The sequence below is a fragment of the Maniola jurtina genome, chromosome 16, assembly GCF_905333055.1.
Source record: "Maniola jurtina chromosome 16, ilManJurt1.1, whole genome shotgun sequence".
Classification (NCBI taxonomy): Eukaryota; Metazoa; Arthropoda; class Insecta; order Lepidoptera; family Nymphalidae; genus Maniola; species Maniola jurtina.
In genome coordinates this window covers 8,280,728-8,826,933 of record NC_060044.1, presented here as the reverse complement: position 1 = coordinate 8,826,933, position 546,206 = coordinate 8,280,728, and the positions used below count along the sequence as shown (strand labels likewise).

Sequence of the window (546,206 nt, the reverse complement as noted above, 5' to 3'; positions counted from 1 at the left end):
AGGTAGGCAAGTACTATCCATAGGTACCTTCTCGTCAAGGAATTAGTTATATTCTAGGGAGCTTCTCATTCTGACAGGAGATCTCTGCATAGTAAAGTGGGCGGCCGCCTAACCGGTCGGTTGAGATGATGATGATAATGATGATCCGTTGGTACGTACCTTTCCTTGTTGTGGACCTATCTATCTATAATATTATAATGAAAGGCTATAGCTGGTACTATGGAGTCCCACCTCACACAGGCAGATAGGTACGTAAGTAAGTATTGCATGAAATTCATCTGTGCTTGTATAAAAAATTGCAAAAATACTAATATTTTATTATATTATACTATTCAAAATCGTTCAACCAAGCCACAGGCAAACCTTAACAGCAAGTTGGACTACTGTTACTAATTACACAACAGTTAATGAACTTAAATGTATAAAAAATAAAAATTCACGAAGTATTTTTAGATTTTCCCTAGTCTGTTCATTCATTACCGCAAACTTTCCTCGTTTGAAAGTTGATTTTATGCAGAGAGTAAAACTCGGAGGGAAAAATTCATTTTTTAGAGTTCCGTACCTCAAGGTTGAAACGAACAGTACTAAGAAGGCGCTACGAGGCCCAGCATTACGACTAACTCGGGTTGCTACTTGCTGCACTTTGGTTCCGCATACGTAAAGGCGCATTTCCATTAGGTCGGTGGCCTAATTCATCGGTCAATGTTTAAAGCTCTGGCTACACGCTTCGTCTTGCCTGAGAGCTTACCTGCACAAGCCAGTTTACACAGTTAACGGAGTGCAAGTGGATGGCAAGACGGTATCCCGCGCAGTTCCAAAAGCGTGTAACCGGAGCGTTACGTACATTGAACATCGGTTGATTGACAAATTCAGCCACCGACATAATGTAAATGCGCTCTTATTCTAATTACAAAAGTCTCAATGTATGCTCTGGGTACCCAGAGAATTCAATCCTAAGTTAGTTAGTTGCTACCATCCTAAGGTAGCTATAATCCTGGTAGGTATAGTAGGTCTACCTAATTTCAGTATAATATAAACATACATAATACAATTGGGCAATAACGAAGAAGTAAAATAGCACGGAACCCTCTAAGGGCGCGAATCTTATTTGCGCTTGACTGTTTCCTTATTTTAGTCGCAGAGATTTTGCTTTAGCGCAGCTCTTAAGTTTTAATGCAATCTTAAACAATGAGCGGTGAAAATACACAGGTACGATTGTTGTCTGCGAAACAGTGGAGACATTTTTTATTGCTTTTCATCTTCAACCATTTTGATCTTAGGCTAGGTTCTTTTCGCACTGTATCCGATCCGAATCCGGAAATTCCTAGTTAGCCATAGTAGTATTTGTATGAGGGGTTGCGGACACTGAAATTCGTTTTCCAATGCCGAGAATATCTCCAAATCGGAGCATTTTTAACCTCCGACCCAAAAAGAGGGGTGTTATAAGTTTGACGTGTGTATCTAGGTATCTGTGTATCTGTCTGTGGCATCGTAGCTCCTAAACTAATGAACCGATTTTGATTTAGTTTTTTTTTTTTTTGTTTGAAAGGTGGCTTGATCGAGAGTGTTCTTAGCTATAATCCAAGAAAATCGGTTCAGCCGTTTGAAAGTAATCAGTTCTTTTCTAGTTAGTTGTTACCTTTACTTGTCGGGGGTGTTATAAATTATTAATTTACACTTGTCACGGATCGAATTAACCACAGTATAACGTTTATCACATTGCGTCCTGTCCGCATCCTAGCTGTCATGTAGCCGGTGGTTGCAAGCAACATCCGTTGAAATGGACGCAGTGTAAAATCGACATCGGGAGTAAACCCGTGTTTTCTCGGATTTTTATCGAATGCAGTGCGTAAAGAGATGCAACCATTGAATTCTCCTGTAGGTAAGATGCTGGGTATTTATTTTTGTTCTAGGCATTTGAATATCCATCTTTTTATTATAACTACGCTTGGCTGCAATCAAACCAAGCAAGAGATGATACAGCCTAAGATGGAGCCGTGCCTGCCTAGACGGTGCTTATTCACTCTTCTTTTGAAGGTACCAATATTATAGCTAGCGGAAAAAACGGAAGCCAAGAAGGGCATTCAATAATCTAGCAGTGCACATAAGAAACGAGGAAGCAAACCGCTTTCTCGTTTCTAATCTTTATCTTTACCTAAACCATCAGATTAGTTTGTAATCAAATTCTGCCTTGTGTGAAATGATTTTTTTGGTAATGTTTTTCCAATTACAATTTCACCGTCACTGCTGTAAGTAGGAACTAGGAAGATACCTACCTATACCTATGATAAATAATTATATGAAGTATAAACCTAATATTAAACGTGCGATAGAAATGGATATATTTGTTCGTAGTTATACACTGTATACCTTTTTGAAATGAAATATCCCGAGTGGCTGCTACACGAAAAGAGAAAAAGCATCACAAGAAACCATTATCGACACCTGCGCGAGGAGCATCCGGTTAAAAGGCTATAAATTGAGCAAATCGCTGGCGCCCCGTGAGAAGTGCCAGTTGCAAACATTGAGGAGTCGCTAACAGATTTTACAAACGACCGTTACATGTACTAGGTAGAAGATTATCTACTTTGTTAGTATACAGGGCGAAAAATTAAAGGTTAGTTTTCTTCGATTCGCAAGAACTTTAGAAAATCGTACAGTATAGATTATTATGACTTTCCTCGTGATAAATACTATACTATAAATCATCTGCGCCCTTGGCACAATTATTAATGCGACTATGCTCTTTTTCGTCGCCAAAGCGATGTAAAATCTGCGAAATAGACGTGTCTCCCTGATTGTGCTTGGGCTGCAGGGACAGTGAGTGGTGCGCTCTAATTACTTGCCTACTGTGTCGTCTACTCGTAAATTATCCTTTAGGTACTTTTTTTGAACGATGTTTAATTAAAAACCGGCCAAGTGCGAGTCAGACTTGCACACCGAGGGTTCCGTACTCGGGTAATTTTTCCAACATTTTGCACGATAACTCATAAACTATTATTCATAAAAATAAATAAAAATCTGTTTTGGAACACAGGTAGCCCTTTTTTTTTTTTTTGTTGACCCTGGGGAATGCATTTACGCATCCCCCCCGGAAGCTAGCCAGCCAGCCGTGAGGCAGCCAGCCAGCTGAGGGAGGGTATGTGGGACTCGCCGGCCGAGAGGCGACCGGAATACCCACTAAACCCCAGCGGCGCTACTGCGCGTCGCCTGGCGACTGGGTCACGGGAACGGCCGAAGCAAACAACCGCGACCCAGCCAGCGACGTCTGCCGAGGCAGACCCTCCACCGGGGACCTGCTCGGTCCCCATCGACGCACCTCCGGGACGCACCAACGAAGTGCGTCCCCCGACCTTGGGACGCGCACGTCGCCCGCGTCCCATCCTCCGCTTCATCCACTGTGCCCTCTGCTAGTCAGAGGGACACGCGGAGAAACCTCCCCCCCTGCCAGGTAATTAGCCATAGCCAACAATATCTCCGAAGAGAAATTATTAGCCATGTTACCGGGGCGCACCGGCCCGAACACTGCTCTTCCCCTCGGACGCATCCAAAAGGGACCAGCAGCATCCAGGCACACTGGGAGGTTACCTGGCTGGCGAACACAGGTAGCCCTTTCATAATATGATATTTGCAACAACAAATTTACGGTTTTCGGATTTATTCCTCATAAGACCTACCTACCTGCCTTTCATGATTCTAGGTCCAACGGGAAGTACCCTATAGGTTTTCTTGACAGACACGACGGACGGACGGACGGACGGACGGATGGACGGACAGACAGACAGACAGACAACAAAGTGATCCTATAAGGGTTCCGTTTTTCCTCTTGAGGTATGGAACCCCAAAAATGACTAATTTATTTCACGGCGTCCATTTCGGGGGGCATTTTTATTTTTTCATTACTTGTAGATGTAAAGCATGGTTTCTGTAGAATATACGATATCCTTCAAGAGGAAAAATATTATAGCTAGGTATCTGCATGCCAAACAGACCTATCCGTCTACTTAGAGCTGTGCGTTGATAGATCAGTCAGTCAGTCAGCCTTTCCTTTTATATATTATATATTTAGATAAATGAGACTTTTCCGAAGATATAATATTATAATATGTCATCGTAATGCATACAAATTGCTCAATTTAATTATCCGCAGCCGGCACGTTCGACTCACGCCATTAGAGAGTTGCCAGTAACTGCTGAACTAATGCTCACTACGTGACCTGGCTCGCGACACTTCAGAGATTAATACCTAGGAACGCTGAGTTTCTGCTGATATTTACATAGCTACGGTGGAGACGTAGCATCAAGATAAACATTATGAAACTATTACAATTACTATTACAATAATATGTCTCTAGCTTGTCATTACAGTTTTATGTATACTTAAGTAAGTACCTATCTATGTACCTATAAAATTAATAACAAATAGCAGGTGCAGTTCAATGCCATGTGCTGAGGAGGGCCACAGAGGGGGTTTTAGTGGGTAGAAATCCCACATAACCCGAGTGGGTATCTTCAGAAGATTTCCCCCTCGAAAAAAAAAGGTGCAGTTCAATACCATACGAAAAAAATTGCGTGCCTGAGACTGGAGAGTTATTGTCTTCTATATTTAAATTTAGAATGGTTCTCATAGTTCATGTGAACTTTTGATCTTTTTGCAAAAATAAACTCTAGCATTTTGTAACTACCTAAGTATGAACAAAAGAACATCAACAAAAAGTAGATGCCTATAGTTAGTTCAATGATGCCTAAGTAGGATTTTGATCCATAACCTGCAATCGAATAGGTACAGATCTACCATAGACTTTTAATCATCCTACCTATTGACTTGATATTACTTTAACAGCTAGGAGTTGTTTACTGTTATATATTTTCCAAACTGAATCTATCAGCATCTATGCCAGCATACTTAGGGTCAAATAGGGTCAAATATTCAGTCGCGCAAGGGTTCTCTCAAGGGGGTGGTAATTTAAACAAATATTATTTCACCACATATCTTATGCATGAGCTTACAACCCTTAGCTAAGCTACATCCAAAGAGGGTTCACACGTTCACACGAAATTTTTAAGTATCGTGCACGAGTACCTAAGTATAGGTACGTACCAGCTAAGGAACTTGTAAGATATATATTTGAATACTTTATTTTATACATATATTGATTTACTTTTAATAAAATAATATAGTGTGGGAGATATTATGATGCACAAACGTAGGTGCACTCTGTATTTCTTTACTCTCAGCCTGGTGGGACGGAAATCCAACACTAAGGGAGAGAGATCAGGAGCAGGACCGATGGGTTTACGTGCTCTCTTCCTTCTCACTTCCTAACTCAAGAAAAGTCAATAAGCAAATAGGTAACTATTTTTTTGGTCTGTCTCGGAAATCGAACGCAGGATCTTGCCATCCGCTGTCCAACATACTAACCACTAGACCACCGAGATATTTAATGATATACTAGTATACTTAACTGGTTTCGCAGAGTTAAAATTACCAGTTCTATGGAGTTTTAATCACTAGAAGCATTATTTTGATTCTTTTCCCCAAAAGTGTTTTTGTTTACCTCCCCAACTATTTTCTACGGTTTACGGGTTTCAGTATCTTTACCAACAGACTTTCTAACCTTGATTGATCACGATGCAAGCGAGCCTGACGCACCCCTACGCCACTCCGCCCCTGCCGCCTCAAGTGCCGACTGTACTAGAGTTATCTCGAAAATGCCTTTAGCCAAATTCATTGACCTACTGATTTGATTTTTTGATTTGCTCACGCGAAACACACTCCACACACACGCAACACATGTGCAACACATGCGCCACTAAAGCGCAACACACTATCTCCGAAAAATTAAAAGTGTGTTCCCACTTCCCGGGACCGAACCCCAGACCCCCGACTAGGAGTGAAGTAAAAGTAAAAGTAAAATATTCTTTATTGTACACCAACAAGACAGTAATATATAAATAACAATAAAGATTTATGTACAAGAGGCGGGTGAAGGAAAACATCTTGAAGAAACTATAAGACTGCGAGTTCTCCGTAATGTTCTCAAAGGTGCGTGAAGTCTGCCAATCCACACTTGGGCAACGTGGTAGGCTATGGCCAACTCTTCTCATTCTGAATAGTCACTCGTGCTCATATTAGTGACCTGGCGATGGGTAGTTTATGATGATGATCTACTTACCTATCTATTTATACTACTCTATAATCCAAATACGATTCCTATGGCTGGACTGATAAGTTTGCAAGTTTTCTAATAAATGTACCTACTCACCTACAAAAATTTTAGTCCACCCTTACCTTTTCTCATGAAAATAAAGATTAGAAAACCAGCAGTTACCGTCATACGAGTTCCGACACGCCAACACTCGTTTCCTACTCTACATGTAAAATATCTCGAATATCAATGTGTTGGGAGTAGGTATGCTACGAGTAGGGTTGTTATAGGGAGTCGAAATAATCTAAATTCGACTTCAATGCGTTAGTATTTCACAGAAAGACGGCAGAACCATTCTTCTACGTTTTTCTCCTTCGTTGCAACACGTGGTAGAGTGGTCGTGATCAATACGAAGTGACATCTACACTCCTCACTAGCATTCGTCAGCAGCTCGATTGCGGTAGAATGACAGTTACAATGTCACGATCGCAATCACCTCTGATTGGTTGAGCTCGCTCACTATTGGCTACAATGCATTGTTGCAACAAGAATATCATAAAAGCCAATAACAACAATTGCGATTGTAATAATGATTGATGCATGTTTTACGGAATCGAGTTACAGTTTTCACTGCTGGCTGACAGCCGCCAGCCTGACAGTCTGTGAGACTCGTATAAGGGACCGCGTAGGCCGCCTAATTTGGTGGTTCCATCGTATAGGCCAACCATCTTTGCCCTTCACCTTGCTGTGCATGACAAGGCGCTCAATAGAGTCATTGTCACCATGTCGGGAACTTTATTAAGTGACTCTGTACTTACGCTTCTGTACTAACATATCTGTTAGTAAGCGGCTCCATGTTAGATACTACCTAGTAGGCTATAATATTGTTCTCTTAAAGTAGGGGAAATATTATTTCTCCATACCTACTCTTTGGGTGAAATAGGTATGGTAGGTATAATCCTGAACTCCTCTTACGCTGCGATATTTGACGCTAGTAAGTACCTACCTAGTGTAAGCAACTTGTATTGGTACGAATGACCGACATCAGTGATTTAGCATAGGTACCTACGGGCTTTTTTTTACAGTCCTTAGTCCTTACAGTTTGCATTATCTGAAATTACCGCAGAACTTGTAGAGTCTAACCTCTAATGTAGGACGACATAGTCACATCCCTTCAAATGGTAGGTATTCTAAAAGTATGTAGTTTGCTGAAATGGTATGTACCTACAGTTGGACCAGGATTTGGGACCTAGAGAAAAATTTATGTAACCTAGGAACATTTTTAGAATAGAAATGCAACAAAATTTTTGTTACAAAGTTTTTAGGCAGGACAAAGGTGTGTATTCGAGCTTGTTTGTTTAAAAATACCTGGTATAGATACTTACCTATGGCAATTTATTATTAGACTAACTTAGTCCCCTTTTGCAAAATTTTTACATAAATCTATTCAGCCGTTTCGACGTAAATTTAAATAACATCATCAGTAATATAGGTACCTACTTATCCATTCCGTGATATACCTACGCTAGGTACCAATAAAAATATCAGTTACAAGTGTAAATTAAAAATTTATAACACCCCCGACAAGTGAAGGTTACAGTAACTAGAAAAGAGCTGATAACTTTCAAACGGCGGAACCGATTTTCTTGGATTTTAGCTAAGAACACTCTCGATCAAGCCACCTTTCAAACAAAAAAAAACTACCTAAATTAAAATCGGTTCATTCGTTTAGGAGCTACGATGCCACAGACAGATACACAGATACGTCAAACTTATAACATCCCTCTTTTTGGGTCGGGGGTTAAAAATAGGTACCAATATATCTTCATTTTACTAATAGCGAAATTTCAATATTGCAAAGCCATCAAGCCAATTTATTACGTTGCCAAACCAGCCGTAAGCCGTAATTCCGGCGGTTATCTTGTTTGCCTTATTAGGGTTATCGTGATATTACCACCTCGGAGATGAAATATGAAATAAATTGTTCTATTTGGATAGAGGCCGTAGGACAAGGTACCTAAATAGAAGATTGTGTTAGGTATCAACCTAGTCCAAAAAAGTACCTATGGGCTACGTACCTACCTACTCTTACAGGAACGATAGATTTTAAAGATCTAAATATAAGTAAGTACCTATACTTAGGTAGGTAGGTGCTTTTCTCAGAAATCCGTTATTTAATAGTAGGTACATTACAGTCGAGGCCTGAAATAAAGCGATTACTGGCCGAGTAATATTGAAAGACCGAGGCGAAGCCGACTTCTCAAGTGATTTTGAAAGGAGAGGCGCTAGCAGAGTCCTTTTAAACTCACCTATCTACCTATATAAATACTGCTGATGTTGTGCCTCCTAACACATGCTCCATATTAAGTTTATGCTCCTAGCTCTCCGCTTAGGAAGGATGGGAAAGTTTCACGTGGCTTAAACCTGCCTATTTTCACTACCTACCTTCCTACTAATAATAAAATATATTTTCCAGAACCTTTAGATAGGTATACTTACTACCTTCCTACTTAAGTGTTTATAAGGTTTACGAATTGAAAAAGATTTATTCTAGGTAACTAGGTAGATAAGTAGGTACTAAGATTTTTTGGGGACGCCAAATTAATGGGGTAGGTAGTTACCTATTTATTTAGGCAGGTAGGTAATTATCTACTGTACTAGGTAACAAATCTTGCAAATTCATCAAAAAATATTATAAAAAGCAGCGCGTAACAAATGAAAAAAGTTGAATCATAATAATTCACGAAGTTCTTTCTTTTCCAAAAGGCACAACATTGTTCAAAGTTACTCAACTTGAAAAATTAATCTCATCCAGGTGCCGTCAGAAACTCTTGTTATTGGGGACAAGGCATTGAGGGCAAAGATCGGGCGATATTTCATTTGGTAGCATTGTTGTAGGGAAAAAGAACTGGCTTTGATCTCACTTTGGGCGGTTCATTAATACCTACCTTCTGATGTTCGCAAAGTGAGGATAGAAAGTTTTCTCACAGATAATTTCTGATAATATGCGGCTGGCATAAATATCCACACTACTCTAGCCACTTATGTATAAACAGTACCTAATTTCTCGAAACTTGAGCTGCTCCCATGTAATTATTTTTCAAAACTGAGCTAAGCCAGTTCATATATCTCTAAAGATTAAAATCTATAACTTATCAAATATCGATCCACTCTTTTACTTTCACCAATTTCTTAAGAAAACACAAAAATAAAACAAATTGCTATTGATTGGTGTGTAATAATTTATTGATCAGACTGTCATAATTTTACTGGGTTACATAATATAAAAAAAAATAGGATGAATACAAAACTATTCAATCATTGCAACACACAATATTTACCCCTGTGCTAAAATCCAAGCTTTTCGATGTTACAGTTTGTTCATAACTTTTGTTTATTAACCGACTTCAAAAAAAGGAGGAGGTTTTCAATTCGTCGGAATCTTTTTTTTAAGACTAAATCACTCAACAATTAGTTTTACAAATCTTAGGTACTTTTACTATTATGGTAAGTTCATACTTAGAACATACGCCGAGTCGGCCAGTCTTTTAAATTGGTTGGTAGGTGGTAAGCTAGCGCATACGTATAGAAAGGCACTATGGCTGACATAATATATAGAGCAAACTTTACAAACAAACAAACAATAGATCTAGGAGTTGGAGTTGGGTCCACGACGACGGCCGACTCTGCTGAGACACAAGATATAGTTAAAACGGGAAAGCGTTATATCGCTGATATAAATCTGTCTCGTTTTAACTGATACTTAAGTCTGAGCAAAGTCAAAATGCGCTCTATAGATCTCAACTTAAGTGACCATGTATAGACCAATACCAAGGCACTAATTGACCTTGCTTAGACTTAAGACACGATTAAAAAGAGACAGGTTGACGTCTCATATAAATCTGTCTCATAGTCTGAGCAAAGTCGAAGAAGGTACTTTATTGATCACAGGCTAATAATAAAATTAGTGCCTTTTTTTGCCTTACGACGTTTGTCCTGAGTGTGAACGTTATCATTATATTAATCGATCAGGGTTTAACAATGTGAGACGTTCCAAAGATAGAACGACACTAAAAGAAACTATAAATTAATCCATAGTTCATCCAACATAAATTTATTCCACTCTATTCGCAACAAGCATGGTGACCTACCGCCTATACCTAGGTATATTGTTTATTCCTAAAGCTGATTTCAAACTACGGAAATATAATATAATATATATTATATATAATATTATTAATATATTATATTACATCTAAGTGTGAACAGTGACATTTAAAAGTATATAGCGATATTTATATATTATATTAATATTATATTCCGTAGTTTGAATGCAACTTAACGCATCAATTACATAAATCTGATCGGAGACATTCTACATATTAATATTTTTTTCTTGTTCACTTAAAAAAAAAACTAAGTATAAATATGTCGTTATACATATAATTTCAATTCACTTTCTTACTTAGTACACGCTTAGTTACATTTGTAGCTAAGAGATACTTGTTTTAATTTTCATAAATTATAATTTAATAAAATATATAATTGTATTGCTTTGATAATAACTAAGTAAGTATAGAAAATTATACTAATAAATAATATGATGAGTGATGACATTAAAATACAATGCCATAAACATCTAACTTAATATAGGTGCTTATATCTACTTAATTATAATTATTACACATTTATAATATAAACTGGGACACTTTTTTATCATATCACATTAAAACTATATAAACTAAAATGTTTTTGTGTGTGAATAAAAAAAGCAACCATGGAATATCATACAACTTATAAGAAACACTTTTTACAGAGAACAAAAAATAAAAATGGTAAGTACAAATCCCTATATTTAAATGAAAGCCTAAACGCGCATAATATCGAATACTTAATACTTAAAGAAAAAAAAAAACAATAAATATGATAGCCTTTCCATAGAGTTGCAGATATCTAAAAACGTAAAAAAATCTCATCAGCTTTAGTTAGACAGTAAAAAATAACGGAGTATCGATAACATACGCGCATAGACAAATTAGACCGATAGATTTGAGCGTTTCGAGTCATTATAAATAGTTGCTATTTTAGTTATTATGCAAAAATTAAAGCTACACAACTATAACCTACTAAAAAGGAGAAAAAAAGTAAATATTAAGTTAACCGCATTTTGAGTGCGTTTTCGTACGAATCGATTCGTGCGATCAAGTCCGAACACGCACTAACACTTAGTCGAGATTTTTCATGCATGTTTTAACGTTTTCGCACTCGTAAACGAGTAAAATTCGTACGAAAACGCATCCAAAGTGCGGCCAGCCTTATAGTGAGTACATGGATATTTTTTATAAAGTATCTTTGCTATGGGAAAAGTAGAGTATCTTCTCAGATTCTGAGTCAAGAGAAGTTTCAAGATTTAACACTAGCTAGAGAGAATTAAAATATTAGGCCTTTTAGAATTAGACAAGTTTATTAACGAGCACCCTAAACAATACCTTAGTACTACCAAGGTTTTCAACTATGAAGTTTTCAAGTTTTCAAGTCTTTCAACATTTATCCAGTTCAATATAAGAGCTGTCAGCTTGGGCTCTGAGAAGTTAGGGCTGACACATTATGAAAGATGTTTTGTTACGTTTCTAGGCTGAGATCTATAGTGTATACTTTGACTGAATTCAAACTTAAGACAGAGTTAAAACGAGATACATTTGTTTTATAATTACCGACAAGACCGCCTTTTTGTACATACATTTTAAGTTTTCTTTTTTACTACCAGTCATTAATTGTTGTCATCAATAATATAATGAATTATACATACATACATACATACATATATACATAACTACCTACACTTGAAGGGAATTCCAAAAAAAAATTATTCTGTGACACATTATACAAAAATCTTTCTCGTTTTAACCCTCTTAGGTTTTTTATGTGTTGCGTCCTTTTTCCTCCAACATGGCGGCCGGAGACTATTGAAGGTACTTTATATCTTAGGTTGAGATCTATAGACTTCGATATCACTTTGACTTTGCTCAAAAAGACATAATTGAAACGAGACAGCGTTATTATCGCTGGCATACAACTGTTTTGTTATTGAAACGAGACAGCGTTATTATCGCTGGCATACAACTGTTTTGTTATTAAAACGAGACAGCGTTATATCGCTGGCATAAATCCGTTCTGTTTTAACTTTTTAACTGATATCTGTTTGAGCAAAGTCAAAGTACATTCTATAGATCTAAGCCTTAAAGCCAGTTCTTCACTCGCGTGCGAATCTGTGAACGCCGCAAAAGAACAGTGTGGATGGTAGTTTTACGCTGCGCACTAGTGAAAGAGATGTTTTATTTTGGTTGCAATCAAACCATATAAAGCCCAGAAGAGAGAAAAATTATCTAAGATCTTAATGCGGTCAACATCTGTTTTCACTTGTTTGTTTTAAGCAGAAACGAGTCAAAACATACAAGTGAATTGAATGACTTAAAGCTTTTTAAATAAGTATTCTTAATTATTGCTTATTTTGATGCGAAATTTATAAACTAAAATAATTTTAAGCTTACCAGTTACAATAATCATACAAAAGACACACACAGATAAATAACGCACACAAGTTTCGCTAAGTTTTCAGAGTATTTTTTAAAATTGTTTGATGATCATTTTGAATATTAAATACACTTTTATGCAGAGGATTTTGTAAAATTATTTTTTTCTTCCCCATTATTGTACTAGAACTTTAGGATGGTTGTGCACAAACCCTATACGGATTCGGTGAAAGTACGGTAGTTTTCTATTATTCTTATTTCTGACCGTATTTTCGAGAATTATGTTTGGAGCAGTACACAATCACTCTTTGAAAAGAATAAAACAATATTTTTGGTATAGATTATGAAGGAATTAAAAAAAATCAACGGTGTCAAAACTTCTAAAAGTAAATAATCAAGGCTAAAATTAGTCCTTTCCAGCTTTCTTTTTAATCTATTCTTTTGTATTTTCCACTGTTCTCTATCGAGAAATCTTTGAATTGTGTAATGTGTACACAGAGATGCTAAATAATCCAAATGACGTCACAGATAAAAAATGTATATCGTGTCCATATTTCTATAAATATTCAAATTATTGTATTAAACAGATATGTATTGATTCCTTTTCTGATATACAAAGAAAAAATGTAAAATTATATTATTTATACAGAACCAACTGTTATGTACAAATTATACAAAAAAAACTAGCTTTACTATAAATGGTCCAAAAATAATATTTACTTAATTATTTACAAATAAAATTGCACATAAATTATTAAGACAATGTTAATTGAGTGTGTATTAATTTGAAATGAGTGTTAATATTAGTAGTTCCTATAAATAAAAGTGTACACTTTGCCATTCCATAATAATTAATTATTATTTATTATAATCGGAAAGTATCACACATTTGACGCCAGTCAAATCTTGAAGGCCTATAATAAAGAAAAAGTATGATAAAAATCTATATTATCCCAAGTAAATTAATAAACTGAATTTAAATCTTTTGTTTATTAATAAAAAGTTTAATGATAATAAGTTTATTAGTTTAGTCATAAATTTAGGACAAATCACTCAAATAGTGTCATGAATTCAATGTAGGCCGATGCAATGGTCGCGATACTTTCGACTGTATACACTTTTGGTACGTAAACTTTGACATTGTGGATAATTCTGTTGTACAATCTCTAAAACGAAATTAAATTAACATTTATCAATTATCTCCTTCTCCGCAGCGAGCATTATGAAAGAAATAGCAACACATTTAGAGCTGTCATTTGAGTTTACCTATTTTAGAGATTGTTCACAACAGACTAAGCCATTTGTTAAAAATAATACTGAATCAAATGGAATATAGCCAAATAGGAACAATAAATAATCTCTAGAAAAAAAATAGCATTATCGATTAGGGCTAATAATAAAAATAATTCTTAGCCTCAGTATTAATAATAATTTGGAAAATAATACAGTGCTCTACTCATGAGGTTTATTATTTATAATTATTATACTAATTTTAGTGAATTTTCAACCAGCCACCTTAAGTTTAATTCAATGCTGCTTTTTGGATATTAAATACATAAATAGAGACACATCTCTTTAATATTATTTAATAACATCTCTCTATTCAAATGCTTATAGGCACGATTATAGAGCTGCTAAGTCCACTATTAATTTCATTATTATATTTTGCGAATGGAGTTATCCAAAGCTCCCAAGCTGTGCCTATTAGAAAATTTGAATAGGTTAATAATATAATTCTTAAAAATGAATTTTAACCTACTTACATGCTTGTTTCGTAATAATATTTTTATTTAAAAATAGCTACTTGTTCCTTATCTTAAGTCACGTTCATTATAAATATTTTAATATAAAATTGTCCATACATTTGTATGTCGATTAAAATTCGAGTATTATATTACTTAATAATTAAATAATTATAATAAATTCACAATGAGATTACATTCTCAACCAATACGATACAAACAATTATTTAAATTAATACATTCCAAAATTTAATATTTTAGAACATCTTACGTTTGTCACGCAAAAGTATCAAGATTAAAGTGTCTTAGTATAGGAGTGTTGGTGTTGCGTTTAGAATTTTAGGTATACAATAATCCCTGCAAAAGTGAGACAAGATTACGTAAGGTGTTAGAGTGAGATACAATAATAAATCCCAACTTTTTCATCTTGGATTCAGTCTATGTGACTACTTCATACTATTAAGGCCTAGACAGACGCTAGATCCGATTTTTAATACAAGGAACAACATGAAAAGGTAAGTTACTTTGCAGATTTTTCGTAGTATGAATGCCTTCTTATAATTCCAGTCCAGTCTATGTGTTTAAAGTGAAAATTTTATGTGAAAAATGTAATTTTTCATTGCGATAGACAAAAATCCAACACTAACCAGTTCATTCCATTTCAAAACAGACTAGAATAGATATAGAACGCTTAGACACGGCTTTGCTCACATTGGAATGCAATACAAGCGATCAACGCTCGATCTAAAAAGCGCCGTAAGGTGTATTATTCCGTACTCCAGTACGGATGTCAGCAGCATCGGCCGCGATGTAAAAATCCGTCAACATCACGTCGTCGTCGACGTCATTAGAATATCTATAATGTGTGCGTCGCATTTGAAGTAACACGTGTTTTTCTGTATTGAAAAGTTGCGTGCAGCGTGAGTCTAAGGTTAAAATCTATAGAGCGCACTTTGACTCTGCTTAGACTTAAGTTTCAGTTAAAACGAGACAGATTTATGCCAGCCGTATAACGCTGTCTCGTTTTAAGTCTGAGCAAAGTCAAAGTGCGCCCGATAGATCTCAGCCTACAAGTAGATTTAGAGGTAGCGACCACAACAGCGACGGTATGCCGTAGATTCGTATACGTAGGCGTCTCAAATGCTTTCCATAATATATTTCTACATAAAACACTGTGCGTCGCCTCCTAATTGCCGCATGTCATGGTCGCATACTTCAAAGTCTATAGTGCGCGCAAAATAAGTAGACTAATCTGAACAATGACTGCGCATTGTACTACAACAGTAGCTCGATTCCGTAAAACTTTCATCAACCAATACAATCGCAATTGTTGTTATTGGAAAAATTTATGCTATTGCAACAATTAATTGTAACCAATAGTGAGCGAGCGCAGCGTCAATCAATCAGAGGTGATTGCGATCGTGACATTGTAACTCATTCTACCACAATCGAGCTACAGATGTCAGAAGGCCTATGACCTGGGAAAACCACTTGATGTAACTTCAGATTGGACTTGTTATGCGCGCACTATCCCTTTAGAGATCCTTTCTTTATCCCGTTGATCACAGATCACCGATAATAAACAGTGTCATACATTTTATTGTCAAATCAGACTTCAATATGGTTGTCTGGAATGGGTGGGTGTTTGAGTTTCTTGGGGTTGATTATGGAAGGCTTCTGTGTGCGTGTATGCCAAACGTACACCTTTGTGCAATTGTCTGCTAGCGGCTCCATCTCTTCTTTTGTTGTGAAGTATTTCAATATCTCACTTTCCTGAAAAAAGAAACATAAATGGTATTTTATCATTGACTTACTATACCAGAATCAGATGACTAAGAAGAAGAGAACGATAGGGCATGTTTTACCCAACTGCATCAGAAGAAGGGCAGAGGGTAATGTTTATAGGCGATTTTATACACACACACATACATGTGTGTATGTGTAAAAAATCACCTGCAGCTTAAAGTGATAGATTGTTTTAACAAACGAGGTTAGATGCGCCTTGGCTGTGAGCTGTGACACTGTTCCTCGAACACGTACGAAACGATTTGCTTCCTCTTTCCTAATTCAAACTGCTAGGATATGGAACACCCTTCCGGCATCAGTTTTCCCTTCCACCTTCAAGTCAAGAGTGAATAGGCAACTTCTAGGCAAGCGCGCTCCATCTTAGGCTGCATCATCACTTGCTAGCAGGTCTGATTGCAGCCAAGCGCTAGTCTATATAATTTAAAAAAAAAACGAGATAGAGTTATATTGCTGGCATAAATCTGTCTCGTTTTATCTAAAACTTGAGTCTGAGCAAAGTCAAAGTACACTCTATCTCAGAGTGATGTAAAAATAAATAATATGGTAGAATTTTTTGCAGTAATCTGTAGCCTCAATGGGTTAAAAATGAGGTCAATAAATGAGGTGTGGTTAAAGACTTGGTTGTAGGAGTGCCGAAGTGAAAATTTATCTACTACCTATAGAAGGGAAATTTTGAAAAAAAAGACGCAAAAATAGGTGGTGGACCTCCAATCTTTTCTATCTTTTTAAAAAGTTCAGATACTGTTTCAAATTCAGTAGGTACCTATATAATGCCATAGTTAATATTATACATAATATGATAATAGCATAATGTTTATTGACGTTTAAATAACATTAACCTAGTTACGGCATAATTATGTTTTGATATAGGCCACTGTTTCGGTATTTTCATACTATTGTTATTGTAAAATGATATAACAAGATACTCCTTACCTACAAATTAATTCATTCATAAACAAATGACAAATTGATGTGATGTTATGTTTACAAATCGTGCGATTAACAACAAGAACGCCGGAAGCCACCGATATCGGCAGTAACTTATAACATAAAGGCTGATGCACATTAGTTGAATGTAAACGTTGGCCTGCTTATGTGGTCGACATCCAATCTACTCGTACGAAATGTTTTTAATATGTGATGGCTAAAAAACCGGCCAAGTGCGAGTCAGACCAATGGTTCCGTGCTCGGGTCTTTTTTCCGAAATTTTGCACGATAAATAAAAAACTAATTTGTATAAAAATAAATAAAAATCTGTTTTAGAATGTACAGGTAAAGCCCTTTCATATGATAGCCCACTTGGTGTAGTTATCTTACTTTAAAAATCTAAACACATTTTAATTTTCTTTTAATGATGATTCACAAATTCATGGTTTTCAGATTTATTCCTTTACTTGTGCTATAAGACCTACCTACCTGCCAAATATTATGATTCTAGGTCAACGCGAAGTAGGTACCCTATAGGTTTTCTTGACAGACACAACGGACGGACGGACAGACAGACAGACAGACAGATAGACAGACAACAAAGTGATCCTATAAGGGTTCTGTTTTTCCTTTTGAAGTACGGAACCCTAAGAATGCACGTAATTTCGAGAAGTTAGAGGTCCCTGAATCGAACTCCGAACCCCCCTACATAAACTTAGTTGTCAAGCTGTTTCTGTTTAATATATCGTTAGTACCTACTTTAATACTACTGAAATAATGTAAACTGGCCGTATTGTAAGTGAAAGCGTGATAAAAAATTATCGCGTTTGACCTTAAACGTCAGTAGTACGGTGCCTTTGTTATCGTTAAAAATATATAATTATACTCATAAATCATAATATAATTAGACTATTAGAGAACATTTTATTTTAATAGTCTCTGTAGGATTTGTATTTTTTCTGTAATGAGTAATGACATATTTTAATCGACTTCCAAAATGGAGGTGATTCTCAATTCGGCCCGTTTTTTTTTTTTGTACTGTATCGCTTACGACTTCCATTGTGAGTTATACAGACTTTTACACAGAACCTTATAGTGAGACTTCAATTACTTAAACATGATTACCGTCAAACGCAAATCTATCTCGTAATAAAAAAAAAACGTACAAACCTGAAATCCTGATTGAACTTTTCTGGAAAACTTCGCCTCCGGATGGATTAAGAACAGCGTGGCGTTGATGGCAAAACCAGCCATGTCTATGGGGAAAGGTCTGAATGGCTTCCAAACCGCATTGAAGCCAGAGATCTTCCCATCGGTCACTATGGGCATCTCTATTCGCATTCCGCCCACTATGCCGACCGGCCAAACCCCTACTTTGTGTATTTTTCGCATCTGTAATGGAAACAATTTTTTTTTTATATACAATCCATACTACCATACTAATGTGAATAATTATAAATGTGCAAGTGTGCCTGAATGTCTCTTAACTTTTCACGACCCATCCAAAAGTCATTTAACCGATTTTGATGAACTAGCTCAGTACAATTTAGCTTGATCAAAAATCTTTTTGTTGCAAAAACTCATATAGTTCCAACAGGATTTTTAATAAGCCTAAATCCTGATAGACAAAGTCGCGGAAATTATCTATGTGATACAGAGAGAGAATGTAAGCTTTCTGGAGACGGAAATAAAACACAGCATTTTAAAAATCGAAATCCACGCGGACCAATGATCATCTAGTTGATAAAGTTAGGTTAGGTTAGTTAGGTGGGTATCTATTTACTGGCAGATCACAATGAAGAATGAGGCGGAGCATTGAGCCATTACTAGAGTAAGCAGTGCTGTTATGTTTCTACGACCTGCACGCCATGGCAAATAACGCCACAATTTTCCTTTGAATTTATGTTAGCAATTTTCTTGTGCATCCACACAGCTACAGAAAGATAATTCTATTGTTTGCCAATACTTAGTCGAACAATACAACTGTGACCTATTAAATTCATTTTTATTCAATTTCCTTTATGGAGTTTCGAAAATATGAATATATTATACAACTATTAGGTATAATTATTATCTAACAAAGGTCATTTCCTTTCTGACTTCAATGTAATTAATAAGTAGCTAACTAACACAATATAGTCATAGCTACTACGATTCATTCAACCATGCCTTGTCTAGCACTAGCTCAGTCCAAAATAGAATAGAAATATGAGTTACAAAAGATGATATTACAAAAGTTCAACACATTAGCAGTAGCTTTCATAAATGATTTTTTTTTTGTAGATTTACATGCAGTTCGTAAAATGACACGCATTAATAAAATTATTATTACAGTTGGGTTGGATAGTCAAATTGATCTGAAGTTTATAAAAAAAAAACTAAACAAACAAGCTAGGTAACTACCTTTATTATTACTGTGAAGTCATACATATAAATTACTTAAGTACCTACTTATAATTAAAGCTAACCAGTTTAAAAAACATATTTTCGTTATGTATAAAACCAACTGACCTCATCAAAGACCTTGAGCGAGTAGGTGTTGTCGTCATCCATGAAATACACAACCCCTCGCTTGTCGTCTACACTGTCTAGATGCCCTCTAAGCCAATTTAAAGCTATGTTCCTTTGTTCAACTCCGCTCGCCTATAAAGAGATTTAAAATGGACTTAACAGGGCTCTCTCCGTCACTTACTCCATACAATCGTAGTTCCAATTTCACTTGAATATTAAGCAACCAAAGTCCATGCAATTTTGCAGACATATTCTAGAAACTAATATCTGTGCCAGTGGTGTTTTAGATTTTTCTAAAAATATGTAGTTTTAAAATTACAGGGGCTCAAAGATTTTTATGTGACTTTTTAAGACTGTGTAACTTTGAAACCGAATATTTTAACGGAAATCTGGAAAACCACAGGCATAGATATAAGTTCCCGGAACGTTTCTACAAAATTCCATTGAGTATGATTGTTTAGTATTCCAATGAGAAACGAACTACGTTTGTATGGAGCGAGTGATGGAGAGACCCCTCTTAAGATCATAGCTCATTACAACCACCCGGCACCCGACCTGCACCGTTTAACCTCGTGCGACCTCGGTGACCTTTAGATTTATTTTTAGGGTTCCGTAATCCGTACCTCAAAAGGAAAACGGAACCATCCATCGGTCGCCATTCCAACACCTTGGGACCCCAAAATCTATCGGTTTTTGGAACTAGGTATGTGCATTGCCCATTGCCACTTCTGCTTTGCCACCCTCTGGACTAGTTTTTCTAGTATAAGCAAAAAATCACTACTAATTAGTTAATAAGATTATAGTTTTAGATTTTTAAGATAATACTGAGTAAATCATTATTTTTTTAGTACAAACACTTTTATCAAATATTATGTTGTTATCTAGAAGTTAGAATATTTATTAAGTTAGAATAAATTATAGTGCATTAGTAATTAATAATTAATAATTTGCACAAGGCATTATTTTAGCCCAAAATATAAAAGAAAACTTAATTAATAATTTAAAAAAAATATATTTAGTTTTCATAGTATTTATAAGTAAAGAACATTAAGGAAAGAAAGTTATTTTATTCAAGAAAACATGAAAATATTAAGATACTAACTTCGTAAGTGATAGAATAGTTTAGCTGTTTATTTTTATAAAAGAATGGTTACTAAATCAACACAATAAATCCAAAATAATATATCAAAAAATATCCAACATACACAATACCATCTGGTGATATAGGATGATTTAAAAATACATAATATATTGATATCCAATTCCTGAAATATTTTATTTGAATTAAATAAATAGGTAAAAATCTATATATTCTAGCTATAAATTAATAAAAAAGACTGAATGCTCTTTATAAAATAACATATACGTGTAGAGCGTTCAGTCATTTTATTACATGACTAATCTTTTCTCCCCATCTAATTGGGAAGCTTGAGGTCTAAAGATAGGAATAATAATAATAATTTGTGCAAAAGTAGTCCAATTTGAACATGAGGCGTATACTTGCCCAGTTGACTAAGACAAAGACAGATTTCAGACAGGGTTATATATTTAATCCTTAGTCTATGATATGCATTATGCTCAAACTTCAGGTTGGACTACTTATTTGTTTTGTGCAAACTTTTCTACAATAGTGCAACAAGGTGGGGTTTGAAACATCAACTGTTTAGTTTCCAATCTGCCCCAGATTATTGCCCTAATCAGGCTAATCAGGCTAATCAGGCTAATCAGGCCTAATCAGGCTTCTAGCAACTACAAATTGCATAAAACCTTAAGAATATCATGTGTGATATATACATCATTATCAACAGTCCCTCGACGACTCACTACTGAGCATGGATCTCTTTTCAGACTGAGAAAGGATTCTGTTTCTTAATCTTTGGGGCTATGCAGGTTCTTAAGTACCCTGTGTCACTTCAACCATTTCCGATCTATTAAGGGATTAGGGCATAGTATAAACTGGCCAAGTATAGATTAGCAGGGTTTATACACCTCTGAAAACTTTATGTAGAAGTCTCAGGCATTCAGGTTTCCTCATAATGTTTTCTTTTACTGTTTAACCAAGTGGCATTTAGTTGGAGTTTCATGCCCAGGAATGGATCAAACCTCAAGCCCCCGAATACGATGCCATCTTAATAATAATTAGGATATCCATGTAGAATGTGGGATATCAAATCACTCTAAAAATGTTATTGTGAACAAAATCATAAAATACACTTACCGATGAATGTTTTGACTTTTGTGTTTTCACATTGAGATGTGTGTATTTAAGTGTTGATTCCTTGAGCAAGTTTTCAACCAATTTTGTCTTTGTATCTGAATCTTCAATGACAATCCAATGGAAATTCTTGACCAGCATCAATGTTTGTGACAATCTGTGGCAACAAAATATTATTATGTATCATGTAAGTAACAGTTAACTTAATGTACAACAGTTCAGTGGGAAGACTGAAACTCGTTAGTATAGATAAAAACATGTTTTTATGTATAAGTACTAATATTCTATACTAATATTATACATAGTAAAAATTTGAAAGTTTGTTTGTAGGAAGTAATTTCTGGAACTACTGAATTTGTATTTTGAAAATTCTTGCACCAGTAGAAAAGTAACATTATTTCAGAGTTACATAGGCTATTATTGTATTTTCAAAAAAATTTGAGATCCCTGCAAAAGTTGTAATAAACTTCCCGTGTGGAGCTGGGCGGGTTGCTAGTATATTATACATATACAAAATGTGCAATCTAAGTACCCTGAAAATTGGAAATCCCTGCAAAAGTTGTAATAAACTTCCCGTGTGAAGCTGGGCAGGTTGCTAGTATATTACACATATAGCCCTGCAACTACTTGATTGTATATTGTATTGAGTACTAGCGACCCGCCCCGGCTTCGCACGGGTGGACACTACCACAAAAAATCCTATTTATTTTCCGGGATAAAATATAGCCTATACGGATTCGGAAGAATCCCTCTAAGTATTGGTAAAAGAAATTTTGAAATCGGTCCAGTAGTTTTTGAGCCTATTCAATACAAACATACAAAAATACAAAGGTTTCCTCTTTATAATATTATAATAATAATAATCCTTTATTTGCATAATGTGTGTTACAAGATGTTGGTAATTATTACATAGTTCAAACACATTAGCCGTAGCGGCGTACAAATATTTTGAATGATAATTTATAAATGAAGTGATATACTTAATCATTATTTCATTATTTCATGCAGTTTATATGACATGCATTAATTTATTATTAGATACATTTGGATGCAAATTGATCTAGATTTTAACAAAAAAATAATACAATAATACAATTAGTATAGATATAGATTGGCAACAAATAAATTATGATTATGATTATGATTTCTCAGTCACTCATTAGCATATCTTGTTAAATATTTATTGCAAAATAAATGACTAGTTACTAAATCCAATGTTTGACTATATGTTTAAGTCACCTTAACTTAGTATTATTTGTGCTGAGTTATGATCTTGTTTGATAACACTTTAGCATCTCAGAAAAAAATATTTCCTTCAGATGTACCCAATAATTGATTAATTGGTAGAAACAACTGTTAGAAGACAGATACTTTATTTATATTAATCTTTAGACCTCTAAATTAGATGGCAACTGCCAAATTTGAAGCCAAACAGTACGTATTAACATCAATGCAGCAACCAAGGGCAGAATGATCACGACAAAATGAATCTTACCTTGTGAGATCGGCCTTTTGGGCCAGTCTTGCGTACGTCGGAGTGATACCGTATATAGTTGGTAAGTACGGAGTCACCTCCGCCGTGAACTGACATTGGAAAGCCGGTCTGCTATTGAAGAAAAATAATACTACGAAAATCAACATCCCGATAGCTAAATATTGCTTCTTTATATTCACAAAAGGCATTTTATTGTCACTGGGGTTTGTCGCAGTTTTCACGTCCGTTCACTCCACGTCCGCTGGTACTATCGACATTGACTCACATTCATAGCATTGTACTTTTTACTCTTTAAACTCCATCCTAGAGGTAAGCGAACTGCTTTCGTTATAATAATATAAAAATTGCGATCGAATTAGTAAAAGAAAGAACCGCACTGCTGAGTCGACGCGGCGCGGGGTGAATAAACTTCTATGATAAACTTCAACTTTCAAGTTGCTTGACAGTTGATAGTAACATTGACTTTGACAGATATTCAAATATTGCCATTTTAAGCTCTTGGCCACAGATGAATGATCTTGACTTACCAAGTTTTCAAAATTAATTTTGCTTCTTGCCACCATCACAATTTTTTTGTTTAATTGTTAATGAGTTCATGACATTGATCCATGTTCATGACTGACTTTTTCATTTTTTAATCGGACATTTTAATTATTTGACACTATCTTCATTATATGTTTACTTATTTGTTTTAACTTTAATATCTGATCTAATTTGTTTTATTTTTTTGTTAAAATCTAGATCAATTTGTATCCAAATGTATCTAATAATAAATTAATGCATGTCATATAAACTGCATGAAATAATGAAATAATGATTATATCACTTCATTTATAAATTAACATTCAAAATATTTGTACGCCGCTACGGCTAATGTGTTTGAACTATGTAATAATTACCAACATCTTGTAACACACATTATGCAAATAAAGGATTATTATTAAATATAATTTTGAAATTTTAGTATGATCATCAGTAATTTTTAAATACTTACTTGACCTAGTCGTTCTCTTCTCCAACAGATAGCGCTGGTCACTTTTTGTTACACAGTATATGGCGTTATTTCGCTTACTAGTATCACTATTTCCCATTAGATGGCGCTGTTTCGTATGGTGTAATCATTTTCCACCAGATGGCACTACTTTAAATTATTTAAAAAAAAATCAAAACTTCGATTCATTAATTTTTAGCTTAAATTATTATTAACCGACTAAAAATAAGGAGGTGGTTTATCCATACTAATATTATAAATGCGAAAGTGTGTCTGTCTGTCTGTCTGTCTGCTACGTTTTCACGGCCCAACCGCTGAACCGATTTTAATGAAATTTGGTACAGACTTGGGATATATCCCGGGGAAGGACATAGGCTACTTTTTATCCCGGAAAATCAAAGAGTTCCTAAGGGATTTAAAAAAATCGAAATCCACGCGGGCGAAGCCGCGGGCATCCCCTAGTTCATAATAAATGAAACTAGAAATCTAAGCGTGAAGCTCGCCCGACTTCAACATACATACAAGTGTAGCAACAAAATAGATTTTTTACTTTGTAGTGGTTTTGGAAGTCAGTTTTTTTTAATGAGTTGATTAGCTTATGCTGCTCTACAATGGGTGAGACTGCTAGTACGGGAAACTAACTGCTAGGTTCCTACTAAAATTATTATACAATATTATTGCTATTTAATAACGACAATAATATAAAAAAATATATTATTGTATTAAATGAAAGTGAAAATAAAAATCTGTTGATAATGTAAAGAAAAATGTGACAAAGGCAATGTCTCTATGTAGAACTAAAATAAAATTAATAATAATATTATATTCCAAATCGTAGGTAGCACGTAGAGCTTCGTAGACGAACGAAGCTACGCAGAGCAGTTGTTCGTAGCTTCCTACTATGTCCGATTCCGATGTAGTATCGTAGCAAATAGTAGGTATATGAATACTACTCAAACAGCAAAAAATATAAACATAATAATTTTTACCATTTTTTCATAGGGCGCGATCAAATTTGTATGAGACAACGGTCTTCGGTGTACACCTCGGCACAGAATTCAGCCGACAGGATGCACTCGAATTTTCGAGTTTTTGCTCTGGAAAATCGCGGAAAAGCGGTCGCTGTGCACATTTATTACTATTAATATTTTATTTTTGTCCGTCGCAAATATAAATTTATAAATCTTTTTAAACTGCTTTATCATTATGTAAATAAATTATAAAGATTATTATCAGAATTTGTCAATTTAAAGAAAATATTGGAAAACTAAGGGAAACTTAGATAAGTTTCCTTTATAAAAAAGTCGAAAAATATCTGCCAAACAACAGTGAGAAAATAGAAACATAAACGCATATTATCCAAAAAAAAAATTTAATCCTTCGAAGGTTACGACTACATTTTTTGAAAGTCAATAGTTCAATATTACACTAAAGAGCTTGTTTTTAGGTTTAGGTAAAATTTATTCAAGTAGGCCCAAGTGGTTCTAATGCCTATATATGTCACTTCTGAATAGTAGGTTTATATAAACTGTAAACAATAATTTACCATTACTTATTTTTTTCACATAAAATTATGATCTTGAAAAATAATCCTATTTGTGTCAGTAAAGTGCAAAAGCTCTTTAAGCTAATGTATGCTAAACGATAAAATACATCGAAGCCCGACATAGTACTCGTATTAGGTATGCTAAACTTTACGCATACCAACTGCAACTTGTTCGAAAGTTATAGCTTTATTAGATTTATAGACTAAGAGCCTGTGAGGGCCAGACCTTCGTTATTTTATAAAAGCTGGAAGTTCTCTCTTATCCCCAACAACTGGAGGAACGATCAGTGACTACAAAGTTTGGATTTATGGATGGTAGCTTTGGAAGATAACAGATAATAAAGACGTATACATTTCTTCGTCAGAGTATGAAGTTTAATTTTTAATGTTTTCTTCGGCATAGTATTAGACATCACGTTATTCATTGCCAGACACTAAGTATCGTGGCAACTACCAGATAACCTCAACAACAATGGTGTGTGGCAGTTGTGCTCCCTGTGTTGCGGACAATGCGTAGTGAAACTTTCAGCTTTTATAAAATGATGAAGGTTAGGCCCTCACAGGCTCTTTCTCTATTATAATACGATTAAAAATAAAATATTTTCACTCACGTATTTCAACTTATATGACTTTTATGACATGTCAAGGAGAATACCATCGACTCAGAAAGAAGATTCTACTGAGAGGAGCTGGCAAGGAACTTAATATTGCGAAAGCTGCTTTATCGATGTTACAGCTTTTGTAATAATCATTATACTCCAACTAGCTAAATAACTCTTTAATAAATTCATTTGATCATGATTATCAACCCATTGCTGTAGGCTCACACAGGTCTCCTCTTAGAATGAAAACTGTTTTGCCATAATCTACCACACTAGCCGAGTGAGCATCGGGGGTTCGGGGCTCTAACTTTTCGGAGTTAATATGCAATTAAATATCACTTGCTTTAATCGTGAAAGAAAACATCGTAAGGAAACCTATATACCTGAGAGTTCTCCGTAATCTTGGACAAACACTCAAACGTGTGTGAACTCTGCCAAACCGCACTCCATTATACATTAATAAGTAATTAATATTAAATAATTAATGTAAAGTTTAAAACCCATAACCTCGATGGCAAAATAGCCAAGCGTTGTGTTCCATACAAATATATGCGTCGGCTAATATAGGAGCCACGCAGGTAGTTTGTGCTCAGCCAGCCATTTCATTGTAAAAGCGAGTATAGATAGGACAGGGACTAGGGTGCTAGGGAGTTGGCTGGGGGCCGCCGGGGCTCACCTGTGCCAGACCCGTAGGCGCGTCACGCTCGCACACAGACACGAGCACCTGTAGACACAGGGTCGGCACGAATACAGATACAAGTGTAACAATGAAGGGTGTGTGGAGACTGCGCACACAGGCGCAAGCTGGTCTCCGTGAAGCGGGAGAGCTCCACACGCGGGCCAGCGTTCCCGCTGAAAGGTTCTACCAAGAGGCCTGCGCCGCCCGCCTAAGCTCCCCCACTTGTTGAATCAGTGCAGACTTTTCATACCACATCCGAACGTGTTAACGTCGCGTGTTTTTTAACAACAATTTTTTTACACTCTTGTTTTATGTTGCCCTTTCCGATCTGTGATGTATACTCTTCTACGGTCCTCGTTACTTTCAGTCAATAATTCGGTAGTCTTCCCCTCAGTGTTGTTATTGTTACAAATGACTTTTTATCGTATACGCGAGCCCTTTACCCGCGTTTGTTGTACTTGTACTTTTGAATATATTTAGAGAACTGTTGTTGATATGCTCGTATCTGTGTTACCTGTTGACTATTACTTATTATATAATTCTTATATTTACGCCGCTGTAAAAATATAAACTGTGTTCGTCAGCCAATGCAACGTGGCGCTGCTTCTATGAGGTGAGAATTAGAATAAGTTATTTTTAGAATTTACATAAAAAATATTATACTTAAGATTGATAAGATTATAAAAATCGAAATCTGGAAGACAAAAAAGATACAATTGTTTTTATTTTAGATCATTCATCATTATCAGTCATTTAGGCACATAAGCCGTGGGCCTAGAAACCCAGATCAGAATTATGATAATATTGACATTGTTACTAAATAATAAGCAGGTATGTTGCGGATTTTTTTTTCATAATCATTGCGACAGCCACAAGGATTGCTTTGAAGATACAATATTGTAGCGCTCGCATATTTTACTAAAAGCTCTCTATTTTTCTTACGTAGGATTGTTTATTACAGATGCAATAGGTATAGAGGTAGGTACAATTATTTAAATATGAATAGGTAGCTTGAACAGCGCACTGGAAAGTTTAAATTTAAAATGATTACTGATTTCATGAAGTTGTTTCAGGGTAGGTAGAGTTTCTTTCAAAATCATCTATCTGTAAGTATACATACTTGTTAAATAAAAGCGAAAACTGACTGATTGAATATTAACGTACAACTCGAACCATTCGATTTGGGAACTTGAGATTTTGCGTGTAAGTTTTCTTAGTAATGTTGACCCCTACCATATTATTAGAATACTTATTAATAGTACCTAGCAGGTAAAGAAGGTTCACTCCGCATTTTTTTTTAAATAGCGTCACTTCTGTACCTAATAGGCTTGCGACTCCTGCGCTCCGCCTCAAGAATGTCCGAAGCTCGTTTGAAATCTTTCATAATAAAATTCCGTTTCAATCCGCAATCAGTTTTAGTTTTTACACACATTTCTGAAAAAGCATATTACACATCGAAGGCTAAGTAACAATATTATTGTAAGGCGAGAATTGAAATTGAAATTGAAAAGAGCTACCGCCGAGTTTCTTACTGGTTTTTCTCGAATGAAAAGGCGTTTCCAACCAGTGGTTAGTTGATTTTTTTTCTTATAAAAATAGCGAGTAAACGAGCCAGCGGGTCACCAGATGCTAAGTGATTACCGCCTCCCATGAACATTTGACGATTCAGAAATACTTGTAAAAGTTTAATCGAATAAACTTTCTTTTCTATATTATTTTCTGACTCAACTTCAGCGAACATTTTGTTATTAAATCAACAAGCAAATCTTGCCAATGCTAATTGCATAATACTCAATACAATATAACAAGTTGCTACAGAATACAAATTGAATATTTTAAACGAGTTACGAACTTATTGAGCAGCGATGAGATTAGCTTATGGTTTTGATTTTCTGGCTTTCCTTTCGAAGTCACAGTTTTCTATAACAATCAAATTAAAAGTAAACAATCTAATTTGGATTGGTGAGCTAAAGGTACAATTTTTTGTACATGGCTGCAAAAACATATTTTGAGGCAAAGGAAAAATGTATCTGTTAATGATTAAATACCTATAATTATAAGTATAGTCTTTGTTTGTAGTATGGTAGCCAGGACAGAAGTTTCTCGCCAGAGTAAAAATGTGTGAAGGTAGGTATACCAAGTAGAACTTCTACTAAGTACACCTTCAGTCGAGTCAGTAGAAGTTATACTTATACAGAGCCTGGAACTCTTTTTCACAGGAAAAAGGCGCTACTTAACTAAAGAAAATGCTAACGCACCAAAAGCTTTTTATGCAGTAAAACAGTGGCTAACAATTTATACGAGGTCAGAATTTCACTTAACGAATTTAAGTAAAAGAACGTAGTTTCCGGTTCACAAACGGAAGTAAATGGAGGCGGTTTTAACATTTGAGATGTGGCCCTTGAAGTAAATCACCGTCATTCATGTGGAAATTCGCGAAAGCTCGTGATAAAATTTTCCAGCAAGGTGGTCAACTTGACAACCTAAACGTTAAATCGAATAGCATTAAACATTTTATCCCTATATCTATACTAATATTATAAAGAGGAAACCTTTGTATTTTTGTATTTTTGTATGTTTGTATTGAATAGGCTCAAAAACTACTGGACCGATTTCAAAATTTCTTTTACCATTACTTAGAGGGATTCTTCCGAATCCGTATAGGCTATATCCCGGAAAATATATAATAGATAGGATTTTTCGTGGTAGTGTCCACCCGTGCGAAGCCGGGGTGGGTCGCTAGTATACCTATAAAACACAAAATATATTTCTACCTATGCCCGTTATAGAGTTTGAAACCATCTCAATCGATGATATGCCCCAAACTGGTTTCATTAGACAGGCAATAATGTGAAGATGGTTTTAGACCACTAAAACAATGGAATAGGCACATTCTTATATAAATCAACTTAATTCATATCTCTGGGTAAAATTTTTCATCTAGGTTTTAGACACACTAGAAAGGGTTTTCAACAATTCCAAGTAAAACTGGATAGGCCTGTCAATTTTGGCGGGAGCGGGACGTCCCGTTCACGCCGTTGCGGCCGCTCCGCTTTTCGCTGTCCAACTCCTCCAATAAAAATAATATAAACACACACTTATTTACACTCTAATGTAGTTAACAGTCCGCTAATGGAGCCTAAACGTTTTACATCTACGTTTATAATGCGTGTACCGCTGGTGAGAATGCCCTTCCGACGCTCGTGTTTCCTGCCACCTTCCTGCCACTTAGTAAGAAAGTAGGTAAGCACCTTCAAAGAAGACCCTATCACTGCTTTCCATCAGACGTTGTCCTTATCAAACGCAAGTTTTATGATTAAAAAATCTTTACGAACGGAAAAATAAAAATAAAAAATAAAACTAAAAGTTCAAGGTAAAATAAAAAAGGCAAGTTTGAACTAGGTACCTATACCTACTAACCCATAAGTGCAGTAGTGAAAAAAAAACTTACGTAAGTACCATCCATAGTCAATGTGATTTAACATGGTCATAAAATGGAAGTAGGATATATTTCGGAATTATGGATGGTTTTAATTACATATTATAATTATTGATGTGACATCGATTACAAGGCGTAACAAATTCAATTTCTCTGATTGAATTTTGAGGAGATGACACAAAAAAATACCCACAAGGTTATTCTAGTATTGACCTAAGATACCACGTGAGAAATACATTATCTAAAGGCTCATAATTTTGTTGGCTATTAATGCTTCGTGAGGGTTCGATATGGTTAACTTTTTCGATTAGTTTAATAAATTAGAATTTCGTAATTTCGTTTAATAAAATAGGTACTACTGATTACAAAATACAGACTGCGTACTCGTAAGTAAATACCTGTTCTCGGACATAGGTAATAATATTAAGTATCTTATAAGTTTTAATGAGAAAAGTAAGTACTTTGGAACTTTTGTGCTTTAATGGACAAAAATAATAGTAATTTTTGGGCTGTTGGAAAGTACAATACACTAATAACTGGCTAACTGCCACTAATGAACAGACGATACACTTTTGTCGTTCCATCATTCGTCATAAATAAGTCGATAATAAAAATTATCGGGATTGTCTATACTTGACCAGACTTGCGCGAAAGACTTGCTCAACCAGACTTCCTATTTGTGGTAGGTGGCCTCTCGTTCTGTTGCTTTCACTTTAAAAACTTTAAGGTTAGTATCTAAAAATGTAGATTTCAGTATGATATCCGATGATATGTATACTGATAAAATATATACTATGAATATCTGACTATACCTTTAATCTAATGGATATTGTTAGTATTGCGAGAAGTAAAAAGTTTCCTTTATGTTTTTCGCACCGCGCACCAACCAACCCATAGAATCCCCTTCCTTATCTACCTACAGCTCTTAACCTGAATAACCCACTTTGAATAATTCATTTCCACGTGTTTATAATACAGGTACTTATTATTAAACTTACCTACCAACCCATGATTTTAGAATAATTATTTTAATTTCAATATAAGCGGGAAAATCGGTAATGAGTTAAGTAACTCGCCCGTTTATTAACATTCACGCTCGAACAATTTTTGGGCCGTGAGAGATTTAGTTAATGGTTTTACATTTTGTAACATCAAAAGGGTTGAATAAACATAACCATGATGTAAACAGACATTGTCTGGTGACCGATCTTGAACCTGCGCAGTGGGTGATTAATCTATCTAATTGTGATTGGTGATACGAAGTGAGGCATGACCGTGGGTAGTATGGACAGCCGCGCTATTGGTTATTTCTTTTGCTTTCTTCCTCTTTCTTCTTTGTGCAGGTCCTCGGATTACCTTCAATCGTCTCCGGTCCCTTGTGATTGCCCCCAATTTTACAGTTCCATAGGTTCCGTACAAATAATTGTGAACGCCAGGTAGGTACAGCAGCACTTTCTGACTTTCACTGATTGGAATTAGAGTAGCGTCTGGAAGGTATACGATGTGTTTCCCTAGATGGATGCTACGCTTATGCATTAGCACGCTCTAATGGCAGATTATGTGTATCGATGTCTCGATAGATACTTTCAAATGCCTATACACATTCCGTCCACTGTGAGTTCGTCCAGCGCTCTTTTTACCTGACTGTAAAGGAGTCAAGGGTAAAGACTGGTAATAAATTATTACTATTAAATTAGATGATGCCCGCGACTTGGACCTTATGCTCTGTGTCTCTTATGCTACATTTTGATGACTCTACCACTGCACCGCGCTGTTCGAAGTGCAATTCAATAGGTTTAAAAAAAATCTACATGTCCAACAATAACAACGGTTCAAATAAAAAGTAATCAATCCTTATTTGTAAGAACAAAATAAACAGCAACCTTGTAGAATGTTGTAAAAAACTCCCAAACGGAAACATGTTAGATTGGGTACGGGCTATCATTAATACCAATTATTTTATACGTTTTGTATAGTACCTAACACACCTGTGCGATGGTCAAATGTGTAGCTGTTTTTCCATTTTCAACGTTCGATATAGATAGCATTAGTTTTTTATTCATATTAATGTCGAAAACCATGAACACCTGCTTACCTTGACTTAGCTATCAGAATTAATTGAACTGACTAGCACTTCATGCAATAGAAATTAAAAGTAAATTAATGATTAATTTACTGTCCATTACATCTTGGTGGCAATCATCATTATCATCATTATCAACGGATAGACGACCACTGCTGAACATAGGACCTTATAGGGGCTTCCACACGCCAAGGTCTTATAGGATCACTTTGTGGTCTGTCTATCTGTCTGTCCGTCCGTCGTATCTGTCAAGAAAACCTGTAGGGTACATCCCGTTGACCTAGAATCATGAAACTTGGCAGGTAGGTAGGTCTTATAATACAAGTAAAGGAATAAATCCGAAAACCGTGAATTTGGGGTTACATCATTAAAAAAAATTAAAATGTGTTTAAATTTTCAAAGTAAAAAAAACTATAACCAAGTGGGGTATCATAATATGAAAGGGCTTTACCTGACATTCTAAAACAGTTTTTTTTTTGCATAATAGTTTTTGATTTATGTTATTGAATATGCGCGAGTTCGACTCCCACTTGGCCGGTTTTTTGAATATGCTTTGCCCATTGCCACTTCAGCTTAGCACCCCGTTGAGACTGGTTCTCCTATACGGAGCTCCTCATTTCTGGTTTGATCACGTACAGAAACTCCAAACAAGGCTCTCTACATCGCCTCTGCATTCCGTAGCAAGCTATTATAACCCAATTGTTTCTCTCTGTTATGATGAAACTTTGCATTAAAATATGTCAACCGTCTAGCACTTGACCGATTTCCATTTTTACCTACACCATTTCCCTTTTACCGTTTCCAACAATGATCGCAATTACTCTTGACATAACGTGTCCAATAAAAGTCACATAACCAACCATATTCTAATGATAATAATCGCTATTCCTTTTTAGGCCGACCCTTGTCCTATTTCCAGGGTGTGTCATAATGTAAACGAATGAGAATCATTACAATCGCCATATTATTTACATTCTACCTTTTGACATTACCCTCTAAATTCGCTTGTGTGAAACTTTAAAATAATATACAACTAAAACACAAGCTAAAACACTTTTTTTTTTTTTGTTGACGCTGGGGAATGCATTTACGCATCCCCCCGGAAGCTAGCTAGCCAGCCGTGAGGCAGCCAGCTAGCTGAGGGAGGGTATGTGGGACTAGCCGGCCGAGAGGCGACCGGAATACCCACTAAACCCCAGCGGCGCTACTGCGCGTCGCCTGGCGACTGGGTCACGGGAACGGCCGAAGCAAACAACCGCGACCCAGCCAGCGACGTCTGCCGAGGCAGATCCTCCACCGGGGACCTGCTCGGTCCCCAACACCGCACCTCCGTGACGCACCAACAAAGTGCGTCCCCCGACCTTGGGATGCGCACGTCGCCCGCGTCCCATCCGCCGCTTCGTCCACTGTGCCCTCTGCTAGTCAGAGGGACACGCGGAGAAACCTCCCCCCTGCCAGGTCATTAGCCATAGCCAACAATATCTCCGAAGAGAAATTATTAGCCATGTTACCGGGGCGCACCGGCCCGAACACTGCTCTTCCCCTCGGACGCATCCAAAAGGGGCCAGCAGCATCCAGGCACACTGGGAGGTTACCTGGCTGGCGCCCCAAGCTAAAACACTAAAAAATAATTTAAGTTATTAGAATAATAATAATTAGTAATTTAGGTTTTATTATGTGTATACAAGAGTTACTATAGTTAAGTAACCGTCTACTCTTCATATTTTTTGTGGCCCCACATTGGCATCTCCAATTAAGGATTATTCTTAGTTGAGTAGTAGGAAGCTAGACAATATGAAATCCTTAAGGTTACAGATTCGAACTATACGGTACTTGTCGAACTAAAGGAGATTAACTGAAGCCGTTGCCGGCCGTCGGAAGCTTTGGTAGTTCTGGATACTCTTAGCTGAAGCGTCTTGAAGTTGGATGGTACTTGGGAAATAATTTATGTTATTGGTTCATACTTAACAACCCCTTATGTTTTTGGTAAGCCAATTTGCATAATAATAAAGGCTATAACATGGGGTAGGTACGAATGCACCCAAGTTTGATTTGCTTTTTTTGGCCTTCATTGAAGCCTTTGAAATAAAATTGTTTTGCGAATACCAAACAGTCGGTACTGGACTAATTAAATTCTCACAGAACTCGCTAACCAATACAGAAAACGTAAGCTTAGACCGCCATAATAAAACATCAAAAAATATACGTATGTGCTTCATCATTTGATTTAGTGAACACATATTATTATTAAAGACACGGCACTCTCATCCAAAACAAATAAAGGAACAACACTTGGTGCAAATAACTTAATAGACAAGTTTTCAATATTACTTATTTCCATTTTTATAACAAACAAGTGTAAATTAAAAATTTATAACACCCCTGATAAGTGAAGGTTACAGTAACTAGAAAAGAGCTGATAACTTTCAAACGGCTGAACTGATTTTCATGGATTATAGCTAAGAACACTCTCGATCCAGCCACCTTTCAAACAAAAACAAACTAAATTAAAATCGGTTTATTAGTTTAGGAGCTACGATGCCACAGACAGATACACAGATTGATACACAGGTACACAGATAAACAGATACACACGTCAGACTTATAACACCCTCTTTTTGGGTCGGGGGTTAAAAATATAACTATGAAATTGCGCTATGATGAGGCGCCATTAGGATAAAGTGGGAGCGCCGATATAAAAGTTTTACCATTTCAATCATCATTTTGTTAATTCAACACACTAAGACAAAATATTACTATACTTTGCCTAAGTGGTGAAAGATAGTGCTTTTTAAGTCGATCAGAAATAATGAACTCATTAAAATTTACATTTAGACATTAAGTACGTTGTACGGATGGCACTTGACCATTTGTGTGTGAGTCTGACTCGCGCTTGGCCGGTTTTTCCTCTTATTTGATTTCGTAAAAAATAATACAGTTTCACAAATCGGCACAAATCTCACGGTTGTCATCAAGACTTTATGATTGGGATTAAGTACGCATTTTTGCCATGTCACCTTTATCAAAATTTTCTCCTCTCTCCATTTAAATTTCATCAAACGATAATGGAAGTCAAGAAAAACAAATTCGTTACTTATATAAGGATATTAAAAGGCCCGAGATTTTGTTCCCGTTGTCCAATATTGGACATAGAGCTAAGATCTATTAACACCAGGTGGAGCCTTCATCAGGCACTTTATGACATCCTTTTTTACGATGGGCTTTCCGTCTATCTGTCTGTCTGTCAGTGGGCTGTATCTTATGTCCGACATACTCGTAAACACCTCTCTTTCTGTCACGTAAACAGTTCTATCTATCTCTCTTTTATGGGATAATTTACGCGAGTGCCGTTGAAGGGACGCGTCGTCGTAGGTACTATATTTCTTGCCTGGTTCATCTGCCTTATTTCGCACCTCTCCCTGTATATACAAGATAATTTCACCCTATTAAATTAATGAGCTTATTGAAATTGTTTTCAACCCACCAACTATAAGTTTAGAAGTGTTGTTGTAAAGTAGTATCTTTAACACAGTCTTTAGTGCTATTAGTGTTTGGTGATGGTCGTCTGGTCGATTTTATACTTTGCAACTTTGGTAGTATTTAATCGATTTTAGTTCAATAACATACCGTCTGGGGGAAAGCATAGAGGTTACGCTATTACGGTTTTAAGGTCATACCTGTAATATCTTCTTCTTTGTCGTTCCCCTCTTGACAGATCAGCACTGGTTATCACTGCAGTGCTTTAGCACGCTTAACAATTCGTCTCCATTCTTCTCTGATGGCTGCCTACTATTTATCTATATCAAAGTAGGTACAACGAGATAACTCACAATGTAGGCGCCATATCCCAAAGAGTTGGACATGATTATGAACTCTTCATTGATTTTTACGCTTAAAACTCCGCTTTGGAGTTCTTCAGATTAGTATAAGTACGTTATGATACCAACTTTAGTAAACTTTCAATTCCCTAAAAAGTAGGGCTTATCAGAAAATTTCTAAAAAGATAAAAAATCGTTTTAATTCCAGTTCTTTCCAGATAGAAATGAACTTACTGTCCGTAACTGCTATCTGCTGCCAAACTCTGTCTTGAATGAAGTGACTCTACAAAGTCAAGTGATGGAGTGAAGGAAGTTAATTGGGTGGGTAAAGCTTAATGAAGAGACGACAAAGATAATATTTTAGCGTAGCACACTCGAAACTACCACACTGCATCAATAGTTTGGTAAAAGCGTAGCTTCTGGCGTAGCACACACAATATGACGTGACGACGATGCGACGCTCCATTTCATCGCTAGTTTGCTACGACGCACCACTAACTACATCACTGCGTTTTCGTCGAAGCCGGTCTTTTGGCGTAGCAATAGTTTTAGCCTAGACACAACTAGTTTATCCTAAAATCAAGTTTACCCGGTAGCAATATCCATCGAATGGAACAATTTGTGAACTTTGCCATTATAGTGGGTTTCCTGGAAGTATGTTATCTTAATATCTCAGTACCTATACTTAACAACAAAAGCAAACGAAATAAATCAACCATGATAATTGATATATCGTGATACAATAAGCGTGTATTAGATCGGATGTGACCCGAATACACCTCAGTGACTCAACAAATAGGCAGAAAAGTTGGAAATCTTTTCAAGAGAAAATTAGTTTGCGAAAAGATTTTTCCCCCTTAGGGTGGCTACACACGGCTCTACCGAAAGCTGAGATCTACGTGAAGAGAATGAACACGAACATATTTCTGATAGTGCGTTCACACGGTGCGAGATAGAGATAGCATAAGTTTCAATTTGTTCCAAGACACAAATTGAGCCGGAATAAAACGTGCTTAAGAAGAGGTTAAGGAAACACTTACTTAGGGACTCTCTAACTATCATGCTTCTTAATTATTTATTTGTGTTTTTGTGTTTTCTTTGGTTTTTATTAGTATCTATTCCAAAAATAATAATGAGTTAATTTGTCTTGTGTGGTAATTTGTAAAGTAGGTAGCTTTAAATAAAAATGTAGTATAAAGGAGTATGTGAGATAGCGTTAGTGAAATAGTAGTAAGTTATGTACATATTAAGAGCGCCAACTCGCCAACAAACTGACCCACCGGTTTGGCGAGTTAGTAATATTAAGAACATTGTAGAATTTATATGAATAAATAAATTTAAAAATATTAAAATATAATATATATTATTATCTTAACTTGTTGCATGCTCGAGCTGGCATAATATTGTGTCAGTACTTTCGAAAAGTCAAAGGTTTCAGCTTGAATTATCTACAGTAGGTACATACGTACTTCGTTTGCTAAAGCTTTTTTAGGGTTCCATTGTAATGGATTAAGAGCCCGCGAAAAATCACGTCATGCATTGCCAGACACTAGTGTCGTAGCAATCCCAGCTGCTTGACACCATTAAAGTAATCATTTGTAAAAATTTAAAGCACCACACAATGCCTGGTAATGCATAACGTGAACCTGATAATACTTTTCCGATTCCGAAAATTATACTCCATAATTTGACGTAAGATTTTTACACGTTTTTACACCTTTGTTATAGTGAAATAAATATCTTTCATAAACCATCTTTGTATTAAAGCTCAAGTTAATTCAGAAATGTGCAGTGTTCAGAGGAGTTTTTCTGTAAGTATAAAAGATAAAGTCGGGGCAAGCAAGAATCGTGTATTCAGGCGTCGTGGAAAATTACCTTTAGAAATGTTCGTACGTGCCTGTGTACTTGGTGTGGTACTTGGCTTTTATTAATATTGTGAAACGCACGCCAGCATTACGCTGAGAGCTCAATCTACAACTTAAGTGCATATGAAATTACTTAATATGATATCTTTCTTGAAGTGCATAAAATGCATTTTATCATTGCTATTATTAGGAGGGGTATATTCGTAGTGTGCTCTTAACTAACATATAAGATATCTCTTTTCAATACAAACCAACCAAACAACGAAATTTTGTAGAAAAGTACTAACTAATCTATGTCTGTAGTTTGCCAGATTTTCGTTAAAATGTTCAGTTTCAAACTTGCACGGTCTCGAGAATTTACATACAGATCTTGCAACTCGAGTAATTTTAATACTAATTATTATTTTTACGGAAATCTGGCAAACCACAGACATAGATTTACTTTATAGAACGGGTAGTCTACAAAATTATAACCAATTTTATTGGTTAATTTTCAAATAAGAACCACGTTTATATGCAGCGAGTGACAGAGAGACCACCGTTAAGACAATAAAAATGTTGCCTGCGAATTCACGCGCATAGATTTCGCGTCCTACCCACTACATGTAATCAGAATTAGAAAGGTTTTGGCCATATTTCACCACGCTGGCCAAGATTGGAAGATCTAACACTCCTTTGAAGACATTATGAGGAACTCTCAAACATGCAGGTTTTCTCACATGTTTTTCATCACCTTTAAAAAGTGTACCTCCGAAAAGTGTTTAAAGACATGCATGCCTGGTTCGAATCCTGGAATTTCCATTTTAACTACCTAGTAGGCTATGACTACTTTTTTCAACAGTTCAGTATCTATTTGAAATGCCTTTGGCAAATGCCAAGACAGCAAAAATTAATTAATTTGGAAACACCTTTTGCCATTCATCCTTAACTGACAATTAATTTCATAACAAGGTACCTATCAGAACTCCAATTAGATACAAGTTTCCAGTGACATTGAAACGACATAACCAACACTCGCTTGGAGTTGTAGCTGATGGAATTTTGCTAGGGGGGTAATGGAACTTGAAATGAAGAGTGTATGTTTCAAGTTGTCTCTCATTTCAAATTGACTGACGTTGTGACGGCTCTTGTAAGTAAAACCATAATTGGTAGGTATATCAAATTAATATAACATCTATTTATACTAACGAATTTATTAATACGTATTTTTTAAATTAAATTAAAATGGGGTGAGAGTGGGGTGGGGAATACCTACATTTCGCTACCATAAGTTGCATTCAAACTGTTAAACGATATTAAGTTATAAAACACGTTTAATGGGTGCATGCTACCGCAATTTGCACCAAAATATTTAAATAGGTACTAGCTAATGCCCGCGATTTCGTTCCCGTGGATATAGGTTTTTGAAAATCCCGTGGGAACTCACTTATTTTTCGGGATAAAAAGTAGTCTATGTGTTAATCCAGGGTATAATCTATCTCCATTCCTTTCAGTCAAATCCATTTAGTAGCTTTTGCATGAAAGAGTAACAAACATCCATACATCCATCCATACATACAAACTTTCGCGTTTATAATATTAGTAGGATGACCTGGATGTTTGACAGGTCGTCGTATGTGATGAATCTCATATAACTTTGTTTTGTTGGATTTACGTTCGCAAGAAAATCGGATAAATTCTTTAACAGATTTCAATATCCAAACAAATGATCGAGTCCTATTAACAGAAAACTAAGTTTTTAACATGTTTTTTATGTAAACTCACGGTTATAATAATATTAAAATTTAATATTTTAACAGGATTTGTACTAAAATATCTCAATTTAAATCAATATTTTGTAAAATTCTTTTAAACTTGAAAACTTTGAAAGACCCTCGTCTGGAATTTGAACCCACTTGGCAAGGTTATCGATTCACTATAATTCTGAAACTCTATTGAAAGGGAATTAAGATTTATTTTTGCTACTTCAGAATGTTAGTTCAACAATCCAACAGAAATATTATTCTAATTACTTGCATAAAAGACTGTCTCATGCTTTATGCTACTCAAGTAACTACGTTTAATGAAATTAACATTAATTATTTTACTAAAGCTGGAAACATATTTAAAACATGCCACCCGATAAGATGTAACTCGTCTACTTTATGTCTACCACACCCCATGTGTACAGACCTACTAGTCACATTTACATTACTGAACACCACAGCAGGCTAGCAATTTGTACATTACAGACAGGCAAGATTAGTTAGTGTTCAAGACTAAATGTTAACCATCAAATTCATAATGACATTGGTTGGTTCTACATTTCTGCTTCACTGAGTGATATTAATATAAATTTTCGTATAAAACCTTCAATGGATTAAAAATAAATGTCAAATTGAGCTCGGTGGTTATCATTCAGTACGAGTAAGAATTCGTCATCGTTTACATGAACGTCGTCATCATTTTCATCGTTGTCGTCATTTCGTACAATAGACGCCCACTGCTGAACATAAGTCTGTTGCAAGAATTTTTACAGAAATCAGTCTTGTAACTTTTGGCGAGTTGCAAGTATGTATCTACCACTATCATCTCACCCAGCCTTTGTATGAATAGACGGCGTTGCATTATGTGCATAATCTGCAAAAAATATTACGCTTTAATTAAGCTCGCCCCGAGGGAGGTTTCTAATTATATTCCCGGGGCTTTACCGATTAATGTGTCTCCATAATAAGCTTCCATTAATTATGGTGTCATTAATATTGCTAATGGTAAACTATGGAGCCGTGATGGTCTAGTCTAGTGATCAAAGCGTGGCGTAGATTTACGCGTCCACCGGAAGTTAAACACATGTAAACATCCAAAAAAAATAATGCCAGACCTATCGTTCCCTGGTCTAACTGTGTCCAGTTAAAACTTATTTTATACTTATCTGCCCTTATTTGAATACAAAAAGCAAAAATAAGAAATATGAGAATTAGAAATATCACACTATCACACTAATATTATAAAGGAGAAAGTTTGTATGTGTGTGTGTGTGTGTGTGTGTAAGTTTGTTACTCTTTCACGCAAAAACTACTGGACGGATTGGGCTGAAATTTAGAATGGAGATAGATTATACCCTGGATTCGCACATAAGCTACTTTTTATCCCGGAAAATCAAAGAGTTCCCACGGGAATTTTAAAAAACCTACATCCACGCGAAAGAAGTCGCGGGCATCAGCTAGTTATATACTAATTTGATGTAAAACATTTTCACAAATCAGTATTTCATTTCAGTAATTACTTTTCGTCAATCTTATCCGAGTAATTAATACCGAAGGAAAAATAACTGTTAACATAAAGTAATAAATAGGTTTGCTACGAAATTAATTTAGCCCGCGGGCAAACGAAACGTTGGATGTTGACTCTCGAGTCGCCCTTGAGAAACGTAACGTAAAAATATTTTCTTTTACTCCTTGCAAAAACATTGAATAAGCTCATAGGAGCAATAATTCTAAGGTTGCCTACTGTAACAAGGTATAACTGAAATCTGAAATATTTTTATATAAGCCCTCTTCTTATTATCTCAAATAATATGTTTTCAAAGATATAGTCAAGTCACATAATATACCTACATTGAGGCTTTGCACGCAGTCTCGTATAGACGGGTGAAATTGACCGTTTCACCATAGTAATACTTCGTGGGAATAGGTGGTCGATACATTGCAGCGACGCAAGCCTACGGCTACTATATTTAAAAAAATAAAAATAGTGAGCAAACGAGCAAGCGGGTCACCTGATGTTAAGTGATTACCGCCGCCCGTGAACATTTGCAGCACCAGAGGATCCGCCAATCGTTGCCGTCCTTTCTGGAATTAGTTGATCCGCCCCTTGAATAACACCATGCGTAGATTTAGTATCTAGGAGAGTTAGACGTTTGGCGTTATAGTCACTAAATTGTGGTGCTTGTGGCAAGTCAACAATACCACCACTTCAGAAAATACCTCCTACTTAACTGCTGAGTCGGTAAGAGAATCAGCAATTGTTCTTTTTAACAAGCAAATTAATTCAATGCATATATCTACATACTACATCATATAACAAATCATTATGTACCTACGTACCTATCCAGCGAGTTAACAAGATAAAGTTGAAAACTAAAACCCGACTTCGATCGTTTTAATAAATGCTAAATATTATAGTAAAATTGTTTTTCTGTCGCTTGGTATATTTTAATGTTGTAGCACATTTATATTTATGAACTCAAAATTTTCTCCTCTTTCATTTGACACCCCACTCGATACAATAACAAAAAAAAAAAAAAATATAGAGACCCCCACTTTTTCTCATGTAACATCCGTTAGGTCAAATTTTTTGGTATAAAATGTAGCCTATTTCACCCGGACCTTTACGACGAATCGATTGACACCTCATTCATCAAAATCGGCCCAGTAGTTTCGGCGCTACGGTGGAACACACAGAATCTGGATACAAACATACACACATACATACATAGACTGCTAAATCATAACCCTTTCGTTTGGCTTTGCCGCAGTCGGATAAAAAACTAAGTAGGTTTTTAAATGAAGAAGGCTTACAAAAATTGGAGTGTATAAAAATACGGCTGTAAGTGGATTGACATATATACCTAACTAAACCTTCAACACGGTTAACACCGTTCCAAAATTGCCTACAGCCTACAAGGTCCTTGGAACTTTAACTCGCCTCAAATTATTTTGTCATGATAATTAAAAACGCGGCCTTATTGTTTACATTACCATACTAAAAAGAGAGAGCCCGCGTGGGCCAGACTTTCGTTATTTTATAAAAACTGTAAGTTTCTTTGCCAGCAGGAAGGAACGAAAATCTTAAAAAAATGTTAAAGGGTGTCAGGCGGTTGCCACCATACTAAGTGTCTGGCAATGCATGACGTGATTTCTAATACTATTCTGAAGAAAAAAAAAAGGTTAGACTTCATACTCCGACGTAATATTTTATATGTCTTTGTTACAGCTGTTATCTACTAAAGCCACCATAATCCAAAGTTCATAATCACTGATCGTTCCTCTATGTGTTGGGGACAATGCGTAGAGAAACTATCAGCTATTTTAGCGTTTAAACTATAGTGAGTGATTTCCATTATAAGTACGGCACGTACGGCTTGCAGTCTTGAGGCGCAACGAACTGAGTCCCTATGAAAAAGGACCTCGGATAGGTTCGGAATTAGTTGGGCTTACGTCGACTAAATACGTGAGGACCTATAGCCGTAACAATCTAGATACTTAAATTTTCAGCTTTTATAAAGTAACCAAGGTCTGGCCCTCGCGGGCTCTTAGTCCATTGAGCGAGTCACTGTGACTGAGTGGATTTCACACGGAAAACAACGTCGGAAAACAAGTAATGAGACCACCGCTGAACAGGAAATTCATTTACGCAGGCTGATGTCAGAATAATGCTTTCAAATTTCACGTAAGTATGAATAAATTTAATTTTATCATCTTAGGACGAGTAACAGACTATTAAACATGACAGATAAATGGATATTCTTTGATATTTAGAAAGATTTATAATAGGTATATTTAGTGGAGTAAATAAAGCCGTAAAATAGCCAATCTTAGGAAGTCCTCAGAAACAGCTCCGATTTTGATGTTTTTTTTTTTAAATTCTTGTTTTTTATACATTATTTAAAATCAGAAACGTCAAAAGGAGGTCAAATGCTACAAATGACCTCCTCTACAACTTCTCAAAGAGAAAGTAGCGTTTTTCTGGACTTCGTGTATAAATATCGCACATATGGATAAAAAAATACAAAAAATTATTTCCCCGCTTCAAAACGTTTCTGATTTTAAATAATGTATAAAAAACAAGAATTTAAAAAAAAAATCAACAAAATCGGAGCTGTTTCTGAGGACTTCCGACGAAAATGCTTCGTTTACTCCACTAATTATAAATCTTTCTAAATATCAAAGAATATATAAGAATAATAAAGTCACATTTCATAAAGAAGTAAAGAGTTGTAAAAACATTGTGTGACGGTTTGCTGGCAATACCTATTTGCTTCCATTGCTGGACGTAGGCCTTCCCAAAAGCGCGCCACCATACACGGTCCTCCACCTGCCTTATCCACCCACTTCCCACCAGCCGAGCGAGTTGGAGAACGTCCCACACTAATTTGCTTATAGGTGATTTCCACTCCAGAACACGCTTACCCTAGCGGCCATCGGTTCTACAACAGAAACGGCTTGACCGCTATTTCGGTTACTTTGGTTCTCCTACGGATTTCCGCGGTAATGTACCTAACCGAAAGAAAATAATAATTCATTACATCGATGATTACAACTACATAAGTAAATTGTAAAAGTGATAGTTTTGACTTGTAATACACGCCAATACTTAGCTTAACAAGGTTCTCTCCGTCACTCGCTTCATACAATCGTAGTTCCAATTTCATTTGAGTATTAAGTAACCAAAGTCCTAGATATTAGTTTCTAGAATATGTCTGCAAAATTTCATGGACTTTGGTTGCTTAATATTCAAATGAAATTGGAACTATGTTTGTATGAAGCGAGTGACGGAGAGACCCTCTTAAGTATATGACGTAAAGAAATTTGAATTTCAATAATATGTACCTATGTATCAAAACATTATAATATTTTTCTTATAACAATGTGACGCATATCATTAGATTTTGTGTAGATAAAATAGATATCATGTAAAGGTCAAGATATGACAGATACCCTATTTATTCTTCGAACTTACTTTTTGCCTATTTGCCCTTTAAAGATGACACTTTTAGGCTTAAAATAAATGTGAAATATGTCAAGACAGTTACGAAACTGTAAAAGTAATGAATTCAACAAAATTAGCACATTAAAGTTATAATAAACGTTATATTACCCTCATTCATGTTAAGGAGTTTGAAATGTGAGCCCGCTTTGTATTTTAAATTACCACTTTAGGCTCGTAACACATGAGTGATAAGACAGTCTTGACAAAGATTAGGTACCCAACGCAATAATAATACAATTCAAGCTTAAAGTCGCTTATTATAATAAAGTTATCATCAAACGAAATCACGAAGTAGGTTTTACTGAGTTGAAATTATTTCATATTCTTAGTAGAGAACAGTTTTTTAAATTTAAAATAAAGAACCTAATAAATAAAAATAATTGAAAATATATATACTCGTATATAATCAACGACATATTATTGTCTATGTGCTAGATAAGTTCTGTGTACTAGACGAAACATCAATAGATATAATATAGATTCTGTGAAATTTTAAACTCTCTACCAATTACAGTTCACGAGATATAGTCACATAGTCAGTCCACTGGCAAACAGACGGACGGACAGCGGAGGCTTAGTAATAGGGTCTCGTTGGCATTCTTCGGGTATGGAACCCTAAATTCAATAAAAATTCAATCCGAAATTCACCCGTGCGTCATGCGTACGTGCCTTATGAGAATCGCCCCTTAATCCCAGTGTAATAATAGTAGCACAGACTGAAAACATAATTATAATATATATTATAGTAGAGAAACAGTTGCATTAATCAGTATTAACTATTATGTTCCCTTTGAACCTTAGTTTATAGTTAGATATTATAATATATTAGATATATACAATCTACGTAATATTATATATACAATTTGTAATTACTGAAGGTTCAGATGGGCGAATCAGAACACTTGATTCGTAACTTATTAAGTTAGTAATCGCCCGGCTGATTGATCATAATATTAAGTATAACTTAAGCTGATAACGTACCATAGTTTCAATGTAAAATTGCTTTGTTGGATTTTTTTTAATAGTTTTAAAAAGCAGATTATAAAAGTAGTAGCCTTTGCTGGATATATTTTTATAATTAATCCTCTGGAGCGTGTGGCGAATTTGATTATTGATGTGGCGTTACTTGACATAATAATGTGTTTTCGATAAAGAACCAGTCACAGGACTCTTATCAACGAGGATATTTTATCAACTATAGGGTCGACAATATACCTACTCTTAGAAAAATATAATTAGCGTTTCAAAATATGTATTGCTTTGTTAATAGAATTTCTGAATCAACGTAGGTACATTATCCAATCAAGCAACCCATAAAATGAAACAACAAGCGAACTTTATCCAATAACAGTCATTAAACTTTCGTCGCTGAACGATTGAGTTCATATAACTCCGTTGTTTAGCTAAAGAGCTTTATGCTACATTGTGTCTACATTTTATCTCATTTGACTGCAACATTCACCATAACCACCACCACTGTTGCTGCATCATTCGTCAAATTGCTGAAAAGCCGACAACGCATTTGCGGTTCCTCTAGTGCTGCAAATGTTCATGGGCGGCGGTTACCACTTATGATCAGGTGACCCGCCTGCTCGTTAGCCCACTATTTTGTTATTCAAAAAAATGTCACATTAAAAAATTCATAATATTAAAATCACAGTTTCAATTTCAAATATCTTAATATAAATGTCATAAAATACTACTATTTTAGTCCGCGTGAATTTAGGTTTTAAAAATTCCGTGGGAAGTCTTCGAATTCCCTGGATAAAACTAGTCTATATCCGTGTCCAAGGTACACCTCTCTCTGTATGCCCGACTTCATCCACAAGAATCTAGATTCTATTAAAAATTCCGTGAGAACTCTTTGATTTTCTAAAACAAAAGTAGCTTCTTAATTAATATTTTATTTATTTTAAGTTATTGTTGGTACCAAATAAACAGTTTTTCTTTCTTTCTTTCTTTCCATTCCTGGTGTCTCTTTACCAATTTTTGTCAAAATTGGTTAAGCTTATACGACGTAAAAAGCTACCTAGCAGACAAAAAGACAAACAGAGAGATTTTCGCATAAGTATATAATATTCATATGAATAAATAATATTAAATAAAAAATTTAGAATATATCTACTTGTGACAGAAGGTTTAGCTTTTTGTACAAAGAATCAGATTGGCTGGTCAGCGCGAAAATGCAGCTATCATAGTATTATTGGCACAATTCCACGCAATAATACTTTAAGTTTTATTAACTCTTTTTATAAAAATATTTTCAACAATAACTTACTAAAATATTTTTGCACCGGGAAAGTGTTTTATTTGAACCGTGAGATTGTTTTGTGTTGAAAATGTACAAATCCCCAAACATACCTAATATCCGGCAGTTCTTTTAAAGGGCTCTAGATAAAGCTACGTAGTTTTTGCTGCCAAAGTATTTTCCGGTCAAAGAGCTTTACAGAACGGAGCACATTTTTCTATTCTCTCGATATGGCTCCACTATCGGTATTCGGCAAATGATTCTAGTTCAGGCATACGGTAGTTCTGGATTCGGCAAATCAAGTGGGATTATATTTAATTCGGGATACATGTATACAAATGTTTGGTTTTTTCTAAATTTTAAATAAGTTTGGCAAATCAACCGGCCGGCAGATACGACATTCTGTGACTGTGTGAATAGTCCTCGCTATGGTATATTAAATAAATCCCGGAAAAATAAAGAGTTACCGTGGGATTTCTAAAAAAAACCTATATATCACTTATATATTTGGGATAGTGTGTAACGTTGCGATTGACGCAGGCCACTCAATTCGCTATATCATGAATCATTTGCCGAATTCTGATAGTGGAGCTGCACCATTAGGAGTAGCTGTGTTAGTTGTCGGTTGTTGTTGGATAATTGTTTTGATGGGTATTGTCCAGAACTATTGGAATTTCGGGTTCGTCAGAAATATACTAAAGGGTTCGTTTCGTCTACGGTCAGGTACTGCTGTCCATATTTAACATTTTAAGTGCTTCTACTCGTAAATATAGTGATGATTTCTATCACAATTTCTGAACTTTGTGGCATTTTGTTGAAGTAATTGACCAGATCAAGTGCTGGACTAAAATACATAGCTGATGTCAAAGTACATACTGTACTACATTATTAATTCGATAATCTGGCAGTCAGTAACCCCCGACCCAAAAAGAGGGGTGTTATAAGTTTTACGTGTGTATCTATGTGTCTGTCTGTGGCATCGTAGTTCCTAAACTAATGAACCGATTTTAATTTAGTTGTTTTTGTTTGAAAGGTGGCTTGATCAAAAGCGTTCTTAGCTATAATTCAAGAAAATCGGTTCAGCCGTTTAAAAGTTATCAGCTCTTTTCTAGTTATTACTGTAATCTTCACTTGTCGGGGGTGTAATAAATTTTAAATTTACACTTGTATATACTATTTATTTGGAGTTTTACCTCAAGAGATATAAAAGCTCTATCATAGCGCAATGTAACGGCATATACGTTACACTGCGCTCCGGTCGCATCGTTTCAATAAATCCGAACGCTTATAAGACATGGACGAGAAATGCCGCTATTATTTTCTTCAGAAATACCTGTGACAAAATTCCGCTTTCTTGCTTTGCAAAGGTAGGAGCAAATATTACTTATGAAAGAATGCTTTTATGTTGCAATTTCATGATATTACTAAGAAAATATCTATACTTTCTTATATAATACGGAATGCATTACATAAATTAGAAAATAAAGTAGTAGTTGTGTAGAGAGGATCTTCCTAAAGCAGTGATAGATTAGTGGTTAAGACGTTGTATGTCAGACGGGGGATCTGGGGTTCTATCTTGGGCACGCACCGCTAAATTTTCGAAGTTATGTGTGTTTTAAGCGATTAACAGAGCTCTCTCCGTCACTTACTCCATACAATCGTAGTTCCCATTTCATTTGAATATTAAGCAACCAAAGTCCATGAAATTTTGCAGACATAGTCTAGAAACTAATATCTGTGTCTGTGGTGTTTTAGATTTTTCTAAAAATATGTAGTTTTAAAATTACAGGGGCTCAAAGATTTGTATTTTACTTTAAAAAAAGGCCCAACTTTGTGCTCGTTTTTCTAGACAACGAAGCAATTTAATGAAATTTGGAAAAACCACAGACCTAGAAAATTTAATGAATATTATGTAGTAAAAAAATTATCGTTATATATTTTATATTGTTATAATTATGTGGGAACTACGAAAACCAGAAATTACACCCAGAAATCTTGAAAATTTCGTGCTGTCTCGATTTGTGCAAGCGGGGTGGTGAAGTGCGGGGGACGACACGTGAAACTGACAGAAACTGACAGTCTAAACACACGGGCCACATTTAGACTGCACCCAACTCCAAACTTGTCGATAGGTCTAACTAAATACACTGGTACATTTCAACTTGCGTTAGACGTATGCGTTACCTACTCAGACGTTGCCTGTAGATAAAAATATGTCTCATGTTTGCTGGCAATAGCGCATGCATCAAACCCTGCAAGTTGCAACTCTCTTGCAACCTATTCCTCACGCAATACGCACAGCTTTAATATTATAATTTTTGACAATGTATACTATATGTAATGCCAAATCACAGGTCACTCTCTGATTTATTGCTAACAATTTACTTCCAAATGCAAAGAAATCTAAGTGTGTTGAATTCACACTGCCCAATACCAGGACCTTAAATGACATAAATTCATTGATAAATAATCATATGTTGAAAATAAAGGAGAACCCCGTGTTTCTCGGTATAATGTTAGATGCAAAGCTTCTATGGAACACCCACATATCAACACTTGATGGTAAACTCAGCTCTGCTGCTTACACTGTTAGAAAAATTCGACAGGTACTGACGTGGAAACTGCAAAAATTGTATATTTTGCTTATTTTCACTGTATTATGTCTTACGGACTCTTGCTATGAGATAAAGCGGTAGATATTGAGAAAAAAATGTATTACAGAAAAGGACAGGACGTGCAATTTATAATTTAAAACCGCGCGCTGCCATACAATAAAAATATAAGGAAATAAGTACCTTATCTATTATCTTATAGTAGCTTCTAAATATATTTACAACTAGCTAATGCCCGCAGCTTCGCTCGCGTGGATTTAGGTTTTTAAAAATCCCGATCCTTTCATTTCCCAGAACAAAAGTTGCCTCTCCGTAATAGCCCGTCCCCGGGATGCAACTTGTTTCTGTATCACGTAAGAATATTTAAACGGATGATCCTTTTCAAATCCCGAGGGATCACCAGGATTTAGGAATGCAATTTCTTACAGCATCAGGGTTGAGGTCAACGACAAAGTGTTTACTTGGTATAGATACCTTCAATATCAATTAATAATCGACACTTTTTAAATCCCATTAGCTTTAGTAGTCAGGTCCCCTGCAACATCAGGATTGAGGAGTTGGAATCCAAATTTTTTATTGAACAATGTCGCAAACTTTCTTTATCGATTAAAAAAACTACCCAAAATTACGCAGTTAGGTTACCTGCCAAATTTCATGGTTTTGAGTCAACGGGAAGTACCCTAGAGGTTTTCTTGACACACACGACAGACAGAGAGATAGACAACAAAGTGATCCTATAAGAGTTCCGTTTTTCATTTTGAGGTACGAAACCCTAGAAAACGTAGGATCGGCATTCCGAACCAGTGGTAAATTTTTCTGACCATCCAAAAACACTTTGAAGTTTACCTAAAAGTTTACAGGAATAAAAATTTATCATTGTATTCCATTCCATTTCATTCTATTCCATTCTGTTCAAAGATAAATAGATAATAAAAATATTTGTCACCGAAACAATAATTTACGATACATCAACCAATATCAATTTAACTGATGACAATCTGACTATTACCAAAGTGAACGACTACTATAATATCTATTATATACGACTAACATAATATGTATTATAAATTGTGTGCCGTTTGCATTCTCACTAGGTTCTCATTAAGTTTGTTTTATTTGGTTAAACTTTCTGGCATTTATATTGTTATGACGTTTAGTTGGCAAATAGACTCTTTATTGGCTGAAACTCTAAAATTCAGCCAATCACAACAAAGAAAATATTGTAATAATGATTGATGCAGCTTTCTGTAATTGAAAACAAAATATTTGACATTAACTTGAATGTGACAGTGTTTTCCGAATAGGGTTGCCAGAGGCCCCGTATTTTACTGGTTACCCCGTATTTCAGGATACAGAAACCTGTAATTATGAATATAAAATACGGGGCAAATAAAACTAAATATTTTTAGGGTTCCGTAACTCAAAAGCAAAAAAGAACTCTTATAGGATCACTTCGTTGTCTGTCAGTCTGTCAGTCTTTCCGTCTGTCCGTCTGTCCATTTGTCCTTCTATCCGTCTGTCATGTGTTCATGAACAAATATTAGTATTTTCAATTTTCAAAGTAAGATAACTACATATATCAAGTGGGTTATCATATGAAAGGGCTTTACCTGTTCATTCTAAGACAGATTTTTATTTATTTTTATGCATATTTTTTTAATGCATAACAGTTTTTGATTTCTCGAGTAAAATGTCGGAAAAAATACCCGAATACGGAACCCTCGGTGCGTGGGTCTGACTCGCACTTGGCCGGTTTTTTACAAATTCAGCAGGAGCTGGCTGGCGAAATCCAACACTGACGTTATGTCCAGTAGAAAGAATATTTTCCTTTTGCGGCAATGCGTAGCCGAAACCCACTCGATATTGATCATGGTCGTAGCCAAGGCGGCGGGGCTTGGTTTGAGGATGTAAGCCTTTTTTTATACAAGTTAGCCCGTGACTTTAATCTTTTCTAGTGGTAAGTGATGATGCAGTCTAATTTCTTGGCCGTTAGGGCCACACTAACCATATAACTAGCCATGACCGAAGCCTCCCACCAGACCAGAAATTTCGAAATGGCGACTGCGCCTGGGAAGCCGTCAAAAACCTAAGCCTAAAATAATACTTACACTATTTCTTGCATTTGCTTGCCAATTTTTTTTTGGAAATATATCAAACATTTCGCGCTCACTTCACTCGCGCTTTGAATTTCTATTACTTGGTGTAAACCCCGCAATTTCGTTTGCATGAATTTAGATTTTTAAAAATTCCGTGGGGGATTTTCCGGGCTAAAAAGCCGCCTAAAAAAATGTCTGGGATGCAAGTTACCTCTGAATAGTAAGTACCAAAATTTTGGTAAAGAAGATGGGCCGTGAAAGGGTAACAAATAGATAGGCAAATACTGTCGTATTCGTAATATTAGTATGGATAGGAAGCTTTAAAAATAAAATCTTGCTATGGCTACACTCGTTTCCCTTTCACTTTAATTTTTTCTGTATTGAACCAAAAACACTTACGCTCACTGCGCTCGCGCTTTTTTATTGTTGTATTTTATCTCACTGTCAAATTGAAAGGCGAAATTCCACTAACCAGGTAATTAGCCCATAAAGTTGAGCGAATGTTTTTTTCCTCATGACAGGATTCAGTTCCGGCCCTAATAAAACCTCTCCCGCAATCGATTCCTGGCTACGGCCATAGTATTGATACTGTGAAGGTGGAATTACAAATTAAATGTAATTTTAAGTTGAAATGAGAAGATTTTATGCATGAAATGTATAACATTTTGCTTTACAACACTAAGAGTTTTTAAAAGCTATTTAAATAAATAAATCTTTTATTTAAAACCACATTGCAAACACAGTTCACCAATCAAGATACGGCAACATACAGAGAAAAAATACAAAACTTATAAATAAACTGAAATATCTAAATAGGCTTTCCATGCATTTCAGAGAGAACCACCGCCTATATATATATATTCTTCAAATACTTCAAAATTTCAAATTTCTTCAAATCTAAACCCCGTATTTTTGATGGTGGTAGCCTGTAAATCAAAAAGAGCCAGGTGGCAACCCTACTTCGACCTAGACAGAATGAAAAATTGTTTTCATTACTCGGTATGCCTACTGCCATAGTGTGACAGAAAGTGTGACGGTAGTTGTGACCTCTGATTGGCCGACTCTCTTTCACTATTTGCTAAAATTGATGATTGCAACAACAATTTTTTCTTTTTTGTAATCGAAAACAGAACACGGACGTCAAACAGGTTGACTAATTGCAATCATTTCTGACCGGCTAACATTGTTCCGCTAGTGGCTCAAACTCACTGTCGCAGCAAAAACATGGTAAATTCAGCCAATCACAGCAATTTGAAATTTGGTTATCACAAATGTACCGATCTAGGAACCGAGAATGCACGAACCAGGGCAGATAGAGATGAGAACAATAATATCATACGTAGGAAATCGACGGGGGATCGTTGGCAAGGATAGCCTTAAATATATAAATTGCTATAACGGTGAAGGCAAACATGGTGAAGAAATCTGCATACCTGAGCGTTCTCCAAAATGTTCTCAAAGGTGTGTGAAGTTTGTCATTTCACGTGGCGTGCGTGGTGAACTATGGCCAAAAACTCATCTCATTTTGATAGGAGATCTGTGCTCAGTAGTGAGCCAGCGATGGACTGGTTATGTAGATCACTTAATAAATAGTGAGGGAAATTTCCCATAATATAATAAACGCACCACATCTGAACTTGACACGCAATATTAGTATCATAACTTACATCTTGTCATCTCTGACGTGTGCTTAGCCTTCTGTCTTATATTACAGCTACATTAAGGTTTACGTTAATGCGCAACAACGCCATAATTATCGCGATAATAAACGCGTTAAACTTGAACGGTTAACATCTAATGCCAAACGGCATCGTGCATGCCATTGTACGTTGTTTTATATAAGACAGCTTTAATGAAATAAAGATGGTCTGGCACTCGCTGGCTCTCTGTACATACAGAAAGAAGGAAAGAAAAACACAAAATTAGGTATGAATTACTGAAATCGATTCAAAATTCTCGGAATTAAGGAGAAAACATAACAGCTATAAATTGAGTAACTTATGGTTTTTTTTAACGTCTCTTTATGTAAAGAATATTATAATTTATATATCGTTACATTACAAAATACTTCCGTTACATATTATCAGTTTTAAATTAACCACGTCCCAGAAAAATATTTAAATAAAAGTTACCCCTCGATTTTCTCGCATAAAAATATAGTTTACTATCGAAAATATCTTCAAGCGGCACGTATATTTTCCCTTTTTATTAGATTTCCACTTACGATAAGAAATAGCTAGTCGCACGGGATAATGTAACGTGGTTTTCCAATAGCTCCTCCATTGTGCGTATACGCTGTTTTCTTCAACTTTTAAAAGCAGGCTCAGTATACCTTTAAGTGCACTTATATATTACTGGAACCCGCAAGGACGTTCTATTATGACGTATTTTAAGAACTGGCACATTAAAAAGATTAAAGGACAACGGTATTCTAAAATTGCTTACTGACTTGGTTCCTTTACTCAAAGAACCTTTTCTTGAAACTGTATTTTTCTCAGATAATGAGTGCCTTTTTTATAGACATGAATCTCAGTTTTTTATAAACCTTCCACGTGAAATATCCTTTCGAAATCCACTTATAAAATTACTAGAAAGTGTCTTTGACTAAATATACGAAATCGTGTGGGTGGATTGTTTTTTAATTCTCTTGTATAAAAGTAAGATATGCGTTAGTTTAGGGTATAAACTATTTCCATTCAAAATTCAGACAAATTGGTTCAGTCATTGAAGCGTCAAGGAATAATAAACATCCAAACTTTTCAAGAATAATTTGGAGATTAAGGAGTTTAATCTGATTCAATTTTTGGCCATGTATTGAAGTATTTTCATTAGGATAATGTGTTAAAGCGTTGGTAAACTTTAATTCAATTGTCAAAGAACTTTTCTCTCTGTTTTATCATGCGCATAATATTTGCACTAGACACACATAGGTGTAATTTATCTACGAAAGTTTGTCTGTTAACGTACAAATAGAAACTTTCAAATGGCTGCGTTAGAGTAATTAGTTTACCTGCATATTCTTACATTATTAAATTCAATCAAAATGAGTGAGGAAATGAGCTTATTTTTTACACATTTGATCCAACAACTTTCTTTGGTAGGATGTTACTAACTGTAGTTACGTTTTACAGCTGTCAAATATAATAATGTGGGTATTTTGACTACCAATAATGATCACTAATTTTTATGATCATTCGCATAGCTCCGCCCTATAATGTCGTTTAATAATAATCTACGACCTTTCAAATTATTTTTCTAAACTCTTATTGATTTGAAAATGATGATTTTTAACCCCCGACCCAAAAAGAGGGGTGTTATAAGTTTGACGTGTGTATCTGTGTATCTGTCTGTGGCATCGTAGCTCCTAAACTAATGAACCGATTTTAATTTAGTTTGTTTTTGTTTGAAAGGTGGCTTGATCGAGAGTGTCCTTAACTATAATCCAAGAAAATCGGTTCAGCCGTTTGAAAATTATCAGCTCTTTTCTAGTTACTGCAACCTTCGCTTATCGGGGGTGTTATAAATTTTTAATTTATACTTGTAGACTAATGAAATGAGCACTTACTAATGATTGTTTATCAAAGTAACACAACTAAGTACCTCGCCATTTACAAAATGAATTGTTTTGAGATCCAATAAATAACTCACGCATACTCGTAAACGGCAAACGTGAGAGGTGAGGCAAAAATATTCGGAGACACTAATAGAATTACTCGATTTCTCGCTCATGTCTCGTGAGCGCCGGGATTTATTGACTCGATCCAATCATATCCGTTACATTCCGCTCCGATAGAGGATCTGTTACCTGTGACATTTACTATTTATCGCTACAAACCTTTTTCTATTTAGGTCCTACGAAAAAGCTTTTGTCGTTTATATTGTTTTAAGTCGACTTTGTATTTATTCCGTTTTTAACCCCCGACCCAAAAAGAGGGGTGTTATAAGTTTGACGTGTGTATCTGTGTATCTGTCTGTGGCATCGTAGCTCCTAAACTAATGAACCGATTTTAATTTAGTTTTTTTTTTGTTTGAAAGGTGGCTTGATCGAAAGTGTTCTTAGCTATAATCTACGAAAATCGGTTCAACCGTTTGAAAGTTATCAGCTCTTTTCTAGTAACTGTAACCTTCACTTGTCAGGGGTGTCATACATTTTTAATTTACACTTGTTAGTGTATGGATTTATTGATTCGGTTCAATCATACCTATACGTTACATTCCGCTCCGATAGAGGATCTGTTACCTGTGACATTTACTATTTATCGCTACAAACCTTTTTCTATTTAGGTCCTATGAAAAAAGCTTTTGTCGATTATATTGTTTTAAGTCGACTTTGTATTTATTCCGTTTTTAGTGTATGGATTTATTGATTCGGTTCAATCATATTATTCGTTGCATTCCGCTCCGATAGAAGATTTGTTACCTGTGACATTAACTGTGTTTATCACTACAAGCCTTTCTACGAGATCTATATAAGTCCTACGAGAAAAGCTTTATCGATTAAATTTATTTGTAAGTCAAGTTTATTTACAACGTAAGTGGGGCACGAAAAAAGCTTTTCTCTATATTTACGTCCGACGAGTGTTATAAGTTTGACGTGTGTATCTGTGTATTTGTCTGTAGCATCGTAGCTCCTAAACTAATGAACCGATTTTAATTTAGTTTGTTTTGTTTGAAAGGTGGCTTGATCGAGAGTGTTCTTAGCTACAATCCAAGAATATCGGTTTAGCCGTTTGAAATTTATCAGCTCTTTTCTAATTACTGTAACCTTCACTTGTCGGGGGTGTTATAAATTTTTAATTTACACTGGTCACTACAAGCCTTTCTCTATTCATGTCCTATGAGAATAGTTTTCTCGATTATATTTTTAAGTTGAGTTTATGTTAACTCTGTAGGTGATTAATGCTAGGATTTATTGTCTCGGTCCAATCATATCCGTTACATTCCGCTCCAGTACCTGTGACATTTACTATTTATAGCTACAAGCCTTTTTACCTTGTCCTATGAGAATAGCTTTATCGATTATATTTTTGAGTCGAGTATATATTTACTCCGTACGTAGGTGGTATATGACATACCTACTACAACGTTTTCTAGAGCTTGAACTTATTGACTTGATCTAAACATATCCGTAAGGCCTCATTCGCACGAGAGCTTTTTTAACGTCCGTTAAAAAAGCGTTCAAACAGAATAAATGCATTCCCAAGTATCTGTTCACACGTCAACGATTTTTTAACGCATACTTTGTATTGTCAGCGCAACGCCGGGTTTTAGCGCAACGCTTTTTTGCTTGTGCGAATTAGGGCTTACATTGCGCTGTAATACAAGATCAGTAACTGTGACGTAATATTTGCTACATGCTTTTCTCTTATCGCTCATATTTTTGAGCCAAGCATTTATTTATTAACAAAATAATCCTTTAAGTATAAAAATAAATCATCGCTTCGATATCACCACTCTACAGACAAGACCATTGCATAGTAGCTGTTACTGAATATTATGTATTAAAAAATTATAGTAGGCACAAAAATGCAAAATATGACTTTGTTATATGCATATGCTATTACTAGCTACCCCCGCGACTTCACTCGGTAAAAATATCTATCCCGTGGAAATTTCAAATAATTCGATCTTATTCCTTGTCTACCAAGAGTTTGGGCTGGATGGTTGATAAGTCAGTCGGGACTTTTATTTCTAGACCACCATATCAAACCAGACATAGAGGTAGGTACGATAAATTACCATACTATAATTTTGTGATCATGTAAGACAGTCAAGAGCATACGTGTTGAACGTATAACAAGCACCAGGAACGAGGGGAAGATAACGCTATGAAAATAATATTACTTGCTCGAATTTATTGATTCGACCCATCTAATCCCTTTCATTCCACCCCGATAGAGGATCGATTACCTGTGACATTGATAGCATAAATATGTCATTCGCAAGATTTACGTGATGCTTATAAAAGTAATTGGTTTGATAAGAAAACGTTCTTCGTTGAGTTTTTATTTCTATAACGTTTACGAAAATTTCAGTTTTTGAAAAAAGTAGCTTTGTACAAAGTAAATAGATTTTACTCCACAGCTATACCATTGCAAAATCTCGGTCAAACTGTATCGATCTTAGCCTTTTTAACCCCCGACCCAAAAAGAGGGGTGTTATAAGTTTAACGTGTGTATCTGTGTATCTGTGTATCTGTGTGTCTGTGTATCTGTGTATCTGTGTATCTGTGTATCTGTCTGTGGCATCGTAGCGCCTAAACGAATGAACCGATTTTAATTTACTTTTTTTTGTTTGAAAGGTGGCTTGATCGAGAGTGTTCTTAGCTATAATCCAAAAAAATTGGTGCAGCCGTTTAAGAGTTATCAGCTCTTTTCTAGTTTTCTTGTCGAAAAGAAGGTTACATAACCGTTAGGTTCATAATATTATGTCAATTGACAAAATATGTCAAGCTGTCAAGATGGACGTTGCCTTGATACATAATTATTTATTTGAAAATGATGTTTTGGAAAACTCAGATACTTTGTCGGGGGTGTTATAAATTTTTAATTTACACTTGTTACTACTCTGACATTAGTGTCCAACTGAGTCTTCAGCTTCGGCTTTGGCCAAAATGGACCGGAATTTTGGCCGAAGCCAAAAGTATCTTACAAGCACTGAAATTGAACGAACTGTTACGAATTCGCGAGAGTGAACAATTTTCGAACAAATATTTAACTGATCAAACTATGGAAAATGTTTTTAAGAGTTTACATTCCAGTTTACTTTCACACTAGTTAAGAAAAATTAAGAATGACTGTGATTGTTAAGTTTCTTTAAGGTAAATAAATATTATGCCTAACGGAGATCATTTGGAAGTGTTATTATTTATGAAAAGTTCAACAAGATTGCAGTCAACATAAACTTTTAAAAATCATTCTTTTTTGGATGTAACATTCGTATAAAATGTAGCCCATGTCACCCGGACCATAATAACGAATCAATTGACATTTCATTCGCAAAATTGGCTCAATAGTTTAGGCGCTACGGTGGAACACGCATAAATACAAACCTATATAAATACATACGTACATTTATATAGACTGCTGAAATCATAACCCTTCCTTTTGGCTTTGACGTGGTCGGTTAAAAAATCATTCTTGCAAACATTTTCCTGTAACGTCCCAAACTCAAACTCTAATAAATCTTTTATTGAAAATATCATTAAACGATACATGTATATTTATTATTTTCCCATTTTTATTAGATTTCACTCAGGATAAGGCATACGCAGTCGCTCGGTGTAATGTAACATGGTTTTCCAATATACGAGCCACTATTGTGTGTATTCGGTGTTTTCTTCATAATATAAGGCAGCGCCGGCTAAGTGCACTTACATTTATATGAACGGTCAAAGAGGTTTTGAGCTTAGTAGGCAGATAAACCTACGTCTCACGCACAAAACAAGTTCATTCTCGTGACTTCGTCTATAAAAAATTAACTGTTACTGTGTACTGTTACCTATTGAATTTTACTAAATTTCAAACTTACTTCTAATAGAATACGGCCCCATAGTATGTTTAATAACAGATCCGTAAGAACAATATTGTTCCTAACTTGCTATGATCGTGCAATCGTTTTCTGTAAAGACGACTTCTAAGTTTTATGCTTTTACGCCAGCCTCACTCGAATTTTTGACAATCGGTGAGGAGTTGGAATTTCCAAACATCCTGAAACACATAAGTAGGGTACCTACTACTTATTTTTCCCGAAAGCCCGAACTACAATTTTCATAGACCGTCGGTCGAATCACGAAGACGCGTAGGCATCTGAATTTTATAAAAACACTGTAGAATGATTTTTAATAAACTGTACCGTGATGTCCTGTCGTAACTTTATATCTAAAACTATAACGCAATTTATAGGATCGTTGTTTAGACTTTAGATTGACAACGCCTTTGTTTAGTCTAGAATAAATCTTAGAGATAACGATGGTGGAGTTAACTGAAAATCGAATATTTGTTAAATACGCCCATTCGACCTACGAGTTATAACTTAAAAATTGACGGATTTTTATGCACACTTTATCCCCAGTTTAGCCCCTGTAGGAGTGGAATTTCCAAAAATGTTTTCTTAGTGAGCGCCTACGTCATAAAAGAAACTTACTCTCTTTTCAAGTTTTGTACCCCCAGCAGTTTAGGTTGTGGATTGATAGATCAGTTAATCAGAACAAGTGTTTTATATGTGCCTAATAGATAAATTTAGCGAGCGAGGTCCTTTAATTTTGTCAACGTTAAATAATAATTTAGTGACTGCAGATTTAAATACCTAATAGTAATAATTGATTTACGTCCTAAGCCTACGTACAGCTTGCTTGGAGAGTTACTTTGCCTTTCTTGAAGAAAGTTTAAAACATTAGTTTATTTTCAGTCCGAATTCCAATAGAATTCTTAGGATTGCTTCTAACTTCTAATTACTCACTTAATAAATCAAAATTATCAATGTCTCACTTTAATTCCAGTGACCTGCCAATATATATCTCTTCAAAGGGCTAGTCTTACTTGAATGTAAGCATCGGGGACAATAATCAATAGGTAGCCACTAATATTGAAAGGGTTGGAAGATCGTGGGTCTCAGTTTGCTTATCGGGCAGCTGAGGAACTTGACGTTTAATTAAATCGGACTTGGTACCTATAAGCTATCATTATTCAGTACCTATTATTATATTATGCTGTGGGGACATGGACTTTGCGACTAGTCGAGAAGAAATTTGATGCTCTGGAGATGTGATGCTATGAAGGCTAGGAGTCTCATGGACCTTTTATACAAACGTACTCCAAGAACTTGGCATTAAAAAGTATTTCGGTGTTAGTGCAGATTCAAAAATTTTATTGGGTCACTTGGTGTGGATTGTTTTGTCCAGTTACCATTGAAACTCCAGCCAGATATTATGAACCAAAATATTTCATCGCGTCCACATTCGGTGTCCATCCATATTTAATGTATTAAGTGCTTTTTCGTGTTCCTACTGTAACTCAATCCTCGAATAATTTGAAATCTATTTTGATTTCCGCTTTGCTAACTTTGTATTCCGTATTTATTTGATTTGCAGTATGCTATAAAATATTCAATCCATACTAATATTATAAATGCGAAAGTGTGTGTCTGTCTGTCTGCTTCCTTGTCACGGCCCAACAGTTTGACTGATTCTGACAAAATTTGGTACCTACAGGGTTAGCTTATATCCCGGGGAAGGACATAGGCTACTTTTTATCCCGGAAAATTAAGGAGTTCCCACGGGATTCCTAGAAACCCATCCGCTTAACCGATTTGTATGAAATTTGGTACTGAGAAGCTTGCGTCCCTGTAATTGACATAGGCATTTTATCCCGGAAAATCAAACAGTTCCCACGGGATCTTTAAAGACCTAAATCCACGCGGATGAAGTCGCGTAGTATCCTCTAGTTTTTTTATAAAAGTAAAAATAAAATACCTGATTAAATTATATTACTGTTTTGCTGGGAACAATGTGTTGTTTCCGATTCGCTATTTGGAGTGATAGGTACTTACTGTTTAGAACTGATATATTTTTTTGTTTATTTGTTGTCAATTGTACTATTCATATCATTGTTGTTAATTTTTGCAGCTGCAGCAGCAATTTATTTGAACTCTTTAAGGAAAAGCGATAGTTAATTTCATTTTGCTCTCACTTTTATATTTTTGTTTTAGTTCTTAAAAGAAAATGCAATTTTATAAACTCGGTGACAACAAGGTTTTGAGAAATTGAGAAATCAAGAAATGTAATCTTGCCAGTTGCTTAAAGTCCGTCGCTCTTGGTAATGGTGCAAGTTTTTAGATTAAATTTTTCAGTACTCTTTTTTAGTGTCCTTATTACCTTGTAAGTTTAATTAAGTTGGAAAATTTCGCGTCATTCGTAGAACTATTTTTCTTTGAAGTATTACCTTATTTTTTTACTTATTTTTAGAAAACAAATAAGGAACTCAGTCGTCATAAACTCTCATTTTGTTTAATATAAGGGGTAAGTCATAGCGCCCTGTCCCATGTTTTGTACAAAGTTACAACACGTGGTAACACAAATATTATAAAGGCGAAAGTTTGAAGTTTGTGTGCGTGTGTGTGTGTGTGTGTGTGTGTGTGTGTGTGTGTGTGTGTGTTGCGTCTGTGTGTAACAACGCCCTTTCACTGCATGCTACTGTTGAGGGTTTCTAAATGTCGACATAGGTAAAATTTTTCTATACGTATTTGCCAACGTCCATCCGTTGGCTGAATTTTTATTGCTTTGTCACAAAAAGTTTTCATCCTACCCGAATGTTATTTTACCGCTGGCGGCATTTATTGCTTATACCTACACCACGTTATCAAAGGATGCAATGTTTGATTTGTTCATTTTTGGAACTTGTTTTGGAAATTTTATTCTCTAAACTAAAATAGTATCTTATACCTATTGAGTACCTAAGTATTGCATTGTAGAACATATACACTTACTTAGCTGTTTTAATTTAACTATGAGTTTTCACGAATCAAAAAAGTTTTTGCTCCAACAGGAGCTAATACACAAACAAAACACACCCTCTCACCTAAAACACATGACATACAGTCTTCGTTCTGTCATGGGTAAAAATGGTTGTTTGCGAAATCCATACCATCCAACGTACTTAAACTGTACAACCACAACTTCTTGCGTAGACCTCACGTACGAAATTCAATTTCAAAGGCCTCGCATAGTCTAAATAGTGGTGAATAGGAATTTATTGATTTATTATGACTGGCATCTACGAGTATTTTGGGTTTTGAATTTTGATTATGGTACCACAACTGCAGTAATGTCAGCAAATATTGAGTAAATTGATGGTCGTAATTTGAAGACAACTGAATTATCCATGCCAGTGAATCAAGAGATTAGTTTACATTACTCTTCTTTCTTATTCCGCACGCCTGAAATAGACATCAAAATAAATGTGAACAATCCATATCCACCAGGGACATACTTATTCATACATATTATTGTAAATGCAATAATGTGCCTGTCTGTCTGCTAGTTTTCACATCCCATTCCGTTCAATAGATTTCGACGGGTACAAAGTTAATTTAGGAGTACATCCCAGGAACGGGCATATGCTACTTTTTATCCCTGAGAACGTAAATTGAAGCGAACTAAGAAGCCAACATCATTTATATGATGCAAAGATAGCTTGCATGCTGGAGACTGACTTAGGCTATTTTATAGATATGCAACATAGTTCTATATGCCAAGTCTTCTATTGTATATGGTAATCTAAGTAGATATTCATATATTTAGTATGTTATAAAAACTTTTAAGATTAAAATATATTCTCTTTAAACCTATTTTGAAATTGTAAAATATTTTCGCCTATAATCTTGGTGAAAATCTTCATCTATCTATTTTCCTTCACGTATTACCTTCCTGAAAACCTTCAAAGACTGCGGTAAGCGACGACGGAGTACGGTTAATTTGCTAAAAACAAAAGGGTTTTGTTGAAACGAAGATCGATCTTATTCCATTACATGACAATGTAGAAGAAACGGTAATGCCCCGCCATTTTCTTTTGTTTGAAATTATTAAGTTGCAGTACCGGATAGCCGTGTAGTTTAATTTTATATTCATCCTAAGAACAGTTAACGCTTGATTGCAAGTGCAATATTGCCTGATGGTAAGTGCTGATGCAATTTAGGATGTAATGGTACCGGAACGTTAAAGCTTTTGCGGTAGATTTGTAGTCAGTGACAGCCGAAAACTCATACTAAAAACTAAATTAAAATTGGTTCATTAGTTTAGGAGCTGCGATGCCACAGACAGATACACAGATACACACGTCAAACTTATAACACCCCTCTTTTTGGGTCGGGTGGTTCGAAACTTACTTAAAGTATTGCGAATTTTATACGGTTACTTCTCAGTTTTCTACACAACTATCTTTACTTTTAGAATATGCAAAATTGAATACGTTTTAATTTCTACAAAATAGGTGATCCTCATTAGTACTTGAAAGATATTCGGCTTTCGGAAAGGGACTAAAGGTAAGGTCACATTTAGTTGATTGATCACTCGTCAAAAGAACGTTTGTGTTCAAAGAATCGATGACCGTCTAAAAGGAAATAAAACGATCGATAAAGGTTCGGTTAAAGTGCTCTTCATCATGGTTTTAGGATACTAAGCGCCTTTATTGAGTTTTTGGGCTACTATTCGGTGTTAAAATCCTATTAAAAAAGACCAGCCAAGTGCGAGTCGGACACGCACACCGAGGGTTTCGTAATCGGGCAGTTTTTTCGACATTTTGCACAATAAATCAAAAACTATTATGCATAAAAATAAATAAAAATCTGTTTTAAAATATACAGGTAAAGCCCTTTCATATTATGGTATCCCATTTGGTATAGTTATCTTACTTTGAAAAGTTAAACACATTTTAATTTTTTTTTTAAATGATGTAACCACAAATTCGCGGTTTTCAGATTTATTCCTGTACTTGTGCTATACGACCTACATACCTGCCAAATTTCATGATTCTAGGTCAACGGAAAGTACCCTATAGGTTTTCTTGACAGAATACTTCGTCAAAACATTCGTAACTTTATCTTAACAAAAGTGAACAAGTGTAAATTAAAAATTTATAACACCCCCGACGATCCAAAGTATTTGAGTTTTCCAAAACATCATTTTCAAATAAATAATTATGTATTTAGGCAACGTCCATCTTGACAGCTTGACATTTGTCTATTGACATAATATTATGAACCTAACGGTTATATAACCTTCTTTTCTACAAGAAAACTAGAAAAGAGCTGATAACTCTTAAACAGCTGAACAAATTTTTTTAGATTATAGCTAAGAACACTCTCGATCAAGCCACCTTTCAAACAAAAAAAACTAAATTAAAATCGGTTCATTCGTTTAGGCGCTACGATGCCACAGAAAGATACACAGATACACAGATACACAGACACACAGATACACAGATACACACGTCAAACTTATAACACCCCTCTTTTTGGGTCGGGGGTTAAAAATGCGTTATAATACACTCTACAGACCCTAAGTATATAAACAAAGGAAAGACCGTGTAAGCGTATGACAGGTACGAGTGAGTATCCTAAAATAAGAACACCTATAATTTATGCACAAGGTATCAGTCACACATATACTCATGTAAAAAGCAAAACAGGATTACTAAATTGATTTTGAAGTCCCAAATCACCAGCAGTTTTTTCCGCTGGGAAGAAAAATTACATTAATGTATTTATTATTAATATTTTCCTTATAGGGAAAACGTGCTTTGAGATTCTTCCCTTTGTTTCCACGTAACTTATTTGTTTAGGGTCTTTATTCAAATTTTTCCGTTAGGATCAACTTCGTAGTATCGCAAATAAAAGTTCCGATATATGCAATGCGGTATAATTTTATAATTTTAAGCTAATGATAGTAATTTTGTAAAAAAAATTGAATATATTTGTTGCTCCGTCACATTACAATGACTGAACCGATTTGACTGAAATTTAGAATGGAGAAAGCTCATAACTTGAATTAACACAGGCTACGTTTTATCCTAGGGAACTATCCCACTCCCGCGGGATTTAATAAAAACCTATATGTATATATACCTATAGGTTTTAAGCATTACAAAGTCGCGAGCACCTATATTTAATATAGTAAACTAAAACAAGCTGGTAAACAAGAAGATAGATAACTAAGCTGTTGGGATGTTATTCAACTAATTTTCCATATAAAGATTTAAATAATAACCATGTTATGTTAAGACGCTCCTGTTAAAGGCAGCCTTTGAAAAACTAATTATCCACCTACGTAATTAGGAAAAGCATTGAGCTTCCATAACAATACCAAAAAAAAATGTATTACATATATATGGTAATTTAAAGTCTTGAAGGGTATTTTGCTCAAATAAAGGGATTCAAAAACAGCTTTGATATACAGACGAAGAGTCAGTTGGACAGATAAACTAGATGAAGGATGAAACGATAAAGGGCCTAAAATAAATGTATAAAAAATTCACAAAGTCGAAGAGTCGAATTCAGATGATTAATACCGCACCAAAAGCGCCCGAGTATTCAGAAAATCGCTGACTGTATTAATGATGGTGGAACTTTTAAAATGTGATGGATAAATGCGGCTCTGCATTATGATTATATAGGCCAAAAGTTGTCGCTAACTGATTTTGCGACTTTGAGATAACCTTTTGATTTCCTTATACTGCAGTTTGACTTTTGATTGATTTTTTTTACCCGACTACGGCAAAAGGAAGGGTTATGATTTTAGCAGTTTATGTGTGTAACAAAAAATAAAATAACAAAACAACAGCAAAATCAATAAATAACAGAAACAAAAGAGAAATAAAATAACAGAAACAACAAAAAACTAAAGTAACGGAAGAAAAAAAAAACATTGCTGCTATTATTATTATTTACGAAAATAAAAACCGAACGGGTCCAGAATATTAAATTTAAAATTTAGAATTTATCACCAAACTCTCGCGTTTTGTTTAATAAATTGTGTGCAGTTAATTTCAGGACGTCAAGAAAAAAAATTTAAAAAGGTACGTAGGTAATCCTATTTTCCTTACACTAAAAGAAAATAACATTTGATTTTTGATGTCGTGAGTAGGTATCTATGAATTTTTAACACCTTAAGTGGCGGCTTATGTGCCAGATGTATTTACATACGCATCCACCCTTTGAAGCCACCTCGAATCTTTTAATATGAAAGTTTTAACTAAACGACTCGGGACTTCTTTTTGTACAGTGTTGACTGTTATTTTATACAAGTGTAAATTATAACTTAAAATTTAAAGAAAACCCCGACACCAAAACCTCTATAAGAAAACTAGGATAGAGCTAATAACTTTCAAACGGCTGAAACTCTGACTTATAAGTTTATGTAGTTTAACGATTTAACGGACTGTAATGTTGGAGATAAAAGACTTGTTGGTGTATAGCGTACTTTAATGATACTGTTCAAGCGCCGTGGGTCACATGCTACACCTCCCAAGGCACTTGAAAAAAAAAAAAAATTAAAAGTAAATCTTTTTTTTTACAAAAAACAAACGGTAACAGAGAGCAGAAACGCGGCGCTAACATAAGTATTCTTTCCAGATGTCATATCAGCGCTTATAAGACAATCAAAAAAATTAAGCTTACATACCGATTCTAGTGCAGACGCTAACAGGTCGCGGTATTTTTAGCCCCCGAACCAAAAAGAGGGGTTTTATAAGTTTGACGTGTGTATCTGTGTATCTGTCTGTGGCATCGTAGCTCCAAAATTACTAATGAACCGATTTTAATTTAGTTTTTTTTTGTTTCAAAGGTGGCTTGATCGAGTGTTCTTAGATATAATCCAACAAAATCGATTCAGCCGTTCGAAAGTTATCAGCTCTTTTCTAATTACTGTAACCTTCACTTGTCGGGGGTGTAATAAATTTTTAATTTACACTTGTATTATTATTCGTTGCTACTAGTACCTACTTATTTTAATAAATGTCTGTTCAAAAGCTCTTCTGTAAACTTCTAATTGGATATTTTTGAATTCTGAACTTATACTATGAATATGAAAATATTTTATGAAATATTATCTCTTAATAACGAGTCCAATGTTCATTTTATTACACGTTTTTAAATCTAACTTTTTATGGGTTTTTTTAACCACAGAGGTTTATTTGCCTTATGGCATTTTTGCCCATTACTTAATACCAATATAATCTTTCTTTCCTTGTAACTATGTATAACCTTTAAATGTTATAATCCAAATTATACCAAGTAGTACTCTATTCCTTGCTCTGGTTATAAAAGTCACTTTCACACTGTTAACCCAGTGAGGTCTTCAACGTCTTTGTCCATTAAGCTACATTATACCTAATTCAATCCTGGACAATAACATTACCTACAATATTAAACCGAGTAGATCTGTCTAATAATAGCCATATAACTCCCCTGAAACTCGATTAATAGTAAATTTGATACATGTTTCGAAATTCAACAAGCGTGTTAATATGTTACATGATTAGCAATATTATTAGTTAGTAGAATAAAGTGATAAGCAGAAGAGTTTCGGTAGATTTATTTGTCAAATAAAAAATGAAACCCAATATCCATACCAAATCAAAATCCAAACATTTTTTGGCTTTTTCTTTCACGGTTTACAGCGATGTTCTAGCTCGGAAAAGAAATATTTCATACACCCAAAATATGATGTTCATAATTATGTACGGAACCCTAAAAGAGCGAAGCCCGACTCGAACTTGACCGGTTTTTTCGTTAGTATTTTCTATACACGTGAAAAGCTCACAGTTGATAGAAGTCGATGAAATAGATGTGTAGGGAAAAGCTTTGAGGCGACTGCGAGTTTGGTCGTTAGTTTCTGTTGTGTAGTAAGTTTAGACTGGGACTAAAATTTATGGAGCATAAGTACTTTGCACAGACTTAAATTTCAGTTAAAACGAGACAGAGCTATGTGGCTGGTATAAATCTTTCTCGTTTTAACTCGAAGTAAAATCTGAGCAAACTTACATAACCCGGCGTTGCGCTGAAAATACAACAGTGCGCGATAAAAAAGCGTTGTCGTGTGAACAGGTACTTGGGAATGCATTTATTCTATTTGAACGCTTTTTTAACCGACGTTAAAAAAGCTCTCGTATGAATGAGGCCTTAGGGCCTTAGTGTCACTCAACGATTGATCACCAGTGTCTCGCTGAAAACACCTTCGAGACAATATTGAAATCATCTTGCATCTAAACATCATAGTCTGAATGAATGACGACATGTGAAGCTCAAAATTTTTGCAGCAGGTCACAGGTGCACAAAGATTAAACTTAGCATCGCGTAGTACGCTGTATAGATCTCAGTCAATGTAACTCACCGATTGATCTCCGCAGCGTGAGGAAACGCCTTCGAGACAGTGTTAAAATCATCCTGCATAGACATCAAAGTCTGAATGAATGACGACATGTGAAGCTCAAAATTTTCGCAACGTCAGATCACAGGTGCACAAAGATTAATCTTAGCATCACGTATACAAGTACGCTGTATAGATCTCAGTCAGTGTCACTCACCGATTGATCTCCGCAGCGTTAAGGAGGAAATGAATTCGAGACAATGTTGAAATCATCTTGCATCTAGACATCATAGTCTGAATGAACGACGACATGTGAAGCTCAAAATTTTTGCAGCAGGTCACAGGTGCACAAAGATTAATCTTAGCATCGCGTAGTACGCTGTATAGATCTAGACTGTCACTCACCGATTGATCTCCGCAGCGTGAGGAAACGCCTTCGAGACGGTGTTAAAATCATCCTGCATAGACAACAAAGTCTGAATGAATGACGTCATGTGAAGCTCATAAAATACATTTTCGCAGCGTCAGGTGACAGGTGCACAAAGATTAATCTAAGCATCGCGTGTACAATGTCAACGGCGCGGCACCCGCAAACGATCAAACAGACCCCACCTGAACTCAATTTGCATATAAAGTACTTGTTGATTTTTAAGGAAACGATACACGGACCTCCAAATTTTTTGATCAATTTTTTTCAAGATTTTTTCTAGAGAATTTTGATCTATTTTGTAGAAGTGACTTTTGAAAACAAGCAAATCCCGAAGAAACTAAAAATTATTGTTTAAAGAAATATGAGGCGTACTCATGTAGACCTTAAGGAAAGATTGATGTTCTTACTATATTGTATTGTATATGTACAGGTAACGATATTCGCTATTAGCTATACCTACGGTTGTCGCAGAGACAAACTTCCTGCCGCTAAGTGATTTTCTTGGAAAGTCTTAATGGGCCGGATTTATTGGGATGCTTTTAGAGTCGTTTAAAAACCTGTCGCTCTTGCGTTCTTTTTGCTTTTTATGCTGGCGTTATATTTCTCGCTTTTTACCATAAGTAAACATTGCGCCTTGAATTTTGTGACAAAGAATATTTTATTTTTACGGGCCTCAAAAGAGACTGTCACTTATTTCAGCATATTTTATGGTATTTTTAACAGGGCTCTCTCCGTCACTTACTCCATACAATCGTAGTTCCAATTTCATTTGAATATTAAGCAACCAAAGTCCATGAAATTTTGCAGACACATTTTAGAAACTAATATCCCTGTCTATAATATGCCTGTGGTGTTTTAGATTTTTCTAAAAATATGTAGTTTTAAAATTACAGGGGCTCAAAGATTTGTATGAAAATTTTTACGAACGCGTAACTTTGAAACCGAATATTTTATCAGAAATCTGGAAAACCACAGGCATAGATATTTGTTTCCAGAATATGTCTGCAAAATTTCATGGACTTTGGTTGCTTAATATTCAAATGAAATTGGAACTACGATTGTATGAAACGAGTGACGGAGAGAGCCCTCTTAAGTTACAAAAAACTGGTCAAGTGCCTGTCAGAATACACATACTGTAGGGTTTTGTGATAGATTTTCCAAAAACTGCCTAAGACACTTAATAAGTCATAACAATTTTAAAACGAGGCATCATTCAAGGGGATTTAAACCTAATATTTTTCTTCTCCAGAGATACCTACTAAAAAACTTTTTTCTTTCTAAATTTTAGTATACCTGTGTGTAGCGGTAATTATAGGTGTTCTAAAACTGTGCCAATATCACTAGCTTTAACGGTGAAGGAAAACATCGTGATTAAGCCCGCAGGCCTGAGATATCTCCATAGTGTTCTCAAAGATAAAATTATGTGAAGTCTGCCAATCTGCACTTCAGCGTCAGGTCAGCCTGGTGGACTGCGACCAAACCCTTCTCTTTGTGAGAGCATACCCGTGCTCAGTAGTGAGGCGGTGACGGATTGATGATGATGAGAGATAACCTTCACGGTTATCTCTAATCTCTCTAACAGATCTGTAATCCGTTTCTAATAAGATAAATCTTATAAAACACCCAATAAAATATGGCACAAAAGAAATGTGCTAAGTGACTTAGGTACATTGAAGTATGCGGCTTTTAATATCACTAAGTGGGAAAGTATGTGCCATATTAGAGCCGCAATAGCTCAACGGCTAAGGAGCCCTGAATCCAAAAGGTCGGTGGTTCAAATCCTACTATTGGCATATCTACTCCTAGAAGAAGCGTTTAAAAAAAATAGCGGGTAAAAGAGCAGGTGGGTCGCCTGACGTTAAGTGATTACCGCCACCCATGAACATTTGCAGCACCAGAGGAACCACGCCGATGCATTGCCGACTTTTTAACCCCCGACCCAAAAAGAGGGGTGTTATAAGTTTGATGTGTGTATGTGTGTATCTGTGTACCTGCCTTAGCGTGCCAAGTACCTACTTACTGATTCTATAGAGAGTTAATGTATTCGGAGTGCATGCGAGTGTTCACGTAAAGTTCAGCGCAGACACATTCATTGAAGTTTGAACATGTTTGTGTTTTCTGTATAGGTATGTATTCACAGGTGATGTAGGTAGCAAATGCTTTTGTGTTTTTTAGAAATAAGGGTGCATGCAGACGGACTGCAATATCGCAGTGACTATGATTGCCAACGTTTTTTGCCTTTTGAGCAACAATTTTGAGATTCATTTATTACTAGTCGATGCCCGCGACTTCGTTCCTGCATACATAGGTTTGTAAAAATCCCGTGGGAACTCATTGATTTTCCGGGATAAAAATTAGTCTATTTGTTAATCCAGGGTATAATCTATCTCCATTCCAAGTTTCAGCCTAATCCATTTAGTAGTTCTTGCGTGAAAGAGTAACAAACATCCATCCATACATACTTACAAACTTTCGAGTTTATAATATTAGTAGGATAAAAATTTGGAATGCAGCAAGACAAGCGCGTTCAGAATTTCAGATATACGCCGCACGTCGCATCAGTCGAAAGGTATGCCTAATAAATATTGCAAAATAAGGGATTTACAACCAATTTTTCGATTGCCAAGTAAACTGACTTAGGTAATGTGTAGGTACTTTCTTATAAAGTTACTAGAGGATGCCCGCGGCTTCGCCCGCGTGGATTTCGGTTTTTTTTAATGTCGTTATCCCGTAATCTAATTTTCCGGGATAAAAAGTAGCCTTTGTCCTTCCCCGGGATGTATCCAAAGTCTGTACCAAATTTCATTAAAATCGGTTCAGTGGTTGGGCCGTGAAAACGTAGCAGACAGACAGACAGACAGAAAGACAGACAGACACACTTTCGCATTTATGATATTAGTAAGGAAGGATTTTGAAAAGTCACAATAACATATTTTTAATTACTTACATAATATTTTCTACATTCATTTTCTTCATTCTTTGAAATTGAATTAGGTAAGTTGAACCTCTACAGCAGTAGGTACCTACTTAGTCCTCGTAAACATGCGCAAATATAAGGTCTTTGTAAGTTTGGATAGCGTGAATAATGTTATGAGACTAATTAAAATTTACACACATGCTCTCTTACATTTGACTGTGAAACCCAGTCATCTCAGGAGTTTTGCCGACCCTTTTCATATTACTTAGTAGAATATTGTACTGGTATAAATAATGTTGCGAAATATAATAAATACCTAATAAAATTTTATTTTCATCTAGGATTTATTAAAAATGCCGCAACTTGTCTTACATTAAAAATAAAAACATTTCTTCACACCGATTCCTTACACGTGACACGTGCGTAGTGACGCGCGTAAACCGCGTCTACGGTTTATGCAAGCGGTATGCCATGTTTCATACAGTTCCAACGTAACACAACGTACAATTTATTTTTTTATTATTTTTATTATTTTAAGGTACGCCCACAGCATGTTCACAAAACACTTAAAAATACAATAGTATAGTCTTATTCAGTGTGACTACGTAATGTGATACAGTTACAACGTAATGGTACGTGCTACGTATACGCTTACGCAACGCTTACGCGACCATGTCATTTCATTACGTTGCCGATCTAAGTTTAGAACTCTCCCTGCGACTTGTATAATGTCGTCTGTTGCCAACGCGGACGCTGCGTATGGCTGGTAGGTATGGTGCGCGATCTCCGATTAGTTTGAGTCCACCTCAATTTGAACTGATGTCTAATATTAACTGATTAAACGGGAAAGTTATTTAGTGTGGTAAGCGATTCAATAATTACAGGGTCGAGATGTACAGGCGGTCGTGAATTTGCATGTAAATGAGAATCGATGATTGCGATGTAGCCACAACTAGTCGAACACTTGAGCATGACATTGAATAGGGTTTTGGACTGTAGAAATAGAATAGAATAGATTTTTATTCAAATAGACTTTTAAAAGTACTTTTGAATCGTCAAATAATTTACCACTGGTTCGGAATGCCGTTCCTACCGAGAAGAACCAGCAAGAAACTCGGCGGTTGCTCTTTTCAATTCTTCAATTTACAATAATAATATGATGTTTTGTATAGCTGTAGTTTATGGGTCTAGAATTCATTATACAGACACAGATATTAGTTTCTACATTTTTTAAAGTTTGATTGGTCAATATTCAAATGAGACACGGATAGAATATTCAAATTAAAACCAAACTATGTTTGTATGCAGCGTGTTTAGGAGCACTTGCGGTGAACTCAACTCCAAAATGCGTGAGTAGAAGTCACATTAGCAACAATCTAAGTTGATTTCATGAGCATTTCTTCGATACGCCCGTTGCGGCCGACAAGCTTACTAATCTGATTTATGATATAATTATAACAAAAGTGAAAACGAGCCAAGTTGTTCAAGCCCTGAGAGTTCGCACAAAGAGTTGAACTAAATATTAATTACCACCGGTCGTTCTTTGAACAGGCGACCCTTGTTCCCAGCCTAGTGAGAAAAACCCACACCGAAACAAACCTTTGCTTGCAGGTCACCCACATATTGTAGGGCTGCGACTTGCGAGCAAGTTGCTAGATATGGGTGCTTAATGAACACTTTCAGGTTTCGCCCAGTATCAGTTTTCGTTAATCATGACTCATTAAGCAGAGAATTATTTGTCCAGATATTCGTTAGTCTCCTCAGTAACTGTGCTAAAACCTATAGCAAAACTACTACTACTGGATGCTCTAGATTTAGTTTTGACTGAAATAATACGTCCGGTCGAAGATAGACTAAAATAAGTTCGAAATGAATCTGAACTTAGGAATGACTGGAATCTGTATGAAAGCTTGATTGTAATTAATATGTATATGTATATGTATGTACAACAAAATTCAAGAAAATATAACACAAATTGAAAAAGCTGTTGCGAATTACATTATCTATACTTATAATAATAACTAAATAAAGCTGAATAGAGAGAGAGAAAAGAACTAAAAAGGTAAAGTTACATGCATCAGGCGGGCATATCACATAATACCAGACCAAAGGTCAGAACGAAGTCCTAATAAAGATAGGATTGAAATCGAATAGGAAAAGGGAAAAATAAGGTCTTTCTCAGATTTCCCAGACATTTGGCAACCCTAATCCCAAACGCAACCGTATAAATTAAAACAAAATTTCAACGAAATGAGGCGCCACCGTTTCGTGTTCCGTTTGGATAAAATAACGAAACAAAAACCCTTTTTTCAATCTTAATGTTAATTATTAGAACCTTTTTGGGTGTAACAACTCTAACAATATGATTAGCCTTTGTAAACTGCATGAATAATGAAGAAGGTTATTAGGTTTTTCAGAACATTGAACATACATACATAATAATTATCAATTTATTATAGAACATTTTAAACGTACATTAATTTTTATATTACTATGAACTAGCTAATAACCAGATGCGTTGCTTTCTTTCCTCTTTTTAACCCCCGACCCAAAAAGAGGGGTGTTATAAGTTTGACGTGTGTATCTGTGTATCTGTGTGTCTGTGTATCTGTGTATCTGTGTATCTGTGTATCTGTGTATCTGTCTGTGGCATCGTAGCGCCTAAACGAATGAACCGATTTTAATTTAGTTTTTTTTGTTTAAAAGGTGGCTTGATCGAGAGTGTTCTTAGCTATAATCTAAAAAAATTGGTACAGCCGTTTAAGAGTTATCATCTATTTTCTAGTTTTCTTGTAGATAAGAAGGTTAGATAACCCTTAGGTTCATAATATTCAAGTGTCAATTGACAAATGTCAAGCTGTCAAGATGGACGTTGCCTAGATATACATAATTATTTATTTGAAAATGATTTGTCGGGGGTGTTGAAAATTTTTAATTTACACTTGTGTTTGAAAGGCTTGCGTGCCACTTATTAATTTAATATGATGTACCTACCCTGATGGCTTAGATTAAGTAATAGTTTTAGATTTAGTAATAGTTTAGTAGTAGTTTAGTAATATACTTACTCTCTTGATGGTAACATCTGTCAGAAACCTTCGTGGAAACATCGTGGAAATGCATACAAGAAGTTAGAATACATCGATGTTAGAAACAAATCAAATCAAACTGACCGCTGAAAGGAGACTGCATGACGAAATGACTAAATTATAATATTATTGAGTTGTTTCAAACTGTATTGCAACTTTGAATAAGCTTAGTTTTCGCTCGCCAGTAAATTTACTTTGGAACTGGCAATAACAATAAGAAGTTAATCGTACGTAGTTTATAATAAGTACATTGACGTCACCTGGATGGAATTTGTGAAAAATCTTTATTCCCTATCCTGTGGGAATTTTAAAAAATCTGGCCTTGTTTCTTAAAGAGAGGACGTTTCTGAAAATTTCAGCTTTCTAAGTCTAAAGGTTTTTCGTTGATGAGTCAGGCAGCGTGTGAATCACTTTTCTTTTAACAATATATTACTTTTCTTTTTATACTATGTATTGGTCAAAGGTGGAACCATATTATAGTGTTACAGTGGTTTTGCAGTTAAATAGCTAGGTATCCTAAATTTTTCGGTGCAATGCAATACGGGTTGTTTATAAGTAGGTAGATCCTAATAAGACCATTCATAGATTTCCCGTGGGAAGCCGGGGCGAGCCAACCAGTCCAGATTTTAGCATTAAGTCTAGTTTTGCAAAAAACGTGTCATTAAGCTTTGTCTGAACAGAAAATATTATACCGATATTTTATTCCTTCGCGTAGGCTTTTTTTCTAAGCTTTTAGCTTCTTGAATATCTCAAGGGAAATCAAAGAATAAGATAAGTATCGCGCCACGACTGAAGAGCTTTCAGAGCCCCAATTTTAAGTAGAAAGAGTATGTTGTGCTTCGTTAAAAATTCAATAATTCATTTGAATGATTGAACTTAGTAAAATTAATTATTAAAGAAAGAAAAAAAAACGCCTGTTCTTTTGAAGGTTGTGCCACACATCACCAGTACTTACCTACGGGTTTGATTTGGTTATCCCGGCGCCACTAACACACACACCCAAAAAAACCAGCCAAGTGTGAGTCAGACTCGCGCACTGAGGGTTCCGTACTAGGGTATTTTTTCCGACATTTTGCACGATTAATCGAAAACTATCATGCATAAAAATAAATAAAAATCTGTTTTAGAATATACAGGTTAAGCTCTTTTATAAGATAGCCCACTTGGGATTGTAATCTTACTTTAAAAATTGAAACACATTTTAATTTTTTTTCGGTGATGTAACTACAAATTCACGGTTTTCGGATTTATTCCTTTTCTTGTGCTATAAGACCTACCTACTTGCCAAATTTCATAATTCTAGGTCAACGGGATGTATTCTATAGGTTTTCGTGATAGACACGGACGGAGGGACTGACAGACAGACAGACAACAAAATGATCCTGTAAGGGTTCCATTTTTCCTTTTGAGGTACGGAACCCTAAAAAAGGTTTGGGACCTCAGCTTGATGCTGTACGCCTTACACATACACATAAACTACAGCGATGGTCTTCAGCCGGAACCGCGAATCGGGTAAGTATAACATAATAAGTACATACTTATAGTAATTGCAGATGCTGGGGCTTACTTCTTTGAAAACATCGGTTCATTCATGTCCGTGGAATTTCGACTAATTATGAGCGCAGACCTTGACGATGAGTTGCTGGTACGATAGTAGAAAGGTGAAGGAGGATTCATGTCAAAAATGTTCTTGAGAACACTATCTGAAATAATATATCCTGTAGAACACCGATAGAAAGGCAAAGCGCCGGGTGGTGTTCCAAACTTTAAAGTTTAGAATTGATCAGTGCTTCATAACCAATGAGTCTTCTAGCACGACTGAATCCAAAGCTGGTACTTGGTCAGTAATTCGTTTGGCAGAACATTATTAACTCCCGACCCAAAAAGAGGGGTGTTATAAGTTTGACGTGTGTATCTGTGTATCTATGTATCTGTGTATCTGTCTGTGGCATCCTAGCTCCTAAACTAATGAACCGATTTTAATTTAGTTTTTTTTTTTGTTTGAAAGGTGGCTTGATCGAGAGTGTTCTTAGCTATAATTCAAGAAAACTAGTTCAGCCGTTTGAAAGTTATTAGCTCTTTTCTAGTTACTGTACCTTCACTTGTCTGGGAAGTTATAAATTTTTAATTTACACTTGTTTTTCGATAGAACCTGAAGTTTTTTAACCATTTTATATTACATCTTTGTTCCAGTATACCAATAATAATTAGTATAAGCGTTAACGTCCATTATGTATTTCACTTAGCTCACATAAAGCGACGGGCTAGAATTATTGGCGCAAAGGCGTAGTTTACTACCCTAATCACGTGATATAAGAGCACAGGAGGTAGAATTTACCGCAAGCAGTAAAACCTGTAATCGAGAATCAATCCCTTGAGCCCATTTGAACGTGACCCGCGTAAATGGCCATTTCTATTTGTCCTTTTACGGGTTACGGAGTAACGCGTATATGAGGCACTTAGCGGATTTTATGTAGCTTATGATGTTATCGATAACTTTGTGAAAAATATCTTCTCTTACCAGGATAAACTTATTTAGGGTTTTTTTTTTGTTACAAATAAGGGAGCTACGTGGAGCCAATCTATTTGTCACAGTAATTTTCTAATTGATTACATGTGAGATTCTGATTTCATGTACTTATAGAATTTTAGTATTTAAATGGGATTGAGCAGGTCATAATATTATGTGATGCATGACTTGTGAACAAAATCTGCTTCTTTCTGGACTTTTTCCCCCAGAATCATCAACGCAGCGTGGTAGGCCACTATTAAGGTAACATTTTAATAGTTTAAAATATGACTGTTATAAAACAGGAGAATATTTTAAAATCACATTATTTTTCTGTAATAAAAATTTTCTAAGTCTTTTAATTTACAGAAACGACCAAAAGACGATACTCAATTATTTTAATTCAATAATGGCGGAAATAAAGTTTTACTCCAAATCAAACGTTCGGCGATCAAGAACGTAATTGTTATTGGATTTCTTTCCATTGTTCAATTTAAATACTCATAAATTTTTATCACTTTCAACTCCACTTTAAAAGCTTTTATTTCTTTTGCTTATCACCCTTAAGTGTTTTGTCTATTTGGTCTGAACTCTTTACATTAGGTACCTACTAAAAACATCAATAAGAAAAGTTTAAGTGAAAAAAAAATGTGCTTACGCGACTATTTAAATAGGTATAAAGTATACGATATATATTATATATCGTATTGACTTTGATTATAGTATTGACTAAATAAATAAACCTCTAAATCGAGCATAGGGCGAAGACACATTTTAAAATTAAAATAAACTGATATAAGTTACCCTTGGACTACAATCTCACCTGGTGGTAAGTGAAGATGGAAGCGGGCTAACCTGGAAGTTACGACATGGCAGTTTTTATTAAACCTATGGACTATGGTTGGTTTTTACGCGGCTTCGTACCAGAACGCTAAATCAGCACGGCTTTACCGGTAGAGTGGTAACTAGCTACGGCCGTAGTTTACCTCCAGAGCAGATCAGAGATTTAGAAGTTATAAAATTCCAAGCCCCTGAAGGAATGGAACCTAGGACCTCCTATTAATCAAACCACATGATTGCCACTGCGCCAGGGAGGTATCAAACACTAGGTACCGACAATATTTTTTTTCTGGCAGACAAAGTCAGCGCACGTAGGTATTTTTATATGGAGCTACACAGAGTAAGTAATACGCCCTTGCTCTTACTCTGGAGAATTCAAACAGTTCCTGCGTGGGCTTATAATTTCAGTTGGATTGGAATGGATGTATGTGGGTTTTGCTTATCCAAAGTGGGAGAGTTATATTGAGATTTCTATTTATTTTTAGCAAAGAGGGTTAATGTTTTGAATATCTTTTATTATACCAAATTATAGACACAAAGTTGTCCCAAAAATATCCATTATTAGCTAATATCTAAACGATATAAGCTCAACAAGTAACGAAGCTGAATTAGAAATGGGCAGGGCATTTATTTCGAAAAACCGATAGAATATGTTGGTTTGGTTCCCAGCCCCCAAGGTGCTAGAAGCGCAGCGTTGGAAGACCTCCCACTAGGTAGATAGACCATATCCAACGAATCGCATTGAAAAAAACGTGATTTTTTTACATGAATATAGTTAAAGACCTGAAATCTGACATAAATTATACTCGTAGGTTACTTTTTATTCCGGAAAATTTACTGCACCCACGCGTACGAAATCGAGCATCATCTAGGTAAAATAATATATTTGGTACATATATTTGGTAAGATAGTAAGATAGATGGGTAGTAGTTCATTTGTATTTCAAGTATGTAACAACACCATACCTATAACCGGTATGAACTCAACCAACGCGTTCAATTTGAGAGCAGGCTCTAGTTCAATCATTTGAACTACATACCTATGTTAAATTGATTATCCGAAAACTTCCACTAGTTGGAGATGAGTTGCAACATGAGTTTGATTCAATTAAGCTTCGGGCACATTCCGTTAGGGTTGATTCACACCGACAAAGCTAAAGTGTATCGAACAGACAATCTAAGATTTTACATAGCATAAGTATCTAATTGTTTATATCTATCTGTAATGTACAAATTTATAAAAGAATGCATTCTGTCCAATGGCTTTTTTATTAACCCCCGACCCAAAAAGAGGGGTGTTATAAGTTTGACGTGTGTATCTGTGTGTCTGTGTATCTGTGTATCTGTCTGTGGCACCGTAGCGCCTAAACTAATGAACCGATTTTAATTTTGTTTTTTTTTTGTTAGAAAGGTGGCTTGGCTTGATCGAGAGTGTTCTTAGCTATAATCCAAAAAAATCGGTTCGGCCGTTTGAAAATTATCAGCTCTTTTCTAGTTACTGTAACCTTCACTTGTCGGGGGTGTTATAAATTTTTAATTTACACTTGTTTTCTCGATCAACTTATGCTGTGTTAATTTTTAGATTGTCATTTCAATTCATTTCGATTATGTGTCAGTAAGGTGTCAGTGTGAATCGATCTTCAGCGATCTGGCCTACAAGGCACATTATTTGACAAATGTAAATTTATAACACCCCCGACAAGTGAAGATTATAGTAACTAGAAAAGAGCTGATAGTTTACAAACGGCTGAACCGATTTTCTTGGATTATAGCTAAGAACACTCTCGATCAAGCCACCTTTCAAACAAAAAAAAAACTAAATTAAAAGCGGTTTATTAGTTTAGGAGCTACGATGCCACAGACAGATACACAGACACACAGATACACACGTCAACTTATAACACCCCTCTTTTTGGGTCGGGGGTTAAAAACATACATACTCATACCTTAATTTTTGTTCTGCCGCGTTACGTTGGTTTTAGAGTTTCATGTAAAAAGAGCTTTGAACGACAGTGGAGAGGATGCCTGAATTTTACTCAAAGGTTTTGAATATATCACTCTATTTACCAGGCGACCTACTACGTATTAATATAGCAAGTTTCAATACACCATACTATATTATTTAGAAAACTATCGAGTGCATATTCATTTTTAGGATTCCGTACCTCAAAAGGAAAAACGGAACCCTTGTAGGATCACTTTGTTGTCTGTCTGTCCGTCGTGTCTGTCAAGAAACCTAAAGGGTACTTCCCGTTGACCTAGAATCATGAAATTTGGCAGGTAGGTAGGTCTTATAGCACAAAATATACAGGAATAAATCTGAAAACCGCGAATTTGTGGTAAAAAAAAAAAAATGTTTTTCAATTTTCTAAATAAGATAAGAATACCAAGTGGGGTATCATATGAAAGGGCTTTACCTGTACATCCTAAAAGAGATTTTTATTTATTTTTATGTATAATAGTTTTTGATTTATCGTGCAAAATGTTGGAAAAAATACCCGAGTACGGAATCCTCAGTACGCGAGTCTGACTCGCACTTGGCCGGCTTTTTTTTTGTTTTTCACCCTGTAAGTATAGATGTTATTATTATATGACTTAATAGAAAGAATCATGTGATAACTTTTGGCTTTTTAACGACGAACATAATATTTGACGGAAAAGCGCGGAAGACAATTTTAAGCAATGAATACGAAGGAAATAACAGAGAAAAAATACCCGGAATGTATCCAATGTTACAAAAAAATACAAACAACAAAAGATCTCTTTATCCGTAGTTATCCCTCCGCGATCACAAATAACAGAGAAATAACTGTAACATCAACCGAAAACCGAAAAAGCATTGAGATAAACACCATAGAGACACAAAACTCAAGCATCAAGCGTCAAAAGTTCGAAAAAAGTAATTTAAAAAGTTTTCAAAAGAACCCCAACTGTGATTTCCACTGTACCTTTTTCAGCCCGCAGATAAAAGCGCATGAAATCTGCTATTGAGTTTAAACTTTATCCCACTTATACTTTATGTACCCAGTGAAACTCGCGCAATTAATACGAATCTAATGACGTATCTTGTTTTAATATAAAATCGTTTGAGCCGTTGAATATTTACGGCCGAACAAACATACATAGGGTCAAAACACAACCGTCCTTTTGAGCGTAAAAAGCACTAGTCTGCTTATCAGATTGAGACCTTTTCGCGGGACATTGTGGCAGCGTGGTTGCTCCAATACAACACCGCTCACATTATGACATTAGTATTTACAGGATATTTACAATATGATTGTATTAACTTTGATGATTGAGCTGAAAAGTAATATAACTCCTAACTTAAGTGTGCTTTATATATACAATTATCTGGTTAAAACACACACTGGATGTTCTAGACCTATAGACTCGTTCTGTTGCAAACGTAAATGAGTTCTCTGGGGCTCAGTGCTCAATAGTGGTACCGGTGTGAAGGAGGCTCTAGGAGTCCCACAAGGAGAACAGGATTTTCAACTGTGTTCTGATTATTGTTCGCTACGAACAAGTTTTCTTAATGGTTAGCTGCTAATCGACCAACTTCATCATCAGCGAGTATAATTATTGTACAAGTTGCATGCCTCTACAACATCACCTCCTCTAGTGTAAGTCACCTCTATGCAAAGGAGCAACAGATTGTAGCACTGAAACCTAAATTGTGGAGCTATTTGTTTTAATATACGAATACAGTAAAGTTATTGCTCTTTTATTTGTTGGATCCACGTCCATACTAATATTATATATGAGATACGTGGAGACAGGGAGATATCTTACATTCTGCAAATAGATATAAATCCTACTACTTTAACTTTAGCTAAATCCCACGGAAAATAGAATAATACAAAATTATTTGAAAATTGAAACACATTTTAATTCTTTTTGCGATATAACCACAAATTCACGGTTTCCGGATTTTTCCCTTTACTTGTGCTATAAGACTTACCTACCTGCCAAATTTCGTGATTCTAGGTCAACGGGAAATACCCTATAAGTTTTCTTGACAGACACGACAGACGGGCAGACGGACTTAATATAGACAGACAAACAAAAAGTAATCCTATAAGGGTTCCGTTTTTTCTTTTGAAGTTTCTTAGACTGCATCATCACTTACCACCAGGTGAGATTGCAGTCAAGGACTAACTTGTATCTGAATAAAAAAGTTACGGAATCCTGAATATGACAGTATCACACGACAAGTGTACGTACAACTGATGACCTTGTAAAGGCAAACATAGAGAAAACTGTGACAACCTTGTCTGAAGCTTATCCGTGGTGATAAATTACGGACAGGTGTGATACAGCATTGTATGTAAAGAAAACCACTATAACAAAGATACGAAATCCCTTTCAGAGAATGTGATATTTCTTGTCACTCCGCTTTATTCCTGGATACGCTAAAGAAGCAGAGGGCTAAGCTTGTTATTTTGTTTGAGCTTGCTTATCCATTTTCAAGGTTTCAGCAATGGGAAACCTTGTGGGAAACCCATAAAGAGAAGAGATGACATCAAGCGAGTCACGGAGAACCACTGAATATAAGTGACACAGGTCAAAATTTATTTAAAATATAAACTGGAAGTACCCTATAGGTTTAGATTCCCTTGAAGGGTCTTGACAGACAAGACATACATACAGACAGACAACAAAGTGATCCAATAAGGGTTCCTTTTTCCTTTTGAGGTACAGAATCCTAAAAATCACCTTTTAGTGAAAGGGTAATGTGAATTATTCACTTCACATAAATTGTCTTATCTTTAACGTTATAAAATGTAGCTAAAAGAAGCAAAGCTGCATCCCGCATTCGGTGGATCGATTTCACGGTTTGCGGACGATGGAGCCGACAATCTGTTGCTTCGCCGCATCTCGTTTATCGCCTGTACGATGCCACGAGTTTTCATCTGTTTTCTGTACCTATCTCAAATATACTAGCTATACAAGACTTCAAGCAAAACACAAAATTATAACTATACTCACTGTTGTTTATTAGAAAGATTAAGATTTAATTTAATTAAAGCCTCGATAGCTCAACTGTTGAGGAGCGGCCTGAATTCCGAAAGGTCGGCGGTTCAAACCCCACCCGTTGCACTATTGTCGTACCCACTCCTGGCACAAGCTTTACGCTTAATTGGAGGGGAAAGGGGGGTATTAGCCATGATTAGCATGGCTAATATTCTTTTTAAATAAAATAAAAAAAGATAAGTTCATTAGAATTCACGATACTTACTTAAAAGACTCAACTTTCAAGCAGGCTAAGCTGAGGATAAAAGCAAGCGAAACTATAAAATTAGGATACGGGATACGAAAGTCACCCTTTTGGCCTAGTTTTACAACCACTTGTTTGCCAGAACTTAGTCGGATGGTCGATTTCCTCAACTTTCAAGGGCTCGTGCAACTTAGAACTTTGGAAGCAACCCTTTCCTAATTTACTTAGTAAGGTGTGAAGTACTTCAGTCCTTCTTTGGAATTTACTTTCTTAAGTTTTAGGGAATTCGTTTCTTTATTCAAGAAGGAATTATTGTACTAAGCCGTGATAGCCCAGTGGTTAATACGTCGCGTCGGCCTACTAGTCGGAGGTCTGGGGTTCGATCGATGGTGATAATGACGATTGCAAAAAAACGTAACTCCTCAGTTACATCAATCATAAACCAGTTACATAAAGTTAAGTACTCAGAATTTAAATTCTTGAAGTCTCGTTGTAAAATTTTTATTTCCTCATAACTACGTGAAACAATATTTTTATATTTAGACGGTAAAACTTCATGTCCACGTGATGTCCTTGTTTGTTTTATTATCCTCTAAAACTATGCATACAACTTACAAAGTAGCATTTTATAGGGTCCAGTTTCTTTTATACCTATTATATCACTTTACAAAAACTATACCTATGGATGTTATATAGAAGAAACGTTGCAATTTTTAGATTTGCCTACTGAATTCTAAAAAAAAGTTAAAATTTTGTGACATGTGGTTTTAATTGATAGTGATCGTAATCAAAAGTAACCGACATAGCTCAACGGGTTGCGAAGATGAAGTGGCAATAGGCAGGGCACATATTTAACATGTTGCAGGGAGCCGCTGGATTCAGGCGGCTCAAGATCGTGGCGTGTTGGACTCCCAAGTTGAACTGCTCAAGTGGAGGAAGCACCGGGACAACCAACTCTTCATAATTAATTATAAGATGTAATGAGTGGCACAATTTAAGAAATAAACGTTTTTCCTTTCTTTCTTTCCTTCTTTTTGGACCTAATACCTACAAGAGACCTAGGCCCAGCAGTGGACGTCTAGCAGTTGATGATGATGAGATAGTGATCTATTATTATCCACATTTTCCTAACCACACGTCATCATAAATTTTGACAAACCGATGCTTTTACCTACCGACCGACCGAAGCTTTCAACTTACTTACTTATCTTAACAAGATCAAGAGAATCGGCAAATTCCCTTTAAGTTGGAAGTGGTTAACTTGAAGTTATCCTCTCTTAGTTACGAGAAAGCGAGGTGCGAAGTACGTACTCTTGGCTCTTTTGTTTTGTTAGGTTACTTTTTTAACCCCCGACCCAAAAAGAGGGGTGTTATAAGTTTGACGTGTGTATCTATGTATCTGTGTGTCTGTGTATCTGTGTATCTGTGTATCTGTGTATCTGTGTATCTGTGTATCTGTGTATCTGTCTGTGGCATCGTAGTGCCAAAACGAATGAACCGATTTTGATTTACTTTTTTTTGTTTGCAAGGTGGCTTGATCGAGAGTGTTCTTAGCTATAATCCAAAAAAATTGGTTCAGCCGTTTAAGAGTTATCAGCTCTTTTCTAGTTTTTTTGTAGAAAAGAAGGTTAGATAACCGTTAGGTTCATAATATTATGTCAATTGACAAATGTCAAGCTGTCAAGATGGACGTTGCCTTGATACATAATTATTTATTTGAAAATGATGTTTTGGAAAACTCAGCTATACTTTGGATCGTAGGCGCGGAATAGTCCAAGAAAATTGGTTCAGCCGTTTGAAAGTTATCAGGTCTTTTCTAGTTACTGTGAGCTTCACTTGTCGGGGGTGTTATAATTTTTAATTTACACTTGTTTAATACGAGTACCTTGAGAGGCTTTATGATTTTATGATGGCCGCAACTTCGTCTGTGTGGAAATTAGGTTTAAAAAATCTCGTAGAAACCATTTGATTTTCCGCTTTAGAAAGCTTAAATCCGTTTCCGGGATGCAAGCGATTTCAACAGACTGACACACTTTCGCGTTTATAATATAGCAAGAATCCTTTTTTTTTTATTAACCCCCGACCCAAAAAGAGGGGTGTTATAAGTTTGACGTGTGTATCTGTGTATCTGTGTGTCTGTGTATCTGTGTATCTGTGTATCTGTCTGTGGCACCGTAGCGCCTAAACTAATGAACCGATTTTAATTTAGTTTTTTTTGTTTGAAAGGTGGCTTGATCGAGAGTGTTCTTAGCTATAATCCAAGAAAATCGGTTCAGCCGTTTGAAAGTTATCAGCTCTTTTCTAGTTACTGTAACCTTCACTTGTCGGGGGTGTTATAAATTTTTAATTTACACTTGTTATTGTAGCTACCGGTAAACTGTTACTTCAAAAAGAAATAATTAAAAAGAAAATTTTGATGTATATCGTATACAAGTTTCTACGAGACGCCAACTTGCTAATAAATCCCAGTAACTTTATCATTTCGAAACATAAATCTTATCTAATATTTATTAATTTTGTTCGGTGTGATTTTGACCTGTTCCATTTTACGCCAAACCTTTTTGCGGTTAAAAAAAAATAATCTGAACACACTAAAGTTGAAATTTTTAATAGAATAAATTAAAAACTTGGTCGAGAGGGCTTTGGCTATTAGACTACAGGCCCATGTTTAAAAATGGGTGGGTCATATGAACCACCAGGTGACGTATACAGGACGATATAAGAGCATAAAATAATAAGTTTCAGCACTATGCCGTCACTTGTAAGCTGTCCAACAGAGTGCTGGTGAGAATTGAAAAGTGCAGGTAGAGTGAGGACATTTTGGTCATATATTTTTGTACGGCATTTTTACCATCGATAGATCCATGAAAAATAATAAGAAAGCGCGCAGTGCCGTAAAAAAATGGTGCGCCACAAAGTCAGTAAATGTTTTGATTTTCTGACAATTTCCGGGGTAAATTTGGTCATTTAATTCTGTACGGCACTAGTTTCATACTGTTTCAATACAGCCTCTAATCCATTATTCCGCAACGCCGTACAAAAATCATGCGACAAGGGGAAAAAATTGAGGGTAGCAACCCCCTCTCTTTCCGTGGTCCGGGGGGTGATTTGAGAAAGTACGGCTTTGGTTCCAAAACATTATCTAGCACTCAAAAGTACTATTAAAAATAATGCCGTAAAAAAATTAGTGTTCATTTGAATGTGTATCAATAATTATCTTAATTTCATGGTATACTTAATTTTTAAAGCTGTAAAATCATTTGACTCTGTACGGCAACTTTTTTTTTAACATGATAGTGTAAAATACTATTGTTATATAGTATTGCCGTTCAAAAGAAACTGTTCTAAAAAAAATTATAGATAAATACAAAAACTGAAATTTTTCAAATTATTGCAAAAGTTTAAATATTCCTAGATTAATAAAATATAGCAATTTTCTACGCTTTTCCCTTGTTTTAAATAGTATTAAGATAAATAAATTAGGAAAAAATTATGCCGTACATTTTAATGCAGACCATATCTTTTAGGCTGATGAAAATGACGCTACCATTTTAAGGGTAGTACTTTATGGCCATCTGATACTGTACGGCATTAACATATTTTTGAAGAGAACAATTGATAATATGATAAAATCACTATGCCGTCTAACTGAAGTGAACGGGTGTGTATATAATATCCACATCCCCTACAAACCTTTGGACCAACGAAAATGTACGGCATGTAAAAAAATATTATCTATGCATAAAACACTTTCAAAATAAATTAATTTTATGTTGTTTCAAATCACCCCCCGGACCACGGAAAGAGAGGGGGTTGCTACCCTCAATTTTTTCCCCTTGTCGCATGATTTTTGTACGGCGTTGCGGAATAATGGATTAGAGGCTGTATTGAAACAGTATGAAACTAGTGCCGTACAGAATTAAATGACCAAATTTACCCCGGAAATTGTCAGAAAATCAAAACATTTACTGACTTTGTGGCGCACCATTTTTTTACGGCACTGCGCGCTTTCTTATTATTTTTCATGGATCTATCGATGGTAAAAATGCCGTACAAAAATATATGACCAAAATGTACTCACTCTACCTGCACTTTTCAATTCTCACCAGCACTCTGTTGGACAGCTTACAAGTGACGGCATAGTGCTGAAACTTATTATTTTATGCTCTTATATCGTCCTGTATACGTCACCTGGTGGTTCATATGACCCACCCATTTTTAAACATGGGCCTGTAGTCTATATAGTTACCACCCTAATGACAATTGAGTCACGTAGAAATCGCGTAAGGTCGAATAAAACTTCAAAATTCGCTTCCATCTCAGAATGTATCATCGTTATTTAGGTAGTTATAATATTTGATCAGCTTTAACTATACCTAATGTTGGCAGAAAACAATACAGTTTCTCATTAGATAAACGTGCTTTCTAGAAAAGCCTTTGAAAATAGAGTGAGTGATGTATTTCCACTAAGCAAACGCCCGAACCAAAATGAAAAAACTTCAGCTTTCGGATGGATCAACTTTAAAATAAAAGCGTAGTTCGCCTGTATAGTCATGTCATATTGGATTGTTTCGTGCCGTTCAGTCCGTTCACCTTTACCCTTGAACAAAACTTATAAGAAGGATAAGGACTTTCCAAACTATATACAAATTGCTTTTAATACATTTTTATATATTTAATACTGCAAAATTGCCTTTTTTTAAAAATTCAGATGCAAATTAGCCCTTGATTCCAATCTCACCTGGTGGTAAGTGAAAATGCAGTCTCAGATGGAAGCTGGTAACCTAGAAGGGGTATAGCAGTTGTTATTAAACCCATACGCCTTTGGTTTCCGGCGTTTTACCGGAACGCTAAATCGCTTGGTGGCACGTCTTTGCCTGGTTTGCTTATATCGAGGTTCTGGCCGAAATAAGGCAAACTAGACGTTGCGATCCATTCTGTTGCACCTAAGTAGGTGCAATCTCTAATCTTGACATGTTAGACATGTCTGAATTCAGTACTATCCTTTTCCACAGGGGGAATTATGAAAGAAATACCTATCAATTCAGTTGAGAGATTGTGTGCAAAGAAAATAGCCATATATCGATTTTCCCGCCAGTGCATTTGTTTGGGGGAGAGACTAAAAATAATAATAAGAATACTTATTTTCATCTTTTTGCTGACAGCTGTATACCGGGTTTTATTGAGCCGATTTTTAACCTTTTAAACTGCGAAATTCTCGCATCTAAATTGATCAGATAAACTAGCAAACAAATAATATTTTTTTTAAATAGTAGAGATGATGTCTTATTTTTTTATCAGCAATAAGTTATTACTCTTAGAAAGCAAAAGCGTATAATATACTGAAAACTATCCACTAACCAGGTCACAAGGCCTATACTAATGTAATGTAACAATCGCGTTTCTAATAATAGCGTAATGTAATAACTCCCATACAACCACGAAGGCCTTTCATACAAGACGACAAGATAGATACGAATACGTCAACTGAAATAGTTGCACTGTGTACAGCCAAATATGATACGTAATACTTTCACATAAAGTACAAAATTGATTGAAGAATAAAAAGAATATAAATGTGGGATGACAAACTATGCAAGTAGAATTTAGATGTCTTTATTGTGCGCTTTTTAACTCGTGCCTAACGATATCACAAAATTACATTAATTATCTCCCCTATTTAAGAAATAGATGGTTCTTTCATATATTGAAACCTGATCCGCTTTGTTGAAGGTCAAAGAATTGTGTTGCTCTACTGAAAATTCAAATTGCAATAACATAAATATTAAATCAAGTGTTATTTGATAATACTTTTAATTCAGCTTTAGTTCTCAATTCGATGCCATGGCTATAATTTTGGCTATTGTTTTATTTGCTAATGACATAATAGCATCATTTAAAATAATAAGGTCATGTCACCAGAATCTAATAAATAAGATTAAAGTAAAAGTTTAATCTCCGTGCAATACTTTAAAACATTCAATGAATTTTTCAATCCTTTATTAGTTACATTACATTATTTCAAAGTTTTCTCCAAAGTGATGGATGATCGGTCCAGAACTTTTCTCAAAGTAAGTATATAAAGGGTTTTCGAAAATGGCGGATTAAAGCTCTTTAAAAGGCGGCTTTTAGGTCAAGGCATAAACGACTCAAGGGATCATAAAAACCCGGTTAGGATTCAAGTCTGAAAGGATATATTATCATCCATACTTAATAAGTACTTAGGTTCCACAGATTGGGCTGCTTTTGACAAAAATGTATATACTTTTTATTTGGTAGGTATAGGCAAAATATATAACTGATTTGTCATCTGTAGTATTTCAGGTTTATGCCACGTTAAAATTAAACAAGAACCAGGCCCATTTTCGGATCACAGTCAATTTTAGACTTGCCTTTACAAAAGTTTAAAAAATCTATTAAAAGTATGCTCCTGGAAAAAGCATACTATACAATCGAAGATTATGTAAAAAAATGATTGCTCCAGAATTGCGCGGGGCTGCAATTTCTTGTGGCATATTATTATAAATTGAAGAGTTGAAAAGAGCAAACGCCGAGTTTCTTGCTGGTTCTTCTCGGCAGGAACGGCATTCCGAACCAGTGGTTAATTAATAAAAATCTATTCTATTCAATTCTATTGTAAGGAAATAACATAGATCCTAAATACAAGTTACATTAGTAAGTTTTAAAGTTAGTAGCCCTAACTACAAGAACCTACTCCCAATGAGAGAAGCATACTGTCGCTTGCCGGATTCAGCTATTTCCGCTTTATAGTAACTGAGTCTTGAAGTCATCTCCGTGATATGAGGCGAACCCATTGTGCAAGTCCTTTGTATCATACTTCATTGTTTGTTTATACATAATGTTAAGTACTTAGGTAAATTGAATTATATGTATACATTCATTACATATACCTAATTATATGCCTAAGTCATTTTGAATAGTCAATTTTAATAATTTGTTTGTTTACGTATTTTATTAACCGCCGACCCAAAAAGAGGGGTGTTATAGGTTTGACATGTGTAGGTGTATCTGTCTATGGCATCGTAGCTCCTAAACTAATGAACCGATTTTAATTTAGTTTTTTTTTTGTTTGAAAGGTGGCTTGATCGAGAGTGTTTTAAGCTGTAATCCAAGAAAATCGGTTCAGCCGTTTGAAAGTTATCAGCTCTTTTCTAGTTACTGTAACCTTCACTTGTCGGGGGTGTTATAAATTTTTAATTTTTAATTGTAAAAAGAGTCTTTAATGTAGTCGACAAACATTATGTTACATCACTATAGTTACATACATCTACAGTTCTATTTCTTGATTAATCTACTTAAAAGCGTTTAAAAATGTAGATACTTTACTTTAACCCTATTGAAGTTGGCACGTCTGTAAATGAATAGAATATTAGTATTTTCATAGCACCAGGCAATCTTTGAACAGAGAGTAAATTAACGAGACAGTACCTACCATTATTTTACTTCTTAAATAAGTAGTAAACTTTCACTTTTTGAGTGTCTTAACTATAACTTTCTAATGCCCATCAAAACTTTGCCAATTCAAACTATTTGGCACCAAAGTTTTGCGAGGCCTGCTCTGAGCGAAATACTACTAAAATATTTTCTTTGCGATGTAAATGGTAAACTCTTTGAAAGTACTCCTTTGTTGTCTTTACAAATACTTTAAACGTTTACTAAAGTACCTTCTTGACCATAATCTTTGCAAATGATAAAAATGGGGCTTACTCGACTGCGATTGTAATTCTAAAAATCTCAACAAAAAAACATTCAGCATTTCCCTAAGAAATGCTTTGCATCTAAAACGATTAAACTGAAATATTGTTTTGTAGCCACTAGAGACGAATGACCAACGAGTTTTGTTCAACTTGCAAGAAACAATGAAATTAATTTCCACAACAATAGAGCATTTATAATGGAACCAGTTAAAGTTTCAGGGCTAAATGCCGCAAGCTTCTTAGGTATTTTTAGGGTTCCGTACTTCAAAAGGAAAAACGGAACCCTTACAGGATCACTTTGTTGTCTGTCTGTCTGACTGTCCGTCCGTCCGTCGTGTCCGTCAAGAAAACCTATAGGGTACTTTCCGTTGATCTAGAATTTTGAAATTTGGCAGGTAGGTAGGTCTTATAGCACAAGTAAAGGAATAAATCCGAAAACCATGAATTTATGGTTACATCACAGAAAAAAATTTAAAATGTATTTCAATTTTCAAAGTAAGATAACTATACCAAGTGGGGTATCATATGAAAGGGCTATACTTGTACATTCTAAAACAGATTTTTATTTATTTTTAGGCATAATAGTTTTTGATTTATCGTACAAAATGTTGGAAAATATACCCGAACACGGAACCCTCGGTGCGCGAGTCTTACTCGCACTTGGCCAATTTTTTTTTCGACGGAGTAGGCTACTTTACTACTTTCTAGTTTTCGTATTTCTGGGCAAGTAAGTTGAAAGTGAATAGGCATTTTCAACACGAGCACGTTCCATCTTCCATCAGACAGGATTATGGCTTATATAGTTTATTGTAACAAATTGACATCCTGAAGATTTCCTCAAGGATTTTCGGCAAGTCATCAAGAGAAGTTAAGCCGCAATGATACGGACAGACGCACGAAAATTCGCTTAAACAGTTTTCCTATAAAACTCTATTACGAGGGAGAGAAAACAGTGACTTTTTACTTAATCTTTACATGAAAATACTACCAGAATATATGTGGAAACTTAATAAGAAGTAACTTAGATAAGTTTAACTTCACTGAACTTTCCAAATAGGTGATATTGTAAGAAAATTATTGAAGTTATTATAAATTTACTCTGGTGGCCCCTATTGCTACTTTTGAAGTAAATTATACGTATAAGTAACATGTATTTTTAGTCTTAGTAGTTTATATTTATTTATTAAATATACATACATTTTAACAGTTCTTAAATAAAAAAGAAAAATACATATAAATTTACATTTTAGAAAACTTAGCGATTAGTTTAATACTATAACTATGTTTATTATGACAGCATCTTGCTAAGAAGTAGAGCTTCAAAATTGCTTATTGAAATCACCCCTTGTAATCCATTTTACACATATCTAATCATGTTAGACGTGTTGAATTCATTGATTTAGAAAATAAGAGACACATGTGTTTCTAATTCAGGTTTAACCAAATCTTTCGAATTGAAACGCTCTTTTGCACTACAATTTTACGAAATCGAAAACATTTTTTCTCTTTACTTGATATAAAGCTCACCGGCCGCCGCCACCGCGATTTTTTTCTCTCTGAGAACTTTTCTTCAAAATTACCGACTGAAGGGATTTTGCTCAAGCTCTCGTCAGTGAATATAAGAGAAGGTATCTCACGAAGAAAATTATTTTGAAATGAAAAGTGTTTATTTTATTTAAGTAGGACAGATTTTGGCAGTTATTAGTTAAGTTTCAACTTATAAACTCCTACCGCGTGGATTTGGGTTATTTCCCGTACGAACTCTTTGATTTTTCGGTATTCATGCAAAAAATCACGCTGATATCCGTTGCTCCATTGCGGCGTGATTGTAGAACAAACCAACCAACGAATACGTTTCTCATTTATAATTTTCTTCTCCGATTTTCGTTTGAACAACAAGAATTTAAACAATTTTTGTGAAAATTGTAACAGCTGTAAAAAGCAGCAAGATTTATAGGTCAGATTTCAGTCATATAATATGTTTGATTTTTTACATACTTTGTACTGAAATTGTAATTTGTATGCCCACTTACAAATTTCAGTGAGTTGTAAATTAAACAGACCAGCCAAGCAAGCTACTTCTTTGAAATCTATGAGGTAAGCAAAGATATTTCAAGCTCCACTTCGAAACTTTTCATTGGCCTCCATTAAATATTTCGTGAGTAAGCAATTTCAACTTTGAACATCTTTACGTAGTAGTAGCAATAAGATATCTATACCTTACTATAGCCAACCCACCCCGGGTTTTCTTCAGTAGAATCAAAACCCTATACTAACATTATAAATGCGAAAGTATTTCTCTTGGTTTTTTCTGCTACGTATTTATTGCTACTATTGGTCCCAGAAAAACAAAGAGTTTCCACGGGATTTTTAAAAACCTAAGTCTCGTAAACGGCCAAGGGCGATGCACAGATTTCCCGACATGGCCCGAAAGTCCAGAATACAAAGCCGTGACACAGGGTGTGGGGTATTTTAAAGCGTTATTTTGCAATATTTTCCTAACAAAACAGTGTTTTAATGTTTTTTTATATATCAAAATACTATATTTTAGTGAATAAGTATACCATGTGACAAATTTTGATTTTATAATCAGAATTTTAAGGTAATATGAGTATAGATAAAAGAACATTTATTTATTTCTCAGTGGAGGTAAACTTTATAGAAAAAAAACCTTCATGCTAAAAGTTCCTAGACACAGCAGCTGAGGCTATATGTTGATATGTTAGCGTTTCTAATTCCATTAAGAGAATAGCAGCGGGGGCATTGGATAAATGAGACGACTATAAGAATTTCCCACTAGATTAACAACCAGCCCGCTTGTCGCTCGTCAGCAGGGAACCGCAACCGCAAGTCTACGTAAGTCCTTTGAGGTTTGGAAAGACAGAACGCGCGACGAATTCATATCCGACACGGCAGAAGTCGTAAACAAAAAAAAACGGTCACCTATCTACTTAAAAGCTCTGATTCCCAAACTATAAATTAGGAAGCTCCATGAAAATCTGTGTCTGACAAGAAATAAAAATATCTAGAAGATGCATGCAAAATGTGTATCTACTAAACACGTGAATATAGCTGACACATTCGTATATCCATGTGAAATTAAACCTAAGAATAGAAATCTTGTTTTTTTAGTTGTCACGTGGAAGGATCTAGGAACCCATCGTATCATTATCCCACGAAAACTCTTACCAGCAAGGAAGAATACGACGCAGAGAGAGTTAGTGTCGCGCGTCATGGTCGTCACGCTTTATATCTTTCCAAGCCTTTAAAAGCATACCAGCGGGAGGCAAAACTGGCGGAAAACGTGCTCTCGCATATACGCCATATTAATGTCTCTAGTATTACACCCACTGAGAGTGGGCATTTATGTACTTTATGGTTTAATACTTCGTAAAATGCAAGCTTATTTCGTACCATTTTTAACCCCCGACCCAAAAAGAGGGGTGTTATAAGTTTGACGTGTGTATCTGTGTATCTGTGTATCTGTCTGTGGCATCGTAGCTCCTAAACTAATGAACCGATTATAATTTAGTTTTTTTTGTTTGAAAGGTGGCTTGATCGAGAGTGTTCTTAGCTATAATTCAAGAAAATCGGTTCAGCCGTTTGAAAGTTATCAGCTCTTTTCTAGTTATTACTGTAACCTTCACTTGTCGGGAGTGTTATAAATTTTTGATTTACACTTGTATATTATCAGTTTTGGTAAGGCTTATATTTATACGTACTATATTTATGTGCCCATTAAAATTATTAGGTAAATATCACATGCCCGCGTGGAGACTACTTAACCGCGATTTCTTTTACGTGGATTTAAGTTTGTAAAAACCCCGTGGAAACATTTTGATTATTTGGGATAAAAAATAGATGTATTTCAAAAAATAAATATTTCTGTAACAAACGTCGAAATCGGTTAAACGAAATGGGCCGTGAAAATGTAACATAAGAATATGGATTATGCACCTAATCAATTTATTTTCGTAGTACTTATTTTCAGTTTATTGGGATTTGATTATTAAAATATTTTTTACTTTTTATCACTGCGAAGATATAAATATTCGTTATGGTGTGATTCAGAGAATTCTGCTTGCAAACTTTTTTTTTCTCGATTCGCTAAGCACTTTGTTCCCTTTAAAATTAAAATTAAATAAAGAAAAACAAAATATGATGCTAAAAAGTTAATTAAACTGAAACACATTATTATGGTAAGTGCCAGTATTCCACATGGCAAAGCTGTATAAAATTATTTATTCATTAAAGTTTATTTCAACTTTTTAAATAAATATCGAAACTTTTGCAATGCCACTTGGGAACCGATAGTTAGACATTTTCTTAGAAGTTCCCGAAGTTGGAGGAATATTTTCATGCCTTTTTTTATCATAACACTAATGTAAATAAAAGTTCTCGAATAGTTTAATATTATCCATCATATTAAAACTTCCTTCCCAATCTGTTTGTTTTTGTAATGTCTCTACAGTTATTATACCTATGTGGAGAACGTTGGCTTCCTCTAGGGAATATATCTCGTAAGTATCTCATGAAACTTTCAAAGGATAATAAAAGTTGTTTAATTTAAACTGTATAAACTCATTTCAGTTCAAATCAAAAACAGTGTAATTCTTAGAAATTCTCAAATAAAAATTCAAACGATTCTCTGGTGCTGTCGAAGTAAGAAGCTGTTTTCCCAAGAATAGCAAGAAATTCTAATCAAGAACTACAAGTTTATCTACACTCGATTAAAATGGGCTGCATTGTGTTAGATAGAAGCGGGCGTTGCTTTGCGGAAGTCCATGATACACATTGAACAATAGTACCTACTTAAGTACCTACAGAGATAGCTTGCATCCCAAGTCGCGTTCATTATCTGGTTATTAATATATTTTGGATATGGTTTCTCAAAATCTTCAAATCAAATCAATCAATCAAATTATCTATCTATCAAAATCAGTTAGTACCTAAGCAGACAGACACACTTTCGCATTAATAATATAGAATGGATTAAACTCTAAGCTCTGATAACTTATTCTTAATGCACGTGGAAAAGATGAATTATTTATAGTATGGCCCCCATGTTTTCATCTATAAACCAGCTCTGCCATCCTTGGGTAAAATTTAATCGGATTAATACCAAGTAAGCTCCAATACGTAAGCTTCGTTTCGTAGATCATATAATTATACAGCACCAGAAAATTAAGTTAGCTCTCAAGTAATCGATATGAACTGTATTGACACTACACTTCAAATGAACAAAGGATAAGTATTACCACAGAGTAAGGATGGTATTTTAATTGCCTAACAGAGATTCGGCAAAGCCATCTAGACAGAGCAATCGTGCGGTAACCGGTAACGAGCGTCCCGGGATCTCCATAGTAAAGCCGGGATATTGACCAAGAGATCAAGTGCGTCGGACTACGGTGCCTCCTTATACTATGGTATCTATTTTACCTGTCATATTAGTCTAACAAGTGTAAATTCAAAATTTATAACACCCTCGACAAGTGAAGGTTACAGTAACTAGAAAAGAGCTAATAACTTTCAAACGGCTGAACCGATTTTCTTGGATTATAGCTAAAAACATTAAAAATCAAGCCACCTTTCAAACAAAAAAACTAAATTATGATCGGTTCATTAGATTAGGAGCTACAATGCCACAGACAGATACACAGATATACACGTCAAACTTATAACATCCCTCTTTTTGGGTCGGGGGTTAAAATTATATATCGCTCGACAAAAACTACCCTATTTCGAACGCAAGAACTATCTCGTTGTTCCAACGACATAATAATATATGGTTTTAATAGTGTAAATGTAGTAGTGGGTAGCTAAGGGTTAAGTCAAATCGCTTTTCTAAAGTAACATAATTAGTACTTGTATAGGCTCATTTTCATTTTACAGTTGTTAAAATGTACCCAAGAATGTATAAATATGTAAGTAAGAAACGTAAAACGACGCATTAAATCTTCCATTTGCTGATGGTAAATTACTTCAGACCTAAAGCTTGTCAAAGCAATTCCTTGAGCAAAAACTTTGACCATTTATTTCTTGAACAGCGCGGCAACTGTGCGTTAGATCAAAGGACCAAACCGAAGCTGTTTGGGGTCATATTTTACGCCCAAATGCTCGTTTTCTCTCGTATTTGAGTTCTGTCTTGTTTTAAACAAACTTCGAACCTAGCTTGGTGTACGAATAGTTAATTTACTTTTTGGTTTTATCATTACAAAACTTACATTAGTTACTAGGGAGAGATAATCGAAACTTAGAAAAAAAATTAAAACTTTATACAGTTGTTGTTGGGACTTGTGGGAAGGTTTTTGACGTAATACTAACAATAGGTGACATTAGAACGCATGCCGGACGTTAGCTAGTATTTTATACAAAGAAGCGCCGCATAAGATGCAGAAATTATTTCAAATTCATGTACGTATTTTACTTTAGTTTCGCGACCCATTTTCAACATAATTATACTGCAACAACATACTCCAATAAGATAAAATAATTTCCATTCCAAAGTACCTTCGATACATTATTTCCATGGGCACTTTATTGATTTTAATCGCGACCACTTTATATTACAACTCATAAATTTTCCCGGGATTAATGAAAAAATACGACTCCCCGTAATAATGGGCGATAAAACTTGTCAGCTCAGGTGGTTATGCGTTACCGTTCGACAAATAAATCACTAAACACGACATTTTTACTTCCCCTATATATCTGCTTACAACTCCCGAACAAGCTCTTGTCCCTTTCAATTTCTAAGAGAAGAAAGATACAAAAGACTATAGTTTAAGACGGTACAATGAACTCTCACTTTCTTCGTTCTTTATAATGACAGGGAGGTCGTATTCGAAACTTGATATCCTTTAAAAAGTCACTTCGATGCCGTGCCTGTAATTTTACAGGTATTTTAATCTCTAATCAAGCAACCTTATAATTAGAGTCTAGAAATCTGTTAAACAAGTATGACATGACCCTTTTGGTAAAATGAAAATTGTCTTTTTAATATAATACCGTGATTTTCCCAAGGTTTCATTGACGTTAATGTGACAGCGAATTTGGGAGGCAAGAAATCCGGGATCAACCTTATTAGTAAAGAATTGGACCTCGGCCCCACTCAGCCAACAAAACGAAATCACATTACATTGAATAGCCAACTTTTAGCCGACTCATTTATCATACCATTACGTATCGGGTATATTGATTTATTGAAAGCAACGGTCCGCTAACCTCATAAATCAACCAATATAGTGAACTGATGCGAGTCTCTCCAATTGTAGGGACCAAAATAAGCAATAGCCTCTACACATAATAATATTATGTATAGGTAAATACTGCATACAATTCGCCCGAGGCTGTTTTCCATCTGTTTCCTGACTTATTTGGTGCGAAATTGGTCAGATATCGTTTCGGTATACGGCACAAATCACGGAATCGCACCAGCCCATAGCATCGGTAACACTATTGTCCTATACTTATTATACAATATATTTCAATGAGTGGCGAAATTGTGTTACCAACGTTAAGTAATTTTTCAGTACCAATCCGGTACAGATACCGGTATTGCTCCGGTTTCACGCTGACAGGTTTGAAAATAGAAAAACATGAACGTAGAAAGATATTAGAATTATTGCTAGCACTGAAAAGATAACCAAGGTCCGTAAAAGACGCGAACGCGACCAAATCACTAAAAGCACTAGAATCAACCTTTCTTACTCCAAATGGTACAAACCAACCACCGAACAATATGCTCTATATAACAATAATATTGTTCGTAACAAAAAGATGCAGCGACGAAGATTTTCAATGGAAGTTTGGCGAATATTGGATTTTCTCCTACAGAGCTCTTACAATGGTTCTGACATGGGTCTAAATACGAGAGTGCTCTCGGCGACGACGGCTCCCGGCGGGGTTGATTGACTTTTTCATAACAAAACTTGAGGGACACGACTTTAATTAGAGGAGTTCTGTTATGAATTCTAAAGAGCAATCGAATAACGTGGTATATTTTTTACAGCGAATACAAACATTGCCTCTTTTTACAACATTTCTGAGTGCTAAGTATGTTTCGACTTCAAAGTTTAAAGGATTAAGTACTTGGTATTCTTTGCTATCTATGTTTTTCTTTATAATATTATACTTAATTTTCATAACTAGGTCATGAGAAATATTAACTAAGTATAATTATATATTACCGTTTTATAACACAGTTTCAATACTTACGACAGAGAAGTTATTTTTATTAATGGCTTTAATAACTCTGTTTCAGATCTTTTGTCGACGAAAAAATAATTTGGTAAGTTTGGAAATCGCAAGCTTGGACTTTTTCTGTTAGAAATATTTTATCAAATTCCTTTAATTTTTGATAGCCGAACTTTGAGTTGCCACTTGGTGTTAATTTATTTTGATTCTGATAAGTATACTACTACTACTACAACTACTGTAGTAGGTGTGTGTGTGTGGGTTGGTACTGGTACTCGTACCTACCCATGCTATAATTACGCGAAAATACGTTTGTTTGTTGTGACGTGATTGAAGTATGCAACGGATCGACGTTTTAGCATGAGATATAAAGAGTGGTATAAGGCTACATTTTATCCCGGCAAATCGTAGAGTTCCCACGGGATCTTTGGTGGTAGAGCCATGATATAATATCATAAGTGACACATGCTGTCCTACTTACATGAAATAGGTAATTAAATTCATTTCATTTCATTCTTCCTGATCCACGCGAACAAAGTGACGAGTATCAGCTAGTACTTAGTTTAATATTTTTGTTACGATTATAATTTAGTTTGCGGAATGAACCAGTTCATCTCAAGTGACACATTATTAATAATGTACGTAGGTACTACAGATAATTCTTAGTAACAAAATCAGCAGCAAAGAGTGTGTCAAAATATTTAGACGCTTCATTTGTGTTGCTTCATTGAAAAGACATCGAACATGAAACCAAAAATGAAATCGATAATGAACCTTCTAATACCTACTGGCATATCTACGATCAATAACGAACACAAATGCAATTTAGTTATTTGTATTGGTTTTTCGAAGACTTTTTATATTTTCGATCTGATTAGTTTTTCGAATGAAAACGTTCATCCCAATCAGCAAATTTTTAGTGATATAACATGAAATTTGATCAGTAACAAAACTAGCATGAAGGCTAAATCAAAATATTTAGACGTTCCATTTATAATGTTTCAAGCGACATGAAAAATGAAACCGATAGTAATTAATCTTCTTATACAGGCATGTCCACGGTCAATAACAAACAAAAATAAGTCTTCGTCCAAAATGTTCAAAGAAAGTGAATTTCCTTTACATAAGAGCAATTTAAATAGATTCACCTCACTAGTCAGGCTTCACTTTTCATCTGCTATGAAAAGGCGCACCTATTCATCGTTGCCCAATCAAGCGTCATAGAAATTACTTTGATTGCGGGAGCATACATCGCATTCACTCTGTCTGCTTCTTTAAATCTAGGTAAGCTTTACACTAGGTTTCCTGACCTGACCCAATTTTTTACCCGACTAGCCAAAAGGAAGGGTTATTTATGATTTTAGCAGTCTATGTATGTATGTATGTATATAGGTATACTATGTATATATGTTTGTATCCAGACTCTGTGTGTTCCACCGTAGCGCCTAAACTACTGGGTCGATTTTGATGAATGAGGTGTCAATCGATTCGTCGTAAAGGTCCGGGTGACATAGGCTCCATTGAATAAATATACATAAATGTACTACAACATTTAAATATACCAAGCGACAGAAAAACAATCTTACTATAATATTTCAACGTTTATGCAGTCGGGTTTTTCAAATCTAACTTGCTGAAATCCACTATTTTAACATCCTCTGTACTACTGCTGTTTGTCATAATACTCGTATTTAAATATTCTCGATTATGATGAAGTATACCCAATATTAGGTGGCTTGCGACTTCATCTAACAGGATTAAGGTTTAAAAATCCCGTATTTTTTTTAACTTTACCCATCAAAAGGTCGATCAGTTGCCCAACTGCAACGCTATTGAAGGGCAAGCCAACAAAATCAAAAATGCCATATGCTTGTCTTCCTGGTTCAATTTTATTTAAGAAAGTTAAGTTAGGCTACCAGTAATGAAAGCCAGGGTAATAATATACTTAATACATAATATTATAATAACAATTTAGAAAACTGATGTGTTTGCTTTACTGATACCGGGAATCTTCATTATTATGATTGTCTTAGTAATTGAAAGTTATTCGGTAACTTGGTTGAGAGGGCCTATGTTAATATTTAACTTAAGAACTTAGTTTCGATACCTAGGGAATATCTAGCATATTCACAAAAGGCATAGGATTTATTCTTAGAGTATATCAAACAATTACGTATTCGCCAAGTTAAACTTAAGTTTCACAAGATATTCAAGGCCCTCTGCTGCACCAAATTAAAAAAAAAACTAGCTGATGCCCGCAGCTTCGCCTGCGGCTGCGTTCGCGAGAATCGTTAACGTACGGCAGTTTTTTCGACGCCTTACTCCACAATTTTCACTACCACGAAAAATCCTATCTATTTTCCGGGATAAAATATAGCCTATACGGATTCGGAAGAATCCCTAATGTAGTAATGGTAAAAAAAAATTTGAAATCGGTTCAGTAGTTTTTGAGCCTATTCAATACAAACATACAAAAATACAAAAATACAAAGGTTTCCTCTTTATAATATTAGTATAGATTAAATAATTGGATATACAGGCTCGGGACCACGTGGACCAACTTTACATCGAACACAAGATATTGGAATTGGTTAACAAAGATGGCGAACTCATGACAACCAACATGCGGGAAAGCTCGATATCTTTAGACACTTGTAACACAAGACACAAATGTTCGGATGATATAAGGAAGTTACTTAGTTAACTCGAAGACAAAGAGAGCGGCTGACAGAAGCTTTTCACCAATATTCGTTTTTAAGAGGGCTCACGATGATTATAAGACCTAGTCAATTATTCAATTGATGAAAATAAATACAAACTTTACTACGTACTCTTTACATTTAATCCAGAAATATAAATGTCATAGTACAGAAGTAAATGCTGGTTATTTGAGAATTTGAGAAATTACTATCTTGAGTCTAGAAAACGCCGGCTAGTTTACATTGAAATGGAAAAAAACATTAATCCAGCTGTTTTCTTGTTGTAACTTGGTTCACAAAAATATCCAACTCCTGCATTAATATGACCTGCATATTTCTGAAAGGGTCAAGAGTTTAAAATATTATAATACAAAGACTAAATTGCAAGCATCTGCTGGTTTGATATAAAGGTTTTAATGAAAATATAAAAGCTCCCGCTTGGTAAAGCATCCGTTTCCAGCACAAAAGTAAAAATAAAATCATAGCACACATTAGAAATGTGCGGGCAACGAAGTAAAATAGAAAGCAGAAAATACAACAAAAACTGCATCGACCTCATATCGACCTACATTGTGCCGTCTAAAGTATCATTGATTGAAAAAAATCCTATAGTGTGACGTATAGTGTAAAGTGTGCTGGATTCGACCGGTGCAAGACCAAGGCGTATTGAAGGCCGTACGAGAGACCTATATCCAGCCGTGGACTCGGTTGACGATGATGTAAACATAATAATGCAGTAGGTACGTATACTAGGTAATACAATTATTGTTTCTTACATTACTGGACTAAACAAGTGTAAATTAAAAATTTATAACACCCCCGAGAAGTAAAGTTTCAGTAACTAGAAAAGAGCTGTTAACTTTCAAACAGCTGAACCGATTTTCTTAGCTTATAGCTAAGAAAACTCTCGATCAAGCCACCTTTCAAATAAAAAAAGGTAAATTAAAATCGGTTCATTAGTTTAGGAGCTACGATGCCACAGACAGATACACAGATACACTCTTCAAACTTATAACACCCCTCTTTTTGCGTTGGGGGTTAAAAAGCCATCAGCAAGACAACAAAGACCATCAGCAATTTTGATAGACCGCCAATTCTAGCTTTGTATTTAGCAATGTCAAGTTCAGGCTACAAGAACCTAAGCTCCAAATGTAGGTCAACCTGCGGATACGTAGGTAATGTTCCGAATGGAAACCTTGTTACCATAAAGGCTCTTTCACTCTTGGCTATTGATCAACCATTTAATCTACATGCAAATGAATCAATATCTAACAACATGTTAAATGACTATGAATGAATAGGTGCCGATTAGATATAAGCTGTATTATTGGATTTGTTGTTTCAATAACGAACACAAATGGAGTTCCAAAATATCCAAAGAAAGTGAATTTTATTTACATTAGAGCAATCCAAATAGATACACCAATTAGTATCAGTAATTTTAACAGCCAATCGATTCTCGCTTTACAATAATTGTGTACTGTCAAGTTCAGGCTACAAGACTCCTAAGTACCAAATGTAGGTCAACCTGTGGATGGGGTGCCAGCCAGGTAACCTCCCAGTGTGCCTGGATGGTGCTGGTCCCTTTTGGATGCGTCCAAGGGGAAGAGCAGTGTTCGGGCCGGTGCGCCCCGGTAACATGGCTAATAATTTCTCTTCGGAGATATTGTTGGCTATGGCTAATGACCTGGCAGGGAAGGAGGTTTCTCCGCGTGTCCCTCTGACTAGCAGAGGGCACAGTGGACGAAGCGTAGGATGGGACACGGGCGACGTGCGCGTCCCAGGGTCGGGGGACGCACTTCGTTGGTGCGTCCCGGAGGTGCGGTGGTGGGGACCGAGCAGGTCCCCGGTGGAGGGTCTGCCTCGGCAGACGTCGCTGGCTGGGTCGCGGTTGTTTGCTTCGGCCGTTCCCGTGACCCAGTCGCCAGGCGACGCGCAGTAGCGCCGCTGGGGTTTAGTGGGTATTCCGGTCGCCCTCGGCCGGCGAGTCCCACATACCCTCCCTCAGCTGGCTGGCTGCCTCACGGCTGGCTGGCTAGCTTCCGGGGGGGATGCGTAAATGCATTCCCCAGCGTCAACAAAAAAAAAAAAAAAAAGGTCAACCTGTGGATACTAAATACCTTTCCCGAGCGGAAACCTTGTTGCGGTAAAGGCCCTTTCACTCTTAGCTATTGATCAACCGTTCAATTTACATGCAAATGAACCAATATCTAACAACATGTTAAATGACTATGAATGCATAAGTGCCGATTAAACCAATGGGCTGTATTATTGGGTTTCTTGTTTCAGCTCAGTCTCGAAAATTTATTAGGCTCATAAACTCATTAACAAACATTATCATCACTGACTAAATTAAACCTTTGAGAACATTATACGTGCGTAAGAACTAGCGTGTTTTTGTGAGATGTTTACATAACAATAAATTTTAACTCTTGCCCGATAAGAAGGGTCCACTAAAACCATCACTTCACTATAAAATCTCTGTCACACCTAAATTCAAATTTATAAACGAGTTTCAGAGACTGATAATCTCATTAAAATGAGTAGGAGCTTAAACAAACTAGGGCTTAGCGTTGAGCTAAAATACAAAGAAAGTCTTAATAATAAAGGTAGGTGGATAAACTAAAAACACACTTCGTTTTCAAAGTAAACTGTCACACATAACATAAACTCATACTCATAATTTAAAAAATGGTAAATGTACTTATTTTATACGGGGATAAAATTTTATTGATTTTATTTCGATGCAACAGATGAATATTTTAATTCAGCTTTCATCACTGATTTCGTTATACTAGACTACAAGGAATCACCAACAGATGAGATTCAAAATGTGTAAATGGGGTTGAATTTGCCACACTCTGAGAAGGGAACCCAACATCATAGCGAGCTCTTGACTGAAACCTTCAACTCTGAAGGAAGGTTGAAGCTGGATTAAACGGCTTAAACAAACCTGACGATTTACTGTTCTGTTGAGATCTGGAGGTCGCGGTTGCATGGATAGAATAAAGTCAAGGGTGTAACCCTAACATTTTGAGATGGCTCAGTATTGCAAATGCCCGGTGCCCTACTGAAGGAGAGACAAAGGACTTTAAACACAAACACACTTATCACTCATCATCTTTCATCAATAATAGTAATTCACAATTCACAATGTGTGGCACAGCTTTCAAAAATCAATAGTTTTTTCTTACTTTCTTTATATTTACAAACCGTTTAGTTCATAAAGGTTTAAATTGTTTCTGATGAGGGTTTTTTTTTGCATTGCAGAAAACATAAATAAAAACTATTGTACAATAGGTTGTAGATTTTTTTTTAAATTGCCAAAAACTGCTAATCCTTTTAGTTAATTTAAAGGAAGAACATAAAATTTTGATTTATAAAGTAGCAATGAAATCCGTACCGTTTGTAGGATTTACATAATATACAAAGACCACAATTTTTGGGTAAGACGAAAATATTATGAATTGTTATAAAAGTTTTTTACGTCTATCCTTCCCCTCTTCGTCGTCCTTTGGGTATTTACAGGGGTAATACAGTGTTTTTCCATTATCTCCCATTGTGATACGGGTAAACTAAAATATAAAGCCACATCTACACTTGGCGAGCCGAGCACAAAGGCAACATAATGTAAGGAACTAAATTCGCGTTCGGTAAACAAGTAGCTTCTTGCTGAAACACGTAAGAGGCGCACTATAAGCCATCTAAACAGGACCTTGTTACATCGCACTGACAATAAAATCGTGATACGAGTGAAAAAGCTAACTCCAGAATGTCAAAGCACCAGGCATATAGCGTTGTTTACTCGTTTCTCCATGAATATTTCTGCGATTTGTTTATATTTTAAGTCAGTAAGGAAAACTATAGAAGTCTTAAACAAGTACGCTTAGAGCACGCCTCGAGCATTCAGTTTACGCTCGCCTCGTGTTTGTTGTCAGTTTTTGCGAACACAAAGGAATTCGCGTCGCGCTCTCAGAGTTTATTAAATAATATGAGTTAATTTTTTTTTTTTAAAAGAATATTAGCCATTTTAAATTCCCCTTTCCTCTCCAACTAAGCGTCAGGCTTGTGCTAGGAGTAGGTACGACAATAGTGCAACGGGCGGGGTTTGAACCGTCGACCTTTCAGTTATTAGTCCACTCCTTTACCGGTTGAGCTATTGAGGCTCTAATTGCGAACATCATGGAAGAGTGGTCGGAGAAACTTTGTTTAAAGCTTTATGTATAAAAGGTATACCAATATATTATCGAATATGCATATGAAACGCGCAACACGTTTCTCTTATAGCTACGAAATATATACATTTTAATATTAGCATGAAAGTGACGCGGCCGTGAAGGTTTGACCCATCCCAAAATCGCCCAACGCACCTAAAGAAGTTTCACTTCAATAAAAGATAGATGTTAGGTTAAGGTGTTAGGCTAAAACTACATCACATGACAGTGTCTATTATAGACTTGTTGTTCGTCCACACTTGACGCCGTGAATAGAATGCCTACGCTCTTACTCGGCTCACCTAGCGTAGACGTAGCACATATTTCAGGCTCTGTTTATTTTTAAATCTCCAGAAACAACGACCTAATGTGTATTAAGAAGGTGATTTCTCTACTGTATTCCTAATTTAGATCCCTTTCAATACTGGTAGAGTTTTTAGGATGTTATTTGATCACGTGATTCATAGTAAGTGTAACCAAATGTAAAAATGTAAAACTGATTCAGTTTTACATAATTTATGACGTAAATTTACACCACGACATGCTTTCCTCTTCCTCAGGGGACATTGTAAAAGGATAGCACTGTGAATAGTTTAGATCAGAGATTGAGTAGCCCTGAATTAGCACCAATGCATGTAAGCCCATCAAAAATTTATGAAGACTTTCCCAAATCAGGATTATTCAACTCTAACACAGGCAAAATCGAGTCCAAAGGATGGCTTATAATAAAATCTCTTCCAAATCTCTTATTCAATACATCTCAGATTTAAAATAACAAAGGAATAAGGATACTATAGAGAAAAGATGAATAAAATAGGTAAAACTATTCGGAAAATCCGACGGTTATCCAAAACTATTCCTCAGGAAATGTCAGTCATTCTGTATGCGTGCCTCGGAGTGGATTGCAAAAATATGAGAATGATAAGCATAGGACTTCCGAAGGAAAGCCCCAGTTTCATGTAAGCGAATAATTTGGATGAAATTATTCATAGCTTCACCTGACCCGTTATTAGTAGGTATTCCTTTTTTATTTATAACATGTTTTATACAAAATAATCATCATTCATAATAATGTAACATAAAACGACAATATCAAGCAATGCATTTTAAGTGTTTAAAGGTACCTATCAATCATTTTGAACATTAACGGGAAGCACTTGTAAAATATTCTTAATTTTTCAGTGACTATAGCTTTTTAGGACTTTTCAGGTTTAGTAAAATTTTGTAAAGTAGTCACTATTGAACGAGTTAATTCATTGGATTGACAAGAAAAGGGTTGGTATGAAAAGTTTGACTAAAGTATTCTACTCACGACGATTAAGGAGGCAGCCAGTTTGGACCGATTATCTGATGGATGATTTGGATGGATCGTATTGGAGTTTGGATGTTCCCTATGCGTGAGTCTATCATATCAGATGCATATCTGCTCCTGCTGGCCAATCTAGGTGATCTAGGATTCGACCTAGAATATAGACCCTATACACGATATGTTTAGGAGGCAGTCTAGGCTCCTCCCCACCTTTTCACCCTAAATCGGCCTTGCCGCACTGTCGTGAGTAGAATGCTCTAAACATATTCAAAAGACTAGCTGTGCCCGCGACTTCGTTCGCGTGGAATAGTGACCGCGCTTTATATTATAGCCACGGACGCTCAGGCGCGCTTGATTCTTTAAATTGACATAACTTTTTTATTTATGAACCGATTGACATGAAATAAACACTAAATGCTAAGTGAAGCTTACTATAATATATTAGTGAAAACCGTATCTAAATCGAATAAGCCGTTTCTGAGATTAGCGTGCACAAACACACAGACAAACAGACAAACAGACAAAAAAATAATAATTACAATTTCGAGTTCGGCATCGATATAATAACAACCCCTGCTACTTTTTTTTATATATTTCCATTGTACAGACACCAGTTTTCTACAATTTAATTATATGTATAGATTGGTGCAAGTCACCCGACTTTATGCATAAAAATTGTCTTCCCTGAGATAAAATATTGTCTTTATTCAGAGAGGATGTCGTTTGACAGCATCATAAAGAAAAAAATTCAAAGTCAATGAAATTACTTTGCTTTATGGACTTATAAAACTTTTCTCTCTTCAAAGCACCATTAGATATTAAATTTTTCATTTTCCGGAAAAAAGCTCAAGTGCTTCGTTATTTATGTAGGGCCTTAAATAACTTAAACAGCAGTGTTTATATTAATGCATGTTTCAACATATAAAAAAGAGTTTTACATATATTATACTATATATTAGCTATTAAAAGTATTTTTATTTCCTACTTAGATAGATATGTGACTGTGACTGCCCGTAAGTGGAGTTGCATAAGAGCCCTAGAATTTAAGGAACAACATGTATAATTTAAATGTGTAACTCTGTGGGCGGTACTTTAGTAAATAAATAAATATGTATTAACTTTTGATCGTGCATGTTTGATAAATATTCATTTCATTTCATTAATCTCATTTCTCCGCTGCGGCGTGTTAAAGGACAATCTAAAAAACAAAAACACGTTCGCATTTATATTATGGAGGATATTAATTACAAGCTACATTGATATCTAAGCCTTTACCTACAAGCTTAGGCTACAAGCTTAGCCTTAGCTACAAGGGCCATAATCGAACCTTACGGAATCATCTAATATTTGGTTCGCATGTCATGTTCACTCAACGATCCCGTTTCTTTTCTATGAGTCATAAAAAATATTTTACGGTAAAGTGTACCTAAAATATGATTGCATATAATATCTTTCCTACAGCCATTTCAAGATTTATCATAATAACTTGAATTTTTTTTGATACATTTTCAGTGATCTCCCATCAAAATCTCTGATCAAGATTGTGTACTAAGACCCTCCTAATCCACAATAACTCTGTGACTCTATGTATTTGGGAAAAGATATTCTTATTTTGAAAGTCTTGAGTCTTACCTGCTAAATCTCTTCGCTCTAATTAAGACGTGGTTCAAATCGTCTGGGCAGCCCTACCAATAGCGACACTAGCGACAATAGAAAATAGTATATTCTATTCCAATTTCTATACTCCGTCTTCCGCTCGAGTTTATCAGGATAGCAATGCCATCACATAGCATCCGCTATATACCGCAAACACCAATATTATATGGGATATTATAAATTATGGGAATACAAAAAGCGGATAATATTGTGATGTCATTTCTGTATCAGTTTGAAATTCAAGGTCTTAAAATGCTAGTCGTTCTGGGTAACATTATTTCACTTGTGTAGCTGAGCTGTAAATTATCTCCTGCAATAAACTGTTCACAAGCACCCATCTTAGTCCGTGAGATGGCCGTAACAAGTACAAGCTTCCCATTTAATAGGTACATTGCGAGATCGCTATTTAGCGATAAGGCCGCCTTTTTATACCTACATTTTAAGTTTTCTTTTTTGTAACCTGTCACCTTCCTGTCATTTAGGTTTTTTAAAAATCCCGTAGGAACTCTTTGATTTTCCGGGATAAAAAGTAGCGCATGTCCTTCCCCGGGATGTAAGCTAACTATGTACCAAATTTCATCAAAATCGGTTAAAATGTTGGGCCGTGAAAAGCAAGCAGACAGACAGACGGACAGATAGACACAGACAGAGACACATTTATAATATAAGTATAGAAGTATGGATGGATGTTGTGGTGGTCTCTTGGTCTGTTTGTTCTTGTGGGACAGGAGCCACTGGGTCAAGGTGGCCCTAAATTCGTTATCGAGAGCTAATGCAGTTCCCGTGTTCGGTCAAGTGCGCGTACTTTAGTCATATGCGAAAGGAATTGAGTTAACTCTGTTTATTGCTTGTTTATTTATATTATATACCGCTGATTATATAGCTATGTTATTTTTTTAACAATATTTCCATACGATAAATTAATTATCACCACTAATCATCATACAAATCTAACAATTCTGACCATCAAAAGAAGTACAATAGCACCTACTTTGAACCTGCGTTTTTAATTCATAGATTAGGTATACGACAATAAGAAGGACACACTTCAAAAATATCTAGGTAAATATTATAGTTGCAATTTAGTGGCTGTAAGTAGCTGTAAGTGAACCTAATTAATAAAAATAAAAAATTACACAACTTAGGTTCTAGATAATTATTTCAATAAAAATCTGACAAGTTCGCTTCTGTGTTTTATTTATTTCAACATACAAGTTTAAGATATAGTTTGAGTTGTTCTTAAAAAGATGCTGCGCCTCATCTCCACTCCACGGGTGTGCGTTGCATCTGAAACAGAATAAAAGGTTTTAGTTTAAATCTAGATTAGTTTGGGAAATTAAGAGTAATCGATGCTGTAAAAGTTCATAGTGAAAATATTGTATCAAAGCAAAAACCATGCCTAGTAGGCAGGTTTTGGTGTCGTATCGCTACTTAAAGTAATGTAGCGATCTCACCGCCTAGGGATACTTAAAAAGGCTACTTTTTTCTTTTCCATGAACTTTTTTCTGCCTATAAAAAAGAAACGACATCGCATCGGCGAGCTTAGTAAACGCTTGTTAATGGTACTCGTAAAGCCCATTAACAGCGCAGTTGGCCTAATTAGTGGACAAGGCACACAAAAATCGGCACCTACGTTTTCATTTAGACTAGTTGAATCCCGTCATTTCGTTCGTGTGGATTTACGTTTCTTAAGGATCCCATTGATCAAGATCTAGGTATGTTACTTTAGAGGCAGATTTGAGTGGGGAGGAAACTGACTGACTGTCATAATATTATCATCATACAACTTGAAGGGTTTTAAAAACTTCAGATTTTGCATGTAGATTAGATGTAGATTTTATTTTTAGCTTGGACTTCTGTTAAGAAAAAACTTTGAGAAATTTCCAAAGGAGCTTCGAAAAACAAATTCGCGTGGACGATATATGTGAAAAAACCGGGCAAGTGCGAGTCAGACTCGCGCACCGAGGGTGCCATACTCGGGTATTTTTTTAACATTTTGCACGATAACTCAAAAACTTTTATGTTTTAAAAATAAATAAAAAACTGTTTTAGAATGTACAGGTAAAGCCCTTTCATATAATACCCCATTTGGTATAGTCATCTTACTTTGAAAATTGAAACACATTTTAATTTTTTTTTTAAATGATGTAACCACAAATTCGTGATTTTTAGACTTATTCCTGTACTTGTGCTATAAAATTTACCTACCTGCCAAACATGATTCTAGGTCGAATCGAATTTTTTACAGAATATAGAACGTTATATGCGCTTATGAATCATTTTCCTTGTAAGTTTTTACTACTACCTACAGACTCATAATCATAAACTACATTCGGAATGCTAAGGTATTAATTACACTATTTGCAAGGCTAGGGACTAAGTTTTATGAAAATTGCTTTTGTAAGGTGTTTTACTTAAAAACCCAGCTGTAAAACTTATACTTATTACTTTCAAAACAAGTAAGATAGGCTTTCACATATCATAATGCATTTATGCTTATAACGCCATTTTTTATTATTTCTCAAAAGTTAAGGCATACCCGGGTTGAATCTTCGACACCCGGAGTAGGAGGCCGACGTTTTAGCCACTAGGCTATTACTGGTTCATTAAGGCCTAGGCTATCAACAGTGATAGCATAAAATCACAGGCTCTCAGGGGCACACCTGGATTCATTCAAGCAAACAAACATAATACAATCTGCCACGTGTTTTTATATCATTTTAAAAGCGATCCGTACCAGTAAATCCCTTCTTAAGGGATTTAGAATGGTATTCCGTTGAATCGGAAACCATTCCTAGGTACGGCAGAGGGATCATTTTTCAATAATCTTGGATTTCTCAATCCAGATTCGATATTGGAGGTAAACCGTTTATATCCAACATCGCTACACATTTTATCTGTGTACATTGAGAAATCTGATTCACATATTTTTTTTACAGTATAGATCGTGTTGACTGCAATCACACCAAATAGTAGGTGATGATACATCCGGTAGGACGCGCCTGCTTAGAAGATGCATATAAGAAAGCCGGAAAGGATATTCCATATTCTAGCAGTGCGTATTAGACGCGAGGAAGTAAATCGCTTCGTACGGGTCCATTTTTGCGATAAGAAAATTTTTGTTCTTCATATCAACGTTGAAGAAGTACTTATTAGGAAGTTTCCAATTCAAACAATCATTAAAACAGTTAACTTTATAAAAACTCTTGGAATACTTTGATGGTGAAACACCTTTTGTAAATATCTTAAAAAGGCATTTTCAAATTAAAATCTTAACAACTTTAAAAATTTCAGGAAACAAAGGCGCCGTCACAAAGGGAATGAAAATCGAACGCTTTTGTTTGAGAAGTGGAATTGTTTGCTATTTTTAAAGCCTTTGACTTCGACCCAATGTTTGGAATACCTGCCAATTTTTGCATGATTTATCTTAAGCCCGCTCTTCACTCGGCTGCGAACCTTACAGTGTACAGTACCTGCTACCACTTTTATAAGTCGCATCAGCAAAAGTCGTTAACTCCGACTAAAACTAAATAAACACCAATTAAATAGACAACTTATTGCTTGACGTTCAGATTTTAAACACGAGAACAACGGAAATTCGTGCTATCTCGCGCATATAAAACAAGGTGTTGAGGCAACAAGCAATAGTTGGCGGATGCGCGCTATGATTGACTGAGATATTTTTGCGCCCTTCAGAAATACCTAAGATTTTTATGCAGGTATATCGGCATAACTTATAACAATATTACAAAATGTGTATGTGTGTATGTTTCTTACCCTTTCATGCAAAAACTACTGAACGGATTTGGCTGAAAAGAATGAAGATAGATTCACTGGATTAACACATAAGCTCCTTATACCCCGAAAAATCAAAGAGTTTCCACGGGATTTTTAAAAACCTATATCCACGAGAACGAAGTCGCGGGAAGTAAAAAAATTAACGGTAATCCAGATTAAAGTTGTCTTATATTTATTTATATTGTAATCCGGTCGTTAATCGTAAACGGTGCGAAACAATAGATAGTTTTTTCGCGCGAGTGAAGATCGGGCCTAATATTATACTCAGATTTCCTTGTAGATTGGATAAGCAGGGGTTGTCGAAATGTTTTCGTTTTATTGTTTTGCTTGTTTGGTATTCAGCGAGCGCTAGGTGCCAATATATTGGATGACTTGATTAATGTTTGTATAACATTCCACGCCTTTGTCTTTTACATTACCTGTCCGATATTGTTTCCATTTATACTTGAATAAGTACCTATTTTTAAACAAGGTGTAAATAACTTCCTGTATTTTGATTTTAATAACATCATTGAAATCATAGACATGTTAAGTTCATATGGCGTTCCTATATAATTTGTTCTGGGTAATGAGTAGCACAAAAGATAAAAATGCCATGAAAGTAGTAGAGATAGCGCTCTACAAAATGTGAATCATTAGGTACTTAATACTAATAATATTTTAGCAGCAACTACCTCGTTGGCGTAGTGGTTAGCATGTTCAACTGCAGATGAGGAGCTCCTGGGTTCGATTCTCGGATCGAGCCAAAAAAATTGGTTGTCATTGGATTTTTCAATTAAGAAATTCTTAATACCTACCAGCCCAAAAGTAGGAAATTGGTGGCGTTTCACCAACGTGTCTCACACAGCACGTAAAGCCAGCGGTCCTGCGCCTGATTTCTCTCCGGTCGTGTGGGATTTCCGTCCCATCGCGCTGTGAGAGAGAGGGAACAAAGAGTGCCCCTTTGTTTGCGCACACACTTTGTGCACTATAATATCTCCCGCGCAGAGGACATTCATTATTATTTATTATTTTAACTGTGATGCACCTAGAATATCAATGAAGCGACCTGCGTAGTCACCACTGATGCCAGGTGGCGGCGGCGTAGCCTTGGTTCTAAAGAAGGTAGGTACAGTGTAATCATTAGTAAAGAATTGAGCATAAGCTTTAGTACCTATCTATACCAATTTATCCCAAAGGCACCTGGCAACATCACCGTATTAATTTGAGTGGTATCGAATCCCTATTTGTAAAGTATACCTACTGTTTCAATTAGCCTGATTGGTTTCAGACAATGCGTGGATCACATTACTGATATGAATACAATAAGTATAACATAATATATGATAAATTAATTTGGAAATCAAAGGCCTATTTCTGGCTAAATGTTGTCCCACACACGTCAATTATAATGTTTATTGGATGTCTGTAAAGTTTAAATTATCATAATTATACAGATACAATATTATCATAAAGTATCATAGTGGTAAATTATTATGACCTGTGTATATTGGCCTCGGGGACCATGAGATACAAGATTTTACAAATTTGCTTCAGGGTTCCCGACACAATTATTGAGAAACGAAGCATTTCATTTCAAAAGAATTGGTGATAACTGAGGTGAAGTTATCAGCCTTTTGGAAAAGGACGGGGTTTTTACAACAGATTTTTATTATTTTTATGTATAATAGTTTTTGATTTATCGTGCTAAATGTTGAAAAAAATACCCGAGTACGGAATGCTCAGTGCGCGAGTCTGACTCGCACTTGGCCGGTTATTTAACACGAGATCAAAAGCGTCGGACTACTGTGTCTCTCTTTATACTGTGACCGTACGTTGTAATGTGGCAAACTAATGCTAAAATCTATCAAGCACACTTTAAGTTTGCTTATACTTAGTTTCAGTTAAAACGAGATAGATTTATGCCAGCGGTAAAACGCTGTCTTGTTTTAACAGTGTCATAAGTCTGAGTAGAGTCAAAGTGCGGTCTATAGATCTCAGCCCAAGAATAGGTACGTCCTACCAGATGTTTGATGTACCTACTTGGTAAAAGGAAAATATAAGAACCTGTTTTCAAAGAATTTTATATTTTTAATACAGAAAAAGTTTCGTTCATCGTTCAGTAAACTTTCTAATATTTTTTAAGAATAAAATTTTGAAAGTTTTCCTACAGTGAAAGTTTATTTTTTTGTTATAACAAAGAAAAATGCTCATGTTTGCCGTTTACAAATAAATAAAGTATTTGAGAAAAGAAAATTGAGTCAACCGAGAAATTTTGTAAAGATTTGTGTACCCTTGTCAACGTTCGAGGAAGATAGGCTCTTCCGTGAAAATATTTTAATGGCTGTAGAAACTGTCACTGTGATACAAAGTTATGTACCTATCTTGAATGCTGCTTCTAGATTTATTTATGTTTCTGTTTGGTACAGGTATGATCATCTTTGCAGCAAGCTTGACCTAACAAGTTGGTTTATCAGAGTCAGTGAAATAAATAAATAGTCTGCAACCTATAAGAAAAAAACCGTCCAAGTGCGAGTCAGACTCGCGCACTGAGGGTTCCGCACTCGGGTATTTTTTCCAACATTTTGCACGATATATCAAAAACTATCATACATAAAAATGTGTTTTAGAATTTATACGTAAAGCCCTTTGATATGGTATAACCACAATTTCGCGGTTTTCAGATTTATTTCTGTATTTGTGCTATAAGACCTATCTACCTGCCAAATTCATGATTCTAGGTCAACGGGAAGTACCCTATAGGTTTCTTGACAGACCCGACGGACGGACGGACAGACAGACAGATAGACAGACGGACAACAAGGTGATCCTATAAGGGTTCCGTTTTTCCTTTTGAGGTAAACCCGAAAAACAGTCCATCCCAGGAAATGTCCATCATTTTTCAATATTCACAGCGGCAAAACAATCACCAATCATTTTACACTGATCGATGAATTTGTTATTTCATTAAGGCCCAATATTTTCAGCAACAAAATGCACAGGAATTTTTAAAATATGAGCAAATATTCATATAACATTTTACAACCATTAAAATTTAAAACAATGAAACAATGTGGGCGCAACGTGCCTCTCATTGCATGCACATGAATAATATTTTAAGTATTCGTACTCATACATTTACTATCATAAAAGTATTCTCCTTAGACAAAATTTTATTTTGAATATAAATGAATTCTATTTTGAAGAATTTTGTGTAAAGTTCACAAAGGGTGAATGAGGGTAAATGTAATCCACTCTTCAAATTTAAGTTATATTTGTAGAATCTACGTAAAACCAAAATCCAATGAATACAATGAGACATACGAATAACAGCTATACTATAATATACATTCTGCCCACTACTATAATATATTATATACAAACTGCTCAAGAGGGGATTGGACTCGCTTACGAAAAGATAATTACACTAGGTATATACTTTTTAATTTTTTTCATTTGCATGGCAGCCATTTTGGAATTCACCATCTCGGGTTATTATTTGATATTATAGAGGCAATGAAATATACACATCTGTATAAATTTCAATTTTCTACCTATCACTGTTCATGAGATACAGCCCTTGACAGACAGACGGATGGACAGCAGAGGCTTAGCATTAGGGTTCCGTTGGCACCTTTCGGGAACGGAATCTTAGAGATATATACTGCAAAATATGTATAGGTATATAAATCTTGCCAGTTCCTTAATCAGGTAAAAACAAGAGAGTTTTACTTTAGAAAGCTAAAATGTCATGTACTTAATTAATTATAATAATTGGTCTCCGGTAAACAGAAGACTCATAAAAACTTTAATTAACTTATTATTAAAGCGTAAAGCTTGAAACCTGAGAAAATAAAGAATTAATTAAGCATCCGTCTCGAACAGACCCTTTGACTTTGAATTGTCTTTGTTTTTTGACATTCTGACCTTTTGTTTGCTTTCGATCAAAGTAGCTTCATCAATAACTCTATTTTTATTTTGACACAAGTTGCTTATTATAAGCCATTATCATTCAGCATCTTTTTTCCTATTCAATCACATACCAAGGAAGAAAACATTTAGGTAATTTTTAACGAAGTTGTAGTTGTAACGAAGAAAACACAACACATCAAAATGAGAAAATTAAAATATATTTGTTTCATGTAGGACAATAAATGATTAAACTAGCGGCACGCTATGATGGCCGGTTTGACGTTTGTCCGCTCATGAAGTTCCGTATTAATTGATAACGACTTTGAAGGAAATAATTGTATTACTTTATTGACGATAGTGATGTGCAGAGATTCATAAATTTTATCGAATGTAGTTTTAGGTTTAGGACTCAAAATTTATTTATTAAATTGATTTCTTAAATGTATACAAGTGTAGAAAAATCAGTTTGCACCATTTAAGGGGTGAATGTACTTGTGAATATGAACAATTTTCACTATGTGGACAAACCTCTGAAATCGCAAAAAAATATCAATAAATTTTTAAAAATGGAATCTAATACGATCGTCACATAGGATCGCTGGCTAGCACAACTACTACCTCCGGCAAACTCGCGTCAATGCTCAATGCAAAACAAAGCAGTTTCGAATTGACGTTGCTTCGAAAAGTATAAACTGTCAGTGCAATGCGATTGTGATATAGTTTTGACCTGGCTTTGGATTTCAAATATTGATACTGCATTACTGTTGACCCTTGCTCGTTAATTTGGACTCTGTTCAAGCCCTTTGTTGTGGATTTCGTCGATATGACCGAACGTACGCAGAGAACTGTTCTAAATAGTCAGACACGTGAGTTCGTAATACGCCTTCGTAACTATTTCGATCGTGAAGCTCAAAATGGAGGGCCAATTTTACCTATAACGTCAGTGGTTGAACGCGTAGCTGATGCGCTTAATATTGGACAACGAACTGTTAGACGGATAACTAAAAAAAAATATGGCGAGACTGGCACAGAAGAAAATAAACTTCACACACCAAAAAAGAGAAAACGAGCAAAACCAGTCGTAGGCATCGATAGCTTTGATGCCGATGCTATCCGAAGACATGTTTACGGCTACTATTTACAGAAGGAGTATCCAACAAGAAAAAAGTTGGTGCATTCACTGAAGGAAGCTGGATTATTCTTCGGTGGGGAAAGTTCTTTAACGAAGATTTTGAAGACCATTGGATTTCGATACAAAAAATGTAACAAACGCAAAATATTGATGGAAAGATTTGATATAGCGATGGCAAGGTATACTTTTTTACGGCAAGTGAAAGAAATCAAAAATTGGCAAAATGTTGTGTTCTTGGATGAAACATGGCTTAATGCTAACCATACTGTAGGCCGTTCTTGGAACGATGACACAGCAGCATCTACTTCCAAAGTTCCTGTAGGAAAAGGATCGCGACTTATAATTTGTCACGCCGGAACCATCAACGGGTTTGTCGAAGGTTCTCTCATGGCTTTTGCGTCAAAAACCACTGGAGACTATCATGAAGACATGAATGGAGAAAAGTTTACTGAATGGTTTACCTCAATGTTGTGTAGCCTCCCTGAACCATCTATTATAATTATGGACAACGCCCCATACCACTCGATGCAAATTGACAAGCCACCTGCCCAATCCCAAAAGAAAGCTGATATCGTCGCATGGCTTCGTAAAAATGGCGTAGATGCAAACATGAATATGTTAAAAGCGGAATTAGTACGTCTTTTAAAAGAAAACAAACCAACCAAGATCCGATACGTCATTGACGAAATAGCATTAGAACATGGGCACAGAGTTATACGGTTACCGCCTTACCATTGTGAGTATAATGCGATTGAGTTGGTGTGGGCTCAAATTAAGGGATATGCTGCAAGACACAATACAGAACCCCCATTTACCACAAAAAAAATGCTAAAATTATTAGAAGAAGCTTGTGAACATGTGACTAAAGGAGACTGGGAAAAGGTTGTGAATAGAACTGTTAAATTAATAAGGGAAGATTATGAAAGAGATGTGAAAATAGATAATATTATAGAAAACGAACATATAATTATTAATGTATGTGATGATAGCAGTGACGACAGTGAAAATAGTAGTATGGACGAATCTGATTAATTATGGCCTTTTGTGGCACCTTTTTTGGTATCTTTTGTATTCATATGTTTCTTGTGTGCATATAAAGTATGTATATTCATTTTCGTTCAAATATTCAGTTCGTTCAAATAAATTAAATAAACATATACATTTTTGTTTTATTAAACCTATTTAATCAGGTACAAAAACAAAACTTAATTGTTTTTTGTTCGAGAATAAATTGACATTCCACATCACTATTGTAATGTGTCAAACCGGCCATCATAGCGTGCCGCTAGTGTAGTGTCTCTCATGCTATACGTCAGTGACTCTGCCTCCCGGAACGAATGCAGATTCTAATGTCATAAGCCGGCAAGAAACTCAGCATTTGCTCTTTTCAAATGATAAAAGTAACAATATTATGTAACCTCTCCATTCTGAATTTTAGCCAAATCCGTCCAGTGGTTTTTGCGTGAAGGAGTAACAAACATACACACACTCACACACACATACAAACTTTCGCCTTTATAATATTAGTGTGATAGGTATACTACATTGTCGACATAATCATGTGGGCAACGTGGGCAACTGAAAGCTCAGCAGGTCGCTTCCACGCAACCCTGTCATTGAGTAATTCGGAACGGATTAGTTAGTGATAATCACACACTCGCCTAGCTTGACTTTATCAAATAATAATAATTGCCGACATAAAGCTTGTCAAGTACTATAATCTCTCCCACAATAAGTTTAAGAAACGGGACTGCGAACTTCTAGTAAATTTCTTTCCCCATCATGAGGACATCATACGCTACTATAATGACAATAATAGGACAAAGGGATGGCATGTAACGTCGTTTACGCTCTTGTTACGACCACGGTATGGCCGTTAACTGGATTCCACAGTAGCTAACGTAATTAATCTCTCCTACGAGTAGGTATATCTTACACAGATTTACAGAATAAGTAAAAGAAGATATTATCTTGTATTATCTTATCTTTTTCAAAATTTCAGTTTTTTTTCAAGCTTAAGATTATGTATATCAAAGCCTTACTGGCTACCCATATTATAAATGCGAAAGTGTGTTTGTTTGTTGGTTTGTCCTTCAGTCACGCTACAACGGAGTAACAGATCCACGTGGTTTTTGTATAAATATATGTAGTTAAAGACCTGGAGAGTGGTATAGGCTTTTTTTTATCCCGGAAAACCAAAGAGTTCCTACAGGGTTTTAAAATCTTAAACCTACGCAGACGAAATCTAAAGTAGTAAAAAATAAAATTGATGGATATTTACTGATAAATATATAATCGGTTTTGCAGTCAGTCATGTAACATTTTGTCACAAAAGAGCAACTATCGAGTTTCTTACCGGCTTTTCCTAGTTTTTCGGACCGGGTGGTGATAATCTTAACACAGCAGGTACCTACCTTATTATATTATTATTAAGAGTCATTGGCCATTAGTTGGTCTGTATAAAACAAAGTGATCATATGGGTTCCGTTTTTCCTTTTGAGGTACGGAACCCTAATAAATACCAATCAATAAAGGTTCAGTGGATTGATCGATCAGTCAGTCAGCTTTTCCTTTTACTTACATTCGATTTTATTGATTCAATCAAGATATCAAAGCTTTTACACAAACCAGGCTAATTAAAATTCTACCAAATGATCGAAAAAAATTAAAGTTTGCTAATGAAAACTCGCAATTTTTTCACAAAATTATGAAAGGCGTTTTAATCAAAATATTGAAATCAAAAAAGTTTCGCGATGTAAAATTGTATTCAGCGACGCACTTTACGTGTTTTTAATTTACAAACGGGTCGGCAAAAGGCACCCTCAAAAGGAAGGCCGAGACGAGTTCATTAGGGTAATGTCAGAGCTTCTCAGATGACGGCCGTGACAGGCCATATCCTTCTGTGTTATGACAGTCGATAATTATAGCCCCTTGCCACTAGAGGCCCTGTGTAACTATTCGAGTTAACGTGAAACTTAAAAAGTTACACTAGGACCTCTGTTATGTTAACTGATAAGGCGGCTCACTACTGAGCACGAGTCTTCTCACAGAATCAGAAGGATTTAGGCCGTAGTTCACCACGCTCGCCCAGTGCTCATTGGCAGACTTCTCACACCCTTAAAAACATTACGGATCACTCTCAGGCATGTAGATTCTCTCATCATGTTTCCCTTCACCGTTAAAGCAGGTGATATTTATTATTGCTTAAAACCCACATATCAAATACCAAAAAGTTATAGAGGTGCATGCCCGGGATCGAACCCTTGACCTCCAGAATAGAGCTGACGTCTTAACTACTAGACAACCACGGTTTTATAGACCTGAGTTAATCAATAATCACAATAATAATTGTTCTGTTGGTCAACCTGGAAATAAAGTTTGAGATTCACAGGTAACAGCCCTCTCTTTTAAATTAGGTTTAAATATTTACCCGACACCGTTAAGAAAAATTTGAATAGGCCCCACCCGATAAATACCATCATTTTTAAATCTAAAAGAGTTGAATTCAGGCCACGTTTCCATAACTTTATTAGCGAATAAATTTTGTGCCGAGCAAATATTTTGTAAGACATTACAAACTTTCCGGATTTCAATCCCACGGTCTAAAAATTCTCCTAAGGGCGCGGTCTTACCAACATACCTACAGTCTGCTAACTCTGAGTTGCAAATTAGATATTGTTATATGCACAGTGAAGGGTATCATTTTATGTTTAAAAAACTACAGTTTTTTCGCAGCAAATCAGCCGGTAACGAAATAAGTCAACGAGCAATTTGCCACAAACTGCATACTGTTACAACCATTCAACAAACTGGATATCATTGTACTCTTTTTGAATATGAACTGTCAAATTTAAGTACACACTCGTAAAACTGCACCCGAATCGAGCGTACATGACGTAGCATTCAAAGCAACGTAAATTAAACTTCTATGCGAATAAAGCATAATACAACAACATGGAATTATACGCGGTGACGTCTAATACGTATTCTAATACGTCTTATTCTGAACTAGCCGATGCCCGCGACTTTGCCCGCGTGGATTTATTTTTTCGAAATCCCGTGGGAACTCTTTGATTTTCCGGGATAAAAAGTAGCCTATGTGCTAATCCAGGATATTATCTATCTTCATTCCAAATTTCAGCCAAATCCGTCTAGTAGTTTTTGCGTGAAGGAGTAACAAACATACACACACACACACACACACACACACACATACAAACTTTCGCCTTTATAATATTAGTGTGATTAGATAAACACTGTCTTGTACACAATCTCAAAGTTAAACTAAGTCGACAGGACTAAATCTAGTGCTATCCCTTTTTGCAGAGTGTACTATGAACGGGGTAGCAATATACTTAGACCTGTCATTGTAGTTTAGAGGCTGTGTGCAACAAAATTAGCTACGATCTCCCGTTAGCTAAGCGTAGGTATAGATGCCTACGCCTAGTGAGAACGCCACCTAAACCGGAATGAAATGCCGGTATGATAGAGAACGCAATAATAGGAATACGTGGAACTAAATTATTTGCATCCGTACTAATAACTCATAGCAGAGATAATTTCACCTATAATGAAGCCAAAAATGTTTCACTGTAGAAAACCACGAAATGTTATATAAACCACATTATATCGAATTCTGCGTGCTTGTCAATTTTATGTTTTCAATTTCCGTCGTTATTTTTAGTTGTTGTGGTAAATCCTGATTTTCCGCATGATATGTGTGAAAGGCTTCAATTAATGGAACAATAACTTTGACTGGAACAAAGGATTTTTTTAATGAAACAATAATTAACCATGCAGTGCACAGTTAATGAGTATTTCAAAGGTGAGCATAAAGCGAATAAAAATACCTGCTGCAAATAATATAGAATGTTGTAGTACCTAGGTAGCGTTGCTGTAGGTGTAATAATCATTGATGTAGGTATATGGATAGGCCCTTCGAAGATAAAAAACGCGCTCAACAAGTCAATAGAATTTGCAAAAATCTATTGACTTTGTCACTATTGACTGATTGGACTTTGGCTAGTACTCTTATTAAAAAAAATGACGTAAGATTCAAGCGCATTTTTGCAGTCGGATTTATATGGGAAAGGCTAATCCATATACATCGATGGTAATAATAAATAGTAATGACATAAGGTGTCCCGACCAGCCTGCTCGACTCCTGTCTAGTTTTATAAAAATAAAATAAAATAAACCGGCCTAGTGCGAGTCAGATTCGCGCACCGAGGGTTCCGTACTGGGGAATTTTTTCCGACTTTTGCACGATAAATCAAAAACTATTGTGCATAAAAATTACTTTGAAAATTAAAACACATTTTAATATTTTTTTTTGGTGATGTAACCACAAATTCACGGTTTTCAGATCTATTCCTTTACTTGTATTATAAGACCTACCTACCTGCCAATTTTCGTAATTCTAGGTCAACGGGAAGTACTCTATAGGTTTTCTTGACAAACACGACAGACGGACAGACAGACAGACATACAACAAAGAATCCTATAAGGGTTCCGTTTTTCTTTTTGAGGTACGGAACCCTAAAAACGGTTAAGTGCGTGTCAGACTCGCACACAAAAGGTTCCGTGCCATCGTACAAGAAATAACACTTTTATTTATTTTTTAATTTTCATGGCGACCATTTTCAAAATATTATTTATGTTATAGCGGCAATAGAAATGCACTTTCTGTGAAAATTTCAAATCTCTACCAATACGGTTCACAAGATACGGCAGGCTAACAGACACACAGACGAACGTACGATCTACGGATAGATTGTGCGTCAAACGTGGCATCGGGGCTGGCACGGTCTAATATGAATAATCGCTATTGAGTGCAAGCGCACTGACCTGTTGCGATTTCACGGTGAGACAAGTTTGAACGGCAACAAACTCCACGGGTAAACGCACCGCACATCAAAGGGGCCGAATACATTGTTACATTTTTCAGTAAGTTCACAATGTTGATAAACGAGTAGCAAGAAAATGTTTTCGTTTTTCATGCGGACCAACAATGGCAATTTAAAATAGACATGTTTTAAAACGAGTGAAAATAAATTCATATTACTTTAAGGTTTCAAGAAAACTGAATTTGAGATATTACCATGTCGGCGCTATGACACCATCGATGTATATGAATTAGCCTTTCCCATATAATTCCGTCCGCAAAAATATGCTTGAATCTTACGTCATCGTCATTGACAAAGTCAATAGACTTTTGCAAAGTCTATTGACTCTTTGAGCGCGTTTTTTATCTTCGAAGGGCCCATCCATATACATCGATGTATGACACACATTTGTACAATGCATTGACCCACAAGAAATAGGTATCTGATACTTGTCTGTAGTTACCTTTTCAAAACTGTAGTTTCAACATAGTTTCAAAGTTACTTTCTTTAACAGGGCTCTATCCGTCACTCGTTTCATACCATTTCATACAATCGTAGTTCCAATTTCATTTGAATACTAAGCAACTAAAGTCCATGAAATTTTGCAGGCATATTCTAGAAACTAATATCTGTGTCTGTGGTGTTTTAGATTTTTATAAAAATATGTAGTTTTAAAATTACAGGGGCTCAAAGATTTGTATGAAAATTTTAAGACCGCGTAACTTTGAAACCGAATATTTTAACAGAAATCTGGAAAACCACAGACATAGATATTAGTTTCTAGAATATGTCTGCAAAATTTCATGGACTTTGGTTGCTTAGTATTCAAATGAGATTGGAACTATGATTGTATGAAATGGTATGAAACGAGTGACGAAGAGAGCCCTCTTAAGGACGAATTTAAAATGACCTACTGTTAAATACTTTAACCAGGGCATACCTAATATATACCAAAATGATAAATGTAGCTATACTATCCATAATCTAAAATATCTAAGGGTTTCTCATTTCGGAAATGAAAACGTCAGATTAATGTGTAATTTCAGTTAAATAGCTTTTTGCACCCATAACGTAGCGACATGTTAAATATTTTAAAACTTCAATACAATAAATTGCTTGCTGATTGCTTTACCGATTTCACCTTAAAATAAGTAAACTTCATTCCAAGAAATGAACTTTTTAACAGTTCAATGGTAACCATTCATCATTAATTTCGAACCGACTTAACTAATGTGGGAAACATAGATACTTCTAGATGTTAAAAGACTCGCTTGTCTGGTAAAAATTAAAAATACGTAATCTTTGGTGGTCAGACGAATTTGGAACCAAGTAGGTACATGTTAGAATGTTTAAAAGATGTTCCGAGAATAAATAAAAGTACAAGCGAAACTTAAGCCAATCCAAGGAAAAAGTTTTAATATTGGCACATCTTTTCAAGTTTTTAAGGCTATTATTTAGTTACCTACTTAAAATTTCTCATCCTATTTAGTATGATTTAGTTATTTCCTGTCAGTTTGTTGCAATTTAACGATGAAAAACAACTACAAATTTTCAAACAGATCAACAGGAATGGAGTAAATTTAAATTGCTAGATTTGACCCACACAAGGCAAGCTAACAAGTGTAAATTAAAAATTTATAACACCCCCGACAAGTGAAGGTTACAGTAACTAGAAAAGAGCTGATAACTTTCAAACGACTGAACCGATTTGATTATAGCTAAGAACACTCTCGATCAAGCCACCTTTCAAACAAAAAAAAAAACTAAATTAAAATCGGTTCATTAGTTTAGGAGCTACGATGCCACAGACATATACACATAAACACAGATACATACGTCCAAGTTATAACACCCCTCTTTTTGGGTCGGGGGTTAAAAAGAAGAACGTCCATAAAACACGAAAGTTAATCCTTAAGACCTTTGGTTTATAGTAAACAGATCAATATCTTGTTATCCAAGTTCATTTTATTCAACGTGGGAAACGTTTAGGGTAAACACTATATTTTCATACCATTTTCATTCAAATTGGCGCTCAGCGGTCTATTCATAGCGTCCGTAATTTGCGAGCTCATAATGAATGCGGTTGCTAAGGTAACCTATAATCTGGATTGGGGTGCATTCAGCTGAGGTCATTACCAATTAACTAGAGTGAACGCTTAGTGAACGCTGCACTAAATGAAAGCTAAGACACTAAGATTAATGGACATATTTTAATACTATGCAGTTGTAAACATATTTTATAATAATAGACTTTTAAGTACAGTCAAGAAATCTCAAGCATCAATTTTTTATGATAATGTTTAGTCCAACATAGATTGGGAAAGCCATGCCGTAAAACGATGTACCATGTAGAAACCAAAGGGGTATGGGTTTAATAAAAAAAATAGCCATATCTTCAAGGTTAGGCCACTTCAATCTTAGACTGCATCATCACTTACCACCAGGTGAGATTGCAATCAAGGGCTAACTTGTATCTCAATTTAAAAAAAGTTTTTGTGAGAATTAGTCGATACTAGAGCTAATTTCTTAAACTGGACTCTTGCCTCCCATAGTGCCATAAGCCTACTTTGTCATATTAGTTTACAAATTGCGAAAAACCTAATTAAATTTCAATTTCGCGGGCAGACCTGTCAAATCCACCTTAAGTGGAGCGCGCCAGCCTAGAAGGTGCTTTCACTTTTCTTTTGAAGGTGTAGGGTTCCCTATCATTTAATCTACGATACTCTCTATCTCATGTGAGTAAACTGGACTTCAGCATTCCATTACCTCTAATAACGGCACCGTATACCTACAATCCATAGCAAGGTAGTATCAAATTAATACTATGGTATTTTTAATAAGATTCGTAATTAAATGTTGTATTGCAGTCTCTAAAATGTTATAAGATTATGACGATACGATCGCGATGCTATGAATCTATAATTTGTGTTATAGGAACTAGATAATGTCTCGGATTAAAGTTTTTTTAAAATTCCGCGAGAAATTATTTTTTTTGAAGATTAAAGGTAAACTATGTATATTATCTGTCTCCAAGATGTAAGCTATTTCCATACCAAAGAAGCCTGTATACGTTATCAATATTATCACGATACGCGATATTGCGATCCTGTATCCAGAAAATATTGATGTTAAATATCTATTGGCAGGATCGCAATGTATCCGGATGTTCTTGAGGGCCTCATATTTAATGGATTTTGGTTGTTTAAAACTCTGTAGGAACTCTCATGGTGACTTTCAGTTTCGGAGCAGACAGACAGACACATTTTCGCATTTATAAAATTACTAAATAATGCCAGGGACTTCGTCCCCATGAATTTAGGTTTTTTAAAAATCCCGTGGGAGCTCTTTGATTTCCCGGGATAGAAAGTCGCTTATATCGATTTCCGGGATTCGAGCTATCACTGTACCAAATTTCATATAAATCGGTTAAACAGATGGGCCTTCAAGAATCCCGTGGGAACTCTTTGATTTTCCGGCATAAGAAGTAGCCTATGCCCTTCCCCGGAATGTAATTCTGTATCAAATTTCATCAAAATCGGTTAAACTGTTGAACCGTGAAAATCTAGCATTTATAATAGTATACGTTATGGATATATTCATACCTCATACAATCAATTAAAATACAAAAGTCAAAAGTCATTTAATGATAAACTAAAAAATTAAATTAAAAATTTAAAAAACCCCCGACACATAAACCTCTAAAAAGTAAACAAGTAAAAAAATAATAGGTAAGTATGTATGGGCCCTTTAAGAATAGTATAAATAGTAAAGTTTTTATCCAAGCGTTCGTTGCGCCAGGGGACCGCTACCTATCATAAACTATGAAAGTCATCTGTTGTAGAAAGAATAGTCTTTAGCGGTCCCCCGACGCAACGAACGCTTGGATAAAAACTTTACTATTTATACTATTCTTAAAGGGCCCATACATACTTACCTATTATTTTTTTACTTTTTAGAGGTTTATGTGTCGGGGGTTTTTTAAATTTTTAATTTAATTTTTATTTCACGCTTTTTAAACTTTTATTCATAAATTACCGTTTATTTGTGCCATTCTAAAACCCAATTTCTATAATAATATAAATCCAATAAGGCAGCTAATATCTCTTCAAAAGTAACATCAATGTTATGTTAATTATATGTTCCATGAAATATTTTTGACCGAACATCACTAAATCAAGAATTATCTGAATGACTCACATAGTTTAACATGACCAACACGAAATATCTGTTTCTAACATGTCGTTGCTTTAAAAATGTACCCATTTTACGTAGTCGTATAATAGTTCGCTTTTCAAGATATACCTACGATTAAATTGAAATCGACTTTCATCCCATGAAATAAGAAATAAAGTGGCTTGTATTTCATTTTGTTTGTTATTGCATGTAAAATTTTTATTTGACATAACTTTCAAAAACCGGTCAAGTGCGAGTCTGCCTCACACATGAAGAGTTCCGTACAAGTTTTTTTTATGTAATGACAATTCAGTTGTCGGATTTTTCTCTTTACTTGGGCCACAGGAGTAGAGTGCTTGGGCTATAAGATATTGCTACCAGCCTTTCATGATTCTACGTAAACGGGAAGTACCCAATATATAAGTTTTGATTCTCTTGAAAGATGACACACAAACAGACAACGAAGTGGTGAAGGAAAACACCGTCAGGAAACCTGCATGCTTGAGAGTTGGCCATAATGCTCCCTCAAAGGTGCGTGAGGTGTGCCAATACGTGCTTGGCCAGTGTGGTAGCTTCTCATTCTGAGAGGAGACTTGTGCCCAGTAGTGAGCCGGCGATGGGTTGATTCTGATGATGATGAATTTTAAACGTATTTTGTCAAAGTAAATAAGCTGAGTTCAAGCAGATAAAATAAAAAGAAGGTGCGCCAATCATCCAAACCTGCGCGACAAAGCGACTACGATGCGGGAACCTCAGCCGCGCGGAGGGTCATCGCCTCCTACGATATTTAATGGTGCCATGCACACCTACGCGTCTACAACAGTCGAGTCTACAACATGTTTTTTTTTTCTATAGATACCTACTGAACCCTAAAAATAGTTTGACTATGGTTTGGGTTTGGGTTGATTGTTCGTGGTCTTTGGTTGACTGTTGGATATTATAATTGAATTGATGTTTTCTCGTTTAACTGTGATTATAATATTTTATAAATTAGAAACTCCGCGCCTACGATCCAAAGTATCGGAGTTTTCCAAAACATTATTTTCAAATAAATAATTATGTATCTAGGCAACGTCCATCTTGACAGCTTGACATTTGCCAATTGACATAATATTATGAACCTCTGTTACAATAGTGAAAGATCCCAGGGCCACCAGCCGTCACGTATTTTCTGACGAATGAAATGTGGACGATTGAGTAGTGTTAGTATGTACTAAGAACGCATGCCTACAGACCTGCTAGCTTGCTTAGACGGCCAATTTTCAGGTATCAGGTAATCAAGGTACATAATAAAAATATTACTTACCTCGCGTAAATTCTCCAATTTTTTTAATTTTTAGCTGATTTTTTTTTTTAATATTAATAATTAATTGACATAAGTAAACTATAATAGAGTGAGAGAGAAGTTAATATATCCTAATACATGTCTTACTCAGTCTCATGCGCGTAGATAATCATTATCTACGCGCATGAGACTGCCCTCGCGCTCAAACCCACAGATGCATTAAAATTTAATTTAGGGGATGATTGGCCCTCTGGATCGGTCTGTCTTCTTGTCTTGTAAAAGGTTTTAAAATAGTTGTCTGGTAGACATATATAAAAAAATGGAGCATCAGAATTTACGTGCAGTTAAGTAATTACTTATTTTGGGAGCTTTAAAGCGTCTGCAAAGCAATACGGCCGACGCGGGAAGTGTCTGGGAGTATTGGCGACATATTTTTAAGGATATTGCCTAAAATATACGTAAAAATCAGTTTGGAGAATTTACGTGAGGTAAGTAATGTTTTTATGTACCTTGATTATCAGTTACCTGAAAATTGGCCGTCTAAGCAAGCTAGCACGTAGGCTAGGCATGCTTTCTTAGTACTTACTAACACTACTCAATCGTACATATTTCCCGTGTCAGAAAATACGTAACCTCTGGTGGTCCTGGGATAAAAGTAATAAGAAAACCAGAAAAGAGCTGATAACTTCCAAACGGCTGAACCAATTTTTTTGGATTATAGCTAAGAACACTCTCGATCAAGCCACCTTTCAAACAAAAAAAACTAAATTAAAATCGGTTCATTCGTTTAGGCGCTACGAGGCCACAGACAGATACACAGATACACAGATACACAGATACACAGATACACAGATACACACGTCAAACTTATAACACCCCTCTTTTTGGGTCGGGGGTTAAAAATAGGTAACACTTTACATTTTTTGATGATCACTTCTAGGATTTGTAAGATACTTAATGATATAAGTAATTGTGATAATTAATAATATGAACTTAAGACTAATGCTACAAGGGTTCCAAACGCGTCCAGCACGGCGATTCAGAACACTCGATTCGGTAAGTTATCGTACGATAAATTGTTTGTCGTACGATGAACCATGTCGTACGATGTACGACCAGTGTAAATTAAAAATTTATAACACCCCCGACAAGTGAAGGTTACAGTAACTAGAAAAGAGATGATAACTTTCAAACGGGTGAACCGATTTTCTTCGATTATAGCTAAGAACACTCTCGATCAAGCCACCTTTCAAACAATAAAGACTAATTCAAAATCGGTTCATTCGTTTAGGATCTACGGTACCACAGACAGATTCACAGATACACACGTCATACTTATAACACCCCTCTTTTGGGGTCGGGGGTTAAAAATAAACAAGGGTAACTTGATGTTGGTTTTGACATGGAGCTTTGGAGAAAATAAGAAAATTTTGTGCGGAATTTAAAACGCCTGAGAGAGTAAGTATGAGTTGACAACTTTTTAACTACCTCGTTACGTTTCGGGAACGGGAACTTCACAAATGTATTTACATTTTATTGCACTGAGATTGCTGTTTATACGGATTTTATAACTTTTTAAGTGAATTCTCTGACGCTGAAATATACCCAATCTAGAATTCTAAAAAAAAATTGGTTGTCTGTAAAGTCGGTTTACTGACGATAGTTGAACGTGACAACAAAGGCCGATTGTGCTTCTTTGTCGCTCGTTCCGCGCTCTCGCTTGCACTTCAAGCCTTACACGGAACGCCTCAGAGCGAGGTAACGCCGCATGAGTCATGTTTTTTCGTGCGTGCAGCCGGCTCTATCGAATTATAAGACGTTGTCACGTCAAAATCTCTTGCTATTTGGTCTATGGAGCTTCTTGATGAACTATTTATCCACGTTGAGACCTTGGTTTTACGATTCTATTCTACTATCTCTATTTTGGCAATGGGCAAGGTAATGGCCTGGCATTCACACACACATAAGATGGCTACCTATACTCACTTTTAACGTTAGGTTTACTTAATTTATACTTGAAATGAAAACACACGAACGCCGCTGTCGGAAGGGCCTATTTCACACTATATATGTTTGTATTTAACAATCGTACCTCTTTTTAACCCCCGACCCAAAAAGAGGGTGTTATAAGTTTGACGTGTGTATCTGTGTATCTGTCTGTGGCATCGTAGTTCCTAAACTAATGAATCAATTTTAATTTAGTTTTTTGTTTGTTTGAAAGGTGGCTTGATCGAGAGTGTTCTTAGCTATAATCCAAGAAAATCGGTTCAGCCGTTTTAAAGTTATCAGCTCTTTTCTAGTTACTGTAACCATCATTTCTCGGGGGTGTTATAAATTTTTAATTTATTGGTTACAATAAACTTGATAAAACTATAGTTTTATTTGCGTGAAAACAAGACGTAACCTGCGAAAAATATAGATTTGAAATAATAAGCTTATCCTGGTAAAATAAAGGCCTTGGGTACAAAGGACTTTGCAAATGGGACCGAATCAATGCTACTTGCGTATTTACGGAAAAGCTTTCCAGCTTTCCCGTAAAGAAAAATAACCAAATCTATTATCCAACTCTTCACTGTCAGCATTACATTAACTATTGCCACATATGTCTAAGAGCCCATGAACGCCAGACCTTCGTTATTTCATAAAACCTAAAAGTTTGTCTGCGCATTGTCCCCAACACAGGGAGGAAGATCAGTGACTATGAATTTTGGATCATGGTGCCTTTGGCTAGTACTATTCCGAATAGAAAAACTAGACTTTATATTTTGACAAAAGATTATATGCGTCTTTGTTACCTTTTACCTGTCAAAGCCATGATGATCCAATTTCATAGTCGCTTCATACTTCCTCCCTGTGTTGGGGACAATGCGCAGAGAATTTTTCCGCTTTTATAAAATAACGAAGGTATGGCCCTCACAGGCTCCTTCTCTATACGGGGAGTATTGAATCCGTGCAGTTCGGTTTTCAGGACGCCAGGTGAGGTTTTGATCGCCGCCACAATGCGGGCTCTATAGCGTCAATGGACTTGCTCCCGTTAACACATCGCAGAATTAATTGAAATAGTTCCCTTGAGGTCTTCTATTTCGGATTTTAGTTAGTTAAAATCAATAGACACTATATCTTACGAATAAATAAACTTGAATCATCTTTCTACGAATGAATGTCTCTCCCCAGCGCTCTCAATATAGTAGTTTGGTTCTAATTTGAATATTATTTAATTGTATTAATATTAACCAAACCAGAACAAACCCAACGTAGACACATTCTAGAAATGTCTTTTGTCTATTATTGTTAAAGTAAGTCATATTTATTTGCTTAAAACGCACATTACTCCCAAAAGGTAAAGCGTGAGATTGAACACCAGATCTTCTGGATAGAAAACTGACATCTTAACCACAATCCTATCCCAACTGTTCGACTTCTTAGAGTTCCGTACTCAAAGGACGCCCTATCACTAAGCCTCCGCTGTCCGTCCGTCCATCCGTCTGTTTGTCTGTCTGTCAGCGGTATGTATTTGATGAACAGTAATTTTAAACCGTAATAATGAGTTGAAATTTTCACAGAGTGTGCATTTCTACTGCGGTTTAGAAAGCAACAAATAATAAAATTTTAAAATGGCTGCCATGGAAATTGAAAAAAAGTACCTTCAATATAATCTTTTACGACGGTACGGAACCCTTCGTGTGTGAGTCCGGACTCGCACTTGACCGAATTTTTTATACTCTAGTTTTACGCTTTACGCTTAATTAGAGGGCAGAGGAAATCTGATTTTTCCGTAGATCAAGAAAAAAAATTAATTCAGAAAAGTAATAAAAGACTGCCTTGAAAGTTGGTATACTCTGGATTAACACATCGGCTACTTTTTGTCCCGGAAAATCAATGAAATCCTACGGGATTTTTAAAACGCACGAGAACGAAGTCGCGGGCATCGGCTAGTGAGTAATTAATTAAATAGTCTTATCATAACCCAATCAGATGTCAGCTATAAATTATTTGTTAGTCAAAGTATTATACTATATCAATATGATATCACCTCAATACGAAGGCCTATAGACAAATCAATGGGTGAGCATGAAGCTTTGTGATGTGGCTTTCACCAATATTCACTCTAGTTAATTAGTTGCCAGTTCAGCTGAGTGCGCCTCTACAAAGTTGATACAGCTGTTATTAAAGAGCGGTCAGTGAGCCGCACATATTATCAGAGACTTGCTTTAACCCGCGACTTGGTCCGCTCGATATAGGTACAGGTTGTGACCAAAACCCTAGCAAAAACTTAGCGATATTAATTAACCCCCGACCCAAAAAGAGGGGTGTTATAAGTTTGACGTGTGTTGTGTATCTGTGTGTGGCATTGTAGCTCCTAAACTAATGAACCGATTTTAATTTAGTTTTTTTTTTTTGTTTGAAAGGTGGCTTGATCGAGAGTTTTCTTAGCTATAATCGAAGAAAATCGGTTCAGCCGTTTGAAAGTTATCAGCTCTTTTCTAGTTTTCTTATTAGACCGGTTATTATTATTACCAGACCAATACAAATTAGTGTCCAGCCAAATTCTAATAAAAATGTGTCGGGGGTTTTATAAAATTTTTTGTATGTTCCGATGTATCTAATATGAACGTTTACCTATTATAGTATAATTTCATTTACCTCCACATTAAAATAATTTATAGAGCACCCATTAGCATACTAATTAATATCGTCAATAACAAACTTGTATTCAATGAGTCGTAAAAGATCAGCTTTCATATAATTGGCGCTCAGTGCGCAGAGGGCTATTCACGCCGTCTGCCTAATTTGCGTGCTCTATTATAGGTATAGAGTGCGGTTGTGAAGTCGACTTATGTAATCTGAATTGGGGTGCATTTAGCCGCGCTCGTTACTAATTAACTAGAGAGAACCACACAAATAGGTGGAAGCCACAAAGCCTGATGGCCATTTACTGATATTTGAGGCTTTGCTTTCATGTACCTACGGCCTAATAACTGCAAGCTTTACCTGTGTAGGTACAGTTGAGTATTTTGCGCATTGGCTTTCATATAGTTTTTGGCTGCAAAAAAATTCCAACCACGATAATCAGAGAGACGCGGGTTCGACTTTAGCCAGCTTCAAAAATTTTGATTAATTTTTAGGGTCATGTAAGTACCTGAGAGGTGCCAACTGCCAACGGGACCTTCGTCTGTCTATCAACGGGCTATATCTCGTAATAGGTAGAGCTGCACAATTCTTGGACCTTGTAACCCCAACGTTTATCGGTTTAGTGACTACAAATCACGAGATTTAACGTCATATGTAATGTAAGGTAAATAGCGGGTACGTACCACAATTAAAATAATATTTTTAAGCTATCGACATTTCGATAATTATCATTTATTATTATTGAAGAAAAAAAAAATCCTTTGGGTTAGCTACCATATAAAATATTTAAAATGGTTGAAATTACAATTTAAACGCTTCATTCGCAGTATGCACTTGATTGAAAAGAAACCAAAATAACTAAACTCAGCTCAACTTATAAAACCTTTCCTTTATGGAAATCAGTTAAAAATAGGCATAAGAGCATTCCAGCATTCTAACTTTCGTATGTCTAATTCACTAATTAGATATACTCGTAAGTGGAACCTAGCAACTGTGCTCGAGATAAATCTCATAGAATTTGGGTCTGAGTACTTTTTACGAGAACAAACAAAGTTCTTTCATCGTTCTTCGTATGTACCTATTAACCTCTGAATCTTTTTAGCAATGTACAAAGTTAGTGAACTTATCAGTGATTGATAAGGGTCAGCTTTCAAAGCCTAGGTTGGACATGACATGACAAAAATCTGTTCAAGGACCATCGTTGAATAGGAAAAACTTTTATCTCGCATTTCTTTGAAGATAACCGGAGAACAAACAGCCGTTTACTTGGAAAAGGAATGAGATATCATTTTGTTTGTACTAGGTACTTGCAAAAAACTTAGGTAAAAATTATCACGTCATGTATCAACAATCTGATTATTGTTCTGCTAAACACATCTCTACCAATTTCCGCTTTGGTGGATACCAGGCTTTAGGGAAGCCCCATGGTAGGTATCTGCGAGGTCCAAAATGCCATAAATGCTATATTAGCATCGTGAAGCTGTTCACAATATTCTAGTAGAAAACATGTTGAATTGCATCGATGAGACGAGCTCATAATATGGACTCGCTATTAGAAGCAACGATTTACCGAATGTCCGACTTCGGAGGTCCGAATTTACCCAAAGAGCACTTAAGCCGTCGCTCCTGGTTATTATAACCACACCAACATACATATTAATAATCGTTAACCTAAGAGTCGAAATCGTACTTTACTCTTAGTCGAATTGTATGTGGAAGGATCTACCAGTGGGTCACATCATTTTACCACTCCACGCATTATCTCAAGGAAACGCCTAACATTATGCGATTAATGAAAGGACCTCAGTAATGAGTATTAAGGCCGATTCACACCAATTGCGTATGCAGCACGCACACGTGACACGTGCGTAGTGGCGCGCGTGAACCCATAGACAAAACTGCACGCATTACGTCTACGTGAACGTTCACGCCACGCAAGCGGTATGTCATGTTTCATACAGTTCCATATATTACAACGCAATGGTACGCGCTACGTCTACGCTACGCAACGCTTACGGGCCTGTGTGAACGAGCTCTTAATTACACCGCGTCTGCACATCTGTGGCGTCAATGTCGCTGCGCTCCAATGACATTCCCTACATTTGCGATTACAGGTACGATTGGTCTCAGAATTCGAGTAGCAATTTGGGGAAACTATTGCATCAAAAACCTGGCGCACTGTGAAACACGCCACACACACCTAACGCAAGTGCATAACCGTGCCACGCGAATATGATCATTAAGGTGCTAAACGACTTACGGACTTTGACTGTACATTAATCTGACGCTCGACTCGAAGATCCACCTTTAGTTGGAAGCGGCAAATCATGAAAAATGAAATTCACGCCAATTTAATTCAATACAGCCTCCTCTTTGTTAAATAATTCCATTTCTCTGCACTTTTTCACATTAAAATTCAGCTCATGTGCGTTGAACGAACATAAAAAATAATATCGTTAAGTCTTCAACAGTTTTGGGGTTTGTTGGAGTTGTTTCTTGTTATTTTAATTCAATAAACTTTTCTGAAGTAAGCTTGAATTTGTTTGGTTTGTTTTTGTTATAGGTATAACTTTTAAAACTTAATAAAGATCTATTTTAATTCGGGGGCTACTTTAAGCATACGTGCGACTTTTTAATTATTCTCCTTTCTCCTGAAGATCTTGTGTGTGTTTTTTTTACGCTAAAAACCTAACTCCAGAGTATTTCTCAATGGAGTTGTGAAATCATAACGTTTGCCCGTCCATATTAATTTAGTCGCTAAGTTATATGAAGGCCTCTGATCGTAGCATTTGTTTCTCTATGTATAATAATTATTATTAATTAGAATGGCCGCAAGCCAATAACAAAATTATTGTACTTACTGATTATTACATACAACAAGGAAATAGGATACTATAGATACTTAGTTGTATGTTTTTAAGTACAGTCTAAAATGATAGGTTATAGGCATTTTATGAATATTACTTATAATAATAAGTGATAGCAAAACAAAAAGCAAAAAAATATAATACAGACCTGGAGTTTTTTCTTTAAGTACGAAAATAAAACTCAATTATTGTACATTGACATGATATATGTATTTGTGAAGTAGGCTGTCGGTTATCACCGTAAACCGAGATACTATAATTTCAATAACTGTCCATGTAGTCGTTAATCATAAGAAAATAACAAACGATTTTCTGTTACAGATATACGTCAATCTCAAATCATACCTATTGGTAAGTGCCTACGAATCTTATAACTGATTTTTATTTCCAAATTCTAATCATTTATCAAGATCTCCTTCACAAACAACAATTCAGCAGATAAGTAATATGATGATTAACCCATTGCCGGCCCACTACTGAGCACGGGTCTCTTCTCAGAGTGATAAGATTTAGGCCATAGTCTGCCACGCTGGCCCAATGCGGATTGGCAGACTTCACACACCTTTGAGAACATGGAGAACTCTCAGGCATGCAGGTTTCCTCACGATGTTTTCCTTCACCTCAAAAGGAAAAACGGAACCCTTATAGGATCACTTTATTGTCTGTCTGAATATCTGTCTGTCCGTCTGTATGTTCGTTCGTCCGTCGTGTCTGTCAAGAAAACCTATAGGGTACTTCCCGTTGACCTAGAATCATGAAATTTGGCAGGTAGATAGGTTTTATAGCACAAATAAAGGAATAAATCTGAAAACCTTGAATTTGTGGTTACATCATTAAATTTTTTTTAAATGTGTTTTAATTTTCAAAGTAAGATAATTATACCAAATGGGGTATCATATGAAAGGGCTTTAGCTGTACATTCTAAAACAGATTTTTATTTATTTTCATGTATAATAGTTTTTGATTTATCGTGCAAAATGTTGGAAAAAATACTCGAGTACGGAACCCTCAGTGCGCGAGTCTGAATCGCACTTGGCCGGTTTTATTTTTATTTGTTGATCATAAAGTACTGTCAGCAGTACCTACTCTACTGGTGACCTCCTAGGCGCAATGATAAGTGCTGTGGTCTTATCAGTGGGAGGTCCCGGTTTCGATTCCTTAATTAACTTAACTTAAATCCACGCGGACGAAATCGCGGGCATCATGTAGTGTTAAAATAATTGTTTAATTTATGTAAGTACATGATGTTATCTGGAACCATCTGTTAGCTGCGTCACAGAGAAATTCTCGCGGTCAATTAAGCGGGACGCAGGTGTTGCATACAAATTAGCCTTGCTGTACTAGACAGAGATGTCACATCAAAATTACTGGGTTCTAAGCCTTTGCTTGATTTATTCCACCCTTATTGCATTTATCTTATAAGGATTAGATTATAAGAGATCTTCTTTGTATGTTAAAATTAGATGATGCCTGAGGCTGCGATACGGATTTAAGTAAGTAATTTTAAAATCCGTGGAAATTGTTTGATTTTTTGGGATAAAAATAGCCTATATCCGTCTCCGGGGTGCAAGCTATCTCTATACTAAACAGATGATGTTTGCGACTTTTTCGATATAGATTTAGGTTTTTAAAAATCCATTTAAACTCAGATTTTCAGTGAAACGTAGGACATGTCTTTTCATGGGAAGCAAGCTATCTCTGTGCTAAATTTTATCAAAATCAGTTAGTCAGATGGGTTGTGAAAGGTAGTTGACAGACACACCTACGCATTTGCGAATATAGTGATTTCGTGATGTGTTATGGCTAAGTACCATTAATGAAATTTAAAATTCATTATCTGTGTTTCTTTCCACGTATCTAATTAAGACAAAAAGTAAAATTAAAATAAACTTAGATTTTTGGGTCTTCTTTTAGAAAAGATCATATTCATGCTTAAAATCCTAAATCTTTTCGTTGTCATAAAAGGTTCTAGTGACGCAGGTGCTAAGTACAAATTGGCGCTGCTGTGTGAGCTGAAGAGAGACGTTATATCAAAATTATTGTTGTCTTCAAGTAATTTATCTGCCCTGTCACTCGCACCTGACTATATCGCATCCTTCATGACTGTCTGTCTAGCTGTAAAACTTACAATGTAGGAAATTTATATAACTTCCCAGTTTAAATACAATTCCAGTGCATAAAAAAGCAACGCACTAATCATTATAGATTTTTTGTACAAATTGTAATATTTAGTTAATTTCTGAATGTATAAGAATGTGAATTCGTTAAGTCTGAGTCCTACGTGGAAATTTAGTGAAAATCGATTAAACTGTAGTGTTGGAGGGCCAATGAAAAGACTTGTTGGTGGTTCGCGTGGTTTAATGATACTAACCTTCTTATTTTATGTGCATTACATTATATGTGTTCAAGTGCCGTGGGTCACATACTAGAAAACAGATGGGCCTTGAAAAGCTAGCAGACAGACGACGGACAATTTTTAAAAAAATCATTATTATATACTTAATCGGGATTGATAGGACTGATAGATTTAAGTGCAACGTTTACTTTAAAATTTTACACTAGAACATAAAGTGTTTGAATTATCGTGAGTGATATCCATTAAGTATACATATAAACATACATACATAGACTGCTAAAATCATAACCCTTCTTTTCGGCTTTGCCGTAGTCGGGTAAAAATATGTCCAACGGCTACGTATTAGTCGAAGTATGGCCGACTGGTTTCCGCCCGTCCTGGTTAACCTTTTTAAAAATAACTTAAAATTTAAAAAACCCCCGACACAAAAATCTCTATAAGAAAACTAGAAAAGATCAGATTAAACCTTCAAACGGCTGAACCGATTTTCTTCGATTATAGCTAAGAACACTCTAGATCAAGCCTGCTTTCAAACAAAAAAAACTAAATTAAAATTGGTCCATTAGTTCAAAAGCTACGATGCCACAGACAGATACACAGATACACACGTCAAACTTATAACACCCCTCTTTTTGGGTCGAGGGTTAAAAAGAACTCCTGACTTGAATCTAGTCGGGCATACTACGACAAACCCATGAATTCAGCCGTCAGACATTTATATTTCGACGGCTTAGAGTGAAAACCTCGTAAATGTAAAAGAAGTAACTTTTCAGGAGGAAGAAAAAACTGCGTGCTGTAACTAACAGAAGCGAGTATTTACGAGTTTCTCATTTAATGTCATAGATGGCGTTACGAGTATCGAATGAACAAATTAGTCAGATCAGGATGTGCGTTGCGAGGTTTTCTTCCTAGAAACGCAATAAAATAAATTTGAGCAAAAATGCATTCCAGAGGTTTTCACTCTAAGACGACGATTTAGAACCTAAATATGCGGCAAAATAAGCAAATAAACCAAGCCGCTATTCGCCCCGCTAACATCTATCAGCTGGGCCACAGACCAGGATAGTTCTATGGAAAGGAAAGGAAGCTGGTCCTTTATAAGATTAGATACAAAGCTACACGTGCGCAAATCCGTCGAAGGCCGAAGATATTACAGGACAAAACACAATACGTGCATGTTTCAAGCTCCCTTATCTACTACGTGAACGTTTTCGCTCCATTGAACGTCTCGCATATGAGTAGATAATATTATGTTTGAGTAAGCGGCTGCTGAGATTAAGCTTATATCGGTTATGAAAATGATACGACATTACAATATTATTACCTATTAATATAATAAAGGTAAATGATAATCACCTTAATATTGTGTTACTGTGTGTTTATGTGACTACATATTATAAACTAGAGAATGCCCACGACTTCATCCGCGTGGATTTAGGTAAATTAGGTAAAGGAATAGGTAAATAATAGGATTTCTTAAAGATCCCGTGGGAACTGTTTGATTTTCCGGGCTAAAAAGTTGTCTATTTCAATTACAGGGACGTAAGCTACCTCGGTACTTTCATACAAATCGGTTAAGCGGATGGGTTTTTGGAAATCCCGTGGGAACTCTCTGATTTTCCGGGATAAAAAATAGCCTATGTCCGTCCCCGGGATATAAGCTGACTCTGTACCAAATTTCGTCAGAATCGGTTAAACTGTTGGGCCGTGCAAAGGTAGCAGACAGACACACTTTCGCATTTATAATATTAAGTATGGATTAAAGTGCTGAGTTCGTGTTTGTTCGAGCTAATGAAACTACTGATACGGTTTCACCAATTATTGTGAGATTATGTAAGAAGGTTATTGTAATATTATTGTAGTTTTTCCGAACTTTGCTGTTGAAAACATCTTGTCCATTTTCCTTCAAACTCGTACTGTATCCTAAATTTTACTTTTTATAGTATAAGTTGGTGGTTTTCATAAAATATCACATTGGATGGATGACATTGGATTATTTTCCTGTAAAGGTTTCCAAAATTCACGATCATGTGCTGCTTGAGTCCAAAAAAAAGGAGAAAAAAAAAGAAAAAAAACTCCAAAGGCGTGCAGTTGAAGATAATATGCTAGAAAACTCACAGGAAATTAGAATAACATTTTTATAATATTTTTCTTGATTTAAAACAATAAAAAAGGTAACAAAATACAGACGTACAAACAATACCAAGGCTAAAATTGATGTTAAACGTTTAAAAGCAAGCGCCTTAAATTACACCACGCCGTAATTTTTGCTCTCCAGTGGGACAGAATGGACCGGGCAGATTAGAAAGGGCCATTTTTAATTTTAATGGAGGTTGTTTATTTCTCGTTTTTTATTTTATCGTTATTGGCATTAGTTATTTTCGTGGCCCAGTGACCTAAATAGTTTATTGGCCTCAGACACTTGCCTGCCTAGACTGATTGACTGAGCTGTCATTGATGCCTGTCTTGAACTTTTTGATTTTCCGGGATGTAAGTAACCTTTGCCACTCTTCAGGTCTTTATTTATTTATTTATTTATTTATTTATTTATTTCATTGCTGTCATGTACTAATAACTATATAACTTAAAGCTAAATAAGTATAGTTACATGACGCCCTGTCAGGGCATCGCAATTTACAATAATATAATAATTTCATTTATTATACACACAATTATAATCATTATAAGTTAAGATAAATTTTAATTTTAATACACTATTATTAAATTATTAAATTAGTAGGTTAGTAACACTAAATAAATTAAATAAATAGTTTCTATTTGTAGGTATGTCATATCGTGAGTAATAAATATGTCAAATTAAAACTAAGTTTACAGATGCAAGAACAAACAGTACATAGTTTATCGTGGAATTGAGGTCATATACGTAAAAGTAGGTGCAGTTAGTTACGAAAAAAGTTCATTTATGTCATAAAAACAATTTAACGTGAGCCATTGTTTGAGTTTTCGCCTAAAGGTCCTATCGTTATTTTCATCGTTACTTTAACTATGTCCATGTAAAAAATAAGATTATTTCGTTGCTCCATTGGTGGTACAACAAACAAAAACACTTTCACATATATAATAATAGGTAGTGATAGAATGGTTAGTGATGGGCGTGACACACAGACAGACACACAAACAGATGGATTGGACAAAACCATAGTTCCTTCTACTACGGAACCCTAAAATGTGAGTCGGCTACGTTAATTGAAATATAAGCCCAAAAGGCTTCTGGGTTTAAATTTTAATGAAAATTTGAATTTGGAATGAAAATGATATTAATTTTTCTGTATAGAATTACTAGAAAATCATCATCTTTCGTCGGCGGGCAATACATATATTATGTTGTGGTCAATTCTGTTGTAAACCAATTCTTCTATCTTTATATTATATTTATATCTATCCTATTTATGTCTATTCTTTCTATGCGAGAAAACTCGCCTTTAAAACTAAAGCTGCGCAGAGTTACAAAGTTTTAATGAGTAAATTGTTTTTCCTATAAAAATGCCATTCGGCCATGAAATGTTACAGCATAATTAATTATTCTGCAATCAAAATACGAAATGATAGAAACGTTTTCTAGTCAAGGAGGCGCATTGAAATTAATGTCAAGCATTTTCAGCGAGCGCCCAGAATTACATTTTATTTAAATTTTCACGTAATTATTTTCATTTTTCAATGGTACAAAGTGGACCGCTACATTAGTGTTTCGAGACCCTTTTTAATATTTTAATGGAGGGTTTATTTTCGCAGGCATTAAATTACTTGTTTTACATTTTCGCTAATTTAAAATTGAAGGGTTTTACAAGTATCGTAAAACATTTACGTTATAAAAAATTCAGTCAAAAAGTAAAAAATACAATTATTATTTACTATACAAAGCCGGCGACTTCTCGATTTAGGTTTTGAAAAATACGTTTAATTATTTTCCGAGTTAAAAAATAGGCTTTGTCCGTCTCAGGGACGCAAACTATCCCTGTATCAAATTTCGTCAAAAAAACGGATCAGCCGAGGAAAGATAACAGATAGATAGAAAACCGAAACATTCGCATTTATAATATTAGTATGGAAGTATAGATATGAAATAAAATTCTAAACTTGCGAAGAAAGAATCTGAGTATGTCACGCTTTTGATTTTCTTTCGAGCATTGATTTAAAAAGAACAACTGCTGAGTTTCTGGCCTGCTCTTCTCACTAGAATCTGCATTCTTAGCCAGTGGTAGAGTCACAGACGTAGCATAAGAGACACTAGTTGTCCTACGTGAAATAATTATATTTTGATTTGATTTGATTACCTAGACCCACATTTTGTTCCAACATGGCTTCAGAGTTCTATTTTATATTTTTTTTGCATATTATTTGATTACACGATTAAAAGGCCTCAAGATAACAATCTTCCTTTTACTGAAAGGCCAAAATATGAATTAATAGCTAGAATATGAGGCCGAAAGAGGATTGACCCCGAAACTATAATTACCGGTCATAAGGTCGCCTACGCCTTTCTCTTTAGCTTCTATATTTCTAAAGGTTTAAATAATGGGGAGATTAAAATTAATGCGAAGCGTAATAAGCAAAGGCCTTGATTTAAATCATGCAATCCTAATAATCCTAACCCAAAAGCCTAATCCTAATAACGTCATAGATGAATGTGAAACTTTGGATGTTTAAGACTCCTTCACGCCTCAATGACAGAACCAATTTGACTATTTGGAATAGAGATAGCTTATACCATGAATGGACCTTAAGTTAAATACTCTTTAAGAGATCTCGCGGGATTTGTAAAACATGGACGAAGTCACGGGCACACATCTAGTTATTGATATTTTGCACACGAGCCACGAGGCCGAGGCATCAAACTTTATGCACTGTAATATAAATAACTACGAGTATGCACCTACTTATCTTTACAAGGGATGGAACTCTTTACAAGGGACGGAACTCTTGAGGGGCAAAGCTGATTCACACTTGGCCGGTTTTATTTTTGGCATAGGTCAGGGTGTAATTTCCAATTTATACATACTTACTCTGATTCGGACAGGCGTGTGATGTAACCAGATTTTTATACAAAGAAAGTCAAGAAAATTAAAATATTTGAAACCTGGATTGCCGAATGCTTGTAGCATACAATTTTTTTTATTCTGCCAGAACAATGCCAGAGCAGCTTGAAAGTTATTTGAGACAGTATCATCATCATCATCACCCCATCGCCTGCTCACTACTGAGCACATATCTCCTCTCAGAATGTGAAGGGTTTGGTCATAGTGTACCACACTGGCTAAATATGGATTAGCAGACTTCACACAGCTTTGACAACATGCATGTGGAATGAAAAAAGAGACGAGGACGACCAAAGAAAAGGTGGATGGATTGCATGAAAGAGGATATGCGTATCTACCCCCTTTGTAGATGATACATTGATGGATGACAGAAGAGAGTGGAAGAGGAAGACATGTTGTGCCGACCCCACGTAGCATGGGATAGGGTCTGGAAGAAGAAGAAGACACAGCTTTGAGAACATTATGGAGAACTCCTATGCATGCAAGTTAAAGTCATTGATATTTAATTGTTAAAATGCACATAAACATAACCTCTTAAAGTTAGAGGTGCGTGCCTGGGCTCGAACCTCTGACTTTCCGAATAAGAGGCCGACTTCTTAACCACAGAGCTATCATCACCTTTGAGCAGTAATTAAGTCATAAATAATTTGAAATTATGTCAAGTAGCGCCTTGAATGGAATAATTTGTAATGCGGGTATAAAATTATTACCTAATTATTTTCACAACACCGACCTATTAGTGACAGATTAATTATTACATTAATTAAGAATTTTATTTACCAAAAAAGTCCACGAAATACATTATTTAAATACACTTCGTTAATTCAGGTTTTAGAGATTTGCTCAAATCTTCGTTCGCACCTGTATTATCATCATCATTTACCCATTGCCGGCTCACTACTGAGAACGGTTTCCTCCAGAATGAGAATCGTTTGGCCATCGTCTACCGCGCTGACTAAGTGCGGAATAGACTCATTATGTATGTTCCCAAAAGGTATGAGAAATCACACACCTGTTGAGAATATTACCACTAGCACCTCAAAATAGTTTTCTTATTGACGTGACAACGTCTTATAATTCGATAGAGCCGGCTGCACGCACGAAAAAACATGACTCATGCGGCGTTACCTCGCTCTGAGGCGTTCCATGTAAGGCTTGAAGTGCAAGCGAGAGCGCAGAACGAACGACAAAGAAGCACAATCGGCCTTTGTTGTCACGTTCAACTATCGTCAGTAAACCGACTTTACAGACAACCAATTTTTTTTTATCACAAACCGTAATAAGTTAAAATGATTTCCAGTAGAGTTTTTAACTGACACTAGACGCTGGGGCGTAAGTTAACAATATAATTAACTTGAGTTCTGTCTCTACGGTCTGTGATCCAATTAGGTACTGTGATTTGCTCTTCGTTTTGTAGCGATTCAGACTGGTTTTATACTATTAAACTACCAGTTTTTCTCAACTACTTCTACATTTGACGTCATGTTTAGTAATTTTTTTAAAGATTATTATAGCCATGCTAATCATGACTAATATTCCCCTTTCCCCTCCAACTAAGCGCAAAGCTGTGTTAGGAGTAGGTACGACAATAGTGCAACGGGTGGGGTTTGAACCGCCGACCTTTCGGAATTCAGTCCGCTCCTCAACCGTTGAGCTATTAAGGCTATGTATTCCTAAAAAAAAAACCGGAGTTGCACAAGAAGGGTTCCATGCCATGGTACAAGAAATAAGAACTTTTAGATGTAACCACAAATTCACGGTTTTCGGATTTGTCCCTTTAGTTGTGCTAAGACATTGCTACCAGCTTTTCATGATTCTAGGTCAACGCGAGGTGCCGTATAGATATTGATGGGTCTTGACAGACACGACAGCAGACAGATAGACAGACAATAGTGTGATTCTATAAGGTATAAGGTTTCTTTTTTCATTTTGCGGTAAGGAACCCTAAAAGTAGCCCTTTTCCTCCAAAAACATCCGATTAAATTAAATATTACATATCAGTTACATTTCCAATATTTTGTTACACACATCACAATGAAAATATAGGTACTGTATTTGTGGTATTAGTAAAATTGTGGAGTAAAACCTAATTTAGAGGTGTGGTGATGGTTGGTGGTTTTGAATTGCTTGTTAGGAAAGGGATCCTCTATAAGTAGTGTTCTTACCTGTCGTGCGTTAACCCAGATTGGTGTATAGGAGGCATTGATGTATATGGATAGGCCCTTCGAAGATAAAAAAAGGCGCTCAACAAGTCAACAGAATTTGCAAAAGTCTATTGACTTTGTCACTAGTGACTTTGATTTGACTTTGGCTAATATTCTTATTAAAAAATAAAAAATGACGAAAGATTCAAGCGCATTTTTGCAGTCGGATTTATATGGGAAAGGCTAATCCATATACATCGATGATAGGAGGTACCTAGCACCCACATAATATGTGCATATAAATTAGTTTTCTGCAGTAAATATTGTCTACTCTCATATTTATTCACTTATACAAATTTAACTTAACTTTTATATGTATATTATGCTAAAAATCTGAATAATATGTGGTATACTTGAGTTAAGAAAAAAAAAGTACCAACTAGGTCGATGAAAATTCACAGCGAATTCTGAAGACCTCGTGAATATTTTCACCACTTTAGATTCACAAAGTATGTGGTACGTATTTCAAAGAATTCCTTCTATATGGTTGTTTGTTTAACGAACACGGAGAGCAGCTTTGAATGGAGCAAAGTCGGAAAGTATTCAGATAAACTTGCTTTGCGTATACAAAAATATTTTTAGAGACTGCATGGACTAAAACTAACCTAACAGAAAGCTCTGTATGACTCTTGAAAGTTTTAAATCTTATATTAAAAAATCAGTGATTATTTGGATGTCTGCCCTTAACGTTATCTATGAGTTCCTACATCGTTCATCCATAAACTGTGTACAGTTGTTCTTGGTATGGTATATGGCTATTGGTATGGTATATGGTGATAATCAGTGGAAGTCGTATTATAACTACTATGTCATACAAGGTACTTGTGTATATGTTTATGGTACTATGTCAACACTGACATAGTTAAGTCGAATAGGTTAAAAATCTCCCACTAGGCAAAACTTCTTTCAAGTCACAGCAACAACTACACAAAATTTCAACTCAATCGGATGAACAATACAAGGTACTTGTATGACATATTAGTCGAGTTACACGCGAGTTGCATTGTAACACATACCGGACATAAGCTAATCTTGTGTATAAAATTCATGTTTTTCTGTCTGTATGTCTCTTTGTTTGTCTGTTTGTTCATCCGATTGAGTTGGAATTTTGTGTAGTTGTTGTTGTGACTTAAAAGAAGTTTTCTGACATAGTACCATAAACATATTATACGGGTGGCAAGTGAGTAGAATTAATATACACGTGTTAGGTAAACAACAATTAAATGATTTATACTATAGTTTTTTTGGATATTCTTCACTCCTATAAAGTTTCTACACGTGCGACACGATGCACTTATCTCATACATAAAAGCAAAAGTGTACACTAGCTATAATAGGTGTACGTGTGTGCTTAGTAGGTAACATTAGCACAGGGTTGCCACCTGCCCCTTCTTGATTTATACAGGTTACCAGCATCAAAACTACGGGTTTCTAATTATTCTGACCAGTTTTAAGACCTCGCTCAAGACTTTAGGGGACTACGGTTAAAACCAACACAAGTTCAACGATTTCAACAAGATAAGTACATAAGGATTAATCATAGAACACTATCAAAGAGACAAACCAAATGTTACTGGAAGAAATTCTGAGTAGTCTCCGTATAAACACATATACCTACCTATCTTGTAGATTGAACTGTATTCCAAGTAACGTACATCAAAGGATGTCTACCTCCGGTGTTCTACTTTCTTACTTTGATTTTTTCATTTTTAGGGTTCCGTACTTCAAAAGGAAAAACGGAACCCTTACAGAATCACTTTGTTGTCTGTCTGTCTGTCTGTCCACTCGTCCGTCCGTCCGTCGCGTCTGTCAAAAAACCTATAGGGTACTTCCCGTTGACCTAGAATCATGAAATTTGGCAGGTATGTAGGTCTTATAGCACAAGTACAGGAATAAATCTGAAAACCGCGAATTTGTGGTAACATCATAAAAAAATAATATTTAAATGTGTTTCAATTTTCAAAGTAAGATAACTATACCAAGTGGGGTATCATATGAAAGGGCTTTACCTGTACATTCTAAAACAGATTTTTATTTATTTTTATGTATTATAGTTTTTGATTTATCGTGCAAAATGTTGGAAAAAATACCCGAGTACGGAAACCTCGGTGCGCGAGTCTGACTCGCACTTGGTCGGTTTTTTTAAGGATGAAAGCCACAAGCTTGATGGACATATTTTACTCGATACAGGTACTCTTTGAAGAAATAATAATGTTTTTGATACTTTTCGTCAAAAAATATCGGATTACACTTATACCTGCCTACTGTATAGTAATAATATTATGTTGCTGTAGCCCGAGCGGTGATAGAAGCTAACATGATTATTCGACCTCTTCTTAGGCTGAGATCTCAGATATAGAGTATACTTAGAGTATAATTTGACTTTGCTCAAACTTACTTAGAGTTAAAACGAGACAGATTTATGTGAAAGTCATACATCTGTGTCGTTTTAACTGAATCTTAAGTCAAAGTAAAGTCAAAGTCCGTTTTATAGATCGTAGCCTTGGATCGCAGGCTCGATCCCGGGCACGCATTGCTAACTTTTCGAAGCTATATGCGTTTTAAGCAATTAAATATCTTGACTTAACTTTAATGGCGAAGAAGAAAAACATCTTGTGAAAACCTGCTCGTCTGAGAGTTTTCAAAGTTGTATGAAATCTGTCCATCCGCGCTTGACTAGCGTGGTGTTGTCTTTCTCATTCTAAGAGGAAGAACCATGCTCAATGGACCAGTGATAGGTTCAAATGATCAGGATAATTCAGCTCGAGTACAAAAGTACGAATTCTATTAACGTTAGTAAGATATAAAACCTCATACTAGTCAATTTCTGAAACCAGAATTAGATATATCCCTAAATTGATCCAGCCGAAAATGACATCCGGGATTTGCTACTTATAAGGCACTGCGCCAAAGCGGTCGCCTACATAATATATCAACATGAAATCCTGGATAACACTTTCGCAGCCGCTGCACGCAAACTGAGCCGTAAATCTAAACTGCACATGTTATACTAACCCGTTTTGCGATATGCGACTGATCCTTTAAACTTACAAGCTCTAAACTGGCTCAAACGGTCCAAACTCTGTCTAAAGAGATGACTCTACAACGTTTAATTTTTTTTACTGACTCAAATTATCATTAGATACCTACTTACTTAACCGACATCCATTGCAGCTAAATATAACTAGCTGAAACATAACGTATTTAGTTTTTTCGTAATCACGGGAGGAGGGTAAAAATTGATATTTACACTTTTCACGGTTTTTCTGGAAAGTCTACTCCAAAAAAGATTAAATAGAGGATGAAAATTCGTATAAAAGTCAGCCATTTTTCATTTTTATCCATGAAAACTGATATTTGGGGTTTCGATTTAAAATAAAATAAAAATCCGTATTTCAAGAATTTTGGGAATCTCTTACCTGCTCACTGATTTAGGAAAATTCCTCTCGAGGGGGTGCTCGAGGAAAAGCCAGGATGGATCAGCTAGCAATAATGTCCTCCTACTATAACAACACCATAATCGAGTAATAACTAAACATAGAAACGCCAAGAATCTGTATGTTATTTCAATTTAAGTTCACTGTAAAATCTCTTTATGAAATCGGATGCCGACCTTTATTTATCTTATTAGCAAAGAGTTCTTTACAAACCAAACGACCTTAATCGAAAGAAAATCCCTAATAATCTCAGGATTAGGCTTCCGAGCCCAACGTTCGGGCTGAGGTCCCGTACATAAATCAATGATACATTGTCATACATTTGGAAGGAAAGATTTACAATGGATTTATTTGTGAGTGTGTACTGTGTGTACTCTGTCTATATTGCTGTTGCGTTCAGCTAATCTATATGGATGAAAGTAGTAAAGTATTAGGTACTTTTACTCATAGTATTATTAATGTACGTACGTTAATTTTGTAGATGAAAACAAATGCGTTCCGGACTAAATGATTGTTTAGTCCTAAAGAACAAAGATAATAAAAACAGTAAGCGTAGTCCGTACAAAATTACTCACGCGCCATTTCAACTCTATGGGTCAAATGTCATGTCAAAAGTTCGATTCGCCTTAAAAAAAAGGACTAAAATCGTACTTTTGATATGATATTTGACACAAAAATAAATGGCGTGTGAGAACTCATTTTTAACCCCCGACCCAAAGAGAGGGGTGTTATAAGTTTGACGTGTGTATCTGTGTAACTGTCTGTGGCATCGTAGCTCCGAAACAAATGAATAGCTTTTAATTTGGTTTTTTTTTTGTTTGAAAGGTGGCTTGATCGAGAGTGTTTTTAGCTATAATCCAAGAAAATCGGTTCAGCCGTTTGAAAGTTATTAGAGGTTTTGTGTCGGGGATTTTTAAATTTTAATTTAATTTTACTTGTTTACTCATTATAATGTATACTACTGTATACATTTGTTACATTTACATAATGAGTAAACAACAACAAACAACAAATGCAACATAAATGCTTTTTTTAAATTCCGTTCGACAAAATTTGATTTTATTTTAAACTCTTTATCGCACATAACAGAAGTCGGTTAATAAATAGAATGTACATAGGTGAACTTTATACATAACTAGAGGTAATCTCTTCCAGCTAACCTTTCGTAATAAGGACAGGGTGGTAAGTAGAAACGGTGCATAGATAGAGTGAATGAAGTAAAAGAAAAAATTGGTCAAGTTAGAGTCAGACTTGTGCACCGAGGGTTCCGTACTACAGAAGTAAAACATTAGGAATTTTTGTTAACGAATCGCAAAACCAACTTTGTTTGTAGAGTTGTTATATCAAAAAAACTATGCTAGTTAGAGCGTTGGTTTTTATGGTATTGAACCCTAAAACGATAATACTAAGTAGATAATAAGACTGAAGTGATGCCTATACTCAAGAGGGATTCTTAGAGTTTGGAGTGCGCTATGAATAAACTCCTCTTAAATACTGAGGCAAGCAAAGGCCCTTGGAGCGGGCTTGAAGAAAATTAAAATGAATCACTTTAGTGGATGGTTTCTAACTGGTATTTAACGAGAGATTAATGGTATCGTTAATGTGGCCTAAATAAAGCTGAGAGCAACAATTAATCTATGACAACTCTGTTATAGCACTCATTATGTTTTGGAAACTATTAATTATAAGTAAATAAGGTAGATCAAAAGAGTGGCAGGGAGCCGCTAGATTCAACCCAGTATTTTAACCGACTGCGGCAAAGCTACAAGGAAGGGTTATGATTGTAGCAGTCTATGTATGTATGTATGTATCCAGCTTCTGTGTGTTCTACCGTAGCGCCTAAACTACTGGGCCGATTTTGATGAATGAGGTGTCAATCGATTCGTCGTAAAGGTCCGGGTGACATATTGGGCTACATTTTATACGAAAAAAAATGATCTAACGGATATTACATGAAAAAAGGGGGGGTCTCCAATTTTTTTTTGCTATTGTATCGAGTCGGGTTATCAAATGAAAGAAATTTTTGAGTTCATAAATATAAATGTACCATCATGTAATCATTGTAATCATTAAAATATACCAACCGCCAGAAAAACAATTTTACTATAATATTTCAGACGATCGCAGTCGGGTTTTAGTTTTCAACTTTATCTTGATATTCTGTACTTGTACTTTGAAGCTTTCAATACAAGTATTCAGTTTTAGTAGTACTATCTGTATTTACCCACAATTTCGCAAAATATTTTTTTGTTCAGATACAAGCTAGACCTTGACTGCAATCTCAATTGATGGTAAGTGATGATGCAGTTTAAGACGGAAGCGGGCTAACCTGGAAGGGCTAAATCGCTTGGCGGTACAGCTTTGGCAGTAGAGTGGTAACTAGGCACGGCATAGCCTCCCACAAGACTAGACCAGAAATTTAGAAATTATGAAATTCCAAACCCCTGCCGGGAATCGACCCCGAGACCTCCCACTAATAAGATCATAGCGCTTACCACTGTGCCAGGTAGGCCATCAAAAATTTGGTTTGATTGAGTTGAAAATGCAAATGAAATTAAAGAGGAACCTTTCATTTAATATTATTTGGATTTTCATTGAAACTAAAGCAGATTATCATTTCATATTCGAGCAGTCTTCAGTACCTTTGTACGTATATTTCGAAGCTTTAGTGTAAGGAGATTAAAAAGAATCCATTTGGCAAATTAACAAAAAAGCTTAGAAAAACTATACGATGTTAGTTTCTGACCATTTTCCATTTCCAGTTTTGCAGTTTGGTTTAACTTCGTGTTAGTGTGGACTTTATGTTTCTACTGCTCCAATTTTTTCATTCTGGTTTCAATATTTTTTTTGTTTTATATGAAACTATAGCTATTACCCGCGATTATTTTTTTTGGTTTCAAAAATTATCGGCACTGATCTATATAGTGCAAATTGACAGATTCTTTTATTTATTTTTATTTTTATTATGTGTACCAAAAATTTTAACATAGCAATAAATAAAGTAGACAAAATAGCTTATCTCTAATAGATTTCTTCCAGGTTCCCGACTGCGAGTAAGGTGTAATTTTGTATACCTACATGATGACAAAGCCCTTAACTGCGATTTTACCTTGATAATCTAAAATGAAAACGGGCTAATATGAAAGGGGGAGATTCACGATAGCCACGAGGCACCGTATCGGAACAGAATTCACAAAAATATTTGGCATTTATTTTTATTTCACGACCCAATCTTTGAAAATGATTTTGTTCATATCCGATAAGCTGACGCCCGAGTAATATTTTGCATACAGCTATGGAAAATTGGCTCACTAATAGATAATATCAGCTTTAGTGTCATTATGAATTGGATATGAAAAACGCATTCGAATCATTTTAAAAGCTTTTAACAGAACTAAACTATTTAATATACTCTATAATAATTAAATAGGATTAAAAAATAGGAAACCCCTAATTGATCTTATAAATGAAAAAATGTGTTTACTAAACCGTTGTACTAAGTTATCGTGAAAAATTCTCCGTCAGATCTTTATTGAATTAAAATATTATACCCAACCTCTCTCACACTCTGGGTAATGGGTCCACAATCCGTTCAGCTTACATCACAAAAAACCTTCAAAACAATAGCTGGTCATCCATTTTTCGAAGTCGAGCTAAGCAATACTCGATGAGTTCTCATTTAAACGTAAAACCTATCATCTGTAAAAAAAAAGTACATTGAAATCGAAAAGCTCTGTGAGGAAAAACCAAACAGGCGTTCCGCACATCTCACCCACATTTCACCCACAGGCAAAATGAAAAATTGCCATCGACTAACATTTTCTGACTTAGTTTTTCCACGATTTTTTTGTCAACCTACCAGATGGAATCCATTTTTGATCCCCTTTCACGAACGCGTTGACCGGGTTTGTGCTCGCCTTTCTATTTTTAACGAACCCTGCGACTAAATAAAACTGATGTGTCCACCATATTATGTTTATAATATTAACTTGGTTTAATTTCATTTACCTTTATTCTTAATACAGCTTTTTTGGTGAAACCCCTTACATTAAATCTACTGCCAATCAAAAACTAGGCGACAATAACAATTCGTAGAACGTAGAATAAATAATTAGTAACATTTCATTTTGTTCAGAAGCATGCTAAGTGCCCCTAATATGTAATTTTTACTAGTTATTAAACCAGCTCAAGGTACAATAATTATTCTACGTAAGTTTTTCATAATACATACTTTCATATCTAGAATACTTGGACCTCAAATTCTTATTTACATGCGTAGATGTATGTTGCTTAAGTAAGTATAACGTATAAGAGACAGCACTTGAGCTAAGTCTTCTAATCTGGTATTACAGTTTCCAGTCACGTCCGCGTATGCAGTGGGTACTCGTAACTGATGTGGTTTCCTTGCAAAACATATTGGCGTAGCTTGAGATTCATTGAAGACATTTTGAGGCTTTTAATAATCCATACATATCTTATAATCGCGAAAGTATGTCTGTCTGCTAGCTTTCACGTCCCATCTGTTTAATTGATTTTGACAAAGATACAGAGATAGCTTTATCAAGTATGGACATAGGCTTTTGTCCTCGAAAGTGAATGAGTTCCTACAGGATTTTTAAAAACGTAAATCCATGTGGGTGGACGAAGTCGTGGGCATTCTCTGGTGAATTCTGTATATCTTGGTCGTCGTCGTCATCTCAACGTATGGAATATGGATGCTCACTGATGGGTGAAGGTCCACAACACGCACTATTCGATGATTTTGGTCTTCAAGCATAATAAATAAAATAAAAAATAAATAAAATAAATCATTATTGACAAGGAAATTTTACAGTCATTTTGAGGGAACCTGTTAATATGTTATGAACTGAGACATTTTTGACGAGAAGGCATCTCGAAGAATCCCGAACGCTTCCCAGCCGAGATGAATTCTGCGGCTAACTTCTTTCTTGAAATTGGACCTACCTAGCTGGATTGTATGTCCCAGGTATACGTACTACATACGTCGTCGTCTACAATTTCGATTGCAGAGCTCTCAATTGTCTATAATTCCCTTTCCAATTTCATTTCCAGAAAATATTAGGTACAGCTTATAATATGGTAGACAATGTAAGTAATACAAATTAAACAAGACTATACCTTCTGAACTTACATATCATAAATTAGGATGAGCCCAACACAATATTATATAATGTAAACCTAGTAAATCTTCTGTACACAATACATGACAATGTACTACGAGTATCGTTTGATTTATGTCCGGGACCTTACCCGGGCGCAAATCTCGAGGCTAATATTGCGAATTATTTATTATAGCACAAGCTTAACTACTAGCCCTGGCTTTGCGCGAGTGGGCTATTCTATAGAATGAATGTAAATGTATTAAAATATAATAGAACAGAAAAAGTGTTATTCAAATAAACTTTTACAAAGTGCTTTCGAATCGTCAAATGAACTTATACGTTTGTTTTACCTTTATAATTATTTATTGCTAATTATATTATCTCACAAAATCAGAATACAAATGTAAATTATGGTAATAAAGACAAAGTGCAATAGCGTGCGAAAGCGGTCTTATTGCAAAAGCTTTCTCTTAACTTAGAAAACTTAAAAAGATTTACTACATCAATATGCTGAGAACCTGCAGTGCAACCTTAGTATAGCTGAACACCACAAGAATGTCAATGTAGACTGCAGAATCATTGTTTCAAGCTTCCATGCCTGAATGAGCGCGTGCATGCGCGTTTGATTTTTTAAGTGCAGACACGGGTCTGCCCGCGAATTTCAAATATAATTTGGTTTTTCGCAATTTGTAAACTAATACGGCAAAGAAGGCTTATGGCATTTTAATTGTGCGTATGGCAGTATCATCCTCACAGGTCCATATAAAAATCTTTACTTGAAAGGGTCCAGTTTAAGAAATTAGTTATAGTATCGACTAATTTGTGAGTAACTCATGTCCAATGTCCATGTAAGTAACCAAATTAAATTTGAATTTCCCGGGCAGACCCGTGTCATGCACTTTAAAGCCCAAAATGTAGCGCACGTGCAAACGCGTATACCTAAACGAGCGTAAAACACGCAGAAAAAAAATAAGTCAAGTGCGAGTTGGACTCGCACAAGTAAGGTTCCGTACCATCGTTCATGAAATAACAACTTTACTGTATTTTTAATTTTAATGGCGCCCATTTAATTTTTTTTTTGTTATTTATTATTATAGCAGCAATAGAAAATACACATTCTGTAAAAAATTCAAACTCTACCGTTTACTAGATACATCCCGCTGACGGTCGAACGGACAGCGGAGGCTTAGTAATAGGGTCCCGTTAGTCCCTTCGGGTACGGAACCCTAAAAACGATAGTCTGAATCGACCCCCAACCTAGTTCAAAACAGCGGAAGCTATTGGCAGCCTTGACGGTGGCTTACAGGAAATTGGAAAGCCTATATCATTCTGTCCGGTTCACGTGTGGACTACAATAGGATTGAATAAAGCATATGGATCGATAGTGTAGGGTTCAATTAAGAAAAAGACAACTACTTAATTGATTAATTTTATTCTTAATTGCGTACAGATGGATGTCCGAAATCCTGCGTGAAATAACTTCCCAGTCAGCAATATGAGTATCCACAGTGCTTCAAAAGCGGCCTGAAAAATAAAAGCAAAAATAATATTATGTAGTTGGATCTTATTTCAAATTTTAGTATTCACAATCGTTATTAAACTTCATGTTCAAGTATTAAAGTCTATAATAAACTGAAGTACATAGATGTGTAGGTAATAATATATTATATTAAAATAATATTATATATTAAATTATATAATATATTTTATTATATAATTAATACTATATATTATATATTAAAATAATATATTTGTGCAAACCTGGTCATTAGAAAGATGACATTTTGCTCGTGATTTGTCATCTACTTTTTGAAAATATAGGTTGTGTCTGAAGAGATCTCTATTTAGGTAATGTCTGGAGAGTTAGTATGTTTGTTTTAGTAGCTTATGTCGATTACTGCTACCGCCTTATCGCCTACTGCTGATTACTAGCTTACGGCGACTTTGTCCGCGTGGACTACAGTAATTTCAACCCCCTATTTTACATCCATCCTGTAGTTTGAGCTGTGTGATGATAGATCAGTCTGTCAGTCAGTTAGTCAGTCAGCTTTTCCTTTCAATATAGATAGACTCATAAATTGCCGTCGTCCAAATGGCAAATTCTAAAAATATTCGAACCTAACTCCACCGCCTTCCATAACGGAAGCGACATCCTCCGATGGTTTGCGGGAAATTGGAAGCCTGTTTCATGCTTCCGGTTTTGCTCACATCAAAGGGAAGGAATTTACCGCTCAGAATATGATGAAGCTAGGATTGCAGCAAATTGATAGAATGATAGATGTTATGGACAACCACTACCCACAATATTATAAATGCCAAAGTGTGTGTTTGTTGGTTTATTGGGTGGTCCTTCAATCACATTGCAACGGAGAACGGATCAAATGGAAAATCTGCGTAGATCAAGCACAGCTTAATTTAAAGCAGAATTATTTCTAACAAAATGTTGGCAAAAGGATCAAACTTTATAATGAAAATATTATCTCAACCTCAGCCCTTTTGCAGTTTCTTAACGAAGCAATTAGATGAAATCTGATAGCCTGGATTTTTTAAGCAAAACAAGGGGAGGATAAATTTATGGATAGATAGATACGTCAAAGGTTAAGTACCTACTGTAGGGGCTAACAAGGAAGTTGTGATAGGTAAAAATAATAAATCATTTCTCTCTTCATTGTTACAGATGCTGTTTCAGACAATATCCTCGGACGGAGATTCGGTGATATTTTTTTATGAAAAATGTAAGTACTATTATTAACAAACTTTGACGCTAGGCCCAGAGCGATATTGTTAGACAAATTTTCTTTTACTATTTTCTATTTATGTGATTTCGTTCTGGAGCTTTAACGTTAGAAAACAAAAATTTTTGCAAAAAAAAAAAACAGAATTCGAGTTAATAGTAATACGACAAAAAATATGCTCTGAGTCATTTGTTCGGTATTTATAGCATGGTGTTATATTGTCATCATAATGATCCTTATCTTTCAATCTTTTTTAACGGTGACAAAATATTATGTTGCTATCAAGTTTTATTCATATACAGGTTGTTTGGTAATTAGTATATAATGACGACACGTACCCATGCTACTTTGATCTGATAAATACAATGCTGAAGTATAATGAATGACGAAATAAGGTTATGAAAATTTCCATACAAAATTTAAAAATTTTTGTGTCAAAGACTTCATGACTCTAACGTGCCCTAATACTAATATACTAGTTACCAAACATCCTGTATATGTCCAAAAAAATAATGTTTATTTTTATACCTAAGTGTTGCATTGCTCTTTTGATGTTTTTGGGATAATACACAAATAATTACACTGACATACATAATATACTATTATCCATTCTAACAAAGATTTAATTATAAAAGGACGGTTTCAATATACATCATATCAATAAGTATTTAGAAGATAAATGTAATAACTAAGTACGTCTGATCATATATTTATTACGTAGATGATAACTATGTACTTATATTTTATATTTCAATTAAAGGTCTTCTGTAAATTAACGAATAGGTACTTATTTCAGTAATTATTTCGAGTTTTTTAAAGACTTCACAATTGAAATCAAGACTAATTATTATTTACTGTAGATTTATTAACTGTGTGTAGTAATGATGACTATATACACATACTCAATTACTACATACCTCCAGTAAATAAATAATTTAATTGATCTAGACTACATTGGTCTAGATTTCTAATTTTCACAACAACCATCATGAAGTCGTTAAGAAAATGTTCTCGAGGCAAAATAAACAAGTCTACGTAATCAAAGCGCCATCTGATAATTTGGGTCGTCCCTTTAATTTAACAGTCCAACTTTCTTTGCATTTCACTCTTCTTCTTTGCAAAAGACTCGTCTTTCGCAACAGAAACGATAGATGTATGGAAAGTATTTATTGCACACAAAACAAGAAAACAGACAAGGAAACTAAAAACAATTATTGTATGCAAAGGCGGCCTTATTGCTTTTAAATCAATCTCCACCAGGCAAACTTTGGCAGAGTGAAAGCTTTGGTGAGAAGAAGAAGAGAGGCAAGTGTGTTGGGCAGTATGTGAAATACACATATTCTTATAAAGGAATTTGTTATGAACCGTCCAACGTCAGCCTCCTAAGTTTCCCTTGATGTGGTAATACTCGGTCAAATAGAAAATAGATAGAGAGAGTTGCAAGTCCAGTAGGCATTTGCCTACCTATCGCAATTCGTAACTTAGTGAAACCGTTAAAGTTACAAAGTAAACAAAAATGACTAGGTAATTTAAAGCCCGCTCTGATTAATTAAGACGTCCCTTTAATTGGAGAGTCCACCGTAACTTTGTGTTTGACTACTATTTTAGTTCAGAAAGCGCCACAGCTATAAAACTTGTTCAAAAAGTTTACATTACCTACCAACTATTTGACGATAGGTACCTACTTGAAAGTAAAATAAAACAAGCGTAAAGCAGCATTTTGCTAAAAACTAGACAATGCACGCGACTTCGTTTAGGTTTCTTTAAATTAGAGTTCCGATACAGAATTACATAACATTAAATAAGATCACAAGAGATATTTAGGTACATAGTCTTATGTTATTCCGAAATATAATCACTAGTAATTTTCGACGTAAAAAACAATTTTCCCTGGCCAAACTTTCCAGCTCATAGAAGAAGGACAAAAGACTGCATGCAATCTTCAGCAAACATGTCCACCTACTGATAGTCTCTGAACCTATAGGTAAGCGCTTGACCACAATCACACCTGATGGAAAGTGATGATGTGGTCTAAGATGGGACGCGTTTACCTAGAAGGTGCCTATTCACTCTTGTTTTAAAGATACCCGGATTGTAATTGGTAGGAAACAGATCGCGGAAGAGTATTCCAAACCTTAGCCATGCGTATGAGGAATGAAGACGCAAAACGTTTCGTGCGTGTAGATGGAATGTCAACGACATAAGGATGGAAACTCGCCCGACGTCTTGCGGTTCGGTGGTAAAATGGTGAAGTACCATACCAAGTATTTAATCAAACCTTGACCTGAGTTGACGGTAGTCTGTCTCATTTTATCGTAACCTGAAATCTTGAGGTGGAGAAGTTCTATGGACAGCTCTGCACTACTACACAAAAGCCTGTTGAAGATTCAGCAAGAGATTTTTTATTTCTTGTTACTTACTTGATTTGCTTTTATATGCAATCATTACCCAAAGATATTCCGAAAATCTAAATGTACCTTTTACATAATAATGTATGGATCACAGATGGCATTTCATTTCATATTAGGGTATAAACGAGTTCATTGAGCATTTTCAATAATATCATATTACAAATATCGAATGTAAAGCAATAACACCTGAATTCTTTCCAGCTTCGATATTTTATTCCGCCGTATTGAATATTCACTTCAGTGGAGTTTGAATGAAAATGCGATAATATTGCGACCTTAATTAAATTCCTGCATTCCCAATTTTATTCACTTAAGCTATTATTTCATCATAATTATCAACTTGAGAACGACCATTGTTGATACTAAATGAGTTACCTTAATGAGCAGTCATAGCCTAGTGGTTAAAACGTCTGCCTTCTATTTTAGGGGTCGGGAGTACGAAGTTACGTGAATTTTTAAACCACCGACCCAAAAAAGGGGTTTTATAAGTTTGACGTGTGTATCTGTGTATTTGTGTATCTGTGTATCTGTGTATCTGTCTGTGGCATGGTAGCTCCTGAACCGATTTTGATTAGTTTTTTTTTGTTTGAAAGGTGGTTTGAGCGAGAGTGTTTTTAGCTATAATCCAAGAAAATCAGTTCAGCCTTTTAAACGTTAGCAACTCTTTTCTAGTTACTGTAACCTTCACCTTTTGTCGGGGGTGTTATAAATTTTTAATTTATACTTGTAAAAAATAAAATATCACTTTCTTTAATTGAAAGATTTCTATAATGTTCTCGAAGGTGTTTCACACACCTGCCATGTCTGTCTATAGCATGGTGGACCTTTTCATTCTGAAAGAACACCTGTACTCAGTAGTAAGACGGCGACAGATTGATCATGATGATAATGATGATGATTGAAATAGGCAAATATTAAAGAAGAAAAAGAAAAGAAAAAGAAGGATATAAGCATACTTTAGGGTAGCATTTGCGAACCCACAGTGAAAATATTAGGTATGCACCTGTGGTATAGGCTGACATTATATGTAAGTATATCTCTATGAAACGAGGTATAAACTAATAGAGTACACAAAACATTAAATGCAAACAACGTAAATTACATTCTAGAATTGGAATTATATCGAATGTCAGAGTCGGGACGTGGAATGAGGCGCTCAAAGGAAAATGGAAATTGAATTTATCAATGTAATAGTAACTTTCCCTACATGCAATACGCTTTATAACTAAATCCTAGCAAATAGATTGCAATAACATTGAACAGTTTAATTAACGTCAAATGAGGGGCAAGTCACCGCGGTTAATAGCGCCTCATCTGGTGACAGAAGGGCTGGTTCATTTTTTGCGCAAAGGATCAGCCTGGCCGTCCCGCGCAGAAATGCTGCTATTATACTTGTCACCATTCCACGCGGGCATGATTTGAAAAGTAATTAGAAAAGGCTAGCTTTAAATTTTGTTATAACATTTTCAATTATAATGTTTAAAAAAAATTTCAAAAGAAAAATAAAACCGACTTCAAAAACCACAAACACTAAAAAGTACAAAATAATTTTTGTTTAGCTACACGTGTAATGTACCTAGGTATGAAGTCGAGCGAGCATATTAAAACAAAATTAGAAATCCAAGAGTGAAGCTCGCCCGACTTCATACCTAGGTACATTACACGTGTAGCTAAACAAAAATTATTTTGTACTTTTTAGTGTTTGTGGTTTTTGAAGTCGGTTTTATTTTTCTTTTGAAATTTTTTTATTTCACACTTTTTAGTGGCCTTACTGTACTATAATATGCTATGCCCAGTTAAAACCCTACTGTTTACTAAGCTATTACACTGATCGCGAGCAATTTGCTCTTATCCATTGAGGAGTTCTGTTCTCCATCTCCGAAGATATTCATCAGATCTTCACCAAATTTATATGGGACCACTTGCACAGTATACCCTTTCAAACAAAAAAAAAATTTTCCAAATCGGTCCAGGGGTCTTTGAGTAATCGGGGAACATACATAAAAAATAAAAAAAATAAAAATAAAATAAAAAAAAAGATTCCGACGAATTGAGAACCTCCTCCTTTTTTGGAAGTTGGTTAAAAATATAGGTAGTTAAAAGTCATTTTTTACATGCTGCCCAAAAAATGTTTTAGACAGAAGACATCTCAAAGCTTCAAATGCTTCACAGCTGAGTTGAATTTTTCTTGAAATTGGACCTACGAGTATCTAGCCAAATTGTGTGGGTATACACTATAGATAGCGCACGTGCTTTCCTAGTAGGTAATCTGCGCAAACTCATGCTCTCTCATGAATTTAGTTTTTTTTTTTTAATCTCGAGGGACCTTTTTGATTTTTCGGGATACAAATTAACCTATCTCACTCTTCATGTCTTTAACTATAACCAAGAAAAAAAATAGGCCAATCAACAAACAAACACACTTTCGCTAGTGACTCCAAATTTTCGATAGTGACCCTAGTGCGCAAACAGACAATGTACATCGGTCACCAATAATTAACATGCAGGTAACAACATAAACAAAAGCATTAACTGCTAAAACATAAAAATTAGCTTTCTAGAATAGAAACTGTGAAAGCTCCGCTATGGAACATTGTAGTCCCATATGTAATCAAAATTTAATTTGATTTCGACTTAGCATATTGAAATCGTAAGGTTAGCATAATAAAAAAAACTAGAAATCTAAGCATGAACCCTCGCCAGACTTCATACACGTGTAGAAACAAAAAATAAGTATTTTTTTACTTTGTAGTGGTTTTGGAAGTTAGTTTTTAAAAAAAAAATTATTGGTTTTATTTTAGGGGGTTAACGAGACCGGCACCACCTGTATTCTTTGTACATTGACGTCAAAGTTAAATTTTATTTGAGCTAAAATACCAATTCTTATCTCTACTCTACAGGGTTTTTTAAAGAGTCGATCATCTACACGACTCTCTTCCGTAAAAGACGAAATATTACAATAAAACTTAAAGCTAGCCTTATCTAATTACTATACAAATCATACCCGCGTGGAATGGTGCCAAGAATACTGGCTGCATTTCCGCGGTGGACAGCCAGGCTGATCCGTTGCGCAAAAAATGAGCCAGCCCTTCTGTCACCCGATGAGGCTATTAAACGCGGTGAAATGTCTCGTAAAAAATTTTTTGCACTAAGACTCCATGGCCCCAGGGTCTCCACGGCAAACGGAACAAAAATGTAACTCTCAATAAGAGAGGCATACTTGCGCCGCTTTAAGACAAAATTATTTAACTACACATAATTCTAAAACATTACGGAAAATGTTTGATGATAATATACGAGTAGGTATCCTTCTGTCCTTTGATAGAGTAACTTTTGTGGTTAAGGAGGTACTTTCTGTGTTTCGTACCCAAAAGTTCCGTATAGTCGATAACTTTTTCCCCTAAAATTAATATTTGCTTTAAATACTGGCTTCCCAATTACGTCAATCCATCAGCTAAATCCAAAGGCCAAAAGGATTTTAGTTTAGAAGCTAAATAAGATAGGGACTTGAAATTTACACATCAGTTACTATTTAAAGCTTGAACCGAACTAATAAAATAATCAAATTATTTAAAGCTTGAAATCTGGCTTCATAGTTGGTACCATTTCTCACTTCACATATAAATGACTACAAGTTTAAATCGTACTTACTAGCCAATATTACTATTATGGGATAAGGGTACTGATATTTACGATTTCTTGCGTGCCAATGGTTAGGTTAGGAGGTGGAGGTTATCCGAAAAGATTGCAGATTGATAGTCTTCCTGCACATGAAACCTGAGCCGCAAAACGCCCCTAATCGAGAGTAAAAAAATAAAAATCCCATATAAGCCGTAACGGCCGCCACATTGTAGTGTTGCCGCCGCACCGGCCTTACTCTGCCATTTTATGTAGGTATACTATTTTCATGTAATAAAACACGGTCAGGCGCCGGTGCTGCCTCCACAATCCACATGCCTAGCTACCTATACATGCCTAGCTGCCATGTATAGGAAGCCTAAGTCTGTCAAGTGGGATCGGAAGTTATGACCTTCCGGATTTCCGTCGGCCCTCAAATTGAGGCATTGAATAATGAACTTGGTAAACGTCTTACAAGTTCGTTATGTGCATAATTTAAAACGTCGGCAAATGCTGTTACATAACTTAATTAACTATTCCTACGCCAAAATTGTACAAAGCGTTTGACAGTGAAGGATAACACAAAGTAAATGTGGATATATATGTGAAATTGTGACAGTTTAAATTGGTTGAAGGGTTTTTAGATACTAATATAGCGAAGTATGTAGGTATTAATAGCCTAAGATGGTAAAACTAGACAACTAGAATGTCGATCGCGATAGACTTTATGTAATTACGAATAGGCATATTGATTGTCTGTTGCTAGCTCACGATTACAAAATATTCTCCATATGTCTAATTAATTTTATTGATGACCTTTGACTGCAATATCACCTGGTGGCATGCGGGGGGGGTAAGTAATTAACGTATAATACGTGTCAACGCGGAATCGAACCGGAACGCTACATCGATTGGCAACACATCTTTGCCGGTGAGCATATGCCACCTGAGAGATCGTTATAGGGTGTAACCAGAACGCTAGCAAAAACAAAGACAGGTGATAGTACTGATAATAATTACTAATAAGATAGGTACCATGAAAACCTACATTTTTTTTTGAAGTCCTGTATTTATTAATATTTCTAAATATATATACTGCAAATAAAACATCTGACTGACGCTAGAGATCAACGAACGTTCCGTAAATAGGTCACTCGAAGTCAATGCTGCGTCGTAGGTGGGGCACTAACCCGTGTTTTGCACGCTATACAATGAGGGTTTGAAAAATACTAAATCACTAAAATTCCAAGATAAGGCAAATGGTTATTGGTTAATCGTGTTAAGGTATTATAATAATAACGCTATTTTTGCTAGCGTTCTGGTTAAAACCTGTAGGTATATTTTGTGAATAGGCCAATATTAGGTAGGTCTGTGTCGAATGTTTCATTATACCGTAAACAAATAACAAAGTTCTCATTGTTTACACGAATCATGTATATTATTAGGTGGTGTGTATCGAAGTGGGCTTGACGCATTCACTGAAATTCCTGGAAATTGGAATATTCTGTGGGGCAAATTAGTAACAAAAGCCAGTACGGATAACAAGAGCTAAACTTGCATAGCTGCAGACGGGTAACGGGATATTTTGAAATTGGATTGAAATTTGCTTGTTAGAGTTTATTCGCGTTACCTAATCTCGATGTATTCGAATTTCGGCGTATCGTTCCAATCATTGTTTTGAATAAAACATCTCTAGTACGCGCAAAATTTTAATTGAAAATATCCATGTCAATAGTAATATTGTTATTTAAAATGCGATGTGTCTTTCAGGGTTTGTTGTGATGTTCTAGCTCGGAAATAAAATCCATACTATCCATACTTATATTATAAATGCGAAAGTATGTCTGTCTGTCTGTCTGCTACGTTTTCACGGCCCAACCGCTGAACCGATTTTAATGAAAGGTACAGAGTACAGACCTTCAAGTCAAGAGTAATTAGGCAACTTCTAGGCAAGCGCGCCCCATCTTAGGCTGCATCATTACTTGCTAGCGAGTCTGATTGCAGCCAAACGCTAGTCTTTTTATTTAAAAAAAAAATGATACTCTGAGCATTATTCTCCCTTTACTGCCCAGTAAATGACTCTGAGTTTCTTCCAGGCCCAAAGTTATTAAACATGGAATTTTGCTACTTTAATTTTTATCTAGTTGGGCTGCATTTGGTAAGTATACCTACCTACTTAGTTCAACATGGCTTTATTTAATAAATCCTTTAGATGGTCTTATGAGAATACTTTGATAACGGTAATAAAAGACGAACTACGAGTACGAGACACGTATTTAATTTCTCCAGGTTACATATCTCAAATACAAATTCTTCTTTTCTCATGACCAAGTACACATTTTACAACAAAAGATACATTGTTCCCTTTTACCTTTCAATGTAAAAAGTATAACAAATACTACAACGGGGAAAGAACTTAATCAACGACCGTCCTAATCGTGGACGACCCAAGGTGATTCAAGGATTTTTAGCTGTAGGTAATAAGAAGATATATCTTAGAGATCATTGGTATTAAATAAGGAAAGATATGACGAATAGAGACTTAAAAAGCTATGTCAAAACATGGCTGAAGAAATACGACTATGAGAATGTCGAGAAATTATTCTGCAAAAAGGATTAACAAATTAAATAAATGTAATTATTATATTTTATATTTCTTTTCACGCGCAAACGCACTCAAACTCGCACACACACACACACACACACACACACACACACACACACACACACACACACACACACACACACACACACACACACATTACACATACAAACACACACACACACACACACACTACACAAATCTCTTAGAATTGTAACTATCTATCTTTAAATATTAAGTATACCTTTAATTACGTGTTTTCAATTTAAACTTAATTTAAGTAATTATTATAAGTGGTTATATTATATTGTGCTGTACACTATTTATGGGAAGACACTGCCTCCTGATACACAGTTTTCACTTCATCAGGAGGCAGGGCCTCACACCAAAGTCTGTAAATAATGTTCTGTTCAGATAATAAAGATTTATTATTTAGATTTATAAATTGTTAGATACTTAAAAGTCAGTTTTATTATTTATAATTATAATTGTTAAAAATAAATAATATTTATAATTGTTAGAGACTTTTTGACAGTGTGTGCGGCCGACTGATGACAATGTTCAGAGACTTTTGCCAATTCTCTGGAATTTGTGAGCGCATTTTTTTCCTTTGATGGGCCCATCTCTACATATCTATGTTTCCAGTTCGGGATAAACTGCAATTTATTTTCGAGAAAAATAAAATACAGTTACAATGTTAGTAAAAGTAATTTCGTTCAGATGAAATGATAAGGAAAATATTTGTAATTACTCAAAGGTAAAGTAATCGTGGGAAAATTTTTGCTCAAAATTATTTGTAAAATTCCAAAAGTATCTTCTCTGCGTTGCTTTCCTTGTAAGTAATTTGTAGAGTAGGCATCAGTGAATACTAAATTATAAAATTAACGTTCGATCTCTTCTCATAAAACTGGTACATTACACGTGTTATGTGCATTATTAATGCACGTAACATGTGTAATGTACCAGTTTTAACAGACAATTCTAAATAGCCATAACCATTTTGGGAAACCAAAATAGTTGTATGGTTCACATTAATATATTATGCCTCATTTATCTAAGTTAGAGTGCATTGCAACCCAAATTCTGTTAAAGATAGGAAAAAAATAAGAAAATGTAATTTTAATTTTTTGTTTCCCATTTTTTTTTTCGAAAATCTTACAATAAAATTTAAACTTAACCTTATCTAATTACTGATTTATAATCATGCCTGTGTGGAATACTGTCAAGATTACTGGCTGCATTTCCGCGCTGGACAGTCAGGCTGATCCTTTACGGAGAAAATGAGCCAGTCTAGCCCTTCTGTCACCAGATGGCTTTAATTAACCGCCGTGATTTTAATTTATATACCTTGATTATTACCGAGGATAAAGTCGTACATACACTCTTAATACCGCGATAGGGAACGCGAAATTCATTTAAACTTTACCCCGTACCCATCAATCAAAAAACAATCTAAATTGAACAACGCTCCCGTTCCCGGGAAATTTTAACAATGAAAAGCATTTGTCAGCCTTTTTTCATAATTGTCACATTGTTTCATATTTTCTGGCTCAGTCAAATTCCTTGAGCTCAAATGAGCAGTTAATTTGTTTTCTTGACACTTTTATCAGGGTGACGATGAAAGTATTACGCGACTTTTCAAAATTTTCAAAAGCTTATAATAATTATACATTAATACGACGATTTTGAACTATCCATATTTCTACCCAAATTAACGACTACGTGAGTTTTGTAAAGCTGCAAGTGGGTTAGTTCGTAAAATTTTATTTTCTCATTATATACGTTGGTCATCTAAATTCTAAGTATACCTACCTATATTGGGAAATCTTGTCCAGATTCACTTACTGACTGGCTTATCAACGCCCAGCTCAAACCTTTATACCTAGAAAGCTAATATTTTGCAAGGTTCTCTTGATAATACGGACAAAAATAAAGTTTTTAATTTACATCGTTCAATTGTACCTACAACTACAAACAAATAGAAATAAAAAAACGAAAAATTAAATTGCAAGGAACTCCAATCTAAAACAATATATTTAAGCCACTTGAATGTTATTCCACGACTTCAGCGCAGTTATGCGAAATGTTAACTTCTAAAAGGCTTTATGCCTTTTACGTTTTGTGAGCTGTTGGAACGTACGTAACTAAGAATATTAATTGGCAAAATACCTGAGGGTAAAATTGAAAAGCGCAGAAACCTCAATTAGTTCTGCCGAGGCTTAGAAATATGGAAAATTTTGATTCAATTATGGCCTCTAAATACAGAATATTAAGGTATTTATATTCGCGAGTGGCTCACCTTGGCTTTGTAACTTTGGACAAAACAAAGCCTCTTTATAATATTTGTGGAAAGGTTTCGTATTCTATGATAGTACTTTAATACACAGTCGGTTATTGTGGAATAATTATGTATAAGAATATTATTAGACAAGTTTTAGCGCCACTTAACCACTACTAACAATGTTAACTCAGACGAAGCAGTTATAAAGTCGAGCTAATCTCGCAATACGAGATAAGTTGTTCAAACTCATACAAATCTTGAAAGCATGAACTTGCCGATATTGTTGGGATAATTATGGTTACGACTAAACCCAGATGTTAGCCAAGACATCACTTGAGAAATAATGTTCAAAAAAGTTTGATCTAAAATGAATAACGCAAGTGAAGCTTATTTTTATAGCTGGCCGGTGACCCACCCCGGCTTGACACGTGTGCAATTCAGAAGTGCGTTTAAGATTTTCGTACAAAATATACCATCCAAATCTTCGACTTTTCCGGTGGATTTTCCATACATTTTAGTTCATATGAAGCTTGTCGATTACAAACACAATAAAAAAAATCAGCCGAATTGATCGAACAGTTCTCAAGTTGTTAGCTTTCAATTGCTTTTTTTGCATACTATTTAAGATAAATAAAATGCAATTTTTATAAAAAAGCGTCCTTGAGCTTAAGTGTCCTTTTAATACCTAAAGGCAAATTTGAACTAAGGTTCAATATACATAAAGCTTCATATTAATACACATAATAAAGTATCTGAAAGGTTTCCTAAACCAAAGAATAAAGGACAAAGCAAATGCGATGAGAGTGGATAGATTGAAAATGCGCGAACCATTTTAATCCGGGATTATTTGATGAAAGCTAATGGATCGCAAATGGAACTATATAAAAACACATGAATGTTTATTTATATTATATTTACTTACAGATTTATATTACACTTTATTTTTCATAGTGTTTTATAAGATAAATAAACAGACTTCGAAAAAATATAGTTTTCCTCAACTTTTTTTTAACAGTATGTATAAAATAGAGTGGACATAGAGACCAGTTTATTTTCTATACTATAACATAATAATGAACATAACATAATAATAACATAATATAATACAATAACATAATATGACATACTACATACTATATACTATGAACATAATATAATAACATAATAATGACAGTTTCTTCAAAAAGACAAGCAAGCCTTAAAAATATTGCATCACCAAAAACTATCTTACTTACCTAACCCCCTACGAAAGAATTCAACGAGATCAAATTTAAATCCACGTATATGAGATTGGGGAAATAAGCTAGTAAGACTAATCTTTAGGCCTCATTCGCATGAGAGACGCGTTCAAATAGAACAAATGCACAGTATCTGTTTACACGTCAACGCTTTTTTAACGCGCATTGTATTCTCAGCGCAACGCCGGGTTTTAACGCAACGCTTTTTTAACGCTCGTGCGAATTAGGGCTAACGGAATAATTACAAGAAACGCCATCTACATTTCTACGCCTGAAACATTAGAAGTAAGGTTACAAAAGTTTGTTGTGTAAATTGTGCCATCTGTTGGCGTTACACAACACTGCCTGAGAACCGCCCACCTGGAAAGTTGTTCACAAAATAAGATAGTTCCAGAAAATTATGTCTAGACGCGTGACGCTGTATGTCGCTACAAGCAACCTTCAACGGCCTTATTTTCAACAAGCAAGTGCTCACTAACCTATACAGTAATTTATTTACGTCCAGTTACAGACAGCGGATCAGTGATAGGTTAGATTAACATTTTTTGGGCACGAAGAAAAAGCAAAGTGGTAATAATTATTATTAAGTATGATAATGATGATCATGACATACTTCTCATACATAGCACAATCACTTAGACGGCCAAATAGGAATATGCTCGTACCTGCATCAAATAAGCAAAACATGAGATAAAAGGGATAGGTACTTACTTCCAAAACATAATTAATATGGACCAATTGGCACTTGAGGAGTTCAAGACAAGTTCAGGTACTCGTGAGATGGTAAAGTTTATTAACTCAATTTGAAACAAAATTTTCTTGCTGGATTTAAAATAAGAGCTTAATTCCAAGACTTTGTCTCTGTCTCAACAAATTATTTTTAAAACAAATGAATGATTTGCGAAACCGTCCTTTTGATAATTGAGTCCCTGGTATAAGTTTTCAAGCTAACAAATATGTCACTTGAGTTACGTTAGTAGGTAGTTAGTAGGTGAGATAGTTAGTATAGTATATTATGGAATATACCTAAATTGAACAATTGAAAAGAGCAACCGCCGAGTTTCTTGCTGGTTCTTCTTGATAGGAACGGCATTCCGAACCAGTGGTAAATTATTTGACGATTCAAAAGCACTCGTAATAGTTTATTTGAATAAAAATCTATTCTATTCTATTCTGTTAGTTTACAATAAAATTACGACGTTAGACCTCAATGAAAGATATACCTCAACACGGCATGAATGTCTGTTGAATTGAAAACCACTCAAGGTCCTGAATATGCTTTTAGTATTGCGTTAAGACTTAGGACACAAACAAACACAACACAGTTACAAACATTTAACATCACTCATTTTACAAGTTACATTGATCGCGGAAGTTAATTGTGTTTTCGATTCAAAAAAAATTGCAAACACATGGCTTCTCTTGGACTCTATCTATTTTTTCTTAGCTTACTTTAATTGTAAAGTTTCTAGTGACTTTGTAAGTGATTTATAATGTAAGTACGTGGAACTGTTGATGGTAATGTCATTGATGGTTGATGGAATAGTAAGCAATGAAAAAATAAATTAGGTTATTACACATTTATTTATTTATTTATTTATTTATTTATTAGGACACCAGAAAATTATAATATTAATACATTCTTAAATCTATATACACACACACACATTATTAAATATATAACTTATTAATTAGGTGTCACAACTTGTGCCATCTACACTACAGTTGTGTTATTTTCTATACGCACACCTTCATTTTCTACGCTGACACAGTAATAAAAGAATGAAAAACTTTAAGTTTCCCTTTCTTACATCAAAGTTCAACAACAAACTCAACAATGATAATCGTTTTGGTTTTAGAAAGTAACACGACATATCCCGTACAATATTAATAATACTTATTGTTTCAGATGTTACAGTGTTTGATGTGATATTGTATGTCCGTCTGAGTTAGCGCTGCCCCCATGCCCCGGCTTTCGACATGCAATCCCCTTCACCTCGACTACGTCACTACAGGTCCCCCTAACTTTCCTAGCATGCTATACAACACCCTAAATAGGAAAACTTAGTGTGCGTTACAGCAAACGATTCGCGTTCTGGTCAAGTCGAACAACACGATTTCATCGTAGTTACGCCTATTAGTACACTAACGCATTCACACGCAGTAGCGAAACTTTTACACTTTACGACTGTAGCGTAAAAACATATCGTATAACGTATACCGCACGTGAATGAGTCAGTGTGCTAAAGGCGTTGCCAAAACTCAAAACCGTGACGTGACGCTCACACGAAGCTTTGCAAGAACTTGCTACGTGATTTGCGTCGCAAGATAGTTCATTCAGAAAGCAAGATACTTACGTTTAGGTGCGGTTTTGGACCACAGCTTGTACGGTTTGTATTACAAAGATACGGTACCAAGAACGTCCAACTTTGGAATGCGACAGTAATGCCGGACTCAAGGAGGAGCAGCTTCTAATGCGCACACGACTTGTAATAGAAGGATAGTTTCTAATTGATTTATTTCTTGACGGCCATTGCGCTATGTACAAGTGTTTAGTGCTTGGACAGTTGATACAAAGCGCAAGTTTTGCTTTGGATTGCGACGTCGCACGTATCGTATCACTTGTTGACGCACTAATTGACATGGCTCATAACGCGAAGAGTTTGCTGAACAACCCGCCCACCCTGTATATTTGCTAGTTAGGTTTCATTTAGTTTCAAAGTTTTGAAGTAGCACATAGTAGTATGATCGCGTAGTTAATATATAATTTTATAATAAAAAAATTATTTAAAATATCATTTTATATTTTAGCATTGCGAAATAAAAGGTATTTTCAAAGTACATATATGCACCTCTAAATAGCACTTTAAGAAGAATATTATTCAAGAAAAGATCAGCTGTGAAAAATTTCTCACCTTTTCAATATTATGTCCTTATCTATATTATAATGTTATATAATATTCACTTTGTCAAAGTGCACTGAGAATAAATATTTTTCTCGATTATCTTATGCAAATACATACGAGTTTATACATGAATGTTATCATCATACATAAGGACATTATCTATATTTCTGATAGCTAGCTCATTACTGGAGCTACGTACGTAGCTACGTCTGCTACGCTTCGTAGCTTGCAGACTGAGATCGTCGATTACGTAGCGCTCCCTACTTGTGCATCGCTTTATCACGTAGCAGCTTCTGGCCACTAAGCTTTGTAGCTTGTAGACTCGGATTACAGTTTGTAGCATTTCCTGCATTTTAGGTTCTGTGTAGCTTAGCAGTACCTGTAGAGGATAGTGAAAGTCTCAGTAATTTAGTAAAGGCGTTAAAACGTATTTCATGATGTTTCCTGAAAATATTATTACAGAGCTACCATTGTCAGCGGCTGTTCGTAAGAGAAGAAGTAAACAAACTTTGAACGTCTTTTGCCTTTTTTTTTTAAATATATTCCAAATTTGACATGAAGTACGTTTTTCATCCTATTTTTATTTTTTAACAAATAAGGTTTAATCGCGTCGCCTACACGCCCGCCCCAGTGCTGGCTCAGCACTCATTAACAATAGGTAAAAATGCGACGCGTGCCATAGATCGCCTCAGGAGTCGTCCAGACGTCGTCCTCACGTTCACGACTCGCACTCGCCCGTCCTCGCCTGGCAGCACCGCTTCGATGACGCCTCGGGACCACGCTCCTCTGGGCATGTTAGAGTCGATGATCGCTGCTAGGACTTCCTTCAGCCAGAGGTGCTAGAATTGATCAGTCAGGAGCTACGAAATGCGTCACTGCTTCCTCAGGAAAAGGTTGAAGTTGTCAAATACCCCGAGTACAGGAAGGTTTGAGGAAGTACCTAGAAGAAAGTGATTAGTAGTGATAGCTTCTGTGGTTGAAGGCTCCACAGTTACATATTAAGTGAGGGGACGGCTGTTAACAATCTGTTCCACCTCTGCCATCAAAGTGATCAACACCTCTTCTGTTGGTGCGCGTTCGCTCAGTACAGTCTTGAAGCTTCAAAAAAAACATTTCCATGCCCCGCCCCAGTGAGGCATATATTTTCCTTAGCAGTGCATACTTAACAATAGGCCTGGCTATGTAATGTTGACTGTCCAATTCAATAGACTGTTTCATTCTGGTAGTTGATACGTAACGCCATTCACTCGGAGAGGTAAGTAATTCATAAGTTTCCCCAAGTCGATGCGCTATGAATGTTTGATAATTTCGTGCATTATCTTTCATCCAGTGTAGTACAGTCATCGAATCGTTCCAAAAGTATTTTCTTTTTGATTTAATCGTATGCTGTTTAAATATCATTTCCTTCAGTAACTTCAGCCATTCAGCCCACTCGGCATGAAGTTCACCTGTAAACGATTCGTCCCAGTCTAAACCGGTTTTCCATATGTCTTGAAATAATATTAATTTTCCTTTAATAGTAAACAGTGACAAAAATCCAAACACATTGAATATTGACATTATTACTCGTAGCACTTTTCGTTTCGTAGGTACCTTGTCGCCTGAAAGTAAAGTACATTCCGAGTTCTTTTCAGTAATGAACCTTTTGGCTGTCGGACCTAAGACTTCGGTTGGGATGGACTCTAATAACTCTCGCCGATTGCTAGTCCAGTTTCTTTTCTCGAAATCGCCTTGGCTGTGAATAAACTTAATATCTTTAGTTAATTCCCTTGCAGTTTCTATGTCGTCAACGCTGTCGATATAATCATCCGTGTAGTGCTGTTTACAAATCGCTCGTACGGCAGCTGGCTTTGATGACTCATATCTCTGTGCGTTCTTGTTTTTTATAAATTGAGCACTAAACGGTAAGTACCTGATCTTTAAAGTCAATGATATATTTGATATCTCTTTAACGAAATCATTTTGAAATAAATGATCTATTCTTTCTTTATAGCGTGTAGCAAAACTTACATCAATCTTCATTTTTCTTTTTATTCCTTTCAGTCTTACCATTGCCAAAGGAAACGAGTTAGGCCACTTCGCGTCGTTATCCTTCCACGGCAACCCAACATACCACCTTCCATCTATTGAGCTGCTTGTCTTTTCTAGATAAGTACTAGCCTGTAGGTCATCAGCATTCTCTCGTGGTGCAGCAGTAACACCTGGGGACTCTACAGTGAAAGAACGTCGAACTTCCTCATGCATCTCTCGCAGTAAGTACTCACTTTCGGTATCTAGGTCACAGCAGTTCGAGCTGACGAGCAGGGTGGAGTGCCATAAACTAGCAGAAGCTTGCGCTCTCGTACTACCATGAAGACACCATCCAAGGGGGGTGAGTGTAGCATACGGTTCCCCTGGTTTACCTTCAAGTACTTGCAGTGGTAATAACAAATGATAGTTATCCTGCCCTATCAACATCTGTGGCTTAGAATATTGTAGACTAATTTGACTTTCTATTTCAGAAATATGCTTGTATGGTTCCGTACATAAATGCGAGGTATCTTGCACAGGTAAGTTTAGGTTTTTAACACTATTTGCTTCAAACGTAAATAGCTGTCCATCTTTGTTAGATATTGTCAAGCTTACAATCTCGCTATCGCATTCAAACGTGTGGCTATTCCATGCTCCACACATGCGAATCTTTTTTTTAAGTCCACATAAACCGAGCCGCTCAGCTAGGTCCGCACAAATTAGCGTCACAGTCGATCCGTCGTCCAAAAGCGCTGAGGCTGTCTCTATTCCGTGTGGTCCGTGTATTTGGACTGTTATTGTTTTTAATAGAACTTGCCTGTTATCGTCTTTGACATGCGTTACCTGTTGCGTTTCCGTCTGCGTTTGGTTTTCAGCCTTTTCGGGTTCGTTCCCGGCTTCGGGTTGTCGTTTAAACTCGTAGTGTAACAATCGGTGATGACCCAATCCGCAGCTTTTTATATCACAAGTACTAGAGCAGCTGTTGGAATGGCTATCGCTGTGCTTTTCTACTAAACATCGAAAACAGATTCCGTACCTCTTGACGTGAAACCACCGGTCTTTACGTAGTGCTTTTTGAAACATTTTGCAGTCCGGCAAATTGTGTTTTGTTGAGTTCCGGCAAAATCGACATTTCGAATCGTTCGTGTCAGAATCACTCTGTAGCAATACACTATGAGACTTATAAGCATTATTTTCGGCGTACTTACGTTTATGAGTAGTATGTTCTGGCTTAATGCAATAATTAATATTGATTGCGGTCTTCGTGGTTTTTACGGCTTCCTCTCTTAAAAAGTCCGAAAGTATGATTAATTTTGCCTTAGATCCTTCGGTTATAAGAGGATAACTGTAGTCCGTCCATTTTGAAAGCAAAACTGTTGGAAATTTGGATAACACAGCCGACATGATGTTCATGTTTTTTAGGTACTCATCTTCGCCAATAGAAATAACTGCTGCTACAAAGTTCTGAACCTTGACCGAGAACTTAACTATATCTTTATGATATTCCTGTGACATGATAGGTAACTTTTGGATATCTTGAACTATTCTAGAAATAATTACATCAGGGTTTCCAAACTGTAGTTCAAGTGCATTCATTACTGTGTCGGGAGTTGTGGCGCCAATCAACAGCGCTATCACAGCTTCCTTCGCTGGTCCACGTAAGCAGCTACGCAGCCTCCACAGGTTCTCTCTAGGAGTGAAATTACATACTTCGGTGGACTCGTTGTAGGCCTGTTTGAATTGTAGCCACTCAAGCGGATCGCCTGCAAATACTGGTAAGTCCTTTTGTGTGCTGATACGACTAAGCAACCTTGAATTTGGTGCGTGGCTTTTAGAGATGGCTGCCATATCCTTCAGTGCGCTAGCTAACATTTGAACGGTTATACTTTCAGTGCCACCGCCTGCAGCGGCGGGCGGGCACAGCTCGCCCAAATCCGAAACATCTTGCCGGACGGGCTGTGCTAACCTTTCGTCGTGGCTGCGCTCCAACCATTTCTCTACGTCACTGTTCGTGCTACGTACCTCATTCTCTTCCGCGTGAGAACTGTATTCCTCATCAAGTGCGGCCATATCTGCTTCTAGTTTTTTGTCTATCAGTTGCATCTGGATTCGCGCTTTCTCTTCCGCCGCCGCCAGCTCTAGATGCCTTTTTCTTGCTATGATGGAAGCTGAGCTTGACCTTTTCGTCCTACCGATACTCGGCGCGTCATTGTGAAAAGGCTTCTTGCTAATATGTAGCTCACCATCAAGCTCCACAGCTGGTGCCTGTTCCTTTTGCTCACCTTTGTTTACTGAGGTCTCTCCAGTTCGCTGTTCCTCCTCCTGCGCCAGCCTTCTTGTTGTGCTGCGTGTGTTCACCATCGTTGGTGGGGGAGTACGGAACATTAGATAGGTACCTTTCTTTACAGATCCGGCTCGAAGGACCAACTTTGTAGAGGATAGTGAAAGTCTCAGTAATTTAGTAAAGGCGTTAAAACGTATTTCATGATGTTTCCTGAAAATATTATTACAGAGCTACCATTGTCAGCGGCTGTTCGTAAGAGAAGAAGTAAACAAACTTTGAACGTCTTTTGCCTTTTTTTTTTAAATATATTCCAAATTTGACATGAAGTACGTTTTTCATCCTATTTTTATTTTTTAACAAATAAGGTTTAATCGCGTCGCCTACAGTACCCTTAGTACGTGTTTCGTTTGTATCGAAACACCAAAATTTCTAACCTTAAAAAAGGCAGTTTAATATATAAGAAGATAATATTCACTAACATAATTTATCTTTCAAAAAAAAAATTGGTTGTCTGTAAAGTCGGTTTACTGACGATAGTTGAACGTGACAACAAAGGCCGATTGTGCTTCTTTGGCGCTCGTTCCGCGCTCTCGCTTGCACTTCAAGCCTTACACGGAACGCCTCAGAGCGAGGTAACGCCGCATGAGTCATGTTTTTTCGTGCGCGCAGCCGGCTCTATCGAATTATCAGACGTTGTCACGTCAAAAGATTGAAAAAAAAAAAGAGTGAATTTTGCATTTTACTACAAAATGTACAAATATCTTTATTCGATCGTTAGTATACAAAATAAATAATAAAAAGCTACAATGTCAACCACCCACTCGAGTAAACGCTTGAACCAATTAGATCTTGTAGTTTCAGGCCAAGAACTATTAGAAGCTCACTAGAAAGTTCACGGAATGTTGAAGTAGTTACGTATTAATTTATCTCTAACGTTTTCCTTATCAGTAAAAGCATATTGTAGTTTATTCTTATTAATTGTTTTTTTTTTCTGTTAGGTCAGTTAATTACATTTTATTTCTTTTTAGATAAAGTTTTTTTTTAGTTTTCGAATTTCAAGTGTTGTATTTAATTGTAATAACTAATTAACTATATTTTTACGCTTGGTTTTACCTTCATAAACCTTGACCGTCAAACAAGAAATCTGTTTACAGCAGAATAATTGACTTCAGTATTCGATACTAATTTCAATTTATTCTTCCTACCACAAGGCGTTTTTGAGAAAAAAGGGTACCGACTGACAGACGCTTGGACAATAAAGTGATCCTATACGGCTTCCTTTTTGAAATATGGAACCCCTAAAACTACCTTTCATATTCGCTTTTCATAATATTACGTTTTATCACTGTTACAAAACACGCTTTCATATTTGTTTCATAATGTTCATGATAAAATGATATTGCTTCATCGCTGCACGCTTATCTTTCCTTGCTTCTAAACATTAGAATATACAGATCGTTGCTTCTAAACTTTCTACGTTTGCTAGCAATGTACATAGAACACAATAATACATACTGAACATCGGCTTACATGAGAATTCACACATCAACCACCATCAACCGTATTGTATAACGTGCACAGTAGCTTACCATAAGTATATACAAGTATATATTTTAACCGAGAATGCCAACTATCTAAATAGTTCTAATAAGTAGAATGTTAAGATACCACGTAACGTAAGTATTTACAATCTTCAAATACCTAAATAACATTGTAGCATACATTTGTAAGTAGACTCTGATAATTATAATTAGTTAAAACTTATTTAAGCACCTCTAGATAGAAGAATTTTATATTCAAAGCACATTGCAGCAGTATTGTAATGACGAGTATTTCGAAACAACTTTGTTTCTACCTAGTGTACTTTGTGTAGAACAATACAAACTAAAAAAGGCGTGAATGCGCCCGTCAATCTATTTTCATTTTGTTGAATTTGTTTCACGCATATGTACTAGTGAAGAAAAATTCATTTCACATTGCAACGATACACAAATGATGCGTCGTTTTATTTCGACTCTATCTCAATGTACTTTGATGCAGAGTTGTACGAAAAAAATTCAAAATTGTGAGTCGAGATTAAACTATTTAATCACAAGAATTCCATAGTCTCATAATTAAATAATTTTAATCTCCACTTGAATTTTTGAAATCCTTTCAAACAACTCGGCGTGAATCTTACTGTGGTTTAGACTTAGTCGGAAATGACAATCACGTTACGATCTTGGTTTAAGAGCTGTACATGCGCTAGAAGCTCACTGAGCAGATAATTTCGAATCGATTGAACACATTCAAACTTTCCATCCCACCAAATATTGATACAGCCTTCTGCAGTGCCAAATCGTTCTTAGTCATGTCAAGGAGAAAGTCGTTCAGGCGAATAGCCAATAGATAGGCTTATCAACATCACGACCCGCCTGACGACGCAATAATGCCGCTTTGTTATTATCAATCATACCTCTGTCCGACGATAAATTTGTGTAATTATGACTGCGAGCGGCCATGATAAACATGATTAAATAACTACTGACCTCGAATCTCAAGTACAGTATGTACAGTTATATGAATATTTGTTGGTTTTCCTGACCGAATTCCGGCCAAGGCAGTCAATCCAACTGTGCAGAAGATATTGTGTGGGCCAACACAGGTGCACTTTCTATTCCACCACTTTCGTAGCCTGATGGGGCGGAAATCCGACACGACCGGAGAGAGAGCACGGGGGTGATACTTCGCCAATTTCCTAACTCTGGGCTAATAATGAGAATTTCATAACAGAAAAAGCCAAATCCTATTTTCGACCGGACCCGAGAATAATCCAGGGCCTCGTCATCCGCAGTCGAAAATGCTGACCACTAGATCAACGAAGCGATGAATATTTCATTGTAAATAGTCCACTAATATTGGTCAATTCTGAATGATTCGCAATTTGCCCAGCAATCTTCTTCACGCATTCAAAAGACATGAATACTAAGAAAAGATGGATAAGAAAATATCCTCGTTTCTTAGAAATAATAGGGAGTAGATACTGGAAAAATATTTGAATGATCCATCAATAGTTTATTGGTACAACTCATAATATGTCCGTCACGCATGGGAGCGGTTATTACTTAATATCGCACCGCCTGTTCTGTTATCAGCTCAGTGATGCGAAAACAAGGGCATGATATGCGCCTTCGCTCTTCGCGTGTACGGAGTAGATCGCGAAACCGCCAACATGATGTATCCCGTTAGACATTTTCATAACAATAAAGCGTGAGTGATCCCAAAACTTGAACAAACTAAGTTCTAACAAGCAAATAACTTTCCGGATCTAATATGATACGTATTTTGTGCAAGAGTTTCCCAAATAATTGAATTGTATTTTGACAGGACGATGACTGCAATATGCTTCGTTTGCAATCTACCGATCCTGTCACATCAAGTAGGACTCGTGTGGGCTGGAGGAAACGGTTGGGACGAGCTCACGCGGTCCACTCTAGAAGAAACAACCCTCCGACAGCGCCTCGGCAGTCGCAGAGACTCGGCTGCGCAAGTTTGTTGTCTGTCTCCACCAGAGCCCGATGTCTCCGATCAGCCCAGAGGTAATTATACGAAGTCACAGAATCTAATAATTATGATTAATCATGACGAAACTTCAAAGTCTCGATCACCGGCGTAAGATCGTCGGCCTATCGGTGTTTTACAGGATTTATTTCTCGCTGAATCATTGTCAAGAATGGAAGAGTAGAATTTGTTATTTAAATAAGAAATTAATAAAATTTTAAAAACCATTTATTCAACTACCATTGAATTACTTACATTTTTTTTATAATTAATTGCATGCAACATTAATCTTATCGAGTTAAAAAGTAATTATAATTTAGAATTTTTATTTATTTAATCAATTTTTCTGTAGGTGGACCTCGCCGACGACGTTCATCTCTCGCTCAACTCACAGACATCCTTCGCGAGTGGGGAGGCGGTGGAAGCAATGCACCGAGACGCCAAAGAGCTCCGCTATCGAGACGCGAAACCTTAGCAGATCTTGCCCGATCCCTGCCCTGGGCGAGACACGAACCACCACCTCGGCGCCGACGAGACTCTTCAGCAGACTCTGGAATCAAGTCATCAGGGTCAAAACGCCGAGATTCAAAAGCAGCACCCCATGATTTTAAATCAGACTTCCCTGGCTACTTAGATCGCAAAGATTCCACCACAGCTATGCCTACTAGAGAAAGACGTATCAAAAGGCGTGGCTCAGGTGACGACAAAGAACGTAGAGACTCAGTCGACGGACACAGACATCGTAGAGATTCCGTAGCAGCACCACCGCCGCGAGTAGTCGCTACTCACAAAAAGAGAAGAGCTTCCCCACCCACGCCTGCCCCTCCATCTTTTGTAGACGCTTCATCAGATCCCGGCCCTTCAACTCATCCACCATCGGTGACTGTCGTTACTGTACACGAACCGAGTCGATCAGATGGTGAATGCCCATCTATGACCATGCCGACAATCATCACATCTGCAGTAACACCTTCACCGACCTCACCTACAGTACCCACCGGTAACACTTCACAAGGTACTCAAGCTACTCCAGCTACTTCTACAGCTCAAGGGACACAAGTGACGCCCGGTGGAAGATCACCGCCAAACTTAGGTGGTCGCAGAGACTCCACAACACAATGCGGGCGAGCCAGAAGAGATTCTCGAGCGGCTGCCAGTCCGGAACGTAGATTGGGTAGATTGCAAAGACAAGCGACAGCATTCGATGATCCTACCGGTCCGCCTGGTCCGCGACGTAGGGATTCTGGTCCTACGTTAGAACCAGACGACGCAGGAAGAGCGAGACGTGACTCTTTAAGCCCTGACTCGGCAGCCAGGCCGCGACGGGAACGTAATCAGCTCAGTCCTGACAGAGCAGGTGGTGGTGAACTAAGTCCATCAGCAGCTCGACGGCGGAGTCGATTAAGACGACAGGCGTCTTGTGCACGAGTGGGTCGAGCTCGAAGTCCAGAGTCCAGTTCGTGTTCTAGTCGAGATCCCAGTCCGTGTGCGAGGCCCCCTGCTGAACGAACAATGTTCAGGCGACAATCAACGACGGAAGAAATATTGATAGCACGTGGATTCCGCCGACAATCTACGACGGAGGAAATGATACGTTGCCGTAATTTCCGGCGACAGAGTTCTCAGAGTGACGATGCTTGTATGCGTGCTCGTGGACGCCGGGACTCTTCGACGCAAATATTAGATGGGACCATCGGCACTATGACTGTAGAGACCACCAGCACGTTCTTCGATTCCAGTACACAGACTGGTAAGTAGATCAGTTTTGAAAGAAATATTTTTCATTTCATTCGCAATATCATCAATCATAAAGTAAAGCTCTGACTCACTTCTGACTGACTCATCAATATCTAGCCCAAGTCCTTAGAAAGCTAAAATAAAGCTAAGATTTTGCACAGACGTAACATACGTCTGTGCAAAATCTTAGCTTTATTTTATCCCTTTGTAATGTAGACAAAGATTGAGGCCCGATGTTTTCCAGAAAATCCAGAACTTCCTGAAAGTTTTTTGAATTGCAAAAATTATATTTAAGTTTGCATTACAAATGCAATGTTTTGATTTATATTATAAGTAAGTATATGCCCATTTATTGCTAATTGCTAATGAATGATAAGCGATAACAATGAATAAGTTAAAAGTACGATACAAAGCTTGCTCGTCACCTTCAGTACCATTCCAATTCAAATGGACGAGCCACGTGCTCGATCCCCGCCCATTCCCACTGGCCAATCGATTCATGGGAACTTCCGACGTCTCTCTCTAACTGTGCCGTGTGACGACTGTTTTATCGACGGAGAGAGGAGGCCATGAGGAGGCCTTTTGCTCACGGACGGCTACGAGAAGGATTGTGAGGTGGCGCCATCTGCGTTAGTTTAGGCGGGCGAGCGGCGACAGCCGCTCTGTCGCACTTTGTACCGGCAGCGCGTTCGCGCGGACCTCGGGAACGAGATGAGATGAGCGCGTCGTCCGGCGCAGGCCCGCCCGCCCGCGCCCTGTCATCTGTTGCCCATCGCTGCCATGTTTACTAAAATGAAAGTGACGTGCCGTACACAACGAATAACCTCTACAACATTACATTGACAGGCTACGATTGCGAGTAAATATTTGTGGACCAACGTTGGGCGGCATTGTCTCTACGCGTGTATACCTACAACGAATCACTTTCTAGATAAAAGGTCTAGCATCGAATACGAATCGGGATTTTTTAAATATAATTATTTTTTTGAATTTTTGCTAAGGATAGTCTTTGATTTGATTGTACATTAGTGCTGTGGTGTAGAAATAGTCTCAGAAAAGTGTTAAACACATTTGTGACATTCCAACAATAGTACTACCAAAGTGTGAACTCGTATTTTGCATAAACAATAGTTATAAAATAATTATTAGAAAACAAAACACCAAATAGACTCTAATTTTTATTAAAATAGCAAAACAAAAATTATTTTATAGAAAAACTTTCAAGATTGCACGTTTCAAAGTGGAAAACTATGGTGAGTCTCAATTTTAAATTTAGAAGTTACTAACGAAAACATACGTACAGTACAATTAATTAAACTGAGTATTAAATATGGACCATAATTATTTTCGTCTGTACAAAGAAATTCTCAAAACGCCGTGATAAGACTGTTGTTCAGTTTAATTTATAACAAGTGTAGGTTAAAAAATTAAATCTCCCTCGATAAATGGGGGAATCTACAGTTGATAAACATATCATTCTGCTCAGACATCAGACCTTGCTTGCCAACTACTCCTCGAGACAAATCCAACGAATACAAACTTGATGGGTCTACGTTAATCAACGCTAAGTTCTGCCCATCTTCCTGCCCCATAATCAGACTCTGGTCCACTGTCTATAGACTATGGGTACCCATCAGGACCAACTCAATGTACCAACTGACCAAATACGACACATTTGGTGTAAGTTTTCAAAGTAGTTTGCAGACTGTTATTCTGTTCAGGTATCAGGTCAAGGTTACCAAATGCAGTGTGGTCAAAGCACATATAATATAAACATCAATTGTCTGAATTAGACTCCTACACAGAAAAGCTGCTGTTGAGAAAAAAGGTTATAATTTACTGAATACAAATGGCTAAATGGCTACAAATGGCTGAACAGATTTTCAGGAGATACAAGAACCATCTCGATTAAACGGGCTTTCGAATAAAAACCGCATACAAATCGGACTTCATCCCTTTAAACGCTACGATATCACAAACAGACAAACAAAGCAGTCAAACTTACCTATAACAGCCCTCTGTTTCCGTCGCGGATTAAAAACAGTCTAACTCAAACAAATACAATCCAATAAATTCGCTTTCAAAATTGTTTGTAAAAGAGCTTAACGAACTCGTATCGTAAATAACAATGATCACTTACCATTTAATATGACCGATAAATCTTGCTGACCTACATTTTTAATTTATTATACGATGCGGCCCTACAGCATAATCATATCGCTATGTTGCTCTGGTGTAGATAAAACACAATATACCTTAAACCTAGGTTCATCTCTCGCCTTTGTGCGCATAACATTCAAATCAAGCTAGTAGCTTGGGTTCTAATAGACAATAAAAATATAAGCTATGGTATATTTTATGACAGAGATTCAATTAATGAACTTTTTGCTAACTTTTGAAACATGTAAAGAACTAAAACCTTATAAAATTAAGTTTCTAGTTTGTGTCTACTTTGAATTTTAGATATTTTGCGGAATCAAAAATATATTAATAGAAAATTTTAATACGGAAAAAATGAGAAGAAAACAAACTTTATAACTTCATACTATCTAGTTCATAGCGTCTTATTTAAGACAGATATGTTTTTAACATATAATTTTATGCTCTAATCCTATATTATACCGACAGACATAAACTAAAGTTGTTAGCAAAGAGGCATAAAGATAACGCTGGTTATTACGGTTGATATTACTATGAGTATTATAATTTAACTTTCTTTATAAAAGCGAAGTAACTATGTATTACTATTTACATATTATTATTTCTATAAACTTATAAATACTTTGGGGTCTGTTATACCATCAATTATATCACGCGATACGCGATATCGCGATCCTGTATCGAAGAATTGGTATTGACTGTAGCACGTTGTACCTATCCTGAATCTGAAAAAAATCTGCAAAAGGTTCAGCCCAATGGTTTCCCCATCCACAAAAAAAAATCTACTACGAAGTCCTGCCTGGAAAAGTAATTTTGAAATACGAATCTCATTGACAGCGGCAATTGTACACAGTATTACACACATTAATGAAATGGGATTTTCTATAGCGTATGGGTTTGAAATTCATGTGACAATAATACAAGTGTAAATTAAAAATTTATAACACCCCCGACAAGTGAAGGTTAAAGTAACTAGAAAAGACCGAAAAGACCTGATAACTTTCAAACGGCTGAACTGATTTTCTTGGACTATTCCGCGCCTACGATCTAATGATCTAAAGTATCTGAGTTTTCCAAAACATCATTTTCAAATAAATAATTATGTATTTAGGCGCAACGTCTATCTTGACAGCTTGACATTTGTCAATTGACATAATATTATGAACCTAACGGTTATCTAACCTTCTTTTCTACAAGAAAACTAGAAAAGAGCTGATAACTCTTAAACGGCTGAACCATTTTTTTTGGATTATAGCTAAGAACACTCTCGATCAAGCCACCTTTCAAACAAAAGAAAGTAAATTAAAATCGGTTCATTCGTTTAGGCGCTACGATGCCACAGACAGATACACAGATACACAGATACACAGATACACAGACACACAGATACACACGTCAAACTTATAACACCCCTCTTTTTGGGTCGGGGGTTAAAAATACACCATAATTGGTTTCAGTCATGCGACTCACTATTGCAGGAACTGACTTAGGTCGTGGTTTGAATATTTAGTAGATAAAGGAAAAAAGAAATCGTTTGTAAGTAAGGACAGTCTAGCGATATTACTGCTTCTGATATTTTTTGGCACAATATCTAAACATAATGTAAACAGACTTGTCATGGTTGATCGACTATCTATCAACGCACAGCCTAAATCGTTGGGACTATAAAAACTTGAAATTTTTTACAGTAGGTTCCTTTTTAAACGTAGATGGATTTTTGGAAATTCCACCCCTAAAGAGAATAAATAGAGATTAAAAGTTTGTATGAAAATCTGATATCTTTCTAGTTACCTCAAGTTCCTAAATTGTATTTAAAATTAGTATTTAAAATTGAAAAATACCTGCTTCAGGATTTTTAAAAATTTCCACCCCCCTCGCTGATGTTCAAAAAATCCTCCGAGCCGGGGCGGGCGGGAATCGAACTCAAGACTTACATATTATTATCGCCATCCCTCTGTCTCTTCTGCTCTTTAGTCGTGACACCTAATATTATGTTAGGTTTTCATATAGGTTAAGTTTTTATACTGTCGATAAAAAATATAATAAAACTACAATAGTGTGGCGAACGTCCCTACCGTATGAGCGTCAATAATATATCAAGTTTCCACGCATAACGGACATTTATATGGACCGTAAAGATATTTGAGCGTGAGTGTATTATGATTGTCACCAAAGTGCTAACAGTGTCCCCCTTGTCGAAAACTACTCACTAAGTTATGTCACATGAGTTTGAAGGACCTATAACTTTTTATGCAATCTTAGGTGAGAGTCTGAATAAACTTATAGTATCTATAGAATGCCCGCGACTTCGTCAGCGTGGATTTAGGTTTTTAAAGATCCCGTGGGAACTGTTTGATTTTCCGGGATAAAAAGTTGCCTATGTCAATTACAGGGACGCAAGCTACTTCGGTACCACATTCGGTACCTCGGTAACAAATCGGTTAAGCGGATGGGTTTTTGGGACTCCCGATATGATTTTCACAGACAGACAGACAGACACACTTTCGCATTTATAATATTAAGTACAAGAGGATGCCCGCGGCTTCGCCCGCGTGGATTTCGTTTTTTTTTTGAATCCCGTAGGAACTCTTTGATTTTCCGTGATAAAAAGAAGCCTATGTCCTTCCCCGGGATGTATCCCAAGTCTGTACCAAATTTCATCAAAATTGGTTCAGCGGTTGGGCCGTGAAAACGTAGCAGACAGACAGACTTTCGCATTTATAATATTAGTATGGATGGATTATCATTTCAATCCATCGCCGGCTCAATACTGAGCACGGATCTCCGTTCAGGGTGAGGATGGTTTAAACCATAGTATACTACGTTGACGATTGACAAAGTGGGTATTTAATTAATTTAAAACGTCACTTCGAAAATTTAAACATGCGTGAATCTCGGACCCTTCGAATAAGAGGTCTAAGGCTTACTCACTAGGCTATCACTGCTTACTAGGCAATAGGCACAGATTTTGTGAGTTGCACTATCAAATTCAAAATATTTTTATTCAATTAGACTTTTACAAGTTCTGTTGATTCGTCAAAAGCATCTACCACGGTTCGGAATGCCTTTCCTACCGAGAAGAACAAGCAAGAAACTCAGCGGTTGCTCTTTTTGTAGTTTGCAGTTTTAATAAATTTTTTGAACTTGTGTAAAGGCAAGTCCAAAATTGATTGAGGAATTTTGTTATAAAAGATTATACCCATTCCTACAAATGACTTTTGGACCTTCCTGAGGCAGAGCGCAAGCCTGTTAGGTGTCTAGTTAGCCTGTTGTGTAGATCGCCAATTTTCTTGTAATTTGTTGCACCTAAGTACGTTTCGCTATAATGGACTTCACGGAATATTTCTATACTTTGTCGTTCACTGGAGAGTAATCAACGCGTGACGACTCTCTCGCGGCTTTTGCCAACACTTTGTCGATGAAAAAGAAACGAGAAAGCTTTCTCGCCCTGATTGTGCTTGGGTTACAGGGGTCGTATCTAGGCGTACCTAAAGCAAGTGAAACGTAAACATTTATTGCAGTGTGGGTGTTTTACGATCGCTACTATAAAGTGTCACCGATAGCTCACGTGTTGGAAGCTATTACAAAGCGAAGTCACATAACTTTTAGCTTCGTATTTATTGCTTGAGAGAGGAGAATAACTACATTTTGAATATTGTAGGCTTGTAGACAGATTTATAGTATTTTATGTTGGAATTTGTTCTGTGAAAGAAAGTGATGAGTATCATTTTGTTAAAAGCTTAGTGCAATCTCACGTGACGGTAAAAAACAATGTTGTATAATCTGTACAGTAAAGTAAAATAATAGGTCTAACTCTATTGTCATATCCTTTTCATAATGCTCTCTGCGGAAAAGACAGCACTAGATTCAAAGTTGTTAGTTTAGTTAAGAGATTGTGTTTAACAGAATTAACCACATTTTCTATAATAAAATCGCGATTACATCATTTAGAATTTATAAATTCACAAAAAGACTCAGGAGGGAATCGAACCTGGTACTTCCCAGTACCACTCACAACAACTGCACGCGAGTGCACCAGAGAGGTTACGAATAAATTAAAGAAAAAAAACAATTTCAAGTTACATTAGCAATAAATGCCAAATGTCCCACAAAACAGTTAAAAAACCTAATAAGCTTACATTTTTTTGCCGAAACGACTGTTTTACATTAAAATAAACATTACTGAGTATTGTGGGATGCTATAAAGAATGGAAATACCTATTCGCAGCCAACTTTATTGCGTTTAATTATTACCTATTTTATATAGCCTACGTTTAATACTTCAATAAAATTTGTTGGTGTATTTTTACGACGGACTAAGTAACAGCCCCATTTACATTAAGCTTTTAACTACAAGACGTTTAAGGAAATCTTTTATGAAAATTCATCATCAAATCAGTCGTTTTTTTTTGTCTATTAAATACTAATCAGTCACAAACTGAAATTAAAGTGAGATTATACCTATATTACTGCAATAATTAAATACAACGCAACTTTTCCCAGAAACGGGTTCAAAATGCCTGATTATTACCTCTATATTATATTGACAGTAAGATGGCCACTCTGTCTGTGCTACACACGTAACACACAAAACTCTGATTTAAAAGTTCAAGGGTCCACAAAAATTTCACCCTCTACAAATATGCTCCCTGGCATTTCGCCCAAAAGAACGCTTTTACTTTCCAGTGGATGTTAGAGAGATTTATCTATATGGTAGAGCGGTTATTAGGGGCATTTTGTACCAAATGTAAACTCGTCAAAAGCTGGCAATGCAGTGACGGGTTCCTCTGGTGCTGCAAATGCCCATGAACGGGCCGTGGAAATCACTCAACATCAGGTGACCCGCCTGCTCGATTTCTTGCTATTAATATAAAAAATCATGCTAGTTCATAACTAAATAAAGAAGTTAGCCATATTGTAAAGTGTAAACTATAAGCCTAACAGTAACAGTTTTCTCGTAGATTGTAAAGATATAGAACTTCGACTTAACTACTCTACTAAACTAAAAACTCTACTAGATTTCAAATACATTTATTAATTCAGTCAGTAAGTACCTATTTTACTGACTTATGACTTTTCTATGAATATCCTATCTATCACACATATAAATTTGAAATATCTTTGGGCAAGCAAGCAATTTGGCACACACGCCCGCATCACTTTATTGTTCTCTCGCACGTTGCTTTTCATATCCAATGAGATTGCCATCCCTTACGCTTAGGGAATCAGCAGTCCGTGTACTCTACATTCATAATTAATTATTATCTACAAACTCCATATATAAAAGAGATATAGGGTTATGAGAATTAAGAGCCGTAATGGCTTAGCGGTTAAGAAGTCCGCCTCCTATTCGTATTGATTTTCCAAAAGACTTTTATACTGCTGGAAAAAGAGTTTATTTATGATATGTGAAATTTAAATTCTTGCAATTTTAAATATAATAAATATAAATGTCTAAATTACGGCAACTAGCAAAAAACCCGCTTTACCTGACTGGCGCGCGGCCGTCTAATAAAGGCCGCCGTTTTGAGCACATCTCCCTACTATGTAGTTCTTTGCTATTCATGAGAAACGGGTAGCCAAAATATAGTAACTTATCGTGTTAACTAAAAGTAGTACTTACCCATATCTACCATCCTTTTCACAAACTCCTACGGGAATTCAGAGACCTGGAAACTTAGTTTTCTTTCAGTTTTGTATACAACCGAAGCTCCATTCAAATTGTAATCACATATTGCTATTCCGGTATCTCTCGGGGATCAGTCCTTTTACCTACACTTTTTCTATTGCATATTATAAAGGACACTATTGAATATACGAAATTGACACGGAAAATTTTTGGCAAAATTCGTGCTAATAGCAGATAGATAGATAATACTTTTGCATATAACATGGAGAATAATTAAATTCACTACCCGACAGCATTTTTAAAAATAACCCTTCCATCAGCACCTTCAAACTTCGTCTGATTCTTGTATATTATATAATCCATATCCATACCTACTAATATTATAAATGCGAATGTGTCTGTCTGTCTGTCTGCTACGTTTTCACGGCCCAACCACTGAACCGATTTTAATGAAATTTGGTACAGACTTAGGATACATACCGGGGAAGGACATAGGCTACTTTTTATCCCGGAAAATCAAAGAGTTCCCACGGGATTTAATGAAACCGATATCCACGCGGGCGAAACCGCGGGCATCCTCTAGTAAAGTCTAGTACAACATAATTTCTATTAAGATTTTTTTCATGAATACTGTCTATCTTTACTGTACCTATTCTACTCCCTTTACAACCTCTAGCACTGCCAAGGGTCACTGGTAGAGATCTCTTAAGTGCTTCCCTGTCCAATTTTTTTTTTTCTTGTTACAACTTTCTGGTACAAATAAATAATAAAAGCGTGATTGAAGGACATCCCAACAAACAAACTCACTTTCGTGTTTATAATATGGGTAGCGATGTGGTTGAGATGAATGAAAACAGAAACTACGGAAATAAAACCAACTTTAATTAGGTATCTCTACATGTTTGAATAATTTTAGTTTCAAATTTTCAGTCTCTCTCAATTTCAAGCTAAAAGCACTTTTGGTGTGCATCCAAACAAAACTTCTAGGTATTAAAATCATTAATATTTGTAGTTAGAAATGAGGTTTTGTTTAATAGAAGTTTCCCTAACGCAATCCCCAGCGCTCTCCATACAAATGTAATTTAGTTCTCATTTAAATATTATAATTGTACCAATCAAAGTCAATCATAAACTCAAAGAAATTTTGAAGATACCTACGTTCTACAAACTAATCTAGGCTTTTTACTGAAATATGTATATATACTAAAATCATCTAGTTTCAAAAATACGCGAGTCTATGCAAATCCTTGAGCCCGTGAAACTTTGAACATAATATATTAAAGGAAATCTGGTAAACCAGATTCACAGATTAGTTTGTAAAAGTTGATCTACAAAATTTCATTGAGTCTTTTTGGTTGATATTCAAATGAGAGCAAGGTGGGAAGGGTTTGACCATAGCTACCACCAGCACAGATCTCCTCTCAGAATGAGAAAGGTTTGCCATAGTCTACCGCCCCTGACCAAGGGCGGATTAGCAGACAGTATAGATAAGATGTATTCAGAACATTGTTTTTTTTCAGAACCGTCCCCACTGTACGACAACAATCATTACCACGAGGAATGTCTTCGCTGCAACTCCTGCGGGTTGAACCTCACCGGACCCAATCAGGTAACATTTTCTTCATATATAAAAACCGGACAGGTGCGAGTCGGATTCTTACATCAAAGTTTCATAAGAACTGCTTTTTCTTTTCAAAAATAACGAGCGATTTAGTAACTTAATATAAGATCAGATATTTTTTTTCAAAAATAACGATCAATCGGGCGGCCAGCGACCAGTGACTGCTGCCGCCCATTAAAATCTGTAGCACTAAATGAACTGCCAATACTATGTTGGTTTTTGAGAGATTTATTTATCCACCCCTTGTGTAATCTCACATTACGCGTGGTTTTGAAACAAGTCACGACTGCCCCGCCAAAATACAAGCTAAAAAAGTGTTTTTCACATTTAAAATGGCGTCATGTTGAATGTTTTTCAAAAAAATATAACCAGTGTCACTTGGGATAATGTAAGATTTTAATGATATTCCATACATCCAAATCTATTCAGGCATTTAGAAGTTATGATGGTCTAAAAATCTCAAAATATACATGAACTCTGAAAAAATTACACTTCCGTTTTGGGATGTCGTGTAAAAACGCTTGGAAGTTGCTTCCATAGCAATTAGCAAGTGCAGAAATTACTAGGAGTAAAATGAAATTCAGCCAATCCGTACCTGGCCAGCGTGGTGGATCCTTTTCACTCTGAGAGGAATCCCGTTCTCAGTAGTGACCCGACGATGGGTTAGTCATGATTAACATGAAACTACTTGGCTAGTGATAATAACAATAACCCAGCATTCGTTAGACATAGACAAAGTTGATGGTTTTTCCAAATAAAGGCTCAGAAGCAATTAAGTGCCTGGTACAAAACCTTTGAAACAAGGTAAGCCTAAAATAATATTAATTGTTGTGTCTGCTGCTGCTACGTAGCCATTTAATAACCCTCTGTTTAACTTACTTTAAGTAAAATATTTAGCTTATTAAACTGCTTCTCTCATGGAATTTCCAAATCTCAACAGTACGTATAGAATCTATTACCATTACATGAGCAGAACATGGTTAACAACGGTATTTGACTGTCAAATGACAATTGTTGATGAACCTGTTAAAAAAAACACTTTAGAAAATCATTTTATACGAATCCTTATCTCAAAATCAATTATTTATTAACCCCCGACCCAAAAAGAGGGGTGTTATAAGTTTGACGTGTGTTTCTGTGTATCTGTGCATCTGTCTGTGGCATCGTAGCTCCTAAACTAATGAACCGATTTTAATTTAGTTATTTTTGTTTGAAAGGTGGCTTGATCGAGAGTGTTCTTAGCTATAATCCAAGAAAACCGGTTCAGCTGTTTGAAAGTTATCAGCTCTTTTCTAGTTAATGTAATCTTCACGTGTCGGGGGTGTTATAAATTAAACACTTGTATCTCTATGAAATCAACAATTCATAAATAAATGAATACCGACATGACAAATTAGTGAACAGTTTACATTTTGATTAAAACCAAGTTTCAATAGACATCGGATACGCTTGATTTCCCAGATTTCCCCACAGCCCCTCGTGGCTAGAATAATCACAAACTAGCTGCCGTTAAATACACAGAATAGATAATGGCATATCGTAGAACCGATAGCGGTATTCAATTAAGTACAACTTATTGAATACCGAACTGTGACAGTTTCGTGTGTAATAATTAATTTATTATTATACTGGTATGCCTATGGCCACTAATCCATACAGAAAGTTAATAAAAACTTATGTATCCGTATTAACTATATTTATACTAATACTATATATGCGAAAATATGTTGTATCTCTTTCTGTTTGTCGTTCTATTAACCGTTTCACGGACCATCTGTTCAACCGATTTTGACGACGAACCGGTCTTGATGAAATTTGGCATCAGGATAGCTTGCATCCTGAAGACATACCTACTCGTAGGGCTTTTGACTTTGGGAAAATAATGGATTCCTAGGGGATTTTTCAGAATCCAATTCTGGTGAATAAAGCTATTATTTTATTAAGTTTTTGCCATAAAAAAAATGTGTTTTTTTTTTTAATGTAACAATACAAAATTCATACTATTACCATTCATATATTGTTACATTAAAAAAACACTTGGCCGCGTAAACGCTGTATAAGCTTTATATTCTGTAAAAACATATTTATTATTTTACAATTATTACTGTCGCACAAAACTAGTTAGAGTAATTCGTTCCCCGTTCCCTATACTCTCTTTCAGAGGCAAGTAGGCAATAGTAGGCCATCAACAATCGCGCGTTAGGGAAATTAATCAAAGGAATCACAACAAAATCCATGCCCCTACAGCATGAATGGGGAAACCAATCACTCGTCTCTGAATCTGGAACTTGCGGAAAAACAATACGCTACTAGGTTACCTACTTTATACATAACAGCGTTGTTTTATAGAGAAAAAAATCTTATATAAACTGAAATAGTATTAAATTCTTTTCCATACATTGAGATGGAAAAGAAATGGATGAATGGATAATGGTTCCTTTTTTAAAAAATGTGTAAATATATAAATATCGACGACCTCTACGCAATAGTCAGGGTTGCCCTTGTTTTAAGCAAATGTTGAAAATAAGTGTTTTTTTTTTTTTTAAATTTTTTATCTGTTTTTTTAAACAGTTTAAATAACCAAAAACAAAAGTTAGCGGGCTGCAACTCGTTTTTGCTTACAAGTTGGTCTCAGAGTCTAGTCAGGCTTGGATGAATTTCATCCAAGAGTCAAAGTCATAATAATATTGACAGCTTCATAGTACACGAACAATGAACACGATTTTTGTTGCAAAGTAGCCCTTGCTGAGTTATTTATTTTAGTGCAATAGTAAAGGTTTGTTTGGTGGAATAAGGTGTTTCTAGATTTTACTGAATAATTTAAAATACCCAGAAAAGTTGCTTCCACTCCTCCCCGCAATTAATTGTGGTTTAAACATTTTAGTGCAACAAAGAAAGCTTTTATGTCATTTTAATTATTACGAGTATTATTATCTGTAAGTGTTTTTTTATCAGTTTAATATTATGCTCCATATAACACACCCTAACACCAACTCCTTCCATTTGATCGAAAACAAAAGCAACCACTTCAACTTGTTTATACCTAATCCCAAATTGACTTGTACGTTAGAGTCCCTGGAGTACCGAAGCGTCGTCGATACTCGTTGTGTTTTGTACCTATTTGCTCAGAACTTCTGAAGAGTATTCAGCACTGATAGCAACTTCCCTGAAGCCAGATACCAGCTGGTCAGTTACGGAAAACTGCATCCATCATTATTACAATCTCAATTATTATTGTGATTGGCTGAAATAATGATATTCAAAATTCAAAATTTAAAATATTTTTATTCAATCAGACTTTTACAAGTACTTTTGAATCGTCAAACGCATCTACCACTGGTTCGGAATGCCTTTCCTACCGAGAAGAACCAGCAAGAAACTCGGCGGTTGCTCTTTTCAAAGATTTGTTTTTTTGTATATTGCAACCTTGTTCACACTATCAACGTAGTTGTCAAGCTATGGCTGTAGGCCTCCAGGGTAGCGTCAAAGTGAACTAGAGTAAGGGGACTCTCGGTATGATTCTGAATCGACTATCTGTAAAATATTAGGCTATGGGTGACGTGAAATCAAAGAAAAATAGGCGATTCACAGGGTACCTAGCGTCAAATGTGGGAACATTTGACGCCTGCCAGTGACGTCGAAGCCTTGACGTTTTGTTACTTGTTCCCTAACTGTCGTGAACTGTGGTAGCACTACAATAAAACTACAATTCAGCAAACACAAACAGTAACAGAATGTAAATATTAAATCAAATATGCTGAATTTAAATTAATTGACCACAACAAAAACAGTCGGCAGGATGCGTTTTGAATTATAAATAGTTTATGAACGAATATTCATATTTTACTGGTTGAAAGGGATATTTTCAACAACGTAAGCCGACAGGGAAGCTTCCGAAATGTCGGATTCATAAGGATAATACATTTGTCGGCGCTGCATATCGTGTTACGAGCGTTTTGCCGCGCTCAAAGCTTTATGACGTCGATGCCCATGTGATAAAAAACATTTTTCATTCAACGTGACACGAAAAATGCAGGAAGCGTTTTATTCAGAAAAGCATTTTTTTTTTAATCGATGGCAGCCGACAAGTTTTCATTTCACTACGGTCTTACTTGTTATGAATGGCCGAATGCTGAGGCCGAACATACCTTAATATAAATTTACCTACCTATTTATATACCTACTGTGGTCTATGACCTTTTTACACGGCTGCCCAAAAAAGGGCAAGGTTTTTAGGGTTCCGTACCCAAAGGGTAAAAACAGAGCCCTATTAATGTCACTCTGCTGTTTGTCTGTCCGCGTGTCACAGGTCTCTAGCTTGTAAATGATATGAGTCACAAAACTGAAATTTTGGTCACAAAACTGGAATTAAATTATTTTCAGGGGGGCTCCCAAACATTAAAAAGGAGCCGGAAAAAATATGAAGTTCATAGTAATTATCTAAGGAACCTTAAAAGAGTGAAGCCCGACTCGCATTTGACCGATTTTTTAGGGTTCATGTATGTATGTAAATGTGTGTATGTGAATTTCTTTATTCCACCATCATAATTTCTAAATGCCTGAACAGATTTGGGTGCATGGGGTATCTTTACAGTCGTTACATCATCCCGACTGACACTGGGTATAATTTTTTGAAAAAAAAAAATGACGTCATACAGCCACCAAACGGCCGCCATTTTTAAATGTGGGAATTTTTGTTTTTTAGTTCGTCTTTTGGCAGGGCACTCGTATTTTTAATTTTTTCATTGTTTGATATTTTCTGTCAGTACAGACACTCACTCCTCAGAGCGACACTCACTCCCCCCTGCAAATTTATCATCGCCTGCACCGCCTGCAACGTAATGCCACGACTACTGGCAAAGTCAATCGTTAGAAAAATATAACTAAAAATGAAATGAAGACAGGTGGATAATATGGTAAAAAATACAAAGTGTAAAAGTAATCTAAAGAAATAGGGCGCATTCCCGCGGGTAAACTGTGAACGAAGTTACGATAAAACACTATTAAAATAAATCATACTTAATACTTTGAGTGGGAATATAAACATACGTTCAAAACAATACAAAAAAAACCCTTCTTGCACAATAACTTCACAAAGTTCGAAGTAACTTCATCCTTAATAAAAACCATTTGCTCTTTGAAACGACCAAAGTTCTTGTATTGAAATGTCCACTTGAAATGTTTACTTTATCTACCACTTCCCGCTAGATGAGGGTTGACACATTAAGGGAGATATCTATTTCAACAAGCCCTTTGTTTGGCGAACTATCTAGAAGAAATGTTTATACGTTCTAATTTCCCTATTTCTACCACAATTATGTGGCACCTGCTAAACATTATTTATCATCAGCACTAAAGAAAACATTAGCCGTCCTTATCCTTTTTAGACGCTGTTCGTTCGTCCGTCTGTCCGTCCGTATCTCATGAAACGTTACCTACGTTTCATGAGATACTAGTATTAGTATCTCATGAAGTAGAGTTGCAATTTTCACAAAGTGTGTATTTTTATTTCCGCTATAACAATAAATAATAAAAATTTCAAAATGGCCACCATAAAAATTATAAAAGAAATAATAAAATGTACAGAGGATTACATATTATCTTGTTCAATACTTCTGAATCCGTTGTGGAACCCGTCGAGTGCGAGTCCGACTCACACTTGCCCGGTTTTTATTACCAAACAAATAGATATGTTTTTAAATATTTGTAGAACTAATAATCTATGTATCTACCTATGAATTCGGCCATACTTAAATACAACTTAATAGTAGTAACTATACTATACCGATGTCATTATGTAATAATTATGTCATTTTCTAATAATATTACCTCTTTTCCACTACTTTCACCTCTAAATTATTTTCCAATTCTTTTTAATTAACGTGAGTGGAAACAAACAAGCAATAAAAGCTGTGCACACAAGTTAATTAAGGTGATAGAGCCAACCTAATAGCAAAGGGGCATCGTTCATCATTTAACTCTCCTTTGTTTTTCAAAGAAAATTTTAATTAACTCCACTTATAATTAGAGCAATGAATAATGATTAAAAACTGAACTTCAGTAGTACCTAAGTACTGATTCTCACTGGTCAAGTGCGTATCAGAATGCCTACAAGGCAGGGTTTCGTTGGCATACTTATTGCTGAAATCGTTGGCTGAAATCGTTGGCTAATAGGATCACTTTGTTGTTTGTCTGTCTGTCCGTCCATCCATCCGTCGTGTCTGTCAAGAAAACCTGTATGGTACTTCCCGTTGACCTATAATCATGAAATTTGGCAGGTAGGTAAGTCTTATAGTACAAGTAAAGGAATAAATCTTAAAACCGTGAATTTTTGGTCACATCATTAAAAGAAATTAAAATGTGTTTCAATTTTCAAAGTAAGATAACTATTTCAAGTGGGGTATCATATAAAAGGGCTTTACTTGTACATTCGAAAACAGATTTTCATTTGTTTTTGTGCATAATAGTTTTGGATTTATCGTGCAAAATGTCGAAAACAGTACCCGAATACAGAACCCTTGGTGCGCGAGTCCGACTCGCACTTGGCTGGTTTTTTTAACATAAACAATAATATTATCGTCTGTGGTAGCGTTTGCTGGCGCGCGTGTTGTGACTTTTTGGAGTGTTTTTTTGTTAGAAGTGGCTGGTTTTTGTGTTCTGCTGGTGTTTATTGGTGGTGAAACTGACTGGGAAGCGCTCTAAAGGGGCGTTGCGCGTATGTCGGTGGGCGCCGGCACAGACGAAGTCCATACTTATACATATAGTTTCCCTAACTTGTAAATAATTACAAACTTGACATTGGCTAATCAGTGTAAAGCCAGACGAGAGAGAAAAAAAATCTTTTTTGTCCAGAAACGCGCCCGCCGCTTCAAGAACCAGATCCTGTGCGACCTGCACTTCGCAGACGTGGCGCTGATGGAGTGCAGCGACTTCATGCAGCAGTTGCGCAGCTTCAAACCGCAGTCGCTGGGCTGCGCCGTCGCCCGCCGGAAATCCTCCACCACACTCATCTTCCCTCTGCCACCGCAGGCCTGTTCAGGTAATTTGTCATTTAATGCCCTAACTGCTGAACGTCAACTGGACACGAAGAATTACGAGTCTCACGAGGAATTCCGCTTGTTCCGCTTAGCTGTCTGCAGATCGCGTCTTATAACGCGTCTATAGCAAACGGCACGCTTGAAGAGAAGTAATCCTAGCGCGTTGCGCAGTGCTTTCCGTACAAACGTAATTTAGCAAGAAGGAAGAAAAAACTTTTATTTTTTGAAGCTGTGCCACACATGACCAGTTATACCTACGGGTTAGGTTATCCCGGAGCCTCTAATACTTGAGCAAAAGACCTCAAGCAGAAGAAGAAGCGATTCTAAAACGTGTCTACAAAGTTCATTGAGTTTGAGTTTGATAACCAGTCAAATATAATTATTCAAATGAGAACTAAATTAGGTTTGTATCGAAAGTGCTGGGGATAGCGCTAGGGTTACTTCTTTTAACTTGTCCTGCGATTTTCATAAGCATAATCAGTTTTGTCTATCTTTTGTCTAGTTGTGGAAAATCTCAGAAAAATCTATCAGTCCTTAAAATGCAATAAAACAGCAAGTCTATCCAGATCAAAGGATATTATAAAACCGTTAGCAACTGCGTATCCGCCTAAAGGTGAGATCCAATTTTCTGCTTAATTGAGATAATAAAACGTCAACCATTCTCTACAGTCCTTTTCGACAGTTCCAAAACTCGCGAAATGGAATAATTACGCTCAATTTCTGTGATATTCAAATGGAGATTTTACCCTCAAGCTTGCGGCTAAATTAGTGCTAGGTTAACGAGATTATTCAATATTGTCGACTGTTTAAATACCTAGGTACATTTCGGATGTACCTATATAAATAAAGGGTAGGTAATTAACGTAGCCTTTCAACCATCATTAGTAATTGTTGGTAGTTTTGACCTTGGTTATGATCATTGCAGACGTTAGTTTTCTTTTGGAACCCTACTGAAATTAATTTATATAATTCTTATCAATCTGTTTATCTATAAACCTAGATGGAAGCTTCATATTTGTGCCTTTTGGCGTGGAGACCTTGGGGTCGTGAGGCCCGGAAGTTCGCGCTCTTTTTGAGGTTTGAAAAGGGTTATCGAGTCAACCGGGGGCAACGACCTTGGGCAAAGAATTAGTTTGGCCATCCAAAGGGGTAATGCCAGCATCTTGGGTACAATGCCTCGCTGCGGTGGTCTCGATGAGTTTTTAGATTTAATTTAGTTTATTTTAGTTTTTAATTTAATTTTTTTATTTGTTTTTAGTTTTAATTTAGATTTAAGTTTATTTTATTTAAAAACTCTTCTGTTGATGTCAATAAAATTTTATATTATAATCATGATTTTTCTTTGAAGTAGCCCTTCTATTGGTACTAATTTAGTTCAGTAGTGCAGGTTTATAAATTTTCATGCAAACGAAGTTCCAAGAATATTCCACAGTCTGACTGTAAGCGATACTTGACAAGGCATAACAAAACAACATTACGTCGACGCTCAACATGAACACGTTTCCTCCATTTCAGCCTGTCAGCTATTTATTGCGCCGACAGGAGCACAATGCAGTCTATGCTATGAATAGAAATCTGAGCCTGAATATTAGTTAGCCGAATCTAACAATACCACTGAAATAGTGACTGGACATACAATGCAAGCTTTCTGCTATCGGGTATAGATTTTGACTGTTATTTTACTTTTGGTTTGTTATTTTTGGTAAGACAATCTTTTGATAGATTAATTTTAAGGCATTTTGGTGCAAGGTTGACATGAAATGACGATTCTTTTCCAAAACGTTTCGAAGTACGAGTAAACTGAATTTATCACCTACTAAGTACGTTATGTACAAAATGTGAAGCGAAATTAAAAAGAAGTGCACTTTGACAAGTAATGTGTTCCACATAACAAAATATCATCGCTTGTAGTGTTTGCTGTGTCTATCGTAGCCTGCAATTAAAAAGAAGTTAAAATACATAATGGATGAAAAGAGGCATTTCCTTGAGATACCCAATCTTATATTAGTAATCACCTACACTTTAACACAAACCTGGTAGCCGACACGGAAACTATCTTGCTCCGTAAGCCTACACCGCGAATAATAATGTCACTCACTAAAAGGCTCGTATCCATCGAATATTCATGATCCATCAACGTCTAAAGGTTGACAACAGAGGGCTTCGAGGTCATCATCCGTGAAATGAAATGCAAGGTAACTCAATTTTCCCTTGTTTCCTGCTTAGATGGAGCACAATCCGCAAAAACTTTTGCAGAGACGCCAAAGCCCGGTAACTCCAAGGACTAGTCCCTTACTAAAATATTAAAACCACTTTGAGAAAGGACTCGGGTTGTCCCGAAAACAATATTTGCTGGGCTAAAATTCGGGACATTATGTCAAGATGGTTTTTTCATAATAATTCGTTTTTAATTTGAAAATGGCAGGTTTTTTTAATGCAATGTTACATTATTTTTGACGGACGTCTCAATTTCGGGACCTCCGGCAGAAAACATTTTACAATTCTGCGAAGGTCCTCTCGTAACATAACTTTGGCACTATTTTCTTTTAACATAACACAATTAAGTATGTATCGTTGTAATTACAAAACAATGAGTTCAAACAATTTTTTTTATTCGCGAATTAGCAAGCATTTAAGCAATACTATGACTGTCTGCTTGTTACCCTTTCACAGCTAAAACATTGAACACATTTTGATGAAAAGCACAGAATTTATTAGGCATATACTGGAGACAGTAGAATATAGGTTTATTATCCTACAATAATGATGGGCTATGGACTACGTATCATAGAAGTCAGTAATTCAATGACAGCTTAAAAGTAAAAGTAGGTCAACACTTACTTATTTCGCGTTGATTTTCTTCTCAGAGTAGACAACTATCAGACTGAAGTGACTAAATAATAAATCTTCCTCAACAGACTTTATTATATGGCGCTTAAGATTGCTTACGAAGCTTTACATAATTACTGAGCTCTTTGGAACTAGGGAAAGTATCTTGGATATTTCAATCTTTAATTATTTTAATATAATGGAGATAAGATTCTTTCTGTTTTCAAATAATAAATGTTTTAAATTTTTATGGGTAGCTAAAATGTCGATATATTAAACATCAATCCCCCAAGTGTTCAAAGTGGAATATGGCATAGCTCCTTAAATTATTACTTGCATTAAATCAACCAATAAAACTTGCGAGCAAAACATTCGGATCGGTTATCAATATAAAAAAAAACAATTCTGACTGACCCGGATACTTTACTCGGAAGTTTAATTATAGACTTTGTAGTACAGAGTCTATAATTAAATTAACTAAATATTACGATATTATGTAAAATTATACAGTAAAAAGATTGTTTTGTGTATTTTTTTTTTTTTCATATTTTCTACTTTTGTAACTGTCTATTGATCTCGTATTCCTACTCGTAGTACTCTTATTAGAAAGTATTTTGATTAAAGTACTTTTAAGGAGAAATGTATATCTACTTATCTAACCTTTTTCACAGTACATGTACCCATGCATTGTGATATCAACAGTGAAGGATAAAGGAATGGGCAAAAGCAAAATATGCTTTTATCCTTCGCTGGTTATCACTACTTTACTATACTTATGCACATAATATTAGGTATTACTATCAATGATGTTCAAAATTAATTAATGTCAAAAATAAAACTGCAATACAGCGTACTTAAACAAAATTCATTTACAAAATTCACTTTGCACTTATAAATAAGTACGTTTATTAATTAATATTCATGTAAAGTACAAAAACACAAACGTAACGTGATGCGAAATTAAAATCGGCAAAGCTTTTCGAGCGGTTTACGTTTGCAGAGAGCCAAAACACACAGTAAAATATTAATTAAAACCTTCACGTGAAATGATAAAGCACGAACTTCATAAAAATTCCTCTTTCCACGTACGAATGGGCTGTGGGCTGACCGTATTGCGGATCGTTCATGCTTCGATCATCAAAGCACAAGATTGGTCTCATTCAAAATGTTATACAAAAAAACGTTTGCTTTTATTATTTGATTCAAATAAAAAAAGGCAAACTATTTTAACTTTATTTATACACTTGTGTTTGTTTTTTATAACCTTCAAAGGCATTCTGTGGCATCATCAAACTTATTCCGATTGGCTTTTTCACTTGTGAACTATCGATAAATATAATTAATAATAAGGAAAACAGTTGTGGGCAAGTAATAATTTTTCATTGACACTTTTTGACGACCGTCATCTTGTACTAAGTTTGTCCTTTAATGATTGAAGACGTTATGGTCTTCCCCAACTTAGTGCGGCTGGCAGAAAACGGAGTAGCGCGTGGTAAATAAAATCTATGAGCTTTGTAGGGCGAGTATTGCCGCCTCCAACGAAAAGCCACGTGGACGCGGTGGCGTCGTGATTTGCGTCGCGGTCGCATACCTAGTTGTACTAAGTAGGTAAAGTTGCTGAAATTCTTGTCCGCCTAAACGCTTTCCTAATATTTTTATAAGACCACATTTACATCGCTGAATACAAAAAGTTTTTCGGCTGTTGAAATTCCGTTTCATTTGTCCCTGACCTTAAAATCAGTTCAATGCGGTAGAACTACGAACTGTTTTCACAACGCTAACTTTCCTGTCTCCGCTTCAGTGAGAACAGTGATGGCGGATAGGAAAATTTTCGAAAATATAGCAAAAACATCAAACGGTTTATAATGGATCAGCTCTGCACACCGTTCCGTTACAGAGGGATGTGCTTTAATACTACTTTTAAATTATTTTCATTCGGTGAATTTTATTTCTTCACACTGATTTCACAGGTGAATTTTTATAGAAAGTGAATTTTCGCACTAACATTAATTCGTTTTTTCTTTTCTCTCGTCTGGCTTTACATAGATTAGCCAATGTCAAGTTTGTAGTTAGTTACAAGTGAGTGAAACTATAATAAGTATGGACTTCGTCTGTGCCGGCGCTCGCCGACACACGTGCGGCGCCCCCTTGGAGCGCTTCCCAGGCAGTTCCACCCCCAAAAAACCACAGTAAAACACAAAAACCAGCCAATTTTAACAAAAAAAAACTCCAAAAAGACACCGCACGCGCTAGCAAAGGCCAACACAGACGAGGTCCCATTATTTCGTTTTCCAAAGTAATTTATCTAGTTGTTTTTCTCTTACTAACACGCAAGAGGTTATGATGTTGCTCGCAAACTGTTTGCATCTTAGCTGGAATCAATAATAACCATAAAAAAATAAAGTGGGATTTAATATAATAATTTTGAAACTTTATGAGATAGGGCTTCATGATTTATCACTGGCTACTTGACTGTTACGTATGAAAAAGCATTTCACGTGGTTTTTCACATGTTATGTGTGAAATGATCTATCTCTAGTTCCAGAGCAGAGCCAGAACGGTAATAGCTCTATAGATAGCCCTGTGACAATGACAGAACATGTTTTACTGACAGGCAATGCTCAGGAGCTCAATAATGGTATTGGCCGACACTTGCTCACTATTGGCTACAATGCATTGTTGCAATAAGAATACCACAAATTCAGCCAATCACAATAATTGCGATTGTAATAATGATTGATGCAGGTTTTCCGGAATCGACGTACTGGTCTGTTCTGCTTCAGTTCTTTTCACAGCTCCGTTCGTTTTCTCTCTCTCTTTTATCCAATATTTAGTGAAATGGCAAAACGGTATTATTTATAGATAATATCTCCGCATTGAATCAATATGGATTCGAAACCGCGGTGCCTATATTTCGTGATTGGATGCTCCGATGATTGAATATATTTTCGCTTTTGATTTAATTTGCAATTCGAATGCTTGTATTTAATATATTTTACGCACTAAATAAGCTAGTGTGAATTTTGTTTCCAACCCAATGTTTTGCTGAGAATTTCGAATGCACTTTAACTTTTGCTTTAGCATAGAGCTTGGCTTTATTTTAAGGTTTTTAACTGACTTCGAAAAAAGGAGAAGGTTCTCAATTCGTGGGAATCTTTTTTACTTGTACACGATTCAATATTGGTTTCATTTTGGATAATGCATTGAATAATCACGAAAATAAAGTATCTTAATAATTTCACAGCGAATTGTATAAACCGTTCATCACTATAATAGTATACAAATTATTACTTCAAGTGAACCGTGTTTATTTTAAAATGATTCACATCAAATTAAACTTCAATATAATAATATTAAGAATGAATATATTATTAGTGAACAGCATTATTAACATGCATTTCAGATTTTTATTTTATTTTTAAAAATCAATCAATTATACAAAAAGGAGATATTTCTTATAAATATTCTCAGGCCTCAGCTGTACAAACCAATAGGTAGCAAGCATAGCACATGAAAAGAAAATATTTCCTTCGAAGCGGAAATTAATACTTCCTTTCTCGAACAAAATCTGCACCGAGGACATCTTTACGTCTCTCTTCTTTCATAAAAGTACCCGTAGATGTTGATACCAGCAGAATACCTAATATTGCCACAACCACTGACACACAATCGCTAAGATATATTTTATAATACTTGGTAGCGAATTTTCTGTGAAGAATAAGTTCATAGCAAAAAGAAGTTACTTTTTATTACTAATTTTTCATTACTTTTACTTACTTACTCTTTATTTGATGGGAAAATAAATTTTTGCCTATCAAATTGACTATTATTATTTAATTCGATATTATAACTATTAAATAATATTAAATAAAACGACTTGTAGCTTTTGTAGTTGCCCGATTGACACTCACACTAATTTTATTGAATGATGTAGCGATCAACCCACGTCATCTTGATTTTTAGTTGCATAGGTGATCATCGCGTTGCTTAGGTTGCGCTTAGCTTAGAAAATCATCTGCTTAGGCAAGTAAATTAGTACGCATTCGTTTCAATAGGCTCAAAAATATTTTTTTAAAAGCGACCGGCAATTGTGTAATTGTGCGGAACCTATACAAAACAGAGTAAAGCAACGAGCTACTCACGCTATAGCGGCCATTTGCGGCAAGCCTAAAGGAATGGCCTTTCTAAAGGATTTTGAGCGGCTGAGTTTGTTATGGGCTTCTTTTCAGACCAGAACGTTTTTGAAACCCTTATAACTTTAATTTAAAAGTAACGTACCTTATTAATAATGACCATTACGTAAATTTATCTGTCAAATTCAACGATTAACAATCAAAAAGTGTACAATTATAGTAAAAGAATAAACGACTTTGACAACTATATCTAGGTTTTGTATATCAATGCAACACCACAGCATACGGGTCACTTTCGGTCTGCACCGCACATGAAATGAAAACCTTTTTCATGAAGCGGAAATTAATATTTCCTTTGTGTGTACTCGCTACCTCTTTATAGGTCAGTGGGTTTTTTATCTCTAAGTAAAACTCTATGTGATTGCGTTTTTTTAGAGCACACGATAAGATTTTTCACTGATAGTTGCAATACTTCAAATGCAAATAAAACGCATGAAATAGAATAGAATAGATTTTTATTCAAATGAACTTTTTACAAGGTTCCACTGGTTCGGAATGCCGTTCCTACCGAGAAGAACCAGCAAGAAACTACACACCATGGCAGTGTGATACCGTAGTAACGATTACTATTACATGAGTTTGCAGCGTAGTTTATCGTCATTTAAAAAGGCGTTAGAGCTGTTTACTGGTAAATAACAGATTATAATAGCTTAGAATTATTGTACCTAAACTAAGTCGTGATTGCTATAAGTACTCGTGCAGACAGACTGAGTATTTAATTTATAATCCATACTAATAGATATTATTAATGCGAAAGTGGGTTCCATATCTACTAATATTATTATTGAAAGTGGGTTCTTCTATATAGTTTGCGACAGGTCGACATGGCAATTGGGGTATGAGGTGGGGGGCTCTCCGCACACTCGCATACGTCATTTCATTTTTTCATTATAATTATGTCTGTCTGTCAGCTAGCTTTTTACGGTGCATCCGCTTAACCGATTTTAACGTTTGATACATAGGTAGATAATAATTTGTATCTCGGGGAAGGACGTCAGGCGGTTTTTCACGGAAAATCAAAGAGTTCTCACGCACTTTTTAAAACGAAATATACGCGGAGTATCAGTTAAGAGGTTGTCTCTAGAATTTTCGATGTATAAAAAGCTACGCTTGAGCAACAAGATGCGACAGTGCGACAAATCTCTGTTTTAAAATATAAAAATGACTTTGTATTAATTAACTTAATCAAATCCAGATTACAATTTCGCTACAGAAAGACGATTCAATTTAGACTTGGTTATTTAAGACTGAATGAGGATGAGTTAATTCTTAAGATTCAATCAAATGCTCCGAAAATTCAATTTAAGCTACACGTACCTACCTTAAGGATTCAAAGTACTCGTAACTTTGTGTTGGAAGTTTGATCCTACTTAAGAGCAGTAAAATCTTTGTTCTTGATGTGATCGTCCCTGATCATAAATTCAACTAGAATTTTATCATTGCTCTTAAATGAAATGAGTGTTATTTTTTAACCCCCGACCCAAAAAAAGGGGTGTTATAAGTTTGACGTGTGTATCTGTGTATCTGTGTATCTGTGTGTCTGTGTATCTGTGTATCTGTGTATCTGTCTGTGGCATCGTAGCGCCTAAACGAATGAACCGATTTTAATTTAGTTTTTTTTTGTTTGAAAGGTGGCTTGATCGAGAGTGTTCTTAGCTATAATCCAAAAAAATTCGTTCAGCCGTTTAAAAGATCAGCTATTTTCTAGTTTTCTTGTAGAAAAGAAGGTTAGATAACCCTTAGGTTCATAATATTCAAGTGTCAATTGACAAATGTCAAGCTCTCAAGATGGACGTTGCCTAGATATTAGTGGTGTCAAAAAATAATTTATCTATAATACATATTCAATATAAAAAAATATTCAGGATATTAGATATTCCTTAAACCCCATATTTAATATAAAATTTTTAAAGCAATACATTTTCTATTAGTAATTGCTTTTAAATTTGACGAGGCGTTTGCCAAAGATAGACCTACGATCTACGTCACACGATATCAGTAGCGAATATCATACGCGATAAAATATTATATTCTATCGCTACGCGTTGGTTTTTAATTCGTTTGGAATATCGCCCCTCGGTAGTTTCATTTATCAAATAGATTCTTTCGATTTTGCTATTCAATCAGGACAGTAGTTTTATTTATTTGTGAACTTGGTTGTGGGTGAATACTGAATGTAAATAATATCATATTTCGATATTCGGAGTTGATATTTTCACAGATTAGGTTAGTTACTTGATTTTGTGGATTTGTGACGCGCATATTTGTTATTATAGGTTAGGTACGTAAATTGTATTGGTCTTTTTGGAAATGTGTGTGTTTGTGTGGTCTCATGATGGAACCGGGTGGGCATAGTGGATTATATCCAGGGTCTCATGATGGAACTGGGAGGTAGCCATGGGAACCGAGTGTCTGTTATAGCTCCGGCGTGCTTGGAGCTTGGGTTGTTCGATTTTTGTATTAGTTTTAGCCGTGATGAAGGCTAAAATAAAAACTCGTTATTAAAACGATTTTTAAATAGGTAACTGGGTAAACTTATCTACTTTTTGTACCTTCTTGACATTTCTTTATCATTCCAATTGTTTTTAATTTTGCATAAATACGTAGGTAGGTATAGGCATTCTGTTCCATGGGTATAGGTACCTAGGTATTTAGAGTAAAATTATTACCATATACTATACGTCTTTCGTGATTTCTTTATTGTCATGCTTTTTAGGGTTCCGTATCTGAACCTGAAGGGTGCTAACAAGGAATACAGAATCTATTATTTATTTTTGTGAAGCTTGTAGGTACTTATTGAAGTAAAGGTTTACAAGTGCCTTTGAAATTTGTTGGTACTAGTATATCGTGTTAGGTACTATTTTTATTACTTGAGTGTTATTGAAATGGAGACCCGTGCTCAGTAGTGCGCCGGCGATAAGTTCTCACTTCTTTTTAATGATTCTTATAAAAAAAAAATAATGAGAAGAAATAATTTAAGTATAAAAATACAAAATAAAAATTATTTGTTTTTTTAAAGTGATATAATATATTTCTACAGAACCTCCTCCGACACCTCCCAGACGTCGCTTTTAAGGTGGTAATCTGTATAATGGTTCGCTAGGGGTGAAAGCAACAGAAAAACAGGTGCAAGCGATTCTCGACCTTATTGACGGTAACGAGAAAGTTGTTATTTTGTCATATTCTTGCTCAGTATCATTCATAGATTGCTAATATGTGGTTTTCTGAAATATGTCAATAAGGTTGAAAATCGTTTGCATGCAAGTTTCTGCTTGCGGCTTTTTTTTTGATAGTTAATATATTTTAACGTAAAAAATATTCAATATTTTTCTGTAACAAACATTAATATTATGATATAGGAATCTAACCATATTTGACACCTCTACTAGATATACATAATTATTTATTTGAAAATGATTTGTCGGGGGTGTTGAAAATTTTTAATTTACACTTGTATTAATAAACGCTTGTTATTTAAGCTCATCTTGAATTCCAATCTACATGAAAAAAAACATAACTTAATATTTCAGGTGTCAAGAAATATTACATTATCCACTTCAAAAAGATTCGGCTTGAGAACCGCTACCTTTTTGGAAGTCGGTTAAAAAGAGTTATCAGCGTGTGTGGTTGCCCTTAAAATAATTTAGTTTTAAAGTTAAATACGGACTCAAGGATTTACATACAAATCTTTGGACCCGAGTCACTATCAGACTGGATATTTTTCCGGAAATCTAAGCGACAAACCATAGACACAGGTATAAGTTTCTAGAACGTGTTTATAACATTTCGTTGAGATTGATTTATTTGTATAAAAAGCGCTGGGAAATGCGCTTTCTATTAAATATCCAAATTTCTCTGTTCATTTTATTTTCTACAGAAAAAATGAAGATTTACGAAGATTTCGGAAGAGTTATAGGACTCTTGGTCCACTCTAAGTATGAACGCCAAGCATATTGAATAAAGTTTGGTGTTCTACCTTACAGTGAATCGTGTGTCCTGTCCCATCGACTGAAGAAAGAAGAAAAGTAACAAGAGAGAAGAAAACAAAGAAGAGAGTAGAAATAAGTATAGAAGAGTACTCTATTAAATGTATTTTTATCATTACTCACATGATTATAATAGTTCCAAAACGAAAAGATCTCGTCTATTTACAAAGTAAACTTATCCGTAAAGCTTGCATATTATGTTAATATTTTAGCAAATAGGAAACTATCCTGATTCGACCCTTTTACCACAACATAAGCAAAAGGGTCAAACGCAGTAAATTGAAAAGAGATTCAGAGACCCATTTTGTACATAAATCAATAAACGCTAAAACCTTAAACCTCCCTGCATGAGGGAAAAATCTGATGTTGTTTTTAAAATTCTACCTTATCTTTTTTTTAATTTATCTATACTTATTTGTACGGATTTCAAAATGTGAGAGTATCTATGTGCTTGCCGATAGATACATATCTATCTGTCTGTCTGTCTGTTTGTTCTCTTTTCATGATTTTTGATTTTGACAGATAATGTACAGTACAGATTTGCTTCCCGGAGGCAGGCTTAGGCTACTTTTATCCCGTAAAGTAAAAGAGTTATCACTGGAGTTCTAATAAACACAATTTACGCGATTGAAGTCGCAGGCATCAACTTTCAGAATAAAAAAAATCCATTATCATAATAGGTACTAGCTGATGCCCGGGTTATGATTATCCTCGTGGATTTAGGTTATTCAAAATCCCATGGGAACTATTTGATTTCCCGGAATAAAAAGTAGCCTTCGTCACTCTCCAGGTCTTTAACCATGCAAATAATCACGTCGATCCGTAGCTATGTTGCGGCGTGATTGAAGGACAAACCAAAAAACAAACACATTTTCGCATTTATAATATTAAAGACCTCACTTACTGATTGAATTAAGAATTTTTCAGAATTTTTCTTTTATAAATTAAGGTAAACTTTTGTGTATACTCGGCACATATAAAAAAGATAACTTAAAATTTAAAAACCCCCCCGACACAAGAACCTCTATAAGAAAACTAGAAAAGAGCTGATAACTTTCAAACGGCTGAACCGGTTTTCTTTAATTATAGCTAAGCACACTCCCGATCAAGCCCACCTTTCAAACAAAAAAAACTAAATTAAAATCGGAAATTACTTTAATAATGATTTAATAAAATAAATTACTTTAGGAGCTATGATGCCACAGACAGATACACAGATACACACGTCAAACTTATAACACCCCTCTTTTTAGGTCGGGGGTTAAAAATTCAATAATATCACAAACATGATTTTGTTACTTACTTTGTGAGATTCAACTGTAAAATTCACCGCGATTTTCCGCAAGGTCTCGCGTCGTTCTGGAACTTAGCGGCCAGCGTAAATATTTTATTTAGAACTCGGACTCGTCTGTGGCAGTAGCACTTTGGTATTTTATAAAGGAACAACAATATTGTTAACTTTGCGCTCTCTTTCGTAGAAAAATATATTATGACTAGCTGATGCCCGCAGCTTCGCCCGCGTGGATTGGTCAGATCCCCTGCAGCATCAGGATTGAGGAGTTGGACTTCAATTTTTTTATGAAACAATGTCGCAAAGTTCCTCTATCGATTAAAAAAGAAATGACGCAAACCGGTTCAGAAATCTCGGAGATTTCGGTGTACGTAGGTAGAAAAACACAACTCCCTTTTTGAAAGTCGGTTAAAAAAGTAGCCTATGTTACGCCCTGGTCAATCCTCTATTTGTCTGTGAAAATCCCGTCAAAATCGGTTCAGCCGTTCCGAAGATTAGCCTTTTCAAACAGACAGACAGACAGACAGACAGACAGACAGACAAAAATTTTAAAACCGGGTGATTCAGTTATAGTATCGTTCAAATAACCATATGAGCTTAATATGAGGTAGTTATTTCGAAATTACAGACAGACACTTCAATTTTATTTATTAGTATAGATAACTGTGTTTATTTACTCATTTACTTTGTTTTCGCACCTAAGTTATTTTTTGTATAAATAAACTAAAATAGTAATATAAAATATTAACAATTCAATCTAAAAAAGAAAAACTGGCTGAAGAGAGACAAATAGCCAGCCAGTTTCTCTTTTTACCCAACTACGGCAAAACCGAAAGGAAGGGTTATGCTTTTAGCAGTCTATGTATGTATGTATGTTTGTATCCAGATTCTGTGTGTTCCACTGCAGCGCCTAATTTATTGTAATACCTGTAACTTTAATTACGGTGCCTATTGCCTACCAATATTCACAACCGTCATGGGGTGTCCAAACTTGAAATTTTTGCAAGGAGGTTTCTTTATAACCTAGGCACTACATCCCTGCTGTGAAAAGGTTTCAGAAATTCATCCTATTAGCGAAGCCGGGTCGATTCTTTTAAAAATAAGAAGAGTAAGAATATTTATTTGCTTATTACCCTAGTACATTTTAATGGTGCATAAAATCGCGCAGTCAAAAGGTTAATAATAATTACAAATTTAAAATATAAATATGAAATATTTAAAAAAGTAACAATTAAAATAAATATACAAATTAAAACTTGAGCTAAAATAGGTTCAGCTTGTCTTTTAAAAAAGATTTTGCCTGCTAGAATAATCACCAATGAAAACTCCATTTAATTTAATCAGAGTCTAACTTACGCAATATTAAACTGTGGTTGTTTTTTCTCGAGACATGAATATCTAGGCTACCAAACGTGTATTTTTAAAACACAAAAAGGCGCGGGCGAAGGCCTACTAATAAATTGAATGAGATAACTCGATGCTATCTGGTAGTTACTCCCCAATGTCGGTATTTGGGCTGAACCACAGGGCTGAACCAAAGGGCAAAGGTAATTCAGATAAGAAACCAAGTCATTCAAAAATTCAGCCGTTGATAGTCTTAGGTACCTTTACATTTTAATAAATACAACTACTTGAATGAATCAACTACCAATTCCATCCGTGTTCCAATACTATCAAATGATATGTAAAAAATTACGGTGCCATTTGCAAATGTGCAAAAAAAAACAATCGCCTATTACAATTATAGCTTGTTATTTACTTTTTAGTTAGTTTTTTAACCCCCGACCCAAAAAGAGGGGTGTTATAAGTTTGACGTGTGTATTTGTGTCTGTGGCATCGTAGCTCCATAACTAATGAACCGATTTTAATTTAGTTTTTTTTTTGCATGAAAGGTGGCTTGATCGAGAGTGTTCTTAGCTATAATCCAAGAAAATCGGTTCAGCCGTTTGAAAGTTATCAGCTCTTTTCTAGTTACTGTAACCTTCATTTGTCGGGGGTGTTATACATTTTTAATTTACACTTGTTGACAGAGCAGTCGTGGTGTTTTTATTGTTCAAGTTCTACCACTTCATAGATTTCCTAATAATTAAATTCAATCAAGTACAATATTCAATTAAATTCAATTAATCCACTTCCAAAACAAAGCTCAAAAGAAAATAATGATAAATTCAGATATCGAGATCAAGTTACGCCACTAAATGAAAAAGGGTTTACCAAAAAAAGGTTATTAAGTAAATCGGATTTATTCAGCTCTCCAAGTTTCGGATACCCCGCTGACGCTTAAGCTTCCTCGTGAGAGTTAGCTAATAAAAAAACTTTTCAAATTAGGGAAGCTAACTCTACAGATGAGGCATGATTTAAGCCTTTCGTGCTTGGCTGGGCTAGGCAGTGCCGTGCGTTTTTAGGGTTCCGTACGATACAAACAGAGCACTAATAATGTCACTCTTTTTTTTATTATTCACTATAGGCAAGCGCTTGACCACATGCAATCACACCTGATGGAAAGTGATGATGTGGTCTAAGATGGGACGCGTTTACCTAGAAGGTGCCTATTCACTCTTGTTTTAAAGATATCCGGATTGTAAGCGGTAGGAAACACAGAAACTCTGCTATCTGTCTGTCTAACATGTACATCTAGCTCGTAGACGAAATTAGTTACAGACCTTAAATTCTGGTATTTAGTACAAAACGTTGACCCAAAACCGAATATTGAATTAGAAACTAAATTTAATTCTCTTTCAGGGGGGCTTCAGTATAATAGTGACATGTCTAATATAATTTTTCCTTCCAGATGAATTTTGCGAAGAATACCCCCATAGTCTAATACCCACGCCGGGGTATTGGATAGAATGCTCGCGGCAGAAGATCGCTACCGACACCATTTGGGACGAATCCGAATCAGAGCATGACAGCGGACCTGACAGAGATGACGGAGGTTTGTACCTTTTTATTGTGTTAGATAATCTTCGTAACATACCCGCAGGCTGAGGTTTAACATTATTTTTTGGTACATATCGGACTTACATATTGTAACAAAAAATAATAAGCCTCGTAGCGGTATACCCGTGGAAGATATTATGAAAACTTAAAGAATTTGTTTAAAACTCCAATGCGACAACCCTGCAAACAGCTGATCGCGGAAATGAACTCGTAAAAAACTTCTGTGAACTCGAAGGACCGGTTTGACGGTTGTCAAGTAGCAGAGACAACGAAAGAATCTATGGTACACAAGTACTTTGGTATTACCACAATTACAAGCCCTTGTATCTAGAAAGTTGAATTTCACACGGAGGTTCCCTTTATAATGTAGACATGGATTAAAGCTGGATTTTTTAAATTTCTACAGAGCGAAACCACGGGCGGTCGCTAGTAATAGTAGGTATATGGGTTATGATATCAAAATAAAGATTAGTTAGTAGTCTTTTCAAACAATTCCAGAGATGCTTAGATATGCTTGCCGCAAAGCGATGCCAGTGTGGAAACCAAACGGGTATGAGTTTAGGTGATAAAGCATACCCCTTCAAGGGAGTCCGCTTCCATTTTAAACTGTATCATCACTTAACACCAGGTGAGATTGCAGTCAAGGGCTGATTTGTATCTAAATAAAATAAAATTAAAATATCATGCAAAGAGTCCCTATCAATTTACATATTATTTATTTTGACTCGAAATCATTTCGAGAATAGCCTTGAAATGGTTTGAGTTTACAATTGATAGCTGTAAAATCCACAAAACAAGGCGTGAAAAGTAGAACAAAGGAAATTATAATAAAATTCCATAAGCAAGAACAATAAATAACCTTATCTTCAATCACTGGCTCTAAAGCGCTGAAATGACTTATAACACTTGCGTGACTGGCCCCAACGAATCAACTCCAATTTGTGTTGTGCCATATTAACTCACAGATGTTGTTCCCTACTAGTTGATGCCCGTGACTTCATCCGTGTGGATTTAATTTAATTTAATTTAAACAACTTTATTGTAACAAAATTACAAAGATAGAATATTATATTATACACTTATATAAACAAGGGGATTTATGTATAAGTCTCGAGTGAGTTCTGTAATTTTCCGGAATTAAAAAGCGTTTTAAATGTCGTTGTTTATTAGCAAAAAATACTTTAACGTAATAAAATATAAAAGATTTATTTACTTAAGGAAAGATTTATAAATAAGTCAACTTAGCGGAATTAACTACTTCTTGGTAACAGAAAGAACTCGCTTCATAATTTGCTACAAAAGCTGAAGTTACGAGAAGTTTCCGTTTAAAGACTACAATATTGTGAGAGCTTTCCGAAAATTTCATAAGCTTATTAATGGAGCTTACTGACGTCCAGAGAAGATACTTTTCCTTTGAGTACTTTAGACCAATTTCAGCATTAAATAATAAGTTATCTGACAGGGAGAAAGTTTTATCACGAGCAGGATGTATCGAATGCAGAAATCCATCAGATTTCATTTCTAGCTGGTTCGGTTTAAAAAACGCTTTCGAAATTTGTAATACACAGAACTGTAATAGCTCGTTCACACAGTAGACGTAGCGCGTACCGTTGCGTTGTAATGTATGGAACTGTATAAAACATGGCACACCACTTGCGTAAAGCGTTGACGTATGCATAACCCGGTGTGTTAGGGGTTAACGCGCGTCACTACGCACGTGTAACGTGTACGTGCTGCCTTTAGTGGTACGTCACACCACAAAGCGCGTCAGCAACGGTATGCAGCTTTGACAGCACGATAACTACGCGCGTTCGAAAGCTTTAATGTTAATTCATCATCATCATCATCATCATCATCATAGTCAACCGAAAGACATTCACTACTGGACATAGATCCCTTGTAGAGACGTTCTGATGCCACGCTCTTGTATTGCCTGAGTCCAATGGTTTCCTGCGATTCGTTTAATGCCGTCTGTCCACCTAGTGGGGGTCTTCTAACGCTGCATTTCCCGTGCGAGGTCGCTATCTAGCACCCTGGAACCTCAATATCTATCGGTCTATCAAACTATGTGCCCTGCCCATTGCCACTTATTACTCTGGTTCTCCTATGGATACATTGCAATTAAAAGTTAAAATAAAACTAATTAAAAGTTACAATATACAAAGTATAGGAGTCGTAGTGCATATCCAAGAAAAACTTAATCTTGCTACCGGATCTGTAGCGCTTATAATTCACATATTATTATGTAATTATCATCATCAAATCAACCTATTGCCAGCACCGGTCTCCACTCAAAATGAGAAAGGTTTAGAGTTCAGATCCTAGTCCACCAAATTTAGATTGACAGACTTCACATACCTGTGAAATCATTATGAAGAACTCTCAAGTTTCAGTCATGCAGGTTTCCATAAGATGTTTTACCGCAACGTTATAACAAGTAATATTTAATGGCTTAAAATGCACAACCTAATTCCAAAAAGTTAGAGGTGCGAAAAGGAGGCCGAAGTGTTAACCACCAGGCTATCGCCACTTCTTAACCCCCGACCCAAAAAGAGGGGTGTTATAAGTTTGACGTGTGTATCTGTGTATCTGTCTGTGGCATCGTAGCTCCTAAACTAATGAACCGATTTTAATTTAGTTTTTTGTTTGAAAGGTGGCTTGATCGAGAGTGTTCTTAGCTATTATCCAAGAAAATCGGTTCAGCCGTTTGAAAGTTATCAGCTCTTTTCTAGTTACTGTAACCTTCACTTGCCGGGGGTGTTATAAATTTTTAATTCACACTTGTTCACATATACATAATTCCTATATAAATTACAATATTATAAGTCAGTACCTAAAAGGGCCTGAGCAAGACAGATAACGTCTTCCAAAAGTGATCGAGAGGCATCCCGAGCACACATCTGTCAAGTTGGAATAAGGTAGACTGATGCTTCGTTTGGTTAAGCATAATGAGACGAGATGAGAAAGGTCCTAATATGATCCAAAAAAAAATATTTTCAAAAGATGATTGAAGGTCAATTACGACGTATGAAAAAGGATATTGAACTGTTTCTTTATGTGAATAAGTCAAGCCTTTGTCTTTTTTACAACATTGTAAAAATTGTAACATTGACGCCTGCCAGTGATGTATTGTCACAAGTTCGTGAACTGTAACAATAGTGCATCGGGTGGGATTTGAACAGCCGACCTTTCTGAATTCAGTCCGCTCCTGTAACCATTGAGCCACTGAGGCCTTTAACAAATAACCATAAAATTAAAACATCGAATACAGTAAATGTCTACTTTGTTCCTCAGGGCTTCAATAATTAAGGAAAATAAAACTGTCAAACAAAAGAAAATGACAAATGATTTCTTAAATTGCCCGACGGTCTCCCCTACAAAAGTTTGATATAAAAAAATACTTGTAAAGAAAAAGGTAACGAAATTAAAAAATATTACCTTCTCGATTGCCGTTAGGGTAGGTGGCGTTTACCAGAACTTTTTCAATTCCGATAAATTTAATTACTCAAGTTTTCCAAATGTTCGAAATGTAATACATGTTTCATAATTTCGAGTGGTGTTAAAAGTTTTATGAAAAGGCTTTAATTGGTGTTACAGCGTGTAATTCAAGAGCATGAATCGCGTGCGCTCAAAAAGGTAACGAGATTTGATCGTCAATTTGTTTCCATTTGAGTATCTTTATTGAAGTGAAAAAAGGGTGTTGGGCGGTTTTGGGATGGGAAAAAAACTTCAAGGTCCCGTCACCGACATGCTAATGTTAATAGAATAAACTACTATGAAATTTCAATTTTTAACCCCCGACCCAAAAAGAAGGGTGTTATTAAGTTTGTCGTGTGTATCTGTGTATCTGTCTGTGCCATCGTAGCTCCTAAACTAATGTACCGATTTTAATTGTTTTTTTTTTTGTTTGAAAGGTAGCTTGATCGAGAGTGTTCTTCTTATAATCCAAGAAAATCGGTTCAGCCGTTTGAAAGTTATCAGCTCTTTTCTAGTTACTGTAACCTTCACTTGTCGGGGGTGTTATAATTTACACTTGTTGATACTACAGTTAGTTTGAAAATTCAAATAAACTAATTTTAGTTTTCACGTCCCTATTGACTGCCACTTTTTTCCTACCACAAACAACTGAAAAGTTCGTAAGGTAAAATTTGAGTCGACACCATCTTCTTAGTCGAGTCAAATGCAAAAGATATAGAAATTATATTACCAAATTGCCCCTGCCGGTAATTGAACCCGTGATCTCCCATTTCTAAGACCACACCACTCACCACCAGAGAGGTCCTCGAGCCTACCTTACCTATACCATGTTAGGACGAAAAACATTAATATAATTTCTGTCTAAGTTCATAATTTCTGTGCTACGCTACATTTCTGAGAACTCAGCATGTTTAACTATGCAAACCGGATTATACAATGATGACACAGTTGTGGAACGATGTTAGTGAAAATTAGCCTTAGCTATCCAACTTAATTTCTGGAATAAATCTTAGTTTAATTTTGTTGTTAAGATGTTAACTTAAAATACAATTAGATAAAGTAAACCCATATGAAAGTGTGCACCTAACTCAAACACATTTTGTGGGAAGATGTCAAACCTGGAGGAGTACGTTTACTATGCAAAGCGGATTACAGAGACGAAATAACATTTCAACAGCTATTCCAGTTTCAGTGCTTGTTCTACAAATTGTCTAGGTATTATAGTAATAGGATAGGATAGGATTTCTTGTAACTTAACAAAAACTAGCCAAGCGATTAAATGTTTCAGTACGTTACATAACCGATAAGAGATAAGGCTTTTAAGTCGAAATAGCTCAATAGATCTCACCTTAACGGCACTGATTCGTTATGCACCAAAAAGTGAGATCGCAGTTAACCTTTTCATCCAATGAATGAAACGCTACATAAAGTCTAAGTCAAAATCATTTATTCAAAATAGTCACTATTGTACACCTTTTGTTTGTCTGATTTTTTTAGATTTGAAAGATGATTTGAAGTCTGAGAAGAGCCCACAACGAACTCAGCCGGTAATCTTTAAATACTATGAAAAAAGTATGTCCTGGTATAGAAACAAGTGTAAATTAAAAGTTTATAACACCCCCAACAAATGAAGGTTACAGTAACAAGAAAAGAGCTGATAACAAACGGCTGAACCGATTTTCTTGGATTATAGCTAAGAACACTCTCGATGAAGCCACCTTTCAGACAAAAAAAAAACTAAATCAAAATCGGTTCATTAGTTTAGGAGCTACGATGCCACAGCCAGATACACAGATACACAGATTCACACTTCAAACTTATAACACCCCTCTTTTTGGGTCGGGGGTTAAAAACAGATCGCTAGGTCTATTTTTCAAATTCACATGTAAACAACAACATTAACTCTAATAAATAAAAATTGCCTGCTAAACGTGCCACATTATTTTCAATGAAACTATAATACTGTCCAAGCCGTTGGTAGTGTTGGAAAGATTGGTAAGATTCCAAGAGAGCCTATAAAACATCCCTACTTTAAATGGACTTTGTTTTATTAACTTTTCAAAAATCGTTTGGTATGCTGACTGCATTACTCCGTCGAGTGTTGTCAGAGTAAACAACTGAGCTTTTAATTTTCATTATTCAACAACCACTGTAAACATTTTGATACTTTTCATTTAAGCTTTCATGCCCTGACCAAATAATTGTAGATACAGCATTGTCTCGTTTGTACATTAAAAAGAATACCAAAGCTTTTTAAGGTTAGTAATGTTTAAGCTCCATTTGAACATTTTCTTGGCACTGGAAGTCATTATCAAAGGTTTTGTTTTTTTATACAATACAAACTAAACATAAACGTAAACTGATCCACAAATATATAAGCTTTCCCTAAGAACATCAAAGCCTTATTGAGATTTATCGTACATACAAGAATCAAAAGCTCCTGTTGTTTAGCTTTATACCTACGCATGAAAACAAATATCTCAACATGTGTCTATGGACTTAAAAGTAGGTTTGTACGTCGTTGTACAGCGGGTGAATTATATTTTTCTGTTATTAGTAATTTAACATTCGAAAGAAGATAAAGCACTATGCACCTACTCAAAATTCAATACTTAACATATTGTTTATGCAGTTAAAAAGGATTTAATCGAAATTCCTAAATTTTCATAAAAATAACAATAAATAACTAAAACAATAATTGGTCAAAATATTGTTAACGTACCTACAATTGACGCGCCACTTTGTATTTTTTTATTTGTATGACGTTTATTGTGTCCAGACATGTTAAAATTTAAAAAATCTGTAAAAAATTTCAATAAATCGTTCCATATAACGCAATTAAAAATTAGGCATATGCTAATAATTAACAAGTGTAAATTAAAAATTTATAGCACCCCCGACAAGTGAAGGTTGTAATAACTAGAAAAGAGCTGAAAACTTTCAAACGGCTGAACCGATTTTCTTGGATCATAGCTAAGAACACTCTCGACCAAGGCAGCTTTCAAACAAAAAAAACTAAATTAAAATCGGTTCATTAGTTTAGGAGTTACAAAGCCACAGACAGATACACAGATACACACGTCAAACTTATAACACCCCTCTTTTTGGGTCGGGGGTTAAAAAGAGGTCCGTATATTAACCTATATTAGGTTTATTAACGCTTAAGTACAAAACGCTAACTAATTTCATTATAAGACACGAGTAACAAGTTCTAACAGCTGCCCATCTGCTGTACTTCATTCCGGACATGTTTCCAATTTATCGACGCATCATACGGCGAGCGAGGATCTTCGGTGTCTGGTCACTTTCATAATATTATCACCATAAACGAACCTGGCTCGACGTATGTTACCTACGCGGTCATATACTATTAGGGTTCCGTATCTAAAGGGTGCCACCGAGACCCTTTTACTGAGCCTCCGTTATCCGTCAGTCCGTCTGTTTGCCAACGGACCGTATCTCGTAAACCGTAATAGGTAGAGAGTTGAAATTTTCCCAGATTGTGTATTTCTAATGCCGTTTAACAACAAAATAATAAAAAATTACAAAATGGCCACCATAAAAAGTGTTATTCCTTATATGATGGTTCGGAAGTCGGAACCACAGAAATCTTAATGGATTTCAGTGTTTGGAATTTTGGAATTCTTCGTGTGCGATTCAAACTTGCACTTGACCGATTTTTGAACTAGAAAATATCTGCGATTTCGTCCACGTGGATTCAAGTTTGTAAAAACCCGTGGGAAGGGTTTTTGTCGAGCTCCCTGACGCAGCTGTTTGTGGATAAGTAATGAAAGATTTCGGTCGGGGCATTTTACGAAACGGTCTTTTTAAATTGGCTTAGGTTTGCCCGTAAAAGCCGCTAAGCGATTTAGAGCTCTGGTACGATTACACGTAGGAATCGATGAAATATTGGTCAGATAAATTCGCATACGTCTATTCCCAAAATCGTAGTTCCAAAGCTTTTTTACCCGACTGCGGCACCCAAAAGGAGGGTTATTTGTTTGACCTGTATGAATGTATGTACTCGTAGATATGTATGTCCATTCTTATGTCCGCTCGTAACTACGCAACGACTCAACCGATTTTGATAAATGATACGTCACTAGATTCGTCTTGATGGCGTGAATGTCACTGGGTACTCGTATTTGTAAAAAATCAAAATGGCAGATTTCTGTGCGGTCAGACAAAGATGCAGTTGCAAACCACAATCGGGGTTTATTGAAGGCATCATCTGGTCTAGTAATTATAAATATAAATCGTGTTCTTAATTATATGAGATTGTAGATTTCTGTCTGATGTAACACTACAAACAGATTATTTGTATAGCATAGACGAAGATCCTCGGCGCCCGGCATTGCGTCATTTCCTGTGTGATATTTCCTTTCTGCTATTTGCCCCAGTTAAATAAGCTAGAGCCACTGTAGCCTACAGGATTACTGTAAAGGCCATAATATAGCCGTGATGACCTAGTGACGTTAAGACGTCCGCCCGCTATGCAGGAGGCCGAGGTTTCGATCCAAACTGTACCTAACTTTTCACACATAATATGTGCGTTTTAAGCAATGCGCTTTAATTTTTTATCGCTTGTTTTAACGGTAAAGAAAAACATCGTGAGGAAACCCGCATGTCCGCGAGTTCTCCATAATGTTCTCAAAGGTTTGTGAAGTCTACCAATCCGTACTTGGCCAGCGTGGCGAACTATAGCATTAACCTTTCTTATTCTGAGAGAAGACCTACGCTCAGTAGTGGGCCGGTGAGTGGTTTCATGATAATAATGATGACATAGAAAGCCTGGGCAGATAAAAATCGCAACCAGTATTTTACCCTTTTGGACTTGGCTGTCGTTATCGTCAACCGACAGATGTCCTCTGCTGGACATAAGTATGTTGTAAAAACTTCTCTACGCCACGGTCATGTCCTGAATCCGACGGCTCCCTGCGTTTGGACATGGTAGATAGTCGGCGTGTCATTTAAAAAGACTCTTGTATCTCTATGTTAAGTTCCTCTATCGATTAAAAAAAATTACGTAAATCGGTTCAGAAATCTCGGAGATATCAGTGCATAGACTGTGCAAACACAACTCCTTCATTTATTACAGTCGGTTAAAAAAGTAGCCTATGTTATTCCTTGGTTAACTTGTCTGTGAAAGTCCCGTCAAAATAGGTTTAGCCATTCCGAAGATTAGCCCGTTCAAACAGACAGGCACTTCAATTTTATTTATAAGTATAGATTTTTACGATCTTTACGATTAGTTGGAGAAGAAAAGGATTAATTCATGTGACAGAAATCAATCTTGTTTATTTGTTCAGTAAAGATTTACGAAACTAAGCCTACCTAGCTTACCTATTAGCTTTTGCCCTAGTAAAGAGATAAACTATAAGTACTCTTTTGAATAGTAGAGAGATATAAATCCTTTACATGCACCGTTCCGTTTATAAACGCTGAAACGAGGTCGTCAAAGCTCTACAAAATCTCTACTCACTTATGTACCGTCCCTACCCACACTATTTGCAATCAATACTCTAACTACTTGGAACTTTGATGGCTAGTATAATACCCATAAGTTTGTTTCCTAATTGTTGTTGCACGAAAACAATCTCCTGGCCTGTTTTCCTGATAGCTTTTACGTACATACGTGTTTTCATTAAATGTGTGCGTTTTGCCCAACAACGCCATAATTATTGCGATAATTCCGCCGATGATCAACGTGTCAAACTGAGTAGCCACACTTCTAACGTATAATACCAATTGAATAGGGGTTAAAATCGTCTAACGCCAAACGGCAATGTGAATGCCGTTGAACAAATTATCATGTTGATCGTGGCTACAAGTAGGGTAACGAGAAATGCCATTGAAAAACCCCGTTAGTGGCAGTTAATCTAGCCGCGGCATTCACAACAATATGTTGTCATCGAGTATGTTGTTATCTCATTATTTACTAACTCATGCAACTGTGGACTACACAAATTCCAAACCCCTATTTTACCCCCTTAGGGTTGAATTTTCAAAACTCCTTTCTTACAGGAATCCTACGTCATAATAGCTATCTGCATAACACATAGCCGGATCCGATCCGGTTAAGGCTTCTTTTTATCCCGGAAAATCAAAGAGTTCGTGCGGGATTTCGAAGTACCTAAATCCACGCGGACGAAGTCGCTGGCGTCAGCTAGTGACAAATATAAATGAAACGAGCCATCTAAATGTAAAACTTTCATCTACAAACAGCAAACAAAGGCGTTACCTTTTTATTTACCTCGTCCAAAATGTATTGTGTAGACGCGAGCCCTTTACTTTGTATCTCGTGAACAATCCTCGCAACCATATAATATTCATTTCCCATCTCAGCCTAGACTACCTAATTCGGATGATGCCTATGCCAAAAATAAATTATTTCTTAGGAATTATTAAATACAGGGTCTTCCACAATTCGTAAAATCCACTACCGGTATTACTTTTAAGTTTGCTAACCATTTTAAAATCATCGATTTAACTTAAAAAAGTACCTCAAATGATGTCAAATGTTTATGACGTCACGTCCCTTACTAAGCGAGCGTTTTGACGTTTGATAAAAAGTCACTGATTTGACTAGTAGTCATCATCCCTACTGTTGAACTTTGGAGGGATCTCGATAAAAAAAAATAAGCAGTTAGTGGGGACTGCCGACAGAAGTGAAAACGTAAAAAATGAAATAACAGTGGTTCTTTTTTGGATTTTCAAATTAATTATACTGTCAAAAATTAAAATTTCATAATTTGCAACTATCAGCACTCGGAGCCCTATTAACACTTATTTAGCATGTCGGTGACGCAACCTTGAAGTTTAACGGCAGATTCATACCAATTGCGTATGCAGTACATACACGTGACACGTGCGTAGTGACGCGCGTGCAACCGTAGACATAACTGCACGCATTACGTCTACGTGAAAGTTCACGCCACGCAAGCGATATGCCGTGTTGCATTCATTTCCATACATTACAACGCAATAGTATGCGCTACGTCTACGCTTACGCAACGCTTACGCAGCCTGTGTGAACGAGCTTTTAACACAAAATCGCCCAACGTGCCTGCCTATAGAAGTTTTCACTTCAAAACTTCTTGTAATTTTCACGCATTATTACGCCTAACCGGATTTCACATATTTACCCCATTCCCATTTCCCGCGCTCACTAAGTTATTTAGGGTACATTTGAGAGGTGTACCTACTCGAATTTTTATTGGATTTTATTATGTACTTTATTCTGTATATACAGTGACAAACACCTCTCTTTCAAATTTCTTGGCAATAATACCAGTTTGAAATTTTACGTATGTACCTACAATTATGGCTATACAAGTTTAAATTAAAATTTATAACACCCCCGACAAAGGTTACAGTAACTAGAAAAGAGCTGATAACTTTCAAACGGCTGAACCGATTTTCTTGGATTATAGCTAAGAACATTCTCGATCAAGCCACCTTTCAAACAAAAAAAGCTAAATTAAAATCGGTTCATTAGTTTAGGAGCTACGGTGCTACAGACAGATACACAGATACACACGTCAAACTTATAACACCCCTCTTTTTGGGTCGGGAGTTAAAAATACCATGTCACAAATAAAAATGTCAATCTTGTTTTCCCAGGTAATTTAGCATGCAATGAAGAACCATTTTTTATTAAAATTTATTATTACTTCATATCCTGGTAAGCTAGTACTCCTTCGGTCATAATTTATAATTTAGAAAGTAATTTGTTTTGGCAAAGGTAAACTTTGAGAGATTATATAATTACGATGCTATAATTTGTGGGAACTTTTATAAGTGACTTAGATAGATAGATAGTAGGTTCTCCACTTGTTCTACTGTAGTTTATTTTCAGAAATGAACAGTGACAACGATAGGTACCATTAGGTACATATTATTATAAACAGACTTCTCCTAACTGTCTGATTGACTGACTGATCTATAAACCCACAGTCAAACCCGTAGGCACTCACTAAGATAGTTTTTTTTTTGGAAATTCCACCCCTAAGAGGGTTAAATAGGGGGTGAAAGTTTGTATGAATTATATATTTCGGGTTTTTTTAAAATTCCATATCCTCACCAATTTTCAAAAATTCCACTCGTGTGAAGCCGCCGGGTCAGCTTTATTATATTTGAAATAGCTTCACTTTTATAATGGATGAATAAATTGTATTATTGAAAGTAATTTATTCAGCTCTCGAGTTTTATAAGAACAAAAACACTTTTGGTTCAAGAACCTCAAAGTCTGTTGAATGTAATTGAAAGTAATAACGTCTACGGCAATATCTGATCACTACCTATAGGTATTATAACTGTGTGATTTGTCCTTCAATCAAGTCGCAACAAAGCAACCGACCGACGTGATGTTTTTGAATGGATAAAGTTAAAGATTTGGAGAGTGACATAAAATCAAAGAGTTCCCACGGGATTCTAATAGAAAAAGTCTCTTCTGGCTTCCGTTAGCTATATCGTATATTGGTATACCTTCAAAAGAACACACGCACAACAGACGGAAACGTTTAAGTGCGGAAACCAGCCCAGAGAGAAGAAGAAACCTTCGAGGCAGGCGCGCTCCATCTTATGTTACATCATCGCCTACTGTTTGGTGTTGACTGCATTCAAGCGCAAGCCTGTATCGAGTCAAAAATAAACCCTTAATCCACGCAGACGAAGTCGCGGGCATCAACTAGTTTTATAAAGCTAAATGCTTTGAGAGCTAGCGCAGCACAGGTACATTTATCAAAAAGAATAAATACAAGTCAAGTTGTATTTTGATGAATGAAAGAACCAACAATGCGGAAAATCCAATTATAGATAGGACTGACCATTTTATTTGTTTTATGATCCGCCATTTACGGACCGTCCCCATAATATAAGGTCATTTAGCACCCCTTCTATGGATTAGAGTCAATATTAATTTATTAATTAAAAGTTAATAGAAGATGCCTTGGATGAAAAGGAAGATGCCTGTAACTTCATTTCCGTGGATTTAGAAAATAAATAAGAAGTACAGAAAATTAATCCTTACTTCCATACTTAATATTATAAATGCGAAAGTGCGTCTGTCTGACTGTCTGTCTGCACTACGTTTTCACTGCCCAACCGCTGAACCGATTTTAATGAAAGCTACAGACTTGGGGTACATCCCGGGAAGGGATATAGGCTACTTTTTATCCCGGAAAATCGAAGAGTTCCTACAGGATTTTAAAAAAACCGAAGCCGCGGGCATCCTCTAGTTTTGAAATAAATGAGGTTGGGAACACCGCAATTGGCGCAGACGAAGTCATGGGCTCATCAAATCACTACGGATTGACGTGATATTTTGCATGGTTATAGACGTGGAGTCTGGAGAGTGACATAGTCTACTTTTTCTTCCCGAAAATAAACCTCCTCGGAATTTTACCTAACCTTAATTCACGCGGATGAAGTCGTGGGCATAAGCACAGTCACAGTAACATAACGGCAATGAACGTTTAATCACGTGACACATGACTTTACACGGCAGCAAAATTTCAGTTAAATTAATTCTTGTATGAAATCCAGCTCGACAGGTTAAGCCCAGTTTAGAGTGACACCTTCCAAGCTCCGACGATAACTTTAGGATTAGGGAGGCTACACTTTAACAGCGTAATACAATTTGTGGAAACTTTATACGACTATCGAGATAAACAGATAAAGGAAAAGATTAGGAGTTTTATTTAAAGTGAAAGTCTGCTACATCTCTTAGAAGGAAACATTACATGGAAAAATAAATACCGACTCTTTGAATCAGCGTGAAGCTAATATAAATAGTTTAAGTGATACCGTGTCTTCCCATATAAAAAAAACCGGCCAAGTGCGAGTCAGATTCGCGCACTAAGGGTTCCGTAGTCAGGTATTTTTCCAACATTTTGCACGATAAATCAAAAACTATTATGCATAAAAATAAATAAAAATCTGTTTTAGAATGTACAGTTAAAGCCCTCTCATATGATACCCCACTTGGTAGTTATCTTACTTTGAAAATTGAAACATATTTTAATTATTTCTTTTTATGATATAACCACAAATTCGCGCTTTTCAGATTTATTCCTGTATTTGTACTATAAGACCTACCTACCTGCCAAATTTAATGATTCTAGGTCAACAGGAAGTACCCTATAGGTTTCTTGACAGACACGACGGACAGACGGACAGACAGACAACAAAGTGATCTTATAAGGGTTCCGTTTTTCCTTTTGAGGTACGGAACCCTAAAAATGTGAAAGTGTGTTTGTTTGTTGGTTTGTCCTTCAACCACGCCGCAACAGGGCAATGAATTGACGTAATTTTTTGCATGGATATAGCCTGGAGAGTAATATAGGCTACTTTTTATTTCGGGAAATTGATGTGTTGGGATTTTTAAAATCGTTACTCTACGCGGATAAAGTTGCGAGCATCAGCTAGTTTAAAATAAACAGAGCAAATGGAAAAAAAACATTGAAACAAAGAAGGTTTGTTGAAACATTGATTGAAACATTGAAGAAAAGAAGGTAATATCTTCTTTTTGGATGTCGAATAAATAAATAGGTACTTGCTTACTTGGAAGTATTTTCCTTATTTATAACGCTTGCCAGTTTTCGTCTAGTCTCCATAGCACTATTCGATCAAACTTACCGATTTAGCCTTAATTCTTTGACTAAGGCTTCCATTTATTTTCATTTCTACAAAATTGACAGACATGCGAACGAAAATAAATCCGCCTTCAGACATCTTTTAGGCGGATTTGTTTGGTACATTCAATTCTCAGTGAATATCACACACGCGAAGGGTTCCAAATAATCCCATTATTTAACCTGACATGTGAGTTGTATCATTGTAACAGTGAGTTTTGGCGAACGCGATGTCACAGGAACTCTTATCATGTTAAAAAGGTTGGGCGGAAGATGTTTTGCATTATTCTTATAACATTTTTTAAGAATAATACTTTTTTTTCTGTGTAACATAATTTATGTTTAGTTGTACTTATGTATGTATTTAGTACATCATGAAACACAAGGACAATTATTCTCTTGAAGAGATTTCTTCAACTATTCTATTATTATTTCTAAAGTATTATAGGTCTATGTATTTCTTATATTTTTTATTCAGATACAAGTTAGTCCTTGACCGTAATCTCACCTGGTAAGTGATGATCACGCTAAGATGGAAGCGGGCTAACCTGGAAGCGGTGGCAGTTTTTATTGAACCCACACCCCTTTGGTTTCTACACGGCATCGTACCGGAACCTAAATTGCTTGGCGTGACGGCTTTGCCAGTACGTAATAGTAGTAAGCAGCCACAGCCGAAGCCTTCCACCAGACCTAAGAACTAAGAAATTATAAAATTCCTCCTTACCTCGGGACCTTTCAATAATAAGACCACAGAGCTCACCACTGCGCCAAAAAAAAACGTCTACCTACGTTGTATTTCATGTGTTCGCATATTAAAATGCTAGGGTTATTCCCCAGACAGCATGTAATATATACGTAACTATAACTATTCCATATTATGATGATGACAATGAAGTAATAAATCATTTTTGTTTCTATACAGATCGGCACAGAAGATCAGGATCCCTAGACGAGGCAGCAGAAGACAGCAGTGACAATGGAGGTAGCACGCCTAAGAAAAAGACAGCGATCGAGGAACAATGGGAGAGATCTGGTGGCTTCGAACTGACCTCCGTAGAACAGGAGACGTATGAGAAGTACTTTTACGGGACAGAACATTGGAATTATTTCACCAGCGATGAGGACTTAGGACCAGTGATATTGTCAATCAAACAGGAGACTTTGAATGCGAGAGATCAGTTCAGGTAAGTGCAGGATTTTATATTTCAACTCTTAAATAAAAAAACTAGCCAAGTGAAAGGCTATAAAAGGCATGTAAAGAGAAGAACAGTTTAAAAATCCTATGCTAGTTTCTCAGTTTAAGTTGTGGAAAATAAGTACTTTAAATATAAAAACATGAGATATTTCGTGACATCCGGCAGAAACGAAGTTTACTCTGTCTAGCTCATACATTATACCATACGTAATATAATATGTCGCAGTGAAATGGCATAAACCGGGATTTCACCATATCCCTCAGAGATATGATCAAACCCCGCGAGATGATTAAACGACTACTCAATTAGACCATTTCACTAAACAAATCTAGTAAAATACTGAGCATAGTTCAGTGACGAGTGAAACAACTGATAATAATATTAAGATAAATAAATAAATAAATAAGGGTTTCATTTTTTTCATTCTTACGTACTGAGCCCTGAAACAAATATGTAAAAGTTTTAAATTTATTTGTTAGAGATGACTATTGGCCTTGCTTGTTCAAAATAATATCTAAAATTGGATATGTTGAACTAGCACAAACCTAATGGAAGGCACATGTACTGACGTAGCTAAAATTGAGCTTTGCGAAACAGCTACGCCAATTTAATTAATGCCCATTCCATGCTAATTTTACGGTAGGTGTACCTACGATAAAATTCCTGCTGTCTGCCTGAAATATTTTCAGATCTTTCACGAACTTGAGAGAATTTTTACTTATATCAAACTATGAAAGCGCTTTCTCATCCCCAGTCTATTTAAAAAGATTATCCGATAAAACGGTTTTGGCTCGGTGACCCAGTTACTCTTCACTTTATTAAAATGTACTACGTTGTTAGCCGACTCGACAGACGACATCGAAATTGTCGTACAAAAATTTAATTAAAAAGGACTACATAGTTGGGATGCAAAGTAATTAAGCTTGTTCCGTTTACACAAAGGCGGAAAGAAAAACAGAAAGGCTTGTACATATTGTGTACTAACGGATGCCCGCGATTTCTTCTGCGTAGATTTAGGTTTTTCTAAAATACCGTGGGTACTCTTTGATTTTCCGGGATAGCTTATGTGTTTTTCAAGTGTTATAATCAGCTATCTCCATTCCAAACACCCAAATCCGTTCGGAAGTGTACACAACAACAAACATACACACACACACACACACACACACACACACACACACACACACACACACACACACACACACACACACACACACTCACACACACACACACACACACACACACACACACACACAAACTTTCACCTTCACCAAGAGCCTGGAGCTATACACAGTGATATTTTTATACTGAACTAGATAATGTATGCGACTTCGTACGCGTGGATTTAGGTTTTTAAAAATCCTGCAGGAACTTTTCCATTTTCCAGATTAAACAGCAGTCTATGCACGTCTCCATGATGCTAATCTTCAAATTTCATCAAATTTTGGTAAACGGATAGGTCTGTTCCAGTAAAATGCCTTGTAAAAACGATAAGGGATATAGTTTTTAATATAAAACTGCCATGCCTCTTCCAAGCACCCATTTCCATTTTGGACTGCATCATCATTTGCATGTCTGTAAGTGTGCTACCAAGTCAGATCGTAGTCAAGGACTAACTAGTAAAAGAAACCAAAAAGGATAAGACACGAAAAAGCGTAGTCATCGCGTCGTTGGCTGCACTAGGGCTGCTACAATGTTTCAACATGAAAACTAAGCACAATTTCAGTCTTTTTTTTTGTATTTTTACATCTATGTAAATAACATTTACATACCATTACAACATCAAAGCAGGTAAATTAAATTTTAGGACCCCGTGTTATGGCCGTTAAATAGCGCTGTCCATTTCCTTTCACAGATTTATGTGTTTAATAACCTCCCCATTACCTACAATACGCTATGTTTAATGGCATTTAAAACGGAACGAAGCTCTGCCAAAAAGATTTAACGATGGCGCAAAGGCAGTTGTTTACTACCTGATTTTTCCAAGTAACTTTAGCTTGATAACAAAATATGGGGCCTGCTTACTATTCCAACCGTATTCTAACCCCGAACTGTTAGGACAATAATTTTTACGCAGGCCCATTACCTAACTGAAATAGACGGCAGACTTTATAGAGAAAAACATTATAGGGATAGTTCCCTATCTCTCAGGCTTGCAGGTTTCCTTGCATGTTTTTCTTCACTATTTACGGCCCGTTCACACATGGGAGTCCATTTTACTGGTACATTTTTAACGGATACGTCATAAATTTATGCTCTGTTCACACATAGGCACCGTATAACGTTCAACGGATCCGTCATTACTGGATGCGATGAGTAACGGCCGGTTCACACATGTCTCCGTTTTACTGTTCCGTTTTATCGTGTACGTTTTTTTTTCGTCGATGGCGTATGTAGTTGTATGAGCGACTTCACACATGGCACAGTATTCTGTATACAGTAAATAATATCGTTCCGTAAAAAAATGACATTCCGTTTTGTCATCGAATACTGGACGACGGAACAGTAAAAATATACGGATACGTAGAATTTTAACGGATAGATCCATCCTTGTAGTATAGCGGCGGTATACTGCGAGTTTTCTGTTCACACATCGCATCCAGTAATGACGGATCCGTTGAACGTTATACGGTGCCTATGTGTGAACAGAGCATAAAATTATGACGTATCCGTTAAAAACGTACCAGTAAAACGGACTCCCATGTGTGAACGGGCCGTTACCAGAAAACTCGCAGTATACCGCCGCTATTCTACAAGGATGGACGCTGTCGTGTTGTATTGGTATCTATCCGTTAAAATTCTACGTATCCGTATATTACCGTTTCGTCCGTCCAGTATTCGATGACAAAATGGAATGTCTTTTTTTTACGGAACGATATTTTTACTGTATACAGAATACTGTGTCATGTGTGAAGTCGCTCATACAACTACATACGCCATCGACGAAAAAAACGTACACGATAAAACGGAACAGTAAAACGGAGACATGTGTGAACCGGCCGTTAGGTAGACTTTCGAGTCGAGCGCAGCGACATTGACGCCTGGCTGACGTCGGCGTCAGTGACGCTGCACTCGAGTGACGTTCCCTACATTTGCATAGTACATTAGTTGACGCTCTGTCTCGTCATCACTGACGCAACAGACGCTCGATTCGAGCAAGTAATAATTTAATTGCTCTTTCCACAAAAGTTTGAGATGCATGCCCGAGATTGAACCCTGAACACTTGAATAGGAGGCCGAAATTTTAACCACTAGGATATCCATAGGCTATCACATAATCACCGCTTCTTCAGAACTAGAAACCTACTTTAAATTTTGGGCATGTAGTGTAAACTGATATTACAAAAGACCCCTATACTTTCATGCATTGAAAAGTTGAGAATATTGATGATATTGTAAAGTTTCGCTTCACCCCGTATAAACATGTTACTCTTTAACTTATGATAAAGTAGTTTTGCATTTTCAAACAGCTTTCATAAACTTATATTAAATTCTGTTTTCACATTCATCTTCTTCACTATGGATACACGGTAAAATTGCTTCCGATCATTATAATACTTACAAAGTGCTTATATTCTTGGAATCATATGTTATGCGGCCTACGGTTTTCTTTAGACAGATCAACGTGGCCCAAAACTACATATAGTTTTTTTATGGTTATTATTCAATTGGCCGCAGGTGTCTTGCAAACCTTGCTGTTGTTTCTTCAAAAATTAAGTACTGTGTTGTTGCAATAATATATTGGTTATATAGACTTTGAAGCCTAAATAAATCACCGCTTTTTATCTTTTTACTTTTATTATTTTTTGGTACAAAAAAAATAAGTACTACTAACTGACCATCTTTACATTGGTTTTTTCATATTTTGGTAGAAAGAAACTCATATTATTATATTATAGTAGACGTAAATCAGAGGTAAAGCTACCTACAAATTATACAAATACACATAATATATTACTCGCCTGTCAAATGTTTACAGTACTCATAATGTGTTGACTCATTAGTTCAAAACCATCTCGCCCCAGAGGATTCGTGTTTAACAGAGCTCTCTCCGTCACTTACTCCATACAATCGTAGTTCCCATTTCATTTGAATATTAAGCAACCAAAGTCCATGAAATTTTGCAGACATAGTCTAGAAACTAATATCTGTGTCTGTGGTGTTTTAGATTTTTCTAAAAATATGTAGTTTTAAAATTACAGGGGTTCAAAGATTTGTATTTTTCTTTAAAAAAAGGCCCAACTTTGTGCTCGTTTTTCTAGACAACGAAGCAATTTAATGAAATTTGGAAAAACCACAGACCTAGAAAATTTAATGAATATCATGCAGTAAAAAAATTATCGTTATATATTTTATATTGTTATAATTATGTTGGAACTACGAAAACCAGAAATTACACCCAGAAATCTTGAAAATTTCGTGCTGTGTCGATTTCTGCAAGAGGGGTGGTGAGGTGCGGGGGACGACCAACCCCCGACGGTGACGGGGGGCGGAAACTGACAGTCTAAACTGGTCTAAACACACGGGCCACATTTAAACTACACCCGACTCTAAACTTGTCGATAGGTCTAACTAAATACACTGGTACATTTCAACTTGCGTTAGACGTATGCGTTACCTACTCAGACGTTGCCTGTAGATAAAAATATGTCTCATGTTTGCTGGCAATAGCGCATGCATCAAACCCTGCAAGTTGCACCTATTCCTCACCCAATACGCAATTCCTCACGCAATACGCACAGCTTTAATATTATAATTTTTGACAATGTATACTATATGTAATGCCATATCACAGGTCACTCTCTGATTTATTGCTAACAATTTACTTCCAAATCAATTCCAAATGCAAAGAAATCTAAGTGTGTTCAATTCACACTGCCCAATACCAGGACCTTAAATGACATAAATTCATTGATTAATAATAAAGGAGAACCCCGTGTTTCTCGGTATAACGTTAGATGCAAAGCTTCTATGGAACACCCACATATCAACACTTGATGGTAAACTCAACTCTGCTGCTTACACTGTTAGAAAAATTCGACAGGTACTGACGTGGAAACTGCAAAAATTGTATATTTTGCCTATATTCACTGTATTATGTCTTACGGACTCTTGCTATGAGATAAAGCGATAGATATTGAGAAAAAAATGTATTACAGAAAAGGACAGGACGTGCAATTTATAATTTAAAACCGCGCGCTGCCATACAATAAAAATATAAGGAAATAAATACCTTATTTATTATCTTATAGTAGCTTTTAAATATATTTACAACTAGCTAATGCCCACAGCTTTGCTCGCGTGGATTTAGGTTTTTGAAAATCCCGATCCTTTCATTTCCCAGAACAAAAGTTGCCTCTCCGTAATAGCCCGTCCCCGGGATGCAACTTGTTTCTGTATCACGTAAGAACATTTAAACGGATGATCCTTTTCAAATCCCGAGGGATCACCAGGATTTAGGAATGCAATTTCTTACAGCATCAGGGTTGAGGTCAACGACAAAGTATTTACTTGGTATAGATACCTTCAATATCAATTAATAATCGACACTTTTTAAATCCCATTAGCTTTAGTAGTCAGGTCCCCTGGAACATCAGGATTGAGGAGTTTGAATCCAAATTTTTTATTGAACAATGTCGCAAACTTTCTTTATCGATTAAAAAAACTAGCCAAAATTACGCAGTTAGGTTACCTGCCAAATTTCATGGTTTTGAGTCAACGGGAAGTACCCTAGAGGTTTTCTTGACACACTCGACAGACAGAGAGATAGACAACAAAGTGATCCTATAAGAGTTCTGTTTTTCGTTTTGAGGTACGAAACCCTAGAAACGTAGGAACGGCATTCCGAACCAGTGGTAAATTTTTCTGACCAAAAAACACTTTGAAGTTTACCTAAAAGTTTACAGGAATAAAAATTTATCATTGTACTCCATTCCATTTCATTCTATTCCATTCTGTTCAAAGATAAATAGATTATAAAAATATTTGTCACCGAAACAATAATTTACGATACATCAACCAATATCAATTTTACTGATGACAATCTGACTATTACCAAAGTGAACGACTACTATAATATCTATTATATACGACTAACATAATATGTATTATAAATTGTGTGCCGTTTGCATTCTCACTAAGTTCTCATTAAGTTTGTTTTATTTGGTTAAACTTTCTGGCATTTATATTGTTATGACGTTTAATTGGCAAACAGTCTGTTTATTGGCTGAAACTCAAAAATTCAGCCAATCACAACAAATAAAATATTTTAATAATGATTGATGCAGCTTTCTGTAATCGAAAACAAAATATTTGACATTAACTTGAATGTGACAGTGATTTCCGAGTAGGGTTGCCAGAGGCCCCGTATTTTACTGGTTACTGGTTGGTATTTCAGGATACAGAAACCCGTAATTATGAAAATAAAATATGGGGCAAATAAAACTAAATATTTTTAGGGTTCCGTACCTCAAAAGCAAAAAGGAAATAGGATCAATTCGCTGTCTGTCTGTCTGTCCGTCTGTCTGTCTTTCCGTCTGTCCGTCTGTCTGTCTGTCCATCTGTCCGTCTGTCCGTCTCTTCGTCTGTCATGTGTTCATGAACAAATATTAGTATTTTCAATTTTCAAAGTAACTAAATATTAAATCAAGTAGGTTATTATATGAAAGGACTTTACCAGTACATTCTAAGACAGATTTTTATTTATTTTTATGCATATTTTTTTTAATGCATAACAGTTTTGATTTCTTGTGTAAAATGTCGAAAAAAAATACCCGAATACGGAACCCTCGGTGCGTGAGTCTGACTCGCACTTGGCCGGTTTTTTACAAATTCAGCCGGGCTGGCTTGCGAAACCAAACGCTGACGTTATGTCCAGTAGAAAGAATACATATTTTCCTTGTGCGACAATGCGTAGAATAACACCTGCGTAGCCGAAACCCACTCGATTTTGATCATGGCCGTAGCCAAAGAGGCGGAGGTTGGTTTTAGGATCTAAGCCTTTTTTTATACAAGTTAGCCCTTGACTTTAATCCCTCCTAGTGATAATAGTGCAGTCTAATTTCTTGGCCGGTAGGGCCATACTAACCATATAACTAGCCATGACCCAAGCCTCCCACCAGACCAGAAATTTAGAAATGGCCACTGCGTCTGGGAGACCGTCAAAAACCTAAACCTAAAATAATACTTACACTATTTCTTGCATTTGCTTACCAATTTTTTTTGGAAATATATCAAACATTTCGCGCTCGCTTTACTCGCGTTTTGAATTTGTATTACTTGGTGTATGCCCCGCAATTTCGTCTGCATGAATTTAGGTTTTTAAAAATTCCGTGGGGGATTTTCCGGGATAAAAGCTTATGTTCGTTTCTGGGGTGCAAGTTACCTCTGAATAGTAAGTATCAAAATTTTGGTAAAGAAGTATCTTGCTATGGCTAAACTCGTTTCCCTTTCACTTATTTTTTTCTGTATTGAACCAAAAACACTTACGCTCACTGCGCTGCGCTTTTTCATTGTTGTATTTTATTCCACTATCAAATTGAAAGGCGAAATTCAACTAACCAGGTAATTAGCCCATAAAGTTGAGCGAACGTATTTTTCCTCATGACAGGATTCAGTTCCGGCCCTGATAAAACCTCTCCCGAAATCAATTCCTGGCTACGGCCATGGTATTGATACTTTGAAGGTGGAATTACAAGTTAAATGTAATTTTAAGTTAACATGCAAAGATTGTATGCATGAAATGTATAACATTTTATTTTACAAAATGAAGAGTTTTTAAAAACTATTGAAATAAATAAATAATCTTTTATTTAAAACCACATTGTAAACACAGTTCACCGATCAAGACCCGGCAACATACAGAGAAAAAATACAAAACATACAAATAAACTGAAATACCTAAATAAGCTTTCAGAGAGAACCACCGCCTATTTCTTCAAATACAATAATAAACAATACAATAATACAACAATATATAAGAAACAATGTCTCCCGTAAACAAATCTAAACCCCGTATTTTTGATGGTGGTAGCCTGTAAATCTAAAAGAGGCAGGTGGCAACCCTACACCTACCCTACACCTAGACAGAATGAAAAATTTGTTTTCATTACTCAGCAGGCCTACTGCCAAAGTTTGACAGAAAGTGTGGCGGTAGTTGTGACCTCTGATTGGCCGACTCTCTTTCACTATTTGCTAAAATTGATGATTGCAACAACAATTTTTGCTTTTTTGTAATCTTAAACAGAACACGGACGTCAAACAGGTTGACTAATTGCAATCATTTCTGACCGGCTAACATTGTTCCGCTAGTGGCTCAAACTCACTGTCGCAGCAAGAACATGGTAAATTCAGCCAATCACAGCAATTTGAATTGGTTATCACAAATGTACCGATCTAGGAACCGAGAATGCACGAACCAGGGCAAATAGAGATAAGAACAATAATATCATACGTAGGAAATCGACGGGGGCTCGTTGACAAGTATCCTCTTAAATCAACAAGAAATATACTTTCCGACTACTACCATTAATAACCTCACTCAACACCCTATGCCGCAATAGGTACCTACATGAGCGTATCCCTAGGGTTCTATGTATTATCGAACTTTGAATACATTGTATTTGAATAATACGGCATTGTAGCTCCTAAACTTATGAACCGATTTTAATTTAGTTTATTTTATTTGAAAGGTGGCTTGATCGAGAGTGTTCTTAGCTATAATCCAAGAAAATTGGTTCAGCCGTTTGAAAGTTATCAGCGCTTTTCTAGTTACTGTAACCTTCACTTGTCGGGGGTGTTATAAATTTTTAATGTACACTTGTTAACACAAGTGTCGATGAACAAGAAGTCTATGTAGACATTTCATCAAATATTATATTTCAATACTACTACTATTTATAAGTACTTATTAGACTCCAACAAGTTATATTCTTGGTGTTATAGACGAAGTACAAAGTCCTCTATCAAACTAATATACCTACTGTAAAGTTCATTTATGAGGAATGCGCAATTGAACTTTTGCCAACTTGAATATTGCTATTGAATTTATATTTGAAATCAACAGTGCTTACTGGATTGGAGATAGTTCTCGTTAACTCATCTAAATTAGTTTTAGTTGGCATTAAAAACTGATTGATTTTACATAAATGACTTCACTTATTATAACAAGCTTTATATTAAGTGTTTATGTTTAATTATATTTATTAGGACTGCCATGTCGTAACGTCCATTTCATGATTATAATTTGATCGAGCTCTAGTTTTTTAAATAGCAATGAAGGTGAACAAATTATATCGTATGTATACTTGTATAGTATAATAGAGTAAAGTGTTTTATTTAACCAAAGCGTATCAAAAGCTGCGTGAAATCGTTGCAGCAGAGCTTGATGTGAGATTTCATAGAAAAACGATCTTGCTTTGTTAGCACAAGATCGCCACACTTTCCATCAAAAATGTACAAGGATCCGTAGAGTTATCTTAGAAGAAGCTCAGTAGTCCAGTAATTTGGTAATATGAGATGGAAAGTTTTCAGAAGGTTATGCAAATTGGTGGTTTTATAGATTTCGAGAAAAGATCTCGAGCAGAATTCTGAAGAGTGAATCTCTGAATTATTCTATCTCTATTCTCTGAACGAAGTGATGGCTTAAATTGAAGGTGACTACCGTCTCCTGGAGATACCATAAAAAAAAATCACGCCACTCACTCTACCACATGGTGATGTGGAAATGAGTTATTTAGCCAAAACGAGTGTTGGAGTGGGCTTTGTGGCGCTCGTACGCTGAAACTATTACTACACTACTTACTTACTATATACTGAGTCTACAAAAAAAGGTGACTACACAAATTGTCGGAAATTGTCTCTAGTTTAATTGTTACATAGCCATTTTTATCGTAAAATAAGTGGGAAAGAAGTTATCGTGAAAAAACTGTTTTTGGGCGCCATTTTTCCAAGATGGCGGCCAAAAATGGCGGATGGTGGCAAAATAAAATTCGTAAAGAGCACATCGAAATCTATAAAACCACCAATTTGCATAACCTTCTGAAAACTTTCCAGATAAGCCCCTTTTTGACGACCAAATTACTGGGCTACAGATGGAAAGGTCCCTATGACTAAGCTATGAATGTAAGGCTGTACTAATTGATGGGTTCAGACACCTCAATTTACATTTATCACGTAAGTCACAGTCATACTTTACTGTAATATTTAATTAATAAATTTAAAATAATGAAGTTTTTATTCTAAATGTATTCTATAACAGATTTTTATTTATTTTTATGCACAATAGTTTTTGATTTACCGTGCAAAATATCGGAAAAAATGTCCGAATATGGAACCCTCGGTGCGCGAGTCTGACTCGCACTTGGCCGGTTTTTGGATTTTTTTTAAATATCTTCGAACATCAGAATCGTGCTAGGTACTAGAATTGAGGTAGTAACATACGTAAGTAATCGAAAAGAATGACGTAGTAAAATCGAGACGCATCACATACGATTTCTCTCGTCACAGGCATTTCTCGCAAGGATACTTGGCATACTCACAAGTCACGACGGATACCGGCATTTTCATTATTCTCTTTCATAGGAAAACTGCGAGGCGACCAACACGAGAAAATACGGGGTTTAATTACAGGGAACTGGACGCTTAGGCATGATTTACACTACGCCCAGCACGTGCCAAGGATTTGTCAATTGACAAAGGACGGCGCACGGACGCGGCACGGTCTAGCATGAATTACTTATTATTGCTAAGAAGTAAAACTTCCCTAAATGCTTATAACTTTTTATAAATCTTGTAATTCAATGCGTTTGGAGTAAGAATTTGTTGTTTTTCTGAAGCCATTATTCTCAGACATTACTTGATCGGTTTTAGGGTTCCGTAACCGAAGGGTGCCAACGGGACCCTTTTGCTAAGACTCCGCTGTCCACCCGTCCGTCTTGGTCTTTCAGTCAGCGGGCTCTTAAACAAGTATATAAAACCAAAAAAAATGGTTTGTTTAATGACTAAGAATGTTTTCCGTCGGTAAAATTGGGTCACACAAGGCATATCCTTTTTATTTTCAATTACTGACTGGATTGTGTACATTGTACACTTTTGAACGAAAATGTTTATCGATTTTTTATTCACGATGGAAGGGAGACGGATAACTGAACACCCAACCTCAAATCCAAACGCATACTTAGCCCGGGTAAGATGTATTTGGGTTAGAGCTTAAGTGTTTACCTCTCTCCTGAAAAACTACTAATCCAATTTTAAAGAGATTTTTTGTATTATATAAACTATATCACTTCGAAGCAAGTTGTTAGATATGTTTACTGTAATGTATCACAGCGGACGCTGTAATTGTGTTTTTATTTTTTTATCGCCGATTTCTCAAAAAACTACTGGACCAGTTTTGCAATTTTCTGGTATCAATCACCACAGAGGTTATAGTTACACAATAGAGTGATAGTTCATAGAGCATTGCGACAAGTTGTTATGGGTTTTACAAAAAACGTGTGATGGCCTTTAAAAAATTCATGTCTTTTATTTATAAAATTACAAACGTAATTGTGTACCTACATTGTAACCTGTGCCCTTTTTAAATGAAAATGTTTATCGATTTTGTATACATTGTTTACGATTTACATAAAACCACAAAGCAAACAAAATAAAGCTCTAATGGTAACATTCCCAATGACATTCCAATCTGTTCGGGGTTTGGAACTTTTTCCGTTATATCTACGTTTCATTTAGATCTCATTTGAAAACAAAATACTTAATAGTTAAATGAAATAGACGGTACTTTTCCGTGTTAAGTGTTTATTTTATGTTCTTTTTTTATTTTCATTGCTATGTAATTGGGTGAATATAGGTAAATTCAAAATGTTAAGTTGCCTCTCATAACTTAATCGTCAAATTCGAAACTCGAATCGAGAATTGAACTTACAACCATCGACACATAAGTGAGGAGGTGTTTGATAGTGTCATATTATCATAGGAACATAATAAATTATGATCAAGGAATATACTACTCTGATTATGATTATAATTCCCAGAACACTCGCCTTTGAAGCCAAACAAAATATTTATATAAATTCTTGTCAATATTATCTTACAAGTTGAATTTCCTAAAATATATATAAAGTCTATAACTTTGAAGAAGGTCTTTTAATTAAATTCCTCAGTTTTCACGTGGCTTTCTCACTTTTCGTATGACATCGAGTAATGAAAATACCGGAATTTGCAGTGAATATGCCAAAAATATTCCAACGAGAAATTCATTTTAATATGTAAGAGAGCCTTTTTTATGTATACCGTCTGTTATTTAAATATCTGATATAATCTTAATAATCTTTAATAATATCTTAATGATCTTAATAATCTTTAATAAAATAATCTGTAGATAAAGATGAGGCTCACTTTGCAACTATTGGTTCTCTTTTAATTAACGGCCAGCGCAGATGCAATAATCCACAGTCAGTTGGACAAAATTCAGCCAAAAGTATTCACAGCCTTTCAATATATTTACAACAATAAATAAACTATGGTGGTCTATATGGTAGACAAAATAAGAACCTAAGTAAATAGGTTTAGAACTAGGCCTGCGACTCCTGCGCTCCACATCAAAGAGAACAGTCTCAGAACGACAGTTGTTTGAGGGAATGAGTGGTAATCTTTTAAATAACAAAATTCAGCAAACAATTTTAGACCTTAGTTTATACAAATTTAAAAATCTATCAAAGTTTGCTCCTGAAAAAAGCATCAAAGCATAATTTTCGAAATAAAATAGAATAGAATAAAAATTTCATTCAATTAAAATTTTACAAGTGCTTTTCTAACCTCAAGTCAAACTAATTTACCACTGGTTCGGAATGCCGTTCCTTCAGAGAAGAACCAGCAAGAAACTCGGAAAAAATTATGAAAGAGCACTCGCAGCAGCTCGTTCTAGCAATGCGCGGGTTTGCAATTTATTTGATACTGGCTGTGCCCGCGACTTCGTTCGCGTGGAATAGTGACTTTTCGCGCTTTATATAGCCACGGACGCTCAGGCGCGAGGCGCCGTGATTCTTTAAATTGACATAACTTTTTTATTTATGGACCGATTGACATGAAATAAACACTAAATCCTAAGTGAAGCTTACTACAATATATTAGTGAAAACCGTATCTAAATCGAATAAGCCGTTTCTGATATTAGCGTGCACAAACACACAGTCAAACAGACAAACAGACAAACAGACAAAAAAAAACTAATTACAATTTCGGGTTCGGCATCGATATAATAACAACCCCTGCTACTTTTTTTATATATATTTCCATTGTACAGACACCACTTTTCTACAATTTTATTATATGCATAGATAATACTATATGTATACTGTATGATAATAATACTTATAGTCAGTCGAATCTTTGAAGAGCAGCCACCGAGTTTCTTGCTGGCTCTTCTCGATAGGACAGGCATTCTAAGCCAGTGGTAGACGTATTTGATGAAAAGTACTTACGTACAAGTTAATTTGAAAAAAAAAACTTTCTTTTTCTATTCAGCATCATACATACAAATATTATAAATGCGAAAGTGTGTTTGTTTGTGTCCTTTCTTCACGCCCTAACTAAGCAACCAATCAACTTGATTTTTGGCATGGAAATAATTCAAAAGACAGAGAGTAACTTAGGTTTCTTTTTATGCCGGACAATCAAAAATTTCTCCCGGGATTTTTAAAAAATGAGACAAAAAATGACGCGAAATTGGAAATCACTTTTCACCACTAATGATAACTGTTGTGAGATAAAATATTAGACTAGATGCGCTCATTCGCGTTGACTTGAAAACGTGAAGCTGCGTCACTTACGCAGCATTCCATTTTAAGTTTTTCGTTACGAGGGAATATAACTTTCTTTCTTTACTTTTGGTAAGACCGGGTCGCAATTCCAAATATCTCCTTGTTACAAAGTTTGTTATTCGCATATTTGCGTGGAATAACAATGGAAATTCTTTGCAATGAGATAAAATTATTTTAGAAAACTTTTACATTGTAAACGTGTAAGGATTAGGTGTATGATTGATGGCTTATGTAATTTTTCAATGTTTATCTTTTTCACGTTTGATAGACAGGCTTGATTACACGCATATTGTTTCGTTTTTAGGGTTCCGTAATTGAAGCCTCCAAATTAATCTCTATTGTTCTGGCAACGCTGTCAATCTACCCATCCCGACTGTCAGACATTTCTGACTTAACAAAACGAGATGAAAGGCGGAACCTGATATATTTTTTATTCTGTAGCTTATCAATCCTGTAAATTATTTAAAACGTAGATTATGGTATTCGTTCGTTTTGTTTTTCATTCTGAGACCCGTGCTCAATATAGAGCTGGCAATGAGTTGAAATATTCTCGATCTTATATCGGTTATAATATAACTTACTTAACCAACTGATCGACGACTTTGTAATTTTCACTACCATTTATTTAATACTATTAGTATGATGTTGAATTAAAACAGCTTTTCTTCTGCAGGATTCTAGTACGAGCAATAAGCTACACGGTCCATGGGTTAATTCCGGCGTCGTGCGTGTTCGCCGACCGCTATAACCGCGAAGAAGTGGTCCGGTCGCTCGGCAAGGAGGTCAACATCAACCCGCCTCTGATGCTGGGTCAGCTGCCCGACACGCCTGAGGAACTGCTGAAACTAGACCAAGTAAGTCGAGTCCAAGCAAAACTCAACATTATTAGACAACAGTAGTTCAACTATATAGCCGAAAGGACTGTATAGCCGAAAGGAAGTAGTCTGGTTGCTAGGGAAGGAGGTCAACATCAACCCGCCACTGATGCTGGATCAGCTGCCCGACACGCCTGAGGAACTGCTGAAACTAGACCAAGTAAGACGAGTCCAAGCAAAACTCAACATCATTAGACAACAGTAGCTCAACGGTTTTTAGATTTTTCCTGTACTTGTGCTATAAGACCTACCTACCTGCCAAATTTCATGATTCTAGGTCAACGAGAAGTACCCTATAGGTTTTCTTGACAGACACGACGGATGGACAGACAGACAGACAACAAAGTGATCCTATAAGGGTTCCGTTTTCCTTTTGAGGTACTTATATTATATATTATATAACACTCAGTCCTCTGTGTCACCTTAAAACAAAAATTCATCATCATCCATAAATTCATCGTTATCAATCTCAATCTAAAAATATATATTCGTATCTTTACGCAATTTATGCTAAGAAAAACGGAAAACAATATTGCACAAACCCTCACTTTGACTTTCAAATAAACGCTAACGAGGTCTTTGGCTTTCGCAAAACTGATTATAATTTTATTTCAGAGCAAATAAATTCACCCCGAGCGAAACAATATTAGCGGATGTACCTGTTTAAATATACAAATACCATAATTACATAGTAAGATGATAAAATCTCAGTGGAAAGACAATAAGGACAACCCTTCACTGGAACAGTGTCTTATCTCGCTTGTGGCATCCGACTGGGTCTACTGAAACACCGGCAAACGTTTTAGCAAAAGAAGAGACAAACAATTTATTCAGAATGTTTAGACCGGTTTGAGTTTTACCAGTAAGGTTCTACTTATTAAGTATTCTGTGGTTTTAAACAAAAATATCTTTCCATTTTTCTTTATTCATGCGTTTCTCCATTAGGGAAGGTCAGCAGGTCAGCTGTCCATAGCTAGGTGGAATAGTTCTCTGACTGTTTTGATTCCAGTCTACTTCCTTTCGATTTCGATTAGTTATATTTCGTAGCCGTGACTGTTTCCTTCTTCCAACCCCTCTTTTTCCTGCGATTTAAAACCCATCATCATTATCTATAGTAGACAGTATCTATGGTGTTGCAAAATATGAACCAGGTAAGAGATGTTACGCTAATTGATGGTTCTAAGTTGGCGGCTCAGGTGGAAGCTGGTGCGAGGAACTTTCCAGGGCATCCTTGTAAGCCTCATAGATGGTGATGTTCATGCCCTTACAAGAGAAGTCGTAGATTTCTCTACTAGAGTCTGTTTAACGAAAGCTGACAGAGATTATTTAGCATTTTTAGAAACCTGAAAAACTGCCGAAAATATTACTTATTGTTTTTATAGCCTCACCTGGTTTTGATATTAGATTTATGACTATTCTAAGCGAACTTCGGTCACTTGGATTTAGATTTTAAAAATTCCGTGGGAATTCAAATTTTTTGGGATAAAAAGTAGATATCATAAAGAAATGATCAGCGCCATCTAAGAACACGCCTTAGGACCGATTCACACCGGAATGGCAGCGGCCGGCTGCCAAGATGGCGGGCCCTAGCCGGTGAAATCCCGGCTAAAAGAACGCCACCAGGGTACAAAGTTGCCCTGCGCCTCATCCGGGTAAGAAGGCCATGCCTCGAGGCCCGTAACGTCGCTTGGCCGTTCCGGCCGGAGAAGACCCGCACTACTAGCAACCGGCAGCGGCGCGGCTAGTACTTTTAGTGTGAAAGAATTTTTAACTTTATCTACATTATCAGAAGGCCTGTATTGCTTGAAAAGCTTAAAAAGGTCGCGCGCACGTGCGTCTTGTCAGCGGTACTGCCCGCGTCAACGAGAGGCCTCTAGCGACCGCACGAGGCCGCGGGCTGCTGGCCGCTTCGGTGTGAATTGGCCCTAAAGACAGTTCCTCGTTATAAAAAGGCTTACGTTATTTGTCGAGTATACGCACCTCAAAGCAATCATTTACATTTACCGGCTCTCTTTGTTATTTCCGCCGCTATTGTTTCTTCAGATCCCAATTACGAAATAAACGACGCCGCCGCTCATAGTCGTGAAACATTAATGAGAATCCTTAGGGAGGGCGCCTTCCCCTCTTACCTCTTGAACAACCCTCCTTACAGCTACAACTAATCACGGTAATGAACTAATGACAAGTTTCTAGCAAAACTACTCTGGAGGAACGTATCAACTCGGCGTTTTAACGAGAGTAGAGCGTTTTATGTTTAACTTAATGGACCTGTTATAAATAAGGACTACTACAGACACTTCGAATTTACACGTACGATCTCTTTAACAGAAAAGTTGTGACTATACATTGCTACCTAGTCGCAGTTGTTATACCTAATTGCTTAAATAAAAAAAACACAAAGTACGGTTAACTTTTATCGAATAAAGAATCGATTCTAGATGACGACACAGATATAGGTTTTTTAAAATTCCATGGAGACTCTTTGATTTTCCTATAATGTAGGTAATACGTAATGTAAGTAGCCCAAACTATAGATATCTCAACCCAACAAGCAATATTTGATTTAATAAAAAACTAATTAAAATTAGGATCCGGATTTAACCTCCCTATACCATTAAAACTACAATCTGTACGAACAGATTCGATGTGTATGCGTAGACCTTAAAGCTTTAACTTCTAGACGATGTTAATTAAAATTAGAGTGAGTGCTTTTCAAATATTGGTGAAACACTCAGTAAATTAGGTAGGTACTTATATATAACTGAGCTTCTGTGTACAGCTTTACCTTATATTTAACCTAAAAGCCAAGGAGATTCAGAGTCATTCCCATCGGATTTTATAGATATCACACACCCTTCAGATGTCACATTTTGAATTGCGGTATGTAAGGCTGTACCCATTTACACATCATTTACACACCCATAGAAATGTATCAAATTGATATGTTTCTGTGGTGGTATCTGGCATACCGCAGATTCTCAATATTTTCCAAATTATCGTAGTTTGTATTGGTAGTTTGTGGGCTCCATATCTCCAGAAAAATAGGAACCCTTATAGGACTCACTTCGTTGTCTGTCTGCCTGACAACCAGATAGTTGTCTGTTTATTAAAACCCGTCAAGAAAATTAAAACCTATAGAGTAAATGCCGTTGATCTAGATTCTAGACTTGTAATATTTAGCAGATAACAATGTCTTAGTTACACACTTTACAAATAGGTACCTAAAGGGAAAAATCCGAAAACTGTGAATTCGTGGTTACATTACAAAAATAATAATGTTATTTCTTGTACGATGGTCCGACTCGAACTTGACCGGTTTTTTTAATAGACATATAAACCATAAAATTAGTAGGTACACAGTACACATATACGAGTAGATAAGTAGTAAGTACACAAATAAGTCGAGGTATGGTTGTTTGGAACTCTGGGAAGTAGAAGCATTCTCTATAAGCTCAGTAAAGGTTGTTAGGTTCAGACAATACAAACAAAACTATACTGTGTTATTATCCGTTGTTGATATTTGGACGACCTCATTCCCCTATATCTACCCAACTAGACTAGCACATCGCTTCAATAAGCATAATCCACATAATACGGTTTTCCGAAAATGTAATCCATTTTAAAACGCTAATTTTACGCTAGGACTTCGATATTCAAAAATGTGTTCTAGAAATATGTGATATAAGATTCGTTTTTGGTTAGCACGCTTAAGGGCAAGTTTGTTCGATCCAGCGAACTGCCAATTTTCATTAGGTGCCGTCGGAGGTAAGTCAAAACTTTGTTGAGAAACTCAGCTCGTGCTGTCCGTCCTTTATGTTTGAAATTCACTGAAATACGTCGGATTTTATGAATATAACAGCCAGGCATGTGTGAATTAATGCCAAGAAACGGAATTTCACCTGGAATTGTTGCCGAGTTCAGACAAAGCCTTTCAGAAAAATTTGTTTGCATGAGAGCTTTTGCGATGCGATGATAAAAGTTTTTAGAGAGGTCGAGGCGTTCTTCGGTAGAAATAAGTGGCTTTTATTATGATGTACTCACAATAATTAAAGTATACGTTTACTTATATATGAGAACTAGCTGTGCCCGCGACTTCGTTCGCGTGGAATAGTGACTTTTCGCGCTTTATATAGCCACGGACGCTCAGGCGCGAGGCGCCGTGATTCTTTAAATTGACATAACTTTTTTATTTATGAACCGATTGACATGAAATAAACACTAAATCCTAAGTGAAGCTTACTACAATATATTAGTGAAAACCGTATCTAAATCGAATAAGCCGTTTCTGAGATTAGCGTGCACAAACACACAGACAAACAGACAAACAGACAAAAAAAAAATTAATTACAATTTCGGGTTCGGCATCGATATAATAACAACCCCTGCTACTTTTTTTTATATATTTCCATTGTACAGACACCACTTTTCTACAATTTTATTATATGTATATAGATATTTCAACCTTCAACAACAAATAAATCAATACTCTTCGTAAGTAATGGAAAACTTGTTTCAATAACAAAATGTCTATAGGTAAGGTTATTTTGTGTTGATGAAAGGCTCGTTCGTTACTATCCAATTGTTATCTTTTACAATCTACAATATTATATTAAAGATAAAGATTGTCCTACTTACAATTAGTGTGGTTGCAAACACAGATGTATTCTTTAGTCCCTTAATATCCTAGTCCCAACAGGATGGAAATCCGACACATCCGGCGAAAGATCAACGGCTTTATATGCTTTCTAAGGCACAAGCAAACGTACATTGTAATAAAGAAATGACGCTCACCACCCACCGCCTGCAATATAATGGCAGGACTACTGGCACTACCGCGCTAGCATCACTCGGTTCTCCTTTGTTATCACGCGAGCGAGAAGCACTAATATTGCTTTTACCTGTGCGGGCAGACCGGTATTCCGGTAGTAGTAATGGGTAGTTAAATCAGTTCGCTTGTATAGTGTTGGGGGATGGTAGTACCTATAAGAAGGCAAGTGAAAACAAGGCCTACAATACAAAATACCTACTAAAAATACACTTCTAAAGTAATGAACTGCAAATATCCAATTCCATTAATGCTGCACGTGGCAGAGACGAGAATACTAATGCCCACTCATTCGGTGTTCCCAACTATTTTATCCTTTAGATCTACTGATTGAAATCTAAAAATAAGGGGGTTTATTTTTCTTTGTTGTTGTTACGACCGTTTTTGGGCGGAACGTGCGTAAGAGCGATGGAAAACGCCAATTCTACATGATTAGGGTACTTTGACCTTTGTCGGGATCAGCCATTAGATTTCTTAAGCTAAAGCTTTTTCGCTTTAGCGGTTGACCTCGGCTTTGCCTGCCTTATAAATACAAAACATACAACCTATCATTAGAATCTTCATTTAACAAAATTGATACCTAAATTAAATTAAATAGATGTTGCCGCTATTTCAAACAATAATAGACACTAGCATTGGACTGGACTATAACTTTGAACTAGAAATCATGTTGTTAGCTATTTCTATTTGTAGATTGCAAATTTTTTTATTCGAAATATTCCCTCTTGTGCATAATTAAGTACTAAATAGAAGCTGTTATTAAAAACGAATATTAACCACAGTAAGCATAGGTATACAAACACACTAAATTGTCGCAGAAGTATTTTTTAGACCTCGAGATCACTCTGACTGCTTGCTGTCCTTCCTATAAGTTCTTTTCGATCCATGTTCAATGTACCTACCTATCTTATATTATGTAGCGTGACTCGGAGGTCTTCTTTTAACATAATGTGTTATAACATAATAAAATATTTTCTTTTAACATATTATAATAATAATTAATTTAATTTAATTAAAAAATATAATTAACACTAGGCAAGAGTGACTAGGCATCTTCTAGACAAGCGCGTTCCAACTTCGATCTCATCATTGATTTTTATTTTTTATTAAGCATGATGATTGTCGTCAAGCTCAAGCATATCTCACAATACAAAAGAAATATGCTATTTATCATCATTGTTACTCATCGATTTAGAATCTAGAGCGCTGCTTAACGACACTTCAGAGACAATTACCTAGAATTGCGGCCAAAACAAGTAAAGTAATAAAGTTCACATAAAAAGTATTCTGTACGTAGCTTGTAATACTTTTATGCGAACTTTATTAGGTAGGAGGGTCGTAAAATGTATTCTCATCAGACGACTACCCTTGCTTGAGCATATACAATATGCACCGTATGTGAGGACTGTGCTGCTCAAATTGGTGTATAAAATATAATTAGGGCAGCTATTTTTTTTTCTTGAACTAGTTAGTATACCTCGTTTGAGAAAGCCTGTAAATTAGGTCTCTATAAAACTGGCTGTTTGATGGCCGAGGAGACCGTCCACAATACATTCTTTAGAGGGTGAGTGTCTACGTTATATAGAAAACTTCCAAGTTTCTAATCCCAGCGCTATGACCTTGTCAGTCAGTTAGATTGTCCTTTTTTATAGATACAGATGGGTTAATACTAGTGTTTTTATGCTATGTCTGTACGACTGGGCTCTACTTTAGCATATAATAGTATACATAACATACTAACCATAACATGCCACACCAGTTTTTATAACTATATAGTTGCATGTATAGTTTAACACTTAAATTCAAATTCAAAATTCAAAATATTTTTATTCAATTAGTTTTACAAGTTCTTTTGAATCGTCAAAAGCATGTACCACTGGTTCAGAATGCCCTTCCTACCGAGAAGAACCAGCAAGAAACTCGGCTCAAGAAAGAAATGAAAGTATTTAACTTATAAACAACTTCATCTAGGACTACGAAACTAACTAAGTTTAGGTAATAAAGATATTATGTACATTGGATTCCTGTGCAGACTTCAAGACAATTGAGTTCACATAAATTAGTAAGGAAGACTTTGAATCGCTCAGTATCACCACAGAATACTTGAGTAGGTACTTAGGTACCTTCCATTACTTTGACTTTGTCATTAATTACAGGTGCTTAAATACTCGGCTCGAATGAAATATTTGAGCGGTTTCTTAAAGTGATTTACGTTAAATGACACCCGGATTTCGCTAATGGTTATTTTGGGTTATTAAAATGAGTTTTACTTTATTGAAATACTTTCAAGAATAATATTTTGGCTAATAATAATAGCTGAAAGGTACCTACATGCTTCTATGATGATATAATATGACTGGCTGATCTATCAATGCACAGCCAGAACCGCCAGGGTGAGAGACTTGAAATTTTGACTGTACTTTTTTTCTGTAACGTAGGCACCCACTAAGATTTTTTTTGTAAATTCCACCACTAAGGGGATAAATTATTATTATTATTATTTTCCAAAGCTTTTTCAGAATATCCAGAATATTATCTATCTCCATTCTAAATTTCAGCCCAATCCGTCCAGTAGTTTTAGCGTGAAGGAGTAACAAACACACACACACACACACACACACACACACACACACACACACACACACACAAACTTTCGCCTTTATAATATTAGTGTGATTCACCAATTTTCAAAAATTTCATACGAGCGACGCCGGGGTGCGTTAGCTAGTCTTAAATTAAGAAACCGGTCATATAATGTTGTATAGATAGGTACTCGAAGAGTTTACCAAACCCCTCTTTATCGGTTTCTACTCATTTATACTGAAACGCTTAATCGCTAGGCTCTGCCAGCAAAGTGGTAAGAACTTATATGGTAACTGCCCCCGGCTTTAAGTGAAATATTTTTGGGAATTTTCCCAGAGTTCGTCCGCGTGGATTTTGGTTTTTTGAAATCCCGTGGGAACTCTTTGATTTTCCGGGATAAAAAGTAGCCTATGTGCTAATCCAGGATATTATCTATCTCCATTCCGAATTTCAGCCAAATCCGTCCAGTGGTTTTTGCGTGAAGGAGTAACAAACATACACACACACACGCACACACACACACACACACACACACACACACACACACACACACACACACACACACACATACAAACTTTCGGCTTTATAATATTATAGTGTGAAGTGTGATAATTACCTATATTATATACCGATAGACGATATCTACTTGTTGATCAAAGGGATGATTCTGAACGAGATAGCTTCCGCGTCCCAATATGATTCACTTATAATTCATCCGGTGCCTGGAACAGAAAATATGATATTAAACGAGATTATCGCGTCCCCGTATCCTCCTTAGCTTATATACTTATTTGTAATACACATAGAACTACTTGCGACCTTTAAAATATGTACCTACTACCCTTATACACACCTACATCCATACGAGTACTTCCATGCTAATATTATAAATGCGAAAGTGTCTGTCGGTTTGTCTGCTAGCTTTTCACGGCGGCACAGTTCATCCGATTTTGTTGGGTACAGAGTTAGCTTGCATCCTGGGGACGGACGTAGGCTTCTTTTTATCCCGGAAAATCGAAGAGTTCCGACGGGATTCTCAAAGACCCCGAAGAAGAAGAAGAGGAGAAGGGATAGAGGTAGCTTGCGTCCCGGAAATTGACATAGCCAACTTTTTATCCCGGAAAAGCAGATTTTTAAAAAACTTTACTCCACGCGGACGAACTCGCGGGTATCATCTAGTAATTAATATACTTAATTAAAAAAAAACTGATTGACTGACAAATCGGCATTAAGTTCTCTCTATACAGGTATTAGGTCTATGGAACTAATACCGCCACTATAAATGATTTTGAGGAATTCTATAGAAGATCTAAATCCGCACGGAGGAAGTCATAGGAACAAAGCTAGACTATATTAATAAAATTTAATAATGCATTTAATAATGTGTAGAGCATACTTATCTAAGCACTCTATCTAAACTATATCCAAACAAATGAGAAAGTCCTAAATTAATTTGTTAATTGGCTTATAGTTAGTTCAAGGTTTTACTTTAGGTACGCTTGATGAGAGCTTGACATTTTATTCTATTTACTTTAGGTTCCTACTTGTAATCAGCACCTATATATAAAAGGAAAACTGAATGACTGACTGATCAAGACATGATACAAGACTGATCGGGCTGTTTGGCATGCAGATAGCTTTTACCACGTAGACATCCGCTAAGAAAGGATTTTCAAAAATTCAATCCCTAAGGGGGTAAAAGAGGGGTTTGAAATTTGCGGGCATAAGCTAGTGGAACAATAATAATTTAAAGGAATAAATCAAAATCAAAATTTATTTATTTTATGTAGGACAATTAGGCTCTCTTATACTACGTTTGTGACTTTACCACCGGTCCGAAAAGAAGATCCTACTGAGAAGAGCCGGCAAGAAACTCAGCAGTTGCTCTTTTTAAATCATAAAAAATTACAATATGTATCAATACACATACATCATCTTGTGGGCAACTGAAAGCTAGGCCGGTTCCTTTCACGCAACTTTGTAACCTATATATTTGCAACTGTGTGTACCTATAGCCTTAACCTAATATTTTTTTATTATTTTACACGTTTTTGTGAAATGGCAAATTCTTTTGGAAGTAAAAGAGATAGATTGATGTTTTCTTACTTAACAATATTTAATAGTTCCAAGCTTACCTTCGCCTTTGTAATCAAAAGGTTGGGGAGATTTTATGACGCCTGATGTATAAGTTTGTTCCTCCATAGATATTATTATCTCACTATCTATTTCGCGTTGAGAAAATTACCGAGATCCTCCAGAGAAACAATGTACAGATAGGCAAAAGGAAAGATGATTATCTTCCTCATTATCATAATGATCAGCCGATGTCCCTCGAGTCCACTGTTTATACGGTACCCGGAATATCGATGCTTGTTAATCAAAGACATAAAGGCTGAAATAAACACAACGCGCGGAGGCAGCGCGTCGCGATGGAGACGTCACACGCTCGAACGCACGCGCTCTTGCTTTTTTCGTGCCATAAAGCTCCATTGTATAATGTAAGCTTTATTGCTACAGCATCTAGCTTATGCGCTAATAACTAATATTATTCTAGTTTAAACTTCTACTTATCCTAATCCTAATAAGTATAACATTAAAAATGGGAAAGTGTGGATGTTTGGATGTTTGGATGTCTGTTACTCAATCACGCCAAAAAGGACGGATTTGGCTGAAATTTGGAATGTAGATAGATTATACCCTGGATTAAATACATAGGCTACTTTTTATCCCGGAAAATCAAAGAGTCCCGCGGGATTTTGAAAAACGTAAATCCACGCGGACGAAGTCGTCAGGCATCAGCTAGTGATTAATAAAAGCGCTCTTGTGTGGCAATTTTGGCGTACAATTTTGAATGAATAATTAGCCAAAAATCGAAATTAGCTAGTGATTCACCGGCGACACGCCGCGCGTTGTGTTTGTTTCCAGTTTATATTGAAAGAAATAGATTGGCCCTGCGTCTTGTGATTTACTTATAAATTTTCCTGCGCCTCGCGTAGAAAGTATACGACATTTATTGTTTTTAGATACATTAGTGAACGTTTTATACATTATTTACTTTAGTATGGCATATTAGGTAATAGGTGATTACCTATAGGTCACTGTGGATTAATCCAAGGAAATTCCGCACACATTCTGCACGCACGGCATTCTGCTATAATGTGACTTATCGAAATGTTATTTATGGCAACACATATTTGCACGGCTAAGAGCCAAAGGAAAATTCCACTTGCAGAATTCTGTTACATTCCCCTAACCTTTTAAATAGTAGACAGTCCATACAGTCACTATAAGTAATTAAATCAATGCCGTTGGTGACGTATTTTTCTCAATGGCTGTACTATTCTAACTTTACGGAGCTATGTGCGTTTTAATCAATTAAATATCACGTCTTGCTTTAACAGTGAAGGAAAGGAAGGCAACCTGCATGCCTGAAAGTTCTACAGAATGTTCTCATAACGTATGTGAAGTCTGCAAATCCGCACTTAGTGTGGAAGACTAGTCTAAAAATCTAAACCCTTCTCAATTGATGATCAATGATCTGATATGATTATGAACCTGAATTTCTTTCTACGCAGCATCGTAGATACCGCTACGCTAAATCACTTTGCCGCAAGTCTTTGCCGGTAGGGTGATGAACGATAATTAGCCACGCCCGAAGCCACCAGGTCATCATAAATTCCTTTTACATACCAACTCGTAAGATATGTAAGTAGCCGGTAGATAGTTCTAAAGCTGGAAATAACAGGCCTTTGTTTTGTTAGGTATAGTTTAAAAAAAAATTAGCTAAGATTATCATGATTCACTAATATTCCCCTTTCCCCTCCAACTAAGCGTAAAGCATGTGCTAGGAGTAGGTACGACAATAGTGCAACGGGTGGGGTTTGAACCGGCGACCTTTTGATATTCAGCCCGCTCCTATAATAACCGTTGAGCTATAATATAATTGAGGTCTTAATTTATTAAAGTAATTTAATTTAAATATAAGTTATCACACTAATAGTATCAAGGCGAAAGTTTGTATGTGTGTGTGTGTGTGTGTGTGTGTATGTGTGTGTGTGTATGTTTGTTACTCCTTCACGCAAAAACTACTGGACGGATTGGGCTGAAATTTAAAATGGAGATATATTATACTCTGGATTAGCACATAGGCTACTTTTTATCCCGGAAAATCAAAGAGTTCCCACGGGATTTTTAAGAAACTACATCCATGCGAACGAAGTCGCGGGCATCAGCTAGTTTAATTATAATTCACCTTTTGCCTACAGGTATTCATAAAATCGGAGCTGAAGGTTGGAGTCATATACGTAAAGGAGAATCAATACACCGAGGAGGAAATATTGGACAACAACGAGAATTCGCCCCTTTTCGACGAGTTCCTACAAGTACTCGGGGAAAAAGTTCGCCTCAAAGGTAGGTAATTAATTCCCAGAAGAAATAATATAATATCAATACTGGAGTGAATATTTTTAGGATTCCGTACCTCAAAAAGAAAAAGGAACCCTTCACTTCTGTTTCTGTTGCATTACTATTTCAGAATTCTGTTAGATTATAAAACGGTATTTACAATTTCACGGTGATAGATAATATATAATAGTCTAAAAGTGTTGCATTGCGCTTCTTGTAGCTCTGGCACGAGCGGCTCTTGCGGGTCATATACCTATTAAAAAAAACTATACTTATAGTCTTGAACCTGTGCAGCGGGTGGTTTATCGATCTATGAGAGTTATGATCGCGCTATTGATTCGTCTGTGAAACTTTCGTTTCTTAGGAAAATACCATACCTACTCACCCGCAGACGAATTTTGTCCCTACGTCCCGTCCGAATTTGTATAGCGTACTTCACTTTCAGGCTTCGACAAGTACAAGGGAGGACTAGACACGGTCCACGATCTCACGGGCCTCTACTCCGTTTACACGAATTGGAGGAGCATCGAGATAATGTTCCACGTGTCCACCCTCCTCCCCTACGAGAAACATGACGCTCAAAAGTTACAAAGGAAACGGCATATTGGAAATGACATAGTGTGCGTCGTGTTCTTGGAAGCGGACAATACTGCATTTTCACCGGCTTGTATAAAGAGTCACTTTTTACATACGTTTATTTTAGGTAGGTACCTACGAGGATAAATACATATAATTAGTTTTTTTTTGTTAAATAACATCCCTTCAGTTAAACGTTGAAAACTATTCTTACGTTTTTCGCAAAAACAATCACTGTAAACTGTAATTTATAAAAGTAGTAGGTAATGTAAGTAGTATACAATCTAAAAGCGTTGATAGGTCAAGATAATTATGACCTATTCTAGAGGCAAGGGATTTGATCCCGGGCAATTAATATTGCTTGCATTAATTTAACGATGAAGGAAAACATCGTGAGAAAACCTGCATGCCTTAGAGTTCTGCTAATCCGCACTTCGCCAACGTGGACCGTGGTGGATTATAGTTTAACTAACCCTTTCCATTCGGAGAGAAGCACGTACATACCTACTCAGAAGTGGGCCAGCGATCGATAGCTTGATATGATGATATTAACGATTAATCAGCAGCCCAAGCACAACCGTCCGACAATGTTTTCTCGCCGCTTTTGCAACGCTTGTTCAAAGAAAACGTTGTTGCACTGATTATCCGGTACTACGTTTTGTAAACGAATCTTGACAACGTCCCTTCTTTCTTCTTTAAAGAAATAATTTACGTTGAACATACTAAAAACAGAAATGCGCTTCTCGATTTTATTATCTATACTAATAAATAAAATTGGAGTGTCTGTCTGTAATTTCGAAATAACTACCTCATATTAAGCTCAAATGGTTATTTGAACGATACCAACACTGAATCACACGTTTTTAAAATTTTTGTCTGTCTGTCTGTCTGTCTGTCTGTCTGTCTGTCTGTCTGTCTGTCTGTTTGAAAAGGCTAATCTTCGGAACGGCTGGACCGATTTTGACGGGGTTTTCACAGACAAGTAGAGGATTGATCAGGGAGTAAAATAGGCTACTTTTTTAACCGACTTTCAAAAAGGGAGTTGTGTTTTTCTTCCTATGTACACCGAAATCTCCGAGATTTCTAAACCGATTTGAGTAATTTTTTTTTTAATCGATAGAGGAACTTTGTGACAACTTTCCCACGGGATTTCAGACTCTAAATCCACGCGGGCGAAGCTGCGGGCATCAGCTAGTTACTTACTAAAAATTCTTTTCGAGTTTATTATCAAAAATTCTCATATTTTTTTGGTAAAAATTGCGAAGAAGCGACAAAAATGTGTAATAAAAATTGGAATTCCAGTGCGAGTGTCTGCTAAAATTAAAAGGCGACCCACTAGATATGAAGTGTCGGTCGTCACCCGCGACGAGGTCGGCGCGTATAAGCCCTACTTGTGGGAGCAGAGTGTGTTCGACAAAGGACCTATGTTCAGGTAGGGACTTTCGAAAGCTTCCGATCATGTTTGAGCAGGCAAATGAGTGGCTGTGATATGTAGGTTAGACGCTAAGTGAAAGGCTTCTTGTGAAAAGATTTTGGTTACCAAGTAGGGCCTCTTTCAATTTATTATTTTATTTTTATATCGAACTATCAAGTATGAGTAGAATTTTCCCTCTCAATCTTTCTTCGCAGAAGAGTACTTAACTATTAGGGCGATGCTAGTCGGGATGAACGCGGGTAGAGTAAACAGTATACAACAGTACACAGAATAATCTGCGGTAGTGCTAAATTTTTGAAGAGGAAAGTAACTAGAACGAGGGCGAGACTTCGACGATCAAAGCGTAATTTTAATAACAAACTGATTACACTACCAACAAAATGTATACATATGTAAATTACTGTACCAAAACTAGTAGAGTACTGGGAACTGGTAGAGTAGTAAGCTAGTTGACTGTGTCCTATACTCTACCTGTCCTTCTCAGACCTTAAATGTTTACCTAGATAATATTTTTACAACGAACAAGGAGGCAAAAACGAATAAATAAGCTTTTCTGTATCCTTTTTTTTTCGAAGGTTTTTTTTAAATAACGCGAAAACTGCCCACTAAAATTTGCAACACTTTTTTTTAATCCATGAATATTAGTTCTAGTTTATTGGATCTAGAATTGTATATCAATCAATGCGCGGTTCTAATATATTCAGATGTTTTAATTAGGTATGTCTAAATAATAAAATAAAAAATAATTTCAGAGAATGGCTACTAACAAAAGTAGTTAACGGTGAAAGAGCATCTTATTCAGCGCCCAAGTTTGCAAGGATGCAAGAGCGCACACGGAGCCAAATGCTAGAGGATATAGTGGCTAACCTACAGAACCATGCAGAGACGGGTCAAATACCAAAACCTTACAGAAGAGGTAGGTTTTTTACAAGTTAGCCCTTGACTGCAATCTCACCTGGTGGTAATTGATGATAGAGTCTAAGATGGTAGCGGGCTAACCTGGAAGGGGTATGGTAGTGTTTATTAAGCCCATACCCCTTAGGACCAAATAGGCTAAATCGCTTGGTAGCACAGCTTTGGCGGTAGGTTTAGTGATCATTGAAGTTTACCTAATTTAATAACTTAACTGCACATTAGTCTCATTCCTCCCTAAGATAACTGGCATGTATGTTACGTATGAATCCACTTTCAACGTAGATTTGTCACTTTATCAACATCTAAATTTTACTCAGCCCATCTAAAATAAAGTCAGGTTATAAACGTAAGTATAAATAAAATAGTAAATAAATGGTAATTTTTACAGGATCATGGCGACCTATAGGCCATATGCGACCCTCATCACCCCTTCTAGACTCAGTGAGAGACCAGTTCGAGGACTACGACCAACTAGCAAAGGATTTCACAAGAGTGTTCCTGAACAGCGAACTAAATTGTGCTCAGAATGCTCAGTTGTTCGACGTGGTATTCCTTGTTGGACAGTCGAAGCAGAAAACCAAATTTATTGGCGTTCGGGCTATATTGGGCGTTAGAAGCAGGTGAGAACAATATTTTGTATACAAGCGAGTAAATTCAATTCGAACCAATCGCAATAGGTTGACCAATTTTTTTAATAAATACCAGAAATGTACATTTTTAATGTAAAATGTTTATGTTTAGTGTAAAAGTGTATTTCACTTGATCTTTAATACGTTAGATATTGTAAAAGGCGTCTGAAAACTATTCCTACTGAAAATTCCTACAGTATTTTTTATCAAATTGAGTAATGGTTCTCAAACAGATATCAATTTATCTTCCAGGGTGTTTCAAGAAATGCTATATGGCATACAAAGCGGCTTCGGATCCCCTCAAGTACCTGTAGCAGAACTGCTCGCGCGGCCAGCGCCAACACTCCTGTCGCCAACGCCTGCTAGGCAGAAGAGCAGTAACTTCTTGCAAGTTCCCGACATTGAGTCACCGAGGTTGGTTAAAATTTTATACAAGTTTACATTTACCTACAAAACTGCTGTCTACTTCTAATAGCGTCTAATAACATCTCCCGCGTAAGAATGACTCCATCGTGCCCCTCTCGTGCAAGGCAAAGTGGAAAAGCGAGAAAGATCATACAGACCAAATTAAGTATGCTGTCTGCTGGACGATTCCTTGTATGAGTGCACTACATAAAGAAGTGGCGAGAGCATATGAGGTGAATCACATGTGCCCCCAAAAACGTCAATTCATGATGATCACTGCTCTGTCAAGAGTGATACGAAGAAAATCTCAACAACAATGACCAAAGCAGCACACAATGCACACTCCATTTACTATCTTCCATCTCTACTTATCTACCATCATTAAACTTAAAAAAAAAAACGTTTGGTTGTCAAAATACATCTTGAAGTTGAGAGTGAAAACAATTCTTGATATTACAATATTTGTAAATAATCAGGTTCCATTGTTTTACAGTTTATTCCTGTTTGTTTTTCCAGACCAAAAAGCGTTCCAAGTTCGCCGATGGTAAAAAGAGCATTTTCTCGGCTCGGCACCATTACGGCTGGTTGGGGACGCTCGATACGAAAGCAGCACTCTCAACTCAATGCAGATGACAAGAAAAAATGGGCTAGCTCACAGGATTGTTCCAGTAAGCTTTAATTAACTTTTTAACCCCCGACCCAAAAAGAGGGGCGTTATAAGTTTGACGTGTGTATCTGTGTATCTGTCTGTGGCATCGTAGCTCCTAAACTAATGAACCGATTTTAATTTAGGTTTTTTTTTTGTTTGAAAGGTGGGGCTTGATCGAGAGTGTTCTTAGCTATAACCCAAGAAAATCGGTTCAGCTGTTTGAAAGTTAACAGCTCTTTTCTAGTTACTGTAACCTTCAACTTGTCGGGGGTGTAGTCCTTAGTGTAGCATGAATAGTGAAGTTTTGTTGAAAGGTATTAGTTGTTACGATTTGATTGCGGGTAAAAGAGAGAAGGCATTTATCTATAAGTAGGAAATTTAACTATAAGCTTTTATTTTACTATCTATTTTAGTGTAGATATTATTCACTGTTATAATTTAACAACGCACTATACTCGCAAAGTATAGGCTACAAGCTCCGAATTGTGTAGGTAGGTGTAGGTAGATATCCAAGCTAGAATCACAAGATTATTATAAATGCGAAAGTTTGTTTGTTTGTTAGTTTGTTGCTTTATTGGCTTATTATGATGATTTTCAGATAAAGAGAGCAAAGACAAGGACAAAGATAAGAACGCAGCATTGGGGGTGCCAAGGCTTTCGGTATGCGCCGATGCACAAAAAGTTGACCGTGCCAAGCTTGCGCAAACTGAGGTGTGTTTTACATGATTTCTTAAATAAATAACTTTTTACAAGACATTTCACGGTGAATAGCCTCATCTGGTGGCAAACGGGCTGGCTCATTATTTGCGCAAAGGATTAGCCTGGCTGTCCAGCGCGGAAATGTAGCCAGTAATCTTGGCACCATTTCATGCGGGCATATGGCATCTTAAAAATAATTAGATAAGACTAGCTTTAAGTTTTATTGTAACATATTCAAACAGTACACACTTGTTTATATAAATAAATTTTTATTTGGGGTCTGAGCGACACGCAACACAAAATAAGAAAAAAAATCTCAAACATAACTCCAAGCTACTGTATTGCCATCCTGTCAAACTGGAAGTTCTTACATATGTTTTTCATTTAATTTCAGTTCTCCATAATAGAATTTGACCCCGAAACGTTCCGGATACTTCTGGACTACTTGCACACGGGCAGTTGTCCACTCACCTGTGCTTCCATACCAGGACTGATTTGTGCTGCCGAGCACTATGACTTGCCTGAACTACTACAAGCATGCTTCCATCACGCCAAACAATTCCTTAGGATAGAAGTGGTAAGCAAACTCATCTTGACTGTTACATCTAAGGCAATTCAGATATTCTATGGATAGTCAAATAATAGTTAGTAAAATGAAATTCAGTCATGGTGAGAACTCATGATGTATTAATGTTTCAGGTGTGCACAATGCTCATATCATTGGAGAACTACTACTGGCGATACACGTCAGCTTCGGAACTAGTAAATATGATACTAGCCTTCATCGAACAGCGGGCGTATGCTCTGTTCCAGACCTCTGAATTTCTTAACCTTTCTGAATCCATGGTGCAAATGATTATGTGCAGGAACCTCGAAGTTCCTGAGGTCAGAAAGTTCGAAGCGATGCTCAGTTGGGCCCGTAATAAAATAAAAATTAAATCTGCCAATAAGACTGATGCTAAAAATGAGTTTAAATGCATTATGGAGAGGCTAGCGAGGGACTTGAAGCTTTATCGGATCTCGCCGCAAGAGTTAATCAAGGTGGTACTTCCGTCAAAAGCTATAAAGAACGAGCGTATCCTCGAGACGCTCATGTATCAGGCCAACTCGGGGATGTACAGGATACAGGACAGCTACATAGAAGCATGCCAGCAACGCCTGCAAAAACAGGATTCGAGGTTTTCCGAATTCGAAAGTTTCGATTACGGCATATAAACTTGGTGGGGATATCAGTGTATTAGATAGATTACGAAGAGCGACAAGATTGGGTTCTTCTCATTGTGGTATATCGACGCCTTCAAAAAGTATTATTGTTATATATGTACTTTAGTAGAGGTGCGAGAAATATTTGTACACTTCTCGGATACCTGTTCCTTGTTGTTGTTCATTGATACCTATATATTTTTTACATCTAGCTAGACGTGTTCAGTAGAATCATCTCTATTTTTGGTACCAAAAGTTTGAGATAAAACGTAAGTAGTCTGGCGAATGAAAAAACAAATGATTTTGGATGTAATAATATTCATATTGGCGTAGCGACTGTACAAATGCGATTTACTTCTGTGATCCATGTTTAGAAGAAATAGACGAACTGGGTCAGGACCTGGGGAATATTTATTTAGTTACTTATGTGTATTTTTTAATTACAATGAACCTTATGAAGTGAAAAATATCCGCCCTGACAGTTAACTAAATGCGGAATCATTTTGCTCACTGTACAAAATTAGACTTTGGAGGCATCTTTCTATCTTTAAGTACCACGTTTAAGGTTTTTCCCCGGAGAGACTCGCCACAAATGCTTGTAGAAAACGTCACGCATGAAAAATGACTGATTGCTGATAAAAGTTAGGTATATTATAAACACATACATATAATCGAATTCTAAATGTTAGATGTAAATGTTACATAACCCTGTAACGCGTAATGTACTCAATAATTGGAAATGATTCACAGATGACTTTTGTTTACGTAGATTATAAAAAGTGTGTAGTGAATCTCAAGTACGAGATCTCTTCATTTTCAAGAAAACTCATCTAAGTTTTATTTTACTTTAATACCTTTCATTCTAAACATGGTATACAAGACGCTCTCTTTCCTGTGATTCACACAATCGCACATGTAAAATGTATATTGTAATACATTTACATAATATTATGTTTTACTCTACAAAAGAAGCTTTAAACTTCCATAAAACCTATGTGTGCCTACAATGTAGTTTTTACCTGGTGTTAATATCTAACAAATAACTATATTACCATGCATAGTCAGTTTTTCTCTCATTAACAGGGCTCTCTCCGTCACTCGCTTCATACAATCGTAGTTTCAATTTCATTTGAATATTAAGCAACCAAAGTCCATGAAATTTTGCAGACATATTCTAGAAACTAATATCTGTGTCTGTGGTGTTTTAGATTTTTCTAAAAATATGTAATTTTAAAATTACAGGGGCTCAAAGATTTGTATGTAAATTTTTAAGACCGCGTAACTTTGAAACCGAATATTTTAACAGAAATCTGGAAAACCACAGACATAGATATTAGTTTCTAGAATATGTCTGCAAATTTTCATGGACTTCGGTTGCTTAATATTCAAATGAAATTGGAACTACGTTTGTATGAAGCGAGTGACGGAGAGACCCCTCCAACCTATGTAGGTATTTAAATTTGAAAATTATGTTACGAAAAAATATTTGTTTTTTGTTATATATTTTTGTAGGTATAATGCGTAAGGTAACACCAAAATCGGAGCAGTCTTTATTTATTTCTTTGACAATAGAATATGCCAAAGGATTTATAATAGGCGATATTATCTGAATGACGATCTATTAAACAATTCTATTGTTATTTTCTTTAAATCAAACACATATCTATTTGTATTATTGAGTGCATATCATATTTTCATTATTAGGTACCCTTCGCAAAATGGGCCTCCGTGTTTTATTATAGTTTTTGCTGACCTTTTTGGGCTAGTTTAAATATTTAGCTTGATTATTTTAAAAATTACTTATAAATTTTATATAACTTTAGTTATTACCCATCATACGTTGTAAGTATGTAATGACTCTTAAAGAGTCCTCTTTGTATGAAAGACTCGCGCATCCCCTATTGTTCATTGATGGTATTGCACTTACCTAGTTCTAGTACCTTCCTACCTTGTCTAGATGAAGCATTGCGGAAAACTCATTTCTCAATAATGTATGTTACAAAAGGTCCAACAATTAGTATTAACGGTATTATTTTGGAAACGGAATCTTTCCTGTCATGCAATATATTGTTATTCTAAGGAAATAAATGTATATTTTTAGTAACTTAGTTCTTATAAAATTAATGTAACTGTATGTTAACAAAATATCTTAAAGGAATCCTATTCCAAAAACAGAATCCTATTCTTCTATTGTAACAAACAATGTGATTATGTATTTGACTGCTTCCAAAATGAAAAGAAATACAAAAATATCATGACGTACAAATTTCATTATTAAAGTAATATTATATTATGGTTCCATAATTTATCATTAAGTATATTTTATGGTTGATTGTTTATGTATACTTACGTACTTATTTATATAAGTAACGTATAGTTTATTTAAATGAAATCTTAATTTAACTAGCTTCTTTGAATCTGTTTGTGTCTTTTTACTAATAAAAATGACAAATGAAATAGACCCAGTTGTAAACAATCATATATATTTTCAGAGGCATTCGATGAATAAATTCGTGTAATAGGTAGATACACGTGAAATTAATTTCCTAATATCCAAAATTGTTTGTCAAACATCCAATAATTTTAACGTACCTTTATATAATGTACCTATAAGTACAGTACAATCTTTTGGCAAATCAATTAACCGTCACACATAGCTCGAACCAGAACGTAACTAAAGCAGAATTTACATTACGAAATTACTTTCATGCATGTTGAGATTAATTTCACGCAACTAATTTCAATACGCACGAAATTAAACGTTTACACGTGAAATTGCTTGTGAAATTAATGTCATGAAACTAATTTCATGCCTCTAAATTCGTAATGTAAACTCGGCTTTATATTTATTACTTTTGGCGGATGTTCAGTGAAAAATCCAGAACATAACTTATCCTTCTTTTTGAAATGCCATATCCTATCGGAGGTTGGTAAGTTCGGCCAGGTGGTATAGCATAACTGGAAATTGGAACCTTTTAATTCTGCAGTCTGTTTGTAAGACTTAATCATAACTTAATATGAAGTAAATTAAAAACGACTGTAATCTATGAATTGTTATATTGTTTATATACTTATACATTTACAACTAGATACATGAAAATGAAAATCCTCTTCAAATTGACATGTGAAATAAAATTACCAATGCTCGCTTTCGATAAAAAGATACTTATTTTATTGCAGTACAATATCATGTTGATTGTTAAAGAAAAATCTGCTGAACCAAACTTTAAAGTTAATGTATAAATGAATTATTAGTGTTGACCCATTTTACATAGCAGGTAGGTAGTATGATCATTGGTATGAAAGGACTCAGTATCATCAGTATTAATAAATACAATTAGGTACCATAATTAAAAACTACTCAGGATTTAATGATAGCGTTAAAATCTATTTACAAATTGATACTTACTTATTATAAGTTTACTTTCGCAGGGACTCTAGTTTTCCGACATTAAAAATACTTATCCTCCAACTTACTACCTATTACAAAATTATAGTGGCAGGTACCTATATTTATGTATAATTGTATACTATATATTATACGAAATCTGCAATACTGAAAAGCTCCAATGATAAATCGTTATTGCGAGTAGACTAAAATTTTACGTTCAAGTCACATAAGTAGAAATATATTTACGATAATATGTGAAATGGGTCTTAAAACTTATTAAACTGTTAATAAATAGATGTTAAAAAGATATATAATGTAGCCTAAATATAATATAAACATTTCGACATTTCCGAATAATAATCGTAATGAATAAAGTTAACTTGTCTGTAAAATTTTTATACTTCCGAAAGTTATTTATTTAAAAAGAGAGCAATTTCTTCTTGAACCAATAGGAACGACGTGAGTGTCATAACATCGCTCGAAGCTTCTTCTTATAATTACGTGTATCCCGATAAGTTGGGCGCATCGGCTCCTATCGCCTGAGCAGTAACTTCTTTTGAGCAGCATGAAACAAGATTCGTAGCCTGCTTCAGGGTCGGCTCTGAACTATATTTATAGCCAGGTGCAATCACCACCCTGCACCATAGCTAGAGCGGAATTAACATTACGAAATTACTTTCATGCATTTTGAGAATAATATCACGCAACTAATTTCAATACGCACGAAATTAGACGTTTACACGTGAAATTGCTTATGAAATTGCTTATGAAATTAATGTCATGAAACTAATTTCATGCCACTAAATTCGTTATGTAAACTCGGTTTCAAGTTGGCGCTGGTCTGCTTTCTTCTCAAGCTCGAGCTTCTTTTTGAGAAGCTAGGACTACTAGAAGAACTGCTGGACACTAAAGACATTCTTGCCTATGCGCCCAACCATCAGCGAAAACTAAGTCACAGACAGAGCGAATTAAATTCTTCAGCAAAGGCTAGTGAATATTTTAAAACGTACAAAGAGACTGGTTAAGATGAAACAATGCTTATTTTAATTTTTGTTTTTTGGAATAAGGTCATCTTTTCACGTAGCAGGTGATTTAAGGTGTCATAAATCAATCAATGTCAGCAGTTGAAGGGCTGCATTAGATTTTTTTACGTAATTATTTTAGTTATCTTCGTACTTTCGGAGATTGCGAGAGAAATAATATAGTCATAGAGCATTGCAACATTTAGACACTGACAACATTTAGAACTGACTTCCGAAACACGATAGATGTATATTCATTATCAAAGCATAGCGGCCCACTATAAGCCCGGTTTTCCTCCCAAAATGGAAAGGGCTTAGGCCATAGTCTGCCACGCAGTGCGGATTGACAGACTTCACACATTTTTGAGAACATTATGGAGACCTCTCATGCAGTTTTTTTCACCATGTTTTCCTTCACCACTAAAGCAAGTGATATTAAATTGCTTAAAACGCACTTAACTCCGAAAAGTTAGAGGTGCGTGCCGAAAATCAAACCCCCGACCTCCCGAATAGAAAGCTGACGTCTTAACTACTAGGCTATCACCGCTTTTACTTCCATATTATATTCCATTGCAAAGTTTGTCCTTAGTACGAGTTTGGGTATCTCGATACTGCTGCAAATTCCCGATGGCGTCGTGTGCAAAAGCTCAGATTGAGATTTAATACTCTTGCTAAAAACTTGCATATTTCAATTTCGCTCAGACTTAAAACGAGACAGATTTGTGGAAGAGATATTATTTGTTTTAACTCTGCTTATTTTGTTTTGAAGCCTGAGCAAAGTCAAAGTACTAGGTATAGATATCACTTCTCAATCTTTTTTTTTTGTAGGTAATTAAGACGCTAGGTAGTAATTTCAGGGTGATTAGAACCAGAACTCAATTTATTTATGTTTAAAATAACCGAACATATCCTCAAACAAAGGAAATCTTGATTCTTGTTTAATGATACTTAATTAAGTACCTTGATTCTTGTTAAATGATACTTACTAAGTACGTATATATGAAAACTAAATAGCTTTGTCTGTGAAAGCTTACACTTCGTTATAATCATACCTACTTAAATACCTGCGGCGATTTTTATTTCAATAAATGTTGCATATTAAGCTTAGAACAGATTTCTATTATGTGTATGTAATACTCATGTATGTATGTATAAAAATAGTGTTTAATTTGTAGTAACACCAAATGTAATGGATGTGTCAAGTTCTATAACGGTTAAATAACTTTTCTATTCCAAAATTTTAACCTTCCTGTGATCGTGGATGTTGCTATAAAGTATGTTAATATATGGGAATCTTCAAAGAATACCAATAAAATTATATCTATATCTGTTATTTTGCGTGATGCAAGATTCATGGAAATTTTATGTGGTGAATAAATTTTTTTGTGTATTTTTTCGTCGTTTCATTTTTATTGAAAACCTGTTCCGAAAGGAAAAAACTTCTTAAAATAAAAACACCATACAATACTTACCTACTTAGTTAATTACCATGTACCTAGTTAAGTAGGTAAATAGCCAGACTTGTTGAACAAACAATGAATCTTTCTAAAAAGGTATGAAAAAAAATTAATTAATGACAATAGCTAGGTACTTGCCGATTCAAATCATTATTGCAGAAACAGTCCTAGGATACCTTTAAATCATTGGAACACCTAGCAATTCAACAAATACCTGTTACGGACTCCTGAAAAAGCTTTCGCAGCAATTTTGTGCTCAAGCAATTATATACTCAACAACAGAAAATAATTAGTAACTGCCAGTAACCTAGAACAAATATCTTTTCAACCGTTTCTCCGATAACAATTATTTTAAATAAAAATTAAATTAAAAATTTAAAAAACCCCCGACACATAAACCTCTAAAAAGTAAAAAAATAATAGGTAAATATGTATGGGCCCTTTAAGAATAGTATAAATAGTAAAGTTTTATCCAAGCGCTCCTTGCGCCAGGGGACCGCTACCTATCATAAACTATGAAAGTCATCTGTTGTAGAAAGAATAGTCTTCAGCGGTCCCCCGACGCAACGAGCGCTTGGATAAAACTTTACTATTTATACTATTCTTAAAGGGCCCATACATATTTACCTATTATTTTTTTACTTTTTAGAGGTTTATGTGTCGGGGGTTTTTTAAATTTTTAATTTAATTTTTATTTCACGCTTTTTAAACTTTATTCATAAATTACCGTTTATTTGTGCCATTCTAAAACCCAATTTCTATAATAATATAAATCCAATAAGGCAGCTAATATCTCTTAAAAGTAACATCAATGTTATGTTAATTATACGTTCCATGAAATATTTTTGACCGAATATCACTAAATCAAGAATTATCTGAATGACTCACATAGTTTAACACGACCAAAACGAAATATCTGTTTCTAACATGTCGTTGCTTTAAAAATGTACTCATTTTACGTAGTCGTATAATAGTTAGCTTTTCAAGATATACCTACGATTAAATTGAAATCGACTTTCACCCGATGAAATAAGGAATTAAGTGGCTTGTATTTTATTTTGTTTGTTATTGCAAGTCAAATTTTTATTTGACATAACTTTCAAAAACCGGTCAAGTGCGAGTCTGCCTCACACATGAAGAGTTCCGTACAAGTTTTTTTTATGCAATGACAATTCAGTTGTCGGATTTTTCTCTTTACTTGGGCCACAGGAGTAGAGTGCTTGGGCTATAAGATATTGCTACCTGCCTTTCATGATTCTACGTAAACGGGAAGTACCCAATTTATAAGTTTTGATTCTCTTGAAAGATGACACACAGACAGACAACGAAGTGGTGAAGGAAAACACCGTCAGGAAACCTGTATGCTTGAGAGTTGGCCATAATGCTCCCTCAAAGGTGCGTGAGGTGTGCCAATACGTGCTTGGCCAGTGTGGTAGCTTTCCATTTTGAGAGGAGACTTGTGCTCAGTAGTGAGCCGGCGATGTGTTGATCCTGATGATGATGAATTTTAAACGTATTTTGTCAAAGTAAATAAGCTGAGTTCAAGCAGATAAAATAAAAAGAAGGTGCGCCTAATGCATCATCCAAACCTGCGCGACAAAGCGACTACGATGCGGGAACCTCAGCCGCGCGGAGGGTCATCGCCTCCTACGATATTTAATGGTGCCATGCACACCTACGCGACTACAACAGTCGAGGCTACCTACAACATCTTTTTTTTTCTACAGATACCTACTGAACCCTAAAAATAGTTTGCCTATGGTTTGGGTTTGGGTTGATTGTTCGTGGCCTTTGGTTGACTGTTGGATATTATAATTGAGTTGATGTTTTCTCGTTTAACTGTGATTATAATATTTTATAAATTAGAAACTCCGCGCCTACGATCCAAAGTATCGGAGTTTTCCAAAACATTATTTTCAAATAAATAATTATGTATCTAGGCAACGTCCATCTTGACAACTTGACATTTGCCAATTGACATAATATTATGAACCTCTGTTACAATAGTGAAAGATCCCAGGGCCACCAGCCGTCACGTATTTTCTGACGAACGAAATGTGGACGATTGAGTAGTGTTAGTATGTACTAAGAACGCATGCCTACAGACCTGCTAGCTTGCTTAGATGGCCAATTTTCAGGTATCAGGTAATCAAGGTACATAAAAACATTACTTACCTCACGTAAATTCTCCATTTTTTTTAATTTTAGCAGATTTTTTTAAATATTAATAATGAATTGACATAAGTAAACTATAAGAGAGTGAGAGAGAAGTCAATATATCCTAACATAGACCTATGATTTTTCGCTTCGCTCAAAGACTGACAAAGTGAGGGAGCGAGAGTAGTTAGATAAGACACACTGCCGCGAGCGAAAGCGAGATAGCGAAACAAGATGCCGATAAGTCATTGTTTACGTGAGTATCGGTCCTTATGAGTTCGGCCTGTTCCAAGTCGAGGTGATTTTTTGCATTTACTAAATAATTTTACGATTAAAACGTAAAATCTATGTCCTGCCACCATGGTGTCTTGTTCAGTGAGCGAATGTGACGTTACAAGACGTTATAATCCGCGTAAATACACGTTTCACAGGTAATTACTGATTATTTATACTAATTGTTTATAATCATTATTTCGTCATTTGTTGTTTGAAAATTAGGCAAAATAACTATTGGAAGCTTAGATGATAGGTTTCCCTTAAGACTTATCATCAAATTACATTGCTAAATGAAGAATTTTTGGATATTTTGTGTAAAATTTAAAAACGTTTGGTTACGATAGGGATTGACAAAGTGATGACGTCACAAGTATCGATAGTCGATAATCGTGTCTGCCGGTAGGTTTGATGTGATAGGCTTAAGCTGTCTGTCTGTCTGTCTGTCAAGAAACCTATAGGGTACTTCCCGTTGACCTATAATTATGAAAGGCAGGCAGGTAGATCTTATAGCACAAATACTGGAATAAATCTGAAAACTGTGAATTTGTGTTTACACCATTTTGTGTTTACACCAATTAAAATATGTTTCAATTTTCAAAGTAAGATAACTATACCGAGTGGGGTATCATATTATGAAAGGGCTTTACCTGTATATTCTAAAACAGATTTTTATTTATTTTTATGCATAATAGTTTTTGATTTATCATCGTGCAAAATGTTTAAAAAAATACCCGAGTACGGAACCCTCAGTGCGCGAGTCTGACTCGCACTTGGCCGGTTTTCCTTTTTATTTGGTGTGACTTAGATTTCATATACAGGGTTATGGGTAATCCGTACATTACTGTATTTAAGTGCTTATCGGGGAGGTCATTAGCTATGAATTGAGCGCCATATATGTATATTATTTATTTTTATTGACTTGTCACTTAGACATTATACCAGTGTTATTGTATTTAATCAAATTATATTGACTTGCACCCTTTAAAAAAATAGAGGTGGAAAACTAACAAATTCCGGTAATTTTTATGAAAATCCCAAAACACGCAGAAACATCCATACTTACGCATTTTTATTCTTGACAACGTGATATACATATAGATTATTATAAATTGCTTATTTGTAGTAGCTGCACCAAGTCATTTCATTAATAAATAATAATTTGTTACCCAGCTTTAGCTTTGTTGCTATTTGTGTATTTGAAATGTATTTGATTTTTTAAGATTATAAGATACTGTTTACTTCACGTCGTTAAACTAACTCATTAGTGTCCTATGATTTCGCCAGTAAGACTATCGATAATACAATGCTACAGTCAAGACAACTCTATTTCACGCACACATTTACGTTTCATTTTTTGTAACACCGGTAATCTGTCATTGTTGATCTAGTACATACTAAATTTATGTATCCTAATACATGTCTTACTCAGTCTCATGCGCGTAGATAATGATGCCCTCGCGCTCAAACCCACAGAGGCATTAAAATTGAATTTAGGGGATGATTGGCCCTCTGGATCGGTCTGTCTTCTTGTAAAAGGTTTTAAAATAGTTGTCTGGTGGACATATATAAAAATGGAGCATCAGAATTTACGTGCAGTTAAGTAATTACTTATTTTGGGAGCTTTAAAGCGTCTGCAAAGCAATACGGCCGACGCGGGAAGTGTCTGGGAGTATTGGCGACATATTTTTAAGGATATTGCCTAAAATATACGTAAAAATCAGTTTGGCGAATTTACGTGAGGTAAGTAATGTTTTTATGTACCTTGATTATCAGATACCTGAAAATTGGCCGTCTAAGCAAGCTAGCAGGTAGGCTAGGCATGCTTTCTTAGTACTTACTAACACTACTCAATCGTACATATTTCCTGTGTCAGAAAATACGTAACCTCTGGTGGTCCTGGGATAAAAGTAATAAGAAAACCAGAAAAGAGCTGATAACTTCCAAACGGCTGAACCAATTTTTTTGGATTATAGCTAAGAACACTCTCGATCAAGCCACCTTTCAAACAAAAAAAACTAAATTAAAATCGGTTCATTCGTTTAGGCGCTACGAGGCCACAGACAGATACACAGATACACAGATACACAGATACACAGACACACAGATACACAGATACACAGATACACACGTCAAACTTATAACACCCCTCTTTTTGGGTCGGGGGTTAAAAACGAACATGATTAAAATAACCATAGACGATGAACTCAATATAAAAATAACAACTATAGCGATTGACAGCTGCGCGCGTGAAACGGAATGCATTTAAAAGTTCATCACGCCGCCGCGAGTAGCGCTTGTGCGCCAGTCTTTTTGCAGCAGGCGTGCGGCCGGCTGCTTGTTGCAGTGCGCGGTGCGAACTAGGACACACGAGTTCGCGGTCATAGGCTCGAACGAACATCGAAATCGACGGTCAGTGCGGTGACCATGATGATGGACAACGGGGTGATGAATAGCTATGAGTTCGGGGATGGGTACATGGAACAGGAGGAGGAGTGGGAGCGTGAGGGTCTGCTGGACCCGGCTTGGGAGAAGCAACAGAAAAAGGTCAGTTCAAACAAATTGACACCGGCAACCGGAATACGAAATGCGATTGTTTAATATTTCGCGCATTGCAATAAAAATAGCAGTCGTATCCTTATCACTACGTGACTCATGTTTATGGTGTTCATGTCGATATTCTTTCCATATGAACAAATATTATTGCGAGGTGCCTCCACAGAATTACAATTTGAGGATTAGCTTAATCAAGACATTTATTTGTTGATATTCAAAACAGATTATGAATCTATTTTTAGTTCGTGCCTGACTTCAGACTTTTTACAAATTAAATACTTACTTAATCTAAAGTGATATCGACCGATATCATTGAAAAATATTATCAATCGTTAAATTATAGTGCAACTGTATTTATTTTTCAAAGTAAGTGATTACTTAAAATTATTCAAAATTTATTTAAGATTAAGCAAAATAAACTGCGAGGTACTTAATAGAACCCGCGCGAAAATCTGAAAATTTAAAGAAATCCCTAGTTTCCCGCCGCGAGTTGAAAGTGGATCGCGGCCGTGGACACTATTAAAAGATTCTTGAATCTTTTGGTGCGAGTGAGACGGGTGCACGCCGCTTCCCACGAGCGGGAACGGGCCGGAGCGAGAGGAATCGAATTTCCGTTAGTCATGTCCTAAAATGGGTCCGACGCAGGCGCCGCTGAAAGCGCGGGCGTCCGACTTTACGTCATGAAACCCATGTTTCAGGGAAACGGTGTGGCCTGATGTGTCTACGTGAAAATGCATCATTTGGATGCTATTTACGTGGAGGTCCGTAGGTCTGTGACGAATGCGCTGACGCACCCTGTGAGCTCAGCTGGGAGAATGTCATTAACGAGTTGCGAAAGCAAACTGATTGTAGGGTATTTTTGACAACAATCCTGTGCAGCATTAGATATGAATGGAATACTATTTAATTGTAAAGATTTCTTATCAGGGCATGTTGATTACAACCATTTGCATTACTGATCAGAATGTATACAGATTTGTTTAAAATATTGCTACACAAAAATATTTAACTACCTACCACACCAATTTTTCCCATTGCCCTATTTTTCCTCAATAAAATATAAAAGTAAGTTTCACAGGACAAATTGATAGGTACCTTGTTTATTGCAAAGCATCTTATCAATCTATTCAAATGTATGAAATTTTCCCAGAAGCAAATCGATCAATTCATACAATCAAGATTATTTCTCAGAACCTTGCTTATTAATGTCTAAATTGCTCGCTGCTTGTGAAGCAAATTCCACTATAAAAACCTTGTTATTAACGAAGTACAGCATTGAATGCCCATCATTATAGTTTTTGTCAGCAATGTCGTTAGATGTTCACGCCGGAGCAGCACAGGATAACGACCGGTGCGCACAGAGTCACGCAGGATACAAACACAATATAAACAAAGAGCCTGCGACACCCGGGCCCGGTGCATTGGCCGTACGTGCCAGGCAGGTCAATGTCGCGGTCGATTCCGACCAACTTGAGAATGAGATGCGTCTACGGAGAAGTCACCCGACCAGTCATACGCTCCGCACTCTGGAAGCGGTCTTCCGCAAGGAGGTCACTAGTACAATGTTTTCCTTATTGGACACCAGAAAAGGAAAACGTGACCGCTGATAAATTCTTCAATAAAATTATGATTCATTAATTTTGTGGAATGCGCGGGTCACGTTCTCCAAAAGTAGGCTCACGATAATTACTGAATTATTCGACGAAAGTTGTAAACTTTAAATGGAACCAGCCCCGTGAATAGTGTGTGCCTCGATGAAGTAAAAATAAAGCACCTATGTCACAGATTTTGTAAAGTAAATTGTCACTTGCGTATTTTATGACGAGATACTTGACTACTACAATATTGTAATATTATTCAAACGTTATTCTGAAACATTTCAACAGAAAGACGAGATTCACAGTCAAACTCGTAAAGAAAATCACGAAACCCACGTTAAAATTCATGTTTTAATGTTTATATTCTTTTAAGAGCTGCATACAAAGTCATAAATGAAAAGTAATATCTGGTTGCGCTAGAAATCGGGCGTGAAAGTGGTGAGGACGACTCCGGAACTACTAATAAATTTACTAATTTACATAAAATCTATTACAACTCTCTCTATAAATGCTACTAAGCCAAAATATTGCTTCAATCACATTCTTATAAATTGATTAATAAAATATAATTGTTTGGTGTAAGATAAACTTGGGAAATAATAAAATATAATAACTAACCGCGATAAATACGTATTTATAGTTAAAGATCCTGTTGCTCTTCACTTGACTGTTGCCACTTCGACATAAGTGTAAATAACATCGCAATATCTAACGGACAACGGTATACAGATGGACAAGAAGTTGTAAAGCTTCCTCAAGTAGATTGTATTTATTTTATGTCACGTTACAAGTTTGGTCAGGTCACTTCGACATAATGTTCGTGCCTTATTAGAGCCTTCTACCTTAAAAGATATCCCGCTAACATCGCTATCTCGAAGAATGAGGTAACTCCCTTTTAGTTGGAATAAAAATCGAGAAATCAAAATACTTTTGTTGCTACAAAATAAATTATCACCTTGGCATACCATTCGCATAACTCTCCTGGATTCGAGGTCGTTGACTGACGGTAAGCATAACATACCAAAGAACAGATTTTTATCGTCCTGTACAAAATTTATTACATCAACAATAGTTTACAAGTGCATTTTTATTTCAAGTGCATTATTATGCCAAGATTTTTGTATTCATTAAAAATAATTGCAAGGCACGGTTATATCCTCTATTTTTGCTAGGGGAAACAAAATTAGAACATAGTTCTGCTCTTTCTCCTTCGACTGTTATTTGACTAATTGTTGACGCAGCGTTATGTCGGTTACGTAACACTAGATTGACAGCTATTTTTTCCTTGTCGTCGTTAGGTCGTTCTTGGCTTGTATCCAAATAATCCAAAACTCTATCTGCAATTTTCAATCCTTCATCATAAACTACATTGTAAAGGCGCGCTATAAATTAAATGATATAATGTTGGAATTTATTAACTCACACTTTCAATTTCAAACAACATTCTAAGTTGCTATTCAGTTACTGTAGTTGACTAGGTTACCAAAGGTTACCAATAGATTTTAATTATTTTCGTGTATTAAATAAATATATTTCGTTTGCTGGGCTGGCCTTGTCAAATCTATTTGCATTTGGCATTGTAGATAAGTATGTTTGTGTAGAAGTAATTTAGTCCTCTAGAATTCTTGTTTTTTACCATTTTTTTACATATTGTTTAAAACGTTACGTTATATGTCAAAAACGCAATTTTTTTCTTTTCATTCCATCAGCCTGTATGTATCCACTGCTGGACATAGGCCTTTCCAAGAGCGCGCCACCAAACATGGTCCTCCGCTTTTTCATTTTCTTATTGTTGCAACGTTATTATTAATTAACTACTGTTAATTAATAATAACACTAATATTTCGATACCCTCCATTTTAACTTTTAAAACTTTGAAAGAGACTCGAGCGTTCAAAATGTAGAATCGGAAGTGATCAGTTACCCATTTAGGTAACTGATCGCGTTCATTGGAACCAATGAAACCACATCCAGGGTGTCAAATGTTTATCAAGCTTTCCTGTTCACAAGAACCAGTATTAATAGAACAGGGCTCCGCTGGTCTGCCGCATAGTTTGTCAGCTACAATGTAACGATCGCATTCACCTCTGGTTAGCTACTCACTCACGACTGGCTAAAATGCATTGTTGCAAGAAGAATGCCATAATAGGGATGATGACTACTAGTCAAATCAGTGACTTTTTATCAAACGTTCTCTTAATTAAATTATTATTTTTAGTAAATTAGCTCTAGTATCGACTATAACTCACAAAGTAGTCGATACTAGAGCTAATTTCTTAAACTGGATTAAGATTTTTATATAAACCTGTGAGGATGATACTGCCATTGGCGCGATTAAAGTGCCATAAGCCTACTTTGTCGTATTAGTTTACAAATTGCGAAAACCAAATTAAATTTTAATTTCGTGGGCAGACCCGTCGAATCCACCTTAACAGTAAGATACGATTTGAAAACCATACAGAATAGGACCCTAGCTCTGAATATATTTTAAAGCGAATAGGTTAACCCTGAAAAAAAAAACATGACCTTATCTTCCATGCTTGCTTGCACTGTGCTATCTACTAAATTATCGCACGCTTACAAATTAGAGCGGAAGTTGATCCCGTTGTCGAACATACTTTTATCAATGCAAAAAAATGCTTCTCAGTCACTCAGTGTCTCAAATAGGCTTTCTATGACAGGGAATCTCCTCTACGACGTCACCCATTTCAGGTTTCGCATTGAGAACCAGCATAGTATAAAGTGAGTGGGAGACAGTGTAGTAATTTTATTAGACTGATGTGATTTTTCTTCGTCTACTACTTATTTTAAAAGTTTAACTACTATTTGTCTGTGTATATTTTGTTTGTGCGGTTATTTCGCGTAGTAAGAAAGCATAATATTATCTACCTGTATCGGTCCCCTAGAAAATCAAATATTGTTTTCTTCTCATACGAATGAAACAGAGGAAAATTTGATTTGAAAATTATATTTAGTAAATTAGGCACTAATGTTGAACAGAGGTTCTATAGGTGTGCTGTTACACTAATTCGCCTGATGAAGTAGAGGAGGGGTGCAGGAAATTGACAGTTGACGTAAAAATCTAGTAAATTTGAACGTTGCCCTGCGACCTGCAACACCTGCACATCTCGTACTTTGCGTAAATCTATTATTTAGCTTGGACGAGAAACTTTTGAGAAATTGTGATGATATCCCATTCAATTTTGACAGATTTATGCACAGTTCGCTTGAAAAATTATACCTGCTACTAGAGTCTCCGAAGTACAGTAGGTAAGTAAAAAGTAAACTTGTATTGTAAACACGCTGCACTTTTCTAAACGTGTCACCTATGTTGTATTGATCGGTGGCCTCATATTCTATGCAACGTAAGTGTAACCTATACAGTCACCGAACAGGCACACTACGTGGTTGACCTTGAACATTGAACTCTGCGGTGATAGTGGAATTGAATTTACATTAACTTAAGGCAGGAGAAACGTAACTTTCTAACTACCCGTTATTAATACTATACGTACATAAACAAATAGGAACGTTACAGTAACTATAGAAATCGATGGCTTAATGTCATCTTCTTTAGTGTCTTCTTTCTTTATACCATCAAAAAGTGTACCTACAAGTGTACAATTTGAATAAAAGATTTGGCTTTGACTACCTACCTACTACAGAAGGTAAAGTACGAAAATAAAATACTGAATAATAAGCAAGTATAGTCTAGAAGGAATTGAAAATCCTTAGATAGATCAATTTTGTTCAAAATAACTAAACGACATGTTTATAAAAATCCTTCCATTAAGATCATAAAAACATATCGTCTTCGTTTCAATAATTCTCTCTTATTTAATGCGATCACATTGTCCCCGAAGACACGTATCAATAAATATAATAGCATTGCGCTTCTAAGTATAAAGCCCACGAGCGAGTCACTACCTCACTACACCGGACACATTCAAGTAGGTACTACCAAGCCCACGTCACTAATATCACTTTAAAGTTTAAAAGATAGAGTTGCCAACCGTACTGCTTTCCCAGGATATTATCAGAGAACCAGCTGGCAGGTCTAGTTTGTCTTTGGCGTCGCGCAAGGGAGGTAGGTACCGCCCGCTGCTTTCTTAGGTGATCCCGGAGTCTTCCAACAATTACAACTACATACAATATTAAGACCTTCCAAAGAAAAGTGAAAAGGCACTTTGTAGGCAAGTGCTATAGAAATTAAAAAAATTGACGTTCTATCGAAATTCAAATCATCAGTTGACGTATTTTATGTAAATTACCGACCTACATTTCCTACATTTACAGAATTTCAAATCATATAAATATTTACCTAACAATATTATTATTAAAAACCCTAAAAAACTACGTGTCCCGTTAATTTCATAATCCATGGGAACCTTAACACAAAGAAGACCGGTTTTCTATGGACAATCCTAAGTATGTGGATACGTTAAATTATAGACCCATCATGTAACTTAATTTTATACTCCACTATTACGATCTAGTGTTTAAAAGTGTTTGGTTTAAATTTTTATTATGGGTTGGTTTAATTTTGGACTTAAATTAAGTTACGTAGATACATAATATTAAGTAATCAAATAATAAATCACCGCTGATAAATAATTAAACACAGGTAATAAAGGTGTAAATTAGACTTTATACTTTGACATAAGAAGACCCAAAGCCTCCATGATCCAAACTTCATAGTCGCTGATCGTTCCTCCCTGTGTTGAAAAACAGAGAAACTTTCAGCTTTTATAAAATGACGAAGGTCTGGCACGCGCTGGCTTTCTCTTTATAACTCATAAGTTCTCATCTCATTATTCTTTACCCTGTGCTATATTTCAAAACATAGAGAGTGCTCCGCCGCCTACTCGCTCCGCCCAGATGCATTGCATATCAATTAGATACTCTTATCCCTTATCGCTCACAATAATTCTGTAGGTCCTTTGTGGTTCTAGCCTTTATGGCCCATTATCATTCAACCAAAGACATGTTATTCACCGAACTAATTTTGAACAAATAATTTTAAAGTAACATAGAAATTTTTTTTGGGAGCATTTAAACTTTTCTAGATATCTTTTACGAAGATCAATTATTATTAATTCCTGATTATTTCCGAAGGTTTTCTTCAATAGTGATAAAATAAATCCACTGATCTATGATAAAATAATAGATCAAAGTAAAAACCTTAGTGAATCGTCAAAGATTGGCAATGAACTTGCCGCTAGTTCAAATTTTATTGTTCTAACCATCGAAATTAATGAAATCCAGGAAAAGGCTGCTACATAATATGACGTTTAGCGTCACCAACATAACAATAGTATAGAAAGTAAATTACATAATCACATAAAAAGCAAAAGATACCAAAAACTGCCTAAATAGTTTCTAATCGTAATATCTAATACAAATGACTTGTATAATTGAACGTAAACTAAAATAATAGGAATAGAAGCATGATTGCGGAACTTCTATTAAATTGAATGAATGGAGACTTTGAAACTTCCTTCGTAAATTATACCGAGGAACACTTTGATCAATGTTAATCAAACAGGGAAGTCAAATGAATAGTGGGTCTACGATATTAGGTATTTGATTGTATGACAAGAATATAAGAAAATGTAGATATAGAAAGATTTTTTATTCAAATAAACTTTTACAAGTACTTTTGAACTGTCAAGAAAGTCGGCAGTTGCTCTTTTCAAAGATTTCAAATCATAAAATATAAAAATAATTGCAATCCCGTGCATTGCTGGTGAGAGATCTTTTATGATAATCTTCGATTGTGTAATATGCTTTTTTCAGGAGCATACTTTTAATAGATTTCTTAAACATGTGTACAGGCATGTCTAAAATTGATTGCGTTTAGTTATAAAAGACTACAATCATTCATATAGATAATTTTATGTGAATGAATATAATCACTAATCATTGAACACAATTTCGGATTTGATTTGAGTCGGAGCGCAGGATTCCCAAGCTATTGTACGTTTTCTAGTTTACCTATCTTAAAAGCTCACCAATTTTTTTTTTGTATGACAACAAGCAGAGGCATAGGTTTTGATCAATGTACAGAGTATATATAAATCTATAAATCCATACAAACAGGCGAATCGAATCAGCATTGCAGGTCATCCGTTGCCAAAGTTTATTTCGATCTCTGTCCTCCCACCTACGCAAATTGCTTACACTCACTTGCTAGTATAATTAGAAAATAGTTTATACTATATTTATACCTAATGCTGTAACGTCTAATACATAATCGCTTTTAATTCATCACAATTAGATATAACATTAACGACTGCATCAATTATTATTCAGTAGGCATCTATTAACTTTAGCCGATGATTTTATTACGATCTTTCTTAATACCAATGTGTTTATTGAAAACTACATTGAACAGCCTATTCTTGCTATCCTTATCACACTCACGTGTATCTCCAACGATAATCTACTCAGATAAACCCAGCAGCCGTTTAATGCGAGGGGAACTTACAAATTATTGTTTGAGGTTGGACCCCACATTTGGGCCCGGTGCGGACCACCGAGATAAGAGAGATAAAGGAGGGACAGCCAGCTGGCTAAAACACAAACCCAGCTGATTCATAAAATCACAATCAGAAACGAAACTTGACTGAAATACTCGAAAATATCGAAAATTTTCTACATGTAACAACAATTTATTGAATGTTGTATCATGCAACATGTATTGTAACGCATGATACAACCTTCAATAAATATTAACAATGTAAGACATTTTTTACAAAAAAATACAACTACACTGGACAGCAAATAAACCGGGCCACCCGCTACCTTGGAAGTCTGATTCGATTTTCTCAAAAAGTATAAAACTTACAACTATCAAAATTGTACCTGCAGAAAGTGCATTTCATGATGATTAAAATGAATGGAAATTCATTGCGATTAATCAATTAATTAAGTGTTTATTAAGGATTTTACAAGGAAGAGTCGTTTTCCAGCCATGTTAATCGTAAGTAATCATGAAATGAAAACAAAAATTAAAGCCAGAAACAAAGATAAAATTAAAAAAAAGTTTTTGGTCAGTATTCAGTATTCCCTCCCCTTCCTCGGATAACTGCCAGCATCCTCGTATTCATCTACCTCACGAGCCTGACGATGAAATCTTGAGGAATTGCCTTCCAATACTCTTCAATTGCAATTTCTAGCTATGGAAGCCTTGTCGGAGCAGTTATCCGGGCTCGAATCCAACTTTTCAGCTCATCCCATAAGTGTTCTATCGGATTTAAGTCGGGGCGTCGAGCTGACCAGTCCATTGTATGAATGCCGACGCCCGATATCCAACTTCTGTTCTGCGAAATCGCCGCCTCAACGCAGTTCAAGTCCAATAAAGTCTGTGTGACGAACGCCAAGTGGTCATAAGCCCAGACGCCATCAGAAGGATACTTGTTGAATGGAACCTGACTCCAAAGAGAGCTGCAACAGGCCCAGCATTGACGGTAGCCCACCATGAAGCACGACTTGAATTTACTCGAGAGCATAGGGACTGGACGTCAGGACAGTGGGGTCATGTACTCTTCACTGATGAGACCAGGGTGAGTCTACATTGAAATGATCGACGTCTGAGACAATATCGTTGCCCTGGAGAACGTTATTCTCAGTGTTGCATCGAGGAAACTGTTGCTAATGAAGAAGGATCTGTAATGATCTGGGGCGGCATCTCGTTAACCGCATGTACAGCGTTAGTTTTCATCGAACCAGGGGGTCGTACACGTGGATTGATCTCATTGGTACATTACTGAAATCCTCGCACACCATGTGGTATCTTACGCAGGATATATCGCGCAGAATATGCCAGTTTATGCATCATAATGCATGACGTCACGTTATTCATGTGGTGACCCAGTATGAATGCGATGTGGGAATTCGTACAATGGACTGGCCAGCTCGAAGCTCGGACTTGAATCCAATAGAACCCTTATGGGATGAGCTGAAACGTCGGGTTCGAGCCCGAATATCGGCTCCAACAAGGCTTCCAGAGCTGCGAATCGCAATTGAAGAGGAGCGAAATGCAATTCCTTAAGATTTCATGGTCAGGCTCGTGAGGTGGATGAATACGAGGATGCTGGCAGTTATCCGAGCAAGGGGAGGGAATGCTGAATACTGACCAAAAACTTTTTTTTAAATTTTATCTTTGTTTCTGGCTTTAATTTTTGTTTTCATTTCATGATTACTTACGATTAACATGGCTGGAAAACGACTCTTCCTTGTAAAATCCTTAATAAACACTTAATTAATTGATTAATCGCAATGAATTTCCATTCATTTTATTCATTATGAAATGCACTTTCTGCAGGTATAATTTTGATAGTTGTAAGTTTTATACTTTTTGAGAAAATCGAATCAGACTTCCAAGGTAGTGGGTGGCCCGGTTTATTTGCTGTCCAGGTATATTCAGTCAAAAAAAAGGTAGAATCTAGTACACCCATCAGAAATCAATTTCATCAAATAAACTCATTGGTGTCAATGTAAAAGTTAAAAGCATAACCGTTACCAATGAGCTTAAAATAATACCTGAAGACATTAATGTTAATTGGCTCCGAATTAGGTAGCTGTCATGTTCACTTCAACTGATCTGTCGCATTCCTTCGCGCCTCAGTATCACAGTCAGTATAGCGCCCCGTACACAGTCAACCTGATCTATGATCAAAATGAATGATCGCGATCCAGGCTGATCGATAATCTGCTTTTCATGATTGTGTAGATCAATCATGGATTGCGCGTTGATTTTGATGCGATTTTGACCGTGATCGATAATAATTTATAACTTCGGAAAACAAAATTTGAATATAGTGTGCAACCCTTCATACGTAAAGAGCTCGCACTGCATTCGATCCTAAGTAAGAGAAGTAATCCAACAAGGTAACAAAAATAAATTTTGCTATCTTGTTGAACAAATAACTATCGGAGCTCAATTTTCATAAAGCAACGGCCCAATAACTGCATAAAAAAACACTCAAGTAGGTTTACGAGTATTGTTATGGTTCTTCATGACAATAATGCCTAGATCATTTTTATACTACTTTGTAAGAATTGTAATTCAATTTATATTTTAAAATGAGTATAAACCTACACAGCTATAAGTTGTTGTATTTTTTGTTACAGAAGTCTTTGTCCCTAAAAACTGACGGGACCTAATTTCAAACCAGTTTTCCCGTCTTGTTTTGGCTTCATTTCATTCATCATGCTGCCTTTTTTGTGTCGTCATAAATAGAACCAGCTGTATTTTAAAAATAAGTTCTATAGCTTCGGGCAAACGTTGGTGTAGGTACCTACCTATTTTAATTTATGAAACCAGATAAAGTTTGGATGGCTACGCCTACACACTATTATAATGTTCTTCTTGAGGTCTCATTTCTTGTACAAAGTTTGGCTATCTTAATTTTTAGCGCAGCCGCTTGAAATTAATATTTTTGCTTATGTAGAACATTTCTCTGGTTTAAGGCTAGCAAATATTGCTTCTCTTGCAAAATCTTCTGTATGTTTTGCCATGTCAAATATATTTATTTGTTTCATCTTATATTATGAACAAGTTGACTACTTAGCAGTCCCTATTTCTGAATACTTAAAAACTAGAGCCACGTAATCTCTCTCTTGGAAAATTCACTCATTGAAATAATGATATGCAAATCATTCTTACTTAATTTTTCGAACCACATAATATATTAGCAGATCTATCAACTCTTGTTGTTAAGTTTGTTTCTTCATTTATTACCAAATACTTATTCGAATTCATCACGGATTATCCTCTGGCGGTCATTGCGTCATACACGATATGGTCGGAGAGATTAGTGTGTCTACACTCCACAGTAGCTGTTCTTATCACGACTACCATAACAGTACGGTTAAATACATCCGACTGTACTGTATAGCCTCTTATTTACATATGAGATTACTTTTTAAGGGCTTCACGACAACTAAGGTCGAATGCAGTGAGCTCATTGTATGATTTAGGGCTGCTAACTATTTACTTTCATAATAATATTAAGCTCATCTCGCCTTTTTTAAATTAAATATATTTCGGTTGAAATTACTCTACTTACTACTAAAACTTTTGAGACTTTCAATTGTTTCAAGTTCAGTTTAACCGTTAGCGGCATTTATGTAGCTTATAACTTCAAACTAACTCTAAATACCTTCAACATCGAAATGTCATTAGTTTAAATTCTCGGATTGTTGCTCGCTCTCTTGGGGTCAGACTAAGTAAATGGTAACCCTATCTTATGCCGAATGCGTCGCAAATAATATTATGACTGTTCACAGGATGCCTGTATGTTTGGGCCTTCCTTTGCAACAGTGCTGCAGGGTGAAGCCTATCGTTTATGAATCATAAATCTTTTATTTTATAGCATTTTATCAGACCCTACATAGTACCTACGGTCAATCACGGTAATTGTTAACATGATTATTGTTTCAAAAATACACTGAATTCGGAAAGTACCTATGAGCGGTCTTTAAAAATGTGTCGCAATTTGTGAGACTATGCAACATACTATGGTAGAATAAAAATAATGACTCGAGTGATCACTTAAGTAGTATTTTTTTAAATTTTACTATACCAGTTGAAGTTTTGAAGTAGTATTTATTAATTACCTCAGTAGAATTTTTTAAATTAAAGTGTTTACTCCAACATTATATGATCAGCTGGCAGTATACATGACTCCTTTCAATTTATCGCCTTAGGCCAAAGTCGCTTATCGTACCTACTAGTTCTCGCTGTCGCAACTAGGACGCACTGTGCCTAATCTATATCGAGAATAATGCTTGCATATCGGGGTGTGGTCGAAGGCGTAGCAAGATTTGCTTATATTTTAGTGAAAACAAATGATTTAAATTCGGTTGCATAGCTGCAACTATTTACATGAAATTAGTTACATATTATTTAATCTGTTTTAGGTAAGTAATATTTATATGTGCAATTTAGGTTACTACTGGGTTACCTCTAGTTCGGATGCTATCTTGTTTATCTTTGAAGACAGGTGGGTCCAGTAACCAGTTTGATTCATAAACACATTGCTTGACTGCAGTATTGCTGTGGTACCTTTGCCTATAACGTCAATCCTGATTTACCTATAATAATTTATTAATCATGAAAGTTTTCTAAGAAATAATCGTGATGTTGTGACTTTAAAACCTTGGGTTTGACCGTGTTTGGACTACAGTGAATTATGGTTAAACTTACTCATCCAAAATTCAAATGGTCCTGAAATAAAACAATGACTCTGGTGACTATAAAAAAAAATCATCATCAAGAACGGTTCATTGGTTTTGAGATAATGGCGAATATACACAGGTCTGCGTACGGGTCGAATGCAGAACCACCTTTTATGAAGTTTGTAAAAATAGCTAGATACCCGTAATCAATGGTTCTCCTCATTGAGTGAATAGTCAGGTACTCGTACTCGTATGTACCCACTGATACCCACTTACTATTTATTCCTTGTGTTGATATTACAGCATACCAAACTTTAACAATAGATCATTTTGAATGGCTACCGTCCAAACAGAAATAAATAGAGTGGGTGTTTGGGTACTCGGACCGTAAACTTGTTGTTTATTTTGTAACACGCTTAAATTTACACTAATTAGCAATACGTAAAACAATGCAAGCTGAATTTATACTAGATATTAACATAACGAGTTTGTAAAACTACGCTTTTAATCTTTGTTAAGAGGTTGTGGGCGTTATTTTCGTGTACGAGATAAAATTGAGAAAAATACGTTAATGTTTAAGCATTAACTGAAATGTTATGTTATTTGCTTTACAAAAATGGAACTTTTTGTTTATAAGTGAGCAATTTATGAAGTTCATAAAATAAATGAGAGGAATGCTCGGTCGGGACAATAACAATACGCCGAGAATAGATTTCAGGGATTTCACTGCTACGAATTTCACCATAAATTTTGTCACTTTATGTATTTCTTTATGGCTGTTGGTCGTGATAGTTAAAATTGAAGATATTTGGATGACTCCTGCTTTTTCAGTGCATTATGTTGGTACCCTACTCGTTTAACCTTGCCTGTAACCTGAATATTTCAACATGTCTGAGATGAACCGTGTGTTACATTAGGTATTCTGCTAAAATATTATGATACACCATTTATCCTGTAGCTTGATAACGGGAGATAATAGTGTATACTGTATACCTACCTACATTATTCTTGGTATTAGGTATGTATTATATTTATTATTATTATAAAGGAAGTATTTCTATGTTTTCTATTTATACCTATACCTACTCTTATTAAATAACTACGCTTTTGCTTGATTTATGTTTGGTCATGATAAAAATACTATGAAGATGTATCAAGTTGTAGACGAAGAGTAACGAATTATATGGTTGGAAGAAACGTTTCTACTGCAAGTTGTGATAGGTACTTTTTATATGAAGTAGGGATGAAAGTAATTTCCAAAAATCAACCCTTAGGAGTCGCCAACTAAATAAGATACAAAAATACAGCAAAATTATCCGGTTAGCGTAGTGTGAAACTAGTAGGAGTAATCGGATAAAAAAAATCTATGAACGATTTTATTAAATTTCGTATGTGTTGTATCTTTGTACATATCTAAGCCTTTTGAACTTTTTGCAATAAATCCAGCACGAATAATATAGTCAGTCTCCGCAGTCACCTTTGTTCTTTTGCCTAACAGGGCTCCCTTTTGTTCTGTTTCTAATGTCACATTGTGTTTGCGCGCCTTCACCACTTAACCCAAGACTTAACCATATATGGAGGAAGTATTTTTGTTCAAAACACTTTGACGACTCCATTTTGACGAGTAATTGGCAAATACGGACTAAATATGGATCCCTGTAGGCCGGCAGATAATGATAAAACATATTATCATGTTTTTCATAAATTACCTCGGTAATTGGAGCTCTTTATATTTTGGGTCCTTTATAAAAAATGTGTTTTAGGATTCCATACCTCAAAAGGAAAAAAGGAACCATTATAGGATGACTTTGTTGTCTGTCCGTCCATATGTCCGTCTGTCCCTCATGTCTGACAAGAAAACCTATAGGGTACTGCCTGTTGACCTAGAACATGTAATTTGACAGGTTGATAGGTATTATAGCACAAGTAAAGGAAAAAATCCAAAACCCGTGAATTTTTGGCTACATCAAAAAAAAATGTGTTCATGTAAAAATTAATTTACTAAATCACATGAAGATGGCGCAGTATGTCATTAACTTGCAGTGTTTTACATAAAAGTCTTAGGTGCGATGATACTCGTACCTACGGAACCCTTGTCATGTGCGAGTCGGACTCGCACACGACCGGTTTTTATCTAACTAATAAAGTTACGTTTGCCATAGTAGAACTTTGTGACCTTGGCATACCTATTAGTCGGATAACACGATGGCTGACCGAACTTTACGAATATTTTCGTTTCTTTGCATAATATACATAAACATATTATAATTCTGTTTAACTGCGATCTTTTATTCAAAAGGTAATTTACGCTGCTTCGTATAAAAAGCAATGGTCTATCAAATACAGGCTAGAATAACAAGCAGAGCATCATTAAACACAGGAAATCGGCCAGGTCAAAGTAGTGTTAACTATTACGCCTAAACACCCGATTGACCCAATATTCGTTTAATTCAAACCAAATGTTTGCGAACCATGAATCTGTTCTATATAAGTGAACCGAAACGCACTAGATCATTGTTACTTTTCGACCGGAACGTGCTTCTGAGTTCTGCTAATATAACTAAGATACCCACTATAAAATCGTGTCGCAGTAAACAGCATTTTTAACCGACTTCCAAAAAAGGAGGAGGTTCTCAATTCGTCGGGATCTTTTTTTTTTTTATGTATGTTCCCCGATTACTCAAAGACCCCTGGACCGATTTGGAAAATTTTTTTTTGTTTGAAAGGGTATACTGTGCAGGTGGTCCCATATAAATTTGGTGAAGATCTGATGAATATCTTCGGAGATGGAGAACAGAACTCCTCAATGGATAAGAGCAAATTGCTCGCGATCACTGTAATAGCTTAGTAAACAGTAGGGTTTTAACTGGGCATAGCATATTATAGTACAGTGGGGCCACTAAAAATTGTGAAATAAAAAATTTTCAAAAGAAAAATAAAACCGACTTCAAAAACCAAAAACACTAAAAAGTAGAAAATAATTTTTGTTTAGCTACACATGTAATGTACCTAGGTATGAAGTCGGGCGAGCTTCACTCTTGGATTTCTAATTTTGTTTTAATATGCTCGCTCGACTTCATACCTAGGTACATTACATGTGTAGCTAAACAAAAATTATTTTCTACTTTTTAGTGTTTTTGGTTTTTGAAGTCGGTTTTATTTTTCTTTTCAAAATTTTTATTCAAGGTGTCTGCTACCTACCATGCTTTTACCTGCAGTCTGCAGTGTTATAAATTATTTAGGTATTTTGGTTTACTTTAACTTTTACTAATTTTGGTAATTGTACACAAAAGTTGATCTATCTAATTGAGGAATATGTACATCGAGGAAAAACCCACACGCAATTATTTTTTTGTCAAGTATGAGACATACTCTTCTTCTACCATTTTTCCTAAGCAACAACCTTCAAAGCAAAAGGTAGCAAGAACGCTTCTCCATCGCGAGTCGCGACGTAATCAGGTCATCAGGTGACACGTAATTCTAATCACTCCTAAGTCCTAAACGCAATTTTCTGCACTTCCACTAAAATCGTAGATAGCTATCACCAAATTACTTCTAGCGTTTATATCCATACTTCTATACTAATATTACTAATGCGAAAGGGTATCTCTTCATTATCTTTTCACCGCCTAACTAGGCACTGAGCTGATTTTGATACAATTGAATTGAACAGATAGGTATATAAGTAAGTTATATTTTTACTCCAGAAAATGAAAGAGTTATCTGGGAATTTTGAAAAACTTAAATTCATGCGGACAACTACGCGTGCATTAGCTAGTAACTTTATGAACAGGCTCTTTCACCAAGTAAACAATCACTTTAGTAATAAAGATTTTTAAAAGAAAGTATTTATAAGAGAAATTGCTATATCGAGTGTAATAGATACGTACGACATACTAGGCTTTCCATGCCAACTTCACACGAGTTAGCTCGCAATAAAAGCGAAAACAATAGTGGGCAGGCTCAAGTTACGGCAAAAACGTTACCAGACGCAGGAAAGCTGAATACCACTAACAATTTTCTACCTAGATATTGTATTACAAAAGATTTTAAAATAAATCCCGTGATATTCTAATTATTTTGAAAAGTAAGTATTATTTCCACGACGACAACATAAGATTAATATATAAAAAAGATATGTCGGTTCTCTGTCTCCCAAAAACTCTTGAGACTTCTAAGAACGACAATATTATAAAACTGCTTATATATGAAAAATATTGCAGTTACTTTTTCACATAATTTGCTTTAGTACCTACCTACCTAGTCTTTTATCATCGACTCATTGAATAATAACGAAGTGGACTTCGTATATTGTACTATAATAATCTATCAAGTAAAGATAGAAGAAGGTGTGAATGTTACAACTTACAAAGCTTATAATGAAGGAAACGAGGTAGGTAATCGAAATACATCGAAATTATCACACTACCCCTATGGACCATGAAAACAGTGAATAGATAACGTCGAGGAAGATAATAATTAATAAATAATAATTAGCAACATCTGATAACGCATCGACAATCATATCAAATATGAGTTTAGACGAATAAAATTCGGATAGGTATCGCAGTTATGCCTTGCCGAGTACAGTATTACATGATTGCATCAGTGGTCTTGTTTACACATTGTCCATTTTGAAACGCTTGCTAAAGATTTGATCATGATCATACACGGGCTTATTTTTAGTTTGACAGCGAAGACATGGTGGGCCGCGCGGATGTAGGTTTATCACGTGTATTTATAAAAATGCCTGAGTAATAGCTGTTTGGAAATAGCCATTTATCACGATGAGGCTGCCGTACCTATGTAATGTCATTAAATCCAAACGGGAGACTCCGAATCTGTGGCATCCCGACGATTCTTGAGAAAGATTTGATTCTTCTTAGTACACGCACAATCTAAATAAAACCCATATCACATATTATGTATCAGTTATAACCTGCTTTCAAAGGATTTCTAGGTAATGACAAGTGTAAATTAATAACACCCCCGACAAGTGAGGTTACAGTAACTAGAAAAAAAGCTGATAACTTTCAAACGGCTGGACCGATTTTCTTGGATTATAGCTAAGAACACTCTCGATCAAGCCACGATACGTCTTCTCTACTTACCTCATAATTTACATCGTCATAATCCTGGTTAGTACGTATTTTAGAGCGATCCTAAAACTTCAGGATATTTGAAACATGTTAAATTTAAAAATTTTGAACTTTAAAAAATTGGAACAGAATATAGTTACCTTGACAAAAACAAACCAATTAAAAGAAGACGGATGCCACTTTAAGCCCAGATTACTTGTTTTCCCAAGATTTAAAATCCCATACGCTCACAAAATATGTAGTTCCAAAAGTAGATTGGACCATCAGAAGATCGTAAAATATCACAATAGCTGACAGGGTTTTCAGCTTTGTTTAGCTAAACCGTTTTATTTCTAGCTGGTGATATGATTTTTCTCTGGAACCCAAACTACAGATGTTTCTTTTTAATAATAGCCTTTGGTGGGTGAAAATATCCCAGACAGCGGATTAGTACACCCACGCGGAAAGATATCGCTATCTACTTTAATATGCTCATACACTTGCTATGTATTTTTTTAACTGTTTCTATGCAATTTTTAACCCCCGACCCAAAAAGAGGGGTGTTTATAAGTTTTACGTGTGTATCTGAGTATCTGTGTATCTGTGTATCTGTCTGTGGCATCGTAGCCCCTAAACTAATGAACCGATTTTAATTTAGTTTTTTTTTTGTTTGAAAGGTGGTTTAATCGAGAGTGTTCTTAGCTTTAATCCAAGAAAATCGGTTCAGCCGTTTGAGTTATCAGCTCTTTTCTAGTTATTACTGTAACCTTCACTTGTCGGGGGTGTTATAAATTTTTAATTTACACTTGTTAATAAAGTGAAAACAAACAACAGTACTATGTTCCTAATTTGAACAAATGAATTCTGAACAAGGAAATTGTCATCAGCAAAGCGTTTAACCAGTAATTAAAAACACATTATGAACTCTCCAAAACAAAACTTTTGTTAGAGATTATTTTGTAGATCCAAAAGGGTACCTACTTAATGTTGTTATATTACACTTTATATGTTTCTGTAAAATTTCTTTTTTCTTTTTCAGGTATTAAATCACACACCCATCTCATTGGTCATGAAACTGAAAACATGGAGTTGACGGAGTTGATGAACACAGTCAAACTCAGGTATTGATTGACATTTAGTTTGGATTACAGCGCGAGGAATAGAAAGAGAAAATAGGAGGTGGTTACTATTTCACATGAAGATAAGAATAAGAATCTGACCATCAAATATCACGATAGTAAATACGATATGTACATAAACAAAAGTAGGTCGTCTTTCACAAAATAAGACTATAAAATACTCTCATAAAATAAATATAAAGTACACCTTGACGTATTTTTAACCCCCGACCCAAAAAGAGGGGTGTTATAAGTTTGACGTGTGTATCAGTGTATCTGTGTATCTGTCTGTGGCATCGTAGCGCCTAAACGAATGAACCGATTTTAATTTACTTTTTTTTGTTTGAAAGGTGGCTCGATCGAGAGTGTTCTTAGCTATAATCCAAAAAAATTGGTTCAGCCGTTTAAGAGTTATCAGCTCTTTTCTAGTTTTCTTGTAGAAAAGAAGGTTAGATAACCGTTAGGTTCTTAATATTATGTCAATTGACAAATTTATGTCAAGCTGTCAAGATGCCTTCACTTGTCGGGGGTGTTATAAATTTTTAATTTACACTTGTTGATACGACATGAGACGCCGCCGCCCCGCATATCGGAAGATGATCGTACAAAAATAACTCTATAAATGTCAGTATTCTTCTCCAAATACAATTAAAATTGCCATTGAAGAACCTCAAATCATGTCAACAAGTTGTTATCGTACGTTGATCCTTATCAATTTGTAGCACGCTATCTCTAGACACGCCTTCGGACTCGATTTAAGATAACAGACGTATAAATATGCATCAAAAATAAATTCAAATACCGTGAAAGGATGGTACAGGGTAGTCCTCATATACAGCCTTATTCAATGTTTATGAATATCTCAGTGTTGAAGAAATGTGAATTGAAATCATATCTGAACGTCAACCATACTGATATTTCAGAGGTAATGATATAAGAACTGCAGTTATCGAAAGGGTGATTATGTAAGGAAGGAGAATGGATGATCAGATTACGATATTTTTAAAACAAACATTACGAATCGGTAGTAGACTACTAAAACTGGCGCGAATTTGACATTCAAAAGTGATTGTAGTGAGTAAATCAGCAAGGCTATGAAAGCAAAGCAGAGCTTGAAAAGTTCCACAGTTTGGACTGCTATAGGTAGCAATAAGTGCACTACTAAAAAGATAACAAAAATCCATACTATTAATATTATAAATGCAAATGTCTGTCTGTCTGCTACTTTTTCAACCGATTCGATGACGAAATTTGGTACAGAGTTAGCTTATATCCTGGGGACGGTCATTTTTATCCTGGAAAATCAAAGAGTTCCCACGGGATTCCTAAAGACCCATTCGCTTAACCGATTTGTATGAAATTTGGTACCGAGGCAGCTTGCGTCCATGTAATTGACATAGACAACTTTTTATCCCGGAAAACCAAACAGTTCCCACAGGATCTGTAAAAACCTAAATCCACGCAGACGAAGTCGCGGGCATCCTCTAGTGATTAATAAAATCGTAACGATTATTTCAAATAGTATCAATGCAAAATCTAGCAAGCACGAGTACTTAGATATGCTTTACTCCTCGTATTAATGTTCACAAGTACACATACAATAAAAGTATGTCAGCTAACGGTTAATATAATATATTGTTTATCGAAATGATAGGTGGTTGGCGTTGGCCCAAAACGGAACACCTTCGCAGGTGTGTCACTTGCCGATTAGCATTCTCAACGCGATCTAGTACAGTCAAGATATACGACTATATAACTTACAGCTTAGGCACGAGACAATATACCTAGCTTTTGGATAATGGTCTAAGTTCAACCTAGCTTTTCAAAGGTTCTTCCGCGTAGAAACAATCTCGAAATAATATGACTTAGTAATTAGACTTGCAACGAATATTCGGTTACTATTCGGTATTCGGCCTATTCGGCTGCTTTTATTATATTCGGCCGAATACCGAATACTTAAATAATATATTTTGTCGTAGAGAAATAATTGGTAAAATTAAAAATTAAAATCGATTGATTACGTATATATTCATATTTTCATTTCTGTTATATTCATTTAAGTAGTCATTGGTGCATAACACAGGTACATAATCATCTTCTGAATTGGAAAAATGGAGGATTCTATGTATTTGAATTATTGTGGTAATCAAAATTTAGAAGGGTAAGGTTCTCATTTATTTTATAATCATTTATTAAGTAGTCATTGGTACATAAAACAGGTACATAATTTAATCATTTTCTGTATTAAACAAGTTAAGAATTTTTCTATGCATTTGAATTATTTTCATAATCAAAATTTAGAAGGGAAGGTTATGGTGCAGAAAGACTAACTTTTCTGCATTTTTAGGAAGTAGTTTACTTCTTTTTTTCTCGTAGACCATCCCAACTTCAGAGCGATGAGTACATTAGAACAAAACAAAGGAGCGCGAAACAATCACGTCTGTACAAGTTTTTGGCGCTAAAATCCGGCCGAATACTTTTGCCGAATATTCGGCTATTCGGTCAGGGGCCTCGCCGAATATTCGGTATTCGGTATACTGCCGAATATACTATTCGTTGCAAGTCTATTAGTAATTATTATTAAACTAGACTTAGCTCTTGTAACACTACTGCCAAGAAATTTACGAATGTATGTGAGTTTCTTTATTCCATTATAACTTTTAAATATCTAAACAGATTTGGATGTATGGGTTATCGTTATATAATCCCCAGTGAGACTGGCTACAATTTTTTTGAAAAAAAAAAAAAAAAACAAAATAGCACAGTCGTGTTTTTTTTTTTTTTGATTTCCTATGCCTATACTTTCCCAGAGTTTCTTGGCGGTTCTGTTCAATAGGAAAAACTTTCTGAAATTAATGAATGATTTTCCTTAAAAAAATAAGTAAATTTTAAATAAAGAACTTAATAGTTAATTAAAGTATAACCATACGAGTTTAATAAGTTATCTAGGTAACTGTACAATCAATGATTTATTAATAAGACTCGCCCACATTTAAGTTTCATTTGAATAAACATTACCGAAATTGTTTACATTGCTTTATATAATACGCAAAGCTTGTAGACAATTAACTATTGTTATAATGATAAATGATATCATATATTCGTTATATAGACAATTTTATAATTGCTTAAACGGTTTGCTCTTCGTAAAATCATTGCTGTTGTTCACGTTAATTTTTTTTATGTACCTAATTAACTTTTAATACTACATCTTCTCTAGTTTACAAGTATATAATTACCAATTTGGAAGTATTCATTTATTGAAATTTTCTTATTATACCTTATTACCTATCGTATCGCCAGTCTACAGTATTAACTATTAAATTTCTATTTACTTAGCCAACTTGTCCTGAATTTCTGACCACAAAAACTGGTGAATTGACCTATTCCATAGAATGATGCGAATAATATTAGGTACTTAACTACTTATGATAAACCTTTATCGCCAAAAACCAAAAAACCGCTATGAACTTTTTGGTTTAAAAATTGAAAGTTTAAAAGAGAATGCAATAAAGTTTATTTACAAACACGGTCTATGTATGCATTTTTTATGTTCTTTTATCATTTTCAAACAGGGTTTAAGCTGGGTTGAAAACAGCTTGAAATGAAGCTAAGGAACTATGCCATTCATATTCATTCGCAAAAAGTTCTCATTGTTTACCGATTAGTTAACATGAAGGTAGTTGAAATTAATACTCCATGACTGACAGGCTGACAAGACAATCGGCGATTATATTGACGGATGGTGACTACCAGTGGGTGGTGATGGAGATGGTGATGTTTTAATGATGCTTACCGCTTTAACAGGGCTCTCTCCGTCACTCGCTTCATACAATCGTAGTACCAATTTCATTTGAATATTAAGAAACCAAAGTCAATAAAATTTTGCAGACATATTCTAAAAACTAATATCTGTCTGTGGTGTTTTAGATTTTTCTAGAAATATGTAGTTTTAAAATTACAGGGGCTCAAAGATTTGTATGTGAAATTTTAAGACCGCGTAACTTTGCAACCGAATATTTTAACAGAAATCTGGAAAACCACAAACATAGATATTAGTTTCTAGAATATGTCTGCAAAATTTCATGGACTTTGGTTGCTTAATATTCAAATGAAATTGGAACTACGTTTGTATGAAGCGAGTGACGGAGAGACCCCTCTTAAACAATGCGAATTACACTTCTGACTACTGAATAATCGAAATATAAAATGAATGAATGTGTACCATGTGTACATTCATATTTAGCCTATTTAATAAGTAAGTACCTATCTAAACCCAAACGTGCGGCGCCGCCAGTATGAGACAGAGAGGTTTTAGGGTTCCGTACCCGAATGATGCCAATGGGGGTCCCATTATCCCATATATATCATATTATTAAGCCTCCGCTGTCTATGTCACCTGGCTGCATCTCATGAACCTTAATAAACTGTTATGAATGAATATGTATATCTGTTGTTGAGGAGGCGGGCATCCTAACCACTAGACTATCACTATCATATCACAACTATACAGTATATAATAGGTAGGTAGGTACTAGGTATATTCAGAAAATGCAAGGCAAAACGATCTTGATCCATTAAAAAATGTAGAACCGAATATTTTTTCTCTTGATTTTCATATCGCGAGCAAGTTCTTGCGATCTAACTACGTTAATATCCGATTTCTATGTAGCGTATAATTAACTAAAGCTTGAAAAAATATTTTGAAACTTTCTAAAAATTTTTTAGGTATCGATTGCTGATGCTTGATGGAAACTAGGGGGTATCGTTTATACATCATATTCAATTTGATAGATGGTCAAAGGTTATTTATCGAGTAGATATAAATAAAGTCTGCTTTATATTAATTATTATTCAGTGTGGCAAGCCAAACATGTGACATGCCAAATAATTCACTAACTGCTGATTTAGTTAATGTGCGGACCTAGTCATCATTTAGAGCGAGATTTCGCAGTAGTTTATCATTATCAATGCAAAAATTAAACCTGAGTATTTAGATTCTTTGTTTGCTTTGCAAGACATTAAAGTAAGCACGTCCAGAACAATTTGCTATCAGTCATTATGTTAGTTTTAATGTTTTGATTTTTTTTTTGTTCGATGCCTAACAGCTACCTATCATATTTTACCAAATATTTACAAAATTATTTACTAAATATTTATAAATTATTTATTAGCGCTTTTAATAACTATGTCTAGCGATATTTTAAGCAACGAGGAAATTCTTATACTGGTATCAAGAACTGATAGTCATAAATAAACAAAAATGTGAAGTAGAAAATTAAATTAAGTACATGCCTAAGATCACCCTATAGGGTGATATACTATTTATGTAAATGGAACCAACCCAACTCGTTATCTATACGTTCTTTAGGTAAATGTTTAACAAGCTATATTTTAAAGTCATTTGAATATTAGACTCTTGTTAAAAGGTGAATGCCAATAATGATAAACGTGTAACTAGGTACATTGAATTTGTAATGAGTTTATTCAAATTCACTCCACATACGGGTGTGGTCGAATTTGTTTTTAGTTTACATTACTGTAAATATTACAAATTAGATTAAAATATGTTTACAACTAATATGTGGCATTAGGTACCATCATATCTAGTAGTGGGTCAAGAAAATTCCAATCTTGGATTTCCCATGTTAAAAAAACAATTTCAAATTATTTTTACATCACGCTGTTAGTTACCGTCGGAATCTTACCTTACTACGACAATAAGATAAACATTCCTTTTATAATAGAAATTCTTTACATTCCTTTTGCGTTATGTGATATTTCAACACATCAAGACACTCATGGCTAACAATAGTTCATCTCATGAAACGACAATTATTGTTGTTAAAGGAACGACTATTCTAGATTCAGACTATTGTATAACTTCGCAGGGAAACATAACAATAGGAAACTAACGATCTCTGTCTCTCGTTAGATCAGATTACAACCGCGATATGTCGCTCGACTAAAAGTTGATGTGCCTGAAGATATTCACTGTTGAACACAGGCCTTCCATAGTGAACGCAGCTACACATTGTCTCCAACTTTCCTCACCCAACCGCTTTCAGTTCTTACTGTCGCCAGTCCATCGTGTCGTGTCGAAGCATTCCACGCTACGCTTACAAGTACATAGTCTCCACTTTAGAACTTTTTGGGTCCGACGGCCATCATTCCTATGACAAGCATGGCACGCTTTTCCATGTAATGTGAAAAATATCAAATTAATGATGCAATGAAACTATTAACATGACAATTTGTAGGGTGGAATTGCCCTACGGTAGTCGTTTTCCCCTAAACTATCTGATTTGTCCTGAGTTACCCCGGGCTGCACCTATGCAGACCTCTTTCAGAGACACTATACATTTTTGAGAAGTTGAATATTTTGAATTATCTTTACACTATTTCATTATAATATATGACTTCTATCCATATGACTGCCTCCAGTGTCTTCAAGACAATCTGCTAACGCCGCTAATGCACAATAGCAGAACAAAAAATTGTACGTGTGTTCTTCCTCTAAGATATATATCGTTTTCGCCTTGCACTAACCTTCGCTCACGCTTTTCAAGTGTTGAAATGTCCACAGCCCGAGGAAATGATGGTACGAATCTAAATAGCTCTTCTGTGAGTTCGAGTACACCTGCAAATGTTATTTCGGATCCACGCTGGCCGTGAGCGTTGCAAGGTGATGCTAGATATTTTCACATTCTGGGTCGCATATGTTATGTGTCTCAACTCTCAAGGACATTATCTCTAACACGAGGCCACCTTAATATTTTTACGACACCGTCATTTTAACTGCTCTATAAACAAATTATTTATTGCTCCACAAATGTCCAACAGTTTCGGTCGTTAGTTTTCATCGATTTATTAACCTCCGACCCAAAAAGAGGGGTGTTATAAGTTTGACATATGTGTATCTGTGTATCTGTCTGTGGCATCGTAGCCCCTAAACTAATGAACCGATTTTAATTTAGTTTTTTTTGTTTGAAAGGTGGCTTGATCCAGAGTGTTCTTAGCTATAATCCAAGAAAATCGGTTCAGCCGTTTGAAAGTTATCAGCTCTTTTCTAGTTACTGTAACCTTCACTTGTCAGGGGTGTTATAAATTTTTAATTTACACTTTTACTTTTAGGATTAGTCAACCCTGGTAACGCGAAGCCATTTTTGAAGCACGCTCGAACGTGTCAAAAGAAGTGTAAACCCCCGTCGCAATATCTATGCGGCACCTATGCGGCTATGTCGCTAAGCGTATGTGTCATGCACACAAGCGTACAAATCTGTCTTCACTTTTTAAGATGCAATTGTTTGAGCATTGTCTGTCTATCTGGAATTTTATAATATCTTGGATTAGTAAGCTTTAAAATAAAAACTGGAATTCCGCAGCAGTATTGCACACAAAATCTAACGAAATATTAAAAATTCTTTGCTTGTATTCGCCTCGACCGGCAAAATCATATTTTGTCCTTTCATTTTTATGAGGAAATATGTATTTACCTATACATATTGTACCTATATTGAAGATGTTATATTGAAAGAAGTATTGGAACCTTAATCAAGCATTATGTTACGTCAGCAAACCTGGATATTCCTAATGTTCTTCTGATGCTTTTAGTACTGCCAAACCATTTTGCACTTAGCCAATGTCACGTAATAATGGAAGTCATAAATTCAACAGCTAGGTTAGGCTGAGCTTAGCCAAAGAGCTTTTATCTGACTGACTGACATATCAATGTATAACTAACTAAACCCTAAGTCTAGAAACTTTGCGTGTAGTTACTCAAGAGTTTCTCTTTATAACGTAACGCACTAAGAAAGGGTTTAGGACAAGGTCGCAGAAAAATTCATTCAGAATTCGAATCAGTCGTAATAGTGATTGTTTCAAAAATGAACCGAATTGTTTGCTAGCAAGTTTATATTTGTACGAGTGATAATTCATGTTGTAGCCTGTAGTAAGTCATGCCGTAATGGCAGGTATATAGTTCCTTGTCCAGTGCCAAGATGCTAGTTTCAAGATGACTCATAATATGTTACGAACTTCGATCCTAGAATGCAGTTCGGTCACTTTATATTCCGTTTGGTTGACATTTTACTATCGTTGCGAACGTGTTCACTTCTTAACCAATTAATATACAAGTCGTTTGTAAATTCGTCGCTCAAAAAAAGAAAGGCAGAAATTCTGAGACTAGCTAGTAGATATTTCTATTATTTGTTCATGAACACATTTTAATTTAACCACAAATTCACGATTTTTGGATTTCGGAGGCAAGGAACCCTAAAAATGTGCTCGGTGGCTATCATTCAGTGTTAGACACTGAGTTAACAGGGCTCTCTCCGTCACTCGTTTCATACAATCGTAGTTCCAATTTCATTTGAATATTAAGCAACCAAAGTCCATGAAATTTTGCAGACATATACTAGAAACTAATATCTGTGTCTGTGGTGTTTTAGATTTTTCTAAAAATATGTAGTTTTAAAATTACAAAGGCTCAAAGATTTGTATGAAAATTTTTAAGACCGCGTAACTTTAAAACCTAATATTTTAACAGAAATCTGGAAAACCACAGACATAGATATTATTTCTAGAATATGTCTGAAAAATTTCATGGACTTTGGTTGCTTAATATTCAAATGAAATTGGAACTACGATTGTATGAAACGAGTGACGGAGAGAGCCCTCTTAACGAATCACCCGACAGGTGGGAGCGGGTGCGTCCTGCGGGGCAGGTATCGTGTTAAAAGGTGTTCTGTAAATTCAAAACTTACACTGCTTCGTGCTATAATACTATTTAATATAGTGATATGGGATCTGAACTCTGAACCAAAAGCAGGACTTAGTACTTATACACTTAGTACGTATACTTCAACCGTACACTGCTTAGTGCTATAATACCTACTACTTATAGTAATATGGGATCTGAACTCTAAACCAAAAGCAGGACTTATAGTACTTATATAGGTACTTGAAACGAACTATTTCATCGAATATTTAAAACGCAATTCACCTACATAACAGCTCTTGAATCGATGGGCTGGACAGTTTAATTGGAGTCTAGCTTTTGAGTTTAACAATGACTGGATGGCATCCGATGTAATCTAGGAAAAATTCAGTGATTAAATCAATTACCGGTACACTGACGCAATGCTATTGTAGGATCTTTTTCAGACCATTGACATTACGTAATAATAGGCAACAATATTTTGTATTAATTACACTAGATGATGCACGCGACTTCGTCCGCGAGGATTAAGGTGTGTATAAAAATCTCGTGGGAGCTCTTTGCTTTTCCGGGATAAAAAGTAGCATATGTCCGTCCCCGGGATATAAGCTATCTCTGTACTAAATTTCATCAAAATCGGTTAAACTTTTAGGCCGGGAAAAGCTAGCAGACAGACAGACACACATTTGTGCATTTAATACACATTTAATGCAAACTTATCGAGGAATTAAAAAATATTTATCGGTTACCTATTGAAACTAACTGTTTTTATAGAAAACCGCTCCATGGCGAATCATGATTTAGGTATCTATTTGGTAATTTACATAAAAATTAAACTTTCGATTTTAATAAACCTACTATGCTGCGATGTCATGAACTTTCTTTTTTTTCAACATCAGCTTGTTAATTAATCTTTCAAATTGACTTTCATTGAATTTACATACTTCCTCTTTCTTAAAGATCTGTGAAAATAAATATTCTGTTCCTGTTACATATTCACGCCTTAATCCATCTCGAGGAAAGGCACAGCAGTTTTGGTCCTGGAGACGGGCATAGGATATCCATAAAAATGCCGGTGTCTACTCAATTTTGAAAAACCTAAATTTACGCGAAGGTAACTTTTGTAAGTACAAGCTTGTACAAAAATATGTATTTTGAACTGTTGCATCAACTAAAGTAAATATAAGGAAGGTATCTAATAACCACACAAGGTGAACATAAAATATTTCTATTAAAAACTATAATGTTCTTGATTAATTAAATTACAGTATCAACTTCGAAGATTTTATCTGGGTCTGAGTGGCACTGTAGCATGCATTTACATTTAAATTAAATCAAACCAGATTTCGCGTTCTACATCATATTGTATATTAAAACTTACCTACTGGATATTTATATTCACTAATAAAACATACAAAAATAATCTATCCGATTTCCTTAACCAGAATGAGAGTGAAATGAGGCAATAAATAAACCAACATACCTATCTACTTTTATAACCGCTTATTATGACGTATTAGAGAGCCTCGATAGCTCAACGGTTGAGGAGCGGACTGAATTCCGCAAGGTCGGCGGTTCAAACCCCACCCGTTGCACTATTATTGTCATACCCACTTCTGGCACAAGCTTTAGAGGGGAAAGGGAAGTATTAGCATAGCTAATATTCTTTTTTTTTTTTTTAAGAAAAAAAAACATATATATTTGTCTCCGCGAAACACTCTCGCTAACCAAAATATTTAAATACCTTTATGTATTAGAGACAGGTGAACAGGAAAAAAGATATCATTAAGGTGGATGCGACAGGTCTGCCCGCGAAATTCAAATTAAGTTTGATTTTTCGCAATTTGTAAACTAATACGACAAAGTAGGCTTGTAGTAAGTCGATACTAGAGCTAATATCTTAAACTGGACTCTTTCAAGTAAAGATTTTTTATATAAACCTGTGAGGATGATACTGCCATTGGCGCAATCAAAATGCCATAAGCCTACGTTGTTGTATTAGTTTACTAATTGTGAAAAACCAAATTAAATTTGAATTTCGCGGGCAGACCCGTCTCATGCCCCTTAACTACTACTCTCTCTAGATCTAGACTCTAGCTAGTGGAACAACTCAACAGATGTGAATAAATGATGCGAATTCGTTATACGGAAAACTCGAGGTCGGGGTTGGCTTAAAAGCTTGCATACGTTAAATATGCCGAGCTGAAACTTTACACAGCTGAACACCACTTTTTAGGGAAAATACTTAGTTAATAATTTATGTAGCACTAGCTTATTCCCGTGACTCCGTCCGCGTAGATAATACAATTTTCAAAGCCATTCCCTTAGGAGTTGAATTTTAAAAATCCTTTCTTAGCTAATGTCTCCGTCATAATAGCTATCTGCATGCCAAACAGCCCGATCCGTCCAGTAGTTAGTAGTTGATAGATCAATCAGTCAGTCAGCATTTCCTTTTATATATTTAGATGCTGCCATTTCCATGACCGCGTATAGCGTGTAATATTTACCTACTGTTGTTAAAAAAAATCCCAATTTGTTTATAACTCGCGGAAAAATGTCCCCAAATAGAAATCGGCTCACCAAAAACGAAGTTGGTCTAACATCGCCCGGAGTTCCATCCTTATCACGATGCTACATCAATAGAGTTTTTGTGCTATGTGGCACTAGTTAACCTATCAATTTATCATTTAGATCTTCTCTCCGTCTCTCTTTGGTTGTTGTCGTACATCGTTATCGCTACACACGAGCGAAAAAGTGGCTTAATTGTCAGCCTCAATGCCAATAGAACGCGACTTGCTGAATGGCCTGTGTAGTGTAGGGCTATTTATCAGCTGTGGCCTTGGAGCCACTGGAACCAATCGTTTGCATTTCATAGGTGCGCCATTCACTATAATAATAGTATAGTCTAGTCAAACAGGAATTTCCAATCATTACACTTATTCTCCAAAACGTTGTGACTTTACTTTTTTTACTCGACTATGTCAAAGCCAAAAGAAAGTCTGTATTAATTATTATGTACTAGCCGATGCCCGCGACTCCACCCGCGTGGATTTAGGTTTTTCGAAATCCCGTGGGAACTCTTTGTTTTTCCGGTATAAAAAGTAGCCTATGTGCTAATCCAGGATATTATCTTTCTCCATTCCAAACAGCGAAATCCGTTCCATATATACACATACACACAAACTTTCGCCTTTATAATATTGTGTGTGATTTCTGAATTGTGTCTGGGGCTGGTTTAGTTAGCCTATGTGCTAATCCAGGATATTATCTATCTCCATTCCAAACAGCCAAATACGTCTAGTAGTTTTTGCGTGAAGGAGTAACAAACATACACACAAACTTTCGCCTTTATAATATTAGTGTGCAGTGTGATGTTCCACCGTAGCGCTAAAATGACTGAGCCGATTTTGATGAATAAGGTGTCAATCGATTCGTTATTATGGTTCGGGTGCCAGTTGACATAGGCTACATTTTAATAGAACTTTATATTGATTTAAGATGAAGAGAGGCATAAAGTGCTTATGTAACGTATTTTGTAAGACTCAAAATGCGTATGACGTCAGCAAAAATATTTGGCTGCATCGTATGCATCAAAAAATGCTTATGACGTCAACAGAGGCGGCGTTGGCGTCCCTCGCATTTCAATACTGAAAAATGCGGGTCTTGTTCAACTTGCGGATTTTGTGGTTTTCATAATACAAATTCCTTGCACCACTTGTCAATAAAATGTTCCATAGAATTTAAAATTGAAATGGAAATTTCTTTATGACCCGAATGTACCTAGCTGTTCATGTTAAAGCGGCATTACTGTTAAGCTACTGGACTAACATTCTATCACCTGTTGGCTGCAGCTGCAAAATATCATCTCGCACATTCTGAGAGACTGAGGAGATTATTTTTAGCCGTATACTTTTTGCATGTATCGCAAATAGCATCTCGTTTGTTTGTTATAATACTTTAAGTATTGCATAACTATTATATGTATGTACCTAGGTATATATGGACTAGTTTAACGCCAATAATTATGGCATATTACAACAAAGTAGGTACAAGGCTCAATCAAATCTTTACGCTATAGACTTATGAGCTGTTATGAGCAGAAGCAGGTAAAGGAAAAAATCCGAAAATCGTTAATATTTTATCCAGAAATATAACGCGAAAACTTATAATTAATACGCTGTTGTTTACAAATAAATATGAATAAAATAAAATAAATAAATGAAATAAAATAAAATATTATATTTACCGTATAAATAAACAGTAAGGCTTCCGCGTCGTCCTAATACATCGCGAATACGCAATAATAATGTTTAATAATGTTTATTTAACAAAAACTTATGTTGACGTAGTGATTTGGACCCCTAACTCCCAAAAAAGTAAAAACTGTGTCATGGGAGTTAGTGCCTTCCCTGTTGCATTTGCTCTAATTTAAGTTAAAGTAAGGTACTAATAAGTAATATTAACCTAACTAGCCGATGCCCGCAGCTTCGCCCGCGTGGATTGGTCAGATCCCCTGCAGCATCAGGATTGAGGAGTTGGACTCCAAATTTTTTATGAAACAATGTCGCAAAGTTCCTCTATCGATTAAAAAAGAAATGACGCAAATCGGTTCAGAAATATCGGAGATTTCGGTGTACATAGGTAGAAAAACACAACTCCCTTTTTGAAAGTCGGTTAAAAAAGTAGCCTATGCTACTCCCTGGTCAATTCTCTACTTGTCTGTGAAAATCCCGTCAAAATCGGTTCAGCCGTTCCCAAGATTAGCTTTTTCAAACAGACAGACAGACAGACAAAAATTTTAAAAACGTGTGATTCAGTTATAGTATCGTTCAAATAACCATATGACCTTAATATGCGGTAGTTATTTCGAAATTACAGACAGTCACTCCAATTTTATTTATTAGTATAGATAATCGCGCGAATGCTAATTGGGACACCTATTCGAGATCAGTAAATATGTTTGGTCGGGCGTTCGTACGGCTAAAATTCGCGTAAACTTGCGATGATCGCGCATTCGAATTGTGTGAGGACGACGTCTAATATCGGATCACAGAAATCCAAAGTATCGGATGAATGGAAAGTCACGGGAATTCCTGATTTCGTGCCACTATTGGACCAAAATTACCGGGAATGAGAATGGTTGATCCTGCCCTAGTTATGTCCAATATTCTTTGGTAGATCACCTATCGCTCTCTAATTATTATTATAATAACTCAGAGGGGAAAATTCACCCCGTATTTGGTAGGTACGCTGCGTGCGGTCATGCAATTTTATGACGTAGGTATGACGGACTTTTATGCTTTCAACCTTTTAGAAAAAATACCCCCTAGGTAGTTTGCAGTCTGTTTCCGGTAAAAAGGTAGGTCCATATGGGTGCACTCGCGTAGTATTTTCAATATTACAACTTTCATTCTTGCCCTACGTAACGGGGCAATCGAGGCCGAAGCGTGATTGTGGCATTAGTTTTGTTTAGAAAGGTCCAATTGCAGTTCCGGCTCCAAGGATATAAAAATATTTACATAAGTACTAAATTATGCCCGCGACTTCGTCCGCGTGGAATTAGGTTTTTATACTTCCGTGGGAATTCTTTGTTTTTCCGGGATAAAACTAACCTATACCCGTCTTAGGGACGTAAGATATAATATTATGCCTGCAACTTTATCTACTGAACTTATTTATTTTATGAAACCAAAAAAACTTTGAATTTTTGGGGGAAAAAGTAGCCTAATATACAAGATATTCCTGTTCCTTTCGTCTAAATCGGTTAAATGGATAGGCCGTGAAAAGCTAGCAGATGGACAGATAGGCACACTTTCACATATTATTTTATAATATTAAGAATTTAAGAGTATGGACATGAAAGTATGGATGCATCCATTTTATCTACTTCCACACTTCTGCACATTGTAGGTACTTATCTACCTACATAGTATTGGAATTTAAATGTAAGGTCAAATATCAACCTTTTCCCTTGTGCTTTTCCAATGCTTAGGTAGGTACTTGTAAATACTGTACAGTAACAGTATAATATAGGTACATACTTAGATAGGAACCTACTTGTCTTTTGTAAAGATCCAAAGCTTTCACAGATGTATTGAAGGAACTTGTATGTAAAACCTGCGTCTAAGTTGTAAACAATCACTAAGTAGTTTTAATAAACATGCATCAGCACTTTCACATTTTAGATAGGTTTTAAAAGGGATGTTAACTTCCTCATATTATGACCGTTTATTACTTTCACTAATAAATACCTAAGTACCTACTTAGCACTTTATTTTTTGGTTTATTTACTTAATGTGTTGATTTCGAATGGATTATAATTTATACCTACCTACAATCCGTGAGAATTTCATTTTCACTAGCTATCATACGTAATATTTTTGGCTTACGGTTTATAATACAAGTCGAAGATAGGCCTGCATTTTTAAAATGACCATGATTATCATCACTAAACGCCGCAGGAGCTTGCGCGTCAGAGGCCGTATCGAAGGGTAATTTACTACCATCTGCTACAAAAAGTATAGTAAGACCTACAAAACTTGTACTATATAACTACTAAGTACCTACTGCTATTATAAAAAGTAAAAAGATACTGAATTTATGGACACAAAATGTCAATATAGGTATCTTTCTTATATAGGTACACGTACAATTTATGGTTGACTATTACGACTATGGTTGTGCTATGACCAAAACCTTGTCATTATCAGGTCGTGCTCAGTAGTGAGCCGGCGATAAGTTCCTGCCCGGCTAGCATGGGCAGTAGATAAAAATTATATCCCCCGATTATATCCACTGATGTCATAGAAATCAGTGGATATAATCGGGGATATAATTTTTATCTACTGCCCATGCTAGCCGGGCTGATGATGCTGATGAACTTTAACTTGAAAATTTACAGCCTAAATTTAAGCGCAGGGAAAAACACGTAATTCTAGACGGTGTTAGCTTAGCTATAAAATAAACACTAAAACGTAAGTACCGGTAACTGTTCGCGAATTTTGACACGAGGGTCGCACCCTCTCCCGCCTGTCTCTGTTCCCTCTAACATTGCAGTATTGATTAGAGACCAAGTGCATTTAAATGGGATCCACGATGTTTTACGTTCAACTAAACACAGGCGAGGTAACAATATCCACACGAATCGGATGTCAAAGGAAAACCGCTGCGCTGTCTAGGTAAGCAAATTAATTCTAGATAGGTGATACCTAGATGGGTGACAGTGAAAAATATGCATTTTGTGGCGAAAATTTCTGTAAAATTACCTTTGAGGAAATATTAGTTGGTAAATAGATCTGAGGTACGTTAGTTCTTACATAATAATTCTATGATAGATAGGTAGGTATATGAAGTAAAGTAACTACCTATTGCTTGCATTAATGTTAGATGATAGGTATTTTCAATGCCAGGTAGGTGCATATCTATTGCTATTTTGAAGAAACAATCCGATATTTTGTACTAAAGAGTTATTTAATGACAGATTAGGTTCGTCAGCTACTTCTAATAGGGCATCTACTAATGTGCCTATGGTGATGATTCCATTTAGGTCATAGAGACAGAACTAAATATAGAATAGAGACATAGGTATCTACTACATTCTCGCAAACACTGTAGTCTCGCGCGGCTAGACGAGACAGTAAGAAAAAAGAATGAGATTATTTCTCGCGCAACCTTTGTACAAAAAGACCCGTAAGACTTCATACACCTATAGTCCATTTTTTCTATCGTCCTTGGATTTATAAGTAGGTCTACGTTACGTGTACGACACGTCGCTTAAGGTGCCCACGCATTCGAACTGAACTGCAGCTGAACTGCGCGTCGCGGCAGCGCCCCGCACGATATTCTCTCCAGCCGCGACGCGCGGCAGTGACGCACTACGCGGTACGCGCGTCGCGGCTGGAGAGAATTTAGCTTTAGCTATCTAGCTAGCCACTAGATTCCTATAACCAAAAATTATACTGATATAATTGACTAGCCATAATACATAGCCATCAGTCAAGGAGATTCCTGCTAGACTGCTGTTTGGCCTCGCACCCTAAAGTTTCGTAGTCTGTCCCATTTGGCATTTGTTTAACAGCAGCCTGGAAAATCAGGAATCCCTGAGAGCAAATGTAAACTCTCTTGTAGTTTATCATCATCATCATTATCAACTGCTTGACGTCCACTGCTGGACATTAGCGGGCGATAGAGAGGTAGGTATGCTTAGAGCTTCTCTACGTGATTAAATCAAAAATGATCCGTAGGAGAACCAGAGGACGGGTTGCGAAGCTGAAGTGGCAATCGGCATAGGGTACATAATTCGAAAACCGATAAAGGTTGGAGTCCCGCTTGCAAAATCAATTTCAAGTTTTTTTTTTTAACATGAACGTACCCTGTGTCCGTTTTCAATGAACTTGGCATAGTAATAATTTTATACGCGAGGACAAAAAGAATAAATAACTTGACCTCTTTGTGCCTTTGGAATTCTTGAAAATAATGTATTTTTTTGTTGTATTCCAGACCTTTACAGCATGGTGCAACAGCCACCTGCGCAAGGCCGGCACCGGCATCGAGAACATCGACGAGGACTTCCGCAACGGCCTCAAGCTGATGTTGCTGCTGGAGGTGATCTCCGGCGAGACGCTGCCCAAGCCCGACCGCGGCAAGATGCGCTTCCACAAGATCGCGAACGTCAACAAGGCGCTGGACTTTATTGCGTCCAAAGGTAAATTATTGACTTTTTAACTACTACGAAGAAACGAATTGACGGCCAGGCGCAGTGATTAGCTCTGTGGTCTTATAAACGGGAGGCCTCGGGTTTGATTCCCGGCAGGGGCAATTTGGGAATTTATTACTTACTAGCTGACGCCCGCGACTTCGTCCGCGTGGATTTAGGTTTTTCTAAATCCCGTGGGAACTCTTTGATTTTCCGGGATAAAAAAATTAGCCTATGTGCTAATCCAGGATATTATCTATCTCCATTCTGAATTTCAGCCAAATCCGTCCAGTGGTTTTTGCGTGAAGGAGTAACAAACATAAACACACACACACACACGCACACACACACACACATACAAACTTTCGCCTTTATAATATTAGTGTGATTTCTGAATTGTGTCTGGGCTGATCTAGTGGGAGGCTTCGGCCGTAGCTAATTACCACCTTGCCGGCAAAGCCGTGCCGCCAAGCGGTCCTGGTACGATGCTGCGTAAAAACCGATAAGGTGCCCGCCACCATCTTAGACTGCACAATCATTCACCACCAGGAGAGATCGCAGTCAACGGCTAACTTTTAATGGAATTAAAAAAAAAGGTAATTAAGATAACCTACCCGATGGATAGACAAAAGAAAATAATTGGAGTTTCCTTTTATACAACTGTCATCATGATCATCATCATCTCATTCTCAACTCATTGCTGGCCTACTACTGAACATGGGTTTCAAAATGAGAAGGGTTTAGACTTTAGGCCACAGTAGTCAGGATTGCCAACCGACAAAAAAAATAGGTACCTAGGTTATTATTAGAATTTGTTTCCTAACTAAATATAACTTATCTACAGCTTCTGATTTTCTTAGTAGGGCCTTACAAGTATGGCCACGACGCAGATATAACTGATTGCCTTAGTTAGACAACAATAGAACAAACACAAAAGTAAAGTCATAGGTTACCTACTTCAACATAAATTATTCGACAATGAATACAGAAAAGTTGACATCTGTTGGATCGCAGGAGTCTAAGAATTAAGCAATAATAAATCATCAGTCAAAAACTAAAATGTTTGAGCATCTGTATTTAGTTATTCAAAACGTAACATTCTATCTGTATGAGGTGAGGGTAGGTACCTAGTAGATACATATATGTTATAGATCTCAATTCTCAACTTACTGCATGGTTCAATTGCGGTAGAATGACAGCTACAATGTCACGATCGCAATCATCTCTTAGTGGTCGCTCACTATTGGCTACAATGCGTTTTTGGATCAAGAATACCATAAATTCGGCTCATCACAACAATTATTGCGATTGTAATAATGATTGATGCAGGTTTTCGGGAATCGACATGCCGTCCTGTTAGTGAGCTGTTAAGAATTTACCGACTCGTGACGGGGAAAAAAAAAACATTTTTTCGAGACTGCCACGGCAAATACCTAACCATAGTACGTCATTATCTTTATTCCACATTTTTTGTAAACTTAACTGAACAACTTAATGGAGTTAACGTGAGAAAAATTCATAAAAATAGGTTGGTAGGTTACAGGTAGCACGAAGTTATTTTCGCTTAAAATATTTCCGTGTTTAAAAACAAAAACAAAAACAAGGCCATTAAAGGCATTCAAAGGTCACTTTTAAGGTTAATTACAGCTACTTCACGAAAATGTTTTCAGAAAAAGTAGTAACAAGGTGGTCCCTGGTAAAAGCTTCAAAAAATTGATCAAGTGCGAATCGAACTTGCACACGAAGGGTTCCTTGGTCCGTACCATCGTACAATAAATAGAAAACTTTATTTTTTTAATCTTTAATATTATTTGTTGTTATATAGCGGCAAGAGAAGTATATATTCTGTGACTGTCTTGCTTATTGGTTCCCGAGATAGGTAGGTACAGCCCACTGACAGACGGACGGACGGACAGCGGAGGCTTAGTAACAGGGTCCGTTGGCACCCTTCAGGCATGGACTACGGAACCCTAAAAAAGCAATTACGGATTACGTAACTTAACGGTGCATTATCGCTATTTAAACTAAACTATGTACTTACCTACAATTCATTTAAACAATGTCATCACGCCTCAGTAACTTTCTAGTAGTAGAATTTATTATCGCTACCAGGCCAAGTACTTGAGGTGTTTATTCTCAGAGCCATTAGGTCAAGGCACCTGTCTCCTACCCACTATAGCTTCGTCTTGCTAAAAATAAATGTCTATGTAAAACAAGGTATAATCCCGGTTTCGCTAGGGTCGGAATAACTATTTAGATACACTTTAAGAAATCTAGGTATACCTAGGTAGATAGATAGATGATAGATTAGTGGTTAAGACGGCGGGTCCAGGGTTCGATTCTGGGCGCGCATCTCTAGCTTTTCAGGGTTACTTATATGCATTTTAAGCATTTACTAAATATATGAGAAAACCTGCATTTTTGAGAGTTCTCGACAATGTCATCAAAGGTTGTAAAGTCAAAGGTGTAACCAGTAATAGGTATTAGGTACCCCTGAAGAGCACACATAAAATAAGTTTTTTTTGCAATTTATTTTCATTACGTAGGTCCTGTATATACCATAAAACATATCTACTTACTTATTTTATAGTCATAAGTCACAATAATTTACTTACACTTAATTTTACGTCTATGATATACTTATCTTAGATCCGAAAACTTTCAGTTCGTTGCATTATATTTTACCTTCTTTATTTATCTTTCCTTACAGGCGTAAAATTGGTGTCCATTGGCGCTGAGGAAATCGTTGATGGCAACCTTAAGATGACACTTGGTATGATCTGGACTATCATCCTGAGGTTCGCCATCCAGGACATCTCAGTAGAAGAAATGACCGCTAAGGTACAGTTCAGTTTCAAAGACTCAATTTTTTTTACTTTAGACCTAGGTTTTGAAGTCCCAGCGTTAGCCCCAAATCTTTTTTACAGTTAAAAAAATCTGTAGAAACCTATGTACCAATATCCAATGATGAATTAATGAGAATGGAGAGTAACATAACAATCTTAACAATTTCAAAAAAATCTGAAAAATTTATTAGACCACTAAAATCTTTCTATAAGAGCTAGGTAAGCAGGTAAAAATTGCTGCAATATTTTTGTGTGCCTCATACTGGATATCGGTACAGACTAATTATACCTATTTGAGTTATTAACTTTTGACTCATTATTATTTATCATTCAGCAATAGGTAAGTACATTGCACCTTGAAAAATTTGCATAAGCATCATCATGTATGACTAAAAGCATTTTTACGTTACCCGACTAAGTCGGTTGGTTTTCTTAAATGCTTATTTTGTGTCGCAGGGGTTAAACCACACAATTTGGACAATATTCTGTCCTTTCTGTCGAACATTGTGTAAAATAAATATAATAGGTACCACGGAGTTTCTCAGACCGCTAAAGACTAAAATAATTTTCCACATACGCTCAAAATAAGCGTCAAGAAAATATGAAATATCGACATAACATTTAACAGTCAGGCAAATCTCCCCCAACAATGCCATTATCATAGCAATCTGACCTTGGCCTTCCGTCCTTGAGATCCTCCAAAATGGGTATAATGTTGTACCCCAATACTAAAAATATATAACCTACCAACTAACACTTATTTCTTTCGATTTGCAGGAAGGTCTACTTCTCTGGTGCCAGCGTAAGACTGCGCCATACAAGAACGTCAATGTACAAAACTTCCACCTCTCCTTCAAGGATGGTCTAGCCTTCTGCGCCCTTATCCACAGGCACAGGCCAGACCTGATCGACTACAGCAAACTCTCCAAAGACAACCCACTCGAGAACTTGAACACCGCATTCGATGTCGCTGAGAAGTACCTCGACATCCCCCGCATGTTGGACCCTGACGGTAAGCACTTTGAGTCTTATAGCTTACTTGTTAAAGTCCAATTTATCACTGCCGATTTAGAGTCAATAAGTTTTAAGGTGCTGAATTACCCAATATCATTGCTAGTGTCGTAGAGACATTACTATTCTATTGAATTATATTTATAGCCCATCAGGTTTTGTGATGGTTCAGGTTTTTAAATATATTACGTTGGTAAATCTAATGTGGACACTAAACAGATTTGACAGGCCTACATTTAAAGGAAATAATAGGCCTTTGTTCAACTGGTACCTTTATCAAAAGAGTCGATCGTACATTGATTTGGTCTGAGCTTCAATGATGACGATGTTACTATCGATTTTTCACACAGCAAACCTTAGATAAATATTTGTCTACCACAACGTGTTCAAAGCTTTCAAGCTCAGAATACATAATCAAATACCTACATACTGGAAGTTTGCACAATGTAAACAATGAATCACAACGATTACAGTGTATTTGCTGGATATTACAGACCTTATAAACACGCCAAAGCCGGACGAACGCGCCATTATGACCTATGTGTCATGTTACTACCACGCGTTCCAAGGCGCGCAACAGGTACCAAAAAGCAAAATGGCTGCCAAAAAATATTCCCGAACCCCTAACGCCAGCCTTTGTGTGTCACTTATAGCATGAACCGAATGAATTTTACTTTGTTATTGCAGCTCGTTTTCATTGATGTTTTCGGGTTTACCTATACTCTTGCTCGTAAAACTATATCGAATTTAGTGTACGTACCTACCCACCTAGATTCGTCAATTTGAGCATCTATACATTTGCCATCTTCCAACTCCAATTAAACCGTCTCTACCTAAGCGGAGTGGAGAGGAAATGCGTTCAGTCGATCAATCAAATTATTAAAAGATGTCGTGAAAAAATTATCATGTCACATTTAAGAGATCTGATTGGTCGATTAAACACAATCTCCTCTCCGCTCCGCTTAGGTGGAGACCGGGCAAGTTTTTATTAAGAAAGCCTCAATAGCTCAACGGTTATAGGAGTGGACTGAATTCCGAAAGGTCGGCGGTTCAAACCCCAGCCGTTGCACTATTGTCGTACCCACTCCTAGCACAAGCTTTACGCTTAGTTGGAGGGGAAAGTGGAATGTTAGTCATGATTAAAATGGCTAAAAAAAAAAGTTTTTATTAAAAAGTCAAACATGTTGTTGGCACTTGGCAAATCTTTAGCTGCTCTACGAGTTGAAGTATAAACTCAAACTTTCTGAAAACGAGTGTTAGTGTAGGGGAGCGCTTACAAGGTTATGGGAGCCATGATTCTGTACATCAATCGAAGTTTTGTCCATCATCTCCTACTGTCGCTTTACGCTTGACGCTTATCAATGTTCAACTGAAAAACTTTTATATTTACTTATTATCTCAGAATAGAAGTAAACATTGACATATTGTGGCAATTTTTAACCGACTTCCAAAAAAGGAGGAGGTTCTCAATTCGTCGGGATCTTTTTTTATTTTTTTTTATTTTTTATGTATGTTCCCCGATTACTCAAAGACCCCTGGACCGATTTGGAAATTTTTTTTTTTGTTTGAAAGGGTATACTGTGCAGGTGGTCCCATATAAATTTGGTGAAGATCTGATGAATATCTTCGGAGATGGAGAACAGAACTCCTCAATGGATAAGAGCAAATTGCTCGCGATCACTGTAATAGCTTAGTAAACAGTAGGGTTTTAACTGGGCATAGCATATTATAGTACAGTGGGGCCACTAAAAATTGTGAAATAAAAAATTTCCAAAAGAAAAATAAAACCGACTTCAAAAACCAAAAATACTAAAAAGTAGAAAATAATTTTTGTTTAGCTACACATGTAATGTACCTAGGTATGAAGTCGGGCGAGCTTCACTCTTGGATTTCTAATTTTGTTTTATAATATGCTCGCTCGACTTCATACCTAGGTACATTACATGTGTAGCTAAACAAAAATTATTTTCTACTTTTTAGTATTTTTGGTTTTTGAAGTCGGTTTTATTTTTCTTTTGAAAATTTTTTCATGAGTAAAAGTAGGTAATTTATTTACTTAATATAGGTATTGAAAATCTGATTCAGCTCCCGCTCTCCCCTACATTATTTAAAATCCAAAATATATAAGAAATTATCAATTACACGAGTTAAATCCAACTTAATACAAACCTACCTATAAGTGAATTTTACCATAAACTAAATAAAGACATACTCATACTTATTCCTGTCCTGTGTACTATTGCAGAACAAAAATGATTTTAATAACCCTTTTATGAATTTGAAGCTTTTTCTGTAATTAACTAAAGTATAAAATAAACGATATCTGGGATGCTAGTTTTGTAAGAATACCCTCGTATTTATGAAACTATTTAAAATCATCAATCCATACATATAGACTTAGTATTAGTAAGCTTATTAGGCAGCTCGCTAACTTAGGCAAAGTAAGTAAGGTTTAGTCAAGTGTAGATAACTTACTTCCCAGAAATATTACAACCATAGCTCAACTAAACGACAAAATTTCATTTACTGAAGCAACCTTTTATTTACAGCTTTCAATTAGAGCCTTTTTAAAAGTTTTAATAAGTCGTTAGTGCCGCTACTTTGAAATACGTAGTTTATGAGTTAGAAAATGCTTAAAAAGCCGCTTACTCACTGTCACTTCATTCTCAATATAAAATCTGTATTTAATTAATCTGTAGGTACTTCAAATTACCTCTTTAATGTTCAAAGGTAGGCGTAGACAGTCAGTTAATAACTACGATAGTATTAGAGCGCTAATCGCACAAAACGACGTTCTAGATATTTTTGCTATATCCATCGAGGTATTTCTACAATACAAGCATCCCACACCTAAAAAATAGTGTAAACATCGCATGAACTAACTCTGTGTCGCTTGCGTGATGCTTGCTAGATCTGCAGAACACCGCCATGCCGGACGAGCGAGCTGTCATGACCTACGTCTCGTCCTACTACCATTGCTTCTCTGGCGCTCAGAAGGTTTGTCATTGTCCTATCATATCATGCAGGGTATTCCCTATTCGAACAGCTGTTTTCTTTTCTTGTATTCTCAATTCTATTGATATTCTGCTTACTAGTTTCATAATTTTTTAATGGAGAGGTAAATTATTATCATTATCGTTTTATTTAACCCCGATAGAGAGTTGATGAAATTAGATAAAACGATAGGTAATGATTTCCACACCAGGATCATTATTATTAGATTGATTAATGATAGTAACCGAGACCGATTAAAGCTTGATGTGTCCTCTCAAGCACAACACGATGAAAGTAGAATTAAAAAAAAAAAAGATTAATTTTCCGTTTTTAAAAAAAACCTTGAGATATGCTTTCAATCTTTTTACAAACCATTTTTATACTAAAAAGTTCTGCTGAAATCTTAGAATTTACAGCTAAAACCTTTTTCCCGCTGTTCAACAGGCTGAAACCGCCGCGAACCGTATTTGCAAAGTTCTCAAAGTCAACCAAGAGAATGAACGCCTCATGGAAGAGTACGAGCGTCTTGCCAGCGACGTAAGTAAAATATTTTTAACATACTGATATTGATTTCAAATCGTATTTGTTTGGGATTCTAATATCTTTCCAGAATTAATGGCTGAAACATTGAAATTAGCCTGGTAAATTCTTAAGTTTATGTATTCTATAGTGTGCAAATAGCATAGTTTTGTTAGAACATATTATATATTCAAATATCACTCTCTCATGTATCAAGATTTTCGTTTCAATGTTTCGTGTAGCTACTGGACTGGATCCGGCGCACAATGCCATGGCTGAACAGCCGCCAGACCGACAACTCACTCGCCGGTTGCCAGAAAAAGCTGGAAGATTACCGTACTTACAGGTAAGAAAGAGTGCACAGGATAAGTGTTGTACACTTGTGTGTGTTCCCAAAAGTTTTATTGATTAAGCCTAATATTCTTTTTGAAAGCCGTAAAATATCGTCAAGGTAGCAGTTAAATAGGGAATGAGAAACAAAGGCCGCAGTCCTATGTCCCACAGATAACAAAAATTTATTTAATTTATCCTCAAAATTTCAGAGAAAATATTTTTACACCTCCATATCTTTCTAGGCGTAAGCACAAGCCACCACGCGTAGAGCAAAAGGCCAAGCTCGAGACCAACTTCAACACCTTGCAAACTAAACTGCGCCTGAGCAACCGCCCTGCCTATATGCCCACTGAGGGCAAGATGGTCTCTGTAAGTATTTAACAATTTCTCAAAATAATATGCAAATACTTCACTTGTCCCAAAATTAATTCCCAAGTCAGAATCTTAGCCGACCGCAAGACCTAGGTCAATAGCTTGAAATAAATGACTGCATCATCTCAGACGGTTTCCAAAAGTTGACTCTAATATCCAAGATTTTTGACATAAAATTTCTATAATTTTTCAGGACATCGCAGGAGCTTGGAAGGGCCTAGAAATAGCTGAGAAGGCCTTCGAGGAATGGCTTCTGAGTGAAATGATGCGCCTTGAGCGTCTTGAATACCTTGCGCAGAAGTTCAAGCACAAAGCAGACATCCACGAAGACTGGACCAGAGGTCAGTGAATATACAAATTAAGTGAATTAACCCCACCAGATTCATTGACCGGCCAAAGTATTCTTGCCTGTTGACTTCTTCCAAAAGGGTTTTTTCTTCATTTACCTAGTAATTTCACGTTCACAGGCAAGGAAGAAATGCTTCAATCGCAAGACTTCCGCCAATGCAAGCTTTACGACATTAAGGCTCTGAAGAAGAAGCACGAGGCATTCGAGTCAGACCTCGCCGCACACCAAGACCGCGTTGAGCAAATTGCAGCCATCGCACAGGAATTGAAGTAAGTTCAACGTTTAACTTAAAGCATTTCTTCAAATGTTCTTAAAGCACCACAATTTTTATAAACACTGAAAATTCAACCAGGTACTTCAGAAAAGAAGTCATAACTTTGCTTAAATTAAATATAAAAAGAAAACGCGTGCCGACCTGCATGGAAACACGAAAATAAATCAATGATAAATAAATAATTCAGTCTATCAATAATTTAATTTATATAAATTATTTATAGCCTAAGTGGTCAAGAGAAAGCATGTATCAACTATCGGACACAAAACTACTTACTGCAGCATTAGGATTAGTTTGAGATTTTACATCTTGCCAATATTGATGGAATTTGGCAGTGAATTATAGAGTCACAAGATGCTGATATCAAAGAAAAAGTATTTTTCCGACATTTTGCACGATAAATCAAAAACTATTATGCTTAAAAATAAATAATAATCTGTTTTAGAATGTACAAGTAAAGCCCTTTCATATGATACCCCACTTGGTATAGTTATCTTACTTTGAAAATTAAAACACATTTTATAATAAAAAAAAAATCTGTGATGTAACCACAAATTCACGGTGTTCAGATTTATTCCTTTACTTGTGCTATAAGACCTATCTACCTGCAAAATTTCACGATTCTAGGTCATCAGGAAGTACCCTATAGGTTTCTTGACAGACACAACGGACGGACAGACAGACAGACAGACAACAAAATGATCCTATAAGGGTTCCGTTTTTCCTTTTGAGGTACGGAACCCTAAAAATCATACATCTTTAAGTTGTACTAACCCTATAAGTATCAGTCTGTTGTAAAAACGCCATAATTTTGTTGTTCCCAGCACCCTAGAGTACCACGAGGTAGCGTCAGTGAACACGCGGTGCCAACGCATCTGCGGGCAGTGGGACCGGCTCGGCGCGCTCACTCAGCGCCGCCGCCTCGCGCTGGACGAGGCGGAGCGCGTGCTCGAACAGATCGACCTCTTGCACCTCGAGTTCGCGAAACGCGCCGCTCCATTCAACAACTGGTAAGGACCACCTTAGTAATAAAGTAATCTCAAAAAAGGGAGAATTACTTCTTATATTTATTTTGCCAAATTTTGGGTAAATAACTGTTACTAAACCAGTAGGTATCTACTATTACTATTTCAAATTGAAAACATTACGAGAAGTTCGCTGTTTGTGCGACAAGATGGGCGATGTGCTAACTACCTATTTGTTTCCATCATCACCAACTCGAAAGAGCTTATGCACGCACTGCTCTCTCAGATATCAAGAAAGTGTGCATTACTTATCATTACTTATAGTTTTAAAGAGGGGTTTCCTTCCTAGATACAACGCTTCCCTCAATCCAAAAAATTACAGTTTACCTACTATAAAGATCCTCATTTACTAAGACAAACATTGTTATTTGATTTGAAGAAGTGGGGCACCTAATTTTTGGATTAATTCTAGATACCATAGACCAAAAATAATTTTTATAAGTTTCGGTACGTTGAGGACCCTTAAACCGTTGTTTAACTATCCCCAGGTTGGACGGCACCCGGGAGGATCTGGTGGACATGTTCATCGTGCACACCATCGAGGAGATCTCAGGGCTTATGGACGCGCACGCGCGCTTCAAGGCCACGCTGGGCGAGGCCGACAAGGAGTATCAGGCCATCGTCAACCTGGTGCACCAGGTCGAATCCATCGTCAAGCAACACCAGATCCCTGGTGGCCTGGAGAACCCCTACACCACACTTACAGCACACGTGAGTGTTGATGAGATTCTTGTTTTGCTGTCTTTTGAAGAGATTTTTTTATAAAAGTAAATAAATGCCATTTATTTGCAGTAAAATTTTAAGATCCAAGCTTTGGATAAAGAAGGTAAAATTAGTGACCACAAAAATTTGCTCCATTTGCTCTTGACATAAAATCTGTATCTCTACCCTCGTCTACAAGTGCCTTTTAACAAATGACAGTGCGATCATTGGCACAACTAGAAAATTGGACAGAGCATTTCTGAATTTCTGATAATTAGTGATCTATCCCCCTTAGCACAAAAATTGTGACTTTCACATGCTACAATCACAACTTTTGAGATTGGTTGAAATATAGTACTCTTGCTGCAACTGTGCATTTTAGCCAATAATGAGAGAGTGTCAGCCAATCAGAGGTGATTACGTCTTTGAACTGTAGCAGTCAAATTTTCAGCGGTAGGTCTGCTTTTAAAAACTGTCGCAGATTATCCGAATATTTTTTGTATTCGTCTACAGGAGCTGAACCGCAAATGGTCAGACGTAAGACAACTAGTCCCGCAACGCGACGGCACGCTCGCGGCCGAGTTGCGCAAGCAGCAGAACAACGAGACGCTGAGGCGCCAGTTCGCGGAGAAGGCCAACGCCGTCGGGCCCTGGATCGAGCGCCAGATGGACGCCGTCACCGCCATCGGAATGGGCTTGCAGGTCAGTTTGAAAGAGACTAAAAATGTCACTTGACAGCATGACGGATCATTTTTTTATGTAGTTTTTATTTAGTTCCAACAAGGAACAATTTTGCTTCGGTGATATTAAGTTTCCGATCCCCGTCTAAAAATACTTTGAAATATTAGTCACGAGTATAAGTTAGTTAATTGTTAGTCATCAACAAACTTCGAACTTTGAATGAAGTTACCCATCATCAAATATATTCCATAATATCCCATATCACAACATGTGCCTATGAAATGTGTATCAGATAAATGAATGTAGACCAATTTGGACACTTGTAAGGTTTCAAGGGTAGATAACCCTATCAAAAGTAACATGATTGATGTCACTGACAGGGCTCGCTGGAGGACCAGCTGCACAGGCTGAAGGAGTACGAGGCTGGCGTGTACGCGTACAAGCCGCACATCGAAGAGCTCGAGCGCATCCACCAAGCCGTACAGGAGGGCATGATCTTCGAAAACAGGTTCGCACTTTCATCATTTCAGCCTGTGGGCATTGCCTGAGCATATGGGTTGTTCCCAAGCAGTATAACCACACCCAGTCCTTAGCCTTCCTAATCCAGCGCCTTCCCACAACTCTATGTCTTCGGTTGAGATGCTTGATGATGTTGATTGGATTGCTCGGTTCCCCAGATATTCACAATACACGATGGAGACGCTACGCGTGGGCTGGGAACAGCTGCTGACATCCATCAACCGCACCATCAACGAGGTGGAGAACCAGATCCTCACGCGCGACTCCAAGGGCATTACGCAGGAGCAGCTCACGGAGTTCCGTGCCTCCTTCAACCACTTCGACAAGAATCGTACCGGTACGTGCGTTACAACAACTTTTGCAAATTATAAAATTTTGTCTCCAATTACGCCTAATCAAAAATTGTTTAGGTATAACTTTTCTGAAATAAGTATATTGTAGCATAGCATGCATCATTTTGCCGATTTAGAATAGTTTTTCGACCCAATTCGTTTTGTAAAATTCACAAAAGTTCTCAATAAGATTGAAAGCGTGAGATGGCACTTTTTGGTTCTAATCGCAAACCTTGAGTATCAGCTTTTAGTAGGTTTAAGGACCAATACCAATCGGGGAAATGCTGATCAAAAACTTCCTTTGTGAATAAAAATATAATTGAATCGTTGTTCACAGGTCGCCTGGCACCTGAAGAGCTGAAATCGTGCCTGGTATCAGTAGGCTACAGCATCGGCAAAGACCGGCAAGGCGAGCTGGACTTCCAGCGCATCCTCGCCGTCGTCGATCCCAACAATACTGGTAATATCATCATTTCGTTTTAGCATATTCTCCATATTTAACCAGCGCCTCTGGAAACGATGGCCAATCTGAAGATTCCCAACTTTTCAGAAGATCGGATTGTGTGCAGTTTCTAAACACTAAAACCCCCTCGATAGTCACGTCATCCTCAGCACATATTAAGAGGCGAAGTTCTTCTAATACACTAGTGTCTTTTTCATGCTAAGCCCGATTTTCCCGTAATTCGTCTTATTATTCGAAAGCCATGTTTGAGAGGCTACCGATTTTTATACGAGGCATTTAGTATGCGCTTTGTGTGGTATAAATTCCAAGGTCCAACTGATATCTAACAAAATTGGAAATTAAAATAGTTGCCTAACCTAGTTATGGACATCGTTTATCACAGACGATAAGCTACGTCAATTTCATGCCAGATTCTAGCCATTGCCTTAGCCATAGGGTCAGCCAGTAAATTGACTATTTTTATTTTTCAGGCTATGTATCATTCGATGCGTTCCTAGACTTCATGACGAGGGAATCCACAGACACAGACACTGCTGAACAAGTCATCGACAGCTTTAGGATTTTGGCTGGTGACAAGGTATTATACTTTAGTATTTAAAAAAAATTATGACTTTTGAGTGTTTTAGGGTAGAAGTGCAATTTTGCGACTGTTTTTTCGTGTCTGTGAAAGTCAGGTTGTTGTTGTTGCTTCTCGATCGGTTATTTTTCTGACAATTGGACAATGACATTTGGTTTCACTGGCAATAAATCAAAAGTTCCTTTCCACTAAATCGATTAAACATAAAAAAACTGATGATAGATGTTTCTAATCTACCCGTATAGGGTAAATGTATGCTCTGGATTGGATGATAAACTATAAGTAAATAATTTGATTGTTTTCAGCCGTACATAACAGCGGACGAACTGAGGCGCGAGCTGCCGCCTGACCAGGCAGAATACTGCGTGGCGCGCATGCCGCCCTACCGCGGGCCTAACGCGCCACCGCACGCGCTCGACTACATGGCCTTCTCCACCGCACTCTACGGCGAGACCGACCTCTAGGTATACATACTACAGCCGTAGATTATGACAGTACCGTGGGGAGTACAATGCACGGTTGGCCTCAGAATTAGAGTAGCAGTTCCGCGAAACTATTGCATCAAAAACCTGTCGCACTTATGACTTTTTCTATACACACGCCACACACACCTAATGCATGTGCATAATCGTCATTAAAGTGCTAAATGACTTACGGTCTTTGACTGTACATGCCATTTTTTTCAGTCCCTTGTTTGTCCCATTGCGGTGCATTGATTTGTCATTCAACCTTCCAGTTCACAAGCTCTAAGACTAGTACAACCATATTATATCCATGTGCAGACACATCCCTGTATGTCTTCTAAAGTCTATTATGTGGCTTTAACTGTAAGTACAAACTACTTAACTTTGCAAGGGCTACCACATTATTAAAATAATGAGAAAAGAGTTGAGATTTTTAAATCATTTCATTTTTAAATGATTTTTAGATATCTAATTCTGATAAAAATTAAGAAACTATGGTCCACTACTAAAACAATGTACTGAAATTCTATACCATTTATATAGTTACTTTGAAATGTTGCACTTTGTCCAATAGCTACCTACAGATTCAATATATTTATGTGACCATAAAGGTTTATTTCTAGCTTTCTTATTGATTGGAATTTGGCATCTCTCCAGCGCAACTATTTTTTTCGCATACTTATTTAAAATATAATGTGATTTGTTCCTTCACCTAAAAACCATGTGACAAATTGTCAAAGGTCAAGGAAATAATATTCTACTGTATGTTGATCTCTAAGTAAATGTAGAGACTAGAGAGGTCTAAAAAGCTACCCTTTTTAAAATGTTCCTTGAAGACAAAGATGCCACTATAAAAACTTGTCGATTTGGGTTAGTTTGAGGTTGTCTGCAAGTGAATTAGTCCTAGAGTTTAATCTTATCGTGTTTCTTCAGATACAGGTCTTAACATCAGAAATCGTCTGAAAATCCCTGTTGGAGGGGGAATCATCTCAACATGACTTAGAGAAGATCTTGGCTGAGTCGCCCAGCTGAAACCAACATGGCGGACCATGCAGTATCGACGTTGTAACACAAAAATTATTTCCCTTAATTTGACCTCCTCATATCTCGCCCTAAATTGGTCAAATTAAAAGCAAGCAATTTTTGTGGAAAAAGTGTTAGTCTATAAAAACAGTTCTGTATTAAAAAATGTGCAATGTTAAAACCAAAAACGCCATTAACTTTCCTACCATGAAGTTCTTCTCCCTATTTACTTACTTTTGGCTCAAATCAGAAGGAAAATCTGTATTTTAACTATACTATTTATATATATTAGTGTTAGGTATTTTTATCTTTTGTATGAAAACTATCAGGGAAGTCACAAAACAATTATTTGTAAGTTAAAGATGGTGCTAATGTTAGGCTTGACTAATGTGTGACACCAAAATAAGACTCATTCACATTGTACGAATGTTTTTGTTATATTTTATTTATTTATAAGCAAACATTATTTATATTAGTTTGACTTTTTTTTAATGACTGCCACTAGTAATTATTATACTTTGTTGGTAGGTACCTTTTAACATTATGTAAGTGATTATTGAATTTGATAAAAGTTGCAGGGAAGTGACACAAATTATTTATTTATCATAGATCGCCATAACTTGCCTGCATCTATTTATTTATTTGAAAATCATTTTGTTATGATAATCGTTTGTGAGAGTATTTTGGTTCGAGTACTCAAAATAAATGATCTGCCATATTTTTTTGTCTTTTAATGACTGTGTTGTTAATCCAACCATTTATATTGAGGAAGCAGTGGTATGTAGATTAAGAATGAATTATGTGCCCAAAAAGTATACTAACTCGAATGTACAGCTAATTTAATAAAGAGCTCTTAAACAAATCTTTCTTTTATTTAATATTCAAAAAGTATAATACATTATAGCACCTAATAAACAGATAGGTGCACAATAATTTACGATATATAAATATATTATGGTGTTTTTCTATTAGCAACATTACATATATTCAGATTGTATTGTACATAGCTGATATTTGACTAATTATCATAAATAATATTCATATTATAATAATATATTATATTATAGGTGTACACATCATAGGTTATGGAGATTTACAAAATATGATGAATGAAGAGTCCTATAACATTACACTATCAAAACATCACCATTCATCAGTCATAACACTTAAAACAGATTTTGCTAAGGTTTCGCTTCTAACTTAGGAACAACTCTTCTACTTATGTCCAGTTGTACAATATTATGACAGGCAATTAAAATTACAGTTACCAGCTCACTTTAGTTTTTATTGATGTAAAAGGTATAACCATAACTGTACTGTAACTTTAACTGTCTATCATGTAACTGGTTCTAATAAAACTAACAGTGACTCACTGACAAACAACACAGCTTAAGCTGGGGAGTCTAGAAGCATGAAGTTTTGCAAAGCAGTTCCGTAAATGACCTAGGTCAGCACTAAGAATGTTTAAAAATTCATCCCCTAAGGTTCAATTCATGCGCCTAAATTGGCAGATTGTGATATTTTTTTGTAGTGGAGATACAGATCCATACAGTAATTATATTATTTTGCTTTGATTAGCTGTCTATATGAATCAATCCTAAAGAAAATGACATGAAATTCCAACATGGCTAGTCAAGTATAAAATTAATTAGGCAAGGAAGCAACAAATAAAATACGTCATAGAATCTCCAGAATGGACTTGTCCTAATCCTAAATGTACAACCAACAAAAATCTACAAACTACAGAACCCTAACAAGCAAGTTACAAGTATTACAACAGATCTGTAGATACACTGTTGTTTGAGTATGATGCAACTGTGTATTGTATGCTTTAGACTTTACGAGTATGTTACACTCATGTAAAGTATTGCAAATACATTACTATAACAGTGAGTATAGCATTTTTTTTTAATTACTTATTTTCTTTATTCTTGAGAATCTTTTTTTCAGATACAAGTTAGCCCCTTACTGCTATCTCACCTGGTGGCAAGTGATGATGCAGTCTAAGATGGAAGCGGGCTAACCTGGAAGAAGTATAGCAGTTTTTATTGAACCCCTTTGATTTCTACACAGCATTGTACCAGAAAGCTAAATTGTTCTCTTACACAATTTTCTTTATATATCTCGAATCTCTGATTTACACAATATCATAAAAATTCAAGTGTATAAAAGCCAAATACCTCTGGATTGATTTTCCAAATGTGAGACCTAGAAATCTGGATTCCATAATTGAGCTACAGAACTTTAATTAATAGTTCTATCTCACTTTTATAAGTTCAGGAGTTTTGAATTCCAGCTATTAAGAGTATAATAATTATTAGGATTGCTGCTACTTAGTACTTGCTATGTTGTAAACAAAAGTAATTGTACTGTGTATCTACTTATCAAAAAATTAAAATAACTATGTACTCGTTACTTGCTGCTTTCTTTTTTGGCTTCGTCTGCTGTTAACAATGCACTTTTGATTCCAACTTTCTTCAACTCCTCGACAAGTTCTCCAGACTGGTGCATCTGCAGCATGATGTCGCAGCCACCAACAAATTCTCCATTGATAAAAACTTGTGGGATTGTTGGCCAGTTTGAATACTCTTTGATACCTGGAAATAAATATATATGCACACTATATATTTAGTCTTGATAAAGGTCTTAATGGTGAACAATATCACTTTATAGATTTATTTAAGTACTAGATGATGCTTGTGACTTTGGAAGTAGTTTTATTTTCTTGTCTGAATTGATTTTCTATGATAAAATGTCTATGTTTGTCTCCAGAGTGCAAGCTGTCTCTATACCAAACAGTTTATGTCTGTGATGTTATCCATGTGGATTTAGGTTTCTTTAAGAATTTAGGTTTCATGGGAACTCTTTGATTTTCCAGGGCATAAAGTAGCCTGTGATCTTTCCTGTATCTGTGTACTTATATCTGTAGGTGTCAAATTTTGAGAAAAACAATTAAATAGACTGTGTAAAGGGAGCAGACAGAGAGCTAGATTTTACAAGGGTTAACTTTTGAAAAGGTAGGTACAAGTTCTCAATATTATCACAATATAACTAAAAAATGTTATAATATTTAATAACAATGCTATTAATTAGAAGCATGTTTTATTATTGGCTGTTGACCACCAAATAATTACATAATTGGGTGGAAGGGTAAATAAAAGGACCAACCTTGTCGGAGATTCTCGTCGGCCAAAACATCATGACTTTCATATGGTACGGCATGCATTCTCATTATTTGAACAACTGCGTTGCTGAAACCACATCTTGGGGCGTCGGGAACACCCTTCATAAAAACGACTACTTTGTTGTTTTTTACCATTTTATCAATTTTATCGTTGATCGGCACATCCGCAAATAAACGAGAAGATAACTTGAATGTGTGGTTACAAATTGGCAAAACGTTTCTTCTTAATATTGAATTCATTGTCACGTATATAGTGAGGATGTAATTGTTAAATAATTTCACAAATTTTTGAAAAATTTATGACGAAATAAAACAAAATTTCACTTTTTCTGGTTTTTTCGTGCTTCAAATCTAGATTCTAGTGTCAGACAACTGTCATTTGTCAATGTCGTCAAATGTGCTGTCAATACCAATTATTCTTTTCACAGACGAAAAAATGTACTTTGAGGTTATAGACAGTGGATGCTATATTTCAGGGATGGCCTTGGCTGCACTTGAAATACCCCACGAAATATTAGTTTATTGTCAAAGTTGCAGTTGTTGAGCACAGACCACGAGGTTGAGGACTATTGACCATCGAGATTATAAACACTACGAAACACTATAAACGGGGACTTCGTCTGCGATGGCGTTTGCTGGCGCGCGTGCTGTGCTTGTTTGGAGTGTTATTTTTTTGTTAAGAGTGGCTGGTTTTTGTGTTAGTTGGTGTTTTTTGGTGGTGGAACTGACTGGGAAGCGCTCTAAAGGGGTGCTGCGCGTATGTCGGCGGGCGCCGGCGCAGACGGAGTCCATACTTGTATAAATTCAATAACTTGAAAATATCACAAACTTGACATTGGCTAATCAGAGTAAAGCCAGATTTAAAGAAAAAAAAACACTATAAACATAAGCATGACATTCTTTTGTTTCTGGTCGGTGCATGACATTGACAGTTGACTGACAGCAATTTTTTTTGTCTTTGGTAACCTACTAAAACATTGTTGGGTGAATTATTCGTAATTTTTTATTTATTAAAACAATTCGTAATGGAAAACGCCGAAGAAGTATTTCATTTTCTAGAAGAGTTCTCAAAACGTAAGCCAAAAACTATTCCACAAGAACTGAACGAGTATTTAGCGTATGTTGCGCGTACCGGGGACCCCGTGTATCAGTGGTCCATTGTGAAGAGTTTGTTCAAAGAAAAGCTCCTCAACGTAATTACCGACTTCTACGAAACGAACCCAGGTATTGAAATTCCTCCGTATCCTAACGTAGACCCTTTTAATTACGATACAATGAAAAATAGCTTGATAGAAAAACTGGATTCTTTTCATTCAGCTCCGTTTACAGTTCAAAGAATTTGTGAACTGCTTACTTACCCGCGAAAGCAGTATAATCGCATTGATAAATTTATGAGGGCTATAGAAAAGAATATATTAGTTGTAAGTACTAGAGAACCCGGGCATCAGCGTCATCCTGAGCCAGAAAATGGCGAACCCATGGAACCAATCGTCAATGGTTCCGATAATAATTCAGAGTACAATGTTGATGTGGAAATGGAAGATATGTCTTGGAAAGATAGCTCTGACTCACGAGTGAACTCTGAACCACAACCAAGTTCATCTGATGCACACATTTCTGTAGATGATTTGGAAGCACGGCTTCATTCTAAACAGGAAAGCTCTATGGACACCCAAACCAAAGTTTCACCACAATATGAGTCAGTTACACCGCCAGAATTGAACCTCAATGACAGTCCCGATGATTCAATTCACCAAATTAAAGAAATACCACTCACAGCTGTAGCATCAACAAGTAGTGAAGATGCTACAAATAATAATAGCACACCAATAGTTGAAGAACCTACAGAGACCAAAATTGATGTAGAAATGAAGTGTGATGAACCAAGTGTAAGTGTAAGTGAACCGATGGTCATCCCAGAAATAAAGGTGGACGATGCTGAAATGACAGAGCTAAAGTTAAGAGAACAATCAAAGACAGACCCATTAGAAGAAGACATAAAGAATCAAAACATTGAAACACCACTTAGTACACTCAGCCATGTCTCGACTGATGAAAGTAGCTCCGATTCAACCAGTAAAGAAGAAGTTGAGTCTAAGCACATTTCAGAAGTGTCATCAAGTGAAGAAAGCTCTTCATCTAGTGACAATACAGATGGCAACAGTAACTCACCTAAGGTTGATCATGTAGAGGTTCAAGAAGAACCAGTCCCCGATAAAACACCAATAGAAACTCCCGAACCTACGGAGGTCCAAACGCAAGAACAAGCTCCTCCAGTTATTGAAGAAACTAAAACTTCCCCTGTTAAAATCCAGTCTGATAATTATTCAATTTCTGATGTTCAGTCTGAACTGCCACAAGTTCCTATTGAAGAGAAAACAGAAGAAATACCCATTCAAGAAACTGACAAGAAAGAAAGTGAGGATCAAGGTACACAAGAAGAAAATTCTGCACCACCTGTTGAAAATGCAGAAGCTTAGTTTTTTGTAACAATTGTTTGAGGACTCACTTTGTAGATTGTAGAATATCTACCATTTCATAGGTAAGCATCACTTATTTAGGATATTATTGAATACTGTCTTTAAATGGCCTATCTATGTTTCTATTCCTTAATTTAAGATTTTTCACTTTCTGTGCTTTAGGTTTACTCAAGTTGTATTTCTAATTAGCATCCAGATTCAAATTAGCATTTTCAAATCTCTAAAATAAATTCTTAAATGGTATAAATTGAAAACTTTATATAATATCAAAATAACCTAAATCTAATACAACATCCAAATCTAATATCCGAACCAGATAGGTACTAATATTTTGTGCACTGGTTGGTTAAAGCTGAAAATAATAATTTAAGGGTAGTAAAATAAAACAATAAATAGCAATCAGTTTACGTGTAAGTTCCAGATTACTCAAAGATGTCAAATTCATTTTCTCTTTCTTAATTGGCAAATATGATTAGTACTTTATAATATCTTGAATCTGGATAATGGAAATTAGCAAAATCCTAATTGTATTTTTGTAATAAATTTAAGTAATATGAACCTATACTTTTATTCACCATAAGCAATTTCCTCTTCCTCCTGTGTGTAACCTTTCACATAAACTACTAGGTATGCTATGAGCAAATTATTTGAATAATAATAATTAATGTCATAAGCAACCCATAGTGTGGGCAGGTCTTATGCATTAAGCCAGCAATGCAGTGGTGATTCTTCTATAGTAAAATTTTTAACTAAACAACATTTTTGAAATCTCCAATGCTGCCAGATTGTTATGAAAAATGTATATTCATGTAAATCATGCTTCCCTGTCCACTTTTTCTTTCTTTTTATTTATATTGTTACAACTTTCTGGTACAAATAAAAATAAATAAATAAATCATATCCTAAAACCCTCTTTTAAAGCACTAGTATACCAATCTTACGCACTTCTAGATACTTTTTTATTTAAGTAATTATTTTCTAGTTTTATAATGCTTGCTAAAAAGGAAAAATAAAGAAGTAGGTAGTAAGATAAGTTTGAAAATAATATAAGCACATTTTCTTTTTTTAACACTAAGGCTTTAGTTTAATAAAAAACCTTCATTTATTAAAATATAGTTTATTTTAAAAAAAACAAAACCATACTTACCTATAAGTAAAACTGCAGTAGGTATTCTACAAAACTTTACAACTAAAACATTTTTAAGATTTTTTTTAAACTACCCTAATTTTATAAGTACACACACCTCATAAAAATATTGCATCTATTTATAGTATATTATGTACAGTAAATAACTACATTACTAAAATATCAGTCTAAATACTATTATACTTCTTGGTAAAAATATTCAAAGAAATTTTAACAAGTGTAAATCATTGTTTACATACAAATACACCATTAAGTAGGTAATAAATTATGCTAAAAGAATTTAACAAACTTATAAATAATCACTCATTATTTTGTACTATTCTTTAAAGTTTGTATTATTAATTTTGAGGTTCCCACAGTAATTAGTATTGCCAGTTAATTCTTTAACAGCTAAAACTAAAACCTAATTTATCTGTAAAAGTTACTTAGCACCAGTGTTTAGTAGTAACATCAAATTTATTTATATTTTGATTAAACTAACAATAATTAATTTGTTTAGCACTGTTGTTATTTTTCAAATTCACTGTTACTGTTACAATACCTAAGTAACTAATCAACAGATTGCCGAATAATAATATTAATTTCGTTGTTTGATCCATAAAAGTATGCTATACATAATAAAAATATAACTATTTAAGTAATTTTTATCTACTATCTTTTATCCACTTTGCCTAGTTAAGCAATAACAAAATAAAAAAATATTTACAGAATATTTAGTTAGTTACTATTTAAACATATAAATTTTTCCTCTATTTGCCACCTAATACTTTTAGTTCGTTACGCATTATTTTTCCCGCCACATTGCGCGGTATCGACTTTATGAAGACCACACCGCCTTCGAGATGCTTGTATTTTGTCAGTTTCTGAGCGACGAGATCGTAAACTTGTTTCTCTGTAAGCTTAGTGTTCGGTTTCAGAACAACAAACGCCTTAGGGACTTCCCCCGCAAGGGAGTGAGGCATCCCCACAACAGCGACATCTGCCACTTCAGGCATTTCCATAATCACGCTTTCGATCTCAGTTGGTGATACCTGAAAGTTAACATTAATTCCAAATCAATACATTTCTCGATTAATTTAATCTACCTAGATTACTCTCAATTTTAGACCTGTTTGATCTGATATTGAAACGCCAAAACTATTCTTGAAAATCGATAACAAGTAATTTAAAAAGTTTAACAAACCCTGACTACAGTCTCCACTGTAGGAATTTTATGTATTATTGTAGGAATTTTATGTGCCCAGTGACACTCATGCCATCAAGACAAATCTAATCAGTAATCACGTATCATTTATCAAAATCGGTTAAGCCGTTAAGTAGCTACGAGCGGACATAGGAACGGACATGCATACAGGTCAAAGATAACCCTCCTTTACAAAAGTTGCCAATAGCAAAATTCTTATAAAAGTCCGTTACAGGATACATTATACTTAATAATACAAACAGTACTAGTACACTTTTGAATTTCTTGAATCAAATAATCCAATTATCGTACCTGGTTACCCTTGACCTTGATAAGCTCCTTAGTGCGATCAACGATATAGAAGTAGTGATCTTCGTCATAGTAAGCCACGTCTCCAGTGTGTAACCAACCTTCGCTGTCTACTGTTTCTTTGGTAGCTTGCTCATTGTTCCAGTAGCCTTTCATGACCTGCAATATTCGAAAGTATAAATTATATCTTACAGTTACAAACCAAGCAGCGAAAGCGAAATTATGGGCGTTGCTGAAGGATACCTACTGAACCAAATGATCGTCTTCGTTGTTTTCAGCGAATGAAGCGAATTGAAGGGCAGAGCCAGAAGATTTATGACAGGGGAGTATTATGGAAACGTTTCAATTTGTGTTTAGGTACTTAGTTGTTATATAAATATAATAAAGTCCATTTATTTACATAGTTTTCGTAATTTATCGAAAATCCGGCGGATATCGAGACTGTCTGGTTTATTCATCGGTATAATAAAGTTTGTAGCTGTCGTATATTCGTTAGGTGCCTGGTGCACTTCGACCGCTCGTTGTACCAGATCTCTCTTTCCACGCACATGCAAACTGTGGAACCAACTACCTTCGGCGGTGTTCCCATTAGATTTCAACATGGGGTCATTCAAGGGGCGGCTCAACAAATTCCTAACAGCATTGGCAGTTTCTTTGGTGCTGCAAATGTTTATGGGCGGCGGTAACCACTTAACATCAGGTAACCCGCCTGCTTGTTTCCTGGCTATTTTTATTTAGAAAAAAACCTCAAATGTTTCCAAACTTCTAAACAGGTGATGTTTCAATAGAATGCTATTTAGATGTCCTTTTCTAAACATTTTATTACGAGCAATGCTTTACCTGCGGTCCTCTGAGTAAAAGCTCTCCAGATTGGTGTGGCCCCAGGGCTTCACCTGTTGTTAACGACAGGACCCGCGCCTGCGTCGACGGCACCAGCTGTCCAACGGACCCCACTTTACCATACGGATAGATATATGGTGTCATTAGAGTTACGGGAGAGCTTTCCGTCATACCGTAACCTGAAACACGAACGTTTCTTCGATGAATGTGAGATATTTAATATTAAAGCATACATTATGCGAGGTTAATATAACATTTATTATAGCGACTGACGTGATCCTATTATTATTATTGATAGGTACATTTCACTAAACATCACTGAGGTATTTTATGTAAGTAGGTACTAATATATTTTGACGAGGCCATATCTACTCGTAGCAGCGGATTATTGAAGTCACCAGTTTTTTCAAAGGTCCATTAAAAGATTGGAGTGGTCCCACAATATTTTCGCAACTCATTTCTAATTATTTCATCTTGAGTCAGGACTGCAGTTGGTGAAGGTTCAGTGAAGCTAGTAGTCTTATAATTTTTTTTCTTAGGTTTCAGAAAATATGTGTTACCTACGTAACTTTTTCAAAAATTCAAATGACGCTAAAAACCTTTGTATTTCAATAAAGAACCAAACCTTGAAGCAGCTTAATCTGGTCTTTAGTTTTTTCGCACTTTAGCAAAAACTTCTCCAGCATACTGTCAGTTGTGGGAGCTGCGCCCACCATGATAGTTTCCACTGACTGCAAATGCTCCTTCTTGACCATCGGGTGTGTGGCCATGAACGCCAGTAATGATGGCACCACGAACAGTGTGGTTGGCTCGTACTCCATCAAACAATTAATGTAATCATCTGGCGTGAATCTGAAAGGAGAAATTTATGAGTAGGAAATATTATGTTTTAATTTGCCATGATAGCTAGGTACCGATAAAAAGCACACGGAATGGAAACCCATAGAATGGCAAACAATATCTTAGCTATCCTTAGGAAAAAAATCGTGGAAGGGCTAAATCAAAATTGATAATTAGAGAAAGACTCATTGAAAAACTTTAGTGATAAAAGTCGTGTAGGTATTATTCTAACTGTATCGCCTTTTTTTAATATTGGCCATGCTAATCATGACTAATACTCCCCTTTCCTTCCAATTAAGCGTAAAGCTTGTGCCAGGAGTGGATTCGACAATAGTGCAACGGGTGGGGTTTAAACCGTCGACCTTACGGAATTCAGTCCGCCCCTCAACCGTTGAGCTATCGAGGCTCTGAAAGGCCTTTGTTCAAAGGATTCCAAAATTAAATGATATGCCGGCAAGGATACCACTGAGATGTAATTAGTTTTCAAGATGTAAAATAGGAATAAGTATATCTTACTTTGGTATGGAAACAATGTGGTATCCCAAAACGAGGTTGTAGTTCAAAATCCCATTGAAACCATAGATGTGGAAAAATGGGGGAACCGTAAGAACTACGTCTCCTTTACCTGTAAAAATACATTTTAAGTCAATTAATCCAGTAGAAGAAATACTTAATTTCACACAAAAAATGTACCTAGGTAGGTAGTTAGGTACAATGTTAGAAGTAGGTACTTAGATGGAAAACATTAATTCGTGTAATTGCAATGGAGCTTTTGGTGACTCAAAAAGTATACAGGGTGTAATTATTAATCTAGGTACCTACACAAAATCCAATGCCAATAACCTCAATAAATAAATTGCCTTATCTTACCTTTTTCACCTTCATACTTCATCATCTTGGGCGCTTGCACTTGCTTCAAATTTGATACTAAATTTTTATGAGTTAACATGACTCCTTTGGGCATGCCCGTAGTTCCGCTAGAGTAGGGGATCAGGCAGACGTCGTCACAGTTCAATGTCGGCAGATCAGCTTTATGATCGGCCATTAGGAGTGATCGCAGGCCAAAAATCCCTAGAAAAGATAGAAAAAAATCATATATATATAGTCTAGTCGAAGCTGGAAAGAAATCTATACTAATATTATAAAGAGGAAACCTTTGTATTTTTGTATTTTTGTATGTTTGTATTGAATAGGCTCAAAAACTACTGGACCGATTTCAAAATTTCTTTTACCATTACTTAGAGGGATTCTTCCGAATCCGTATAGGCTATATTTTATCCCGGAAAATAGATAGGATTTTTCGTGGTAGTGAAAATTGTGGAGTAAGGCGTCGAAAAAACTGCCGTACGTTAACGATTCTCGCGAACGCTGCCTAAATAGTTAGAGATGTATGGTTGACTTCTATAGAAAAGTTGTAGAACTCAATAATGCCTACAAAAAAGTCCGCGATAGTATAAACCAAACATTTATATTTTAGCCATTATAACCACTTTTCCATAGAATAAAAGTAATTAAAATTATTAGCCTATGTTTATTGATCATAATATTATCGTCATCGAAAATCAGGCACAGAACTAACTAGGCAGGTAGGTACTATTTTTTCATCAGGATAATATTAAAGTTTTATCGCGCCACTCACTAAGAGCTAGGTAGGTACGCTAGACATTTAATTTTATTATGAAGATGGAATACCTACTCAATTTTTATCCTGATATGCGTTCACCCAAGAATTGAACTGAGGTAGGGGATGCCTTTTTATTTTTGATCCTTTTTATCAAATAAAAGAGCCTCTCAGGACGCAAAACTATATGTAGGTATACTTATTTACCTTTGACCTTGTCGTCCTCTCCTCCGACCCAAATAGTTCCCTTATAATCCTCGAGCTTTTTGCTCACTTCCATCGCGACAGGCATGAACATCTCGATGGTGGCAATCGCCTTCACATTGCAATCAGTGAATTGGCGACCCACCTCGTCTGCAATTAAATTTATTTATTTATGTTTAAAAAATCTTGTTGAAGTTAGTGTTGCGATTGGTCTCCACAAACAAGTGGCACTATACGAACCACATACCCAGATTTGACAAAAAAGTCGCATGCAAAGAGTCGGCCAATAGAAATAGAAAAGTAGTAACGGCATTAGAAATACCATTCGCAGAGGCGCTATATTTTTCAACTTTCGTGACGTAAAATAATTATAGTTAATGTTAGATTTTGTTTTGGGGAATAATAACTAGGGTAGGTAGCAGGTACTCAATTTTTTTTTATTTTGCGAGAGCGTTACTACTTAATCTCTAATTACATGCATAATAATTGGTTATGTAAAATTACTATAATTACATAAGTAAAGCAGATGAATATATACATATATGGGTCAATAAGTTATCATATTAATACGAGATTTAGACACGGAAATCGTAGTGGATCGTACTATTTTATCTGTATGCACTGCAGTTATTATGTCTACAGTTCTTAAACTGTAGGTAAGTAACTACCCATACCTAATTACCTATTAGTCATAACATAAGCAATTTATACCTACACGTACCTACCTACTAATAAAAATTTAAGATTTGCGGGACCCTCCATTCATATTTCAAATATTTCTAAAAATTAAATTACGTCTGCCTGCCTAAGCAAAACCTACTTATCTACTTACTTTGTAACTTAGATACTTACCTAAAGGTGCCTAAAATCTTTGAAAATGTTGATATAGTAGACGTAGGTAAATGCTTAAATGCCTGTTTTCTTCTGGTCCTCCGTGGTCATTCTCATATTATAAATGATATTTTTAGTTTTTACAAGTACCTAGTTACCTAACTATACATACTTATAATATATTTATGGGCAATAAAAGCCAAGGCATATAATTTATGTCTAGATAGGTACCAGAAGGTTTTACATTGTAAGATGTCAATATCAAGAAAGTAAAGAGCAATGATCTCGTAGTTAAAACACGAAGACCCTCAGCAAGAGATCATGAGTTCGAATTTTGAATGCTCTACCACCTATACAACGTTTGACAGCTAGTGTCCATTACCATCAGGGCAATCACCTCAGATTTGTTATGAGCATGACTCTCTCGCTATTGGCTAAACTGCAGTCGCAGCAAGAATATCATAAATTCAGCCAATTGCAACTGTCGCAACATCATGATCACAACTACCGTGTGGACCCCACTGGATAGATACTTGAGATTTCTATAAAAATGTACCTACCTACAGTAGGTAATTGGTGTCACGTAAAAAGACCTCTGGACTACAGTATCTAGAGGGAACGAGTCTGGTGCATGGTGGGTAAAATGGCTGTACCTACCTACTTTCCTATAACGCGTGAAACGAATAAACAAATCCGCGACGGATTCCACCGTCGCATTCCACTTCGTGCCACTAATATCGGCTCTCCCACTGCGCAGGTCCAGGATCAGAGTTCTTTTTATATGACGACATTGATTGGTAGGTTTATACATTTATTTCTCACCTGCAGTGTATAACGGGTTGGCGAAAGTAACCACCAGCCCGGCTTTCATGGCCCCGTGTATAAGTACCACGAACTCAGGGATGTTTGGAAGTATGAGTCCGATCCTCTCTCCAGGCTTCAGCTTCAACGGCCCCGCCAGGGCGTTGGCGCAACGCTCCACCATCATTTTGGTCATCGCATAATCGTACGACCGCCCCGTTGCACCGCATGTCTGTAATAACAATATCAGTAGGTACCTACAGTAAAACTCGATTAAGTGCGAGTCGGGTATGAATGAATCAGACTAATATTATAAAGGAGAAAGTTTGTGTGTGTGTGTGTGTGTGTGCGTGTGTGTGTGCGTGTGTGTGTGTGTGTGTATGTTTGTTACTCCTTCACGCAAAAACTACTGGACGGATTGGGCTGAAATTTAGAATGGAGATAGATTATACCCTGGTTAAGCACATAGGCTACTTTTTATCCCAGAAAATCAAAGAGTTCCCACGGGAATTTTAAAAAACCTACATCCACGCGAACGAAGTCGCGGGTATCAGCTAGTGAAAGAATAAATTAAAGCCAATGCCAAATTACCGTTTTCTAGTAACTAGGTAGATACTAGATAGAAAGTCTTTGAACTTAGCCGCGGATAAACGAACAGACAGACGGACATGGCGAAACTTTCTTCCTTTTTTACCTCGGAACCCTAAAAAGGTATCAACGACACACATTATTAGGTATTTACTGTTTACTTACGACAATTGTTTATCATCATCTAATTAGCATTTGAAAAAAATAAACGTTCATTTGTGTAATGGTCATACCAGCCCACATACGACCCTTTTGATCTTGATTCCAATTAGCTTCACTATTTATTTAAATGTACCCTACATTATATACATGCCTTTTGTCATCGATTGAACAGGAACCTACCTAGTTATCATAATGTGCAAATAGCCAGTAGGTAGGTACAATCATTGTTAGAAATTACGAAACTAATGAATACTAAACTGCAATTATTCTACTGATATGTCAGAAATAGAGAGCAAAATAAATCCCAACAGTAAAATTGTTAAATTACAAGCCTCGAGCTGAGGATCTCTTTTGAAGGGTTCCAATAGTTCCTTGAAGGGTACCCGAAGGTTGCCAATATGAGTCAGGACCCTATCATTTTACTAAGCCTCCGCTGACCGTCCATCTGTCAGCGAGTATCTCATGAACCGTAATACTCGTAGGTAGGTAGAGAGTTGAAATTTTACAGTGTGTAACACTTTTGGTTTTTTGTTATCTGATATACGGTAACTGCACATAGCTCTTTTCACGTAAGAAGACCGCTGACCTTGTACCTGCGCAGCAGCTGATTTACCTATTTAGTGACACGAGCCAAGAAGTGAAGCGCGATTGCAGGGCTGCCTATCCACGCATTTGCCTGTTCAATCAACTTTTTGTTTCATGGGCTGTACCTAGTTATACATTTTATACCTATCCATGCGCAGACATCTCCAGTCTCTAATGTCGCACAGCGCACCGATCCTTTTTCGAGAAACTAACATAACATAGATAAATAGTATATACGTAATATGTTATTACGGTTATTGACATGACAATGAAATACTTATAATGGGTGGTACAATACAAAAAATTAATAAACAAATGTAACGTAGGCAGCTAAACATTATTTGGCACGAGAATATTGACCGTTGGAGTTTGGCGCTTATTTATAGGTTTACCATAGACTAAACGAAAAAGACAGATGGAGATGGACACGGCAATCGGGGTATCAGGCCGAGGAATGCCCCGCACAGGGGCACGTCACCCGTGCTCTCCCTCACCGGATAAGCGCGCGGGCTGACGGGGCGCCCCTACTCCGATTGCCAAGTCGACCTGTCGCGAACTATACTAGAACTGTCACAGAAGGTTATGGGCACCTAATTACTATGATTAAAGTAGGAAACTACTTTAATAATAATAATTAATGTGCGGTAAAGGAGTGGACTGAAAACCGAAAGGTCGACGGTTCAAACCCCGCCCGTTGCACTATTGTCGTACCTACTCCTAGCACAAGCCTGACGCTTAGTTGGAGAGGAAAGGGGAATATTAGTCATTTAACATGGCTAATATTCTTTATAAAAAAAAAAAAAAATGATTACTGTGCAGTTATCAATGCACATTTGCATACGTAGGTATAATTTCTTATCAGCTCCTATCACTAGATATAACATTATTATCTACTATTCAATGGATGGGTGAGTAGCGACTAGCTAGCTATATACATACCTAGCTACCTACCTACTCGGTATCTACCTACCTAATTTTTCTAGGATGTAAGGTAACATCTCTATCTTATCACTATTTACTAATATTATGAAATAGGTAGGTATTAGATAGAAATATCTACCTCTTGCTAATATCAAGTTGGTTTGTTTGTGTTTATAATATACCAGATATTTAGCTATATAAGTTTCTAGGTAGGTTTTTAGGTAGGCATACCTAATAAAGCGATTAAAAATTATTTTATCTTCCATTCGTCACATGAATAAATATCCCTTCGTTTCAATGTTTCAATATACCTATCTAGTATCTATCAATCCTATAAAATATTGACCAGCTAAAGTCCCTATGGTAAATTGCATTCAAATCCGTTTAGTAATTTCATCGTGAAGCACGCACACTGACAGACAGATCGCCGGTTCCGCAATTTTTGATAGGTATGTAGGTATTCAAAAATTATTAAGAAATTTCATTGAAGTGTAGGTAAAAACACTATCATAAAAATGAAAATTCAAGTTAAATAAGTAATAACTCAATATTTAAAAAAACCCCGACACAAAAACCTCTATAAGAAAACTAGAAAAGAGCTGATAACTTTCAAACGGCTGAACCGATTTTCTTCGATTATAGCGAACACTCTCGATCACAAAAAACAAGTAAATTAAAATCGGTTCATTCGTTTAGGAGCTACGATGCCACAGACAGATCATACACAGATACACACGTCAAACTTATAACACCTCTCTTTTTGGGTCGGGGGTTAAAAATTAAATTAAATAAGTAAAAAAGCAATGTGTCATTTCTCCTTCAAAAAGCTGCATTGTAATGGGCCTTTGAAAGTAGTTTCAAAAACTGTAAAGGTCGCTACTAGATGGCACTTCAGTACTGAGTGAAAATTCATATATGTATATCTCGAACTTCGGCACTGTCAGCAAAGCAAACCGTGGTCTAGCGGTCGTTGTTGAGCGCGAATCCCAGAAACGCAGGTTCAAATCCAAAAAAAAAATATTTAGAAGTATACCTATAGTGAATAGTCGTAAGTTAGGTACTAAGTATACCTAAATACCTAGGTAGGAATAGTCGTTGCAAGGAAGTAATTAACTTAACCCCAGTGGGATGGCCTTGTACTTAGCGTAGGTTCTTCTAACGTACCTGTATTGGTTGTATAGATACGTTACTAGGTAGGTACCTACTTTTTACAACAGTTCATCGAATAATAAATACCTAACTAATCATTTTTAAACTCGTGTAAAATAAACCTTTGATTTCTCATATCAAAGAGGATACCTACAAATTACAAACACTAAGCCTATATACCTACCTACCTAGTATCTAATTTCCTTCAGGCCTTGGCAAACGAACAGTCAACAGTCCTATACCTATATCTATTAAATAATAGCGATGCAATAGCAATAATTATGCATGCTCAATAGAGACTATATAGGTAGGTACATAAAATCAGTGCTAGAGATAAAACTACAAACCATACTGCATTAACCATAAACCATTTAAATGCAACCAAATTCGAGTTTTACTGAAAAAAATATCAGTTTTAGTGCCAACTACAGGTATAGCCTTCACCTTCAGTAAGTATCTATTTATATTCTCCTATCACCGCCGGCGACTTCATCCGCGTGTTTATAGATTTTATCTGAACTTTGTACCCGTAACAATCATACAATTTACAGCATCTTTGCTGTAAACTCTGTCTTGATTATATCCGTAATTATCTACCTATATGTACATTATCTAGGGCTAGATATGTTAGATATAAGTAGATAGGTAGGTACTTAGGTACAAATCTCGTAAGATTACTTAAAATATAAAGGTACAGCCTGCTTGAATTTATTAATTTTTCATTTCTTATGAATATGTTTAAAAATTACATTATATAATATCATGTTCGTAATATTAAATTTTCATTTGTTTTAGATTTTAACTCATAGAATAACGTAGGGCTCAGAATCACCTTTTTTTTCGCGGGGAATTGATTAAGATTTAAATATTTTTGGAAAATGAATGAAAAAATTACCTAACTACCAACACAGTAAATTAATTATTCTATTATTCGGGTGAATTTTCGTTTAAGTAAAAAAAAAAAAAATTAAATATCGTTTATCTATAATTTAATGTAAACAGAACTTAAAAACTGTTGAATAGGTAATGTAACAAAGTAAAATAAACTTACCACACAAGGGGCGTCTGTCCACAAATCTATGTCTTTGAAAACATGCTCAAACATCGTTTCCTTTCCAACAGTTATTTCACCCCATGGCGAACTCAAAACATTTTGTTCCAATACTGTAGTGGCTGGTTTAGTAGCTAAACCACGACAAGAATTTCGTTCCACAAAAACTGATAGCGAGGTTTTTAATTTCTTCTGCTTTTTGTGCGGGGAAAAATTGTTTAAAATTTGGCGCGCAAAATTTCCGCGTATAATTTTCAAATGAGACATATTTTCCGGCGGAATGTGTGCCCGCGGAACGATGGCGCGTAAATGTTGATCAACGCCTGTAATGTTTTGGCGCGTCGACAAGCCCGTCGTCATAGGGCAAGGTCCATGCTCCTATCTACAAGTCTATGAAAAACTAAGGCATTTATTGTCTCGTGTATCGTTATCAATATTTATTAACTTGTCAGTCACTATCTACTTTTGTTTACAATTACGAAATCGTAACATCTTTACCTTATATTGTTTTAATAGAAGCATTAGTTATTATGAACGCCTCTAGCGCTGTCTATATAAAATATCCCTAATTTGATTCCCGGTTAGCTCAAAATAGATACTTCAATGCAACAGTACATAATTCGGTACCTATAGTATATATTATTTTTTTCAAAGTCCCAAGTTCGATTCTTAGTTGGTCTTCATTTAGGTGGAAAACGTTAGAAAAGGGTTTCATTAAAGGAAAAAACAGATAAATAACAACAACCATAATATTTATGTTTAATCAAATAAATTAAAATATTCCATTACCCGTCATCGCTGTAATTTAAATACAATATATAAGTAATATAAATTATTATTATATTTATTATAAAATAAAATATTATACTCCATGAAATGCGTGTATCTAAATTTGTGAAATAAATTTTCATTTCATTTCATTTCTTTCAAATTTAATTGTACACGAGAAGTTTTTTTTGTACAATAGGCATTCGTTTTATTTTTATTTATTTTTAATTTTCGTAAAGAAGTATTTAATGCACCGTTTATACAGAAGTGGCGGAGTGGCACGGACACTTCTTCATTCACATCGGACGTGATTATGTCCACGCCACTGACCACTTCTGTATAAACAGTGCCTTAAAGTATTTTTAATTTAGATATTGTTACGAAGGTCAATAGAGCAAAATTCCAAAGGTCGACAATGTATCCTGATTGCAAACTCATCAAACTAATTTAGATAATCAAAGAATGCAACGCTATTGCGCTTATTGCAACTATACACATATAAATTGACCTTGTAGCATGCTCGCCTTTTATTCAAATTTGTAATAATAAAAAAATAGAAAAAAAAAGTTTTATGTTACGCCGTGTCCACACCAATGAGGATGTTTGTTCGAATTACGAATTTTCGTCAGTGTAAACGTTTTTGCACGGAAAAAGATTTTTAAACATAATTCTAGGGTAGCTTTTCCTATGGATGGGCACGTTAAACTTTGAAAGAGGGAAAGGGTAAGAATCCTTTACAGGCGGGTGTCGACAAGTAGCAGGCGGCGAAAATTAATGGTGTGGACACAGCTTAAGAAACATTACCTACTTTCTTTTATGATTTAAATATCGCTTTTTAGACCTATGTACAATATTTTTATCACATATTTATATATCCAACATTATACCTATAATATTCATGATTATTTCGGAAATTCGTTTCGTAGTTTCATCCAATTAAAAATACAAAGTGGAATTTTGTAATAAGTAACAATTCACCAAGTTTACTTTTCTAAAAAACAAATATACAACAACCAACATATTTCGTTTAACTATTTACATATAAGTTATAACAGAAGTTATAGATGTAATAAATATGTATTAGCAACATTATCACTTTGAAAGTCTTAAATAAAAGTGCCTAGTGAAATCGGTAGGTAGATAAATAAGTATGTTAAGAAAAAATTTAAAAAAAAAATGAAAAAAATTTGAAAAGATCTTTTCAGAAATAATAAAAGAGGTCCCAAATGTCTTAATAAAAGATGTATATTTTAACCCAACCCCTACAGTTTCGTTCCATAGGGTGTTGTCTATTTTTCCTTGATATCTTTTTCTCAAACCACTCAAAATTCTGTAATAACAGTGACGGTTATAACGGTATTGTTTTAGGTTGGTCGAACATTGGCTGCTATGATATAAGTAACTGTCGATTGAAACGAGCGATCAAGCGAACAGCACACAATTGATTTTGGTTGCATAGTTACTCGAATAATCGACGATCAATGTAGTTTATAAATCGAGCAACCAGTTGTTCAGGTAACTAATGTGCGCGCAGCCTAACATTTTCACAACGTTTTGCGATTACAGATACATTTTTCTAAAAAAAAAAAAATTGTTTATTAGGTTCTTTGTACATCTGTATTGTCTTTTGGCTTCGTCCCGGCAAACGTCTGATGCGTTATGAGCTCTCTGAAATAGCCATCTGGTTTCGCCATTAGTTCAGTGTATGGTCCCTTTTCTATGATCCTCCCGTCGCCTATAACAGCGACTTCGTCGGCTGACTGTATTGTGCTAAGTCTGTGTGCAATGGTCAAGACTGTTCGGTCTCGGCTGATTTCTTTCAGTGCTTTATCAACTAGGTATTCCGAATACGTGTCTAGGGCTGAGGTAGCTTCGTCGAGTATGAGGATTTTTGGATTCTGCGAACAAAAAAATATATTTTATTTAGTCTGTTATTACGAGTAAGTACTGCAGCAACACTGGCCGGCTTAGAAACTAGAACTTTTGCATGTAAGTTTTCTAAGAAATTCCATCTAAAAGTCATAGTCAAATCATTTATTAAAATTGGGTACTATTGTACACTTTCTGATTGCCAATTTGCAATACTATGTAGTGGTGATGGTAATAATAATAATGAATTACGTAAACTTAAAACTATAGCTACGAGCTTTTTTATCTGAACCAAGTAGCTATCTATGGGTAGCGGGAGTTTTTAATCACTACCCATATCTTAAATGCGAAAGCGCATTTGTTTGTTGGTTTGTCCTTCAATCAAGTGGCAACGGGGCAACGGATCGGACGCTAAGTTCAGCTATCCATAACTACACTAAATAGGTAAAATGTAGAAAACCTTATGAATAAATTATATTAAACAATTTAACCAAATTACAATAAGTAGGTAAGTAACTAACCACCGTTTTAAATTTCAATAGCCTATTCAATATTTTTAGAGCAAGCTGGCAGCATAGTCATGATTTTCTATAATATGAAAATTGCAATGTAATATAATATTATAGTTTCTTTTAAAGCAACATAATTATTAGGCTCCGCGCAAACAGGACACCGAACACAGCAGTTTACATGATTTTTAACACGTTTTGTATGGAATCGCCGCAGACGTGTGCGAGTGGCATCCACTCGCGACTTAGTGGCCGCGACAAACCACCGGTGGCGGCCATTCGCTACTTACAGTACGAGAGTGTTACAATTTGTAGTAGCCACCGACCACCTTCATTTGCGCGGTACCAAAGGACGTCAGAAAGATCTGGGAACCCACCGCATTATTATCCCAAGAGAACTCCTACCATTATAGGATTAATGGAAAGAAGTCACAACCCTCAGTGATGAGGAAAAACGACTATATAGAGAAAGGACATGGCGCGGGCGCGCGACTGTCACCGGTGGCTGTCATCGGTGACTCGTTTGCGCGGAGCCTAAGAGTCAGGTGCAAACAAAGCAATAATAATGTGTGTGCTCGCCCTCCAAATAGGTAACTAACCTAGTTTACTAAACTGAACAAATTGAATATAATCAATCAATTTTATCCAAGTAATTAGGTATAGAATATATTATACACGTATTATCTTGTTCTGTGAAATCCTTGACCTGCTGAATGGCAAATAAGAAAATCGGTCAAGCGCTTTTTAGACACGAAGGGTTCCGTACCACCGTAAGCGATTTTGAATTTTTTATTATTTTGTTGTTATACTGACAATAGAAACACACATTCTGTAAAAGTTACAATGCTCTAATTATTACGGTTCACCAGATACAGCCCACTGACAGACAGACGGACGGATGGACAGCGGAGTCTGGGTATTAACTAATAGGGTTCTGTAGGCACCCTTCGTATAAGGAATTCTAATAAAAACTCACAACTTAATACATCGCTATTATGAATAGAAGAACAGAGTTCTCTCAATTTATCTATTCCGTTCCGATATTTATCATCATCATAATCAACCAATCGCTGGCTCACTACTGAGCACAGGAGCACTCGCACAGTGAGAAGGGCTTAGGGCATAGCCTGCCATGCTAACCCAGTGCGAATTCAGCAGACTTCACACACCTTTTAGAATATCATCGACAAATCTCAGGCTGCTTGTTCCCTCACTATATTTTCCTTCACTATTAAAGCAATTTGTATATTTTAATTGCTTAAAACGCACATAACTCCGAGAAGTTAGCCTCAATAGCTCATCGGTTATAGGAGCGGACTGAATTCCGAAAGGTCGGCGGTTCAAATCCCACCCGTTGCACTATTGTCGTACCCACTCCTAGCACAAGCTTTACGCTGAGTTGGAGGGGAAATGGGAATGTTAGTCATGATTAAAAAGTGACTAGTATTCTTTTTTTTTTTTAAGTTAGAGGTGCGTGCGTGCGTGATCGAACCCCCGACCTCCCAAATAGAAGGCCCACACAAGCACTAGGCTATTTACCACGCAATTTATTTATTCTTCTTATATATACTGATAATAATTACAAGAAGGAAAGATTTGCTTGTTTGTTTGTCGATCGGTAAACTCTAAAAAACATTGGGGATGATGTCTAGCTCAAAACTAAATTGTTTCTTGGTAATTATTAACAAGAGGGTCTTTCAAAATTCGTAAAATCCACAGTCGCTGCTAGTTTTAAGTTTGCTAACCATTCTAAATTATCGATTTAACTAAAAAAGTACGTCAAATGTGCATGACAACATAAGTTATAACATAATATACACATATACACCTACATATAGTATATCTTAAACCAGTCATAAGAAATTAAAATTAAAATAAGCGATTAAAATGGTTTCTTTTTCAAAGGAAACAAGTGATGAAATAAAAAATTATTAATGCACCGTCGACCCTGCAGATAATAATGATTGCATTATTGCTTCACTGAATACAATAACTCCGGCAGTATATTTCTTGTATTACAAATTATAATAATATTATTAGTCTATAATCACTATAAATATTTGTCTACATTTTTTGTAATTAAAACTGTGAACCTACGCAGTAGATGATTCATTGATCTATTTATTGGGATAAGACGTCCGCCGCAACCCGAATACCCAGCGTGGTGATTAATGGCAAACCCACCCATTGGGAGAGGCCTTTAGTCTAGCAGTGGACTAGTACAGGGCATATATAGTGCGCGACAGGTTGAGATGGCAACCGGGGCGAGGGCACCCCGCACACCCGCACAGCCTCCGCGCTAAATCGCTGCGAGCAAGCGCGGGTGAGCGGGGCGTCCCCCCGCCTCATACCCCGGTTGTCATCACAACCTGTCGTGTACTATACTTCGAAAAATCGTTAGTCGTTGGTGTTAAAAAGTGCTGCGCCTTTCGGTGCAACCTCGCATCAGAAAGCGCAGCCATTAGGTGGCAGAGAAACCGTGGCGTATGGGACTTACAAGAAACCTCTGTCCAGCAGTGAAGACGACAACACGATCTTCGTAGCAGGTCTTGGCTTGACACGACAGTCCTTAATTAATTTTTTTTAATCATTAACTAGAATTATTTAGATCCTACAACATATTTTGTAGACTTATTTTATAATTTACTGTACTGATCAGACTTTAACCGCATTTATAAGTCTAAATCGAAGAATAAATAAATATAAATACAAATTATTATTATTATTAACTAGCTGATGCCCGCGACTTCGTTCGCGTGGATGTAGGTTTTTTAAAAATCCCGTGGGAACTCTTTGATTTTCCGGGATAAAAAGTAGCCTATGTGCTAATCCAGGGTATAATCTATCTCCATCCTAAATTTCAGCCCAGTAGTTTTAGCGTGAAGGAGCAACAAACATACACACACACACACATACACACAAACTTTCGCCTTTATAATATTAGTGTGATCTCACCTTGACTATAGCGCGTGCGATGGCAACTCTCTGTTTCTGTCCGCCGCTAAGCTGCGAGCCGCCCGCGCCGACCGCGCGCGCCCAGCCGTCGCGACTGCCCGTCGCCAGCTCTTGCAGCTGAGCTGCTTTCGCTGCTACTAACCATGCCGGCTCCTGCAATATTTACTAACATTATAAAATAAAAAGTTCTAAATATTTGCTAATTTAGTTTTCATGAATAGTTTGCGCTAAATTTCCCCTCAGAGTGAGGATCCAACCCACCACCTCCCATGGCCACCAACTTTGCAACTTTAAATAGGCCAAAACGCGGGAGGGCGCCCGTTCGGTACTTGCTTGAGGGCTCTTTCCAGGGGCGCCTGCTTGACTCCCTGCAAATCATTTTCTATCTCATCCTTGTCCCCGTCAAGTCACTCTCCCCTTTGTGGGGCGGGGGGTGAGAGTGAGGATCCGTCACAAAACACTGATAACAATATTTCAGTTGACCATCATCAATATCCCTTTATAAGCTGTGATAGCCTAGTGGTTATGATATCCACCTCCCAATCGGAGGTATGGGTTCGATCCCGGACACGCACCTCTATTAACTTTCGAAGTTATGTGCGTTTTAAGTAAGTAATTAAAATATCACTTGCTTTGACGGTGAAGGAAAACTTCGTGAGGAAACTTTCACGCCTGAGTTTTCCATAATGTTCTCAAAGTCTGCCAATCCGCACTTGACCAGCGTAGTAGACTTTGGCCAAACCCTTTCTCTTGCTGACAGGAGACCCGTGCTCTGTAGTGAGCCGGTGGTGGGTTGATCATGATGATGATGATGATGATGATGAACATCTTACCCGAACCTCGATGACGATGAACCTCTTAACCGAATACGTGATTTCAGTACAGAATTTCAAAAAGCGTGAGATTTTTTGTCTGTACATATCAGCTCACCACCCGCAGGTCGATTGCCGACAGCTACAGTGTTATAATCGCAATCATTCCACACTTGTAGCATAAATAACTATTTTCATTTCATTACTTACCTTTTCATTTTCAGACGGCACGTAATCATCAAGAGCACCATAGAGAATGTTCTCTTTTATAGATCCAGTGAACAGCACAGGTTCCTAAAGCAAAATATAATTTAAAAAAATTAACTAACTAATAAAAAAACTTTCTCCGCTACGCTGCTTATGCATCAAGTTATTTGCCGTCACTGTTAGGGATCTTCGGTGGTAATTCCGGCCAAATCTTATTAGGGATTTTCGGCTTTAAATCCACTCAGGCGAAAGCAACAGGCATCTTGTTGTATTTTAATAAAAAACGTCCATTTTATTCCGGTTCAAAACAGAGAGGTACAATACATTTTTACAGATTAAATATGATACTGACACAGATTAAATATGATTAGGTAGATATATAAACTTGCACCACCTACCTCTAACATCTATAGCTATGTCCTTTGCACCATTTTGGTTGCCTGGAAGAGATCGCTAAGGCAGCCAAATTGTACCTACCTGCCTATATTTTGTTGTGCTTTGTATGTGTTTTTCTGTACTAATTTTGTGGTGTACAATAAAAATATACTCATTCATTCATTAAAAAAGTTTAGTTATGTAAATATACTAAACAGTCACTTTACCTGACTGACGTATCCTATATGACCCCTCAGCCACACGGGGTCCAGCTGCCTGATATCCACCCCATCTAATAATATCCTGCCCGCTTCAGGGTCGTACAGCCTAAGAATAAGGGCTGCCACGGTACTCTTCCCGCAGCCAGACCTCCCCACTAAAGCTATGCTTTTCCCAGGCTTCAAATGCAGGTTCAGGCCTTTTAGCAGTGGTGCACCAACGTAGGAAAAGTTGACATTCTCTAATACTATTTCGCCTTTGGGTCGCTCTTTTGGTCGTATACCACCTGAAAAATAAGATTTTAATAAAAAATTATAGTTTTTTTTTTACAAGAATTTTTAATACAAGAACAACAGGTTCGTCTATCTCGCTCTAATAAACCCTTGGCGCGTAGGCAACAACCAAAAGCGGACGAACGCGCGCTTAGAGTGACTGAGATATTTTCGCACCATTCAAAAATAAGATTTCTGCACAGGTGCTAGGTATACTTGCGCAGAAATATTATTTTTGAATGGCATATTTTTGAGTTGCTAGCCTTACTACAAATTAGTAAAGGATTCAAAATGAAACTATTTTTTAATAGTGTCCCATTATGAACCACAAAAATCTGTATTTGGTAGTAGAAAGTTTACTTGGATAGAAAGCCATTTTATACCATTCTAATAAAAAGATGTTCCACTTCAAGAACTTACCTATAACTGGTATCTTAGGTTCCCTGTCAATAATTTCCCACAGTCTGGTCGCAGCGCCCATACCCTTGTTCAACTCCGTATAAAAACTACTCAAGCCTCCGATACTGATGCCCACATAGGCCGCGTACAGCAGAAAGGAGGTGAGGTTGCCAACCGTCAACTGTTCAGTCGCCACCATTCCCCCACCATAGTACAGCACTAGGATTATTATAGTGTTGCCAGCTAGGCCTGTCTGAAAATATACCAAATCTAAGATGATGCCTGTGTCTTAGGCCACATGGATTTAAAAAATCAAGCGGTGTTTTGGGCTTAAGTACCCCACAATGGAAGAATGACCCCTTATAAGGTCACTTTGGTGTCCATTCGTGTGTTTGTCAACTTACAAGGCCCTATTTAATGTCCGACGCAGAGGGGTATTATAAGTTTAACGTGTGTACCTACATCTGTGTATCTGTTTGTGGCATTGTAGCGCTCAAACGGATGGACCGGTTTCTTTTATTCGGAAGTCTATTTAATAGAGATGGTTTTAGCTATATTTGATGGAAATTTGTTCAACCATTTCAGAAGATTTTTGAAAATTCAACCCCTAAGGGGATAAAAGGGATGTGAAATTTGTGTAGGCCACGCGGACGAAGTCGCGGGCATAAGCTACTGTGATTCATTAAGAATTGTACTTACCAAACCGTAAAAACTACCAACTGCTAAGGACTCTTTATAAGCCAAATTCAATAGTGTTTCTATTCTTTGTGCGTACGACTCGCATTCGCTCTTTTCCTTACTAAAGGATTTCACTGTTTTTATATTCGATATTTTTTCTTCAGCTAACTGTAAAAGAAAAAAACACAATAAAATAATAATAAGTCATAATCCATACTTCCATACTATTATAAATGTGAAAGTGTGTCTGACTGTCTGTCTACTTTAGCCTTTCGTCAAAATCGGTTAAACTACGGATGAGTCGTGAAAAGCTAGCAGACAGACAAAGCGCATTTATATTAGTATGGAATAATAATACTATAATTATTATGCCTCGTTAGTTTAGTTGCTAATTCTTTTGGCTGCAGATTGTGAGATTCAGAGTTTGAGACCCGGGTCGGGCAAAAAGTTGTTTTTCAGTCAAGAAATTCTTAGTGGCAACACGGACTAGGGATGTTGGCGATGTTAACCCCTACGTGCCCCAGAGAGCACGTGAAGGTGTTTGTCATGCGCCTGATCTGTTTCCAGTCATGTTGGGTTGCCGTCCCATCAGACTATGAGATAAGGGAATAGAGTGTGCCGGTGTTTGCACACACACTTATGCACTATTACCACAAATGAAAATGTTACATTTGTATGCTTTTTTTGACCATATTTTTGTATGCCTTTAGTATGTACACGACAACAACAAATAAATTTTCTTTCATATTATTTCCTGCATAGATGACCAGTCTTCATTGAGATTGGCTGCATGAACTTAAGATCTAAGAAAGAAGAACTATAAGTGGGTTTATTGTTACGTACCTCACTAGTCTCTGCTAAAGCGTCTTGCAACTGCCTAGTGATGCCCCGCACGAATCGACCGTAAATAATAGCTAACATCGATACAGGAGGAACTACACACAACCCTATTAGGGCTAGGGACGGTGACATGTAGAACTGTAAATAAAAAAATACTAATTTTTACTTTGTTATTTATCAGCATGTTTATGTGCAAGAGGTCAAAACTTGGATCTAATTTGAACATTCATAAATCCAGAAATCACATCTTTAGAAAGTATAGGATTCAATGATGTTTGTGTGTTGGTGGTGTGTATTACTCGCTTTTCCTGCTTCTTTAGTAATGGGAGGAGCGGTGCATATTGCATGCTGCACATTGTACCATACAAATTTGTCTGTTTCAGCTTGTTTTCTAAATTTCTCTCTGGTCTGGTCTGGTGGGAGGCTACGGCCGTGGCTAGTTACCACCCTACCAGCAAAGCCCTACCGCCAAGTGACTTGGCGTTCCGGTACGATGGGGTATGGGTTATAAAAACTATACCTGCCCAGGTTAGCCCGTTACCATCTTAGACTGTCTCATCACTTACCACCAGTTGAGATTACAGTCGAGGATTTACCTGTAGTTGAATTAAAAAAAAAAAGTTGTTTACCATCATTCCAGTGCCAGCTCCAACCATAAACAGCGATCTCAACCCATCGCTAACATTTGAACTAAGGTTGCGTCCAACCAGCTGAGTATCAGCTGATAGTCTATTGACTAACTCTCCAGTGGATGTCTTAGCGAACCACGCCGGCTCTTGGCGCATTATAGACGCAAACACTTGTTTACGAAGTGCTTGCGTCATTCTTTGACCTGAAAAAGTACGATAAGACATTTTTTAATGTGTCCTAGTTTTGTGATATTGCAGACTCCAAATGTAGAATGTATTCTTAGGGTTCTGTACGTCAAAAAGAAAAATGGAACCCTTATAGGATCACTTTGTTGTGTCTCTCTGTCTGTCTGTCCGTCCGTCCGTCGTGTCTTATCAAGAAAACCTATAGGGTACTTCATGTTGACCTAGAATCATGAAATTTGGCAGGTAGCTAGGTCTTATAGCACAAGTAAAGGAATAAATCCGAAAACCGTGAATTTGCCTCAACAGTTCTGAGACAGACTGAAAAATAATATTCTATTTTTTCCTTAACTGTCTTAAAAACAAGTAGATTCTCGCTGGAACGTGTAAGAGGCTACATGCGGCCCGTAGGACGTTTGTTACCACGAACTGACAAGAAAATCATGATACGAATGAAAACATAGCTGAAGAAGGCTTAAAGCACCAGGAAAAACGCTTCGCTTACGCGATTCTCTAAGAAGATTTCTGAGCTTAACAAAATCAAGGTATTCACCCATTGGTTATTGTGGTATTGGTTTGAATCTGAAGATTTGTCAATGTTAGGAGTAAAAAAATAAGTAAAAAAATCAGGAAGTTAACTAGTAACATCAAAAATATTAATCCTTGCCCCTTGTGAGCTTACATCAATTGATAGTAGGTATATGGTCCTCATAACAGGATTGCACATGCCCTCTACTACCAGGACTATTCATATTATATAAGTTGTTTTCATAGTGATACTTATTACTTAGGAACCAGTATAAAAAAACAGCTTATCTAGTAATTTTTTGTGAAGCACGTAGCATTTCTGTCCTACTTTGTTATGCTGTGTTTAAATGTACCATTTGATAATATTAATTAACTAACTAATAGTCAAAGAACACTTAAAAAACCTATACTTATGATAAAAATGTTTATATTGGTTACTAAGCATGATTAAATGTATTAGCATTCAGAGTAAATAGTCATTTTATCTACTGGGGTCAACTCATAAGAATGGTGCCAAATCATTATCATAATTTGTACATTATATAGAAAATGTTAGGCATCGATTATAAGTTGATGCCTAACATTCTACTATATCAAAGTTATTCAAATTTAGGATATTATTTGCAGTTCAAGCCTTCCCTGTGCTAAATTCCAAGAAGATTACTTTGTCAGTTTTCATGTATAAACATGATTTGACTGACTTGAAGGATTTTTGGAAAATATAGTCCAGTATTCCACACAGGGTGGGCCTTCACACATCTGTTAAATCAATGAAAAGTATTTTTTATCAATCATGATAAAATATCAGACATCAGTGAAGGTGGACCCTAATCAGAATCCTGTAGGCCCACTTGCATCAAACTGCTTAATTTGGTTCAGTTAAAGTTTGTAATGCTGTTTTAAAGTTTTTAATCAACTTCCAAAAAGTAGGAGGTTTTCAATTCAATCCATTTTTGTCAAGCTTATTCTAGGGTTTATAAGAAAAGGACATGGTTAGAAAATTTAACTTAAACTCATTTAAAAGGCTAGTGTAAGTCCACCTTAGTGCAGATACCATATTTTACCAGATATTGACATCAAGTAAACTCTGCCGAAGTTGCAAAATCCACCAACGAAGAAGACTCCACATAGCACCAGACACAACTGATCTAGTTTCTCCCTAGCTGATATGAGGTCATTTGTGCCACTGTATATAATGTCCAGCACCATGCCCAATGAAAATGGTACTGCCATTGTCACACTGGAAGATATTAAGAGGAATCCAATAGCACCTGAAATAATTACCCCAAGTCAAAAACTTACCCTGTATTTAAATTACAGCTTTTCCAATAAAAAAATGTTTGTTCATTGCTCAATGTCTGAATGCTTATATGAATGAGGATCAGTTTTTGAGATACATTTGTAGTCAATCAAAATGGATTGCTTGGAACTGCCCACTTGGATTTAGGTTTTATATTATGCTGCATTGCATAATATAAAACCTAAATCCAAGTGAGTGGATTCTCTGGCAGCATCTATATTTTGGTACAGAGTTAGCTTGCATCTTAGATATAGGGTACTTTTATCCCAGAAATTCTAAGTTCCATGAGATTTTTAAAAACCTAAAGACATGTGGCCATACATAGTCATGGGCATTCTCTAGTTCTACATATATTAAATACTTTAGTAATTGCTACTTATTGCCACAGCTGAGTAAATAGGAAACTCTTCCCAGACAACACATTTTGATGAAATGTTACTTTTAATTACTTAACTAGGTACTAAGTAGACAAGTGAAGAAATTTAAGAATGATTTAAATTAAAGTAGTGAAGCTTAAATAAGTAGTATGTGCTTTCTAAAAAGCTCATTCAATTCTAAAAAAAATATTCAAAGTTTGCATAAAATTATAAAATAAAATGATTATTTACCAGCAAGGGTCCATTTTTCTGGCTCTGCCAAAGAAAGCAGTCTCTTCAACTCCGAAGGCTTTAATTTTACGTTTATCTTCTTTGAGGTCGCTATCACTGTCTTATCTTTGATGGTTTCGATGTGTTCATTTTTTTTCTGAGCATCAACTTGGCTAGTATAGTACCTAGGTCTCCCAAAATATACATCCTTTCCTAGGAATAACGTCCTGCCGTAATTATTTCGTAAAGTTGAAAGTTTCTGACTAGAGAATAACCTGAATCTACATTGTTCACAGGAATGACTCGAAGGTGGTAACTTAAACAGTAAATTTATCTGGCCACCAAATACTTTAATGTTTAAACTTTTACAAAGTAATCTTTGTAACATTTTTATTGAATTTGAATCTACAAAAGTTTAAAATGAAATAATGAAAAATAATAACATCGCGACTGACAGCTTGTTGACAAATAAATTTCACTTGAAATTGACAATAAGGATCACAGACTAATAAACCTATCACAAATGACAATTGAAAAAAAAGAAATAATTGCCACGGAAGGTAAGTTTGACTTGACACCATATGTGATATATGCTATAAAATAAAAACCATACGATGGATTCCCGTATTTTTAAACGGTTATTCCGAAAAACATATTTTTATTTTTCTTTGATAAACAATTAACTACTTTATTTATTTATCCGAACTCTTTTATTACTAGATCTTTTCATTCAAAAAAAAATCACCTTTATTTTTTAGCTTAGGCGTGTAAAGGGCGCATAATATTAAATAAAACCAGTAGAATAGAACTATAATAATTTGTTTATTTTTGTATCGGTTTTTCATTGAGGGACTGAAAGTTACAATAATGACCTTTTATGACTTAACTATGTATGCAGCTAGAGAATAGGAGGGTTACATGCTAATATTAAACGGACGAAAACTTCGAGTGTATGCAATAATAGTACATTGCGGTACGAGGGCGGTAGCTAGGTTATTACAAACGAGCTGACGCTTGTTAGCCCGAGCCGGAGGCGAGTTTGTAATAATCTTAACGCCTGTGTATCATACGACGTTTTTCAATAAGAAAACAGGTAACAAACCTAGAGATCTAAAAAACAAAAGATCATTTTGTACGATTTCCTCCTCATTCAAAACATCGGACGGAATCAATGCCATTTTACTCTCTACCTCATAAACCACTCATACTTAAAGAAAAACAGAAAAACTTATCAAAATTTCAAAATGACCAAAAACTAAAACGCTCCATTTTATAATTTTGATGATTTATTTAAATAATAAAACTACCTGCTACAATACTTTAAAAAAATAAGTATAGACTTACCGAATTAAAAATAACTTGGCAAAACTCGCACCCATGTTGTTTTAACTTTAGTATATATTAACTTATAAGTATAATAATATTATATAGATGTTCATTCAATTAGTTTTAAGATATATTGTATTGTAATGTGATGTAGTGATCAAATAAAAAAGTTTTCTTTCTTTCTTCTTTCTTTCTTTCTTTAACTTACAAGCCGTGTTTACTAGCAATGAAAGTGAATTTTATGAGCAAATGTATTGAAAAACATTACCGCACAGTTTCGAAGCCGTGCGGGAAAATTATTATTCGCACTAGTGCGGTAATATAATGGCAACCACACGGAACAGTTGTTTCAGAGCCGTCATCTTCATCGTGGTGTTCTTAAATACCAAAGTATGTAATTAGTAAAATAGAATATTAAAAACTCTGTTTCTTACTAACTACATGACGTAATATTAATATTAACAACTCATTTTTAAGAATGGAATTCCGTGCGCGTTTACTTTTAAGTTATTTTAAATCGAAAATGCCAAAGTTGTCTGATGAAAATGTAGCTGTATAGATTTAACTTAGCCAGTTTTTTCAGCCAGCCAGTTTATTTAACTGTTTTTACTCAGAAATGTATTGTAAAACGTTGTATGATACAAGTTCTTATTGAAAATTACACTCTCGGCATTATTTTATGAAGGATAAGAATATTATGATATAACAGAACCTACAGAACAATTTCATTAGTAGATGATCGCACATTGCAAAGTAAGCCAGAAGAAACGCATCTTACAGTACAGGGGAGTGATTCGCTAACTCAGTGTCTAAAAAAAACACTGAATCAAAGCCACCAAGCTCATTTGACAATGGTTGGTTCTATATTGCTGTTTCACTGAGTGATATTAGAATGTTTTTTCATAGACAACCTTTGAGGTATTAAAAATAGTAAAATGAGCATGGTGGCTATCATTCAAGAGAGAACACTGAGTTAGCGAATCAGTAGGCTGGACATAGTAGGTACCTACTCTATAGTGCTGAAATGCGTGCTCGGTGCCGCATTTCTATAGCAAATTCGAATTACGAATATAGCCCATAAACAACAGTCACTGGCACAGATTAATAAATAATATAATAAACTCACGAATCACTGGTCAGTGCAGTACAAAATATAGGGAAAATTTGCGTCGCGTGGTGCTCGACGAAGCTGAAATGTGCGATCAGCATTAAGGCTCTACTACACAGGTGTGAGAACTCAAAACTAACATCATTATACATCGGTAGTTGAAACTTAGCCCAGTTTGAAGAACCTTTTTATAAATATATATGGTATGCAAACAAAATTTTAACTCATACCCATATAATTATTCTTCTATTAATTTTCTATGACTATCATATTATTCCAATAAATTATTAGACATTTAAGTTAGTCTAAATAAATGCTTACAAATAACTTGTAATACTAAACAATTAATGTATACTATGAGTTTATAAATGTTTAAACCTTTCGTTGGCTATATCAATACTTAAACAATTTTACATTCAACACATTTGACATACCTAACGTACCTAATTTATTATGATTCTCGTTTATCTAAGCAATAATAATTATTATTATTCTTAACAAAAGCTAGGAACCAATAAAGTATTATTTTTAACAAAATTTAAACAGGAATACGAACGCAATTTTTAAGATAGAAATCTATAAAATACCACTATAAAAGATAATGGTTTCAAAAGTTTTGTTCTTTGGGGGTCCATGTTGGTCATTTACAAAAATATTACCACACTCGTGCGATGATAAAATATTACCGCACGATATAAGCAGGCCACCTGCTTATATCGTGCGGTAATATTTTACTATGTGGTAATAATCTACTGTGGTCTACTGTACGGTTTTGTCAGTGAGAATAAGTGAGCCACTTTACGAACTTAATTGAATATGAAAGTTTATGTTAGAAATACTGAATCAAATGTTTTAAGAGGGAGTAGGTACCTATTCATAATAATATAGTGGAACTGGTATGTATTAAGTACGTTGTTACTTCTTAACAATAGTAATAACAAAAGACGAATAAACATAACAATAAACAGCAAGTAAATTTTGTCTCAGTATTCCCGACTAGTTTAGAACTCGTCTGTTAAGATTAGATTGCTCAGAGACGCATGGTGTGAATAGGCTCTTAAATATGCTACCCCAGACTATCGATGTACCAGACTGATTCTAAATAAGTCCGGCATACTCCAAAAAAAATACGTGAGTTTAACTGTTTTTTTTTTTGTTTGAATATTACTCACGACAATTTAAAAACGCTAATAACGAATAGTTAGTTTTGGATGGCACAGTTACTACAAGTTATAACAAATATCATTTAGAATACGATTACGTATAGCGCTGATTCGATTATGCAGAACCTCTAAACTGAATTCACAGTTAGTAAATGTCCTCGTTTTCACAATATTTTATGCAGAATAAGATTGGACTACATTTAGATCTGTCAATTTTAATTTAGATGAGATGCACAACCGAATTAGTACCATTATCACTGTCTATGAGTAGTAAAAATAGTTTTAGACACAGACAGACTTGGATCTAAAGATTTTATGTAGATATTTTAATATAACAATAGAATAGATTTTGAAATAATAAAAGTAAAGTTAATAAGTTAAACATTCATATCTATAGACACGGCACAGTGGTGTTAGCCAAGTTCTGATTTATACAAGAATCGTAAAAATGTCTCTTTTTCTAACGCAGGATAAATTTAAATACAATACAAAACATATAACCGTTGAGATACTAATTAAATATATATATTTGTTACTTTAAACTTAATTATTATGAATAATTATATTTAACTGTTTTATTAACCAAGCTTCATGACTCCTATTGCACAATAAGTATTAATGGCAGTATGTAATCCATACGTTTAATAATAATAATTTATTTATTTATATTTTTTAAACGAATTGTCATGTTCCTAATTGGTTACTTGATCTATAATAATTTTAACACATTTCATTTCATAAGTGGTAGATTAGTTCTCATTATATTCGGTTTTAAAACGTTAGTTATTACAATAATTATTGTATTGTGGAAATAAATACCAGCACGAAAGCATATTATAGTTAAACCGCAACTGTAGTGATTGGCTCAATTTATGCTACAACTGTGCATTTTAGCAAATAGTGGTACTGTACACCAATCTGAGGTGGTTGCGATCGTCACATTGTAGCTATCAAACTAACCAAATGGGACACCAGTCAGGTTTTAATAAATAATGTTTTTAATAATCTAGTTAAATGACAGGGAACAGAGCATTTCTTTTAAACTACAAAACTACTATGACTTTTATACTACTTAACATTTGAATTTCTGAACAAAACTCATTATTTTCAGACACACCCATGAAATGCGTTAAAATTATTCAATTCATATAGTGCTATTATAAAATCTCTAATACATTTATTTATAATATTAATCTGTTTATTTTATTATTATTTATATAATAATAATCTATTGCGTATAATATACTTTGTAATATAAAGTTTTAGATCGCCACAGGCTGTAAGTGTTATCGAACTTTAATAAATAGACTCCTTCGCCAGGGTACGTGTGGGAACCAGCGTATACCTGAAATTAGACACATTGGTTATAATTAAACTCTAAACATAATTTACTACATAGTATAATTACAGGTAGCACTGAAGTTGGTGGTTTTACACTCCACCGCAGTATGCTTTGGAGCATGTAAAGCCGTAATTGATGCTGCGCTTGACCTCTCCAGTCATATGAGATTGCTGTCCCCTCGTCATAAGAGAGAGAAAATATCTCCACGTAGATTGTTGGTCACAGTTGAAATTGCCAACCGTAGCTAAAAGTCAGTCAGGAAAACATTATCTGGCGGTCTCCACATACGAACACTAGAATTACTCGAAAAAGGATTATACAGCGATCATCCACTGCAAGCCTGAGATGTAACTCGATGTAACTGATGCCGCCACAGATATCTTCAATCTCTCACTTAAGAAGTCTGAATCGTGCTAACAAAGTGTACACCTCAGATATCAAGATACCATGGTTGGACCAGCGGGTCCCTACGGTTGAACCCACAACGCACTGCACAGCTTTTTAAAACAGGGCAAGCATTATAAAACCAGCCAAGTGTGAATCGAAATAAGAGGGTAAGCAGTGCTTCTATGCCTCTATGGACTGCACGCTACTGCCGCTTCCGTACAATAATAATAATTAGTATAAATGTTCCTCACCTCAGTGTGACAGTCCCGCCTGTAGATGGGCACGATGAGGCTGACGGGCGGCCGGGCGCTGCTCAGCGCGCGCCGCTCCGCGCCCATTTCCGGGTCCGCCGACTCGTGTATCGTATATTCTGTAATACGATTTACTGTTACCAGAACGAGCTCACATAGTCTGTGGTCAAGTGACTCTAGGAATACACCTACAGTGGTGCGAGCCGCCGGCAGTTTCCGATTCCCTTCGATTTGTTCAATTTTAGACGCAATTCTATGCGAGCTGAATTGCACTCTATTGAGCCGCGTGTAAGCGTCTTTATCTGTAAGGTACTATTAAGTGTTCTGGACTATTATCACCACTATTACAGCGATAAAAATGCCACTAAGTGCGATAAAATACCACAAAGTTGAGCAGCTACGGAGACAGTGCGATAATATTTAATTATCACACAAGTGCAGCCATATTCAATTATCACAAATGTGTGGCAATATTTAATTAACACATAAGTGCGGTAATGTAAACGGCTGAGAAATCTCAAGTCGTGAATTTTTGGGGTCTTTTACTTTTTTCTATCCTGTAATTGAATGGACCTATAAAGATAAAATCTAACCATAACAAAAGTGTCTCTGTCATTCATAAGTTGCAATAGTTGTGTTACCTTCATCGTCGTTGTCGTCGTCGGCGTCGTCCTCGTCGTCGCTCTCGGCGACGTGCACGGTCACTTCCGACGTGGGCGACTTGCTCCACTCGAAGTACAAGCCAAAACCTACAACCAGGGACGATTACTGTCACTAACAGGCGTATCTATAGAGTATACTTTAACTTTGCTCAGACTCAAGACATTTGTTAGAACGAGACAGCATTATACAACTGGCTGGCTGTGTCGTTATAACTGGATCTTAAATCTGAGCAAAGTTAAAGAGAACTCTATGGATACGCCCGTAAATGTTTAACGTTAAACTACCAAAATATTCCATTATGTTACGTTCAAAAGATAGCGTATATATTTTTATTGTTACTTATACTACAACAATTATGACAAATCGAATATGGCGATATGGCAAAAAATACCTATATCGTAGTTGTCAGTAGCAAACTCGTAGCAGAGACACCTTGCTCTATGGTGAGTGGGCACCCTCACAGTGATGGTCTCCCCGTGGCCCACAGTGAGCCTGCCCCCACTGGCGCGGGCCGATTCTTTGAACTGAACTATATCGCCACGTGTCCACATACGAGCGTCTTCGACTGGCGATACCAGGTCTGAAACAATTTTATTAATACTAAATTAATTAACAATATTAATACTTAAATTGCGATGGTATATAATTTTAAAATTGAGTGTTTTGGTAAGTATGGCGATTTTGAAATTTAAATATTTTTTTTGTAAACTAGCTCTAGTATCGACTAATTTGTGATTTATAGTTGATACTAGAGCTAATTTCTTAAACTGAACCCTTTCAAGTAAAGATTTTTATATAAACTTGTGATGATGATACTGCCATTGCATTGGCGCAATTAAAGTGCCATAAGCCTACTTTGTCGTATTAGTTTACAAATTGCGAAAAACCAAATTAAATTTGAATTTTGCGGGCAGACCCGACGCATCCACCTTAAATAGTTGGCATGTAAATCAAAATAAAGCATATTCCTTGAGCCTGAAGTGGTACAAAATTTTATTTATCTCCAATTTAAAACAAACTTTATTCAGACAAAAGTTAGCCCTTGACTGCAATCTCACCTGGTGCAAAGTGATGATGCAGTCTAAGATGGAAGCGGGCTAATCTGGAAGGGGTATGGCAGTTTTCATTAAACCCACACTCCTTTGGTTTCTACACGGCATCATGCCATTACGGTATATCGCTTGGCGGCACGGCTTTGCCGGTAGGGTGGTAACTAGCCACGGCCGAAGCCTTCCACCAGACCAAAAAATTATTTCAGCTTTCTAAACTTATTTCAACTTACCATCACCATCTGATTCCTCTTCTCGCGACTCTTCATTATAATCGATTATTTCAGTCTTCTCTGAAGTCTGCATAGCTCTGCTAACAAATTTAATGCATCTAAAACATCTTTAACATCAAAGGATTAAGGCACACTGGGGAATAGTTGAAGCAATCCGAAGTTTTCTAGTATTCACATAAAAATTAATATAAGAAAATGTGTTGTCTGTCTGTCTGCTACCTTAAAATAAAAAAAAATCACTCACTTATTATCCATAATGGCTGGATCGCTATCATTCAAATTGCAATCCTTCTCCTCTTTTTCATTATCATTCTCATCATCAGACTCCTCTTTATAGTTAAGATTTGAGTTTGCAAGCCGCTGGTCAACGGCTAACTGTTGTATATACTGTTGATAATGCTGATCTTGTAGTTGTCTGATCAGAATTGCCTGTTGATCGTAATTACCAGGGAATTGCTGTTGAGCGTACTGAAGGAACTGCTCGTATGTTTGTGCGTTTAGGGCATCTTTTATCCTTTGTCTGAAATGAAAAAACTTTATAAAGATTATGTAATATTGAATTTTTCATTGATGTTAGACTGACTACATACTTGGGACTAGCCAATTACTAGTCTCGATCCAGGTATACAAAAAATTTGAGCCAAGTGCCTATTTTATTTTATTATTACCTAAAATAATGAACACAAGAACAAAGTGTCATAAATAATAACTAACGATAAACTAAGAAATATGTCAATGGACTGACTCTTAGATATAAGTACTTTTATAAGTTTAGGTTAACATAATATTACTTATTAGCTTTACTCGTAGGCTAGATTGTAATTCTAATAAAGTACTGCTGTCAGTACTTTATGGTTATATAAAAAAAAAAAAAAAAAAATTTACCTAAAATCTACATACTAATACATGTTTGCTGGAACAGGTGTGCCATGTAAAATGAGTTATTTTTAAATGGCAATTCGTAACGTCCTACCAAGCATAACAGAAATCAAAATTGACAACTTTGTGTCAAATAGTCTTAGTGTTGACATAACAGAAATTAAAATTGACAACTTTGTGTCAAACAATCTTAGTGTTGACAGACATATCTCACTAACATGCAGTTCCGAGTATGTCACATGACGCTCACTGCTGCTATCAGCGCCATAGTAGCGAAAATCAAGTTGCTTCATACACAGGTCAGTTATAGCAGGTCCAGCATACTTGTATTAGTAGAGGTCAGTGACCAAATCTTATTCTAAAGATATTATTTTAGATTAACAAAAACCGGCCAAGTTCGAGACAGACTCGCGCACTGAGGGTTTCGTACTTGGGTATTTTTTTCTGACATTTTGCATGACAAATCAAAAACTATTATACATAAAATAAATAAAAATCTGTTTTAGGATGTACAGGTAAAGCCCTTTTATATGATACCCCACTTGGTATAGTTATCTTATTTTGAAAATTGAAACACATTTAATTTTTTTTTAAATGATGTAACCACAAATTCGCGGTTTTCAGATTTATTCCTGTACTTGTGCTATAAGACCTACCTACCTACCAAATTTCATGATACTATGTCAACTGGAAGTACCCTATAAGTTTCCTGACAGACAGACAACAAAGATAAGGGTTCCTTTTTTCCTTTTGAGGTATGGAACCCTAAAAATATTAATTAATTCATTAATCACATAATGTTGCTTGCCACCTAATAAAAGAATGAGTATAAAACACATACACTTGTTGTTCCTCTGTTAATTTTGTACTTTCTTGTTTTTGTTTCTCTAATATTATTCTATTTTGTAGTTCCATATGAGCTTTTTCTTCTTCAGCTTTTTTCAACCTATAAATAACGTATTTTTATTAAGTACACAAAAACCTATAGGTAATTTTTTTTTATGCCAACTTTTTTTTACAAGTTTAGGTTATTTTTGAATCCCATGGGAAATTGTTTTCCTGGGATAGAAATGTGCTATGTCTGTCTCCAGTATTCACGCTATTTCAGTGCCTTTCAAGATCTTAGTATATCAGTATATATCATAGGATTAGTTTGGATTAACAAACCTCAATAAGATTTTAATATTAATTAATTTTATTTACTTACTCTTGCTGCTTTTTGGCTTCAAAGTCCTTTTGTATGGCTTCTAAGTATGGTTTGAAAAGAGGGCATAATCTGAAAAATGTTAGGTACTTATATTGAAACCATTTAAATTAAATTAACCAAACTACATAGTACAGCCATTATTTTCACAATATTCTCTGTGGTGTAGGACAATATGGAATTGCATAATCTTTAATTCTGTTGATAATGTATGAATACATGTTAATTTTACATATTGGAACTATGTAGATGGTGCCTGCAACTTTGTCCAGTGGAATTAGTTTTTTAAAAAGTCCAAGAACACTCAAATTTTCTGGGACAAAAAATAGCCTACATCTATCCCCAAGATGTAAGTTCTCTCTGTACCAATGTCTGACAGACATACTTTCATATTTATAATATTAGTATGGATATATAGATTGTACATTCTAGCCCAAGTGTTAAGACTGTTAACAAACAATTAAAATTGCAGCAGTTAGCTCTGGCAAGTCATACCCTGTGTCATAACTCAATACCCTGTGTCATAAGTCAATTTCAGCTTAGTTTTAGCAAGTGAAACTTCAAAATTTGCAAAATTTTACATGATAATAACATTGACTTCTGCAAGTTTTACTGCTAATGGACACTTAAGAATGATTTAATAACAATTAGATGGTATATACCTGTCCAGTGTGTGTATAAATCCAGCCATAGCTTGCACCTGTGACATTTGACCTAAAGCCTGCCATGCCGCTCTGCGATCCCGACCAATCACATCCAAGACCCCAAGAGGAGGTGCTGAGTTAGTATCCAAAGGCCCATGAGCTGCTTGTTGTGTGTATGCTACTAACTTTAGCCTGTCTTCATAACTTAGATGCATGGCTTTGCCTTCTTTATCTACAATGTTATTTTAACAGTGTACAGATTTATCACAAAACTGAGCAGGTGCCTGTGGAGTGTGGAAGTGGAGCAGTTCGGAGGGTGTGATGATAACACAAGAGCTTAATAAATAGCTTCCGAAGACTGCTATAAGCTCAAATTAATATGAAACAAACTAAATAATAACATTAAATACCAAAATAATATGAAAGAGGTTTGCATTATATTACAATCCACACATAAAATTAATAAAACAGATTCTGTAAACTAGTGTCAGCTCAAATCAACAACAACAAACACAAACAAAACAATACTAATAATATTTAATGTTACTATTTTGTTTGTTGAAACAAACAAAATAGTAACATTAAATACCAAAATAATATAAATGAGGTTCACAATATATTACAGAATCCCCTTTACACATGTAAAATAATCTAAAACATTTATAGATAACATGAAAATCGTTTTAAAATCAGTTGTAAGTTTTATATTACATGCAATTCAATACTGATGGAGAAAGATAAAATAATATTGCAAATAAATACCATTGACATTATTAATTAATCACCTGGGCACGTTTGGAACCCCCCCTTTAGATACACAGATACACAGATACACATGTCAAACTTATAACACCCCTCTTTTTGGGTCGGGGGTTAAAAAGTGTACAATGGTATCTATACTTTGAATAAATGATTTGACTTTGACTTAATAATTAACTACAATAGTTATATCAAATATAGAATAATGCATGTATATAACGCCCTATTTGTTTATAGACTATGCAACACCATGAATATAATATCACCCAAAACTCCTGATAGTAAGACAATAGTATCAACTGGAAGCAGATATCTCTTTCTAGTCAAAAAAGGGATAAGTACTTATCCCTTTTTTCTATTGCGAGTCGGAAGTAAAATAAACATTTATACTCCTCTGTTAATATACTGTTTTTAGTTATAGTAGTTACTTGAAGGACATACATGAATAATTGAGTATTGTGATTAGTACCTTTGTAAAAGAAGAGTCCATGTTTATAAACTTCTTTCAGTGGCAGACCCCATTTGCGTTCTTCGCTCAGTGAAATCCCTTGGTCAGTTTCAAGAGGAACTTTTATGGGATTCACTTTTTGGTTAGTAATTTCACTTTTATTTGCCATTATAAAAGTATAAAACACTTTAAATTACGAGCAATTCGGCTTCTCCGTGTTTGCGAATTGGCGATTTGACATTTGTGATTTGACAATCAAGCAAGTGAGTGACGCAAGTGATAACTGACATTGACAAGAACAAGAGTCTGTAAGAGCCATAGAGAAGAAAAGAAGAAGCTCGATTCCGTAAAATCTGTAGCTCTTGGATGAGCTCGATTCCGTAAAAGCTGCATCAATCATTATTAATTCTGACTTTTAAGCGTTCTTGTTGCAACCAACAATGCATTGTCTTAGATCATAGAATTGTCTTCAATATGGCGCGGAGCTGCATTGTCTTAAAATAATATTTATATGGCAACATTTGGCAACTTGACGTTGACAATTTGACTTTTTTTTTAATAAAATCGTGAGACGAACGTCATTTATTTATTTGATTTCATGATTTATTTCGTAAAATTGTGTGAATTTTAAAAAACATGAGAAACAAAACGAAATGTTTTAATAAAATTAAAAATTTCATCATCTATTAATCAGTTACTTTTAATAAAATGTGTAAAAATATTATAGCTTTAAAAAACAGTGCATTGTTTCCATCACAATCTCAATATCTCTTTCTCTTTACATTGTTTACGAGTTTTCATAGATTAGATCCCGTTTAAAACTTCTAATTAAAGCTTTAATAAACTTTTGGTCATGGAGGTTAACCCGTTGAATATATTTTTTGTGAAGTCGGACAGTAAAGGTGATCGATTGCTATTTAGATACCCATATACATCTGAAAATAAGGATGAAAATAAGCAGAAGAAGTTCGGTCGCCACAATCCGTATGCTATCAGTTCTACTGAAGATTTGCTTCAGAATTCCCAAACTCAAACCTCTAACATCTGCAAAGGTGAGTCATTTCAATAAGTCAAGTTTTTATTCCACTAAATAACAAACATGAATGCTATAGTATGTACATTGTGTATTTATATGGGTAAGAGTTATCAGTTACTGCTTGTATGTTAATGCAGTGTGTTAATTGTAATGGTGTTTCAACAAATTGACTATCTATCATCAGTTACAAGAAGTAAACTTATCCTTAAAATGTCACTTAACCTCCAGAGCCCATCGAGCCTTAGTGTTATAACTAATAACAACTATCCTATTATCATATTAATAATCCAAACTAAGTAAGTTCCTGCATATTTTCTCATCTTCCAGGTCAATTAAGTGGCTTCACAGATGAGATGTTGTCAACCCTGTTTGCTGTAAAGGCAGAACTATGTAACAGGAAGTTTGAACTGAAAGTCAATGATGTGAGATTTGTGGGCCACCCTACTCTACTACCTTACAGAACTAACAAGGATGATACCGCGGCTATGATTCTTATAAATATTGTGTTTGCTCTACAGGCATCGGCAAGTCATTCTATTGGTAAGTACTTCTGTCCTTGGCATAAATGATTTGATTGACTGTGTAAGGCACAAAGTAAAAAATAATTACAGTACAACTTTTACAATATTATTGTGAAAGAATTTCTGTTATAATGCTTAGGTATTTTAAAGGCAGAAACATCATAATGTTATACACATGCAACCCATGTTATATAACAATACCTAACATTATTTTACTTTTTACAGTTAAATGTTACTATGACTTGAGTAAAAGACTTGGTAAAGCATTAAGACATGAAGAAAAGAGATGTTCCTATTTGACAGAAGAAATGAAAATTATGGTAAGTAATAATAATATTCTTAGTGGATGTGCACATACAATTTGGTGGTGGGTACAACAATTTTGTTTCACACAAGACAACAAAAATCAAAAATCTGTTTTTTTTTTTTGATTTTGTAGTTTTGTATGTAATAAAAACTTTCTACTTACTATCTTTGGGATTTATTATGTAAAATGAAAATATCACTTGAGCAATAGTCTGTGTGAGATAATATACAAAAATTATTTAAAAAAATTTTTAGTTAGCTACACATGATGAGGTGTCAGCACTCGATAGTGAAATAAATTCAGGTGAGAATGATGACGAAGAGGAAAACTCACGACACTCTGTGAGCTCCACTACATTTAGTTTGGACAATGGAACGCCAGCACCTAAGTCAGCATTCCATCTCATATTACAACGGAGCTCACTGGCCAGGTCTATGAAATCTGTATTTGAAGAACTCAGCAGTACAGGTGAGGGCTAAACTTTAATGTCTTAGGCTCTAAACATAAAAAACTGCAATCAAGTATTATAAAATACAATATTAATTTAAATTTAATTTAGCATTTTAGTTTTTAATTTAATATATATTATTAACATTCAGAATAATAATAATTAAATTATTCCAAATATTATGTAATCTGGTATTTCATGCAGTCCTTAATAATCGTTTCACACAATGCCTTTGTGTAATGTGTTTGTAAACATTTTAGAAAGGGAGATTTCTACTTTGAGAGCTACTGTTTTAGTTTAGGTTAATACTTAGCTCGTTTACACAGGCTGCGTAAGCGTAGACGTAGCGCGTACCTTTGCGTTGTAAAGTATTGAATTGTATGAAACATGGCACACCGATTGCGTACAGCTTTGTCGTATGCGTATCCGGTTTTTTAGGGGCTTACCCGCGTCACTACGCACGAGTCACGTGTATGTGCTTGGTATGAATCGGCCTTTATAGTTTATGTTACGTTTTATGAATAGAATGATTGATGTAGATAGCTTGTGGCTGTCTATATGCATCATTAATAATCAAATCCGTCCAAAGCATGCTACAAGTCCTAGCATTGCTTTGCAGCGCGATAGTTTTAGGCTACTGCGTTCATATTAAGGCTGAGATCGAAGGTTGCTCTGACTTAAACACTGTTAAAACAAGACAACGTTATATCAATAGCATAAATCTGTCTCGTTTTAACTGAAACTTAAGACTGAGCAAAGTCAAAGCACACTCTATAGATGTCAGCCTAGGAGCTTTGACCAAAAAAGGAACTTATTTAAGTCTTAGCTTTTACTCACTTTAAAATCCTTTCATTACAGGCATAGTACAAGTTCGTATAAACAAATGGGTGCTTCTATCATTCTGCCTCCCGCACAAGGCACATCAGATACATAACAGGGGACTGATCTTAGAACCAGAGACAATAGACAAATGTGTACAAAAATTGAGGCCTTATCATGGCATTCTACTAATGGTAAGATATTTTTTTCAGATCACACTAATATTATAAAGGCGAAAGTTTGTGTGTGTGTGTGTGTGTGTGTGTGTGTGTGTGTGTGTGTGTGTGTGTGTGTGTGTGTGTATGTTACTCTTTCACGCAAAAACTACTGGACGGATTGGGCTGAAATTTAGAATGGAGATAGATTATACCCTGGATTAGCACGTAGGCTACTTTTTATCCCGGAAAATCAAACAGTTCCCACGGGAATTTTAAAAAACCTACATCCACGCGAACGAAGTTGCGGGTATCAGCTAGTAATTAATAAATGATTTTGCCATAGTTGATTCAGTTGTTCAGGAACCACTAAACTATACCAAATAGACTGATCAAAAAGTAGTGTTATACCCTATCAGTGAAAAGTTAGTATAGGGCTCTCTCTGTTACATAATCCCATACAAGTGATAGAGACAAAAATTTCAATCTCAATGTTTTCAAAAGACATTTGAAACTCAGTTAGAAAACATAGTTCCGTTTGTGATTGGTTGGTGACTCAAAATGGCTATCGGCCACTGAGATTTTACTACACGCATCTCTGTTACACGCTTTTGTAACAGAGAGAGAGCTGTACTAACTTATTATTTCCTGTTATAACTTGTTATAACTATTAGCAGTTATAACTTATTATTTATTAATATATTAGGGTATATCTTTTTCCACATGCAATATTGTGATAAGAATGTTATATGATATTGTGGTGGATTACAGTGCCTATGATGTGTGAGAACTGTAAAATATCTCCCTTTTAGGTGAACCCCAATGATTTGTTGGCATCAATTCCCTTGGACGGCAGTCCAGCGCTGTTGCGCCTAATCAAGTTTTATAGTCCTTTGAAAAGTTTGCAAACGCTTGCCATTGAAGCTGACCTAACACTTACACAGGTAAAATAAAATAAAAATAAAAGCACACACAAAATACTGTAGAATAAATTTTTATTCAAAAAGACTAGGGGACATGTACCTAAAGATTATTTTGGTTAAACCCACGTCCGAGGCGAAGGTGAGTAAAAGATACGTACAAGATGGCCTGTAATAATATAAGTTGTAGAAATAATTTGTAAATACTATATACATAGATCTAGTTTTAAGTGCTTGAATAATATTAAGTAGACTTGCATGAGCCATACAGTTGCACTAGTGACTGAGTTAGTTAGGACTTTTAGGTCCTTTTAGTACAATCCAATATCAATATCGGTGTAGGCACGTTGTAGGGATGGCGTGATTTTTATTGTATGATAAAAATCTGGGGAACGACATATGTTACTTTTTAGCCTGGGAAATCAAACAGTTCTCACAGGATTTTACGGACAGTCAAAAGAACCTAACCTAACTTTGCAAAGTAGTGGTCATCATCTCTTAAACAAATCTCTAAACTAAATTGTACTTTGTCCAGAGAACATTATGAAAGAGTAGGAATACAATTAGACGTATCATTTTAGATTAAGCTACAATGTTGATGATATAATCTTACCAATACGTTGGCTCTTCCTTCTTGGGGGAGCTACAGTCAGTCGTAACTTATTAAATGGAATGCACTTTATTTCCAGGCATTCCAGTTAACTGGGCACCTGGTATACTGGGCGAAGGCCACGGTAATCTACCCGTTGTGCGAAGGTAATGTATACGTGGTCGCGCCGGGCGCGAACGTTCATATAAACTCACCGCTTGTTGATGAGTTTGCTAAGGAATTTCCTGGATTATGTTTGTTACAAGTAAGTACAGTACTATACCTAGGTACTTCCACTTCAACGCTACCTAGCTTAACCTAACGCCAACTAATCCCGAATTTACAACAATGAAACACAGACCTTATTGCTTGACGTTAAGATTTTAAACACAAGAACAACAGAGACTCGTCTGTCATGCTCTTAATTCGCTCCTACAAAACATGGCGCGTAGGCAACTAATAGAGAACGGACGCGCGCTATGATTGGCAAAGATATTTTCGTGCCATTTAAAAATAATATTTCTGCTATGAGAGTGAGGGAATTTATTAGTGCTTATCAAGTGGTTACATCTCTGGCTATGTCAACAGTGCCAGCTAGAGCATACGCAATGACCACTAAAGGAATGGAAGTATGTGAATGGGTCTGACAGAATATTTTTCTCCTAGGCGGCGGTGACGATGATGATTTTTATCATTTTACTCGCCAGGATTCGAGTGCATAACGTCTGAATACAAGCTTCGCTTTAAACGTGTCGCTTAGATAATACTAGCTGATGCTCGCGAGTTCGTTCGCGTGGATGTAGGTTTTTTAAAATTCCCGTGGGAACTCTTTGATTTTCCGGGATAAAAAGTAGCCTATGTGCTAATCCAGGGTATAATCTATCTCCATTCTAAATTTCAGCCCAATCAGTCCAGTAGTTTTTGCGTGAAGGAGTAACAAACATACACACACACACACACACGCATACAAACTTTCTCCTTTATAATATTAGTGTGATGATTTCCTGTCGATCAATGACACGGATATTCCCTTTTTTTCATAGATGCTGAGCGAGTTCTCTCTGCCGGCGCCTCTGTGGTACGTGTCGCGCGGCGCGTGGGGCGCGCGCTGCGGCGGGCGGCCGGCGCGCCTCGTGGCGTGGCTGCTGCGGCGCCGCCTGCTGCTGCAGCTGCACACCTACGTGCAGTTCAACTCGCCGCACTGGCCGCATTGGCCGAGAAACGGTCCGTACACATCAAAGTCTATATAACTAATTAATTTTATACTTATATATAAGTTTAGTAACCTATTAAATAAAGTATCGGGTGTGACCAAATATAAATTGCCCACTCAGCATCTTGCTACAGCAAGCTGCAGCGCTGGTTTTCAGTGGGAGCCTTAAATAATAAGTGAAGTCACAGAGTTGACTTTTTATCAGTCAACTTGCCGTACCAATAGTTATCAATAGTTCATTAAGTTGAAAACGTAAGGTAAGATACATCCTTTTTTACAGATGGCAAAGAGTATATCTGCGAAAAACACGACCTCTACTACCAATCCAACAGCGTTTCCTTCTCATCGTTAAACCAAGTACAACTAAATGTGCCAGAGCCAGTCGAAACTAGAGAAAGCATCAACACCTTCCCAGATTCAGACGAAGACTACCCTACGCAAAACAATCTCAACCAAACTGACTTCTCCCACACTCAACCTATAGTCATAGAATCGGAGAATACGAAATACGAAAAGTTCAACGAAATCGATTCGGCCAATCATTCGTTCGACGATGGTATTGACGTTGTTGATGGTATCAAACCAGTCAACGGATGTGACTTTGACAAAACGCAAAAAATACAAAAGAAACTCCAAGGCAATTCTGTCGATAGCGGTATATCCAACAATCTAAATGGAAATAGAATTAATGGAATTGAAAATGGTCATATAAACGGTCATGTGGACAAACAAAATGGTGAAGTTAAAAAGGCGTTGCCTTCAAGGTTATCTGATTTGTCCTTGAAAGACAATGACAATGTGTTGAATAGGGACACAAGCAGTGATGAAGATAGGTTTGAAAGTGACGCTGACATTTCCCCGAGGTTGAGAAATGGTCATGGATTCACAAATGGCTTGGATAAGAAGAATGGAGTTTCGTTAAACTTGAAACTGCAAAGTGAAATGAGGTGAGCAGAATTATCACACTATCACACTTCACACTGATATTATAAAGGCGAATGTTTGTATGTATGTGTGTGTGTGTGTATGTATGTATGTTTGTTACTCTTTCACGCAATAACTACAGTGTGCCTAGTGGGAGATTTTTAACCTATTCGGTCGCGTAAAAGTTAACTGCGTTTTGTATGGAATTGAAACAGCGCCATCTTCTTGTCACTAGATGGCGCTGTTTCAATTCCATAAAAAACGCAGTTAACTTTTACGCGATCGAATAGGTTAAAAATCTCCCACTAGGCACACTGAACGGATTTGGCTGAAATTTGGAATGGAGATAGATAATAATATCCTGGATTAGCACATAGGCTACTTTTTATCCCGGAAAATCAAAGAGTTCCTACGGGATTTCGAAAAACCTCAACCCACGCGGACGAAGTCGTCGCAAGCGTCACCCAGTGAAAATTAAAACTGTGTATTAGTAACTAGATGATGGCCGCGACTACGTTTGCATGGATTTAGGTTTTTAAGAATTGATTTTCCAGGATAAAAAGTTAGCTATGTCTTTGAAATAAAAGCTATTTCTGTACCCGGTTATAGTTCTACCACTATTATAAATCGCATCGATAAAAGTCATTTGTACAGAAAAACGCAATCTAACGCCGAAGTAAATGTACACCAATGAAATACAGACCTTATTGCTTGACGTTAAGATTTCAAACACGAGAACAATAGAGGCTCATGTTATCTCATACAAAACATGGCTAGGCATAGCGGACAGACGCGCGCTATGATTGGTTAAGATATTTTTGCACCATTCAAAAATAAGATTTCTGCGCAGGTACATCGGTGTAACTTATAAAAGTGGTAGTAATGTAAATGGGTGAGTCGTGTTAAGCTGGTAGACAGACACACTTTCGCATTTATTATATTACTATGCCCGTGACTTCGTCCCGGTGGATGTAGGTTTTTAAAATCCTGTGGGAACTCATTGATTTTCTGGTATAAAAAGTAGCCTATGTGTTAATTCAGTGTATAAACTATCGTTTTTGCCTGAAAGAGTAACAAACGTGCATTCATACATACAAATTTTCGCCTTTATAATAATGTTAGTATGATAATGTGATATTAGTATGGATTTGAGATAATTGGTAATACAAATTTTACAAAACGCTTCCAGTTTTCAATCTCCAACGGTATGGAGTGCCCCGGCGGGTTGCGACGCGACTGACGCGTGTCGCGTCCCCAGTGACCCTCCCACCACTGAATCTCTCTTGGACACATTCACAACTGAGGAGAGAGCAGTGTTGTCCACCATGCCTGCGTCTGAAAACCAAGATGATTTGTTGTTACTGGCACAGTTACATAAAAAAGGTGAGCCATCAACATTATCAACCAGTAGATGTGCACTGCTGGGCATCTAGGTCTTTTGTAGGGACTTCCACACTCTTAGGGCCTTCTGCCTTAATCCTGCGGCTCCCTGGACTCGTTTGATGTCTGTCCTGACCTAGTCTTCTAATCTCTCTTGGACACATTCACGACTGAGGAGAGAGCAGTGTTGTCCACCATGCCTGCGTCTGAAAACCAAGATGATTTGTTGTTACTGGCTCAGTTACATAAAAAAGGTGAGCCATCATCATTATCAACCAATAGACGTGCACTGCTGGGCATCCAAGTCTTTTGTAGGGACTTCCACACTCTTAGGGCCTTCTGCCTTAATCCAGAGGCTGCCTGGACTCGTTTGATGTCTGTCCTGACCTAGTCTTCTAAACTCTCTTGGACACATTCACGACTGAGGAGAGAGCAGTGCTATCCACCATGCCTGCGTCTGAAAACCAAGATGATTTGTTGTTACTGGCACAGTTACATAAAAAAGGTAAGTCATCGTCATTATCAACCAATAGACGTCCACCGCGCTGGACATCCAGGTCTTTTGTAGGGACTTCCACACTCTTAGGGTCTTGTGCTGCCTGAACCCTGCGGGTCCCTGCGACTTGTTCGATGTCTGTCCTGATCAAGTCTTCTAAACTTCCAACTTAAAAGGGCTCTTTTAACGCTGCATTTTCCGGTGCGAGGTCGTCATTCTAGCACCTCGGGACCGCAACGTCTACGGGTTCTCGAACTACGTGCCTTGCCACTTCTGCTTTTGAGTTATGTCGGTTACACTAATAATAATAATAATAATTTATTGACTTAATTTGTGATTTAACACTGGTTATCCTATGGATCCCCTCATTTCTGAATATGTTGGACACCAGTAATGACGCGCGATATTTATTTACAAACGCATCTGTCGCAACATTTGTGTAGTGACTCCCCAGTGAAATACCTTATACAGGGTAGGGCTGAGATTGATGTACGATATTGATTTTGAAACATGCCTGTTTTTCTCATGTAACTTTCTCTCTAATATTCCTCAATTAAAGTTTAATGTGTGTCCATTGTAGTAGAATGAGTAAAAGAATATGATGTCGTATTACGTGTTACTAGTACAATTTTAGAGCCTCGATAGCTCAACGGTTGAGGAGCGGACTGAATTCCAAAAGGTCGGCGGTTCAAACCGTTGCACTATTGTCGTACCCACTCCTGGCACAAGTTTTACGCTTAATTGGAGGGGATAGGGGAGTATTAGTCATGATTAGCATGGCTTATATTCTTTAAAAAAAAAAATATGTGCCCAATGTGAAATAACTAATTTTACGTAAGTAGTATTTCTTTCTGATAAAACTTTATTGACTTCATTATTGTTTTCTTTATAGGTTACTTCCGTGGCGAACAACATCTCGAAGAAATAATGTTCATGGAGAACGTTAGCCGGTCGCAACTAATGCAACTCCTAGATAAATTTAAAGATGTTCTTATTACGTTCGAAACCGAAGACCCTGCCGTTGCTATGTTATACCCGTACCAATAAAAATAATTAATTACAAAAAGTACATAATATGTACAGTACATTATTGGTAAACCAGATAATTTTTCTACCAAGCTATAGTACTACCAGTTTTATAAGTTATGTCAATATACCTGCGCAGAAATCTTATTTTAGAACAGCGCGAAAATATAAACCAATTATTGTGCGCGTCCGTCTGCTATTGGTTGTTATGTACACGCCATGTTTTGTGTGCGTGAATTGTGAGCGAGATGGCGTGAATTGTGAGCGAGATGGCACGAGTCTGTTGTTTTTGTGTTTAAAATCCTAGTATCAATCAATAAAGTCCGTATTTCATTGGCGTTAAGGTGCATGACACGGGTCTAAACGCGAAATTCAAATTTAAATCAGTTATATGCAATTTGTAAATGAATACGAGTAAACATGTGAGGATGATACTGCCAATGGCGCAATTAAAATGCCATAAGCCTACTATGACGTATTAGTTTACAAATTGCGAAAAACCAAATTTGAATTTCGCAGGCAGACCCGTGTCATGCACCTTAATCGATTTTAGAGGGAGTTACAATGCGCTTTTCTTTTTGTCGATGCGATTTATAAAACTGATAGTACAGTGCCGCATAAAAATTATATCTATTATTATAATGGCATCTATATTATACAGGGTGTTTGGTAATTAGTATATAAAGACGACACGTACCCATGCTACTTTGATCTGATAAATACAATGCTGAAGTATAATAACGAAATAATATTATAAAAATTTCCATACAAAATTTCTCACAGATCGTTGGCCATCTTTTGATAGGCCAAGGCCAACGATCTCAGTGAGTTAGGGCACGTTAGGGCTATGAAAAATTGGGCATAAAAATTAAAAAAAAAAAATATGAAAATTTTATAATTTTATTTCGTCATTTTACTTCAGCATTGTATTTATCAGATCAAAGTAGCATGGGTATGTGTTGTCATTATATACTAATTACTAAACAACCTGTATATAGTGCGCGTCACGAACAAAACAAGTAACTGTAAATGTAAGGTGACAGGCGCTCGTTTGCTCGCTATTTGATTATAAAAAAGAAAGTAGTGAATCAGAAGTAACAGTGCACGGAGCGTATTACTGTGTATTGTATAAAAACATCACAGCTGGGCATATTATGTATTTACAGTCTATAACCTTATGACCTGCGCAAACCCAAACTATGTTGAAACTTCAGATTAACCTATTTGTTTTGCGCGCACTAAATAGCTATTATAAAGTGTCCACTAGCATTAAAACTTGCAGAAGTCAGTTGATCAAATCGTTAATAACTGTCTAAATTCTCACATGTAAGTCATTTTGTGCAGGTTTTAATATACAAATCATTCTGAAATTTATTTACTGCATTCTGAAATTTATTTACTGTGAGTGTTTACTCAATGCAAGTGACTTGCCAAAGCTGATGTCTTCTGCAAGTTTTATAGCAATTGAACACTTGAATTTAACTACTTTCATTCGGATTTACTTTGTACATAATATATAAATAATAGTTGTATATTATTTATTTTTATTCAAAATATTAGAGCCAGCTATATATTTTGTTAATTTGAAAATACAAAATGAATGGTTAAACAACAATAAATACTAAATCGTATAGTGATTAATGTTAATAAAATACTTTTGTAATTTTTTAGATGTGTTTTTGTATGTTATTTAAATAAATGGCTTTAATTTTATTTCAAGGGTCCTATATATTGTAATATTTCTGTTCTAGCTATAAGCAATTCTCAATTGCACTTGTGTCTGTTTTATAGCTTATTTCACAATATAATCAAGTCATTGGGATAGGGTGTATTTGATTAAGTAATTATTTTGTGAACTGTATAGATTATACTTATAATAAATTACGCAATTTATGTTTCTGCCGTTGTATTTTTTCCCTTTCAGTTTTTAATTATTATTATGAATAAATGGTCAATAATCGTCGTAAAAGATTATAATAATATATCGTTGACAGGGGCAATAAAAATGCATTGAAACTTTAAACTCTCTAAGTAGGTAATAGGATCCCTTAGAATAAAAACCCAATAGGATCTCTATCCCTAAGAGGAACAAATGATTAAGTCTATCATCTGATTAAATAACGAGAACCCATCAGATTCTCGCCTAGTGGTCTTCCTACACGAACAAGTAGCAACTAGGCTGCGGGCGGCGCGGTGGTATGGTAAAGTAATATAGGTAATGATGTGTACACTAACTTTTTTAACACAGGGCAGAACCTGTGTGACTGTCGGCGTCGCCTCTAACGAAATTTTAATGTCACCGTGTACAACTTCGCAACTATGGATGATTGATATGGATTGATTACCAATATCTCTCGCAACCTAACTCGCAACTGCAACAGTCACGTAGTTATATTGTGTCTGATGGAAATCAAACGTAACTTTCAACTCCGGCCTTATATGAATGATATCCAGGGCCGTAAAATATTACTTTAAAAAAACTTTCTACTCAAAGGCTGACAACACCATAACGATTTTTGACAGCTGTGGCTGTTAGACAGTGACAGCCAGCATTTGTTTTATTGTTGTTGTTTTTTTGTGTTTTTAATTCTTTGTCTGGACTTGGGAGTTCCAAAAACTTAAAAATATGAAGAATTTTCCAGTATTTGTTTTTCCAGTGTCATTAGAATTCTTTCTCAACGCGAGACATACTCATAAACAGTTATTAACAGTTTACAACCCGTACGACTTCTCCGTGAATTTTAAAGGTAAAAGATTCTTTTATACTTCCCATATGGTGTCTATTTTGAATTTTTATAGTGCAGTTCCCTAGTGTTAACCTTTCTTACAGTACTATGTACATCCCCAAACAAGTTCACAGTAGTGGATCCAGAAGGAGTTATAGCCCCACAAAATTGTATAGATATTGTTATACGATACTCACAAAACTCTGCGTCGCGTGGAAATACCACGGAGAAGTTTCGAATTACAATGTACGACAGAAATACTCAACAGGTATGAACTTCAACTAATTTTAATAATTAATTAATTTTAGTAATTTTTCTAAGCTTATGCCTTTATATAAAACCAGTTGTGAAAGCCTACATATTTGAACTGAACATTAAATTAATTGAAATTAATAAGCACTACAAATCAGAAGTTTTAGTAGTTATTTTTAATTAGTCGTTCTCTCTAAACTATATAATTTTCTTTCGAATAAGTATTTTATTTGTATTATCATATAGGCCATCCTATGACTGTTATGACACGTTAAGATTATAAAACTGATTCAGAGATTCTACTGTGAAAAGAGGGAACTCAGCAGTTATTCTTTTCAAAGATAACATGTTACAATATCTTTTGGGCATCTGAATACAAAGCTGATTACTTTTTTTAAACATAAATAGCAAGCAAAAAAACAAGCAGGTCACTTGATGCTAAGTGCTTTCCACCATTAGTAACATTTGCAGCACCAGAAAAACTGCCAATGCTTTGCCAGCTTTTCTGAAATTTGGTGATCTGACCCTTCAATAACCTCATGCTGCTGTTCCATAATTTACATGAGTGTGGTAAAAATATCTGGCACAATGATTGATCAAAATGCAACATGTGCTCAGGTGGTGAGGGCGAAAAGACTTTAGTGGTGTGACAATTTACTATTAGAACTTTAGAAATAGTTTGAATAAATAATATTATATTATTAAAACTGTTTCTCAAATTTTACCCAATATTGTTTTTGTTTAGCTTAGCTTTATTAGCTTTTCTCCATAACAGTATGATGATCATAATATAAAATGCTTATCTGTTTCAGGCATTGGGTAAAAGAGACATTCCAACAAAATTAATAGAAGGTGAACCCTCAAACACAAATCCTGAAAGTTTGGGTGACAGTTTCCATCCTCTAATAGGCAAGGCAGCCCCGCTGCGTACCGAGGAGCATTCTAAAGTAACTTGTAACCATCCATCACATCATAGGTTAGTCAGTAGTTACACTAATATTATAAAGGCGAAAGTTTGTGTGTATGTATGTGTGTATGTTTGTTACTCTTCACAAAAAACTACCAGACAGATTTCACTGACAATGGAGAAAGATTAACCCTGGCTTAACATGTAGGCCACTTTTTATCCCTGAAAATAAAAGAGTTCCTACTGGATTTTTAAAAACCTATATTCATGCGAACGAAGTTGCGCGCATCAGCTAGCTTAATAAAATATTAAGAACAAATCGGGCCAGTGTTTGTAAAGTTTATACTTTTCCGATTATTCTAAAGTAAACTTAATAGAATTGATAGGTCTAAATCTAGTGCTATCCTTTTCTACAGGGAGCATTATAAAGGGCATAGCAGTACATACATTCAAATATCTGTATTTTTAATTCAGTTTAAAGATTGTGTACAAACTAATTAGCTACATTGTATTGCATTGAAAACGTCCGTATTAATCCAACTTCATCACATATTTTTTAACACCCCACCCAAAAAGAGGGGTGTTATGACGTGTGTATTTGTGTATCTGTCTGTGGCATCGTAGCTCCTAAACTAATGAACTGATTTTAATTTAGTTTTTTTTGTTTGAAAGGTGGCTTGATTGAGAGTGTTCTTAGCTATAATCCAAGAAAATCGGTTCAGCCGTTTGAAAGTTATCAGCTCTTTTCTAGTTACTGTAACCTTCACTTGTCGGGGGTGTTATAAATTTTTAATTTACACTTGTTCCTTACAGAGACCAGCAACCTATCAATGTGGTAGCGGTGGCTGTCAGCATATGTTGCATCGCCGCATTGCTGTTACCCACACAACCAGAGCAGATGGTCAAATCACAATGGCCCGAATGGCTACACATTGGCTCCAATCTCAAATTGGTATTCTCTTTTGTGCTCGGACTAGTTAGTATGTTGGTTTTAAGGCCGTAAATTAAAAAGATATAGTGCGCCAATATTATGTACATACTTACACATTTCTTTTGTTATAGCTGAAAAATTATACAGCTGAATTTTTTTATTGAGTTTGCATTTGTACAAGTGTTCTGTGTATTGCCTTGAGATTGGTTCTTTTATATGGATAATTTTATGTCATATCTACTATGATTAATCATAAAAACTTGAATATTATTTGAGTTTCAACATTTATAATGTCAGTGTAAAATGGACCTAAATTATCTGTTTTAAAGTACATTCTGTATTGCAAATTCTTTTTCATGTATCACTGGGGGCACTGGTTGTAGAATGTAAATACATTTATGTATAGATCTGGATATAGGTATAGAAGATCTGGATATGCCTCTGTCAATTTTCATTAGTACAAAAACTTGTTATAATCTGTTTTGGGATTTTCCTATTCCTTCTATTACTTGTACACAAGTACAACCTTGTTTTGTTGAATTATTTAATGATTCAATTGCTATGTAATAGATTATTATCTTCTGATCTTTATCATGTATATTTGTATTACTGTACATAATATTATTATGTTTGGAGTTAACATTCAAGCTAAGATGCAAATGGTAAACTAATAAATTATTGTCTAAGTGAGTATAGTACGGGACAGGTCGAGATGACAATCGGGGTGGGGACGCCCTGCACACCGGCACAGCCCGCGCGCGAACCCTTTTGCGGGCGAACCCTCCGCCTCATAGCCTGATTGCCATCTCGACCTGTCGCGAACTATAGGTACTATGTTTTTGCGAACAGTACAACTGTTAGTTATTTAAATATTGTAATTTACATATGGAATATTTCAAGGTTCAATACATAAGTAGATTATTGTACCTAAGGTTTTGAATCTGTAATAGGGGTTCCCAATTGTGATCACAAAACTAGTGACTCTAAGAGCTAGTTCAGACATGGCGGATTCCGCGCGGATGCAAATCGCGCGGTTCTAAACGCAAGTGTTCAGACAGGCGCGGATGTACATGCGGAGTGCCGTTATTCGCATAGGGTGACAGTCCAATCATGGAAGTCGAAGAAGCAATATGTGTGTACTTGTTGCTCCGTAAAAAAGAAAGAAAGAAGAAACGGCAGTATTGGGTGCATCCAATATTACGCGATCGGTTTACTCATGGTCAGTTTCAGACTTTATATCCAAAATTAAGAAGTTTTGAACCAAAATTCTTCAATTATTTGAGAATGTCGATAAATTCATTTGATGAATTATTAGAAATGATGAGTAAACAAATTGAATCTAATGATACCCATATGAGGTCAAGCGTGTCCCCAGAAGAAAAACTCGTGATCACATTAAGGTAAGATATTTATTTTATACGTCAGAATATATATTTTGTACTATAGAAGACTGTGAATCGTCAGTGCTATTGCATGATAAAGGCGATGGAGACTCTCCTGGTACTATTGTAGAATATCCAGTGAAATATCCTTGTGGGTTTGAATATTGTTGGTTTTGCCAAAATACTGCATTAGGCGTGTTTTGCTGGCTCGTGATATGAATAGGCGATGGTAATTTCTGCCCTTTCTGTATTACCTGGAGCAATTCAATTTTAGTAGCCAATCGTTTATTTTCTGGAACTTTCTTTAACTCTTTATACAATGACATGCAAAAAAGTTTATCATCATCATCTTGCTTTGACATACTTTCTTGTATTTGTCTTTGTATTTTATCTCTTGATTCAATACTATTTTCTAATATGTTAGCCAATCGCTCTTCTGAAGTAATTTTAGTTTTCTTCCTTTTATTGGGTACCGGTTGTATTTCACGTGCATTTACAAAATTATCTAGCTTTTGGTCAATGTTCCGAATTTCTTCATTTTTGGCTTCATCTATGTTTGTGATAGTTTCTTTGTTTTCTATCGTCTTCTGAAGAAAAGAAAGCCGGTCGAAATACATGTATTTTGAACCTTTACATGCACCAGAACCAGAAGGAATTGATTTGCCTTTCTTGAATTCCTTATTATAAGCATCACGGATGTTCTTCCATTTTTTTTTGTAATGATACACCTGGAACAGAAATCACTATCTTTAACAAATATAAATACAGTAGCGGTTAGGTAATTCAAGACACTCATTATGCTTTAACTAGCGGACCCGGCAGACTTTCAAAACGATACAGATTAATATTTTATTTTTCAGATATCTGGGTACTGGTTGTTCCTTTGGAGAACTACATTACAACTTTCGTCTTGGCAAATCTACAATCACAGGAATTGTCCGTGAAGTATGTGAAACTCTGTGGGAAAAAGTCACAAAAAAGTCATGCCTGAACCCAGCGAAGATATATGGAAGAAAATAGCTAAAGATTTTGAAAAATATGCAAATTTTCCCAATTGCATAGGCGCCATAGATGGCAAGCATATAAGGATTACAAAACCCAAAGATTCGGGTTCTTTGTATTATAATTACAAAACTTTTTTTTCCATAGTACTGTTGGCACTTTGTGATAGTAACTATTGTTTTACTTTCATAGATATCGGATCTTACGGAAAAAGTAGTGATTCTGCAATTTTTAAAAATTCAGCATTTTATAAAAGGTTAATAGAAAAGTCATTACACATACCAAAACCTAAACCAATATCTGAAACAGATCCTAAACCATTGCCATACGTCATAGTTGGCGATGAAGCGTTTGGTTTATCCGAAAATGTAATGCGACCCTATGCAGGTAAAGGGCTATCATATGAAAAAAAAATATTTAATTACAGGTTATCAAGAGCTCGACGTTTTATTGAATGCACTTTCGGAATTCTGGCAAACAAGTGGCGCATTTTTCATAGGCCTATAAACGTGAATATAGACTTTGCCGAAGACATAATAAAGGCCTGTTGCGTGCTACACAATTTTGTTAGAACTAGAGATGGTATACAGTATGAAGATACTTTACATACTGCGCCAATGAGTAATCTTATTACATTACATGCAGGAAGGGGTACACCATCATCATTAAACATTAGAGACAAATATGCTAATTACTTTGTGAATGAGGGTCGTGTAGAATGGCAAGACACGAAAATATGAAATTAAAATTGTTACAGTTCGCGCCAAATAACTAAACTCAAGATGGCGCGTCGCGTTGGTGGGTTGTACATATTACAGTTAATAGCTATACGTTACTGTGGTAACGTGATAGTTTTCCCGCGCTCGTTACGTACCGCCAAACAACGTTATACACATTTCAGTTATTTGGGGTGGACTGTCTATTACAAAACATGTAAACTACCCTGGTAAAGTGTATAATTAAATGTCTACTGACCAAAAAGAACCTTCTTTTCCAAAGAATCCTCATTTTCTCCAAAAATCTCCACCAGCTCCTGCCAAGCTCCGTTTTTAATCGTTTTGTTAGAATATTCTGCACATTGGATGTTCCACAAAGCAGGTCTTTTTTCCACCTCATCGATGAATAGCTCGGTGTCGAAGCGATCCATTGTCACCGTCCGATACGCGCGGCTTCCGCGGAGCAACTGAACGCCCTCTAGGTACGTCAAGTAAATAAAACCGAGCGGCGACCGCGCGAATTCATTTTCTCGGTTGAGCCGCGCGGATTGTCAATCCGTGCGGACAGGTATGAACGATTTGTAAGGCGCTAATGTAATTAGGATCCGCGCGGTTCAACCGCGCGATTTGCATCCGCGCGGAATCCGCCATGTCTGAACTAGCTCTAATATCTAAAAGAATGACACAAATTCTACATTTGGTAGCAGTTAACACAATCTAAATATATTGTATTACATATATAAAAAGTGCTGACTCTGTGACTTAAGCCTCACATGACAGCTTTTTTGATGGACTTTAAAAAAAGCTCTCTTGTAAATGAGGCCTTACTCATCAACACCCAGCCCAAAAACCTAGAAAGGTGTGCACAGAGGTTCCCTTATAATGTAGACAAGGAATAAGGTCGGATTTTTTGAAATCCACACTGGTGAGGAAATAAAGAGGATTTGTATATTATTTGCGCCAAACTAAGCCGCGGGCGGTCGCTAGTTTCTGTATCAAATTATTTATTTAATGGAATTATTATTAAGTAATTATTGTTCTTAATGGCATCTTAACAATTAATTATCATTGTAATTTAGAAAAACACTATACCTACCCACGCTAACTATTAACTGGGTCTACAATAAGGTATTTTGTCGACTGAAGTGGACGTGTTTGGCAGACCAATCAGATTGTTGATAAATGGCGTGTGTTATTACATGATCTCTGTTCTGATTGGTCTGTTCAAACACGTGTCTGCTTGACTGGTAGACACCCTAAGCGCGGGCGCTCAGCTATTATCTAAAACTGAGAGACAAAATATGTATATTTGCTGGGCATGGTGCTAATTTAGTTTCATACAAAAATTGCCAGAACCACCTTACGGGGAACATTTTGGTTTTAGGACACTACTTTATTAGTTATAAACCAAATTAGCACCTGGGGGTTGATTGTGGTTAAACAACTGCTCAATTTTAATCATCTCTGGGCAACAACTCTTTTGCTATTGTCCAAAATTCATTTTCACAGCAAAAATATCACAAAAACAACCAATCACAACAATAATTGAGACTAACAATGATGCAGCTTTTCCGTAATCTGCCATTAATGTCCTGTGTTAAGTTCCTTATCAGGATTTTTTTCTTTAGTGCTTCTGTAGCCATATTTATTTTAACGACTCACCCCCGACATTCAATACGAGCTAACTGATTTAATTATCCACTGCTGGCATTGGATATGTAACGATAGGGTTGAGGTCCGAGTGAAGCCAATCGAGCGGGACAAGGATATAATATTATAAATGCCAAAGTGCGTCTCTGTCTGTCTGCTAGCTTTTCAAGGTCCAAAAGTTTTACCGATTTTGATGGGTACAGAGTTAGCTTATATCCCGGGGACGGACATACTCGTAGGCTACTTTTTATCCCGGAAAATCGAAAGTTCCCTCAGGATTTTTAAAAAACCTTAATCCTCGCGAACATCATCTATTACTTAATTCTATACGTACGCAACAGCAGTGCTTTTCGCTTCCATAACAACAAGGTAAAGTGCCGCGGGCGCCGTGCATATAGCCTTGCAGTGCCGTGGGCGGAGATATTTTGGCCGGGGTATGAGTGTTGCTTCTTTATCTAATATTTAGCTAGTTCGTATTCTGTGGTATCAAGTATTGAGTATTTAAATAAATTGTTACGTTTGTGTGGTGCTCCGTAAGAATATGAGATTTGTTTGACAAATGTTTATGTTTGACAAAGTAGTAAGTACTTACCTGTTTTGGAAACAGTCTAAAAGACATAGTTTGGTTAAAAATGGACATAAAATATTATTTTCGTTTTTTATTGTGTAAAAGTTTGTATTGGAGTGTTATTTTGCATTTTTATACTCATCAGGTATGCAGGGTTTGACTTGCCTTAAACAAGAGGCATAAATATAGATAAATAGCGATAAGATTTTGGTGTGTACCTACCTATTGTGTAATGGCCTCAGTGATAAGATTCTTTTAATTTTAAATACCTACATATCAAAAATTGCAAACCCGGCAGGATTCGACCTGCGTCTCACCTGGGTATCGCACCCGTAGCGCCTTCGACCACTAGGCTATGGTTCACTTACTGCCAAGTGCCGAATTTTTACCCAACTGTGGCAAAGCCAAAAGGAAGGTTTATGATTTTAGCAGTCTATGTATGTATGTATGTTTGTATCCAGATTCTGTGTGTTCCACCGTAGCGCCTAAACTACTGGGCCGATTTTGATGAAGAAGTGTCAATTGATTCGTCGTAAAGATCCGGGTGACATAGGCTACATTTTATACGAAAAAATTGATTTAACGCAAAAGTGGGGGTCTTTGACCCCTATTATATATAAGTCTTTGCTATTGTATCGAGTAGGATGTCAAATAAAAGAGGGAAAAATTCTGAGTTCATAAATATAAATGTACTACAACATTAAAATATACCAAGCGACAGAAAAACAATTTTACTATAATATTTCAGCGTTTATTAAGGCTATCGCAGTCGGGTTTCTGTTTTCAACTTTATCTTGTAAATCTGTAGGTATCTTCATTCAGTACTCAAGCGACTATTAACGCCATCTAGCAGCGACACATTGCAGTTCTTAATATGTATTTAAAATTATTTAGTTTCCTTGAAGTGTAGGTAAAAACTGTGTCATAAAAATTATATGATTCTTTTCACGAAAATTGAACCTAACAAGGTAAGGTTAATGTAACAAGTTACGATTTTCTTCGGTGTATGCCCGACGGTATCGACATACTCATGAATAAGGTTCAGTTGCATCTCTTCTTCTTCTTCCAGCCCTTATCCCATGCTACGTGGGGTCGGCACAACATGTCTTCCTCTTCCACTCTCTTCTGTCATCCATCAACTTATCATCTACCCCTTTTATACGCATATCCTCTTTCACGCAATCCATCCACCTTTTCTTTGGTCGTCCTCTTCTCTTTTCTCCATCCACATGCATATTTAACATTCTTCTAGTGATATGACTCTCTTCCCTCCGCATTACATGCCCATACCATGCCAGCCTATTACTCCTCATTTTTTCTACCACTGGTGCTACTTTTAAACTTCCCCTTATATATTCATTCCTTATCATATCCATTCTTGTCACACCACACATCCATCTCAACATTCGCATTTCGGTCGCATGTACTCGTCTTTCATCCTTCCCTTTTACCGCCCAACATTCTGAACCATACAATGTGACAGGTCTAACGACAGTTTTGTAAATTTTCCCCTTAAGTTTAAGGGGCATTTTCGGGTCGCATATAACACCTGAGACCTGTCGCCATTTCATCCATCCCGCATTCATTCTATTGTTCACGTCTCGATCAATGCTACCGTCACTTTGGAAGAGCGAACCGAGGTACCGGAAATTGGAGCAGACAGGTAGAGTTACGCCATCCAAAGAGATATCAGAGAAACTGGAGGGGCCACCGAAGTCACAGAACAGATGTTCTGTTTTCGTTCGGCTGATCCTCAGGCCAACACTCTCCAATTTCTCTTGCCATCTACGCAGTCTGCTCTGGACGTATCTTCTCCGACAAGCACAATGTCGTCGGCAAACAGCATGCACCAGGGTGCTTGTTCCTGTATGTTTGACGTCAGAGCATCCATTACCAGGACAAACAAATAAGGACTTAAAGCCGATCCCTGATGCAAGCCTACTTCCACATTGAACTTGTCCGTAACGCCAGCTTCTGATCTGACCCTTGTACTCGCTCGTCTATACATCGCTTTCACAACCCTCACATACTTCTCAGGCAATCTCTTCACTTTCATAGCCCACCACAAAACTTCGCGAGGAACTCTATCATATGCCTTTTCAAGGTCGATAAATACCATGTGCAGGTTTCTATGTGCACCCTTGTACTTCTCGCAGAGTTGACGGAGTGCAAATATTGCATCTGTGGTACCTCGACCTGGCATAAACCCGAACTGGTTTTGGGTAACCTCAATCTCCTCTCTCATTCTTCTTTCTATCACTTTTTCATAGGTGGTTAAAATTGCATTACGGTTAACGGATAAAAAGCATAGTAGGTATTAAAAATTGACTTAAACATTTTGGGTAAACTAAAAATTTTGCTTTAATGTTTTTGCTTTTAAACGACTTGTGGACGGATTTAATTTACTACCAAAGGACTGCTTGTGGGTGTCTAGACACTTTCTAGTTTGGCAACTGACTGTCAAAATTTAACGGTAACCGTAACGTAACTTTATCCGCCTGTCATGCCGCCATAAACGTGTTATTGGTCCAACTTTCGTGATACGTACAAATCGTCGCTTAAGAATGGTTTATTAGAGGTGTTTGTATTTGATAATTTTATATAACAATTCATATTGTGTTGGTTAATTTTAGTTTCGGTTCCTGGGACCATTTTATTGTATTATATTGTGATTCATGCCAAATAAATGTTTTATTTATTCTAATGTTGTCTTTTCTTTAATCTTCTAATGCGCAATCATCGCTGACTGAGATCTATGGAGCGATTTTAGGGTTCCGTACCTCAAACGGAAAAAAGGAACCCTTATAGGATCACTTCGTAGTCTGAAGAAATCCGTCAAGAAACCTAAAGGGTACTTCCTGTTGCTCTAGAGTCTAGACTCATTTAATTTGACAGACAGGTAGGTAGTTAGGTTTCTCTATCTACAGATTTCAATAAAACAAAATGAACATTATGTAACTTTATTAAAGTCTAATACCTAAAACTATTAGTTAATTAACAATATTAATCTCTATTAGGATCACAATTCCCTGCATGATATTGAGCCAAAACTATTTTTTTTAATTGTAAATAAATTCCATGCATTTTTTTAGAATACCTACTAGCACTCAATGGACGCAATTCCTCCCTACCTACTTAGAATTTCATTGTAAATTACGTTGATTAAAAAAGATACATTAGGCAGTGCCTTATTGCGTATATGAACATAATATCTGCTATCTGTGAATTTATGGATAGAGCACTTCTAATAACTACTTGAAGCAAATACCTACTTATCGCTATCCTCCTGCATCGAAAAGTTATCAGTTCATTGAGAAACTTATGGATACTCCATTATCCACATATTTTAACATTTTACTTCGCAATATTTTCAGCTGAAAACTGAATGCAGTCTCGTCGATATTTTGTTTTCATTATACTAATTTCAAATCCATGTCTGCTGAGTTTAAAGCTGAGTTTAAGTTGTTATCATTTTAACAAAGACAGTTTGCCTTTGGCTCCACTGCAGTCGGTAGGTGTGCATACGCCTTTAGTCTATAATTTGCTACTTTAGGTACTAGTTAAATTAGGTTACTTATTATTTACTAGGATATGCTGTCATTATTGACAAAATTTCTTATTACCTACTAAATCTCATAAAGTCAACCTTCATATATATTACCTACCTAATCTAAGAAATTAAAAGTTAATTACGTAGATATTATTATAAAATTAAGGCATTTAGTAAATAATTATGCTATCCAGGTAAAAGTTTTAGTCCAATATCTCACTAGGACACTATATATACTATGGTGGCGCCACCGGTCGCGCCACCGCAGTCTTAAGCTATGAAATTAGAAACACCAGAGTGTACACCAGGATCGTCAGATTAAAAATTGCCGTCGAAGAGTTAACTCCGCTATAATATATACAACGTACGGCGTGCTGGTATCGCAACTGGTGGTCGAGTGAGTGAGACGGCAAATTGCTCTATACCTCTTAGTGGTTGCGCCACCCCCGACTATTCCGACCCCAGCCACGTTGTGGTTGCGCAACTAAACGGTCACCAGGTGACCTGCATAGATCTGTATACATTTTGTTGTTAAGAGTGTGTGGTTGCGCCGCCACTGGTGTCCTAGTAAGATAGTAGCCTTATCATATCGTGAAAAGTACTTAGGTACAATCAGCAACTAAATTAGGTTTGCACCCGCCCATAGTCCCTTGTACTGGCGGGTACAACCTAGCTTTGTTGCTGACTGTACATAAACTTTGTATCACAACAGAAAGAAAAAATGCATTTAAATTAACAATTATAAATTATATAGCAATTAGTAAAAAACAGTATACAAATATTATATAACTTAAACTGTCAGATTAACAATTAAAAATTTATTTTTGGACGGTCTACAATCTACATCATTGATATTATAATATAGATTGATGCACACATGTTATTATTTATTATAATTATCACAAAAACAGTTAAGTACATAACATACTAATTAATACATACTGACCTATGTAAGTTTTATTTGGAAGATTTAATTCTCACTATTACTATTTAAGCTACTTTACTCTTGGAGTATGCACTCAATCATGCGATCAGAGTTCATGAAAATACGGATATTAAAAACTCAGATATTGCTTGCGCACCAATCCGATCTCTGATCCAAATCCAAGCTATACAGTGAACATCTTTGGCCTAGCTAGGTCATACGTGTCCGATTTAAATCCGAGGCACATCCGTTATAATATTCTCACGAATAACGGAGAGAACTCTGATGAAGGAAGTGCGTAAGCTACCATACAAATAATTCTATGAATACTTCGGAACGTATTTTCACGTATTCGGATCGGATGCAGTGCGTAATCTTAGTTAGATATCTATTAAGTTTTGTAAGACTAAGATAAAGCCTTCTTCAACAGCCATGAGTAGATACCGATATAAAATTTACTCACAATACCTAAGTAATTTTTAAAATATTAAACTCCAGAATATCAACGATTTTTGATCATTAAAATTGTAAATAACATATCGGTTTGTGGTTTTAGTGTCTCCAGTAAAAAAGCATAAAATAAAACTCAACATCGACACTTTCAAGGAAAGGAATTTGATTTCATTCAAAAGAAGTTATGATTCCAACGGCGAAATAAATACGAATGAAGTTTTTTTTTTTAAAGAATATTAGCCATGCTAATACTCCCCTTTCGCCTCCGTGGTAAATTATTTGACGATTCAAAAGCACTTGTGAAAGTTTATTTGAATAAAAATCTATTCTATTCTATTCTATACTCTATTCAATTAAGCGTAAAGCTTGTGCCAGGAGTGGGTACGACAATAGTGCATCGGATGGAGTTTGAATCGCCGACCTTTCGGAATTCATTTCGCTCCTCAACCGTTAAGGCTCTGAAAGTTGTTTTTGTCTCATGAAAAGTGTCGAATTTGAGTGTTTACCTTTTTTATTGCAGGCACTAATTTATGGCCGCGTTACGTATTGCGCATGCATTGAGCAGCTGCTCAACGGACAATAAATAGTTACGATCATCGATTTCGATTCGTCATTTGATGACAAAAAGTCGAAACATTTTAACGCCAAAGCTAAACAACTATCCACAAGTGACGGGTAGGTAAATGAATAAATCTTATCTTGGTTTATCCGGGTTTACTTACCTTTACATTACCCAGAATCTTTGGATAGAGTCGGAATAATTACTAAGTTTGATTTAGGCCCAGTTTCCACGTAAGGGCTGTCGCACATATGGCGAAGCGCAGCGCAGAGCATGTCCGCGAAGTTTTCTGATCGCGTGACACATTACGCGAATTTCTACCAGAGAATGCGCGAGTATCCGCACGGATGCACAATTGATTTTAGATATTATTTCAATGAGAACAATGTCGATAATACTATGACTGTGAAAAATGCTCTGCGCTGCGCTCCACCATATGTGCGCGGGCCCTAAGCAGAGAGGAGAGGAGATGTGTCTAGTGGACCGATCAGAATTTCGATGTGAAAAAAATATTCTCATCTTTTAAAAGTCCGATTGGTCGACTGTACACATCTCTCCACTCTACTTAGCGGGCCTTACGCGTTCACCCGTTTGCACATAAGTTTCGTTATTTTTATCATTACGTTTAAAAATTTACATAACGTTAACATCGATACCCAATATTATAAATGCGAAAGTGTGTCTGTCTGTCTGCTAGCTTTTCACTGCTCGCGAAATTCAAGAAATTAGTCAGAGTATCGACTAATTTGTGAGAAACTCACGTCAAACTCATTATTTTGACTAATTTCTTAAACTGAACACTTTCAAGTAAAGATTTTTTAATATGGTTGTAGAGATAATACTGCCATTGGCCATACTATATATCTAATATCAATATATTAGAATGCCATAAGCCTACTTTGTCGTATTAATTTACAAATTGCGAAAAACCAAATTAAATTTGAATTTCGCGGCAGACCCGTGTGGTGCACCTTAAGATACTCGCGAACCCTACAAAAATTCGCCATGGACGAGTCCCTTGCTCGCAGTGTGTACCAAGTCATTATTGTGGAAGCAGTGAGCTAATAACTATCTAATATTAATCTAGGTATTTAGGCAACTTTGCTTATCACGATATGCTACAAATCGACCATGATATGAGTGAACAGCGGGTGTAGGACAGTAGCAACTTGTGTATACTTCAGAGAATTAAGACCATCGCTCGACATCCTTTCCTTTGCATTTTGCAATAACTCATTTGTTTTCTGGCTAAAAATAAATGTTAAAATATTTTAGTAATAGGTTAGAGGATTATGATAGGGTAAATATGCTAGTGGGGCAAGACCTCTCCCTGCCAGCCGTGGTCAAAGTCATGGCAGGCAGCCATGGGTCTTGAAAAGCGGTAGAGTCCATCTGCGAGGAGGTAATGTCGCAGAAGGAGTCGGCGGAGCGCATGAGAGATGATTTGAGCTCTCATGCCATCTGTCGGGCGTAGGTCTACTCTCTTCAGAAGGGCTTTCGGGTGATAGACACAGGGATTCTATCATCCAAAAAGAAACCAGTCCTCGAGTTGGAAGGCGCGTGTTCGTGGCGCGTCTCAGACAATGTGTAGGGAATATGTTGGTCCATTGGGGAGTGACCTCAGCAGGCACTGCGCGCCGCACAGGCTGAGTGAAATGCACCCAAACCACTGCATCTTTTTTCACCTCAGCTCTACTTGGGACTTAGTGCTTAACTGTTAATCTTGTAGACCTGAGAGTAGTCATAATAATAGTTATATTGGTAACTAGACGATGCCCGCGTCTTAGCCCGCGTGGATTTCAGTTTTTTTTAATCCTGTAGGAACAGTAGCCTATGTGCTTCCCCGGGATGTATCCCAAGTCTGTACCAAATTTCATTAAAATCGGTTCAGCAGTTGGGCCGTGAAAACGTAGCAGACAGACAGACATACTTTCGCATTTATAATATTAGTATGGATAATTTATAAAATCCTTACCCTTTTCGCTGACTTGTATGTGAAGCCATGTGATATTGACTAGTGGAGGGTTCAAATCGAGTAATATCTATATTGTGAGCTTGAAGACGTGTGTACAAGTCATCGTCTTCCCCGCCCCAACCAAAATACTGATTGCTCATTCCGTTTATTGTTTTAAATTGCTTCGAAGATATGGATATAGCACCACCAAATAGATTGAGATATGGTAATACGAATCTGAAATTTTCATAAAACCTACCATTAGATAACTCATTAGGCACATCACACACCTGCAGTATGGAGTGTAGTTAAGGTGCAGTGATTTATTTGATAAAACAACTTATTCTTAGCTTTATTTACTTAGATATAACTACTGTTGGTACCTGAAATGGTACAATGATAACAAAACCTGAAGGACTGAAAAGAGCTTGATTCATTACGGCTATTCCAAAGTGAATAAAAGTGAATATAAGGTTTCGCATACAAAGGGTTTCGTACCATCATACAAGAAATAACAAATTTTAATATGTTTTTTTAGATTCAACCACCAAATTCATACTTTCGGATTTTTCCCTTTATCTGCAGGAAGTACTCTATCAATATTGAATCAGTTGACAGCTTTTGATAGACATGACAGACAGACAGACCACAAGGTGATCCTAATGTTCCTTTTTCCTTTTGAGGTACCGAACCCTAAAAAACATGAAGGAGGTTGAAAGGAGCTTTATTTTCTGTGACTGCTCCAAAGCAAATATAGCTGGTGAAAGAGACACTCTCAGCTTAACTAAGTTAAAGTATCTGCAAACAATTCATACCTAAATTTATTAATGCTACATGACATGTGTCGTGGTAGTTCAGTGCACGCATAAATATTTTCCAGCTTCATTGGCAGCAAGTCAACGTCATGAAGAACCAAACAAGGATACCCTGCTCGCATCGCAGCAGTAGCTCCTATATTCATCAGCTTGGCTCTATTGAATGGACGGGAGTCAACTTGTTCAACCACATAAATCCTGTAGTGGATGAGCTGTCGTCGTAAAAACATGTGCATGTACACAAGAAAGCCACGCAACTGCTCAGCTCTATCTCTGTTAACAAATTGTGTAGTTAAAGTAAATGAGTATAATAATAATATGGACGTACAATTAATGAGGAATTAGTAAATACGAATTACCAACCCTTTCTCTTAAGGTTGTCTGTATGTAATAAAACCGCTTTTTCAGTTTATGTTGGTATCTTCTGTGTATATGCAATAAAAGGTAATATATCCATCGAAAAAAGCCTGATGGATCAGCTAATTTTATATATAATTGTGAATGTTCACTGTAGAAATCATAGGTTTAAATCCTATTTATACCAAAATTAAATATACAACTTGTAACCATATATAAGTCTATGCTTGTAACATACTTTTCAGTAAAGTGAAGTTCAAGAATACTGCAGATCCCTTTTGAAAAGATTAACACAGTTTAAAAACCAAGTGTCTTCTTACCTGTAAGGCACGATAATAGCTGTACTGAACTTAGGCCTGCACTCAACAGGCGCATATTCTCCACCCTCTCTTATCCTATGATTCTCTACAAGATCCCCATCAGCAATACTAAGAGGTAACGTGATTTCGTCGTTTACAACATCGTAATAATCACATTCAGCTAAAGCAGTACTTGAGAAGTTATTCGCTATTTCTTGTCGTAAACTATTTAAAATATTTTCCTTCGCGATATAACTGTAACTTCGTCTTGCATTCCTATCAGGGTGCAGCAGTATAATCAATATTACTACGAACACGACGCAGTATAGAATTCTTTTCCTGAGTGCATAATGCATGACACAAATGTACTAACGATACTCAGTATTTCATGAGGGGTTTCGACTAAACACAACACAATTTCATTTTCAATTATCAAGCATTTGTCTATATAATATTTTGATGAAGCCGGAAAATCGAGATCACATCACAAAATTTTGAATTTTGAATTTAGATGGCAGATGGCAGACGACGACAGTTGACTTTGACGTTTGATGATTTTTTTTGCAAGCTTTACGGCTCTGGAATCTAGCTATTGATTCTAGGAAGGTATGAAAATTATAATGAATAGAATGGAGTTGAGAGATGAGATTTGAAATCTCAAATCTAAAGAACCAATAGAATATTTAAGATGCTATTGATGAAGAAATTCAAAAAAGTACCTATAGTTATGTGTGATTATAGTTCAAGGCGGGTAAGGTGACAAATTATTTGTATTAAAAATAGACGGTAGTTGTAAAAAATCTGTTATTTAACGTACTTGATACATACCAAAAAAGTATGTTAACCATAAAAATCAACTGAACTTTTTGCAATATGTATTCCTGGCTTATAAAAACGATTTTAAAGAAGATGAAGTAAAATCTAAGTGATTTTGAGTGAAATATAAATAATTATGACGACCATGGCAACCTGTGATAAAGAAAAAGAAAATCTTGAAGCTGCTGTTTTAGCTCCTACTGTTATCAATGAATCATTTGAAGAAGATAGTCCAAGCCAAGACCAAGTATCTAATAATTCAGTGGAACTTGTCAGGAAATGTACCACTCAAAATCATCACGACACATCTTGGGATCAGAGTCACTATATGAGTGCTAATAATATTTCCAGTGGAGATTTCAAAGATAGTAAACGAAATCTGACTCCACCATTTATGAGTATAATAGCTGATGCAAGTCCTACGGACAGTAGAATTCATATTTGCACCCAGACGGAGCTTATGGTATCAAATCTAGACTTAGTTGACATAAATTTATCGTTGAATAAAGATTTTCAGTTAGAGGATTCTGTGTCTAATGACAATGATACTGAGAGTTCTTCGGCTAGCAAACGGTACAGACGCAATTCCTTTGATGATGTTGCGGAATCAAGACCACGAAAAAAAACGAAGTGTATCGATTCATGTACATCGAGTTGCACTGATGAAACTGACTCTAAGGCCCAAGAATCTTCAAGCAGACTAGGCTCCGAGTCGGACATTTCGTTCAAATCGATCAAAAGTAATTATTCCTATAAGACTCGTAAAGGAAGAAGAAAGTCGGACTCTAACTTGATTCGAGATGTATTGCAACGGTCAAGGAGATTCAACAGCTTTGAAAAGACTAATTACTCAGAAACGAATACGTCAGGTAGGTATTACCTCCAGGCTCCAGCTTAGGTATCCCTATTATTACTTGTTTTCGAATTGATTTCATCACAATTGGTTCACTTTAAGAAAAATCTTTATTTTTTAGCATTTATTGTTTTTTTTTTTAAAGTCAAGTAGGTACCGACTTAACTACCTACTTAAGTAAGTCTTTTCTGTTAAAGTTTTGAATAAAATTGTATTAATTTATTTAAGTAAAGATAGATAACAAGTAGGTATAGTTACTTACCTTTTAAGTACCTACCTATTATAATATTATTCCAACAATTAATGCTAAGAAAATAAGATGCAATATTATTAATGCAACGAAAACATAATTTTATAAAATACTAATTATCATTTGATACAATTTTACTCAAATGGTTTAAGTAAAGTCAATCGAGTCAAACCCAACTTGAAACCAGTCTAAAGATGACAAATTACAGATATAGCGGCGTGACATCATTTTAGCATAGCGTCCTTTATCGCTAACGGCCAAGACGACTAATCAAATCAAATTCGTGCGTCTTTAGTACCTACGGGAACATTAAAAGTTAAAACAAGTATCCAAGTAATCTCCATACACTCTTTACTGTAAAAAATATATACTTACAGTAAAAGTGATTGATGATTTTGCTATGAGTGAAAAGGATAGCAGACGTTTTGATAGACATTGAAGTTGATACCAAATAATATTAGTAGTATAGTTACCTACCTACGATGAGGTTCATCAGTGAAACATGGTTTTTGTTGTCAGGGACTCCAAGAAGGGAGAAATCGCATCGCCGTTCCAATCATACAAAGGTTTGGAGGATTATGGATATTTGCTCTTGGATTGGTAAGAAGGTGAGTTTTGAATAACAAAAACTATAACCCATGAAAAGCTAGCAAACAGATTTTTTTATTCATTATAGCAAGCGCTTGACCACAATCACACCTGATGGGTGTGTGTGAGACTGATACATTTTTAAGGAAATCCATAGGTACCAATTTGGTATGGATTTCCTGAAAGTTTTAGTGCATTTAAAGTTTCTATAATTATGTACAGTAGGTAACTAGTTATGTTTTTAGTAGCAGATGAATTAGCAGCTCGAGCGAAGCAAGCGCGAATTTTTTAATTTTACTTTTGTAAACAATCTCTTTTATCTCGATGCAGCGTATATTGTTAATTTTTCGGGGAAGCCGGACAGAGTGCGTGCTGGTAACTCTTGAGTCTTGACTCAGTTCGAATGGTTATGGATATCCTTTGATATCGCATCCTCATTCCTCTGTAGATGGTAATTTACTAAGAGCTTACTTACAATATTTTTTCCTACTCAGGGTTACCAGTCTATAACAGGATTATATTCGGATGTACTCCAGGAACACACAGGGAATAGGGCAAATGGCGATAGTGATTTTGTAGAAGAAGTGAAACAACTGCAGAGGATGGTGGCAGAAATAGACCAGAGGCATACTAGTATCATAAACAACCTGACTCAGGAGAACGAAACACTTCGGGAGGAGATGAGGAAGATGATGAATAAAATAGCAGAGTTGGACAATAAGCTCAGGTAACATTATTCTCTAGAATCTTGAGTAATAGGTACAAGTACATACAAGGTGTAACCTGAAGGCTAGCAAAAATTTAGGGTTATTATTATACTACCTAAACACAATCCAATGCCAAAAACCTTATCTTGTAGTTTTAGTGATTTAGTATTTTACAAACCCGCAATGTATAGCGTGCAAAACTCGGGTTAATGCCCCACCTACGACGCGGCATTGAGGAGTCAATGCCGCGTCGTAGGTGGGGATAGGTCACTATGAGTAGTGACCTATTTACGTAACGTTCTTTGACCTCTAGCGTTAGTCAAATGTTTATCCATCCATACTAATATTATAAATGCGAAAGTGTGTCTGTATGTCTGTCTGTCTGTCTGCTACCTTTTCACGGCCCAACAGTGTAATCGATTTTGACGAAAGGTACAGGGTTAGCTTATATCCCAGAGACGGACATAGGCTACTTTTTATCCCGGAAAATCAGAGAGTTACCGCGGGATTCCTAAAGACCCACCCACTTAACCAATTTGTATGAAATTTGGTACCGAAGTAGCTTGCGTTCCTGTAATCGAAATAGGAAACTTTTATCCCGGAAAATCAAACAGTTTCCACGGGATCTATAAAAATCTAAATCCACGCGGACGAAGTCGCGGGCATCCTCTAGTTTTCAATATATTGAAGAACTTTTAAAAATACAGATTTTTTTTTTAAATCCATTTTTTTTTGTGGTACCTATAATAATAAAAGCCAAATAATAAGTGCGCCTGCGGGTGTAGCGACACTATGTTGGTGTACAAACTTTACACACTACAGTGCGTTGTCGCCGTTCTTTTAGAAATTCTCTTATTAGAACTTGGTAGCCACACTGCAGTGTGTCTTGATCTATTGCATGCGCCACAAGTTTGTCGATTTAAATCTTAAATAAAGTAGGTAATAGCTACAATGATTGTTATTTTATACTTTTTAAAACGTGATAGTTATTTTAAATTTTTTTTGTTCTGTATAGTAGTCAGACACTATCACGTCCGCCGTGCGCGCCGCCACCTCCTCCTCCACCTCCGCCTCCGCCCCCGCCCCCGCCCCCGCCGCTTCAGATAGAGAAGAAACCACTCGTGCGTGCACACACGATACCTAGATGCGGCTCAGCTCCACCCAGCATCACAGGGCCGCGGCTCACCATCACGCCTCAGGATATAGCTAACGTGAAGCTAAGAAAAACCAGGGTATGGACTGTAGTCTATTTTTTAATCCCACAGACAGATTAAAAATAATGATACCAGCTTAATAAAAATAGTGTTGTCCTCATGGTTTCGGTTTAGGTTAAAATCGTTAATAAAATAACATTTAGTACAAAACGTGTAAAATAAACATACGAAATATGTAATTACGAGATCAAAAAGTAGCATTAATCATATATTATTTGAAAGACATAAAGAATAATTAGTAACAAAAAATACAAAATCAATTCATCATTTTCGTCAGAGTAACAAGGACGTTACTCCCTTTCGAAAGAAGATCTGAGTTACTCTCAACTCACGTCTATAGAAGTTTTACTTCAAAAATATAATTACCTTGATTATATTTCTAGGACAACCCTGTAAGGCCTAAACCAACGCCAAAAGAAGCCCATCAGCCGCTTGTAACACAGGATATGTTGGAAGCGACAAGAGCTAAACTCGGCCGCAACCGCCCAGTGGCCGCCTCCACGCCTAAACAACTTCTTTCGGAATTTGAAAAGTAAGTCATCAGCTATCTTACACCAGTGCCACCAGGTTATTTGTTATATTATATATTATAGGTATCTGTTAGGTGATAACGTCGCTAAAGGAGAATTTTGTATTGCTATTTTTAAGAAATCCACCAAGAGAAAATGGAATCAAAATTCTTTCAACTTATCGAAGATTAATAATAATTAAGGCTTATTGCAATTATTTGCAATATTAGGTGATATCCGCGAATTCATCCGCGTGAGTTTTGAAATGGCGGTTTCGGTTTTCGGATTTCGGTTTTCTTTAATCCCGTAGGAACTCTTTGATTTTCCGGGATAAAAAGTAGCCTATATCCTTCCCCGGCATGTATCCCAAGTCTGTACCTTTCATTAAAATCGGTTCAGTGGTTGGGCCGTGAAAACGTAGCAGATAGACCGACAGACAGACTGACACACTTTCACATTTATAATATTAGTATGGATATGAATTACTTATGTATGTTTACATTATTGTTTATCGGTATATTTTATATCACGCAGGTGCCTATTGCAGGAGTCGCCCATGACGTCACTTTACCGACGGCGAATCACGCGCGGCACGTTTAGAAGTGGGGAAGAGTTACGCGTTCGACCATATCCTGCTTCTCGTTGTACACGGTCCCCACTCTCCCCTCGTTCTCCACGTTCTAGCTCCTTGCCCCGAAACCCCGCTTCCCCACTCAAGTTCCCATTATTTAGCCCCAGTATACCTAATAAATAGCTGACTCTATTTTCTATATCTCGATAACGATGATAGTTTACGAATATCGTAATACCTACTGTAAAGTCAGAATAAAATTGACCTAAAGAGGTTTATTTTTAAATTGTTTATTTAATATAATAATACTTATCGTTTTTTGTTTAACAATATTTCCACTTGTGACGCTATTTGGCTGTCGGTAGTTGTTTGTAAACTTTTTAAACAAACACTAACCTTAGAACACAGGAGCTTAGGCCCAAGTGGTCCAGACTGCAGTGTTTCTGTGTTTAAAATTTACTAACGTTATCAAAGGGCAGTATTTAAAACAAATATAAGTAATTCTATTTGTCTAAATGGATTGTATTGCTATCCTTTTCATAATGCTTACGAAAAAGGATAGCATTTGTTAGTATAGCGCTGGCAATTTAGTTTAGTTTGGTGATTGTGTACAGAATTAGCCATATTGTTGTAACAATAAAAAATCATTAGATATTTTCCTTTGCAGAATAAATGAAGGCGTTAATATTATTACTTGAATATGGCAGAAAAAGAAATGCAATTGTACATAGTTAATACATAATCTGCAATCTGCAAGTAGACTTTGTTACACTTTGTTATTGTAATTTACTATGTTTATTACAGCTGGGAGTAACTACCTACCTACCTACTGATTTTATTAATATACTTAATATTATTTTTTACGACTTTTTGCATTTACGGATGTCCACAAAATAACTTTTACGCTACTTATGTAAATAGTTTTTAAAAATGTTTGTTATTTATTGAGCTTAATGATTAAATACTATTTATAAATGAAGTGGTAATAACTATGTATTTATTATTTTTAGAAATTTAGGTGCCTATTCCTTAAGTTATTAAAAAATTTGCAATACAAAAGAAAAGATAAAAAGTTTGTAGATGTTTGTAGGGGTCTACACCCGAGGTGTCATCGGGACCCCGGGACTCTATTACTAAACCTACGCTCCCTGTGCCTGGCCGTTGGGATTCCGGAATTTCTGATGGTGAACTTGGATGGTGAATTGATATTTTAGGCTTTAGGTATCAAACAACAGCTTCATGATTACCACAGATCACTATTATACTAGTTAGTCATGATCACACTGCAAGTCCGAACTCCACAAACCTGATATTGTAGGGTTACTGAGTTCCTAAGCCGTGTGGATTTGCTGGTGAATTGATATTTTAGGCACCTTGTTAAAGTTTATCCAACGATCGAAAATCCAGCTCTTGGATTGATTTTTAACTTTATTTTCATTGAACCGTCAACTCACAATGTTTGATTGTTTTCAATGTTACCCGTCATGACGATTTAAAATAATAGTTGTACTCAGTACTGTAGGTATGGTAGGTACTCCTTGTAAGTGCGCTATTTCGACCACAGACCAATGACCACAGACCACCAATGACATACTCGATTCTCTTGACCTGCGGCTATTATTTTTATTTTTAACGAAATATTATGAATTTTTGACTAAAAATCTATTTTATTGAGAAAAATGAAAATAATTGCGTTGTATTTGGAAGCATAGAGTTTGGGAGAGCAAAACCTTTTATATTAATAGTGCTTTTTGAACGAATTACACAAACCGGTGAATTTGTATTTTTTTTGTGTACAACAGCTTTGCAATATTACATAGGTACTAGGATATTTTAGAAACTCAGGGTTTAGGTCTGGTTTAGGTATGGATTTTAGTTCTCTAAACCCCAATTCATCGAACCCGTTGAATCTCGCCGCAAGGAACAATGATGTTAAGAATGTCGAAAAACTGCTCCAAAAAATTAATCCTAACTGTGTTGATAACAGAGGATGGACGTGTCTTCACGAGGCCGCCGCTAAAGACAGCTATGAGAGCCTTTTACTCATTTTGAAACATAAGGATATTAGGCCTTTGGCTGAAACACACGAAGGGCACACAGCCCTGTACCTGGCGTGTCGATATAAAAGCTCCTTAAAAACAATTCAAGCATTACTAGACAGTGTACCTGACATAGCGAACTATGGAAGCACAGAGAATGTGACGCCCCTACATGTTGCAAGTGCTCAAGGTAGACTTGAAGTGATTCAGCTACTGATTGAATATGGAGCAATGTGTAATGTGCAAGATTTTGATGGTGACACCCCTTTACATGATGCAGCTCTCAGTACTCAGTATGAGGCAGTTGACTTGCTACTGCATGTTGGAGCTGATCCTGAAATAAGAAACGAGGCAGACTATACACCCTTCCATTTAGCATGTTACAAAGGATGCTATCAAACAGTAAAGAAGATTTACCCTTTTATCATTGATGTCAATCAGGTTACTGTGAATGGTGATAGCCCATTGATATTAGCTACACAAGGGTGTAGTGAGAGTATTGTGAAATTCTTACTTGAAAATGGTGCAGATCCACATTTAAAGAATAAACATGGAGATTTAGCACTAGCCATGGCGTTAAACATGGGACATAGTCCAAATTTTAAAATTCTACTTTCAGTCACTAGTCCCAGTATAATAAACCAAAATATAATTTTATATGCATGCAAGCCTCACTTCTTCAAAATGGAAATACTCGAAAGTCTCTTGACCTATGATTTCGGTCCAGAATTCTTTGACTTCTTTGAACAATTCCATGTAACTCTAGAGCAACTTGGTGAATACAAGCCACTTTACCTCACTAATGCACCAATCAATTCATATTTAAATATATCCGATTATGTATACAACAGGTTTCGCGAGAAGTTCAGAGAGTTTTTCTATCTATTCCTAATGAGAGGTCTATCGGTAGATGCTGTTGATGTGATTGAATGCCCACCTTTGGTGTACATCCATTACTGTATGCATGCTTACTGCTTTGAAGATGTGAGTAAAATAAAATTTCTATACCATCTTACATGAACCAAATAGCTGATATCCACGACTTTGTATGTGTGGATTTAGGTTTATAAAAATCTTGTGGGAACTCTTCGATTTTCCAAGATTAAAAGTGACCTATGTCATTCTCCAAGTCTTTAACTACATGCAAAAAATAACGTCAATCCGTTGCGACGTGATTAAAGGACAAACTAACAAACAAACTCACTTTCGCATTTATGATATGGGTAGGTGACTAATGATGTCTTCACTTTTTGTTTTTTTTTTTTTTTTTTTTAAATAAAAGAATATTAGCCATGTTAAATGACTAATATTGCCCTTTCCTCTTCAACTAAGTGTCAGGCTTGTGCTAGGAGTAGGTACGACAATAGTGCAACGGGCAGGGTTTGAAACGTCAACCTTACGGTTTTTCAGTCCACTCCTTTACCGGTTGAGCTATTGAGGATCAAATTTATTTGGTAAGACTTTCTCTCTCTTTCGATTTCTACAAATAATACATTGAAGCTGGCTTTGGAGAATGAATTGCTGCATTTTAAAAAGAATAACCAATGTTTTCTTTGTCAGTGTTTTTGCAGTAAAATCTATGCTCTCAGCTGGTGGTATAGTCACTACTTTCAGCCAGACATTTCATAGTACCTAGATTTGAAACGTAAATTATTGATTTTGCAGGTATTCAAAATCCTCAGAGAGCATGGTTGCAATGTAGACTACAGCAGTATGATGACATGCTTCAACAAAAGTCAGTACATACCAGATGCATTTCTTGCATCCCTCACATCAGACCCTTACACACTGACAGTGTTGATACCACACAGTCTGTACTGTGATCCTGAATACTTGTTGAAGTTTGCTTGTGTGAACGGGCTCTTAGGAAGAATATCACCGAATGTGAGTTGGGTATTCATTATTTACTCTAACTAATTTGTTTAAAATCACACGACTATCTTCTAGAATTATAATGGAAATACACTATACTCTTTCAACAAAGAGAAGTTACTATAGGGCTCTCTCTATTACAGAATCCTATACTAATAACAAAGACAAAAAATCAGTGGGTGTTAACCATTTTGAGTGACCAACCAATCACAAACAAACCTATTAGACCCTATGTTTTAAAAAAAAACATTCAAAATTCAATTAAAAAAAAAAACAAAAGAAACTTGAAAGCAGTACCTATATGTGTATAATTAAATTCTAGACTATGAATATATATTTTTCAGTCTTCTCGGAAGAGTAGCCTTCTTTCTTTTAAAAATTCAGTGGTGCAGCCTGTTCTTCTTTTATTACTTCAAAGTCTAAACATCTTTATTGTCTCAAAGTAAATAGTATTTTTGATTTTCAGGTACAAGACGAATTATTGTTAATGATTGACGATGATGAAGATCTGACACCTGAATTATTACCTTACACTGTGTTATCTTTAAAGCACCTGTGTCGACAAACGATTAGGTCTTTAATAAGAAATTCTAGAGAAAGTTGGATAACAACAAATCAATTCTTTTATATTCTCAACCAAATAAATATACCTCAGTTGTTAAAAGACTACTTACGTTTTGCTTAGGAAATGTTTTTAGTTACGTTGTCATTGTTTTAAGGTTTGCTTGCATGAGGGCACTTATACCAATTTAATTAACAAAAAAAAAACACTTTTTGAAAGTGCAAATGCATAATATAGTCGTGAAAATTCACAACTAAGTATATTATGCATTTTCTAAAAAGTGACAGCATTACAAAATTTAAGTACATAATTTAACTGCTCCCCTTCTGCAAGTGCTCTTAATCATTAAAAGATTGTTTATAATGTAAATGTTATTGCCAATCTGTACAATCTGGTATTGTAAAAAATTGTATCAAGGCATTCTATTGCATTTGATACCTTTATATAAAGGTATGAATAATAATAAAATAAATAATAAAAATTTCCTAAACAGCAATCACGTTAAAGGGATGAAAAATGTCTCCAGGTATAAATGTGTGATTTTGTAGAAATTAAATTTCTATTTTTCTTAATAGATGTGTACCTAAGGTAAAAAAAGTACCATATTAAATAGACAAAAGCACAATATAAATAGAATAAAAAAATTCAAAGATAGTAATATCTGATTATATTTTAAGGTTTGTGATATTAAATAGGATAGGTTAAAAAAGGTTAAATTAATTACAAATTCGAAAAGCGCTTTGTTTATATGTATTTATATTTTTCTTACCATATACCTACTATAGGTACCTAGGTATAATTTTGTTTCGTAAAGCTTGAACCATTAATATTATTTTATCTAGCAAAGATCCTATCAGAATAGCAAAAAAAATATGTATAAAATGCATGCCTACTTGAATGGAGCTGAGGTGATTTTATTTGTTAACTAGGTACTCAAACTTAGCTGTTTCGTTTTTATTATTATACCAGTTTCAAGCGTTTAATGTCGAAGTAATTAAAGCTGGTAACTATTTAAATATACACCACACCTCTGTTCCACCTAACCCGTTTGATTCCAGAATGGCGTCGGCTACTGTTACAAAATGACGTGCATACTAGTAATGTTGACATAAAAGATTGTAATATTTTATTACTAATGGATGTTTAGTAAATAATAATATTATAAAAAACAAATTAACAATAATACATTGATGGTCGTTTCATACAATCGTAGTTCCAATTTCATTTGAATATTAAACAACCAAAGTCCATGAAATTTTGCAGACATATTCTAGAAACTAATATCTATGTCTGTGGTTTTCCAGATTTCTGTTAAAATATTCGGTTTCAAAGTTACGAGGTCTTAAAAATTTTCATACAAATCTTTGAGCTCCTGTAATTGTAAAACTACATATTTTTAGAAAAATCAAAAACACCACAGACACAGATATTAATTTCTAGAATATGTCCGCAAAATTTCATGGACTTTGGTTGCTTAATATTCAAATGAAATTGGAACTACGATTGTATGAAACGAGTGACGGAGAGAGCCCTGTTAACAGTTATATCCTTTCCGCGGGAAAAAGTTAAAGGGCTCTCTTACGTAATCCCATACAAATAACAGACAAAATATCAGTGGGCGTTTTTAGGCACCAACCAATCACAAACATGTTTTCAAAAAATATTGGTAATACATAATTTGAAAATATAGTTTCGTTTGTGATTGTTATAATTTGATGTATCTTAAAATGGTTCACGCCCACTGAAATTTTTGTCTCTGTCATTTGTCCCATACAAATGACAGAGACAAAAATTTCAGTTTTTTTATTACATATATTTTAAATTACGTAACAGAGAGAGCGGTATACTTTCCGTGGGTAGAGTATTGCCGGGTCCGTCTGGAAGTCCGGTGCGGGGAAGTGGGACGCGAGGTAACGGCATTCTCGAAACAGATGAGTTATAACTCGTAATAAGAATGATAATATGATGATTAAAAAGTGATTATAAATTATTTCATATATCAGAATCAGAAGGCAAAAATAAAAACTATGAAATGGTAAGACTTTTTTTAATATAATATAATCCCATACAAAAGGTTTATAAAAATGATAGTTTTCAATAAATTATTAGGTACCTAATCGAAATAATAGCGAACAGTAGCATATTATTCACATTCACATAGAAAGCATTAATTTTATTAGGAAGGCTTACAATTTACAAAAATAATCAATAAGATTATTTTTCTTTAACTCATTAATTATGAATTTATTTTATATACAATATGATACATGATTTTTTTGCTTACAAAGAATAAACTATACATCAGCCTCCTACAATCATACTCATACAATATGGTTTTCTTTGATTGATGCAAGTTCTAAAATAGCCAAGTTACTTGAAGTTGGCACCATTTGCCATGAAGTCTTCAATTTCTGCGACACTAAAACAAAAGAAAAAACTATGTCTATGATTTCAAATAAAATAGGTACCTTCTTACTTCGAAACTTAATAAAGGTCAAGGTTCAAGGTCAGAGTTTTTTTCTTGGACGGCATTTGTACTTACGTTCTAGGTACGTAGGTCAGGTTGTCGACTCCGTGCTCAGTGATGAGTACGTCGTCCTCGATGCGCACGCCCCCGAAACTTCGGAACTGGTTCACTCGCTCCCAGTTGAAGAACTGAGCTTGCTTTGGATTGTTTTGAGCTCCGTCCAAGAGCTGAAACGAATAGACATTTTTAAAATTTAAATATTTTATTTTATTCCAGGAATGTTAAAAATTAAATCACATTTTTAAAGGTTCCGTACTTCAAAAGGAAAAACGGAACCCTTATTATGAACCCTCATTTTGGTGTCTGCCTATCTATCCGTCTGTCAAAAAACCTATAGGGTACTACCCATTGACCTAGAATTATGACATTTTGTAGGTAGGTAGGTCGGTCGGTCTTGTAGCACAAGACAAGAATAAATTCAAAAACAGTGAATTTGTGGTTACATCACAAAAAAAAATTTAAATATGTTCACGAATAAATTTACTACAACAACACTGCAAGTTAATGACAACGGCCATCTATATGTGATAACATATAGATGGCGCTGTTGTCATTAACTTGCAGTGTTGCACATAAAAATGTTAAAATATCTTGGTGGTAGTTAGTACGGAACCCTTCGCATGTGAGTTCGACTCGCTCTTGACCGGTTTTTTGAAATAAAACATTGTAGTCCCAAAAAGGCGACTTGGCGACTTACCCTGTGTATAAAATAGCACCCGGGTTCAATAGTGAGCACCATGCCGGCCTTGAGAGCGCGCGCTGTGCGCAGCCTGGCCAACGGGCCGGAGGGGCGCGGCGGGCAGTGCGGCAGGTAGCCGCCCACGTCGTGCACGTCCAGCCCCAGCAAGTGGCCCAGCCCGTGCGGCTGCAGGACGCCGTTCACCCCGTTCTAACCAGAAAATACATCAATCAGCCACTTCACACTAAAATTGCAAAGGCGAAAGTTTGTGTGTATGTATGTTTGTTACTCCTTCACACAAAAACTACTTGACGGATTTGGCTGAAAGGAAAGGAGATAAATTAAATCCTGGATTAGCACACAAGCTACTTTTTATCTCGGAAAATTAAAGACTTTCTACGGGACTTCTAAAAACCTCTATCCACGCGAACGAAGTCGCGGGCATTAGCTAGTTATATCATAAAGGCAAAAAGTTGTGTATATGTTTGTTACTCCTTCACACAAAACCTACTGGTCGGATTTGGCTGTTTGGAATGAAGATAGATAATATCCTGGATTAGCACATAGGCTACTTTTTATACTGGAAAATCAAAGAGTTCCCAAGGAATTTCGAAAAACCTAAATCCACGCGGACGAAGTCGTGGGCATCAGCTGATGATATGAAAACAAGTCGTGTTGGGTATCTTGCTAGAAACACAATCAAAATAAGGAAATTAGTAAAACGTTCTATAGGGGGGGGGGAGGATACTTCGGAGACATGTCACCTGAATCATCCCCAAAAGAAGCCTAGGGGCTTTCTTTGACTTGGATTCCAGTGTAAGTTTACCATCAAGATTAGGGTTCGACAGTTAGTTGTACAGTAGTCTCACCTTGATCATCTCTTCAACATCTCCTTTGAGCAAGTCGCCTTTCTTCAAATGTTCTAGCATGGCGCGGTTCGCAGTCAAGTGCATGTCGCTCCACATCACTCCGGGTTTCGCTTCTCTAAAAAATACAAGATCGATAGGAAATCGGTTTTCTAGTATCTACAACTAGGGACTGCAATTCGGCCTGATTAGGATGTTGGAACCTGAACAAAGTCTTGAAGACTTTTTCCGCATTATCGCAAACAATTCATCGGTTTGCTCTTTTGCGAATATTTACCAGCCCCCCTGATTGTATAAGGAAAACGTTAATAATAAAATAAACGTAAATTATAAAAATATGGTAAAAAGCAATGTGTCTTTTCTTGTGCTGCATTGTAATATGGGCCTTTGAAGGTAGTTTCGATAGCTGCAAAGTGTCGCTACTAGATGGCATTAACAGTCGCTTCAGTACTAAGTGAATATACATATCATTCGTCACTGGCGATAAGCGAAACCTTGGCTTAGGCGTCGGGTGCGAACCCAGATGACGCAGGTTCGAATCCTGCCGGTTTTTTGAAATGTCCTTAAAAATCATTAAGAAAAACGTATTCATTGTCAGCAAATTATGCCCCTTGATTGGTTAAATTCGCTGTTCATTTTTTCAGGAGCAGAATTTGTTTGCTACCGATTACGATGAATATGTTTTTCTTACACAATGGGGGGCTGATATACCAAATATGTATCTCACCTGACGACAGCGTCTCTAGCAGCTAACACGGCTTCGTAGATCAACTTCTGGTCGTTAGTGAATTTGCCGTTGGCGGGGAACGAGCACGTTATGTCGGCCGCGTAGCCCGCGTAGTTTCCTCCCATGTCGAACAAACTGCACAAAAATAATACTATAGCTAATTTACATGGTTATCCTTATTTTTAGTGATAATGATATTACGGCCGTATTCACATTTGTACTATGAGGTCTCACAGTGCACTCAACGCATAGTGTAGGCTCCACCAATCGGATCATTGTAAATTGACGTGACACAGTCATCTGATTGGTAGAACCTACACTATGCGTTCGAGCGCACTATGAACGTATGAACGTTTGTGAATACGGGTGTTAGTGGTTAAACAACTTAATAAATAACAATTAATTTTTTAACTTATTTTTCCCGACTCCGCTGTCTCCTGACCTTATAATGGTATGATTTGTGTGAAAGTCCATCTTCTTTCAAGTTATATGATTATGAAAATGAGAATTTGGGCTTTCGTTTAAAAATAAAGTGTTTCAGATTTTTCGGGAATTGCACGCCCTCACTGATTTTCAAAAATTCCAGTCGAGGGAAGCAGGAACGGGTCAGCCAGTTAAATATTAAAAAAACGATTTCGTCCGCGCAGATTACTGCATTTTCAGACTACACAGATTTATTGGATGTCTACGTCATAATAATAGATATCTGCACATGCCAAATTTTAGCCCGATCCGTCCAGTAGTTTGAGCCGTACGTTAGTAGGTTAGACACTCAGTCAGTCGCCCTTTCTTTTTATATTGTAAATTGAACAATTGAAAAGAGCAACCGCCGAATTTCTTGCTGGTTCTTCTCGGTAGGAACGGCATTCCAAACCAGTGGTCACTTATTTGACGATCCAAAAGCACTTGTAAAAGTTTATTTGAATAAAAATCTATTCTATTCTATATATCTTTATAATCGTACCACATTTCCCCGTCGTGGATCATCTTGGCATTGGGCGCGGCGGCGTGGCCGTAGTGCAGCGTGGCGCCGTTGTGGCCCGACCCGCAGATACAGGTGTAGGACACGTGGCGACAGCCGCCCACGCGGTAGCAGTGGTCGAGGAACACTGACTCGCACTGGTACTCCATCAGCCCCGGCCGCGCGAACAGCATCACCTGGCGTTTACAAAGTACAAACCTATGGAAAACGCTGCTTTTTTCTACTTTTTGGCCTAAACCTGAAAAATCGCCCTATTTATCGCAACATTTAGCGCGTTCTTTTATATAATTTGCTCTACCTACGTAGGCAATTTCAGCCGCTTATTGTGGATTATTTGAGATCGAATTTGGGACAAGATGGATAATATTAAAAAAAATCTAGTCCCAAACACAAGGCGTGTATAGTTAGTGTAATATCCCGACCTGCGTTTACACGTGGCGACAGCCGCCTACGCGGTAGCAGTGGTCGAGGAACACTGACTCGCACTGGTACTCCATCACCTGGCGTTTACGAAGTACCTACTTTGTAAACCGAAAAGCCAGGAAGCCTTAAAACTGCGTTTTCGGTCCATTTTCAGCTACGACTATGTCGAACATGGCAAAATCCTACTGTCTGTCTGTCATGAACTGTGCCAGTATCATCTAAGCTAAAACTATATGAAAACACCTTGAATTTACCTGTTTATGAGCATCTGATGATACTTTGCAAACATATCGCATAACTTCGATTTCTTCAGGTGTCTTTATCACCCGCCTGTAAAGAAGTTAACTTAATATCAATTATAATCTACTTCATCCTTTCATCCTCACTAGTGCAGGAACCTACTCAGTTATGTGTTATGCCTGTAGCTGTGTAGTATGGTCATAAGTTAATGATTTTAAGCTTATTTCGTAGTTTAACAACTATAATGTAGATAAAGGTACCCTACCACGATTAATTTGATTGATTTATTTGTCTATATTTGGCCAATGGTTGTGGTCACCTATAACAAGTTGTTATTATCAAAACAATAGTTATTTTATGGTCTTGGTATTAGGTAGTAGATTTGTAGGTTAACAGATGTCCGATAAGACAATCAGTTGTTAAAAGTAATAATGCTTCAAAATCGGCTGATACAAGTTATCGTTAGATAAATGTTTGATTAGGGATGTGAATTGTTTATGCAATGATACATATCAGTGAGACCGAAACGAAAATTCTTTATTTTGTATTTAGTATCTTTAGTAGGAAAGACTACTGCATGGAAGCGATTTTATAAAAAAATACTAGTAATGTCCGCGACTTCATTCGTGTGGATCTAGGTTTTTTAAAAATCGCTTGGGAACTCTTTGATTTTCTAGAATAAAAAGAATCCTACGCCCATCCAAAATCCAAGCTATGTTTGTGCTAAATTTTATCACGATCGTTTCAGCGGTTGAGCTGTTATAAGGCGACAGTCAGACAGACAATCTTTCGTTTTTATAATAATAAAATTAGTATGGATATGGATACAAAAAATAAATTGTTAGAGCTAAAAAAATTGTTCTAGCGATCTTTCTACAAGGACCATGAAACAGGCTTCCAGTTCCGTTAATTTAGTTAATTTAACTAAGTTGACAATTTAGTTAATTTAACTAAGTTGACAATTTAGTTAATTTAACTAAGTTGACAATTTAGTTAAATTTTTATGTTCAATTATGTAATTGTGAAAAAATTAAAGTTAACTTACAGTTCAGCAATGATGGGAAATAGTATTTCATTGTCCACTTTGAATCTGAAAAAGATACAATTTACATTTTTAAAACATAACTTAAAAATGGAAAACAGATTTGTACTCGCGTACAAACTCAACAAAGTCATGTGTAACTGTGAGTAAAAAATAAAATAAAACTTACTCATCAATTCCTTCAAAAACTGCCTCCTTTGCAGTAAGGCCACTGTCTGTGTTTGGTCCACTCTGAAATTACAACACAATATTAAACTCACTTAAGTATAGTTGCTAAGTTTTCTATAACAATTCTATAAAAATACTTACGAGGGTTAGAAGAGTATCAGGATTTAAAGATTTCAAAATGTCCCGAAGCTGAAAAAAGAAATAATAGGGTAGTTATTAATTTAATTTATGAAGTTTTAGATAGTGCCTACAACTTTGCTTGCATGGATTTAGGTTTTTAAAAATTCCATGAACTCTTTAAGTTTATGGGATACAAAATAGTGTATTAATCTGGCCAAGCGGATGGGCTGTGAAAGGTAACAGACAGACACATTTTCGCAATTCATATTATTAGTATGGTTATCCATTAATTATATTATAAAATAATTATTTTGAAATTATTTTGTAATTTCACTCCTATTAATAGATTTGGCCCTCTTTTTGCCATACAAAAATGCCATGTGTAGAACACATGAAATGTGCACACAAATGACAGGTTACAATAACTCAAAATTTAAAAACCCCCGACACAAAAACCTCTATAAGAAAACTAGAAAAGAGATGCTAACTTTCAAACAAAAAAAAACTAAATTAAAATCGGTTCATTCGTTTAAGAGCTACGGTGCCACAGACAGATACACAGATACACACGTCAAACTTATAACACCCCTCTTTTTGGGTCCGGGGTTAAAAAAGAAAATTTAAAATGTAGATACAACAAGTGTAAATTAAAAATGTATAACACCCCCGACGAGTGAAGGTTACAGTAACTAGAAAAGAGCTGATAACTTCAAACAGCTGAACCGATTTTCTTGGATTATAGCTAAGAACACTCTGGATCAAGCCACCTTTCAAACAAAAAACTAAATTAAAATCGGTACATTAGTTTAGGAGCTACGATGCTACAGACAGATACACACGTCAAACTTATAACACCCCTCTTTTTGGGTTGGGGGTTAAAAAGGCATATAATAATTAATGATTACGATATGATAATACTTCAGTTTCATTCCAGGCCAATAAACCACAAAAAAATAAGGGGCACCACACGAGTACCTACTACCTACACAGGATGTGGTGACCCTACACCAGATATACCTATATATCTGAGCGTACTATCACACTATGCATTGTCCCAAAAAAACTTCAACCATTAAGTGATCACACTTCACACTAATATTGGACGGATTGGGCTGAAATTTAGAATGGAGATAGATTATACCCTGGATTAGCACATAGGCTACTTTTCATCCCGGAAAATCAAAGAGTTCCCACGGGAATTTTAAAAAACCTACATCCACGCGAACGAAGTCGCAGGTATCAGCTATTGCAGTATAATGCCAATTGCAATATGACTGCACCCAAACTGCTATTTTGCAGCTGTTTAGTACAACAAACAATTCTAAATTACCTTGACACCACTATTGAGTACAAGATTGTAATAATGATAATAATGATAAAACAAGTCCTTATGTTCTTAGATAACAATCTAAAATGCTTAATTTATAATCTATGATCTAAATGACATTGGTTAATGGATGAGGAATATATTTATTTAATTAGAATATTTATTGAATGTAGGTAGGTATGTGATTGAGAAAGATTTTTTTATTTAATAATAATTTGATGTGCAAGTCTTTGCAGAAACATTTGCAGGTTAAGGCTTATTTTGAGAATGTAATGCATGAATAAATACTATGAATACTTTTATTGTCCACCACCCACATATAAGCCTCAACTAAATAATAAACAAATACAAAGAAATATAACTGGTAAAGGAGTGGTCTGAAAACCGAAAGGTCGACGGTTCAAACCCCGCCCGTTGCACTATTGTCGTACCTACTCCTAGCACAAGCCTGACGCTTAGTTGGAGAGGAAAGGGGAATATTAGTCATTTAACATGGCTAATATTCTTTTTTTTTTTAAACATTAGTACAAGAAATAAAAACATAATAAGTGTATTATAGGTAAGCATAATTAATTAATCAAATTGTTTCATGTGAAACTTGAAGCTCAATTAAACCCAGAAGGTAGGAACCATCACCTAAATGGCTATTTTTTTATTACATTTAAAACTAGTTGCAGTTTATTATATTATTACTTCTCTACCTACATAATCTTCATTCCTGAGAATTGGGATTAGAGACCGCTTGCATCATATCAACCACAAACACTGGCAGGACTCTTTGGGAGAATATAATGAGTTCCAAGTGTCTGAGAGTGTAAAAGAAACCCAGGAAGAACAGAAGAAGTGAGCTCCAAGGTCCTTCCGTATCATTATATGTCAATAAACCATACCACTTTTGCCACCATTGCATAGACCTATCCTTGGTGTCAATTCTTCTGTATCAAGATTGTGTAAGACTCTAAGGGTGAGATCTATAGAGCGTGCTCTGCCTTTGCTCAGACTTAAGACAGAGTTAAAACGAGACAGAGCTATATCTCTCACATAAATCTGTCTCGTTTTAACTCAATCTTAAGTCAGAGCAGAGTCAAAGTTTCAGCCTAAACCACAACAGCTCTGTCATTGACATAAATTTCTCTGACCTATTCTGTTTGGATTTCGCCAAAAGATGTTCCTATCTTGGAAGTCCTTGATTCTATTTGCTAAATCTCAAAGCACCTAGTGATTAAGAATCTCACTCTCTGTAGTTAGTAACTTATATTTAGATAAACAGTACTATAAAATCTATACCTTATTAGCAACGTACCTACTTTAGTTTAACTTCATTGTTTGGATTCAAGTGTTTCTTTGTAACTTACTATGCTGCTGCTACATTAAGGTTAACTATTGTTATTAAGAATAAATATTATTTCTAATGTGCATTAATGTAAGTTGCCATAAGTGAACCAAATAAAAAAAAAGATTTACCTCATCAACATAGTGGACCTCCTCAATGCCATAGATTTTCTTGAACTCACAACACGTGAGTAGCTTGCCCATCCACACCTCATATTCTTCAGGTAGACGGGGCACAAAAAGATACGCTTTTTTCGTCTTTACGTCTAATGCAAAGTAGCATCCTGGCTCTCTTACACCGCACACCCAAGTGAAGTATGCTTCCTGCATTTAAAATTTATCAATAAAAATATACAAATAACCCCTTTCTTTTTGGCTTTGCCAGTTGGGTAAAAATAATGATGTGTCTTCAGCAGGCAGTTTTCTAATAATAAAAATGTGAAGTGTCAGTCTGTTTTTCTGAGTGTCTGTTTTAACTAACTTTTCCAACTTTTTGAAAAACCTAAGCGGGCATCATCTAGTTCCTTATAAACTGGTGATTGGGTATTTGTTTTCAAATAATATAAATAAAAAAATATAGAAAAGTAAATGTTTCCTCACCTGTCTAAAAACATATTGAATGTCTGTATCGTAATGGCTTATGTCGTCTCCGCCTTGCAAAACAACGACTTGACCATTCTGCAACTTTTCCGTAAGCCTCTCTCTGTTCTTAGCAAATAGTGATAAGGGCACTTCTAGAGTGCCGGGCCCCATAGACCATGCTTCTATCATTGTGGCTAAACTTACAATGGAGCGATGAAATTTTATTTCCCTTGTTGCGTCTGCTTTGCTTATCACGGTGATAAATTACGTTCGTTATGAGTATAGAAATTCGATTGCGTTGCCACAAAACAAAATACCTATCGTAGTATAGGATCTTTTACCTACCCGCTTAGTACCTACTTCACTTTGGTGTAAATCGTTTAAACATTTACATCTACAGAGCATACTATATTTTTATTATAACAAAGAGAAACTGGCCTGTGTGATTCATTTGATACTAATTTGCCAACAAAGTATAAAATAATTTTCAATTATTTGCAATGTTGTTTCTGTTTGGGGTCGGTTATTTTTCTTCGGATGTCAAAGTCAAAATTATGTCAAAAATATGGCAAAATGGCAAAATCCATTACATTGACGCTGCCATCTTGTGAAGTGTCAAGCTGCTCCTTGTATGTGGTGTTGCTAAACAAAAAATCTTTTGACAATCTATATACTAATAAATAAAATTGGAGTGTCTGTCTGTAATTTCGAAATAACTACCGCATATTAAGGTCATATGGTTATTTGAACGATACTATAACTGAGTCACACGTTTTTAAAATTTTTGTCTGTCTGTCTGTCTGTTTGAAAAGGCTAATCTTGGGAACGGCTGAACCGATTTTGACGGGATTTTCACAGCTAAGTAGAGAATTGAGCAGGGAGTTACATAGGCTACTTTTTTAACCGACTTTCAAAAAGGGAGTTGTGTTTTTCTACCTATGTACACCGAAATCTGCGAGATTTTTGAACTGATTTGCGTCATTTCTTTTTTAATCGATAGAGGAACTTTGCGACATTGTTTCATAAAAAATTTGGAGTCCAACTCCTCAATCCTGATGCTGCAGGGGATCTGACCAATCCACGCGGGCGAAGCTGCAGGCATCAGCTAGTTCATTAATATACATTTACATCACGCTATACTGTAAATAGTTAATAGATACAGCATAAATGTGTTGGCATATTATAACTCTATTTAGCACTACGTAAATATAGTATTTGAGCATGTAAACATGATAGGTTGCAAGTCCATGACTTATCAATGGTTTTTATTATTCTTTCTCGATGTCGAAACAGGAACGGCTTTGCCATTTTCTATTCAGTTAAAATTAGATAAAACTTACTTGGTTTTCAACATTGACATTTTCAGTGTATTCTCTAAAATTTGGGAGATTTTATTTGCCGGCAGCCTTTGTTCTACAACTACGCCCTCCTGCCAATGTCATTCAAGTGCCAAAAGATGTTTGTCATAGAGTGGTCATAGAGTAAAGTTCTTGATTTGTTTGTGTTGTAAACTCTTTGTATCGAGTTGTCAGTTTTTGTGTTTGAAGCCAAGCCTTTTAAAATGCCTCTGTCGCGATAATCTATGACCTACTAGCCGATGCCCGCGACTTCGCCCGCGTGAAATTTGAAATCCCGTGGGAACTCTTTGATTTTCCGGGATAAAACGTAGCCTATGTGCTAATCCAGGATTTTATCTATCTCCATTCTGAATTTCAGCCAAATCCGTCCAGTGGTTTTTGCGTGAAGGAGTAACAAACATACACACACACACACACACACATACAAACTTTCGCCTTTATAATATTAGATGCCATAAATTAATTATTAATAAATTAATTAATAATTAATTTATTAATAATTAATTAATATAGATTAAAGATTAATATAGATTATAAGCCATGCCGTGATGGTCACGGCATGGCTTATAATATCATTCATGCTCGCTTCTAAAATTTAGCGACCCTGAGCATGCCATTCTTCTTATTACCGTAAATCGGGGTGAATAGAAACGAAATCGAAACAGTCTAAATTCATGTTCCGTTCTTTTTTAACAATATTACAAAGAAAAAGATGCAGATATACCCTAGGACAACAGTATCGGCGCCAATCTGTGATACTCAAACTACAAACTCAAACATTTTTTAGTTTTTTAGATTACGCTACTCAGCAATAGATGGCGGAATGAAAAACATCATATTATCTGTGTAGTGGTATTGAATAATAATTTAGTAATTTACCATAGATTAATATATTTAGCACGCACGTATTTATAAAAAAAGATGGACATAAGCGATTTTATTTTCACTTTGATAATGTTGTAATAATAATTATTACTAACCGTCAAGCGTGCATTCAACAGATTATAAGTGTAGCGTTCACATGTTTGCCAACAGGGGGAAAAAGTTTGTGTAAATCGCTGACTGTAAATGATAAGTAATTAGGTACCTACTATTGGTGGAAATAATGTCTAGGTACCTACCTGCGTACAACACAGTAAAATGAATTAAATTAAAGATTCATTTAAGTTATTTTATTTAATGTAGTTAAGTACCTCTATATCCTAGTACTTACGTTTATGAACTTAATTATTATTTTTTTACAATATATTATTATTTAACAATTACATAGAATTTTGTTTTTTATTGTTGGTTCTTTAAACTAAGATCATGCTAAGATGCTATATTTAAGGTACAATAATTATTATTAATGTTAAGTATTCATAACTCATCTTGTATAGTTTGCCTCAGCGAAATTTTTGCTTTTGTGGAAAAATTGTTACCTACATCAAAATAAGCAGATAACCTAGGAGTTTTGTGAATCATTATAGGTACCTACTTATTAATTCTGTTTTGATGGTGGATATGGATGGTGTTTACTAAATCTACAATAACTCCAAATCTACCAATACCGTACCGTCGTAATCTCACAATAACCTACATTGCGAAACAAACTGACCTAGTAGGGAACTAGCATGAGCATGAGTAGAGTAGGTATTATAGGTCTATGCATGAGCATGTCAATTAAAACGAGTGTATTTTTAATTTTCATTCCATTTATTAGATAACTCTTTAATTATTCTTATCTAAATCACAAGATCGATAAATTAAACTATCTAAAATCACAAAATGCACTAAAACATGCACACATGTAATATTACATTGATTTTTTATACCTGATTTGGTAGGTAGGTACAATTATTGTACATTACATTGTTGATGTACTAAAGAGAAAGATAGGTACTTTATTAATTATTATAAGTATTGCCTATAAATTACCTAAATTATTATTTTATTACTTACAGGTATGTCCATAATTCAGACCAACAATTTCTGATCTGATTTAGTGACACCATACCTGCTATATCGCATTATGTATCATACGATTTTACTTATTACTATATGTGTCATGCGAGGAAATAACTGTACTTAAAACATCTTATTACTGTATGCCTACGATCCCGTTTGATAGCGGTTATGATTACATTATGTGCACAAACAATTACGGTGTTAACTGAATAATGAAATGTGATAGCGTTTAAGCCACATCCATGGAATATTTTAACAAATATATTTGAATACAGTAGAAAAAACAACATTATTTTTTGATTGTAAATCTTTGATGAAAGATTTCTATTGAGTAATTTTATGTTTAAAGACACAAACAATATTTAAAGCTCTTGAATACTTTATATTAATAACTTTAGTTATTTGGAAATGTCTCAGCATAAGTCTTGTCACGAAAACGTAAATATTAGTAAAATAAATATAATATGGAAGGCATAACATAGTAAGTAGGTACTATAGTTAAGATTGTTGCGTCATTCAGTACCTACTTTAATCATTAAAGGTCACTATGAAATGAAGAATAAATATTATGATTGTAGAGTACCGGCGGCCATTTTGGTTCGTTCTCGTGATTTGTGCCGCGCGTGACACGTCATAGCTGGCCATCTCGCTCTCGCATGCTTTCCGCATATAGCACCATTGTAACCCGACACGTTTCTTACACACAAGCGATTTCACAACACGGTCCACACTTTCACAACTAAAATGTTTTGTTTTAATAACATAAATAAATTAAGAATCTACTGATATCTCGTGACACGGTTGTTTCTTTTCTTTAAGTCTCCGTACAGCCTCGGCGACAAGGGCACGTTGCTCCAATAACCTTTCCACGAGATCAACTGGTTCTTGCTTTCTAATATAATAAGGTGCAGCTCTCGCCCGAGCTTGCAGGTGAAGCTTTTGCTTGAGACCAATTGTAAGTTCCTCTATAGCAGGTAACCTGTTTGAAGTCAGTGGTCGCCCTTCCTCTTGATTTGTGTTGCGGGTATCATATCTTGTGGTCTCTTTCAACATAGCGTTGAGCGCTATTATGTACTGTTAGTACAATGTACAGTAATGACAAATTTCACCAGCGACGCGCAACTACGTTTGCGAATGTGGAATGAATGAGCGACTAGCGAGTGAGCCGAGTCGACCCCGGTGTAGGAATTACGGATCTCTGCGGGGTACAGGGGAGGGGTATGACGTATTCAGATGCGCAGTCGTGCCGGGCTGTATACAAACAATACGATGGACGTAAATAAACACAAGACCGACCCGATACACTGTAATGTGAACGGTCTTATCTTTGTGTTAGTGGTTCAACTCGTCGGTCCACTTGTCTGTCGCGCATGGGAAGTTGAAAAATCTTTGGTCATAGCCCTCCAGTATGTATATTTACTGGGTAAACTCGTAGGTAGGTAATTTATCTATCTCATCAAAATGTAACTTGTAAAATGGTCAGGGCTGAATACAATAGTAGGTAACTATCTGACCTATATGGAAGTTTAATAAGTACCTACCTACCTAATCGATGTAAGAATAGGTAATGTTTCTTGCGTAACCAAAGCAAATTTATTCTTTTCAGTCTTTACTTACAATACCTATCTACTATGCTGTATGTAGCTTAATAAAATAGGTTCGTACCAACCTGTTCTTTTAGTAACAGAGTAGGCAGGTATACCTACTACGAAATAATATTATTAAGGAAAATTAATTTTGGTGATCCAAGAGATCTTTCACTTAAGTATATCAACGATCAAAAAAAGACCTATTACTTTATTAGACCTATTATTTTACTGACCTTAAAAAGTCAGTAAAATATTTCATTCAAGATAATAAATATAGGTACCTACATTTAAAATCAATATACTTACTTAATAACTAAGCGCCTACCTATACCTAGTAATAAATTGTTATTTTTGTAGTTAGTAATGGGAAGTGAAATCCGTAAAATACAGCATGAAATTTTTAGTTAGTTAGTTCACTTTTAGTTTTGTGTAGAATCTATAAAAAAAACTTTAACATGAGTTATAAATATGTAGCTACCTATACCTGTAATATAATACCTACGTAGGCACACCTGTGCAGATTGAATTTTTCATATTTGTAGCAGAAATATCTCAGGAACTCAAATGTAGTGATGTAATTTAAGCCGTACGTAGTCAGAAATTGTGTCTATAATAAGTTATTATTTTTAAGTAGGTAGGTACCTAGTACGTCTACCCATTTGGTGAGTCAGTATTTGTAACCATGTTTGTATGTGTTAGTGAACTGGCTGTTTCGCTGAACCAAAACTAAAAACGGACATTGCCCTCGGTTTTTATACGGTTTTTTCCTGGACATTTTATTGAGTTCGTTGTTACTCTTTGGTATTTTATCAGACTGATGTTTTTAAAAACAGTTTATTTTAAAAGATCAATTTATGTATTAAGTACTTGCAACAAAAAAAAACATTAATACTAACAGCTATAGTGCTGAGGCTGCCTTTCTATTATTTAGCTGTTGTAACTTGTAGGTAAGCTTATAACGCGGTAGGTTTTCTTACGACTTTCAAAATGTGCGAACATTTTCTTGAGTTAACTGTTTTCACTGGCTATGTATTTGCCTGGTTATTAATTAAGATTAATTGCCATTTTTTAGCTCGTGTTCTTTTTTCATGAGCGCCAACACAGCCTTTCCTTATTAGGTAGGTACAACTCTAGTCTACTTGAGTTAATTGCAGTCTTGTCCGCGTCCGTCCATCTGTCAGAGCCTTATAACTTCTGAATTACTGAACGTAATTATTTCAAATTCAAACATAATACAGTGGACCCCCGGTAATCCGGCCCCTGTCTAATCCGGCACCCCCGGTAATCCGACATGTCTATTATTATTGAATTTACTTTTGACATGCATAGTGAAGTATGATTTGTACTTCAGAGTATGTATGACATATGGAATCTTATCATTGGATTTGTAATTTGTCGGATTACAAGGTACTCTTTTGTAAAAAAATCCGGACTATAGGGGGTCTTAGGCAGTACTCTATAATCCGACAAAACCAATAGTCCGACAATGGCCTGCAAAACGTTTGTCGGATTACCGGGGGTCCACTGTACTATATAAGTAAACTGATGGCCTTCAAACGAATGTTGCATAAAAAAAATATAAAAATCTTTCTTTCAGGGGGCTCTCATACGAAATGAGGGGCTTTAAAGTGAATATTGAAGTTCACGCTATATTATGTCAAAAAAGGCTACATGTTAGAAACTGAAACTTGTGTATGTATAATTTTATTTATATCTTGTACCTACTTGAACAAAAAATACTAAAATTAGATAAAAATCACAAAGAAATGAGTACATCCATGAAAAAAAAACTATTTTTTTTCATTTTTGATGGGCATCCGATTTTCAGCATTACTTCACAATAATGTATAGATGGCGCTGTCAAGATTATTGTGAAGCATTATTGCAAAATTCAACCATCTCTAATTCTCTCTCAAATCTCAATATATCTCTCTTAAGCTCTTTTTGCATCTAATATTAAATAAAAGTTAACCATTGCAATATATTATACATACTTAGTTAAAACAGATATCTTATGGGAATATAGGATACCACGAGGTCTTAGTTCGGGGAGAACCACTAGTTAAATATCTTTAGCTGGAGAGCTCTACATTATGCCCCAATGGCCATCGCTCTTACGACAAGCATGGCCATCCACTTTTCACTTCATCTTCCTGACCCTCGTACGGATCTGGTTTACATATATGTGTTAAGAGATTTTTATTATTACTGGCCTAAGCTTATGTAACCAATTATTGTTGATCAATAAATATTCATTCATTCATTCATTATGAAACTAGTTGACCCACCCCGGCTTCTCCCGGAGCCTCTCTATTCCGTAAATAGACAAAATATATGAATGTGCTTTACCAATTACAATAAGTACTTATAATTTATAAATCTTCCTCCTGAAATGTTCTGAATGATAAAACAAAACCCGCATTGAACTACACTGAGACATTTACCTAGGCACCTTTGTTTATTGAAGTCGAAACTTTTACCTACTTATAGGTTAGGAATGAAAAAATTTCAAAAAAATGAAAACCGACTTCGACCGAATCGAGTACGGACTACAGACAGACAGATAAAAAATAAAATTGGGCACTATATCGAGAATAATGCTTGCTTCAATTATTTTCAAAATATATTTAAGTAATATACAGAAATCGTACATTTACAGTGTTATTATAACTAGGTAGTTAGGTTAGGTATTGACCTAAATAAATAAAGATTAATTAAATGACAAAGTGTTGAGGATAATTATAATGGAATTGCTTATGATTATATTAATTAGTAACTCGGTAACACTCATTGTAATATTTGTTAGGTAAACTTAGCTGAGACATTAGTAAATAGGTATTAATTTAGCATGTGATTCATCAATCATAAGTCATCACTGAACTATTCCGTAAGATATCCTACTAGAAAATATAATATAAAGGCGTGGCTTAGTTGTGAAGTTGTGATTTACTCCAGGATGCTATCAATTTATAATCTTCTGTGCTCTACAAATCAACGTACTTTTTTCATTATCATAGTATAAAAGGAAACTGTGCTCATTGTTGTAGTGAATAGGTACTAATTCTCCTGAACAATTATTTTGTATAAATCAGTTTTCAATAATATATGTATTTGCTTAAACTGAATCAAGGTTCATCGTCATTTTTAACTCTTCTTACTTCTACTTTCTTTCTTATTCATTTCTTCATGAGTGGCTTTCTACAATTACTATCTACAGAGCTAATTCTTGCCTTCGATAATATCAAATCGTTCAGTTTATCGTGCTGGCGATTTCTTACGAGCGAGCGGCCTGATTCACAAATTAAGTCACTCAGCGAGCTATGGAGAAGGCTATGTTAGGTGTTTCTCAGAAGTATAAGATCTCTAACGCGCAAATCTGCAGGAGAACCTGGGTCTCTTATATAGCCCAAAACATCAGCAAGCTGAAGTGGCTATAGGCAGACCATGCTCGTCGTAGATGCGATGGCCTCCATAAGTGTAGGAGTGAAGACCGCGTATTAGTAAGCGGCGATGGACTGACGTTATAAAAGGGGTGGCCGGAAGTGGCTGTATGAGGAAGGCTGAGAACACGGTGTGGTTGCGCTCACAAGAAAAGGCCAATGTTCAACAGTGGAAATCCACAGGCTGATAAAATGAAGATGAAATACATGCTTACATAGCTCTCATAAATTACTTGTAGTAGATTTAAGTCATTGACTTTTAAATAGTGCAGTCAGTGTAATAACGACTTGCAAAAAGTTCATTTACTCGTATTATAACCAAACAGTGAATAAACTTCACGTTCAATAACAAATACATTTACTTACCTTATAGATAAGTAACGTTTTACGCTTTTACATAATTACTACGAATTGTTTATTTACAGAGCAGTAGATAAGAGTATTTTATCATATTATAATATGTAGGTCTACCTTAAACGTTAGGGCAATGAAATAAATACCGAACCAATGAAATTATTCACTAGATACTAGATACATTATAGGTAGAGTACCTAATATTAATTAAAAAAAATATTTAGATCATATTGAATAATCTCAAAACCATATCTATTATAATCAATGCTGAAAACATAATCTAATAATGTAGTAGAATGTAGATCAATAGGCAAGTTACGCTATTTTGACCTTCAAGAGAAAAGATAAGAATTAACAACATTAAATTATTTTATAATCCCATAGACATAACACCGGGCGGTGTTATTTACGGGAATGGTAATTTTAGTACTACTTACGCCATCTAACGGTGAATAGAATCCATTTGCAAAGTATCATAGAGGTTAAAATTTTTGATATTATGATTTTCGACATTTAAAAATTATTGTATTTTTAATTTTTAAAAACCTACGTCCACAGCATACATATAATATCATAATATTACACAGGTAAGGTAGGTAACTAACTATTACCTATAGGTAATTAAATGTTGATTAATTAAAATTGTAAAAATAACTAGGTACCTATGTGGTAAACAGAGAATATTATATCAAAATAATAAAGCATAAGTAGATTTAGTAGTTTAATCTTGTTTTAATTTGCTTGAACGAGCAAATAAAAAAAACCCTTATTACGGTTTGCACTGCATTTTTTCAGCACGCATATTTTTAAAACTCATAAATCCGCCATTTTAATTTTTAAGAATTTTATGTAGTACCTACCTACCCCGTGTCACTCGCGCCTTCAAGACAAATCTAATTACGTATCATTTATCAAAATCGGTTGAGCCGTTGAGTAGATACGATCGGACATATACATATACAAGTCAAACACATGCCTATTACGCCGCAGTCGGGTAATGAATATGTAGGTAATAGAACCCTATGTATTATCACAAAATAAATCGTATGAACAATAATACTTACGTCCTTATTTATCATTGCCTATGAATAACAAATCTGTGAAGTGATTTCTTATTGTTGTTTGTATGTTAGTGCATCTAGGTCATGACTGCATCTATGAATGTACATGAGTGTTGAGCAAATGTAGATTGGAAATGAGTTGAAATGTGCATGAAGGTCGAACAAAACTATGTCGCATAAAAGAAATTTGCATAATTTTTTTTTATCGATAGAGGAACTTTGCGACATTGTCCTATAAAAAACTTGGATTCCTACTCCTCAATCCTCCAGGTCAGGTCAAGGTCCAGGGAACCTGACCACCAAAGCTGATGGGATTTAGAAACTGTCGGTTATAAATTGATATTAAAGGTGTCTTTACAAAGAAAAGACTTTGTCGTTGACCTCGGGCACCCAACTCTTCAATCCTGATGCTGTAAGGAATTGCATTCGTAATCCTGGTAATTCATCCGTTTAAATGTTTTTACGTGGTACAGAAACAAGTTGCATCCCGGGGACGGGCTATTACAGATCTTTACTTTTGTTCCAGGATATCAAAGTTTCCACGGGATTTTTAAAAACCTAAATCCACGCGGGCGAAGCTGCTGGCATCAGCTAGAAAATAACAATTGTGTGGTGTTAACAACACAGAATAAAATTATTATTGAAGCAATAGGAAGTTCTTCTACTCGTCAGTAGAGGCGCTTACTGTGTGATTGGTGTCTACTGTCTAGGCTGCGACTTTACTGTTTTTGTTTTATTGATGTAGGTATCTACTCACACGTCTTGGTCCTTTATTTATATTTGAACTCGATGCTCATGTGCTCATATTAGTATACAAAATAGAATGCAAAAATAGTACTCGCTTTGCAAACTAAATGCTCTGGGGTCCATCTTATGCTTAGCTGATACCTTAATTATTAATAGTAGTTACCTATAATATACCTATTACCTATAGTTATAGGTAGTCTAGGTACCTACCTACTTCGCAGAAGCGACGACTCAGTGAGACTACGTAAAAGCCATGTGAGTAATCCTATCATGCATAAGTACCTACATATACATAAACATAATATTTCGTCATATCAATTTAAGGAATCAATTTGTTGTTACAATGATTCCTATATCATTACGCCATGATTCATGTACCTACCCATAACACCTAACATGATAATAGTAAAATAAAATTAGATTGTCAAAAAGTCAATCGATACCATGAACGGTACCTAATATCTCTATGATCAACACAATATGACCGCTACCTACCACAAGTTTGTACGGTGTAGGTAACTACCATGGAACTTGGATGTAGAAAGTAAAGATTCGTAGGTTGGTACTTACGCGTTTATTACACACGTAAGTCCAAGTTATAATAAAGCAATTTACCTAATTCCTACCTACTACCACAACTGAATACAATTATCATAAAGTTAGCCGGTCGCGAAATACCTACCTAGGTCCCTACTCAACGGATTTTCCCAGGGTTAACTAATACTACTAGCCGTGTCCCAAAGCGCAATATTAATACATATTATAATACCAACCATCAACCTGAAGCTGAATAGTTCTTGTAATGTCGCATTCCTTTGATCATTTCTTAGTCGCCTGCTTTTAGGTCCAAATATTGTATTGCTATGTATTTTCCATCTGGCGCTAAAAACAAGCTCTCAAAAATAAAGGTGACCTAAAAAGTAAGTTTTTATTTATTAGTTTCTTATTGATTTGTTAAACATAAGCATAATCCATGAGAATCTAAAGAAGGCCTTAACTTAATTTAAGAGTGTTCCAGGATCTCGACTTTCTTGCCAATAGAGGCTTCGGCCGTGGCTAATCTATACTAATAAATAAAACTGGAGTGTCTGTCTGTAATTTCGAAATAACTACCACATATTAAGGTCATATGGTTATTTGAACGATACCATGACTGAATCACACGTTTTCAAAATTTTTGTCTGTCTGTCTGTCTGTCTGTCTGTCTGTCTGTCTGTCTGTTTGAAAAGGCTAATCTTCGGAACGGTTGAACCGATTTTGACGGGATTTTCACTGACAAGTAGAGGATTGACCAGGGTGTAACATAGGCTACTTTTTTAACCGACTTTCAAGAAGGGAGTTGTGTTTTTCTACCTATGTACACCGAAATCTCCGAGATTTCTGAACCGATTTGCGTCATTTCTTTTTTAATCGATAGAGGAACTTTGCGACATTGTTTCATAAAAAATTTGGATTCCAACTCCTCAATCCTGATGCTGCAGGGGATCTGACCAATCCACGCGGGCGAAGCTGCGGGCATCAGCTAGTTGATTTATAAATGACATTGACTACTGGGTGATGCCCGCGACTTCATCCGCATAAGTTTCGGTATTTTAAAAATTCCGTGTGAACTCTTTGATTTTCCGAGACCAAAAGTAGCCTAGGTGTACCTAAAATATTACAAAACGTCAAAATCGCCAAAAAGCTGTGAAATGCTAGTACTTAGACAGACAGACACACACTTTCACATTTATAATATTGGGTAGTATGGATATTACGACCAGTACCTACCTACTTGTATGACTAATAATTATGGATTATTTCAACTACTTAAAAGTTGTTAAGCGCCATTGTTAATATTCCGTGTTACACAGGTCCCAAGAGTCGAGTTGCAGTTGGCAATGACCTCCATTACTTTCTCTTTTTGACCCGACTGCGGCGAAGCCAAAAGGAAGGGTTATGATTTTAGCAGTCTATGTATGTATGTATGTATGTTTGTATCCTGATTCTGTGTGTTCCACCGTAGCGCCATGTAGCGCCTAAACTACTGGGTCAATTTTGATGAATAAGGTGTCAATTAATTCGTTGTAAAGGTCCGACATAGGCTATATTTTGTACGAGAAAATTTGTGGATGTTACATCAAAAATGTGAGGGTCTCCAAAAATATTTTATAGCTATTGTATCGAGTGGAATGTCAAATGAAAGAGGAGAAAATTCTGAATTCATGAACATAAAAATGTACAAAAGAATTTTACTCTCGCAGTCAGGTTTTAGTTTTCAACTTTATCTTGTGAAGTAAATAAACTCTATAGAATTTAGGATATTATTTGAAAAGCACATTTTTAACGGTTTAAAGTTAAATAAGAGGCAAAGGTATTTAAAATCTAAATAGAAAGATAATGGCCGAGGCAGACGGGTAAATACATATATTTAAATCTATATACCTAGTATTTATGTAAATTCTGTCAGCCTGTCTGTCTGCCTGCAAGCTTTTCACGTTCCATCCGTTTAATCGATGTTCTTAATAAAGGTAGGTAGGTACCTACTTACAGACATAGCCTGCATTTCTGTATTTCTGGGACGGATATAGGCTACCTATTTTTTATCCCGGAAAATCACATCTCACAACTCTCTCACTCAATCACAGATTTTGACCTTTGGCACACAGATAGTTTGCATCCCGGAGACGAACATAGGCTACGTTTTATCCCGGAAAACCTCGAAAACAACATCCCACAGGACTTTTAAAAACCTAAATCCACGTGGATCTCTACTCATAGTTGATATGTAGGTAAAGGCTGTAAAGCTACCCTTGCGAAGCTGGGCAGGGTGAACTAACCGTGGCGTCTAATTCTAAATCCTTCTACCAGTGTTTGTATTGGATGATATATAACATAGCATCTAATTCTAAAGCCTTCTACCAGTGTTTGTATTGGATGATATATAACATAGCATCTAATTCTAAAGCCTTCGACCAGTGTTTGTATTGGATGATATCATAGCATCCAATTCTAAAGCTTTCTATCAGTGATTCTATTGGAAGATATATAGCGTCAAATTCTAAAGCCTTCTACCAGTGTCTGTTTTAGATGATATATACCTAACATAGCATCTAATTCTAAAGCCTTCTACCAGTGTTTGTATTGGATGATATATAGCGTCAAATTCTAAAGCTTTCTATCAGTGATTCTATTGGATGATATATAGCGTCAAATTCTAAAGCCTTCGACCAGTGTTTGTATTGGATGATATATAGCGTCAAATTCTAAAGCTTTCTATTAGTGATTCTATTGGATGATATATAACATCAAATTCTAAAGCCTTCTACCAGTGTTTGTATTGGATGATATATACCTAACATAGCATCTAATTCTAAAGCCTGCTACCAGTGTTTGTATTGGATGATATATAGCGTCAAATTCTAAAGCTTTCTATCAGTGATTCTATTGGATGATATATAACATCAAATTCTAAAGCCTTCTACCAGTGTTTGTATTGGATGATATATACCTAACATAGCATCTAATTCTAAAGCCTGCTACCAGTGTTTGTATTGGATGCTATACATATCATAGCATGATAGCATCCAATTCTAAAGCCTTCTATCAGTGATTCTATTGGATGATAAATAGCGTCTAATTCTAAAGCTTTCTACCAGTGTTGTTTGTTTTATATTGGATGATATCTTTTAATTTACACGTATAATTACAAAACTAGTGATTATCAAAGCATTAAGTCGGTTAGTGGCTCTCGCTGTTACCTAACAGCAACAGCTACAGATTAGTGGGAAAAAATTAACGTCTAGTGTTGTTACCTGCATTATTTTCCCTATCCACCCATGATATCGCAAAAAACATTTTTTTTTAAATTATTTTTCTGCAATCCAATTAAACGAAGGAATTAACCATATTGATTAATTGTTATTTTGGTAGGCACCCACCTATCTACTTTGTTACTTATTAAGAGGCATGAAAATGTGGGTTTTTTTTTGTTACCTTTTTATTTTTTCTCAAATAAGAAATTCCTCTTTACTTATTTTTCTATTTATTAGGATTGAGGGACTAATAGAAAAATAAAGTTAAGTTGGGCAATGGCAATTTTTTTTAATCATATTTTCTAAGTGTTTAACACAAACTGACGTAGGTACTTAACCATAGAGATAAATGGTTCTATTTGCCGTGTGCCTAAGTAGGGTAGGGTAAATATTACTTAATATATTACCCCTACCCAATTATTTTGTTTTACCTACTTAATGCTCCTGGTAGATTCTTGTTGAGGAAACAATTTTAGTTCTTCCAGTTTAGTTATGTCAGCTTTTAAAAAGAACACTGTTAATTAAAGTTTCAATGTTTTGCCATCTGTGTCACATACGACCAGCATACGACGTACCTACTTATAATATCGTTACTTTGCAAGGGGGATGCTGTGCCAAATGTTTTTGGCTACAGATTTTACTGTATGTACTTTAAAGTATTATTAATAGCAGGTTTCCTACACATATGGTTTGTTTTATTAGTCAGTCGATATCACGCTGCGTCCAACACTAAATGTTGCGTAGACTGAAATGTCGAAAGAAAGTAAGCGAAACGCGCGGACGCCAGTGTACAATCCATCGTCGGCGGTACCTGTCCTACAGCCACACAATAAACCGATATTTCGTAACCACGCAGCGGGAAATAAACATGGGTTTCCTTCCCATGAATTAAAATCGATTTTAGTCGATCGGAATTTATATCGATTATGGATTTGTTGAGTGCAGCCAGCAATGGGGTGGCAGCGGCCCGGCACATAAGCTCTCCCCTACCAGACGTAAACAATGCCGACGCGATTAATACGACTCTGTTGTGCCATAGCTACAGCCTCCAACCAGATTTCGCCTCCTATTTTTCAGGTAATTTTTTGGCTGTATTTTGTTGCAGTGATTAGTATAGTATTTCGCAGTTTTTGTGAGATGTAGTTTCGTTTAAACCTTCCCTGTAAATATTACCTAAGTATTAAAAACAAAATAAAGTTGAAAACTAAAACCCGACTACAATCGTCTTAATCAATGCTCAAATATTATAGTAAAATCATTTTTTCAATCTTAAAACTGAATTGAACTCGGACCTTTAAAAAGCTTGCGTGACGTAGGGTTCGAGTTCCAACACCCACGTGTTCTTTAGTTAGAGAATTGGTATAGTTACATAATAATGTTTTAAACTGTGTATTTAAGTAAGTTACCAACCTCTCAAACCTCTCACAGTACGCAAATTTTTACACAACTGCCCAAAAAATCGGTCAAGTGCAGGACAGACACTCACACAAAGCGATCCGTATCATCGTATGTGAAAAAACACTTTTTAATTTTTTTGAATTTTTATGCCGATCGTTTGAATTTTTTTAGTATTATTTGGTTTCGTACCTGAAGGGTGCCAACGGGACCCTATTACTAACCCTCCACTGCCCGTCCGTCTGTCCGTCTGTCTGTTAGCGGGCTGTACCTCATGAACGTCAGAGAGTTGAAATGTTCACAGAATGTGTATTTCTATTGTCGATATAGCAAAATTTAAAAATGGCCGACGAGGAAATTAAAAAAAAAAACAAAGTTTTTTTGCATAATAATACGAAACCCTTCGTGTGCGACTCCGACTCGCCCTTGACCAATTTTTTAGGTGATTTCTCAGTACTTAAGTATTGGTTTTTGGGGTTTGCAATAAATATACAAAACCTATATTCATGCATTCATCTATCAGTTATTAAAGGTCACTGACCTGTGAAAGAGGCATCCGTAAAGTTATGGTAATAAAGCCTTATGAGAACTTCTGGGAATTGATGGGCTCATTTCCTTTTTGGGCGTCTTCCGGAAGAGTGGCAAAGGTCAACAGTACCTATATATTTTTTTAATATCACTTCAATTAATCAGCAAATTGGCCAAACCTATGTTATTAAATTTCTCAGGATATTAAAATGTAATTAGAGACCTACCTACCTAAGTGAAATATTACTTATCCATACTTAAATGTTTTCCTGTTGGGATTACATGGGTAGGTAGTAGGTACGTGAGTAGGTATGTATATATTATATAGCACAAAATATATTATTTTATTATATCTACGTACCTTAGTTAATTTCTATGAATGTGGAAAATATTCACGAGAACATTAATAAAATTTTAAATCAATTCCTTGTCCTTCACTGTAACTAGAATCTAGACAAGTATAAATTAATGCCAATGAAACTCTATTGGGCTTTATTAATTTTTTAATTGTCTCAGTTATATTAGCTTACCTATTGTTTTAATTACTTAAACGCCTTGCCATGACATCATAAATTGTGATCTGAATTTAGTCTTCTAGGAACGCAAATTATGCTATTCTTACTCTGAATTATGTTATTTCAAGGCTGTTTCGGTAAGTACCTACCTATAATTACTTATCTGTTTTGGATAGGCGACAACGCGGTGTCAATATGGTATGATTGTAGTCAGGAGACTCCGTGCCTACACAAAACACTTGAAATTTGCACTGCCTGGGAGTTGGGACCCTTAACGTCGTTTTTATTAGTCTGCCATGATGCCATTCGATGGACTGACCAAAATAAGTCTGCTTTGGGCAGTCCCTTGCACGAGTGTACCAGGCTGTCAGCCAGCAGGGAGAAGTGGCGAATGCTTGTGAGGTGTATAACATCTACCCTCAAAGACGTTGCTTCGTGACCACGACCGTAAACTGCTCTAGCAAGCTTAAGAACAGGAATTATGGAAATCTAATCTCCTCACGTCACGAGGCGTATAAAATATAAAAGCTCTGTCGCGACGCTAGTTAAGTCAGGCCCCTTAGTTCAGTAGGTACGCGTCTAAAATGTGGAAAACAACTAAATCGGTAATCCATAAAATTCATGTTTTCCTTAATAAATGCTTCAGGGTTATTTCTCCATGCATTTTCTGGCGTAATACAGTCAGAACTGATCAAAGACCTGTAGGAAATATGCCGTCAATTACCGGTATATAATCCATCTACATGTGTAGCCCGTCGCTTACGCGTTTCGGACTTGTTTACCTTTTAAGCCCGGGAAAATAGCAGATACACACGCTTGCCAGTGACATCAAAATATGTAGGTGAAATTTACCTACTGAAAATTACCTTGGAAAATACAGCAATAATTGTCATTCTTAAAAAACTGGTTTTGTAAGACATTTCACCAGTACTGCAGCGCATAATAATTATTTTCATTAAATGATAAGACGTGCATAATTTAACTTTCGGTTAATGACCTACCTACCTACCTGGTTTGGTTTCCGCAAGACTGGCAAAATTTTAATGTAGTCGCTTCAGTCTCTTTTGATTTATTCCAAAAAAGAAGGAAATTGTTAATTCTTCTAGAACTACATTTTATGTAGGTGCTTATTTACCTTCCCATTAGCACTTTAAACTCTTGTCCCTAATACAAGAGGCGGCTGCTACCTCTGACGAGTGTCAGAGACGTTTGTAAGTTGATTTTTTAAATTTTATACTATAAAAAATACTATGTATAAATACATAGTAATATTATGTGTAGTCTAATTTGCGATTTTTAACCGACTTCAAAAAAAGGAGGAGGTTCTCAATTCGTCGGAATCTTTTTTTTTTGAAGGAACAGAACATGTTAATCTTGGTATTCTATAATAATCAAAAAGTCATTGATAATAATAGACAACATTGGATCTTCATTACCTTGTTCTGTTCCTTTCTCTAGTTATTCCTGCTATTTTGGAGCAAAATAGCAGGAATAAGTCCCTACTTGCGTCGCACTCTAACATGGTGGGAATGGAGTCCCTATATTATCACACAAGGTAGGTAGGTAGGTACAAATTATACTTACTTCCGATTTGCAACCCCTGTCTATGAATTTCTATTTTTTTGTTCACAGTTCTAAAAGGCAACGCATGGGCGATATGGTCGTGCGGTCTGCTGGTCCTTCTGGTGCTATGTGTCCTGTACATTGTGACACTGAGGTCTGCGCTGCGCTACTGGAAGGAGTCATGCAGCAGTGTCGCCGTAGTGCTTGCTGTTTATCCTGTAAGTTAAGACCCTCAATAGCTCAACGGTTGAGGAGCGGACTGAATTCTGAAAGGTCGGCGATTCAAAGTTCAAACCCCCCTCGTTGCACTATTGTCGTAACTACTCCTGGCGCAAGCTTTACGCGTAATTGGAGGGGAAAGCGGAGTATAATGATTAGCATGGCTAATATTCTTAAAAAAAAGTTCTCTACATTCATTGTTCATAGTTCTCAAAGGTTAATGCATGTGTGTAATCATGTCCTCTAACTACATCATTATAGTTAAGGTCTGCGCTGCTGTGTGAGAAGTCATGTCAGTAGTAATGTCGCCATACTTGTTGTTTACTCAGTAAGTTCTCTATATTCATTGTTCATAGTTATTAAAGGCATGGGTAAACAGTAAATTGTGTGCTTATTCTTTATCGTCACACTAAGAATAGATATGCACTGGGATTTAAATGGAGTCAAACAGCATGGTAGCAGACTTGCAGTTAGTTTTGTTTACTCGGTTAGTTCTCTATATATTCATTGTTTTCTCCTCAAAGATATGGAAGATCCTCATGGCTGATATAAAGTTTAAGCTAAGTTGCTGCGCTGTGTTCTCTACATCCGCTCGTTGATGTATCATGTAAGTGAGCCATTATTGTAGAGCTCCCAAAGTACGGCGGTAGGCCTACAAACTAAATCATTTCGAAACATCGTGTCACCATGACAGTCATAATAATTTGAGTAATCATTGCGTAATTTGAGATAATTATCTCAATAAATTCAATTGTTTTTGTTAAAGCTATTTTTTTTACTTTTTGACAAATAATAAGAAGGTGGTGACCTTGTCAGCTTTATTGTAGGTAACCTGCCTTCCTATTGATTTTTTGTACCTGAGTAATAGATAGGTACCTACTTAACCAAAAATCCTAAACAATGATAATAATTTAATTGGTATTATACCTACACTACGTAGGTAGGTACCATTAGAGGTTTAAACGTTCATAAGAATTACCTAGGTAGGCACATGGCTTATAAAATCCGTTTTCGCTTAACAGGGCTCTCTCCGTCACTTGCTCCATACAATCGTTGTTCCAATTTCATTTGAATTTAAGCAACCAAAGTCCATGAAATTTTGCAGACATATTCTAGAAACTAATATCTGTCTGTGGTGTTTTAGATTTTTCTAAAAATATGTAGTTTTGAAATTACAGGGGCTCAAAGATTTCTATGTGAATTTTTAAGACCGCGTAACTTTGAAACCGAATATTTTAACAGAAATCTGGAAAACCACAGACATAGATATGAGTTTCTAGAATAAGTCTACAAAATTTCATGGACTTTGGTTGCTTAATATTCAAATGAAATTGGAATAACGGAATAACGTTTGTATGGAGCGAGTGACGGAGAGACCCCTCTTAAGAGTAAGAAAGAAGATATTATAAAATGTACGTGAGAAGAAGATACAGCTATCTAGGTAGGTATACGAGTTTGCGTCAAATGTGATAGTTTAGACGCGAACTATGTAACTTAACTAAGTACCTACCTTCCTATTTCCTTTTACATAATTAAGTAGGTATTAGTTAAGTAGGTATACGTACTTAATATCATTGACCAAAACCAACTTTGTTAACGTTTCGATAGCTTTTTAGGGTTCCGTACCTCAAAAGGAAAAATGGAATCCTTAGAGGATCACTTTGTTGTCTGTCTGTCAAGAAACCTGTAGGTACTTTTCAAAAGGCAACATTAAACATACATTGCAAAGATATTGCGCTTAGGAAAATTCTTGTCGGACGTTGCCAAAGGTCCATCAAACTCCTCCACTACCTGCTCATTAAACAATAGTAAGTATGTAGTTTACCAAACATACTTAATCGGCAACACGCATCCTTTTGCAAGCAGTTGCCTGTTTCTTGGTATTAGCGAGTGCGGTTGCATAAACCGACATTCTGTTTCGTAACTCGCTGATGGTGACGGCGAACCGCGTAGTAGGTACAATTATGTACAGTCGAGGTCTGAAAGGTGATGGGTAGTTTTGCAACGCGGCTAAAGAAAACTTTTGACGACCTGCCTGACGCAGTGGTAAGCGACGGATAATTCCGGTCCCGGGTTCGACTCTCGGTAGGGGCAATTTGGGACTTTATATTTTCTAAATATTCTTTGCTCTGGTCTGGTGGGAGGCTTCGGCCGTGGTTAGTTACCAGTCTACCAGCCAAGCCATGTCGCCAAGCTGATTAGCGTTCCGGTACGATGCCGTATAGAAACGATCAGGGGTAGTATGGGGTAAATATGGATATAATGAATATATATAATGCCATACCCCTTCTAAGTTAGCCCGCTTTCAACTTAGATACTTGGTTGAATTGTTGAATTAGAGCAACTTAGCTAAGTATCTACTGGTTCTACTTAAGGTGGGGTAGATTGTAGTATATAGTATGTACTAACTACTATGCATTGACGAAATAGCAAGCCATGAGAATTTTCAATAAAACAATACCCTTTTATTCAATAAAACATCTTGTTAGATCAGCTAGCTAAGTGGCAAGAATGAGTGGTTTACCTTGGTTTACCCTAAGCCATTTAGCCAATAATACTAATGAATAACCAATCTTTGTTAGTATTTGTAAGTAGTTAAACCATACTAAATCTTATAAATTCGAAAGTATGTCTGTCTGTCTGTCGGTATGTCTGCTTTCTTTTCACGGTCCATCCTTTAAATTTGGTTGGTAGGTTTAGATTTGGTAGTTAGATACAAAAATTGCTTGCAATTGCAACCCCGAGGCGGACATTAGGGTACTTTTTATCCCGTAAGATTCAAAAGAAATTAAAATACGGACACTAAGTTGGTACATACTTGAATAACAACTTTCGGCTGCAGTTTACATAGAAGTTATTATCTGCAACCTGCAAGACAAGAGCGTAGCGTCGCAAGAAAAATTGTGAAAAAGAAGTACCTTGGTACTTAAGGTACACAGCACATCAGCAAAGCTATTTATTTAAGCTACACTCTAAAGCTTTACATGAACCTATTTAACTAATTACACACGTTAATGATAAGGCGTTGATTTAGTTGGCTCGCAGTAAAAAAAAATATTAAAATGAATTTAAAAAAACAAGTGTCTCAGAAGTCAGAACAGTCAGAACACGCTTACATATAACATAATGTAGGGTTCCGTAGTCACTAGTCATGCTACTTAGTTGCTAACTTTCAAAGTCATTATTTTCGTAAACGGTAGCTTTTTAAAAACTGTCTAAGAAACCATGAAAATAGGAATCAGCTTATGTGAAGAAACTTCATAATGGTTTCGAAATACCGATTTAAAGAGGTCTCACTCGAGGGTACAAACAATAAATTTTCAGCTCTCGCTTTTCATGTTCCTGTTCAGGAGCTACCCTGAAAATTTTGTTTCTGTATATAGCAGTAACAGGTTTCTATTTCTGTGTTAAATCTGCTTTACAGCTCTTCATGTTTAGTTTATGTTAACAAGATATGACATACAGACAGATGGACTAGACTAAACTTTAAGTCTTCCTTGTTTTGCTCTGAAACTCTAAAAATGATTGTGACTAGGTAAAAAAATGTGCATATTTTTTTACGTAGTCACATTCAGTTTTAGGAATCAATGATTAAGTATTAGGATAGTAGATTAATTCCAAATTGTAAAAAAAACTGTACGAACATTTGGCCAATTCTTGGTGAAGAAAAAGAATTTCCTTAGGCAAAAGGCCTTGGCTGACAGATTGGCTTAATACTAGGTTAGTTGTAACTTGTTAAATAATAATGTACTAAAAGATAAATAGTAAATCTAACAATAGATGAAAAAAATTCGCTTAGTAAGGGAAGTGAACCGAGGAGAAAATTAAAAAAAAAACCTTTGAATTGTTTTCCTCGATGCGATTTAAAAACATTTTACTTTAGAGCCTTTAGGCCCTGCTGTTCGAAGAATCCCAATGAATACTCCACTTTCTGTAGAAGGTACAGGTATATAGGACTGAAGTATTGTCAGGTTTATAGTTATTCATAATTTACGTACTTGAAATTTTCAACCTGTTGCATCATCATATATAGATGGGCTAATAGTATTATATAAACTAAGTATACATTAAACTCAATTTAAAAGTATATAAACATACTAAATAATAATTATACAAATAACTATAAAAAATGTTTGCATAAAATAAAATCTACGGGCTCTGTGAGTAATACCTATTACCTATCTGATAAGAATTCGTACAAATTACTTATTTTTACTTCGGCACCATTTAAATATTTGTTTATGAGAATATGATTTATCTATTATAGTATAATAATACCTACCTACTCGGCAAAGTTTTGCGTATGCCGTAGTTACGTTATCTGATTACACAAATCACTACCCGTGTTATAAAATATATGTTTATTGGTTAGTTGGTTTGTCCTACAATCACGTCGCAAAGGAACAACGCATCGAAATGATTTTTCAATGAATATTATACTAAAGACCTGGAGAGTGATATAGGCTACGTTTTACCCCGAAAAATCAAAGAGTTCGCACTTTCCACTGGATTTTTAGGGTTCCGTACCTCAAAAGGAAAAAGGGAACCCTTATAGGAACACTTTGTTGTCTGTCTGTCTGTCTGTCAGTCCGTCCGTCCGTCCGTCGTGTCTGTCAAGAAACCTATAGGGTACTTCCCGTTGACCTAGAATCATGAAATTTGGCAGTTAGGTAGGTCTTATAGCACAAGTACAGGAATAAATCTGAAAACCGCGAATTTGTGGTTAGATTATTTTTTAAAAAAAATGTGTTTCAATTTTCAAAGTAAGATAACTATACCAACTGGGGTATCATATGAAAGGGCTTTGCCTGTATATTCTAAAACAGATTTTTGTATTTGATTTATCGTGCAAAATGTTGGAAAAAATACCGAATACGGAACCCTCAGTGCGCGAGTCTGACTCGCACATGGCCGGTTTTTAATGCTATCTATATTTTTTCAGGTGGTAGCAGCAGCGGCTCTAGTCGCAACAGTTCTGCCGCGGGCTCGGATCCTGTCTGAGGCGGTAGCACAAGAAGCTGTCATGATTGCCATGTACCATTTCTATTTCCTAATCATCGCTGAATGCGGTGGCACTAATCAACTTATCAGGTAAAATCTGAGTATATGTCTTACTCTCTCTACTCGTCACTGTCCTCATCACTGTCGTGGCAATTGTGATCCCTTGTTAGAGGTTCTCCACCTACAGTCTGAATCCACGGCGTCTTCGACGGCGAAGGCGAAGTCCCCGTTTTCTTACGCTACCCTGACGTGGCTTTTCACCCTGGCCCGAGTGACATAAGATCTAAATCTAGTCCCACAAAACCACGCGTCCCGATGTCATCCTAAGCCGAGGTCCAAGCCTCAAATGAGGCGCCCTTAGGAAGACGTTATTTTCGATTTCATCGAGCCCTAGAACTAGAGTTCACCATGTGGTAGGTAGAACTCCCGCGCTTGCTCAACCGTCCGGAGTTAGACCCTATTAGCTAATACAGCGTGTTGGCTAAGGGTCTAACTCTTAACAGCATAACACAAAAAATCTCAGATGGTTCCGTAATATGGAATTGTCTGCTATGGTTCCGATATCAATGGGAATTGTTGTCCACAGCGTGGCCAATACAATAATTTTTTTGCATCAAATATAGCTATGTAGCTACGCGTCAATAAACTGCAATGTCTTTGAACTGAAAATGATCTGGGAGGCCATCGCATTATTATCTCGAGAAAAATATCCACTATTGTAATTAGCAAGATTCATAAAAGGGCTAACGACCTTCATTAATGAGATTTTTTCAAAACCTACCTACTTACGAATATTTTTTAATGTTCTTTTACAGAAGATCCGAAGGATTTCACATGGAGACGCGAGTTTTGCCATGTTGCTGCTGGCCATGTTGCATTCTGCCGAGACCTCGGGTTCAGAAGTAAGTAGATGACCATGATTCTTTTTCTTCCACGACATCCATACTAAGACTGTCTCATCTGTTTATAAAGAACCTTAATGTTTGTTTAACACTCATGTGTGTTTTAGTACCATTCCCATTCAATAGACCAGGATAGTTTTACAATTTACTAGTGCTATCCTGCGAGCAGTTTAGATATACTTAAAAGTACGTACCTACCTACACCTTTAACCTCATTTCAGGTTATGACGTGAAATGAGATGGATATAGGATGCTACTTTATTTTATTTTTATTTATTTGGGACAATAAACAATTACATATTATTATATTAAAGCTATAACTTAAATATAACTTAAATGTTATTGCTACTTAAAAGTATACTATACCTATGTTATTGGGTTTCCTTCGCAAGCGTGGCCAAAGTGATGAATAATTTTTATTTATTTATTTTTATTTGTACCAGAAAGTTGTAACAATATAAATAAAAGGAAAGAAAAAGTGGACAGGGAAGCACTTATCTCTATAAGAGATCTCTACCAGTGACCCTTGGCAGTGCGAGAGGTTGTAAATGGAGTAGAATAGGTACAGCAAAGATAGACAGTAATCATGAAAAATAAAAAATAAATATAGTAGATATTATGTTATAATATATACTTACAAATATTTATATATTAAAATAGACTTACAAAAACATATATACCTTAATACATAAATATATACTTATAGTCATAAATATATCTTATAATATATACCGATAAATATATGTAAACAATATGTTATGACAGAGAGGAAAGATAGTGCTGTTTCAGACGAAGTTTGAAGGTGCTGATGGAAGGGTTATTTTTAAAAATACTGTCAGGTAGTGAGTTCCAAAGGCGAGTTGCGAGTACCGTAAAAGATTTAGCATAAAATATAGTGTTGTAAGGGGGAACTGCAAGTGAGTTTAACTTGACACACGAACGCACTGGCATCACCCGAGGAGCGGCTTCGTTGAAGCGCTCACGCAAGTAAGAGGGGGAGGATGAATTTAAAATCTTAAAGAGTAGCGTGAGAATATGAGTATTCCGGCGAAGTCGAATAGGGAGCCACTTTAACTTATTTCGAAATTGAGAAACATGGTCGAATTTGCGCAATCCGAAAATAAAACGGATGCACAAATTCTGAAGGCGATCTAGTTTATCAAGCAGCTCCTCGGTTGCATCTAAATAGCAGACATCGGCGTAATCTAGGAGAGGAAGCAGAAGAGATTGTGCGAGTAAGATTTTAGTTTTAAGAGGAAGGAAATTCTGCAAACGTTTCAAGGAGTGAAGGGAGTAGTGCATGCGCTTACTCACTTCATTAATGTGACTTGCCCACGATAAATGGCCGTCCAATATCACGCCAAGATTTTTAGTTCTTTCGGTTAGCGTAATAGTTACCCCATCGTAGGCTATTGCGGGGAGATTTTTTAAATCAGCACGAATTCGAAATTGTCTACTACCTATTACAATAGCCTGCGATTTTTTTGGGTTTACCAAAAGACCGTGTGCGTCAGCCCAATTCTTTATTTGTGCAAGATCCAAGTTAATTTCATCCACTGTAGCGGCCAGGTCAGTGACAGCAGCATGCCTATAAATTTGCAAATCATCTGCGTAGAGGTGGTAGTGGGATGAAACTGTTTTAGTGATTTCGTTTATAAAAACAGAGAATAACAGAGGAGACAAAACGCCACCCTGAGGTACACCGGCAGAGATATCAGCCCAATCAGAGTAAACTCCGTCAGCATAGATTCTCTGACGGCGACCAAGAAGGTAGGATCTAAACCATTCAACTACGGATGGTGATAAATTAAGCGAGCAGAGAATGTTGAGTAGTACATCAAAATCCACTGAATTGAACGCATTGCTAAAGTCAAGAAGAACAAGTACTGTTAATTTTTTGTTATCCATAGCATGGCGAATATCTTCCGTGACTTTGAGTAAAGCGGTGGTGGTACTGTGTAAGGGACGGAAACCTGATTGATAGGGACTCAAAAGGTTGTTATGAAAAAGATAGTAGGAAAGTTGTTTAAATACGGAATTTTCTAAAATCTTGATGATTGAAATAATGATGGTCTTGAGTAATTTAACACCCCCAGGAATCCACCCTAATAACACCTTCGTGTCAACATGCAAGGTCCACTCAAGGACAGTGTGTAAGAATTACTAATAAAAGAAATGGCAAAATAATTACACCTAAAAGCTAGTCGCACATTACATCGGAACCGAGTCAGAAAGTGGTTAATACTTATTTCATACTGAATTAGGCAGCTATACTTACCTAGAACGGAGTTAAAACGCAGAACATATCGCAAGCACGCAAATAGGTAACTTTCTGCTGAAAATATAAAAGACCTAGCGTTATCTGTCAGAAGTGAAACAGCTGTACTCTGTTTAACTCACTCGTATGAGCAAGCCAAAATGGCCAACCATTCGTTGAAGTTAGTCGTAACATTGCCATTTCGGTCTCCATTACAAATATCGATTAAGACGCTTCACTTCAATATAAGTCTTGCCTGCCTTCTATTCTCGGAATGTGTGCCCCCTTTAAAATGACACCTACCTTCCGTGTTCCTCGATTACTTAATTGCTTGTATCCATTTAGTATGACAACATTAAACAAGCAATGGTTACAGCAGCAATTTCTTCTGTAAAGTAACTAATCGTAGCGACTGACGTGGATTGACCTTTAACGTTATTGAAGTAGCTTTTATCTTGATTAGGTATCGCTCTATGAAATTATGTCACAGCAAATTTATACGTACGTAATGTACATATAAAAGTAAATATAGTAAAGTAGGTAGTATATGTATGTAGCTTTTGTTTATTGGCACCGCTTCGCAAGCAATAAGTTGAAAGAAAGGAGCAGCTAAAAATCGGAAGGGACATTTGAATTTACCATTAACCAGTGAACTACACCTTCGGGCTGAGCCTGAGAGAATCTTTAAGAGAACTCCCTGTAAACAAATCCAAATCCGAATGTTATGCCAATAATATGTATATCATTAAAACTGTTCACCGGGGAGGGAAAAGACGCAGCTAAACTCATCAATAAGATCCCTACTAAAGGATAGGATCCTTGGATTTTCAACCTTTTCAATTAGGTATAGAATAAAATACCGGCCGTTGGAGCCGGAAAGTCCTTGAGTGGAGACCGCGTTTAAGCAAACGTAGTGTGGGACGCCCTCCAGCACGATGGACCGATGATATTAAGCGGCTGGCGGGAAGTGGCTGGATGAGGAAGGCTGAGGACCGGGTGTGGTGGCGCTCTTTAGGGAAGGCCTATGTCCAGCAGTGGACGTCCACAGGCTGATGATGATGATGATGATGATGATAGAATAAAATGAGCTAAAGAGGATAAGGTCTCTAAATGGAAAATCCTAGTGGTGGGTTTCAGTCTTCAAATATAGTTATCCCTTTGCTCTTGCCTTCTGCTTTGGCGCTAGGATTTTTGGATTGGTAAAATCTTTGCAAGTAGTAGCTAGCAGAAACTTAATTTTTATTTTTTGCTTTTATTTGCAGTAAAAGTTTAGCTTGGTTGCGATATCTGGTGCTGCAGATGCCTGTTATCCAAGGGTTCCTGTATCTCATAGTTCTCGTGTTGTGGGCTGAAGATATGGTATGTATCTCCATTGGTAAATACTACATACAAGTTGATTAGATAACGATAAGTGATAATACCATTAAACATGTGTATTGCGCATACAAATATTTATTTGTGCCTTCTGTACAAAATTTATATAATTATGTATACTTACTTACCTAATAATAAAAACCCGGCTTTTTGGTAGATAATATATTGTGGTAGTTTAGTAGGTAGACAGGTAATTGGAAGTTGAACTTTGCAATCTCGCAGTAGTAACTTAACCGATATAAATGTACCTATATTGTACACACACAATACACACTATGACACTAAAAAATTGCAATAGTTCTATCTTGATGCTGCAGGAGTAGGTAATAGCCATAGTAACCTAAAACACGAGGTTTAAGGTGAGGGATTTGGTGGATACTGGATACCGAGACTACGCTATCAAGTATCAACCGAGAGAGCGGAGGATCAATCGATTAAGAATTGACTTTGTGGAGAAAACTAAGCTGCTTAAATTTTTTTTGTTCTTACGGGACGAATCTTGCAGCGATATCGTATCAGTCCAAAATTGACATTGTTCCCGGTTGGTGCAGGATTATTTCAAGGAATAGATTCGGCTGAAATCTGTAAAGCATACTTTGACTTTGCATTTAAGTTTTAGTTAAAACAAGACGGATTTGCTATATAACGTTGTCTCGTTTTGACTGTGAGAAGTCAAAGTGCGGTCTAATTTCAACCTAAAATAATATATACTTACCTAATCGGGCCACGGGTTGTTGGGTTGTGCTGTGGACTTCATATCTAGGTACCGTTATGGGGTGAGATAACGAACGCTCAATACGCCGCAAATCAAAAACACGGCAGAGGGTGACTAGTCGCCTAATATACAGCATTTTTGGTAATTAGCATATAAAGACGACACGTACCCATGTTACTTTGATCTGATAAATACAATGCTGAAGTATAATGATGAAATAAAATTATAAAAATTTCCATACAAAATGACAAATTTTTTATTTTTTTATGTTCAAGTTTCATGGTATATTATGACGACACGTACCCACGTGTCGTCATAATATACTAATTACCAAACACCCTGTATAGCCCCCAAAAATTACATAGTGGGGATGATGCCTACGTCAAAAATAAATTATTTCTTAGGAGTTATTAAATAGAGAGTCTTCTGAAACTCGTACAATCCACATTCGCTGTTAGTTTCAAGTTTGCTAACCATTTTAAATTATCTTTTGAACTAAAAAAAAGTGCGTCAATAATGTCAAATTTTAATGACGTCATATCTGTGAATTTCATACAAGCTCCCTCACTAAGCGATCGTTTTGACGTTTGATAAAAAGTCACTGATTTGACTAGTAGTTAGTCATCATCCCTATTGTATGTTAATTTTCTTATTTTAATTTCCAGATGCTGTATTTGACCAGTTTCATATACATCCAGCCATTCATTATTACGTCGATCCTATCAGGGATTTGGGGGGTCATCATGTGTGTGCGCGTAGCTGAAGCCACAGGTGCCAAGCCTAGACCTAGGTTTTTCGCACTGCAGTTGGTGCTAGTGATTGTCAAACTGCAGTGTGGATTTGCGAAGGTGCTGCCAGATCTGGCCACCTTGCCTTGCATTATGGAGCTGCATCCTTCAGTATTTGTTAATTGTAAGTTTAGTATGATTATTTTTTATGGCTTCTAGGGCTTCTAATAATATTCGATACAGTTTTTGAAAGCAAGAAGATTTTTGAAAGAAGGCGGTATTGTGTTGGTATTGGTATTGGTATCCTGGTAGAAGTTGCTTCTATACTATAAGGCTGTCAATTGGGTCCTACTTATTAGCTATCTCATATCTCATTTCAAAACATAATTCAAAATCTTGTAAGCATTTCTCTTTTTTTTCAGTGATACATAACATCGTCATGATTTTTGAGATGCTCTTATTATCAATTTTGGCGTGGAGGTTGTACAGAGTGGCTCCAGGAAAGGACGCGGAGAAGGTCCAGCATGTAGTGGTCGCGGTGCTCGAAGACAGCCTCAACTCTTTAGAGAAAGTCAACGATATCGGGAATCACAACATGATTTATGGCAGTAAAAATGATATGAAACGGGATGAATACTAGTGATTCCACATGAATCGAAGATGAAATCTTTGATTTGTTTGTATAAGTCAAGAAGTCTAGTGCCTAAGTCACAGCGCCCACCTGCAGAGTGAAGTGAAGTCAAGTCGATGCCCATCGTCTTTTTTCGTAACAACTCAAACTAAGCTTTTTAATATAATTATACCAATATTCCAATCGTCTTTAAAAGTAATAGGTACTTAAGTAAAGTCGAATTTAAGTTAGGTATCAAAAAGACGGTGCGTATCCAATTGGCTCCACTTCTCTCCTTAGGTATTCGGTAGACCTAATTTTACGTTTGAACAAAATTAAAAAGAAGAGGCTCTTTTTGTAAATAGAACACTAGATAATATAATATGAATAAGTTGTGATCTGCATTGATGTCTTTGATCGGATAGAAGTACAGCGATGAAGTAGGTATCAAGTGTAAGGTTGTTTTTAAAAAGTTGATTTGAGTTGTCAAAAATAATATAAATTATTAATTTAGCTGATAAAGGTAGTTTGGTAAAATCGATATTTGGCTCATTCGATGTCATACAATCTGTTACTAGGAGGCCAACAAGATTGAACTTGCATAAATACGGGTTTTTTGAAGGTTTTAGTTCAGTCTCCTTCTGAGATTCGGAGCGATATCGCATATTTTCGGTATTTGGATTGTGAACTGAATAATTAGATGTTGTGATAGCAATCACGCTCTAATTAAATTATTTATTTTGGCATTAGTTTGTTTAGATTAAAACTCTCGGATAACCTTACACATTAAACTTGTGTTTTTTTTGTGTTGGTTTTGGAGAGGACATTCCAATAATTCGATAAAAATATTTAAATAATACCTGCTTTTCTGAGTGACGCCAATAATTCAGAAGCGGGATGTGTCTCACGTTGTCTTAATTTCGCTTTGGTATCTTTTTGTAAACAACCCACATTTGATTAAAATTTTTATTGAGTTTGATTTGGTGATTAAAATTTTTAAGTTTTTTTTTAAAGAATTTAGTCTTTTGTGAAGTGGAAAGTAATTTGCAATAAGTGGTTCAGATTTTGTATAAGTACATCGAATGAGAAGTTAGTCGTTTGGATTTATTGTTGACTTGATATTAAAACTGAGAGTTCGGCAGTTCAAGGGTAGGTTTTAATGATTTGACGGAGGGCAGGATAGCCCATGATTTGGATTTGACTTAGGGCAAGGAAGCCCGCGACTGACATGACAAGATTATTTAGAAACACGAGGGCGTGTTAAATTCAGGACGGCCGAACTGTAAGGTTGTTTTTAAAAAGTTGATTTGAGTTGTCAAAAATAATATAAATTATTAATTTAGCTGATAAAGGTAGTTTGGTAAAATCGATATTTGGCTCATTCGATGTCATACAATCTGTTACTAGGAGGCCAACAAGATTGAACTTGCATAAATACGGGTTTTTTGAAGGTTTTAGTTCAGTCTCCTTCTGAGATTCGGAGCGATATCGCATATTTTCGGTATTTGGATTGTGAACTGAATAATTAGATGTTGTGATAGCAATCACGCTCTAATTAAATTATTTATTTTGGCATTAGTTTGTTTAGATTAAAACTCTCGGATAACCTTACACATTAAACTTGTGTTTTTTTTGTGTTGGTTTTGGAGAGGACATTCCAATAATTCGATAAAAATATTTAAATAATACCTGCTTTTCTGAGTGACGCCAATACAAGTTACCTATGTACCTGATTATTTTTTTATATATTGTATCTAAATAATAAAAACAAATCAGTGAATAATTTTGTTTTATTACCCTTTCTTTACTATAATAACAATAAGAACTGACAACAATTTTTAACATAATTCTACTGGCCAATTGCTTAAGGATAGACTCTTTAGCTATATTAAAAAAGGAAGCTACATTGACAAAATTACCAATTCTAAAAGTGCAAAATGATGAAAGTCTATTCGTTTGGTACGTCGTCATCATTCTGTGAATTATCTTCAGTATCTTCCGAAGGAGTACCAGACCTAGAGTTTTCGGAACCGTAAATATTATGTAGTTCCTCTAACTTGTAATTGATTTTTACTCCCTTTGTTGTAGTTTTGTTAACTTTTTTTACCAGAGATTTAGTTTGCTCTTCAAGTCTCTTTAAGCGGAGATCTCGAGCAGCAAATCTAGCTTCGTGATCTATATCTCTTGATGTTGATGGTTCTTCTGTATTTGTAATGCTAGTGCTTTCAGACTCCACATCAAAAATTTCGTTAGGATCAGGTTCATGGAGCGAATTTGTCTCCTTTGCATTAAATTTTTCATGTAAATCGTCTAGCTTAGCAATTGTAGCTAATTCAAAATTGAGAGTATTTGAAATATTTTCAACCACTTCAGAACACCCTTGTTCTAATTTTTCTAACCGTTTATCTTTTAGTTCAAGACGTTCGTTTTGTTTTCTTACATTTTCTAATATTGCACTAAAGTTCAGATTCTGGGCATCTGTTAAGGTGTTTATTACTTGTAGAGATGTTGAAGCAATATTTGTCGTGATTTCATCTTCTGGATTTGGCTGGTTAGAATTTTCAGAGGGATGATCCAACACATTAGAATGTTCGAAATTTTCTTCTATGTTTGAAGTATCTTCAGTGTTATTTTCAGATTGTATATTTTCGGTGGTAGTGCGGTTATCTAAAACTACTTCAAAAGTATTTTTTTCATCATCACACTGTCTGCCGGATGTTGGTCGGTTAAGTATATTGTCCAATGTATTATTAATTTGGTCACTAAACTTCGCAATCGTTTGCGTTTTTTTCAATAAATTACTGCCACTATTCTCTAGTTTTTCAAGTCTTTTATCTCTTAGAGCCAGTCTTTCATTTTGTTCCCTAATACTTTTTAATATTGCAGCTGGGTCAATAGTCATAAGTAGGTTAGTAGTAGAAGTAGATGTTCCAGGTACATCACTATTATTATGAGTAGTTTCGTTACTAACCACGTCTTCTTTGATACTACAGTCTGGAGATCTTTCAGCAATGGAATGATCTTCATTAGTCATATCTGCCGCTTCATCTTCAGTTTCTTCACACAATTTGTCGTTTTTGAATAAACTCTCACTATTAAAAGAATCAGATACATCATCACATTCATGGTTATCGTCTTGAGTATCAAGTGGAAGATCTGCTACGTCTAGCATATCGCTGACTGGATCTTCTCTCTCGGCAGCTAAATTGAAATCAGCACTCGAGTCTATGTTTGTTTCAAATGATTTCTTCATTTTTTTCTTGCACTTTACTTTCAGTTCTACATATTCGCTTTCATCGTTAGATTCAGATGATTCATCAGATGGTTTTTCGTCACTGTAACCACTTTCAGCTGAATTGTTAATTAAAGCTAAGTCTGGTTTGAGTTTCCTATTAGAGAATTCAGCTCGTAGCTTTTTCCAGTCCTTTTCTGACTGGGTATTTTTCTCTCTCGCTTGTTCCCACTTTTCGCGACAGTATTCAAGCTCCTCTTTCAATTCATTCAGTAATTTCCTTTTCTGCTGCAATTCATATTTTAGAATTTTTTCATGTGTGTGGAGCTGATGATGATGACGTCGTAATCTTCCGACAACATTCCATGTTTTGCTTAGTTCGCTTGTTACAAGACACAGTCTTCTCTCTTGCTCTTCTAGACGTGACTCCAAATGAGTGTTTAGCTGTTTCATACGATTAACTTCTTTGATCAAGGTCAACTTTTCTAATATCAGATCCTGAAAAATAAAAGCATACGTAATAATTGTAAAAACATGTAATAGGACTGTCGTGTCTATTTGATTATATTGCAAAAGAAAGTAAAAAAAAAGTTGGCTTTGTTCCAAAACTCATATGTATTTTTATTAAAAATGCAAATTGTTGGTCACGGGCTTATTTTTGTTTTGTTGCATGAATTAAACGTGACTCACAGTTAAAAGGAAATTTCCTACTTAATCCTAAAATAAACACAGGAAACTTACCTTAAGCCTAATATAGGTTTGACTAACACTTGGCACTAGAACTGGGCCTGATTTCGTTTCGACGGATTTGTAACAAGTTGTTACTTTTTCTGTAGTTTTTGATTCTGTTTCACTTTGATGGCTGAGCAATTCAATGAGCACGCGCCAAACCTTTGGCAGATTCTCTACTATTTCTTCGGCAGAAGTATTTTGTACACCTGAAAAAGTTAATTTTTTTAACGTATTCGAAAAAAGTTTGGCATATTATTGTAAATTGAATACATAGGTACTTGAAAAGAGCAACCGCCGAGTTTCTTGCTGGTTCTTCGCGGTAGGAACGGCATTCCCAACCAGTGGTAGATTATATTGACGATTCAAAAGCACTTGTAAAAGTTTAATTGAATAAAAATATTTTGAATTGAATTGAGTTGTGATTTGAACTAAATCATTCAAAGTGTTGGTAGGTACCTATAATTATGGAATTTTCACTATCTATATTTTAGTCAATAAAATACTCAGGTAATTTACCTGGTGCCTCTACACTGTCAGATATCGCAGTTTCATTGAATGTATTAGGCTCGTCAATTTGGCTAACGAGTTCCAATAGCAATTTAGGCAACTCCGAAGAGGCTTCCGAACTATTTTCTTTTCCTGCCATTTGAGTGAGTATCCCATGGTTTTCTTCAAGTCGATGTACCAGCATGTCCAGATCCTGCTTGTTTTTATAGCCTAGCAGCACTTGAGAAAATAACTGAAAGTAATAGGTAAACATTACATGAACAGCTGAAATGTTAAATACCTCAATCTTATATTATTATGAGTTATGACATGTTTTTATTCCTGAAATTAACTTTTACTTTTAAGTTTTACGATGTAAGTAGTTAAGCACTTACTTTGTTTACGACTGACATCTCTGCCTTTATTCCTCGGGTTTCTCGTTGGCACGATGCTATCAAATTATTTTTATCTTCAACAGTTTCTTCTAAAACATTGACCTTGGCTTCGAGATCGTTAACTTTTGCAGTGAGATCTTTAGTCCTATAATCAATATTGTATAAATTAGCTATGCATTATTAATAAGCTTACATAATGCACAATTATTATCTAATATAACAATTTCTGCTTACAAACTCACAAAAATCATTACCTATTACAGTACTAGTAGTATCCCGCGCTAACCCCACATAATGCAAACTCTAATTGATGGAATGTCTAATTTTTACATTTTTTTGTAATAGGATGTTTCAAAAATATGTGCGTCTCCAGAATGCAAGATATCTCTGTGCCTAGTTCATTGATTGGTTCAACGGTTAGTCGTGAAAGATAACAAACAGACATAACTTGTCATCTACAAATTTTTTAATATTATAACCAAGAGCGGTTAATAGCCTCATCTAGTAACAGAAGGGCTGGCTCATTTTTTGCGCAAACCTTGGCTGTCCAACGTGGAAACACAGCCAGTATTTTTGGCACCATCCCACGTGGGCATGATTTGTACAGTAATTAGGCTAGCTTTAAGTTTTACACCTATAGATTGATTTGAGCCTCAATAGCTCAACCGGTAAAGGAGTGGACTGAAAACCGAAAGGTCGACGGCTCAAACCCCGCCCGTTGCACTATTGTCGTACCTACTCCTAGCACAAGCCTGACGCTTAGTTGGAGAGGAAAGGGGAATATTAGTCTTTTAACATGGGTAATATTCTTTTTTTTTTTAAAAGATTAGAAGTATTGATGTCAACATACTTATTAATCTCGGCTTCCAATAATACTTTGTGTTCATCAAGTTCTCTTGAGAGTGCCTGTCTGGACACATCAGCCAATCTTGCTCGTTCTTCGTAAAGTCCACGCAATGTCCTTATATTCTGTAATTGCCTTTCATATTCTTGTCGTAGATCGGTTGAAAGCATGCTTGTTTCTCTGTCAGCTAAGGATTGCTCGATTTCGTTGAGTTTGTTTTTTAACTGAAATCAATTTGTTCGTTAGTAGGTACTTAGGAATAAATCGTGATCAATTTCATCATACTCTTAGAAGGAGCTAGGTTTCACTTTTTAGAAGTTATAACTTTTAAAACGATATCATACATTTAATTAGGTATATGATATCAACAATTTGTATCATGTTTTTTTACAAAATTAATTAAAATACATCGCTAACTATAGAGATTAGAGATATCGTTAACAGACATAAAAGCCGCAATGTAAAATCTAAATTATAAAGAGGTCAAGTTTGTAAGTTTGAATGAAGAAAGGAAGGTACGAATATCAGGTTCTAAATTATCTTATCTTCTACTTCCGATTCCGAACCTACTCATCCGATTTCAAGAATTCCTTCACCGATTAGGTACCTACATTATTCCCCAATGCTATAGATAAGCTTTATAATATTTTATTTAAAGTATCGATTTACAAATTGATTTAAATTATGCGTCGAAAAATTGCCATAAATGAATAATATATTCTGGCACTATTCATGTCCATCTTCGAGAGAGTGATGTTTATTATCAGTATTATTTGGCGATTCGTCAAGTCCACGTGCCAACGAGTCAGCCGACATGCTACGTACTTGGGCGGTCCCTGACCGACGACGAAGGTATAGGAACTTACTATACAAAGTGCAGGTCGTTGCCTTTAATGCATTCAACGGTACTGATACACTTGAGAAGTTCTAGTTTTCTTTTTATACTTACATTTATGGCCTATTTCTAGAATTTATTATAGCTACATTGCAGTGGAAAAAACCAAAAACTTAATAAAATCAAATGGAAGAAAACCTTAATAAATTGCCAAAATTGTTACAAGTGATGCAACGATTAGATAGGTACTTTTTTTGTGCTTAATACTTTTAACCGACAGTCAAAAAGGAGTGAGTAAGTTCTCAATTCGTAGTTTAAAAAATAACGGTCATTAACGACTTTCCCGTAGGAGGTAGGTACGGTTTACATTAAGAAACGTTAAATAATATAAATACCTACATATTGTTCCATATTCAGAAACATTTCAATTCAGCATTAATAGTTCTATGTGCTCTCAAACTGGATTTCAAACTCTTTTTTCATTTCAAAATTCATAGGTTACATAAAAAGCGGTGTAATAAATGAACTTACCTCATTCAGTTGCTGTTCCCTAAGTCCTATCATAGTCTTACTAACGGTAATCACTTCCTTAAGAGCATTAACTTGCTTGATAGATGCACTGTTCTGAGCACTCAACTCTGCCACATCCGAATATGCGGCTTGGAGTGCATTATTCGTTTTCGCTAAATCACATCTCAATGCGACATTGGTCGATTTTAATTTCTCGATTTCTTCTGCCATGTGTGAAATTGAGTCTGTAATGTAAGACGGTTGTTGATCGCACTGAAGATCTTCAGGGATTTGAATATTATTTTTCAACAGTAATTCACGAAGTAGTCTATTGCTTTCGCACAGCTCAATCTTGGATTTCATTTCGTTATGTAAAGCGTTCTCTAGCTCTTTCTTTTCTGTTCTGTGTCTTACGAGTATTTCTCTTCTTTGCTCGCGTTTAATGTTCATTTCTTTTCTGAACTCACTCATTTCTTCTTGTTTCATCTTAGCACGTGTTCCGTCGTCGTCACTAACAGTGTCATAGAAGTGTTCTTCGGTAGCAACCTCACTGCCATCACGTAAACAGCTTACGCTTACGTCTTCCATTGTTTCACTTTCACTATCCATGTTACGAATATTACTCGAGGTTGCAGCGTCCTCGGCCGAAGCACCACTGAGGAGATTTCCCATTTTGGATTACTTTTATAATCAAACGAACTTGTATTATTTACGCATTGACCGATATACTTTTAATAAGACAAAGGAGTGCCCAGTTGGATCGACATTAGTATGAGGTGCGCGCTCCCGAAATAGAACCCCCGTCACCCCGAGACGTGTAGTGACGCCTAAAGTATGCGCAGTATTGCCCAGCAAAGTTTCTCTTTCACGAATCTCTGACTATTATTTATTTTTACCAAGCTCATTTTAAACAGGATATCTCTCGGAAAATACCTACGTTCAATACCTATCCATGAATAGATAATAATAAATGACCTTGGTTTTACGAAGTTCTTTGAAAATATTTGTTTATCAGGAAAATTTTGCAAGGCTCCTATTCAGAGTAGATTCCTAGATCGTTCAAATAGTAAAATACAGTTGATCAGTCTCATAGCTATGAATTTACAGCTAACTTCTTTATGAACTACCTTCGTAAATTCGTCTCAATTTTCCTCGTCTGACTTCCTGGCTGGCCAACGTCCTGCAATAATTTCAAGTTTTTTCAGTTTCCATTCGATATCCATTTCTGAACAGTTGAATTTTTTTAAATAAGTACGTAGGTAAGTTTAGTACGCGACAGATCGAGATGGCAATCGGGGTGGGGACGCCCCATTCACTCGCACAGATCCTGCGCCGAGTCGGTGCGGGAATCGGGATAGCGCGGGTGGCGTGCCGGTGTACGGGGCGTCCCCCCGCCTCACATCCAAAAGTAAGTATGTAGCTATCTACGTACATGTATATAGGTACAGAGCTGCTGGTGAGGCAGCCTCTAAGTAAAAGTGGACTTCGCATTCCTACTAAATAGGTAGGTCCCTATTTGAAGCCACCATGGCAAAAGTGACGCCAATTATGATGGTCGGACGCCATAAAAGCGCCATGATCTCCGACCTCTTGTTCTAATTTGCTTATATTTTTAGGGCTAGGTCAAGGGAAGCAAGGAACATAACATTTTACTCTAGGGAAAAGAAAAGTGTAGTGGTATGGTCCTGTATGATCGTTTTCATGCAACGAAAAATTAAGTTCTAATTTCAAAAGTGTGATAACTAGCAAGTGTGATAGGTACGTAATAAATATTCGAGTGTTTGAGATTACTAGAGAAGATAGGTTGGTTGTTGGTTTTTGCCAATGAGCATATTTAATATTTTTAGGGTTCCGTAGGTACCTATCTCAAAAGGAAAAAAGAACCCTTTTAAGACGACTTTGTTGTCTGTCTGTTTGTCTGGACGTCTGTCGTGAGTCGTGACTGTCAAGAAAACCTATAGGGTACGAGTACCTACTTCCCGTTATAAACTAAAATCATGAAACGTAGGCAGGTCGGTCTTATAAGACAAGTAATGGAAAATATCCGAAAACCGTGAATTTGTAGTTGCGCACAAAAAATGTGTTCAAGAAAACACATTTAGGTAGATGGCATGGTGCAGTCCAGACCTTGTATGACTGCTCATTCGGTGCTATCGATATAGGTATAGTTATATTATTATGTATTGGTTATGTAGTTGGTTTGTTGTCCGCAATCATTGTCCCAACAAAAGGACTATTCACACTTAACTAGCTTCAAACTTATTTCGCGCATTTTTCGGGTCGCTCACGATTCGCGATGCAAGTGTAAAGTGGGCAAAAGAAATGAATTATTATGTTGATAGTGCATTGCGGACTTAAGATTTCAGGCATAGACAGAAGTCAAGTTCGACAACATTAAAATAAAAGTTTCTCTCTTAGTCTCTGGTAAATTGTATAGACCATAGACCAACCTCGATTGCGGTAGAATGACATCTACAATGTCATGATCGCAATCACTTCTGATTGGTTGATGGTCACTCACTATTGGTTACAATACACTGTTGCAACAAGAAGGGTAAAATTTCAGCCAATCACACAACAATTGCGCTCATAATAATGAAATGATTGAGACAGTTTTTTCGGACTCTGTAGACGTAGGGCGACGTAATGTACCTACGTCAAGCAATAATTGTCACGATTGTCAAGTTGTTTTTTATGAAAATTGCGTTGTCTTGTCTAAAATTTTTTTGGATTTTCCAATAATTTATGTTGTCATTTTAACTAACTTTATTTAGCAATACGATAATTTGTAATATCAATATTACTACAATCGTTGTAGCCAGATGGCTGTTTATGTCGATTTAAAATTGAAGTAAATATTTTCACTTTTGTGTCCGATTGATTTTTATTTAATTTTTTATACAGTGGCTTATTGTTAATTAATAATAGCTGTTTTTAATCACTTTACGTGTTTTATATTATATTTGGACGTCTCATAATGTGAAATGTGATTAGAATAACTTGTTATAGTGATGGATGAGAGAATAAAGAACTCCCCTTGTAAGGTAAAAATTTGATGATGTACCTATTAGTAGTCTAGCAATATTACTGTTCTTGTGATGAATAATAGTATAATGTTCGTATGTTTCTCTAAAACCTCTGCTGAATATTTTCTGGTACCTTGTTTTAGTAAAAATAAAGGTATTTTTGTCTTGTTGAATGGCATTTACTATACTTAGCTGGTTTTGGTCTACATATTCAATATTTATAATTTATGTTTAATTATCAACATTGACTAGCTATCTACTCACCAAGGGGAGATTTATTTGTAAGAGAAATAAGTATAAAATATATTTTCTAAATCTTGTAAATTATATTAATCATATCAATGCTTTGTATTGTCATAGCAACTATTCTATAATCTTTAATCTGTAGTTAACTAGTAGCAGTATTATTTTGTATTTCAAATTCTGTAAATCTCTTATTGAATATTACATTAATCACAGTAAAATAGCATGCTTGGCTTTTAAATTCTTATTTGCGAGAGTGTCTTAATTTCTTTTGTGTTTTAAACATGTATTTAGGATGAAATGCACATACTGTTATTATTTTATATATACTTACTTAATTAAGTCTTACATTGTGTTATTTTTTAATATTTTTTTTAATGCACACATAAATTACCAGGAATGTAGTGACGGTGCAGAAGCCCAGTTACACAAGGAGGTGGAACACTTACGGCAGCATCTTGCAGAGCGTGATGTGCACTTTGTCGCACTAGAGGCTGAATTTTTTAAGTGTACTGCAAGAGCCAATGATTTAGAAGACCAAGTCAGTACTTGGAGGGAAAAGCATGAAAGGTTAGTAAAAATTTATTAAATACTAGTTTTTGCCTGTGATTTGCCTTTGTGTATTTAGGTTTTTAGCGAATCTGTCAAGTGCGAGTTGGATTCGCACACGAAGCGTTCCATACCATTGTACATGAAGTATTGCTTTAATTTTTTAAATTTTCATTGTGGCCATTTTGAAATTTTTATTATTTAGCAGCAACAGAAAGAACAGCACATTCTGTAAGAAGTTTAGTAGTATTTAATTCTTCAATTGAGTAGTTCAGCCAGCTCAGAAAAGTTACAAACAGGAAAGATATTCTTTCAGTTTTATACTGCCTTGGACTCATTTCATGTTGTCTGTCCATCAGGATAGGGTCTTCCTTTTCAGGGTTTATAATATTAGTTAGTATGAATTAAACAAGTACCTTCTGTGAAAGTAAAAAGTATTTTTCTAATCAAAAACCTGTAAAAGTAGTACTGCCTTCCATTAACTTTCATTAGATAATTCATTAGATCATATGTTTAATTGCCATCTAATGACCAATGTTTTATTATCTTAGAGCATGCGATTAAGAATTACTAAAGGAAGTAATTTAATAGGTTTTTAATGATATAGTTTATTTTGTCTTTAGGTAAAAAATCATATAATGCAATATGTTTATTATCATTTCATCTCATCGCTGACTTAGTACTGACTACTGAACATGCATCTCCTGTCATAATTAGACAGGCTTCAATAAATATCCATCTGTTGCCCCGTTGCGGTGCGATTGAAGGACAAGCTAACAAACACACTTTAGCATTTATAATTTGGGTAATGAATATGAGTGCCGCTGAAATTCTGAAATAATCAGAATATACAACTCGTTTCCAGATTATATGATTCACACAAAAAGGTACAGAAATTGAATCAAGTTCTTGAGGAAAAGTTGCTTCAAATGGTGGATAAGATGAAAAGTGAGAAGAGCCAATTGACCAAAGATATCGCTACTATATCTGTGAGATTAGCAGAGTCAAAACATAACTACAGTATGCTACAGAAAGAAAATGTATGGATCATTGAATATTTAAGTGATTTACTATTGTAGATTTTTATTATATTTTTTTAATGTACTTATTGTCTTGTTGCAGGAGAGATATAAAAATGACATGAACTTAGCAATCCAATTATTGCAATGCAAGCCTGATAATTTTGTGTCTCAGAAGCTAGATAATGTAAGTTCTCATACCAGGTATATCATATAAATTAAGTAATTTTTTATTTTTTTGGTTGTACTCTAATGAAAGTACTTTTTTCATTCTAGCTCCCTGTTGATACTCAAGCAAGAGTATCACAATATGTAATGTCCAAAACAGCCAAGTCTGCTGGTTCTACACAATCTAAAAACGGAAATGACATTGACACTTTTGACGCAAGTGAGTATGAATTCAATATTTCTGCATCACTCATGTCTAAAATTCTCGAAGACAGCATTCAAGATTCTGTAACAAAGCATTGTGACACATGTTCCTGTTCTAAATCTCAAAATAAACCATTCTGCTATAACGAAAGTTATTATACAGTATCTACACAGACTGTCTTGAGTGGAGAAATCAAAAACAATCTATGCTTGAACTGCAATGCTGAAATAAAATCGATGCATTCAGGTCTGAGTATACGAAGCCATTCCCCGCCTGGAATAAGGCTTGTCAATGACAGAATGTCGCACAGCCCTTTGTACATTATGCCACAAAATAGTCTTCCCGAACAGGAAGAGACTCAAGAACATTTAGTTGAGAACAATAAACCCAACAATGTTATTAATGATATGATCAAAAGTGAAGATAAATTGAAACTAAATAAAGATGTCCAACGGGAAGTTATGCTTAATGTAGAGGATGACTTCAAGTTGCGCAAGAATAGCGTAAATATGGAGCCATCAGTACATCACAAGCTCTGTGATCGCACAAAAACCTCGATTTCTAGCAAGAAAAGCAGTATTCACAGCGTAGGGAATGATATGCTTAGAGATGTACCGAATTATAAAGAAATAAAACCAAAAACTCCTATTCTCCAAGTTGAGAATGTAAACGAACGGAAAAATTCTCATAGTTCAATGGGCGCTGCCAGTCGGACATCATCTATAGCGAAATCAACTGTGAGCACTCATAAATCCAATACACAAGTAGGCCCAGGGCCTCGATTTTGCCACTTACGTATGCAAGCGGGTTCTAAAAATATACTACTAGATAACGCAGAGCCAGACGTTCCACCTGTGTTATATCGCCGTCAGAGCAAATGTAACGAAAATTCAATTTTTAAGGACCTCAACGATGGCTTAGACAATTTTATAGATTTAGATAAAAACGATGACGACGCCAAAAGTGATATTATTAAAAATGACAATGTAGTGGTGGAAAGTACTCTGATAGATGTTCATGTCGATAATAACAATAAAGAAGCGAGTATGTCCGTAAAAAGTAATCCGATTAATCCAGTTTTGTTGAATGTTTCATCATCGCCACTGCAACCATTAAAGACTCACAACTTTTCTAACAATTCGGAGTATAATAATAATTCTCAGCTCGGTAGCCAGCATAACGCGGCAGAAATCGATAATTTGTTAAATGACTTTAATGGTGATTCAAACAATACACAGAACAACACTGATCTCACTATCGATATTTCCAATAAAATAGATGTTGCGTCGCCCAATGAAAATCAAGAGATAAAAATCTTTAATTTTGATCGCTACGAGCAAAGCAAAGCCAATCAATATAAGAGACCGCTCAAGAAAATCGATATGTCACAGCTCCATTCCATTGAAAGTACTAAAATTTCAAAAGATTTTCCTCCCGTCGGAGTAGAAGATGACGAAAACAAAAGAGCAGAAACAGTTAAGCCAACCTTACCAAACATAGTCAATGTTTATCCTAATTTGACTCAAACCCATTTGAAAGTTAATGAAAGCAAAAAAGTATTCACAAACGAACAAAGTACTAGTTCACTTTCAAGCGATGACAGCGCAGCTCTTTTGCAAAAGCAGCAACTGCTCAGAGTTGCGGAATGGGTTGAAAAGAATCTGGAGCAACAAAACAATTTGAACGATCCCTTAGAAGATGAATGCTCTTTTACAACTCGTGCTATGAGGAGAGACAGTAAAATAAACAGACTCACTGAGACATTGAACGAACTGGCGCTGAACATGCCACATCCCGTCAGCAAATATTCCAAGATGTACACCAGGGAGCCTCGTAATAATTGGCCTAATAACGTCGTGACGAGTCAGAATATGAACCAGGATAAAGCAACGAAGCAGAGTGATTCGAACCCAAAAATAATAAATAACATCGTGAAGGAGACGATATTTCCGGTTGAATGTGGAGATGAAACAGTGACAGAGATCAACGATAATTCAAAAGTGTACAGTCGCGGTGGTATCGCAGACATTGACGTTCGCAAAGAATTGCGTGATGCTTTGAAAAATAAAGGTGAAAAGGAGATTTCTCCGGAAGATTTGGCTAGAATGGAATATAACGTGAAGAAATTTTTACTAAGTGGGCCCCATTGGGTGAATTCGGGTTCTGGCGGCAGGAGTCGGCGCACAAGCAGCAAAACTGAGACTGATGTATAATTCCACTGTAGGTAATGATGATGACATTCCTTATTAGTAGATATGTGTATATTTGACAGTTTGTAGCGGCTAATTGTTTTTTTTTAACATTTTAGTGTAAGGAAACTAGTGCTGTTTGTTTTATGTAAGTAATTTAGAAAATTGGATGTGAGTATCAAAATTGGTAGCCGTTTAGACGTGGCAGCGTCTATCGAAAGCGTTACAAGATTTCATTATATTTTTCTATAACGCATCCGTAATGACGTTAATGCGCCTATAGGTAGGTATAATTATAATTATAGTCCTACAATTTATTGAGCTTTTGTCACAGTTACAAAGAAAATCGTATCCGAATATTATGCAGCTATACTTCGTTTTCAATAAGTAGTAAATACTTAATATGCAATAAAATACCCAAATGAGCTTAAATAACATTTAATTATGTTAGATGATAACATAGGTATTCAATTAAAAGTTTAAATTCTTTTGGCAATTTAATTATCTGTGACGTGTTCGAATTCATTAGCGCTAAGATTTGGAGATCTTGAAAATGTTCGACGTCTGTTTGTCTAGTCTAACGTCTAGTGTAGGGGTAACATAATATACGACACCGATATGTATTGCTTATTGGCTGTTGATGCTAAAATATGTTAAGACGTATGGGGAAAATGCATCATATTATTTCGAAATACCCCGTTTCGTCATTTTGTGGTGCGGCACCGGTTACCGAAACCACCACCACGTTGCCGTCATCTTCTCATGTAGCGATATATTTCTGCTTGGATGTCTCTTTCTGCCATTCTGTTTTTTGCAAACTCCGAGTGCTGTTAGATGTTCCCGCCGAATCGCAGCAAGCCGGAGCGATCCTGCCCCATTCCCGGATATTCTGCGTTCACTGTAATGTAGTCGCTCGGTATGCTTTCATTACCGCGTATAACGCGTACCAATAAAGTAATGAATCGAAATGAAGCGGTGCTAATCATTCCGTCTCACTCGTTCACTAGATATACTGTATAAGTGAGATTGAATCATTAACATACCCCGTTTTGATTATTTTAATATGAGAACGCGTTAGCATGCCAAACCACAGCTAGCAGATTTTTCAAACATTCAGTTGAAACAGAGCAATCCTGCAGGGTAACAGGGGCGAGACAGGATGAGGGATTTTAATCATTCTACTTAATAGTAGATCAGTGCTGTTTATAATAATTATATTATTATAGTGACACCGTAAAATCGAGACTTTGTCTCAATGTATTTGATATGTATTCGGTGCCGCTGTCGCGCCGACTAGCAGGCCGAGCACCCAGTTAGCTCGACTCCCTGATCGAGGTATACATTAGTTAACGTTCCTACATAATATTTATCCATCGCTTGCCTTATGAACCAAAGTTTTACAGGGCTGTAACAGATTTCATGAATTTCCGCAAGAAACATTATTTTCTAAAATTAACAAAAACCATGTATTTACCTATTTATCTTGACGTAACGGTCTCTGCTAAGTCATTGTGTAATGTAATTATTTGTGTATTGTTCATGATAAGGCTGCCATTAAAAATGAAAGCGTATAGAATAGTTTCACACAATTAAGTATTAAATTGGACAAATACGCATAGAAGTTTCTATAATGTATGTGATAAATATAAAATTATCGATAAAATTCACGTATGTACAAATTTATCTAGCACTGATGTACTTGATGTTAAGATATCTATTGGCATTCAATATTTTTATGGAAATTAAGTAGTATCCGGTTCTTAGTGTGATTTTTTTAATATCATGTAAAAGAGCTAATATACCTACTTATACATTATTCTTCTTGAATTTCGATTTCAATTCTGTATTACTTAGCTTCATAAAAAATCACTTATGTTGTAGTACAGTAAAATATTTCGTAACTCTATTAAAATAATCTGAATGTCCTTTAGATAGTGCAGCCAAATTGATACCATTATCTAAATAACCTCATTAAAATCAATCAAAATAGTCCAATTTCTATTGCTATTCAATTAAAATAGTCCAATTTTTTGTTTTACGATAACGATATAATATTTAAAATGAACGATGAAACACATATTTGAACCGGGTCCTACGTAATTATATTCGTGTACAAAAGCGGCTTAACAACACAATTTAACCTCTTAACTGATGACATTTTCATCAATGATACACTGATTCCGTCGATTGTTAAACAAACATGTTGAAAAGTAGCTAAAAGTAGATAGTCACGAAATACGCTATGCTTTCGCTTTCACGACATTAAAAACATCTTCAGTACGCGTCATGAAGGTTGACAACTGTTGGGTATTTGTCGCCGTCGCGTGGTGGAGTGGTGCACAGTACGCTGGTAGTGTGAGCGTTTTTCGCCCTCCGCTCTGCATCTTCGATTAATGCGGATCCATTAATCCTTGGACGAAAAATTACAAAATGTGGACGTCAAAAATATCCTTTCCTATCCTGAGATGTCATGAAAATATCCTCTTAATCACAATTGGAGTTTGGACGTATAATTACGTATAATTATCTGGATAAGGTGCAATTTTTTCAATGCAATTTTAAAGCCATTAAGTACTTTCTTTTTTTGTTTCTGCTGTAAGCAACCAAGCAAACAAACCGTATTCCTTAACCGGCTAGTGACGAATAAATAACTTAGAATTAGAGTAATACTTTGTCTCTTCGCTAAACGATCATTATTATTGATGGCTTGTGACGCGTGCTTGAATGTGCGATCAACGTAATTACCACAGTGTAAGTTCATCTTTCTTGACGCGTACTGCCTTAAAATATTTTGCTATAATAGTGTTTAATAGGTGTGTCTGTGTAAACTGTCTTATACAACTGAATGGCAGTATATTTTTGAAATAGGTAGGTTAATAAAAATGTATAACTCGCACCAAACTTGATGGCCTTTCCAAACCTTGCCAATTCAATAAGCCAATGCCATAGTAATATTTTGCGTTAAATTTCATTCTAACAACAAGTTTATTCATATATTAACAAAATAATTAGTCAAGCATTGAACTAAATTAGTGCCTACAAAAGGGCTATTACAATAAAAAATTGAGTGTATATAAATATACGTGTCAAAATTAGTATGAACATTGGGCATCAAGTTGTAACTTCTAAGCAATAATGGCTTTGAAGTTGCAAGCAAGAATTACCGCAGTAATATTTGTTCAGGATGACCCGTCTAGTTCGTAGTACAGTACAACCATATTAATAATGCGCATAGAAATCTTCGTCACTGTTCGGCAACGGTCGTATGATACCATTATGATACACATGATATTGACTGCTATTTGTTTATAACAAGGTGCAAAATGCAAGTGCATTGTTTAGGGCTCTTACGATTCAATGATTCGGAATACGACAGTTAGCGAAGATCTGCATGCGCATTATTAATTTGGTTGTACTGTACTAGTAGGTACACATAGCTAGGTCGTTATAGTTAACTGGACTCGAGTCTATTATAAAGTCGAAAATGTTTCAAGAAAAGAAAATTTTGACCTTTGCAAATTAGATGCTGCTGACGTAAAACTTACAAAAGATGAAGAAAAGACATCTTTCAAGATTCTCATCTAACAAGATGAAACACTTGCCTGGAGTTGCTTATCATAGGTATAGAAACTAACCGCGTTGTAAGGTTGTCAATCCACTTAAGCGAAGATGTGATTAGCAGGCCAACTATAGGCACCTCCGTTCCGTTGAAGCACCCTAAGAGTCAGGAAAAATTTAATTCGTTGGACAAGTTAGACCGCGTATGAATAAAAGAATGGATGAATCGGACATTTTTTATACACCACAAAATTAATGCAGAAAAAACACATACAAAGCAAAACAAAATATAGGCAGATGGTACAATTTGGCGGCCTTATCGCTACCTAGCCATCTCTTCCAGGCAACCGAAATAGTGCAAATGCAGCTATAGATGTTTCGCGTAGGTGTTCCGTGGAGAAAAAATTTTTTGACTGATATAATGAGGAGTTTTGGCCGGCCGTAAAGTTCGGTGCGACTTATAGGGTGTATTCCATTGGTAATAATAATAATTAATTGTCACCCGTGTGTGTGTTACGTCAAAATCAAGCACAATATTCACTAAAGCTAGGTCCAGGCTAACGGTCGCATCGCAAGGCAACGGTCGCAACGCAATTTCTGTGTATCGTATTATTTTCCTATTTTGAAAATTCAAATAAACTTTACAAGTGCTTTTGAATCGAAAAGAACTGAAAGTTTGTGATAATTTTACATTCCATATTACCTCTTTAGCTAGGTATTTTGATTTTTGGTGCTTATATTCAGTTCAATATAACCAAGTTAAAAAGACAAGTTGCACAATCCCGTTCTGTACAAAACATGAAACAAATAAGTATAGTGCGTACTACATTTTGAGATCTCTTTTTTAACCGACTTCTAAAAAAAGGAGGAGGTTCTCAATTCGTTGGAATCTTTTTTTTTATAGAGCTAAAATGGCGAGAGAGATTTCAAAATATATGCAGTATATCCTACACTTCTTTAATAATTCAGAGATTGTGTATAGCCAAATTAGGTATAGTATCGTAGGTACTGATTGATGTAACTGCCGATGTCTTATTATTACTGAACTCGTAGATATTACAAAAAACTCAATTTTGTAAAATTCTCTACCCAATGAATGCACTTCTTCTTCTTGAAGTTTCTGAATTTTATGGTAGCAATTTTACTGGGAAAGATAAAAGTTTCGCTGTCAAACATTCCTTATTTATAATTCAATTATTTTACATGGAAAATATAGCAGGCATTTGCGTTGCGATCGATGCGACTCGCCTCGATGTGCGCGAGACTTTATATATTGTATGTGGTGTATTTATGTATTTAAAAATTTTACATTTATTTTCGATTTTAATTGATTAAGTTAACATACTCGTTCTTCTTAGTTAGTGAATTTTGAAATTATTATTTACCGAGGATTTAGCCTATTGAAAAACGGAGGGTTGTTTTTCATGCTAGTAAAATACTAGGATAGATAAGTAGGTGTACATAATAAGACCTGCGTAGAAATGTAATAATTAATTTGTTGTGCAGCCTAGCTATTAAAATATTTGGCACCATTTAATATTGTGAAGCCAAACGATTTATTTTCTGGCAGTCTATCAAAAGTATGACACAAACTACTTTATAAAAACTGTGACATAAGAAATAAATGGCTATTTTATCTTTTTGTTACTAAGCCACCTTAGCCTAGTGGAAAAGCTTTTATTGACCGAAGTTATGAGAGTAATCATCTTTCCTCGCACGTTTCTGGTGAAAAGGCAGCCTTATATTTATTTAGCTGAACCACAGAAATCTAAAAAGTTAGTAGAATTTATATTTGCTACCTTACCTCCATTTTGGTCGATTTTTAACAAAATATCCTGAAAACGCCAATTAATTGTAGCACACAAAGAAAGAATTTATTTAGGAATTGTTCAACACGTACCCAGTTTTACCTACAGGGTAGGTTATCCCAGCGCCTCCACCACTTGGGTATTTAAGCTAATCAGAAGAAACGTCTGCGGAACAACCAGTGTCATGCGTGGCACAGCCTGAAAAAGATCTCGGCTCAGCATAATGATTTATGCCTTTGCACAAACACAACAGCACTGATTTTCAGCTGGAACCCTCAGGGCGCGTTCCCACTTTGTCTTGACGATAAATAGTTATACAGTTAACAGCGTAATGGCTTGTATATTTGAATGGATGTGTTCACATATAGGACGACACGATTAACTTTCGACCACGAGTATTTTCTAACAATGATAAATTACGATGACTACATAGTGGAAACGCGCCGTCAGGTAGCGCCACAGAGTTCTACGAATACAACTACGCTAGCAATGCAACTTAAACTAAAGCTATGCAAATACGTGTTTTTAGAATTACGCGCTATGATGTTTCACTAGACATCCTCTGCGACTATGCTCTCTTAGCTACTTCTAAGCCTATTCTAAATTCTGTGGGCAAAATCCTCGTTAAATATTATGTGATACAAAAAGGTTATTACGAGTGAGATACTGAGATTGTCTGTTTATTGTTTGTATATTTTGTTGACTTTTGTTTAATTTTATTTTTCAATAGTTATGTATTTAGTATTAAGTTTATAGATCTGCTTGCTGGAAATCACACAGAGTGCTAAGGCTGGTCCCTTGTAAAGCTTCAGCAGCGTAAACTGTAAACGTGTTTATTTATTAAATACTTGGCAAAATACTGAATGGTTTTAATTGAACCTTAGGCTAATGTCAAATGAGCTCGGTGGCTATCATGCAGTGTTAGACACTGAGTTCGCGAATCACCCCGCTGGGGGTCGAACCCGAGACCTCGTCATGCGCAGTTAAACATACTAATCACTAGACCAACGAGACAGTCTTTTATACTTTAGGGGTACGGGGTTGCCACGGTACTGCCTCTCAATGCATGACGTGATTTCTAATAGGCACTATATTCCGAAGAAAATATTTTAAAAAAATAGACTATACCTTGACGTAAGATTTTTTGCACCTTTATCACCTGTCATCTCCCAAAGCCACCATATCCAAACTTCATAGACGCTGAGCGTTCCTCCCTGTGCTGGGGACAATACGCAGAGAAACTTTCAGCTTTTACAAAATAACCAACGCAAGGTCTGACACGCGCTGACTCTCTCTCTCTATCGCAATTGTTTGATGAGTGACAAATAACAATGTTGCTGAAAAACTTATCGATAGATTCCAAGTAGGACTGATAATATTAATTTCATCCGTTAGACGAATTCTTCTTAAATAGGTACGAGTAGGTATTGGAAACGTGCTGATAGATGCGCGAACCTCTTTAACGACCATCTTAGTAATGATAATTAAAATAAAAACACGCGTAAAAAATCAAGCAGCTGCTTTAAATTAAGATTGAAAACAATGGCTTATTGTGAAGATGTCAGCTGATTTAATAGAAGCCATGGTTGAAGGGTTAAGTTCGTTTCGTGCTTGCCGGCCCGTGTAATAGCTCATCTCTACAAGGCGAGGCAAGGAGGAAGGGCGTATCATCTTTGGCCTTAGCTTTTCCAAAATCACTTGGCTATTGTATACTTAGCCTTGTACTGACGTATTGTCTGTGCTTTATACCTACAGATTAAAACAAACAGATAATAAACGGGCCGCAAATAAATGAAACAAGTCTGGAGAAGCCGATTAAAAAATAATTCCTACTATTAACTTTATGTAATGTTGTGTTGGTGATACGAATAAGACTGAAGTTACATTTTTACAATTTGCGGGTGCTCAGTCTATTTCGTTCCTTCAATCTGTGCCATCAAAGCCTAACTTTACCTTGGTACCTATACTTACCTACTTATGGTTGTTTGTAGGTATGTCTTAATAGTAGTTAATACTTATTAAGTAGGTAAGTTATTAGCACTATGTAGGTAGGTAGGTATATGCTTTTGTATTAGATGTCATATCATTTAGGTAGCACTCAATGCAATGTTATCGATTGTCTGCTATCTCCTACTGATTGGTATAAGTGACGATAATTTCCTAAAACTAGGTAAACCTTAGCGTAGAAAATTTGAAAATGGGGCGGCACGGGGATGTAAAACTCTGTTCATGAAGACGACTAATATGTAATATTACTTGCGACTCGCCCCGGCTTTGCACGGATAGCTTATTGCAATTTTCACTGGGATCTCTAATAAAAAAAAATGTGACTCAGGAATAACGTATCTTTCTACTGGTGAAAGAATTTTCGAAATCGGTTCATTAATTCCAGAGATTACCTCCTACAAACAAACTTACAAAGTTTACTTTATAATATTAGTGTAGATGAGTAGGTTGGTACATAGAGATCGTTGGCTGTGCCGGAGACGTCGCAAATGCAAGGGAAGGTGAAACAATCCTGAGATATTTCCCCGAGTGAATGGCCGTACGATTTGCGAGCGACACGCGTCAGCTGGTGCATCTATTCCTTTGACCGACACATTGCGTCACCGCGTGGTAAATACCAATGCGGTTTGCTATGGTTTTCTAGTTTCTACTACCTATAACTACAGTATGCGACATGTCGAGATTGCAGTCGGGGTATGAGGCGGGGGGACGCCCCGCCCAAAAACACGTCACCTGCACTATCCCGCACCGGGTTAGCGCGGGACTCTGCGTGTGTGCGGGACGTCTCCACCCCGATTGCCATCTTGACCTGTCGCGTACTATAGGTACGCGGAAGTAGTAAGTATAATATTGTATCTGTGCGGATGGATCTGGGAACCCATTGCATTAATATCCCAAGAGAACTTCTACTATTATGTGATTAATGGAATGGAGTGAAGACCCTCAGCAATTAGGATTATGACTTTAAATAAGAAATACTAGTTACTACTGACCCAACTCATAACTGTTTATCAGAACGAAATAGACGGATTCGCACGGGTGTGGAAACCTTCTGAGATGCATTTGTAGTGAACCCTAGTATAACAGGTACCTTTAGCTGCAGTTGAGATATACTGTATTCATATTCGAACACCTGTAGAGCCAAAGCCAAAGGAGTTTTCTGTTTCTAAATGTCCTACCTATACTTAGGGACCCTAAAACCTTATAATGGTTGATAGTTATGGTTATAAACTGACTAATTTGTAGCTACCTGTACGAGTCGTCATCTTTATGGTGCCCACGCACATGAACTGAACTGCGCGTCGCGGCAGCGCCCCGCACGATATTCTCTCCAGCCGCGACGCGCGGCAGTGACGCGGTACGCGCGTCGCGGCTGGAGAGAATATCGTGCGGGGCGCTGCCGCGACGCGCAGTTCAGCTGCAGTTCAGTTCGAGTGCGTGGGCACCTTTATGATTAACCCAGCCCCGGCCTACTACTGAGCACGAGTCTCTTCTCAGAACGAAAAGCTTTCAGGTCATAGTCTGCCACGCTGGGCCAGTGCGGATTGGCAGACCTTTGAGAACATTAGTGAGCACTCTCAGTGTTTTCGTCTTTCCTCACGAACGTTTTGTTTTCACCGTTATTTAATTACTTACCTCCAAAAAGTTAGAGGTGCGTGCCCGGGATCGAACCCTCGACCTCCCAAATAGAAGGCATACATCTTAACCACTAGTCCATCACGACTATGAGTAGGTACCGACACTACTAAGAATTTAAAGTGTACCTATAATATTATGATAGATCATTAACTCTTTCGAAAGTGATACATGAATCAGAAAGCTTTTATCATTACTTCGCCTAAAACTATAATAATAACTTCATTTCATTCAAAGCTCAGTGAAAAGTATAATTTCATACCAGCAGCAACTGTGTCAAAACCGTGAGAAATACTGCTGGTTGTCGATCACAACCGCAACTGACCTGCTATGCTTTTGGCGTTTATTAATTTTATAAGTAGGTAGGTATTTCACGGAAGTGACTTGACATTTCAGAAGTGTTCCTGGTGCGCCTCAAACGGTGTGTAGGAACTCTAAGGGACTCTATTGCACCTGGAGGAGGGTCTTCAGCAGGTGCCGCTGGCTGGGCTGCACGAATGTGTTTGTCCCCGAAGCTCAGCCACCAGGCGATGCTTGGAACACCGTAGGGTGTTAGCCGGTAAGAGTCTAACATAACCTCCTTGTCTCCCCGGGCGCAGTAGGTAATATCTATGAGGATTTCACCACGACACAAAAGGTATCTAACTGAAATGCCAATCTACCTTTTATAACCCTTTTTAAGGGTTCCGTACCTCAAACTGAAAAAAAGAACACTTTTATGATCACTTTGTTGTCTGTGTGTCTGTCCGGTCAGTTGGCCGGTTTTTTAGTTAACGTGGGTAAATCTTCTAAAGATACCTGACGTCCTAAGAAAGGCATCGGGTTATGTAGGATTTTTGCCTACTAAAACCAGCGCACATTCAGCGCGTATTAGGATTCTTCGGGATCTCTTACAAACACTTCAATGCTCACTGCTACTCACCTACAGGATTTACATTGTACGGTAAATAGTTAATTTGGAATTAAAACGTATTTTATTTTCAAAATTGAATATGTACATGCTACTATGTAGTAGGTCGTTTTCATCTTTAGTAGAGCTTATTTTTAAAACAGCTGAAGCACGCAGTCAGACACAGACGGACTGGACGAAATTGTAAAGGTATATCTTATTTTACTAAGGAACTCTAAAAAGCATCGTGTATGGGGTAATTGTGATAAATTAATAAGTAAATATTAGGTAGGTGCGAATTTAATCTTTTTAATAGATTGCTTGTTAAGAGGGCTCTCTCCGTCACTCGTTTTATACCATTTCATACAATCGTAGTTCCAATTTCATTTGAATACTAAGCAACCAAAGTCCATGAAATTTTGCAGACATATTCTAGAAACTAATATCTATGTCTGTGGTTTTCCAGATTTCTGTTAAAATATTCGGTTTCAAAGTTACGCGGCCTTAAAATTTTCATACAAATCTTTGAGCCCCTGTAATTTTAAAACTACACATTTTTAGAAAAATCTAAAACACCACAGACACAGATATTAGTTTCTAGAATATGTCTGCAAAATTTCATGGACTTTGGTTACTTAATATTCAAATGAAATTGGAACTACGATTGTATGAAATGGTATGAAACGAGTGACGGAGAGAGCCCTGTTAAAGAGAAAACGTACCTACCTAGAATTTAGAAGTCATGCTCAAATAATTCTTAAAAGTTTTTCATGAAAGCTCATAAAAGTTGCGGTTTCTGTATTATCGAATGCTATAATGGAAAGTGTCATATAGTCCGGGAGCGTTATTTTTTTTTATATTACTTTTTTTAATTTAGTCCTAGGTAGGAGCTTACTTAAGTTATACATTTCTAGTTATATATTTCTCTCTCTCCTCCAACATAGCGTAAAAAGCTTATGCTAAGTATAAGAATAGGGCAATGAAGTTTGATTGAAGGTAGGTAACCAACGATCACTCGGATCGGATGAAGTGCGGTCCCTGGCTGAAATCTATTAAGTTCTATAGTTTAGAATCCTTGTTATTAAACTTCATTTGGACATGTTTCATCACTCTTAAAAATCCATCCACTAACTCTTATACCAATAATGGTTTAAGAGCTGTGCGTGTTTTGGCTTATTCATATTTCTGTTACAAACGGTTACCGGCTAGCGGTAAACCAAAATTTCTATACATTTCGGTATATTCGCTCGTTGTCGGAGCTTGCGCGGTGACCGTGAGATTCCATATGTTGACATTTAAATGCTTTCATGCAAATTTTCGTACGTAATCACTTGCGTACGTTTATATAACAGTTTACAGTTACGTATCTACCTGTTTAATATTTGGATTTTTACTCCTTAATGTATAAATAGGTACTTACCTAATCACATTATAAGATTCCCGTAAACTGGACACTTTGAAGTTTGATCATAATTTCCGACTTATTAGTAGGTATATTATTTACCTATCTACCGATAGAATTGGGTTTGCCGTCATCTGCCCAGTTTCTTAGAGTGATAGGTCTGTCTGTACCCTGTAAGCTCTATTCGCTGATAATATTTTATGTTTTGCTTTAAATTTCATTCTCACTGACTTTTTATATTTAATCTTATATAAATAATCAATCAATCAATCAATCAGCCTGTTTGTGTCCACTGCTGGACATAGGCCTTCTCAAGAGCGCGCCATATAAGCAATCTTATAAGTATAAGTAATATAGAGTTAAAGGCATTAGTGCCCAAATAAAATATGGGATCAAACTTACGAGTGTACTTTTGTTTATTTGGTAGGTGTGTACGTAAGTACCTATGCAAATATCTTGATCGCTTCTCTGGCCCATAAAATAAACTTTTTCAGGAGTTACCTACCTAGATACCTACCTAAACATTTGTCTAAATAGGAAGTTTTTTACTTAACTGATAAATACTGACTAGGTACTATAACAATAACTATGTAACTATATGTATTATAACTATAACATTATGCAATAGTTATTGCATTTGATTTATTGGCTGTTGTAGAAAAAGTACAGGTATTTAGGTAGGTACTAACTGTGACCGATCCTCATTTCACTGTAACAAAGAATGCAATTACAAGCATTCCTCGGCGATTTGTTTCGGATATTTATTATTTACCTACTGCAAAGGCTGCAGTTGCTTCAATTTCTAGGGGATATTTGTAATAAATTAATAATATAATAATTGTTTTCACAGGGCTATAAAAATAACTAAATACATGGAAAATTTACCCAGTATTTTCTTCAAAGCTTGAAGTTCATTTTAACATGAATACGGCACGTTTTTTTTTTGCGTATTGTACTCAAGTAGCTATACGTCCTACCTACTTACATAAAAATTCCCATCAGCTCTTCTATTTATTTGTTTTACAAAAAAAAAAGAGAATTTACTGGCATAAAGCCCCCAAAAATTGTCAAAATTGAAGACAAAATTTAATTATTAGACAATAACAACAATAGTGTTCATCTCGAGAATGTTTGTTTGTGTTGTGTTGTGGAGAATGTCCGCGAATGTTTCATATTTAAAATAATTTCAAATTACTTCGTCACTGCAGCTGTAATTTACAGAATATTTTGATGTTGTAACTAAATTGATATCCGAATTTAACATTTTCAGGGGGAATTGCTAAAGAAAGGTTAACCTCACAAGTTTTTTTAAGCTGTTCCAAGTAAGTGGATATTTTTGTTAACTTACCTGAATTTACCAAATCGGCTTGAAAACAGTAAGTTAACAAAACCTTACAAGTGCGCACTTGTAAGGTGTTGTACCTTAGGCTCTACTTTTTACTCATTTACATTATACAAACTGGTCTAAGGGAACTAGGTATACAACAATGATTAGAATCTACCTAATAAAAATTCAGTCCATCTATCGATATATACAAAGTAGATAGTACTAACTATATTATAGAACACACCGTCCTGAAATACTTTACCTACCGCTACTACCCAAAGACCAAACCCATCGGGCGTTGTCATACGACGCGGGCCCAATCTTACGAAAAATGTATTTCTAAGATTCCAATACCTGATAGAAGGTAGAAAAACAGATTTCAAAGCCTCCCAAATACGCGATAACGGCTTCTCTAAAGGGTTTAGGGGGTGGAAATCACTCGTGAACCCGATTTCTGATCTCTACCAGAGGAAATCGGGGGACTAAATGATTGCGCTCCGAAAATTCCATTCTAATTGACACCAGTAGGTAAATACACCTGTGTTCAGTGTTACCGCCATGGAGTCTGAGATGCATCGCACGCTGGCTCGGCACCAGCAGGAAGAAGACAGCTGGCGACGCCGCTGCGGGTGTATTCGAACCAGTGAGAAACTGAAGAAGGTTCTCGAATGCTTCCCACCTCCACCACCGCCTACACCAGAGTATCCCAATGGAACCAACGCTGTAAATATTACTATTCAATCATTTATATACTTTAGTTTCCTTAGCTGACTTACGAGATAAAAAAATCGCATAAGCCTTCTTGGAGAACGCGTCTATTACAATTGCCCGGCGCTTTAGACCTACGGAGGTAGGTTTATCAATCATATATATCATGATTTCATTGTCAGTTCGTGGTAACAAGGTCGTATGGGCCGCGTATTATAATGCGTCTCTTACTTATTTCAGCCAGAAGCTATAGGTACTTGTTTAACTTTTAAGTCGGTTAAGGAAAAATAAATTAGGTATACCTGGTAGTTTAAAACATCTATTTAGAAACAGGAAGAAGACCACCATACCAATTGGAATCCCTGGAACTACTGAACTGATTTTGAAAATTATTTCAGTAGCAGAAAGCTAAGCTACGTTATTCCTGAGTGTGATATTTTTTTAATTAGAGATCCCTACGAAATTTATAATAAGCCTTACCCTTAAATACCCTTGAGAAGCCAGAGTGGGTCACTAGTCTTAAAAAAATAGGATTATCTAGTGCAGAAAAGAATCTTTAGAATAGACAAAAAGTCCTGCATTTCCTTCATCGCTTGTCGGCTAGATACCTAGGCATACGCCTTTTTTGATGGAGAACTAGTCGCAACCTCCAGGTAAGTTAAAAAAAATATACAAACTTAATAGAAGCAAAATTAAAATCGGACATATTATTTTTTATTTATTTATTTAATGAAAGACTTAATGAAAAGTGAACATTTTACACCAAACTTTGTAGACCATTATATATTATTATTTATTATATATAAATTAATTATTATTAGATATTAACTAAGTATATCGATTTATAGCTTGCGAAAACTTGCATATCTGCATTCTGCACAAATGTCCATCCTTGCACGAACCTTCAGCTTCCAACGCCTAACAAAGTTGTGCAACTTCTCAAAGAACCCTTGGAAGAGTCTGAACCAGAAAAACCTATGAAAAAAGTAAGCAACCAAGAACCACATTCTTTTGATAAACTCATACTTTTTCATACATAAGGACCTACTTACCTAGCATTTTTCGGAAAAGTGTGAACTTAGTTACCTTTGATTTCTACTAGTATAAATAAAACTAATGTAATAGGTATGTTATCATTAAAATCATTATCATCATCAACCCATCGCTGGTTTCATATTTGTTTGGCCATAGTCTACCACGCTGGCCAAGTGCGGATTGACACACTTCATAGTCATTAGTCACACACCTTTGAGAACACATTATGGAGAAATCTAAGGCATGTAGGTCTCCTTTACCTTTAGAGCAAGTGATACCTGCGAAATAACGGACTGAAACGCTTAATTGCTTATGCACATAACTCCGAATAGTAAAAGGCGCGTGCCTGGAACCCGGGACCTTCCGGCTATAAGGCCGACATGTTTACCACTAAGCTATCAAATTAAAATATCTGATCCTAAATTACGTAGGCTTGATTCAGGAATGTACCTCATCGTGAAAAGAGATAGAATCGGATTTGTAAGCGTCGTGACGTGGACCAAGCGCCCTAGCTACGGTTCTTAGAGGACGTTAAACTAACATTTTATTGTTGGACTGATGTTTTATCTATAAGTACCATGAAGTACGCGGGATCACCACGCCCATACAATCATAGTAGATAACCACTGGAAAGCACAACTTTTTAAATTCCTTTCCTACTAGATAAATCTTGGTCCCATCTTTAAGCCATGAAATTTTTAATTGGACGCTTCTAATCTAATCTCAACATTCAAAACAGTCGCCAAATGATTTTTTTAACCCCCGACCCAAAAAGAGGGGTGTTATAAGTTTGACGTGTGTATCTGTGTATCTGTGTATCTGTGTATCTGTGTATCTGTGTATCTGTGTATCTGTGTATCTGTGTATCTGTGTATCTGTGTATCTGTGTATCTGTCTGTGGCCTCGTAGCGCCTAAACGAATGGACCGATTTTAATTTAGTTTTTTTTGTTTGAAAGGTGGCTTGATCGAGAGTGTTCTTAGCTATAATCCAAAAAAATTGGTTCAGCCGTTTGGAAGTTATCAGCTCTTTTCTGGTTTTCTTATTACTTTTATCCCAGGACCACCAGAGGTTACGTATTTTCTGACACAGGAAATATGTACGATTGAGTAGTGTTAGTAAGTACTAAGAAAGCATGCCTAGCCTACGTGCTAGCTTGCTTAGACGGCCAAATTTCAGGTATCTGATAATCAAGGTACATAAAACCATTACTTACCTCACGTAAATTCTCCAAACTGATTTTTACGTATATTTTAGGCAATATCCTTAAAAATATGTCGCCAATACTCCCAGACACTTCCCGTGTCGGCCGTATTGCTTTGCAGACGCTTTAAAGCTCCCAAAATAAGAAATTACTTAACTGCACGTAAATTCTGATGCTCCATATTTATATGTATATGTCCACCAGACAACTATTTTAAAACCTTTTACAAGAAGACAGACCGATCCAGAGGGCCAATCATCCCCTAAATTCAATTTTAATGCCTCTGTGGGTTTGTGCGCGAGGGCATCATTATCTACGCGCATGAGACTGAGTAAGATATGTATTAGGATATATTGACTTCTCTGTCACTCTCTTATAGTTTACTTATGTCAATTAATTATTAATATTAAAAAAAAACAGCTAAAAATTAAAAAAATTGGAGAATTCACGTGAGGTAAGTAATGTTTTTATGTACCTTGATTACCTGATACCTGAAAATTGGCCGTCTAAGCAAGCTAGCAGGTCTGTAGGCATGCGTTCTTAGTACATACTAGCACTACTCAATCGTCCACATTTCGTTCGTCAGAAAATACGTGACGCCTGGTGGCCCTGGGATCTTTCACTATTGTAACAGAGGTTCATAATATTATGTCAATTGGCAAATGTCAAGCTGTCAAGACGGACGTTGCTTAGATACATAATTATTTATTTGAAAATAATGTTTTGGAAAACTCCGATACTTTGGATCGTAGGCGCGGAGTTTCTAATTTATTAAATATTATAATCACAGTTAAACGAGAAAACATCAATTCAATTATAATATCCAACAGTCAACCAAAGGCCACGAACAATCAACCCAAACCCAAACCATAGTCAAACTATTTTTAGGGTTCAGTAGGTATCTGTAGAAAAAAAAAAGATGTAGCCTCGACTGTTTTAGTCGCGTAGGTGTGCATGGCACCATTAAATATCGTAGGAGGCGATGACCCTCCGCGCGGCTGAGGTTCCCGCATCGTAGTCGCTTTGTCGCGCAGGTTTGGATGATGCATTAGGCGCACCTTCTTTATATTTTATCTGCTTGAACTCAGCTTATTTAGTTTGACAAAATACGTTAAAAATTCATCATCATCAGGATCAACCCATCGCCGGCTTACTACTGAGCACAAGTCTCCTCTCAGAATGAGAAGCTACCACACTGGCCAAGCACGTATTGGCACACCTCACGCACCTTTGAGGGAGCATTATGGCCAACTCTTAAGCATGCAGGTTTCCTGACGGTGTTTTCCTTCACCACTTCGTTGTCTGTCTGTGTGTCATCTTTCAAGAGAATCAAAACTTATAAATTGGGTACTTCCCGTTTACGTAGAATCATGAAAGGCAGGTAGCAATATCTTATAGGCCAAGCACTCTACTCCTGTGGCCCAAGTAAACAGAAAAATCCGACAACTGAATTGTCATTACATAAAAAAAAACTTGTACGGAACTCTTCATGTGTGAGGCAGACTCGCACTTGACCGGTTTTTGAAAGTTATGTCAAATAAAAATTTGACATGCAATAACAAACAAAATGAAATACAAGCCACTTTATTCCTTATTTCATCGGGTGAAAGTCGATTTCAATTTAATCGTAGGTATATCTTGAAAAGCGAACTATTATACGACTACGTAAAATGGGTACATTACATTTTTAAAGCAACGACATGTTAGAAACAGATATTTCGTTTTGGTCATGTTAAACTATGTGAGTCATTCAGATAATTCTTGATTTAGTGATGTTCGGTCAAAAATATTTCATGGAACGTATAATTAACATAACACTGATGTTACTTTTGAAGAGATATTAGCTGCCTTATTGGATTTATATTATTATAGAAATTGGGTTTTAGAATGGCACAAATAAACGGTAATTTATGAATAAAAGTTTAAAAAGCGTGAAATAAAAATTAAATTAAAAATTTAAAAAACCCCCGACACATAAACCTCTAAAAAGTAAAAAAATAATAGGTAAGTATGTATGGGCCCTTTAAGAATAGTATAAATAGTAAAGTTTTTATCCAAGCGTTCGTTGCGTCGGGGGACCGCTAAAGTTAACAAAAACTATTCTTCCTACAACAGATGACTTTCATAGTTTATGATAGGTAGCGGTCCCCTGGCGCAACGAGCGCTTGGATAAAAACTTTACTATTTATACTATTCTTAAAGGGCCCATACATACTTACCTATTATTTTTTTACTTTTTAGAGGTTTATGTGTCGGGGGTTTTTTAAATTTTTAATTTAATTTTTATTATTCATAGTTTCCATAGTAAATATTATAGTCTATACAACTAAGTGTATAATTTTTGGTCGGAATTCAGATCTAGGGCGGGCGGGCGTGTCTAAATTTTTCAAAAAAAAGCTGATCTAAAATGATGTGCGACATCTTTTGAACCTCACGTATGAATTTAGAAGCATTAAGTACTTTATTATGATTATACGAATATGATTGTGCATCCGTATGGCTAATCCATACGTTTTAAAAGCCTAATAAGTACATATTGATCAACGAATTCGGCCAATGCATTCGGTGAAAGCGAACAGTGTTATTTGGCGGAATTTGCCACAGGCATTGATTGGCTTACCGACTTGTGTGCGTTTTCATTTTTCCTATAAACATTTAAAGATTTCGGCACATTTCCGAACTGTTACAGGGGACTGTGACCTTGCAGGGGAAAGTAAAATATTTTTAAATTCAAAAGAATGTCGGACTATACCGAATTAAAGCCAAAGTCACACTTACACTGTTATTTTTTTCGTAGAAAACTATTATATTTATTATGCTTACCTTGTTTAATGAACCCACAGAAGGCCACACTAACGACCTACAATGTTTGTTTTCAGTTTAAACGTAACGATGTCTATCTCTCTAGGTGAAGACCACTGGCCAACTTATTTCCGCACAGTTTATTTTAAATTTTATTAACAAGCAGTATCTTAATTGAAATCAGATATTAATTTACCATTTTATTAGGAGTTTGTGTACATAAGCACTTATCATCTTGTGTATCCTTCCGTTTCGCGTGTATGTTGATGCTTGAAGTTATCCAATTTATGTATGTAAGCACCTAATAAGTAACGTGAATTATGGTTTAGGTTTTTAATTTATACTATACTTTTTTACATTTTATATTTTTAGAGCCTATTTTAATAATGTAAGATATAAGAAAAACCCGGTCAAGTGCGAGTCAGGCTCATCCGTCACAGGTTCCATTTATTCGTATAATAAATGCTAAAGTCAAATGCCGTGTTTCTGTTGTCTTTACAAGGCTCGCTGCACTGATCTCGATGAGCACAAAGAGAGCTTATATCCTGGAAATGGCAGACACAGGACTTTTTTATATCAGGATCAGAACAGGAACTTCTTAATTTTTTAAATATTTTTTCTTCGTAGGTGAGTGCTAGAACATGGCACGTGATAAGCGAGCTGGTGCAGCTGATCCAGATCTCGGTGACGGCCACCGCGCTCGCGCTGTACTACCTTATCTACTGCTACATGCAACTTGTGTACTACACGTTACGAAGCGCACTATACTTCCACAACGCTGATGGGTAACTGATAATCTCGATGTTTTTTTTTTATTTACAGACAAGCGCTTGGATGTAATCAAACATGCTAGCTCTTGCTAGCATGGGCTGCATCATCTCTTGATGATGTAGCGCGCTTGCCTCTAGGCAATAATAATAAATAGGCATCTTCGAAGATGCCTATGTACTCTTGACTTAAAAGTGCCCATATTAAAGTGTAACTTTGATCTGATGCTGTTGTCTTTACTTGTCTCTTCGATAACCCTACAGCAGATGTGCTTGGAGTTTAGATAGAACATTCTATCCTGACTAGGGTCTGATGGAGCAGGAAGTTTTTCACACGAACTTATTCCTTTTGATTCCGCGTCCTATAAGTTCGGATATACGACAAATTGTATGTCGATGTGAGTTGTCTATAACGTTAAAAGAAAAAAGCCCAAGCTTTCTCTCTTCAACGATTAAAATGCTCAAATTCTTCCGCTACAAGCATCTAGCTAAATGGAAGCCAAAACTGCTAAAAATTCGCTGTTAGGTGGGCAGAAGCCAAAGGGCGCCCAGCCAAAAAGATACGATAGTTGCCTCTTCATAAAGAATAATTTTCATTAGTATGACATCATTATTTTCATAAATATTTTCTCTTTTGCAGAGCCATGAAAGTCACAATCACCGTAGTAACAATAACATCTTTTGTGATTGCCTTCAACATCTTACTGAAAATTGAAAAGCTGATTGGTGTTCAATGAAATAATACGGTTAAATGTATTAAAAAAATATAATATATACTATGTATATTGGGTATAATTCTGCTATGCATAATCTCAAGCTAAACTAAAATTACAAGTCTAAATATATTTTTATTCTTTTCACAATGCCTCCTGCTGAAAAGGATTAGCACTAGATACCTACCAATTAAGCTTAGCTTAGAGATAAAATTGTACATCAGAATTAGTCACAATAGTTGCATATCAGAGATAATTATTATTAAAATACTTAGTGTGTGTCGTGTGTATAATAGTATGAGACCTAGTGACGTCACTATACAGTGCGCAAAACCTGAAAACGGTTTAAAACTACAAAATTTATTGCTCGCTGTAAAACATTGGGTCACAGGAAAAAGTGCCAGTGAGAAATCGCATACTTTACAGGTCTCGTTATTGTGCACGACATCAACAATCGAAATAATCGATTGAATATCTAATGTTTTTTTTAAATTGTTTAAAAAATTACTACCAGTAAATGTTAATAAACTATTTTAATCAACTTAGAGCTGTGTTTTGTTTGATTTTTGCAATTTATTGCGTTCCTGTCCTATCGTCAAAGGTTCAAATGTACCTCTATAAAGTGAAGTATTTCTAGATACCTATGTGGATATAATGCAGCATCTCTATCGAATTCGTTTGAATTTATTTGATCTCATAGTTGATAAGCATTTGTGCAACGGGGTGTATAAGTCCTCAAAATAAAAAAAAATGTAACTATGTACTTAGTTAAATATACCTTGTAACATTTATTTTCATCAATTTAATAGGCGTTCAGTTCATGTAAGGTTTTACTATATTATCTATATCTCTATATCTAAACTATAAGTCATGAAAAAAGTAATAAAAGGTTCTCCACAGATCTCTTACAACGCAACCTTGTGAAAAAGCGGCCTTTAAACACTTTCTTTTGAGGTCATGACTAATTACCAAAATATTTAACTAGAAAACTAGTATACCACCATCTTCACCTAGGCCATTAAGGCATCACCAACCGAAGAAATATGCGATGCAGTATTTCACAGATGAAGAGATTCAGAGGCTGCAATAGCACTTTACCGCCAACCGCCGTGAAAGACGCATGTACGTTTTAAACTAACCGGCGTTAACTTTAACCGCGAGTTCACGCGGACGGTTAAGTGCTTCATAAACGAGTATTTTATTCATGGTATCTTACCTCGGTTTGTGTGGTGTATGATTAAATGAGAAAAGGCGGAAAGTGTCGACCGCAAAGTGAGTCGTTTGTGCAAAATGGTACTAAATGTGAGGTAAGTGAAAAAGACGTTATTTACGAAAAAAGTTATTTACTGACTTTATGGTATAAAAATGTATACATAACTGCTATGAAACATATTAAAGCATTTATTCAAATAGGGTAGGAGATTGTCAATTTTGGAATTTTTGTAAGATAATAATTAAAGATGTGCGTTAAAACTAAAGCTTCAAAGGTTCCAAACGCACCCTGGTCTGAGAAGAAGCCCTCAACAAACCGCTTCATACCCTTATTTATAGTCGTATTCCTCATTGCTGAGTGTCGTGACTCCTTTCCACTAATCATATTATGGTAGGAGTTCTCTATGGGACAATAATGCGGTAGGTTCCCAGATCTTTCCGCATACAACTCACTAAGGCAACGAGATTTTGACTCTTTAAGTTTTACAGTTGTTATCAGACGTACTTAGTGATAATAACCGGGATGCTCTTCAAGGCACGGAGGAAACAAAAGGCCAAATTCGGACCTCCAAAGCCGGTCACCTTTCCAGTTACTGAATCGGGTCAACGTCGCTTAACGATTGCATTCGTTTGATAGATCTATCGTCACAACTAGACCACGCGTCCCTCAACTGTATTAAAAAAAAACTGTAAAATATCTAAAAAACTGTATAATTTAAATATATAAAGGAAACTTCAACCCCTAAGGGGGTAAAATGTAGGGTTAGAACTGGTGAAGTCCACGCGGACGAAGTCACAGGCATAAACTAGTCCTTCATAAAGGATTTAAATAAATATATAAATTGATATCCATTTCTGCAATGTACTTATAATTTATCAAAAACAAGCTGTCTGTGAAACGGGTTTATTTTAATTTTCTTTAGAGTTCAAGTACTGAACTTTCAGGGCTGAAAATTGCTTTTGTCTGGATATTAGTGATCGTAGCATAAAAAAAAGTTTTGAGGCACTAAAGGCACTACCTATAGTACGCGACAGGTCAAGATGACAATCGGAGCACCTCCCCCGCCTCATATCCCGATTGGCATCTCGACCTATTGTGTACTATACTTATAATATTTAAAAAAAATATGTCTGCCTTCAACTAGAGTGACGACATATTAATGAACTCTAGTGACCGTAAAAAAGTAATCGGATTTTGGAAACTTTTAAAGTCTCGTTTTCAAAATTTTTACGATTTTTTGAAAAATAATGGTCTTGGTTTTTTACTTCAAGCTGGTGTTACAAAATATTGCGAAGAATTCGAAGCTCGAATTTTGCACCAGAAAAACTATCGGACCACAGTAAAGAATGCAAAGGTTCCATTACGGAAGTAGGTGTTAAAAGTTCAATGCATAGAAATAGATAGTTAAATATTGGCAAATCTTCGGTTCGGTGTCAGACGGATTAACAGGCATAAAGCTGCCGCGAAAAATTATGTTTGTACTAGTTTTGTGACCCCGCTACGCTTGAATGGAATAAATGCCGTCGATGATTTGCGTCCAATAATTCCGACCAAATGTAAAAATTTAAATGGCAAATAAAAATAATCATTTCAGGTGTCAGATTGCTCTTATGGTGTCAGCTCTGAACAGTTTTTTTAATTAATATAAATATTTATCATTTACACTGCGTTTACTTCAGTAAGTAGAGTATTTTTCGACTGGCTCACTTTTTCAACTTTCTCGAACTTTGTCTCCGAGTATATTTGTTGATTAAGAACTCGATTATTATCAGACATTAATTTATTTGTCGCAAAAAAATTAAAACGCTGCCAGTTTATTTTATTCTAGTGGCCGTTATTACTTGCCGTTTAATTCGTTAGTCGCCGGCAAAAGTGAACCGTTTCTTTTCTCGAGCTTTTTCTAGTATCTACTTAGTGAAAATTGATTATGTTAAATGTCTTTTTTGTCGTTACTAATTTGGTAGACAAGTAGGTTACCTTAATATTGAAGTAAAGCTACTCTGTGCACGTTTAGGACTTCGTCTAATTGTGTTCCGTCATGGACCTATTATACTATGACGTCAAAAAATCCATATGACAAAAAATACAACCTTTTCTTGATCTATCAAACGAAAGAAGTATTATAGCTTAGATTTTAAAATATAATCCGTACAAAATGAGAACTCATTGGCCATTTAACAGGGCTCTCTTCGTCACTTACTCCATGCAAACGTAGTCTCAATTTCATTTGAATATTTAGCAACCAAAGTCCATGAAATTTTGCGGACATATTCTAGAAACTAATATCTGTGCCTGTGTTGTTTTAGATTTTTCTTAAAATATGTTTTAAAATTACAGGGCCTCAAAGATTTGTATGTGAATTTTTAAGACCGCGTAACTTTGAAACCGAATATTTTAACTGAAATCTGTAAACCACAGGCATAGATATTATTAGTTCTCGAACGTTTCTACAAAATTCCATTGAGTATGATTGGTTAGTATTCCAATGAGAGACGAACTACGTTTGTATGGAGCGAGTGACGGAGACACCCCTCTTAAACTCTATGTGTCGATACTGTCATGTCGATAGTACGGGTCACCTTTAAAATAAGGACTAAAATCGTACTTTTCACATGACACTTGTTAAAATAGCGAGTGAGATCTCAATTTGTACGCATTATACTATATATAAAATATTATTTAGTCGTTTGTCCATGGTCGTTTTTTAAGAGCAGTACCTGGTCGCGTTTTGAAGCTAGTTTGTTCATTACTGGCACTGAGAGCTGATAACAGCATCCACAATCCTTTGTTGAATTGGAATATCAGCATTAATTCAGTACCTACTTCTAATCGGCTGTTCCGTATCTGTCTAATATGCGAACAGCAACACAGAATAAAAAGTCGAGCAGAGTAATGGAACTTTGTAGGTACAAAAATATGAACTGCTAATAAACAATTAAATTTCAAATATTCGGTTTATTTCAGTTTTTCATATCCTTTATTACCCATGATTACAAAGTTGCTATTGTGGGAAGCTATGTCAAGCTTGAGATTTCCAATTAAAATTAGTCATAAAAGACATTAAAATTTAGTAGGTAGGTAAGCTTTATGATCAATCTATGTGATAGTAGTAATTAGTAAAAAACCGGCCAAGTGCGAGTCGGACTCGCGCACCGAGGGTTCCGAACTCGGGTATCTTTTTTGACATTTTGCACGATAAATCAAAAACTATTATGCATAAAAATAAATAAAAATCTGTCTTAGAATGTAAAGAGCCCTTTCATGTGATATCCCACTTGGTATAGTTATCTTACTTTGAAAATTTAAACACAATTTAATTTTTTTTTTAATGATTTAACCACAAATTCACGGTTTTCGGATTTATTCCTTAACTTGTGCTATAAGACCTACCTACCAGCCAAATTTCATGATTCTAGGTCAACGGAAAGTACCCTTAGGTTTTCTTGACAGACCCAACGGACAGACGGACAGACAACAAAGTGATCCTATAAGGGTTCCGTTTTTCCTTTTGAGGTACGGAAACCTAAAAAACTTGAGTTTTAGCTTTCATTGGCTTCCTTAAATGCTTACCTTCTTAAAGATACTTTATATGACTATTTCTTATCTCTTTAAAGATTTGTTTAAAAAGGTATACCTAATAATAACTGACAATTCTATAAAATATTAATAAAATATAGTAAATAAAATATTAAATAAATTAAAAGTAAAAAAAATATACTTAATAATTTTAGGAAGTCCCTATATCCTACTAAGTAAGTCTGCTCTATAATCTAAAGTAAACAATGTGCAAGGTTTAAAGTGCTTATTGTGACCCGAGGCGTGCGCTAACGGTGCGTTCCGCCACTGCTCATAAACTTTATGCTGATCAAGCAAAACTATATCTTTATAAAACCATTAATATGGGTATATACTTTTAATAAATATGGGTACCTTCAAGTCAAGTGTGAATAGGTTATTTCAAGGCAAGCGTGCTCCATCTAAAAACTGCATCATCATTTGCTAGCAGGTTTGATTGCAGCCTAGCGCTAGTCTGTAAATAAAAAATAAAATAAAAAACCACTATCTGATGTCATTTACACAAATTATAAGTGTTGAAATAATACAGTAAGTTATTAAATATAAAATTTAAAGTAAAGTAAAAATTAAGTAATTAAGTATTAAAGTGCTTGATATTTGTTTTGCGTGACTGTTTGTAATTTCTGATTAGGTACAGGCTGTGGATGCAGATAAGTCTGGTAGATCTTATGATTTCTTACTAATATTTGGTATGTGACTTCAATAAGCATAGTGGGTTAGTATCTAGGCATATTAATATTTGTATTACCTATCACACCATGTAATTTAATTGAAGTAAGTGCAAGTCTGTTTAGTTAAAAAAAATGATATTGTACCTACACTAGGTATACCTATTTTTATTTATTTTATTTATAGAAGGAAAATCTACTGCGAAGTAATAATAATAAGAGTCTTAAATGCTAATTACATAGATAAATATGGCTAATTACAGATTTTCTCGAAAATAATAATAGTAATAATAGGTAGGTAATAATAGTATAAAAATATAGGTTAAAAATAATAAACGTAATATATCTACACTCATTTAATTTAGATATCATGCTAGGACGTAGAATAAATAAATAATTATGCTTACACTTATTATACCTTGATTATCTTTTACTTTTTATCTCTTCACTGTTGAGTAAGTATGGACCTAACCTACATAAAATTTTCATGAAGATAATATTGCATAAGTGTAATTACAGCAATTAATATTACCGACCTCGATACATCAGCTGAGGAGCTGTGCTCAGGAAGACCCGAGGCCGAGAAGTAGGAAGCTGGCCGAGGTCGACACGCTTCCGAACCGTTTCCACTATTACACACTATCTGATAATACGAGTATATTAAAATGTTACAAAACTAATTAATCATCTATGTGGTTATCATCTTTGTATGTATATTTTCCCTAATCTAAAGGTTGCCTGGTTAAGATCGCTATTAAGTGATAAGGCCGCCTTTTAAGTATCTGCTTCTGATTGTTGTCTGTTCTTCTTTTCTTTTCCTTGAATTCCTTGTGGCGCAAAAATTAAGAGAATAGAATAGAATAGATTTTTATTCAAGTAGACATTTACGAGTGCTTTTGAATCGTCAAAATAATTTACCTTAAGATTAGAGAATTGGATACATGTAAGTAGCCATGAACCAAACTTCCAGTTAGCTGGAAAACGGTTCTCATAGGAATTAGGATCAATTCCAGATTTTAACAAGGAGGGAGGCCGTTTTTAGCGAAAGTTAATAATACTTAAGTATTAAATTAACAAAAAGACAGATAGATAAAGTGAAAATAAAAATTTACGTGTTATCTCGTGAAAATGAATGCAAAAAAAAGGTTTAACATAACGGTGATAGCTTTGTAAAACGTTTGTCGACTATGGCGCAGCGCGCTCGTTGATGTCTTTTGTTCTACGTGAAAATTACTTATGTCTACGACGATTAATTTATCAGTCTGAGACCAATCTGAAACAAAGTAGACTAACGGGTTTTATCAAAGTAGTGAATCTACTTCACTAAGTCTTCATATATAATTAAATTTTGATAGAATATATTATTGTATTCTTATGTCTCTAAAGCTGTTCAGCGGTAGAGCGCATGCCTCAATGCTAAAAATCTCATGCTGTGATTTTAATATAATTTTAATAAAAACCAAATATCAGGCTGTATAGATATACCATAGTTAAGCCATATGTGGACATTACAGAAGCTGAATAATGTCCATATAATGCCTATCTAAGAAAACCGAATGAAAGAATAATAATGATAAGACTCCGCGAAAAGAACACAGGTCAACTTTTCTCTACAAATGATTGTTGGATAAAAATGTCGGTTTCAGACCAAAATCGGCAATTTATGTTAGCTCTTACTACTGATCTCTACGACTACAATAAGTGAGTACGTAATTGGACTTACGATTGCCGACTTGTTTTTGAAGCAAATTGATTTTCGCCGTTTTATAGCAGCAGTGAGCGGTGAGCCTCTTGTGAGAATACTCGGAACTAAATGTACATCATACTAGAATGAACATCTTTCTTCACTACGAAAAAAAGATGAGACATTCTGACAGCATAGCATCAACACGAAGGACACGAAAACCATCTGACACAAAGTGTCATTTGTAGGTAACTCCCGGTACGCTTGGTAGGGCGCTTCGAATCGGCAGGAAAAATAACTGCTCTGAAAAATAAGGCACACCTCGTCCAGCGGTCTTGTACTTGTTTATTTAAGTGACTCTTACTCAGTAAAGGCAATGAACAATGTACCTACCAAGACTAAAATAAATTCGCCGAAAAATTTTACCGTTCAATATTGAAAACGAATACTATAAAAGCTACGCCGTTTGTCAGCAATGCAATAAACAAATGACCGTCGATTCAAATTGAAAATTACGCCATGGTCCACCGTCCAGCGGTAACGGGCCGAATCCTGACCGTGATCACGCGCGCCGATTATAACTGAGCTTCCAACATTCCAATATGATTAATTGTGATTGCAAGCACGAATTGTTCTTTTACTTGGTTTTCCTACCCACAGGACAGTGGCAGAGCAGCAGTTTCTTAGGGAAAAATAAGGTATCTAACTTAATACCTTGGAAGAGCTTAGACGTCTTTTAAGTCGGTTAAGTCGTCAGCCTCCTATCCGGAGGGTCCAGGTTCGATCCCGGGCATCTCTATCTTATCGGAGTTATATACTTTCGAAGCAATTAAATATAACTTACATTTTATCACACTATATCAAAAACTTTAACGGTGAAGGAAAACATCACGAAGAAACTTTTAGATCACCAAGGAGAACTTTCAGGGATGCAGGTTTTCTCATGATGTTTTCCTTCATCGTTAAAGCAAGTTATATTTTTAATTGCTTAAAATGCACATAACTTCGAAAAGTTAGAAGCGCATTGCGTGCCCGGGTCGAACCCCGGCACTCCCCAAATAGGAAACCGACGTTTTAACTACTAAGCTATTACCGCTTCAAAGAAAGATAAAGCGGTAATAGCTTAGTAGTTAATATTAGTAATAGTTAAAACTTAGTAATAATATAAATAAAGCACAACTGTATAACTGAAACAAGTACCTATAACTCAATTAGATAGCTACTATAGACTCTATTACTGTTTTAAATTGCCAATTTTATAACTCACTAAATAAAACGAAAACAAAGTAAGTACCTACGAATACCTAGCAGTATATTAGAGATAGATAACGAATTACATTGCGATCCATGCCTTGCGAAGCTATTTGAATTCAAATCTATTTTCTTTCAGAATATTAAAACCAATCCCGATTGAAAAGGTTTTTGCCATTGTCTCTGATTAGACGGGAGCAGATTCTTTGTGTGTTTTTGATTAGAGTAATGATGAAGTTCTAAATTGGATTATGGCCTTTGCAACGGCTACCGCTGGCAAAACAATTTCATAGATCACAGTGCAGGGTAATGACGCCGATATTGGCTCGTTCCGTTGGCCTGTCATTACCCTGCCGTGTCTTTTGACCCGACATTTACCTTTATTCAGATACCTCTATTATAGTCAAAACAACATCTGTACATATAAAAAGTCTTGTGCTGACTAATCTATCAATGCACAGACTAAGCCCTGGCTTTGGAAATTTGGACAATGGATTCCTTCTATGATGTAGGTGCTCACTAAGAAAGGGTTTTTAGAAATTCCACTAGGGGATGAAAGTTTGTATGAAAGTCTGTCATTTTTTTTCAAGTTATATCCATGACAAATAGTATTTGAGATCCAAATGAAGAATCCATTATGAAAACGATTTTTGGGCTCTATATCGATAATAATTCTTCCTTCGAAAATATTTAATGAAAATACTAAATACATTAAATATTTTCAAAATTTTAAAATACATGTTTTGTTCCAGATTTATCATCGTTTGCAGCCTGTTTATTTCCCATGTAAGTGAAATGAATTATTTTTTGTTACACTTGTGTTTAACTATGTGCCCTGCCCATTGCCACTTCACCTTCGTAAACCGTTTAGCTGTCAGTTACTCTGTTTCTCAACGGACATTTCTGAACTTACAAGTAGGTAGATATATACAGACATATAAATAATAACACTAGGGATATCTTTCTTATAGCGAGTGCAATCAGCGATATCCCACACAAGATTAGACAGTGCATCGGCCGAATCAATAGAACATTCCACGGAGTCGTTGGACTCAATAGGCGGCTCTGCAGAACTGCACGAAGGATCAGGAGATGACCCACCAGGTCCGACTGCTGTTAGTAAGGTAAGGAAGTTTTCTATCATCCAAATTAATGCTCCTATTACCTTCAGTAGATATTATAAGAGCATTTTATCAACAATCTTTATCAACATAAGTTTAACGTAGAAGTATTTAACCTATCCGCGCCGTGCCAACCCATAAATTGAATTTGGGTCTTCTCTCAAAATGAAAATGTTTAGACTACATACTACACTGGTCAAGCAGATTAGCAGATTTAACAAATCATTGAGAATATTACCTATAGAGAACTCTTAGATATGTAGGCCATTAATATCAGATGCTATATTGAAAAGTTAAACATGGATGCCCGGGATCGAACCCTGAATCCCCGAAAAGGAGGCCAAAGTCTAAGCCCTACCACTGCTTACCACCACATTATCACCGCTTCACACAATCCTGAATTAAGTACTATTTATTAATGTTTACTATTATAATTATTTTACAGAATGAAACAAGAGAAGCTTTAAAATCGGATGGCAGCGAACAAGACCCGGTAAGTTTTATTAAAAACAACCTTATCTGAAAACTTTGCCCGCAAAAACTGTAGGTGCTTACAAAAAATGTATTATGTTATTAGCATAAAGTTTCACAGCTACTTAATATACATATTATGTACAACACAACCTTGAACGAATGCAAGAGATAACACTCCCAGAACAATGAGCCATCCCGGCGAATAAAGACATGCCGCTTTTATTAGCGGCTTACCAAACGGCTGCTACGAATATCTAGCTCAATGTCAGTTGCTATCATTGTAAGGAAATACCGCACTTGCGGAGAAATATTATTATTCATCCATACTAATATTATAAATGCGAAAGTATGTCTGTCTGTCTGTCTGCTACCTTTTCACGGCCTAACAGTTTAACCGATCTGACGGGTACAGGATTAGCTTAGTTCCCACGGGATTCCTAAAAACCCATCCGATTAACCAATTTGTATGGAATTTGGTACCGAGGTAGCTTGCGTCCCTGTAATTGACATAGGCATTTTATCCCGGAAAATCAAACAGTTCCCACGGGATCTTTAAAAACCTAAATCCACGCGGACGAAGTCGCGGGCATCCTCTAGTTACAAATATTTTGAAATGTGAAATTGTAGGTCTGCTAGCTTTTTCCAGCCTACCCGTTGATAAGTTCACACGCGGTTCTTAAAAACCTCAATACAGTAGATGATGGCGCGGGCATCAGCTATTTTGTACAGATACATCTTTCATCCTGGGGACGGACAAAGGATAGTATTATCCCGGAAAATCAAAGAGTTCCTACAGAATTTTTAGAACACCTAAATCCACGCGGACGAAGTCGCGGTCATCATCTAGTACAAAATATTTTTAAAAGACGATGACTTGGGATGATTGTTCTTAGAAGTCGCTAATAAAATCCGTACTATGATGGCAACAACCAACATTTTTGCTTGATAAAAATATTTTGTATCTATCTATAACTTTTCTTTAGACTTTATTTTTACAAGTTGGTTAGATAGGGTTTATTTTTTATCAATGCGCTTAAATTAGGTTATATTAGTTAGCCAGTAGCCACACGGCCCTTCGAACCGGATCAGGATTGTAATAGACCTAATATTCTAACTCTCTTCAACACCAGCCTTGTCTTTTTTGTCCTAAAAAGTGTCCTCTCATAGATAGGACCTAACCTAATCTAAAAGCGATTGTTTTGAGTGGGTAGAAAAAAAATGTGGCAAAAAGTGCTGATTGTATGATGACAGTCACGAACGAAAACTCTCACTTTCAATGGAAGTCTTGCATTTGCGGTTTTTTATTATAAACGTAGCAGCGTAAAAGTGTCGCACGACAGCTAAGTAAATTATTGTTCTGTCCTGCTTAGCATCGCAAACAAACTATACAAAAAATACAGATCGAATTGAGAGCTTCTTCTTTTTTGAAATCGGTAAAAAATATGAGAGTTAGTGATGGATTAAGTATTGATTTTACAACTTTCCCTGATTGAGGCAGCTAACCTACCTTGACGCCTAAATATTACATGGAATGAAAATCAAAATACAATAATGTTACCCGAAAATAGTTTATTTGAAATCTACTATTTAATAAACTATGAAACTAGAAAATGAAAACTTAAAATTAGGTACACTAGGTATTTTCTTACGCATGCGATTGACGACGCCGCGTGCGCGTCTGAGTATTATTTTGCACGGACAAGGACTCAAACAAAACTAGCTAAGGTTTAACTTTTATTAAAATATATTTATTTATTTAAAAAGATACATAATTATTATTTGAATACGTGTTCCGGCTTATCTATTAACAAAAAAAAAATCGTAAAAAGACGATCCGCAAAATGCACAGGTATAGCGCAAGCGCCGCAAGGTCGACGCTGACACGCATTTTTGCGGCGCGCTTTATGCCGCTGACGTCATTTTCATTTTCAGTACCTACTGAAAAATTCGTCTTTTGCGGTCGTAGTGATTTCCTTGATGCCTGATTACACTTAGGTACTTAAATAGCAAATGCAGGTGAGAAGTGTAAGTATGGAGTGATCACTTAATAAAATCAGCATACTAACGAACACTTTTGGATTAGGTAAACCTAACAATCAACAAAATACTTATTAATTAATCACTCGTCCCTGCATCACAAAGTGTAAATCAGGCCTAAGTCAAGGCATTGTGATAATTCGATAAGCTAGAGATCGACAAAGGTACGTACATTTCACGCGCGAGTTGCTATCGCAGGTGGTCAGCACGCATTGATTGCTCAATTCCTCCATACACGTGGAGAACAACGGGCCACCGGGAGATTTGTGCAATAAACACAATAACACATTGCGTAGGGGCCATCTCGATCGGTTATTATTCTTTACTAGCCGATGCCCGCGACTTCGCCCGCGTGGATTTAGGTTTTTTGAAATCACGTGGGAACTCTTTGATTTTCCGGGATTAAAAGTAGCCTATGTGCTAATCCAGGATATTATCTATCTCCATTCTAAATTTCAGCCAAATCCGTCCAGTAGTTTTTGCGTGAAGGAGTAACAAACATACACACACACACACACACACACACATACAAACTTTCGCCTTTATAATACTAGTGTGACAAACGCACTCGCCCCGGCTTCGCACGGGTGGGCTTATCCATTCTGTAGACCCAGTCTTGCTAATGAAAATTGCACCCTGCTTCTTTTTAACCCCCGACCCAAAAAGAGGGGTGTTATAAGTTTGACGTGTGTATCTGTCTGTGGCATCGTAGCTCCTAGACTAATGAACCGATTTTAATTTAGTTTTTTTGTTTGAAAGGTGGCTTGATCGAGAGTGTTCTTAGCTATGATACAAGAAAATCGGTTCAGCCGTTTGAACGTTATCAGCTCTTTTCTAGTTTTCTTAAAGAGGTTTTTGTGTCGGGGGCTTTTTCAAATTTTTTTACCATACGTATGGGTTTCATGTATGACTGTGATGCGTATATAAACCGTTGAACTGTCTCCCTAAAATAATAGTGAAAACCGCATTGAAATCCACTAGAAGTACGAATACACAGACAAAGGCGCATTGCGATTTTTTTTATATTACGTAGAGAAGAAAAGAAGAGATTTACTCGTAGAGGAACGACTACCACATAGCAATGGAACTACATATGTACTATTTGTTATTTTTTTCGTATTATCTAAGTAGATCTTAATATCAACCTTTTCGTTGGTTCGTGACTGTGGTGATCTTGGTAGTTTTGCAAAAATAAATCTTAAGATAGGTAAAAGAACGTGACACGAATGACGAAAATGAAAACAATGGCTAAGTAACATCTGAGTAGGTAGGTACAACATTTTTTTCTCAATCTACGGGCCTATGACCTACCTGTAACCCTAATTAACCTGCCTGTTACTTAAATACCTGTAGGCATTTCGATGTGGCAGAAGTCAGGACCTGCACCTCCATATAACCACGTGATATAACCCAAACCTTACTTTTTTTTTATTTGTCTCGGACACAAAGGAGACAAAGACAATATGTTCCATCCGCGCCACGACGTACTTCTGGAAAAGTCGTGCCTTAGGTTAGAATAAAACTGCTTTATAAAGTAAGAAAGCATTCTTAGTTCTGATAGAAGCCTAAAGAATTACGCCACGGTCACTAGGCATATAAGATCCTTATAATTGCGGTAGGTAGCTCGCGTTTAAAAAAACGCATTTTATCTCAGACTGGCACAATCAAGCACAGCGCACTTAATTGCATCAGGTGACAACTGATATCTTACTTAGTTGAGCGCAAAACACTTGTAATTCAAGATCACACTTCACACTAATATTATAAAGGCGAAAGTTTGTATGTGTGTGTGTGTGTGTGTGTGTGTGTGTGTGTGTGTGTGTGTGTGTGTGTGTGTGTGTGTGTATGTTTGTTACTCTTTCACGAAAAAACTACCGGACGGATTTGGCTGAAATTTGGAATGGAGATAGATAATATCCAGGATTAGCACATAGTCTACTTTTTATCCCGGAAAATCAAAGAGTTCCCACGGGATTTCAAAAAACTAAATCCACGCCGACGAAGTCGCGGGCATCATCTAGTATTTAATAATGATATGATACCAAAGTAAGTTAAGCTTATACAAAGTTATGAACATTCACTGAGCTGTGTACATTGATAATGCAGATTTTGCGTATGATTAGATTAGCTTTCGTGAGAAGTGCGTATAGACTCTAGGTACAAAGTTGATAGCATTGTTAAGATATAGAGATAGCCATCTGTGACCCGACGCGTCGCCGCCGGCGTGTGATGGAGTGTCAGTTACTTGACTCACATTGCACGCCACCATAAACGTGGTCGCGTTTACCTGCCCCACATTTGACAGCTTCCCATGCCATTTTAATTAAAATAAATTAATTTCTAGACGACCTGTTGTCAACGTCTTCATTGATGAAAACGATACCCTGACCAAAATATTCCTTACCTTACCTTTGTGTTTATCCGCCAGGTAGATAGATATCTTAGTTTGATACTTAGTGAAATTCAAAATTCGAAAAAATTCAAAATTTAAAATATTTTTATTCAATTATACTTTTACAAGTTCTTTTGAATCGTCAAAAGCATCTACCACTGGTTCGGAATGCCTTTCCTACCGAAAAGAACCAGCAAGAAACTCGGCAGTTGCTCTTTTCAAAGATTTGATATACATACAATATACAAGTGAGGCTCTAGAAGTATCTAGGTACGACGCGATCGATTCTACTGATTCTTACAGTACCTACCGAATAGATTTATCTTACTCTTGGGTCATTTAAAAGAAGAGAAACTTTTTTCTTCTGTATTCGTGAAATAGATCTGACGCATGTTCTTTTCACGGAAGACCAGCGCTTTACCTGCGCTATCATCACAGGAATAAATAACAAATGCAAATGTAGAGACCACGACGCACCACAAATTCCCTTCAAATTACCCATTTCTGAAACTGCTTTTTCTTTCAAAACTTTCCCTCTCTTTTCTCTATTAATGCTGCCCTTATTAAAAGCATTTGTGCAACATCAAAAAGTTTATGAAAAGTTTATTTATGGTCACATGATATACTACCTAAGCATAATAATATCTTGATACTAATAACATATACATATACGTACATCGCATGGCCACTGAATTGCAGATATTTCGAATTAAGTCATCAGAACTAACAATTTTCAAGATAGAATAAGTACAGATCACATTAGCCATCTCGACACCATTTTATTCATTTCTACCGGCGGAAATAGTTTTGTTCTTTTATTGAAATCAATTTGTCGGAGTGGTGTGGTGACAGTGACTACTGGCTTACCCAGGTACCTACTCCACTGGCCCAATTTTTATAATACCCGTAGTAGGTTCCGGCGTGCGAACTGCCCTGGCACACTTTATCTTTTACTTGGTATTTCGAACAGTTTTTGGTGAAAAACTATCAAGGGGTCGTGACTGTGAAATGGTGAATTACCGTAATTCGACGGTTGATGTTGGTTTTTGCCCATAAAGGCTGAAAGCTTGTCGACTACAATCTTCGCAGTAAATTACTATCGCTCAGTTTTACTTTCAAAACGTTTGTGGGTCAATGTTATGGTGCTAATTTAAAAGGAAGTTGTACACATGTATGTTCGTCGGAGGCAGACAAAGTCGCGTTTGGCGGAAGGACGTAGTTACGAGTCTGTAGGCTTTATCTCAGGGCTATCAGGTGTTCCGCCGAACTACGCGTCGATATGTAAATATTAACTTAGTGTATCTCTATTCATACTATACGAATACGCAATGGCATTATTGCCAACATTGCATTCATAATTATGTACTGTGATGATTTTTATTTGTGACACTAATTTATGGTCCGGCGCCAAAGCTCCGACTTCATGTACAGGAAACCAAACTCTTTATCCTAAACGCATAATATACCGTCTCCATAATTTGTTCATGTGATCGAAGAATTTTAAAAGAGATATTATGAAATCGCAGGTGGTGTTTCTCGCAGACAAGAATAGCTACATCCCAGTGAGCATCAAGCCACGCTCCCCCGCCGTGGATTCCAGTTGGAGGGAACCCCCCGCCTGGGAGCGGGAGTACAGACGACATCGCACCAATGGTAGTAGAGTGCAATGTGAGTATTTATCGTAGTCTCTATAGGTACTTTACGAATAAAGCGTGAGAGGTAAATACAGGTGCAATCGACAATCTTAGAGAAAAATGGATTTGACATTTTTTATTTGATGACAAGTATTTAAGGCTCGACTTTACGTACCTACTGCATCCTATCCGAATCCGTTTGAAAGGTTGCGCGCTAGATCCAAATTTATTTTATTTGTAAAATTGTTGTAACTAGTTTATATACATATAGTTTCTTGTTTAAACTTGGTTTTTTCTTGTTTTGTGTCCAATAAAGTCTTCTACCTATCTATCATTTTCTGAAGCCATAAAACATCGATGCATAAAACGAAAGTCCGATCTAGTGCGCGATAGGTAGGTAGTTAGGTACAAATATAGATCTACTACTAGCTAGCTACTTCGGATCGAGAATTCCCGGACTCGGATCGGATGCAGTGCGAATAAAGCCTTAGCGTTCGAATTCGATCTCAACTGAGAGTAGGTAAACTCTATATTATATCTACTTGTATTTTCCTTGTTAGCAATAAGAATATGACCAATTTTATTTAAACAGCGGATATCCTAAACATGTAAACATCATAAATATTGCGTCTGTTTTGCAAAACCGGACAAATTGTGATGCTATCTATCAACACACGCACTTGGCGCCCAACTTACACAATCTTTTGTCTATTCAGTATATTGCTCGCTGTAACTAAATCTCCTTACATGAAATGGCTAATATTGATCTTATAATAAGAATCCTTTTCAGGAAATATGACTTTTAAGCATAATAACTTCAGATCTTCACTGCCAGTCAATAATAATCTTAGCCGTGTCGTTTTATTAGGGTTTATTACCTCAGAAGGCAAAACGGAACCCTTATAGGATCACTTTGCTGTTTGTCCGTCCGTCGTGTCTATCAAGAAAACCTGTAGGATACTTCCCGTTGACGGGAATTTGGCAGGTAGGTCTTATAGCACAAGCAAAGGAATAAATCCGAAAACCGTTAATTTATAGTTACCTACATGCTTAAAAAAAGTAAGATAACTATATCAAGTAGGGTATCGTATGAAAGAGCTTTCTTTACCTGTATATTCTAAAGCAGATTTTTATTTATTTTTGTGCATAATAGTTTTTGATTCATCGCAAAATGTCGGAAAAAGTACCCGAGTACGGAACCCTCGGTGCACGAGTCTGACTCGCACTTGGCCGGTTATTTTAAAAATAACTCGTCGATTGTCATATCGCCACACTATAGACTTTCTATAATATTATATAGGTACCTAATTACCTACTACAAAAAAAACTATAGAGGTAGTTAGAAATACGAGTAGGTATATCTAAAAACTTTTTCGTTTTAGATATTGAAGCGGAATGTCAAGACGACTTCATGAAGATCAGAGTGGGTTTCAATGGATCATTCAACGGCCTAGTCTATTCAGCAGGTGAGTTCAGTTTCTTTTACATAGATAATTAAGTAACGTATCTAGAAGGTTTCAGGAAGATTATTATTTATCTCATTGATTAGAACTACTTACGAGAATATAATATGTACTTAAATTGGATTGATGGTAGAATATTTTTCTCTGGAATCTTCTATTATTAGGTGTTTACTTATTTATTATACCAACTGATAAATTAAAGCTAAAGCATACATACAATGAAAAGACGTGCGTCAAAAGACAACTTATTACTGCAGGCATTTCTTCCAGCAGCCCTATAATTACTAGCATCATATAAAGAGTATGGATTTATAAAACTGCCATACCCCTTCCGAGCTACCATTTTAGGATGCATCATCACTTAACCCCTGGTGAGAAACCTCCCATCGGTTTAGTGAGCGGCTTCGGCCGTGGCTAGGTACGGTCCTTGTCCGCCAAGAGGTTTAGCGTTCCGATACGATGCCGCGTAAACCGATGAGGGGTATGGGTTTAATGAAACTGCCCGCCCTTTTCAAGTTAGGCTTGCTTCCATCTTACACTGCATCATCTCTTACCACCAGGTGAAAAATTGTTAAAAAAATCAATTAGTAAGTTATCTAATTCATAAAATAATTGTTTTCAAAACAAGTTAAGTTGTCATAAGTCATAACTCATACACGATCGAAGTAAGTGAGACATGATAATAAGTGAGGACAGCCGCAGGCGAAAGCATAATTTTATAATTTTCTTCTATCCAGGTAGGTAACTGTCTTCCTGTATATGTATTATTAAAATAACTGTACAAACATAAGTTAGGAGTGACAGAAACTCGCATTGTTACTCTTGACTGTTGCATATTTTACGATCATACCTATGTGCTACATTTTTAATATAATAATTGTACCATGACTGCGCTCAGTATCAGTAATTTTATTATACTAGGCGGCTAAAAATATCACAACTCACAAGTATCTCCATGTGTGTTACATTTTATCATCAATTTCCATGTTACCTACTGTTGACGCAACAACGAAGGACCGTATAAAATATAATAGAATGTGGAAATAGGTCTGTTCAGATACCAGAGGTTCCCAAAAATCTACAGCCTACAATAACAACTACCACTTACCGCTTGTTTTGGAACGTCCAATGTCACCAGAGGCACTTTTGGATGAGCACGGCACAGCACAATCGTCCACCGGTGGGGTAAAATGTGGGATTAGAGAGTTTTTGTAGTTTTTAACACGCACGGCGCGAAAAAGGGAGCTCTGAACAGCAGTTCGTCACGGACGCAGATTAGTAATTAATTCCTCTTCTTCGCGTCACATTGTCGCTAGTGACGCAAGATGGACGATGGTCGACCAATCAGAGACCACCGCATCACAACACGGTAGTGGCTATGTATTGCCAGCTGTAGATCTAAGAAAACCACTAGCTTGACTGGACACACCCCCTACCGAAACCATAAAAATGGTTTCCTACCAGTGAGGAAAAATAAATATTAAAATAAACATAAATATAATACAAATTAATAAATTAGTAAGCCCTAAACTAAAAACAAGAGAAATATATTAAGATTCTAAAGTTTATAATAATGTATTATGATATTTAGTTAACATAAGGTAGAGGGCTTAACTTATTAACCGGTCGTTGCAACCGACTCTTCTGCGTGCGTGGTTACACAACGAACCACACCATCGGGACCGGGATGTAGGGCCTCTATTTTGCCCAACGGCCAATGGCAAGGAGGCGCGTTGTCGTCTTTAATAAGTACTAAGTCACCCACATTAATATTAATATTTGAGGTGAACCACTTTGCACGCTGTTGAAGCGTGTTTAAATACTCGCGACTCCATCGCTTCCAAAATAATTGCGAGCTTTTTTGAAGGTATTGCCAGCGCGACAATTTGCTGATTGGCTCAAGTTCAAGTTGATATTCCGGCACGGCCGTTAAACTTTTGCCTATCAGAAAATGACCGGCTGTCAACACATTAAATTCATCCGGATTATCGCTTGACGGCAATGGACACAGAGGCCGCAATAAAGGTGGTTTGTTTTTGAAACAAGCCTTGCATTTCGCTAAGACGAATCTAATAAGGCGACGAGCCCATAATATCCAAAAGTTTTCCATGATTAAACTTTGAAGCGCGCGTGGCCCAGCATGTAAATATTTTTTATGACAATATTCAATGAACAATTTTGTGAACAAACTATCTTTTGGTAAGAGACGAGGATGTTTCGCATTATACGGCAACTCGGAGTAGGTGATACGACCCCCTACCCTGAGAAAGCCCCTGGAATCGAGAAAAGGTGAGAGTTTTTTAAGTGAAGTAATGACTTTTTTATTTTGCGATAAACGATCGAGTTCGTCGGAGAAGTGAACCTCCTGTACCAATCGGATCAGTGAGTCCTGAGCTGAATTCAATTCTTCCGTAGTTAAACACTTGGAGTGAATAGAAGTGCGTATTCTATTGCGCCATCTCAGAATCCACGCCACGGTTCTTTGTAATTTGGAATAAGTTGAAAATCGATTCAGCAGTCTATCGCTAAACTCCCTTTTTGATTCAGTATAATTGTCACATAATTGTTCCGAAATTAGATTTTGGGTCGGCTTTAATTCAGGAGGTTCAGATTCCTTTTCCTGAATGAAGACCGACACGGGCCAGTCAGTCGAGGGACTATACAACCACGCAGCGCCCTCTAGCCACCGATTACGTTCGGAGACTAGTTGAGACGGGGACACGCCGCGCGAGCAACAATCGGCTAAGTTATTCTCGCTGCTAACATGACGCCAAGTATGAGGAGGTACGACCTCTGTGACTTGTGCAACACGGTTACACACAAACGTTTTTAATTTATAGGCGTCCGTGTTAAGCCATGACAATACGATTGTCGAGTCCGTTAAGCATGTAATTCTATTAATTTTAACTCGTGTTAGATTATCCCGAACGAACGTTATTAATTTGCTAAGAAGCACGGCTCCCATTAGTTCTAATCGGGGAATCGTTATAGGTTTCACCGGCGCCACTTTAGACTTGGCGGTCACTAAGCGAACCTTGACGTTGCCTCGCTCATCATTCGATACGACGTAAATGCATGCAGCGTACCCGCGCGATGACGCATCGCAAAAACCTACTAACTCGCATTCAGTTTGTCCAGGCAGCAGCATGTGACGCTCAATAGGTATGTTCGCTAGTCGCGGTAGTTCCGAAATGAAAGTCGACCACCGGTTACCTATCTCGCACGGTAATGGATCATCCCATCCGATACCTAACTTCCATAAATCCTGCATTATTAATTTAGCAAGGAAAGTGCAAGGTGCAATGAATCCGACGGGGTCATAAATAGAAGCTAATAATTTTAGGACCGACCGTTTGGTCAGAACGGGGTCTGTTTTAGTTATGGCGAAAACAAAATTGTCGGACTTAGGCGTCCAGGTTAAGCCAAGCACCTTTATGGTACATTCGTTTCCGTCTTTCATAAAGGTCAAAGGGCATTCCCTATGATCCGAAGGAACTCGATTCAGCAATTCTGAGCTATTACTCGTCCACTTTTTTAATAAAAACTGACCGCTTTCAAATATACCTATAAGTTGGTCTTGCACCGTGCACGCCTCCTCGTAGGTATTACAAGAATATAAGACGTCGTCCATATAAACTCCTTCTCTAATCACCTGCGCGGCGAGGGGGAAACGTTCCTCTTCGTCGCGAGCTAGCTGAATCAACGTGCGTATGGCGAGAAAAGGTGAACAACTAAGTCCGTAGGTAACAGTTTTTAATTCATATAACTTAATTGGTTCAGTGGGCGATGATCTATATAATATGTGCTGATAGCATCTATCGCTTTCCTTTAGTCTTATCGCTCGGTACATCTTACAAACGTCACACACGAGACAATAATTGAAAAGACGAAAGTTGAGAATAATGGCCGAAATATCACGGTAAAGTTTCGGACCAGTTAATAATATATCATTAAGCGATAGATTATTTTTAGAACGACTGGAACCGTCAAACACGACGCGAAGAGGCGTCGATGATGAGCTAGGTCTTAAAATACTGTGATGAGGAATTACATATTTACTAGGAGACGCTCCAACGTATAACTCCATGTGGTCTAAAGCCTCGTATTCCCGCATAAAATCTGCATACGCTTGCTGCAAGACAGGTGTGCGCGCTAGTTTACGTTCGGTATACAGCAAGCGGCGCTCGGCGATGGCGTATGACTCACCGAGCTCCGGGTGACCGGGCGCGAGCGGTAAAGGTACGACGTAGCGTCCGTTCGATTCCCGCGTGTGCTCTTTAACGAAAATCTCTTCGGCCAGTTGGTCGAGAGGGTTTATGGAGGGTGTGCACGGCACCTCCTCGATTGTCCAAAATGCACGTAACGCTTGGTCTAGTGATTTACCCTCTGACACCGACAAACAATAATTTTGAGACCTTTCCCGTGGATCCTTTTTGTCAGTAACGAGTTTACCACTAATCACAGAACCGAATACAGTTTCGATTACGCTAGGTATATCGGAATTAATAAACAACGGTTTATTTGTTACAATTTGCGACACTATGTCGTTCCCTAAAAGAATATCAACCCGCGCTTTTTTATAAAATTGAGGATCAGCTAATTCGAATTTATCGTATTGATTTATTACTTCGCGCGGGAAGTTAACATTAGGCATGTCACCGGCGACTTTAGTTACGACGACCATGTTTAACGTAAACTTAGGACAGTCCTGATGCCGCGGTTTTATGGTACACGTTACCATACCTTGGTTTTTAATAAATTCCCCGCCAAGGCCGGAGATCGAAAAAGGACACTTTTGACGCGGGAGTCCCAAACGTTGGGCACACTCTGCGGTAATGAAGGACGTCTGCGCCCCGGAGTCTATGACTCCTCTGCAGTCTTGAAACTGTCCGCTAAAATCGAGAATGTGTGTCCGCGCCGTTCCTAATACTACGCCGTATTCACTAAGAGAACACAGCGCTTCTTGCGCTGGCACCGAGTCACTCACGGAGTGAGACGACGACACGAGCGCTTGTTGCCCATACGATGAGCTGGGCTGCGCGGGTGGGTTTGACGGCACGGCCGAGGTGCCCACAGAGATCGCGCGACCCTGGTCTTTGTGAAGGAGATAATGGTGAGAGCCCATACAAACCCCACAGGTCATAGAACTATTACAGATCTGGTCATGCTTCTTTAGGCAATTTACGCATAAACTTAAAGCCTTGACACGGTCAATCCGCTCTTCGACTGGTAATTTCCTAAAAATATCACACCGATATATCATGTGTCCTAGATTACAATGCGGGCAAACTAACCTATTTTTATTGTCATCTGACTTATTAATACGTGAGGTAGTCAGAACCGATTTTGACGTTTGTCGCGAATTCGAGTTTTGATTGCCTTTGTTGTTATAAACTTGCTTAGTTTTAGACTGCGTATTTGTATTAGCAGAAGTACTCGGAAACACGTGATCCAAGACTTTAATTTGCTTATTAACAAAGTCAATTAATTCGCTAAATTTCGGAATAGTTTTCTGATCCCTACTTTCTTCAAATAACTTTTTTGTATGAGGATCAAGGCCACGCAAGGCTAAATGACACATTAAATAATCATCTAAGTTTTCGATCCGAAGCGCTTGAATCGCTTTAAGTGAGTGATCAAACGTTTCAATAAATAAAGTAAGATTTGCACTTGTATCTTTATGCAAAGGAGTGAAATTTAACATTTTGTCGAGATACCGACCCGCAAGTGCCCTATTGTCCTGATATTTTTCTAACAAGCTTTGCCACACTAGCGGGTAATTAGCAGCGGTAATAGGTAGCTTCTTAACAAGGTTAAGCGCATTGCCTTTTACACACGAAAGCAAATAATGAAACTTATCGATGTCTGTAAAGTCTCGGCTATGTACGAGAGAATAAAACGTATCATAAAATGTGGTCCAATTCTCCAACTCACCGTCAAATTCAAATAACCTTAATTTTGGAAGCGACGGTTTGGTCTGGTCACTTTTCAACGACATATTGTTGGTTTCTTTAGCTCGGTATTTTCGAGCAAGCAAACTACAACTTTCGTATAAACTATCAAAGGCATCTAATTCCGATGTAGTTAGCTTCATACCTGGCTTTAATTGCATGTGAATTTCTAATATTTCCATGACCGTATTTTCGAATTTTGTTCGAACACTGTCTAACTCGGAGAACTGAGCCAGAAAACTTTGCATCTTATTGTCATCATCTTTGACCGTTTTTGCATAATCGTATAATTTTTGTGCTTTTCCGAATAGGTACTCCTTTTTAAAATGCAAAGTTTTCAATTTCAACTCCAGTTTCTCTGTAATGGTCGGTTCGGCCATCTTTGATTCACCGGCGCGATACTACGAGTACCCACGCACGCAGAAGAATATCGTTGCGACCACGTTGCAACTAGCAATTAATTACGAATTATTCTTGATTCTAATAGTGAAATATACGTAATATATATATAAATAAGTATAAATAAGTATATTTACGTAAATTATAGAATAAATAAGAGAAATATTTCATATAATCAAGGTTATGACAAGGTTATCACTGGTTTATTTTTTCAATATATAGCCTTAATCTCGGTTCGAAGGCCAGAAAATGTTGACGCAACAACGAAGGACCGTATAAAATATAATAGAATGTGGAAATAGGTCTGTTCAGATACCAGAGGTTCCCAAAAATCTACAGCCTACAATAACAACTACCACTTACCGCTTGTTTTGGAACGTCCAATGTCACCAGAGGCACTTTTGGATGAGCACGGCACAGCACAATCGTCCACCGGTGGGGTAAAATGTGGGATTAGAGAGTTTTTGTAGTTTTTAACACGCACGGCGCGAAAAAGGGAGCTCTGAACAGCAGTTCGTCACGGACGCAGATTAGTAATTAATTCCTCTTCTTCGCGTCACATTGTCGCTAGTGACGCAAGATGGACGATGGTCGACCAATCAGAGACCACCGCATCACAACACGGTAGTGGCTATGTATTGCCAGCTGTAGATCTAAGAAAACCACTAGCTTGACTGGACACCTACTAATCAGTCCTGATTCACTCATTGACTCGTCAATGGCCAGCCAAAGCTCTTCAACCCAGAAAGTTGTGTAGGCACCTACGAGGTTCTTTTATAATAATGTAGACAAGGCTGGATTTTTTGGAATTCCCACGGGATAGGGAATAAAGAGATTTATATTTTCGCCGAGCGAAACCGCTAATTCTCAATTAAAGAAGTATTTTTCGTAATCCTATTCGCATATCACTATTTTTCTTATGTGCTACTTTTGGTAGAACTATTATTATCGATTATAATACTATATTTGGCAATCAATCTCCCATTATCACCCGTTAATCCCAACATGTTTCAATAAAAAGCAAGATTGTCAGGCGTTGATATGCATAACCGAAACAATCAAACAAATTGTTTATTGCTTTAGTCTAACACACAGTTCGGCAGCCTTGTTACCCAAAAACTTGGCTGACGGCACTTATCCTAGATTTGGCGGAACAATTTACATTCCAACAGGTCACTGGTAGGGTTACCATTTATTTGACCACAATGATATCGGATATGATTTTAAATTATCTGGACTTCATTGGGATTTATTTTGGAGTTTTAAAAAATAGAAATGTAAATTTGAATACGGGAAAAATACCTAACCATTGTTTTTTTAATTTGCAAAGATAGCGAATATCCATGGCTTAAAAGACCAATCCTACAAAATTCGGTTAAATACCTTGTAGCTCTTATCGTAGACTGTTACTTAATTGTACTTAATTTTATACATTTCTATTTGTGGATCAACAGACAGTAGGTACAGTACGATAAATATTATCGTGTGATTGCAGTTAGAATTGATACTCCAGTCTTTCAGGGTCAAGGTTGTATAAAACCGTATTTAATAACTTTATTTATGGTACTTTTGATTATAAGCAGTTTTTTTTAATTTTTTTTTAATAACTGTAATAGCTCGTTCACACAGGCTGCGTAAGCGTAGACGTAGCGCTTACCATTGCGTTGTAATGTATGTAACATGGCAAACCGCTTGCGTAACCCGTGTTTTAGGGGTTTACGCGCGTCACTAAGCACGTGTCACGTGTACGTGCTTGGTGTGAATTGGCCTTAAGAGGGCTCTCTCCGTCACTCGTTTCCACTCGTTTCATACAATCGTAGTTCCAATTTCATTTGAATATTAAGCAACCAAAGTTCATGAAATTTTGCGCATATATTCTACAAACTAATATCAATGTCTGTGGTTTTCCAGATTTCTGTTAAAATATTCGGTTTCAAAGTTACGCGGTCTTAAAATTTTCATACAAATCTTTGAGCCCCTGTAATTTTAAAACTACATATTTTTAGAAAAATCTAAAACACCACAGACACAGATATTAGTTTCTAGAATATGTCTGCAAAATTTCATGGACTTTGGTTGCTTAACATTCAAATGAAATTGGAACTACGATTGTATGAAACGAGTGGAAACGAGTGACGGAGAGAGCCCTGTTAAGGTGTATAGGGTAACTAATAAAAATAGATTAAGAGCAGTAATTATATTAAATAAATAAAAGAACTGTAGGTGTTAGAGAGTTTAATAGCCTTTTTAATTTATACTGAAAATTGTGAAAGAAATTCATGATATTTTTTTACAGGTTATTCATACGATCCCGACTGCATGTACATAAACGGTTCAGGTCGTGACTATTACGAGTTCTATATACAACTGAACCGCTGTGGCACCCTCGGTAGAAACAGTCCTCACGAAGACACTAGGAAGCATCCCACTGTAAGTAAAAGATGAAACTACTTCTTATACCTTTGTACCTGACTACGGCGAATTCTAAAAAGAGAGATATGTCTATGACCTGTATGTATGTACGTTCCTATGTCCGCTCGTAACTACTCAACGGATCAACCGATTTTGATAAATGATAGGTACGTCATTAGACTCGTCTTGATGGCGCGAGTGGGAAGGTGCCTACTTAAAAAAAAAAAATTGTAAGCTGGAAAAAGATACAGTGCAAACCGCAGTCAGGGTTTTATGAGATTTTTTTTAGATTTAAGTAAGTGTTAGGCATTTTACAACCCAAACCCTTCTCACTCTGAGAGGAGTCCCGTGCTCTGTAGTGAGCCGGCGATGGGTTGATCATGATGATGATGAATGAGTTTTATTTGTTACAGAAGAACCTGATGTGGAACACCATAACAGTTCAGTACAATCCTCTCATCGAGGAAGAACTGGACGAGCATTTCAAAGTCACTTGCGAGTATGGATACGACTTTTGGAAAACTGTTACGTTTCCCTTTTTAGACGTGGAGTAAGTTAACCTTTAATTTAATATAAACCGGCCAATTACACCGAGGGTTCCGTACTTGGGTATTTTTTTCGACATTTTGTGCGATAAATCAAAAACTATTATACTTAAAAATAAATCAAAACCTGTTTTAGAATGTACAGGTAAAGCCTTTCATATGATAGCCCACTTGGTATAATTACCTGACTTTGAAAATACTAATTAATTATTATTTGTTCATTCACACATTCGAATTTATTTTTTGAGACGTAATCACAAATTCACGGTTTTCGGATTTTTCCTTTACTTGTACTATAAGACCTACCTACCTGTCACATTTCATGATTCTAGGTCAACGGGAAGTAGATAGTAGATACCCTATAGCCTTTCTTGCCAGACAACAAATTGATCCTATAAAGGTTTTTTCTTTACCTAACCCTAAAAGGAACCCTAAAACTGCTATTTCTTCTATGTTCATGACCGGTTTTTTTTTAATTTTAGAGTAGCGACGGGAAATCCAGTGGTGTTTACTCTGCAACCGCCGGAGTGCTACATGGAGATCCGATCCGGTTACGGCGCGACCGGCGCCCGCGTCACCGGCCCGGTCCGGGTCGGCGATCCTCTGACGCTGCTTATTTACATGAGGAGTGCTTATGGTAAGATTGTACTATAGGGCAACAGGATCCATTAGGCAAATAGTTTGCAGCTGACGGTTTGCCTCCCATGTATTTTAGATAGAGCGTTCATACAACGCGTAATGAACGCAGTATGCGACGTTGTAGCTCAGAGTCAGCTAACTAATAGATGCCTAAATGGATCCGAAGACTAATATTTAGTTTCCTGAAGTAGATTTCAGTTACAGTGGTCTAAGTCCGAATTTGCGACGTAAAGAAAAAGAAGTCACCACACGCAATCACAAATAGTATCATCATCATCATCACCAGCCTGTGGATGTCCACTGTTGGACATAGGCTTTCCCTAAAGAGCCCTCCACACCCAGTCCTCCTTCCTCATCCAGCCACTTCCCACCAGGCGCCTTATATCCTCGGTCCATCTTGCTGGAAGGCGTCCCACATTACGCTTGCTATACGCAGTCTTCACTTTCCGGCTCCAACGGCCATCGACTCTACGACGGCCAAGGCCTGCCCACTGCCACTTCAGCTTGCTAATAGTTTGGGCTATGTCAGTCACAAATGTTATCACGTCATCTAATAATAATCTGATCAGTGGAACGATCCTTTCCTTTGTGCGATTGAATCACGCTGTTATTTTGTGAATATGAAAGATAAGAACAAAGAGACTTTATCACCATGTAACTACCATACAGAAAATTCGCGGCGCGAATGGCATGGCGTTGGAGCAACATAGAATTTTACAACCCACTAGTTTTCCCATTGTAAATGTTAATTGTTTCTAACAGATTGATTGTTCGGCGTCAGTGAACAATCCGCGGTTAGCCACCAGTGACTAGGTTAAAGGCGATAAAAGCAGTTAAATGAAAATTACGTTGGTCGTCAATGATGCACCGTGACAAACAAGGGCGGTAAATTAACGGTTACCGCCGATCGCGTGTCGTCTTACCATTCTATTGCACAAATTAATCCAAAGGTCGTCGATCTCCTATTTTGAATGAGTCTTCATGGAAGATAGCGGTAAGCGTGTCATTGACTCAAGAGAATTGGGTTAATTTTGGGCACCATAAAAGTGCCTGTTACGTTTATGGATCTTTTATGGACCCGTGAATCGTAATTTAATTTTAAGGAGATTATGATACGGTACTCTAGGCTATACGCAAAACTATTTCGAATCCGTGAACTGAAAATCAGCGCTGATGGTCTTTTGTTTGTAGAATGGATTACGGTAGCTGGATGGATGCTGAGCTGGACCCTTTTTCTAGGTTGTGCAATGTTTAGATATTGGCTTGAACTTTAATGGTTTGATCAGTCGATGAATTTGAAATATAGATTTTTTATTACAAAACTACGTATTTAAAATGATTGGTAGTTAGTAGTTAGGTACTTAATATTATTTGTTTCATTTCAGATGGCTTTGATATCGTGGTGAACGACTGTTTTGCGCATAACGGAGCGGCAAAGAGGATAAAACTTATTGATGAATTCGGGTAAGATAATATTTTTGAATACCTAATTTCTCCATAGGCTGACGCTCTCCCCAACGGTCATAACAATTGTAGAGACATTACGTTTACCAGCGACTGTGATATGCTTTATATCAGATCCGTTTCTTTAAATGCACCCAGAAGTTCCTCATCTTACTTTTTTTTCCTTCTGAGTCCATTCCGTACTTAAGCGTTATCCATCCATGCATTGGAAGTTCCACATATCTAATACCCCAATATCCAATCAAACTGTATAATAATATAGTTATACAGTTTATAATTGTATAATTATACAGTTATGTATAATTTCCAGATGTCCAGTGGACGACAAGCTGATCTCCCGGTTTCGCGGCTCGTGGTCTGAGGCAGGCGTGTTCGAGACGCAGGTGTACGCCTATATGAAGACCTTTCGCTTCACCGGCTCTCCAGCACTCTACATTGAATGCGACGTGCGAATGTGCCATGGAAGATGCCCGGTTAGTTTGAATTTCTTGATTTTACAGCTGGCAAAATTTTAGGAATTGTTTTGTAAAAAGCTCCAAATACCAGGCATAAGTAATAAGGAAAATGTATTCGAAAAGTATAAATCTTTCTTTTTGTCTGGGAATTATTTTGCAAACGATATAAATATCGTTTTTTACCAAAGATTCAGATGGTAATAACTTGATAATTGTTTAATCTAGGTATAATTAAACTAAAACGCATTATAAAATAAAATATTCATAAGCATAGCTGGTTGCGGGATTTTGAGATTTTCTCAGCTGGTATAGGTACATAGATCATCAGTTTCACATTTCGCATTGTTCGGAATTTCCTCGACTCGTCGACTATTCAAAACGAGATTAGGCAGCAGAAAAACGTGAAACCCTTACATCGATAAGTCATCGTGTATTTTGATTACAGTCCCAACCATGCCATTGGCGTAATATGAAGAGCGTGCGAAGAAGATCAGTAGAAACAGAGGCCGCGAGCGTTGCACCAAGGCTGTCAGAGAACATCTCACTCTTCCAGTCCCTCCGGGTACTGCAGGAGGGAGAGGAAGATGAGGAATCTCGTGCAGGTAAGATTATCTTGAAAGAATAATTCTCTGACGATATTTTTTTATGATGACTAGTACCTAGATTGATCAGTGCACGACTTTACTGTGCCGGAAAGGTCGTGCAGATCTCTTTTCTCAAGAAATTGCGCTTAGGATTGCGTATATGAAGTTAAAGAAGACATCGTACGAAATATATTGATAGTTATAGGACACTGTCATCTATTCTTGTAATATCCACCTGGATGGACATTTTGGGTGCAATGTGCAACATTTATTTAGGAAAATGTTAGTGTCGTATTTAATGATACCCGTCCGATCTGCAACTGGCATTACACAAACAAGCTTTTTTAATTTATTACAACGGATTATACACAGATTCATAGTTAAAATTATCCCGAGAGAGAAAAAGAGAGATTCCTAAAATAATATTTTCATTTTCAGTGGCAGAAGGGCAAACCTGCATGCGGACGTCAGCGTTGTCAGCCATGATAGTTTCATGCGGGATTCTAGTGGCTGCTCTATTGGCCGCGCTACTGGTAGCCGCCAGAGGTTGGCGACGAAGCGAAAACAGGACACCAATACACGCTTATGTTCCTCATAAAGGACGGATTAAATAGAAAGCTCTTATGTATCTTTGTAAATTATTGCCCACAGAGATTAATAAGTAATTAGATCGAACAACTATTAGATCTGAGTGTAAATTGTTGCGTGGACACGCTTCATTTGAGTTGGCGTAGTTAAAAACCGTAATGTACGTACAGACTATAACATGTAATAAAACAATACTATATGTATACTATAACATATTTCATTGAGTTAGTAATATAGACGAATCTAAGAACAGAGTTATAAAAAAGTTTTAAAACATGTCTTCAAATCTAAACTCACCTTTAAATAATATATTTATTGGGGAAAAAGATGGCTTTCTAGTAAATTATTAATTCTTCGTTCCCCACTGTCAGATTGATGCCAACTCCAGTGAAGAATGTTTTTATTCGAAAACTTATTTCTTAAAGGCTTAGATATCGGTGTCTAATGCCAAACCACCGCTTTAGTAGTCGTATTTTTATGCCTATACAATACGACTGCAAAAGCCAGAGTTAATGATAATGCAAACCATTGTATGATAATTGATGAGGACAAATTGTGATGATTTGTATTTTTATAAAACGAAATACATCTCCTCCATTTTGCCCTATACTTATCTCAAATTGTGATAGTCTTTTACGAGCTCAAAAGAGCAAAAATATTTTTATACCTAAGGCTTTATTCGCAATAATATATTCATATCGTATTCTCCTGGTCTCTATAGTTTGAGACGTAAATTTTTGAAGAATACAATGACGTCTACTAATACAAGTACGCTGGACCTGCGATTGCCGACCTGTTTTTGAAGCAACTTGATTTGCGCCATTTTGGCGCTGATAGCAGTAATGAGCTACTCGGAACTAAATGTTACGTAGTGCTGAGACATCAGTCAACATAGTGTCAACATGAAGACCATTAGACACAAAGATAAAGTGTCAATTTTAATTTGCAATACGCTCGGCGCTTCGAATTGGCACAAAAAATAACTGTCATATTGTACGGCACACGTCTTCCAGTGTACTTGTATATATGTCCTTTTCAGTGGAAAAATATGTGTAAGATACGATTTCAATATTAAACACCTTCAGCACCCCGGTTCTGACAAGAAGTATGGGACTTCCATATTTCTTAGAATGGAAGGACCATAGGAAGTTCAAATGCAGGCTTAGTACGGACGATAACTACTTGACTCACGAATTTCTATTTATTATTTTAACTTTTAAGATTAACCTAAGTGAATTCGTTCAAAAACTATGAACAATTGCCATTGGTTAAAAAACTCCTGTTCTGAATTTGCGGATTTTTCTCTAATAAGATAAATTGTCTCACAATAACAAATATTTATGTACAAACATTTTTAGGAAAGTCTGTAAGAATAAGGCGACACAGCAACACAAAAATGTACATAATTATTATATAAGTTATTTTAATTTTAAAATTAAGTTATATAGATATAAGTTATTTTGTACTTTCTATTAAAGACAAAGTAAAAATATTATACTATATGGTTTTTATTTATCACTTTTCGTCATTCACGTAGTTTTAGTATTTCGTACTCAAAAGAAACATACGGTACCTTAATAAAAAAATAAATTTACTTATAAAATTACATGTTTGTTTGTTGATGGCTACAGTTTGTTACAGTTAATGGGTTTAAAATGAAAATAAGGTTTTAATAAAGGAACACAGTATATTGCGAATATGCACACTAATCAAAATAAGTAAAAAATCACATCAAAACAATTAAAACAGACACACAGGAACGCAACAACACAAAAATGATTTCGGTATTCGTTGTTTAAAATATCGATTATAAATAAATAACAAACAAAATATAATGTAAAAACAAGGTGTAAAAATATTTCAATACTGTCATGATTTGTTCTTAGGTGAATTGAGGAGCTGGCGAACAAAAAGGTACAATTTTGCGAAATAATATTTTTCAAGAAGCCCAAAAAACTCAGTGAAAGCGATTGAAACTCTACTGTAATTGTACCTTTTTGATCAAAATCACAAACTTTAGACTCAATTTTAGTCGTTTTTGGTCGTTTTGCTTGGAAATGAATTCAAGTTGGTGTGTTCAGAATAATGAACTTGGACTCAATTTCAGTGCAGTTTTAGGCCGTTTTATTTGAAAATTAGTTCAGGCTTGTATTTAGTGGGCCAAAGACATCTGGATTAGAAAAAAAAGTATTTTGATCAGATTTGTAACTACACCCTTTTGTAAGCCAGCTCCTCAATTGTAAAATATGTATAGCAAGGTTATACCTTGAAATTAAATCTTATAACTAATCTCCATAAGGTGGAAAATCATTATAACTATTAAATTCGGATATTTTGTATTTACGGTTCGGCAGCGGTGGGAAGTTTTTGTAAAACATTCTTTAAGTACTCTATGGCATCGTCTAATATTTGTACTTCACATTCCTTCAATAATTTGATGTTTTTCCTGGAAAAGAAAAAAAAAATCATTTTGACACAGACGAATATTTAAAATAAGAGACACATTTTTACCACACGGAAAAAATGCCAAAAATACACCGAAAAAAAATTAAGATCAAGTTTTTAGGTAAATATGTTTTAGTATTTGGGTATGTGGTACTGCAACAGTATGTATTCCAAAAAATCTGCTTTGAGAACCGATTTAATACAATAATAAGGAAAAAACACCAGGACAAAAACAAAATACTATTTTAGTTAGGTTAGTTATTATTAAAGTTAGGTTTAGCCATTTTACGTGGGCACCCAAAGTTGACAGGTACAACTTTATAAAATCTAAATAAAAATGTGAATAAGATAGAAGATTGTTCCAGACAAATATACATACAATATCTGCCAACCATATCTTGTTTACTTCAGGTATGATTGCGGGTAAATGCATGAATATTGAATATACTATATCAATTTTCTATCAAAAAACTTTCTGTGGCACTCATTTTGCCAAATTCAATCAATCAGAAAAATCTAATCGGCCAAAATTGAATTAATTGGACAAGTTAGCCCTTGACTGCAAATTCACCTGGTCGTAAGTGATAATGCAGTCTAAGATGGAAGGGGGCTAACCTGGAAGGGGTATGGCAGTTTTCATTAAACCCATACTTCTTTGGTTTCTACACGGCATCGCACCGGAACGCTAAAACGCTTAGTGGCACAGCTTTGCCGGTAGGGTGGTATCTAGCCACGGCCGAAGCCTCCCACCAGGTCAGATCAGAAATTTAGAAATTGAAAAATTCCAAACTTCTACCGGGAATCGAACCCGGGAACCCTTCCCCTTATAAGACAATAGCGCTTACCACTGCGCCGGGAAGCCTGGGATTTCTGATAAAATGTGGCTGGGATAAAGAGTAAAAAGTAATAATACCTATGCAAGGAGTCAGTTTCATCCTCACTCTTCTTATAGGACGCCTTGATGAGTCCACAGCGAGTCATGAGGTAGGTGTACGCTCTGCGATCTATGGCAGCCCCTACCATCGTCGCGCTAGACTCGTCCGAAGAGACCAGGTCGCCAGGGATACTGTGGCTTGCCCATTTTGATAGTTCCTCTGTAAAGTAATAACAAAAAATCATCATAATGATTTGCAAATGAAGAAAAAGCTAGTTCTTAACTGTTCTTTGTCTGTGCAGTTTTAAACGCAGGCAAGACGGAGCGTGTAGCCGGAGCATTAGACTACATCATCACTCACCACCAGGTGAGATTGTAGTACAGGGTTAACTTGTAACCCTGAATAATATTGTAATAGAATAAGAAAAGGTAAGTAAACAATACATAGTTGAACTTACCTTGATTCATATTAAATATCCGTATAAAAGCCAGCAGCTCTGCACTAATCGGATTGGTTCCCTTATACAAGTTGTAGTGCGTGACTCCGGCTAGACCCAGTTTCGTTAGGAGCGACAACTTAGCTTCCCGTAGAACATCTCCCGTACTTATGCCCAGCGCTAACGACAGGCTGTCGTGTTGGTTATTGGGGTACACGAAACTGTAAACAAAAGTATATGTGATTTAGTTTCGATGACATTACAATCATCATTTCACTACTGAAAGCGAGTCTCCTGTTAGAACGAGAAGGGTAGAGAGAGAGTGCAGACATACACACTTTTAAGGATATTATGAAGAACTTTCAAACATGCAGGTTTCCCTACGATATTTTCCTTCACTGTTAAAGCAAGTAATATTTATTTGCTAAGAACGAAAATAACTCCGTAAAATTAGAGGTGTGTGCCCGAGACCGGTCCTCCGAGGTCTTAGGCTATTTACCGCTCTAGAGTCCAGAATAAATGTGTTTGGAATACAATAATTTCAAGTTCGCAATTTTAAATAAAAATCTTTAAAGCGTACAAATTTAAAACTTCTATTTCCTCTTTACATAAATGGTCTTTTCAGTTTGCATACCTACATAATTGTTCTATTCATATTAACTATGTACTTTTATAAAAATATTTCGCACACATTAAAAATTTGGTTATTGTATACGCACGGGTGAATATAAAACATTTTCACATATTACCGAGTAATTACCGCATTATTTTCATCTGGTTGTATGATGTAATTCTCAATCAAGCATCAATATGTTGGCTTAATCTGACTGTAGGTGCAATTGCGCGCTTGTGATATAATGAAAAATTCTACCAAAGTTTGGAGCCCCGCCGTTTCACATGCATACTGATTGAAAATAATGTCGTTCCAGCACAATGCATTGATAAGTAACGAGGGCTTCGTAACAAAAGGGCGTATATACAAAATTGCAGTTTTACAGGAGATACAAGAATGTGAATAAAATCAAAATTACATGATATATAAGCTGATATTTGGAAAAAGTCTCTTTTTAGGAAAATATTAAACCTAAACTATGTAATGGAGCTTTATTTGTTGTACTATTGGAGCAAAAACGAGAATTGTCATTTTTAGAGAGATAAAAACAGCACATCGACAATTTACCCATATTATGTCGATAGATTTTTAATTTGTTCGAATTGACCGCTTGGTCAATTTAGCCAGCAGAATCAGCTGTTGCGGCAAGGCCCATCCGAAAGAACGCTCACATCGGTCTATGATATAATGTAATAGTAACGCAACAGGTTACCGCATGAAGTTACGTCAGTTTTGTTATATTATGTGCTTAGAGTAATGAAGTGCGATATTTTGTGTATGCTCACGATTGTTTGATCTGTTAATTTATTAACTTGTTAATGGGACAAAATATTTACATTTGGCATTATTTGACTGGGTCGAAATAATAAAATATTGAAGTTTATATAATCGACGCCTCAAGATGTCTTCCTTCACCATAATTGCTTAGAACTACGCACGCCACTGTGAGCAATTTCACCCTAACCATTTGGGTTCTTGGAGCACTTCGACCACCCCTTTTGCCAGATCTTTTTTCCACGCACATGCAAACTGTGGGTCCAACTCCTTTCGGTGGTGTTCCTACTAGATTTCAACATGCGGTTATTCAAGGGACGGATCAACATTTCTGAAAGGCCCGCAACGCATTGACGGTTCCTCTGGTGCTATAAATGTTCATGGGCGGCGGTAATCACTTAACAAAAGGTAATCACTCAAAGAAAAGTGTGCAAGTATGGTATAATTACCCATTATGCAGGAACAAGTCGGCGTTGGGTCGCGCCCCGTAGAATATGAATATTTGCTCGCCCGACGTGAAGTCACGCAGCGCGTAGCATTCGCCTCGGTTCAGATCCTCGTTGTAGTCCGTCGTTATCTGTACCGTTACAAAAAATATAAAAAGGTTTTATATTTTGTAGTTTGAAAATTATTGTTTTTAAATTTATTTTGTATAAAAAAATAGGTTAATACATTAAACATCACTTGCTTTAAGGGTGAGGAAAAACATCGTGAGGAATCCTGCATGCCTGAGAGTTCTGCAAAGGTGTAAAGTCTTAGAATCCTTACTTGGCCAGCTTGGTAAACCTACCAAGCTGGCCAACCTACCTAGAGTCAAACCTTTCTCATTCTGAGGACAGACACGTGTTTAGTGATGAGCTGGCGATACATGATGATGATGATGATGATGATGATGATTAACGTTGAAGTGACTTAACTCTAGTGTTCTTCGTTTTTGTCTGCTTATGTCCGGACCCTGAACAAACCCTAAATTTGTCTGGCATACGCCGACCAATCATACCCATGAGAACTCACGATACTCACTCATATCCAATAGAATATATTTGAAAGCTAATTAGAAGATTTAGATAAGGTAAATACTTAGGTCATACCCGTCCATGTTCGTGATTGCACATGTCCCAGAGAGGTATAAATGCTGTCATCGATGCTCCAGAGAGTTGAATATTGTTCTGCCGAGTCATTACTGTCGACACCGCCCATCTGCAAACAAAAGTATTATTATGAATATTAACACAAAATATACTTAAATGAATATTTCATAAACAAGTTTAGAGAGGATTTTACAGTGCTCTACCCCTTACATTAGAGTCCTAGAGCTCGATTAGGGTATAATGACAGCTACGGTGTGCCGATCGTATCACCTCTGATTGGCTGACACTCGCTCACTATTGGCTAAAACGCAACAACATTATATTGTTGCAACAAGAATAGTTACCATAAATTCAGCCAATCACAACAATTGCGATTGTAATAATGATTGATGCAGGTTTTATGAAAATTTTGGATAGGGTCACTTTTGTTTTCAATGTTTGATATGAGTAGAAAACTCTTATTATTAAGTAATTGATAGAAGTGGTTACAACTCATAACCACTTTTATGAATTACTTGAATGATAAACTTATGACCCTCAGAAATAAAGTAGGTACAACGCAGAGAAAGTCACAATAATATCTTCACAGCAATTTATAATATTAAATTAGTTGCACAATATTGTTACGACGAGTAAAAGTAACAGGATTGAATCACACAGTAATAATAATAGTACGTTTATGGTAGTGTCATTAGAAATTCTTAAATCCCTATTATTTTCTGTATATTAAATTGAATGTGGTTTGGTGGAAATACATGAAGCAATAGTTTGCAAGATAAATTAGCTTTTACGCAAACCATTTTGAGGATATTTTACAATTTACGAAAGATCATGTGCTGAACGCGAAGCTTATAATTATTGTAATAGTAAGAGTTTCCAGTAGGCATATCCAAGAAAAGTTAGGTAGATAGGTACGAATAGGTCGTCACATCCGTAGTTACCTATATACAACGATGTAGATAACTGTGATCCATAAGTGGTTTTTGGTGGTATAGGCAGAGAGATAGCTTGCAACCCGGGGACGGACATTGGCTACTTTTTATCCCGGAAAATCAAAGAGTTCTCACGGGATTCTAGCCCATCTGTTTAAACGATTTTGACAAAATGCGGTACAAAGTGTAAGGTTATTTTTAAAAAGTTGATTTGAGTTGTCAAAAATAATATAAAATTATTAATTTAGCTGATGAAGGTAGTTTGGTAAAATCGATATTTTGCTCATTCGATGTCATACAATCTGTTGCTAGGAGGCCAACAAGATTGAACTTGCATAAATACGGGTGTTTCGAAGGTTGTAGTTCAGTCTCCTTCCGAGATTCGGAGCGATATCGCATATTTTCGGTATTTGGGTTGTGAACTGGATAATTAGATGTTGTGATAGCAATCACGCTCTAATTAATTTATTTATTTTGGCATTAGTTTGTTTAGATTAAAACTCTCGGATAACCTTGCACATTAAACTTGTGTTTATTTTGTGTTGGTTTCGGAGAGGACATTCCAATAATTCGATAAAAATATTTAAATAATACCTGCTTTTCTGAGTGACGCCAATAATTCAGAAGCGGGACGTGTCTCACGTTGTCTTAATTTCGCTTTGGTATCTTTTTGTAAACAACCCACATTTGATTAAAATTTTTATTGAGTTTGATTTGGTGATTAAAATTTTTAGTTTTTTTTTTAATAATTTAGTCTTTTGTGAATTGGAAAGTAATTTGCAATGAGTGGTTCAGATTTTGTATACATCGAATGAGAAGTTAGTCGTTTGGATTTATTGTTGACTTGATATTAAAACTGAGAGTTCGGCAGTTCAGGGGTAGGTTTTAATGATTTGACGGAGGGCAGGATAGCCCATGATTTGGATTTGACTTAGGGCAAGGAAGCCCGCGACTGACATGACAAGATTATTTATAAACACGAGGGCGTGTTAAATTCAGGACGGCCGAACTGTAAGGTTATTTTTAAAAAGTTGATTTGAGTTGTCAAAAATAATATAAAATTATTAATTTAGCTGATGAAGGTAGTTTGGTAAAATCGATATTTTGCTCATTCGATGTCATACAATCTGTTGCTAGGAGGCCAACAAGATTGAACTTGCATAAATACGGGTGTTTCGAAGGTTGTAGTTCAGTCTCCTTCCGAGATTCGGAGCGATATCGCATATTTTCGGTATTTGGGTTGTGAACTGGATAATTAGATGTTGTGATAGCAATCACGCTCTAATTAATTTATTTATTTTGGCATTAGTTTGTTTAGATTAAAACTCTCGGATAACCTTGCACATTAAACTTGTGTTTATTTTGTGTTGGTTTCGGAGAGGACATTCCAATAATTCGATAAAAATATTTAAATAATACCTGCTTTTCTGAGTGACGCCAATAAAAGATAGGTTGCTTACCGGAGACTAACCTATGATATGTTTCATCCCGGAAAATCGACGAGTTTCTACAGGATTTTTAAAAAACCTAAATCCACACAGACGAAGTCGCGAGCATCACTTAGTGTTAGTATAAAATACTAGTGCTGTTATAACGCGACTGTATTTACTTTTAACTTGTATTAGTAGTTTAAAAAGTCCTCAATCGAAAACCGGCTCTAAGCAGAGATAAACAAAACCGGTCAAGTCCGAGTCGAACTCACAATTGAAGCATTCCGTACCATCGTACAAGATTAATTACGTTTTTTTTTTCAATTTACATGGCATCCATTTTGAAATTTAAAACGGCATTAGAAATACACACTGGAAATTTCAACTCTCAACCTATTACGGTTCACGAGGTACAGTCCGCTGACAGACAGACGGACGGACGGACAGCTAAGGCTCAGTGATAGGGTCCCTTCGGGTATAGAACCCTAAATAAAAAAGATTCCGACGAATTGAGAACCTCCTCTTTTTTGAAGTCGGTTAAAAACGAACACGTTGATCTACATTGATCGCGCATGTTATTCGTCGTAACGAGCTTTTTGTGTAGTGTATATAGAACCCTAAAAATAAAAAAGATTCCGAAGAATTGAGGACCTCCTCTTTTTTTGAAGTCGGTTAAAATTGAACACGTTGATCTACATTGATCGCGCATGTTATTCGTCGTAACGAGCTTTTTGTGTAGTGTATATAGAACCCTAAAAATAAAAAAGATTCCGAAGAATTGAGGACCTCCTCTTTTTTTGAAGTCGGTTAAAATTGAACACGTTGATCTACATTGATCGCGCATGTTATTCGTCGTAACGAGCTTTTTGTGTAGTGTGTAGAACCCTAAAAATAAAAAAGATTCCGACGAATTGAGAACCTCCTCTTTTTTTGAAGTCGGTTAAAATTGAACACGTTGATCTACATTGATCGCGCATGTTATTCGTCGTAACGAGTTTTTTGTGTAACAATCTCACAAGCGACTCGGACTACACACTTAACTACACACATTATGTGATTCAGTTTGCTCGGAAAGTAAGAGTGTGCGAAAATTGCGCAAACAATGACCCGTACACAGATGAGATCGAGTTGATTCCATTATTTGATCTAAGAAACTGAGCAATTAACTTGACGCGAAAAGGTTTTATACTTTACCTATTGGATATGCCGATTGACAATATACTTTTTATGGCGCAAAATGAGCAAGCTGTCTCGTTAGCAAAATAAGTTGTGCTTCGTATCACGACCTACTTTCCTTTTTAGGTGATTACAACTTCAGTTAAAGCATTATTTAGCTCTAATTCTTACCTATTACTAAGCCTGTACTAAGGAGTAAATTGTATTTATATTTTATATAGGTATAAATTATACAAATGTAATCATGACTTACAGAGACAATTTTAGAGATTATTTTTGGTACTTACTTATTTATCTATATAAATATAAAAATTAATGTTTATGTGTTAGTACAGTTCTATGCGTTGATCTTTCTGATTGAGTTGAAACTTCGTATACCATTTGTTGTTGGCACTTGCGTAAATATTTCTAGCACAGGATTGTCAACATACAATAGATTAAGGTGGCGTGCTATTTAATCAGGCATTACAATTTGCAACGCATTGTTAAACGTGCTAACTTAATAAGTAGGTAAATTAGATAGGAAGAAGGAACAACTTATTTTCAAACAAAACGACTTCAACGATACGCGGTCAACTTGTTTGTCTTTTAAACATCCGTTAAATTAGTGTACCTACCTAAAGTAATATTTTTGTAATCAATTAGCCTCACTCATACTTATAAAATTACATGCAACGTTATTCTCTGGATTGACCAATTAAAATTCAAAACAATGACCCTTCGTTTGTCATCTAACTTTGCATCTAGTTATGTAAAATCTATAGTTAGTACCTACCTGTCGCTAGAAAATAGAGAGAAATACCAGGACGCAAGCGGGCGTGAAAATTGAAATTCTCGGGTTGTTAGTTATTACCACCGCGGAAGTACTTAGTGGTTTTATACCCATTAACCAAACAAATAGATATAATAAAACGAAGAAATAACTATGAGGAAATAAAGACTTTTAATTAATTTTTTTTGTTGATGAAAAGGTGACTTCCCACGGCCTTAGTCGATAGGTGAAGAATGAAAACGTAACGCGCTATAATAGGTGATATAGAGTATACCTAGTTGAATACATTAAAGGCAACTTACAATTTTTATTTTTTTTAATTAATTTTTACTAACACTTTTGATATCAAATGACTGATTTGATATCGAATGAAATCGATGACTGCATCCAAAAGGAACAAAACATAACATAGGTAGCTGTACTCTTATTTACTCAAAAATACCTATACTTTTCCTAGAATATCCATTCACCTAGAAGAAAATCTTATGCACTTGTGAATAACTTAAGACACGCTGACTGCGAAAAACTGTTTATTAATAAAACAAAAGTGAAAATACGCTTAACGACTCGCAAAGAACCCTCAATGCGAGACCGTACAAGCAATAAATCATAATAATACTCTATTATAGGCGTCTCATACTGACGGCTTTTTGTATTAAAACTTTTTGTCGTCACCTTCCAACATCATAGTACATACACACATACGACAGCACAAGTGAGACAAGTTACTTTAACAGGTGTAAAAAAAAATGTACATCGCAGTCGAATAACAATAGAAAATAATCGATCAGACTAAGGTCGGCAAAAATAGAGCATATTAATAAATAATAAGTTTAATTTTAACCAGTGAAGGATAAAACATAGAAGCTTACGGTGCACTCTATTATGGCGTAATGAAAACTCTACCGTGGTGGACAATATTATTAGTTTACTCAAATAGTAGTACTCAAAACTTTCGTAGTATATAGTACGCGTAAGCTACTTACTCAAAAAGCAGGAGTTGAGTCGGAAGAAAATCGGCCAACTATAATTATCGTGTGAAATATACAGCTGACCGGCAAAATCGATAGTTTGCTTAAAACCTAAGGAAAAGAAGGAAGCGGACACAAATAAGACATTATTTTTTTTAAGGCTACTTTTTATTCTAGAAAATCAAAGAGTTCCAGTGGGATTTTGAAAAACGTAAATCCACGCGGACGAAATCGCGGGCATCAGCTTGTCACACTAATATTATAAAGGCGAAAGTTTGTTTGTGTGTGTGTGTGTGTGTGTGTGTGTGTGTGTGTGTGCGTGCGTGCGTGCGTGCGTGCGTGCGTGCGTGCGTGCGTGCGTGCGTGCGTGCGTGCGTGCGTGCGTGCGTGCGTGCGTGCGTGCGTGCGTGCGTGCGTGCGTGCGTGCGTGCGTGCGTGCGTGCGTGCGTGCGTGTGTGTGTGTGTGTATGTTTGTTACTCCTTCACGCAAAAACTACTGGACGGATTTGGCTGAAATTCGGAATGGAGATAGATAATATCCTGGATTAGCACATAGGCTACTTTTTATCCCGGAAAACCAAAGAGTTCCCACGGGATTTCAAAAAACCTAAATCCACGCGGACGAAGTCGCGGGCGTCAGCTAGTATAATAAAATTCTGTTTAATTTTCATGTCGCTAGTATGACATTATGTTTATAGATTCGCGAATGATAATTCGCCGAGCATTCCGCGCGGGAGGCGGCGCGTGCGGCATTCCGTTTCACATAATGCGATCATCTTCATGTTCGAATGGAAATTGTTACATGGCAATATGTTATGATCTACCATAACGCGGTTTCACCGTCAACAAGGCCTGTTTAGTCATACGTTATTCAGAACAATGAGAAAGTATTTCAACAAGTTTTTTCTGTAGAACATATGTAAAAAGATTTTATAGAAAACAGATACATTATACTAACTATTACATTATACAATCACTAAACAATAGACAGATTATATATAGATAACAGACAGACAGATTATAGATATATTTTCTACGGTTCTTTAAGCAATAGAAGTCTTGTCTGGAGATGGTATAATTTACCTAGACCATTGTTGTATTTTATTGGAAAAGCCTTTCAGAGCTTTAGTTATTCAGAACGATACTTTATACAACAAAAATAGAGAATGCTTCATTTTAGTCTACATTGATGAAAAATCTGTTGTAGGTAAGTACACAGTCTCTTAAGCTAAACAGGTCTAAAATGAATTTAATTTTTTTCAGCAAAAAACAGCGAAAGTGAGGAGAGACTAATTAATATATTTAGATCTGTCAATTTAGTTTAGTTTAAAATAATAATCCACAACCAATTTTAGACTTGTCTTTATTCAAAATCTAACCTTTAAAAAATCTATTAAAAGTATGCTCCTAAAAACCTACTTATACATAATTATTTTACGCAAATGATAAAAGTGCCTGGATTTTACTCGGTGTGCGCGGGACTGCTATTACTCATTATACATGGTTTATTATTGTAAATTGTCTGAATGTTTGAAAAGATCAACCGTTGAGTTTCTTGCTAGTTTCTCTCGGTATGCTTAACTCATTCCGAACCAGTGCGCAGTGGTAGATTTACTTGACGATTCAAAAGTACTTCTAGTTTACTTGAATAAAAAATTTATCTACATCAGAATTGGTGCCATAACCAAAGTCCATGAAATTTTGCAGACATTATAGATATTAGTTTCTAGAATATGTCTGCAAAATTTCATGGACTTTGGTTGCTTAATATTCAAATGAAATTGGAACTACGTTTGTATGAAACGAGTGACGGAGAGAGCCCTCTTAACAGTTACAATTACAAGTTAAGTTGGTGGTTAAGAGCCATTTTGTTACCAAAAAAGAAAATGGATCGTCAGAATGCGCATGCACGACTCTACACCTTCAATTCAAAACATCAATAACTGATTTCATTTGTTTTGGAAACGAACAAATCAAAACGGTAAACCCTTTGGAAGAACGATAAGCCCGTAAACGACTATCTAAAGTTCGTGTATGGCGAACGACGTTACCACTCCTAGGCACCGGGGCATTGCGCGCGAACGTGCGTCACTTTCACGTTTAAAAAATAAATAAAAAAGAGGGAAACTCACACTAGAAATCGGTGAATTTTTCTCGATTAATCAACCAGTTCATTATCAACATCGGGCCGAGCGTTATCCGTGTGTTTACAAATAAATTATAAAAGAAATCGCAGCGAATCGATTGCAGTGCATGTGTGACAAATTATAGAATTTTCTTCCTTGTCTCCATTTCCTAACTATTATATTCTTCTCTTCATTTTCCTATATCTACAAAAAGTGAAATAGCAAAAGTAACTTTTAAGATAAGTGTATAAAAGTTTAAGTAAATCTTAACAATTTTAGTGACAGTGCAGAAAAAGTTGTTTGCGTTTTTAAGTTTGTTTATGCTTTTGAATAGATAAACGTTATTATTGTGAAGTGCATAGGAAATACAAGTGAATTTAGCTACTGAATTAATAGCCAGTGTAAAAACGTTTAGTGCATAAACGACATACATTGCGCATTTGAAAAAGCTTAACTATTTTCGTTACGGTGCAAAAAAAGTTGCGTTCATTTTTTAGACTAGGTATATGCATTTAATTCGACTAAAGGCCGCGTTAAAATTGGTTTTGCGAATTTTAATTGTAGTGCCTGCTTAGTGAACAGTATTTTTGAAGTTATTAATTACTCTAGAGTCAGTTCAGTGCATTTCGGGCGTACATAGTGCGTTCTGTTTAACATTTATTGGCGTAATATGGGTATTGTTGGAGTCATCATGCCTTTGTTAAGCACGTTGGCTGCTTTGGTGATCATCGTGCATTCTGCTGAGGAGAACTACGAGCGGGAATACCATATGATGAGGCCTAGAACTTTGGACACACGAGCAAATTATGACCAGGTAGGTACAGTTTTCTTTTTAATTGCCCTTTAAATAACTTATCGCTATTTTAGGCATTATTTCTAACTAGTAGGTACTATTTTATAATTACATGTACCTGCACCAAGATCAGTTAGAGCTAGAACTACGAAATTAGGATATCAGAATACTCCTAAGCAAAGAGTTGACAAAGTTCACCTTAATAGGAGAAATGATATATTTTTCATGGTTAACTAGGATAAGTAAGTACCTAGTATGTTGATATTTCAGTCAGTCAGTTTCTCCGTTTCATATACTCTACTTTCATCGTCAATAAACATCGACATTATTATAGTTTGCTAAATACAAGTTCATACGCGTTGCCGATTTTGGAAGAATTCATCTACATATTTGCCAAAATGGAAATTAAAAGGGAAATATTATCAGAAATTAATGATGCTAGGCCTAGCTATTGTCACGCTATTCATCGTGCGATTAACGAATCAATCTACAACCTGCTAGAACATTCAGAAAGTCAACAAACAGTTTGCAGGAAGTATAAACATAAACAAGCATTTTTTACTTTCCCGGAAAAAGGTGGCATCTATTGATATAATATTAACCCATTATTAACTTAATTGGTTGTTACAAAAATAATACTATCGATTTTTAATTTTATTAACCCCCGACCCAAAAAGAGAGGTGTTATAAGTTTGACGTGTGTATCTGTGTAACTGTCGGTGGCATCGTAGCGCCTAAACGAATGAACCGATTTTAATTTAATTTTTTTTTGTTTGAAAGGTGTCTTGATCGAGAGTGTTCTTAGCTACAATCCAAGAAAATCGGTTCAGCCGTTTAAAAGTTATCAGCTCTTTTCTAGTTACTGTAACCGTCACGTCTTGTCGGGGGTGTTATAAATTTTTAATTTACACTTGTTTTATAAAAGTTATACACATACATTATTTAACAAGTGTAAATTAAAAATATATAACATCCCCGACCAGTGAAGGTTACAGTAACTAGAAAAGACAAATTCAACCAAAAAGAAAAGTAAATTAAAAACGGTTCATGACTCATGAGTTTAGGAGCTACGATGCCACAGACAGATACGCAGATACACAGATACACACGTCAAACATATAACACCCCTCTTTTTGGGTCGGGGGTTAAAAATTAAAACCGGCCAAGTGCGAGTCGGACTCGCACACGAAGGGTAGGTTACCTAGTTACCTACAATACTATCTATCGTATAAGAAATAACAATTTTAATTTTGTGATGTACCTATCCACAAATTCACGGTTTTCGGATTTTTCCCTATACTTATGCTATAAGGACTATAAGACAGCAAGAGTAAACTATTGCTACCTACCAAATATCATGATTCTAGGATCTACGTCAACGGGAAGTATATAGGTATGGATTCTCTTGACGGGTTTTGTACAGATAGGCAGACAGAAAACGACGTGATCCTTTAAGTACCCCTAAAAAGTATGTACGAACTGTATGAAGAAAGTTTTTTGTTATTTTGAATGAAACATGTCTTTAAAATACGAGTGTATAATATGTGCAGTCTTGTAAATATTTACAATAGGTAGTTCTAGTCTCGAATTTTCACTCTATTAGTTTGCAAAAGTATATTAGAATAGGTATGCTTGTATTGAAGCACATAATAATTCTGTATTCCGTACTTTTACAATTAAATAAACATTTATTAAACATGGATTTAATGAATTTAATATGGAGGATTTTCCTGCTAAAAAATGCTCTAAAACATGCGCGTGCTACAAGTGAAACAAAGGAAGTTTTCATTTGATCGTTTACGCCTTTTGATGCTAATTTTTATGGTTTTCTAAACAGAGCCGTGACACTTTCTAATGATTGGGTACCGTTTTAATGGGAAACTATGAAAGTTTTGTATTTAAAACATGCAATTAATATTATGCTAACTTACACCTTCAAGATGTCTGTTAAAAATAAATTAGTTATCAAAGTTCACCGACTTGTTTCAATAAGGATCTTAAGGTCATAGCATACACGATGCTTTTTAACTAACTTTAAAAAAGGAGGAGGTTCTCAATTCGTCAGAATCTTTTTTTATAAGGCGATTTAGTTGTTTTTCGGAAGCTCGACGCCGCGTTTCAACGCTCTACTATACTCACAACAATGTTATCGTACAGTACAACCAAATTAATAATGCGCATAGAAATCTTCGTCACTGTTCGGCAACGGTCGTATGATACACATGATATTGACTCCTATTTGTTTATCACAAGGTGCAAAATGCAAGTGCATTGTTTAGGGCTCTTAAGATTCAATGATTCGGAATACGACAATTAGCGAAGATCTGCATGCGCATTATTAATTTGGTTGTACTGTACAGTCCTCAGTCGCAGCGATGAAGTCAATTTTCAGAAGCTCAATGCCGCGTCCGAACGCTAAAACGGGCGATTTCAATAAGCGATAGAACGCAGTAAAAGTCAGTCAAAAAGGGATGCAGCGTGGATACAATCGCAAAATCGTTAATCGGCCCTTAAAATAGGAAAGATGTTTTTTATTTAGACTATAAAAGGAGATGTAAAACACTCATATTATCCAAATATATTATTTTACTTCAACTTAAAGGTATGAATGTGTCTTGTTAAGAAAACATATATCCCACCAAAAACATTTCATGTAAAATGTTGCCAAGACTCACAAGTTCATAATGCTTTCACTGTTAAAAAGTTATGAGATCTCTAGTAGAGCCAAGCCCCTAACTGAGCTTAGAATTGCGCTGCCCATGGGACCTATCCCAAATCCAAAGTATATAGCTCTTAAATGCTCTTGAGTATATCACATTTATAACAATAAAGAACAAATAACTCTACTTACAAGCTCTGATTTTACAAACCCTAAATCTTGGTTAAAAAAGGACGGCTTGGCCGTTTAATGTTCGTGGTACTTTTATCTGATATGACATTTAAGCTCGGAATAGCTTGTGCGACAATCATGAAGTATAATACAAATTAGTAATTGTCGAACAAACTATTCCTTATGACCTTAACATAATATGTTATGTCATGTAATAGTTTCACGAACATTAAACGGCCAAGCCGTACTTTTTTAACCAAGATTTAGGGTTTGTAAAATCAGAGCTTGTAAGTAGAGTTATTTGTTCTTTATTGTTATAAATGTGATATACTCAAGAGCATTTAAGAGCTATATACTTTGGATTTGGGATAGGTCCCATGGGCAGCGCAATTCTAAGCTCAGTTAGGGGCTTGGCTCTACTAGAGATCTCATAACTTTTTAACAGTGAAAGCATTATGAACTTGTGAGTCTTGGCAACATTTTACATGAAATGTTTTTGGTGGGATTTCATTTCTTTTTGGCAGGTGCCCTAGATTTTTTTTTTTGGATCTATTTTTTGTAGGTACCTACATCATTTTCATGGCCCGCTCTCTATCGTTACCTCTTTTTTTAAAAGCTTTTATTCCACTTGCAATGTATGTAACTTGTTTGTTTGGGTGGAATCTTGCAACTCAATTTTAAAGCAGATATATCAAATTTCAGTCTTTTAGGACTTCAGGAAACACATTTTTTAAATGTACAGGCTGGGAAAAGTTCATTTTCCTGTTGTTTGAATGAAACCCCTAGCCTACATACCAAATTTCAGTCTTCTAGGACTTAGGGAAGTACTTTAGAACTTTTGACTAGAGGGGTTTTGAATGGCAATAAATCTGAAACCATAACAGGTAGACAATTGATACTTGGTACGTTTGATAAGTCTGTCAAGAACATATTATCCTGAAAATATCAGCATTCTAGCGATAGACTTTACAAATAATTTGCTTCTCCCATACGTGGGAGTGGAGGGGGAAATTTTTGAATTTCTTAATTTTCCTGTAGTTTGTATGCAATTTCTAGTGTACACACCAAATTTCAGTCTTCTAGGACTTCGGGAAGTACCCTAGAATTACAGACTAGAAGTTTTGACTGTCAATAAATCTGAAACTATAAAAGCTAGACAATTGATACTCAATGCGTTTAATAAATCTACCAAGGACATCTTATCCTGAAAATATCAGCATTCTAGCAACAGAATTTACAGATTTGCTTCACCCATAAGAGGCGTAGAGGGGGGGCATTTTCAATTTCTTAATTTTCCTGTAGTTTGTATGCAATTTCTAGTCTACATACCAAATTTCAGTCTTCTAGGACTTCGGGAAGTACCTTAGAGGTTTTGAGTAGAGGTTTTGATGATCATCAGTGAGGGACGAAATCGGCGTATTTTAGGTATCAATAAATCTGTAACCATAAAAGCTAGATATTTGATACTTGGTATATTTGGTAAATTTGCTGAGGACACCTTATACTGAAATTTTTTCAGCTTTCTAGCGTCATCCCGACCGAAGTTCTTCTTCTTCTTCTCTCTGGGCTGGTTTCCGCACTTAAACGTTTCCGTCTGTTGTGCGTGTGTTGCCCCTCCCCCCGACCGAAGTTATGACGGGTCGAAAATACGGCGAAACACTTCGAGAAAAAGGTACGTAGCGCCCCGGCCGCCGTTTGGCTCGTCTTGGCGGGGGCACTACCGTGCCCCCTGATTTTATGAACAATTTATTCGTGTTAAAATCATTATCAGACTATGAAGTTAAGGCACTTTCGACATTATTCCTTTGAAAGTATTGTTGTTCAACACCTATCTAGTCCTTTAAATGACATCACAAATTTTTCAAAAAATATGTAGGTAACTTTGATTAATGCTCTTTAGTTATGTAGAGTAGTTATGAGAGGCTTTAATAGGTAACATTGCACTTGGCTTTGCTAATTACGACCGGTTAGCGATGCCATATCGGTAGGAAACGGAAACTAGACCGATCTTACCTGTAAGTTGTACTTAGAAACTAGTCTGGTTAGACATTGTAACAGGTTCCCGAGGAATAAGTAGACCATGCCCTAGATTAGGTTATATCGGATGTAGGTCCATTTGGGATGTTGCCAACTAATCAAATAAGCAACCCTTCATTTAACGTAAAAGCGGCTGTTTATATGGAACTTGTATGAAATGTTACGTCATAAATATTCGACGAGCTTTACCTAGTAGTTTAATCGATAATAACTTTAATTGTTTATTAAACTTAAAACTAACAGAGGACATGAATTTTTAGTATTTTGGAAGGCCCTGTATTCAATAATCATTAATCACTAAGAAATTATTTATTTTTGAATAGGCAACGTCTCTGAGGCACCATTAAATTCAGGTCATTTCACTTTTATTCAGAAAAGGAAGACAGAGGTGATAGAGGTCACAATAACACGTTACTGTTATGTCAATATGGTGTGTACCCAGTAGGTACTTTATAAAAAAAATATGTAACAAAACCAAGAAATACCTAAGTCTAAAATCTTTTGAATGAAATGAAATGAAACTATGGCTTGCGATAGAGTTAAAACTAAAAAAAAAAATACTTTCACAATAGTAAAAATATCGGGATATTATTTTAACATCACAATTGATACGCGGAAACTAATTGAAAGGTTATATCGATATTTTTAATAAAAATTCCTCGGGTAATAATATCGGGTTTATTTGCATAAATATTTATGTACGGTATAAGATCACTGCCGGCTGAGAACCGGTACAGTCGCTTTCAACTTTCCTTGACCATTATGACATCTGTTTTGTAACAGCTTTCTTTGGTGAGATAACGAATAATAATTAAACGACAGTTGGCTACTTGCGATAATGACATAAACTGATTACGATATTGAAGTGATTGAAGCGTCTATCTCCGAAATGACTTGACAGTTTGTACGTACCTACGTCGTATCTATAGATACGTAACCGTTAGCTAACTTGCTTTGTTAATAATATGTTCATCTGCGTGGATTTAGTTCACTTAAAGGCTCTTCTCAGACTTGGGCGCGTTTGGAACCCTCCTAGCTTTAGTTTTAAGTTAACGTATTTAATTATCACCACAATATCATTGTTTGACAATCAGAAGGTGTACAATAGTACCAATTTCAATAAATGGCTTTGACTTTGACAAAAAATCCCAAGGGAACTCTTCGATTTTCCGGAGCAAAAAGTAGCCTATTTATATTCCTAGCATGCAAGTTATCTTTGTACTTTTCGTCAAACCGGTTAAACGGATGGCCCGTGAAGCGCTAGAGGCAGACAGAAAACAGAGAAACAGACACACTTTCGCATTTACAATATTAGTACGGATGTCTGACTCCAAGATGCAAGCTTCTTCTGTGCCAAAATTCGTCAAGATAGGTTTATCAGTTGGACCGTCAAAATTAATTGATCAGACAGAGTAACTTTCGCAATTATAATAGTATGGATGAGCATTACGGATATTATATAAGTCTTATTAACTTTTCCTCATTCAAACCACGTCCACAATTATAATAAAGCGAAGTGTGTTAAAAGCTACATGCGGCTTAAATATTTTGGCCTCGGATCCGAATCTTTTTCTAAATAGAAAATATCTACTCTGAGGAACATTTGGGTTCGATACAAATGCGTCGAACACAAGGCACAACGATAAATTTCTTATTGGTGTAGACGCGGATTATCTATGTTTCTACATAATAATCTCTATAATTTCTAAAATGGAACGTGTGAGACGTGTTTCTGTGATTTCAACTATAGTTACGAGTTTTGTATGTATTCTTCCGCCATCCGTGCCTCTAGGATTTGCAATCCGGAACAAAACATATCTAAGTATCTCTGCTGATCGACTCTATATGCTTGGAACAACACTATACCTCTATTTGTTCTCGAATATCAATTGCATTCAAACAAGAATATTAAGTTTTGTAATTTATTAAAAAAAGTTAATAGGAGTTTTATATTATTGGATTATGCTTGTCAGTCAAGTAGTCTCTCAAATGAATAAATAAATAAAATTTGTAGATCAGTAAGCTAGCAGCTATTAGCCCATAATCTGCCTGTATTGAGATTTTAAATCATCTTACATTTACTTACCTACTGAAAATCTTTATAAAATGTTATATAACGTGCTATGAGAGTTATTGTTAGCTATATTCACATGGTCAGCAAACAATGCGCAGAATGTTTAGAGCACAGAGTCTTTAACAGGGCTCTCTCCGTCACTCGTTTCATACAATCGTAGTTCCAATTTCATTTGAATATTAAGCAACCAAAGTCCATGAAATTTTGCAGACATATTCTAAAAACTAATATCTGTTTTAGATTTTTCTAAAAATATGTAGTTTTAAAATTACAGGGGCTCAAAGATTTGTATAAAATTTTTTAATACCGCATAACTTTGAAACTGAATATTTTAACAGAAATCTGGAAAACCACAGACATAGATATTAGTTTCTAGAATATGTCTGCAAAATTTCATGAACTTTGGTTGCTTAATATTCAAATGAAATTGGAACTACGATTGTATGAAACGAGTGACGGAGAGAGAGCCCTCTTAAACTCCAACAGTTATTTAGTTTATACAACTCTAGTGACTATACGATATATTTGTTATATCTACGACTTTATGATGTGGCATTATTTTTATATTTTGTCTCCGTTTCAGCCATGGAGAATGGTAGAAACAGCACCCCCAAAGACACAACAAGCTTCGCAAATTATCCCGAGTGAGACATGGGACGAAATTGACCCCGAACAATCAATGCGACCTAGACGAGGCCGAAAGCGAAAACGACGACCACAGCTAGATGGAGAAGAAGATCTTATTCCACAAGAAAGAGTATATACGTACAACGAAGATTCCCTACCTCGTCTTCAAGAAAATATAGAAAGACCTAGAAGACGACGAAAGAAAATGGAATTCCAAAATTCAGACGACAAAGGACAAAATAGTTGGAATGAAGAAGCAAACAGACCCAAGAGAAGAAGAGGACAAAAACGGAAGAGGCTGTTGGCAGATTCTAGGCCAGAACTAGCCGAATTCGGTGAGTATCGAGAACAAACCGACGGTAGTGAAGAAACTACAGACTATAAGGAATTACAAATAGATAGCATCCCTGGCGACGAAACTAATAATCAAAAATACATAAACGGGAATGTTAATTCGAAAGTACAAATTTATAATAAAAATGAACCAGAAATCGAAAAAACGACACAACCAATGGTAAATTACGACAGCCAGCCCCAAGTGGTTACAAAGAATGAAGAATCTTTGTCTGAATTTTCAATAGAGTCAACTAGACCAATTGAAAAACTAAATAAAACTAGGATTGATTTACAACAAAAGGCGAGAGAAAAAGGAATAATGTTATCCAATAATATCGAACCACCCAAGGTAATATACAATTTTTTTTCCTAATTTGAATAAGATTATTTTTACAACTTAAGAATATTAACAAAAGTAATTGTAGATTAAGACTACTAACGACGACTAAGATTAGACTAGATTCAGATCTAACTGACAATACCTATTGAAAGTCTGGAAAAAAGTTTTGAAAAAAATTAGAAGCTTGAATAAGGCCAACGGAAGACACTTTAAAAACTAAGTTTACGCGTAATTTGACTAATATTAAATTAAACAGTTTTATGTTAACTATAAAATTATACTAAATATATTTTTCTACATCAACAGCCAACTTACTTGTTACTTCAGTAATACAACCTATAACAATCAAGACCGTTTTAGTATGCTGCTAAAATATTAATCAGTGTAATTTAACTGTGAGTTAACAGTAATTTAACTGTGGGTATCATATTACGCATAACCTTTGTCAGTAACATGAATGTGTTTTTTTATATTATTTTCTTCAAACTAATCAAATATCACGATAAAAATTAGCTTTTCTTTACAATTCATCAATTTTAATTTAATTTATAAGGATTTGACATGCTTTTATTGGTTTATTTATTTATTTATTTGACTTTATAATAATACTTTCTCTATTTCTTATTAATCTATTAATCTAGTATAAAATACTTATTTACCACGATTACCATGTGCTATGAAATATTACGTGCGTTGCAGATAAAACATTTACTTATGTTATGATTATGGGAGAGAAGAGAGAATGGACTAGAATTTTTACTTCACAATTTGTGATTTGGTCTGATCCCATACTAAAAATTGTAATTAAATTATTAACAAGTTTTAAAAAACATAAATGATACTAAAGTGACAATTTTTTACATTTCAGGATAAGGAGCCCTTAGATCCATTTACTTTAAAAGCATTGTTAAGAAAATCCAACGGAAAAAGTTTAAGTGAAATACTTCAACAGAATAACTTATCTCTAGCTGACCTTTTACACGGCAGAGAGAAAGCTTTATCTATATTAAAAAAGGAAAGTTTAACTATAACGCAAGATATGGGTCAATCTAGACATTCAAATAAAGCTTTTTACAGTCCCATAAGTTCTATAGAAAATATAGAAACTTTAAATAAAAATGAATTTATTGAATCAGAAAAGGAAGAAGAAAACGAACTTGCAGAAATTGAGACAACCACAATTGTTACCACAACAGAAAATATGATTCAACATAATAATGACAACAGTGGAGACGAGGAATCTTATAAATACAATCACCAAGAAAATGAACCGGTCGAAACCCATAGAAGAGGTAATTTGCGACGTCGATTTCCTGGCGGCATTCGACGAAAACTTCGAACAAGACCAACCGAAAACAACACTTATAAAGGTCAACTAAGCAGGGATTTGATAGCGTTGACTTCATTGAAATACAAAAATAACAGAAATCTATCCAAGGCAAGAGAATGGAAGGAAGTTGTGCCTGCAATGATGAAAGCAGAACCTCCGAATGGTGAGGCTATGATACAAATGGAGACCGAAACTGAAACGATAACCACAACTCCATGTTCATTTACCGAAACGACTACTCAAGAAATCTATGAAACCACTACTGACTCATCTTATACATCTATGAACACTGAGCCAATCGCTGATTCCAGGGATGAATCAGAAACAACCACCGATGCTAAATCAACATATTTGGAAATAGAAGGCAGTGATATAGCTCAATTTACAACTACACCAGTAGAGGTCAATACGGAGCAAGAAAAAGAAACCATAACACGAAAGCCAAAGCCAATCATAAATCCTTTGATGAGGTCATCTGATTTGAGACGGCAAGCTTTAAACAACAGATTGAAAAGAAAACGAATAAAACAAAGGACTTCAACTACTGAAATTCCCGAAGAACTGGAAGTAAAAGATACATTTGGTATAGGTAAAGTAGTATCTGCTTCAGAGTTTATTACGAAAACACAAAAAAGAACTACTAATACTGTAGATGAGAACGATTTTACAACATTGGAAGATTTCTTGACTACAGAAGCTACCCAAAAGGTTCCAAGCCGTTATCGATCTAAAAAACCAATAAAAACAAAAAATACAGCATTTACTATACAGCAGATATACGTAACTACTGAAGAAACCGCAAAGTATGAAATTGAAGAAATACTTAATGACAATCATAGTAAGTACATTAATATGAAATAAATATTATAAATATATGATAGAGATATTTATATGAGATTTCCACACGGATTTAGCTTTTTTTTAACTTTCCGAGATAAACATAAGTAGCCTATGTTCGGCTACGGGAGGTAGGCTATCTCTGTACGAAATTTCATCAAAATCAGTTAAATGTAGGGGGTTGTGACAGACAGACAGACATTCATACTAGTATGGATTCTCAAAGCATTTTGTTTTTGTTTTCAGCAAGTGCAAAACTTTCGAAAATACTTAAAGAAAGGAATATGACTTTGAAAGAATTGGTAGAACATAGAGAGCGGGGATCCAGTCATGTGCATTTAGCTGATATATTCCATAACGCTTCCAGAGAACCAAATCCGCCAGAGCCTTTTCTCTCTAAGTCACTAATAGAGCCGATTTCTAAGGAGACTTATCCTCTGAGAGCGTTATTAGAAGCAAATTTACATGACCCACGAACTACAACGATAGATCCTAGTGTACTTCAAATAAATAATGCAAATATACCAGTTGTGATGGATTTTGGCAATAATGTAAACGAAAATGGCGAAAATAAGGGTATTACATCGTTTTTTAAAAATTATAGTATACCAGACAGAAATAAATCAAATTCAAGCGCAAGAATAAGCTACAACACAAATAATGTTAACACCCAAGGAATAGGAACTTCACGGGAAGCACGTATGTTGAACTCCGAAAAAGATTCTGTAACATGGAATGATTTGATTAACTTAATGCAAAAGAAGCATCAAAAAGAAAATATTGATAGCGAAAAGCCAACGGAAAGTGGTAAGAAATAAATCATCGTGCTTTATTATTACAGTCATGGATGGATTATACAATACAATTAATTTCCGTGAGAATTCTTTGATTTTCAGGGATAAATAGTAACTAATGTCCCTTTCAAGGGTGCAAGCTATCTTTGTGCCGAATATACTCGAAATCGGTTCAGCTCTTTAAGCGTAAAATGGTAACAAACAGACAAACAGGGTTACTCTCGCATTTATGATATTAGTATGGAAGTATGGATTACTAGAGTAGATATGCCCAGCATGCGTTGCAATGCGACTTGCGCTTCTTATAAGACGTTGATGGTAACATTGTTAGAAACCTTCACGCAAGTATCGACAATAACGACAAAACTCAGTCTTTTGAGCAGTAACAAAGGCACAAACAATAAACATTTTTCTAAATATATTTATTTGTAAAATGTCATTATACTCACAATAAATATATCTATCTGTATGACATTTTTTACAAACTAAACTTACTGTTTCTTTATGTCTTAGTTACTCCTGTGGCATTGTGTCTTAGTTATTCCTAAGCATAATATACAATTATATCATTCGCCGCTGCCAGAAACGTTTTAAAATCTCATTATTACAACATTTAAGATTGAATTACTTTGTTAGCAGATCCACCCATTTCGGAGACGCTAAAGAAAATCGATCTAGAGGAGGATTCGGTCGGTGATGGTCTGATAGTACTGGACGATCTGCAGCACTTGAGAAATATGGAGCAGAAGACAACGTCGGATAAGTTATCGGAATTCAAAATACATGAAAGAAATAATCCCCTTACATCGAATACCTCAAATATGGTGTTAAGTGATACGAAATCTGTAACAGTGGCCACTGCAAGCATTATAGGTCTAGCACTCATACTTTTTCTATTAACATATGCAATATTGAAATGGAAACAACAAAATAAAATATTCCATACAAAGCGTGCAAAAGAGGATGAATTTGTTCCAACGCCTGTTTTCGAAAACAGAAAAGGTCATAAAATTAACAGTAGTACTCGCAGTAAGAGTCCAATGCTTGCCACTCCCAATATATATTCAATTGATACTATCGATACTCGTGCAGGCTCTGAATCGCCCGAATATATGTGGGATACATTAAGGAAACCCTTTCAGTAAATATTTTATATAACACTGGAACCAATATTTTCTAATTTCCTTGTTAACTTGCGTACACCTTTAACCATTTCTCACTGGCCATTATACCCTCTGCATTGTGGTTGCCTGGCAGAGAATGCTTTAAAGTGATAAGACCTGATAAGACCGCCTATTGTACTTCTATCTTTGTTGTTGTTGTTTTTTTAGTATACTTTTTAATGTTGGTATACAATAAAGTCTGTTTATTTCATTAATTTCATACAACATTTTACTTTATGAGGTTGGACTAAGCTTGAAAAAAAAAAGACAAAGATTCAATGTTATTTAACTATTTATTTGTTATTTTATAAATGGTGAGAAACTAGTATTTTATTTTGCTATTAGAATTTGCTTTTAGAACTTAACTAGTGACCTGATATTACCATATAAGCTATTTCCTATTTTATTGTAATAATTACCTACGTACTTTTGTTATTTTAATTTACTGAATTTCAGTATTATGTGGCAAGTGCAATAAAGGATAGTGGAAAGCATTATCTTTTATCTGAGTGTGGTAATTTAATTTTTTTTAATAATAAAGTATTAAAGGTTTTTTAATTTTGTTTTATTCCCTCTCCTAAATAAATAAACCCAAGATATTATACAGTTGGATTTTTAATTAAACAATGCCAGTTGCATTGCCAGTTTTTGGTTATAATACACAGTGTGACAAAAAGAAATGGATGTTATTACTGATTCAGTATGATGACTATAGATAAGATATGTTAAAAATTTATATGGTTTGGCTTGTTAGTCTAGTGATTAATAACCGAGTTCAAAATCATAGGTCATGGGTTTGATTCACATCCAGGACAAGCTTTTGTAATGATCTTCAGATTTGAAACCCACAGTAGGTAAATGCAAAATTATAAAACATACATGTACTTATCTCACCTGTAATTATTAAATGTGAATATTTCTTGTAAATTTTTGAAAACAGGCAAATCCATTGCATGAATTTTGTTGTTAAAATAAGCATATTGTCTCGCAATATTTCTATACATCTTCAGAGATGACTCAAATGCAGGTGAAGGCTGTAAGATGTTAATGAATTTTAATAACATTTACTTAAATGCTAATAGGCTTGTTGAATGTTATTGTATAAATTACAAATTCAAATTCAAAATATTTTTATTCAATTAGACTTTTACAAGTTCTTTTGAATCGTCAAAAGCATCTACCACTGGTTCGGAATGCCTTTCTTACCGAGAAGAACCAGCAAGAAACTCGGCGGTTGCTCTTTTCAAATATTTGATATACAATATTATGCCATGTATAAAAGCAATTGAAGTCCCGCGCATTGGTACAGATTTTGCTCCTTCCCTCAATTAGATTTATTCTTTTAAAAATCCTGTAGGAACTCTGATTTTCTTGGATAAAAAGTAGCCTATGCTAGTTCCAGAATACAGCCATCTCTGCACCAATTTTATAAAAATTGGTTAAATCGGTCAGTCTCTTAATTGGTGAAAAGGTGACTGACAGACACACTTTTTCATTTAAAATTATAAGTATGGATTTGAAAAAAAAATGTATTAGTACCTATTTAATCAAACTTTTAATTATTATTATAAATATTGCCTTTTAAGTAAAACAAAAAAAAATTATAAAATGATTACCCGAAGTTCTGCTAATTCCTCAGATGTGAAATAGAGAACAGTAGAATATATTTCTGGCAGAACATCAATATATGGCTTCCAAAATGAATCTGAAAAATTAGAAAAGAAAAGTATTAAAGATGTGTACAGCTACTTATTTCTTAGATTATAATTTCTAAAACTTTCTAATATATGTAGTTTAAAAGTTTCGATCTACTTAGCATGATTATACTTTCTGAAGATGCCAATTTCATATATACAAATTATGATAATATTATATTTCATAGTTTGTTTATGAACACACATTTTACTTATATTATATTATATTTTACATTTTATTATGAGGTTAAAATCTCAACAACAATAGTAAGCAGTAGCTAAATTAATCAAGACATTTTGTTTACCTGGAGTACTTTTTTCAAGTAACAAAAATAGAGCTAAAGTTATATTTGGCATGTTCTGTAAAAGTGGATCTATACTGATGAATGCTCCTAACTCCGACTCAGCCGCATTTTTCTCAGTCATCATAACTTCTGTAGGTACGGTGAGTATGAGCGAGCCTTCCGCAAAATCTTTGGTTGCTTTCAGTCCAAGTTCATAGCCATCAAATTCACTGATTTCTACACCTGAAAAAAAAAATTATGTTGTTCTAGATCAATAAAGAAATTCTGAGTTAGTTAAAGACTTAGCATACCTATAGTAAATAATTGTACAAGTTGGGCAGATATCTAATTATGAAAACCTGCTTACAGAGCGCTCTGCCCTGTAAGCAGGTTTTCATAATTAAGCCTAGAGAAAGACAGAAAGACAACAGAATCAGCGCCAATGAACATTTAATAGGTAAGTACCTAACTTTTCATACCCAAGGTTAAGGTTGATTTCTTTATTCTTTCAAAATACAGAACTTCATAAATAATTTACAGAATTTATACCTTCAAATTTTGCTCCATGCTCGTCCAGCCAGTTGACATACTTTTCTAAATTTAATTTTCTATGACTTTTTCCAACTTTCGTTGAAGCAGTCTCAATTTTGAGTATCTCTTTGATAATTGCCTCTATTTGTAAATGGTGCTCCCAACTCTTTGCAACTGTACCCGTAGCTTGGAATATGCTGGTTAATTTGAGCAGTTTATCAACTAATATTGATAATTCTTTTCTCAATTGCTGAGTAAACTTGTTACCCTCCTTTGCATTGCGCTTTCTAGAGTTCTGCTTGGATTGCACTTTCCGACCCATTATTTCGTGTCAAAAATATTCACAATGTAGTACTCAATGTATTCTTAATTAAGTTAAAACCACTTCTTAAGTAACGAGTAACGACTGAATCACCGACCAGAAACAAACTGAATAAATCTAAATCTGAAACGTGGGAAAATTAATAAATTGTAAAACTAAAAATAGCAAAATGTTTTGAAAAATGACACTTGACGAGATGACGACTGACGTTGACAGTTTCTTAGTCTGTGGACACTTTGTTGTGTCAATATGACATTGACAATGATGATAAGAGCGTGGATTTTGAGGTTAGGATTAGGCCAAGAGCACGAGGCACGTTACAGTAGACACGGCTAACATTGTTATGATGTTAATCTACAAAAAATGAAAAAATAAAAGTCATCAGCGAAGTTTTCTTTAGTTCAAAGCTTTGTCTTTTAAACTTACCTCTTGCCCCCTACTCTTGCATACAATAATTGGATACATATAATAGCGAGGATTATGATGCCATTTTAAAAGTTTGGATTTGGGTGGTTCCTTGGATGAATTTAATCCATCCAAGGGTGGTTCCCACAGAGAATTTGTTGGTCCCAGAGAATCCTAAATAATTCACAATACTAATAAGGTAAATAAATAGTTAGGTATAATGTTTATTGGACTTTTGATTCAATTGAAATTTTTGACTTTATTTAGTTCATTAAATCAATATGTAAAATCTGCAAAGGGTAAAAATAACTAAGATTTTTTTTCACTGGCAGCAGGCAGCTGAATATGCTGCAGTGCTTAGGTCACCTAGTACTTGGCTATGAAGATTTTATAAGGTCATCCTTCCTGAGCCCCGACTCCTGACACTCGATTCAATAAGGCTTTGCATTCCAGTAGCCGGCAGTGATTGCACGACTTAGGTTCATATTATGGGCGTGAGATCGCCACTGCTAATAAATAGACCTACCTAACGCCCACATTTTACTGATTAGCAGAATATTTAAATATAACTTATTATAATAGTATTCATTACTTAATGAATGATGTTAGGCTAGCCAACCATGGAAGTGGCGATTATAATTATCATCATCATCATCTCAACCCATCACCGGCCCATTACCACACTACCACAGTCCACAATTATATAGGAAGATACATGGCGGTACTTGGTACACATTAAATTATTGCCGACGCGTCTATAGAAGTCAAAATATTTCTTGTATCGTCTAGAGGTCACACACGAAATTTTATCTGGCAATGGCAGTGGTGCACAGAGCTCTTGGCAGCTGTATTGTCAGTTCTAAGAAATGTTATTTGAAATCGCCCCAGTTTGCAAGCGAAGAAATGCCCTCTTATTTATTGCACTGTAGTTATTTTGGCCCCCAGCAAACTGAATTTTCCTGAGTTATTTCTATATTCCTCAATCCGCACTTGTGCAGCATGGTGGATTATATGACCTAACCCTTCTCAGTCTAAGAGACCTGTGTTTAGCAGGGCTCGGAACCTGGTTAATTTTTTTAACCAGCTCGTCAGAAATGCCATACCTAGGCACATTACAAAAAGATCATTTTCATTTCGATTCGGCTCGAACAGAATCAAAACTGAAACAGTATGTTTCGGTTTTGATCAAAGTCCAAAATAAAACTGTCCCTGCTCGTGTTACTTTTGGTTAGTTACATTTGTTTAAGTAAAGCATAGGTACTTATATTATATAAACCAGCGATCATAACGCTCGCGAATCGATTTGCGAAAATCCTATGTAGTAGGGCTGGCGATGGGTTGGTGATGACTGATGATGATTCCTAAAGAGCTTTGAGTACAAAGCTGAACGACTTTTTAAATTTAGTTTCCGACTATGGGGTGTTTTCAACTACATATTTAGGTATTTATTAAAACCGATCTTCTGTCTTTTCAGTTAGGATTAATATAAATAATATTGAATAGGAAAATTGTTTATATACCTAGGATGTTTTCCGTGAATCATAATAAATATGCATAGTTGAAGTTTACTCATAAGTTTCAATAATAGTCGAAGTCTTGTGTTTAAAATCGTAACTCTTTCGCAGAGTTTTCCTTATGATTAGGCAGATCGAATAAGATGTATAACAAGCAGCGGATTAAAGATGAGGCAAAAATTGCGGTGAGCCCTACATAGGCCTCGTCCCCGGGCCTTGGGTCTAGTGGGGCCTCCACACTTAGAGAAGTACTCAGTAGTCAAATCACAAATCAGAAGATTTTGAATAAAAAAGAGCCAGTTTAACTTAGTTGGAAGCCTCTCGGCATTTTTTTTTTTTAATACACTTGCATGACTCGCTATACCTAGCTATTATACAGCGTCTGGTTAGTGATTTTCAGTTCACTTTTCTTTTCCGAACTTTTTTTGAGAAAGCAAACCTAAGTAAATGACCAAAAATTAAGTCGGGGGCCTCACTCTATAATGCTACGGGCCTTCGATGGGTTCGATTAAGTCATTTCGACGGTCGCGGTCGTCTGGTAAAAAGCGTATGATCAAGAGGGGCATCTGATACCTACCTTTCAAATAATAATGCCGAAGATAAGCAGTAGGCACATAAATTGCGTTGATACCTATCAATTTACGATTATTTATTCTATATAATTTATCTTAAATGTTAGCAGAACAGAACAACTAATCATAGGTTTTACGCACAGCTGCGTAAGTACAAAGTAGAAATTAGTTCCTCGCTAATACGAATTCCTTAGCGACACACCTTTCATTATGAAGTCAGCACTAGGCAGATATTATTATTCGTAGGCACTAGGCCTAGGTCTCTTACATAGAGCACCTACCTTACCTAGGACACGCACATTATTACAATAATTAAGAGGGATTAAATTGAACATGAAGTAGGTACCTATTATGTAGTTAGTAGACCATAGGCCAAACCATCCGAATACCAATCCAGCCAATAGGCTTGATTTATCTAGCTAAGCACTAAAGTTCAACAAATCTTCTGTAAGTAAGTAGCATACCTACATAGAGATAGGCATTGAAGTATTCATTTCCTCAAATCATAGAGACCAGATATTCTGACTAGCGTCCAGGCAACAATATTTAGCCAACTACCCATGACTATCAGCTTGCCCCCGCCTGCCATTCATTTTCTAACATTTTATGTTTATGATCTTATCAAATTCTAGTTTATAGAGACAACGCTTGTTTTTTGCTTTTCAGCTACCAGTAAAGTCTAGAGTTTGTTCTATGCAGTCGGGTTTTTAGGCTTTTTAAATACGTAAGTAATTGGATATTTCAGAAGGTTCTAACTCTAAGGTACCTAGGTGTAAAATATCGGAGTATGAGATCACGAAGCCCTTTAAGTTCCAATAAATGCACTGTTTTCAATATTGAGTAGAGCTGTTGATATTTACCTATCGAGTGGTTAAGAATAATACTTACTAAAATAACTATGCAGTTCCAGGAGGTCTAACATCCTTGAAATAATAAAATGCTAATCGATTTTTACTTCAGAATAAAATGCTGTTCAATGAAGCGTTTGAGAAGATATTTTTTTAATCGAGCCTCTCTAAGCGATAGGTAGCCTATGAAAATTGTTTCACCAAGACTTACCATAATACCGTTCAACATTTAAGCTGATTGAGAATTCTATTAAAGGGTATGAGCTCAGCCGTCGTGGAATACATTAGCGGCGCGTGAACTTTATGCTAAGCTCGACACTTGGTGTGGAACTGTAGACCAATCGTAGGTAGGCTAAGAAAGACTGCATCATTAGGTAGGTAGAGATCAACAAAAAAATCTACTTGAACGTACCTGATAAAAAATACTTGAGTGTAGGTAATTTTGTGGTTAGCTTCATCATCAAACCATCACCGGCTTGCTACTGAGCACGGGTTTCTTCTCAGAATGAGAAGGCTTTAGGCCAGAGTCCACCACGCTAAGCAAGTGCGAATTGGCGTACCTACTTCACACACCTTTGAGATGTGTGCAATGTGCAATTGTTTGCAATTTTCCCAAAAGTTTGCAATTGTGCAATGTGCATTGTAAGGTCTGCAACTCCTGAGGATGCTCCGGTGTCAGGGCAAAATGTGCGTCGAGTGGTTTTGAGTTTTGTGTGGTGCTGCGTGGTAGTGGTGCGTATTGCTTGCTTGGTGGCTGGCTTTTCCTGCATGTTAAGCAATGGGAGGGCGGGCGGTGCATATCGCATGCTGCATGTTGCACCATACAGATTTGTCGGTTCCAGCGGATTATACCAAACTAAGCTTTTAGTTTCTTGTATATCATGGACTTCCGCAAAGTAGGTAACGCCTGCTTCTATAATATAATATTTTAATTTTTAACCGCCTTCAAAAAGGAACTCATTTCAGGAGGATTTCTTAATTCGTCGGAATCTTTTTTTTTTTTAGATTTCCGGTATTGTGGCTACTTGTGAAAATTGTTTTTCTGCTTTGTACCTACCTATTATTTGATCACCCTTGAAAACAAAGCAAGTATCCTTCCAGTGACGATTTAAGGAAGTTGGTACATATATCTCATACATTCGGTGAAATCTACACAATGTCCTGGGGCCTAAGATTTGAAGACATTAACTTACTGAAATACCTATAGGTAGGTTGTACTTGATGATAAGAAGGTAT

At 36.0% G+C, this 546,206-nt stretch overlaps 23 protein-coding genes, 4 long non-coding RNA genes and 1 pseudogene across 37 annotated transcripts; 14 read left to right on the top strand and 14 right to left on the bottom strand.

Annotated features, from left to right (window-relative positions):
* Positions 1-9,371: 9,371 nt before the first annotated feature.
* LOC123872973 lies at positions 9,372-24,915 on the bottom strand. Its single transcript, XR_006797575.1, has 3 exons — positions 24,904-24,915; positions 15,913-15,914; positions 9,372-15,699 (listed from the first exon to the last, which is right to left on the bottom strand). It is a non-coding gene; the product is annotated as an uncharacterized LOC123872973 (long non-coding RNA).
* On the bottom strand, positions 15,902-23,798 carry LOC123872969 (galactosylgalactosylxylosylprotein 3-beta-glucuronosyltransferase I). Its single transcript, XM_045917595.1, has 5 exons — positions 23,379-23,798; positions 21,887-22,040; positions 19,669-19,800; positions 18,328-18,549; positions 15,902-16,197 (listed from the first exon to the last, which is right to left on the bottom strand). Exons 1-5 carry the CDS (start codon positions 23,564-23,566, stop codon positions 16,033-16,035), a joined length of 861 nt encoding a protein of 286 aa, XP_045773551.1. The 5' UTR covers positions 23,567-23,798; the 3' UTR covers positions 15,902-16,032.
* Positions 24,916-174,407: 149,492 nt separating the features above from the next.
* Positions 174,408-177,777, bottom strand: LOC123873452. Its single transcript, XM_045918298.1, has 2 exons — positions 175,479-177,777; positions 174,408-175,061 (listed from the first exon to the last, which is right to left on the bottom strand). Exons 1-2 carry the CDS (start codon positions 177,759-177,761, stop codon positions 174,408-174,410), a joined length of 2,937 nt encoding a protein of 978 aa, XP_045774254.1. The 5' UTR covers positions 177,762-177,777.
* A 3,003-nt stretch (positions 177,778-180,780) lies between these two features.
* Positions 180,781-263,060, top strand: LOC123872951. Its single transcript, XM_045917566.1, has 18 exons — positions 180,781-180,933; positions 181,051-181,262; positions 181,577-182,974; positions 192,271-192,359; positions 199,224-199,410; positions 214,499-214,642; positions 229,681-229,942; positions 244,450-244,630; positions 256,325-256,469; positions 256,909-257,166; positions 258,342-258,471; positions 259,227-259,390; positions 259,778-260,009; positions 260,271-260,432; positions 260,940-261,091; positions 261,671-261,783; positions 262,166-262,348; positions 262,471-263,060. Exons 1-18 carry the CDS (start codon positions 180,842-180,844, stop codon positions 262,984-262,986), a joined length of 4,620 nt encoding a protein of 1,539 aa, XP_045773522.1. The 5' UTR covers positions 180,781-180,841; the 3' UTR covers positions 262,987-263,060.
* On the bottom strand, positions 230,175-237,785 carry LOC123872975. Its single transcript, XR_006797577.1, has 4 exons — positions 237,776-237,785; positions 234,499-234,504; positions 231,877-231,882; positions 230,175-230,323 (listed from the first exon to the last, which is right to left on the bottom strand). It is a non-coding gene; the product is annotated as an uncharacterized LOC123872975 (long non-coding RNA).
* Positions 263,061-273,566: 10,506 nt separating the features above from the next.
* On the top strand, positions 273,567-325,568 carry LOC123872955 (alpha-actinin, sarcomeric). Of its 3 annotated transcripts, XM_045917576.1 has the most exons (20): positions 273,567-273,821; positions 310,027-310,231; positions 312,933-313,063; positions 313,846-314,080; positions 314,574-314,659; positions 316,999-317,076; positions 317,518-317,610; positions 317,835-317,938; positions 318,168-318,294; positions 318,491-318,638; positions 318,765-318,915; positions 319,745-319,930; positions 320,434-320,656; positions 321,161-321,349; positions 321,709-321,836; positions 322,006-322,184; positions 322,517-322,639; positions 323,113-323,219; positions 323,525-323,683; positions 324,617-325,568. In XM_045917576.1, exons 1-19 carry the CDS (start codon positions 273,702-273,704, stop codon positions 323,681-323,683), a joined length of 2,772 nt encoding a protein of 923 aa, XP_045773532.1. In that variant the 5' UTR covers positions 273,567-273,701; the 3' UTR covers positions 324,617-325,568. The 3 variants fall into 3 exon arrangements, with proteins under 3 accessions (XP_045773532.1, XP_045773531.1, XP_045773530.1); XM_045917575.1 differs by lacking the exon at positions 314,574-314,659 and having other exon boundaries at positions 316,991-317,076; XM_045917574.1 differs by lacking the exon at positions 316,999-317,076.
* LOC123872972 (uncharacterized monothiol glutaredoxin ycf64-like) lies at positions 325,560-328,264 on the bottom strand. Its single transcript, XM_045917600.1, has 2 exons — positions 327,875-328,264; positions 325,560-327,303 (listed from the first exon to the last, which is right to left on the bottom strand). Exons 1-2 carry the CDS (start codon positions 328,128-328,130, stop codon positions 327,119-327,121), a joined length of 441 nt encoding a protein of 146 aa, XP_045773556.1. The 5' UTR covers positions 328,131-328,264; the 3' UTR covers positions 325,560-327,118.
* A 566-nt stretch (positions 328,265-328,830) lies between these two features.
* LOC123872963 (serine/threonine-protein phosphatase 4 regulatory subunit 2) lies at positions 328,831-330,928 on the top strand. 2 transcript variants are annotated; one of them, XM_045917587.1, is made up of 2 exons: positions 328,831-330,457; positions 330,503-330,928. In XM_045917587.1, the coding sequence occupies exon 1, from the start codon at positions 328,916-328,918 to the stop codon at positions 330,368-330,370; it is 1,455 nt and encodes a 484-aa protein (XP_045773543.1). In that variant the 5' UTR covers positions 328,831-328,915; the 3' UTR covers positions 330,371-330,457; positions 330,503-330,928. The 2 variants fall into 2 exon arrangements, with proteins under 2 accessions (XP_045773543.1, XP_045773544.1); XM_045917588.1 differs by having other exon boundaries at positions 328,831-330,460; positions 330,506-330,928.
* A 543-nt stretch (positions 330,929-331,471) lies between these two features.
* Positions 331,472-342,977, bottom strand: LOC123872958 (probable 4-coumarate--CoA ligase 1). The gene is made up of 9 exons (XM_045917581.1): positions 342,603-342,977; positions 338,168-338,378; positions 336,518-336,664; positions 335,560-335,760; positions 335,206-335,314; positions 334,475-334,701; positions 333,850-334,028; positions 333,013-333,168; positions 331,472-332,548 (listed from the first exon to the last, which is right to left on the bottom strand). The coding sequence occupies exons 1-9, from the start codon at positions 342,960-342,962 to the stop codon at positions 332,267-332,269; spliced, it is 1,872 nt and encodes a 623-aa protein (XP_045773537.1). The 5' UTR covers positions 342,963-342,977; the 3' UTR covers positions 331,472-332,266.
* Positions 342,978-343,581: 604 nt separating this feature from the next.
* Positions 343,582-356,216, bottom strand: LOC123872957 (ATP-binding cassette sub-family B member 10, mitochondrial). The gene is made up of 10 exons (XM_045917580.1): positions 355,754-356,216; positions 354,910-355,116; positions 353,135-353,337; positions 352,509-352,643; positions 351,687-351,833; positions 351,009-351,240; positions 350,325-350,602; positions 349,726-349,809; positions 348,704-348,856; positions 343,582-345,268 (listed from the first exon to the last, which is right to left on the bottom strand). Exons 1-10 carry the CDS (start codon positions 356,118-356,120, stop codon positions 344,969-344,971), a joined length of 2,106 nt encoding a protein of 701 aa, XP_045773536.1. The 5' UTR covers positions 356,121-356,216; the 3' UTR covers positions 343,582-344,968.
* A 3,434-nt stretch (positions 356,217-359,650) lies between these two features.
* On the bottom strand, positions 359,651-367,456 carry LOC123872966 (Golgi resident protein GCP60). 2 transcript variants are annotated; one of them, XM_045917590.1, is made up of 10 exons: positions 367,210-367,456; positions 366,000-366,213; positions 365,341-365,409; positions 364,975-365,079; positions 363,499-363,774; positions 363,255-363,334; positions 362,364-362,552; positions 361,951-362,058; positions 361,310-361,428; positions 359,651-360,674 (listed from the first exon to the last, which is right to left on the bottom strand). In XM_045917590.1, exons 1-10 carry the CDS (start codon positions 367,355-367,357, stop codon positions 360,558-360,560), a joined length of 1,425 nt encoding a protein of 474 aa, XP_045773546.1. In that variant the 5' UTR covers positions 367,358-367,456; the 3' UTR covers positions 359,651-360,557. The 2 variants fall into 2 exon arrangements, with proteins under 2 accessions (XP_045773546.1, XP_045773547.1); XM_045917591.1 differs by having other exon boundaries at positions 363,255-363,331.
* Positions 367,457-367,782: 326 nt separating this feature from the next.
* On the top strand, positions 367,783-377,172 carry LOC123872956 (GATOR complex protein NPRL3). Of its 2 annotated transcripts, XM_045917579.1 has the most exons (12): positions 367,783-368,240; positions 368,552-368,764; positions 368,971-369,065; positions 369,307-369,520; positions 370,359-370,513; positions 371,287-371,418; positions 372,084-372,248; positions 373,027-373,207; positions 373,477-374,143; positions 375,310-375,411; positions 375,663-375,754; positions 376,889-377,172. In XM_045917579.1, exons 1-12 carry the CDS (start codon positions 368,042-368,044, stop codon positions 377,041-377,043), a joined length of 2,370 nt encoding a protein of 789 aa, XP_045773535.1. In that variant the 5' UTR covers positions 367,783-368,041; the 3' UTR covers positions 377,044-377,172. The 2 variants fall into 2 exon arrangements, with proteins under 2 accessions (XP_045773535.1, XP_045773534.1); XM_045917578.1 differs by lacking the exon at positions 375,663-375,754 and having other exon boundaries at positions 375,310-375,503.
* A 2,391-nt stretch (positions 377,173-379,563) lies between these two features.
* LOC123872970 (motile sperm domain-containing protein 1-like) lies at positions 379,564-390,069 on the top strand. Of its 2 annotated transcripts, XM_045917597.1 has the most exons (5): positions 379,564-379,769; positions 379,853-380,016; positions 380,813-380,976; positions 381,721-381,939; positions 390,056-390,069. In XM_045917597.1, the coding sequence occupies exons 1-4, from the start codon at positions 379,649-379,651 to the stop codon at positions 381,908-381,910; spliced, it is 639 nt and encodes a 212-aa protein (XP_045773553.1). In that variant the 5' UTR covers positions 379,564-379,648; the 3' UTR covers positions 381,911-381,939; positions 390,056-390,069. The 2 variants fall into 2 exon arrangements, with proteins under 2 accessions (XP_045773553.1, XP_045773552.1); XM_045917596.1 differs by lacking the exon at positions 390,056-390,069 and having other exon boundaries at positions 381,721-382,825.
* LOC123873451 lies at positions 382,820-384,240 on the top strand. Its single transcript, XM_045918297.1, has 2 exons — positions 382,820-383,238; positions 384,081-384,240. Exons 1-2 carry the CDS (start codon positions 382,949-382,951, stop codon positions 384,238-384,240), a joined length of 450 nt encoding a protein of 149 aa, XP_045774253.1. The 5' UTR covers positions 382,820-382,948.
* A 33-nt stretch (positions 390,070-390,102) lies between the features above and the next one.
* Positions 390,103-407,235, bottom strand: LOC123872974. The gene is made up of 2 exons (XR_006797576.1): positions 406,259-407,235; positions 390,103-391,633 (listed from the first exon to the last, which is right to left on the bottom strand). It is a non-coding gene; the product is annotated as an uncharacterized LOC123872974 (long non-coding RNA).
* Positions 393,455-396,573, bottom strand: LOC123872968 (beta-1,4-galactosyltransferase 1-like). The gene is made up of 4 exons (XM_045917593.1): positions 396,090-396,573; positions 395,413-395,685; positions 394,619-394,834; positions 393,455-393,891 (listed from the first exon to the last, which is right to left on the bottom strand). Exons 1-4 carry the CDS (start codon positions 396,422-396,424, stop codon positions 393,762-393,764), a joined length of 954 nt encoding a protein of 317 aa, XP_045773549.1. The 5' UTR covers positions 396,425-396,573; the 3' UTR covers positions 393,455-393,761.
* LOC123872959 (putative uncharacterized protein DDB_G0285869) lies at positions 396,877-402,562 on the top strand. Its single transcript, XM_045917582.1, has 6 exons — positions 396,877-397,753; positions 398,507-398,595; positions 399,070-399,302; positions 400,298-400,514; positions 400,880-401,028; positions 401,540-402,562. Exons 1-6 carry the CDS (start codon positions 397,021-397,023, stop codon positions 401,757-401,759), a joined length of 1,641 nt encoding a protein of 546 aa, XP_045773538.1. The 5' UTR covers positions 396,877-397,020; the 3' UTR covers positions 401,760-402,562.
* On the top strand, positions 403,194-406,262 carry LOC123872960 (ankyrin repeat and SOCS box protein 3-like). Its single transcript, XM_045917583.1, has 3 exons — positions 403,194-404,599; positions 405,281-405,499; positions 405,954-406,262. The coding sequence occupies exons 1-3, from the start codon at positions 403,442-403,444 to the stop codon at positions 406,170-406,172; spliced, it is 1,596 nt and encodes a 531-aa protein (XP_045773539.1). The 5' UTR covers positions 403,194-403,441; the 3' UTR covers positions 406,173-406,262.
* Positions 407,236-407,549: 314 nt separating the features above from the next.
* LOC123872976 lies at positions 407,550-408,088 on the top strand. Its single transcript, XR_006797578.1, has 2 exons — positions 407,550-407,582; positions 407,615-408,088. It is a non-coding gene; the product is annotated as an uncharacterized LOC123872976 (long non-coding RNA).
* On the bottom strand, positions 407,865-417,613 carry LOC123872964 (xaa-Pro dipeptidase). Its single transcript, XM_045917589.1, has 12 exons — positions 417,083-417,613; positions 416,615-416,806; positions 413,845-413,892; positions 413,705-413,766; positions 413,539-413,583; positions 412,508-412,583; positions 411,813-412,006; positions 410,849-410,983; positions 410,125-410,239; positions 409,274-409,465; positions 408,592-408,743; positions 407,865-408,468 (listed from the first exon to the last, which is right to left on the bottom strand). Exons 1-12 carry the CDS (start codon positions 417,251-417,253, stop codon positions 408,420-408,422), a joined length of 1,431 nt encoding a protein of 476 aa, XP_045773545.1. The 5' UTR covers positions 417,254-417,613; the 3' UTR covers positions 407,865-408,419.
* Positions 417,614-420,098: 2,485 nt separating this feature from the next.
* Positions 420,099-425,138, bottom strand: LOC123873450 (annotated as a pseudogene).
* Positions 425,139-432,040: 6,902 nt separating this feature from the next.
* On the top strand, positions 432,041-447,608 carry LOC123872967 (organic solute transporter alpha-like protein). Its single transcript, XM_045917592.1, has 7 exons — positions 432,041-432,431; positions 435,425-435,573; positions 440,517-440,665; positions 441,391-441,477; positions 444,997-445,093; positions 446,489-446,735; positions 446,974-447,608. The coding sequence occupies exons 1-7, from the start codon at positions 432,281-432,283 to the stop codon at positions 447,189-447,191; spliced, it is 1,098 nt and encodes a 365-aa protein (XP_045773548.1). The 5' UTR covers positions 432,041-432,280; the 3' UTR covers positions 447,192-447,608.
* Positions 447,609-448,933: 1,325 nt separating this feature from the next.
* On the bottom strand, positions 448,934-455,041 carry LOC123872953 (myosin-2 heavy chain). The gene is made up of 6 exons (XM_045917570.1): positions 454,217-455,041; positions 452,857-453,074; positions 452,007-452,151; positions 451,642-451,864; positions 451,135-451,331; positions 448,934-450,891 (listed from the first exon to the last, which is right to left on the bottom strand). Exons 1-6 carry the CDS (start codon positions 454,865-454,867, stop codon positions 449,110-449,112), a joined length of 3,216 nt encoding a protein of 1,071 aa, XP_045773526.1. The 5' UTR covers positions 454,868-455,041; the 3' UTR covers positions 448,934-449,109.
* A 1,838-nt stretch (positions 455,042-456,879) lies between these two features.
* On the top strand, positions 456,880-462,230 carry LOC123872954 (GATA zinc finger domain-containing protein 14). Of its 3 annotated transcripts, XM_045917571.1 has the most exons (6): positions 456,880-457,046; positions 457,205-457,239; positions 457,862-458,034; positions 458,879-459,053; positions 459,136-459,219; positions 459,309-462,230. In XM_045917571.1, coding segments are annotated over exons 1-6 (2,778 nt in total). In that variant the 5' UTR covers positions 456,880-457,045; the 3' UTR covers positions 461,619-462,230. The 3 variants fall into 3 exon arrangements, with proteins under 3 accessions (XP_045773527.1, XP_045773529.1, XP_045773528.1); XM_045917573.1 differs by lacking the exon at positions 457,205-457,239; XM_045917572.1 differs by having other exon boundaries at positions 456,880-457,239.
* An 11,736-nt stretch (positions 462,231-473,966) lies between these two features.
* Positions 473,967-481,993, top strand: LOC123872971. Of its 2 annotated transcripts, none has more exons than XM_045917598.1 (5): positions 473,967-474,215; positions 474,769-474,943; positions 475,777-475,914; positions 480,596-480,753; positions 481,376-481,993. In XM_045917598.1, exons 2-5 carry the CDS (start codon positions 474,779-474,781, stop codon positions 481,470-481,472), a joined length of 558 nt encoding a protein of 185 aa, XP_045773554.1. In that variant the 5' UTR covers positions 473,967-474,215; positions 474,769-474,778; the 3' UTR covers positions 481,473-481,993. The 2 variants fall into 2 exon arrangements, with proteins under 2 accessions (XP_045773554.1, XP_045773555.1); XM_045917599.1 differs by having other exon boundaries at positions 474,746-474,943.
* A 619-nt stretch (positions 481,994-482,612) lies between these two features.
* Positions 482,613-513,754, top strand: LOC123872962. Its single transcript, XM_045917586.1, has 13 exons — positions 482,613-482,755; positions 490,593-490,626; positions 490,812-490,964; positions 491,407-491,454; positions 497,391-497,532; positions 498,881-498,964; positions 507,608-507,741; positions 508,137-508,273; positions 508,751-508,905; positions 510,293-510,371; positions 510,682-510,844; positions 511,272-511,428; positions 511,849-513,754. Exons 1-13 carry the CDS (start codon positions 482,739-482,741, stop codon positions 512,022-512,024), a joined length of 1,479 nt encoding a protein of 492 aa, XP_045773542.1. The 5' UTR covers positions 482,613-482,738; the 3' UTR covers positions 512,025-513,754.
* Positions 513,755-513,776: 22 nt separating this feature from the next.
* LOC123872961 (actin-histidine N-methyltransferase) lies at positions 513,777-541,802 on the bottom strand. The gene is made up of 10 exons (XM_045917584.1): positions 541,739-541,802; positions 541,328-541,708; positions 540,800-541,021; positions 540,417-540,505; positions 539,695-539,834; positions 518,233-518,341; positions 517,591-517,718; positions 515,776-515,975; positions 515,357-515,537; positions 513,777-514,444 (listed from the first exon to the last, which is right to left on the bottom strand). The coding sequence occupies exons 2-10, from the start codon at positions 541,629-541,631 to the stop codon at positions 514,339-514,341; spliced, it is 1,479 nt and encodes a 492-aa protein (XP_045773540.1). The 5' UTR covers positions 541,632-541,708; positions 541,739-541,802; the 3' UTR covers positions 513,777-514,338.
* On the top strand, positions 519,369-539,358 carry LOC123872952. Of its 2 annotated transcripts, XM_045917567.1 has the most exons (7): positions 519,369-519,379; positions 522,207-522,212; positions 526,167-526,453; positions 533,957-534,685; positions 535,545-536,844; positions 537,090-537,650; positions 538,274-539,358. In XM_045917567.1, exons 3-7 carry the CDS (start codon positions 526,310-526,312, stop codon positions 538,780-538,782), a joined length of 3,243 nt encoding a protein of 1,080 aa, XP_045773523.1. In that variant the 5' UTR covers positions 519,369-519,379; positions 522,207-522,212; positions 526,167-526,309; the 3' UTR covers positions 538,783-539,358. The 2 variants fall into 2 exon arrangements, with proteins under 2 accessions (XP_045773523.1, XP_045773525.1); XM_045917569.1 differs by lacking the exons at positions 519,369-519,379; positions 522,207-522,212 and having other exon boundaries at positions 525,534-526,453; positions 538,277-539,358.
* Positions 541,803-546,206: the final 4,404 nt, after the last annotated feature.

Coding starts and splice junctions, on each gene's coding strand:
- LOC123872969 (XM_045917595.1), bottom strand. CDS start 23,566: ATGCCTTTTGTGAATATAAAGAAGCAATATTTAGCTATCGGGATGTTG. Junction 19,801..21,886: donor AAAAGTCAAAACATTCATCG/GTAAGTGTATTT, acceptor ATCTCTTTATAG/GCGAGCGGAGTTGAACAAAG. Junction 16,198..18,327: donor AAGTTCAATCAGGATTTCAG/GTTTGTACGTTT, acceptor TTCTTTTTTCAG/GAAAGTGAGATATTGAAATA.
- LOC123873452 (XM_045918298.1), bottom strand. CDS start 177,761: ATGGTGAACACACGCAGCACAACAAGAAGGCTGGCGCAGGAGGAGGAA. Junction 175,062..175,478: donor TTGGGTTGCCGTGGAAGGAT/AACGACGCGAAG, acceptor GAGTCCATCCCA/ACCGAAGTCTTAGGTCCGAC.
- LOC123872951 (XM_045917566.1), top strand. CDS start 180,842: ATGATATGCGCCTTCGCTCTTCGCGTGTACGGAGTAGATCGCGAAACC. Junction 182,975..192,270: donor CGATTCCAGTACACAGACTG/GTAAGTAGATCA, acceptor GTTTTTTTTCAG/AACCGTCCCCACTGTACGAC. Junction 192,360..199,223: donor ACCTCACCGGACCCAATCAG/GTAACATTTTCT, acceptor TTTTTTGTCCAG/AAACGCGCCCGCCGCTTCAA.
- LOC123872955 (XM_045917576.1), top strand. CDS start 273,702: ATGATGATGGACAACGGGGTGATGAATAGCTATGAGTTCGGGGATGGG. Junction 318,639..318,764: donor CCACGAAGACTGGACCAGAG/GTCAGTGAATAT, acceptor TCACGTTCACAG/GCAAGGAAGAAATGCTTCAA. Junction 320,657..321,160: donor ACACCACACTTACAGCACAC/GTGAGTGTTGAT, acceptor ATTCGTCTACAG/GAGCTGAACCGCAAATGGTC.
- LOC123872972 (XM_045917600.1), bottom strand. CDS start 328,130: ATGAATTCAATATTAAGAAGAAACGTTTTGCCAATTTGTAACCACACA. Junction 327,304..327,874: donor CGACGAGAATCTCCGACAAG/GTTGGTCCTTTT, acceptor ATTTATTTCCAG/GTATCAAAGAGTATTCAAAC.
- LOC123872963 (XM_045917587.1), top strand. CDS start 328,916: ATGGAAAACGCCGAAGAAGTATTTCATTTTCTAGAAGAGTTCTCAAAA.
- LOC123872958 (XM_045917581.1), bottom strand. CDS start 342,962: ATGACGACGGGCTTGTCGACGCGCCAAAACATTACAGGCGTTGATCAA. Junction 334,029..334,474: donor CCAGATTAAGCTGCTTCAAG/GTTTGGTTCTTT, acceptor TTCGTGTTTCAG/GTTACGGTATGACGGAAAGC. Junction 332,549..333,012: donor TCAAGGTCAAGGGTAACCAG/GTACGATAATTG, acceptor GTTAACTTTCAG/GTATCACCAACTGAGATCGA.
- LOC123872957 (XM_045917580.1), bottom strand. CDS start 356,120: ATGTTACAAAGATTACTTTGTAAAAGTTTAAACATTAAAGTATTTGGT. Junction 348,857..349,725: donor TGCCGTCTGAAAATGAAAAG/GTAAGTAATGAA, acceptor TAAATATTGCAG/GAGCCGGCATGGTTAGTAGC. Junction 345,269..348,703: donor TCGCACGCGCTATAGTCAAG/GTGAGATCACAC, acceptor TTTTGTTCGCAG/AATCCAAAAATCCTCATACT.
- LOC123872966 (XM_045917590.1), bottom strand. CDS start 367,357: ATGGCAAATAAAAGTGAAATTACTAACCAAAAAGTGAATCCCATAAAA. Junction 363,335..363,498: donor CCAGCCATTATGGATAATAA/GTGAGTGATTTT, acceptor TAAATTTGTTAG/CAGAGCTATGCAGACTTCAG. Junction 360,675..361,309: donor GGCGGGACTGTCACACTGAG/GTGAGGAACATT, acceptor GTCTAATTTCAG/GTATACGCTGGTTCCCACAC.
- LOC123872956 (XM_045917579.1), top strand. CDS start 368,042: ATGGAGGTTAACCCGTTGAATATATTTTTTGTGAAGTCGGACAGTAAA. Junction 368,241..368,551: donor AACCTCTAACATCTGCAAAG/GTGAGTCATTTC, acceptor CTCATCTTCCAG/GTCAATTAAGTGGCTTCACA. Junction 369,066..369,306: donor CAGAAGAAATGAAAATTATG/GTAAGTAATAAT, acceptor AAAAATTTTTAG/TTAGCTACACATGATGAGGT.
- LOC123872970 (XM_045917597.1), top strand. CDS start 379,649: ATGAAGAATTTTCCAGTATTTGTTTTTCCAGTGTCATTAGAATTCTTT. Junction 379,770..379,852: donor CTTCTCCGTGAATTTTAAAG/GTAAAAGATTCT, acceptor CCTTTCTTACAG/TACTATGTACATCCCCAAAC. Junction 380,017..380,812: donor ACGACAGAAATACTCAACAG/GTATGAACTTCA, acceptor TATCTGTTTCAG/GCATTGGGTAAAAGAGACAT.
- LOC123873451 (XM_045918297.1), top strand. CDS start 382,949: ATGGAAGTCGAAGAAGCAATATGTGTGTACTTGTTGCTCCGTAAAAAA. Junction 383,239..384,080: donor AAACTCGTGATCACATTAAG/GTAAGATATTTA, acceptor TTTATTTTTCAG/ATATCTGGGTACTGGTTGTT.
- LOC123872968 (XM_045917593.1), bottom strand. CDS start 396,424: ATGCATTATGCACTCAGGAAAAGAATTCTATACTGCGTCGTGTTCGTA. Junction 394,835..395,412: donor TGTAGCATTAATAAATTTAG/GTATGAATTGTT, acceptor TGAAAATTTCAG/ATTCGTATTACCATATCTCA. Junction 393,892..394,618: donor CATACAAGTCAGCGAAAAGG/GTAAGGATTTTA, acceptor ATTTATTTTTAG/CCAGAAAACAAATGAGTTAT.
- LOC123872959 (XM_045917582.1), top strand. CDS start 397,021: ATGACGACCATGGCAACCTGTGATAAAGAAAAAGAAAATCTTGAAGCT. Junction 399,303..400,297: donor GAGTTGGACAATAAGCTCAG/GTAACATTATTC, acceptor TGTTCTGTATAG/TAGTCAGACACTATCACGTC. Junction 401,029..401,539: donor CTTCTTTCGGAATTTGAAAA/GTAAGTCATCAG, acceptor TATATCACGCAG/GTGCCTATTGCAGGAGTCGC.
- LOC123872960 (XM_045917583.1), top strand. CDS start 403,442: ATGGATTTTAGTTCTCTAAACCCCAATTCATCGAACCCGTTGAATCTC. Junction 404,600..405,280: donor ATGCTTACTGCTTTGAAGAT/GTGAGTAAAATA, acceptor TTGATTTTGCAG/GTATTCAAAATCCTCAGAGA. Junction 405,500..405,953: donor TAGGAAGAATATCACCGAAT/GTGAGTTGGGTA, acceptor TTTGATTTTCAG/GTACAAGACGAATTATTGTT.
- LOC123872964 (XM_045917589.1), bottom strand. CDS start 417,253: ATGATAGAAGCATGGTCTATGGGGCCCGGCACTCTAGAAGTGCCCTTA. Junction 413,767..413,844: donor CTGATACTCTTCTAACCCTC/GTAAGTATTTTT, acceptor TTGTAATTTCAG/AGTGGACCAAACACAGACAG. Junction 410,984..411,812: donor ATCCACGACGGGGAAATGTG/GTACGATTATAA, acceptor ATTTTTGTGCAG/TTTGTTCGACATGGGAGGAA.
- LOC123872967 (XM_045917592.1), top strand. CDS start 432,281: ATGGATTTGTTGAGTGCAGCCAGCAATGGGGTGGCAGCGGCCCGGCAC. Junction 432,432..435,424: donor TTTCGCCTCCTATTTTTCAG/GTAATTTTTTGG, acceptor TTTTGTTCACAG/TTCTAAAAGGCAACGCATGG. Junction 441,478..444,996: donor CCGAGACCTCGGGTTCAGAA/GTAAGTAGATGA, acceptor TTTTATTTGCAG/TAAAAGTTTAGCTTGGTTGC.
- LOC123872953 (XM_045917570.1), bottom strand. CDS start 454,867: ATGGGAAATCTCCTCAGTGGTGCTTCGGCCGAGGACGCTGCAACCTCG. Junction 453,075..454,216: donor GGGAACAGCAACTGAATGAG/GTAAGTTCATTT, acceptor AATTGATTTCAG/TTAAAAAACAAACTCAACGA. Junction 451,332..451,641: donor TGACAGTGTAGAGGCACCAG/GTAAATTACCTG, acceptor TAACTTTTTCAG/GTGTACAAAATACTTCTGCC.
- LOC123872954 (XM_045917571.1), top strand. Junction 457,240..457,861: donor TAAAGAACTCCCCTTGTAAG/GTAAAAATTTGA, acceptor ATAAATTACCAG/GAATGTAGTGACGGTGCAGA. Junction 459,054..459,135: donor GTATGCTACAGAAAGAAAAT/GTATGGATCATT, acceptor GTCTTGTTGCAG/GAGAGATATAAAAATGACAT.
- LOC123872971 (XM_045917598.1), top strand. CDS start 474,779: ATGGAGTCTGAGATGCATCGCACGCTGGCTCGGCACCAGCAGGAAGAA. Junction 474,944..475,776: donor ATCCCAATGGAACCAACGCT/GTAAATATTACT, acceptor ATCGATTTATAG/CTTGCGAAAACTTGCATATC. Junction 480,754..481,375: donor TACTTCCACAACGCTGATGG/GTAACTGATAAT, acceptor TCTCTTTTGCAG/AGCCATGAAAGTCACAATCA.
- LOC123872962 (XM_045917586.1), top strand. Junction 490,627..490,811: donor GCAGCCTGTTTATTTCCCAT/GTAAGTGAAATG, acceptor TCTTTCTTATAG/CGAGTGCAATCAGCGATATC. Junction 490,965..491,406: donor GTCCGACTGCTGTTAGTAAG/GTAAGGAAGTTT, acceptor ATTATTTTACAG/AATGAAACAAGAGAAGCTTT.
- LOC123872952 (XM_045917567.1), top strand. CDS start 526,310: ATGGGTATTGTTGGAGTCATCATGCCTTTGTTAAGCACGTTGGCTGCT. Junction 534,686..535,544: donor ATAATATCGAACCACCCAAG/GTAATATACAAT, acceptor TTTACATTTCAG/GATAAGGAGCCCTTAGATCC. Junction 536,845..537,089: donor AATACTTAATGACAATCATA/GTAAGTACATTA, acceptor TTTTGTTTTCAG/CAAGTGCAAAACTTTCGAAA.
- LOC123872961 (XM_045917584.1), bottom strand. CDS start 541,631: ATGGGTCGGAAAGTGCAATCCAAGCAGAACTCTAGAAAGCGCAATGCA. Junction 540,506..540,799: donor ACTTGAAAAAAGTACTCCAG/GTAAACAAAATG, acceptor CTAATTTTTCAG/ATTCATTTTGGAAGCCATAT. Junction 518,342..539,694: donor TTCACATTTAATAATTACAG/GTGAGATAAGTA, acceptor TTTTGTTTGCAG/ATGGGCGGTGTCGACAGTAA.